Source organism: Anguilla rostrata, chromosome 4, assembly GCF_018555375.3.
Source record: "Anguilla rostrata isolate EN2019 chromosome 4, ASM1855537v3, whole genome shotgun sequence".
Classification (NCBI taxonomy): domain Eukaryota; kingdom Metazoa; phylum Chordata; class Actinopteri; order Anguilliformes; family Anguillidae; genus Anguilla; species Anguilla rostrata.
The window spans coordinates 40463288-40995865 of NC_057936.1; the positions used below are offsets into that span (position 1 = coordinate 40463288).

General features: G+C 41.5%; 8 protein-coding genes and 1 long non-coding RNA gene across 24 annotated transcripts; 5 read left to right on the plus strand and 4 right to left on the minus strand.

Annotated features, from left to right (window-relative positions):
• Positions 1-11004: 11004 nt before the first annotated feature.
• LOC135253397 (neutral cholesterol ester hydrolase 1-like) lies at positions 11005-19246 on the plus strand. Its single transcript, XM_064332649.1, has 5 exons — positions 11005-11252; positions 15391-15619; positions 15898-15967; positions 16087-16258; positions 16580-19246. Exons 1-5 carry the CDS (start codon positions 11118-11120, stop codon positions 17195-17197), a joined length of 1224 nt encoding a protein of 407 aa, XP_064188719.1. The 5' UTR covers positions 11005-11117; the 3' UTR covers positions 17198-19246.
• A 6429-nt stretch (positions 19247-25675) lies between these two features.
• tnfsf10 (TNF superfamily member 10) lies at positions 25676-32055 on the plus strand. Its single transcript, XM_064332650.1, has 5 exons — positions 25676-25859; positions 27019-27162; positions 27460-27505; positions 27792-27911; positions 29511-32055. The coding sequence occupies exons 1-5, from the start codon at positions 25746-25748 to the stop codon at positions 29981-29983; spliced, it is 897 nt and encodes a 298-aa protein (XP_064188720.1). The 5' UTR covers positions 25676-25745; the 3' UTR covers positions 29984-32055.
• Positions 32056-36125: 4070 nt separating this feature from the next.
• Positions 36126-253362, minus strand: LOC135253406 (uncharacterized). Its single transcript, XR_010329597.1, has 2 exons — positions 253086-253362; positions 36126-36185 (listed from the first exon to the last, which is right to left on the minus strand). It is a non-coding gene; the product is annotated as an uncharacterized LOC135253406 (long non-coding RNA).
• On the minus strand, positions 46781-54472 carry msl2b (MSL complex subunit 2b). Of its 3 annotated transcripts, none has more exons than XM_064332670.1 (2): positions 52985-54472; positions 46781-49234 (listed from the first exon to the last, which is right to left on the minus strand). In XM_064332670.1, exons 1-2 carry the CDS (start codon positions 53124-53126, stop codon positions 47583-47585), a joined length of 1794 nt encoding a protein of 597 aa, XP_064188740.1. In that variant the 5' UTR covers positions 53127-54472; the 3' UTR covers positions 46781-47582. The 3 variants fall into 3 exon arrangements, with proteins under 3 accessions (XP_064188740.1, XP_064188741.1, XP_064188743.1); XM_064332671.1 differs by lacking the exon at positions 52985-54472 and adding an exon at positions 50904-51081; XM_064332673.1 differs by lacking the exon at positions 52985-54472 and adding an exon at positions 50754-50897.
• On the minus strand, positions 101848-166785 carry LOC135253401 (cohesin subunit SA-1-like). Of its 2 annotated transcripts, XM_064332663.1 has the most exons (35): positions 166612-166785; positions 130743-130974; positions 130506-130570; positions 130098-130218; positions 128975-129127; positions 128331-128427; positions 127828-127904; positions 127257-127461; positions 126540-126691; positions 126272-126345; positions 126034-126157; positions 124888-124986; positions 124241-124320; positions 122464-122571; positions 121878-121992; positions 121416-121533; positions 120896-120999; positions 120254-120346; positions 119116-119205; positions 116404-116607; positions 115741-115811; positions 113795-113882; positions 113265-113345; positions 112696-112788; positions 111757-111931; positions 111024-111163; positions 110804-110905; positions 109932-110080; positions 109617-109745; positions 109061-109263; positions 107953-108124; positions 107726-107839; positions 106005-106119; positions 104576-104656; positions 101848-104275 (listed from the first exon to the last, which is right to left on the minus strand). In XM_064332663.1, the coding sequence occupies exons 3-35, from the start codon at positions 130517-130519 to the stop codon at positions 104252-104254; spliced, it is 3765 nt and encodes a 1254-aa protein (XP_064188733.1). In that variant the 5' UTR covers positions 130520-130570; positions 130743-130974; positions 166612-166785; the 3' UTR covers positions 101848-104251. The 2 variants fall into 2 exon arrangements, with proteins under 2 accessions (XP_064188733.1, XP_064188732.1); XM_064332662.1 differs by lacking the exon at positions 130506-130570.
• gtpbp4 (GTP binding protein 4) lies at positions 174772-190050 on the plus strand. Its single transcript, XM_064332669.1, has 17 exons — positions 174772-174931; positions 175483-175653; positions 175765-175868; positions 176255-176391; positions 177072-177172; positions 177290-177382; positions 177927-178118; positions 179226-179291; positions 180562-180651; positions 181220-181330; positions 182085-182162; positions 182354-182405; positions 182602-182702; positions 182843-183040; positions 183643-183708; positions 184168-184311; positions 189521-190050. The coding sequence occupies exons 1-17, from the start codon at positions 174884-174886 to the stop codon at positions 189671-189673; spliced, it is 1905 nt and encodes a 634-aa protein (XP_064188739.1). The 5' UTR covers positions 174772-174883; the 3' UTR covers positions 189674-190050.
• Positions 195960-251702, plus strand: LOC135253399 (la-related protein 4B-like). 2 transcript variants are annotated; one of them, XM_064332652.1, is made up of 17 exons: positions 195960-196501; positions 215334-215466; positions 226995-227142; positions 227553-227732; positions 230028-230109; positions 231030-231166; positions 231406-231509; positions 232509-232619; positions 233676-233729; positions 241086-241304; positions 241722-241828; positions 242115-242366; positions 242710-242755; positions 243577-243759; positions 244361-244485; positions 246607-246721; positions 247355-251702. In XM_064332652.1, exons 2-17 carry the CDS (start codon positions 215386-215388, stop codon positions 247604-247606), a joined length of 2196 nt encoding a protein of 731 aa, XP_064188722.1. In that variant the 5' UTR covers positions 195960-196501; positions 215334-215385; the 3' UTR covers positions 247607-251702. The 2 variants fall into 2 exon arrangements, with proteins under 2 accessions (XP_064188722.1, XP_064188721.1); XM_064332651.1 differs by lacking the exons at positions 195960-196501; positions 215334-215466 and adding an exon at positions 217556-223417.
• A 10562-nt stretch (positions 253363-263924) lies between the features above and the next one.
• On the plus strand, positions 263925-432851 carry LOC135253400 (disco-interacting protein 2 homolog C-like). Of its 8 annotated transcripts, none has more exons than XM_064332653.1 (39): positions 263930-264318; positions 344071-344142; positions 346279-346395; positions 350173-350298; positions 353883-354062; positions 356558-356737; positions 359215-359349; positions 361683-361802; positions 362244-362441; positions 368590-368681; positions 370115-370225; positions 376761-376884; positions 378740-378849; positions 380414-380516; positions 380709-380773; positions 382937-383030; positions 384265-384384; positions 386173-386287; positions 388043-388182; positions 388797-388933; positions 389383-389591; positions 390102-390216; positions 390984-391185; positions 396076-396185; positions 399894-399974; positions 401724-401847; positions 402700-402821; positions 403334-403445; positions 403819-403928; positions 407260-407390; positions 411692-411860; positions 413537-413707; positions 414659-414688; positions 424111-424172; positions 427331-427388; positions 427701-427775; positions 428406-428580; positions 429108-429231; positions 429797-432851. In XM_064332653.1, the coding sequence occupies exons 1-39, from the start codon at positions 264240-264242 to the stop codon at positions 430047-430049; spliced, it is 4851 nt and encodes a 1616-aa protein (XP_064188723.1). In that variant the 5' UTR covers positions 263930-264239; the 3' UTR covers positions 430050-432851. The 8 variants fall into 8 exon arrangements, with proteins under 8 accessions (XP_064188731.1, XP_064188723.1, XP_064188724.1 ...); XM_064332654.1 differs by having other exon boundaries at positions 396076-396176; XM_064332657.1 differs by having other exon boundaries at positions 263931-264318; positions 356558-356683.
• Positions 432852-435414: 2563 nt separating this feature from the next.
• LOC135253402 (zinc finger MYND domain-containing protein 11-like) lies at positions 435415-486879 on the minus strand. 5 transcript variants are annotated; one of them, XM_064332664.1, is made up of 16 exons: positions 486696-486879; positions 464492-464628; positions 461830-461989; positions 457833-457856; positions 452117-452278; positions 451776-451853; positions 446946-447038; positions 446163-446250; positions 445154-445209; positions 444732-444809; positions 442110-442228; positions 441259-441511; positions 439459-439545; positions 438675-438947; positions 438216-438401; positions 435415-437967 (listed from the first exon to the last, which is right to left on the minus strand). In XM_064332664.1, the coding sequence occupies exons 2-16, from the start codon at positions 464620-464622 to the stop codon at positions 437845-437847; spliced, it is 1911 nt and encodes a 636-aa protein (XP_064188734.1). In that variant the 5' UTR covers positions 464623-464628; positions 486696-486879; the 3' UTR covers positions 435415-437844. The 5 variants fall into 5 exon arrangements, with proteins under 5 accessions (XP_064188734.1, XP_064188736.1, XP_064188735.1 ...); XM_064332666.1 differs by having other exon boundaries at positions 439477-439545; positions 486696-486878; XM_064332665.1 differs by lacking the exon at positions 486696-486879 and adding an exon at positions 484143-484164.
• Between the last annotated feature and the right edge of the window lie 45699 nt (positions 486880-532578).

Genomic DNA, 532578 nt, shown 5'->3' on the forward strand with positions numbered 1-532578 from the left:
AAGCACTTATCTATTGATTTCATGTGATTGGGGATACAGATATGCATTTGTTAGTCACAGATTCCCCAAAAAAGAAGACACCATGAAATGAATAGAATACCGATCAGTATCTTGTGTGCCTCATGCAACGCAACACATCTCCTTCGCATTGAATTGATAAAATTGTTGATTGTAGCCTGTGGAATATTGTCCCACCCCTCTTCAATAGCTGTACGAAGTTGTTGGATATTGGTGGGAACTGGAACACGCTGTCGTATGCACCAGTCCAAAGCATCCCAAACATGCTCAGTGGGTGACATGTCTGGTGAGTATGCAGGCCACGGAAGAACTGGGACATTTTCAGCCTCGAGGAATTGTGTACAGATCCTTGCAACATGGGGCCGTGCATTGTCATGCTGAAACATGAGGTGATGGCGGTGGATGAATGGCACAGCAATGGGCCTCAGGATCTCATCATGATATCTCTGTGCATTCAAATTTCCATGGATAAAATGCACTGGAGTTCTCTGCCCATAGGATATGACTGCCCATACCAACACTCCACCACCATGGGCCACTCTGTTCACAACAGGGACATCAGCAAACTGCTGATATATATATATATATATATATATATATATATATACACAGTATATATATACACAAACTATGCATTTATAGCATTTATAAACAGTTTGATGAATATGAATATTTTGCAACAGTTTCTCTATTTAATATCAATGAAAAAGTGAAGAAAGAGTTAGCATTTATGTTAAACAAGTAATCATTATTATACCTTCATGTGTCTTAGTTCATACCTACATAATTGAACAGTTTAATGTATCTTTTTCCAGGATTTTTCCACATAAAATAAAGATTTTCATGCAATGAAAACTATTTTTGGCTTGTATACTTTATTTCAAATTACTGATGGTCACATAATGTCATTACCCCTTGTGGTCAAGAAGATAAATGTTTTGTAATTCATTTTTATAGATGGAAATTGATCCAAGAAACAACAGAAGAAAGGGCACAAAAAAATAAGTGCTAAAGTATTTCTTTAAACACAGTTATTCCATAATTTGTGGCAGTACTGTATAAATATATATATAAAACATAAAAGCAAACACATTATGGACAGGCGCCTGTGTACAAGAGAAAGCCATGATGCACATGGGGAAACTATTTGAGGATGATTTATTGCCAAGAATATAAATTGACATTTCTCTGGAGCTTTTTGGAATATTTGTGTGTGTGCACGTGTGTGTGTGTGGGGGGGGGGGGGGGGTTGTCTGAGTTATTCTGGACCATTTTATTGTTCTGTGTACTCCGTGCCGGACTTCTTTAGAGAATGTAGAATATTTTTGATTAGAAAAAACTCTCATCTATGTAAAAAATGGAGACTTACAATTTACAACACAGTTACTCTGTTGTCCTAGACACATGGGATTCACCACAGAGAGTCCTAGCAATCACAGAATGCTCTGTCAATGTCACTACAACCCTGTTAACAGAGCCTTGGTGAGAATGTGTCTGCCTAGGAGGTACTCCTGTAGGCCATATGTGGGCAGGGCCCAGTTTGGAGTGCAGGGGCGGAGGACGGTGGATAAACAAGATCATCACAGTTGCAGCTGCAGAGGAGACGGGTTGGTGCTATGGTGAGAGGCAATCTGTGTGAAGCTTGTTGATCCATGTCGTCAGCACCACAGCCAATATGCGTGAGAGCAAAAGAGAGAGTTCTATTTGAAATAAAATAGAGTTCTATTTCAAATTAAAAAAGAGAGTTCTATGCAGAGCTTCTGGGATTAGCTCTATTTGAGAACTGGCTTTCAGCCAAAACAGGCCGAGAAACTGGACTGCTGTTATTCTTTGTACGTCTGTGACATTATTACAGGTCTGAACTTGTGGGGCCACAAACAATTCAGCATGCCTTTACTGTCCCGGCTCCTTTCCGGGTCACACAGGACCACCCCCACTCCAACAGCAGACTAGTCAAAGTTTAATGGTGCTATACCAAGGAAAGTGTAAGGATGAAATTGTTTTCACAGGACAATTTGACTCTGTCATTTATGGGGTAGTAAGATGCATGGGTATTGGGTTTCTTGTAATAGCTCATTGTCTATGCACACATCACAGGAAGCACATGTCCTTAAAAATGTCCTTCATTTTAATTAAGAAGAATGTGCTTGTAGATTATCTCAATTATATTTGGAGAGAAATTATGACTTATGAAACTGAGATGCTTACGAAGTTTGTAACCAGGCGTTTTCCGACATTATGAGTCCCCCTGGTGGTAAAGTTGTGGAAGTTGATAGACTGTGTCACTGAGCCAAGTCCATAGTGTTAACCAGTTATGCTAATCGATAGGCCATGTCAGTGTTGATGGTGGGTAGTTCCAAGCCCATCATACAACAAAGACCCAATATACAACTACCCAGAAGTCAAAAGTTAAATGGAGGGTGTTAAAGCCACTATCCTGAATCACCATAAAAAGACAGATCTGGCAGCTACAACAGCTGTGCCAAATGCAGCCCCCTGGCACAGTAGTAGTTGGACAGCTCATAGAGTGCTGGAACGACTTCTAATTGCAGAGAGATATCAGGCAACTCAAGTGGTGATCAATTCAACTGTTAGCCTGATTTGAATAAGTATGTGGCTACAATGAGAATTACACATTTCTGAAGAAAGAAAGAAAGAAAGAAAGAAAGAAAGAAAGAAAGAAAGAAAGAAAGAAAGAAAGAAAGAAAGAAAGAAAGAAAGAAAGAAAGAAAAAGTGTTGGATTACAAATGGTGAAGCAATTAACAAATTTAAAACAGTAAATAAGCTCACCTGAGAAGATAAGGAAGGATGGCCATTTTCCTTTTATTATATACGTGCTAAACTGCCCAAATAAACAAGTGGGTGAATAATGGGAATTAATGTATCTACAAAAGCACAGCTACATTTATCAAAAAATGAATTATAATAAACACATAAACACAAAGCCACATGACCTACAAAACCCTCCATTCCAAGGGATGCTGCAGTATGCTCCTTTAAACAAGTAGATTATTACTCACTAAATACTGTGTCACACAGACCCTGTCAAGGACCAGCTGGTCCTTACAACATGTCTGCACCACATGTCACAGCAGGATCACTGTTAATAGTTTTTGGACACTAAGGAATTGTAGGACTTGTAGTGCTTAACTGGTAAAATCTAAGTATTTAAGTCAGAAGTATTACAGTACTTAGCCTGCAAAAACGGTCTTATCTGGCAGCTTTCATTCTTTCAAGGAGTTCCTTGTAATTTTGAAATGGACTGCCATGTGGTTAGGTGGTCCTAGTGCAACACTACAACCCTCTGGCAGAGTTGGAGCCAGACCTCATGCACCACATCAGACAGGCGCCACAGTATGGGCCAGGGGCCCTCCCAGCTGCTGTCCAACTTTGGAAACTGGCCCATCTTCAGGTGGGGTTGTAGATCCAGATCTCATCCCCTGGCTGATACGCCTGTCTGGTGCAGCAGAGGTCATGGTTTCTCGTCTGCTGGATACCCGCGCCGGCTAGTTACTTGCAGACTAGCTGGTGGACCTGGTCCAGGTGGTCTTGCAGCTGGTGGACATACTTGAGGCCAGACAGGGTGAGCAGGTCGTTGTCTGGGGGGTGGCCAAACACCAGATTGACTGGCATGCGCAGCTCACTCCAAAACATTAATGCTGCAGAGGTGCATCCTGAGGACTCCTGCACAGTGGAGCAGTAGACTAAGAGGACTAATGGCTTGGTGCAGGTCCCAGTCACACTAGTGGTGGGAGGTCAGCAATGATAGTTGGGTTGCTAATGTACTGTTGAACCTCTCGACCAGGCTGTCACCTTGAGGGTGCAGCGGGGTGCTGCAGGTCTTCTTGATGGAGAGAGGATGATAACCCTTGGTGAAGACCCTCTTGAAACTCCTCCCCTGGTTACTGTGGAGCTCTTCTGAGATCTCGAACCAGGAGAACATCCCTGAGATCAGGTACTCCACTGTCACTTCCTGGGAAGAAATTGCATACTTCTTTTTATTTTGTTGATTGGAGGTCAACCATTCAAAAGCCCGGTATGGTTCTAAAGGCATCTGCTCCTTTGAGGACATATATGGGGAAAAAGCTTAAGATCATTTCAGGACCTGAGAGCTAAATTTGATCTTCCAGCACCATCTTACTTTGTATATTTTCATTTTAGATCAGCAATGCAAGCATACGGTGTGCCATGGGACTTCTCGCTCCCAGTACATCCAATGGCAGAATAGATTAGACCCTCTTCTAGTTCTCAGGCACAGTCTCGAGAATCTATAATGCCTTATTAAAACAAACTAACAAACCCTTGGCTGTCACTTCCCTATGGGATCGAGAACTGGGAGACCAGGATGTTGCTCCAAATTGGGAGACTATGCGGCCCAATCTCAATAGTATGTCTAAGAATCTATCACATCAATTTATTCATTATGAAGTAGTTCATACGGCTTACGCTACAACTTACCTGAGATTTAAAATGAAATTAATCCCAGATTATTATTGTCCTATATGTAGAGCTGTGTTCTCACATATCAGACTTTATTTTAAAATTGCTTATTTTATTTGTTTATCATATACTTTATATGTTATTTTGTCCAAAGTATTTAACATGTATCTCAATGTGTGCTGGCCTTGTCCCTCCACCCCCCCAACCCCCCTCCCCCACCCCACAATTGTTGTTGTTGTTATTTTTGTGAAATAAATAAAAAATATTACAGAAAAAAAAAAGAATTGCATATGCTAATCCATAGCCACCAACATTTAGTGATTCCCCACATTGGTAACTAGAAACGGGGCCCTGCCACACAATTGCTGCAGTGGTGCTCTCGTCTGGCCACCTGGTCCTTTCTTAGCTGTGCAGGCCTTGCAGTGATAGCACTGGCTTTTCACATCCCACCTGCGCTTGCTCCAGTATATCTGCTGCCAGAGCTGGTTCAGGGTCTTGTTCACCCTGAAGTGCCTGACCCTTGGACCAACATGGACCATCTGCAGGATTCAGGACTGGAGGCTCTGTAGTACAATGAGATGAAGGCAATTTCCATCCACTCTGGGGTCCCACCTCTGGTACAGCAGCTCCTTGTGCACCATAAAGCAGTCCAACTGACTCACCAGTGCCTTGATACCTTTGGAGAGAGGAGAGAGAACTATAGCTGGGGAGACTTCTGGGTCCTCCCTCTTTGCCTCCAGAGGGCCTGCAGCTCATCTAAGACTGGGGGAAGCAGGCAGTGCTGGCTCTCATTCCCTCTGTATCCATTTCCTTTTCCTCTGCTCTGTCACAGTGGTGGCAGGAGCTACTGGCACAGGAGTGGTGTCAGGGAGTTTTATCGTGTTTGTCTCCTGGGCATTGCTGGAGCATAAAGTGGATGTACTATAGCAGCTCAATCCAGTGGGTTATCTGTCCTCCCAGCTCATTAAGGCTGAGTACCCACTGGAGAGCCATGTGGTACATCTGGTCCTGGAATTCCCACCCCTGGAGGTATGTCAGGAAGTACCAGGCCCCTGCCACCACCGCCAGTAGGTCCCGCCCCACCCTGAGACCCCCCATTTCTCGTGTCTGTGTCCAGAATGCTTGGTCCACTAGTGCAAGAACTAGAGCAGTGTCCAGGGCAGTGCAGAAGCAGGCAAAGGACTTGCTGGGACTTGCAGGGACCACTGAAACTTGCTGTACGTCTCAGTGAGGGCGTGCTGAGGGGGCTGGCAATGCTGGCGAAGTCCTTGATAAAGTGCCTGTAATAAGAGGCCGGCCCCAGGAGGACTCGCAATTCCCAGCAGGAAGGTAGGGCACAACAGGCTGGGGGAAAATGAAATAGCTGCCCACGTCATCCATCAATGGAACTATTTGCTCTGAAAAGTCCAGCTGTGGTACTTTCATCCCCGCCTCATAACTCTCACAGTGGCTTTCCTCCGTGTTCTTAAGATCACTCATCCCATCTGCTCATCATTACTGAATTGTTACAATGCAAATCCAAACAATATGGTAAGGAACCCCCATAGCCCTTTGGTAGCTAACTAGCTAGCTAGTTCAGCTAGCCACCACTACACTGTCTACGAATAAAACTGGAAAGGTTTTCATTCAGAACCCCCCTCCACTCCACAATCCATTAGTACTTATTATTTTCCCAGTCCTGTCTGGGGGCTTATTTATAATCTTTGTGGGTAGATTTTGAAAGGCTATTAGGCAGGAAACTTTTCTCTGACCAGGTAGCACATGCTCATATGCCCCCTAGTGGCAGGTATGCCTCCAAAACTTCCACAAGGCTCTCCTTATATTCTTAGACAAGGAGGTCCAAAACGTCCATTGTGGAGGGATAAAATTCAACCAAGAAGCCCTTTTTTGAAGAACATAAATTATTTGTAAGACTAAAGGCTATATTGAGAGCCCTTTCCATCCTAGTAAAACTTGTTTGTTGTAAATTGATTGCTTTGTCACAAATATGGCTTCGAAACAGAGTCTAAACTTCAACACCAGGCATTTTTCAGTCATATGAGAACAATATTAAAACATGGGTCTTTGGATGAGATCCTCACCCTCAATGACTCAAGTTACTTATGTTTTAAGCTGTATTGTGAATGTTTGTTCACCTATGCAGGTTCTCCATAAACCTTTTTTCCTTTCCTCAAATGGAGCTAGATTATAGTCTCTATTTTAATAGTCTTAGTGGGTGGTCTAAAGCATAATGCAAAAGTTTATTTAGAGCATGGCCAGTGATGGAGGATAGTTCAAGCGCAAAGTAAGGCCCTGTTCAGACCTGTACTTTGTATCCAGATATATCCAGGTTGTGTCTAGATTCAGTCGAGACGGATGCCAGTTCACACCTGGCATCAGAATGGGTCTCCACATGCATCTCGAGTGACCACTTGTGATCGGATCTCACTTCCCTGCTCAATATGCAAATAAACACGTACATCATTTCCGCTTGCAAATCGCCCTGTTGCGGTATGAATCATCCAGTTTCCGTTGTACTGAGTCTTCGGCAGTGGAAATCAGACAGCGTGTTTTGTGTGTACTCCATCCACGAGAATCCATTTTGCCTGTTGTTGTGGCTTCCTGTTGCAGAGGAAGTCAGTTGACTAGGCGGTCCTTCAATGTGGACGCATTGGACGCATTCGTGTTAACCTCCGAGTGATCGGATCTCAATGCGTCCTCAATGCATTTTGGGTGCATTCACACCTGTAGTTAGAGCTGTCCACTTGTGATCGGATCACCCAAGACGCATTTTAATGCCAGGTCTGAACAGGGCCTAATATTCAAAAGGGCTGGATTTATGGGCTTAATTAATTACTAGATGTGTCTTGGGCATAGCATGTGATAAAACAATCAGAGTGTCATCTTCCATTCCCTTTGAAGCCACCTGGGTTTACCCCTTGGCAGATTGTTAATATGATGGCAAATTTAGCAAGACATATTTACCTCTGAGGAAAAAGACCTGCTCATGCACGAGTCCATAAAAAATTTCTGAATTGTGTAATGTGGTACAAATTTGGTATCATTTCAGATTTTTTTAAAAGGTTTATTTTTCTTAATTAGACTTTTACTTCTCTTTGTAATGGATTTGGTTCAGTTATGAGGTAACAGGGGAAATCAGCTGGGTTTTAATTGCTGAAAGTATGGAAATCTGGTCACTGTAATTTTTAAATGTGAAGAACGAAGAATAGGGTTAGAAAATTGTTAAAATGGTAAAATTTAAACTAATCTTTGTTTTTTGAATCATATCCATATGAAAAAAAAACAATATGCACAATAAATCCCCAGCACCATATTTGAAAATCATTGCAATGCATTAAGGTGATTTAAAATGTGCCAATAAATGCAATTTTTGCATTTATTAAAGTTTATTTGATTGAATAAAGTTTTGGACTTTATTCAATCAAATAAACAATTCCATCTGCTTACCAGGCTACAGTGGAAGCAGCTCTTCTACCAACTGATTCCTTCTCGGCCATGCTGCTGGTGTATTTCGGTTCATTAATTGGACATGCAGTTCACCATCACACAGGGTCATTCCTATGTTTCCAGGGTCCTATGTTCCACAGATTTATATGGCACATAATGGGAACATGACAAAGGGTCCTATGTTCCCAGGGTCCTATGTTCCCCAGCTCTACATATGTGCTCTCCCAGGGACCTATGTTCCCAAGGTCCTAGGACCCTGGGAACATAGGACCCTGGGAACATAAATACGCTCCCCATCACACCTTCTAAAGTCCAGTAATTTATCCTCATTCATATCCGAGACAACTATGTCTTTTGGCCACAAAGAATACTCAGGCCATCTGAGGACTGTATTGTAATGCTCCATTTGCAAACTTGTAAAGCTCATTCTCAGTACTCCAAACTGCTCTTTAGGCTACAGTGCGTGTTTTCATGAGTTTTCAATTGAATAACAATGCACGCACTATATATGTGTCATCAAACACACATCTTTAATGGATTGTCCCAAAATTTAACATTGGCCAATTTTATTTGTCATAACTGCAATTGTTAAATTTGGATCAATATTATGATCATCTGTTATGACGTGGCATTTTTATTGTGTATTTTTTATAACACAATAATAATCTTTCACATTGTGATCTTAATGTTTTATGGATGTTTGTGCATGCCCCTGTGTGAAACAATTTCCCAACATTGTAGGTCTCTTCCTTATTGGATGACATCTTCCTCCGATGCTTCAGAAGCTAGGCGTTGCGTCTTTTCACTCCACCAGCTTCAACTGTTGCCAAGCAACATAACACCTTTAGAGCAAAGTGTGATTTACCTCATTTCAATCACAACTCTACTACACAGACAGCAGATGTTATTAAAGAGCAATTAGAAGGAGCATAACCCTGTTATGTCACACTCACTGAGAATGCAGCCAGTTGCATTGCTCTATTTGTTAGCTCCACAATGCTACCAGGGCACAAGCCTACAACCCCTACTGCATGACACACTGCATTGGCCAGGTGCACCACTTGGCAGTCACCATATGCAGAAATATTTTTGACTTCTGACCTCTACCTGGATAAAAGTGCCACACTGACCCATGCCCTTTACCAATAGCTTACTTTATAAAACAGAGTTAACCTAAACAGTTAGACAACAGTGAGTTCCCTCCATGCATTGTGATTGGCTAAGATGCATTCAATGAGTGTTGATATACAGTATAACATCAATCAGACTTCATCACCGGCCAGGATCAATCCATATTGTTTATGTTACATTGATACATCAATTAAATCAGGAAAAGGTTACTTCATTAGATAGCTTCATTTCAACTCAATTCATTTCAAAGTGGATACATTTGATCACATTTGAGCTCCCTTCCACCCAATGACAATAGAAGAATATGTCATGGTTCTGTGTTTTCCTGTTTGTGTTTCCCTTGTTGGGCCGCCAGATGGCGGCACTTCTGTTTTGTGTCCTGCTCCCCCCTGTTAATTGTATTATTGGTGTCTCGTTATTCTATCATTGTTCCCACCTGTGTCTTGTTATCCCCTCCTTTTCTGGTTTGATTGTTTTTTTGAGTTCACCTGTGTCTTGTTACCCCCTGTCTATTTAAGTTATTTGTCCCCTTGACTCGGGTGCTGGTTCCTTGTGTTTGTTTCAGACCGCATGTACCTGCCTGTGTTTTTGACCTGTTTGTGTTTCTTACTTTGTTTCCGCTTGTGTGTTTCTGTGCGTTTCTGCCGTTTGTTTTCTGTACTGGTGTAGTTCTGTTTTTTTTTTGTATTTTTTTAGTTTTTGTTTTATGCCCCTCGTGGTTTGTTCTGCCTTTTTTTTTTTTTTAGTAAAGTCTTGTTTGTATCAACTTTTTTGAGTTCCGTGTTTTTTCCCCACTCTAGGACAGCGATTATGTTTCTATGTCTGTTGTTTCTGAGCCATCACTAAAGTCAAGCAAAAGATACAGCAACATCCTAAGAAGATGCTGTTTAGCATGCCAGTCAAATGCCAGTCAAACCCAAAAAGACGCAGGCAGCTAGTTAGCTATCCAGTTAAGGTTAACGATTTCTTTGAGCTGGCTAGATAGCACCACTTCAGTATCATTATTTTTTTTTAACTGAACTTAGCTGAAGTTAGCAAGCTAGCTAGCCATGCTGCAGCAGCTAAGTAGCCAGCTGGCTGTATGAATGGAGCAAATGTGGCTATGTAGCTGGCTACACCGAAACCAATTTCACCACACTTGATTGCACTGATTACTGCTACTGATCACAGAACTTTAATGCTACTGATCCATGTTTGTGAAAAGAAAAAAACATTTCTGGACAACAGTGAGCTGGTAACATCAAAATTAATATTGTTGGTTGTAGTGAAACTTCCATGTGATTCTTTATCACAGAGAGTGAATGAGACAATTGATTGGATGGTTCGTTTGACAATTGCCTGATAACCTATAATATTAATATAACATTAGCCATAATTATTTGTTAGCTGTGTACCACAGCCCATTCAAACAATATGGTGTTACAGAAAATTGTGCCAAGTGAATTTCTCTAGTTTCAGCAACAATGTCAGAGTGGTCACAGTGTGCTGCCTGCATTGTAGCAAGCAAATAAACACTAAAGCAAGGTATAGTAGTCTTCATAAAGTCACATAAAGCAACACACTCAAATCCATTAAATAAACTTTAATTTTACAGACCCTATATATTTTGAATAAGTAGTTTAACTGCTTCGTGCTGTTTATTATTACAAATATATTAGTGATTTGTTATCCATGGTATAAACTAGCATTAAAATACTTTTAAAACACACATGTAAAATTTTGTTAAAGATTTTTTTTTTTAAACACAGCAAGTTAAAAGGATAGTTCTATTTTATGTGGTATTGAGTCTGTTTAAAGTAGGCTCAAACAGATTTTGTGTGCAATTAAAAACATTTAGATACAGTATTTAGTGTTTCTGGAAACCTGCTGGCTTTACAATGTTTGGTAATGTCTGGAGTTTGCCAAAACAACAGAGAGGAAACTCGGCCTTTAAGAATACACTGGCCACAAGGTACTTTTATTTTGAAGTCGCTGTGCGGGCTTGCTGTGGCTTGTTTCACAGTGGCGCACCGACAGACTTCCTCAGAATAAGAATTTAATCGTCGTTCTCCCACAAGAACGTGGACTGCACACCGTGGCAATGAAGCGAGTTTTTACTGTTGCGTGCTTATTGACAGCTGTCGCCTACTACGTTTACATCCCACTGCCGAGTACAATTTCAGAACCATGGAAACTGATGCTTCTAGACGCAACGTTTCGAAGTGCCATACGATTGGTAAGAATACGGTGACATAACAATGCAGAACACTTACAAGTGCTTTAGGGTCATAAATTACAATGGCTGTGTACTTTGTTTCGCTTTTATTCAGTAAAATCGCCGTATGGACAAGCTGGGGACTTTAGATTCCTCGAATTGTGACAAGCTAATGATGTGACCATTTATTGTAGCTGTAGCTGTATCTGTCGGTAGCATTTGACGCTAGCTGTCTAGCCTTAATCATCATCCAATGCAGATCCACGTAATGCACTAGTTCTTTCACATTGCAGAATACAGTGGCTGGCGATAACAATAACATAACAATATAGCTTAACTAACGTTTACAGTGTTATTTCCTCACAGATCGAACATATATCAAAAGCGATTAGTTGTCAAAAATACAATATTACGATTATTACACAGACACAGATAAATAGCCGAATACAGTATCATTAACGCAGGTTCGGTTGAAGTCTGATGGTTAATATCAGCAATGGAAATGAATAACAATAACCTATTTCTCGAATTGTAGCTAATCTAATCTGCTGTCAAACGTTTTCGCTGTTACGGATGTAACTGAATTTTTATAACCTGTCGTAAACTTTAACCTGTTTCCCTGGCCTCGCCCCAGCAGTGCTTCTCCCAGCAAGTGTATTCGTCTCAGAGTCGAAGTGCTGAACATTCATTATGTCCGAATTCTTGACAAACCTGTTCGCGTCTACGAGCTCCAGCGCTGGCGTGATTAGGCCTGTTTCGCGGTTTTTTGCCTTTTCGTTGTCAGGGGAGTATTACCTGTAGCCAAGGCGTTTATTTACCATTCATAGTCAGACTTCTCTAATAACATTTTAGCTCGGTTAAACATAAGTTTCCTTTTTAAGGCTAGGACAGGCTAATGTCTAGGCTGGACGCTACGAGCAGGATGCAAGTGAGAGAATGTCAGGGCTGGACATTTTACCTGAAGTGGAATGTTTTCCATCTCCCAAGATCAAATGCCCACATTACCATGGGCTATTGTACTTTTCGCCCTAAAAACACACTGTATGAATATCCAGTTCTTGTTGCACACATTATGACAAATTGCAGAGATCTGTGTTAGCACTCACTTTCAGGCACTAACTAATGACATTGCAGCGATTGACTTGAGGCAGAGACCAGAAAGATCTGGGGTAACACTCATGTTTTTATTGTATGCAGAGTAAGTAATCAGACTAGTACAAGCTTGACGGAGCGAATGCCTGAAGGCCGTCTTCCACACAATCTTCTATTACAGACACATTGTAAACACATACTCAATACTGCAGGTAGCAACAGCTGTGACATCACACAACAAACATCGCTGCTCTGGGAAATACCCCTTTGGTTGCTAGCTAGTTTAGCCAGCCACCACTACACTATCGGTCCCCCATTCCCTTAGAAAAAGTTTTGCAGATTATGGTCTTCACATGTTCAAAGTCCAAGAGTCATGCTGGAGTTCTGCACATGCACACGCCCTGGAGAGCGGGAAGCTAGCTGGAGGTGGCAGCAGGAGAGGGTGGGCTGGGTCTTCATGCAGCATCAGAAGAAGGCACACTCTGGGGAGCAGCTTGAGTAGGAACAGAATGATGGCAGCAGCAGCGATACCCTCGCCCTTGGCAACAGCAGTCAGGACCACAGGAGTGGTGAAGGTGGGCTGGAGCTGAAACCGGGGGCTGATGGCGGCATAGGAGAAGGCTGGTGAGAGCAGTGGCTCTCGGAGTTCCTCCCCTGGTCGCTGTGAAATTTTTCCAGGACCCCAAACATCTCTGAGAGCAGGCAGTCCACCACCACTGACGCCTCTTCCGAGGGCTGCACGATATATCAAATCACTGCCGCCAGGGGGCATATAGATGATCTTTTTTTTTCTTTAATCATACCTGATGCTGTTGTAAACAGCCATACATCAGAGGTCATGTGCAATGCTTTCAGGGAAAAAAAGATATCACTGATGTCTATTGGGTGCTGTTAGGACAGCCAATCAGTTGCAAGGCCTTTCAGCTTCCATGTGATTAAAAAATTAATCACATCATCATACAGAAGCATTACAACTTTGCTGCTGATTGGTCTTAGCAACCCCCAATAGATATCAGTGATGAAGTTTTTCCCGGAAGAATTTCAAAATGGCTTCTGAAATTTGGTTGTTTAATATCGCACCAGGTATGATTACAGAAAAAACAAGATCAGGTCAAAACCTAGTATATGGCTGGACCGGCCGACCAATGGTGTGACGTCATAACTCACTCAGTCAGTCACAGACATTCGCGTTTGTAGGGCTGGCCCTGCTGTTGTGGTCCAGCGAAAAAGACAAAAGATCATCTATAAGCCCCATGGTAGAGGTCATACTTATTACACTTAAAAATCCAAAATTTGATATATTGTGCAGCCCTACATTATAAAGTAGCCCATTACCATTAGCATGTAGCGATTCCTCTCGTTAATCACCGTAAACGGGCCCAGGATGTCCACCGTCACCCTTTCTATCAGAGCCCTCTGCATAGCTGCTGGAGTGGTGCTTTTATCTGGCCCCTGTTCTCTTCTGGCAGTGCCGGCCTTGCCGTGGCGGCAGTAGCTTTCAACAGCCCTCCATAATGGGGCCCAGTAGAAGCAGTGTTGGAGCTGATCCAGGGTCTTGTGCAAAAACTAGGGACACCATGTTCAAAGCAAAACACCAACAGTGATCCTGCTTGCACTACCTCTGTTAGCATATCACTTCAAGTTAACCTAAGCATCTGGCTGGGTGTTGACCCACGGGTATCAAGATCTTTAGTCAGCACCACACCTCTAAAGACACCAACTTGTTTCCCATGACATCAGTTTTCCAACTTTACAAAACATGATTACATTGTATTATGGAGAGCCTAAAGTTCACATAATGCTGATCCAATCAGATGTTTGAATCAGCATTATGTCTCTATCACAATTGCCGACCCACTGTCAGCACAGTAAAGTCTGTTTTAATTTGAGGGTCTCATAAGAGGCAGACTTCTGTGAACTGCCCTACAATGGGAAACAAGAATTGTAACAACATTACTGACTGATCTAAGTGCTCCTGGTTGAATATTCAAATGTAATCCACTGTGAATAGTTGCTTTATGGAACGATTTTCATGGGATCGGCGGAGGTGTCTATGTCCCCTTTATTGAGCAAAGAAAGAACATTGTGGTTTCTTTTCTTACAGACGTGAACTTTTGCCTAATTTCACACATTGTACCACAAGCTCTGGCCTACTTAAAAAGGGAACTAAGGCAGTGCATGCATACGTCTGCTAAACAGGAAGCAGAACCAAGGCCACAGACAACCTTGTATATGGCGCATATAATCTTGAACTACCAGTAAACCAGTTGCTCCACACAACAAGATACAGTAAGCCCACTGAGCTAAAGACCCAGTCAAGGTCTCCAGCCAATGGGACTATAGTCATACTCATATTGCTTCACAAGGGGTGATCTCTAACAGGTTCTGGTCCAGCCAGACTAAAGGGTTCATTACAGTGACCCTAGGAGGCTCATACCAATGACCATCCTTGTACTCCATAGTCTGCTTCTTCGTCCTCAATCACACTGTATGGGTCCCAGTGGAAGCTTTGGGTATTTGTGTTACTGATAGAAGGGCTGTGTCTGAATCATCTTCCTAACTATTGCATTCTCAAAATATGTACTGTGTACTAAGCATACTGTATACTGTTTAGTGTTTTATTTTTGCGAAAAATATCCTCTATCCTATTTTCCAACCGTACTATGGAAGTGTTGTACCGCAAGACGTTCTGCCTTTGTGTGGTCATGCTGACGTGTCATTGAAGAAAAACGTCAGCAAAGCTGCACCTTTTTTTTAAAGCAAAGCTATGCGTCATATTTATGGGACTCAAATGTTAGTTTACTTTCTGAAAAGTATGCTCCCAAATATACTCAGCAAAACCCCAGAAATTATAGGATATTAAGTACACTAAACTACTTAATTTGGCCTACTTAACAGTTTTATCATCAGTGTACTCAACTAGTAGACGCAATAGTAGGCAAGTGCGCTGATACGAACACAGCCAAGGTGATCATGAGCCTCCCCCCATTTCCTCTCCCCTCCCAACTTCTCCTGTCTCTTCCCCTTCCCTTCCTTTTTTTCCTCCACTCTTCTGTTCACCACACAGGGGAATCTGGTCCATGACTTGGGCCTCACTCACCACATCCACGTGCTGAACTTTGCAGTGAACCACTTTGAGATGCAGGCCCCAGAGTCGAGCAAGGGTGTGCGGGTGCAGGACATGTCCTTTAGTGGAGTGCAGGTGCGGCTGTTTGAGTCCACTCGAGCAGAGGAGGGCCAGCTAAAGAGGGGCGTGGTCTACCTCCATGGTGGGGGCTGGGCCCTGGGGAGTGCCAGTAAGTGGAATTAAGTGTGCATTTGTTTGTGTGTGTCTGTGTATGTTTGTGTGAGTATGTGTATGTGTGCACGTGTTTGAATGAATGAATGTATGCATGAGACACATGAGTTCTGTGAATGTAACAGTAGAGTGCAGAACCAGACCCGAAGCGAGAGTGTGCAAAGAAAACTGGTAGCTGTGTTTCCAGTGAGAGTTTATGTATGGTAGCCATAGGGCATTTAAATGTAATGTTGCCACATTGACCACTTAACAGGGTTTAACTGTCTCTGCGTATAGGGATGCGGTCCTATGACTTTCTCTGCAGGAAAATGGCAGAGGAGCTGAATGCCGTCATTGTGTCTGTGGAGTAAGTATGATTTATCCCAAAGATATTTATAAACAGCATTTCATTAATTCTAATGAGTTTATTCCTACCAGAGGAATCTGTTTTCTTTAACAGTTATTTTTTCACATATAAATTTTCAGTTACCGGCTGGCCCCGGACGCACATTTTCCCAAGCAGTACGATGACGCTCTGCAGGCCTCCAGGCACTTTCTGACTCCTGAGGTTCTGGCCCGATTCTCTGTGGACCCAAACCGGGTCGCAGTGTCAGGAGATAGTGCTGGGGGCAACCTGGCAGCAGCGGTGGCCCAGGAGGTAGGACCCTCCCACTCCCCCTAATCGACCACACCTTTTCTCCCAGTGCCGTGGTGGAATTACTGGAAAGTCTAGGCAAAGGTTTCCAGCACGTAAATTTGTGTGGTAAATTTGTGTGTAAATCCAAAATCTCAAAACACAGCAGAAATGGGAACCTGAACTTAGAAATGGACATTTTGTGCAGTTTAGTTATTCCAAAAGAGGTGTGAATTTTTAATGGTTTTACAAGTACATTGTTTAAGGAATGCTAGCAATAATCAATGCATCTGGCAGTTCAATACTAAGAATAAGAATGAATCCTTTTTCTACCCTTTACCACAGCTTGCCATGGATAATACCACCCCCATCAAATTCAAGCTACAGGCCTTGATCTACCCTGTGCTGCAAGCTTTGGACTTCAACACACCCTCGTACCAACAGAACCGAAACATACCCATCCTGTACCGTCCCCTCATGGCCAAGTTTTGGCTGGAGTACCTGGATGGAGACCCCAGCTTCATCCAGGCCATGCTGGCGAACAACCACTCCGCCCTGGACCAAAACCAGGCTGCACTGGGTCGCGCCAAACTCAACTGGACGCTGCTGCTCCCGCCCGCCGTAAAGAGGCACTACAAGCCCGTGGTGCAGACCCGCGGGACGGCCCGGATCATTGAGGAGATCCCGGGGCTGCTGGACGTGCGGGCTGCGCCTCTGCTAGCGGAGCGGGATGTCCTAAGCAGGACCCCGCGGGCGTACATCCTGACCTGCGAGCACGATGTGCTGCGGGACGACGGGCTGATGTACGGGCGTCGCCTGCAGGAGGCGGGTGTGACCGTCACCAACGACCACTACGAGGATGGTTTCCATGGCTGCATGATCTTCGCCTTCTGGCCCGCCTACTTCTCGGTGGGCCAGCGGACAGTGAAGAATTACATCCACTGGCTGGAGCAGAATCTGTAGCCTTGGGCCTTCTCGTCACTCCCTTGCATCATGTACACTGTAAAGGCCAGTGTATTGTGAATTTGCAACTTGTATTTTTGTTTTTAGCTTGCCAATTGGAACTTTTTATTTGTGCAATGCAACTTGCCAATGCAATGAGGCTGTGGATGGTGATGTCCTCTGAGGTAGTGTGTGTGTGAGTGTGTGTGTGTGTTGGGGGACTTCACTAAACACTTCAGGGGTGATTCTTTGCACATTACATCTGAGGAAAACTAAGGCTGCTTATATTTTAAAGCAGTCAGTGTTGTTTTTACTGAAGAAAGCCAAATTATTTTATGACATGGCTTGGGGAGCTTAAGGTATATCATCAAACCTTTGGGGATTTTCAGTAGAAATGCAGCCTCCAAAAATCCTCTGACGTTTGGTTTTAACAGTGCAATTTAATGCATTTATGTGCACAACATAGCTGGGTGAGCCAAGGAGTACTATATGATGGCTAATTATCCCTTAGAGAGAATGTCAGAACCCAGGTTTGAACTTTCATTACTTGAAAGTAACATATAGAAGATTCCAGAAAGCAGATTATTTGATAGCTAAAAGCAATGTGCTTTGTAAGATTTTTCACTTTGTTATTTTCCTTTTATGAGAAGACATGGTTCAACATATTTTTTCTGTAGTAAGAAGTAGAAAGGTGAATTTTAAGAATCCCTTTTTAAGAATTTTAAGATTTTGCATATACGCCTTCTCCTTTTTTTCATGGGAAGTGTGTTGAGAAAAAAAAGTGAAGTCCCAGTTGCATGGGGCTCTTTTAACGATGGCACTGGAGAGCATTCCGCAGAACTGCTGAAGGGTAATGCACATGGGACACCATATGAAAACAGAAAGGCTTTTGTTCTCCATGTGCAATTTCCAGTTAAGATTTTGCACTGCTAAAATAATTTGGTACACATTTGATTGAAACCCTTTGCTTTTTGAACATTTCTCTTTACCCTCTTTTTGCACATATGCACATAGCAAATAAGTATTCTTTGTGTTAGCGTTTTTAGTTTTGACAGTTAAAACGGGAAAGTTTTATGGTTATAAGTTATTTGCAGACGGCACATTTCACAAAACCCTGGACAAACATGTTTTCTCACGCAGGAAAATGCTTTCATATAGAATTTTTTTTTTCTGTTTGTATTACTTTGTGTTGATAAGTTGATAATGCATCTCTGGTGGTAGAAACCACTGGGCACAGACAGATAGGTGAAATGTGTAATAAGGCTGCGTTTTTGTAGCTTTATACAGGATCTTTGGCACTGGCACATATCTGTAACAGCCCTTTCCTCTGCAGTTTCCTGGGGAAGGCGCTCTAGCTGCTCTAGCCGTGAACGTGCCCTTGACTGTATAGAGGACAAACGCATTCTGAAAATGTATTTCAGAACTGTCATAAAAATGCTTTTGGCACTTATTCATATGTGGGTGCATGTACATCTGTTTACCTAGATAGATGAGCAGGTACACAGAAAGGGGTACACTGTGCATTCTAGAATGGGCTTACATTCCTTTTTTATTTGACATTGTCCGGTTTAGATACTTCAGCATGATTCCTCCTCTCCTTGCTAATTTCTAACCTGTAATGTCTGTGTTAGTACTATAATCTGTGTGGGAAAAATCATCTGCAATAAATTTTAATATGATTTTTAAGGTAAAATGTGTCATAAAATGGATTATAATAGTGTTATCTCAGCTTGTGAGACACTGAAATGCTTTTTTTCTTTTTTTTTTTTGGTTCACAGACTGTGCCCTGCTTCAGTGCCTGTGTGTTTATATTCTGATTGCACTGTACAAATTGTGGTGTGTGTGTGTGTGAGAGAGACAGAGAGAGAGAGAGAGTGAGAGGAGAGACAGAGAGAGAGGGAAAGCGCATGAGAGAGAGAGATGTGTGTGTTTCTCAACTAGGCTACAGTTTGGACATTTGGAATTTTAGATTTTTATGATTTGATGCAGACCACAAATGTTGCTTATTTGCTGCTTTTTTATGAAAATACAAAAAATACTGCTGAAAATACAGGTAAAGTGAAAGCTGAACCATTCTGTTTTGTTGTCTTTGGCAGTAACACTGAAATATTAAAATTATTGTTATTTAGTGTTCAGGTAATTCATGTTTGTCTGATTATCGTTTTCATTATCATCATCAAAAACCGCTCATATTGTTCTTCATAATTTGACCCAATGAACACTGCTTCCTGGTCATTTATAGTGTTTTTCAAATTTCATGCAGTTGACTCTAATACCCTCACACACAATAATATTACATTACTGTTGTGCTAGGTATAACTCAAAGGCTGCATATGAAAGGACATAGAGAACCTGTCTTTTGTTGACATTCAGGGCTTCTCTGAAAGGTCTGCATTACAGAATTCAAACACAAGTCGGCTCTCTAGAGGCAGTTTCCTCTCCAGTCAACAACATGACAGGTTACTGTTCAGACAAGACTGTTGTCACGGAGATGAGGGTGGGAGGATTGAACTACTTCTTTAAATCAATGACAAACAGGTTTTCCAGCATTTCTTTTTTTTTTTTTTTCACAAAAGACTTAAAAGACTAGTGAACTCTACCTTTTCAGAAAATCTAATTATGATCCATTTAAATAACTATTTGTTTTTAACTTCATGCATGTTACTCTAAAAACTCCCAAACCCCAGTTTATATATGCCAGCTACCTGATATTTACTGAAGTAATTAAGGTGAGCTATCATCCAAGTGTTCCCCGACTGGACACTGGATGGAAACTGTAACCATCTTATAGTCTTTCTAGATTTGTTGACAGACTAGAACCTTGTCACATCAGGAAAGTCATTCTGAAACACATTGTATGCTCTGGTGGAATAAACAGCAACTGTCAGATGACTACACTAGTGTTGTCTTTGTTCAACCCCCCCCCCCCCCATTTACCAGGCATGAACTTCTCTCAAATTACAGGATTAACAGACTGCTACTACACTTCCATTGCTGACATTGTGCATTCATTATCCAGTTATATAGATGGATATCTGCCTAAGCTATTCAGGTTTATTGCCCAGCTAAATGGTCAGCCTAGTCCCAAGCCCTTGACCTGACCTGTGATCAGACATCAGCCTATTGATGCAAAGGCCAGGTTGCTTTCTCCACTTTCAAAGTCATAACCGTGCCCAAGCCCCCCCCACCCAGCCCACCCCCTCCCCCCGCTGTCCAAAACATAATGTATTCAGTTCCACTTAAAGGAAAATTTGACTGTTAGGGTCAGCTTTGATACAAAACTGTTCCTTATAAAATTTTATTGTCAAGCTGTAGATTCAATCCGATGCCTATGTAGTTTGTATCTAGCACCAAGGTACTTCAGCTGAATTCCATCTATAAATGTGCATATCTATATGTATACATAGATAACACTGCAAGAATACAAGCTTTTGAATAAGGGTGTCAACGGATTTACAATGAATAAAAATCACTGTAGTTGCATGTGACAGGGACTGGAATAACCTGTTATCACTCTTCTGGCAGGCACATTCCCACTGAAATTGTCTAGATGGTTGTGGCTCTGGAGGTTTCTGATTCTGCTGTGGCGATATGCCAGTGCTGATCATAAAGCAAAAGAAGATGGCATTTCACCCTGCTTTTCTTACTTAAAACGCTCTCTTGTGAAATACCTTTTTTTATTTGAAAAGCATATTGTGTGGGGGCGTCAGGCTTCGTAAACACCCTCAAACCTATTTACATTTAGCCCTTGATCCACCAAGGGCAGGGGCAGGGGGAGTAAGGTTTTGTTTCAGGAAAACAAAACTGCGGTCCACCCACTTATGCCCTAATATAACAGTGTTATCAACCGTTGGTCCAAAGTTCACATTGTTTATCGCTTCCTTACCACACACGCTGTTGACTAAAAATCAGCGAATGCAAAAACAAAGGGAACGTCCTTTGTTCACAGGCTATCCAGCTCCCCTTTGCTGTGGAAGCAGGCCCACAGTGCTGACCGCTGACCTGTTGTATGATGTTTCTTCTGCGATGCTTGCATTGCAGATGAGTGTCAAATGCAGACTCTGACTCATGAACCACCGAGTGGGAGATCATCTTTAACAGCCCCTGTGGGAAAAACAATACATGCTGAATGGCATCTTGAGGAGAAAGCTAATGTGTACTTGCATTGTTTGCTCATTTTTCTGCAATACGCGGAATTAGATTTGTTTTAGCATTGCTCTGTGCCTTGCTCACACTGTTCCAACTGCCCCACCCAAGGATGACCATTTGGCTTCTCGTTGGTTTCCGCCAAAAATGCTGACTGCCAAATTTACAATGACCTCTTCACACACCATCCTGTGTAGAAAGATTTCTATCTACAAAGATCATCAATAGCCTACTCAGGAATGTTTTCAGCTCTTCATTCAAAGATTAAAAACAAAGCAGCAAAAGCAGACTGGAAAACTTTCAGGGGGAAAATTATTGGGTATGCTACTACATTTTACAATGCAATTAGGATCTTGCCCTTGCTGTGACATTGAGGCTATGTTAAACAACTGTTCCTGATTGGGAAGTGAATCACATTTGTACTTAATTATGCACCTGGTTTAAAAAAATCTGTATATGTGTGTGTGTGTGTGAATGTGTGCGTATGCTTTTGTGTCTATGTCTGTTTGTGTGTGTGTGTGTGTGTGTGTGTGTGTGTGTAAATTCATGAGGAAATTATCTCAAACCCATATGAAACTACTGGTTGTTTGGCCAATTAGCCATTTCTCATGGTGCCTCCATCCATTTCTTGTTGGTAGAGACATCATTCCTAAAAGCAGGAGGTGTTGGGGACTTTAATAAACCCTCCCCCGCCCACCCCCCACCCCACTGTGGTGGATAGTTAAATTTATATTACCAAGTACAATCCTGTTCTTTCCTATTCCTCTTCTCTCACAGTCTTCTTGTCTGCCATCTCATATCTATCCTACTCAAAACACACAAATGACTTCAGACAAAAACCCTTTATCCCTAACAAAGAAATGAAGCGCAGCCTTGTAACTGGAATAAACACCTGTGCTGAGCCTATACTCTGATGCCCCCACCCACCTCTTAGTGCACAGAGAGCAGCCAGTGAACTGGTACTTTACATTACATTACAGGCATTTAGCAGACGCTCTTATCCAGAGCGACTTGCATTGTATCCAGTTACACAGCTGGATAAATATTGGAGCAATGCAGGTTAAGTACCTTGCTCAAGGGTACAATGGCAGTGTCCTACCGGGGAATCGAACCTGCGACCTTTAGGTTACAAGACCAACTCTTTAGCCATTATACTACACTGCCGCCTATACTCAAAGTTTAGCTATAGGCTAACAGGTTTCCTAAAGCCAAAAAAGTAAATACATAATACATGTTAGAATATCATCTTGGACAGTAAAATAGAGAGCAGTGTCTGTGTTTGGCTAGCATTGTTAACTGAGGCACACTCCCCTGCTCTCTCTACTTTTTAAATGTAGCGTAGTCTACATACAGTGGCACGTCAAGGATGTGGGGGGCCAGACTGGGGGTTGAGGCCAAGGAAAATGGATATAGCCATGCACTGGGGGGTGGGGGAGGTACACTCCCCCAATATGTATGTGCCTTTCACAAGTTCACTCTGCCACTTTCTGCACCCTGAGGTGCACGGCATACCTTTTCACAAAAAAGGGGCGTAGCAACAGGCCGCTTTCACAAACGCTGGAGGTCCACCTTAAAAACTCCCTGCCTCTCTATTCTCTCTCTCTCCAGCCGACCTCTTCCTGGCGTCAGCTAAGTCAGCTAAAACAAATGAAGCCAACCAAACCCTACGCCATTGGGAAAATCCAGAGTTTTTGGACTGCCCCATTGGTGTGCTATCTTGTTTTTCTCAAATTACAGCTCCTCCCCCCCACCCCCCACACACACACACACACACACACACTTTGTGCCAAACATTTGCAAATCTGCTGCAGCAGGCCAGGCTATCCGGTCCTGATTGTTGTATTGTTTGCTGTGCACTCTGGGGGGTTGTATTAACAATAAAAACTTTCAGAGACAATGAGGGGATTTGGCGCAGGGCAGGGTTAGTGAAAGTTAGCAATAATTCCAGTGGACAGACGTTAAAAAAAGTAAAAGAAAAGTAATGCGGCTGCTGAAGCAGCGCTTCTCCACTGCACTCTTCTCTCCTCGACCTCCGTTCAACCCCAAACGTGTGGCCATACTGCGCACCCCCGGGTGTGAGTCACTACTACCCTAAAACTGTTGGCATGGAAACAAGGAAACTTCGCAAAAGGAATTTTGTGACATTAATCTCAGTTTCCCTCTAAGTTCCTGGGGCTGGAATGTATGCCATTTTTTGCTCCAGAGTCAGCTATCAGTGGTTATATAATTGAATACGTCCCAAACATTTTCCTGCTGTGGCATTTCAGTCCTTTTTTATGATAAAGTACATGTGAAGTTATTGCATGCAGAAGTGTGATCAGAGAGATGCATCTGACAACCTACAAACTTCTTTTCACAGTATCACATAAAATGAGATCCATCTGCACATTACATCATTTAAATTTGTATAGGAAAATGAAGAAAAGCATGTCAACAGCCAGCTTCCAAACACTCAGTAAGACCCATTGCTAGAGCAATTTAAGGGGACAATTCCATACCTAACCTGTGGAACACTCAGAATGATATAGAGCAGGGGTCCTCAGTCATGGTCCTGGACAGTCACAGGGGCTGCTTCTTTTCCTATCACTAGTGACTGGAGAATAAGGTGTTATGAAACCTCAAATGGGCAGAGAAATATATGGTATCAGTCAATCGCTGATTTGAAGCAATCATTGTATTTGGCTATGGAGAGAAAAAGCATTTGACAACTTATTGTAGCTGCACCCATTTTGGTGTTCATGAAATCTCATTCTTCCATCTGTAGTTTTTACCTCAAAATTGGCAACCAGTTTAATGCCAAGAAATCAGGTGAAGTGGGTTAACTGTGCTATCAATACTTTAATTGATCAATAAAATTCTGAGTAACACTCAACACAAGCCAGGGTTAGGGACTCCTAGCAAAGAGTTTGCCCACCTCTGCAAACCTTACCAGCACAGACTATGTCTTTCATTACTGCCCGAGTGCACCAATTCAGTGACCAAAGAACACATGCAACAAATACGTAAAGCAGAACCATCTGTTTCATTATGACAACACATAATATGTTCTCCACTGTGGGACCTGCTCCCCCCACCCCCTACTCCTCTTTGGCTCTGGTCATGGGTCATGATCTGTACATACGCACATTTTATCACATGATATGTCATACATATGGAATGTATGTGAACAGTAGTGTGCAACTTGAGAGTACAATTCAAAGACAAGTCAGAACGCTACATCCAGTATTACCAGATGATGGTAATGAACCAATTAGTGTAATTAAGATTAAACAGGAAATAATATCAAAATCACACAAGAGGCTTAGTATTATTGCTAAAGAATGCAATGTGGCCGAGGCAAGGACAAACAGCGTAGCAGAATGGATGACAATTAGGTTTTGCTTGGATGTAGAAAAAAGCAGTGATCTTAGGCAACCACCTTTACTGCTGGTTTTATTTGTTGGGTATTAACTTTAAAAATCTATAGATTAGTTTATTCTATAGAAAATTAGTATAGCCTAGTTATCTAATCACTAAAGAATTAAAATTAGAGTGTTTTTATGTCACTTTCAAAGTTATGAATATTTCAGAATTCCAGCCTCCCAACACGCACACACACAAAATCTTTGCATCTTGAAAGTTTGACTAGTTGCTGCACCTGTCAACCCATTTCTCTGTTCAGTTCCAGGATGTTCAGGTTTTCAAGTTTAAGCACATCCCATTGCTGCAACCCCCTCCAGCAACTAAAAAAGGGTACACATCATCATATGTGTCCCCTAAAAAGTGCGTTCTTCTCATCTCTGTTCCCTACCTGAGTTTTCATTGTGACTACGCCACTTTCATCGCCACGTTTACCATAGCAATTCATAGGATATGAGGTAATTTATTTATTATTGTTATTATTATTATTATTACAATTCAGGAAATTATATATAGTGGGATTAGGATTACAACAATTCATATAACTACAGCACAAGTATAAAATTGTGTAACGTAGTCGTAGTAGCAGTAGCAGCATTAGCAGCAGCAACAGTAGGCTGAGCAACATATATTTTCTGATAATTGTTCTTCAATTTACTCTTTTAAACGGTTTCATTTTCTCAATGCTTTCTACTTTAGTGCCATCACTCTCTTTGTGTTGTGTGTAAATTTATAGATTTTAAATCGTCAGGTTTCCTAAACTAAATAAATCAAAGGAAAGTTCAAACGGAATAATGTCAGTGTCACTGGCTTCTACTAATACGAGAGGAGCTTATCTTTTCTGATTATCATAAACTGTAAACTGAACCGGCTCGGTTTCTCGAAAAAGGAGACAGCCTTGTAGCCCTACTTTATTGAGTACTGGCTTCCGCGCGGCTCCGCCTCTACGAGTTTTTCATATGTGCAACTTGCATGCGCTCTGCAGCAGCCTTTGTCTGGGACGTTGCGGAGTGCAACAGTCAGCATGACGGGCTCGTATTCACTGCAATGCTTGGGGCTCATTCTTCTCGCAGCAATCCTCCTGCAAACAATTGCAGTTGCGGTAACTTTCATTTACTTCAGCAACGTGTTGACAACGGTAAGGTACAATGTAGAGTACGGGTTGCTTTTTGGGGAAAGAAATAGTTTTTGCTGAACGAAAGGTTGAGCTGTGCGAGAATAGGAACTAACATACAGATAATTGGGCTATTGTGCGTTGGACAGTTCCAGATGGCCAAGGTAGCAATTCCATGTTTTATTATAGACTATTGTTCGTTTTCATCGATGACGCTGATGTAGCCTGATGATATAGATACAGCTCAAAATTGCTAGAGTCGATACATAACTTAACGTTTTTGTATATAGCGCGCCATTCGCCCCAGTTCTCCTTTACTTTTAGTTCAACTGGATCTCAGCCAATGGGTCGCACAACAGAGCCTGAAGCGCAAGTTGAGCAAGAGAAACGAATACTATTTAAGGCGGAACGAAAAAGATTTATTTAAAAAGGGATTTTCATTTTAAAGCCCCGAAGGAAAATTGCGATGTGTAAATGTAAGCCTAAACTAGTTCGTCTAAACAACATAAACACCAATGTATCCAACTACTTTGAAACTTTGATGGCGTTTCAAACGGAAAATTGTTTTTTTTCTGTTTACTTCTATGTAATGGCCCATAGCTTCCATGCTGGGTTCATTGTTTGGTAATTGTTGGCCTAATCTATCCAGGTTTCGCCATGTAGGCTAATTACCGTTTTATGCTGATATTTAGGTCAACCGTAGGCTACATCAGCCTGATTCAATACTGCAGTTGATCTGGATATTCAGTTGCTGTAGACCCGCATATGCCTTATATCATATTAAAAAGAGTGTGGCGTTGGACGCATAATCTCACTGTAACAAAGTAATAAATTCAGGCATATGCTATTTTTATACAGTCAAAGAACGACATTCGTTTTATACGAGCCTATATAGCTTTATGTTCTGCTACAGTCGGGTGTGAACAAAAATGTTTAATCATAAACATGATGAAATGCAATTATTCCAAGTGTTAAACATTCGGGGCACCTTGCAATTAGCCATTATCTAGTTGCCGCTCTACCAACAGTCTGCCCATTGGTTGAGTGACAAGCCACGATTAACCAAGCAGAAAAAAATTGTTTAAGGGTGCTGTGCGTGCATAGTTTTCTGCACTTGCTTCTTGAGGCGAGGGATTGTATTTATGTTCTGCCTAACACACTGATTTTTCTTCTTACTTTGCAGATGAAAGAGACGTTTTCCAAGAGCAGCATTTCGTGTCTGATGCGCGCAAATATAAAAGGCAAAGGTTTGGACTTGAACGCAGACGATGGAAAAGACGACCCCTGCTGGCAAGTTACCCAGCAACTCCATTTCCTCATCGAAAAGGTATCAGGCAGCGCTTGCTTACAGAATGTGGTGGTTACTAGGCAATGCTGGACTACAATGGACCCTTTTATTTTTGGAATTCTGTGTCTTTGGGATTATCAGCAGAGGCATTTGTACACCTGGGGGAGTTTGGGTTTTAGGGGTTAGTCACAGGTGACTGGGGAGGAAATGTCCTTAACACAATCAGTTCCTGTTCCTGAAACACACATCTCAAAAAGTGCTTTTATTGTTTTACTGAAGTGCTGAAAATATTTTGACATGTATTAATTGGACTTATGTCCTTTCCTGTCCACACAGACTATGTCAAACTGCCATGAGAAAGAAATCTCCTCTGCGGTCAAAGGTAGGTAGCCACTCACAATACAGCAAGTTCCAGCCCTGGGATCAGAGCAGTTTAGATCCAAGGAATTTTCCCCGGCAGAATGATATGTATATTAAAGTATTTTTTGAATAACGTTAGTAGTAAAATAAATGCCACATAAATGGACAGGCTGTGTGTGATTTTGCCACTGAGCATCTTCATGTATAGGTTATTTTGAATCAACATTAATTTGACCTTATTGCCCCGAGCAGCACTGCTGTTGGGTTTTGGTGGTCAGTCATGCTTCAGCCTCACCACTCTTTTGCAGATGAAGTGTCACGAGTTTTGCCATCCCTGACTACGGAGGACAAAGAGGCCCCGCCTCGTCCCGAGATCGCTGCTCACGTCACCGGCACTTTCTTTTCAGGAGCAACCCAGTCAGCGGAGGGTACGACGCATTCATGCTAGAGAGCGATAATATGCTGCTCTAAGTCACAGTTCACTATTCTCTATGAGAGATTCTACAGCTGGTTGTACACAATGCATGACCTCTGAAATGCATTTCAAGAAATATTTTGGGCCCAGAAGTATTTGTCTAGAAGCTCTTCAAGGAAAGGCAATTCTGATTACTCTGGTTGAGGGGAAAGTATTGAGTCACAGTTCACTGGAGAAAAACAACAAGCGATTTGAATGGGGAAATCTAGGCTTAATCATCATTGAAATATTCTCAGCTTTCACTAAACCCCACTGTGCTCAGAAACACGCTTTGTTTGGCTGCTCTGGTCTTCATTGCTGTCAGCTGCCAGTGGACATTAATGAGTCCTTATCGCACCATTAGCTCTGTCGACCCGGAGTCAGTGGTGCTTCAGCACATGAACGCCATGCACAACCTGAGAGGGGCTTGTTAGCACGTGCAAGAGATACATTGCATTTTCTATCCACTGTTTCATACAGCCCTCCTTTACTCAGGATCAATGTAGCACCCAAGAGGTGTTTCTCAAAATGCACTTTTATGGGCAGCTGGGAGGAGGGTCATTCGGGTATGGAAACATGCTGCGGAGCATGGATGAGCCCCATGGTTTTGTATCAAATCTCCATAGGGCGACGCACAATTTGCGATTGCATTGCCCAGGCTAAGGGATGGTTCGGGCAGTTGGATGTGTTTAAATGCTCCGTGGTGACCCCTGCTGGGTGATTGGGCACCAGTGGAATGCTTGCCAAACCGTGTATAAAAATTCAGTGCGAGCTTGGCTATGGGCTGTGGTGTGAATAGAAGAGGACTGGTGACACCACATGTTTTGGAGGAGAACCGCAGATATCTTTAATGTACCAAATTGGCAGTGGAGCTAGCACATGAGTCAACTGGACACAAATAGTCAATTGGACATTTCAAATTAAGGTGGGAATTGGACATGTTCAGCATAATGTTGGCCTTTTTTATTTTTAACATGCTTTTTTATTGATTGGTTGGTCAATTGATTGTCAGGTTGGTTGACTGAATTGTAGCATTAAAATAAAATGGTATCTTGTCATGTAATTACCGTTGCTTAGACTAAAAAATCAACTTTTAAAAGTTGAATACATTTAATTGGCTTGATCAAAGAAGATACATTTTCTCAGGTTATTAAGGAAAGGTGTAAGCTGTGAAATCTGTTGGAAGCATGAGAAGTTCTGGATTTAATGCTTTCTTGGAAAATCAGAAATCACACACATTTGAAAGTGAAATTAGATATTTTTAAGGCTGAGCATAGCAGGCTATCATGGAAACAACTTGTCAGTGACAGCTTGACACTGAGTTACAGGAAATAAGTCTGTTTCATTCAGGTGCTTGTTCCAGCTGAGCAGATAGCTTGTCAGATCTAGTCTTGTACTAAATTAGAACATTTTTCTCACTGCCATTGTCAATTTAATATTCCTCTTAATGACCCAGATCACATTTTACACTTCTTAGTACTGAAAACATGCATGCTCCATTTCTGCTACTTAGCCTCCAGAATTTGTGGCTTGAAAGAATTTCAAATCTGAAATCCTGTTGCGGCTACTGCAGATCCGACCAGCAAGAGGGTCCTGGGCCAGAAGATCCAGTCATGGGAGTCGGAGAAAGGCCTGGCCTTCCTGCACAATGTCAAAATGACCAATGGGGAACTGGTGGTCCCTCAAGCTGGCCTCTACTACATCTACTCCCAGACCTACTTCCGGCACACCCTGCCCCTGGGGGATGGTGAGGAAGAGTACACAGATGGGGCAGAGGATATTGAGGGGAGCGCCGTGAGGGGCAAGCAGATGCTGCAGTACATCTACAAGAAGGTGGGCTCCTACCCCATCCCCATCTTGCTGATGAAGAACGCCAGGACCACCTGCTGGTCGCGGAGCGCCGAGTACGGCCTGTACTCCATCTACCAGGCCGGGGTCTTCCAGCTGACCGCCGGTGACAGGGTGTTTGTGTCAGTCAGCAACGCCACCACAGTGGACATGGATGAGAAGTCCAGCTTCTTTGGTGCCTTCTTGGTAAGCCAGTGAGCTGGTCACTGCAGCCAAGGTAGTGGTGCATCTAGACAAGCCATGCAGCTTGTCCTCATTCTGCTTTCTTCCTAGAACTTTGGCACACCTTAGTCTAAGGGGATTATAGCAGACTGGCACAAGGATGAGAGCATGGGGAGTACACTGCCTGCCCCCCCCCCCCCCCTTCCCACAAAGTCACTTTGTTCTGTCAGCCAATGAGGTTTATTTTTTATTACTTGCCTCATAGTAGAAGTGAGGGGAGGGGCATGTTAGAACCCCATATGATGGAATGTATCTGATTGGCCATGGAAGGACTCTGTCCGAGGCAGTGATATATTTTGGGAGGTGGTGGGAAAGAGGCAGTTCTGTTGACTCCCAACAGGAAGATGGATGTGAAAATGCAGAGCATGGACTGGTTGGAGTTCACCAGCTCTTCTGCTGTTGGGAGTGACATAAATATGTGGAAGTAATCTTGTTCTGTCTCTTCCAAGTAAAACATTTGGTGTCTTTTTCAGTAATTGTACAAATGGCTTTTCAGGAACAGACAATGATCCCTTTTGGCTTATTCAATGAGCTATCCTGTCAAAAAATATTTTAGTTCCATATATATATTTCTTTTTGGCTGAGCTCATTTTACCATGTTGAAGTAGCATTTTAATTATTGATTTGATATGTTGATTAACAGTAATGTCTTATGTTCAGAACAAGATAAAACCAAAACTAGTTGTGTATTTTTAATATCTTCAGTATTCTTCCCATTCATAAACAATCCCAGTTGTAAAAATGTCTTGTAGACACCAACCTCATGGCATTGTGATGGAAGCACTTGGCACTCTGCACAGGAGGTGACTCAGAAAAGGAATGTAACAGGAACTTCCAGTGCTCAGCATTGTGGTGGACCAAAAGACTTGTTTGGAACACCTGCTTGTGGTGTTGCAGTGGTAGACCCAAGCCTAAACATATTTATTTGTAAATACATCACAGACTGTGAAATGTGTTTGACTGTGAGATTTGTTCAATATATTTTCTTATGTAATTGTGCTTTTTTGAACATTCTGGCTCATCTCCATCACAACACCACCCTATTCCTGGACTCCAGTGAATGTCCAGCTCCAAATGGATGAAATGTAAAATGTCAGCAAGAAAAGATGCACAGGACAGTGGCGTTTTCTCCTCAGAGAAATAATGAAAAATAAGCAGAACCAGAGAGATGACGTAAGAACAAGGGGTGTTTTGTAATTTGTGAGTTTTGCCGAGTTTTGTTTTCCAGCTGTTATTCTAAAGGTTTCAAAATAATGCTCCAGTTTTTAATCATGTCTTTCATGTAAATGTTTCAGAAGGGATATTCACTTTGAAAAGTAAACAGTGTGCAGTCTATATACTACCAACTCCAGGTCTCCAAGTCACACAGTGTAATGTACTATTTCAGATCATGTGAGTGAGTGAGTGTGTGTGTGTGTGTGTGTGTGTGTGGGGGGGGGGGGGGGGTTATGGTAGTGTGCAAATGTGATGTGAGAGGCCACCCATTTGTTTATTCGGTCTCCAGTCAAATCAGCCATTCAGTTAAATTTTTTAGTGTCAGACAATAATGCAGGAAAAGCCTTCACCACTACATATAATTTGAGATATCAGGTTTTGTCTACTCTTTCTTTTGTGCACCCTACTACCACTTTGTCTTCCATCCGTCCAGTCAACAGACAAGTCACAGCTCTGTCTTCCCAACAAAAGTTGTTACCAAAAGTGTCAATGATGTTATTTTAGAACTCTTTGCCTTCAAAAGTGACTTGTATTCAAACAACTAAACAAACACACCATAACTGCCTTGTAATAAAGGCAAAGGGTGGACACACTCAATACTAAAAGATTAGATATTGTATATAGTTATGGAGATTTTTGTGGAATTCTGTGTTTAAAATATGCTGTAATATTGTCTGACACTGCAAAATAAATAACTTGCACTCAATGGCTGTTTTCACTGGAAAGTAAATAAAAGAGGGTGTTCTCTGACTTTCTCACAGTACTATATAGTGTGTGTGTGTGTGTGTGTGTGTGTGTGTGCACATGCCAAAATAAATAAAAGTTCAACTGCAGTACTATTGTTGTAATTCACATGCAGCAGGGATCAAAAATGTTATTTTCTGTGAAAATAGATTTGACAGGGTGGGGCTGAATCCAACACCTCATTTAAATCTATGTTGAATCTATCTTGATGTTTAGTCTGCATTACCTGCATTTTGAACCTTATTAACTTGAATGTGTTCAAATGAATGTGTTGTAAGAATGATGGTATTCAGCATTATCATATATAATTACAAGTAATTAATTATGAGTTACTGGTTTAGTTTAATGTGTATTTCTATCCCAAGCACTTTTCAAGTGGTATATGAACTTGTTTGGAATGGGTAGTGACTAATTTTGAGTTTGACTGAGGCCAATAGTTTTAACAGGAAGTGAGGAGAGGGGAAGTGATCATAACACCAAAATTGATTTTGTACCACATTCTGACAATCATGATATTGCTGTTATGCCATGATTTTATTTTTAGGGACTACATGCCATGTAATCTATGTTGGTTTAAAAATAGAAGTGCACTTGTAGGCTATATCACTATGTCTTTACTACAATATATAATTGGTCATTTTTCACAAATCAAAGGCACTTTATAATAACAAGCATCGCTCCAATCTTAATTTTTCAAATACAGTGACCTCCAAAATGTTTTGGACAAACAACTATTTCTTTTTTGATCTGGCTCTGTACTCCACAATTTTAGATTTGCAGTCAAACAATACTTGTGGTTAAATTCTCAGCTTTTATTAAATGTTTTTGGTTTCACTATGTAGAAATATCAGCACTTTTAATACATGTTAAATTGCTTCTTTAGTACAAGTAGAAGAGAGGTTTCAGTATGTAGTCTTGATTCTAGGCTTTTGATTGCCTTTGGAGTCATTGGTGTTTGTCAGCATAAGGACCAGAGTTGTGCAAAAGAAATTCAAGGAATCCATTAAGAAACTGAGAAATATGGGGGGGGGGGGACAGTCCGAGACATAGGCCTTAGGCTTCCCAAAATCAGCCGTTCGGAACTCCATTAAGAAGATAGAGAGCACTGGTGAGCTCGGTAATCACAAAGGGCCTGGTAGGCTAAAGAAGAACTCTGCTGTTTATGACTGAATAATTCTCACTGTAATAAAGAAACACTCTTCAGGAGACAGGCGTGGATGTGTCAGTGACTACTGTCTGCAGAGGACTTAAACAGAACTAAAGAGGCTGCACTGCCAGATGCAAACCACTAATTAGCTGCAAAAACAGGATGGCTATGTTACAGTTTGCTTACAGTTAAGGTACAGAAGTACCTTAAAAACCATGCTGAGTTCTGGGGAAAGGTGAGATGAAGATTCACTGATATCAGAGTGATGGCAAGTGAAAAGTGTGGAGGCCAAAAGAAACTGCCCAAGATCCAAAGCATCCCCCTTCATCTGTGAAACCTGGTGGGCATGTATGGCTGCTACTGACTGACTTGTCTTCTTTGATGGTGTACAGTTGAGGCCAAAAGTTTACATACACCTAGGCCAGTGGTTCTCAACCTCGGTCCTGGGGTCCCACTGTGTATGCTGGTTTTCGTTCCAACCACAATTGCAATCTCAGAATTGTAACAAGCTATTATTTTTCCTTAATTAGGTGCTTCTCGTGTCAGAGGAATTATTTGCCCGCTTAAGCCACCTTGTGTCAGAAATAGCTATGCATGCCATGAAGAATAAAAGTCCCATATTCACATTGTGCTATATTGTAGACAAGTACATAAAGAGGTTAAAAAAAAAACTTTTTAACTAATCACAATAAAGGCTGAGGCAAATCAACAGGTTCCTAATTGGGGAAAGTGTGGACTCCTGGCCATTAAATCTAATCATTTGATAGATAACGAAGAATTCAAAAACAAAGAAAATGATGAGTCAAACCTGTATTGTGCTAATTAGTTTAAGGGAAATATTAAAGCACTTAAACACGTGTTCAGCAACCAAATTAGGAGCCTATTATTTCCCCTCGTTAATTTGATCTGTTAAAAATGTTACCTCTGTCGGACAAGCAAGGATTAATTAAGAATATAGCCTACTTATCTTCTGAATCCAGCGGTTCCAACAGTCAATGCCCTTGTTAAAATGTCCAGGGCTGCGTTTCCCAGAGTCTCCTTAGCGCTACGTGCGTCGTAAGTTATACCTTAAGGTCTTCCTTTAGGTCTCGAGCTGTTTCCCAGCGCCTCCTTAGCTAAGGTATATCTTCTCAAAGGTATACCTTTAAAAGGCTGGTCTGAGGCACTCGTAAGCTGTCCCTTAGCGATGCGCTCCGCTCATCCTGTCACAGTTTTAGCCTTATTATGCCAACATTTTGCTTTCCAAATCGACAATTGTACTACAGTGCGCATCTAGTAGCACATCTGCATGCGAAAATGACATAGTTTAATATTAACTTTACGAAAATTAATTATCCAATCAACGTTTCTGTGCATAGTACGTCAGGAGAATGTTGTCGTTTCATCTGTCTATTCCCATCATGATGGTAATTAAGTATAGGGCCTATCCATAATACTAATCCACTTTGTGGGGGAAAAAAAATAAATAAGTTTTTTTTTATACGTAGTGGAGCTAACTGAGGATATGGCTTTTCTGACTGCATACCCTGTAGAAATTCGTTCGTTTGTGTGTGAGTCAATGATCACACTGACTTGGACAAACCGCCGGTTTATTAAAAATATAAAACCCGTGTGAGCAAAGCCGACGTGAGTGAGCCTACTTGCATGACCGAACTAGAGGGAACTAGAGCACGTTGATTGGCCTAGCCATAAACACACATACAGCTACGGTGGCTCATAATGAACAAACATAACCAAACGATCTACATCGTCTTCCTTTAGCTCACACCTCGTATATAAAACATAATAGCACTGTGTAAATATAACCATTACCGAACATTTCTTACCATGCTGTTTTCCGATTTTCGGTAAACAGCCCAATAATGATATTCTTGGTTAAAGTTATGATTATCCAACAGCAAATCAAGGTGGATGAACATATAACTTTAACAGGTAGGCCTATTCATAAGGCATGCCTGGTATAGAATTAATCATGATCAATTTCCACAGACGCGCTTTTGCCTTTCATCTACGATCATTTTTGCGGGAATCAGTGGATATGCTGCTACAGTTGCCTATATATTGTGTGACAAAAAAAAAAAAAATTTACATTAGACCTTTGTTTCAATAAGAACAAAATAATTCACCCATATGTAGCCTATATCCTTTTTACTGGGCTTCCAAGAAGTCCCAGACTATGGCTTATATGTCCCGATTGATGCTCTTTATTTTATCTTTGGTAGCCTATATGCACGTATTTATTGAAACTATCACAAGGTCTCGTCTTGACTCTTTAAGAGATTAACAGATTATCTTTAGTAGGTATAGCTTCCTCTTCTGCAATATTAGATTGATGTAAAATGATTATGACAATACTTGTTATATTAAAACGTCATTCATAAGCCTTTACACGTGAGACAATCGATTCGCTTGACATCGATTGATAAACTTTTCAGCACCACAGTGAAGGCCAGCTCCAACTTACGACGCACCTTTGGAAGTGTGCCTTAAGGGAACTGTTAAGGTATAGTCTGGGAAATACTCGTAAAAAAGCGGTTTCCCTTTTAAAGGTATACCTTAGAAACCTTCGTAAAACGTTAAGGTACATCGAAACTCGGAAACGCAGCCCAGCACTCTGAATACCCCCCCCCCCCCCCCTCCTCAAATGAACAGCTTGTTAAAATTCTGAGATTGGAGTTGTGGTTGGAACTAAAGCCAGCATGGTTGAGAACCACTGACCTAGGCTAAAGACATTCAAACTCATTTTTTCACAACTCCACACATTTCATGTTACCATACATTCCATGTGTTAAGTCAATTAGGGTATCTACTTTATTTCCATAAGAGGTCATTTCAAAATAATAGTCAAGAAACAGATTAATTTCAGCTTTTATGTACTATATCAGATTTTCAGTAGGTCTACAAGTTTACCTACACTTTGTTAGTATTTGGTGGCATTGCCTTTTAATTGCTTAACTTGAATCAAACGATTGGGGTAGCCTTCCACAAACTTCTCACAATACTTTGCTGGAATTTTTGCCCATTCCTCCTGACAGAACTGGTGTAACTCAGTCAAGTTTGTGGGCCTCCTTGCTCGGACATGCGTTTTCAGTTCAGTCCACAAATTTTCTATGGGATTCAGGTGCGGGCTTTGTGATGGCCACTCCAATACTTTCATTTTGTCTTTAAGCCATTTTGTTACAACTTTGGATGTATGCTTAGATCACTGTCCTGCTGGAAGACCCAGTTGTGACCAAGTTTTAACTTTCTAGCTGATGTCCTGAGGTGTTGCTCCAGTATTTCTACATAATACTCCTTCCTCGTGATGCCATCTATTTTCAGAAGTGCAGCAGTCCCTTTTCCAGCAAAACACCCCACACAGCATGTTGCTGCCACCCCCATGCTTCACAGTTGGGATGGTGTTCTTCAGATTAAATGCCTCACCCGTTTTCCTCCATACACAGCACTGATCATTATGGCCAAACAGTTCAATTTTTGTTTCATCTGACCAGAGAACACTCCTCCAAAAGGCTAGGTCTTCATTCTGGTGATCACCTGCAATCTTCATTCTGGCTTTATTATGCCGGTCTTGGAGAAGGGGCTTCTTCCTTGCGCGACAGCCTTTCAAGCCATGGCGATGTAGGATTCTCTTAATGTTGGATGTAGATACATTGGTACCTGATGCCTCCAGCTTCTTCACCAGTTCCTTTGTTATTGTCTTGGGGTTCAGTTGAACCTTTCAGATCAAAGTTTGTTTAGCCCTGGGAGTTCATTTGTGCCTCCTTCCTGATTTATGCAGTGTCTGTATGGTCCAAAGATTTTTTATATTTGCATACAATTGTTTGTACAGATGCTTGTGGTACCTTCAGTTGTTTGGAAATTGCTCCTAAGGAGGAACTGGATTGTGGAGGTTCGCAATTTATTTTCTGAGGCCTTGTCTGAGTTTCTTGGATTTTCCCATGGTATCAAGGGCAAAAAGGCAGTGGCTCTAAAGGTAGACCCTTAAATACAGCCACAGTTTCCTATTAACTACCAATTAACTCCTAATTATGACAATTGGTCAATCAGAAGCTTCTAAAAAGTCATTGCATCAACTTCTGGAATTTTCCTGACTGTTTAAAGAGTCAACTTGGTGTGTGCAAACATTTGACCCAGTGGAATTCTGATATAGTGAATTAAAACTTAATTCTGCTATTTCTACATGGTTAAACCAAAATATATTTTAAAATATCCTTCAATAAAAGCTGAGAATCTGCATCTTAATCACATATGAATTGTTTGATTACGAATCAAAAATTATGCAGTACACAGCCAATTTTTTTTTTTAAACATGGCTTTGTACCAAACGTTATGGAGCTCACTGTAGGTTTCATCTCACAGAGGAATACAGTTGAGTTAACCAGTGCTTCATATTTTTTTTACTCAGTAATATTGTGATGCAGAATGCGGGTGGGATGGATTTGGTAATGTCTGCTGTCTTTTTGGGTCCAGCAGAAAAAAGAAAACTAGCTTAAATGAAGCCCAAACTTGTTGGGTGTGTTAGTGTGGTCTCCCCAGGGCCGGGATGTCGGAGAGTGAAGTTGCAACGCTGAGGTCAACAGATTGTTCATGCCGATTCACACCCTCCCTCCCGCCTTCCCTCTGCAATGCTGATCTCAGATCAGCTGGAAAACACAGCTGCCCAGTGCAGGAGCCTCCTGTGTTTTAGCTCAGCAAGGAAGCCAGTTGTTAATTTGGGGGGTTTCCCAGTTCTGTCACTGAAGCATTATTAATTTCCATTAGCTCTCAGTGAAATATACAGGTTCCACTAATCGAAATAATTCCCTTTGATCAGGTTTGATTTGCATGGTAGAACCCCAGGGTGCTTAAATGTAACCTTTTGCACAATATTGTGAAATCAGGCAACAGGTGTCCTTCAACTCAAATTTGTGCTAGGGTTTACACTGAAGTTGGCTAAACAACTTGAAAGCTTCAGGCAATAGGATTATCTTCTGCCATTCAGGATGATGAAGAAATATTTTGTACCTGCTTACAACAATTGAAGTAAGCCATTAAATACATTATCATGATGCAGTGCACTCCAAGTTTTGATAATGTATCGCTATTAATATCCATTTTTGTGAAGGTAGTGAAAATCATGCAGTACCACATACTGGTTATTAAAATATAATCATATGTGTTCTCTCAGTTGGTTATCCAGTGACAGAACTGTTTGAAATGCATCATAAGAGATAGGCAGCCTCCCATGTCAAATATTCAAATACAATATAGCCACATAGCTGCCCGGTAACACTTTGAAGAGTAGATTTTTTTGGAATGTTATTTCAAAATTATAAATCAGTGTTCCATTACTTTCCCTTTAGCAGTAGTGATTGTTACACCCGCACTAGAATGTTAATTATGTTAATTTAATCACACTTTCTTTTATCTTACAACTCAAATGGTTAAAAATGAAAAAGAACGGAGCAATCACCTTGCTTTTGGTCATTTTTTTCCTATCTTGTGGTAAAAGGAAGGAACTAACGTTCCCACGGAGGAGCCATTCCCCAAATTGTCACTGCCGCTTTAGCGGATCGTTTCAGTGGTCTCGGGGCGGCATGACGTTTTTCAAGCGGTAAACCGGGTTTTTCTTGCAACTATTCAACTGAGTCTCCCTCGTTGACATTGTCTGAATCCGATTCTCTGGACTTTGAACTCCTCCACTCCCTCACAACCACTCGTGTTCTACGTGGAAGTATGTGGAGGAAAGAAGGGGAGGAGAGGAGTGGAAGATGAGAGAACGAGGAGGCGTGAAGAAAATTGCGACAGTTTCTCTGGTTCTCCGTCATCAAAGGTGGAGGCGACTGAAATTGCCCTCGTTGATCGTTATATTTAGCAGAGCCCACAAATAATCATCACATATTTTATAGGCTACGTGGTCTTCCCATTTAAATCTGAAAGTAGGCTACAAGTAATTGCTGTAGTAGGCTAGTCCTAACATACCTGACATTGCGATTCGTGTCGACACACTAGCCTAATTAAAAATAATCGGCAACATTAGATCAAAGTAAACATCTCATAATATACAAATATAACAACTTAACTCCCGATGTGCCGGATGTTTTAGAGCGCTAATCACTGTGATAGCCTACATTGCCAGTTCATTCCATCTCACATTGACTCATTCAGAAACATGACCGTAGGTCACACTCTGAAATAATGGTAGCTACCGTGCTCATTAATGTTTAGTCTTGCTCGTTTATGTAACATTAATGTACTAGCAAATAAACCTGCTTGCCCGTTTTAAAATTACCGCATTGTCTGTAGGATATGAGACACAAAAGCGAACTGGCATTTTGTTATCCGTTCTAGGAAATCTAGCTTTCTGAGAGCATGCTGTGTGATAACCTACTGAATCGTACACAAATTTGGCTGAATATCGTATTATTGGGAAAATGCTATTTATCTGCCATCTCCGCATTCTAAGGTTTGGTTTCTGTCAGATTATGTGGGGTGGTTTTTTCTATCCATGTGGGTGTGAGTGAGCACGATCACCTAGAAATGTGAAAAGACCACAGTAGCATAGGCTACATGGATGCATCCTTCGATACTGGAGAGTCGCGGGCCGAGTCCCCGGAAATACACCATTAAAAATCGTTCACGAAGTTTGAAATCTATCTTCTTTGGCATGAAACTGAATTTGATATTTAGGTACGTGAGGCGAGTTTTCACCGAACGTCTAAATCAGTGGTCTCCAACCCTGGTCTTGGAGAGCTACAGGGTCAGCTGGTTTTTGTTTTCACCTTAAAATCAGCACCCACTTGAGACCCAAAACACCAGATGAGTTGAGTTAACTATGTATCAACTGCTCTAATTGACTCATGAAGTGTAGAGTCACTATGAAAACCAGCAGACCCTGTAGCTCTCCAGGACCAGGGTTGGAGACCACTGGTCTAAATAGTCTTCCTTGTAGCCTATATAATGAGCAATTATGTAAATACCTAAAATAAATCGTTGCACGGAGTCCGTAGGATAGCCGACTGTATTTTGAAAGTAGCCTGTCATATTTGCTATAAAGCAAAGAAGGGTCGGTCAGAAAGTAGGTTTGTACGCCGTAAATCATGTAAAACGGCAAATATTTTATGGTTAATATGTGAAGCGTGTTGCATAAGCCTAAGAGAGTGGAATTTTGAAACATGCTTTATTGTCGCACGATTTCAGGTGCATATTTCCTTAATGGATTTCCTGCCTGGATATATAAGTGTTGGGCGGGTCTGTAATATGCCAAACCAACGTGCGCTGGCTAGTCGTAGCCTAGTCAGACTGGCAACTGAGCAACGTCCAGCAGTACCTAGCCTACCAACATGAACGGACGTGGACCCATACAGTGCAGTCCGTAAGTATTTGGACAGTGACACTATTTTTGTTGTTTGTTGTTGTACACATTGGATTTGAAATAAACAGCGATGTTAAAGTGCATGCCGTCAGATTTAATTTGTGGGTTTTTACATCCATGTAACGATGTAGGTATTGCAGCCATTTTTATGCATAATTTCCTAATTTCAGTACGACCAAAAGTAATTGAACAACCTAACATATTCTTAAATAAAATTTTCACCACCTAAAGTCTGCTATCCTTAGAAATAACCAGATGTGAGGTATCTTTCCCGGTGATGCTTTGTCAGCCATCTTCAGTTCCTGTTTGTTCATGGGGCTCATGTTCATTTTTGCCTTCAGTCTTGTCCTCAGCAAGTGAAACGCGTGTTCACTTGGATTGAGGTTGGGTGATTGACTTTGCCAGTCAACATTCCACTTTTTGCCTCTTAAAAACTCAATTGCTTTAGCGGTATGTTTGGGGTAGTTGTCCAGCTGCAAGATGAATCACCATCCAAATGAGTTTTGGGATATGAGATGTTTCAAATTTCATCCTCCTGCTGACATCAGCAATGAAGACAAGTGAGCCAGTTCCATCGACAGCCATACATGCATAAGCCACAGCACTACCTCCATCTTGTTTCACAAATCACTTTGGTACTGGTTAAGACTGTTCCTTAAGACTGTTCCAGAACTACAGTTTATATGTGCTTTTTAGCAAACTCTAACCTGGCCTTTATGTTGAGGCTTACCAGTGGTTTTCATCTTGTAATGAACCCTTTGAGGTTATGCTGGTGTAGTCTTTGACACATCTATGCCTACATACTGGAGTGTTCTTGATCTGTGTGACAGTTGAAAAAATGTTTTTCTTCACAATTGAAACTATTCTTCAGTCATCCACTACAGTGGTCTTCCTTGCTCTGCAAGGTTATTTGCCATTGCTGAGCACACCAGTGCATTATTGCTTTCAAAGAATGTATCAAACAGTTATTTTGACACTCCCTATGTTTTGGCCACGTTTCCACCAAAAGTACCCGGAACTTTTAGTCCCAGGACCTACTTTTCAAGGAACTAAAAGGTTCCTTCAGCCCATGGTTGTCTGCGTTTCCACCGCGGTCTAAAGTCCCGCGAAGATTAGGCAAATTAGCCCACTGACGTATGAAAAAGCGACGTTGTCGTCGGTCCATCTGTCCTATGATTTCTTCTGTAACCCCATACTACCACCGAAGTAGCCTACATTATTTTCTAATAACCGGGACAGCCCGGAGGGGTTTATTCCACTTATACACAACGGGCTACCAACAATGACTGTATATGGTTACTTTTGTATTTATTGATTTTTATCGATTTAATCACCTGGAATTGAAATATTCTTCTGCAGCCGTTTGGGCATATTTTACCATTGTCAAGCAAAACTATCGTTGGTAGTTGACTTGGACCGTTGTTATGCAACAAATAGGATATAACAGGCCAATAGTCAGATTGTAACTGTTTTATATATCCTCTCAAACACATTCATTATGTTTTTATGCGAACATTCACTTTCATGTTTTGACATCCGAGGCGACAGAATGCATTCACATTTCCAATATAACAGGCAACAACAGCAGAAAACATGCACACGTTGTAAACAATTTGCTGTTTGATTACTTTCTCATCGTCAATTCCATATAGGCTAATCGCAAAATGACAAGAATAGAACGAAAACTCGGACTTGCGTGAAAATTTTAATTAGCAGTGGTACAGCCACCGTTTGCTTTCCTTCGAAGTTACTGCTAGCCGAGCAGCGAAGTGTGCCCTCCAGATGCGAACCGTGCACCATAAATTAGTCTATCACCAATGTGAATTACGCAGAACTACCGCATACCTCACATAACTGTATCAAACGTTTTGAGTCAATTACAACGGGCTAACAAAGAAAATCCGGAAGAAAATATTCAGCAACCGAATTAATCCGTTTGAATGTTTTGGTACGTAATATGCTGTCCCAGCACGAATGCTTAGCATTTTATAAAATGAATACTAAAGCAAGAAAAGAACAGAAGAGCACACGTTATAATTCCAAGACGTTGGCAGGCTATAACCAAAACTAGGCTACTGCGCCGCATAACATACAAGTTTGATTTGAAGTTATTATGAAAATAAATTGGTTTGCGGCTGCATATTTTTAAACATGGCAGCTGAAAATAAATACAAAAAAATGCTGCGAGTACTCGACCAATCAGAAATGTTCAGCGCTGCAAGCTCCACCCAAAAGGTTCCTGTACTTTCGGAAAGTACTACCCCCCGAGCAGGAACTTTTTGGGGGTAAAATAAAGCCCCAGGAACTAAATTTAGACCCTAGTTCCTGTGGTGGAAACGCACTGAGTTCCTCAAAAGGTTCCTAGTTCCGGGGTAAAGTTCCTGCGGTGGAAACGCGGCTTATGTCTCAGTTGATTTATTCAGATTTTTCTGTCATGACAGCCTGCTTTGCTGGCATTAACACTGCTTTGGTCCTCTTGTAGAGGCAACAGTAACAGACCTCAAATGCAAATGCCATACGCAGAATGAACTCTCATTGCTTTTGGTGCCCTAAAATTGGAGAACTATGTATAAAAAGTGTTGTAATTTCTACAAGGTTCACCTGATATGATATAAATACTCTCAAATTAAAGTTGAGTCTACACTTTACACTGTTTCATTTCTAACCCAATGTGCTGGAGTACAGAGCCAAAACAACAAAAAATGTGTCACTGTCAAAATAGTTAGACTGGACTAACCTATAGCTTGTAAACATCAAGGTCTCCTGACAGTACAGTCAACAGAAACCCCATGTCTTTGTCACCACTTGCAGCCAGTTGTCTGGGTATTAGCAGTTACCCAGTCAAAATACATCATGTGTACGGACTCGTGGCCATCCTGACCACAAATGAAAATGTGATTGTGTTCAGGCAGATAGTGTCATATCAATATTGTTTGTGAATACAATCAGGAGACCACCTGTAAACCATGATAGCTTAATGGGTTTGTGGAATACTTTTCTTGTGGTCAATCCTCTCATCACTTATGTGATATGTGTGTAAAAAGCCAAGCTTTCTTGAGTCAAAATGAGGAAATATGCAGTGCCACGTGTCAGGTGTGGATCACTGTTTTGGGGCTGTTCAATTTCACAGGACATATACAAAAATGTATTAATATACTGTGCCTAATGCTGGAGCAAGGGTGCCTGACCCTAATCCTGGGGAGTTACAGGGCTTGTATCCTTGCACTTACAGTACAGGCCAAAAGTATTAGGCCACCTGTGTTTATTTATTTTTAATTAGTGAAGAATTCAGTTAATATATGCACATTTATTGAATAACAGTATACATTTATTTTTTTAATTTCTACCTACAAATACACAAAAAGATTAGTTTTACTTAAAAAATAATCCTAGACACAACTTTCCTCTAAATAGCCTCCTTTGACTTTTTAACAGTTAAATAAATTATTGGAAGTCTATCCAATAATTTTGCAAATGGGGGGTGGGAGAGAGGTGAAGGGGTAGTTAAATTAACTGAAATGTTATCTACCTTAAGTTTTTTTTAAAAATCACAGGTAGCATAATACCGCTGGCCAGTAGTGTAAGTAAAATAGGGACTGGAGCTGCAAGACATATGGCAAAGGAGGAGTTAGTGTTAGATTTGCAGGGCCAAGTAAACATTCTTTTTAGACCAGCAGATCGTAGTTGCCGTTTCACTGTAGTCAATAGAACTGGTTTCTCTCTAGCTTCTTCAGTGCCATATTTCTTTCAACTTTAGTGCCTATTTTACTTGCACTACAGGGTTAAGGTATTAGGCTACCTGAGGTTTTAAAAAAACTTAAGGTAGATAAGATTTCACTTAATTTAATTACCCCTCCACCCTCCAATTTCCAAAATGATTAGATACACTTCCATTAATTGTAATTAAAGCCAAAGGAGGCTATTTCAAGGAAAGTCGTGCCTAAGATCACTTTTAAATACAAGTAACCTTTTGTTACTGCGGGTAGAAATTTTAAAAAATGTTTACTTTGGTTTGTTATTCAATAAATGTGCATATATTAATAGAGTTCTTCTCTACTTGAAGTTTTTTTTTTGTTTTTTAACTACAGCTGGCCTTATACTTTTGGCCTGTACTGTAACTGATCAATGAAAGTAGTTCTCCACATTGAACTTGCATCACCTGGCTTATGCTATCAAAATGGTTTGCTGTCATAAGGGGGAAAACAAAGACCAAAAGAACCTATGGGCATCCTGGGCACGAGTTGGGGACCCCTGCTTCAAAACAAAGCCATCAACTGAACAGTGTGTGCTTCAGTAGAGCCAGAGTTGGTTCTGTTGGTGTTCTGTCAGATTGTTCCCAGACTCACCTCGTCCAGACAAAGGCGAACCCCGTTGCTTGATATTGCTACAACATAAGCAGTAGAAAACTATCATTTATTGATCATTGCATTACATGTTTTAAATTGTGGCAGTGAATATACCAGCAAGAACAGGGAGCTTATTCTTCAAGCAACTTCAACTGTCAACATCACAACTGTAATCCATGGCTCCCCCCCCCCCCCCACAAAACAAAAAAATGGTTTGCAAATGAAGAAAATAGCAATTCCGTTTAACTAGTTGCAGACTACCTTTACCTGTTCTAAAATATGAGGAATTCCTTAGATATTAGGTCAATTGGAGCCCTAAGAATAGAATCACAAACCATTTTAGTACAACTCTGCAACTGATGAAATGTATACCACTCTTGTTTCTACCACTTCTCTAATAGCACAGTGAAGCAGTAAACAATGTCTTTTCATCACCAATTCTGTGATTTGGATTGTTTAGAATTTTTTCTTAAGTTTCTTTTTGGTCAACACACAGGAATCACAATTCAAATGAAAACTTTTTTTAAAAGTCTAAATTACAACCAAAACGTCACTGAGGTATTTGTGGGGCAAAACATAAAAGGTGTGCAAGGTTTTAAAAAAAATAAGATAAAATAAAAACAAACATAAAAACTACATAGCATTTTCCCATGGTTTGCTTGTTATCAAAAATATTTTTGCCCACCAAAAACAGCTTACAACCGAAAACAGAAGAAAACTACGTAGTCGACACAAATCACATTGACTTTCCTATGGCTTCAAAAACACTACCTGACCACATTCACAGGATGTGCCACCAGGGGGTGCGTTTCAGTCTGCGATCGCAACCGGACCAGGCAGAAGACATTCAGTCAATAGTCAATCTATCATGACCAATACTATGAAACAGGGGTGTCAAAACTTATCTGAAAAGGGACGGTGTGGGTACAAGTTTTTGTTTTAGCTTCTCACTAAAACACCTGATTTAGCAATTTAACTGATCGTGGTCTTCAATCAAGACCTTGGTAAGTAGAATCAAGTGTCTAGGTGCTGGGCTAAAACAAAAACCTGCACCCACAACGGCCTTTTTCGAATAGGACACCCCTGCTCTAAAACACACCTCTGTCCATGAGGTCCAGGTGTGGTCACAATGTGAGAGGTCTCCCTGGGTTAAAACTACTGATCTCCAAAGAGTGCCATCAAATTGCTCATAGCAAAGGAAACCTGAACATTCTTTTAGTTATGTACACTGGGTGAAGTACGGCTGTGTGCATTCTGTGTACCAAGTCAAACGGCTCCTCTACAAAAAGGTTACACTTAGCACTGATGCAAAAAAAAAAAACCCCATCTTACAAAAATCTGAAATACAATTTCCTTTCTGGCACTACCACCCTAAGAACAGGGATTGGTATTTGTCAATGGTGTCATTTTAAACATATATATTCAAAGGGCTCCCCCTACTCACACCCCTAATTTTCTGCTGATACAACTGTTGATATTATGCACTTCCAACCCTCGGGAACCTGAGGAAATGTGTTTGGGGGGGAGCGAGGGTCATCCGTTTCGCTGTGTCATGTAAGAAAACCGTAGATGTGAAGGATGGACGAGCATCATGCAGGGAACGTGGCATAAGGCGCAGAAGCCTCAGAAGGGGGTCTTTTTAATGGTCTGTAATGTTGTTGCCGTGGTTACCAAAACGGTTCAGTTGTTATTTGGCCTATTAATCATGTTAAGTGCTTAATCCCAGAGTACTTGCCTACAGGAGGAGCAGATAAAGCCAGTGCACACCTTTCTAATTAAGCCACAGACTATTTCTGTGCTTTATTGACCGGCATATCAAACAAAGTGTCTGTGACTGGATCATGCTATGGGAGATTCCCCCCCCCCATTTCTGAGTGTGTGCTCTGTAGTACATATAAAACATATCATCCGATACATTCAAGATGAAAATGCAGAGAACAAAGTAAGAATAAAATCAACAATGATAATAAGGTTTTCTTTTTCATTTTTGTGGAAATATGTTACATTTATATTACAGGTTTTTAAATGCCCCACGGGAAAAAATACAATGTATTTTCTGAGACAGCAGAAACTAGCACAAACAGGACAGCAACATAATTTAGACAGAAACCGTAGGTACTGCATCTCTCTTCTTTGCATCTGTAGAAATGGTATCCTGATGGTGCCCTATAGACAGTACTCTATGTTAGATGACATCCAATAAATACTGCAAATGTTGTTAATGTAACTTATAAAATATATCATAAAATGTATCTTTAAATGGAATTTGATAAGTCTGTGTACAAAAAAAACAAGAAAAAAAAAGATTATAAATACAACCAGTTTCTACTGACATTGCAGGTACCATTTCTTGAACACATCTGCATTTTTTAAATTTTTTTTATTTTTTGTAACCTGAACCGTTCATTCGATTCTGCACATATCATGACCCACAACAACGAGGTCGAGTTTCTCTTGCCAAAGATCATGAAGCATAAACCACTTGTAGTTTTTAAAAAAAGTACAGCAACATTCTTCCCCCCTTTTCAAACCCGCAGCAGTGTCTAAGACAGAATGCACAATACAAGTGATTCACAGGCATGAACTTTGGCAATTTACTAATTTACTACTAATCTGAACTGGAACAGAACCACAGTAGCTGCCATATTGTAGACACCCCCCACTCTTGTTTAACTCAGCCCCTTTCCCCTCCCCTCTTCGATCTCACAGAAAATGTATACAGGGCAGTAGGGGAAAACGGGGAGGGCAACATCGCTACGTCCACATGGCTCAGCAGTCAAACCTCATGTCAAGAGTTTCGTCAAAGCTCTTGTCGTCATGAGGGCTGGCAGCCAGGAACGAGGTGACGGGGGAACCAGCCGTGACGTTGAGGACGCTGGCGCTGGTGCCCGCGTTCCGCACGGCGATACTGGTGACGTTAATACCCAGAGTGAGCCGGGTCTGCTCCAGGGCCTTCTCCGGGACCGCGAAGGCCTCCAGCTTCTTCTCGCCATTGGCCATGTAGGAGTTCTGGCAGCCCCGGCAGATGCAGTCCAGGCAGGCCTTGCGGTTGGAGTAGCACGGGCACCGCTGGCCACGGCACGTAAGAACACTTGGGTTTTGGGTGGCCCGGCCGCACTTACAGCCCTTCTTCTCCTGGGGCTTCTTGTAGACCACTTTAGTGGGGCTCCCTGGAATCAAGCTATTGTTGGGAGTCCTCTCTTTGATCTTGTCCTTGGACTTGGGGACCCCCTGCTTGGCCTTGTTGTACGCCTTTTTGGCCCCGTGGTCAGGGGTCTTCTTAATGCCTTTGCTGGACACCAGCAGGGTTTTGGTGACCTTAGGCGCCCCGCCATTGGGAACCGTGGCTGCAGCCTGTACCAGGACCTTGGGCTCCCGCTTGACTGCGATGGGCGCCGTGGCGAGGGGAGGGCCCCGGATGATGGTGGAGATGGGCAAGGGCTGGATCTTCTCACTGTCGCTCTCTGACCGCGAGCGCTTCCTGTTGGGCCGCGCTGCCCTGGGCGTGGCGGCGGAGCAGGAGATCCCAGAGGAGGGGGGCTGCGGATGACAAGGAGCAAAAGCCCCGGAGTCCAGGGGGAGGGAAGGCTGTCGATGGGCCTCGGGAAAAGGCCCGTTGAGGGTCCCAGAGGCCTGCAAGGAAGAGGGGGGCAGGACGTCAGGCAGGTCCTCGGCCGGAGGGTCCGGGTCGGGGTCGGGTTCGAGGCTTCGAAGCACCTCCTCCACGCTGAGCAGCAGAGGATCGCTCCCGTGCTTAATATCCTCGCTAAAGCTGCATATGTGGATACCGTCCGTGCACAGGTCTCCCGCCGCCACCGCCTCGCAGACCGGCATCTCGCGCGTGAAACCCTCCGCCTTCAGCCCCTCCTCCTCCTCCTCCTCCACCACCGCCACCGTGCCACACACGTCTATGGCTACGGATGCGGCCGTCCCCGGGGAGGGCAAGCTGGCTGCCAGCTCGTCCACCGTGGTCAGGCCGTTGCAGTCGTGCAGCCCATTGATGCTGGGTGGGGTCAGGGGGGCCTCTGGGAGCTCAGGGGGGGTCTCCAGCTGGGCCACGCTGGGCTCCTCTGAGGTGGAGGGAGTAGGGGAATGTGACAGGTCGAGCGACAGGCAGACTTGGGGCTCCTCGGGTTTCATCTCAGTCAAAGACAGGCCCTCTCTCAGCATTGCCAAAATGTCCGAAGAGCCACCAACAACACTGGCAATCTGCTGGGCCAGGGGGGACTCTGTGATGTACTCGCACAGCTTCCTGTAACATTCCACCAGGATGCAGAGCTGCTTATTTTCCTCAAACTGCTCATAGTCCTTACACCAGCTGCACGATGGCTTCATCATCATCTTCTTTCCCTTGCAGGCTTTGCAAACATAGTGCTGGCAAGAGGAGTTAGTAGGAGCTATAGGATCTTGCAGCAGATTCCCTAAACCGACAAAGAAAACAAGAAAATTAAAATGTTGCATATTATAATTAATTATTCACTGCTAATGTGCAATTGTGGCAATATAAAAATAGAATTTTACTAATATAAAAATTGAATTATGTGCGTATTTACTTATTTAAGTAGTATATTTAATTCCAGTGATGTTGAATAATGCAACAATTTTTCTGCATATTCTAAACAACATGAAGCACTGTCACTGCCCACATAGCCAACAAGAAGAAACTTATAAATAATGCACAGGTGTATATCAAATGAAAAGTAATGAATACGCTCCATATGGTCAGATAAAACTAAGCTAACGCCCAGACAACCACAAATGCAAGCCTTTTCTTCAGTCAGGCTTCCTTAGCAACGCCGGTTGGTAGGGTATGTGGCTGACGAGCTCTTGTTTGCTGCAGACTGGAGAGTACGGTCTCGTGACTCGGGTTTCCTTGGAGACCCTGGGCAAAAAACTGCTTGTGCAAAGCTCATGAGATAACCACCTCAGCGAGCTACTGTTGCTACATAGACGACGCTAAATTTCGATGGCGATGAAAATATACAGCTAAAAGAAATCGTACAAAAGCAGCTATAGCCAGACAACAAAACACATTGCAAGCAACATTCACACATTACACTCACGTAAAATAGTGAACTACGGACACGTAACTAACTATGTGGTTAATTAGTAGCCAGCTAACATTACTGACATTGGGTTTGACAGTTAACGTTAGTGGTCGAGGCAAGGTTGCATTTCTAAATCGCTTTGAAATTACCCTATGTTAATTTAGGGAAGCCAAGCTCCTGTCCCGGCTCACATAAAAAATAATTTTTATTCTTTCTCCCAAAATACATTAGATATGTGCAAGCCATTCGCCATACGGGAAGGCCGTAATGTTTAAGATCGCATAAACGCTATAAGATAAACAACAGAAACGCCGAATTAGGAACGTGATGTCACGTGCCCTTAAAGCGCAACCATAAAACTGCGGGAAAGGGGGAAGATTAGATCGCTCACTAGTGTCGCTTCTGTATAAAAACCGCACAGACACGTTACACATACACGCGCACATCGGCAAAAAGCAGGCATGCAAGTTACATCGTGGGAGAACATAAAAGCTTCCGTGAGATAGCAATGCACTTAAGTAAAACCACACGTGATTTAAACCTTGCAGTTGGGGGAACTTATATATATATATATATATATATATAGAGAGAGAGAGAGAGAGAGAGAGATAGTATATAAAATGCAATCAGTTATTTATAGGTAATTAATGGGTAATGTGAATATGGCTTGCAAGAAAAAAAATTGTAATCTCTGTAAATCTATATTGCTCAATCTTACCGAATCTTCACTCTAAACTTTATTTAGTGGAACTGCAAACCTCCAACAATTAAAAACTACATTCACAATAGACTACTCCAGGTATGAATATGTTAATTGGAAAAGTAAGCGACATCACTTAACAGTCGATCAAGTTTAACTCGCTGGCTAACTTTTATATCACAACGAGACTACCTTATTCACGACGATTTTGTTTAGCATAACGTTAGAGCGCACCGCGTTGCAACTATGAGTAACTAAGCAGGTAATAATTTCCTAACGTTAGGAAATTAACAAAAATAAACAACACTTAAAAGTCTAGCGTGCTTGACAGGGTTTCCAAACCTCTAACGTTAGCAATCTGATTTTAGGTCCTTGGGTGGCGTTTTTCGTGTGAGTGGCGTCATTATTCATGTTCCCGGCAGCAAATCCACCCCACATTCGGTAATCTGACAGAAACACTATGACAACCAAATCAGCTTTGGTGTATTTACATTCCCTCTCATTCATAACCAACCAGACCACTATATACGGTTTCAACGGTAACAACATAAACAAACGTTACTGCGCATGTGCGTTGTTCTGGCCCTAACTTGACTTCCGGCAGACTTCCGCAAACAATCAATAACAACAGAGTCCCTCTAGACTATTTCTGATAACAAGCAAAGTAAATAACAAGTAAATTACGTTAGCTAGCTAGTTAAAACTATGTCTAGCCCGTATTATTTGGGGTTACCAGTCGAAGAAAAGAACCGTTACTTGGCCAAACTGAAATGCGATAATGTTACATTACCAGAAAATCAAGTGACAGATAACTGTTCACAGTATTGCACCTTGCTGAGCATCATACATTCCTTACATAATCCATAACTGTTCTGGGTTACATGCACATTCATTCCTGTATAAAAAGTGCACTCTTTCTATGATATTGCTTAAAAACGATGATTAGAAGCACAAACTGGGGCTAGTGGGCAGCATGTGTAGCCAATGCAATTACTGTAGGTTATTTATTTGTATAGCATGTATTGATGGGAAAACATCGTGGCTCTTATAGTTTGGGTCATCTTGCTAGGTTACCACAACAAAAATGATCAGGCAATGTAACGCTGTCAAGTCATTGGAAACAGGTATCATAACCTTAGTAAAAAACGTAGCTAAAGCGTATGAACTACTAGCATTGAGCTAACGTTACTGTGCATAATTTATAAAATGTTAGCTACGTTTAGCTAGCTAGCTAGTTGGCTAGCTAACTAGAATGAATTAATTAAGCTACAATCAATTTAGTTAGCTAATTCATAACTATTTCAGGCGTGTTACTGGTCAGCTTAGTTATCGCTTATTATGAGTTTGTTACCTGAAACAAAGTGCTAGAGTGAGAGCACCTATTCGACCACCTTCGTCCGACAGACAGGAAAGCGTAAACTGATTCGCAACTATATATGAAATAGGCGAAATATCGGTAACAACCTGTACCTAGTTATGTAGGAAAAATATCCTTGTTATCCTCCTGTGGTTATTTTTTCAGTACTTTCACGTTTTTTGTGTGCCAGCAAATAAGTCAGACGTGGTCCAGCGCTAGAATTTGGTTGCTAAGGGGACGTGTATCGACCACCCCATATAAATGAATGGAACTTGACATAAATTTGCTAGTATCCTGTCTTGCATATTGGAGGTTAATATGAGAAAGGGTGGTCTCTCATCAGCACGTCTAGGAATCCGTACATATTCACTGTTGTAACCTAAGTCGCAGGACGCAAAATAGCCGTTAGGAAAGCAGTTTGAAATTATGAAGCAAAGTCTGCGCCATTGACTTTAATGGGTCGCGATGACATAATTCATTGTCTTAAGTTGATATAGTAAATAAAGCTGTATTAGTATTACTAAATGTGTATGTATGAAGTTGATTTTTTAAAATACAGTTTATTATGTGTATTTTTACAGGACTTACATTTTAATAGGTAACGATGTCCAGTTATTTCTCAAAAGTACGAAGTAACAACGGGCAAGCACCAGCTATGAAAATCGCAGGGATTCATCAATTCGTTTCACAATTTCCTAGTGAGGTTACAAAGTTAAATTATGTATTTTTATTAATTTTCGAAATATAGTTTGTTCCTGAGGTCAGGTTGCACCCCACAGCACAACAACCTGAGCCCAACATCAGTCTGTTCATCAGTTTAACTTTCACTCCATTTGTAATCGGTGCCATATTAGCCAGTAAACACAAACCCAATAATAAACAAACACAGACCGGAAGTTAACTTAGGGCCAAGCGCATAACCTTGGCAACGCGCGTGCCACCGATGAAACCGTCTATACCTTGGTTGATTGTTGACTAACGCAATATGCCATATTGGCTAATACTAGTGAAACCAACGACACACAACCACCGAAACGACAATATTTAAATTTTTTTTTTAACTCACCGCAAACGAGGCATGAGAGGGACTGCCTGAAAAACGGCAGGAGCTTACAAAGCTCGGCAAAGGACTGAGGGTCCCGCGGATCACACTGCAGCACCGAACGACAAGCTGACACGTAGAGAGCGGTGGCATTCACCGGGTTCATTTCAGCAGCTTCACACCAGATAGATCCAGTTCTAGAAAATTGAAGACACGCTACAGATCCGCCGTTTGACCCAGGAGATGATTTCCTTTAATTCGGCCGAATGTTGGTCATGTGGTAGACCTGGTTCGCTACTTCGTCGACCCTAGTCTCCAAGGAGGGCGAGGAGCTCGCTACTCTTGCAGTGAGCATGGATGTATAAAATTTATTGTGGCAGTGTCAGTTCTGGGGATAAAACATAGATGGGTGGTTCGATGATATATCCCAACTGTAATGGACGATGCAAAGTGGCACTTTTAACTCAAGCTGTCACTACACGCACAAAATAGTCTGTTTTAGGAACAAAACGTAAAACAGCGTGTCATCATCAGTTAGCCTCAGCGCTTTCCCCTCTTCCATGGCACGAAATACGCCCAAACCAGCATCATCATCAAATGAACGTCTTTAACTTGAATATAATTAAAAAATAATAATGACATACAAAGAGAAAAAATATTCCAATTGTATTTTCCCCGCAAAACAGATCACTTGTCTTCCATAACAGCCGCACCAGCTACTCCTATTTTGAGCTATAATTCAACAACAAAACGCTAGTGGCGCTCTATTACTGTCGAGTCAAAGCTGGCTTCCAATTACTACTAGCTAGCTGGTAGTACGCAGGCTGTACCAGAATTCAAACCGAGCCCTTAGATCCCAGTCGTTCTCGTTTTCTTGCTCCTCTTTGATTTCAATGTTTTCTTCCGAAGTAATACCACTTCTTCCTCCCCCGGATAATGCTCCGATCCAAAGCATTAAGGGACTTTCGAAAAAAATATTAAGATGGAAAAAAATGTTTATTGTCCGCCGTTTCTCATGGCGGTGTCGTTGCAAAAACAAAACAGGCCGCTCCACACAATCCCCTCCTACTTCGTTACTTTCAAAGCTTGCTAGCTAAACAGCTAGCTAGCTAGCTTCTAGATCAAACGCAGACAAACAATAAATCAACGCAAGGACCTGTTAAACCAGTTAGCAAATAAAGCAAACGACAGAAACGCAGATAGATGTTTACTGCGACCGCGAGTCTGCAGCAGCGGCTCCTGGATATCGGAAACAAAATAGGCCGCTTTTTCTTTTCTTTGGAATTATCCCTCCATTTCACCTCCTATCCGATAGGTGTCGAGTAGCCAGCGAGTTAATGCGACGTTACTCAGGTCCTTAATCTTGGTTCCAATGAGCTTCCGTTTTTGTATTTAAAATAATTATTTTGGTTCGATATTAATAATTATTTATAATTCAGCCATAGCTTGCTATGGAGGCTTCTCCCCTCCTTTTTCCTCTCCGCATAAGAATGAGGAGGGGGGCGCTGCGGTTCACTTCTCGCGAGAATACACATGAAAAGTCCCGCGAGACACTGGTTCCCTTGGTTACATAAGATTTTTTTGTACTCTCCATGTATATATACAATGCAGCAGTCAGGGAGTCAGGGACGGAAAGTGAGTGCTGTCTACTACGTCAAGGATGTGGGCGAACTGTAACGCTTTCAGTTCTAGTGTATTAGCTTGCTGATTTGGTTGGCTCTTACTTTTTACATTTTTCTCGAATGTTTTATATGCACATCCATATTAGCAAAGAATTATGTTAGCGAAGAATATTATTTGCTCGTTAATCTAGTCAACGTTACCAACTTGCGCTAACGTTAGACTACCTAAGAAAACGAAAAAAATTCGAAGCAGTAAGTAGTCAACTTGGTCTAGTAACTAGCGAGCTAAAATTTGCCGATCTGTGCACGGATGGGTGTGCGTGGCTGGATTGGCAGTACGTTTAAAGCGAAATTATCCAGAATGTTCATTGCTGGTATACAGCTATCTGGCTATTATTGTGATTGTAATATATCACTGTCAGCTAATGTGCCATTTTTGATGTTGTTCCTCCAATCGCCTTGCTTAACGCGGCACCACAACTGCATTTGTAGCAATTCACTGATTCAATGAATTTTTAAATGTGGGCGTGTTGTGGGTGTTGTTGGAATTGACCACTCACGCCAGACCAAAACAAACGGGTTTCCTCTGATTCGACAGATAGAAATGGAAGCTGGGATTTATAGTTCTGCCAGTGCAGCTCCATGGACTAACATCTATAGTCTTATGAAGAAACGAAAACCACAGCACGCCCAAATATATCAGGCGATATGTCAGGCTTTTGTAGTAAACGTGGTCTCCATTCTACACGCAATGTGTGATTTTTTTTCTTCATCATTTTTCACTGCAGTGATTTTTGGGTTAAGATCAAATGTATCTTACTATAGAAATCTAAGCCGAACGTCAAGTGACGTCCTCAGTGGAACTATTTAGTCACATTGTTGGTTTGTACCGGAGACTGTAAAACGCGTGCACTGAAAACAAGCAAAACAGACAGACGCGTATCGAATGGTCAAAGAACAGAATTTCCACTAAACAAATGGTTATATACGACAGCAACAGTCATATGGCGTAAATGGATAAAGGGGTAAAAAATGCTCTTAGATAGGATACATCATTCAGACGTGTTTCTTTGAATAATTTAAGGGTTGCCTTAGTTCCCTTCATGCGATGTCCTAATACAGCACTGTTGGTTTTTCCTACAGGGTCATTAATTTGGGGGAGCGGGACATTTTTCAGTTTTGTGTGTCTGGCATTACAGGACATTCATGAATTTTCTTATGTTGTAATCAAACAAAACTGAACGAATTACGGCTTGAAATAAATTGTTTTATTTTTATGGAGTCCGTAAGGACAGTGACTATTTTTGTCGGTTGACTCTACTCCAGCACATTGGATTTGAAATGAAACAATGAATATAATGTTTAAGTGCTAACAAAAGGTCTAGAAATTCTAGGCGTGGAATTTGCATTTGGAGTCTGCTGTTGTCTCACAACAAAAATGGTGTCACTGTCCAAATATTTCTGTACTGCACGGCACATCTAAAATGAGGGCATTCCATGAAATAGCGAAATTAGCCGTATGGAACAGGCTAATAAGCTACAAATAATGTTTTAGTATTCTGATCAAAACTTTTTTTTTTTTTTTAACCACGCAGGCTGATTATACAGTTTTTAAAATTAGTTTGAATGTACTCATGTTGAGCAAGCTAGAGCGTGACATGTCGTTTTCCTCTTTTCATTTAAATTAAGCTCTTTCTCTTTGAATGTCGCAATGCTACCAACGGCTGTGTAAATAAATAGGCTATTATGATCAATAAACAACACACATGTCAGACACCAAATGATGATTGGCAGAAACAAGAGTAATCATTTTGTTGTGGTTCAAGTCCGAATCATCGCCCGTTGTCTAATCATCAAAAAAACCTCAGTACTGCATTTATAGAATGCAGTGTATTTTTCCCCGTATTTTGGCTCATTTAAGACAGAATTCTTCGTTAACGGGACCACTGGACACCAAGAGGACAAAAAATACATAATCTCCAAGATTGCTATGATATGGAGATCATTTTTAAAAAATCACCACAACCTAGGCCTATTTCTTATCCATAGTAAGCTATTTCCAAAATCAAAAATATTACATTACAGGCATTTATTGGCAGACGCTCTTATCCAGAGCGACGTACAACAAAGTGTATAACCAAAACCAGGAACAAGTGTGTTGAAAACCCTAGAGGGAAGTAGGCTACAGTTCCAAGTGCAGGGAACGACCGCGAAATTTAACTTGGACCCTGGGTTAATCTGATTAACACAACAAAAACAGCACGCAGTCTATGCAAATAAAACAAGCAGTAGTTGAGTAGGCTAGGCACAAGTGCAATAACTAGTCAACTAATACCCCTTTCACGCAGCTAATACCGCATCTGAGCCGCCCCTGATGCGGTAACAGGTTCCCTTTCCCACAGAATTTGTAATGCGGTATTCGAGCCGTCTTCTTTCACACACAGTAAAACTCTACTCTCGTGAATTAATTGTTTACATTCCGTTACCATAGTAACACACTTTATGTAGGCCCAAAGCTATAACGTTACTTGTTATTTATTTTCGTTGCAATCTTCTTGTAATTTCCGGCAAAACAATCAAACATGTTACATTTTGAAGTGCAAGTGGTCGCATTTTTTATGTTATTAGTTTTCGCGTTCTCAACGGGTCCAGGTATTTCCTCTGTATGCCATTTTTTCGGTTGAGAGATAGGTGCGCGTGAACGCAGATCTGTAATGTAATTCGAACGCCGCCCAGAAAGCAGTCGTTGATGCTGCTTTCCGTTCCAACAGGAGAAATGCAGTAGTCGAGGCGCCTCGAAAACACCAGGAGAGGCATTTTCGATTCGGTATTTTAAAAGCCGTCGCAACGTGTTCACAAAGACGTAAGTACGTTATGGAAGCCATCTCGAAAACTCCTTTTTTCTTCTGTGTGAAAGGGGTATATGACAAACAGCTTACCTAGCTACAACCCTAAGATTACATAGCCAATTAGAGCAGTGGTGTCAAACTCGTGCCATGGAGGGCCGTGTGTATGCAGGTTTTCATTCCAGCCTCAGATCTTGATTATATAATTAGTTAAATTATTTGCTGAATTAGGGATGCAGGTTTGTGCACAATGGTGACCCGACGTCTATGGTGACCCGCATTGTCTAAATAAAATTTTTCTTATATTCTGTGCTTCAATGCAGTTAAACGCATATGGCTGAATGAGTAATTGGACTCAATTAAGGCAGCATTAATTGGTTGGAATGAAAACCTGCATACACACGGCCCTCCATGCCACGAGTTTGACACCACTGAATTAGAGACTACAGGGAGGTAGGGAGGGATGGGGAGAGGTGCAGCCTGAAGAGGTGAGTCTTCAGTCGTCGTTTGAAGGTGGTCAGGGTCTCAGCTGTTCTGACTTCCACGGGAAGGTCATTCCACCATCGTGGAGCCTAAACAGACAGGACACGTGACCAGGAAGCACAAGTGCGAAGAGGAGGAGGTGCCAGGCGTCCTGAGGTAGCGGAACGGAGGGGTCTGGCTGGCATGTAGGGTTTGAAGATCTTGTGAAGATATGCTGGGGCTGATCCCTTGACTGCCTGGTATGCTAGGACTAATGTTTTGAATTTGATGCGAGCCATAACAGGCAGCCAGTGGAGGGTAGTGAGCAGGGGGTTGATGTGGGAGTGTCTGGGAAGGTTGAAGACCAGACGAGCTGCAGCATTCTGAATGAGTTGCAGGGGTCTGATGTCAGATGCCGGAAGGCCAGCCAGAAGAGAATTGCAGTAGTCCAGGCGGGATAGTACCATTGCTTGGACTAGGAGCTGGGTTGAGTAGGTGGTGAGAAAGGGGCGGATTCTCCGGATGTTTTACAGGAAGAATCTGCACGTCCGGCTTACCGCTGCAATGTTCTTGGAGAGGGACAGCCTGTTGTCCATCACCATTTCAAGATTCTTGGCACAGGGTGATGACATCACTAAGGTGTCCCCTAAGGAAATGGAAAAATCAAGGAGGGGAGAGGTTAGAGCAGGAATGAAGATTAGCTCCGTCTTACCCGGGTTGAGCTTCAGGTGGTGACTCCATCCAGCTCTGGATGTCCCTCAGTCAGGCGGAGATGTGTGTCCGATGGGGAGAAGGAGAGAAAGAGTTGTGTGTCGTCAGCATAGCAGTGATAAGACAAGCCATGGGCAGAGATCACAGGGCCAAGGGATCTGGTGTATAAGGAGAAGAGAAGGGGACAGAGGAGCGAGGACTGAGCCCTGGGAAACTCCCGTGGCGAGGGGGCAGGGCGGCGATATTCTACCAGCCCAGGCAACCTGGAAGGAGCGATCGGAGCGATAGGACTCAATCAGTCAAGGGCTGTGCCGCAGATCCCTGTTGCTGCCAGGGAGGACAGGAGGATGGAGTGTGAAGGAGTTGCCCTTCACTAGCCTGTTAATTATTTAATTGATTGTATTTATTGTTTAATTGATTTAATTTAATTGTTTAATTGAATGAAATTAGTTAATTTGAGGTGATTGAAACCAGGTGCAATTGATTAGCTCAAGCTATTTAAGGACTGTCAGTAGGGGCAGAGGGGGAGAAGGTGAGCCACAACGATCATTTGTACTGCTGGTGTGTTTAAAATAAATTATTTGTCTTTTCCAAGTCTTAATTTTCTCAGTTGATTTTAAGCCTTTTTACATTTGGTGTCAGAAGTGGGATTTAGCCCTATCCCTGTGGGGTGACCCACTTTTAATAGGCTTTAAAAAAAAAGTTTATACTGAGTTTTTATTGGACTTGGGAAGGTGTTTTGTGGACCAGCACCGGCCGAGAAGCAGGGCGCTGCATTTCACATCGAGGTGTTCCGAGTGAGGATCCAGGTGGGGCTGAAGATGGACCGGGTAGACCCCAGACAGAGCAGCGGGTCCCAGAAAGGGGAGCAGCGGGTGAACCCCTTGATTGGGTGGGGAGCTGTGGCTGACTCTGTCGGAACGGGTAATGGTCTGGAGCACTGTGGGACAGCAACTCTGCAAACCAGTATGAGGAGCCCATAGCCCGTTGGGAGGTGGTGTCCTGGCCCTGCAGAATGATTGATGCCAGAGGGAGGAGCTACCAGGTGTCCCTAATCGGGGGGCTATCCTCGACAATCTGGGAGAGGAGCTACCCAGTGATTTTTCCTTATGGACTATTCTCAGTGGAATGCAATGTTTTAAATTATACTGCTTTGGAAGCACCTGCCTCTGGTCTTGCAAACCGTTATGCAAGACTGGAGAAGGGGGAGGAAATGTGAAGGAGTGACCCTTCACTAGCCTGTTATTTAATTGCTTGTATTGTCTAATGGATTTAATTTGTTTAATTGAATGTAATTTTGTTAATTTGAGGCGATTTGAAACCAAGTGCAATTGATTGGCTCAAGCTATTTAAGGACTGTCAGTAGGGGCGGAGGGGGAGAAGGTGAGCCACAACGATCGTTTGTACTGCTGGTGTTTTTAAAATAAATTATTTGTCTTTTTAAAGTCTTACTTGTTTTTAAGCCTTTTTACACACCCTATTTTTACTTTTGAATCTTAAATCTAGTGCTTTCACTGTAAGAAACACATGTTTATTATGGTTATCCTTATCCAAAACTTTATGATATTTTACTGCTTTGCTCATACAAATCAAAATCAACTGTTGAGACACATGGCGGCTCAATTCAAACTATAACAGGCTGGCACAGTGATCCATTGGAAACCCAACACCAGTCCCATTGAAAAGTTATATTGTACAAAATCATCAGCGATCTCTTTGCTGCTTCCGAGCTCTGATGCACTGATGCTCTGATGTATAACCAGTCCATTCGGTCACGCCTGCCTTATGCTACTGCCAGTAGAGACTGAACTTATAAAGACGAGCCGAGACAGGAGCTGCAATACAACCAGGCTTTACGAGGCTTACTTGACACACACGGAAACACCCTGAGCACAGGGGGGATATAGACAGACAATCATGTGGTATCACGTGAACTAACGTGATAACATGCACGTGACCACGTACCGCTGGTCGATACTGGCGCAACTCTTCCTTTTTTCTTTTTTTTCTATCAAAATGAGAACAGGCAGCGTACACAATACTACATGACACTAAACTATACTGCATCAACAACAATGCATGGCTAAAGTCCCACCACATAGTCCTTGAGGCAAACGGGTGTGCTGGCAGCGTGATAACCGACGAGGTCCCTCACAGGCTGCAGGGGCGGCCTTAGCCGAAACAGGCAGTGTGAGCTGCAGGTCGCCAATGCCATCAGGGTCTGTGCTCCCACAGGTGGGGGCAACAGGAGGGCCAGGTGACCAAGATGACTCCATGGGCGGGTCGAGAACCACAGCTGGCGTAGATCCCACTGGGTCCACATCTCCATGGCTGACAACCCGTGTGAGCAGACGCGGGAGTTCACTGCCGCCGTGGCGACCGCAAGGGTGAGGGGGGTAACCACGCCACCCAATGGGTCTAACCGCAGTAGCTTGCCTTCCAGTTCTTGGATAGCCCTCTCTGCTACAGGGTTTTTTTTGACATTTTTGGCCCAGCCCGGCTCGATCGTCAAGGGGTAGAAAGGTGGACTGCTCCACTCTGGTGCCTGGTGTGTGGAGCAGCGCGACACAAGAGTGGCATCCGCCAGAGACGCGCTCAGTGGCCTTGTCCAAGTCCAGCGCGTATAGGTACCGCCTGGCAACTGACCTGAGTTGGTGACATATGGGGTGGCCCTGCTGGATGTGTAGTGCTGTCAGCAGACTGTCCAAGACTTGTCGTGGGACGATGATGCACTCATGAGATGTGGAGAGGGGCTCATCACACCTGACTACAAGTAGGCCGTCGGCTGCTACGGTGCCATGTTGAGATACCTTTTTACGTCCTTGATGTTGGTGAGCTTCTTGGATGGCCTCGTGCCCTGAATGAGATGGGTATGCATGCGGCGAAGGTCAGGGCACTCAGATTGTATGGCTAGCCAAGCAAGACAACTTGTGAAGGGCAGGCACACGGACCCATCCAGTATATCCTGCACTGAGGTCTGACACACCAGAGAGTCTGTTGTGCGACTGATGAAGGAGCAAACCTGATACCTCTCATCTTCACACAGTGGGGCATTGCGGCTGGCGAAATCGGACAGGAGGATGGCAGAGTCAGCGATGTGTCTGATGGAGGCTTGGTACCGGCTGACAGTGGATAGGAACGTCGAGACTCGTGGGCTAGCCAAGAACTCTCCACGACAGAGCTTCTTGTACGCTTGGACGCAGGGCTTGCTGTCAGTGAGGACCCACGCGCTCTTCTTACATTGAATGATGTAGGGGCTGAAGTGCTTAGTGGCAGCTGCAATGGAGAGCGCCTCCACTTTGCACGGAAGCCAGGTCACTTGAGATCCCTGCAGCTTGGCACTGAAGAAGCCGGCCAGGAGCAGCTTGCCCTCACGAGTCACGTACAAGGTGGCACCCAAATCAGGTTCTTTAACCGCACTATCTGTTACGATCCACAGTTGGTCTGAAGGCTTGGGTAACGTGAGGGTGCGGGCGGATGACAGTGCATGTTGTGCACTCTGGAAGGACTGTCGGAGGTTGTCGGTCTATGCAATTGGCTCTGAGGACTGACGTCTGGTAGTGGTGGTATTGAGTGGGGAGAGGTAAGAAGAGCATCTTGGGAGGACACAGGAGAGCACCTTATATGCGCCGATGAACGACCTCATTTGCCCGACTGTCTCGGGGGCAGCGCAGCATGGTCAACACACTGGCAGTGGGAGTGGACATGGGGTTAATGATTGTTTTGGAGGCCGACAGGCGGAGGTCGCACCTGGAGAGTTCCTGAAGGACCCTCCTCCAGTTGTGGAGCAGCTCCAGTACAGGTCATCTGCCAGCTTTGCCACGATGCCATCCTGTAGCAGGTCACCGAGCACACAGCACATCAGCTCCTCCAGTGCGGTCTCCAAGCCCAGCATGCCCATCGCGGATCGCATGTAAACTCGGACGCCTTTGAAGGGGGTTGCGACTCCACAATACTTCATGGACTCACATGCTAGGGGTATCTGGTAAAAAGCACTGGTCAAATCTGTGACGATGATGTGCCTCCAGCGTGCGATGAGCCGCAGGGTCGAATCTACATCAGGCAACAATGAGAGCTGGGGCTTGCTGTAGCAGCAAACGTCAGCGAATGCTGTGATGAGGCGGGTTCCTCCGTTGGGTTTTTTTACGAGGAAGGAGGGATTAAGATACTCCACCGCCACGTTGACATCCTCCGGGCATCTGAACACGCCAAGGTCCTCCAGTTAGTCGAACTTGACCTGGAGCACCACAAGCTTGCCACGGGCATAGAGAGGTAGGTGCCCTTTACGCTGTGGTGGTTCGACGGGGTCGATATTGACCTTCGCTGCGAAGGGGCCAGTGGCACCATTGTAGCCTTTGATGTTTGAGTTGAATACTGTGCCAAACTCTCTGAGCAGGGATCTAAACTGGGAAACAATCTGTTGAAGCAGGAGGTTGTCAGGGTAGATCTGAACTGCTGCAGTGTGGTCATCGGCTGGAGGCTTCAATGGATGTGGTGCTGGTTCGCAGGCGGGGCTGTCCTTGGGCACAAAGATGGGTGTCACCTGGCAGAAGTGATCATTGCGCTTCAGCTTCCGGGGCTCAGCAGACAGGTTGGGGATGCAAATCTTGCCGGCCACGCTTGAGACAATGCTAGGCTGGGGCCACACCTGCAAAGGTTTGAGCCTACGTGTTATTACAGAGTCAGCCCAAGGCTCGATGGCATATTCTGCATCTGCTGTAGCATCATCTGGCAGCTGCATCTACAGGAACCCACCAGGCCAGACAGTCAATGAGTGGGTGAGGGCACAAAGTACGAACGCCAGCCGTGCGGTTGTGCTGGTATCACTAGACACGGATGCTCCATACTTGTAAGTTGTAACGTCTCCGAGGATGACCTCTCACCTGGTGGGGCGCACTGCGATATCGTTGGATTCCATATATGGCGTGCTGGCGAGGATGTCGACGTCCATGTTTTCCATGACGAGGCCCTCAAATTTAAAGACTCTGTCGCTCCGGGAGAAGGAGATTCGGGTCTCACCAACAACTAGCAGCTGTGAGGATCCGTCAGCTTGATGGACCGACTGGGCACTGGACGTGATGGGGGACCCAAGGTGCTTTGCAGTGGAGAGGCATATCATGTTGCCTGTCGCGCTGTCGTGTCGGTGCGTCACTACGCTCCAGCAGAACATCACTGCGGGCTGCAGAGAGGAAGTGGAGAAAATCCCGATCCTCTGATGACCTGACCGCATACCATACCCTGCTGGCGACTTTCACATCTGCCCTCACGTCTGCGAAAGCCTCTTTCCAATCCAAGATCAGTGCATGTGTCTCTAATCCACGTAAACTATTCTCCACCTTCTCTTCCCTCCTCATTCCTCCTCCATCCCCACCTCCCTCTTCTCTCTCTGCTGATGACTTTCTGGCCGCCTTTGAAGGAAAGGTGGCTACAATCCGGAACTCCTTCGCCCATCCAGTGAGCCCCCCAACCCCCCGGGACAAACCCACAGCCACACTGACCTCCTTTGAAATGCTGGAGGACTCTGATGTATTACAACTCATCACCTCTCATCGCGCAACCACCTGTCCACTTGACCCCATCCCATCTAAAGTTCTCCAATCCATCTCCAGCAAGCTCCTTCCCTATCTGTCTTCCATTGTTAATTCCTCTCTCTCCTCTGGTCATGTTCCCTCTGATTTTAAGATGGCTCGTGTTACCCCACTACTCAAAAAACCCACCTTAGACCCCTCCGATGTAACAAATTATCGACCCGTATCCCTTCTACCCTTTCTGTCCAAAACCCTTGAACGAGCAGTTCTTAAACAATTAACCTCTTTTCTCCATCAGAACAACCTGCTAGACCCTGACCAGTCTGGCTTCCGATCCGGGCACTCAACAGAGACTGCGCTCCTAGCTGTGACGGAGGCACTTGCCACTGCAAGAGCCTCACGCCTCTCCTCTGTCCTGATCCTTCTTGACCTGTCTGCAGCTTTTGACACGGTCAACCATAAAATACTCCTCTCCAGCTTGGCTGGGATGGGAATTGCCGGGACTGCCCTGTCTTGGTTCGCTTCCTATCTTGCAGATAGGACCTACCAGGTCACTTGGAAGGGGTCTGCCTCTGCTTCTCATCCACTTGTTACGGGAGTGCCCCAGGGATCTGTACTGGGTCCTCTGCTGTTCTCCTTATACACCAGATCTCTTGGTTCAGTCATTAATTCACATGGCTTTTCCTATCATTGTTATGCAGATGACACACAACTCTTCTTTTCTTTCCCCCCCTCGGCCACACAGGTCAATGATAAGATCTCTTCCTGCCTGGCTGACATCTCCACCTGGATGGCCAGCCACCATCTGAAGCTCAACCTCAACAAAACTGAGCTGCTCTTCTTCCCGTACAAGACCTCCTTGCTTCGTGAACTCTCAATCACGGTTGATGGCACCACAGTGACTGCCTCTCACTCTGCCAAGAGCTTGGGGGTGGTCCTGGATGACCAACTGGACCTCAAGGAGCACATCAAGGCAACATCACGGTCCTGCAGATCCTCCTGTACAACATCAGGAGGATTCGACCATACCTGACGACGCACTCCACCCAGCTGCTCGTCCAGGCTACGGTGACCTCTCGCCTTGATTACTGCAACTCTCTCCTTGCAAACCTGCCAGCTTGTGCCATACAGCCACTACAGATGATTCAGAATGCCGCTGCCCGACTCATCTACAACCTCCCCAAATTCTCCCACGTCACTCCTCTGCTGCGATCACTTCACTGGCTACCGGTCCCTGCCAGGATCCGATTCAAAGCCCTGACCCTTGCCTACACTGCCGCCACCAGGACAGCCCCCATCTACTTGCAGGACATGACTCAATTCTATGTGCCTGCTCGACCACTCCGCTCTGCGGCAGCAGGGAGTCTTGTAAACCCTCCCACCCGCCCAAAGGGATTACAGAGCTTCTCCACCTTAGCTCCCCAGTGGTGGAACGAACTCCCCGTCCCTCTCCGAACCTCCCCCTCACTATCCATCTTCCGCCGTGGCCTGAAGACTCATCTCTTTAGACTATACCTAGACTAACCACCATCACGCTGTATAAATATTTTTTAAAAATTAAAAAAATACCCTTTTTCCTGTCACTTGTTACATGTTGCCCCATCCCTGCACTTCTTGGTAAATTGTATTTGTCCTAATACTGTAGCTTATTCTTCTGCCTAATTGGCTTTGCAGATGTTAGTCCAGGATAGTGTTCATTGTTCTCAGCTAGAAATAGCTGTACAAAATAAGTAATTGTACCTTACTGAACCCGTGTTCAGCAGTTGTCTACGATCATGAAAATGCACTTTTGTACGTCGCTTTGGATAAAAGCATCTGCCAAATGAATGTAATGGTGACACGGACGACATGGTGGCCGAAGTAGGGTGACTGTCGGGTATGGATGCCGTAGGCCACGGCACCAGGTGTAGTTAATCCGTTGTCGGGGTCATGTGCAGGAGCGCTGCTAGTCTGGGCATTGTCAACGTCTGAGTTCGACTCGATGATGTTAACGATCTGCCTTGCCCTGACAACACAGTGCCAATCGTTATCTGGGAGGAACTCACAGTTGCTCAGGAAATAGCGTGTCTCTGGGTGGCCTGCTTGCAGAGGGGACAGACCCTTTCCTGGCAGGGCTTCCTGGGGATGGCACTGCACAGTTTTCTGGGTCTCTGGGCAGGACGGTGAGGCTCCGTGGTGATGGCTGATCGGAAGATCTTTGCGTCATCAGACACCCGGATCTTGTCGAGGAGTGAAGAGAGGGCCTGCAATATCTCTGGTTTGATGGATGCTAGGGAGTGTGACCTCAGCTCCGTGACGTACCTCTGTTTGACGAGTCTAGGCAGACTGCGGTGAATGGGTCTCAACCATGTGAGAACTTCCATATTCTCTAACGTAGCCGATAGCTCCTCCTCCTTGGTCACCTCCTTACTATGGTGGCTGAGCCCGTTGGGTGCAGTAGAGAGTCCTCAATGAACGTCATCAACTGCTGAAAGAGGTCATCAGGCCGCTCAACTCCATCCTGGTGAATGTCGGAGAAGATGATGAACTGTGCACCGGTGACTTGGAACCCGAAGTTCTGCCTAATTGTCTGCCAGATGTACTCTAATGACGTTGAATTCTTCACTAGGGCATTCCTTGAGATAATCGAGCAGTAGTTGGCTATTTGCCCTAGCATTAGTTCAAGAGCGCTAACCTTTTGGATGGCGGTGAGCCGTCTCTGAGCAGGGACGTCTATGTTGTCATCTTCAAATCCTCTGTGAGGTTGAGTTTTGTTTTTCTTAAGCCATTTGACTTCCTCCATTAAGAATGGGGCAAATTTCTCATCCAGTGATAAAAAATGTAGGTTTTTCGAAACTATTAATAGTTTTGTTTTTAGAAAGGCACCATTGTTTAGGTGCACAGTGGGTGGCCGCCATTTTCTACCTGACTTTTGCTAGCTCGTGCTGGAACAGACACTAATGCTGTTTCGGCTATGTCACAGTTGCTCCTACCATTGGAATTCTTCCACGCGGAGAGTAACTTGCTTCTGAGGGCTAGAGTGTATTCCCAACGCTGCCACTATGCCAGTAGAGACTGAACTTATAAAGACGAGCTGAGACACAATCTGCAATACAACAAGGCTTTACTGAGGCTTCCATGACACACACAGAAACACCCTGAGCACAGTGGGGATATACACCGATCAGCCACAACATTAAAACCACCTGCCTGATATTGTGTAGAAAATTGTCAACCCGCCCGATCTTGAAAAAAAAAATCCAGATATTTAACAGTACAAATCCAATGTCATGCGTTAAAATATAAAAGACACAGTGGTCTATATAACAGTACAGTTTAAAGATAGCCACCAACTTGATGCAAACAAACGTACGCAGCCATTAATGGACAGGCTACAGGTGCAACAACGAAGGAGGAGCAAACTGCACCAGCGCTATTGGATGTGAATGATTTCGCTGAATGGGAAATTTTAAAAACGCCCAACAAAACAAAAAATAGGCCAAATTATGACAAGCCGCCTAATGCCATTTCCACCCCGCACAATAACATAAAAAAGCCCAACTGGACAGGATTCCTGCAACACTTTTAGCTGATTTCACTACCAAAACTAGCTGTTAAGTCATTCTGTATCATCACATGATTAAAAATTGACTCTTGACATTGGACAACACCATACACATACACATTTCCCAGCAATCTTTGCATATCAAAAAGGCTTTGGCTTAGTTTGGCAATATCAGACTATTGTACAAAGAAAGTGCAATAACAATGATGGAGATGAGTTTGCTCATAAAATGACCTCTAAAACATCAGGAAATACACGTTTTCTCTGATGCTTAACGGGGGTCTCATGCAAGGGCCCATGCATGAACGGATGTTGTGATGTAGACAATGGGCCAGCTTTCGGTTCTCAACCTGAGCGCCGGATGTAATGTTGCCCCCTGCTGATATCTATGATTTTTGCTCAGAAAGCAAGTTCCCCATTGGGCTCCATTCATTTTTGACCGCAAAAATAAAATGTTACACTCAAATATTGATGTTAACTCTGTGCATTATATTGCAGGAAAAAAAATCACTTATTGATTTTCTGAGGTAAAATATTTTTTTCCTACCACAGACAAACATATCAAGTTTTACATTATCATTTATTTTAGTCAATGTCTGCGCTATCCTTGTTATACACATGATTTAGGCACGTGACCACAGACACAACTGAGCATTTTTGTTGAGCAAAAAAAAAAAGTACTTCCTGGTTCTAATGTGCTCCCTATAGGTTACTATTGGCGTCACTGTCTCTACATATATACTCTAAGGATATAGGGCCAGCTCTCCACGAGAGGACCACAGGCCCTAGTGCAGCTGCAAGCCTGCTCTGCCTCTATCTCCATCACTGGTGAAATGTATCCATGATATCTGGCAGATGCACCAATGATTAGTGAAATGCATCAGCAATAACTTGTGGTACTGTGACATGTAATAAACAGGATAAAAATTATGCCACGCATTGCTTCCATTGCTCACATTTATTTAATTATTTAAACAACATTTTTACACATGGGTTTTCATCATATATCATTCATAGATGTTACAAGTGTCCATTTATAAGACAAATTGATGACACCATTTCCTGATGCAGGGAATTGATCAATTAACAAAGTACATATTTTATTTCTCAGGTATTTTAGTGTTCACCTTATAGGATTAAAAAAGAAGCCATGTAATAATATTCACCATAATCTATTAATCTACATCCCCATGGAATATGTAAGAATGAGACTGCCCCATCACCACTCAAAAGTAACAATATACAAAATATACAGTTAGATGCAAAAATATAGGGACAGTGACCCAATTTTTTTTATATTGGTTCTGTACTCTAGCACATTGTATTTGAAATACAAAAATGAAAATGAGGTTAAAGTGCATACTGTCAGCTTTAATTTGAGGGTACAACTGTTATATTGGGTGATCCATGTAGGAATTATAGCTCTTTTTATACTGTGCCCTCCAAATGTATGGTAACTGCAGAATGAAATTTGTTATTACTGCTTTCTGGCTCCCAATGCAGTCCCCACAGATGAAAACAAAGTCTAAAACAAAGACTAGATGCTCACTGCTCTTTTATGTGTGAACAATCCATGCAAAAGGAAACATGAGCAACAGTTAACACCTGTCAGTCATCTGTGAACTTAATTTTTCACAGCTGGAAATGGGAGGACTCTACACAAATTGCTGTTTCTACAAAATCGTAAAATTTATTTTCTCTTTGTAAAATTTCTCTTACATACCATTAAATTAAACCTGATTGTCGGTAAATTTGTCATATTCATCTTTTGATATCAAATCCAAATGCCTTAAGTATATAGCAAAAATAACACAACAAACTCTACCATTCGTATACTTGCTGTGGGCACTGCACATATTTTCCCCATTTTGGGGGAGCAAAAGCAATTGGGAAGTTGGCTGCTCAGCTCCTTGGTCAGCTGTGTGTCTACATCATGAGTTCATGCACTAGAAAACTAACAAAAGTTCTAGAGTTGATTTTTGGTGTGGAATTTGCATTTAGAGTCTATCCCTGTTGTCTCTCAATATGAGAACCAAAGAAGTGTCAATGTTGGTATAGCAGGCCAACATGAGGCTGAAGAACACTGGATATCAAAATCAACTCTTAGGAAGCAAGAATTCACTGGTGAACTTAAAAATAGCAAATGACCTGCTTGACCATGGAAGACCACTGTAGTGGATGACCAAAGAATACTTTCAATTGTAAAGAAAATCCCCTTTCCAACTGTCAACCAGATCAAGAACACTCTCTAGAATGTAGGCACTGATGTGTAAAAAGTCCACCATAAAGAAAAGACTACACCAGCATAACTTAAGAGTTCACCACATGATGCAAACCACTGGTATGCCCCAAGAACAAAACAACCAGGTTTGCTTAAAATAAGTATATTAAATGAACTGTCAGCACCAGTATATTCAAAACAAAATCTAAATTGTTGTTCAGAACCATCCTTTTTGAATAAAAGACACAATGTTTTGAGTTTGAACATTGTGGTGTGTGCATGTCCTCTGCGCGAATGGTTTGAAAGTAGTTTGCAAATCCAAATATCATCCATCCAAATATCACATGGCTAGTGGCATCACATTTGATCAACCAGGTGCAGTTCAACTTTCTTTTTGGTTCATTTCATCAGTGTACTGTTCTGTGGGAGCACCGTCTTGGTTGTGACTGGAATAACATTACTTGTGAGATTAATAATGTTAAAGAAACACTTTCTGAAATTGTACAAAGATATTGTTATCTTTATAATCAAAACTAATTTCGCACATACTCTACATTTCCAAAAGTACGTGGACACCCCTTCTAATCAGTGGTTTTGGCTAATTCAGCCACACCCATGACTAAAACGTGCATCAACTCAAGCATATAGCTATACAATCTCCATTAACAAACATTGGCAGTAGAATGGTTTGTACTGAAGAGTCACATAGGATGCCACTTTTCAAACAAAGCAGTTCTTCAAATTTCTGACCTGCTAGAGCTGTCCCTGTCAAATGTGCTGTTATTAGTGAAGTGAAAACATATAGGAGTAATAACAGCTCAGCTGCGAAGCAGTAGGCCACTCAAGCTCACAGAATGGGACCGCAGAGTGCTGAAGCGTGTAGTGCATTAAAAAAAAAAGTTCCGAACTACCTTGGGAAACAGAATCAGCTCAAGAACTGTTCATCCAGAGTCAACTGTTCATCAAGACTGTACACAAGTCTAAGATCACCATGCACAATGCCAAGAATTGGCTTGAGTGTTGTAAAGCTCACCACCTTTGGACTCTGGAGCAGAGGAATGCATTCTCTGGAGTGATTAAACATGCTTCACTGTCTGGCAGGCTGATGGACGAATCTGGGTTGATAGAATGCATGGTGCCAACTGTACTGGCCCAAAAAGCGCCAACCGTAAAGTCTGGTGGAGGACGAATAATGGTCTGAGGTTTTTCATGGTTTGGGTTAAGCCCCTTATTTCCAGTGAAAGGAAATACAATGACATTCTAGATAATTGTGCACAAAGTTGTGGCAATAGTTTGGGGAAGGACCTTTCCTGTTTCAGTATGACAATGCCCCCCTGCACTAAGCATAGTCCACAAAGAAATTGTTCATCAAAGACCTTTGGAATGAATTGGATTGCCAAAAGTCGTGTTCCACAATCGACTGGAAAGTCTTCTTCTGTTACAGCAGCAAATGGGGTTTCAAACCATATGAATGCCCATGGTTTTGAAATGTTCAACAAGTACATATGTGTGTGATGTTCAGATGTCCACATACTTTTGCAAATGTATAGTCACATGTATGATCACAAAATTCATTCATTGCAATCATGTGATAAAGTTGACGAAGATTTTAGAGTGGGGATGAATAACTGTCAGCGTTGTAGTTATAGAAATGACACAATACAATAAATAACACCGCCAACATTTTGCTTTTCACTGAAATTGAAACTTTGAAAAAACTATTATCTACATGGCAGCTGTGTGAAATGTAACCAATTTGTGTGCAGTCCTTGTCTGAAGAAATAACTTTTTTTAAAAGAGAATTTTTTTTAACTACTTTTTTTCATTTTGTGTTTTCTCTTGGTTTTTGCCTGTAAAATGCCTTTGGTACATTTTTCCCTTAGCCTTTATAAGAAAACCACTATAATGTAGAAATACAACTGTTGAAATTGATTGAGTGGTGTGCTTTATTTCAACAAAATATTTTTGCAACATGGTATTGTGATTTTTATGAAATTATGTCACTGTGGGTGCAGAAATCGATGCTGTAATGCTAGGAAGTAAGCAGTTTAAAGTGACTTAAAACAAAGTTCACCAAGTTCATTTTGAGTATACCAACCACGGTGTTCGAGGACATGTTTGCCGATGGTAAATGTAAAATAGTTTGCACGTCAAGTATACTGGTTATGTGAGGGAGGGGAGAGTGTTGGAGGACCACATGCTACTGAACAGGGAAGCAAAAAGCTTATCCCCAAGGAGATAAGCCACTGAGGCTAGAGGAAACGAGGACGGGAAAAAAGAAAACAGACTGACAGGAATGAAAACTCAAACTCCCTGTCGAGCCTTAAAAAACGGCCAAACAAAAAACAACCCTGTTAAAACAAGGGCGAGAAACAGAGAAACAAAAACACTGAGCACAGCTCAGGAACGAAAAATAGTTGGGATATAAACCAGGGAAACCCAACGTAACGGAGTCGCAGCTCAGACCCAAAACAAAAAGGAAAACTTGGGGGTCGAACACCGAGATACCCAAGAACCTAAGACACAGCTTAGGAAAATGAAAAGGTAAAGCCCTAACGGTCTGCTGGCACGAAGCCCAGAAACACAGACCGAAATACAAACCTTCTAAGGGGGAAGCATTTCTTGAGAAGAGAGAGAGAGAACAGGAGGTTTTTTAAACAGGCTCTGAAATACCTTACCGGCTCAATGAGAACGTAAGTTGACACTGAAGCAAGGACTGAAAGTCAGACAGTGTCTTAAATAGCCTTGCCTGATGCAGGTGACCGAAATCACGGCATAGGGAGGAATAATTGGAAACAGGTGCATCCAATAAGGTAATAATCAGGCCGGGAGGCCAAAAAACGGAACTGCACCCCAAACCCATGACAGGTTATTTTAACCTGTATCAAAGTAATGGTAATGAATTCCTTAAAATCTTATTATTTTACCTACCTTGGCCTCTATGCTGTTCTGTGCACCTGGTTCCTAAACCTTTCTGTGAGCCCTGACATAATGGATATCCTCCAGCGGATCCCATAGACACTTCAACAAAAGAAGAGCACCATGCCCAGAAACGTCCCAAACACATTTTAGAATAACAAATACAGGTAAAGGTGCACACATATGGTGAAAGTGTGTAAAGACATGTGTGTAAAGAGATTGTCAGTGCACTGTAGACATGCCGTAGTATGGTCATTTTAAATGCCTTTAACCTTTTTGAGAAAGTTAAATGTTATATAACTGCTCTCATTTTTTATTTGGGCATTTCCCACTGTTTCTAATGAAACCTAGCATGCCCCTGTACAACATTTAAAAATATTGTAGCATGATCACAGAAGTAATCGAATAGAATTTAACATGCATTTAATTTATATAACTTGCATACAGCCAAAATAGATTTATGTAAAAATCTCTCAAAATAATTACTCAACTCTCCAGCCATTTTCTGGAGACAAAAAGATCATAATTCTGCGTGTTTAACCTGAAATATTTTGATCAAGCTCGATACACCTAAAAAGTCTGTGTTACATTTTCCTCCATGTTAGATTTGGCCCCACTCTCCCCAACTGTAATTTCTACATGGAGAAAGTGTATGAAATACCCTTAAATAAAAGTACAACTGTGGAGTAGAGAGCCTAATCAAGAAAAAATATGTCTTTGTCCAAACATGATGGAGCTCACTGTATATTCTGATTAAATATTTGTGAAGATGGTTTGAAAGCCAATTTTTAATTCAGGCCTAAGGATTTATGTGTCCCAAGTCTATAGATGCAGAAGGTTTCCCTTTTGAGCAGGGTTCTGTCAATGTCCCCACCCCTGAATGACATTTAGTTTTACAATGGCAATATATCTGAGAGGTAATCAAATGTCCTACATGGATAAAATGGGCTGTAATGGGGCCTCACCTTTCCCCTGTCTATATGCTGCTTTGATGTTCACTGATTCTGTCTATTGGTTTTGCCTACATATGATAGACCACAAGGACATCTCAGCATGTAAATTATGATTTGATGGTAGATGAACACATAATTAATCCTTTCACTTGAAATAATTGTACTTCATGGGGATGGGTAAAAGAACCACATTTGTAAGTGAGATTACACAGACTGAGCTCATTGTCTGCACTTGTAGTTACCCTCTGGGATTTTGTACAAAAATATGTGTGGGGTCTCAGATGGGTTGTCTAATCTTACCGCAATGTCCTTCACATTTGATGGCTTTTTAAATACTAGACAAATGAATGTATGAAAGTATTTTTTAATTTGGTATCCTAATCAATGATATACTGGTGTGTTTTTTATAGCATCCTTAAATTATTTTCACAGTGAAAAATATTGAGTGAAACATGGCATATTTTCAGCTCTCTTTTTGCTTAGGTTGATGAGTTTCAGTTTGGATTTGACTATGAAATTGACCATGGGTCTTTTGGATCCATATATGGTTTATCCCCTTTCCTTTAATGTTTTTTTGTGAGATTTAGGTTTTGGGTAAGAGAAATGTAAACTCCATATCTTTCTGATACAGTTAAATTGATTTACTGGGAGGCTTCTGAGAAGAGGTCTGGGGTGGAAGCTGTCTGCTCTGAAGAGAACATTCCTATGAGTGGGCTGCCGGTGAAGATTTATATATAGGAAGGTACATATATCAGTACATCCAGAAAGCTGATTTTAGATTCTTCATAGTTCATTGTAAAACTCAAGTGTTCATTCATGATCATCATGATTGCTTGTATGTATGAGAATCAAACAGTATATCATCAGAATTTAAAATCACTTGTTGTTTCAAGCATTCCAAGATACAAGTTTACAAATTCTGGAGCCATTATACTGCCCATAGCAGTCCCTTTCTGTTGTAAATAAGAAAGAAAAGAAAAAAGCTCTAAAAAGGAAGTAGTTTGATGTTAAGTGTCTAGGATTCAAAAATTGTGTTATATTCCCCAGAAGTGACAACTGATAGTCTTCTTAATATTTATCTCAAATTTTTAACCCAATTATAACCATTAAATTGTAATAAAGATTACTGTGACCTGTTCAGCAGATAAGGACAGGGTGGGCATGTACCCTGTGCTCATTAATATTCATATCCGTAAGAGACCTCATATGTAAACCATTCCTTGTCGCTAGTTTAGAGCAGGTTGTCCAGTGCTGTAACATTAGACTACCCAATAACACAAAATAAAGCAACATAAGCTAGGCTTTACTATAATATGGTTAAACCTGCAGATTATTCTGTGTGCACTAACATTGTAACACGGAGCTACTGTCCAATCATATTAGACTGGACAGCACTCTCAAACTCCGGATATTACACCCAAATAAAGAAAGACTTTAATTCCATATATCTAAGCTTGAAAGCTAAATTATCACCAGCTAACAATAGGCCTACTTACCACATCATGCATCCATCACGCATCTGTTCTGTGACTACGGGGAGTGTCACTAGCAGCAACAGTTAGGAGGGAGTGAGAAGGCACAGCACCAGGCACCAGTGCTTTTCAGCAAAGCCACATTGTTTGTGAAAATGGGCCCTACAAATGTTAACTGTTGGGGTTTACTGGAAAAGCATATTGGTTTATTTGCATCTAAAGAAGGCACAATATTTAGGCATTCCAACTTGCCCGCACAAAAGTGGAACCAGCATCATTTACATAATACTTGTAGAAAAAGTTTCACCAATCGTAGCGTTTTAGTGAACCCTGCCCACTGAAAACCTGGTGTTTAGCCAAGGGAGAAAACAAATCAATCTTGGCACAGGCTTTTCTAAATTTAATATAACATAACATAATATAACATAACATAACATGACATAACGTAACATAATGATGAGAACAGGCCATTCAGCCCAACAACGCTCACCATTTTCCTAACTAAATTGTACCTAGTGCTGTGATTACCAACAATCTAGATAGTGTCAGATGTGCAGTGCTTAGATTATGGCCTTAGAGAGGGAAACAGTGAATTTGATACAATATTATATTGTTTATAAGAATGTGGCCTGGCCTCTCTGTCACAAGCATCAAAGCAAATGTGATTTTGGCAATTTAAAATCCACTAATACCCTAACCTAGGCAGACAATTTATGGGTCTCACTTCCTGCAGAGTTTGTCTCAGAAGAGACAAACCAGAAGACACAGGACACCATATTGGGGGTCGGAGACCCTGCATGCCTACATGCCTAACATTTCCCTTTTCTTTAAGTTTGAATGCAATCTTTAGGTAGGCCAGTCCTTGTCATAAATGACAACCCTTCCCTTCTCTCCTTCTACACCTTAAAGTAGGCAGTATACTTCGTACGAAGTAGAACTTTTTGAACAAAACGAAGCAATCAGAACAACTGACGAACAATAAGACGCAGTGTTGTGTGTTCGTACGGTGCAGTGTGCGACGGCCTCCAGGGAGAACTTTTCGAAAAGTTCTTTCTTGTTCTCCGACCTCTCCCTCACAGCTATTGGCCCAAATATCGCATAGTTGGTTACGTCACGGTTGAGTTCAGAGGGCTGAATTCACATGCTAATATACGGAGAGTCAACGCCAATCTCTCTTCTGTAGAGATGGGAATTGTGAGTTCCCGCATGTTAGATGAATGGTACTACTCGTTTCAGCAAGTCATCAAAACGGAAATAAGAGAAAGTGGACCCCCTCGTCTAGGCTCGCATTTGCCGAATGTACAGACAAAACTCTACATTCTCCGTCCTACTCTAATTTAGATTTCTAATTCTTTGCCTTTTTTCTTCTTTTGCATAGCTACATAAACTAAAGCCACTTTAAACTTTTTGTTTTGTGTTGTGATCTCGCGTAGCCCTTCTCTTTATACAACCATGGCGTAGCCGCGAGACGGAGGTCTGGTTGAGATTCCAGACCCAGTTAATAGCTGCCTCGTTGTTATTATTCGTAATTATTCACGCCCCAGCGGCATGGAGTGACTTTAAACGGTGCGGTGTTCTCACTTTGTATACCGGCAACAGTGTTCGTGGACATGTTCGCCGGTGGTTCTCAATCCTGAAGTTCTTTCTTCTTATTGAGTACACTGCCAGTTTAACTCGGCATCACCCAATCAGGGAAAACATCTTTAACCCATGCTGGGTAAGGTATTAACCCTCCTGTTATGTTGCGGGTCAAATTGACCCTTTTTAAAGTTTGAAAATCTAGGAAAAATACTTAAAATTATTTTTTCAGTATGAAACTTCTTCTACTGGCCTTAATTAGTGTAATCAACATTTTAAATGAAAATGGTTCATTTAACTCGATTGCAACCCAACGGTAAAACATTTGACCCAGCTGGGAACATTCTCTGTTATGAACTCTGGGGTTTAAATTGCTCAATTTTTGTTTGGGTTGGTTTCAGAGTTTTGGAGAATAATTTTTTTTCCTTTATATTACTTTGGGACAAAAGCTGTGGTTTGGTATCTTTCATTTATTTCTTGTGTGACTGTCCATATCTGTAACCTTTGTTAAATGTTTTAAGGTAGTTGAACCTCTTCATTAAATTAGACGTGAATACTTGTTGTATTGTTGTAACTTAATACATTTCTTAATTTTCACCTGGTTGTGAGTTGTACATTTGGTAAAGTTTGATCCAACAGTTTGCTCTGCCTATCAACGCATATGGCAATTTGATTGATAATTAATACCTTTGATAATAATTACCAAATGAAATCAAATAAATATATTTTACATGTTGAGTAAGTGAGGTGTTTTAACGGTTGATGTACTTGTGTTCAGTATTCAGAGTCAGACGAGGGTGTTAACAGTTGAAACTGCTGGGTTCGGAAAATTAAATATATTTCAATTATTCCTCACCTTGCTGACAGCATATTCACAAAGCAATGACACTTTGGGTGCTGCGGGTAGGAATGTCAATGTCCAGGTACCTCAGGCACTTCTGTGTGCACTAGTTTACCGTTTTCTACCTGTGGCCAACTGTCTCTGCAATAACACTGAAACACCCCTACCTACATTGCCGCTTGAGACATCTGCAGGATCCACAGATACCTTTACTGAAACAGTCAAAAACAATGATTTTGCAGAGCTGACAGCATGGACCAACACATAGACTTACCTGGCACCAAGGCATTTCGGCAGACTGACCTAATGCAAATCAGCTCAGCGTAGTACAGAGGTATCTGTACAGCATTCCTGTACAAATATTTAAGAGCTCAGATTCAATGTTCTTTTCAATGTGTATGTTCAGCATTAAGTTCAATGTGATATTAAACGTAATAAAGGTATCGCAAGGATCTGGAGAGATAATCACGGGTGTGTGCATCTGGGCTGTCAGTCTTAATTTCAGCAGGTATCCTGCAGGTGTCCCTGTAGGCCCTCCATGTTCAGCAATCACTTGGCATTCAGCACAGACATGTGACTACTTATACAGTCAGGGGCTAATTATGGGGTGTTCATCAGTGTAAAACAAAATGCCAATGGGTAAGTGTGGAGGAAGCGAAACACTGGCACACAATCAACAGCAAGAACAACAACAGAGTAAAAAGATATCCTGCTGTTACATTGCGTATTGAAACATTTCATTTATTTTTCACATCTTGCAACTTATCATTAGACCAAAGGAGAATGATAACAACAGACCAGTACTTAAAGATACAAAAACAAGAAAATTTAAATCTAAAATGTACACAAAACAGCTGTGAAAAGGCATACATGAACAGTGAGAAGAGACATGATTTAACGAAGGCATTATAGTCAGTCATAATATTGGAAATGTGTCACCCAAAATTACATGTATTTACATTTACTACGCATGTAGTTAGCATGTAGTAAGCATGGTATAAAAAAAATAGTCAGAGCAGGAAAATAAGGTATACAGAACATCCGATGGATGTATTTGTACAGTGAAGTTGTTCTTTATTGATAAGACTGTCTCCTGAGCCATGTAAACCCAGATGAGTAAATTAGTATTCTGCTCTAAAAATGAGCCCCAACAGAGTGATGTAACCCTGATGTGAAGCAAATGGGTCTAAATCACCCTGAAGGGGCTTATTTTTGTTATGATTTGCTGTAAATTATACATACCTTTGGCCTACCAAAAAACAACCCTGTCTTCTACATTATTTTAGAGAACTGCTGTCTCTGCCAAAGAGGTTCTCATAATGTGACATTGGCATGTCCGTGATATCAAGAGAAATATGTAATAGACGTGTTCAGGTTACAAGACTAGAACCGAAAGAATTAAACACTCCAGTTAATTGTTCATTGTTCCAAAGTAATGCATATTGGTACAATGCATATCTTTATTTGTAAAGTTTCATTGGTAGCTACAACTTTGACTCCCATCCACCAAAATTTGGCATTCTTGTCAGCAAGAAACAGTTTTCTGGTGTTCAAAATATAATTAAATTTGTCACCCACTAGTTTTCAAATCTAGTGATTCAAGACCAAAACATGGTGTATCAAAACATTTTCTTTCAAACTTTGTCGGAAGACGTTAACAGTTTGGAGAAATGCACACCATGGCGTAAATATAATTGACCTTATACAGTGGTTTAAAAGTTAAAAAGGCATAATTCACCAGTCATCCAAAAACCTCAAGCAGCAAACAAATATGTATTTAAAATGGACATAACAGGTTCACTGCACAGACAGAACAATAAACCATCAATGTATTAAACATTTAATGATGTAACAGAGAAGCTCACCAAATACTGAATCCCTGATCAATTAATTAAGAAAACATTGTTCAGTCAGTCATTACATTACAATCATTTAGCAATCAAGTGAAATCACATATTTCTGAAGGATGTCAGGATTTTTTACCTGAAACATGTTTGCAGCCTGGATGTGGAAAATCCCGACCTATATATTCCAGGCTTGATAAGGACTGTCACCCTGAATGCCAAAATTAGAAACAGCATGTTAGGGAAAAAATCCAAATAACTTTGGATCAGTTCTAGGATGTATTTTAAAATACACTTCTCAGTTTAATACAAGGTTACTTCTGTGCTATGAATTCTGTTGATGCAAGACAAGTGTATCCTCTTATGGGCATGCTTTCATCAGTGTTACTCAGCCAATCCATCAAAGTAAGGACACTAACCAACAGACAATTATTACATACAACTACTAAATTTAAAGCATTAGACTTTTTACTTTAATTAAAAGTGTGACATTCACAGCTTGTTTTTATTTATATACCCCTGGTGCAAATAGCTTGCTTTTTCACCTTACAGTGTTCATTAACACCATACAGCAGGCTGCTCATTTTAATATTTCCCATATTTCATCAAAAGAAAACATTGTGTTTTATTGCTCCAATATCTAATACACAACACATGCAGTGAGAATGTACATAAAAGACTGTGTTTTCTCATGTTTCTTTATGTGCTTGATTAGGTGGTAATCAATTAATTAAACAACTGTTGACACATGGATCAAAGTAATGATCCCTTTGACATCTCGGTGGTTTAAAATATAGTTAAATTCAAAAGTATTGGGACAGTTAACAATTGGTCTTTTTTCCTTTGTACTAATCAAATTTGTATTTTCAAATGAAACAATGACTATGAGTCAAAATTCATAATGTCTGCATTTATTTTATGTTATTATATTTATAACAACCAACTATAGTACAATAATGGCATTCAATGAGTCCATGTAAAAACCCATGTGAATCCTGTATAAAATCTCATATTTCATAAACACATAATTATAATATACTAATAATTTCTTGCATTTATATAGAGCTTTTCTCACACTCAAAGTAGTTTACAGTGATGTGGGGGAAACTGACCTTTACCACCACGAATGTGTAGCACCCATCTGGGTGATGCACGGCAGCCATTTTGCTCCAGGTCCACACATCATCTTGGTCTCTTTTAAGCCATTCAGATGTGTACTTACTTTTGTGGTTTGGATCATTGTCTCGCTTTATAACCGGACATTCTCCTTAAAAATATTCTGGCAGAATTCATGGTTCCTTCAATAATTGCAAGTTGTCTTGGTCCTGAGGCAGCAAAACATACCCACACCATCACAATACCACCATGTTTGACTGTTGGCATGATGTTCTTACTGTGAAATGTTGTATTTGCTTTACTCCAGATGTAATGGGACACATGTCATCGAATCAATTCATTTTGACTAATTTGTCCATAGAACATTATCTCTAAAGGCTTTGGGGTTAGCCAGATGTTTTTTTTGGGGGGGGGGGCGTTTGAAAATTTGAGATGGCCATTGATGTTTCTCTTGGTTAGCAGTGGTTTCTACTTTGCTAATCCACAAGGATCAGTGCTAGGTCCAGTACTTTTTTCACTATATATAGTGCCTTTGAAGAGTATTCAGACCCCTTCATTTTTTCCACATTTTGTTACGTTACAGCCTTGTTCTAAAATTTTATAAATTCATTTTTATTCTCATCAATCTACACACAATACCCCATAATGACAAAGCGAAAACAGGTTTTTAGAAATTTTAGCTAATTTATTAAAAATAAAAAACTGAAATATAACGTTTACATAAGTATTCAGACCCTTTGCTATGGCACTCAAAATTGCATCCTGTTTCCATTTATCATACTTGAGCTGTTTCTACAACTTGATTGGAGTTCACCTGTGGCAAATTCAATTGATTGGACATGATTTAGGAAGGCACACACCTGTCTATATAAGGCCCCACACTTGACAGTGCATGTTAGAGCAAAAACCAAGCCATGAATTCAAAGGAATTGTCTGTAGACCTCCGAGACAGGATTGTGTCAAGGTACAGATTTGGGAAAGTGTACAAAAAAATTTCTGCAGCATTGAAGGTCCAGAAGTGCACAGTGGCCTCCATCATTATTAAGAAGATTGGAACCACCAGGATTCTTTCTAGAGCTGGCCGCTCAGCTAAACTGAGCAATCGGGGGAGAACGGCCTTAGTCAGGGAGGTGACCAAGAACCCGATGGCCACTCTGACAGAGCTCCAGAGTTGGGAGATGGGAGAAGCTTCCAGAAGGACAACCATCTCTACAGCACTCCACCAATCAGGCCTTTATGGTAGAGTGGTCAGACGGAAGCCACTCCTCAGTAAAAGGCACATGACATCCCACTTAGAGTTTGCCAAAAGGCACCTAAAGGACTCGCGGACCAGGAGAAACAAGATTCTCTGGTCTGATAAAACCAAGATTGAACTCTTTGGCCACAATACCAAGCGTAACGTCTGGAGGAAACCAGGCACCGCTCATCACCTGGCTAATACCATCCCTACAGTGAAGCCTGTTGGTGGCAGCATCAGGCTGTGGGCATGTTTTTCAGCAGCAGGAACTGGGAGACTAGTCAGGATTGAGTGAAAGATGAATGGAGCAAAGCACAGAGAGGTCCTTGATGAAAACCTGTGCCAGAGTGCTCAGGACCTTGCTCAGGCGAGGGTTCACCTTCCAATAGGACAACGACCCTAAACACACAACCAAGACAACGCAGGAGTGGCTTCAGGATAAGTCTGTGAATGTCCTTGAGTGGCCCAGCCAGAGCCCGGATTTGAACCTGATTTAATATCTCTGTAGAGACTTGAAAATATCTGTGTAGCAACGCTTCCCATCCAACCTGATAGAGCTTGAGAGGATCTGCAGAGAAGAATGGGAGAAATACCCCAAATACCGGTGTGCCAAGCTTGTAGCGTCATACCCAAGAAGACTCGAGGCTGTAATCCCTGCCAATGGTGCCTCAATAAAGTGCTGAGTAAAGGGTCTGAATACTGTAGATTGTAGATGGTAGATTGATGAGAATAAAAAGAATTGAATCAATTTTCTAATAAGGCTGTAACGTTACTAAGAACTAAGAAATATGAGCACATTACCCTAGTGCTAGCATCGCTTCACTGGCTACCCATTAACCATAGGGTAGATTTCAAGGTTTTGCTCCTGACCTTTAAAGCTCTGCATGGACGTGCACCAGTGTACATGACTAACCTGCTCCTAACTTATTAGCCCACAAGGTCACTTTTTTCTCAAGACGCAGGCTACTTGGTAGTTCCAAAAATTTCTAAAAACCTAAAAGGTGGTAGAGCTTTCTCCTACAGAGCCCCACTGCTATGGAACATGCATCCAAAATTTATAAGGGAGTCAGACACAGTCTCAATATTTAAATCTACATTAAAAATGCACCTTTATGATCAGGCTTATAATCAATTATAGTCTGGAGACAGGGTGGGAGAAGCCTGTAGCCATAGAACATTGTGGGGTGGCATCCTGTCCTTACTGTCACCTGTTAATCAGCTGTAACCCCACTTTACATGGGCTGGCTCTTGATAGGCGGGTATGGTTGTACCGCCCTCATGACTGCATGGGTTCTCGATCCCTGTCCTAGTAGCATAGACTATTCCTGTCTGGGCCCTAATTGTAATCCCTTATTCATACCACTGTCACTTTACCCACTGTCTGTTCTATCGCACATTCCCTAATCACCATTTCTACTTTCTTCCCCATGCTGCCGGCAGTGCTTTTGCCCCAAATTTCGAGAGTGCTGTCATCTGGACTCACCCAGCACAGCGGTCCAGCCCCTCTTTCATCGTCGCCGTCACCGTGCCCATTTCCTTCGCCACCTGCTGTTCCCCACAACTGCCACTCGACCCTGCTCATCATCTGAGCCGCAATATGAACAATGTAAACATTGATTGACTGACTATGTTGGTCACCAATCTACACCCTGAGCCAACCAGAGGAGGATGGGTTTCCCCCTTGAGCCTGGTTCCTTCTGAGGTTTCTTCCCATCTGCCACAGGGAGTTTTTCCTTGCCACTGTTGCTTTAGGTTTGCACTTGTGGGGGTTTAGGCCAGGGTTGTCTGTGAAGCGTATTGTGACAATTGCTGTGAAATACGCTATATAAATAAAAATTGATTGATTGATTGATTGATTGATTGATTGATTTATTTATTGATTGATAATCTCCCATGAATCTCATTTTTGCCCAGTATCTTTCTTATTGTGGAGTCATGAACACTGACCTTAGCTGAGGCTAGAGAGGTTCTTTCGATGTTAATTTTCTTTTGTGACTTCCTGGATAAGTTGTTCCAGCATCCTTGGAGAAATTTTGGCATGCCAGCCACTCCTGGGAAAATTCACCAAGTGTTCACCATTTGGAGATAATGGCTGTCACTGTGGTTTGGTGGAGTCAAAGGGCCTTAGAAATGCTTTTGGCTGTGTAACGTTTTACATTGAATAAATAATATACTAATTTAAAAAATGCTTTTAGAGTTTACTCCATTTCCCGCTGTCTAATATTACATTCTGTCTCAAGATCTGAAACCATTCAGTGTGACAAATATGAAATAATAGAGGAAATCAGGAAGGGATGAATACTTTTTTTGCATCACTGAATAAATGCAATCTATGTGAGCCATCCTATGGTCCTCTGCTTAGCAAATGTTATTCTGTCATTTTATCTGGAAGGTAAAAATGTTCAAACTTTAGAAAAAGATTAATCCCCACCAAAGAAATCTATTCTGGTACCCGCTGCTACTGAAAGAGATGTAAACATGTTCAATTATGTTTCAAAATACCATTGGGGAAGTGTTATTTTGCTTTCAAAAGTGTGATATTCCCCATTCACTTTAATGAGAGCTCCAGTGTGTTGCCCTCAACATGCAAAGTATAGGCTTACTTCCAGGGCGTCACAAGCTTTAGGTTAGCTGAAGGTATGCTTTCCTGTCTAGTTAAATAAACATGTCTATGTTTGGCACACTTGACCTCATTTCATAGCATTATGGGTTGTGAAGGTCAACCCACCTATTTCACATTTCTGGGTATGTTAACCGGATGTAGGGGTAGCTTTCTTCCAGTAACTTAGTTCTGCTTAATATTTTACAGAAAATGTCTGAATTCAGGAGCAAAAACAGTTGCAGTTCTCACTGCTCCATCTCAAGAGGAAATATCCCTATTTGTACTTTCATTCATTCTCTGATGGCAAACACTGAAGAAAGTTGTGGATAAGGGTTATTAGAAGAGTTGAAGGAGAGGTGTTGTAGTGAAAGGGCAGCACTTTCATGCAATAAATAGTAGTTTACTGCAGGCAAGCAACCCCGCAAGGACAAGCACCATCAGTAGTCTATGTACAGTGAATTCCATAATGTTCGGGACAAAGTGATATTTTTTTATCGATTTGGTTCTGTATACCACAATGTTAGATTTGCAATCAAACAATTAACATGTGGTTAAAGTGCACAATCTCATCTTTTAAGTGCATGTTTATTCATTTTGATTTCACTATGTAGAAATTACAGATTTTTATAGACAGTACCCCCATTTTAGGACATCATAATGTTTGGGACAAATGGCGTCACAGGTGTTTCTGATTAGGTGTGTTGAATAGAACCAATATAAGAGAGTTTTCAGTATCAAGTTTTGATTCTGGGCATTTGATTGCCATTGGAGTCTATTATTGGCATTTGTCAACATGAGGACCAGATGAAAGTCAAGAAAGCCATTATAAGGCTGAGAAATAATTTAAAAAAAACAGTCAGAGACATAAGCCAAACCTTAGGCTAACAAAAACCAGCTATTATTAAGAAGAATGAGAGCCTCGGTGAGATCAGAAATGACAAAGAGCCTAGTGGACAACCCAGACTCGCCAGACTTCATGCCTATATAAAGGTCCCCCCTTTTCCCACTATGCCTATATAAGGGTCCCCTTTTCACCACTATGCCTATATAAGTGTCCCCCCTTTTCCCCACTGTGCAGTCTCTGGCTTCAATTAGTACAACATTGTGGTTTAAACTGCACTTGTGCGGTTTCAAATGCTTTTCACCAAGCTGTGATGTCACAGTGATTTTGTCCAAATGTATTTATGCCAGGTTCATATTTGTACAAGCTAATGCATATGGAACTACCTGTACTTGAAACTTACAATTTAATTTAAAGCTTTACAGCTGACCTCATCTAAGATGTGTGATTCGCTGTAGGACTCTTTGAGGGCTCAGTTCATCAATAGTCAACGTCGGCTTTGTGAGGGAGGGGAAGTGTGAAGACCAGAACAGGGGATCTACAGGTTACCGAAGGGCACTCCGGTAACCACTAAGTCTCGTGAGAGACGAAATAGGAAGAGGGTGCTATACTCCTAAGGGACGTATCCCAAATAATGAATAATAAACCCCTAAATGGGTAACTGAGGAAGAAGGAGTATAAAAAATAAAGGAACAGGGAAACGAGAAATAAAGAACAATAACCGACTTCGAACCGAAGCTGAGAAAAAGAAAATATTTTTCACAACCAAACAGAAGACGTTCTGAGGCCAACTAAAACCAGGGGAAAACTGGTTAGTAAGAGGCGGAATGATTGTGCCCAGAAGGTGACACAATAACCCCTAAAAGCCACCAAACCCAAAATCTGGACAAATACCGTCCTAATACCTTTTTTCCCCAAAAAAACTAAAGTCTGAATTCTTTATAATTTGTTGGTTTCTAAAATACTTCCTATACTTTGCTCAGATAAGAGACAGGGAACTGGCTAGAGCAAAACACATTACACTCAAGCACCGTTTCGCTGCCTACTGACGCTTTAAATACCCAGCCACAGGTGTGGCTGGTAACCAGCCATGAGCAACCAACAGGTGAAACAGTTCACCGTGGTAATCCTGCAGTAATGCAAGGAATGTTAGGATGAGAATAATCGTCCCACAGGAACCAAAATAATGATTAGCCGAGTGGCTAATCTGAATGCTAACAACTGAGCCGGTGTAGGCACTGAAAAATGATCTACCCTGCACAGAAACCGTGACAGGCTTTGATTACAAAGAAGCAGATCAATTTTTTCATGCCTCCTTTTTCTCTCCTTTCCTCCACTTGTCTTTTCCCCTTTCCTTCACATACTTTCTGGTAGGAGACAAGTGATAGTGGGGGAGTGGAGAAAAGGAGGTGTGTCTTTAATGGGTTTTTTTAACATTTTACATATTTAAAACATAATCCAAAACATATTTAAAACATAGTCAAAAGGAACAAAAACACATTTAAACATAGACCTTCACAGAATTACAACAAAAAAACACACAAAAAGGGAAACCTAATACAAAACAACCATGCATATATTTTAACTAATAATCACAAGACAAAATTATTTAAAAAATATTTACAATAAATACTATTCCTTTAAAAATAAACAGCAATACGTGCACTCGGGTTTGGGGTTGTGGAGCGGGTGCCCCTCCTAGGGGGGTGGACTATATGATCAGTTCTTTCCAGTGGTCCACCCCCCATTTCTCTCTTGCCAGGTCCTTGTTCTTACGAAAGTCCACCAAAACGCCGTCCTGGAGGAGGTTCTGTATCCTCCTCCGGAGAGTGGCCAGGGCCACTGCTGTTTTTTGGTAGACCTTGATGTTCCTCGTCTCCCACAGGACCTGCTTGATGGTATTGATAATCCCCCACTGACGCTGGAGCTCCTTGGTCTTAAGTCCCTCTCGGGGACTGTAGAGAACTCTCTCAGCCGTCAGGGAGGACATCGGCAGCAACCTGTTTAGGGAGACAGAGGAAACAACAAGGCCCCAGACCCACCTTGCCACGGTGCACTCCCAGAACAGATGGTGAATGTGTTTGGAGTCCGTGCAACCGTGGGGGCAGCGTTCAGTCAGAGCTAAGTGCTGGCGGTACATGGAAACTCTTGTGGGGAGACACCTGTGAGCTGTCATCCAGGCAATGTCTTTTTGTTTATTTGTGAGGCACTTGTGTGTCACATTTGCCCAGATGACTTGCGGGTCCCGGGTCGGCCCTGACCTCGGGAGCGTGGCTGTTTTGGTAGATTTTTGATAAGCCATGATGATTTTATAGCTCCACGAGGTCAAGCCAGCCCTGGGCAATCCCGTCCCGAAAGCAAAGTCCTTCAGGGCCTAATAGACATAGGGGGGGTCCCAGCTATACAGTACGGTAAGGTCTAGCACACCCAGGCCTATTGCCCTTAGGAAGGGGGTGGCATAGTACCTGGCAAAGGCACCAGAGGCCTTTCTCTCCTTCCCAGTGTTCTGGACCAGGGTGGCCAGACCCTGCACCATAATGATTTTAACGATGTCCGGGACCCCCCGCCCCCCATTCCTCTCCTCTTTGAGGAGGGTGACTCCACTCAATTTTTCCATATTGCTCCCCCAGACAAAGCGAAAGACCACCCTAGCGATTTGCTTGCTGGTGGCCTTGTCTGGGGGAAACACCCTCCCCACATAAAGAAGAATGGGCAGGACAATTGCCTTCAGGACGAGGATCTCACCCGCCATGGTCAGGGGCCGCGCACTCCAGCTCCGGGTTTTGTTTTGGACATGGCGCAGGGCTCCCTCCCAGCTCGTTCGCCCTCCTCCGTCAGCCTGGAAGGTCACCCCCAAGAGCTTGATGTTATCTCTGCGCACAGGGAAGGAAACGGTTAGAGGCTCACTATAATGAGGAGAAAGAAACAGTTCACTCTTGTCCCTGTTGACCAGGGAGCCAGTGGCTGCACAGAAGTCGTCCAACACCTTGGTGGCACAAGCGATGGAGCGACTATCTGTGGCGACGATGGTGATGTCGTCCATGTACGCCATCACCTTTAGCCGCTCTCCCCCCGCCCCCGGCAGCGGGTAACCCGCCACTCCGAGGCTGGCCCTGATGGCCTGGAGAAACGGTTCCAGGTAGATGACATACAGGAGAGATGCTAGAGGGCACCCCTGCCTGACGCCAGACCTGATGGCAAACGGGTCAGAGGGCTGCCGGTTGACAACCCCTCTGCCCGTTATGTCAGTCAGGCAGATCTTCATCCAGCACCGGAGGGGGCCAGGAATGTTCATTCTCTCCAGCACTCTCTCCAAGCACACGTGACTCACTCGGTCAAATGCCTTCTCTTGGTTGAGACTGAAAAGGCACAAGGGGGACCGCCGCTCCCCGGAGTGGATGATTAAATCCCTCACGAGGAGCAGGTTTTCATTAACGGACCTCCCCTGTACGCTGCAGGTCTGGTCCGGTCCGATTACTGATGTTATCAGGCCTTGGAACCTCCTCATCAGCGCCTTCGCCATGATCTTATAATCGACTGAGAGGAGGTTGATCGGCTGCCAGTTGCAGAGGTCCTTCAGATCCCCCTTTTTTCAGACAAGAGCTACTGAGCTCTGTGTCAGTGAGGCCCCCAACCGCCCCTCCCTGTACGCCGCTCTAAAGACTTCCGCCACGTCCTCCTTCAGGAGATCCTAGTAAGTTTGGTAGAACTCGGCTGGGATTCCGTCAGGACCCAGAGCTTTGTGCTGGTTGAGGAAGAGCACGGCCCGGATGAGGAGTGAAAAGTAACGGGACCATTAACATTAACATTTGTTGATATGTTTGCTCAAAGTGATGCATTTTGATATGAGAAGACAACCGTGGTTGGCGACACACTTTGGAGATCCTAATGCTAATTTATTGGTTTTCCCATGGGCTGTTCTACAGAGTTTTTGCCAGGGCATTTGAAATGCCAAGTTAAGTCTGTCGGCATGCACACAAGTTAGCATATGGGACAGGGCAAGGTCATCCTTACCCACATAGACACAAGCTGGACAGCATGGGTGAGGGATTTGCCCATTTGGCCCAATGAAGTTCACATCCATATCATACCACCAAGGTTATGCAAGGGGGACTACTTCAATGAGAAACAGTTCTACTCAATTCAGATGCAGGCAATGCTACAGGAATGAAGGCTACCCTTGCCTGGAGACACCAGTGACAGTCATCCCTTCTTACCAGACACCATAAGGGAGAGTACCTCAGTGTTTCAACACTTGCCATGCAAGGGCACGCTCAGTAATTCAACCGTTCTTAAGAATCATGAAAACAAGGAGGAGGTCCACATCGTCCAAAGCCCTGGAAGTTCAAGTGTCATTCTGCACAGATGTTGTGATGGTCTGTGCATTTCTTTACAACATTTGTATGAATAATGGGGACATTTTTGAGCCAGAGGAGCCTGAAGATGCAGGTGAAGAGGCTCCTGTCCCTCCTGAAGAAGCAGGGGACTTTCGTGAGGGGAATGGCACTGCAATCAGTGACAGGATTAGTGCTGAAGTGTCTGTCCCTGTAGCACTACCTGCCCTAGGAGCCTGGGCCCAGTTGTTCAGAAGTAATCTGATCGGACTTCGGCTATCGGATTGGATAAAATCTCCAAAATGGGTTGTTCCAAAGAAAAAAATTGATTCTGAAATTGGATTAGATCACGTAATCCAGTCTTGGTTTTGATCTGGGTCAAACCTTCAGTATGTGTTGTTCAAAACTTTTTAGTAGGATTGGGATACCTTGGATCCAAAAAATCAGGATTATCCTGATCCCAGCAGAAGGGTGGATTCAGGGTGGATTTTTAAGGAACAAAATGTAATAAAACTTTAAAATTGGTCAAGTAATACAGCATTTGTATCATGTAGTTTATATACATTTTTTTATATTTTGCACTTGATTTGTTTACCTGTTACAGTGATAAAGTAGATAAAATACACATTAGGCTACCGATTAAGCCTTTCAGTACAGTAAAGTTAAAAAAAAAAAAAAAAGGATTTTGTCCCTATAAAATAATCCCCAAACAGCTGTCAATATCAAACAAAAACAATACATCTAATTTTAACTGTCATTTATCACTGTATATTAATTACAATAATTACAAACACTGTATATTAAATCCACAATGCATTTCTGAATAATGTATACTTGTTTGTATTTATTTATTTATTTGTTGTGGGTCAGATGAGGGGTCTGACTGTTTAAAAGAAATTGAAAATGGAAGGGGATGTTTGTATTGCTTTATTGTGCTGTTTTCTGTCTCTTCAAATAAAAAAGTGACCCCACGCTGGCTATTCTACCTGTTGTTCTTTACATAGCTAGTCGCCTACATTGTGATATGTAGTCCCATTTAGAGCACTGGTAATCCGGATTTGGTAATCTTGAAAAGTTTGTATCTGGATCAGGGTGATCCAATCCAATGTTGCTTCGAAAAACCGGCACAAAAGTAAGATGGATTACCTGATCCTGGATAGCAAAACATGGGATTTCCAAATCCGGATCATTCTGAACCAGATTAAACTTTTTGAACAACTGGGCCCTGGCGTCAGGAATCTGTATGAACTTTTGTTTTTCTGTTATGCCCCTATTGTTCATGTCTGGGTTTGTAGGGTTCCTGCGGTTACTTTTGTTTTACTGTTAGGGCCTTACTGGTCATGTCTGGTTTTGCATGGGTTCCTGCATTTACTTTGTTGATTTACCTGTGCATGTGTTCTGTTCCCCTTCCTCATTGTTGCCACCTGTTCCCTATGGTTTCGCCCTCTGGTTACGCACCTGTTCCCAATTGTCTGCCTATGTACTCCCTGCCTGTCCAAGCCTTGATTGTCAGTTTGTCACCGTTTCTCTGTCGTTCCTGACCTCTGCCTGTTTTTGGATCTGTACTCTGCCTGTTTTTGTACCTCTGCCTGTTCCTGACCTCTGCCTGTTATTGGACCTGACTGCCTGTTTTTGTACCTCTGCCTGTTCCTGACCTCTGCCCGTTATTGGACCTGACTGCCTGTTTTTGTACCTCAGCCTGTTCCTGACCTCAGCTTGTTTTTGGACCTGACCCTGCCAACTGTTTTGTACTTCTGCCGGGTTATTGCATGCCTGTGTACCAAACCTCTGTCTGTTACTAGTTCTGATTCTGCCTACATTCTGAAAGACCTCTGCCATTGTGTGTTGTGCCTCCTACCTGAGAGAGAATAAACTTCACTTCCACTGGTCCGCGTCTGAGTCTGACCCCAAACCCTGACAGCAAGAACTGAGTAAGAATGGACTCCGCAGACCCCAGCCAGCTGTGAGAGGCTCTCTCCTGACAGGGTGAGCTGTTGGGAAGACATGAGAGTCAGTTGGCTGATATTAACCGGTCTATAGAGGCCTTGTCTGCCACTCTGACCAACATGGTCTCCCAGCTACAGCGAGTTCAGCTGGCATTGGGTTCTCGCCAGCCGTCACCAACTATGCCTTTAGCTGCCCAACCAACCGCTCAGCAGACTCCTCCTGTTCCGCCGGCCAGAGCGCCCCGCCTACCGCCCCCGGAACCCTACGATGGGAACCGGGAACCTGCAGGTCATTCCTCTCGCAATGCTCCCTAGCCTTCAAGCTCCGGCCCACTACCTTTCCCACCAATCGAGCCCGGGTTGCATATGTCGTCACTCGGCTGTCTGGTCGTGCAAGAGAGCGTGGGACGGCAGTTTGGGACGCTCATTCCCTGTTATGCAACAGCTACCGGGCATTCTGCGACAAGATGAGGAAGGTCTTTGACCGGTCCCAACATGGGAGAGAGGACCTGTCCCCTGTAGAAGAGCTTCCTCCTGTCCCTAAACCTCAACTGGCCCCTGTTGTAAAGTCTGCCCCCAAGTGGGTGGCCGAACCTACCTCTGAACCTGTCATTGAACCCACTCCTGAACCTGCCCCTGAGTGTGTCGCCGAACCTGCTCCCGAGCTTGAGCCTGTCATTGAACCTGCTCCTGAACCTGCCCCTGAGCCTGTTGCCAAACCACCATCCTCCCCAAACAATGTCTGGTCGCAGCAGCCCAGTGGGACACTGAATCTGTCGTCTGGTCTGCACAGCAGGCCCTTGCCTGTTCCCATGCGACCCAGTCCCTCTGTCTGCTCGTCTGCCAGTCTGCCCGCCTGAACGTTTGCCAATCGGCCCGTCCCACTGTCTGACAGTCTACCCACCTACCAGTCCCTTTGTCTGCCGCCCTGCCCCCAAGCCCCCTCCTCATCAATGGTGCTGAGACCTACACGGTGTGTCGCCTACTTGATGTTCACCGTCGGGGTCGTGGTCTCCAGTACCTCGCGGATCAGGAGGGCTACAGTCCTGAGGAGAGGTGTTGGGTCCCTGCTCGGGACATACTGGATCCCACACTCATCCGAGACTTCCACAACCTCCATCCCGTACCACCAATTGGGATGCCAGGAGGCATCCATGGGGGGGGGGGGGTACTGTCAGGAATCTGTATGAACTTTTGTTTTTTCTGTTATGCCCCTACTGGTCATGTCTGGGTTTGCAGGGTTCCTGCAGTTACTTTGTTTATTTATCTGTGCATGTGTTCTGTTCCCCTTCCTCTCCTTTCTTCTTTTTGCAAAATTCAGCAGACACTCTTATCCAGAGGAACTTACATCGCCAACACAAGAGTAAAGATTCACATGTTCTGAAAACAAAAAATAAGGTGCCCCTTATCAGGTAATAACCTGTGGTCAGCATTAATTAGACTATGGCAATTAATGTGTGTGGATACATCAGGTAACCAGTTTCACAGAAATGTGAAAGAACAGCTGTTATTCTTTACAATTCATTTTGATTTGCTGCTTGGACCCTGTTAGTGAAATTAACAGCTATTGAGATTGGAATTGTAAACTGCACTGCATAAGGGAATATTTTATGGGAGCAATAGGGGGATTACAACCTATTCAAACTTGATCTGGTATTCCATAGTTCTTAAACATAATATCTTATTTTAAACCCATGGTGGTCTGCAACTAATGGTATGTTGCAATCAACGCCACTACTCTTTGCCTCCACAAGAGAACATTCGTTTTGTAGTACTCAAAATACTTATTTGGTGACTTTTCCAGTTTGTTTGAAAGAAAGCCAACTAAGGGTGTTAATTTGCGTTTTGGTATTTTGCTTGCTCAGTTATTGCCCCACACAAGGGTTCCACTGGACACCGTGGCCACAAAGGGAAAAAAAAAGAAGAAAAAAAACATGTTTTCACTGCATGTTTAACCCGTTTGAAAATACAGGTTAATGAACAATAATGCATAATTTAATCACTTAATTTTTTTTCTGGATTCTTGGGTGGATGAGACCAGATTTACTGTAAAGTAAAGGGCTTTACTGTCCTTTATAGATGTATTTTCTTTCCTTAACAAGATAAACAAGCATGGAACCGTTCAGACCCACAGCACAACTCACTTCCGCAGACACATTTTACCTGGCACCACCTGCGCATGCATCTGACTAAACTGTGAGTCTGTGAGTGAGTGACCACAATTTGCCATGCATAGCCCACGGCGGCAGTACTGCCTGCGTGCCATGGGAAAAAGAGAGAATAAGTGCAGACAGTAACATAATATTGCAGTGTCACATAGAAAACATTATCCCACAAGAGTCAATATGGAAATCAGGGGTGCACAGCAAGTGTCAATCCATTTCAGAATTTCTTGCCAACTTCTGCTCTTAATTATTTAATTAGCTCAATCATACCTTAATCTGACTTCTGTAGAAGCACCAGCTGCAGCTGCAGACTGCAAGTGAACCTTGAAGATTTTACTGTGCTCAAGTACGGGAATGAACCAGCCTAGTTCATAGAGCTGTCGGAAACCTAAGGTAATTGGTAGAAACAAAAACCAGCATGCATACCAACCCTCCAAGGGCTGGAGTTGTGCATCCCTGCTGTAAACTCGGAAACAAAGTCTTTCTCAGTAAGCTTTGTGTGTCATCAAGTTGTCCCTCATATCTTACCTTGTGTCCTTTTTTGGAGGTGAGCTGGGAAATGTACAGGCTTAAATGGTGATGAGGCAGTAATGGGTTCCCCTGCTTTTGCTGTTTGTGTTCCAGTCTCTTGATTAATTAAGGTGAATTCTGTCATTTTGTGCTGAAACTGATTTTAATACAGAGGTTTCACTTGTTACCATTTATTTTGTGTTAGAACTCTTAATTTTCCACAAATAATAATAATAATAATAATAATAATAAATTTATTTTATATAGAGCTTTTCATGAACTCAAAGACGCTTGGTTTAAATTCACTGGCCTGGAATTCACACTTTTGGTATTTAGCTGTAGGTCCATCAATTAACCAGTGCAAAGCATATCTTCTTTCAAAAGTGGGTGCATATTTTTTTTAGTCCGGCACGATGACAGCTTATTCAGCTAACCACAATCTTTAATCAAGACCTTAGAGTCTAGAAAAGTAGAATCAGGTGTCTTAGAGCTCAGTTAAAACAATAACCTGCACCCTACTGCCCCTTTTCTGATAAGAGTGGACACCTCTGCTGTATGTCAGAGACATCAAACTCCAGTCCTGGATGACCACCGTGTCTGCAGGTATTTGTTGTTTCCTTTCAATCAGCAGCCAATGACTGCATTGAGAATTAGGAGTGTGGACTCTTTAGCCAATAAATGACTTAATCACTTGTGCTGAAACACAGCTGGCAAACACTGCGACCATCCAGTACTGGAGAATAACACACCTCCTTTGTGTTGTTTTGTCTTAATATTGATTGCATGCACTTTTGAAAGCCAAAATTTACCACCAGAACGTAACCTGCGATTTAGACAGGCTTGACACACAGAGAATGATCTTGATATTTCTCTGAGTTCCTTTATCATCATTTATATTTTACTTTAGATGAGTCATCTATTTAAAAATAAATGTAAAAAATCTGTGCTTAAACTTGCAAATGAAGATGGTAAAATCATGCCCTCTGGTGGCACTGCTCCACAATAGCACCAATCCATTGAAGAGACATATTACATTTTACATGAACATATTCTTGCTGGTCTTTCTGTTCAGATCTGTTTTGCTTCATATTCATTTGCCTATTTGTTTCAATGACTATTATGTTCTGGGATTGAAGACAATAGTTTCTTCCAAAACAAAAAAGCATATGGTGTGTTGAATGTCATTCATGGAGGAGAACCATGAGCCCTGAATTCTGCACTCCCAGTCAGTTCTAGTGATACCAGGCTGAAAGGAACCACAAAAACAGCATCATGCATTTTATAGAGTGGCAGCTGATGCACATGGGTTTATTTTTATATATATAATGTCTGGGACCAAGACATATTAAAAATGTATTTTTATTAATATTTCTCTTGATTTGGCTCTGTACTCTACACATGTTGTCAAAGTGCAGATTCTCAGCATTTATTAAAAGGTATGTTTATCCATTTTGTTTTCACCATGTACAAATTACAGCACTTTCTGTACATAGCCTTCCGTTACGTTACAAATGGCTTCACAGGTTCTTCTGATTAGACAGATATGATCAATCTTGTCTAGGCTTTTGATTGCATTTTGCAAGTCTATTATTGTTTGTCAATATGAGGATGAGAGTTGTGCCAATGAAAGTCAATGAAGCCATTATGAGGATGAGATATGAGAAAAGACAGCTCAAACCTTAGGCTTAGCAAAATCAACTATTTGGAACATAATTAAGAAGAGTGAGAGCACTGGTGAGCTCAGTAATTGCAAAGGGGCTGGTAGGTGGAGGAAGACCCCTACAGCCGATGACCAAAGAATTCTCACCATAATGAAAAGCCCCCAAATACTTGTCCAACAGATCAGTAACACTCTTCAGTAGGCAGGCATGGATGTGTCAGGGACAACTTCACAAACAGAACTACAGAGGCTGCACTGCAAGATGCAAACCACAAAAAACAGGATGGCCAGGTTACAGTTTGCTACGAAGTTCCTAAAAAAGTCCGCAGAGTTCTAGAAAAAGGTCTTGTGGACAGATGACCAACATTCACTTGTAACTTGTGATGGCAAGAGCAAAGTGTGGAGGCCAAAAGGAACTGCCCAAGATCCAAAGCACCCCTAATCTGTGAAACTGATTTGGCTTGGACATGTATCACTGCCACAGGTACTGCCTCACTTGTCTTCATTGAAGATGTAACTGCTGATGTCAGCAGCAGAATAAATTCTGAAGTATACAGAAGCATCCTATCTGCTCAACCAAAGTTCATCCAAATGCCTCCAAACTCATTGGATGGAACTTCATCCTACAACAAGACAATGGTCCCAAACATACTGCTAAAGCAACAAAGGAGTTTTTAAAAGCAAAAAAACAAGACAATTCTTGACTGGCCAAGTCATTCACCTGGTCTGAATTCAATTGAACATGTTTTTCATATGCTGAAGAGGAAAATGTAAGGAAACTAGGCCCATGAGCAGGAGCTGAAGATGGCTCAGATAAGATACTTGGTGATGTCTATGGGTGACAGATTTCAAGCAGTCATTACATGCAAAGAATGAGCAACAAAGTACTAAACATTATTACTTTCATTTTAATAACATTAATATCTCCCAAATCTAAAATTGTGGAATACAAAAAAGAGTTCACTGAATGTATTTGTCTGTAGTTGAGTCTGTAGTTGAGTTCTGTTTCATGTCTGGTTGACACTTCTATTTGTAGTATTTTGTTTCTGTAGCTGACTTATAATTTTAGTTCATTGTAGTTGTAGTTTTATGGTCTGTTTCCATTGTCTGTACTTCAGTCTGTGTTTAAACTCTACATTTAACTGCTGGTACTAATTACCACTATATTAAGAGTTGTTTACTTCATCTAGAAAGGAGGTCAGGGAAAGGAAAGGTGCTCAAAAGCCAAAAGAAATTTTAAAAAGTCAAATGTGGTGGGGTGGGCGTGGTTTGAGCGTCGGCTGCAGAGAGAGAGAGAGAGAGAGAGTGAGAGGAGCAGCTCTCGGATCCTTCGTCACAACTGTCAGGTGGAGGTAATCAGCGCCGATAATTATCAATTGGTTAATTGCGCTGGTTGCCTCTGATTGTTTTCAACAGTGAGCCTGGGGTTTTTAAAAGCGGAGACCGGGAGTCTTCGGGAGCGAACGGCGGAGAGACGACGGAACTGCACAGAATAACCGAACAAAACAAAAGATCTGTGTTACGTTGTAGCCAAGCGAAGCCGTTGGCTTAATAAAAGAGCACGCATTGCTAAAAACCAAAACGTTGTCTCAAGTGAGTCTGTTGGAGGGCAGGAGGGGTGGCACTCACTTGCCACAACAACTTTTCATTTGAACAAGTGAATGTACATCCGTTTTTATCACATTGGCTCAAGAGTGATTGATCGCCTGTGTAAGTGCTAAAAAGCACTGAATGAACTTAAGTTAGTGTACACTGAATGTACCTGCTGTCAGACCTTATGCTTCTTCCTAGCCCTGTTCGATGGAGCAGAATTACTGAATAACAGCTTTGAGTAAAACCCGGAACCCTCCCAAATCATGGAATGAAGTAAAAAGAGCTGTTTCAGGTTTTACTTTGCACAGTTATCTGGCAAACGCAGTAATCCTGCTTTGTGAAATACCCATGAAATACCCAGGTGCTGTTCCTTTTTATGTTTATGCTCTCTTTTCTTTTCAAGAATCACCAAAATATGTGTATCACCATATAGAGGCGGCATGAAACAACCATGCCCAAGAATCCCTGAGACAGGCAGGCAAGCCCTGTCAATACTGCCATGTTGTTGTAGGCCAAAGTGAGAATGTTTCTTCTGTTCTTTAAAGGTGCCTGATAGACATATTAGTGTCAGTCTGAGGCACTGAAAGTTATCAAATCAGCCAGGTGTTTGGAGGCAAAATAATGCAATTCTCCATTATATTAATAGAGAGATGGGTACAGACACTATGTTTATTGCATACTTATACACTCTTATTTTAAACAAAAATGAAAACAGACGGCTTGATTTTTCATCTCTCAACAAAGGAACAAATTATTTTATGGGATGAGAAGTACTCTTTCAACTCTCGTAAATCCACCTCTGGGGTGATAAAGGAGTACATATTGAATGCAAATTGTGTTTAAGGATCTGCAAATAGTTGAGGTCAGGGATCGGTGTGTTTTTTCTTGTGTCAGCATATTGCGCTATAAGCTCACAGCACCATGTGGAGGAAAAAGGGATGAGAGGGAAGATCCGTTAAAAAGAGAAGTACATCATTTCCTTTTTCTACACTTCTGGCTTGAAAAGGGGAAATTATTTCAGTCTGAGACCATAATATTGAATTACCTGGAAATAGGGGAGTGAATGTCTGCCCCCAGATTTATAGGCACTGTAATGATGTGATGCTGTCCCACCAGGCTGGGGAGGGTGGTGTGATATGGTGCATTTCTACATCTGTTAAAACTGAAATATGAACAGATGTTCTCAAGTTGTTTTCAAGTCTATACCGTTTTATCAAACTAGCCAGGGCAGTCAGCCTTCTTAAATACTCAATTTCAGTGTAGAGACTTGCTCCTCGGTGTGGGATCCAATCCTGACGATGCTCACGGCGACTAGCTTGCCAACAGACCTAGCCAACGGCATGCAGTTGGTTTCAGAGTCTCCCAGTGAGGGCTCATGCAGGGACTATACAGTTCATGCATGCTGGAGCTTACTTTACCAAATTTATTGAGGATATTGCAGTGATGGGACAGGCCTAAAACAACAATTTCGCATTTGCATTTTCGAATGGAAAAAATAGCAAAAAATAAACAACATTTAAATACAATCTAAAAGGATTGAATATTGCTAATATTCACATTAACAAATGGCAAAAAACAATAAATAATTATCCTTTGTTGAGGGAGGGGCAAAGCTCATCGCCCATCTCTACAGTGTCTATTTCTGTCAGGCCAGCTCAAAGTTTTGTTGCATATTTCACAAGATAACATGAAAGAAAAATTTTGTCGAAAAGCAGTTAAGTGTGAAAGTGAAATCAAAGGAGTTACTTTCAGCAATGTGATGTTACATTTATCAGTCACCATCAGACCTGAAAACCTGGGTTTAATGTATTCATAAAACATTAAATATAAGTTTTCCACTGTCCGTATCCTGACCCTATCCATTCGCACTAAGGTCACCAGTTGTGTGAACCGCAGGGAGTTAAACATGTACAATTTATTTATTTCAATTGTTATTCTACAGTCAAGTGACTAATTACACAATTACTAAGTTATGTGAAGTTGTTAACTTATATGTTAAGTTTATAAAAACAATAAGTTGACCTAATATGGGGACAGTGAAATGAATGAAAGATTAGACGTAGACGTATGTGGCTGGGGCTGCTCTTTCGCATTAAATCGAAGAACCAAGCAAAAAAATTGCCAGTATATCTGTGGTCACAGGCGAATGAACTGATAGGACCGACAGTCATGTTTTAATTACCTCACACAATTAAGTGGCCATTATAGAATATTATAGAAGCAATTAGGAGACCTAATATGGGGACAGACGGAAAGAGGTGAACAAGGATGGAACATCAAATGCGCACAGTATGAAAAGCAGGTCTTTGAATAGCAGCTGGATGTTATTCAAGGTTTAAGAGATCCATTCAGAAGAGCAAATATTCCACTAGATAATTTCAACAAGCTTGTACAAAAACAGCAGGGCAATCCATCAGCTAGACAGCTTCAACAGACTTATGAGCCTCAGAACGACGCTTCGCATAGCACCAATACAACTGACAGCATATCTGTGGTCATGGACAAATTAACAAATGGGACAGGCAATTATGTTATACATTTTTTATTTGTTCTTAAGTAAAATCCATCACAACTAATTTGAAGGTTTTCCTTGCTGGTAAACTACTTTACTGCAATGACTTTCTCCCCAGTTGCAAGTGGCACTGAGAAATGTTTAGAGGAATTTTGTTTGCTTATAGGATGTTCAGAGAAAGATTGACTTCAAAAATGTATTTTTAAAACTGCATTTGTGTCTGACAATGTGAGTTGTGTTAAAAGCACATAAAGGCATATTCATGAGTTTGTTTCCAAATCCAATGTTTTTATACTACAATACTGACATTTTTAAATATTGTCCAAGTCAGAAAACTGTGCATATTAGCAGTGTGACTACATAAAAGCCCTCTTCTCTGTCAATACAACTTTCCCAAAACCATATACTAGAATAGACAGCTGGTATTCTGCTGCAGAGCACCATTCAAAGCATGTCAGTTCTTCCCCCAAATTTCCAAAATTTGAGATCAATATCACACCAAAAGTAGTGTGCTGACAGAACTCAAGGCATTGTTGCAGGAAAAAGGTTTGGAGACAGCTCTTCTTCAACAGAAAATGGCAGGGTCTGGTTGATATGGTTCCTTGGCTTGAAAGTCTTGATGTTTCTATCTGCAAAACCTGTAACAAAATGTAATAGTTCACAAATAAATATCACACACCAGTTTAGCAGCACAGAGAAAAACAATGAACCACCGATGCATTAAACCATTCAATGAAGTTGCAGATAAACATAGTATAACTCTGATAAAATGTTTTAAAAAGCCAGTTTTCCCTCCACCAGCTCACAAATTTCTTAATGCTGCCAAAACCTTTTCTACCAAACAAGAGTGCAGACTCAACATCTCTCCCACTAGACTCAATTCCAGATTTTGGCTAGAAGAGCAGCAACTACAATTTATTTGAGTAAAATGGCACTGTGGTGTGACTGGGTGTATTTTGGGATACAACTGAAGAACTGTTTCTAAATGTTAGTCTAAAGGCAAGACGATACTTGTTTGTTGAAATCAAATGTGTCAATTCAGAAAGGTGTCTCTCGTCACATGGACATTTTCACCAAGCATCATCAATCAATGACAGAAGAGGCTATTAAACAACTGGCCTGGATAAAATTTAATTAGACTTTATAACCATGAATTAAAAAGTGGCTTAACTGAAAGTCTATTGACCTTTTGGTAGTGGAGGACTGATATACATGCAAAAATGATACAAAATAGTGGCCCTAATTTTGAGCTAGATCATTTTATTTATGGGCATTTAGCAATGTTTTAATGTGCAATCCATTTACACAGCAGTTCCCCACATGATAATCAAACTTGCAACCAATGCATTAGCAGCTCAGTCCAACTACCCCAGTGAAAACAACAGTAACAGGCCACACTCCGTCAAACTTGTCAAGAACCACTTACTGTACCACCTTCAGCTACCACCTGAAGACCCCATCCGTTCAAACTGATCCAACGTTATTTCGAGTCAGATTTTCCAGTCTGGCACATAGCACTGATTTTTCAACCTGTCATTATGATTCACAATGGAGTTCCTTTGAGTTTTACCTTTTGTGTTGGCTAGCTTGTGTGCAATTAATTGCCTTGCAATTGCTTAGTAGGACCATTGTTTACTACAAAACACTAGCATCTATTATCAGAGAAAACAAAATATATACTTTATAATTAGTTTATATTTAATATATCTGACGCATCTTAAACTTCTAGATCATGTGCCAGCAATTTCACATGATTTAAACATTTAGTTCACTTGCCAATGTAAATTACTTAGCATGGCAATATGTCAAGATTTAACACACACACACAGGAAAGATTACATATTTTATTTCAAAAACAAAAATTTTCAATTTTCATAAATTCACAAAAACAAACAAAACAGACAGTTTATTAAAGAAAAAACAAATGTATCCGTTTTGAGGTTTACGAATAAAAAGACACTTTTGTTTCAATATGAAAAATGTACAATTTACAGGATTAACAAATATGTTGACACTATGAATATAAAAAACCTCGCAGTTGGCAAACAGAATCAAACTCATTGTGGAAGTACCTACACATTAGACCTCTCAGTAGTCCAAATGACCAAGCAGGAAGTAAAATGCAGTCTGGATTTAAGTGCTACCCTTCAAGCAACCTCTGACTACCAGCTACCATGAGCACAATTTCTATGCAATAACCATTTTAACTGAATTAACCAAAATGGTTTAAGGACCCTGTGAATCTGACAGATTTGTTCATCTGGCAGAATCATTAGCTGAATCATTTCTTCTGATTTTGGGTCATTGCCAATATGATGCTGTCTGAGTGTCCCTTTGCGGGGCATTTGCCCTTTTCCCGAAAAAATTTCCCATTCCACTGGCTGCTCAGATTTGTCTTGACAACAAGTCATCCCTAACTGTTGCACTATGTTGCCAAAAAACTGAGAAAGAAAATGTGCTCCCCAATTTTTTATGCCGGTATTTAAACGTGGGCCTACAGTTAGCAAATCAGAGGATGAGGGGGAATATTTGAATCTCCCTCCAAAAGGCAACCCCCACCCTGCAAACACACAGACTGACTACAGGGTTACATTCCATGAAAGAGAGGACACAGACCTTCCGCAGATGTGAAAACTGCAGTGCATTTTCTGCAGAGGCACAATGAGTTCCCCACAATGTGGCGACGTGATGCCCCTGCGCTTTGGCCAGTGGTGTCAGAACCCAGGACTGGAGGGCTGCAGCATCCGCTGGCATATCTGAGTTTTCTCCAGCATTGGCTGGCTAAAGAATCCCAGAGCCTTGTTTTCAAGACTAAACTGGCTGCTGATTGAAAGGGGACAGCAAAGCAGTCGCTTTGGCCCTCTGGGACTCCCATTGGACACCTCCGGTTTCGGGATGTCTGCGGCCAGCCCGGCCCCGCCCACAGGTTGGTGAGGGCCTGGCAGCGTACCACAGGCATATCGTCTACAATTTGACTGCAGGGCTGTACAGCGCTATACAGATCCAAAAATAACACTCGCACTTGATTTTAAATATCTTTTACTAAAAACTACTAAACTTTTATATGTATTTCATATTGAATATTTTTTTTAAAAACAATTTGTCTTTCAAACCCAACAACCCCCCCGCCCCGCCAGCCAGGTTGGATGATCTGTGTGACTGCATTGGAAAATAAAAAGTGTGTGAAAAGCGTGAAATAAAAAACTCATCTGTGAGCTGTACTCTTTAAAAAAGCTTGAGCTTGAGAACTGGGTGGAAATATAACAAAGTCCCTGTCCTTTTCCCAGGAATATTTTCCCTGAATCCGAAAACATACATGCTACCCAGTATCCTCTGGCATTACAGTGTTTTTCCCCCAACAAATAAATGAATTCTAGCAAATAATTACTTATCGTCCGTCCCCTTTGATAACTTGAAGCAGTTACCATTTGTCGTGCAACATCCTTAACAGGCAAAAGTTGCTGCAATATTGCAGACGTATCTGAATTTTTTCACCAATCTCTAATTATTTCACCAACTACACAATCAAAGCGCTGGACAAACTGTGAACACCCTACAACAGACAACAGTATTTTTTTGTGCATCGAACACATCACGCTACAATATGAACACTTTATTTTGGGGGCACGGGCATTTTTATTTTTATCTTGATATTTCTATTTTCCAGTGTAAAAAATTAAATAAAATGATTAGAAATCCATCAAGGATAAAAGGGTACATCAGACTGTTTGGGGAAGGGCATGGTTTCCCTATTATAAAAAGGTTAAATGAACAAAATGCAATGCCTTGCTGTTCGTCTCTGTCAGTTCGCTAATGAGAGGCATAAGTTTAAAACTTAGTTTTTTTCCCTTCTTTCATGGCTATGACTTCTTAAATCGTTAAAAAAATATTGAGATGAAAGGGGTGTCAGAGAATGCAGTCGCATAACAGGGGGGCCCACACCTCGCTCCCCTCCTCTGGGGGGATGCACTTGTAAAATTGTAAGTTTTTTTATTTGGTGGTGGGGGGAGGAAGGGCGGGGGAGGGGATCCACTGGAGTCCCCATCCCTCTTTTACATTTCAACTGCATCACTGTCAGCTTCTCCCTTTCTTTCCCACATAAAATTTATCTCTTTTTTCAAACATCCTAAGCAGTTGTCACAGCATGAAGGCCACAATTGCTGCGATCCCCCCCCCCCCCCAAAAAAACCCCAATATCAATCAGTCTTTTTTCAAGGAACCTTCAGCATCTTCTTCAGAACATCTGCATTCCAAACCCCTGTATCCAAAAGAGAGAAAACCATTACGAACATCGTTTTCAAGTCTCACTGTCCCTGAATTTAATATTCCAAGTTTTATCTGACCAAAGCATAAAGGTGGCGAACTGAATTTCACCCTTTTCCTCTATATCTGTCATTTTCAGCCCCTCACCAACCAACACCTTCAACACCTGAAGTGCAACAGGTCAGGTGTATGTTTTTAAAGCGCATTTTAAACAAGGGGCAACCGCATGCTTTAACAGTGCAGCGTGGCCTCGGGCTGCTTAACAGATTTCCAGCTCTAATCTGGCCCTACTCACCGAGTCATCTTCTATAATGGCTGCAGAATCAAAGAAGTCTGGTCTCAGCTCCGCCCTCTCACGTCTGTTTCTGGACGGTGGCTAGAAAGCAGAGTGACAGTAAATGGGCATCCCTGAAGGATTCTCCGGGGTCCATAAAAAACTATCCTCTTCATTTGCCTTGCAGTAGTTTTAGAATTGGCATTAAAATAGTACTAGAATGATTTTTGCATCACAGATGCCCAAAAACATTCTGGGCGCAATTCATATAACCACATTTAACCCATAACCTTTCATACGCAAAATGTCAATATTTTTAGACAATTAAAACATTAGGCTTAACCATCTTTCCCTGTAGGCATTTTGTGGAGGTGAAATATTGTGGGTGTGACAAGATCCCAAGTCTGACCTTTCCATAAAAGTCAGAATGAACCTTGATTCACTACTTTCTTAAAAGTAAGTAAGTTGGTTTACTTTATTATGATGGAAGGGAACATGAGCATAGAGAGAACATTATCTGGGTTGTCATTCTCTCTTCATTTTATTGCAAGCATCCTTTGTATCATTACTGGTCTGCTGACAAGACTGCAATCCTCCATTCCAATTTTATTCATTTTAGCTGGCTTTGCCCTCCTGACACCCCAAAACAGTGTTTTAAAACAATGTTGACACTGCTACCCAGAATACTGCCGTGCTTTGATTGAGAGTTTGCGCGGATATTCACAGTTGGCATATAGAAAATGGTGTTCAGTGAAACCATGCACAACAAGGTCTGTGGATGTTTGTGAGTAACTGCATTATATTTAGAAAGAGACATTGCTGTTAAGCTTTTCGAGTGCAATGCCACTTTTAAGCACCACAAATGTTGGCACCTTGAGGTCGGTTGTATCAGGGTGAGCTGTAATGGATATCTAGAAAACGTATCAAATCTCAGCGAAACTATCTGGATGAACAGATACCCTGGGTAAGTGGAAATAAAGCTTTATTTTATTTTTCGGTGAACTGCCCCTTTAAAATTTAAAGTCATAAAACCATCTCCCTGTGATTATAGTCTGAATATCATACACAGCCAATTTGTTTTAAAGTTGTTTTATAAAAAGTAGAATAGAGTAACTTCATATCTAATCTAATGCTTTCAGTGTAAACAAAATTAAGCATTTATTATTTAACTTTTTTAACAGTAATATATAGTAACATAACAGATGTTGTAGGGGATACCATTCAGGAGTTATCTACATATGATATCACTTCATTTAGCTCAAAAAAGCCTGCTACAATTGGAAATGAGTGAACATGGAAAGGCGTTCTTTTTACCCTTCAAAAACACAGAATTGTGAAACGAGTGTCCATTGTGAAACTGGTCACACCCATGACAGTGCAGCTAGTTGGAATGACAGCTGGAGGTTGATATTGAAGAGCTGCTCGCAGTGGGAATGGAAGAGAAGCTCACCAGATCGATGACCATGGTGTCCTCAAACTCCTCATTCATGTCCTCCAGCTGGCCACGGGATGACATCATCACGTCTTCAAATATCGGTTCTGCATCATCCTCCATGAGACCCCGGCTAGAACACAGATCTGCCTTTATACCTCTCACTCTCCTGCTTTTATACTTATTACTCTCCTACTTGTATACCTCCTACCCTCCTGTTTTTATATCTCTCAATCTCCTGCTTTTAAACCTATTACTCTCCTACTTTTATACCTCCTACCCTCCTGTTTTTATACCTCTCACTCTCCTGCTTTTATACCTATTACTTTCCTGCTTTTATACCTCTCACTCCCCTGCTTTTAAACCTCTCTCTACTGCTTTTATACCCATTACTCTCCTGACTTTATACCTCCCACTCTCCTGCTTTTATACATCCTACTCTCCTTCTTTTATACCTCACACTCTCCTTCTTTTATACCTCTCACTCTCCTTTTTATACCTCCCACTCTCCTGCTTTTATACCTTTCACCCTCCTTCATTTATACCTCACACTCTCCTTCTTTTATACCTCTCACTCTCCTTTTTATACCTCCCACTCTCCTGCTTTTATACCTCCCACCCTCCTGCTTTTATACCTCTCACTCTCCTGCTTTTATACTTCTCACTCTCCTTCTTTCATACCTCTTACTCTCCTTTTTATGCCTCCTACTCTCCTTCATTTATACCTCGCATTCTCCTGCTTTTATACCTCTCACTCTTCTATATTTATACTTCTGCGTTGATACCCCCCACTGATCCCACTTTAGATCCCTCACTCACATGCACCTCCAGAAATCAAACTCAATTTCCAAACTTTCCCTTTAGCAGTCACAAATATTTCAGCCAGCAGGGCTTGAGGATGCTGGCCCTGAGTTTATAAGTTATGTTATACACTGAAGTTGTGAGGTTCATCTATGGCAAGGGACTGAACTCTGAGCTCTGGCAAATTACTTATGGAAAGCAGATTATTACTAAAATATTTGTTGTTTCAGCCTTTCTTTAAGGAGCCCAAACAGAAATATGCTAGGCCTGTTTTTCAACTTAATTATTGAATACCTGTAGCATAAATGGTAAATGTAGTCTGTGCCATCAACAAAAAAGACATAAGTATAATAATAATTAAGTCCCCCTTGCATTGTAATATCCATTTTCAAACAAAGAATATTACGTGACAAGGTCAACTGTGAAATGTGAACCTCAGCTTTTATCTGGCTCCGCCTGGAAATACAAACTTCTAACTGGGAAGCCTCAACTACTGCTGGAATGAAGACAGTAAATTCATAGTTTCAAATGAAAACCACATATTGTTCTTGCTATTTATAAGAGTTTAGGTTATCTTCAAATCCAAGAGTCAGTAATGACCCTAGCGCCTTGGCGTCACCATGCTGACCTCTGATGTTCCAAATTGCTCTGTGCTCTGATGCTTATTCGAAGAGGTAATAAAACCTTCAAGTGAAAGGCAGCAACAGAACACACATTTGTTTACACAAGTCTTTTAATTGGCAAAGGAATTTACTTTGATGTTTGGGGGGAGCAAGAAACAGGTTATGTTGTAACCTTGTTACGTTGTATGTCTCAAACAAATGATCCGCATCAGATCATATTAACTCTCTTTCTCAAATGGCATATTCTAAAATGTACATATCCAACAACAAGATCTGTGGGCAGATTACACAGTGAGTCTTACCCGCTGTACTTACACAGTTTGTCGGACTCCTGCAGTCCTGGCCTTCATGTAATTCATATTGGCTCTGTCCTTTCTGTTCACCTCCTCCAGTTTCTGCTGTCCCAGCCAGGACATCTGCATCTGTGGACTGAAAGTACCACCCCTGTGTGACCACTGTGAGAAGACCACTAGAAATATGAGAGTGAACGCTCAATCAAAGGAGTGGAGAGCGGGTCACCTGCGAATGTTGCGGTTCCTTACTTGTGCATGTAGTCCGGCTCGGAGCTGGGCTCGGAGTCCTGGTCGGGGAGGTGCTGGGGTGCCTGGCGGGGGTTCTCTCTCAGGACGGTGGAGGTGAGCTGAGGTGTGTGCATTGCGCCCGGTGTGGGGAGAGTGTCGTTCCTCACCAGCCATGAGCCCTCCACATTCTCCTCTGCACCAAAAAGCACCGCAGAGGAAAAAGTTCAGCAGGGGGCTCAGTTGGAACAACATCATTTAGCAGCACTTAATTAGCTTAATAACTCACTGCCTCTCCACCTCAACTGAGATTAATATAGCTCAGCACAGCTCAGGTCTGTGTGTATGAACCACAACACAGTTTAATACAGTTCAGCACAGCAGAGGTTTGTGTGTGAACCACAGCAAAGTTTAATACAGCTCAACACAGGAGGGATCTGTGTGTGTGAACCACAGTAAAGTTTAATACAGCTCAGCACAGCTAAGGCCTATGTGTGAAGCACAGCACAGTTTAATATAGCTCAGCACAGCTAAGGCCTATGTGTGAAGCACAGCACAGTTTAATATAGCTCAGAATGCTGCCCTAGGTCTGCGTTTTAACCACAGCACAGGTTAATATAGCTCAGCTCAGCAGCCTCATTGCACTTGCACGCCCACCTGTCCTCCTCCAACTGTGAACTACAGAGTGATAAGAAGTGGTGCTTGGCATCGCATGCTTGTCTGCGGCTTGTCTGCCAATCATGTATATTATGAAACTAAACTGAGGAGAGAAACCATGAAAATTATATAAATTAATAAATAATAAATAAAGCTCAGCAGGCTTGGCTCTTTGAGTGTGACTCTCCTCCTCATTGCCTCTTTTTTAAATTTTTTTTATTATTTCTTCCCACCACCACTCCCCAGGACATCTTTGTTATTGCTGCAATATTTTTTAGTCACTTCGTCCCCTTTGCCCCCGATCCTTTACCCTCCTAAATATTTAATAAATGCATCAGATCTGTATGACAGATTGGTAGTAATAATAATAATAATACTAATAATAATAACTGCAGCAATAATATTTACAACAGTAATCATGATAATACCAATAACAAGGGAAATAATAAGATCAATTTAACAGATGTGTTCTGACCATCTATCTTCTTCTTGTTCAGGGGCGGCCGGCCCTTCTTGCTGCGGACTGAGCCGGTCTTGCTGCTGCTGCCGCTGATGATGGACATGCGGTCCTCGTCTCCGCCCGTCAGCAGGGAGTTCCTGTAGGCGATGAGCGGCAGCCACACATCCTCCCTCCGCTCCATCATCTGCTCCGTCATGAACTTCTCCAGGTACGAGTGACTGTGAGCACATCACAGGATATGAGACACACACACACGTACACGCACATGTCCACACACACAAGTACACACACACACGCTCACACATCCACACACACAAGCAAGTACACACACATATTCACACACACACAAACACACATGTACACACACATACAGTATACACACACAAGTACACAGGTACACACACAAGCAAGTACACACACATATTTACACACACATACATGGATACACACACAATTGCACAGGTACACACACATTTACACACACACACACACACACACATCTATACAGGCACGCACACTGATCTGCTGGAGGAGACAGGGTGACATGGACATACAGAGCTTCTGCACTTACACCGTCTTCTTGTCCTGCCGCAGGAGTTTGGACGAGAACTCGCAAAGCACTTCCAGAAAAGCCAGATTCGGAGGAGGGAACTCCGGCCCTTTCGGGTTCTGATATTTGAAGGCAAACTCAATTCCGTCCCTTGAGTGACAGGAAAGCAGTGGGCAAAAAAACAAAAGAAAAATCACAGTCGGCTTTTCCACACTCACCAGTTTAACAGTTCATGCAGCTGCTACCTGACCAGTGAGCAGAAACATTGTCCTGAAGCATTGCGGCAACTTTCCAGTAATGTTAGCCCCCTGCTGGGGGGAGGAGCCAGGTACTCACTTGTGCAGCGTGGCCACAGCCTCTCTGGTCTTGATCTGGTCCAGGCCAAAGGTGAGGGCGAATCGGCGAGCCAGCTCCTTGATCCCGCTCACGTGGGACGAGGTGCGGTCCAGGTTGGGCCCCTGGTCCTGCAGGAGCTCGTTAAAGAGCTGGGGAGAGGGGGGGGGTGTCACCATAGTGTCTCCAACCAGGGGATCAGACACTCCAAGCCCACTACCTACTTCATCAACGAAAACATTTTCTGTGACCAATGCCTTATTAAAATATTAGCATAAGATATTTTCACATATGAAATATAGTTTAGTTTTTTTCTTAGACACAACATTAAAATGCTGCTAATGAGTATGGAAGGGCACATGCAGCACTGTCAGGCAGCCCACTCCAAACCCTCTGGGACCCCATGCAGAGTTTGTGAAGCACTGCACAGAATCACCCTGCCCTCACAATCCACTGTCACTTTGCACATTGTAGCACATTAATCAAGGACTCTGCAGGCATTCTGCAGTGAGGGGGCAGCTGCTGTTTCCCAGGGATACTATTCCAGTTCATTCCTGTTTGCATCTCATATATCCAATAAATCGTCAGTAATAGACAATAAACCAGCAATACTTGCCAATAATCGGCGCAAACACACACAAATAAATGCACATAGACAAAAACAAACACTTGCACACATGCCAAATCTATCTTTTGGGGTTTGGCAATTACTGTGTACGGTTTTGTTTGTTATGAACCTGAATGTTCCTGTAAGATCCACGCATTCATACCACAGGTTTAACCCCTGGATCACACAGCACCATACAGCCTACAGCTTTTTAACCTGTATGCGTATTAACTAAAAAAATAAGTTTGCTTTAGGCTAGAAGGTCTACCTGCTGTAAGCTGAGGATCAGGGTCTTGGCGCAAAGGATCTTGTCGATCTGTCTGGTCTTACTCAGTGTCTCCTTGATGATGTCACCATAATCGTTGTAGTACTGAGAGGAACAACAAGAGCAGTGATTGTCAATACAGTTCAAAAGAACCTCACTGCCTGAGTGTGGCAAAATACTACCAGACCTATCACAAACGTGACTTCTTTCTCAAAGCTCTTACCTTCATGTAGTGTTTGAAGATGTCGGCGGCGGCAGGCATATCAACGATGTCGTAGATGATGAGCTTGCTGAAGGCAGCCAGCAGGTTCCTTCTCTTATGCAATGCCTCGATCTTATTCGCCTCGTCCTCTTCGTCACCCTCTAAGGGACAAGCGCAGGATGGTCAGAGCAAGGGGCTTCACAAGCCCCGAAACTGTAGGGCCATCGTTCGTCATGTGCGTTTTCTTCCAGATTAGAACTAACCACCAACTACGGTTGAGGTGAAAAAGTGCTTAAAACTGCTGAGATGTGGAGCTCTACTGTATGTACTGTACATGCTACGCATAGAATTTGCAATTGACATATGTGAGTGACTGAAAGCACACAGCTAAGTTGATTTGTCTGTTATGGTGTTCACAAAGACTCGCTCTCATCAGTTATAGAACACTTTTGCGTGAAATGACAGAAAAAACTGTAAACTGGAACTGTCCCTTCTTGAGCAACCTCATCACACTTAGAATTGGTGCTTTAGAACCAAGGTGACCCCTTACCTCTTACCAAACTGTCACTGTACACATGAGATGAAGAACAGCAGCCTTCACCGCATTATAAAAGTTCTGAACACAACCGCTAACGACTTTGCACAACGCAAGTGTTTGCTTGAGGTGTGTGGATGTGTGTGTGTGTGTGTGTGTGTGCGGGAATGCCAGGCACAAGACAGGTGAGAAGCAGGGCAGAGGTTGGGAGGGACTCACCCATGCTCTGGTTTTCCTCGTCCTGGTCGATGAAGACGTGGTCAAGGATGAAGGTGAGGAGCTCGTTCTGCAGCGGGCCGTCGGGGTTGAAGACCAGCGGCTGCAGGCCCTCCCGCCCCCCGGTGGTCAGCTGGTGGCTGAAGATCATCAAGAGGTCGCACAGCAGCATGAAGGCCTGGGGTGAGGGGGAGGAGGTTACAGCACAGTGGCACAGGAACGCTTGAATCAACCAGTCTGCTTTTATCTGAGGCGGGACAGAGTGTCTGTAACCATGTCATCTGGGTCTTACTGTATAGGGCCTCGGGGTCAGGGGACGAGGGAGAGACAACTCAATCAATCAATCAATCAATAAATAAATACTTTCATTTGTGAAAGTGTTTTTTTATAATTGTATTACCACAAAAAGATATAGAATGTTTTCCAAATTGAAGCATAACCAAGAAAACCTAAAGCCAGATAAAACTGGAAAAGAAATCTAGAATCCCAAGAAAACTTTACTTCAATCCAAGGTCTTTGCACATTCACGTTGTAAGTTGCTTTGGATAAGAGTACTGTACCCACAAAAGCCAGTGAAATGAAAGATCTTATAACGGACCTTTAAATAGAATTGATTCATTGTAATCAGGAGTACTTTAGCCTTTGGAAAACAAAACATTGATGCAACTCCATTTGCACACTTTGTAGATTCTTTGTGCAGGATGTATACAGGTACAGAAAAAGTAGAATTTTATAACATGCATAAAGTAGCTACAAGCACATAAAGCAAAATTCAGTTTAAGCCATTTCCCAACCTGCATTTGTCACATTCAAAATACAGTACATTTACAGTCTGGAGACCCATGAGAACCCCTTTCACAAAATGATAATATCTTTGGGGGTGCTAAAGCAAAGGAACCCTTGCGCCCCTGGGCAACCATTGGCAGGTGATTCTGCACACACCTGCTCTTTGACCGGAGTGTTGACGTTTGAGAGGCATTGTTGGCATACGGCCAGGAACGACTTGACTACCCTCCTCAGAGCGATGAGGTCATCCTGTGCAGACAGAAACGGGAACACCATGGCCACTCCATGCATGTATGGCAATTCCTGTGTGACTGAGAGATGATCACTAAAGAATGAACAATAACTGAGCAGTGCATGAGGCCATCAGGAAGCTTTACATGATGAGCAATTCCACTGCAGCTCCTTATTTGTCTTCAATCAAGAGAGCGCCTACAGTATCAAGTCTCTTGATTCAATACAATTTCCAACAAGATTTACTAAACACATTTATAACTGTGTGAAGCGCCAGTATCAAACTCACGTACACTTATTTTCAAGTGTCAGCAGGCCTTTTATAAAATGTCACTTTTTTCAATGGTAGTGAGAAAAGTAGTTTTTAGATACTTCACTTTTGCATATGTGTGTTCTTTTGAGTTTTGCTTCACTTGTGCAAGTTCACTAGGACTCACAAGCATGCACACACACAAGCACACAGACATGCACGGATGGAACTTGTATCGACCAACCTTGGATGGCGAGCCTTCTGTGATCCTGACTAGCTGCCACAGGATGGAGTAGTGCGAGCATTGCAGAGCCTGAACGGCAATCTGAACATACACAGAGAGAATAGTCTGACTGAACACAAATATGACCACATTTGACCATACAGAGAGAGGAGTCCCACTGAACACAATACAACCACATCTGATCATATAGAGACAGAAGTCTCACTGATTACAATATGACCACACATGACCATATAGACAGAGGAGTCTCACTGAACACAATATGACCACATCTGTCCTTATAGAGAGAGGAGTCTCACTGAACACAATATGACCACACATGACCATACAGAGAGAGGAGTCTCGCTGAACACAATATGACCACATCTGACCATATAGAGAGAGGAGTCTCACTGACACAAATATGACTACACAGAGGAGTCCACATAACTATAATGCCTCACTGAATATGAAATTCATTTTTTAGTTATTTTGAAAGAACGGGTAGTGATTTTGAAGTGTGTCTATTTATACAAAGCTTCAGCCCATACCTGCTCTGGCATGGAGCCCTGTTCTATCCCGATCTTCAACAGCCGGTAGCAGTTCCCAAATAAGTCCCACCTTGTCAAGTCATGTGTGCTAAAACACACAAAGAGCATTTTGCTACACATACAGGAAAATTTACAAATAAAAATGTATTTTTATGGTCTGAAAATTATCATACAAACCCGAACACCCAGAGCACAATGCGTGTAATTCTTGCCATGGAAGAGCTTCTCAATCACATGTTGATGTAATCAAGAATAATCCTACTACTGTGTCATGTCAAAGCTACATGTATATCAGCATTCATGCTCTGTGATACTTCTCATTAGCACTTCGATTTTAAATTTATTAATCTACAGAGGTATGGGTACTTGTCTTCTGTCAACCAAGCAACTTTGCTTGTCAATAAATCGCCATTTCCACAATTCCCTTGATGTCTGTGAGATGTTGAAGTGCATGATGGGAATTTTGACAATGTGAAACTGGAAGAGCAGTACTGATGAGCAAGCCAGATTTTTAAAAAGGCTCAATTTACAATGTACCAAAAACAATCAAACGAGTGAAGTTTTTTAAAGCAGTTCAGACAATCCTGACAAAAAATTTTCACCAAGACAATATTAATGATGGTTCAAAAAAAAGAAAAGTTTTGTCCTATTTTGTTAATGTTCATTACAGAGAAATCCCCAAAGAACTGCATACAAATTTTCTAATAATTAATTTTCCTCAATATGTGCAGAATCTTTTCCACATTACTATTTAATTATCTGCAAAAATTCAATTCAGGAGCAACTGGGGTTTGAGAAAACAATGTGGCTGTTTTTCAGTATTTAAAATAGAGTGTGAAGAAATTATCAGCAGATGAATTTGGCCACACTAGTAAAAATAAAACCAAATTTTAACAATTTAGAAAATTTCCATTAGAATGTGTTTTAAAATCAGTCACTCATGGGCGTGTTCAAAACCAGGTTTTTCAGAGATACACAGACTAAAGTACAGATATGACAAATGTTAAAGAGATAAATTGCCTTGATTTGTTCTTAAATGCCATTTTAATATTCTTCAAGTACTTATGTTTGTTATCCATTTTTAGAGTTCTTACTCCTGTTCCTCAGTTCATCATGGGCATTCAGGTCATATTATTATATTGTGTTTTTTTTTTTTAGTTTTCCTGTCTTTCATGTTTAAGTTCTTCCCATTTTTATTTTAACATGGATCTTATGTTTCTTAGTTTTTCTTGTGATCTTAAATTTCTTGAACTGTATTTTATATTTAAATCTTGTCTGTTTTTATATTTGTTATTATTCCTGTTGTTCTTATGTTCCTACTTTCCTGTGCTTTTCACATTTCTTATGTTCTTAATCGTCTTATAAAAATAAGATTAAGTTCTTAATTGTCTTTTTTGTGCCTATTTTCTCCCATTTTCTCCCCAATTTAGTTGTTATACCAATTCCCTGTGTGAATCACGGTCCTGGTCGATGCGCTATCCTCTGTTGGTCTGGGGAGGGTGTAGACTACCACATGCCTCCTCCGATACATGTGGAGTCGCCAGCCGCTTCTTTTCACCTGACAGCGAGGAGTTTCACTGGGAGAACGCAACGCGTGCGGAGGTTCATGCTACCTCCCCCAGATCCCCTCCCTGCTGAACAGGCGCCCCGACCAACCAGTAGGAGTCGCTAATGCAACAACCAGGACTTATACCCTCACCGGCTTCCCACCCGCAAACACTGCCAATTGTGTTCGTAGGAACGTCTGACCAAGCCGGAAGTACCACTGCTGGGGACTGAACCCGGGTCTCTGCGGTGGTCGGCGAGTGCTTATACCTCTACACTACCCAGACGGCCCTAATTGTGTCATATTTCTAATGGGTTGTGAGTTTCGTAGGTTAGGTAAGTTGCGAGGCACGGCTGATGTCACATTTAAGTGGCTGCAGTGGAGGTGCTGCTGCACACACTTGTGGAAGGCTGTGAGCCTCTTGAGGGAGGAGAGCACATTGTAGATGTCGTCGTCGTCCGCCTCTTCCCCCTGCAGAGGAATAAAAATCGGTCATCTCCAGAAAAGGAACAGGCCTAGTCTCTCTTCAAAAAGATACGTCAAGTCCCCTGTTCAGAAAAAAACATAACTTTCCACTCCATAAATGCAACATCCAGCCTTTATATATTTTTTTTGTCAGCCAACATAAAAACAAACTTTATCCTCATGCCTAAAAAACTTTGAAATTATGGAGATGCAAGACCACTGTTTCAAACCATTACATTACATTCCTTTGGCAAACGCTTTTATCCAAAGCGACGTACAATACGTGCATACTGAAGGTCATCAGAACAACAACAGAACACAGGTCCGATAAGATACAATTCTCATTAAGTATCAGTTATCCATAGCCATGAACATCAAGTCTAGTTCACACAGTAAGCATAGGCAAAGCCAGTAAAGTTATGGCAAGTCAAACTAGAAGTGAGGCATGATTACGAAAGATATGATAGAGCTAAAACATCAAGATGATATGCACCATTTGCATTTGCTTTTAGCCCACGGCTACTCTGTGGGTGCTTTACCCATAGTACCCTGATAGCCTTCACCCCTCCCCCTGTCCCTGCAGCAGCATGGCTCGCACCTCCTGCAGCAGGTCCTGCAAGGACAGTGCAAAGCGGTCGGCCAGCTCATCGATGAGCTGGCTGCGGGCAATGTCCACACGGTTCATGATGGTGTACTCCTCGCTGCACAGGATGCTGTAGGTGCGGCTGCAGGCCTCCAGCACCTCCGAGTCAGTGTGCTTCTCCACCACAAACTTGATCTGCTTCAGCAGGGCATCCAGGTGCTGCGGGAGGAACAACCAGATCAGAATCGTTGGCTGACAATGATGTCATAAGGGATGGGAACAATAGCATTTGATTGGGACCCTGCACTGTTGGAATAAACATTTAAGGATTCGAAGTGTTGTATATGCGATCATAAGTGCCATTACTATAAAGTGATAAGAATAAGAGAAGCCAACCTGGCCAGCCCCCTTTTCTCTGTACTTGTTCAGATCAAGTTCCACTCCAACTTGACAGCTTGAAAGGTCTAAAAACTCATATTTAGCCTTTTGTCCCCTTTATTTCATCAATAATGAGATAAAAATAATTGTGCCTGTTGGGTTACTACCAAGACACCCACCCAAATATGGGAGCTGATGTATGTGCACTCATCCTCCACAAGCCAGTGACTATTTCTCATAGACCAGACTAAGGAGTACTACAGGAGTGAGCATCAAACCACAGATGACGTCGTGGCCTTCTCTGAAAAGATACAATGTGTGACCCCTTCTCACCTCCTCCCCTACTGGCCTCCCCACCTATTAGTCCCCCCATCACTACCCTCTTTACCTCTCTCTAAATCCAAAACTTACAGCTCCTAACATCCCATATCCTACTACTTGTTCCCTTGACCATATTCTGTCCCCCCTACATCCATCCATCTCTCAGGACATCATTCCATTTATCTTATCTCTTATCAACAGCCTTCTATCAACCAGCATGGTTCCCACTACTCTTGAGATGGCTTTTGTCATACCACTCCGCAGGAAACTTTTTCTGAACCAAGAATTACCAAACCATCTCATTCCTGTCAGTTTTGTCCAAAACTTCTGACTGCATAGTCTGCAACCAACAGTCTCTCCATTTCCAATATAACAATCTCCTATAGAAGTCAGACCACTCCACTGAGGATGAGATTCTTGCACTCAAAGGCTCTTCAATTGGCAAGGGCAAAGTCATTCAGCTTCATCCTCATGCTTCTTGGCTTGACCGGTGCCTTTAACCCCTTTAGCTCCCAGATTAATTTGTGGCTGTGACGAGCATCTCAGGATCTGCTCGCATGTGGTTTGAGGCATATCAATCCTAGCAGCTGGCCCAGAAAGGATCGTGCCATTCTCCTCAAGGCTCAGTGAAGTGGTCCCCTCCTCTTCTCTTTTTACTGAAAAATATTTGGTTCAATTGTTGCTGCTCAGGATACATCATATCATTGCTATAACAGTCAGATTTCCTCCCTCTGCTACCCAAGTTCATGTACCTATCTGTTGATGTCTGCCTGACATTGCTACCAACCTGGACAAGACAGAATTCTTGTTCCTCCTGACAAAGTGTTCCCTGCAGGTTTATGAATCACTGTTGATGGGCCTGCAGTGTTTTCCTTCTGCTCAGATAAGAACCTATGTGACCATAACAACATCAGGAGAATTGGCCACTTCCTCTTCCAAAAAGCTACACAATTAATCGTAATGTAATGTATGGACTACTGCAACGTCTTGGTGACCAGCTTACTGGCTTGTGCCAACAGGCCATTATAACTAGTCCAGAATGCTAATCAAAATTGCCTCATCCAATGTCATTTCAACACCTATCACTGGCTTTCGATGGCTTCCTCCATTCATGACAAATCACTGCCCCTTCCTATCACCTGTATCAGACATTAGACAATTAAACCGTACACTCAAACTAGATCTCTCCATCCCACCTTCTCTCACCAGCTGGTCTCATCTCTTTGAGCACCTGACAGTCGCTGCTTGTGGCCCCATGCTGAATATTTTTGACAAATATCTATAACCCACCTTTAGACTACACATCAGTGTTTCTCCTTAAGAATAACTAACCACTTTTTAAAAATTATTTCACAGGTCTTGAGTCATGCACTGTGACCGTGGTACTTATTTCACTGTAAATTTGCCCGAGTGGTCTCAAGCTCGAGTGGTGTTTGCTTACAATGTTGAATGCACGTTTATAGTTGCATTGGCTAAAAGCACCTGTCAAATGACTGAACTGTAACTGTATAGTGTACTGTTCACAGAACAGGCATATCTCTCATTGAAGACTGAGGGCACCCGGCACATTGTTGAGCTATAGCAGTGGTAACCCAAGGCTTCCTGTCCGAACTAAACCCATTTTTCCTCTTTTGAGTAAAGCCAACTGTATCCCGATGCCATGGATGCTCAAACCTCTTACTACAGGGCCCAACTTTTACCAAATGAGTCACTTTAAAGCTCCTGAATGTGGGGGACGGGGGCAACCTTTTTAGTCACAGACCATAAATTTTTACTTGAATGCAACAAAGAAATTTTACTGAGGGAAAAGATGGTAGAATTGAATTGCTGAACTAAATGAATTTGATTAAGTTCATTTCCCTGATAAAGAAGGAAAATGTAAATAATGCATAAAATGTAAAAGTAAATACTGCACTTGAATTCAACTAGCTTCATGCCATATGTAATGAATGTAAAAACTACAGGACGAGAGCATGTTCCTCGTATACAGCAATAACTGATGCGTGAAGTGTTTCCCCAGGGGCTCACCTTCTCCATCCTGGCAGCACTGTACACATCCAGGTCGAAGAACTGTGGGATCTGAAGCAGGTTTGCCACTTTTTCCGAGTCTGCTTGATACTGGAACAATCACCGAAAACAAAACATCAGGCCACTGCTCTCAACCACAATTTCACAGACAGACGTTTTATGGTAAATGGTAAATGGACTGCATTTATATAGCGCTTTTATCCAAAGCGCTTTACAATTCATGCCTCTCATTCACCCATTCACACACACACACACACCAACGGTGAAAGGCTGCCATGCAAGGTACCAATCAGCTCGTTGGGAGCAATTAGGGGTTAGGTGTCTTGCTCAGGGACACTTCGACACGCCCAGGGCGGGGGATCGAACCGGCAACCCTCCGACTGCCAGACAACCGCTCTTACCTCCTGAGCTATGTCGCCCCAATGACATGAGACAGACTGGAAAGCACAAGACCTTCCATTTTAGGGACCCCTGTGTGTGTGTGTGTGTGTGTGCGTGTGAGTGCAGGGTGTGTGCACGGTGTGTGTGTGTGTGTGTGTGTTTGTGTGCCCGTGTGTATGTTTGTGTTTGTGTGTGCGTATGTGTGTGTTTGTGTCTGTGCGTGCATGTATGTTTATGTGTGTGTGTGTGTGAGAGACTGAGAGTGCGTAATGTGTATGAAAGTGTTTGTGTGCAAGCGGGCATGCGCGTGAGTGTGTATGTGAGCGTGTTTGTGTTTGTGTGCATGTGTGTGTATTTGTGGGCGCATGTGTGTGTGTGTATGTAAGTGTGTTTGTGTGCATGCATGTGCGTGTGTATGTGTGTGTGTTTGTGTGCGTATGTGTGTGTGTGTGTGTGTGTGTGTGTTTGTGTGCATGCGTGCGTGTTTGTTGGCGTGTGTGTGTATATGAGTGTTTGTGTGCTTGTGCCTGTGTGTGTGAGAGACTGAGAGTGCGTAGTGTGAATGAAAGTGTGTTTGTGTGCAAGTGTGCATGTGTATATGAGTGTGTTTGTGTTTGTGTTCATGCGTGTGTGTGTGTTTGTTTGTGTGTGTATGTCAGTGTGTTTGTGTGCGTGTGTGTGTGTTTGTGGGTGTATGTGTGGGTGTGTATATGAGCGTGTATGTGTTTGTGTATGTGTGTGTGTTTATGTGGTTCACCTTGGAAAGCAGCATGGGTAGAGCCATGATATAGTGCTCTGTCAGTTTGTTTCTGTCGTCCATCTGAGTCTTGCGCTCCTTGGCCGTCAGCACCTGGGGCAGCGAGGGTAAAAAGGGTAAATGAGGGACACACAGTCATCAGAGATGTGTGCGAAAAGTGAAAGGGAAAAAACACAAGAGCCTGGGGAGCTGAAGAGATTTCAAGCTAAAAATACTGAAAATTTGGTGTCCACAGGGACCTTACTTTTGGGCTCTGAAAAAAAACAAATACCCATCTTCACCACAGATTTAATTCAACCGTATTCAGAAAAACAAGTATATAGTCTAAACTGCTGGATGTTACAGCTGCCCTGGTTAAAAAATTGTAGCTGTTCCGTTGTTCCAGGGAACAGCAGCACTATCAAATGCAGCACTCTGGTTCTGATGTAAAGATTATAACTCAACATGGAGAGATGAAAAGGTATGGTTTGCTGCAGGTGTCGAGTCTCTATGGTTTACTGATAAGGGGGAGGGGGGTGTACTTACTGTACGTTGCTTTGGATAAAAGCGCCTGCCAAATAAATGTAATGTAATGTAATTGGTGTTGCAAGACAGTCGGTTTAGCCAGAGACCCTGTCTCCAAAGCAAAGCAGGTGACCTTACCCTCTTCCCTGTCCCCCTGCCGATGGGGGGGTGAGCCTCAGCTGCCTGCCGAATGGTGCACACCATCAGCTCGATCAGGGCACTCTCCTGCCGGTCCGCTAAAACTGTGCCACGGGACAGAAGGAAAGAATCCTCACTGATCTCAGATCAGTCATTCAGGTGCCTTCAGCTGCAGCCACAAATGAAGAGGTCAGAAGACAGAGAGAAGGATCGGATGCACTAAGAGAGAACGATCCGTCAGATGAAGAGAGAATGATCAGTCAGATGTAGAGAGGTGAGAGAAAGAGAGAAAGGTCAGCCAAACAGAGAGAAAGATCAGACAGAGAAAGAAAGATTAGTCAAACTAAAAAATGCAAACAAAGAGAAGGATCAATGTAACAGAGATGGGAGGATCAGACAGAAGAGAAAAATCGAATGGACACAGAAAAAGATGAGAGACAGATAGACAGCATGAAAGGCGGGACATCGCAAACAGTCAGAAAGACTAACAGACGCAGTCGGACAGACAGACGGACCGTACCCTCTTCTCCCTGCACAGGCTCCTCCAGGAGCAGCTCAGTCATGCACTCCCAGTCCTTCAGCAGCTCCTGGGAGCTGTCCCACAGGCTGTCCACCAGGTAGGCCGCGTGCTCGTGCAGCTGAGACAGACAGACAGAGGATTCAGTGTGTGAGAGAGTCAGCGTGTGTGTGTGTGTGTGCATGTGCTGTGTGTGTGTGTGTGAGTGAGTGAGTGAGTGAGTGAGTGAGAGAGAGAGAGAGAGAGAGAGAGAGAGAGAGAGAGAGAGAGAGAGACAGATAATCTTGATAAAACTCAGGTCTCAAACCCATTCCAGCTGACTAGCTGTTTCTGATGTTATTCTTACCTGGATCCTCAGGTGAAAGGTGACCTGATTGGCTGAATACAGGTGTCTTAACTGTAATCCTGAGTATGGTGAGAGGGAGCTTACGGACAGAGGCTTGTAGTTTCAGGCATTCCCTGTACCTCGCTCTCCAGGAAGAAGAGCACCAGCATGCGGATGAGGTTCCCGTTCGGACTGTTTCTCCCCCTCCGCCGGGCCAGAGCCTCCTCTGCCTGGGGGTCGTGTCTGCTGAACAGCCTGGTAGAGAGCAGGGCCCAAACAGAGCTCAACCCCCCCTCATAAACACCCCCCAGAACAGAGCTCCACTTTACAGACACACAGACCCATTCACTCAGTCACTCACAGAAACACACAAACACAGAGAAACACACACACACACACACACACACACAACCCCCAAGACCAAGACAGAGCTCAGTCTTCTTCACCACATGTACAATCAGTACACCCACCCCATCCCACCCACCGCCACATTCTGCTGCCAGTCCTCTCTGAACATATCTTCAGAGCAACAGGCGACAGCAGCCGCCGTGCTCACTGCTGCCACCATCTGTACATGTGTGGAAATGTACCCCTGTTCATTCCAAAAGCAGGGTGTGGTGGCTAACATGACATTAGTGACAGTGTGTGCATGGGTACTAGGGCGTGGAGGGAGGGCTTTGGGAATCAAGGGGGGGTTTCGAGGGTGCGAGAGGGGTGCAGACTCACTTGCGATGGAGGAATTCTCCCGCTGCGCCCGCCACAGGGCGGTGGGCGGAGTACACCAGGTGGTAAACGTTCTCGCAGTCCTCGTTAGAAAGGGCGTCCTCGCTGCCTCTAAAACAACAACACCCAGCAGGTCATGGGGGGAAGACATAAGGACAAACACATGCATACATGCAGGACCAGCGACAGATACACAGAGACAAACAGGCAAGGCCAGAGACAGACACACAGATACAAACAGGCAAGGCCAGAGACAGACACACAGATACAAACAGGCAAGGCCACAGACAGACACACAGAGACAAAGACAGACAGGAATGAATGGAGAGTAAAGCTGCTGGTGGAAGATATGACCAGACAGCCTGACAGGCAGAATAAAAAAAGGGAGCGGCACACAATAACCACAGTAACAACAAAAGAGTCTGAAGAAATATGTTGTGAAATGTGAGCACCCACAGCTGTGGTCACATCAGCTAAAAAGGCAAGTGACTGCACTACACACAACAATCGTGTGACAGAAGGAAGAAAACAGTCAATGCTAGGAATGAAAACTTTCAATTATTTTCACAGATCGAGTGATTGCATAATGTGTTTGATTCCTAGCATGGGGAAGAATAGATTTTTTAGAATGCATCTTGGCCGGGCAGCACCACTCGTTGTATAGAAAATGCATGCACAACGCCCATTGGTTTTTGCATCATGTTCTGGTTGGCTGGGATGTGTGGAAATCGGAACATTGCAAAAAAGTTGAAAGTTGCAGAAGTTTAATCACCGTTCAAAATGAATGTGCATTGGTCGGACTCAATAAATAAAGTGGAAATTTGTAAGAGCAAGCAAGTTACTTGTAACAGTGTTAGCTTGACATCCATGAAACACGGTATAGGTAGAGAGTAGTCTAGTTTCAGCTTGACTACATTTATAGTTTAGCCTGTGTTTTGAATATAATTCAGTAGTTGGCTAGCTAGCTATCTGTGATAACACACATACTGTGAAACCATTTTGACTTAAAACCAAACAGAATCTTAATATTCATTTTTAATTTATGAATTATTGGATCATTCATGCATTCATTCATTATTAGGTAACCAAATAGAGATACTAGAAAAACACATTGCTAAGTGGTATATAGAGTATGGGATATTTGCTGGAATACTGTAGTATTTGCAATGGAATTGCATGTTTTAAAAACCAGCTAGGTTCGAGTTTGCGTTTTCTCCTCGTGTCTGCGTGGGTTTCCTCCCAAGAAGACTCTAAGCTCTAAATTGCCCATAGGCAAGGGTGTGTGAGTGAATGGTGTGTGTTCCCTGCGATAGATTGGTGGCCTGTCCAGGGTGTATTCCTGCCTCTCACCCCATGTATGCTGGGATAGCACCCCCACGACCCTGCCCATGATAAGCGAGTATAGATAATGGATGGATAGATGGAAATGCATGTTTTCATTTTAGTTGACGGAGCTAGTAAGTTCTCTCAGCGCAGGGCATTTAAAATGCGTAATGCTCAGCATGATTATCCCGCTTATATTATTGGCAACAAAAAGCATAATTACAAAATACAGTTACAATTTCAAAATATATATTTGCTTTATTCTGTTCATATTAGATTATGAACTATACTCTATTTTCTTAATCTAATTTCTTAATCAAATTTTCTTAATCTTCTTTTTTACATACTGTATGATTAATTAATAAATGGAGCCCAGTTCCAACACATAGTTGTACATACATAACCTTCATGTGGTGAGGGTGAGTACGGTAAGCCACACCCCCTTGATGACACTCACTGCAAGATTAGGGTCACCAGTCGGATGGCTTCGACAGCCACGTCATACTCTTTGTCCAGAGTCATGGAGACAATACGGTCCTAGAAGAACACAGAACAAATGGGTTTTCGTGTCATGTGGTCACTACAGAAACAGTGTGGTGTTACAGCAACAAGCTGGGCTTGCTCTTTTCCCAGTTGGAGCTCTGCTCTCGCTCCCTACTTTAACCTGAACAGCTTCAGAAAACTTTCAACTGTATAAATCGACAGTGTGTGAAATGTACCGTAATCTGTTTTGGTCAGTTACATAACATTAATAAAAAATTATTATAATAATTTTTAAAACTGCTGAACAGGGGGACCTACCTCAGAGACACATTGATTCATAAATAATCTTGGCAGGGAAAATTGGAATGCCAAGTAATTATTGTAAGCCAGGGAGCTTGCCATCAGCTATTATTAGCAATACCAGCAAACACTGACACCGCTAGACTTAACAGCTAGCAGCATCAACCTACTGAGCTAATAGGACAGATGGTTTGTATTTGGGCATTTTTCCATAACAATCTCTTCTGACTTATGACCGTTCCATTATTCCATCAAGGATTCTAAAGAAGCTTGGGAACGCAGGGAATGGCAGGAAGACGAGCGCATGGGTTTGTTTCGCACCTTAAAGCGGTTAGTGAAGAGCTCCAGCTTGGGGAAGAGTTCTCGGTTGGTGTACAGATTCTGAAGGGCTTTCAGACACTTGAGCCTCACTTCACCTTGCTGTAGACAAACAAACAGCAAACAGATTACAGTCATATCCACTATCCTTCTCAGTCATGATCCACATGCTGTTATCAGCTACAAAGAGGAGGAGAAGAAGAAGAAAAACACATGAGACATTTTTCATTACAATATAAAACAAATATTTCATAATACAAAATATTGAGATTATATTTTGGATTTGGATTCTCGCCTACAAGGCAGCCAGCTTTACTCAGCTACTTAAAAGCAGAAATCCCAAACAATTACTGCGTTCCCTAGTTACAGCGTGATCTTCAGTACAACACTGAATTGTTGTCATTTTCTCTCCTGTGACATGATCATTCCAAGCTTTCTCTCAATACACAGACCCTCTATTACACAGACCCGTAATCAAATGTCCTCCAAACATCCTCTATTTGGGATGTTACATTCCAGAATGCAGGTTCATAAATGTGTAGAAACTCTGGGTGGTCAGTGGAAATCATTCAAAACAGTCTTCATAACAGCTTTTAAAAAACCTGCACTGCAAATCTAGCATTCGGTAAAGCCCAGAATAACAAGAGCCTTCAACCATAAGACACTAGAATCTCCAAATGGAACAGAAAGGGTTTCATATGCACAACTCTACTGATCATAAAGCTCTCACCTCCAAATGTGGCCTAAGCAGCCATTTGTACTGTCACAACAATTCATGTTTTAGGTATTTAACACACACTTAACCATAGCGATTTACATGGTTAACATTTTACTCACAATCCATTAATAAAGCTGGATATTAACTGAAGCAATTCAGGCCAAAAACTTTGATCAAGAGTACAAGAGCACCACCCCACCTGGGAACTGACCCGTCAGCCTCTCAATTGCTAGTCTGTTCCCTAACTATTATACTACACTGCTCACATGGACAGTACTACATCCAATAAAGTCATCTTCAAACGTTTCAGTCAGAGTATAGTAATTATTAAGGAGAGTGCCATTTTACAGGGCCCTCAACACGTGCGGCATTAAAGTTTAAACCACTTTAGGGTCTGTCAGAGTTGGGGCCCTGCTTTCAGACAGACCCACCCTGTCGTGGAGCGTCCACCCCACATATTTCAGGTAGCTGTCGTTCAGAAAGGCATCGCTGTACATTTTCATCCACACACCAATCTCTTCTATGCAGATGGCCCGGATTTCCGCTATCGCATCTCTGCAAAAGAAAAGAATAGACAAAGAAAAGACAGATTTTAATTTCTTTTCATTCCAACAGATAGGTTGGGAGTCCGGCGCCCTCTGTAGATGGGTGGCTGATATGCACACGCACCTGTAGCGGTGAACGAAAATGCCCTTGAAGATGGAGTTCATCATGTTTTCAATTTCATCTTGGTTTTCCTGGAGCTGGGAAACAATTTGGGAAATGGCATGACTGAGAGTCTGAAACCAAAGCTTGAAACTCAGAACTTTTTTAACTTGCCAAATGTTTAACTGATATTGGGGCAAACTACAGATTAAAATGAGGAGATAGATGAAGTAGAGGGTGTGAAAGGAAAGAAAAACATAAAACAACCAAAAAAAGTGAGAGAATAGCTCACTTCCTTCCTCTTGTCCAACAGCAGCTCCAGCTTCTCGTTGGCCCTCTTCCCTGCAACCTTGTTCCTCTCCGCTTCGTACTGCCGCTGCGTGTTGTCCTGGTTGATGCTCAAGTTCAAGGCCACATTCACCAAAGCAGTCATGAGCTTCATTGCTGCACCAGGGGAAATACACAAATTGCCCCAACATGCTCAAGCCCCTCTTTGTCATAGTTTGTGTCCATGCTCATAGTGTCTCTTACCTCCAGTTACACCCTGTCTCTTAAGTGCATCTATGCCCTCTCTCTTACCTGTAGCTATGCCCTGTGACTCTCTTATCTGCACCTATGCCCTGTGTGACTCTTTTCTCTAGCTATGCACTGTCGTACTTGTGACTTTGTGTATCTTACCTGTGGCTATGCCCAGTGTCTTACCTGTGACTGTGTTTTTTCCCCTGGAGCTATGTCCTGTATCTTACCTGTAAACTGTGTGTTTTACCTGTAGCTATGCCCTGTATCTTACCTGTAAACAATTTGTCTTATCTGTAGCTATGCCCTGTGTCTTACCTGTAACTGTGTCTCTTACCTGTAGCTATGCCATGTCTCTTACCTGTAAACTGTGTGTCTTTTTTCTGTAGCTATGCCATGTGTCTTACCTGTAACTGTGCCTCTTTCTTTAGCTATGCACTGTCCTACCTGTAAACTGAGTGTATTTGTCCTGTAGCTATGCCCTGTATCTTACCTGCCAGAGTGCTGGTGTGCCGGAAGGCTCGGACCTGGGAGTCGGACAGCCCAGTCAGCAGCGAGATGACCGTGTCCATCATGTATTCGTCATAAATGATGCTGTACTGGCACTGCCGGATCAGAACCCCAATGAACTCGCAGAAGTTGTACCTGAACTTCTTCCACTGTGGACCAGGCATGGTGAGGGGGTAGTCTCCACTGTCCTGAAAAAAAATATCACTTATAAATTCTCACAGTAACATGCTTTGAGAAAGCTGCTGTATAATACAGTATTTTATGATTACGTAAAGTTATGATTCAAGGTGAGACACACTTGTGTCAAGGGGCCATATGAAATTGTTCAGTCAACATCTGATCAAGAATCAAGAACTAAAATAAAGAATAAGCATCGCCATTAACCAGGTAACTCATGAAACAATCAGTGGATCTGAAGCCATTCCTCTAAACTGAAATAGCTGTTGACTGTTTTAGGGCATTTTATTCCCATCACCACTGCACTGAGAGGTCATGCTTTAGCTGGATGTAGCACCCAGGAAAAGGATCATCAGACTCAACAAAGAGGAAATTACCTCATCAAACTCTTCTGTCATTTTCCTGATAATCTCTGCATTCTGCATGTTGCGGAACATCTCGATTCTCACAGTGCCTGTTAAAAAGAGAATAATCAGTCAATAAATATATACAGACATTACATTTAAAAAACTATTCATTAAAATCCAATTTAATAAGAGTGAGAAAATTCTGTCTGGCAATTTAACAGTATTTTCAACCTGTATTCTGTCTGTGCTTCATAATAATTCTGTCTGAGTAAACTGGCAATCCCTTCGCATTTCTATTGTACATATTAGCGAATTTAATTGCTGTCTGACTCCTAACAAAAACGTGTGAAATAACAATTTAGGTCTGACAATCGGGTAACCGACCACCTCAAGCTGAAGTCCTACTTAATGAAAAAGCAGCATCAGATTATGTATTATACTATTTTCCAGCAGAGCAAACAAGCCCTTGGAAGGAAATAAGAAATAAACAGGGAAAACATTTAAATGTCAATGAGGGAGGAGAGGCTGCCTACCTTTGCACCCAGAGCACTGGATGAAAAAGTTGATGAGGTCCAGCAGTGCAATGTCACGGTCCAGTTTGTACGACTCAATCCAGTCATCCACTACAGCCTGTATGGGAATGACAAAAAACACAGTGGCTCCATAGTTTTATTCATATACTATTATTCCACGTATATACTACCCTCCCGTTCAGTCTAGTGGTTAAGATTACTGGGTCCCCTTTTGGCCCAACCAACCAATCGGGCTCTCTCAGTCTTACTGGATGTTTAACATTATTTTTCTTTTTCATTCTGGCTCTCGCAAACTTGCCACCAAAATCATCCCCAGATTTAATTGGCTAAATAAATGTTCTCTCCCTCTCCACCTTCGCTAATGTGTGGTGAGCTTTCTGGCACAAAAATGGCTATCGTGCATCACCCAGGTGGGTGCTACACATTGGTGGTGGATAAGGTGAGTTCCCCTTCACTGTAAAGCACTTTGAAAAGTGTTAGTAAAGTAGAATATCTATATATAATTATATATATATATATATATATATATATATATATATATATATATATTCATTAACAGGACAATGAAATGACAAGGTTTACAGGTGTAGGGAGTAAAGAGACCAAAGGGGAGGAAGAGGAAGGGGGGTTGGGGGTGACTCTACCTGCATAGCACTCTTGCCCAGTTTGACCACCTCGAATAGCGTGACTGGATCTCCTTCCCCATTCTGCTGGGTCACACCATTGGCTTTCCTCCCGCGGGGGGGCCCGGGTTGCCCCTTCTCCACAGGAGACTTTCGAGGCTTCTTATTGGCTGACTGGAATTGAGGATTGGTACATGAAAAACAATAACATTATTAAAAATAATAATAACAACCAATGACTGATTTGTATTAATGTATTTTTTGAAACCACACCCCTGGATAAGAGTACTCACAGGCCCTCAAAAAGGTTGGCAATGAAGCCAGTGAGCCAGCAGTACCGTAGTGTACTGCTTTACTGCGTTTACAAACAGGCCCTTTTAAACACCAGTAACAAAAAAAAAGCTATTTTGGTGAGATTTTTAATTTATCATTCTCTGCATTTTAATTTTGCATTTTAATTTAATGGTTTTTCCCTAGTTGAGTTACCCTTTTATGTGATCATTTGCAGACAAAATACCAACAAAAAAAAACATTTGATGGGATGTTCAGCAGCAGGGTCAATACAGCTAATGCTAATCTGAATGCGGATAACCATGGCAGACCGCTCACGGCGCACCATCAGATAAATCTTCATTAAGCATTTTTCTCCCACTCAGCAGGGTGCTGAACACTGACGGGTGGCTAATCTGATCACTTCTGAAATACTGCATCTGTCATTAGCTAAATTAAGTTAGGAAAGTTAATGGTTAATAGCAAGACAATTAAATAATATTTAAATCATGTTTCTTTATATTCTATTTTATATAACCCAAAGCCAACCTGTCTAAATCTTTTAAAAATGTTTACTATATTTTAAGAATTATTTTAAATTCAATATTTCAAACTGATTTAGCTACCGTGCTTATTTTTCAACTATCCACCATACCAGTACTGAGTCAAAAATATTAAATTATATTGCAATAATAATACCGAACAGCAAGGGAGCAATACATGCATAATAAAATAAAATAAAAAATAGACAGTTATGTGTGTAACAAACAAAACAGGGGAACAGGGATGTTCCATGAGGAATTAAACAAGGAAATTGGGGGCATTTCATGTGTAATGGAAATGACAGGATCGAAAAGAGGAATTTGGGGCATACTGGTGGTCTCCCGGGTCTCCCCCTCTTCTTCTTCCCCTTGACCTCTCCGGTGTCCTCCAGTTCACTGACGCTCATGCTCAGACTGACCGTCTCGGGCTGGCCCGATTCGTTAGCAGACTCCCTGTGGAGAGAAGCGGAGCTGAACCAGCACAATTTCATAAAACGGACAAATTGATATTAATCAGGGCAGCCAAGTAGCTCATTCTGTTACTGTTCCAGTGTGTGGACACGCCCCTTGCTCCTGTACAAATCAGGACTGTGCCAGTACTGACTGCAGTCGAAAGCCCCCGCACGGCAATTCACGACTATGTGGAGCATCACACAGGAAGAAAGGGGATTCGGTTGGCCGGGATGTCGTGTCACATTGCAACACCCACTGGCCAATCAGGTACATGCAATCTACAGTACTTGAAGCTGCACATGAATTGTCCTCCTCCGACTCTTGTCTGTGTGAGCTCAACTTGTGGACTGCACTGTGAAAAGAAGCAGCAGGTTCAAGTCATATATTTTGGAGGAGAGAACACACTTCACTGCACTCTCATAAACCGATAGTGGAGGTAGAAGTGAGTGACTGGTGAATGTGATTGGGAGAAAGGGGAGGAATTAAACAAAAAAAACATAAATGTAACCATCAGGAATACTCACTGGAAAACTGGTAGCTCTGAGGTAATCATGTCTGAAATGTGATGTCTCAAACGTACTCCACCTCAGGGATGTGGTGTGTTAATGGGGAATTGGGTCTTCTTTCACCACTAAGCACCGGTAATGGCTGCGTTTCAACCGGTATGTCTTCAGCAAGCACCAGAAAAGCTGCAGATTAGGAACAGCTGGCCTTCTGATGCATTCAAACGAGCCACAAAAAGTCATAGCACACAATCTGTGAGAGAGAGTGAAGGAAAACAACTGCGATCAAAAAACATGCTTTTAACAGCGGTTTACAAAAAAGCATATAAGCTATCTTTAAAGAGTAAATATGGCTGTAGCTTTGTACCTGCCACTTTGGAACACGCTGTATGATGAGTGGTTTAATAACAAAATTTAATGATTTTAATGAGCCTTACTGACACAGTAACCAACATCTGCACCGAGAGGGATCTGGAAAACAGCCACTATAAAAGGTTTGGTGACATTTTTTAAAAGGGCATCAAATGAAACCTGAAGATGCCCCCATCCCACACTTCTCTCATCTTTTACATGCCCCCCCAAGGTATTCCGGGTACGTGCTCCAGCACACAAATCCATATTCTCATTCCGTGGGGGAACATGGGAAATGGGTAATGGAAGAAACAGAGACACTGACTGGCCGTTCCATGAACTGCAGCAAAGCAAATTTGTTTAGCCAGATGCAAACCATTTTTTTTTCAGATGAGGACTGATGTCTTTATTCAAAAATGTTTTACTGATAAATCTCAATTGCATAAAGCAGAATGAGGCAAAGCTCTATTTTTCCAGTTTTGTAAAAAATATAATTTAATTTGATTATGTAAATGTAATTTCCTTTTGAAGTACTTTCCAACAAGACACATATCCATCCATGCATAAGGCTGACTAAATCACCAGCATCAGATCAGAAGCAGATGCATTAGTTTCACAATACCTCCTTGTTGTCCTCCTGTGTGATTAGAGCACCAAATATTACACAATAAATGGAATGGAAAACTAGTTTACTAGTTCAAAAAAGTTAATGAGGACAGGTAACCAAAATCAGTAATGCTGAATATGTTCTGAGAAAAAAAAAACATTCTAACAATATATTTAAAAGACAAAAATCACTTTGGTGATCCAGGATCACTTTGTTCAACTGACCTGAATCTAGAAAAACCAGAAATATGAAAAATGTAAATAATGCAAATGTACATTAAAATTTTAATTGACCTTGTTAATTTTATAAAATGTACACAGCATGTATTTTTGTTATGTGGAACACCACCACTAGGGGCAGTGTGAACCACAAAGTGTTGGAGCCAGAGACAAAAAGGCAAGTAAAAAATATGCACAACAAACAAATGTGTAGAAACATAAAAATTTATTCATTTTAACATAAAATGTCATTTTATACATTTACACTATGAATCCAAAGCTTTGTTTTTGAGCCAGGCAGAAACAAGAATTTGGGACATGTCTATAAAGTATAATAAGGGTATCAGTAGGGGGCAGGATAGGTAAGTTATTTAATTTAAATGTTTCTATATCATCCTAAACAGCGTTTAGACAGGCAGAGTGAGAGAGCACACAGGAGCAAATCTGAGAGGAAGTCAGATCAAATATCAAACATTCAAACCTTAGAAAAGTGCTTGAATCAAGACAGGTGGCTTGTGACCACATTCAATACAACATTTGTGAGTCAGAAGACTTCCTCTGCAGTACAACTGTAGGGACCAATTCAGGATTTGACTCCACAACTGTCTGGACATTTCACCACAGGAGCTCAATCTATTTATGAAGAAATTCTGATAAATGACCTTGTTCAAGGATACACCAGTAATGTAGGGAATTGAATGCACAACCTTTGAGTTACAAAGTTACTGACCCTAACACCCAGGAACATAATGCATATTGGAGATTACACTTAATTTTACGCACTTGTGGTCAATTTTTTCTAGCCTTGTCAATACACCTGTGCAGTTAAATACTGAATGCAGAGGACAGGTATAACATTATGATACAATAATACAGTAATACATCACCTCAACCCTTGTGGTTTTGGAACGTACAGCCAGAAGAATTGATCCACAGGCAACAAGTGCTGAGCCAAGCACTTTAAAACTTTAAATAAAACCTTTATCAACTTAACCCCTTTGCACAGATGACAAATCTTGTCAATCCTCACCCATTTAGGAGTTTTTCTATTTAAGTATTTATAACTCAAGATGTGAGCATCACAGAGACTTGGAAAATGCCCTAAATGAAGCAAGGCATTTTACCATTTACAACACTAAATTAGCTTATATTCATAATTTAGGTAAAAAATCCCCAAAAAGGCAAAAATGCAAAAATGAGGTTTGTGTCCTTCAGTTTGTAAAACATACTAGTCCTGGAACAAAAACTCCTTGAGAGTGCAAAATCTGAGAGTGATATGCAGCACTACTAAAAATCTATGAAGCAAAAAGTAAGCAGTGTACCCTGCTGTCCCTTCATGTCACCAAATCTATCCAAAATGTCTAAATTGTGCAACAGACGTATACTCAAACGTATTTGTATTTTAATATGTAGTTAAATACATATTTGAAGTATTTCTAAATACACTTACACATTAAATACTTTGTATTTGAATTTTTATTATTTTATTTTTATGGAAAACCAAATACTTTCCAAAATAGTATTTTTTTGGAAAAAATTTTTAAAAAATACATTCCTTTAAATAAATACATTCCTGAGAAACGAAATACTTTACAAATAGTATTTAGAGCCTTTTAAAATCACTTTAAAATAGTAATAGCATATAACTTAAAAATAGTAATAACATATAACTGAGCAGTAAAGCTCACATATTGACAAATAAATGACAAATAAATATTTGTTGGTGCAATCACCTAGCGGCCATGACAGCGTCCTGAGATTGCTCAACTCAGACATTCTGTGCTCTTGCAACCAAATTATGAGTTCAGAACACAAACTCTGTGTTCTAGCTTCATTAGTAGACGATTCAAGACTACTATGCCAAAGACAGAATTTCTAAGCGCCACCATTTTCACACTGCTTGTCCATTTATCAAGCCCCCCCCTCCCTGCAGTCTCATCTGCAATTACAACCCCCACGCATGACACATTGGACAACAGTGTCTATCTGGGAACACATAAAAAAATTTGTTCACCACTAATAATTTGTATTCCGTCATAGCAACAAGGTAAAGCCAACAATAGTCAAAGGTACACCAGTACAGCTGTGAAAAACGCTGCTCACTGAACATTGAAATAAACAAGAGGAATTATACTAGAATTATATTATGCCATCCCACTATCAATATCTGTGACTAAACACGGAATAAATATAAAATCTTATCTTTGGTTTTACTCGTAAAGATGTCCCTTTCAAGGTTCAGTGGCATGTATTTTATTGGACAATCCGTTTGTAAAATATACGTTCGTTTGTGACGCCTGGACACCTTCCAAAATAGCTGTGTTTAATACCACACGTTGTTTACGGTGTTGCCACCCTTTTCAGTACAACCTGGCTTGACAGACAATTAATTTATACAGTAGGTGACCGTATAAACATTCTAACGATGTATAATACATCTAATTTTACTTATGGAATGGCATTTTATAGCCCAGCGTAACCAAAGGTTTTGAATCATTATCACCGCATTACGCATTCACTCTAAGGCAGCAGTAAAAGACACTGCACCTGGCGAAACATTATCAATAAGTTTATTAATTTCTTGGAAAATATTATTATTGAGAACTTCTGAGCATGGTTAAGGCATATGTTTGCTGATAGACTCAGCTCATACTGGACCAGTTCAAGAGGAGAATGACATCATTGCTTCTCTGTCTCTGTCTCCATCAACTGAACACAGATAAGATTTATTTGTCAATATGTGAGCGTTACTGCTCAGTTATATGTTATTTTTTGAAAATGAGTGTCTTTCAATTGGTTAGTGTTATTTTATGAGGATATTTCACATTGTAACATTAGCGTTCGTTGGTAGCTCCATCGTTTGCTCAGGGTTTGTGTTAAATGCACCGGATGTGACGTGAGCTGGAACATTGCCAAAACGTGGTGGATGGTTGAATATTGTTTTAATGTCGTCCCATCCCCATACAAGAAAACATTACATACTGTACAGTACAGAAAAACATACGAGAGTTAATGATTACACATTTAGGTACTGTACTTCATTGTGTGATAATGTTCTTGCATTATTCTTTAATCTGATATCAATGTTTCATCTTAAACCTTCATAAGGGGCACATTTTATATGCTTTATAATAGACAAAAAGCATTTTATTTATTTCTGGAGAGATTTTGGATATGTTTCTAGACCCCTAGATATTTTAGACCACTGCACTGACGAGAAGCCTGTAATTCCCACTTGAGAATGATGCAGAAGTGAGTTTCTTGAGTCAAAACAATTGATTTGCAGTGAAATATATGATTATGTTGTGATTCACAGCAATGCATTTTGGATAGATTTGGAGACACTGGGTACACTTCTTACTTTTTGCTTCATAGATCTTTGATGTTACGCACTTGTGGTCAAGGAGTTTTTAATCCAGGATATGTATCGTTTAACCTGTTTTATATATGGGATCTCTCAGTATTTAATTGTAAACTAAAATAAGAGCAAACTCATTTTTGATTTTTTGCAAAGGGGTTAAAAACATTTTGAAATATTTCAGTGATAGCCAACAGAAATGACCAAGCCAGCAACAATGTAAAATGTAGGCTTCATGTTAAAGTGGGTATCCTAGAGTTCTTTGTACAATCTTTGTGAGTGGTCCTCGATGTGATGTCAGTAAGCTATAATACTGAGGGCACTCCAGGGGAACTACTAGGGGCTAGCGGTTGAATTTGGATTAAGGGCAAGTGTAGCCTACGTTGGCAGTTTTAAACAACCCATGCACAACCTCTAACAGACATCAGCCTAAATGCCCATACATGTCTTTGCATGGGGGGCATTTTAAATGTTTTTTAAAGATATATTTGAAAGTACAAAGTTGCAAATACATGCAAATGCTCCTTAAACCTATTTTCAAATAATTTAAATACTCAGTGTTTGTAAATGACAGCAATTTCTAAAAAAAAGTATTAAAAAGTAATTCCATACTTTAAATATTTATTTGACCCAGGTCTGGCTGTAACCATATATTTCACTACAAATCAACTGTTTTGACTGATGAAACTCACTTCTGCATCATTTCCAAGTGAGAATTACTATCTTTTCATCAGTATAGGGGACTATGATATCTAGGGATCCAAAACCCAAAGCAAAACCTCTCTAAAGATGAATAAAATGCTTTTTGTCCATTATAAGGCATAAAGATTTGTACCATATGATGGTTTAAGATGAAACATTTTCAAATTAAGCAGGCCACTACAAGCCACTATGCTAACACTGCCTAGGGTACACTAACAATGTCACTGGATGAACAGCTATTTAGCCCCCAATACAAATACACTGACCATTAGTAGCAGAGTTTCAATTTGTCTCTTGCGACAAATTAAAATGTAACAATATCAAAAATATGACACAACATAAATAATTGAAATGTTACAAGCAGCAACATATATCTTTGCCATGTTCATATGTATCCTCACAAGACGTATCCTTTGGGGACTCCTCCTCTTCTGACCCAGTCCCCAAAGCCATGTCAGCAAGGTGAGATTTCACTTTAGCCATTATGACGGCCATCTCTCTGACGAGTTGATTTTAAACAGTGGTGTTCCCCAAGGTTGCGTGCTATCTTCTGCACTATTCTCCATTCACACAAATGAAATCCAGGAAAACAGCAAAGATCTCACTCTCATTAAATATGCAGATGACATGGCACTAGTTGCATGCCTTGACCAGAAATCACCACCAATTGCATACTTACAGTACATGCAAAACTTAGCATGGTTCAACAACAGCTTTCTTGACCTCAATATCAACAAAACCAAAGAACTGTGTCTTGGAGGAATCACCACTGATGCCCTCAACATAAAAGGGCAACAAGTAGAGCAGGTCTCTAGTTTTAAATACCTGGGTACCGTCCTTGATGAGAAACTTACCTTCACTGAGAATTGTAACTCAATCTACAAAAAAGCCAGACAGCGGATTGTCTTTCATAGGAGACTTCCTAAGAAATTTCATGTTACTACCCCTACATTGGTCTTAGTGTACAGATCTCTCATTGAAAGTGTAATGACCTTTAATATAGTGTCCTGGTATGGAAATCTCACTGTGCGGAATAAATCAAAACTAGCACAAATAATAAACCAAGCCAGTAAAATAATTGGCATTAAGCAATCATCACTGCAACACCTATATGGTCTTGCCATGAAAAAGAAAGCCCTACATATCATGGGTGACTGCTCCCATCCACTTCACTCGTCATTCCAAAAACTACCCTCTGGTAGGAGACTAAGGGTCCCAAAGGCAAGGAAATTCTACAGAAAATCATGTCCCCTCTGCAATCACTATCCTCAATAATGGACCAACCAAAGACTTGGGCATGTGGATGTAGCTAACAGTAACCAGGAGATGTTATTTGAAGGACATACAGTGTTGTTACTTGAAGGACATTATAGTGACCTTATGGTTGTCCAATGTTTGCTGTTATGTTTTTTGATCTGTGCATACCTTTGTCTGTGTCACTTGCAATGAGCACTGAGCTGAAAGAAAATTTCCATTTTATTTTATATTTAATGGACAATAAAGTTTTCTATTCTATTCTATTCTATGATGAGTTGGTACAATAAGTAAAATCTTCAAAAAAATTGAAGGAAGAAACAATTATGCCTCAACGAGTGCTTGTACAGTATATTAGTGTGTAACATTACAGTTGACTGGACAACATTGTGCTGAAGAAACAATTCAATCTGTGGTGCAGAGCTCTCAAAAGTTCTAATACATTTCAAATGAGACATCCCATACACCGCTTGTACTGTCTTCTACTAGATAAAAGAGTTATCAATCAAACCAGAACAAATTCAAATGAGTTGTAATACCGTGAACAAGTGGGGTTTTGAGTGAAGCCGATGTCAATGCCCACGCTTACTATTTGCGTGTTTATTTCTCAAATTGATTGTTCAAGACAATAAATGACCATAGAATCTTGAAAGGGACATCTCTGTGAGTAAAACCAATGGCAAGTTTGTATATTTATTCCGTATTTAGTCGCAGATATTGATAGTAGATTGACATGGTATAATTCCTCTTGTTTATTTAGCTATTCAGTGTGTAGTGTTTTTCACCACTTTATAGGCATATCTTTGGGTTATTGTTGGCTTTACCTTGTTGCTGTGATGGAATACAAATTTTTTGTGGTGAAATAATATTTTTAACTCCAAGATAGATGCTTTTATCCAGTGTGTCATGCTTGGGGGGTGTAGTTGTAGATGAGACTGCATAGAGGAGGTGCTTGTTAAATGGACGACATACACTACAATTGTGGCACCTAAAAACTCTGTATTTTTCATAGTTGTTGTGTATTGTTTACTAATATAGCTAGAACACAGAGTTTTAATTCCATTCATAGTTTGGCTGCAGGAGCACCGAATGTCTGAGTTGAGCAATCTCAGTCCTGGCAAGTAGGGGGCTTGCGCAAAAGGGGTTAACCATTAAAAAGCACTTGACCCTACAAACTTTGGAAGAGCAGTATAGCATAATGGTAAGGGAACTGGGTTTGTAACTCAGAGGTTGCAGACTCAATTCCTAGATGGGGCACTGCTATTGCACCATTAAGCAAAGTTTCTTCACCTGAAATGCTTCAGTATATCTGCTAAATATAAATTGATCATATACACAGTCTGTGTGGCGGGATATTTTGACTCACAGCCTGTGGGTTTCATTTCCAGATGGGCTGCCGCTATCAAGATGGTCCTGAACCTGTACTGCTAAAGTAAACATCCAGCTGTAGAACTTAAGCCTAATATGTGAAAATTTCTGTGTACGTACAACCTAGATAAGACTCAGCGAGTACATGATATCTGAAAGAAAGTTGGAACGTGCTCCATGGCAGCAGTCTCTTAGTCTCTCCTGTCACCAGCAGTGGCAGAATACCTTCAATTCAGCATATCTCAATGTGTCCAAGGCTGCGTTTTCTAGGAGCAACCGTATCATTTTGACCAGGGTGTGAAAATAATAATAGTCATTTACCAAATGACAAAAAACAAACAAGCAGCTACCTATTTTGTCATATTGGGAGCTACAATCCATTCGCTAAAAATGGAGGTCCAAACCCAATCCTTATGAAAGCCTGTTTCTACCACAGACAAAGAAAAAACTTGGATTTATTGCAATTTTATTTCTTGCAATTGTGAATTTATTTCTTGTAATGCTACTCGGAACATGCAGACATGAGCTGAAAAGGCTACAATGGCAGTGTATACTAAGGTCCAGGTAGTCATTTGGATATTTATATATATATATATATATATATACACTCCTGGGCAAAAAAATGGGTCAAAAAATGGGTCAAGCCCATTGGTCAGAAAATTATCAAGAATTAAACAAATGCACTCCTGTGCCACCATTTGCTCGTTTACTTTTGCTGCAGTGAACTGTTTGGGGAAAAGCTAGAAACAGGGAAATTCACTTATACAGTAGACAAATTAACATAATGCCAAATAAGAGTGTCATGTTTTGTATTTGGTTGCATATCATTTGCATGCCATGACTTCCTGATGTCTGTGACCTATCAACGTCATCAGAGTCTGGATATCTTATTTTCAGGTTGTCCTACAAGCGATACAAAAACTCTTTGCATTTGAATGGATCTCTATGGGAATTGGGGGGTGGGACTACATTCAGCTGTAAATTATGCTGATACAGTATGAAACACCTTTGTTGGCTAAATGGCTTTAAGTCATCAAGGGTCCAAGGTATCATATGAGCCTCAAACCACCGTGCTGCTGCCAGATATGCAGTAGGTACTACAAGCATTGTTTCTCCTATTTTTTTCCATTGAGTTCAACAGGAAAATTAATCAGGAGAAACAATGCTTGTAGTATGTACTGCATATCTGGCAGCAGCACAGTGGTTTGAGGCTTTTTTTGCCCAATGAGTGAGAGTGAGAGTGAGTGAGTGAGTGAGTGTGAGTGAGTGAGTGAGTGAGTGAGTGAGTGAGTGAGTGAGTGAGTGAGTGAGTGAGTGAGTTTTTTTTTTTTTTTAATCTTCCAGGCCTGGAAGATTGTAGAAAATAACTACATTAGCAATCTAGAGGTCCATTGATTGAGGTTTTAGTCAAATACCCCACCCCCATCAACATGTCAAACACATCCCAATTAGGCCTAATCCTTAATTATAAGCATACCAAATAATAATAAAATATTTTAAGAATGTATTTAGATGCTGACCGATATAAAATCAAGTCCTTAAGGATGAAGACCTTCACTGAACACGCCCTCTGCTGTACAGGCTACACTGTTTTCCTAGTCATCTCATAAATATTCATTCAGATGAGTAATTTCTTCTAAGTTCTCAAAATGCTAAGTCTTCTGTTCAGACTTAGGCATTGGAAAAATACATTCTTGTTGTAAAACAATGACCTTTTAGGTATAAAGTCTGAAGAACGTTTTTTGCCGGTGCATAATGTTCTCAGCATGCATACTGAAAAACTTAGGGTTTGTTTACGCAGGAGAAGCAATGCATGTCCTTTTATGCGAGCTTAACAAGCTACACACTGTTAAAAATTGAATTTCATTGCATAAAATGCTTCTCAGTCGTCACTATAATAGCCTGCCACTGGCTGGCAGTGTACTGGAGAGAAGTTATGATGCCCATGCCGAGTCATTACATCTGCACGGCGAGTCCCATCAGCTATACTGAGGGTCTGCTTCACTAGTACTGGTCAGACAAGGTAGTAGGTGGACTCATTTTGTTCCAAAGAGTCTGTATAAACCGAACATAGTAACAATTCTAACTAGTGTTGCACGGTATACCGAAACTTCAGTACTTTTTCGGTACGGTTCGGCATTAGAATTTTCCGACGTTCGGTACTTATAGGTCAAATGTAAAAGCCAGGGAAATGTGTCTCCCGCATTACTGATTGAGTAGTCTGACTCACAGGCTATAAACTGTGGGTATAAACCTGTCATTGGCTGACTATTTCAGTCGGAATTCTCCTCCCCTTCCGCTATCTGTGTGTTACCGTTTTTGCAAGGCCACCTTCGCTGCATCCTGGGCTTAGCGCCACCCAAGACGATTGTGATTGGTTTAAAGAAATACAAACAAGCCAGAGCGTTTTTTTCCCCTATACTGGAATGATAATGGGTTGAGCCAGACCTTTCTCCAGCGCAGGCAGTGCTGAAACGAAGTGTGGAGATAGGTCTGGCTATGCGAGACTACTGATTGAGAGGATGAAAGATGTAATTTGTCTGAATCTTCGCTAGATGGCAGTAGCAACTAAGGTAGCCAACTAAGGTGCGCTTGTGCTTTCAGCCTCGCTGATACAGCGCAAGCTTCGACTCAGTTCACTTCAGTAGCGACTAGCAAGAGAGAGACAGAAAAGTTATGTAAGACTTTATTTGTTATATAATATGGTGTTGTTATAACACTCTTGGTGTTCTAATCTGGAAATATTTTATTATAGGAAGATGCTGTAGTGTTATTAAAATATGTTTTTAGATCTATTTTAAAGTGAAAAAGATTTAAAAAAGGTTTAAAGATTCTTTAGTTTACAATTGTTTCATTTTTGAAATATATTTAATATATTTTTCTATTGTTTAGTGTTCTAACACTATAGGCCTATGCTTATTAATATGTTGAACAGGCTTCAACTTAAAGGTTGTTAATAAACCAGGTTGTTAATAAACCGTGAATTCAAAAATGAGGTCAACCCTTGTGGACATTACGTTTCTGATCTATTAAGGTAATTTCAGTATCGTTAGGTACCAAGTATCGAATCAGTATCGTTTAAGTTTCAAGTATCGTTTCAGCATCGAGTATCGTGATACTAAACCTGGTATCGGTATCAAAGTCAAAATTTGGGTATCGCGACAACACTAATTCTAACTGCGTAGACAGTACTCTCAGTGCATAAGTAACGACGAAAAGGAAAACAATAGTTCCTGGGGAGAATTGTTAAGTATACAATGAACACTCTACTGATGTTTCTCGAAGTTAGCACGTTTTTGAGACTAAAAACCACTATTTGATCATTTTCGCTAGACCCTTGCCATTATAAGAATACTGACATTTACCATGATTCACATTCACCCCCCAAGCCTGTTTTCCAACCTCTAATACAAAATAAGGAACTGTTGTCACTAAGACATTGGCATCATAAAAAGTTGATAGAGATAGAAGTTTATAGAGACCATAAGTTTTAACACTTTCAAACGATATATTGTGACAAGATTAACTGAAAATTTAATGACAAAAAAACGAATGAATAAACCCAATCCGACTTAAGGGGTTAAGCTACCAGTTGGTTGTTAATTGCGAGAAAAGTTGCAATTACGAGAAAGTCAGAATTCCAAGAAATACTCACAATTCTGAGAAAAAAGTCAGAATCCCAAGAAAAAGATATTCACTTGCGAGAAATAAAACCAGAATTCCAAGAAATAAACCCACAATTGTGACAAAAGACAAAAATCTGATTTATGAGGAAAAATACACAATTGTGAAAAGAATTCCAAGAAATAAACTCAATACATTAAGTCGCAATTAATTCATTTGTGGCAGAAATGAGCATCCATACTAATTACTAAAAACAAAGCAAACAAAAAAAAAGAGATATCTGCCTTACTAGTAGTAAATTACTTAACTAACGTTAGCCAACTACATTACCATCACTTAGCAGACAGTCCTATCCAGAGCAACTTATATGTGATGCTGAATAGGACCGTCTGCTTAATGCATTCACCTGATTAATAAGAGCAATAGTACTAACAACATTCCCAGACTAGTGTGTTTAAGATGCGGCAAGTAAAACACAAGTGCAATTTGACTATGGTAACCAAGAACCAAAGTACAAATTCTAAATACAAATACCCATAAGATATTGATAATCAGCTTGTTGCTGCTGCATCAGCGAAGATGGCTACTTGCTTATTTTTCTAATTAGCCTAACAAAAACAAAACCAGTTGTCAACCAGCTGATGAAGATGACGCTGGCAACAAAAATGCAATAAAATGAAAAATTCTCACGAGTTATGGAAATGAAACATTTTATTGTCTTTACAGTACCCAAGGGCATTATGCATTCAGCTAGCTAGCTAACTAGCGAGCTAACCACCACAGTTGGGCCTACTGTTAATTTGTAGCAAGTTAAATCTGGCAGCGCTCAATACATCTTGCTTCTATAAGCCAGTGCATTTAAGATATAACTATGTTGGTAGCTAGCTAATGAACGTATGAAACAAGATTGTTAGCTAAGTTTCTGTACAAACAGTAAGCTTTATAAGCCAGCAATGAAGCCAACCAGAATGACGTACGTGCCTTCAGGACTGCCACATTGTAGTCCAGCCATTTCATTATAGCTAAAATAAATAAACGAAAATTTAAAAAATGAAATAAAAAATAAGTCACTTACCGGTAGCTGCTAGATGTGACTGAGAACCAGAACTGAAAATGGTACCTGCTAGATGTAGACCAAACTGAGATTGAGCTAACTTCCTATTTGATTGACAGTTCTAGGTTATAATGGCATCATCACCTTGTGGAGGACACATAATACTACAGTGTGACAAACGAACGAACTGACGGAGACTGAACCATAGTTTCCACCCCTCCAAAATGATGACCAGAATGACCACAGATAACTGGCTGATTGACAAGCTGTCGTCAACTGGGTCCTTGGCATTTCTATCCTGCATTTGCAAAACACAGTGCTGATGCTGCTGGGTCATTTACAATCATTCTGGGCGTGAGGAGAGCACAGAAGGGCAAGATATCATCTGACAAGATCAGCCTGCCATTAGATGGCGCTGTGTTACGGGTGGAGATCGCCTGGCACAGGTGCAGAGGCTCCACACGCTCCAGAAGGCTCCATTAGGCAGGAGTCCTGGTTTCAGCTCCACCTGAGATCTTAACATTTTAATGATGATAATCGCAATAATTGTTTAATGACTTACATAATTGTTAGTTATTATGCTAAATGAAAGCATGTGGCTCAGAATCTGATAAGCTCTGCCATCAGCCAACCCAATTCAGTGCTTGGACAAAATAAAGGAGAATAAAGGGAATCTGGGTCTCTGGGATAAGGGCAGCCAAGGCCACATTTCTAAAGTGCTGTTAAACCCCAGAGGATACATGGAAAACACGCAACTGTGCATTCATGAGCAGCCCCCATGCTCACAGAAATGCAAACTGCTCATTCCTTCTGTCTCTCTTCCTTTCTCTCTCCCCAACAGTGAGAGCAGAGGAAATAACAAAAGATACAGACAAACATGAGTGACTGAGAGGGACAGAAAATGAAGTTAAACAAAAAGGGCATTTGGCAGCGGTCCTGCTTGAATGGGCAGCGAACCCCGCCAACTTCTCAGAAAAACTTTTTTCCTTTCTTAAAAGCTTCCTTCTTACAAAACCCAGTATATGTGAGAACTTTTCTTGAGATCAGTGAAAAATCCAATGAAATACACACACAGACACTGATACAGACACACACACACACACACAGGTCTTCCCATGGTCTCACAGAGTGAGCTCCTATTACATAAAGGTAAAACTGCTAAAGAAGCAGGGCAATCTTGCAGAATTCTTCTTATCTACCCTCTCTCTCTCTCGCTCTGAGTGTGTATGCATGCGTGCACATAAACATGCATCAACTGCCAACCAGAGAACTGTCCTCATGCCATCAGTAAACATCTGCCTCCCATAAAACAAAAAAAATTATAGAATGCGTCTATAAATATTTACTCTTCTGTGCGTTGGCATTCTTTTCATTATTCATGAGAGATTTTTTCCGAAGAATAATTCAAAAAGCTGAAGCGACTGCTTCAGCTTTTGAAATATCAAAGCACAAACAACAACACTGAATTATTGAAAAGTAAAAAGAAAGCACTGTATTCACAAGGGCTGGGTTGGTATTTTTGCACTTCTACGCTAGTGCCAATAGATGCTTTCACAAACGACAGACCTGCCCTTGGCTGACGTAACACTGCCGCAGCTTCATGTCAACACTGGGAGAGGCAAGAATCGCAAAAAGATATTTGAATATGGACATAATATTTCCCTGCAACATAATGTCCTCCATTAGCAGTGAGGCTGTCTGAGAAAATGGCATCAAGCTGCAAATTCTCAATAAAACACAGTTGACCACCAGTCTGACTGCAGTAAGGACGAGGGAGCGATTCGGTTGACCAGTTTCATTAGCTTTAATGTTTAATTAGCTAAATCCAGCATTTTTAACACCCTCATTTGACGTCCAGCATTTGTTGATTATTTTCAAATATATCAATTATTAATTTAATTGCAGAATTCATTGATAGGCAGAGCAACCTGCTGGATCAACTATTATCAAAATGTACAACTCACAGCCATATTAAAATTAAGGGATTTATTAATTTTATTAAGTTACAACAAGTAGGGATGTAACATCTAATCTAAAGACGAAGGTTGACCACCTCAAAAACAATTGTTACAGACATAGACAAGTTACAGCCACAAACAAAATTAATGAAAGACAATACCAAACCACAGCTTGTTTCTCCCCCCAAAAATGGTCCCAAGAACACCAAGATCAAAGCTCAAAAACCAAAAGACAGCCAAATACTCCAAAAAGCCAGGGATGAAAACGTAAAAAAAATGACAGGAGAGCTATACAGGCTATATAGTAGGCAATAAAAATGGAAAAACGTAGCAATACACAGGCCAACAAAAAATCCCACAACCAATATAGATGATTAAAATATTATTTAAACCTCACATAAATATATTGTAGACTAAACAATCCTTACATGGGGTTTTAATGTGATATACAGTTTTAAATTTTAAACTGGCATTTTGGCGTACTTTACAAAGCAACCAAACACTCAAGATTGCTTAGAATCAGCGGTCAAAGAACACTGATGTTGATCGGGTTTGTATCATAAGGCCAATAATGTTGAAAACTCCACCACTTTAAAGTCACAACACCAGCTGAAATAACTAGATGCAGAGTGCAGAGTAAGTATTTCTGAAACTAACATAATTGCCCATAAAATAAAAAAACTGCCATGTAAAAATAAAGAGTGAAGCTAAACAAGTTAATTCGCATGAATTTATTTACAAGTTATTCCTCCCCATCCCCCTTGAGTACTGTATAGTACTCAAGTGGTCCTTGTCTTTCGAGCACTCAAATGCTCAAGTACTCGCACCCATCCCTAGTTTCTATGTCGTGAGGAGGAGGAGAAAAACAGACCCCTCAGTGGGACTAATTGCCGCAGGGATATTCGTATCATATTTGAGGAGTGAAGAGTAGGGAGAGGAAACAGAGAAGACAGACACATTCCTAAGATCACACAAATTATATTGTCTGTTTCTCAAAGGTGGTAATCTAAAAACTAGATATCTGACACACAAAATATCCATCTGAATGCAGCCTTTCAGAGAACAATTAAAAATGGACATGAACTGGTTTGTTGTTTGTTATTTGTTTTAGAATAATAATAATACATTACATACCTTTCCTGGAATTGCAGCTGAAAGTATTGTACAAAATTACAATAACAAATGCCTAGGTAAAAAAAATTAGATGTGCAACTCATCTTTCATTTCACTTTGAAAGTTTTGACTTTTTAGACTGGGATTTTGTAAACTATAAAATGTTTGCACTGGGTGTCCTTGACAGTGTTCACTACAGAAAAGAAAGCAATTTTCTTCCAATTAAGGCTACCATTCCGAGCCTCAGAGGTTATTCGTTTTTCCTTCCACAAATTTTATGAGTGAATTTACAGCTAAAGAAGAGTCATTAAAACTAGGAGGAGCTCATACTATTTGAAAATATCAATACAAATATGCTCATCACTCTCTTTTCCACCTCTTTCTCTCACTCTCTCCATCTCTCTCCGTCCCCCATTCTTACATTTGGGCATGAGACATAAGGATGCTTTTTCCGCAGTCATTTTTTTTGCATTTTGTTCGCTGGATTTATTTTACTTTGTATACCTTTGTATACTTTTCCTCTTCCGTGTACTCTAAAATGTTACTTTAAAGTTTAACCAGTCTGTCTCAGCAGTTCCATTAAGAGGTTTGTTAGAGCAAACTGCTCATTAAAATTTCATTCTCCACCTCTCCCCTTCAGACAAACTGCAACCCCTCTTTAATTTTGTCCCTTTTGGTCTCAGAAGAACTAGTATATCTCCCCCTTTCCACGTCTCCTTTGGACAAATTATTATTTCCAACGCATCCTTCAGAGAAAGTTGGATTTCTCTTCTCTCTTGGATTCGGTCAAACTAGGATTCCTTGTCTCTTTCTGCACATCAGTTTCCTCCCACCCTTAAATCCGTCCTCCAGATCTTGAACATGTACCTCAACCCCCCCACAGCCTTGTTATTAAAGACCGACCTTCATCTCATTGAGCCCAACTGAGTGCAGCAGTAGTTCCTGCCATCATCCATTAAAACATCAGTCAGGAAGAGCTTGGCAGCACTGCTGTGTACACAAATCCCATAGGCTGTTAATTTCTGAAAGTAATCACATAGGAGACCCACAGATGCTGTGGCACGGGGGTATTATTGTCTCAAAAATAAATAAATAAATGTAACTTATCCACAAATAAATGCAGCTGATCCACAAATACATGCAGCAGATTCACAAATAAATGTGACTGATTCCATGAATAAATGTACCTGATCCATGAATAAATGGATCAAATTTGTGCATCACCTGTTGCTTACATTTATTTGTGGATTTTTGAGACAATCTGAACAGCCACGATTTGCAAAGAATCCACAAATAGATTTTTAGAGTCTAGTCCAGCCAATCAGATTTTAAGATATCCTTTCACTAACGGCCACACAACTCTGACCAATCCCAGCACAGTATACAGTTCAGGATTGTGTTGTGGAGACAATCGCTTGGCCGAGAAACTTGTCGTAGTCTAACGGCTATCTCTTTGATTAACGAATGAAGTCTTCAAACCTTGAACCAAAGTGAAACCACATCATCTTATATTTTTACTACCCCATTAGTTTTTAAGAGGAGTTGACAATACCTCTCAATGCCTGCACATGATGGAATTAAGGTGGATCAGGGGTGAATGTCTGTAATGTTACTTTGGCTCTGGCAGCTTCAAACTGTCAACTAAAACAAAAAACACAACATGTAGGATATTACTCTTCTCTTACATGCTACACTGGCTATTGTTAATAGAATGCATTTTGACTTTTTACTGAGATTACTTTTTAGGCATTAAATGGATTAGCCCGTGGGTACATTCACTCCTATTTTGACTCAATAGGGCCTCAGGTCTTCAGAAAATAATTTTTCCCTTCAGTGTCCCCTGTAAGTCACTTAAAAACGAAGGATGACCAGGCTTTCTCTCCACAGGTGCTGAAATTTAGGAATGCTAAGAAGACTTTGCAGATATTCTGCAATTTCTCAAAATCTCTGTTAAGAACGAATCTTTTTTCAAAGGTTTTTTTCATTTAAAAAAAAAAAAGTCATTACTTCAGTGAGATTTTTATTGCATGACCAGTTATACTTTTATACAGTTATTTCCCTACCTATACTTTCTGTTTTAACTTTACACATGTTTATTGTCTCTTTTTATTTGGAAAATATTTTCAGTACCTGTATGATAAAGACTGTATACAGAACTATTATTATTATTATTATTATTACTTAAAATACAGGTTTTATGGAGCAACAATTCTGTGAGGTTTACAGATGGCTTTCTGCATGCAGGTCATTGACACCTTAAAAACCAAGCAGTGTTAAATAAAGCCAGGCCCTGAAAACCCTATTCAATGACAGCTTAATCAGCTTGTGAATTAAATCTCCTCGCAGCACAACCAAGGGAAGGTTGACAACTAAGGCGGTCAAAACCTTGACTGCTTCTGAAAAACCTTGCTCACAAAAGATGCACTGCCTCAGCCTAGCAATTTATTGTTCATATCTTATTTTGCCATTCTGAAACTGACCAGTACAACAGAAATTTCTATTAACTCAGGAAGAAACGAGTCATCTGATGTCATCCAATACAAAAGCCCAGGGAATGGGGTGGGCAGGTCATAGGTGTGAGAGGCACTTAAGAATCTTTCAACATTCACGCTCGTATCCTGCTGATTTTAGCCTAATACAGAGTAGTCCAAACCCTGAAGGGTGAAATGCGTAATCTTGATGTAATGGCAAGACTTTGCATTTATTAATTCCCTCATCGCATCACATAAATTTGTGACTTGTCAGAATCTGAAAAATAGCTGTCCGTGAAAAGATTAGTAACAGTATGACAGTAAATCCTGCCACCAAGCTTTCTTGCATTGATCTCTCCACTGGTGCTGTGTCAAAATACCCCGGATGAATTAAAGATGCACAAGTTGAGAGATTGATTCAATCCACAATGTTCACTATATCAGCTAACTCAAATGACTGAGCTTCTTCACTGTCCTCAGTATATTACCAACTCTAAACTGTTAAACCTCGTAATGTCGAATAACATATGTAGCGGAGTTTAGAGATGCAAATAGCTCATGAAAGCCTGCTACAGAAATGTGATGCCACCCCCGAAGAAGCAATAAGAGAATGATTAATTCCACTAGTGAGGGACCATTTGCCTTTATCTCAGTGGGATAATCATATCTCTTGTTGTGCAGAGTGACTGTGGTTTTAAAATCGAAGTATGCTGATCCCTGTTACAACTATTCTGACTATATTAGCTAATCCAACCAATTCAACCCATTTTCCATTCTCGCTAATGTTAACTAATCAATGTGCAGAATTGTGTCTGGAAAGACACCCTTAAATCAGACATCTGTCTGGGTGGGGACAGTTTGGGACTTCACATGAAAACTGCGGTTTGCAAACCCTTGGGCTGCATAATCCCCGCAAAACAGAAAATAATTAGCAGACTCTGCTGGTCTCTGCTCTCATCCACTCCAGTGGGACCAGCGCAAACAAGCAGGTGCAGAAAGACACATACATTCATACTCAGAGACACAGGTACACACACAGATACACAAACATGGTCTGACACATGCACGTAGACAAAAACGAACACAGACAAACCACCCGTTTGTGCAAAAATCCACGACTAAAATGGTAAAAAGGTGTTACAAAATCCACAATTCATATGCTGACAATGGGTACCCACTACACCCCACAGTAGGTGTGGACCTCCATAAAATCGTGACTTATAACCACACAGGGAACTTAACTATAGGAAACCTATTTTAAAACATACATGCGCTTATCATCGTTATTTATGATAAGCTTATCATCGTTACTTAACCCTAAGGGCACACATGAACAATTCTAAAGGATAATCACTACATTACCCATCATTCTTTACATAAAGGACGATAAGCACATTTGTGTTTAAAAATAGGCGCGGCCTACAGTTCTGTTCACTGTGTCGTTCTAAATCCCAATTCTACAGAGATCCAGACCCACTGTGTTGTTATAAATCACAATTTTATGGAGATCCAGGCCCACTGTAGGATGTAGTGGGTACCCACTGTAAGCATATGAATGGTGGATTTCGTAACACCTTTTCACAATTTTAATTGTAGATTATTTGACAATCAGGTGGACAAACAGACAAGTACACAGCAGCGCACTCACAAACACTCGGCACACACTCAATGACAGACTAACAGACACATGCACTCACGGACTAACAGACACAAGCACATTCAGACACAGAAATGCACACACTTACAGACTAACACACAAATGCAGACACACACACAAAATCACAGACTAACAGACAAACACACTCACAGACTAACTGACACACGCACTCACAGACTAATAGACACACAAACTCACAGACTAACAGACACACACACTTACAGACTAACAGACAAAGCTAGTTATTCTCCCGTACCTTGAGCTCTATGGCCTGGAATTGGGGACTTGGGAAAACAGGGTGACAAAGCACTGAGACAGATGAGTGAAGGGCTTGATTCCCAGCCAACACACAGACAGCATGCATAACAAACAAAAAAAAAACACAGCACACTGGAATATTACAGCCCATCAGAGCCATAGGATAAGTGTACACAACCCAAATAATTTCATTTTTTCTGTAAAGGCCTGGTGGCGTCGCAGAGCTTCCTGCAACCACAACTGAAATGTGCTGTACAATTCACTACAGTCAACAGACTTGCTTGTAGTATTAATTAAAAGTAGCAAACTGGCATCTAGACTCAATTATTCATCCTTCCCAATTACTGGGGAAGTAGCTTTATCTCAGTGCCCAGCTAACTCGCTAAATTATGCATCATGTCGCTTGTAGGACCATGCATATAAATAGCAAGTTTACTGCAGGCCTTCGCTGGTGTAGGCCCGGCAGGACTCTTGAGAGGCATATTCAGCTGAAGCACTGGTGCCAACGTAGATTGGGCCAGGAAGCCTGCAATGCAGTGGACAGCCGGCCACAGCTTCAGCCAGGCAGGGAGGGCGAGGGTCAGAAGGGCACTCCATGCCTCATCGCATGCTGCCAGCTCCGCTGGTATATTGGGTGCCTGTGGTCTACCTGGGACAGCCGTGCAAGCAATGAAATCTCTGATACAGAGGCTGCAAGTCAGCTGGTGGACTGCAAAGAAGGAAGCAGCTGGTGTCAAACGAGTAAACATGAGCTTCTACACGCTGTCCAGAAATAGCAGAGGATATAACAACAATGGCACAAGCCTACAATCTCAGTGTGGCATTCCAAATTGGCATGAGAAAAATTAGAGGTATAAAGCTATTAAAAAGAACAATGTTTCAAAAGACAGATATCGTCAAAGCGTTTAAGATGCAAACCCAGACCAGGATACCCATTTATAAATACTGTATCTAATAATCACTATAATTCAGCCATATGGGTTGTACAGACAGGCCATGCAATGGTTCTGAGCTTTGCTGGGCATAGCTAATACAGCCTGCATGGCTAATGCAGCTACCTGTCATTTTATGGAAAATCATGTGCAGCTGCTTGTTGACATGACAATCGGATGTTCCAAAGAAGTGTACAACCAAAATTCTATTAAAACACAATTAATGAACAAACTAAATTAACACTTAACCAAGAAATTAATTATGAATAATTTATACATGTACAGTTTCAGGACGGCCCTTTAATGTGGTACAGGCACAGGTGGAAAAGCATTACCAACAGAACTGGCATCTTAAAAATCTTTAATATTACTTTTTTTTTAATTCACACTAAACTTTACTGCCAGAACAAAAAAGAAGTGAAGATGTAAGCGGAAATATTCATCTAGCATAAAAATGATTAATTCAATAAATAACTGAAAAAACCACAGCTTTTCAACATTGCGGGTCCACATTCATGCTTTCAGGTAAAACAGAAAAAATTCAGAATACAGAAAATTTCCAAACAATAAAAGGTAGAAAAGAACACCCCCCATCCCCTAGTCTCAACTGTAACTGCTTAATACTGTTCACTGTGATCCTCCAGTGAGCTGTTTTCTGCAGTCAGCCAATGAAATCAATCCGGAAACTCATGACCTACAGTAAGAGTTACCATGGAAACAACTGCCTTCTGGAATAAAAGTCATGCATTTTAAGTGCCTTCCAGACAGAGAGAGATACACACCCACACGCACACACATGAGCATGCAATCTGCCACAGACTGTACCAATTAAAACAATACAGGACACATAAGCATGGAGTAACGAAAATTATTCTAAAGAACATAGTATTACCATGGGCATTACATTATGCACACAGCAGCCCAATTAGTCTCTATTCAGACCCAATCCAGTAGGGCCCAACTGTAATACAGAGCAGAATAGTGGTCGTCCGGCAATGGTCAGCTTTGATGTCTATAATAATCAATCACGTTTGCTTGTGTGTACATGTGTGCATCTGTGTGTATGTGTTATTGTGTGTGTGTGTGTGTAGTCTTATCTCATGGTAAAGCAAAGCCCCTGGTCAGCTTGTTACAGTGACCCTGGTGTTTGGCAGTTCCAACCTCAAATCACCTCAATCGACACCAGGAAGAAAGTACGCTTTATTCTACATAAATAACTAAAGAAAAATCTTCCCCAGGATCTTACATTGCAGGCAGCAGCCCAGGATGAATTCTACCTTAAGACAGGCCGCAGACAGAACTTACTCCTCTGGCTCACCCTGCATGCTCCATTGTGAAACTCCAGGGACAAATGCAACCAGGACCAGCTGGGCATGCCGTCATTACTTTTCACATCAGGGGCAGCAAACTCCACCTGATGTCATGACCCCCTCAGTGATAATTGCTCTAATCATTGGTGGCCTTCCAGCATCAGGCAATGACTAAAAAGCTGGCATAAGCAGCTTTTGGCGAGGGAGCATTTCCTTACTCCATATGCAGTAATCTTACACCTTAAATGGGAATTGCACTTTATAACACTTCTGCTCCTCATGACTGATATTGTCCTTCTAATGAATCGCCTTCATTTTTCGATTAGTTATTACATTTTAAATGTCTAACCTTAGAAACAAAGACCTATTTTTTTAGCGCAAGTCCACATAGTAGTACGGTTTCCATTTTTTTCTTCTTCTTCGATTTCGTTTCGCGGCAAAATCGAGAAGAAGCGAAGCAAAACATTCCGTTAACTTAGCATTGAAATCGAACAAACTAACGTCTGTTAGCTTTTGTTTAATGCGATGTTGGTGTAATAATGAGGTGCATTGTACTCAGTTGTTATAATGCCCCCGTTAAACTTGACTTGAAAGCACATTTTCATAGTTTTCCACGCAATGCAACTTTGCCAGACATGGCTGGATGTAAGCAGACACCCCAACATAATAGCCAAAGAAGTTCGCACACAAGGACTAAGGGTATGCAGCGACCACTTTGAAGGAACTGACTACCAAGGCGACCGTCTGAAGCCTGGAGCTCTACCCACCGTTTTCCCATCGTTGGTCGAACCGCTCGTGGTAGGTACTATGCGGGCTGGCTAAGGCTATCGCGTCTGTCTGTGATACATAGGATGTCTACCACCAGTTTGTCCTAGGAATAGCCTGTGGTTCCTCAATCTCGGTCCGCTCCTGACTCGCTCTCACTCTCGCACGATCAGCATGCAAATTAGCCAGCTCTTCTTCTGTGTATTCCGGCTCGAATCGATAGGGCACAACAATCCCATGATCAAAACCAAAACCTCCTTCTTCCTCAGACATTTTCAGTTTCACTGGCTAGTAGTCATACAACACTATTTCTACGACCAACCTAATGTTATTGTCTGCAGGTACGCCCATATCAGAAGTCGGGCAATGTTATGCATCCTCGAGTTCGACACTAAACTGCATGGGTCTACTTCCTGCATTTGTAAAGGAAAACAACAAAACTGCGTAAAATATTAACATAATGAAATAACTAATCAAAAAATGAAGGATGACACATTCATTAGAAGGACAATATCAGTCATGAGAAGCAGAAGTGTTATAAAGTGCAATTCCCCTTTAAACACAGATCCTGCTGCAAACTGTGTGGTGTAGTGGTTAATGTAGGTAAAAGCAATGTGACACAGTAGTTATTGTAGATAGCAGCAGTTCAGCTAGTGGCTAATGTAGTTAACAGCAAGTGTGATGCAGCAGTTAATGTAATTAACAGACGTGCGGTACAATAGTTACTGTAGTTAGCAGTGTGATACAGTGCATAATGTAGTAAACGCAAGTATGATAGTGGTTAATTTAATTATCAGCAGAGTGTTGTAGTGGTTAATGTAATTAAAAGGAGTGTGATGCAGTGTGCTTTGGGTAATTAACAGCAGCATGAAGAAGTGAACAGCAGTGTGAAGTAGTGATCGCACGTTTGGTTCCACATTCATATAATGCAGTTACACTTCAGCAATTTCTCTTGACTTCCTTTAGTAGATAACCAGCAGCACAGACGAAAATACAACACCAGGGTTTTTCCTGCATTGAAATTTCTTAGGGGGGGTGCCTCGGTGCTTTTTCAAGCCGCCTACAGGCAAAATCCCACAAAAACAGTAAAACAATTCAAAATGGTCCATGCATTTATTGGTACAATGTGCTTGTGAATGATACTGCATGTAAATTAATTTTTTTCTAGTTTTGTCTGCTTTCAAGTTTATGGAGAATCTCAGATACTGCAGTAGAATGTTAAATTCAGTAGAATCCGCTGAATTGCATAAAGGAATGTAACAGTAGACAAAGAGTGCCGAGAACCTCACGTGGCACTCAGTTGTCCATTATTTTCAACAGAAAATGTTGGTGGTTTTGTGTCTTTATAGGGCAACTGTCAGTTTATTTATGAGGCATCTGCCAACTTTGACTATATTCATAGATCAGTATGCAATGTAATTGGACATAATTCCATGAAAATATGGGTTATGCAAGTATGTGCTGAACTAAATTCTGCACTCTCAGCATCAATAACAACTGGAATACAAATGACCAGCAAAAGAGCAGGAAGACCAAATGAACAATTGATAAAAATTGTGGGCCCCATGACAGAAGATTCAGTAAGCCCTAAAAGGATTTATCTGCTGATTTTATTGGTGAAAAGACATTACCGCCAGGTACACAAACCCTTAGGATTCTGTCTGGTCGTGTACTGCAGGACTGCAGAGATTATAGGACCCCTGCTTAAGGCCTAGTCAGACAGAACCAGAGGTGTCAAGAGTGCTGGAAACCAGAGAGGGAGGAAAGAAGGAGGATAAAGAGCAGAGAGAGAAACAAAAATGGAGGAAGATGACGGTAGGAAGAGGGGAGATAAGGACAAAGGGACGGAGTTGGGAGGGGGGTCGGTCATGGGAAGGATGGAAAGAGGAAAAAGAAGAGGCAGAGGGGGAGAGTTACAAGGAGAGAGTTACGAAAGGATGAGAGCAGAAGTGAAAATAATTGAAGGAAATGTAAATGAAGGACGAGAAACAGGGAAGAAAAGAAAGAGGAAGAGAGAGCAAAAGACTGCAAAGAGAAGAACGAAGAGAATGCAGAAGACATCTCCAAGCTTCCACTCCCATAGATGAAACAAAGATGAGAGTAAATCTGCTCTGGATTCCAGCCGCTGCAATAAGAAATGACTGAATGACATAACCAGCACCTGCTTCTCTCCAGAAGGAAACCAGGACTGAAGGCCTATTACAGACTACAGTAATAGCGCTTCTCCACCACCATGCCGTGCCGTGCCGGAATCCGTGCTCCCGCTTTGTTTTGCTTTCTCCACTGCCACCTGACCCATGCCAGGCCGCAAGTACCTGTGCCGATTTTAGCTACTGCTCTGGGGTAGGTACAAAAGGTACTACCCGTGCTGCAATGCGATACTGCAGACCATTGATTAGTCAATGGAAATCATCACAAATACGTCATCCTATGTTCAATTTGTTCACCGGCAGCAACCGCCATTTTTAAATACCACAACAGCAAGAGAGAGTAACGTTAACTAGCGAATTCTACAGTCAATATCTGGGACTAAATATTGAATAAATATACAACTGTACCATTGGTTTTATGCATAGAGATGTTCCTTTTGAGACTGAGTGGTCATATATTGTCTTGGACAATCTGTTTGTGAAATATACCCGCATTTGTGATGCCTGGGTACCTTCGTAAATAACGAGCTGTGCGTAATACCACACGTGTTGTTTACGGCGTTGTCGCTCTTTTTAGTACAGACTGGCTTGATTGACAATTAATTTATTCAGTAGGTGAGAGTATAAGCTTTCTAACGATGTATAACATATCTAATTTTGCTTTTGGAATAGCGTTTTACAGGTCAGCGTAACCAAACATTTTCTTATCATCGCATTCACTTATGCATTCTCTCTGTGATAGCAGTAAAAGACGTAAGACATAATGTAAGTATTACTGCTCAAATATTTTGGTTATATATGTTATTTTTCAAACTGAGTGTCTTTAAATAGGTTAGTGGCATTATATAATGTGGATGTTTCACACTGTAATGTTAGCGTTAGTTAGTAGTGTAATAGTTTCTGTGATGCATGCAACAGTGATGTTGAGAGTGCTAGAACATTGCCAAAACGTGGTGGACGGTAAAAATTTGTTTTCATGTTGTCCCATCCCCATACAAGAAAACATATGAGAGTACAGAGTATAGAAATACACACAAGTTCATTATTACACATTTAGGTACTGTACCACATTGTCTGAAAATATTTTTGCATTATTTTTTTAATCTGATAGCAATGTTTCATCTTAAACCTTCATAAGGGGCTCATTTATATGCTTTATAAGGGACAAAAAGCATTTCATTCAATTTTGGAGAGATTTTGGATATGTTTCTGGACCCCTAGCTATTTTAGACCACTGTACTGACTGAAAGCTTGTAATTCCCATTTGAAAATTATGCAACAGTGATCTTCTTGAGTCAAAACAGTTGATTTGTAGTGAAATACGTGAATATGTTGTGATTTACAGCAATGCATAATTTAGACATTTCGGATAGATTTGGAGACGCTGGGTACACTGCTTAGTTTTTGCTTCATACATCTATTGGGATGGCAGGTATGCCATCCCGCCAAGTTACGCCTTGGCGGGGGCATGCCCCATACCTATATAGTAGTTCTACATATCCACCCTTAGATTTTATGAACTTGTGGTCAAGAAGTTTTTGATCTAGGACATGTATAGTTTAACCTCCTGTATATATGCAATCTCTCAGTATTTCATTGCAAACTTAAAAAGTGCAAATTTATTTTAGATTTTTTGTAAAAACAATTGCATTTGTGGCACTTTTCAAGCCGCCTACAGGCAAAATCCCACAAAAACAGTAAAACAATTCAAAATGGTCCATGCATTTATTGGTACAATGTGGTTGTGAATGATACTGCATGTAAATTAAAATTTTTCTAGTTTTGTCTGCTTTCAAGTTTATGGGGAATCTCAGACACTGCAGTAAAATGTTAAATTCTGTAGAATCCGCTGAATTGCATGAAGGAATGTAACAGTCGACAAAGAGTGCCGAGAACCTCACCTCAAATTAGTATATTATGAGCTACGCAATTTGTAAATGTATACACTTTTTAAATTTTGTGTTGCTTTCCAAAAGAGGAGGACCTGGATGGTGAATTAATGATTGACTGAAAACCAGGTCTGCATGCAGACACGTACGCTGCCATACTTCATGACTTCCATTCAAGATGCGAATTATTTCTGCAGGGAGAGAACAGAGGGAGTGCAGAAGGTGCAAAAAGGAAGAATGAGAAGGAGTAAGACTCAAGCAGGGTGAGGGGGTTATCAGCAGCGGTGAGATCAAGGGCAAAGGAGGAAGAGAGAGATCAAAATTTACAGGTTCACTTCTAGGCATGACAGAAGTGTGTGTGTTTGTGTGTGCGTGTGTGTGTGTGTGTGTGTGTCAGAGAGAGAGGGAGAGAGAGAGTGAGTGAGCAAGAGAGAGAGTGAATGATTAAGCAGAAAATGCATAAATTAAGCCGTCAAGAGTATAAATGAGAGGAGCTCCGTAGCAGCTGGGGGTGTAAATCAGTTTGCTGGACTGTGTCCGCTGGCCTGCCTGCTCTGTCATTAAACCTCATCACCGCCGAACTGAGCCTTCGACACGGATGTTTAATCACTCCTCTTCGGAAGGAAGACAGGACCGGACTTAGAGGAGGGACTCCAGAGGGAGGCCATAATTCAAGGGCATTTATTTCTTCATTTTTACAAAAAAAGAAGAGAGGGGAAAATGAGAGGTGGGGGGAAGAGCAAGGAGAGAAGAGTACAGAGAGATGAGGATGAAGTCAAAGGAGAGAGAGAACAAGGTGCAAGAAGTGGAGTGAGGAAAGAGCGAGGGATGAAGAGGAGAGAAAATCAGGAAAGGACGAAAGGAGGATAGGTGAATAGGGATGAACAGTAGGGAGTCAGAATGACAGGAAGAGAGAATAAAGGAGCAAACAAGCTGTTCTTACGCATCATATAAAACGGTCTCATTTAGTCAGTCTGTCACCTGGTTAATTCACCCTCTGCTTCCTATCTAAGGTTTCATAGCACAGTTCATTTCCAACCTGCATATGAATTACACACAGGAGTATGAGTGACATCTCACAGCTGACTCATAACCTACAGAGCAACACAGCCATCTAAACACAATCTCACAGCTGACTCATAACTCACAGAGCCATCTAATCGCAATCTCACCCCTGACTCATAACCAACAGATAAACACAATCATCTAATCGCAATCTCACAGCTGACTCATAACCTACAGATAAATACAGCCATCTAATCGCAATCTCACAGCTGACTCATAACCGACAGATAAATAAAGCCATCTAATCACAATCTCACAGCTGACTCATAACCTGCAGAGAAACATGGCCATCTAATCACAATCTCACAGCTGACACAAATCCTCCTGAAAAAAACAAGAGCAAAAAGATATAACGAAATACAAAATATCTGAAATTAAAAACAATAGGGAGCAATGCCTTTATAAATGTTGTGTGACAAAAAATAATGGGGAAGTCACATTTGCATTATTTGAAATAGGAATGAATGCATGAATGAATTACAAAATGTCCCACCCAGAGAGAAATATGTCCCACCTGTACATTTTAATAAGAACACATGGGACAAACTGGTTACATCCAAATATCCAAGCATTTTCACAGAGCTGCACTGGAGCTATGCTTAATCGCATAAAAACCGGTCCACATAAATAGATGCAACGAGCCCATGAAAGGAAACCCTTGCACTAACTAAACAGATTCTTCACTTAAATTACAAAGCAGCTATTGTAGTGAACAAACTATGCAAACCACTTTTCGTTTGACAATCATTACTATGGAAATACACCTCAGTTGTCCGGTTGAAATGAGGAATAAAAATTCTGTTCTAACATGGGTTCTTTTCCGTTATTATCTCCGCCAGGCATGAGCCTGGAGGGGATCATGCCTTTGGTTGCATGTGTGTTTGTGCGTGTGTGTATCTGTCCACAGTTAATCTCACATACTACTGGGCCGATCAGCCTAATGTTTGGTGTGCATGCTGACAGCAGGCCATGGACTTGAATTCTCTAATATTTTGCAAATCGGTCAACGACAAGTATTTTATTAATTAATTATTATTATTAAATTAATTAATTTCCATCATTGTCCATTGAAATAGATTGAGTGCTAACTCCTCACTCCTAACCGGCCGCCAGGGGCCGCAAGTGATCAACAACTGCTTCCAAACGGACAGACACGCCTGGCGGAGATCTGCACTCTACTGAGTGCATTCTTCTAGTGTTCAATTTAGCCAAGCCAACAGCCCAGCTGGCTACAATAGGGTGGATCCTGTATTCACCATGATGCAATATTGTATTTTTTATTTTTATTTATTTTACACAATTTTTATTCACTTCTGTTTTTCATTTTATTTTATTCAAAACAACACTGCCTTTTCAACACCCTTTACTCTATAAACTGTCCTGTCACTTTAAGACCCAATGGGATCAATACTCTATGATTCCCTGGAATTCTCAAAAGGCAAGGCAATTTGATTGACACAATGTTACAGACTCAGATGACTCCAAAACACTTTTTAACAGTCAAAAGAGAGCCATATAAATCCCAGTCAATGTGCTGTGTGTAATTCCCACTATTCACCCAGCCACATTGCCAGTTGATGCTCAGTCACGCTCAGGAAATAAAAGCTTACAAATTAAGAGCAATTTATTGCTCAATTAGAGTCTGTGCTGCACTCAAGGCCATTTTTAAAAAATCACCCTAAATGTTGGCAGCATAAAATCAATGCTCCAGATTAGCTCAACATATTATGTCCATTGAAACCCCCAGGCCAGAAAGATACAGCAGTCAAAGCAGTTACTACACCAAAGGTAAATTCCTTGACTGCAAAGCAAAAAGGAATCCAAATAAAATGTGCCTCCCAACATGGCTACTTATCAATGGTCCTCAGGGGGGCAGCACCTGTAGGTTTTTCCACGCTTGCACCTCCGCAGTTAATCACTTGATCCACGCAAGCCTTTACAGGAAACAGCTGGCACAGTCTTGTTTGAGAGAGCTGAAACCCAAGCCTCAAATTTTGGTATTTTGGCTTTTGCAAGGCCAAAATATCATTGGGCACGAAGGCCAAATCAGAAGGCAGTAAGGCCAAAATCAAATTTGACACGAGGGCATAAAAGCCAAAAAAGAAATGTTAAAGCACTTATCCAGTTCATTCAATCAACAATCATAAAAGAAAGAAGCATACAGCTGTACAACAGTTTAAACCAAACTACATACTTACACCATAAAACAAAAATATAGCAGGAACTGGTAAGTGTTCAGATTGGATGGCTGTATATTAGGCCATTGCTGTCCTCCTATAATTTATTTAAACCTAACATGGCAGGTACCTGTTAGTTTAGATTGAATGTGGATAGCTATATGGCTGTAGTATGTGGATACACAGTATTTACACTGTACTATATTAATTATATAATATATATACATATATTATATATTCATAATCTCTCTTGTTATCCTTGCTATGACAGTCATTATTTTCAAATTATTTTGGATGGCTGTTTGTTTCAAGATATATTTATATACTATGCATTTCAGTTTATACTTACGTTAGCTAGCAAGGGCTGATTTGTAGCTAAAGTGCATTGAAGAAGCCCTAATCCTTCTCTGAATAAACAGTTGTTTATCAACATTCTAAATATAGCTATATAGCAAAGCTAATTACTATTTCAAACTGTAATTTTGCAATAAGCTTTGAAATAAACAACTCAACAATTTCTTTCACGGATGTTCTCCTGTTAAGATGATGTAGCTATAAGCAGCAGGGACATGGCTAAAATGAATATTAAGTCATAAAAAGCTCAAGAGAATAATTTCCACAAGCAGGGACGAGCTATTTTTTTCTCATCCAGAGATCACCATGGCCATATAGATGATAATGAAAAGCACAAATGGTTTTTCAGGTAGTTGCACCATCTGACCAAAATTATCTGGATACCCCTTGGTCTGGGGCTGTTTTTCATGGTTTGAGCTAGGCCACTTAGTTCCAGTGAAGGCAAATCTCACAACAGTTTGGGGAAGGCCCTTTTCTGTTTCAGCAATGCAATGCTCCCGGGCACACAGCAAGGTCCATATAGAAATGGTTTTGTCAAGAACGGTGTGGAAGAACTTGACTGGCCTGCACAGAGCCCTGACCTCAACCCCATCAACCTTTGAGATCAACTGGAAAGCCAACAGCAAGCCAGGCCTAATTGCCCAATCAGTGCCCAATCTCACTAATGCTCTTCTGGCTGAAAGGAAGCAAATCCCGGCAGCAATGCTACAACGTCTAGTATAAAACCTTCCCAGAAGAGTGGAAGTTGCTGCGATGTGTGGACCAACTCCATATTAATGCCCAAAATTTTGTATGAGATGTTGGATATCAACATACTTTTGGCCATGCAGTGTATTTTCAAAAGGACATATTTCAAAAGGACAAATGCAGGGTCATATGACCACCTCTTGAGCCATAGAAATAATTATGAGACTGGGGGAGCTTGCATAAGCTTGGCATTACTCACAGACCATATACATAGGCAAAGCTTTGTGTCTTCACTTTACCTATTACAGTCACTCTGACACAAATACAAAGTCTAAGAGCAGACAAACAAAAAACAACAACAAAGCATTGACTGTCTAATTTCTGAATGCTTTCTACCTCATCAGCAGTTCTCTTTAATCATACTGGGGAATCCCTTTCTCCCCCTAGTGTGAGGGGATGCATGCTAAACTTTGTTGAGTCGGTTTGTCATTCTCACACAACTTAAAAATTCCTCCAAAAACTAGTTGCGAAACCACATGTATGGGTTTGTGGGGAGTAATATATATTACTTCTTATGATATCTGACTTGTATGGATATTTTGGGTACCTCCTTGAGGAGTGTATAGACTACAGGCTTCTAGGCCCAATGATGCCAATGGATCATTAGCACTGTGGGTGCAGAAAATTTATGGCTCTCCGCCTGAAATCTGAGCAAACAGATTTCTCACTGTGCAACTGGGATCTGTGTACAATCACACGCTCCAAAAGTTATTTCACAGACTTTATGCATGTCCACATACATAACAAACCATACGAAATCATGCGTATTGTCCCCACCCTCCCTTCCTTTCATTGACGTAATAAAAGGTTAGTAATAACGAGGTAATTGCATGAAAAAAGTAGAAACTGGGGAAGTGCTTGGTTGTGTGCACTATGAACAAACACAACCATTTTAAACTAGAATTGGTTCCACTGTACAATGAACTAATTTCAGATAACTTTTTTTTGGGCTTCCGGGTGGCTCATCCTGGTAAGACACTAGCGTGTGGATGGGCCCCGCAGTCTGGTATTGATGTGCACAGAGCCAGCGCCAACTGTGGCCAGCAGCCCTGCAGACTGATGCGATTAGCTGTGGCATCGCTAAGGGATGGGAGGGTGTCAGTCAGCTGAGACCGCTGCTCCTGAACACTGGCCAGTGACCCCCGCCCATCAAAGTTTACCTGTTGAGCTGCACATAAAGCATCTCCTTTGACTAATATCTGCGTGAGCCCAACTTGCTGACTGCACTGTGATAACAGGGAGTGATAACAGGGACCGGCATCACATGCCTCAGAAGAGAGTGTATGCTCTGTGTTCTCCTGAATCAGCAACAGAGGTCGCAAAGAGCGTTGCGGCCTCAGTATGACTGGGCATTCCAAATTGAGGAGAAAAGGGGAAAAGCATACAAAATAGCAACAAAAAAATGTGCACAATTTAAACAAAACTGTATTGATATTGAATCATGCCTGCTAAAGAAATTCCTACTTTTACCATGTCATCAGTACACATGAAAAAGAGCCTTAGACATGAACAAAGGGCATCGGGTGGTTCTCTTGGATTATGATGCCTGTGCATTAGCGTTGAGGTGCACAGCTAAACAGGACAGAAACTTTTAGTGAACTGACTGCATTTCAAGCTGGGGGGCGTGAGCAGGCAGATAACTGTTAATTGAGAACTCTATGGAAAACTACAGCATAGTCAGGCCACAGTGCACAAACTACTCACTACACCTGACAGTGCACGTTTATTAGAACAGTGGTGCAAAGAGCACAGGCAGAGGAGAAATGTGATATAGTCAGTGGAATCATCCCTTAACAACTCAAATTTCTGGTTGCAACAGTGAAGAGTCCCGTGGTTCCGCAGTGGTTTACGGCACATTTTCCTGGGGTGGTTTGAGTGATTCATCACCTGATGCTAATCTCTTCTTAATGATTCAGAGCGATCATGTTCATCTTGCATTTCTTTCCTGCCAGGAGAGGTTTCTTTTTTCCAGGACTATGCCCCCATCCACAGATCATTTGCAGTCACCCTATGGTTTAATGAGCAGGCCATGAGTTATCTATATGGCATGGCTTTCTTTGTCACCAGATCTGAACCAATTACAGCATTTAAGGAGATTCTGAAAGGAGGTACAAGACAGCATTTTCCACCTCCATCAACAAGGCATGAGTTGATTGACTTGTGAAAAAAGGGTGGCATCTCTCCACCAGAATGCCAGATGCTGGCAGATTCGATGCCATGTTGGGTATAAGCTGTAGGGACCCAATTAAGTGACTTCAGCAGCAGCTCATAGGAACCAACCTATGCATGGCATGATTGAAACACTTGTCTGAACGGTAAGGCTAACAGGTAGTGCTTGTGTGGAGTTGGTTGGCCAATAACACTTTGAGGTTGTCTGTTCAAGTAGGTGTAACATTTAGCCCTTTGCTTTGACAGCCATTCTGGTGACACAGCCTAGTTAATGGAAAATGTATTCCACAGTTTTTTTCTCTGTAATTGAATTCAGATATTGTCATTTGTTTAAAATATAAACATTTAAAATTTTACATTTTAATATGTGCCTCTGCACATTCAAAGCTGATATTAGACTTTAACTTTAACTATAAGAAGTGTGTGTGTACAACAGATACAGGTAGTGATCAAAAAGATGGAAACAGCCATATGAAGTGTGTTGTAGAAGGTGTTATTTTTCATTTAAAGAGGAGACATCAGAAAAAGGGATTATGGAGAAGACCATGTGCAATGGGTTTGAAACTCAAGAGAACAATGAAACTGCTCCCACCCGCCTTGTTTGTGCTCAAACATTTATAAACAATGTGATTACTGGCAATGTGAGCTATACATTATTAAAATACTCCTGAGGATACAACAGTGCCCCAGCTGGGAATCACGTCCGAACGCTCTGAGATACATTATCAGTTTCCGAACAGTTGTACTATAATGCTATCCTCTAATGAATACCTCACTGGTTGCTTTTCGAATATGAAAAACAATACACCAGGGATATCAAAATACATCCCTGAAGGTTCTGTGTGTCTACTATTTTTATTGTACATTATCACCCCTGGCTTATCTAGCTGAAATAATTAACCACCTGGGTTAACTGAGTTGCTGAGAACAGAGGTGGAAGCAAAAATAAAAAAATACAATCCTAAACACTGACATTCGAGGTGCTAGTCATTTCTGTAACTAGCTACTACCTTTAAAAAGTACACTTGGATTTTAAACTACATGTCATACAAACTTCTGAAGAAGAGGACTGCCAGTCAGCAAAAGAACAAATCTAGATGTCTAGAGGGATGGAAATTTAAGTTGAAAGATGTTTTGATATAAATGGACTAGGTTAGCTCAGGTTTACCTGGATATAGCCTGACTATGTCCCAGAAAGCAAGAAAACTTTCACTATTAAACCAAATCTAGCTGGGTTTTACCGGCTAACCAAGTCCGTGTAGGGAAAACATCTGTTAACCTAGATTTCCAACCTTCCAGACGTCTAGATTCTGGCTTTTGCGCACTAGGCTGGGAACAGCTGTCTATGTTGCTGCGCAAACCCATTTGATAGGAATGCCAATTACTGTACATAGGTTTAAGGTTAAGGTTGACACGGACAGCGACACATCTGTCACCTTGGGCTGTGACTGATAAGTGTTCCTGTTCTTGCTTAATGCACACGGTAACCAGTGTCTGGAGTACGACTGAGTGTGACCCGCGCAGCTGCGCAAACGGTATTGCTTCCGCTCCGCGCTCATTCTGCAGAAATTTCATTTCCACAGTTTTACGCTCAGAATTCTCCACATCTCCAAACTGCAGACTGGGTCCAAAAAGGAAAGGAAGTCAGGCTAATAATAAACGTGTCACGTTGTGCTTTGGTGTGCAACCAGGAGTATTCCGGAGGTGGATTTGTATCACCAAGCTGGCTGGCCGCAGAATAAAATAATGTGATTTGAAATGCCTATCATTTAAAATGAAAAAATGACCATGTCCACGATTAATGAACTTCTGCGCTACCGTCTATATGCTTACAGCATGTCTTTGATTATACACTATTCCAAAATTCGTTGGTTACAAGTAAACAGCTACAATCGCTGTAAAACCGGCAAGAAACTGGAAGGAGTGCGCAGAGACAGCACTGTGCAAATCGTTTATTTGTGTCTGGTTTAGCTGTAACTAGGCAGTTTGTCTGCCTTGCACACAGAACACGTCGCTCAGCTATCAATGCTAATTTTGTGACAGTCAGCACTAGACCACATTCTAGCAACTTTTCAATACAATGCATGGAAATCACCAAGTGTGCATCGCATGGTCACATTGGGCGTGTTATTTTAAATACCTATATAGCGATAACTGATCGAGCTGTTCAGCATTGCAAACAACGGAAAGAAAGCACATTCTCCCCCTCAGTCCAATCCTTCCCATCCCCCACCCTGTGCGTATCTCTCGCTCTCTCTTCCTCTGTGCCCTCCATCTTTATTGTGTACCCCAACTGATAGTCAACGGGTCGAAAACCCAGAAATCGGAAGTCAACTTACGTGTGGCATCCATTATTGTCCCGTTAATCACTTTCCGAAAGCAAAATGCAAAAATAATTTTTCAAACTACAAATATTTTTTAAAAGAAATTGGACCACGAACGGAACCGCGCCTCTCAGAAGAGCAGCAATCCTAAACCGCCATCTGGTGGCATTTTCCACAATCGAATGGCGCATTTGCAGACCGGGATAAGAGTGTCCTCTGGCGGACACAAATCAGTATAGCAGAGGCGTGCCTTCGGGGATCCAAAAGGACTTAAAAGACCCCGGGTGCGCGCCTGTTTCACATAAGCATATCTGAATGATGTTTTGTAAATAACGTATCAGCAAACTCCTCCACCCCATCCCTCAGTGAAACACCGTGCACATGTATTCATTTTAAGTGTATTCAATTGTCTAAGGGAATTTTTATATCTTTCGGATTTGGTTAATATATTTGGGTCAATTAATTCTAAAATGAAGGCAAAAATTATATTCTATTATTTTCCAAACGTAGGAAACCTATTTGTATTGATATGAAGATTAAGGTTTGTCTCTACAGCAATACACCTTTAAGGGAAATATTAGTTTACCAATGATTACAGACTTCAGTTTTACCTTGCATCTTGAGCTTTAACAATGGAGCATTGATTAAATTCTACTGACCGGAAGTAATGGGTACAAGAATGTTCTCTCTGTTTGGAATATAAGCATTTTGCCCAACTGTGTATATAGGAACATGATAATGCTTCGTGACAAGAACAGACCATTCAACCCATCTAGGCTTGTCTTTGCTGCTTTCCAAGCATGCAACACCTTCAAGCCTGGTCTTGAACATCCCAGGATTCTCTGCCCCTAATGTTACAGGACCAATCAAGCTACAGTAATCCAAGCATAAGAAACGACATGAAAAAGCTTCCTGACATTAGTGTGAAATCTAACCTGAACTGATTGCCACTTATGCCTGCTTGCTCTGTTGACAGTATCCAGCCTGAAATGTCTTCTAGAATCGTCTTTATTGGGATGGCAGGTATGCTATCCCACCAAGTTATGTTATGGCAGGGTGGCATGCCCCATACCTATACAGCACTGAGTGTTTGGCACTTTTCAGGGTTTTCTACAGAAATAACCACACTGACAACAGACTCTCAGCCCTTAAGAACATTAACTTCTGTACCTTCTGGCCTCATGTAAACAGACAGAATTCACAAACTTAATACATCCCCACAATAAATTTGTCACTTTACATGTGTAGATTCTCAATCAAATCTCCAACATGATAGCCATTTGATGGGGCCTTAAGTTGCAAAGTTTAGGAGCCCCTGTTCTAATCTTCAAAGAATATAATGCAACAACTAATATGTCTGAATGTGTTCCATAGTGCTCACTGGGGACAGGATAGTTTATACAGTGGAAAATTGAGTCAAAAATGGAGTCATCCTTCTCCTGATGCACAATACACATTTATCTGGAATTGACTGAAATGACTAGTCTTGAATATTTATTATTAATAATAATTAATAAATATAGCTGCAAGCAGCAGTGCGGGGCCCTACGAACATGTCCAGTCCGGGTAAATACAAGGCGATTGAGAAAAGAGTCCCAGTGACATAGATTTCAAAATTTTGGATGATCTACATACCCGTGCGTGAGACGGTCCAACTTACGGTTCATGAGAAACATTACTTTGAAATATGAATGTGAATTAGCATAAAGTGCTAACTTTGTCACGCCAAAAATCAAGCAATTTTTAACGAAATGACTTTTCCTTATCACCCTTGATGGAGAGAATACCCAAGAGTACACGTGCGATGGTGACGGAATCAGGTAAAGCGTTCATGAGAAGATGAGCTTTAAAGCGTTATGTTAGCATTCGCTTCCCGCCAAAATTTCAAATGGCTGTAATTTCCGTGTTTTTTGAGATATCTGCAACTGCGTGGAAATTGTACAACATGGCAGTGTCCTCTTCATGCCCAGTCTGGTTCAAGTCCCTAGATTATTGTTGTAAAATGTTATAAGCACTTGAAATTTGCATTATATTAGCATTAGCATTAGCTTCCCACCCAAAAAATCAAATGCCTGTAATTTCCTTGTTTTTTGAGATATCTGCAATTGCTTCGACATGGTACAACATGGTAGTGCCCTCTTCATGCCCTGTCCGTTTCAAGTCCCTAGATTATTGTTGTAAAAAGTTATAAGCATGTGCCATACACGTGCCTCGGACCAATCGGACTTACGGTTTTTTAGAAGAAACTTTTTATAGGTTTTGCCAAATTTTCAATCTGCAGAAAAATCCATCATGGTGGATTTATGGGTTCTTGAGGCATGTTTGTTCCGCATAAGGAATGACACAAGTACCCCTGGTTTCATGAATTTTCATCAAACGGGGAGGAAATGCCAGCATTTTTAAATTTGCTTTTTGAATCGGTTACTATAGCGCCACCTATGGACGAATCATGGTCATTCTTTCTGGCATAGTTACTCATGGTCTCTAGTTTCGACCTGGTAATTTATATCATTTTTGGTCAAGGACTTTTTGAGTTATTTGACCATTTCCTGGAAAATAATAATAATAATAATAATAATAATAATAATAACAAAAACATAGGGTTCCTACTTCGTAGGACCCCTAATTAAAGAACTGGGTGTCTGTGGCGACATTCCCGGGAAAAAATCACAAGCGGCGCATTATTTATTGACGCGTTTTCCATCACCCATCAGTGGTTGGTCTGCCAGAGAGGGTAGGCGAAGCTAATGCAACAGGCTCGCTCTTCAACTCACTTGTGTGTGAGCGGTGTACTGTTTTTTCTGGTGTCTGCTAGCGTTACAATAACAGAGAAAGGGGGGGTTATGGAACCCTAAAAAGTTTTTGTGTAACATGAGAGGTCATATTATTTGTTGATGTAGATTTCGTATTACATTTGATGACAATGTAACGTTACTAAATTACATAGCCTAGCTATTTGCACAGCTAACGCTAGCTACCGGACCATGTCAAGAAAAACAACATTAGTTTAGACAACGTTGCGCACAGTATCCATCTCTCATATCAGGTAACGTTGCGTTAGCTAGCTAGTTAATGTAATTAACACAATTTAATGTCAGCTAACAATTATAAAAAAACGCTGGCTAATGCTACCGACTGGTACCGACCTCGCAAAACGTCTGCAATGCTACCTTGTTGCAAAGTTGCAATGTAGCTAACTAAAGGTCAGTTCAGATCAATGATTCGCAACGAGACTGGATGCAACTTGCAAAATTCCAAGACGTCTGATTGTAAACGTTCTAACTGCACTTGGCGATTTGACAAGGTGGGTCTTTTGAGACCCCAGACAACGGCTTCAGACGCTCTGCGACTAACCAGTTCACACCGCTGCAATTTTCTCTGCAACATTCTAAACCCGTTTCGTCTCGTTGCGAATCATTGATCTGAATTGGCCTTAACGTTACCGTTGTTTACATTGCCATCAAGTTCATCAGTTTATTATAATGATCGGAATAAAGCCGTCTGTACACAGAGCATTAACCAGGAGTATAGGTGGAGCAGAGCCAGGTCTGATTATTTTTTTTTTTATTATTTATTTTATTACGCTTCCTCATATGGTCCTTCAGCCTTGCCTTTTTTTGATGAAATCTCTTTGGTTTTGTTTTATTATTCTTGTTCTGATTGCTAATTTAACACCCAGCTCCGCTTTATTCTCGAACAGTGGAAATTTATCATCACTAATTCTAACCCAGCTCGGCAGTGTAAAGGCAGCTTAAGTTAACCTAATGTTAGACAATGAATGAGTGTGTACATAACGTTACTTTTATAATAACCATTTTTTATTCAGTAAATAGTAATGACTGAAGTCACACAGACGACACTGGTTGGATCCGGTTGGATCTCTGGGAAGTGAGGTCCAAAAACACACCTGCAATTACTGCTTTTCGCCATTGGTACCGCCAAAGAGAACGAAACAGAAATCTTCGAGATTGTAACTTTAAGGTGCATTCAGCGTCGATATGTTTATTTTGGCTTCCAAAAGTAAAAATGAAACTACAGGACTAACATGACAAGGTATCTGTCAATGTGAATATTATTCATTGAACTGAGAAACTAAATATGAATATTGTGCATTGAACAGATAACTGTCTTTCTTTGTGTGTATGTATGCACGTACATAGAGCCTGTCGTAACAGAATTTGCAAAAATCGATATGACAGTGAACAGTCTTCTCTTGGTAAGTGGGTTTTAATTGGAAGATATCAGAGTGGTAGATCTCAGCTTACATTTTGGAATAAAAAGTGATCTTGGGCTTGAAAAGGTTGGTTACCACTGAACTACAGAGTTCATTGCTCATCAACCAAGTTTTCTTGCTACTCACCACTATTTGTTCACACATCCCTTGCATTTAAATGCACCCAAAATCGACCACTATCAACAATTGGGGGATTAGGCGGCAGGTTGAGAAAGTCATGTTGGGAATTTAGCCAGGACACTGGGGAAACTCCCTCTCTGTGGTGAGGGTCAAGGGGTCTTTATGCAAATGTCACTATGCTTCCCAAATTAGCTAGCTTGCATGCAGACTGCAGTTGGCATTATGATCAAAATGCAATGAACACACTAATATCGATGTAGCAGGATAAAAAAAGCCAGCTACCTTGTTGAGGTTTTTATTAAGTAATCAAAAAAAATTTTTGCATTGGGGGTGGCACGGTGGTGCAGTGAGCAGCACTGTCGCCTCACAGCAAGATGGTCCTGGGCCTTTCTGTGTGGAGTTTGAATGTTCTCCCCGTGTCTGCATGAGTTTCCTCCGGGTTCTTCGGTTTCCTCCCACAGTCCAAACAGGTAGGTATGAGTGTGTGAGTGAATGGTGTGTGTGCCCTGCGATAGATTGACGGCCTGTCCAGGGTGTATTCCTGCCTCTCACCGAATGCACACCGGGATAGGCTCCAGCACCCCTCGCGACCCTGCCCAGGATAAGCGGGTATAGATAATGAATGGATTTTTACATTGGAATATATGGTTTTTTATAAAGTTGCTTGTGGTCATATTGAGAAGTTTCACAGCCTGCTGTGCTTATGAAAAGCAGTTCTACAATGCAGCTGTCCAGTTCTATATTAAAGCTCATCTGACAATAATTTAAACCCCATTTCACCCTTCTGTGCATTCAAAATATAAAACAAAGAGAGGTAAATGCCTTTTCTAAGGTGTCTTGCAGCTTCAATTTTTTAATGATCCATTTGCTTCTTTGCACTTTCATCATGATGGTCAAATAGAAATAAAATATTGACTGTCAATACATAACCTGGATATTTTTGACATAGTAGGGCCACATTCATAGTAGGGACAGCTTCTGCAGGTGGACAGAAACTGTAATATTCATATGTGATGACATACTGAATTACTTACCATTGCATTAGGCATCTGTATAGACACCAATTACCTGTATATACTAGCGCCTAGGGGTCCTTAAAATCAGTTCTTCATTCGCCCTGCTATGAGTATGGTCACCTGCATAATTGATTATTAAAATACCTTTTAAGTTCATGCTCAGCCGTGCTGCTGTAATTATTTTTGTACAAGTGTGCAAACAAGGCAGAAACCTCTGGATTTCATTACATTACATTACATTACATTACAGGCATTTAGCAGACGCTCTTATCCAGAGCACACAACTTTTTACATAGCATTTTACATTGTATCCATTTATACAGCTGGATATATACTGAAGCAATGCAGGTTAAGTACCTTGCTCAAGGGTACAACGGCAGGGTCCTTACCCGGGAATCGAACCTGCGACCTTTCGGTTACAAGCCCAGTTCCTTACCCACTGTGCTACACTCCGTCCTATTTCACAAGCACTTTAATTACGATTTTTAATAATCAAAGTATCATCACTGTTTAAATAGTCAGATAGGAATGCAGTGGACGTGGAATTCCAGTGGCAGTATTTTTGTCCACCTAAGGGCATGTGCCTAACCCGAGTTTGTGAATTACTGTCAGTTTTCCAGTTTTCCCAAGGAAGCACCTTCCAACACTGTAGATAAGTGTATGCAAGGTGGGCCTGAATACCCATTTAGAAACATGAATGACTATGGCTTGGCTAAAATTACACAGGTTTGTAAGTTCTCCAAGTGTGAATCGGCCTCTAAATACTTAAATCAGGCGAGATTTGACAACGCCAGGCCGACACACGGCAAACACACGTCCTGGTTGCGCATACTCATCGTGGGTCATTATGTCCATGTGGAGGCAATAAACTCGAGTCCTCAAGGGGTTGATCCAGGACAGTTGTGGAAGATAAGTGGGAAAAAAAGCAGAAATCAAAGACGGCTTCATCTTAATATCTGCTATAATGTCCCTCGCTGCGACGCTTGAAACTGCAGCTCACACTTGCATTGCGTTAAAAATTTCAGGTGACATGTTTTAGAATGCAACTGTCACGGTTTCTGTGCAGGGTAGATCATTTTTCCGTGCCTCAGTGGTTAGCATTCAGATTAGCCACACGGCTAATCGTTATTTTGGTGTTTGTGTCACGGCTGTGACGCCCAGCTCTTCTACTCCCTAGTGTCTCTCCCTCTGGTGTTCTACCCAGGGGTATAATTGCTAAATTAACATCCCACATTCCATGTCTCCCGTGTAAAGCCTGTTTCCTCCAGCCCTCTGGTTCCTGCCCCCCAACCCCCGCCCCCTCCCCGCGTCATTGAGGGCTCTGATGCTTACACTGTCAGGAGGCTACTGGACGTTCGCTGTTGTGGCAGGGGCCTCCAATACCTGGTCGACTGGGAGGGCTACGGTCCTGAGGAGCGGTGCTGGACCCAGCACTGATCACTGACTTCCATCATCGCCATCCTGGTCGGCCTGGTGGGACGTCAGGAGCCGTCCCTAGAGGGGGGTCCTGTCACGGCTGTGACGCCCAGCTCTTCTACTAACCCCATCTCCCTCTCTCCTCCCTAGTGTCTCTCCATCTGGTGTTCTACCCAGGGGTATACTTGCTAAATTAATGCAATGATTGGTTAATTGATTGTTTCCCTCAAGTGTAGCCCTATACCTCTGTGTGCTTACAATCCTACTCAAGTTAGCAAGCAATGCATTTATTACTTTCTAGCCAGCTTGCCAGGTTAAAATGAACTGTGGCAATTCCTTATGACAATGAATTATTTTCCAACAAGTAAGTAATTCAGTTAATGTAAACCTAACGTTGATACACACTACTCTATTGAGCGTCCAGCAGCGATTATAGCCTAACTATCGAGATTCTAAGTAACTGGAGATAAAACTTTTGTACTCCACGTACATCATAAACCCTTGAATATAAAAAAGACTCTTTGAAATCGGCTGAGAAATGTAAACGTTATAGTGCTTTTTATCCAGAAAAACCGCAGCTCCCCCGTTTACTTGTATTTGTTTTCACGCCAGTTTTGCCTGGACCAATATGGCGGCGACGTTGACGTACGATCCAGGCCAATGCGGCGTCTATGTATGTATGTCTATGGTCCTACCCACCCTTGGTGCTGGGCCACCGAATAAAACAACTGATTGGTGTACTGACCAATCCCAGTCTCTGGGCGTAATTCTGATTGAACTGAAGGGGGAAGTCCACAAGTGCAGACTGAAAGCTCTTGAAAAACTGAAAAGACTTGAAAGTTTTGAAAGATTCTGTATGCAGGAATAATCGAAGATCCTGTAGTATATTCACCAATCACATTAAACACTGTAGAAAATGATTCACTAAAGTTATCCTTGCGAAGGGACTGTGTACAATGTACACAGGTGTGAATAGGGGTGTGAATATTTATGACACTTATTTCTGAAATAAGTTTATAAGCTACTTGTTATGCTACCTGTTTTTTTTTTTTAAATCTTTATTAAGGGTGTGAGAAATTTTGGATGGCATATGTATTTATACCATTGCGCGGATAAATCCTCAATTCTGATTGGCCGACAGCCATGGTTTTACTTAAACAGGCATATCTTGATTATTTGAAACATTTCTCATCAATATGCTATATTACTTGCCTGGGTCCAGACCTCTGAATCCGCGCAGGCGCCCACTGCAGAAATAGAGTGTAACGAGTTGACAATTCTGTCTGATATCAGGCTACTATATTACTGTTTTGTTATGCTGGGGGTTTAACCCTCTATCCTCCCGGAAATTACGCCATAGCATGGTATAAATAAGGGAGCGGAAGTTTGAACTTTTATTTTGAAAGCTACTTATCAAATAACCGGAAGTAGAATTGTTAAAACCTTTCTTTCCTTTTCTCAGGTTACGTCCAACCGAGGAGGACCGTTGTACGGAATCACGATGGCCCTTTATAATTTCAAGAAGATTATGGTGGTTCCCACCGCAAAGGTATAAACGAAATACTTTTATTTTGTCTTACTGTTAGGCTGTTTATGGATTTGTCAAAGTCTGAACTTTGTAGAGTACGAAAACATACGTCGTTAGAATGGCAGGCACTTACTGTATCAGACACGTGTTTTGAACTCGTGGAGCCGATGGCTAGCTTGCTACTTGGGTTTGATAGCTAGCCACCAAAATTTACACGTAAGCATGTCTGTTAGCATTGTTTATCATACGATATTTCGATTGTATTATGTGAAGGAATACTGTTATCGCGTGGCCGCAACTGAGGCGAAACAAAACGTGCGTTAGCCTGTCAGTGGACATTTTTCATATTTAACAAGTTAGTTGAGCCAAAATCAGCAGGCATTTACTGGCGTGCGCTTGTTAGTTAACGATCGGTAAGTTAAATCATTAAGATTGTCTCTGTCAATTTGTGCAACGTTAAGATTTTACTCATTTCTTTTCGTCTTAAATTTTGGCTTCCACGTATTTTCGTGGGTGCTATATTACTTGGCTTTTAATCTATTAATTTGTATTTTCCTCCACCCTCTTCGTAGGACTTCATAGACATCACATTATCGAAAACTCAAAGGAAAACTCCCACAGTTATACATAAGCACTATCAGATCCATCGCATCAGGCATTTCTACATGAGAAAAGTGAAATTTACCCAGCAGAACTATCATGACAGGCTTACTCAGATACTGACGGACTTCCCAAAGCTGGACGTAAGTACATTCGAATATAATTATTAATTTAGAAAACATTTAAATACAGTGTACCTATGTTGATGATTTAGTTTTAAATTTGCTGAAAATGTTGCTTTTATATTTTCTCAGGACATTCACCCATTTTATGCAGACTTGATGAACGTTTTGTATGACAAAGACCACTACAAGCTGGCCTTGGGACAGATAAACATAGCAAAGAATCTGATTGACAAGTAAGAAAATTGAAGTCTGTTGTTTGTGGAGAGTGGGGAATGAAGTGAGCTTGCAAATAAGGAGTGGCTGGGATATGTGTTGTAATGTTCAAGCACCACTGCTTTACCCTTGTCTTAGACTGTTTTTTTTCCTAATTTCACTCAGGAGTAATGACTACTTGGTATATTTGTAATGCACATTATAAGTTATCTCAGCGCTTAAAAACATGAACAAAACTTAGTGTTACATGGGAAGGTGCATTTGCGCATTGAAAAAAAGTAAATAAATGACTTAGCCCATAGCTTTTATTTTGTTTGTGACTGCTTAAACATTGCTTCTGTTTGCGTTTTTTTTTTTGTTAAATGTGATGGCTGATGCAGACACCTGTTGTGTTTTTTCACGGCAGTGTTGCCAAGGACTATGTGAGGCTGATGAAGTATGGGGACTCCCTGTACCGCTGTAAGCAGCTGAAGCGGGCAGCTCTGGGCAGGATGTGTACCATCCTGAAGAGGCAGAAGCAGAGCCTGGAGTACCTGGAGCAAGGTGAGCCGGCCATCGCTCTGATGCTGTGGCACAGTGAGAGAATCGTGTGTGCCTGAAGCAGCATTGCATTGTGACATGTAACTAAGAAGTGGTGCCTTCAATTTCAACATTTTTTTGTTTTTTTGAGAGGGGGTTTGCCATGTATTCAAGTATGGTATTTAACCAGAATTCCTTCAGTGATTATTCAACTTGGTCAGCCACCAAAAATGTAAGCTTTGTTAGCTGTCATTGCATTACATTACATTTAGCAGATGCTCTTATCCAGAGCGACTTACACAATTTTTTACATAGCATTTACATTGCATCCATTCATGCAGCTGGATATATATTGAAGCAACAGCAGTGCCCTACCCAGGAATCGAACCTGTGACCTTTAGGTTACAAGACGAGTTCCTTACCCATTACACTACACTGCCACTCATGACAAGTGTCTGGCAAAAAAGTTGCTTCGATACAATACAGGCTTTGTGTTCTAATAGTTGGTTGGAAAAATGGTTGGTCCAGATGTATGGCATTCCTTACCTGGTCACTGTCTCTGATAAACGAAAAAAAATTCACATGCAAAACAAGACTAGAAAGTAAGACTAAATTTCATTCTCAAAGTAGATTTGTTTAAGGTTTGTCATTACATGTATTAATATGTCAAAAAGCTTGACTAATATTTTCCTTTTGTCCTTCAGTGCGACAGCATCTGTCCCGTTTGCCAACCATTGATCCCAACACGAGAACCCTGCTTTTGTGTGGATACCCCAATGTTGGGAAGTCGAGCTTCATCAACAAGGTATTGGGCACCTACAGCTTATGTTCACATTGATCCTGTTTTAGAATTTACTATGTTTATTTTTAATTGAAGTGGTTTAAATGTCTTGTATTATCACCTGGCTTATGTGTTTTCAAGGTAACCAGAGCAGATGTGGAGGTACAGCCATATGCTTTCACCACCAAGTCCCTGTTTGTGGGCCACATGGACTACAAGTACCTACGCTGGCAGGTGAGCTCATGTCTAAAACCTATTCTCGTCTCCTTCTCTCCTCAGCAATTGGCTGGTTTATGTGAAAATCTCCATAAAGACTGGCTTTCAATGTCACCCACCGCTTTTCTGGTTTTCATGTTTTCTAATCGAAAGATGGCTCAATGCTTCAAGAATCTCTTTGTTATTAGTATTTGTGACATTTCTGAGGACAGTTGACTTGGCTTGCCTTTTATATTTATTTACCCAGCTGGACTATTTTATGGAAGGGATGGTGAGTTTCAGGCACCATGGTCTAGGGCATGGTGACGGTTTCCTACCTGAGAACCTGCGAGCTATTGGACACATGCCCAGTATTTAACCACTGCTCCACTCTGCCACCTATTACCATTTATTTAATTATTTCTGTGTATTTGTTTCTTTTTTTACTTTTCAAACCTAATGTCTTATATAATTTGGGAAGGTATGCTAAACTGTAGGTGAGGTGGTAAGGTGGGAGGTGGGGCACTGTGTTGGGAGTAGATGTTATTGTGTGTAAAACTTTGTTGGTACACCCCTCCTCCAGGTGGTTGACACCCCTGGGATCCTGGACCACCCGCTGGAAGAGAGGAACACCATCGAGATGCAAGCCATCACCGCCCTGGCCCACCTGCGCTCGGCTGTGCTCTATGTCATGGACGTGTCCGAGCAATGCGGTCAGACTCTGGATCAGCAGCTGGAGCTCTTCAACAACATCAAGCCCCTCTTCGCCAACAAGGTGAGCTGGCTACCTGTGCCTGACCACAGGGGCTACCAACATGGTGTGCTTATGCACTCCTGGCTGTGAAACGAAAAGGATGAGTAATCTTAAGAACCATTTAGTATGAAAAGTATTCCTGGGGGCAGGGGTTCAGTGAAGTGTTCACCATTTGAAAGAGGAATTGATGAGGCATGTGGAAGAAACCATTTTAAAGGAGTAACATGGTGGTTGAACGTGACACTTCCCAGTTGTCTTTAGGCAACAACAAAACAAATGTGCATAAGTTTTTTATTATTCAGTCATTTCAATGTACTTTAAAACGTATTTTTCTAAGCCTAAATTTCCCACTATAAAAGTTCACCCGAACCGTCTGGGCGTGGTAATGAGAACTGTCAGTTAGCTATAATTGACAGACCGTGCCCCGTTACCTTAGCTACCCCCATGATACGCGCTCTTTTTGGGAGACTGAATTTTCACAAGCTACTTAGCTTAGTAGTATATCAAGTATCGATAGATAGCTAAGGTAAGGACGTTGACTTATATCCAATTATAATTTTTGCTATCTAGCTAGCCAAGTTAAGATAAGCACAACTATAACATCCTCATCAAAGCAAACTAGCTAGCTAACATTATCGATAACATTGCCTTATGATAGCAAACTACCTAGCTAGCTAACGTTAGCTAGCTAGCTAAATGAATATAACCAGAAATAATCTAATAGTCCTTAAAAGGCACTCTAATTTAAGTGAACCTAACGTTAGTCAAATATTTGCATTGTCTTGCCTGTAAGCCAGCAGCGCAAACTATGGGTCTCGAGTTATCCATGGGTTTGCGGGGCGTGGAAAGGGGAGTGGTGGGACTGTATTTGTGACGCACCAAGTTGACAACTTCTTTTTCCCGGTTGAAAATAGGACGATAAATTTAAAACGCATATTTCTCCAAAAATACAGAACGGACATATTTAATACTTTACTCATTGTGTTTCTTCAATGCCTCTTGTGCAAATAGAGTTTCTTTAGAATACAGGCAGACTGGGAGGGAAAAGGGATTTGAATTGCCTACCTGCTTACACGTTTTGTTTGAATTAAACCTAATGCTTATGTGTCTATTGTTTTCCCCCTTTAGCCTTTGATCGTAGTGGCCAACAAGTGTGATGTGAAGAAGATAAGCGAGCTCTCGGAAGAGAACCAGGTGAGTGCGTTGGCTGCAGCACTGTGGTCAGTCACTTCATCGGGTCTTTCAGCCTTACTGCCATTTTGCAGTGCTAAGACTTTGTTGTGCTCAGCCATATTATATTGTATATCGGCTTATTTATACTCGATGCGCTTAAGTTTATTTTGAGTAAGTTTTCTTCGGATCTAATCTTGACCTTTTACAGGGGGTTCCTTAAATTTTTGCGTAGCCATGTAAGTGACAAAAGTAGCCAGCTAGGGGTGCTGGCAACGAGGATCAAATTGTTCACGATGACATCATTTTTATGGCCTGAAGTGAAAATAAATATCAAGGACATAAAAATAATAATAAAAATATAATTACTCCACTGTGGGGCATAAAGGTGATTTTTGTTTTCTTTAATCGTACCTGATGCAGTTGTAAACAACCATATACGTGCATATTTAACTAGACGGGAAAGCACGCCTTCTGTTAACTTATGCTTGTGAAGTTCCAGAAGTAAGCCTGTACTGCGCACGTTGAGTGCAAAACACTCCCATTACAGAGAATGGTGAATATCAGACTTGACGGCAAAATAAAATTGCTCCGATAGTACTTTGAAACTCGATTAACGATCGTGATGTTTCATATGAAAAGCAGATTGTGAAATATATGTAATATGTTATATTATTCTGGACCAAAATAACCATCATTTCACAAACTGTTACAAATAAGGAAATTTATGATCACAAAAACTTGACTGATCAGGTTTACTTTGGTTAAATTATTTTGATTTTGTACATTGAATTCATTGGGCAGCAAGTACATTTGGACTCCTAGGTAGTACATTACTTCCTAGGCTCCAGAACCTGCCCATCCTTCCCTCTTCAGTTCCTATGTACACTCTATGTAAACAACTAAACATCAGAGGCCATGTGAAATGCTTCTGGGAAAAACATCATCACTGGCATCTATTAGGCGCTGAAAAGACGGCAGCCAATTGGCGGCAAAATCGTACAGCTTCTGTGTGATCATGTGATTGGATGCTGCAAGGCCTTGCTGCTGGTTGGCTGTCTAATCGACACCCAGTAGATGTCAGTGATGTTTTGTCCCTGGAAGGATTTCACAAGGCCTCTGATGTTTGGTTGTTTACTAGGGCATCAGGTATGAATAAAAAATAAAAAAAACTTTTTAATGGGAAAAAAGCCAAAAGATCGCTTGTACTCCCTATGTTACCATGAAGAATTTGTTTTGTGGTCTGAAGTTTTCTTCTTAGTTTCTTTATGTTCATATTTTTGTTTTGCCACAGAAAATCTTTGCAGACATTGCTGCCGAGGGCATTACTGTGATAGAGACCAGCACATTGACAGAAGAGGGGGTGATGCAGGTCAAAACAGAGGTGAGAAATTCATATACGAACAGATTTAAGCATATTAATCCATTATCTTGTGAATAGGAATTACTCCATTTTGGAATCAACCTGTCCAAGTGGTGTCACTTGTTAATCATTGACTGATGTAAGCCAAGGTTTCACCCAGCGGTTTATAGGAGAGACAGTATGCCTCCCCTAAATTACACAGCACCTCTTCTAATGCAAAGGGAAAAACAGAAATAGGCGCTTCTTGAATTCTCTTATGAACAATAAAACAGGCTTATTAAATTTACGATGCAGCAATGACCCACCATCTTTTAAAAAAACATTTAATTTTTCTACAAGTCGCTGGCCTAATCTCTGTATTAGAACCCTGTATCTTACTTGCATGCATTTGTATTTTCTCTGAAATAAGTCCTGAATTGATGTGATAATATTAATAATACATAAAAAATATATATAATGATTAAATGATGCATTTATTAGATGATCATGAATCTGACAGCACTTCTATTAACCTCCTGGCTCCACACACACACCAAGCGGATGCTCTAACAACCAAGTCCTTTCCTGAAACTTCTCTCTTTAATTCTAGGCATGTGATAGGCTGCTCACTCATCGTGTCGAGACAAAAATGAGAGGAAAGAAGGTGAATGATGTTCTCAACAGGCTGCACCTGGCTGTGCCTGCCAAGAGGGATGAGAAGGTCAGTGTGTAACAGGCCTGTGCTTTCAGTGTATGTGTTGGATGTAGGCCCTTTTGTGTCCTAGAGTAGTGCTGCGCAATTCATTGACCCTGACAAACTTACATTTTCTTCACTTATTCACTTAACTGATGGTGGATGAGTTGATAATTGACCTTTTTTTGACCGAATTTTCTTTTGTAGCGTGCAGTCACCAGGCTCCATGCAACTGCAGCTCATTAATCCTTTTTTGAGAGCAGTTCTTTAATCCATTTCTTTCTGCAGTTCTGACCAAGGATGGGAATTACAATCCTAATGTATTGCCGTTTGAGCCAGTCCAGTTTTTACTAGAACACGTTGGTTAATGCTGTGAGTGAGCATCAGCTGTTGGCAAAATGTGAACCTGTCTGTTGTGAGATCTGTACTGGATTGTGGAAGTGTTATGCATTATTGCTATAGTTGCAATAATCGACATAATTTTGCATCTCTGAATAAAGTACAGACAGACACTGACGTGGAAATGATTTGGCTGAAAGCCACTTAAAAGACAATTTACTCATGACTTGTTCTCCCTCCCTTCTTATTGAGCCTGGTCCATATGTAATTCTACAGCTGTGGCATAAAGATCGGGTGGCACTTTAGTATTCTACTTGGGGAATTGGACTTGTAACAGAGGTTGTTGCTTCACTACTCGGGTGAGGCCTTGCATGTTCTGGTCTTTATTCAGCTCGTACTGTCAATGTCATTTCACTTCAGTTTTTCTTGCACTTTCCAACAGGAACGACCTCCTTTCATTCCAGAAGGTGCCATGGCTCGTAGGAAGGCAATGGATGTCGACACTCCGAAACGTAAACTGGTATGAACGTCAAAGTGTAGCGTACTCCTCCGAAACTGTGATGGTACTGATGTACATCCTCATTGTTATGAGCTTCTGTTTAATTCAGGTTTTTATCAGCAATGTGGAGATAGGTTGAGAGTATTCTGTCATTTTACACAAATGTTGGCCATTGGGTTTGATCAAATTCCTTACCCATTCTTCTTTTTCAGGAGAAAGACTTGGAGATGGAGCTGGGAGATGATTACATTCTGGACCTCCGAAGTAAGTACTGGACTTTTATTTAACTCAGAGTAATACGTCTTTGGGTCCATTTGATGCAAGCAAAAAAATATGTCTGCAAGTTTTCTCCCAGTGCAAAATGCAATACCATACTGCTCTCTTAGCAGTGTGTAATTCAGGTGAGCAGCGTTGTCATTATATATTTTTGCTGATGTTGCATGCTGTTGAAATCTTCCAGAATACTGGGACCTGATGAATGTGGAGGAGAAGAATGACAAGATCCCTGAAATATGGCAAGGCCACAATGTTGCCGATTACGTTGACCCTGAAATAATGAAGGTCAGTGCAGGCTCACTCTCTCTCATAGCGTTGCCTCAAGGCTGGGCACGTCTGGTTGAGCCGATGGGGGTTGATTACAGAAGGACGTTACCCAATTGTGATTTTGGTGCTCCTTTCCTAATGCCACGTGGCTGCCACAGAGACTCGAGGAGCTGGAGAAAGAGGAGGAGCTGAAGGAGAGGGCGGGGGAGTACGACTCTGATGAGGAGAGTGAGGATGAGGAGATGCAAGAGATCCGGCAGTTGGCCAAGCAGATCCGTGAGAAGAAGCAGCTGAAAGTCTTGGCGTCCAGAGAGAAGGACATACAGGCCCCCAGGATGCCCAGAACAGCCAAAAAGGTACAGCCAATGAGTCCACACTCAGTGACTTTACGCCCCTCCGCGTTTTTACTTTTGCTATTCGGCCATTCCTAATATTGCTGATCATTGTGATGTCAGAGAGATCTGGTTCCCACCTTATTTTAGCGGGATGATGGAATCGGTTAAATAAGCCTTGACAAACACATGGCTTCCTATTACGAATAATTTTAAGAGTGGTTTTCGAATGAACATATTGTAAGTGTATAGTAAACCAACAACTAATTGAAATATTATTATCATTTATAAGTCATGGTTTTGAAAGTTCTGGTGTCTTCGGTTTTTTTTTTTAATTTAAATGTCTGTTAATATTTTTGGTTGTGTGTGCATATAGCAGTATAAATGGTATTTTAAAATTATTATTGATTGTGATAATTCAAGGTTAAAGTAGTCTGTTTAAATTCATAGTCAAATTTAAATGCATGGTAAATATATTTAAGTTGTAAATAATTCATATAAGATGGCCCTTTTAAAATGAATGAATAATCTGTAATAATGATTTGATGATAAATAATGATATTAATGTTGGGTAGATGAACTAGTAAGGTACATTATAATTAATGGTCTATTTTCTGATGTTGCAGGTGGAGAGGAAGACCCTAGAGAAGGAGATGGGTGATCTTGGCCTTGATATGAACAACAAGGACAATGTGAGTAGTTTGATGGATTAGGAGATTGGTGTGGTGGTGTTAACAGTTGTTTGCATGGTTTCTTACAATCAAATCCTCAAATTTAAACCAATAAAATCAAGGACTAAAATTCTTGGAATCAACATAATTTTGACCAAGGTATTGTAATGTCATTTTTATTTCTCGGAAAGCTTCCATTTCTGTTCTCAGATCAGTATCCACATTCTGCTCAAAGCAGTTAGGATTTGGATTGAGGTTGAAAGACCTGATCCTGAGTCATAGTTCATTTTCAATGATATCTGCATTTTATATTGTTTTATTAGCACACCACAATACTCATAATCTCTCACACAGGTTGTACGGGTTCTTGAATTTGGGGAATAGGACCTTGAAAGTGCCTTGAAAAGACCTGTAATTGGTGGGGTAGATAAATGTGGGGCTGAGCTTACTTTTGGATCTCTGCTCTCCCCTCCCTTTCAGAGTCACTATGTAGCACAGGCCCGCAGATCCAGGAGTGTTGCCAAGAAACGCAAACGGGAGGCGTCCCAGGCTCCCACATCACGAACCCGCAGCCAGAGCGCCTCTCGCCCTCCAAGGGATGTGTCTGGAGTCCGCGACGCAAAGGTACATGTATGACCTATGTGTGAGCATGCACGTTTGTACTTGTGCATATGGGTGTTGCAGTATGGAGTGGTTGAGGAACCGTTGCGTGAACTCATTACCTGAAGGCTGTCGGTGCTGCTGATGCACCCTTGTACAGGGCGTTTCACTCTATACCAGTGGTTCCCAAACCACTCCTTGGGTGCATCCAGCTGGTTCCAGGTGTTTGTTCTAAGGGCTTGATTAGTTGCATTATGTGTGCTTGAAGTGCAATGCATTAAATACCTGGATCTGACTGGATGCACCCAAGGAGAGGTTTTCAGGGTCAGGACTCACTGCATTTAACCCCCTTCATGAAATGTCATACCACATCAGAGGAAGTGCATCTACTATGAATTCAAAGTGATGTGTTATCCGCTTGTTAAGCCGTGACGTTTCGACCTTCCGATAATACTGTTTCCGGGTCCAAACCTACTGCGTTGGCTGAGGTTCTCGTCTTTTCAACATGCCGCAGTGCTGTGTCCCTTGTTGTTTGAACAGATCTGAGTCCAAAAAAACTTTTCAATTGGGTGCTAACGTTAGCTAGCTGTTTACATTCTGTTCTTACCTGTCCTTATCAGTTTTCATTATGCATTTACATTAGTGCACAACCTGTGTACATTACAGTTTATCATTACTGTACCCCTGCTACCATATATTCTTACCACTGTATTATATGTAAGGAATAAACCACAACGGGCTGTCCCGTTATTGGAAAATAATGGTAGTTCTACTATTTGCACCGCTGTTAAACAAAAACCTCTGGTCGTTAATTCTATGAAACCAATGATTCTGTCAAGAAAAAATAGTTCCTTCTTGTTTTATACCATACAGTTAGCACCAATTTTGGTCATTTTTGCCATTACATTATTTAAGAAAACTACATGAAACCATAACTCAATCAAATTAATCTCTCTAGCTCTGTCTTGCTTTTTAAAATGTTGCGGTCTAGCAGTGTAGACATAGCGTTTTTCCAAGACACATTACATTACATTCATTTGGCAGACGCTTTTATCCAAAGCGACGTACAAAAAGTGCATTTCATGGTCATAGACAGCTGCTAAACACAGGTTCAGTAAGGTACAATACTTATTTTGTACAGCTAGTTCTAGCCAAGAACACAGTTCACACAGTGAACACTATACTGACCTAACCTCTACAAAACAAACTAGGCAGAAGAATAAGCTACAGTATTAGGACAAATACAAATTACGAAAAAGTGCTGGGATGGGGCAACATGTAACAAGTGACATGAAAGGGGGGGGGGGGGGGTGTTTAAAGAGTGAAATATACAGCGTGGTGGTGGTTAGTCTAGGTATAGTCTGAAGAGATGAGTCTTCAGGCCACGGCGGAAGATGGGTAGTGAGGGGGAGGTTCGGAGAGGGACGGGGAGTTCGTTCCACCACTGGGGGGCTAGGGTGGAGAAGCTCTGTGATCCCTTTGGGCGGGTGGGAGGGGTTACAAGGCGCCCTGCTGCCGCAGAGCGGAGTGGTCGAGCAAGCAAGGGTCAGGGCTTTGAACCGGATCCTGGCGGCGACCGGTAGCCAGTGGAGTGATCGCAGCAGAGGAGTGACGTGGGAGAATTTGGGGAGGTTGTAGATGAGTCGGGCAGCGGCATTCTGAATCATCTGTAGTGGCTGTATGGCACAAGCTGGCAGGCTTGCAAGGAGAGAGTTGCAGTAATCAAGGCGAGAGGTCACTGTAGCCTGGACGAGCAGCTGGGTGGAGTGCGTCGTCAGGTGTGGTTGAATCCTTCTGATGTTGTACAGAAGGAATCTGCAGGACCGTGATGTTGCCTTGATGTGCTCCTTGAGGTCCAGTTGGTCATCCAGGACCACCCCCAAGCTCTTGGCAGAGTGAGAGGCAGTCAATGGGGTGCCATCAACCGTGATTGAGAGCTCACGAAGTAAGGAGGTCTTGCACGGGAAGAAGAGCAGCTCAGTTTTGTTGAGGTTGAGCTTCAGATGGTGGCTGGCCATCCAGGTGGAGATGTCAGCCAGGCAGGAAGAGATCTTATCATTGACCTGTGTGGCCGAGGGGGGGAAAGAAAAGAAGAGTTGTGTGTCATCTGCATAACAATGATAGGAGAAGCCATGTGAACGAATAACTGAACCAAGAGATCTGGTGTATAAGGAGAACAGCAGAGGACCCAGTACAGATCCCTGCGGCACTCCCGTAACAAGTGGATGAGAAGCAGAGGCAGACCCCTTCCAGGTGACCTGGTAGGTCCTATCTGCAAGATAGGAAGCGAACCAAGACAGGGCAGTCCCGGCGATTCCCATCCCAGCCAAGGTGGAGAGGAGTATTTTATGGTTGACCGTGTCGAAAGCTGCAGACAGGTCAAGAAGGATCAGGCCAGAGGAGAGGCGTGAGGCTCTTGCAGTGGCAAGTGCCTCCGTCACAGCTAGGAGCGCAGCCTCTGTTGAGTGCTCGGATCGGAAGCCAGACTGGTGAGGGTCTAGCAGGTTGTTCTGATGGAGAAAAGAGGTTAGTTGTTTAAGAACTGCTCGTTCAAGGGTTTTGGACAGAAAGGGTAGAAGCGATACGAGTCGATAATTCGTTACATCGGAGGGGTCTGAGGTGGGTTTTTTGAGAAGTGGGGTAACACGAGCCATCTTAAAATCAGAGGGAACATGACCAGAGGAGAGAGAGGAATTAACAATGGAAGACAGGTAGGGAAGGAGCTCGCTGGAAATGGATTGGAGAACTTTAGATGGGATGGGGTCAAGTGGACAGGTGGTTGCACGACGAGAGGTAATGAGTTGTAATACATCGGAGTCCTCCAGCATCTCAAAGGAGGTCAGTGTGGCTGTCGGTTTGTCCCGGGGGGTTGGGGGGCTCACTGGATGGGCGAAGGAGTTCCGGATTGTAGCCACCTTTCCTTCAAAGGCGGCCAGAAAGTCATCTGCGGAGAGGGAAGAGGGAGGTGGGGGTGGAGGAGGAATGAGGAGGGAAGAGAAGGTGGAGAATAGTTTGCGTGGATTAGAGACACATGCACTGATCTTAGATTGGAAAAATGAGGCTTTCGCTGACGTGAGGGCAGATGTGAAAGTCGCCAGCGGTATGATATGCGGTCAGGTCGTCAGAGGATTGGGATTTCCTCCACTTCCTCTCTGCAGCCCGCAGTGATGTTCTGCTGGAGCGTAGTGACTCAGTCAGCCATGGGCAGGGGGGTTAGGAGCGTGCTGGTTTGGAGACAAGAGGACAAAGTGAGTCGAGGGACTAGGAGAGGAAGGAGTTGAAGGTGGAGGTGGCAAGATCAACTGGCAGGTTAGAGAAAGACGCAGGAGGGGGAAGTGTAGACAGCAGTGGAGATGAGGATTGTGACAGAGTAGAGAGATTTCTCCTGAAAGTTACTGTGGGTGAGCTATTGGGTGAATTGAGGGGGAGTAAATAGGAGAGGGGGAAAGAAAGAAAGAAGTGGTCCGAGACATGGAGGGGAGTCACTGTAAGTTGGGGAATGGAGCAGCTTCTGGTGAATACAAGGTCTAGTTGGTTACCAGCCTTGTGTGTAGGGGGGGAAGAGGACAGGGATAGGGCGAAAGACTGGAGGAGTGAGGCAACCCTGGACAGTTGGGAGGTCTCTGGTGGGAGGTTGAAGTCTCCCAGTAGAATAGCAGGAGTGCCATCCTCAGGGAGGGAGCTCAGGAGAGTGTCCAGCTTGTCCAGGAAAGAGCCGAGTGGACCTGGAGGACGGTACAGAACTATAATGTGAAATTTTGAGGGATGAGTTACAGTAATCGCATGAAATTCAAAGGAGGAGGAAGTAAGGTTAGGACTGGGGAGGACACAGAACTTCCAGGACAAGGAAATGAGCAAACCGGTACCCCCGCCTCGGCCAGAGGCCCTGGGGGTGTGCGAGAAGGAGTATCCCGCAGACAGTGCAGCTGGGGTGGCGGTGTTATCGGGAGTGATCCAGGTTTCTGTGAGAGCCAGGAAGTCAAGAGACTTTGTCTTGGCAAAGGCAGTAATGAAGTCAGCTTTCTGGACAGCTGACTGGCAGTTCCATAATCCACCTGTGACAGTGAAATCCTGAGGTGTGGATAAGGGTGGGTAGATCAGGTTAGATAAATTGCGCCTGCGGTGAACAGACCATTTGGGGCGAGGCAGCGCGCACAAGGGAATGGGGTTTATAAATATGATAAACTGACGACGAGGCTGCCTATGGCAGCCTCCGCTGGAGCTATAAATACCGGGTGCCAATTACGTGCTTGCATTACCTTCATTAGGGCAGATAAGCACCCGGTGAAGCTACTCGAAATTAGCTCAACAATACCGGGCAAATAAACACCAACCCCCACACACAGTTACACTAACGCCTTTAACTAACAAACAACAGCGAGTCAACTACAGAGATTCTGAGCTAACGCACAACTAAGTTTGCTGACTAGCAACAGTTGAGACAAGTTTAAAAAAGATTTTCTAAATTACACACAACTATGTTCTCTAACTAGCAACAGCAGAAACAAATCAAGTGAAGATACGCTTATCTGAATCGCGGGGTACGGCAGAAGCGACGACACAATCAGATGCACACTTTGAAACCGGGTTTGAATGCCAGTTAGCTTTATGATAGGTTCGCCGTCACTTGTCACCTAGCCAATATTAAAATTCTGGGTTTTAGGTCAGAATGGTCTCACAGCATGTTTGTTATGCCAGCTAGCTATCTAGCTAACTATTTAATTGTCTTCAAAACAGCGGTTACTACAAACAAAATGCGTCCCGTAGCCATGAGTTAAATACGGAACACCTATTCTACTGTCCAAATAAGGGACAATTCCGTATTTTGCGGGATGGTTGGCATCCCTAAATGAAGTAACTAGGACTGTTATTCAACGTTGCTATCTATTGCGAAATTGGACATTGAAAAGGGGAGGGGACGTAACAACAATTCAAAATCGAAAGAATAATGTTGCTGTTTTAACTGCTTTAGAATGCTGGATTTTGTAGTGCATTGATTTTATTGGAGTTGAAAGAATTTGCCCGGAAATGGCAATACGTCACGCGTATTAACAAGTGGATTGAATGTCCAGTGCTCGGCAGCTATATTTGCGCAGTCAGCCCAGCCATGTTTAAAGCCTCATGCCAGATTTGGACTGCTGGCCTGCTTCCTTGACCACTGCCAGTGTGGATGAGGTAGCAGGGATATTTTTCACAATGGTTGTATTGACTTGCCAACACTTTCTCCCCCCAGATGTTGAAGAAGGTCAAGACGATAATGAAGAACTCTCAGAAGGGCATGAATAGAATGGGCAGGAAAGGAGAGTCTGATAGGCATGTTTTTGACCTCAAGCCGAAACACCTGCTGTCTGGCAAGAGGAAGTCTGGTACCCATGACCGCAGATAATCTCCCAGAGAGGAAGTGATGTTGGCTATGGTTAGAGGAGGGTGGACCCTGTCATGCCCAATTGTTTTACTGATTCTGCTCTCATGAAATCCAGATTTTTAAACATGCAAATTACTTTTCTCTTGCCCCGTTTCCCTCTTCAGGAAGGGTATCTCTAGTAATGTGGTGTTTAGCAGGGAACTTGACTGCTGTCAGCGCAAGAAAATGCATTTTTTGTTTTCACAAGGTGTACACAAATGAAATGACTTTTCCTGCCATGTAGAAATGTGTACCCCTGCAACTCCAGTCTCTTTACTCTTCAGGCTGTGTTTGTGGGCAGGTTGTAACAAAGTATAAGTGTGGTTTCGGAACCCAAATAAAATTCTTCCACAAGGTTAGTAAGCTGTCCTGTGATGAGTACTGTGTAGATGTTTCTATCTGTGAAAGTATGGAGTCATTTTGAGGTTATAGGAAGAGTATGACATTTGGGATTTCCTTTTATGAGGCCTGTTGCAGGTCTGCCACATGCTGTTCGATACTCATAATTTTGTAATCCAGTCAATATTACCCATATGATCTTATTGTGTGTGCTTTACAGTAAATGTGTAGATGGAATTGAGAAGTATTTGTGCCATCTATTTATGGACATCTATGGGTGTCATTTCTGTTTGAAGAAATTATTTCCTGTAAATCATCATGGACTGTGACAATATCAACAGTGACATATTAAAATATTAATAATACAAAGTGTTGTCTGAACACTTATGGTGCCTGTTTGAATTGGGATTCTGATGTATCAGATTGAATAATTAACACGTGAGTGTCCAAGATTAAAATGACCCGTGTGGAGGCCTCTGTTCGAATGAGAATTTTATTCTGTCACTGTAGCACTATAGCGGCTATTTACTAATAGTAATATGTTTTAATGGAGTGCTAGAGCCTGTGCGCTGACAGTTGAGCACAAACAACGAAGTGAATTGCCATTGTGTTTTTGCATGGCCATTTCAGCGTTGGCTTGTTGCATACTTTAATATCATATTGCAGGATTTCACAACTTTACATAACTACGGAAAACACTGCCACATATAACTGCAGGATTATATTGCAATATACAGTTGCAATCAAAATTATTCAACCCCTCTAACCCATAAGATGTCTTTGTGATGTGAATAAAATTTCATGTCAATGTATCAACTAAAGCCTTTGTAAACAGAAATACTTGTTTATTAGAACATGTTCAAGTGATTTTGAAAACATACAGCTGAGTTTACTATTTGTTAGAAGGAAAAAAATGAAATTCTCTCCAAAAAAATCAATGACCAAATTATTCAACCCCCAAAATCAGTACTTTGTGGAACATCCTTTAGCTTTTATAACTTCCAATAAACGCTTCCTACAAGTGCTCACAAACCTCTATCACCTCTCTTTTGGAATCTTGGCCCATTCTTCCTGTGCAAATGCTTTAAGTTCACCGATATTCTTTGGTTTTTGTGATGCCACTGCTTTCTTCAAATCTTTCCAAAGATTTTCAATGGGATTTAAATCTGGGGACTGAGAAGGCCAGTCAATGACATTCCAAGATCGTTCCCTGAACCAAGCTTTGGTTGACTTGGATGTATGCTTGGGATCATTGTCTTGCTGAAAAGTCCAATGATCACCAAGCTTCAGCTTATGCACTGAGGGCATCACATTCTTCTCCAGAATGGCCTGGTATTTCAAGGAATCCATGGTGCCAGTAACATGCTGAAGATTGCCAGTACCAGAAGCAGCAAAACACCCCCACAGAAGGACTGACCCACCTCCATACTTGACTGTGGGGATAGTGTTCTTCTTGTCATAAGCTGCACCTTTCTTGCACCAGACATACCACTTATCCATGGGTCTAAACAATTCCAGTTTTGTCTCGTCACTCCATAAAATATTCTCCCAAAACTCCATAGACTTATCCAAATGATGTCTTGCATATTCAAGTCGATTTTTCATATGCTTACTGGTTAAGAGTGGAGTGCGGCGAGGTGTCCAGCCATGAAGGACTTGCTTGTTCAATATCCTTCTTATCGTCTGTACTGGTACTTTTGTTCCAGCTTTCAAAAGGTCATCCTGTAAGCCTTTGGCAGTAATATGAGTGGTTTTCTCAGCAGTTCTTACGATGTGCCTGATACCAGTTGATTTAACTGTACTCTTCCTTCCACGTCCAGGTAGGTTTACTGCTATTCCATGACTTTTAAACGTCCTTATGATGCTGCCAATTGTGTCTCTTTGAACTTTCAATATCTTGGAGATCTTTTTGTATCCATTGCCTTTTTTATGCAATGAAATAATTTCTTCTCTTAACTTTTGAGAGAGCTCCGTTGTCTTTGGCATGTTTGCTAGTCAGCTTCAAATTTATTTGATTTATGTTTCTCACAGGTGAAGCAAACAGTATCGTTATGGATTTCCTAAGGGCTTAAGTGTGTTTCCACAAAATTTAGTCACTCTACAGACCAGCAAATATTTTAAAAATGGTGATATTGAATGGGGGTTGAATATTTATGATATGGCTGAAATACAAAATTTACATGCTACCCAGAAATCTTAAAAAAATACATTTTTATTTTGAATTTTAACAGAACACACAAGTGACATACATGTTGTTTTTTTTGTTTCAAGTGTCCCAAAAAGCATACATTTAAAAATATTTACAGTTTCCACGGGTTGAATAATTTTGATTGCAACTGTATGAAATACGTAGGTTTTCAGGATGAATTACTTTAGATTTCATTTATTTTGACCAGCGTAGCGATTGGGCAACAGGCAACAGACCTCCATGCATCCATCCATTGGGATGGCAGATATGCCATTCTGCCAAGTTACGCCTTGGCGGGGCGGCATGCCCCATACCTATACAGCACTTTTCAGGGTTCCCCACAGAAATAACCGCAACAGCCACAGACTCTCAGCCCTTAAAAACATTAATTTTGGTACATTCTGACTCCATTTAAACAGACAGAATTCATTAACAACTTCACATATCCACACAATAAAGCCCCAAACTAAGGGGATTTTGCATTTTCTCCTCCTTTTTCCTGCCAGAAATGCTCCTAGCCCACAAAGAATGTCTACCCATTGGTCATTTTATGTACACCAGCCAATCAAAATGTTGCATACACACGCAAAATGGACATATCTTTTTACCCAAGAAAATTGCCAGTCACTACAGCTAGCCACTTTGTGGCTGAGTGGTAATGTCATGGTCTATGGATCGTTGAGTCACAGGTTCAAGCCCCACTTGAACTGATTTTCTTTACTATGCTTACTTACTCAATAATAATTGTCTTTCATTTCTCAACTCTTGCTTTTGCACCACATTTACCCGCCGTTCACTGAACATTTACACTCCATTATGACATACCATCTACACGTTCACTTAACCTCCTACAATATCGCCAGGCCATATGGATACAACCGGAGCTCAGCTGTGCTTACTGACCTGTCGTCTTCTTTAAAACCACAGACACATTTGACCAAAAAAAAAATAACACTTCCAGACAGCTACTTGACGGTGGTGCACTGCCGAAGTAAAGGACTGCAAAGTACAATGTCGGACGATCAAATCCTGCCTTGCCCTCAGGGGCAGATCTTTTTGTATCATAAACTAGCATTTTCTTACACTTATATTGCTAACTAATAATTATCCATTGCTTTTGCACTTTTCAAAATATCAATCTTCAATGCAGATATTTACCAAAAGTTGCTCATGGCCAGCCATATGCATTTCATTTCAGTCAAGAAATACAGGGCGGTACGGTGGTGCATTTGGTAGCACTGTCGCCTCACAGCAAGAGGGGGTTCGAATCTCGGAAGCCTTGGAGTTTGCATATTCTCTCTGTGTCCGTGTGGGTTTCCTCCAGGTACTCCGGTTTCCTCCAAAGACATGCAGATAGGCCAATTGCCCATAGGTATGGGTGTGTGAGCAGGGTTGCAGGGTCACAGGGGGTGCTGGAGCCTATCCCAGCGAGAGGCAGGAATACACCCTGGACAGGCCGCCAATCTATCAATCTATGGGCAATTTAGAGTCTCCAATTAGCCTACTTGCATGTATTTGGACTGTGGGAGGAAACCGGAGTACCCGGAGGGAGAACATACAAACTCCACACAGAAAGGCCCCAAGCCGAGTGCTACCCACTGCACCACACTTATGTGAGAAAAAAAGTTCTGCTGGGTCTCAGAAGGACATGTAAATTTATGTGCAAATAAAACAATGAAATAACACAGGAATATGGCAACATAAATACCTGATCGAGTTGACAATTGTTGCCTCTTGCTGAGGACAGGTACCTGTAAATGTAGTTTTCAAATACAGAGCATACATTTAAACAAATTAAATTGAAATTGCTAAAATATACAGAGTTCCCTTAGATTTAACTTGCAAAGTATATTAATCCTTATGAATTGCTTGATTTTTAACATACAGTGCAGTCCATAAGTATTTGGACAGTCACATAATTTTTGTTGTTTTGGCTCTGTACTACTGTAAGTGTGGACTGACAGCTTTAATTTGAGGGCATTGAAATCCATAATGGGTGAACCATGCAGGAATTACAGCCCTTGTTATACATCGTTCCTCCATTTTAGTGGACCGAAAGTAATTTGGCAGTCGGCTGCTCAGTTATTTCTGGTCCAACTGTGTTTCTTTGCATCATTAATTCATGCACAAGAAAGCTAACAAAAGGTCTAGAGATTATTGTAGGTGTGGCATTTATGTTTTGGAATCTATTACTGTTGTCTCTCAACATGAGGACCAAAGAAGTGTGAATTCCAGTACAGCAGGTCATAATGAAACTGAAAAATCTGAATAAATCGATCACCAACATAGCCAAACATTGGGTGTGGTCACTGTTTGTCAAAATAAATTGTTTATAACATTCTTAAGCAAGAATGCACTGGTGAGTAATGAGCAACAAATTAGATGAGTATTAACCTATATCAACATGATAGAAAGAGGAAAGTGTAGCGAGAGAAAGAAACTGCTCATGATTGACAGCCATACCAATCCACATGGGAAACATGGTGGAGGTAGTGTTATGGCTTGGGTATGTGTGGCTGCTGCTGGAACTGCCTCACTTGAATTTATTGATGATGTGACTGCTGACAACAGAAGTAGGATGAATTATCCTGTCCAGAAACATCTTATCTGCTCCAACCAAATGCCTCAAAAAAGTAATTGGACAGCGCTTCACCTTGCAAGGACAGGGCCCCCAAACATACTGCTAAAGCAACCAAGGATTTTTTCAGGGCCAAAAATTGGAATGTTCTTGACTGGCTAAGTCAATCAGGCAACCTGAATCCAACTGAACACTTGTTTCACTTGCTGAAGACAAGACTGAAGGCAAAAAGCCCCTAACAGTAATTGGACAAATCACATAATCTTAAATAAAGTTTTTAGTCCTCGGGTGCAAATCCTTTGTATTTGGTACCTGCCTGAAGTCTGTGAACCATAGACATCACCCGATGACTAAAAATTAGATCTTTATTTAAGATTATGTGATTTGTCCAATTACTTTTGGTCCCATAAAATGGGGGAAATGTGTATAAAAAGGGCTGAAATTCCGACACGAATCACCCGCCATGGATGTAAATACTCTCAAAGTGAAGCTGACAGCTTCATGGTTGCATTTCAAATCCAGTGTACTGGAGTGCAATGCCAAAAAAAAAAAGTTGTCTCCGTCCCCATACTAAGACTGCACTGTCAAGACTTCTCAAGGTATGACGTTTTGTCCCCACTCTCAAGAATCTGTGATTATTATTGTTGTTGTTATTGTTTTCGGGGAAGCGAGGGGAGAAACACGGAATCCAGAGGTTTGTACGAAACAGAAAACCGTTTTATCCTGGGTCAATTTCAGTGTTCCCGGATGCACCAAGAAAGTGACAACCATGAAAAACATTTTTCACACTATGAATTGCCAGCAATTCTGCGATCAATTTTACTGTCTAAAGACAAAGTTTTCTATGTGAGTGCCTTAATTGACTTTAATCAACATCATACATGCATGGCAGTAAAAAAAAAGAAAAGAGAAGTATTTAACGTCCCCCCCCCCTTCCCCCCTCCCCCCTCTGGTTTTACTCAAAGATAATAATTATTATTGAGACGAACTGGGTAGCAAACATTCAGGACACTTATTATTGTCCGTTGGGTTCATATGAAAAATAAAAGCTCGGACTTAAAAGTTTCCTCACCGTGTGAAAGACGAATTCCCCACAGACAGCCAATCTACACCCACGTCTTCCATCACGAGTGGACACCCAGATCCACGGCTTCGACCAACCGAGAAGCTTGGTTGCTCTTTTGGGAGGCGGGAGTTCCTGGATTCCTTGGTGCGAGTGTGCGGTGATGATCGGTGCACTCTGAATGAGCGCCTATCCCCTCTCCGCTGCTACCAGCCAAAGTACAAGATTCAGAAACTGGAGAAGAGAAGGGAGTTGGACGATCCGCGTTTTCTGCTTCCCAACTGCATCAATATCCGACGGGAGGAACTAGAATTCGAAGAATAACAGCACCGCTAGCAAGGAAGCTAGCTAACCGGCTAAGGCGATTTTTTAATTTTATCCCCAGGAGATTTAAGTTTAAACTTCAAATATAAATGGTCGATTCTCGTAACTCGGAAATATTTGGTTTGAGGAATAACGAAGCTTTCTTCATATTAGGCTAGGACATCGTTGCGGTTTATTTACGTTATTTGAACGATAGCTAACGTTATTGGCAAATAAATGTGTAGCTTTGCTAGCTAGCTAGTTAGACAGCTGAATTGAAGTGCAGTCTGAAATCGACGCGGCCCACAACGGTCACCACCAGCGCCGTACGGTCGACAGGTGAGCAACCAATTCATTTTGTTATATATAGCAAGTGCTAACGTTCAACCATCAGCAACCACGTTATACAGGGTAACCTAGCTAGCCAGCCGACTGTGAACGACATGTGTTTTTCAACAGCGCCTTGACCAAAGGGCTTAGCCTAGCCACATTCAGGTAGGCGACAGTGTGGTGCATCAGCCTAGCTAGCCAGAAGTGCTTGCTATAATAACACCAGCTAGCTATCGCAGTAGCTTGGGCGCCGAAAATACGGTTGGTATCATGGATAGCCTGGTTGAACCTTACTGAATCTGCATTTGGAAGGTTTCTGCAATATTTGATTACGAACGTCGACTTAACCCATGTACTGTAGCTAGCTAGTTAAAACGCTGTAGAGCATGTAGTGATGATATATGGCCTGCTTCAGTATTCCATGGACGGGTGAATGCGTCTGACGGAATTGGAGAAGTAACGTTGTGATAAACGAGGAAACCGGTCGAATATGTCGCCTTGCTTTCTGATTTCAGTGGAATGTTGTAGGCTAACTTGCAAGCTAGCTACGTAACTAAAGTTTACATCCAGTGAGTCTAGCCAAATAGTTCTAACGTTAACTAGTCTAGCGGTGTTGATGCAAACATGAACAAAATTCATAAACAACGTTGAAGGAATAATGACATTTTTGCACATTAGCTAGCTAGTTGAACATTAAAAAGCTGTCCAACCGGGCCTGGCTGGAGTTGTGTAGTCGCTACATTATGGATTGGCAAAGGGGCTTGGGGATCAAAATCACGGAGGTCGCCATCTTTCACAGGATGCTGTTAACTATCTTATGATGTTTTCAGTTATTAGCTAATTAGCAGAGGATTTTTAAGTTATTGAATGTTCAACTGTACCAAACGAGCGAGCTAGTTAAATATCCAATTGGTTGCTATTTGTTGGAATATTTCTGTGCACTTAGTCATTGAAATTCTATTAAAATGATAGCTAGGATTAATGAACTCCATACCCGTAAATTGGCAAGTAGCCTTGCTATGTGGATACACTACTGGTTTTATGTTTTATAGGCTAAGCAAGTGGTTTATAGGGGGAAAAAACTCATTGGAGCAATGTAACACACATTTCCTGTTCGTTTGTTATGTATACTAGTTAACCTCGGAACGTTGGGCTACATATGTTACATACAGCTAGCAACTAGCTGTCTACCTTGCTTTTGCTGCAACTTGCTGTTTGTTGCAGGGACCGCCCACCCAAACAGCAAACGCATGGTGAAATGGCACAAATGGTGGATGCTCTAAAACTGGATTGATAGCTGAATTAACGGCGGCTGCAATGGCAGTATCCTCGCTTACGATTTAGACTCTGGCGAGGAAACTTTCTTTTTGATTTTGGGTCGTTTGTCATATTGTTGTAGACGTGGTCATATTTTTTAAACCTATATTTCCATTACGCGTTCATTCGGAAGTATCACGTACCATGGATACCCCACTCAACAAAAAGTGATGAGTTAGCTATCCCGCGAAATGTTTGCAAAAAAAGAAAAGCTGGCAAATGTAAATTGAGCAACTGTTCTTTGGCAATATTGTTAATCTAATGTGATTCTAACTCCGTAACATAATCGGTTGCTCAGCGCGGCCATAACGAATGATTTTTAAGAAGTCATGTATCATCCACTGAGACCGGTTTATTTACAGATGGGTTTATCTCTTTCATGCAGAACAATCACCCTGTCGTGACTCATGAATGAAACGTTATAATCTTTGTTGAGATTAGTGGATGTGCAAAGCGAGAGAGTCCTGTGCACACTTCAGGTGTATTTCTGTGGACCTGCATGATTTTTGTGAGAGAGCCGTGTCTTGTTGCTTCTCAGTCTCCGCTGCAGTCACCTGGTTGTCAATTTGATAATGCTGGAAACTTTACGTTACGTAACTGGGAACCGCATTTTGTCCAAAGCAAGTGCCATTGAAATTTACAATATACGGGGGAACGGGATTTTTGAGATTTGGCGTTATTGTGTGAAAATTCTTATGGAAAAAATCATAATCACCTTTCATAATGTACAGTTTTTCGTACTGTACTGATGATTCACTTGACAGTTAAATGTTTATTTTAAGTTGCTGTATAAAACTGCAAATAAAAATTCAGCATTTTACGCTGCGTTAAAGCAGTTTTTCTTGGACGAAGTTTAGTCACCCCCACAGGTAGTAGTAGTTCCCAGATTAAGCGGAAGTTTAGCTGCCCATTGCTTTCAAAACGCCGAAGAATGTAAAATAATGTCATGAAAATACTTTCGTGGGCGTTATTTACGGACTAGGCCACGTTAGCCTAGCATGGCCAATTTAGAGCCAAACCATTTAAACTTTAATGGCCATTCATGCACGATTTAATGGCTTTGGAACAATGTAGCTTCGCTATTTCATGCCAGACCGCGTTAAGTGAGACTGACATAAAAATGGCAGCATAGTTCAATCAACCACTAATTAAGCCAGCGATATTTTTATCTTGAAAAATAAACAGTTTATGTGAATGACATGAGGTTGAATAGGATACCAATGCTCAGTCACACACGCTTGGGGTTTTTGCTTATGGACCTTACATTACAATACATTACATTACAGGCATTTAGCAGACGCTCTTATCCAGGGCTACTTGCATAGCATTTCACATTGAATCCATTTATACAGCTGGATATATACTGAAGCAATGCAGGTTAAGTACCTTGCTCAAGGGTACAATAGCTACCCAGGAATTGGACCTATGACCTTTCTGTTACAAGCCCAGTTCCTTACCCACTGTGCTACAATTTCTGACCTGTCGTAAAGAGGAGTAAAATGGCATTGGGGCAAAAATTAGGGTGTGGACTCCTTAATAATTTTAGTTTTCACCTCGGCTGTTTCCTTTGCCTGTAAATGTGTGTATCCTCTGCCAGGGCCAAAAGAGAGGTAGACTCATCTCCCTGCTCAGGCAGCCTGACTCACTTGTGCCAGTACACCCCCTTTCATACTCGTATTAGAGAGAGATTGTCAAGTGTGCAGGAGTAAGCTGAACACACAAGTTTTTCGGTTCTTGTGGAGTGTGGTATCCTTTAAGTTGTGTTTTGTGGGGAATGAACTTGACTCAAAAGGTAGTGTCATGACGGTGTAGCAGTATATTTATCTGTTTTGTAACCTGTACATACTACACATTGTCCCCCTCAAATTTCTTTGGATTAATAGGTAGAATAGCATCAATTCTTGGCGGTGCACTTTTAAATCTCAACAAGATGGTCAAGAGGCTTTAGTCCTAATGTTTTAAGTGACAGAGATACAACTACATTTTGCTTTAGTTTGCAGCCTAATGTCTGCATGCCAAATGCAATTTCCTCATGTACAACCCCAATTCCAAAAAAGTTGTGACAGTATGGAAAATGCTAATAAAACAAAAAGGAGTGATAATGTAAATTCTATTCACTCTGTACTATATTGAAAACACTACAACAGAACAGCATTTGATGTTTCACCTTGTGAATTTAATTGTTTTTTGAAAATATACACTCATTTCAAATCTGATGAATGCAACACGCTCAAAAAAGTTGGGACAGTCGAGTGTTTACCATTGTGCAACATCACCATTTCTTTTAATAACACTTATTAAGCGTTTGGGCACTGAAGACACCAGTTGGTTAAGATTAGCAAGTGGAATTTTCCCTCATTCTTCCATTATGCAGGTCTTCAGCTGCGCAATTGTACAGGGCCTTTGTTGCCGTATTTTGCGCTTCATAATGCGCCACACATTCTCAATCGGAGTCAGGACTGCAGGCTATCCAGCTAATCTAGCACCCGTACTCTCTGTTTATGCAGCCATGCACTTGTAATCTGGGCAGATTGTGGTTTGGCATTGTCCTGCTGGAAAATGCAGGGACGTCCCGGGAAAAGACGGCGTCTGGATGGCAGCATATGTTGCTCCAAAATTTGTCCATATCTTTCTGCATTAATGGTGCCCTCACAGATGTGCAAGTTACCCATGCCATGGGCACTGACACACCCCCATACCATGACAGAAGCTGGCTTTTGCACCTGACACTGATAACAAGCTTGGATGGTCCTTTTCCTCTTTGGCCCGGAGGACACGACAGTTGTTTTGTCCAAAAAAACATTTTAAAACAAAAAATTTAAAATGTTGACTCATCGGACCACAAAACACGCTTCCACTGTGCTACTTTCCATCTCAGATGAGACCGAGCCCAGAGAAGTTGGCGGCGCTTCTGGACAGTGTTGATGTATGGCTTCTACTTTGCATAATAAAGCCTTAACTTGCATCTGTAAATGTAGTGGCGAATGGTGTTGACTGACAAAGGTTTACCAAAGTTATGTCAAGATATCCAGTACAGACGCATGACGACTTTTAAGACAGTGACGTCTGAGGGATCAGAGATCACGCGTATTCAGAAGGGGTTTACGGCCTTGTCCTTTACGCACTGTACTTTGACCGGATTTCTTGAATCTTTTAATTATATTGTGCACTGTAGAAGGTGAAATGCCCAAAATCCTACCAATTTGTCTTTGGGGAACGTTGTTCTCAAAGTGCTGGATGATTCGCTGACGGCTAATTGGCGAGCCTCGACCCATTCTTGCTCACGAAGGGCTAGGCCTTTCATGGAGGCTCCTTATATACTATAACACGATTGCCTCACCTGTTTAACATCACCTGTATCACATCACTGTGATATTTCAATGGGTCACATCATAATTAGTCCTAAATTTCCCCTGTCCCATAGCCACAGGAACATGTTTTGTTTTGAGTACAGGGTGCTGCGCTGTTGACTCGACTGACCCCCCCCCCCATAGTATCAGCCTACTTTCCTTTTCTGCTCCACTTGTTGTGCAAAACTGTCACCAGACCACAACATTAGCTAGATAGCTAGCTGACTGCATACAGTGACTGTAACCATAGGCGATTTTAGACAAATCAGTCAGGGGTGGCCAAGTCTGAATTCAGATCATCACGACGAAAAATATCAGCATAACAGCGCAGTAAAGGGTCGGAGGCTGTACAGTAGGAGCCTCCATACAACATTGTAAATCACATCTTGACAGCCCCATGTCAGCCAAACAGTATGACAATATGAAAACGGCATAGTTAAGAATGTACTTTAATAATCAGGATGAACACACTGGCATAGCGTCGAGTCGTCACCCATGACAATGCACACACAACGTCGCTGTGGGCCGCACAATAACAGCAATATTGCGGGCACCAGTGCATGTAACTTTCAGCTTAGCTACTATGTCAACCATGTACAATATTATCGCAGGTCTAAAATATGACTAAATAGAAACAACTCACAGCCAAGGAATAACAAAACATCCAAGCAAGCAAAATAATAAATCAACCTTAGCCCTACCTTTAGATGGTAAACTGGAGCTTCCTTCTTGGTATCTGCATACTTTTGAATTACTTTTGATGTTGATCGTATATGGGCCTTTTCAATCTGAAGGATCGCCAGGTTTGAGACGCGTCTGTCATTGTAGTCTGCAGAATCATTAGGCTACAGCTCATGTTGGCTGTGCTGCTATCCTCTGTGCTTGAAGTAGCATCGACGATGGCGTTGTATTGTTGCTAATTCTTTGGACCGAAGTAGATGTAACGTTACTCACAACTGCTGCTACTGCAGGGGGGTTCCGGTTTCACCTTTTTGTTTTGTTTTTTATAAATAAATGTTTCGTGGATTTTGGGCGTTTTGCCATCATGTATAACAGTAAATAACATTAGCTAAACTGCGTGCGTAGCACCCATGGATGTATTATTAAAGGTAGCACCATGGGTGAATTACAGAAGCTTAGCACTGGTCCACTGTAACAGCAGCAAGCTTGCGAGAGTTCAAGAGGTCAAAAGTTCAACAAGTTCAACAATACAGCCACGCTTGTTCTGTCCAATGTAAACAAAGATCCTGAATTAAGAAATACTATCCTAATTTACTTCTTAAAAAAGAACAAAAATAAGCTTTAAAATTCGTATTATATTATTATTATATGATCAGTTAAGCCAGGATACTGTTTTGAAACCACCATTTCAGATTTTGTAATGGTAGGCTACCACATAATGACATATTGTGTTTCTGGTCAAAACTGACCAATGTGATTTTATTCACAAAGAACAGTCTAAACATATTTCCATATGAACATGTATTTCATAAACATAATAAAATCAAAGTAAGTTTGTGGGGTGGGGTAGGTTTAAAACACAATGCCCTTTTTTGAACATTTTCTGATAACATACAGAATAGGAAAGACTGCCATAATGAAATAATATATGAATTCGTATTTAAAAAATTATTAAAAAATAATAATTGAATTGCATCGTGAGATTGTGAGTGAATGTAGGGAATGACAACCACTCAGAGCGTGTGGTTGTGCCTATCAGCTTGGCAGAAGTGTGTCAAACTAGTGAAATAGCAAACATAAACAGTGTGGAAGTAGGTATCTTTCTATCTTTCTTTTCACTGTTGTCCCTCCCATCCACTCACATCTGCTACTGTAGGCTGTAGCCAGTTTAGCCAGACAGAGTAGCCTAATCTGACAGTGTAAAACGATTAAGTAACTATATAATTTGTAGCAAAAATTATTTTCCCATTAGATGTGAATGGGGTGGGGGAAGATGATGTGCTGACACCCAGCGTCCATATCCTGCCTCCAGGGTGGGGTATAGGGGTGGGGGAAGAAGGGGAGGTGCTGATGAGGGCCAAGCTAAAAGGAAGAAAAGAGAATAGAAACACTTTATTTAGCTAAGGTATACACCTAACATGCTCCTTCAAAAAAACAACCTTTCAAGGTAGGATAGGCAGAACACAGAGTGGACATACGTTTGTCATTATTATTACTACTTTAACTATTGTTATTATTTTTCAGAATACTGCATTATTGTACACTCCTGCTGCATTACTAATAAGGAATTTGATATTTTAAAAGCACACCACTCAACTCAATATTCCTACATCACAAAAGCATTGACAATAGAACTTTTTTTCTACATGGTGGTGGCAGCTTAACAAACGGTCTTACCTTACAAAACTCCAAAAGTGCTTCTGCGCTCTGGGGTGATGCTGATAAAGTCTCTCATCAGGGCATGTACGTCCAAGGTGTCCAGAATGTCACTGTGGACATGCATAAGGGTCAGATGTGTCAGCCTTTTCTGGGTCATTGTGCTGCGCATCCATGTTTTCAGGCGCCGAAGGGTGGAGAAAGTTCTCTCTGATGATGCAACAGATATGGGTAGACAGAGGCACAGCTTTATGAGGTTTTCTACTTCTCTGAACAGACCTCTGGTTTGTGGGTAAAGTTTGGCGAGATATGAGGCAACTTCTGGGACTGTGCTGCGTGGGGAATCTTTAGTTATGTCTCCCAACATTCTGAGTTGGAGCTGCAGGCGGTCTGTGTCCAGCTGCTTGGGAATATGAAGGGACTGTATGTCAAGTTCCACTGCTGTGCGGCCCTTTGCTGCATCAATTACTGTCTCCTCTCTTCTTGCCGCTATCCTCATGCTGTCCTGGTCGAATCTCCTCTCCAGTTCTGACTGCACTATATCCACAGCTTCATAAAACTCACGTCTCCACCTGAGTTTTCCTTTTTTGGCTGCCACCACTTCGGTCTCCAAGGTGTGCCGATAGCGGGCTGGGGTACTGCTCACTCTTTTTTGGAATTGGGGTTGTAGTAAGTCATCATTGTATTTAAAGAACACAACCATCAATCTCTCCTGCTTAATTTGGTTTGGAAAATATTACTGTTTTGTGAATTGTTTGTTCTAATTACATAATTAGTTTGGATTATTCTTGGTGACTTTCTGAATAAATGCATACATTTAATGTGACCAAGCATGACAAAGGAAGAGCTTATGGGCCTGAATTTGAAATTGTTTTCATTTTTCAGCAATATATATTTTTAAACTGGTTTGTTCATGCTGATAAGTGTTTTCAGGAACTGTAGCAATTAAAATTTTGCCATGGCTTTTTCTACAGATAGATTTCTGTTATTACCAGAAACCTATTGCATGATCAGAGCATCAGAGCTCACTGTTACAGAGTTGCCTGTGGAAGGGAATGATATTAAGTAATAATTTCATTTGAAGTCTTTCACTTATGTTTTGAAGTAATGTAAACAACCATTTCCCCTTATAAACATGTTGTGTTCTATTAATTAGTGTAGAGCATAATTAATTTTTTTCCATCCAAGAAACGGGATTCTAATTGTAGTTTTATTCCTCTTAAGTGAGAATTGGTTTTCGTCTTAATATTTCTTTCAAGTTTAACAAAATTATAACCATTAAGTAGTAATAAACACTATTAGATTCGATTATAGTCACCTGTTCAGCCGATATTGACAGGGTGTGCGTGTATCCTGCGCTCATTAACATTCATATCTATAAGACAACATCGTATGTAAACCATTCCTCGTCCATAGGATAGGGCAGGTTGTCCTGTGTGGAAACATTTGACTACCAGACAAAAAAAACAAAGAAAGCAACATTAACTAGTTAAACCCACAGATAATTTGTGTAATAATGTTGTAACACTGAGGTACTGTACACTAACATTAAACTCAACAGCAGTCTCAAACTCCGGACACCCAAAGGAAGAAATGCTTTTGATTCCACGTATCTAAGCTTGAAAGCTATTTACTTATCACTATCTAATGGTAGGCCTACTTACCAATCCACTGCATGTCTGGTATGATACTAGTCCCAGGACAGTCACTAGCAGCAACAGTTGAGAGGGAGATGAAGGAAGGAAAATCACTGCATCTTTTTAGCGAAGCAACATTGTTTTTGTTGATGGTTGGTGGAGTTCTAGCAAAAATGGACACTGGAAATACCAACTATGTAATTGCAATATTGCAGTGCTTGTGGTTATTCAGAAATAAAACCCCTTTCTTGTTCCTCTTAATTTTTGGGGGTAATAAAAGGCCTGTTGCTTATTCCGCATCCAGAGAAGGCGACAATGCTTAGGCATTTTAACTTAGGTTGCCTTGTCTGCACAAAAGTGGCAAGAACATAATTTACATATTACAAGTAGAAAAGATTTTGTTTATCTTAGTGTTTGAAAACCTGGTGTTTAGCCAAGGGGGAAAGCAAGTCAATTTCGGCATAGGCTTTTCTTTAGTTTTTTTTTTGTTTGTTTTTTTTTTTCTTTTTTTTGGAAATGAAAAAGTGGGGAAAAGTTTTAAACCATGGCTGAGAACCAAATTTCCTCACTTGGGACCATCAAGACGGATTGATTTGATTGCTTATATTAAAACAATGCATGAGCAAAGAATGTAGCCTACGTCTTTCAGTATCCTGGGCCTTTACAGGGCCTGGCTTCAGTTCGTTTTTTTGGTGGTGGTGGATACAGGCTTCTTGAACTTTGTCGTGCTGAAAGTCAATCAAGCCTATCGTAGTATTTGTCTATGTAACATTGTCTTTTGATTGGTCCATACAAGTCCACTGATTGACAGCACTGAGTAGCTCCACCCAGTGTGGGGTGAATGGAGGCTTCAATCAGTATCCACAAACAGTGTTCACAAATGTTTTGACTTCGTTTTCCTATGGGGAAAACTAACTGCTGCGACCCTCATGTTGCCCCTGATTTTTACCAGCTTCTTGTTACTGCCCTGCCTGTTCTGTCTGGCTCAGGGGTGTGTTGTTTTTCATTTCTGCAATTTCCCTGGTTTAGGTGGTCCACTTACGTCCATTAGCGAATTTAGTCTACATATTTTCTAAAATAAACTGCATTTTTCACTGGGAACATTCCTCTGCAGCAGTTTCAACACAAGTAAGTAATGTGAAACCATATGATGAAAAACAATAATAAAGAGTTGATGCTGGAACTAAAACCTGTATGCACAGCAGGAGCTGTGAGGAGCTGAATTTGCCCTTGACCTGTAGCTTGAATGCTGGGAGCTCTTGTATGTTGAGTTCTGTGGCAGAGGATTTCACTGGATTTCCCCTGCCTTTTGCCAGTGATGTAAACTGATGTGGAAAGGCAGCACTCAGGACAGACACATGTCTTATTTCACTTCAGAAATATTTTAAAGCTGGCAAATGGGTTCACATGAATGTGTTTTGGCTTCGGCTTTTTGTACCAAAGGATCCACGGCAGTCCCCCTTTGGCTTCTGTCACAGCTTACAGTGTATTTTTGTGCAATTCTATCTATAGAAATAATTTAGGTTTGGCAACTTGCTGAGAGTTATAGTGGGCATGGCCTCACCTGGGACTTGTGCTTGCAGTTTCAAGGCCCAGCTGCTGATAAAAATGGTTAGGACGTCTAAAGGGGAATGTCTACGGTTGCTATCCCTTTGAAAATAATTTCCATGGTGCCGAGTTCTGTATATTAAGTGCATCACACAGAACTGAAGACAGACAAATGAGTTCAACTGTGGTCCTCAATGTTCCGCTTACCTTAGCCGAATGCTCAATTTCAGTTTTGCAGTGATGTTAAATTTATGTTTAGCATTAAATAAATAAACTGGAAGTAGTTTTGATCTTGCAGATTTACAGTTTTGTTTCCTTTTCATTTTAACTTTGTGCATTGTTTCTCTGTACTTTTGAGAAGAACACTGATAAACTGCTGACACATTTACTTCACTCAGTGCACATGCTTTGAAGCTTCACTTGTAGTAATTAGGTGATTAATTCAAACAATTATTAAATGTACTACCGTGGGATAATTTCTCAACACGAGGCTGGAGTACAGACTGTAATAATCTCATAGTACTGGGAGGAGGGAACTACTGGTTACAAAGTCAGAATTTGTAAGGCAAATGCTAATAACAAGCCTTATGCTGGGCATGCTTTTATTCACCCAATATGGTTTAACCAAGTCAGTCCTTGCGGCATGCCACTCAGCTGTAGATGCTTCCATGGAGAGAAAATTCCCAAACTCTCATCTTTATATTTAGGCTAAATCAAAGAGAAGGGTGCAGTGCCACTAAATATTTTATTATGCTGCTGCAGTCATTATGCAAGTGCTTCAGTAAATAAAATTATGTTTAGTAGTGTTGCAGCCTACTCTTTGATTTATATTTCTTTCACCTAAATGTATATATTTTTTTGGCTAGTCTTACCGGGCAGGACTCATTCTCTATATTCTAAATTCCATCAAAGCAGTCATAGTTTGTCTAGGGCAGACTTCTCCAATTTAATATGAACACAATCAGCTAGATGTACTCACTTGTTCCCATAGTAATCAGAATTATGATAACTAGCTAAATCTGATGCGAGAAAATGGATTACATAGCTATTTGTCCAAGTCCTTGTAATTGTAAATTTGGATTATTATAAAGCCATCATGGCCAGTTTGCCTGTGTCATTAAGCTGTTGCAACTGGTCCGGAATGTTGGCTCCTTCAATTCAGATCACTCGCGCTAGTATACTATGCTGCAAAGGATACTGCCACAGCATGCTTTACAGTTGTGTTGTCCTCTGCAATTGTTCTGTTATGATTTCCTTTTGTGTAAGGTTTATTAGTTGTACATTAATTTAATAAAATTACATAAATTGGTATGGCTGCCCCCTGAAAGTCGACGATTCGAATCATCTGTCAGAGACCTCTCAGTCAACTGAGATTCTTTGAGTGGAGCAGTCAGGTTTTTTAATTTTTTAATTTATTTATTTTTTAGACAGTCAATGTGCATTACAATACTGGAATACATCATTATAGAATTTTACAAAAATGGACAGAGGTTATATTACAATATTGAATTATAAATAAAATAATGGGAATTATAAATTTAGTGTTTATAGTCTTGCAACCTGCGCATGCTAGAAAAATTCCACGTGACAACATGCGCGGTAAACTGGAGGGAGAAGCCGAAACCTGAAGAACACTGCATAACTTGGGAAAATAAGACCACTCCCGCTAAATCATTCATTTTATAGGCCTATTATTTGTTTTGTTGTGTAGGAAAAGCCTGAATACAAACGTTTGCTTTCTCATCTTAAATAATTATAGGCTATTCCTAATTTGTGTTTAATTTGATTATCTATAGGCTCTTACACTTGTTTAGATTTATTAGTTATTTTTTAGGCTGTGTTTAAAGGTAAATAGCCTACAGAAATAGAATATTCTTTTGAAGACGAGAGGTCAGTTATTATTTCAAAGCGGACAATGCCGTGAATTTATTTAAACAGTTTGCATTTATTTTCATCTAAAAGAAGTCTAATCTTAAATTGCTTAATTTGTTAATTTATTATTTTACGCGTTTATTTAGATTTATATATTACTTTTTTGTATTTAAGAGAAATAAAAAGGGTCTCGTTGAAGACGAGACATCAGTTATTTCAAGGCTTACAATACCGTTTATTTAAATTGTTATTTACAAACGCATTATTTTCAACTAAAATAATTCAAATCTTAAATTGCTTCATTTGGTAATTTATTCTTTTACATGTTTGTTTAGATGTGTAGGCCTATATTAGCCTTCTTATATTTAAAGAGAAATAAAGACGTAGCCTAGGCTCCTATCCTGTCAGTTATTTCAAAGCGGACAGTGCCCTGAATTTATTTAAGGTGTTTCTTTTGTTTGTTCATTTTTAATGTTTAAAGCAAAATAAAGAAGTTATAAGAGCTAGGTTTAACCAGAAATACCTGTGTACTGTCTCATTATTCCGACAAGTTTCCGACAAATCCGCACGCAGGCTCATGCATTGTCGGCAATTCAAATCTGGCATCATATGCAGTTGTCTTAACGGATTTATTGATTTTAAATGCTCAAAAAATGTTCATATGACTCTGTTGCACTTGAATATGTTAACGTGGTCTAAATTAGCACTTAAACGCATGCCAATGTACTATTTTGCCAGAAAGTCTCATGGACCTTTATATATATAACGAATCGTCGAATCGTCATATTGAACTTCCAAATACGATTCGACTAAGAAAATTCTGAGTCGGGCACAGCCCTATAAATTGGTTTAAGTAGTGGTCTGAGGAATGTAATTCTTGCGCAACCTGGGGGCTTACTGTAATTATTCCAGTCTCGTTCTTAAAATAAGCATAATCTGAAGTCACTTTCAAAGTTTTTGATGCTGTACAGCCGGAGCAATTATTGCCACAGTTTCAACTTTGTCTTATTTTGCCCTAATACACTATATGATTTGAATGATGATGGAACAAAACATGCAGCAATGTCTTCTAGAAAATGAGTAACTGTTCTACCATGCTCTAATAACCAGGAAACGATTCTTTTTCAGAAGTTTTTGTGATAATGGTTTAGGATACTAACACCTGCTCGTAAGTTGGCTTTATCTGCTAAGTGTCTTGGAAGTATTAGGCTATATTTCACAGAAGCAAGTCATTAATGCAGTTCATGTAATGTTAACATGCGGCACATCCAGCCTAAAGAAAAAACAAGTCCATTTAAAACCTACTGATGGAAAAATGATTGCGCATTTAAAGGGAAACTTACTTCAACCATTAATAATATGAACTGAAAATGTAGTGTGCTTGGGCCCATGGACCGGAAACACTAGGCATTTAACTCACGCTCACTGTGGATACGATTATGCAGATGGAAGGTCATAAACATGACTGCAATGATGCCTTTTCCTGCCCTCTCCCCAGTCTTTCTGTGACACAAGGGCTCGTATTACATGAACATGCATGTGACTGTCACTTCTGTGCTAATAAGTGTTACAGACTGAAAGGGATACATCATCCACTGATTCTCTGCCATTTTATTGAAAGAAAAGGTAAATTAACATGAAGGTTGTTTAATGTAATGTAAACAAGTGAGAACATAGCTTAAATCTGTAACTGTAAAAGCCAACCGCAAGTTGGTAATAATAATAATAAAAAATAATGATTTTTCTGATAATAAAATGTGTAAGCTCTATGCCTGTGGGATATTCCTTGCCATCCCGCAAGTTGGCGGAAGGCATACATGCCGTCCCGTTAACATTTACCAGACCACCAAATAATGACAATCTTAAATGGATATTTTATTTTTAATTAATTTTGTTGAGCCTAACCCACATAGTGAGAATAGTAGTGACATCAGCAGTCCTTGCTAACGGTTGACAGCAGACCTGGGTCAAATACATATTTAAAGTATTTTAATTACTTTTAAATACTTATTTAGAAATTATTTGAAATTCTGCATTTACGAATACTGAGTATTTAAATTACAAAATGTATTTTACAATACATTTATGGAGAATTTGCATGTATTTGCAATTACTTTAAAATACTTTAAAAAATACTTTTAAAATACTGAATTTTCAAATACAAAGTATTTGATTTCATGGAATTATTTGAAAATACTTTCACAACATAGTGGTGCAACATGTGCACTTGCACCAAGCTTTGGAAAGACTTAAAAAGCACTGGATATGCGAAAACCTATCAGCTGTGAAAGTTGAGCATTTTGTCTAATTTGAGGACAGTATTTTGACTGCTGATGGCCCCAGGCCGGTTGTACCAATTACCATTGTTAACCCCTTTACGCAAGCCCCCTAGTGGTTCATACCTTCATTTATATGCTTGGCTAGCTAACACTACCATCTTTGTTTGTAGAACACAAGGGTCATCATCATGGATGTTTTTTAATAAATGCTGACTAAAACTTTACAGTTACACAGAATATAAATGAAAGATGCTAAATATTTAATTGATGAGTAGTCAGTACAGTACATAACTTAAGGTATGATTTTACCCAAAAATCCAACATACCTGACACAAAATGACAACTGCAAATCCACGTTTCGGTGCCTGGATTCCAGTTGCTTCTGCGAATTGCGGCAATCCATTTGCTTCTCTTTTCTTTATCTTTTGGCAGTCTGTAAAAAGATAGCTCCGATTTTTTGTTGAATCTATTTGTACAGTCAATCACACAACAGCTCTTTCCCATTTTAGGTGTGTTTTTTGTGTTTTCGCGGCATTCAAGCTGAACGCTAACGCTGCCACTCAGAAGTCTTTCTGCCACTAAGTGGGTGTAACCGCAGTGACTTCCACTTACTGTGATGTCATGTGCATACCCTCTATACAAAGTCAATGGAGAGCGATTAATTGTTTCCCCTCCGGGGTGGGCGGGCCTTAATTGCGCTTTGTCTCTATAACCACAGCTAGCTAGTATGACCTGTTGCCAGTGTATGTGTTTTCTGTTGGCGAAAACTCTTTTGAACAATAATTTTCTTACATATATATCTTTGCCTAGGTCTTATCTACAGTGTGGTATAAAGCATTTGAGTTTTACGAATGGGTGTTTTTTGTAATTACGATGAAAAGGAGATGTGCACTGTCTCTGGATTCCGAATCCCCAGCAGATAGAATAGTATTTAATAGTGTGCTATAACGTGCTGCTTGTATATTATGTATGATGGCTAAGGTGCAGGGAAAACTTGTTTGAACAACAATATTTTTTACAAATATTTTTTTCTTCAAGATCATGTCTGCAGTATGGTATAAAGGATTTTAGTTTTACGAATGGGTGCTTTTTTTTTTATTAGGCTGAAAATGGGGACATAAGCCTGGTCGATTCCACTCCCAAACTGCAATGGAATTTTGAAGCTACAGGGCCGCTATGTTTGAAACTGAGACCTTTTGGCATGTATTGCGTTTTGAGAGTACACTTCATTAAATGATGCATCCCATAACAATACATACCAGTAAATGCGTATAGTATATTAGTTTTGCTATATGAATACCACAAAATATTGGTTCATTTTGTTGAAGGAAAACGGATAACCCCACCCTAAAAGTCACACAGGTGATGATGCGTTTCCCTCCAACAACAGTGATTACATGAGGAGGGAAGTGCCTAATTTTAAAAATTGTATTCTAGGAAACAACAGTTATATGTTGTTATTTGATTATACTGTAGCTTTTATGACATTATGAATGTAATAACATACTACAAATACATAGAAATGCCCCTAACAATGCATGCAGGGCTGAATTAGGCAGATTTCCGACTCTCATTCAAATTAAAAAAAGGGCATTAAATTTTATTGAACATCTAACAATGAGTCCAACAAACTCCTTACAATTCTTGGCACTCCAAACCCAAGAGCTCAGCCCAGGAAAAATATCCCCTCAGTCAGCTGGTTCTGAACCTCTCTAGTCTAACGTATACTAATGCAAACCAGCTTCAGACCAGCACTGCTTCACAACAGCCCATTAGAGTCAACCAAATTCTAAAACACATCAGAAACTCCTATCTGGACCATTGGAACAAAGAAACACAATCCCAAAATAAACTGAATTGTTATCGGGCCCTAAATAGAAAATACACACAGGCGGAGTATCTCTTCTCTGTCAGAGATACAAAGCAGAGACGGATCCTGACCAAGTACAGGCTCAGTGACCACACGCTTGTAGTTGAAATAGGCAGATACAAAAACTCATGGGTACCAAAAGAAGAGTGAATATGTGGTCACTGTAAGACAGGAGAGGTGGAAACAGAGATGCAGTTCCTCCTTACCAGCACAAAATATTTACAAATTAGAAAAAAATATTTCCAAAAATTATTAAAAAAATTTTAATTTCATATCAAAAGACGAAACATGTACATATTTATTGATTTATTTCTGTTGCTGTCAATGCTGTTATTGTTATATATTGTTACATTTATCATTTTATTTTAATATTATTATTATTTTACATATTATATATATATGTTTTGGCAATAATTACATTTGTATTTCATGCCAATAAAGCAACTTAAATTGAAATTGAATGAAGAATAAACTGTCAAAATATGTTTTCTGAAAGATCGCCAAAACAGGTTTGACCTCCCTACACTGCTCAAAATATTTCAGTTATGTACGTTATTTTTGAAACTGAGTCTTTAAATAGGTTGGCGGTATTTTATAATGAGGATATTTCACACTGTAACGTGTGTTTGTTTGTGTTCCATGCTCCACATGACGTGAAAGCTGGAACACTGAATATTGTTTTAATGTCATCCATCCCCAACATTACATATTGTAGAGTTAATGATTACACATTTAGGTACTGTACCACATTGTGAGACAATGTTTTTGCATTATTTTTATCTCTGCCAGGCTAGAGCCTGGAGGGGATATATGCGTTTGGTCGTGTGTGTGTTTGTTTGTGTATCTGTCCGCAGCTAATCTCGCATACTACTGGGCTGATCAGCCTAATACTTGTTGTGCATGCTGACAGCAGCCCAAGGACCTGAATTCTTGAATATTTTGCGAATCGGTCAATGACAAGTATTTTATTTGAATTAATTTCCATCATTGTCCATTAAAGTACATTGAGTGCTAACTCCTCACTCCTCCTAACTGGCCGGTAGGGGCCACATGTGATGAACAACTGCTTCTGTTTGGAATGAAAGAAGACCAATTTCAAAATGTCAATTTCAATGTTAAAATGCCAACAAAATAATCTGCAAACTAACGGGGTACGTTAATGTTTGAATCTGTGACAATTTTTTTGTTGGCATTTTCATGTTGAAATTGATATTTTACATCGCTGCCCTTTTGGAATTGTTCCTGTCCAGATTTGAAACGAAAGTGCCAGACTATAACCTCAACGTTAGCTCTAACACATCGTGGCTTAGCTAACAAGTCACCACCTTTAGCATTACTTCACTGAATCTGGGTTTTTGGGATTTTCAGTGGCACATGGTAAAAACTTGTAATATTGTATTTGTCTGGTTGCATTGATTGAGTAGCCTCTATTGTTGCATCAGCAAAGCTAACACGCCTGGCGGAGATCTGCACTCTACTGAGTGCAGTCTTCTAGTTTAATCTGATATCAATGTTTCATTTTAGACCTTCACATTTATATGCTTTATAATAGACAAAAAGCATTTTATTCATTTTTGGAGAGATTTTGGATATGTTTCTGGACCCCTAGATATTTTAGACAACTGTACTGACAGAAAGCTTGTAATTCCCACTTGAAAATGATGCAACAGTGAGTTTCACTGGGTACACTGCTTACTTTTTTGCTTCATAGATCTTTAGTAGTTCTACATATCCACCCTTAGATTTTACGCACTTATGGTCTAGGAGTTTTTGATCCAGGACATAGTTTAATCTGTTTTATGTATGCAATCTCTCAGTATTTCATTGCAAACTAAAAAAGAGCAAATTCATTTTTGCTTTTTGGCCTAGAAAATTTAATCTGTGGCACTTTAGTTTATATTCATAATTTATGAAGAAATAATCTGAGTTTGTATTGTAAATGGTATAAATATCTTGATTCATTTACGCCGTTTTTATTAGCTGCGACCGCAGCTCTATACCTCTGTCGGTCGGTCGGTCGGTTGGTCGTGTTGGTCCACAAAAGTGTCCCACCCCGTAGCGGCCACAGTTTTCGCCCCTGGAGGCTGAAATTTGGCATGGAGGTTGGTCATGACCGAAGGTAGAGCTGAGTAACTTTCAGGAAAATATTTGTTTAAAGAAATGTATTTTTTAAATACTATTTGTGGAAGTATTTGGTTTTCTGTGAAATAATTTTAATAAATCAAATAGAAATTATTTCATTTGTAAATGTATTTGAAAATACTTCAAATATGTATTTAACTACATTTTCTAATACAAATACGTATTTGTATTTGACCCAGGTCTGGTTGACATCATCGCCATTCGTCCCAGTTGTCAGGCACCTAAATTACTCCCGTTAATTTTCAGGACCTCTCCATATTAATGGTTTTAAAGCACAAACTAGCCACAGAGGATAATACATCAATATAATGTTTTCTTTTCTATTATACTCCTAATGTAATTGCATATGAAGTGCTAGGGGGTGGGAATAGGAAGATGCCAGATGAATTCCAAGATGCAGTGTGGAGCGGTAGGTCTTCTGTCTGCGTTGGAAGGTAAGCAGGTCAGGACCTTTCCCTCACCTGTCTGCTTCTCTATGTTCCACCGCAGCCTTTCTCTGAGACGGAGACTTCTCCCTGAGGAGGCAGAGCGCAGACGGCTCATGACTTCTGACCGGGACGCGAAGGTCGTAGCTGAACCGCAGGTGCAGCAAGTACAAGAAGCAAAAGAGAGCTCTCACCTGGTATGTATACCCTCAACTCGGTTGGAGAGATGAATGTGACGCCATTTGATTATTTGGAATAAAAACTGAATCATATTGGCCTACTTTTCTAATTATAAACATGTTGAAACTTGCTAGTTATCTAGCAGTATAATTTATAATAGTACACTCCTTTATGTAGCCATCGTAGCAAGTTACGTACATTATCTGTTTTTTATTAAGTTGAATGTGATGTCCTGATTTATTTATTTTTTCATTCCGTTGTTTTACTAGTAACTAGGAAAATAGACCATCCCCCATATTGCATGCACATGCACACACACACACACACACAAAAAAAACATTTTACCGGCTGCCTGAAAATGTTGGAAAAATGGGAAATAATCAAGGCACTGATCCTCTTAATATACACGGTTTGGTAATACTTCAGCTTTTAAAATTCTTTTAAACAGTGAATTAATTGAAGGATTAACATTTTGACTTCGCGTTCATAATCTGGCATTTGGAATTTCTACTGGTGCCATTGTAAGATTAAACTGAATTGTATCACATCACATCTGAATTGTTTGGGAGCTTAATTGAACTTAATCAGCTGAATCTAATCATATTGAATCAGAGCTGAAACGGATCCATTTGTATCAAATTGTTGCATTTTAACTGTATATTTCCAGTATCATAGACTAAATATTGAGAGGGATGTCAAATTTTCTGAAAGGGTCCATGGAAAGATACACAATCGTTGCTTACTGCAGTATCTTTTTCACTTGCCTTTTCTCTTGGTCTTTTTTTTCCTTGCCCATTTAGGGGGTACCCTATTTAAAGCTTTATAACTCCAGATGTGAGCATCACGGAGACTTGAAAAATGGCTTAAATGAAGCAAGAAATACTATTTACAATACTAACAATACTTAGATTAGTCTATATTCATAATTTATGAAGAAATAAAGTGCCACAAATGCAATTGTTTAGGCAAGAAATCAAAAGTGAATTTGCTCTTTTTTTAGTTTGCAAGGAAATACTGAGAGATTGCATATATAACATATATACCAGCAGGTTAAACTATACATGTCTTGGATCTAAGGGTAAATATGCAGAACTACTAAAGATATATGAAGCAAAAAGTAAGCAGTTTACCCAGTGTCTCTAAATCTATCCAAATGTCTAAATTATTTGTTGCTGTAAATCACATCATAATCATGTATTTAACTACAAATCAACTGTTTTAACTCAAGAAATTTGCTGTTGCATCATTTTCAAGTGGGATTACAAGCTTTCCGTCAATACAGTGACCTAAATATCTAGGGGTCCTGAAACGCATCCAAAATCTCTCCAAAAATGAATAAAATGCTTTTTGTCCATTATAAAGCATATAAATGTGCTCCTTATGAAGGTTTAAGATGAAACATTGATATCAGATAAAACAAATAATGCGTAAACATTATCACACAATGTGGTTCAGAAGCTAAATGTGTAATCATTAACTCTTGTATGTTTTCTGTACTCTACAGTATGTGATGTTTCCTTGTATGAGGATGGGACCTCATTAAAACAATATTCAACCGTCCACAACGTTTTGGCAATGTTCCAGTTCAGGTCATCAGGTGCATTAAACATAAACACTGCTTAGCGAACCAACAAACGCTTACAGTGTGAAATATCCTCATTATAAAATACCACTAACCTATTTAAAGACACTCAATTTCAAAAATAACGTATATAACTGAAATATTTTCAGTAGTAGCACTTACATTTGGACGATGAAATCTTATCTGTATTCAGTAGATTGATTCTGTCTCTATGATGTCTTTCCCCAGGTCTTACCTAGTCCAGAAAACAGTATATCAGCTAGGTCTATCAGCAATCATATGCCTTAGCCATGCTCAGAATTTCTCAAGAATTATAATATTTTCCAAGAAATTACGAAAGTCGTTGATAAAATTTTGCCAGGTGCAGTGTCTTCACTACCACAGACTGAATGCGCAATGCAGCTATAATGAGATAGTTACACTGAGCCATACAACGCTATACCAAAAGTAAAATTAGACATATTATACATCGTTAGAAAGCTTATTCTGTCTCCTATTGGATCGGTTAATTGTACCCAGGTGTCACAAATGAGTGTGCATCTTACAAATGGATTGTCCAAGACAATATATGACCACTCTGTTTCGAAAGGGACATATCTACGCGTAAAACCAATGGTAAGGTTGTATATTTATTCCATATTTAGTCCCAGATAAGTGACAATAGAATGACATGGTATAATTTTAGAAACAATCCTCTTGTTTATTTTAGTGTTCAGTGTTTTTCACAGCTATACTGGCATACCTTTGGCTATTGTTGGCTTTATCTTGTTGCTACAACGGAATATTAATTTTTAGTGGTAAAAGAATGTTTTCATGTATGCCAAGATAAACACTATTGTCCAGTGTGTCATGCGTGGGGCGTGTAGTTACTGATGAGACTGCAGGGAGGGGGTGCTTTGTAAATGGACGACCAGCGCGACAGTGGTGGCGCTGCGAAACTCCGTGTTCAGCATAGTTGTCCTGAATCGTCTACTAATAAATCTAGGACACCAAGTTTGTGTTTTCAACTCATAATTTGGTTGCAGGAGCGCAGAATGTCTGAGTTGAGTAGTCTAGGCACGTTGGCATGCCGAACCGTGGGGGCATTGTGCGAAGGGGTTAAATAGACTGCTCCTAGTCACTGGCCATCATGTGACTGTTTCTCTCACTTCCGAACATTAGTGAACACAGTACTTGATCAGGGTATGTGAATAGTTTTTTTGAAAATGTGAAAAGCAATTTAAGGATGTGTTTGGTTTCTCAAGAAAGTGTCTTTGAATACTTCAACACAAAACATTTATGTGGGCCAGTGAGTTTGAAAGTACAACCAATGGCATTTTCAAATACAAGCTTTCAAATAATTAACTTGACCCAGGTCTGCCCTCTTAAGAACTCTCACTCTGTCCTTACATCCTTTTCCCTCACCTCAGCATGCTCACTTGATTTTCTGTCCTTGCTCCTCTCTCTGTCACTCTCACTTGCGCTTGCTTGCTCTCTTTCAAATTCTGGTTCAAATGTATTACCATGATGATTAGAAAATTATTTTGTCAAAACATGGTCTAACCGAACTTGAATAGAACTAAAAACAAGTTGACATATTTAGATTGAAAAGCAATGGAGAGCACACAAATCAGGTTTTTATTCTGCTTTCCCAAGTGTGCCTCTCTCACTCTTTTTTTTTTTCCACTCTCACACATTCCCTTCCTTAAAGGGCCTACACTCCTTTAGTTTTCAGTGAGTGGCAGGATGCTTGTGTGAAAGTGTGAGACGCCTGGATTCCGTCGGGCACCCCACCCTCCATCCCACTCAAAGAGGGGAACATTTTACAGTGAACACACATTCCATGGCTTCCTCATGCTAATTCCGTGCCAGGGAGGTGACCTGCAACACCACCCCACCCCCTACTCCACACATTTCCTTCCCATTCATGCAATGGCTCAGGGAGTGTGTGGGTTTGTCAGCGAGTTTTGAGTGATGGGAACAAGTGAGTCCCTTGTACAAATTTGAGTGTGCTATTTTCAGGACACGGGTGCACACTTGTGTGCTGGCGAGAGGCAGTATTTCTTTTACTTTGTCGTGGACACAGGCTGGTAGTAACTACGAGGGCTTCAGTTTAGTCATCTGCAGTTGAGATGGGCTGCTGTTTTAGCAAAGAGCTCAGTCCAAATGCAGCCAGCGAGAGCACCAGTCTCCTCCAGGCTGTGATTCCGGAAGAGTCCCTGAAGGAGACCACAAGGGAGCAAGTCCTTGCCATTGCGGGAGCTGCCAAAGAGGCGCCTCTCCTCCATGGAACCAAATATATTGTGGCAAATGCCACCACCTCAGCTAACCCACCAGCAAGTCACCCTGATGGGAGCAGCTTCGGCCATTTGCAAAACAAGACTTTATTTTGGACCTGCCCTGCACCTGATCACGGGACTGAGAACACCGCTATTAATAAACCATTTCCAAGACACGGAACAAATGTGGATGTCCGCAGGGAGGAAGATGAGAGCTACAAAGACATTTGTCCAAACACTCAAAAAATGGGGGGAATATTGTCTGACTGTAATGAGCAAGGAGCGCCAGGAGCATGTTCACGAGAGGGGAGCGAAGGAAATTCAGAGAGAGATTGTGTTGTTGTGTCAGCCCAGAAATGTTTAGAAAATGGCAACGCATGTGATGAGAACATTCTGACTTTCAAAAGCGTTACCCAGACAGTGGAAGAGAGTCATTTAAGATTGAACACTCGTATTTCTGTGGACTCCGGTTTGAGAGGAAGCCCTTTTCTGGAGAAAAGTGACTCTGATTTGAAAGAAACCCTGGGGTTCAATTTTGAGAAGAGAGCTCAGAGCTTCTACAGCATATGTTCTATTGATGCGGAAGACCTGGAGAGTGAGTGGGGGATTTCTCCGAGCTCCGGACGGTCGGCTGTGACTGAGAAGGCCATGTGTGCTGAGGGGCCATGTGCCTCTCTAGACCGAGCATTGAGTAGTTCAGTCTCACCTCCTGTGAGCCGAGTAGCTGTCTCAGAACATCAGGAGCCCCTGGGAGAGGAAACGGAGAGGAATCACCCGGGTAACGCATGCTTAGATGATCTTGCCACACCAAACGTGCTCCAGACCTCACTCTGTGGTAGTGTAGCCAGAAAATTTGTCTTGCTGGAGCAGAATGGAGACAGTGTTGTTGTTGATGGTGCCCTTTTATCTGAGGACCTGGTGCAACCCACTAGCCACACAATGGCTCCTATTGGTGCTGCCTCATTTTCTGATCCTTTAGTTCCAGATGGAAACTGTTGGGCATGTACAGTAAAATCTTGTAACATGGTGGATTCCCAGGGCAGCTGCAGCACAGCCCAGCCCTCAAACCCACTGCACGTTGTGCTTGTTGGTAACTCTGTTGGAGAATGGCATTCTCAGCTGGACGTACAGTATGGTGGGTCTTCTGAGTCCAAAATTCAGTACGAAATCATTGATGGTAAAGATTCTGATTTTCTGAAGCCTGTGAACTATGACCCCCCACCTGTAACTGCTGTGAGCTCTGGTAATTGTGAAGTGCTGGCAGCTGAAGTTTTGGAAGAAAGTTGTTCCAAATCTCCAGTTAATGCAGTGAGTCACAGCAGTGAAAGAGAAGCTTCCGGAGTGAATTTAGTTTCAGCTGCATGCTCACTGTGCCAGTTGGAGCCAGACACTGACCTGAATGTGCATATGTCTGTGCCGGGGGCGTATCCATCTCTATCTGAAATGTCTACTCACCTTGAAACTGCCCAGTTAACTGTTAATGGCCTGCTGACTGGGAAACAGGAAGTGCCAGCTGTAGAGAGAAATCGGAGAACTGCTTATAGCCCGGGCAGTGATTTGGCTCACCGCAAGTCAGAATCGAAACAACTGGGCACTCTATCCTCTGAATTTGTGGTAGCCAAACCAAAATCAGTATCTAATGAGTGTGACAATTCAGATGACAACTCAAATTGTGGGCATTTTGAAACTTGTGTTGTGAACATGGATATTAGTGAGCAATCTGGAAGTTTGTCCCCTCCTGAAGTGGCTGCTTACTCTGAAAAGGCCATGTTTCTTACTGATGTCCAGTTGTTGGAATGTGTTGATGGAAAAATAGAAGAAATGACTGCCTTGGCATGCAGGCTGGAGAATGCAGACTTTTCCAGCTGTTCATTTAGTGGTGAGCATAGTACAGTAACCCAGTGTAGACCAGAGTCTGCAGTTTTACCAAGTTCTCCTGTTGGTGAAGAGGGTAGTGCTTTAGTGCCAAGTAGGCCGGAGTCTGCAGGCTTTCCCAGCTCTTCTGTTAGTGATGGGTGGAGTGCTTTAGTGCAGTCTAGCTCGGAGTCTTTGGTTTCCTCAAGTGCTCTTGTTGGTGATGAGGTTAGTGTCTTAGCACAACACAGACCAGAATCTACAGGCTTTCCCAGCTCTCCTGTTACCAGTGTGGATAGTTCTTTGGTGCAGTGCAGGGCAAAATCTACATGCCCTCCTAGCTTTCCTGTTAGCAATGAAGGAACTTCTTTAGCACAGTATAGGCCAGAGTCTCCAGGCTTTCCCAGCTACACTGTTAGTGATGAGGCAAGTGCTTTAGCACAGCATCAGCCAGACTCTGCCGTTTCCTCAAGTTCTCCTGTTAGTAACGAGGGAAGCACTTTAATGCCATGTAGTCCGGATTCTACAGGCTTTCCCAGCTCTCTTGTTACCAATATAGATAGTTCTTTAGCACAGTGTAGGCCAGAGTCTACTGGCTTTCCCAGCTCCCCTGTTACCAATGTAGATAGTTCTTTAGCACAGTGTAGGCCAGAGTCTACTGGCTTTCCCAGCTCCCCTGTTAGTGATGAGGGTAGGTCTTTGCTGCCATGTAGGTTAGAGTCTGCAGGCTTTCCCAGCTCTTCTGTTAGTGATGGGGGGAGTGCTTTAGGGCAGTGTAGCTCAGAGTCTGCAGTTAACCCAAGTGCTCCTGTTGGTGAGGAGGTTAGTTCCTTAGCACAACACAGACCAGCATCTACAGGCTTTTCCGGCTATCCTGTTACCAGTGTGGATAGTGCGTTTGGACAGTGCAGGCCGGAATCTACGTGCCCTCCTAGCTTTCCTGATAGCAATGTGGGCAGCACTTTATTGCAGAGGCCAGAGTCTGCCATTTTCTCGAGTTCACAAGTTGGTGATGAGGGTAGTACTTTTGTGCCCCACAGGCCAGAGCCCACAGGCTTTCCCAGTTGTTCAGTTAGCCATGAGGGTAGTGCTTTGCAGTTTAAGAACCCTGGTAACAGCCTAGGAGGCTTGACTGCTGAAGCATGTCACCGCATAAACTTTGAGATGCCAAATGAGTGCCCTGCTCTGAACGGAGAAGCCTGCGACAAAAACAAAGATAATTACAAATGCAGTACTGTTTCGCAAATTCCAGAAAAATCTAAAAAATGCGGTGCCGTCTTGCTTACACCTGAAAACGGAGGCAGCCATGATTGTGACTCCAGGAACAAAAGCAATGCATTTGAAAGTGTCCTACACTGGCCTGCGCCACAGCCAATCCTGTGGCCAGACCCCAGCTTTTCAACTCGCAGTCTTGATCTGAATGTGGCTGTCAGCGCTGTCTCCCTGCCGTCCGCCTGGTTCAGTCAGGTGGGCCAGGGGGGCTTGGAGGTCGGGTACGAACAGTGCACGGAGAGAATAGCAGCAGAAGCACTCCAGGAGATACCATCTCCACAGCTGGCAGACCGTTGGGCAGAACACAGAGAAGAACAGCAAGCATTCGTTATGCTCAGCTCAGTTGCAGGGACACAAGATGAGGGTCTCTTCCGGCACTGTGACGCAGGAGACGGAGTGTGCAGTGACTTGGAGGCCACGCTGGCATTCAGCACAGACACGTGTCAGGATCCCCTGCCTGCTGGGAGCGACAGCAGCAGGAGCATCACCGTTAGCAACCGTAGGGGAGAAGCCACAGTGACGGATGACTCAGAGAGGGCCGCTGATGAAATCCAGCATCAGGATTTTGAAACTGCAGTGGGTAGCCTCTCAGACGTGGAGCCCAACCAGGTAGACATCTACGCTTCCACGCCCTCTTATGAAATCCATTTTGTCGGCGGGAGAGATTGGCTCGGTCGGACACACAGAGCAGATGACCCGAAAGGAGAGGAGGGCATGCTGAGCATGGTGTCGGGCCTGCTGGGGAGATCTGAGGGAAACGAGGAAGGCGAGGCGGACGCGTACATGCCCGCCTGGGCCGAGAAACTGCAGGGACCAATCCCCGACTCTCCCTGGCGCCTGGACTTCTCAAACATTGCGGCAGAGAGCGAAGCCCAACAGGTGGCTTTTGGTGCATCACAGGACCTGCATGCCGCCATGGCTTTCATGGCAGCCTACCCCTACAGCCTCCTCGTACCTGAAAGCACCTGCACCTGGGACTGGCAGGACAACTACACTACGTTGGTGAGCTTTACTTTGTTTTTGTTTCAATATATTTGTTTCAGGATGAATGCAAAGAAGGTATCTGGTACGTTGAGCGTAGTGTGTATAGTCCATGTGAATTTCACACACTTGTCATCAAATGGACTGTTTGCCATAATGCATTGCTTTTAAAAACTGCATGTTCATCTGCATGCTTTGCTCCCATGTGCACATATTCGTCCTGCCTGGCAGTGATGGTAACCAACTATGCAGCACTGGGATTTTTATACTGCTGATTTTTTTTTATGTGTGCCGTTTGCCTCCCCAGCGAGTTATTTAAATGCAAGTCTTCGCTAAGCCTGTAACATTGTCTGTGTCTTGTGTGCTTGAGTGCAAATTGCACCGTGCCACGCAGGGGTCAGAGGCAACATTGGGATTAATGGTGAATGGAGCAAGATTTGTGGCTCAAGTATTATAATAGATTTCATGGTGCACAGCTTCTAGGATACGTACAAGCCTGTACACTGCTTGTGGGGATCCATTGTTTGAACATTTAGCTTTTAGGTACTTTACCAGTGTGTTTTTTGGGCTTTGTATTTTGACTCTTAGATGTCTGGTATGATATGAAATGTATGTTCCAACACCCTGGCACCACTCCTGTATGTTGAAACAGAATTGGTTTTATTTTTTTTTATGAAAGAAAAAGGTGCCATGTAAGTGCAGGTCCTCATGATAGTTAGATATGAGAGGCTTGTTCTCATTGAAATTGTATATTGCCTTCTGATAGTTTGTGATGCTGAATATCAGGTGCATGCTGTAGTTGATTCCCTGAATTAGTCACAGAAACAATCCAGGAATGCCAATGAAATGCTATACTCCATCACTGTGCTTACTTTCTGTAGTGAACCTGCCTATGAGCACTCTGAGCACTGGCAGTTTATGATTTATCTTGGATTAGTCATGGGGAGAGAGAAACTGCCTCTGATTGCAATCGTTTGCTATCGTATATGAAACGTCTCGTCTGTGGTGCATATTGTTTTGGAACTTAACCTGCATGTTTTAGAAATGGCTTCCTTTTTAAAATTCTGTTAATGATTTTTTGCTCCCTGCTGCTAATTACTGTCGAAGATGTTCTTGATAATCATCACACCAAGAGGTGTACAAGACCTCAAATTGCCAAACACAGTTGCTATTATCATGTATGCTGACTTTAGTAGTACATTAACACAGTATCAGAGCGTTTTATGGCCGAGAAGCTTTTTAAAACTGTTCAAGTCAACCTCCAAGTTGTAATTTTGAGTAGGGATTTTAGGAACTTTCTGACTGCTCTGATATCTTCAACCTGGCAGTAAAAAACAGAAGTGTGTGAGTGCAGCCTGAAAAATGGCTTCCACAGCTGTGAACTTGCCAACCGTTCAAGTTACAAAATCATAATATCATTTAACATGTTTATATTATATTTTTGCACAATTTTATATTTACTTCACGGATGACCGCCATCTTGAGTTTCCCAACGAGTGTGCATTGCGTGAACACTTCCAAGTCGAAGCAATGGGAAGTCTTCCAATCTTTCAGCTTTCTCCCATATGACTTGAATGCGGAATTGAGACTTTCTAACTCAAAGAAGTCAGCAGGTTGAATTTACTTCCACCATGTCCTCTATGTACAAATACAGGCGCACCCCTGGGGAGCGTCTTCTCATCGGTTTTCTATGCAGTATACCCATATAAGAAAAGAATATGACTAATGCAGATCTCACAACTAATGCACCATTTCATTAATAATGCAGATAACAGCTATAGTCAGGTATTTAAACGCCAGTCAGCAGTCGATGAATTGTTTTGCAATAGAAGTTTCATTGTGTAGACTGGTGTGAATTAAACATTATTTACTAATGTAGGAAAAAAACAAGTAAATGGTTAGTAACTTTAAGGGTAAACAAGGTGCACAATCCCTCCACTTCAGTTCAAGGTGTGGATATCAAGGGGGTTGTGGAATAGAAGTACAGTGGTGTTGAAATAAATGGTAAGCAATGATCTAAAATCTTAAAGACTGCAGTAAAGTTTTTGCTTTTTATGGCAACTCAAGTAAGTATATATGGCATATGGTTCTGAAGGAGCTCTTCTATAAAAGTTCAAATTTTCATTACCTTCTTTCTCATTTGTATTTGGTAATATGTGGAAACAAGTCAAAAACAAACTACAAAGAGCTGTTAGGGCAGCGAACAAGATAACTGGCAGAACCAAGTTACAGAGGCTGTGCTATACAAAAATCCAATGTGCAATAATTTCAGGCAAGTCTTTGGCAATATTAGCCACCCACTAACTGGTGCACCACAATAAAAGACGGGGGAGTGGAAACTCTTGCAACACAAAATACACACATGGAGATACGAAAACACGTTCATTCCAGGAGCCATCAGGTATTACATTGAGAATCGTGTTGTTGATGTGGCATTATTATTTTTGTTTTACTTTATTAGCCTATTTCTTTGAGGCATGAAAACCACAACCAAATGAATTTCCCCATATGGGATGATAAAGTATCACTTAACCTGAACTGTGCACATGTTGCATACAGGTTTTTCTGGACAATATGTCAGCCCCACCACCCTGCACATCTGGGCTACAACAGCTGAAGCTGTTGGTAAAGAACGTGAAGCACTTATTTTACGGCTTGAGTAAAGTCTCATGTTAGCAAAATAATTATTCAAATGAGGTCATTTACGGGGCATTATCAGTCTTCAGTGATGTGTGTTGTGCCAGAAACTGTGCAACCAGTGCTGCAGGGGTAGCAGTGTAGAGTAATTGTCGGGGAAGCGGCCTAGTAACCCTAAGGTTCCATTTTCAATCCCAAGGAGTTTGAGAGGACACTGCTATTGTACCATTGAGCAAGGTGCTTAACCTGCATTACTTCAGTAATCATCCAGCTGTATAAATGGATAAAACAGTATGTAAGAATTGTAAGCTGTATAAGTCACTCTAGATAAGAGCATCTGCTGAATGCCAAGTGTATGCATGTAATCCGTTTACTCCCCTAGTGTCTGCTAAGTGGCATCAGAGCATTAAATCCTGGACCACCAGACATAGACCATTTCCACCAGCCTTTTGAACAATGCACTCCACCTCCTAGCACCTTAATCCCCTTAGCACTTCACACACCCACAGTTATACCACCATTGTGCATTTCACACACTACCCTATGTGGAATAATACTGTTGCATTTGTATTTCTTTTCACACTTTTTCATATAATGATGCAATTGTATTTTATTGCATTTGTCTTTTCTTGCTTCTGTTCTTAGTTCTTTTTTACTGTATTTGTGTTCAGAGTGTACCATCAAGTAAGCTTTTCATTGCACCATACACACTATCTTGTGCATACGACAAATAAAATAATATAAGTAAAGAAATGGGTGTAAGTTATTCAAATTTGTTATGCCTCAGTCATTAAGGATTTGCCAGTAATTAGTAATTGTGGTCACTGACCGACACCATAATAGTTTTGCGTATTGTGTTTGACGGGGACTTACCAGGATCTGTGCATTCAAATTCCTAGTTTGATTTGTTTGTTTGGTGGTGGAGCGGACAGATTGAAGCTCTTTGCATGGTCTGTTGCAGGACTCAACCAAGGTTTCAGAACTGAACCCAAACGCCAAAGTATGGGCCAATCGCATGCTTAATCTGAACCCTGCCGAGACCACAGAGTCCAGTGTCCTCAAAACATGGGGGGAGGGCCCAGACAGCTCCGTAGACCTCTGTCCAGAAGGTAAGCCCTGTTTGTACATTATGATTTCAGCACTTTTTCCCCCCTCAGGTAATGGTTTGCTTGAGGGCGTAATCGGTTAATTAATATTCTGTTTGCGTTTGCCGCCGACATTTCCCCCATGCGGTCTTGGAGCAGGAAAGAAAACCTTATTAGACCTAATTCGTTCTTCTTATTCATGGCCTCGGACTGTCTCCGGTGTTCTGTCATGATGAGACAGACAGGGCACTGGGATTACAGTTCTCCTCCTACCACTCCTCTACCTGGGGTTTTAGAGGTTTGAGCACGGTAGTCTTTTTCACCGTCTGTGCCCTGCGATAAGGCAGATTTGCAGACACCAGTTCAGCTAGGTTAATCTGTACTGGGTGGTCAGCGTTTCCAGAGTACAATCATTACAGAGTCGTGGTTTTTAGGATGCAACGCCAAAGATGATGGAGAGGGGAGGAGGGAGGAGCCGCTGTCTCCTGCCCCGGATCAGCCACCCCCAGCAGTGTCCACAGAGCCACCAGATGTGAGCGCCACTGCCCACGAGTGTTTGGACACCGCCTACGTAGTCATGGACACCCCACCTGGATCAGAGTCTGGTCAGACGGGTAAAGCTGTGGTCCTCTTGGTCTTGTATGTGTTACGGTAGCATCTATTCTTACGCAGGAACCAGCCAATGATCCTTTTCTGCTGTTCAGCTGGCACCAGGCTAGTGCAGCTGGAGCAAAAGCTAGACTGGATAGCATATTATTGTTATTAAATGCGGGATATTTTGAAATTCTCTCTACACAACGAGAAGCTGATTTGTCCTTGCGTTTACTCATGTACTTAAAAAAAAATATATATATATATTTATTTATTTATTTTTTGGGGTGCCTCTAGTCGTGTTTACAGTAGCAGATTTGCTTAAGACTGTGATCACAAGGCTGGGATGAGGATGTGTTTTAACAGCTAGGGATGCCTTTTTTCTAATTATTTTCATCGTGTTTGAAGTGCTTTCTGCGCTACTTTTGAGCACCAAATGCCTTAAGTTTATCCGCCCTGGGCACCTCGCTGTTTTTTTATGCACCTGGAGATGAATATGATCCTATTTTGATGTGCTCTGAGAAAAAAACGTTGCTCTACGTCACTGTTTTTTTTTTTTTCTGCTTTCCTATCACGTGAAAATGTAGGCGGGCCCAGATTCTGCCGTTAGCTGTTGCTGTAAATGAAGAAAAGTTAGTTGTTACAGTTTCTGCCCACTTGAAGTTGTACGATTTCACAAAACGTGACTACCATGACAAAAATAAGTGGCCGAAGGCACTGCGTCAAATTACTGCCATGACGGACACAGAAGTTATTTTCAGGTGGAATTAGTTGGATAATGTCGTGAAATTTCTAACGCAAGTGATTGACAGAAGCAGAGTGTAGTTACCTAGCAACAGCAAAAGACGCTTCCTGCGCCTTTTTCGGAGTAGGCTTCATAAAAAAACAAGACCGGTAGCGCGTCTCACATTTGCAAACCAATAAAGCACGTCCAGTGTAACTGCAGCCTAAAGGCATTGAAGAGTATTTCCTCTGGCTTTTTTTCACTTAGATTACCAGGACAGGAATAAGTAAATAAGCACCCGACAGCTGTCCGTCTCCTTTCCAGTAATTATCAAGTTTTAGATAGATGTTTTATTTGAAAACGTGCATGAAATACACAATTAAGAACACAAATTCATGATTCTGGAAAAATGCAAGTCTCTACTATGCGTGGTATTATCTTGTCAGCTATACCTGCATGTATAACTTGCTTTGATCTGCAAAGAATAAATGTGTGCTGCAAGAGAGAGGCTCTTGAGGATTTGTAGGCTATCCTATTACGTTCTGACATCAATGTGACATTTTTGTATACTACTTTCACATTACAAGCCTGCCTCTTTAATAGCCCATGATAAACTGTGGCATGTTAACGCAAGGCTGATTTAGACTAACAGTGCACACCTAGTCTAGGCTACTATTTGTTAGTCTTCATCAAGGCAGTTGCTTTAAAAGTATTTCATTTTAGGCCAAAAAAATGACAAGACCATTTTTAAAATGGTGATTATATGTTTTTTTAAATTTATTTTTATAACAGGCATACTTATTGAAATGCCTTTTTTTGTTTTAAGTGTGGTTGGGCAAACAGGGTATTAGTTAGCAAGCTGGTCTTACTGAGCTAGCCAACTGAATAACATTGAACCCACAGTAACATTACAGCTGTTGAGCAAACTTTGCTGTTTGTAAGACGCACTAGTAGCATGCATGCAGATTTTTTTTCCCGGTCTGTTCATTTAGTTAGCTAACATTTCTTCACTTCCAGTTCTAATAGTGACATGCTGCTCCTGCGCAAGAATGCTACAGTTGATATTTCTCTCAGTGAATGCCCCAGGTGCCTCCTAGTCATTTTCTGGTGAGGTGTAGCACTTTTGAGACTGGGATAGTGGGTGGAAAAATGCCAAGTCTCCATATAGAGAGGTACACTTTCTTTTGAACCAAAATCTATGAAATAACAAATAAACTAGTATAACATCACCCCTCTTTGGTGTTTGTTATACACAGTGATTGGCTTTCTGTGTTCATGTCCTCAGATTTTAACTGACACTAGTTCTGCTGAATTTTTAGTCAGCACTGTTAACGCCAAAAAAAAAAAACCTACAGAAAACCATTCTTGTGGAGCTTGATGGAAGTAAAACAGTCTGGGTTCAGCCCTGCAGTGGGGAAGTGATATATAAATGGCAGTAGTAGCAGGTAGTTACCAAGAAGTTTTTCGCAGTGGTTCACAGCTGAGGACTTGTCAGTCTGCACTAACAAGGAGCCTACCATGTTAGGTGGCTGTTACTCTTTCTTTGGAAGCATTGTGTGTCAAAGCAGCACTTGTATTTCCCCTTTCCTTTCAGGTGGAGGAGACTCGCAACCCCCTGACCTACAGGAGGACCTTCGGGAACACCTGAAAACGACCCTGGAGTTTTGCCTGTCCCGGTACGCCCCCCTTTAGAACATTCTCCAGTTTTCTGGAGGTGCCCAGTTGAGCTTTAAGCATGGGTTAAGTATAGTGTAGTAAATGCACATGTAACATTTATATATTAAATTATGGTCCTAGATGGGTTTGAATGCCTTGTTATATGTATTAAATTAACAATAATATTAACACACAGCTCAGCCAAGTGCGGATAATAAATTTGGGATGAGATGCTTCACTTTTCGTCTAGAATCCAGAGAAGAGCTCCACCCATCATGAAACATGTTGATAGTAAAAAAACTGAACAATCCTGACTGATTGGTGGATAGTTTTTGGCTATACTTCTAGGAGCCCCTTTTCAATGAAGGGTTTTTAACCAGAAGGTATCCACCTGTTACCTTTGGCTTTGTTCTGTTTGTTGTTGGCAACATACTACATGATTAGTGTTAGTGCCAACATCCTTTCCCAGTTTTATTATCCTTTAGGGTAAACAGGAAGTTATGAGGTTGCTGGTGTATGAAGCATGGGACCCCTCCCCCATGTCTTTTCTCAAATTAAGGTATTTTTGCTGGGAACAGTTGTTTTTGCATACTATGTACTTTGCATACTATGTACTGTTCCCCATCTTTCACAGCTGACTCGTGCTTTTTCACAAAAAGGAAGACCTGTAAAATAATCATAACCTAATTTCCATAATTATTTTCAGTAAGTCTTTTACAAATTTTATATTGAAGTGTTGATGCCCTTGCTAGAGTCTAGTTCTGAACAGCCGCAGCTGCTCAGTGACAAGGTCTCCCAGCGACCAGCGTGGGCAGCTGTTTCTAAATGCGTGCTTTTATTGTGACAGTGAAGAATTCACTGGTGGGTGGTGGATTTATGGGTTTCCAGCGGGAGTGACTTTGAAGGGGGTGGTGGATTTTTGTTTCCTGTTGTTCCTCAGGGAAAATCTTGCCAGCGACATGTACCTCATCTCTCAGATGGACAGCGACCAGTACGTGCCAATCACCACGGTGGCGAACCTGGACCACGTCAAAAAACTCAGCACTGACATGGACTTAATCGTGAACGTCTTAAGGTGTAAGTGCCGTCCTGCCCCCGCGTCTCGCGCGGAGGTCCGCTTTGAGACGGGCGAGCTCATCGGTCTATGCAACTGAACCTTCAGCTAGCAGTTCCGAGGGTTGGAGCAGTGTTGAGTCACCCCTGCGGGAACTACGCGTGCATTCCTGATGCTTTTTTTTTTAAAGTTTTTTGGTGGTGGTTGGTGGAGGGAGGTGGAGGGTTGATGATTTTCAGTCACTGTGGCGATTTCCCCTCAGCGTTGCCTTTGGTACAAGTGGATGAAAAGGGTGAGAAGGTGAGACCGAACCAGAACCGCTGCATCGTCATCCTGAGAGAAGTTCCAGAGTCCACTCCCATAGAGGTCAGTTGCTCCCCTAAATGCTCTTCTTTTCTGCTGTTCCAATCTGATTATATCAGTTGTGGAGCAGATGTGCTTAAAAGACTTTTGGGAGTCCCAGATTGCATTTTTAAATCCATGATGATAATACAATAAATTGTGAGGTAGGAAACTTCAGGTTTGTTACCTAAGTCACAATTTATGCTGTGTTGTTTGCTCCAGATGATCATGTCCATGTGTACTGCATCAAATGAACCCCACTAGTGACTTTGGCCCATAAGTCATTTTAACTGGACTTTTATTTTGGATTAATATATACGATACAAATTTGATTCTATAATGTCACATGGATGTAGATGTGGATTGTTTGTATTTTCTTATTTGAACACCTCTGGGGGGCTACTAGTGGTGGCAGAACAGGGAGGTTTGAACAAATAACAGAGCGGTCCATCCATCTGTCTGATAGGGCACCAAGGTTTTGAATTCGGTTTGAGTTGCTTGTTTAGCTTGTGGAGGGAGATGAGAATTAGTGATCTGGCTGAGCCTGTGGAGGTTGTAGATCACAGGAGCAGCAGCCTTCTGGATGAGGTACTGAGGTCTGATGGCAGATGCACTTCCTCCAATATTATAAAACCTCCTAAATAATTTGGTGGGAGCAGTTGCTACTGAGCTTCCCTTCAATTTAAGGGACTTTTAAGCTTAGCACTGTGGAACTGTACTGCGCAGTGAAATAGTGCAAGTTAAAGTATGGACATCAATCCGGCAATAAAAGACGTTGGTGGATGTTGTACCAGAGGAGCAGCACATATGCATGAAACACAGTGTGCTAGGTAAAGATACACCCTGATGTTTTTCCTGCAATAGAAGTCTTATTTCATAGCAGGATTTATTGACCTATAATGCCAGCCTTTCACCAGACCAGAACAGAAATGGACTTGTAATTGCAAGGCCCTGTCAAAGAGTAAGGCCTATGATCTCATCTTCTCTTGTACGATGTGTGAATCATGTGTTAATTTTTAACAGGAGGTGGAAGCTCTCTTCAAAGGAGAGAACCTGCCCAAATTCATCAACTGTGAGTTTGCTTACAATGACAACTGGTTCATCACATTTGAGTCTGAAGCAGATGCACAGCAGGTAATCTCCCTCAGTCAAACTATTCACTTAAAGCGAGAAGCATTCAAACGCCCTGGAGTATCAGCGCTGTAATTGTGCTTTATGTTGTCTGTTAGCTTGTATCATGTATTGCTAGTTATATTTTTAGATCCAGTTTCTCACAGGGTATACAGTTCCCTCTTGTTATTGACATTCATGATAAAAAAGAACAAAAGAGATTTACATGTACTGAGCTGTAGTTTATACTCAAAAACTGTTAAGATAATTGTTTTGTGTCTGTCTGTCGATCAGAGGTCAGGGATAAAAGCAGAGAAGTGGGCAGTAGAGTAGCAGGGCCTATGACTCCTGAAGCAGGGCATCCTTCAGGAGTCATAGGCCCTGAGGAGGGCTTTGGCCAGAATGGTGATGCTGTGTTAAATTTCAAGAAACTGTATTGTCTGCTCCTTCCATCTGTCCTCTATCAACCTGGAACTTACTTTGATTCTGTGTGACTTGGTAATAAAAATTCTTCATGTATAAAGAGCCCAGAATGGGGCCCAGTAAAGCAACAGTGATTCAGTGGCATCAGCTGCCCCAGTAATTAGTGTAGTTCAGATGGAAATCAATCAATCGGTCAGTCTTTATTTTTGGACAACAACACTGACATGGATTATCACACATCACTTCCCAACAAACATTTTCCAGATTGAATGAAAATCGATATAATCTCAATTTAGCTAGTGTGGGTAAAAGTGAGAAAATGATTCCATGATCCCTTAAAAGGCAGTCAAGCTGTACTCTTGGAAAATGGTGTAATACAGAAAAGAACTGCGTGGTAAATTAACAGAGAGAACAGGCCAGCACTTCTAAGGGTGACTAGGTGACTGCGATGGGCAACTTTATGCAGTGTTGAATTTAAACTACTGTGCAGGGAGTGTGCTGTATATCGCTTTGGAATAGAATTTATTTGTTTTGAGCCTGGTTAGAGTTAGAAGTTTCTGTTGCAGTTAGTTATTGTCATTTGCATTCATCCAGCATCACCTGTAGACCACTGTTGACTGTCCTCATCTTGCCCTGACCACTGTGTCCTGCTTCCAGGCCTACCGATATCTCAGAGAAGAAGTGAAAACGTTTCAAGGGAAATCTATCAAGGTAAGCCATAGACTTAAATCACAAAAGTCTTGGTCCTTTATGGCAAAATGCTGCTACCTTTTAGTGTCTTAGTAACAGTATATGAATAAACTGGTTTGCGGAACCACTTTTCTGTGGAGGAATCCACATCCACAATAAATGCCAGTGCATTGTATAGTTCTGGCTAAAAAATAAAAAATTGCTGCAATTATTGCCTGAATTGTGTCACCAACACAATCCAGGCACCATTGAGAATTACAATAACCACATTGCCACAAGCTGTACAGCCATGTTCAGTCAAAGGCTTGAGCGAATTCTTGCCTAAAGACCTTTGCATCATGACGGATTCAAACTTCTGCTATTCCTGCTATATGATTGGTTCTCAGAGGTGCCTGCATCTCATCCATCTGAATCCCTCCCATGCAATGCCTCCTTGATTTTGTAGGCACTTGTCCATGTGACTGCTGATTTCCATATATGATAACAAACTTCCTGTGATAGCCTCACTCTTAACAATCAGTGGGTTTACATGATGTTTGAAAAAGTCGATTTATTGTATTAGTCTGGCTAAAACTGGACTTTTAAAAATCATGTAATCATCGTAGTCCGACTGAAATTGTACAAAGTTGAATTTTTCAAAGTCGGACTAACATACCTAGATAATGCGGTTCGGGGTCGATTTACTACGGCATGTATACGCTTCAATCGGACTATAATTGGCCTAGGCATTCTGCACGTTCCGTAATTTACATAGCAACTTTACTCTCACGGTGGCCAAGCCGAATCGATAACGTTTCAGAAAATATATAACTTTAAAATATTTAATTCAGTCTTCTACTGGGACTTTTGCCTTTTATGGAGGGTGTGACTGAAAATTTCGGTGCCGCTGACTGTAATCGAATGTTTTTCACATTTACCGTTCGATTGAGCAAGTAGCCTGCCATTCAAAGTACATTTTTATGGGTTAGAGCTGTCCAATTGTACTTCACAATCACCTTGTACGGCGATCAATAAAGGCTAACAGCACAGTACCACTTAATTATTGTCACTTCTATCACCACTGTAATGCATTTAAAAAAGGCGACAAACAACCTTTTCTGTGAGAAATGCATTGTCAAGCTCACACGCATACACTGCTGGCGACATTCTAAAGCTCCGTTTTGCCCTCCTTAGTATCATGGCGAAAAAAACACATTTCTGGACAGACAAGGAGACCAACTTCATGCTATCGCAACTAAAGGAGTTAAATATCCTAAAATACATGGGTGGAAGAAAAACGCGGAATGACGAACTATTCAAAAAAGTTGTGACAAAATTGGAGGAAGCAGGATTAATAAGAAGCCTTAGTCAGACACACCTCCATCAATAGTTCGATTCTTTCCGAGTCTTGTATATTGGGACAACGACAGTAATCCAATTTAATCTCATCTTTGGCCAAATCAAGCTGCTGTTAATATAGCTCTATTTCAACTGTGCTTGTAAACGTACTGATAGACTGTACCCCTTTACCCTGACTGGCAGTGTTTCCTGTGGAATCGATCTTTTGGTGTGGTGGTGGGTGGGTGGGTGGGGGGGTGTAGCAAAGGCGAACTATGAAGACTGAAAACATGAACCTCTTGAGATTTCTTAAAAGTTTTTTTTTTAAATATCTAAATCTATCTTTTAGCTCTGACGAGCTCTTGATACAAGGTATAGCAGTTTGCAAGAGCTAAAAAGTAGTTTTAGATGTACTTTAAAACCATAAAAGGTTAACCCTTGTATTGTTTGTAAATATTGAAGCAAAATAGGCCTGTATTTTGAGTTATGGTGGGGTGAAGACAATTAAAAGAGCACATTGTCCATCTAGAAGTTCTATCTTCAAGAATAGAGGACAATATAACCAAAATTGATACTTAGGAAAAGTTACATATTGCACTTTAAAAGGGACATTCTTCTGCTAAATTAACTCCATTACAATGACAAAACAGTTAATTAGTTAGGATGTTTTACCTTTTTATTTAACAATATAATTTGAGCTGGGTCCACATTCAAAGCCCTCTCTCTGTCTCTCTCACACTCAGTGATGGAGTTTACATGCATTGTCCATGCAAAAAAATTGGAAAAGGCGAGAAAAATGGCTTCAAAGATTCTGTTCTGTTACATTCTAATTCTACTGAGAAGCATGATACAAAAATTTCCTAACTAATTTAGATAATTGATTAATGTATTTTTTATTAGCTAGTGTTATCTGTATTCATTTCTGGACACTGCAGCAGCTTATGAGATTGCTCCTCTCGTTATAATCATAATCGTAATTAGAATGCAGCCCTCTTTGTCAGCTGTAGCAACTGTAGCCTAACTCAGTTTTGCTAGCTCACTACATTCACAAAACCTTAAAAATAAACACTTCCCCTTTCGTTTTCATGGAAAAAAATCACCATGTTGTAGTATGGAAATGGAAGTAGTGGAATCACTCAAACATTTTAAATGCCCTAAAAAATATTTTTTTTAAATTCGCACTGTTTTGACGATTTGCCAACAATTTGCGGCCGCGACATCTGACGGGTTTCTCCAGGTCACCATTTTAATCAGATGTATTGTACCATTATAACAGCAGCTCTAGATAAATTTAAAAAAAAAAGGGTAAGCACGTACGTAGCTCAACTGGAACAGGTTCCGCTTCGGCTCAAACAAACACTGTTTATTTTCAGATAACGTTACATATTTATCACATTTATTTTTTACTTGTCTGATCAGACAACTGCATGAGGCATTCCACTCGCCCGAACAGAGTTAGGATCCGCCAGTTGTCATCACCGAATGATAGTTCATGCCAGTGCTTGAGATGGGCAGGAGCTGTCGGGACTTGTATATGAGTACCGACTCTTATTTTGATTACCAACATCAATTTATTTTAAACAGTATGTATTTTGAGGAGTAGGTACCGATATGTATTTTGGTCCAATTCAAACACTGGTTAACACTGGTATTTTTGTAATATTTGAAGCGTCACTACCTACCTTTTCGTTGTCTTTTGGTCACTGCAAGTCTTCCGACCACCTCAGAAAGGAGCAAGCACGGAGCGCGCAGCCTAGGCTCTTTTTGAAAATAAATATGTGGACGCGACAGTATGGTTTTGAAAGCGCATTTAGGCAGAAATATTTAATATATAGGCTATATACAGTATATATATAATTTATTATTTTAGAATTTTAAATTTTATTTTAATTATTTTTTTTATTATGGTGTGGCGGCAAGGATTTTGCCGCCACACCATAATAACGTTGCTGACCATTGTCAACGTTGCTGACTGGCTTTGTGAAGAACAAGTATTGGAAAGGCCAAAAGCACTGACCTGAGTCACCAAGGTGTGACTGCAGCACTGCTGAAGCCCAGAAGCGACTGTGGAAAACCATAAAACACTGGCCTGCATTAGCATGGCTGTGGAAATTTGCCTCATGAAAGCTGACTTTGCACGTAGATGTAATTTACGCCAAAAAGGTTTTCTTTACATTTTGATGAAATGGTATGCCTACTAAGTATATGATTTTGTAAAAATTTTACATAGTTTGTTTAACCATGGCAGTTGTTAAGGGCATTAACCACTGTTAACTTCAAAATGTGAATAAAAATGGCTGAATTTAAAAACATAAGTGCTCAATGCCTTTAAGAATAAAATAAACAATCTTTAAAGTTGCAGTTGGTAACTATCGCAATGGTCACAATGTTGTAAAAAAGTCTTAAATCAAAACGCCTGATGGCCCTGCCCACAGAGAAAGGGGCACACACCAACCCCCCGCTTCTCTGCGCGCCTCCTGAGCAGGTATCTGCATTTATAGCTATGACTCTTTGACAAGGAGGATTACAGGAGTACAGTACATTATAGATTACACTCAAGCAAATTAGTGTTTTCCCATCAGTCTCCCATCAAGACATGAATATTAGTATGTTTGCTGTCAAGATGGTCTATTTTTACGTTTAATAGGAGGTCATGTTGGTCTGCAATGAATTGTTGCAGCCAGGTGAATACATGAAGGTTTCCTTCCCGCCAGTGTGCTGCTTCCGCTCTTCTCTTTGGAAAGATTTCCAGCACACTACCAGTGCCAAAAGTTAAAACTCCAAAATGGATATATTTGTTAACTGTTCGGAAATCTGAATCCCCTGCCATCTACATCCGAAAAAGAACCCGAGCGAACAGCAGCCAAATGACGCAAGCCTGTGACAATACAAAGACCGCTATCTACAGTGCGGTGTGGCGGTGTTGTGTCCCACCCCGGCATGCCCGATCTCCTGGGAAAAATTATCCAATGCAGCCATATGGCCCAAAAAATAAAATAAAGGTATCTTGATACAAAGCATCCAAGCTACAACTCAAAATCAAAATATCAAGAGATATTTCAGACGCTTTGGAACACTAAACGAGAGGCAGAATGAAGGCATGATGCCATTTGCATGTCTGGCGGCCGAGTTGGTGGCAAAAGCAAAGAAGCCACATAGTATTGCCAAGTTCCTTATTCTACTAGCGTGCAAGAAGATTGTAGGCACAATAATATGGCCAGATGCTGTCCAAGTAATTGATGAAATCCGCTTATCTGACAATACTGTGAAACGATGCATTGATGAAGTGTCTGTCATACAGTAATCTTAACTTAGTCATCAAACTACAGCAGAGTGGTAGATTTGTGGTACAAATAGATGATTCAGCAGACTTCAGTGGCCACTTCAGTCGATGGTGGACTGCCATAAGTGGATGGTGATGGTATTGATGAGAATTTTTTATTTTGTAAAGACTCATGCCACCTGCAATGCGATTAAGGTGACGGATCAGTACCTGAGAGAGCAGGGTCTTGACCGGGAAATGGGAAAATAATATCCTGACAGTGATCAGACAAAATCTGATCCAAAATACAGCTGTGAAAAGAGAGAGTGATCAAGAAAAACACTGATATGTTCCCATTGGTATCCAACGGCACTGCTATTAAGACAGTAACTTTTTACAAATATATAGCTTCTCACCTGACAACGCTGAAGGAGAGATTTGAGTCATATTTTCCTGTCACAGATGAGCAGCTCTCTGATTGGGTCCGGGATCCATTTCACTTGCTTGCCACAGCGTCAGCAGCAGGCTGCTGTACATCCACGGAAGATGAACTCGCTGACTTGCAGATGGATCGCACGCGCATATTACAACACGGCGATCTTCCTTTGGATACCGTTTGTCTGCTAACGAGACAGGAATATCCCTCCCTTTCGTGGTGTGCCATCAAGGTGCTGATACCATTTTCTACCTATTTGTGTGAACTGGCTTTCTCCTCTCCTCAAGAATAAGATGAAGCAGCGGCTGTCAGTGGAACAAGACCTCCGGGTCATTTTGTCCTCAATCACTCCTCAAATCAAGAGGCTCAGGCAGGCACATGTGTCCCATAATGTTTTCAGTTATGTTCTGATTAACATTTTAAAGAAAATGTTTAACAGGCAGAGTTGATTGCTAGGCCTATTTTTTTATTCATTCTCATTCTGTTACTATTACTTTCTACTGAGAATTACCTAAATATGACATTTCTACTATCAACATGTAATTTTTTGTATGAAATAGATTTAATATTTTGACTCGTTTGTCTATTTCTAATACAGATTAGCAAAAATTATAACCAGTTTATAGTGTGCGCCGTTGTTTTGAACTAAAAACATGTTTATAAGTTGTTGCAAACTGCATGTCATTTTTTAGTGCTGTGAAAGTAGAAATTATTTTCTGTTTGCCTGAAAAGTTTGGGAACCACTGGTGTAGACCATAACCAATACTGGTTACAGCTGGCAAACAGGATTCAAGCTGACTCTAGCTAAAATAATCTATCTGACAGGTATCATTAGCTTACCGAATTAGCCTAGGTACTAGGTACCTACCACACAGATAACGCTTGCAAACCTTTCATTCTTCCAAGTACTTGCCGCCGAAAGTAACATTATCAGTAATGACTACGTAGGTTCTGCGGTGGGTTAATTCATTGATGCTAACTTACTTAATTGGCTGGCAGGTAACTTACTGCTGAAATTTAGACCTATCTGTCGTGCAGAAAAAAAACGCAAGCTCAGCGTCAGTCCTTAACTCCATCCACTCTTGAAGCTCTCGTCACCTTCTGCTTTGCACAGCCTGAGCATATTGTCTATCCACCATTGGTGAAATGGTTTCTTTTTGAACAGGTCTAACAACGTGTACTGTTATGTGAACACACACTCATTGTTGGTTGTTTTATGTTGTAAACCACTTTTTATATTGTAAACATGAATTGGTTTTGGAACACAGAATTTACGGGCATAAACACAGCGTATGGAGCTGGTTATCTCTCACAGGAGCTCCTTCTGTAACTGCTACCAATTAAGCATGACTGTTCCTGGATATCTTTTTTAAAAAGTTACCAACTACAACTTTAAGAACAAAATTAAGACAATACAATTGTGAAAGGAGCTCCTACTATCATGGAGTACATGCCATACACTATCATGGTAATAACCAATAGAACAACACACACAGTGATTGGTGGATTCTGCTTCCTGGATGCCCACAGGGTGCTCAGGAATATAGGTAGAAAATATCCCAACAGTCACAGTCAGACTTGTATTTGCTTTTGTATTAAACAGGAGTTCAGTTTCTCCTTAAAGGCATCCTCAGTAATTTGTCTCATTTTCATGAGCACTATCATAGCATGTATGCATTGTGCTCTGGGCATCTTTAAATATAGGATGCACATGATCTGTATGTGTTTATTTTTATTTATTTATTTATTTATTTTTAATTTAGCAATCCCATTAGCTTACATAAGGATGTTGTTAATCAGAATTCCATTAATCAGCTTCATCTGGTAAACATATACCCCGCTAGCAGATAAGCAAATTTCAGCCACAAGCAGTTGTGCAATGCCCATATGAAGCTGTTGGCAGCATATAAAAAAGTACATCAATAAATCAAGTGGGAATGAATCCTCAAACCACATAAAGACCACAGGGACCTAGATCACTGCCTGAAATTATCTATTTTTGCAGCAGTTGTGTTCAGCATAAATACGCACTAATAAAGATGCCAAAGTTATTTATGTTTAACTCTTCAACTCTTCTGATGCAAAGTATGTCAGATGGGTTTTTATTTGTGATGGAGAGTGAGGCTTGATGAAACCACAAAATAGGCAGAGCTACTATTTGTCAGTCATTGGTTTGAGCCAATCACTGTTTTGCTTTGGAGAGAAAAACCACTTTATTAGTTCAGACAAATCAGTGATTGCCAGCTCTTTAAAGCTCTGCCATGGAGCTTTTTGATTGCTACTTTTTAACCAATAAGAATGTACGTATCCAGGAAAATTAGGTCTTGTCTCCTCCCTCTGCTCTCCCTTCCCTAAATCCCAGGCCAGGATAAAAGCAAAGGCAATCGCCATCAACACTTTCCTGCCAAAGAACGGGTACCGGCAGGCGGATATGAACGCCAGCATAAACGCGACGGCCCAGCAGCGCTACACATCGTTCTACATGCCCCCCGTGTACAGTGCCCAGCAGCAGTACCCCCTCTACAGCCTCATCAGCCCCCACACCTGGACCACCACGCATAGCTTCTTGGACCCAGCTCTGGTCTGTTCCCTCTCTTTCTAATCATTTAGAAAATGATTCATTTTTTTTCTAATTTCATTTAAACTGCCCATTTAGAAAACCGTGGCTTATAACTGCCAGGCCAACCTCTACCAGAAACTTCCTCCCTACTTGTTCAACTCTAATGCCAGATTAGGCTTTCACAAGAACTTTGATTTGGACATGCCTTTGAATTATGCGTAGGAATAGGAATAGGAGCATGCAATTTTTGTGCGAGTAATCAAGAGATGTCCTGTTGGGGATACCCTCCCCTTCTAGGCCAAGCCAGGTTTTGTTGTTGTTGCTGGTTTGTGTCGAATTAAACTATGGCATATTGTTTGTGTACTTTTTTGTGATGTTTGCATTGTTGTTGTACATTTGTCACAGACTCCTATTGAGGTTTCAAATGTTGTTCAACAGGTAACTGCATTTCCCAGTGCTGGATTCATAAACGGGTTTCCCTCGTCTCCTGGTTTTAAGCCTGCCACATCTCCTCTGACCATCCGGCAGTACTCCCCCAGGAACAGGTTTGAGCAACTCCTCTCGCCCCCTCTGTGTAGCTGTTTTCTCCCACAGTTGTGATGGCTTGGCACTTGTAAGCCAGTATGAACAAGATATATCCCACCAGTTATATTTAGTAGCTTTGACTTTGTTCTTGTGAAGTGTAATAATATTTTGAAGCTGTGTTGGGATTTGTCCATTAACCTGAGATTTCACTATTGCAGTTTAAAACCAAGCCTGACTGTGAAGTAGCTACATTGCTGCTTTTCTCATTTTCCTTAAGCAGCTAAGCAATGTGGTTTTGTTTCACAGGAACCACAGTAAGACTCCCCTGCAGCCCACTTTACCTAATGTGGACCGCAGCTCTGGGCTCCTGGAAAGCCCCGCCATCTTCAACTTCCCAGAACGTGTTCTGAATGGGGTGCGTGGGCCCCAGACCCGGCCCCCAGGCCAGAGCAGGACAAGGTTACCCAACACAATGGCTTACACCAGGCGGGACAGTGGGACGACAGGACGGTTGGAGCCAATCAATGCTGACTTCTCACCTAGCATGGGCAGGGGAAGGTAACTACTGCCTCTTTTTCAGCCAATAGGCACAGACCTCCTGCCTCCACTTCAGCCAGTAGGCACAGACATGTCCACAAGTTACAGCCAAGCATTGTCTCAGGATGTTGACCATCTGGCTTGCTACGGTTTTGATTAGAATTAACAAAAGAATAGGGTTTGTAACCTTGATGAACTTGATGGATCTCACTACTTCTGTTAGAAAGGTTTCTGTTTTGGATGCAAGTTCTGTGTTTGGATCTAATGGGCAGGAGAACAAATTGTAACAAATGGAAAATCTGTGATACAGAATAGCGCAAGAAAGGATGTGTATTAACCATTCAACTGTTTTTGTTTTCTTGAGGAAAAACATTTATGGGTATAGAAAGAAGAGGGAGGACAAGTTTACAGTAAGTACAGTGCATGTTACAATGTCTCGGATAGGTAGTGTTCATTTGAAAATTGGTTTCTTATTTGGCGGGAGTTTGTTTTGTCTGTTTTTTGGCTGGACCGCAACAGCAGCATAAATGCGAGTGTCTGTGACTGAGTGACTGAGTGAGTGATGAAGTTACACCGCGCATGTCTGTGACTGAGTGACTGAGTGATGAAGTTACACCATTGGTCGGCCGGTTTGGTCCAGCCATAAACTAGGTTTGACCTGGTCTTGTTTGTATAACAACCTTCTCACCCAGTTGAAGGTGTGATTGTTTCTAATTAATTTGTCTGTGCTGTTGTAGACCTTATTACTATTCCCAGCATGCTTATGTTGAAGTGCTATGTGTTGATAAAGTCTGTCGGTGTCATAGTTAAACTCCTGTCAATGCAATATTTTCATTATGAACGCCTGGTCCATGTATGAATAATATGATTTGCATATAGTGTTTTTTTTCTCTATGTGGGGGTCCAGACTTACTGTAAAGTCCAGATCAGATCAAAAAAAACTTATGCTAGATGAAATGTGGTTTCATTAAATAGAATCTTAGAATGAGTAAAGACATTAGTCCACATGTAAACACTGGCTAATAATTTTAACGACTTAAAGACTTGACATGTTGAATCCTGGAGAGCACAGTAGCAGTCAGCAGATGTTAAATCTCAGTAGTTTTCCACACAAAATGTCTTCTGTCAATGTGTGAAAACAGTCATTTTCGGTTTAAAATCTGAACCGGCCTTGAGTGGTTGAAGGGCTGAGCTTCCCTGACGTTGCTGTGGTTGAATTTGTGTGTGACAGAGGGCGCCCGTGCAGTCGCCCCCCCTTCCTCCCACCCAGAAGCCCCCCTCTCCGAGCTTCGAACTGGGCCTGTCCAGCTTCCCCCCTCTGCCTGGCGCTGCTGGCCAGCTCAAGACCGATGACATTAGCGAGAGCCAACTGTCCAGCATCGTCGTAGGAACCGCGAAGGACAAGGGAGCTGGGGTAATTGTTTCTTTGTTCTGGGATAATTCACAAAGAACACAAGCGGTTTCTTTTTCCAGTACTCCCTGAGCCTGTTACAATAACCTCTGCCCCATCACAAGCGCAAAATCAACAAGATGCGACATTTATGAAAAATAATTGCCGTCCCTGTAAGCGTGTGATGTTTGCCCATGAGGCGTTTCAGGAGGCAGTGTATTTATAGCAAGATGAGAGTGGGGGCCAGGGACCATACAAGTCTAGCTGACCTCAGGTTGTCTCGGGAACAAACTGGCGCTTCTTTTTACAAGTTGCTCACCCGGCTACAGTCGAGGACAGTCGCACCCCTAAAATGTTTGCTCTATGTTCTGAGTGCTATAACTAGCATGCTGTCCGCCCCCTCTCAAATGGCCATAAAAAAACAGGTGGGGCAGAGGAAATAGATGGGTCTTTGAGTCTGTGCGCACATGGAAGGGTGACTCATCCCAGGTGACATTGTGCAACAGTGTCCTCAGTGAACAGACTGTGCATGTTCTCATCCGTTTGGATGTTGTGTCAGTTATACCAGAAGTTTCCCCATTTGAGAAAGGGCTGCACTGACTTCTTTACTCCCCTCTTTTTCTAGAATGTGAACTTGGACCCCAGCACCAACTGCGCTCCTTCAGGGATCCCCAAAGAGCCGCCCCCGACTGTTACCACCCCAGCCCTCCACCGACTAGAGGGCCCCTCCTCTCCACCCTGCTCCCCTGAGTGAGTGTCGCCCCTATCTGGCGCCACTTACCTGCTGTTGAACTCTTTTATTCAAAAATGCAAATTAAATGGCCGCTGCCCAATGAACGACTTCAAAATCTGCAAACTGCGACGGAACTGACGGTCATCTTTTCTCCATAAGTAAAGCAGAGGGTCATCTGATCACACAAGATTTGGAATACAGGAGAAAGCTGTGCTTTCTGGCTGCATGCAGGACTGAGTTTTTTGTGCTTATGAATTTTTAATGGTATGATCACAGCATGAAGATGCATGTATTAGTATTAATTGATAAGACTAGGCAAGCCTAGTTCAGTTGGACCCTGGGTACTAGCAGGGGGAACAATCTCTCCCAGAAACTGAAGTGCTTGACTTTATGGCCATAAATGGCACTGTATCCTTTTTTTCCCCCACATTCCAGATGACCCTTACTCACTGAGACTCAATAAGACCCTAAACCTAAATTGGACAATAGATTCTGGCAAATATATATTTTTTTAAAGTCATGGCCCCAAATGTAGCTTCTGTTATGCAAAATGTCAAAATGTCTGTGCTTGCACTGATTTAGACAGTGCAGCTTATGTTGGCCCACACTCCTGTGCTCAGCAGATTCGAAGATTCCAAACATCTTTATTTCACAGAAGCAATCATATTTTCAGTCACGTAACCAGTCTTATCACATTTTCAAGCACCAGATAGATAGTCTACTTTACAACTATCCTATGATAACATCCTTTTGGGTGGCTAAAAAAGAAGATCTGTTGATCTGTGGGGAAAAAAGCCCAAAGTATATGCATCATGTCACCAATTTTCCAATCGGAACAGCCAAATGAATGCCATACAAGAGAGCTGAAAAAAATTGAGACTAGTGATAAGTTAAGCGTGTCAAGCCAGCGCTGCTGCTTGCAACTGTTTTTTGGTTTGTAATTGCTATATTGTTGCCAACATTAGCTAGCTAGCTAAATCAGATCTAATTAAATTAGCTTTAGCTATCAAATCTATTTAACGTTAACTTAATTCCTAGCATGATATCACTAAAGTTACCTATCTATAAGAAATATTTGGTGTTTTGTTATCCAAATTGTCCTCTGATTTCCTGTGCCTTGAACATGCTGAAATACTTTTGTAGACAGTAAGAGTAGGCTTCTTGCGTTTAATGGAGGTTCAAAAATAAGTGTAGATGCATTCCGACACCTACTCGACTAGTGTGTATTAGCCGTGCATGCGCATTTCAACAATGTCACTCTCAGTTACGGACAATGACTGTTTTAGGCTGGCCCCCCAGTAGAACCCGCCCTGTTCTTGGTAGATATTGTCTTTATATGCAGGCAGTACCCGGGTTAAGAACGTCCCACTTACGGACAACTCGTATTTACGAACGGACTGCCATAAGGCCTATTATATTATACATTTTAGTTAAATACAGTGGTTTGTAATAACGAACACACGCAATACTTTGTGACGCTCATGAAAACTTTGCTCGGCTTATATATAATAAAATATATACACTCCTGGGCAAAAAAATGGGCCAAGCCTAAAATGGCAAAATATTAAGCTTTTAAAGCAAATCATTGGTCAGAAATTTAGCAAGAATAACTGACACTAAATAAGAACCGTATGTACCTGTTCTGACTTACCTACAAATTTGACTTAAAGACAGACTTAGGAACGGATCTCGTTCATAACCTGGGGACTGCCTGTATGTGCTAAATATGAGAAGAGAGCAGGCTGTACTTTTCAGTTTTCTGGACTCCACTTCAGCCCAGCACCATCTGACGGTGTGCTTATGACTACAGAATACATTGGCGTCAACGGAGACACATGTACGGTGTGGGAAGCTGTATCTGCAATGACGAGGCACGATTTGAACAGCACTTGGTTCCCAATTGCGCGTTCGCAAGTCTGTTTTTTTTATCCTTAGTTGCTTGCTGCTATGACAGAAGGAACGACCTAAGGCTAATAGTTTGAGTACGCACCCAGCTGCGGGAACGCAAGCTTGTGTAAGTGGCCCTTGATAAGGGCGTCTGCCTAGCAAATGAATCACGTCGTGCGGAAATGCTGAAATCGGGCCTGTCGCTGTTAATCGAAGCTTAGTATGTGATGATTGGTGGTGTTGTTTTGCAGGGAGCCGAAGGTCCCAGCAGAGGCCAATCGGAAGGAGACTCAGCCCCCTATGGAGCGAATACCTGCAGCCGTCGTCGCCACCAGTAAACCAGTCCAGGTCAACGGGGCACCTGTGGTGAGAGAACACGGCTTCTTTCTCTGCGTGCTTAGTTTGCTTTGTCTCATTCATACCCCAATTAATACACAAGTGGCAGGAAATGAAATGCGTGGAAAGGCAGATGGCAGTTAGTCAGGTCCGACCTGTGCCTTGGCAACTCTGACAAGGTGTACAGGAGAACCTCTTTGACACAGATCTCAGAGTTAAACCGACCAGTCAACCAAATGGCTATAAACCTGGACATGCCGTATGCTGTCATGCCTGAACAAGTTTCTTGTTGACTCAAAAAGGCGAGAGCATTAAATGAAATGGTATTATTACTTCCATGATATAAAAAGCATGGTTTGACACTTGATAAACATTAAATTGTGTTTGATATAAATGGCGAGAACAAAAGAACTGTCCATCACTGAAATATATTGTTCAAAAAAATGCTGTACTGAAAGTAGATCATAATTAATCCTGATTCCAATTGTTAAAGGAATCTGATCTGAATGAACGGCCACCTGTTCCCTGAACTGCAGCCCAAAGGCCCTCCTCCTACCTTGGGATTTTCCCAAGACAGTTATTATTTATTCACTTATGCAGTACGCAGTGATTCCCCCAAATTATTGTATTTATCAGTGAGTTTACTATGTTCACAATTGTTAGGAGGTTCGGAAACCCAGCTACGCAGAGATCTGCCAGAGGCTCGGTAAAGACGGGCCTGTGGTGCAGCCGGCAAGAGACGCCAGGCCGACTGCTGCCGCACCGACCGATACCCCAGCCGGAGAGAGGGCGGAGCCCAAGTACCCAGGCTGGCCCAGGGAATCCAAGAGACCGGCGGGGGCAGGGCGGCGGACCTCCCCGCCCCCCGACCGTCCTAACAGTGACCTGGGCACCCACCCCAAATCTCCACGATAACCTGCGAGGCTGCGTGAAACCCAGAGAATGTGAGGGCTAATCGACACACCCCACCCACCCCACCCCAAGGTCAACCTCGTCAGCACAGAGGGCACCGCCCAGGATACAGCCTTGCAAAACAAGAGCACTTTTAGCATGTAGAGCACAGTCATTATTTTACTTATTTATTTAAGGCCCCCCTCTGTTTGGCTTCATGTAGTGTTATCTGGAGCTTTCTCTGGTTGTGGTAGCAGTGGTATGTATGAATCAACTGGTCCACTGGCTGAGGAAAACCCCCTCCAGAAACAGCTAAGCCAGAAATAGAGCTCACAGAGTTAACAAAGCACACTTGCTGGGAATGGAATTGGATCAACCCCTCATTTTTATTTTATTTTAATTGTTTTGTTTTGAGTTGCTCTTTGAAACAGGCTGTTGATTATTCCTGAGAAGGCCATATGTTTTACTTCAGATTTTGTATTAAAATTCAAATCGTGGAGCCAAGCTGGCTGACATGATTGAAAGGTTTTTTGCCCCCCCCCCCCCACCGCTTTCCTTGTTACACAAGTCTTGACCGGCTGTAGAACCTATGGCCATCCGTAAGTGACCAGCACATGATGTATAGTTTCATGAGGCAGGTGGAAGGTGGGGGCCGGCAGCATCAGAGGAAGACCTCTGTGTATACCACAGCAAATCCCAAATCTTGCCCTGCACAGCGATGATTGACTGCTACTTGGTATCCACATCTAAAGGCAAAGCCAGGATGAAGAGGTATCTGGAAGAGCCTGTCTGGAGTGTTTTTTGTTAATCTGGTACTCTCAGGCCACTTGAAGCATGGAATCTACATGGGATGACACTGGCACCTTTAGGTTCACAAAGCACTGTAATGAAATTGAATCCCTGAAATGAATCTATATAGTGAAGTTAAAGGGAACCAAACTTGTGGACCGTGCCAGTTTTAACCTTTTTTTTTTGTTGTTGCATGCTACAGGTGATTGGTATTGGCCGGAGTCCAATATCTACCCTGTTTACCTGTGTGTATATGGCTCCCTTCAGCTTTAAGATCTAGTACTGGCCACCTCTCGCACCACACTTTACCCCTCAGGAGTATTAAATATGCTGTCTGGTGACTGTAAAGGGTTGGAATGATTGTTGTGGCTGCTTAGACTGTGTGGACGTTTTCAGATCTGGATCCAGCCAAAGGGTCAGTTGGAAGTCAATTCCGGAATCATGTCCACATCCTGAAGTGTCGTCGTTGCAGTTTTTGGCTGGAGGAGCTTTCACGTTCTTTGTCATTCATCCTTAATTTGATTGCTGAAGAAGACTGAGGGATCCATCTTGTCTTGTAGGCGAACTGCCTCCTGTTGCACTGCTTTGGTTCAACCTCAATGGGGCACTTTTTTTTTTTCTTCGTAGTGCACATTTACAGGCATGTAGTTAGAATGCCAACAGTGTAAGATATGAGGTCTTTCTCAAAGCCGTATGAAAACCTCTGTGTGCAGGAGAAAGGTTTGGTTCAAGTAATCGGCTCCAAGTGCTTACTTGCCAGCGCAGTCACCTTGTGCGGTTGGCTCAAGTGTGCTGTCGTGCACAGACGTTTCTTTTTTTAATTGGTGGCGTGGGGCATTGCTCAAAGGTGTAAGACATTAAGTGAGATGGGTTTCTTCCAGAAGGGTGGGGGTCCTTCCTCCCTTCAGTAGTTCTGATAATGTTGGGTGTCGGTACGGCTGAATGGTGGAGTCTGAACCTTCCCTTTGCTTTGCATTTCAGGTTAGTCTCTGCTCTTCCTCCTGCCTGTAGTTATCCAGGTCTCCCTCACTCACTCTGAATTAATAGTGAGCCCTGGTTCCATGGACTATTTGGCTAAGTGCCTAGATTGCAAGAACGGATTCCCTTCTGTAACATCGAATCGGGGCAGATATTTTGTTCTCCAAGCGTTACACGATTGATCTCATTTTTCTTTTGGAATAATTTAAGGATTGAAAAGTACTGCAGTGCACTTGGTTTGGCAGTCTGATTCAAATACTGATTTTATTTGAACCCTCCCTCCATAATGGTGTTATCTGAACCATGCACTGCATGAGCTCAATAAAAAATGCTGTTTATTCCAAAAAAAAAAGAAGGTATTATTTAAACAAGCGTTTTTTTTTTTTGTTTGGTTTTTTTTGTTTAGTTTTTTTTTTAAAAACCTCTATGGATATACAAATACATCTTTTTCATCCAGCATTTGAAAACTTGAATTTTATTTAAACTTGAAAATGACTTTGCCTTAACTTTTATATAAGACAGCTTAGTTTTTTGCTTTTCAACTCCCAAAAGGGTTACCAAGAGTGACATAGTACACATGGGCATGTCTACTGTCACTGGTCTTACTTGGTCTAAAAAAAAAGTACAAGTATAGCAGAAAATGACGTTTTTGTAATATAATACAAGAAAAGCTTTTGACTTTTTGTTTTCACTTTTGTTTTAGTTTGTTTTGGGGAAAAACAATTCCTGTAAATGCAAATAGTCAATACTGTATTAAATATGTGCACTTGGAAGTGTGTGCTTTTGCTTGTACAGTTGTAAATAATCAGAAAAAAATATAAGAGATACCTTAAAATGAACTAAAAAAATATTGATCTCATTGAAAATAAATATTAATGTTGCTGTTGAGCTGGATGTAGATTAAAACCTAAATGTTGTGGTTTGATTTTCTTTATTTGGTGTGTTGAGTAGTCTACCATTACATTGTGATGTGCGCAACAGGAGGTTTGATTGTAATTTTAAAACGTGTTAATGTCTCATTCCATTGTAATATCAGAACGCAAGACCTGGCTCGTGGTGGCAGATGGCTCAGTGGATAAATTTTTCGATTAAACTGTCCTAAGGTTTACCTTAAATTCCCATAAAATATTTACTTTCGGTCTTAACAGAAAACAGACGTTCTACTTTACTCTCAATTTAGCGTGGTTAAAAATAAAAGGGGAAAAGGTCATTCCCACAAAATTTATTGTGAACTATAAGTATGTTGATCACTTTTAATCCACGTCAGCGTGAACACTTGTTTCAGAATGGAAATGGTTTTCTGATTGTCTGCATTACGTACAACTTTTAATTTCACTTGGGACTTAACGCAGCTTCGCAGTAAAGATGGACAACTGCTTTCCATCTTAGCATTTGCAATTTGGCAGTTGACAAAACCAGTTCAACAGTAACTACATTGTTGTCAGTTATGGCAGGCAATGGCTACAGTCGGGTTCAAATTCCTTACATGCAGGTCATCAACCGGTATGTTTTCCTTGGTTTATCAAGTCAGAAATTGCTGTTGTGTTGAATGTTTATGTATGCCAATCTGTTGTCCTGAAAGTGTCAGTACAGGAAGTATGGATTTTAATACTTTTTGCATTCAAATCATGCTTCACACTTGGTTGGTGTCTGTAGGGTTAATTAATCTCACGGGAAAACAAAAATAAAGCTAACAAATAAATATAGTTTTCAAAACGACATGAACAATGATTCATTTATGAAAGATATCATTGTCATAAGATATTGCTAAAAAGTAAAATGGACTGTAGGAAGGAGGTGGGAATAGTTTGGCCGAACGATGCTACTTAAGTCTGAAAGGGTTGTTTCCCAATAAAGCATTGTGCTATATGCCTTTTTTTTTATTTTATTGACGGTTCTATTTTACGACCATTATCTGTTTACCACATATCAAGCGAATCTCCACCATCCCGGTTAATTTGCCTGGTCCAATTATTTGATAAGTTGGCACCACCATGCATTTTCGTGGGGGTAAGCTCGTAAATTTACCATGATTAAGAAAGTTACGCTGTGTTAAAATTCACCAGCGGAATGTACTGATGCGTAGCCTACCGGACTGTCTGTACCAAGATACTGTATTTTAAAGTTGTTTTTAACTGTAACGTCACACTTACTGCAGTGGACAATTGGCAATTCCCGTTAACTGCAGTAACCGTTGTTGATGAATGTCTTAACCAGGGCTTTTTTTCATCAAGACTGGAATCAAGAGTACATGTCAGCTATTAATAATTTACGTTTCTCTTGTGTCGGGATGTAAACAGTCTACTTTGGAAAAACATGTAGCTTACTGAAAGAAATAAAGATTTAGGCACTGTTCCTGAATACTGTTGTTTCTGAAAGTCGCAGCCTACTTAACTAGTCACCTTCTTGGAACTATGACGGTAAATCCTTGCCCGCGGGCCTTTCCCTAGTTGGAACATGGCGATGTATAATAGGCTACTACTACTACAACTAAACATTTATTATTATTATTATTATTATTATTTATTATTATTATTATTATTATTATTATTATTATTATTTGGGGCTAGATAGCGTGTTTTTATTTCCTTGCTAAGGAATCCGTTTTTGTTTTAAAACATGGTCATTAACAATGCAGTAGTTTAATCCGATTGTTGCAATGATAGCTTTTTACCACTACGGGGCACTGTGCGTGAAAACATAAACAAGGGTCACCACGGCTTTATGTTATCCTGCTAATATGCATCTTGCAGCGTGATTTAAATTTTTTCTGCAGTGTCCATTCGTCATACCAGTTTCAATCATTTCTAAACGCGCATATATACAACGTAAATACGTTGTAATTCATCCAAATGGGCAATAAAAAAATACAGCATCCTATTGTGTTGCTAAAAGGTAAATCCGTTCAGACGCTGTAAGCAGTTATTCGGCGGTAGGCTATTGTTGGCATAGCGATGAGGTATGCGCCATGATTTGCATAATTCATTTGAAAATATATTTCAGTAAAGGTATTTATTGGCTACTACTTAAAATAATTGTATATGCTATTTATATTGTGTAAGGGGAGAGTGGTGGAATTTCCGCCTTGGGTTTTTTGGAGAAAATGCACCGTTTCAAATCGTTTTGACACGGTGTGAGTTTCTGTCTTCCTATATAGGTTATGTCTGACTCGGTCGAAGACCTGAATTTAGAATCTAAAAATACACTATGACGAAAGGATTTTAGCGTTTACCTGCGTTAACGTTCTTGAATAATGGAAATACATACCATAGGGTTTGCAAATATTGGACCTTATCAACACCCATTTTTGGCCATCTAATTCCAAAGTTTGTTTGGTAGCTGATGGTCAAGGAGTTACAGTTGAGGCCAAACATTTACACACACCTAGGCTAAAGACATTCAAACTCAATTTTTCACAACTCCACACATTTCATGTTACCATAATTGACTTAACACAGGAAATATATGGTATATACTTAATTTCCATAAGAGGTCATTTCAAAATAATAGCTAAGAGACAGATTTATTTCAGCTTTTATCTACTATATCAGATTTTCAGTGGGTCAAAAGTTTACATACATGAATTTGGTGGCATTGCCTTTTAATTGCTTAACTTGAACCAAACACTTGGGGTAGCCTTCCACAAGCTTCTCACAATACTTACAAGAATTTTTGACCATTCCTCCTGACAGAACTGGTGTACCTCAGTCAGGTTTGTGGGGCTCCTTGCTCGTACACACTTTTTCAGTTCAGTTCTATGGGATTCAGGTCAGGGTTTTGATAGCCACTCCAATACTTTCACTTTGTCGTCTTTAAGCCATTTTGCTACAACTTTGGAGGTATGGTTAAGATCATTGTCCTGCTGGAAGACCCACTTGCGGCCAAGTTTGAACATTCTAGCTGATGTCTTGAGGTGTTGCTTCAGTATTTCTAAATAATCTTCCTTCCCCATGATGCCATCTATTTTCTCAAGTGTACCAGTCCCTTTTCCAGTAAAACACCTCCACAACATGATGCTGCTATTTCCATGCTTCACAGTTGGGATAGTGTTCTTCGGATTAAAAGCCTCACCCTTTTTCCTCCATACATAGTGCTGATCATTATGGTTTGGCCAATTGTTTTCATCTGACCAGAGAACACTCCTCCAAAAGGCTTGGTCTTTGTTCACCAGGACAAAGACCAAGCCTTTTGGAGGAGTGTACCTTGGTACCTGATGCCTCCACCTTTCAACTGTTGTCGTCTTTGGGTTCAGTTGAACCTTTTGGACCAAAGTTCGTTCAGCCCTGGGAGTTAATTTGTGCCTTCTTCCTGAACGATGCAGTGTCTGTGTGGTCCCAAGATTTTTATATTTGCATACAGTTGTTTATACAGATGCTCGTGGTACCTTCAGTTGTTTGGAAATTGCTCCTAATGAGGAACCGGACTTTTGGAGCTCCACAATTTTTTTTATTACATTACATTTAGCAGGCGCTCTTATCCAGAGCACAACACAACTTACAGAACTTTTTTACATAGCATTTTACATTGCATCCATTTATACAGCTGGATATATACTGAAGCTGCGCAGGTTAAGTACCTTGCTCTACCACCCCAGTGTTTTCTGAGGTCTTGGCTGAATTGCTTGGATTTTCCCATGGTATCAAGGGCGACAAGGCAGTGGCTCTAACGGTAGGCCCTTAAATCCAGCCACATGTGCCAATTAACCTCCAATTAATTACTAATAATGCCAATTGACCAATCAGAAGCTTCTAAAAAGTCATTGCATCAATTTTTTGAATTTTCCAGACTGTGACAGTGAACTTGGTGTATGTAAACTTTTGACTCACTGGAGTTCTGATATAGTGAATTAAAGCTGAAAGGATGTGGTAGTGCCTCAGGCTGAGCAGTGGTGGCGTGAAGTGGCAAGCCGTGGTATTCACATGGTAGCCTATACCTAGCCTACACGCTACCTGGTGAAAACGCTGCTAGGCTACACAATGCTAATTGTGTTAAATGGCACACATTTATTGAATGGTTCAACTTAAGATTATAACTATATACAGTTGAAGTCGGAAGTTTACATACACTTACATTGGTTGAAGGCAAGTCAGTTAGGACGTCTACTTTGTGCATGACACAAGTAATTTTTCTAGCAATTGTTTACAGACAGATCATTTCACTTTTAATTCACTATATCACAATTACAGTGGGTCAGAAGTTTACATACACTAAGTTGACTGTGCCTTTAGACAGCTTGGAAAATTCCATAAAATGTCGTGGCTTTAGAAACTTCTGACAGGCTAATTGACATTATTTGAGTCAACTGGAGGTGTACCTGTGGATGTATTTTAAGGCCTACCTTCAAACTCAGTGCCTGTTTGCTTGACATCATGGGAAAATCAAAAGAAATCAGCCAAGACCTCAGAAAGAAAATTGTGGCCCTCCACAACTCTGGTTCACCCTTGGGAGCAATTTCCAAACACCTGAAGGTACTATGTTCGTCTGTACAAACAATAGTACACAAGTATAAACACCATGGGACCACGCAGCCGTCATACCGCTCAGGAAGGAGACGCATTCTGTCTCCTAGAGATGAATGTGCTTTGGTGCGAAAAGTGCCAATCAATCCCAGAACAACAGCAAAGGACCTTGTGAAGATGCTGGAGGAAACGGGTACAAAAGTATCTATATCCACAGTAAAATGAGTCCTATATCAACATAACCTGAAAGGCTGCTCAGCAAGGAAGAAGCCACTACTCCAAAACCACCATAAAAGCGAGTTTGCAACTGCACATGGGGACAAAGATCTTATTTTTTGGAGAAATGTCCTCTGGTTTGATGAAACAAAAATTGAACTGTTTGGCCATAATGACAATGATTATGTTTGGAAGAAAAAGGGTGAGGCTGGCAAATCGAAGAACACCATCCCAACCGTCACGCACGGGGGTGGCAGCATCATGTTGTGGGGGTGCTTTGCTGCAGGAGGGACTGGTGCACTTCATAAAATAGATGGCATCATGAGGAAGGAAAATTATGTGGTTATATTGAAGCAACAACTCAAGACATCAGCCAGGAAGTTAAAGCTTGGTTGCAAATGGCTCTTCCAAATGGACAATGACCCAAAGCATACTTCCAAAGTTGTGGCAAAATGGCTTAAGGACAACAAAGTCAAGGTATTGGAGTGGCCATCACAAAGTACTGACCTCAATCCTATCGAAAATTTGTGGGCAGAACTGAAAAAGCGTGTGCAAGCAAGGAGGCCTACAAACATGACTCAGTTACACCAGTTTTGTCAGGAGCAATGGGCCAAAATTCCAGAAACTAATTGTGAGAAGCTTGTGGACAGCTACCCAAAATGTTTGACCCAAGTTTAACAATTTAAAGGCAATGCTCCCAAATACAAACAGAGTGTATGTAAACTTCTGACCCACTGGGAATGTGATGAAAGAAATAACAGCTGAAATAAATCCTTCTCTCTACTATTATTCTGACATTTCACATTCTAAAAATGAAGTTGTGATCCTAACTGACCTAAGACAGGGAATGTTTACTAGGATTAAATGTCAGGAATTGTGAAAAACTGAGTTTAAATGGATTTGGCTAAGGTGTATGTAAACTTTCGACATCAACTGTACAAACACAAAAAGAACTACACATTAGGTCATTTTGGCTGTGACTGGCAAATTGTTCTACTGTAGACACTTCAGAAGGTCAGCCATTGCTCTGAACTTTTTGTTAAGCCAGCCACTGTGGCTGGGTTCTATAAAGAAAATGTATTTTTTATTTTTTTTATATTTGCAGAAGTACTCCTAAATTCAGCAAACCGCTGTTTATACCTGAAACCATGCATCCTGTGATTTTCACCCCAAAACTGAGTTGGCTTGGCCTACTGCTCTGACCTCCTGTACCCTAAAAATTCATTGGATGCCTCTTCATCTGGGCCTGCTGCAGATGACGACAGGGGCCACCAACATGTGGGAGTCTGGGTCTTAAAGACAGCGATCCTCTTGATTGATTAAAAGGACTACACAACCCAGTCTAAGCCTGAAAGGATTGTTACAATGGGCTTCTTCAAAGATGGATGGAAGGGTTTGACAGAGTTTACTATGATAAGGTGGCGCGTGGAGAGTGCGGGCCTCCAAGATGGATAATTGAAAGAGCCGCCATGTCTCCATAGCAACTGCATGCCCTGCGGGCTTCGCCTGCCCAGTCACGGACAAGCCCTTCTCTGTGAGTCTCGAGGCAACAGCTGCAAGGCCACCATGAAAATGCAGACTGTTTTCATATTATGCCACCTTCAGAATGCTGGGGATGATCAGACTATGAGTAATTCAGGGAATAGTTTTTAGACTGTGGTTACGGTACATTGAATAGCCTAGTGGGATTGCACTTTAAGTAGTTGTATTGTAAGATTTTAAAAAGTTAAATTGTGATTACTAGGCTACAGTTTATGCACTGAATACAGAATGCTGAATGGACAATACAATGACAAGTACTAGGCTACTCCTATTCTGCAGTATAGGCTAAGAAAGACAAAGAAAGTATAGTATCGATAAAATTTATTAGCCATCAAACTTTCCAGAACGCCTACAGACTCAACAGAATTTCATAATGATGCAAACATTGACCCAAACCAACCCACATTTTCCCCCTTCCCATTGTCAAATATCACAATTATCATAGCGCATGTTAAGAATTAATTTGGCTAGAAATTACTTTAGTAAAACTCAAAGCTCAGCTGTTTGATGGAGTCAGCTAACAAGTGAATTGTGAGTATTTCTATCGTGACACAGGGTAACAGATGTTAGCAGCTGTTCCAATATTTTTAGATAGAGTAGGGGCGTCATGGCATTACTTGCATTATGCTATTTTCTCCCTGGACTCTGCTCAGGCTGTGAGATTACTCTCACTCTGATAGATGTCCCATCTGCCTTCTCCAGAAATAATGTACAATCTTAGATCTGAGAGAGAGAGAGATGTTGACTATTAAAACAGTGAAGGGGTGCCCCTCAATGATGGCCTACTATTGGTGGATTTAAATTTGACACAACAGGCAATAAATCAATCAATAAATCAAGGGGCCCTCAAGTGGCACCATTGGTAAAGGAGGTTGGTACAGACACAGGATGAGTCTTATGGCCAAAACATCACTCATTGACTGTGCCTGCATGGGACATGGTAGTGTTAGGATTCCCTGGATGACCCCGAGCCATCAGGCATCTGTAGTTTATTAGTAATTAGAGATGGGCCTCTGGCTAGCGCTAGTTCTGTGCTAGTATGACGTGGCAGACCCAACATACTAAAGTAATGACAATAGTCATGATGGTAATTTTGTTTATAGCACCAGTGTTTACCCAGAATCATAATAGTGATATCTCAGATATACAGTGGGCTCCAGAATTATTGGCACCCTTAATAAAAATGAAGAAAAAAGGCTGCATATAATAAATGACACAGATAATAATCTATATGTTATGTTCAAACATATGAGAAACTATATACTTTTATTTCAATACATTTACTCTCATGCTTCAATGTTTTTTTATTAAGTAATTTATTTTTTTCTGAAAACCATAGGTACCATAATTATTGCCCCCCCTAACAATTATTTTAAGTAAAATCACACAAAATGAAATTGGCAATACAATTTTACTTAATTTAGTTCATCTCAGTCTAAAGGAACTATATTGTGTCATTCCATCACTTCCAGTTTCACTAGAGAATAAGAATGAGGTAACAAGCATACAAAATCTCTTTGTCATCCATCAGCATGTGAAAAGCCAAATAACTGTCAATTCAGAAGAGACCGATGGTAATTTATCGTCAAGTCTGGTAATGGGTACAAAAAAGACATAAACGGTTAAACATACCACTTAGCACTGTAAAGGCAATAATAAAAAGGTGTAAAACATATGGAATGGTTGCAAATTTGCCAGGTAGAGGAAGCAAGTGCATGGTGTCCCCATGGACAGTGAGGAAGATGGTGAGGGAGGCCATTAATAACCCAAGGATCACTGTTTAAGAATTGCAGAGATTGGTTTGTTTCTTGTGGTCAACAAGTCTAAAAAAAAACATAAAATGGTACCTCCATACCAACTAACTATTTGGAAGGGTGGCACGAAGACAGCCCTTACTGAGCACAATAAACAAAACCAAGAATCTGGAGCTTACCAAACCTCTTTGGAATTATGACTGGAAGAGAGTGCTATTGTCAGATGAGACCAAAATTGAAAGTTTTGGCCATACACACCATCAACATGTTTGGCGGCAAAAGAGGAATGCATACAGGAGAAGCACCTCATACCTACTGTCAGATATGAAGGTGGGTCATTGATATTTTGGAGATGTTTTGCTGGCAGTGGTCCCGGTGCACTATTTTAGATCAATGGCACATTGAATTCAACAAAGTACCAGGAAATTCTGGCAGAAAATTTGGTTGTCTCTGCTAAGAAGCTAGGACTTTGTCATAGGTAAATTGTCCAGCAGGACAATGACCCCAATCAAATATCAAAATTTAAACAGAAATGCTTAAGTGAAATCAACATCCATGTATTCCAATGGCCATCTCAGTCTCCAGACTTAAATTCCATCAAAAACCTGTGGTCTGAACTGAAGAGGGGGGGTCCATAAGCGCAAACCCAAATATATCAATGATTCTGAAAAGTTCTACATGGAGCAATGGTCAAATTCTCTAACCTTATCACAAATTATAGGAAAAGACACATGGCTGTCATCTTTGCCAGGGGTGTTTTCACAAAGTATTAAACCAGGGGTGCCAATAATTGTGGAACCTGTTTTTTGGGGAAATATTTTTTTTATTTAAAAGACTTCATTAATCATTAATCAAGCATGCTAGTTTACACATGTTGGAAAATAAAGCTTATGTCAATAACTGTATTATTTTTTAGTTTAGCATTTTTTGTGCATATTTATCAAGGATGCCAATAATTCTGGAGCCCACTGTAAGTCTTTAGCCAGCACTACAGGCATATAGTGTAGGCTATAGACCTTTTGAATGAGTTCTGCTTTCCAGGACACAAAATCTGTAAGTAAAATAGCCTACTTCTGAAGGAAATGATTTCAGTATTTACTGACAAATGTAAAACTTTGTATTTTCATTGCAGCATAGAAAATATTTTTTTGGCAGAACGGCTCCCTTTATTTTGTGTTAGAGTCACTCCATTAGCATATTTTCATTCAGGGAATAGCTAATGGATGATAGTTGGCTTGAACGCCAAAACACGTCTGCTAGTCTGGTATGACTTCAGTACATGGACAAAGAAACCATAATGTGTGTTTGTTTTTCTTTTTAAGTGCGATAATGTGTTGGTTTTGAGCGCCAAGCCAATTTGCTGCAGTGAGCTCCATATTGTTAAAGACATTTTTCCTTGTTTGGCACAGCACTCCACAATTTTAGATTTGTAAAAAAAATTACCTATGGTTAAACTGCACAATCTCAGCTTTTATTGAAGGGTATATTACCTGTTTCTTTATACACTTTGGGTTCACTGTTTAGAAATAAGGTCTAAGATATACTTTATTGAACATCTGTCATAATTTGTCCTTGACCAACTTCAGTTCTGAGGGCAGTGGTCAAGGGCAATGGCAGGAGTATACCTAACTCAAACCCAGAACCACCTCCTCGCAAGGCAATATCCCATAATGTTTGGGACATATTACTGTTATGTAAATGAAAGTAGCCACATTTAGTGCACTGTCACGTATCCATTGCATGCAATGACTGCTTGAAGTCTGACACATAGACATCACCATGTGGTAAGTGTCTGGTGATGCTCTACCTGGCCTGTACATGTATAAACCTATGTATAAAAAGGGCTGTAATTTCTATATGGTAAATACAAAACATATAATATACCCTTTAATAATAGCTGAGAATCTTCACTTTAATCACATGCAACTTGTTTTATTACAATATAAAACAATATACAGACTGTGCCTGAACCCCCAAAAATCCAGAAAGCCAGGTTATAAACTCACTATAAAGAAATACTTGAACAGGGACAAGATATAACTCTGATGGGAAGAAATCTCTGGAGGAACTTCCTCTGCTGGCTGGCTCAGTGTCAATCATTGAAAATAAGCTAAATTGTAATAGGGGAGTAATGGGGAAACCATCTGAGCAAATAGACAAAGTGGTTTGGTTGACTATAGCCTGAGGTACTAAACCAGCTGGTAAAATAAAAAGTTCAAGCAATGAAATGTATATTAATAGCAGATAAGTAGGGGCAAGGTAATGCATCTAGGCCTCCTGGTTGAAGAGATGGTCAGGATGGAACATTTTGTGAACCCAGGGAGGGGGTAAACTTGCATAAGTCCCATGGAAGAGAACAGTAATGAAAATGGGTTAAAAACTAGATGATTATGGTGGTAAGTATTGCACATGTAGTGGCCTGAAAGAAATATGGAACAACCCCAGGGTACTATGCTATTATATCTAATAGATTTGTACAAAGGGGGTGTACACTACCATGAGAGTGAACTTGGACTGACAGCACCCCAACACATCACAGAACACCAAAAATGGAGTGTTCACATTAGGTGACAGGGCAACAGCACCATGCATTACCATATAGAATTATCGGCACCCTCAATTCCATTAATTCTATTTGAATGCTAGATGGAATTAACTTAATTTTTAATCAAATGATTTCTATACTCAGCAATATGCTCAGAGTAAAAAAAAAAATTAACTCAAAATAATTTATTCTGAAAAAGATGTCACAATTATAGACACCCCTGCATTTAGTACTTTGAAGTTATCCTCCCTGTGTAAAGATACTTCTGAAGTTATTTATGGTCAGGTCAAAGGTCAATAACCTTTTGCCTCGTCTCATTTGTGTGTTCTCTGACCTTCCCTATATTGATTAATGACTTGGGAAGCCTTGCATATGCAACACCTCATATTTGTAGCACAGTGGAACAGGAAGTCATGGATGACCACTTCAAAAATTCTTACACTCGGATAAACTTTAAAAAGTTAAATATAAACTACAATATAATAATTTGTAAACAACGCCATTATATCCACAGCCTTCTTCCCCCCTCATCTTTACAATACAGATAAATAAAAACAACTGAACACAAATGTATGGCTGGCCTGAGTTTATGGGTCTATGGGGTGGAACAGTGCTGACACTTGAGGTTCTGGATTGTACATCACTAAAGTAATTATGTTACATTTAAGAATGAGCTTTGAATCTCAGGCAAGATAATAAAAAAAACTGGTCAACCGGCAGGGCAGGCCAAGCTGAAAGCTGTGCGAGGTACGGGCCCTACTGATTCAGCTCTAGCTGGTTGTCCCAGGAATACAGTAGGAGTATGTTTTTTCGATGAGATGGACCGAACAGATAGCAATCTCGAAGATTTCCTTTTCGTTCTCTTTGGCGGTACCAATGGCGAAAAGCAGTAATTGCAGGTGTGTTTTTGGACCTCACTTCCCAGAGATCCAACCGGATCCAACCAGTGTCCCCTGTGTGACGTCAGTCAGTTGGCACCTGGGCCACGCCAACTGTAACACTTACTATTTACTGAATAAAAATGGTTGTTATAAAAGTAACATTATGTACATACTCATTCATTGTCTAACATTAAGCTAACTTAAGCTGTCTTTACACTTCCGAGCTGGGTTAAAGTGCTGTAGCAGACCTGGGGTAGAATTAGTGATGATCCATTTCCACAGACGTTCTTTATCCACCTTTTGCCCGGTATGAACACTTTACACTGCAGAGAAGAATTTGCGGGATTCGCTGTGGCTCGTGCAATTATGTATCTCGTGCACAATAAACAGTCTTTTTCGTGAATGATTGTTGTGTGATATTTTTGAAACACCTGCCTTGTAAAATGTTACCCCTGGTGTTTCTAGTTTTGCTAGCTAAACTGTTCGAAAATAAATCTGAGCTGGGTGTTAAATTAGCAATCAGAACAAGAACAATAAAACAAAAACAAAGGAGATTTCATCAAAAAAATGGCATCAAGGCTGAAGGAACATATGAGCAAGCGTACATATAATAACATCGCTAATCTATACTGCCGTATTCTTTTATTTAGTTTTCTCCGGCTTGACATCTTTACACAGAAATCAGACCCGGCTCTGCTCCACCTATACCCCGGGTTAATGCTCTGTGTAAATATAATATATTGATGAACTTGATGGCAGTGTAAATAACAGTAACGTTAAGTCCAGTTCAGATCAATGATTCGCAACGAGACGAAACGGTTTCAGAATGACGCAGAAAAAATTGCAGCGGTGTGAACTGGTTAGTTGCAGAGCGTCTGAAGCCGTTGCCTGGGGTCTCAGAAGACCCACCTTGTCAAATCGTCAAGTGCAGTTTTAGAACGTTTACAACCAGACGTCTTGGAATTTTGCAAGTTGCATCCAGTCTCGTTACGAATCACTGATCTGAACTGACCTTTAGTTAGCTACATTGCAACAAGGTAGCATTGCATTCGAGAGACGTTTTGTGAGGTTGGTACCGGTCGGCAGCGTTAGCTAGCCTTTTTCTAATTGTTAGCTGACATTAGATTGTGTTAATTACATTAGCTAGCTAGCTAGCTAACGCAACGTTACCTGATATGAGAGATGGCTACTGTGCGCAACTTTGTCTAAACTAATGTTGCCTTTCTTGACATGGTCCGGTAGCTAGCGTTAGCTGTGCAAATAGCTAGGCTATGTAATTTAGTAACGTTACATTGCCATCAAACGTAATACGAAATCTACATCAACAAATAATATGACCTCTCATGTTACACTTTTTAGGGTTCCCTAACCGCCCCCCCCCCCCCCCCTTCTCTGTTATTGTAACGCAGACACCAGAAAAAAACAATACGCCGCTCACGAACAAGTGAGTTCAAGAGCGAGCCTGTTGCGTTAGCTCTGTCTCCCCTCTCTGGCGGACCAACCACTGATGGGCGATGGAAAACGCGTCACTAACTATGCGCCGCTTGTGATTTTTTCCCGGGAATGTCGCCACAGACACCAAGTTCTTTAATCATAAATAATAATAATAATAATAAGAAGAAGAAGAAAAAGAAGAATAGGCTCAATCACCATTGTTACCTAATTCGGCGATACATAGTGACTTAACAAACATTTATTTTAATGAAAATCTTAGAGATTATTACTTTAAATATAATTTAATTTCCCCCCCAAGTTCACCATTTCAGAATGGCAACATCATATTTGTCTGAGAGGTGCATTTTTCATTAACAATTTAAAAATAAATAAATAAATAAAATCTGATAGACAGATCAGTTTAGCATTCGGCACACTTTGAACCGGTGCATAGCAGCGCCCAAATGCAGGTGAATCTCAAGCCAAAAATACCCACTAACTACGAAAGCGACCCGGATCCATTATTTCGTGAGACTGACCAAGAAAGATCACAGAATGCAAAGTAATTAATTGCAAATCTTTCATAGCATTCGAACGGGAAAAACCGGTTCTTACTGTAAACTAGTCGCAATTATAACTCACGATAGACAGACGGTGTTTTGTGATACAAGAACTAAAATCTGAAGGGGAACTGCAGCGCCCTCCCGTGGGTTGAAGAGCTGTTTTCGGCTCACTCGTGATCACGTGATAGTGACAGCAAAAGGAGACAAGAGCCACAAACAGCGCTGGAGAAGCAGCGAGCCTTCGCGCTGCACTGACAGTCCGCTATTGCGCTTGTATTACAGTACCATTTCTTACTGAGGGACACAGTCGGACATGGCGGGGTTCAACTAGGGAGAGACCTAATTCACTTCCCCCAGTTTCTCGTTCGTAACATTTCGCTCTGTCTGCCCGCGGCTCCTCGTCTGCTCTATGCATTGCAGCTGTGCGGAGAAAGAACAGCGCTGAGAGTCTGGGTTGCAAACGAAGGAGAGGCATAGCCAGTAATTTAAAAACAGAATGGCGGACCGTGATACAATACCCCTTCCCTTGGAGGTGAGAGCCAGGCTAGCGGAGCTGGAATTGGAGCTATCGGAAGGTAAGAAATGTATTAAGTAGACTACGTCGGTGTTTGCCACGTCTCTTACGGCTTTCTTTTCTCAGCTGTTGAACTGTTTTCTTCACCTCGGCGGGGTGGTGCGCCTTTCTACCCATCACCAGATTATATCAAGGCGGACGCAATTATCACACACATGCAGCAAATTCGTGGACTGTCTGATCTGGGATAGCGCAGCTCATTCCTCCTGCGTTCTGTTTTGTTCTCGTTGTTTTCGAGCCGTTAACTCATTATGCAGTACATTGCCTTTGACCTTGAAATTAGATGCTTGGAAACGTTTCCTTTAAGGTTATTTTACACAGTAGAGACGAGATGAAAAGTCATTGTGTGACTGCATAACGTTCCAGTTGGCGATATGTATTTATTCTCATATTATTCATTCTAAGGTTATAGCCTAGTTATACCATACAATGGTTGACAAGTCGTGCACATACACTTTATAGTGACTTCACGATGGAATCGGTAGCAACGAACTGAAATCAAGTATTTTGAATGCCAAGTTTACCGCGCAAGATCGAAGACTAATATGGCCACAAGTCATCGGTCATTAGTGTGGCATTTATTTTCGTAAATATGACAAGCGGGCCAATAGTGCCTCGAGGGACCCGTACATTGAATGATCTGAGCATTTTATACTAAAACGCGATCAGTGGTTTGTGTCGTTCGATGAATCGATTCAGCCATTTTTAAGTCATTTATATTGCATCTGGGGGCGTACAGAATTGTCCTACGCGCGGAACCATTTAAGGCAAAAACGGTCTCTTCAGTTGTTACACTACCGCTCATTTTAGGCTACATGGTTTTATTATTGAGCACAACGTCGCCTCTTTTTACCCGCCGAAATGTCTACTGCAAATGCAATTACGATGCTCTGCTTTATTGTGACAATCATTGTGTGATGGCAAGTTGTTGGACATCAGGTAGTGACCATGCCTGGCTACGCGGATGCCACATAAGCTAACCAAGCACAGTTACTGCGCTGCAAAATTCAAACGTTTTTGACGAAAACCCATCAATCCAGGATGTCTGGGTTGGGATTAAGGGCTTTCGTGACCACTTTATCCTGCTTTACCAGGGCTGGACAATTCCATTCTTGGGGTAGCCTATACAAATTTTTATTCCACCAATTGCTCTGGCTCAATTAACTAATTAGATCCACACCCAGGCCTATTTCAGCGCAGGTTAATTCAGACAACAGTAAAGCAGGGACACAAGAACAGTAGCCTAATCTGTGATTATTAAGGCCTATTAAGATATTTAGCCAAAACGACTGATTAAATAAATGACTGGGCTAATTAAAAGTATAAAAAGTATAAAAGTATATTGTATAGAAATGCAGATAGGGACCTGCTTACATATTCCTGTACTATTGCGATAAACCAGAGGTATCCAATCTAGTCGGAAAAGGGCTGGTTTTTGTTTTAGCCCAAAACTAAGGAACCTGATTGTACTTATCGATGTATTTGATTGAAGACCACGATTAGTTAATCTGTTGAATGAGGTGTCATAGTGCTGCGCCAAAGCTAAAATCTGCACCCACACCGGTCCTTTTCGGATAAGATTGGACTCCTCCTGCGGTAGACGTTTGGTACGGATTTTTTGGGGAGATATTCGGATGTGATTGCCATTTTTGCATTCAGTGTATGTTTCCATGCACAAACTGGCTTTCCGCAGTCGAATCGAGTTGGCGTGCCTTGTAGAAGTCGAAGCCACGGGAAACAGCTCTCATATTTATTCTAAGACTGTCCGTTTTATTCTTTGGTAAAGGTTCGAAGGACCGTCTGACCGAGAGTGAAATTCTACTAGCATTTCGGCAGCTGGAAATATTAGCTACTTTTAGCACAGTAACGTTTTTTTTACCTCCGCACTTCGATGGCGGCTGTGCAATATCCCCCCTTTGCCCCAGGGATGCACGATAAAACACGATGAAAAAGCAAGAAGAGATCTCTAAAGGAAATATCTCATGCGCGAATCCTTTTCTTGTGGTGGGGAAGTTCGCCACGCCTAGAGTTGTTCTTGTGTGGAAAAACAGACGTCCCATATGTTGCTACATGACACTACAAAAAGATCCACTCAAGTGCAAGCTGTTGCATCCTTCTGAACCAGGAATGGGTGATTCTTGTATCCGTATGTGGCAATTTGCCAGGCAAGAATGTTCACTCAGGTGAGAGTATTTGTCCTCCGGATTTAAACACAAAAAAAACCAAAAAACAGCTTTTGTCTTGTTAGATCATCCAGGTCCGCTACATCTCAACCGGATCTGTGTTTTTTTGTAGTGTTTACACTACAGCTTTGCTACTGTTTATCACTACTGGGAGTAGCCACTACAAGATCACTACAACTACCTGCCTTGCAAACAAGTGTCAAAGAACATAAAATCTGTTCCAGTTTTGATTCTGCTGAGCCCATGTGAGCAGTACTTGTTCCTGTTGGTCGCTCAGTTCATTCGTTCTGATTGTAGCTTTAGTCATATGCAGCTCGGTGTCTAATAATAATTGACAGCTGTCAATGTTTAAGTCATCCATGACAACTAACCTTTCTCAATAAAAAATAAGACTCATATTCTACAAATTTATATATAAAGGATTGTATGATTGTGTTAGCTACTAATTAGTTGAAAAAATACTACTGATTAAGTTGGGTTACTAATTTGCATTCATAATGTGCTTGTAACGGTCACATGTGGAAAAATTAAGAAAATAAATGAACTACCTTTAAACAAAATTATGTTTGCCTCTGTCAGCGCAATTCCTTTCCCTCTTAGGATTTAGCTAGCCCAGGTAACCGGTTTTTAGCACAGACTTTATCAGTATTTATTCTTGAGAGCTCAGAATGATCAGGGATACATAGTTGGGTTTGATCATGCTAAGACAGTGGGTTCTGAGGTAATGATGTGTCTATTACCTGGTGCTGAATCTGCAGTGCAGCATAATGGTTATGGCTCTTTGCTTCTGAGTTTACAGCTTCAGTTTCCAGGAGGGGCACAGTCTTTGCACCCCTGCCCAAGATACATGACCTGAATTTCTGCAGTATATTCAATTATGTAGATTGACACTGTAATAATGAAGTGTGTGGAAGTTGTTCTGAATTAAAATGTTTGCTAAATGCCTAAAATGCAAATGTAATGAATCCAGACTATGCCAGCATTGACTGTAGCCAGCGGTCTGAGGGCAGTGCCATGCGATGCGTAATCGGCCTGTAGTGTTGCCCAGTGAGGGTGGTTTTCCGTCACTGGGATCATCCTCTCATTATGCACCAGGGAGTCATTTGAATCGATTGGGTGCCTGCACCATTTACGTATGAAAGGGTTTCATGATCTCTCTTTCAAAAGTGGCTTTTTTAATACAGGCTTTTTGAATATAGCATTTTGGAGCATTTATGGTATATATTCCTTTGGCCCATTGATGGAATTGACTACAGTAACTTTCCTTATCTTGGCTACCAGCGTGGTTAAGTTACAAATTTATACAAACTGATGGACACATGTTTTTATCATGACTGTCCATTAGTATACAAATTCTTTAGTGCAACTGGCACAGTATAATAGGGAATTGGTGCCTTAAAATATTAGTAAACCAGGTTAAAATACATGTATACTACCAGCTTCTGCCATAACCATTATTTCCCTCCAATCACTTTTACACACAGGCACACATACTGCGCCTCACACGAAAGCAGTATGTTACAGAGAAACAATGCTCTTTGGCTAACACCCAGAGGTAATGGTATTATTATCTAGAAGCCATTATTTGCATATGCCTGTAATGCATTGTTGCAATTGGATGAGCAATAGTTGATGCTGTTGACATGACAGGCTAAGAGTCTCTTTGAGTGTCGAAGGTTATTCAATGACATGATGTTCAGCAGATCAGCTTTTACTGAGGCCCTTTATGATGGTTTTAGGTTGAATGGTGGTAAATGGTTCGTAACGTTTATTGAGGAGCTCCTTCCCAGATTAGCAGAAGCATATTTACAACCTTAATTATGCGTTGTGCCAGTGTTCCAGTTTATGGTTGACGCCAGACATGTACCACAGCCAGGGACAAGCCTCTGGGGTTACAATGCAATATTAATATCGGCGTGTCGCAGATGTTGTGATAATGGCCCCCGATGAGATGCCAATCAGCGACAGCAGCTTTCAGTCAAAGCTCTTTTTAAATTCTAATTTCTATAGCATATGTATTCAGAGCAACACAACTAGCTCCTGCTGGTACATATTTTCAATTTACGTAGCTGGTTATTCACCAAAGCAGCTAAGGAATTATTTACTTTTTTATAAACCCTGCTTGCAACAGCAGGACAGTGCAGCCAGTACACACAGACCATAATCACTGCACTGCACTGCCACTTACTGTAAGTTGATTTGCACAGATGTTTGTGCATTCTGATGTATTTGTACAGAGCTTTCCAGCTCACTAACTGCATTACATATAGATTGTGAGAGCGTGCCTGACGATGATTGCATTGTGTGTTGACTGATAATCCCTGAAAGAGATGAGGACCACTCTGGCATTAAGGTGAGAATTTTGGATGAAGGAGTTCTGCAATTTATTGTTTTCTTGCTCACACTTCCCATCTGGACTTTAATTGAATGCTTCCTCAGAGCCTCAGTAAAAATTTGAAATACAGATGGTTCAGTGTGAAGTGTCCGTTTCCTTTTGTGAACTGCCCATTGATTTTTTAGAAACGTCAAGCACTTGTTATTGTTGATACAGTTGCGCATGTTATTTCAATCCTTTCCCGGTGTTACGCTGGAGATTTATTATTGAAATAAATTAATGTTAAATAAGACTCCATGCTCTCCATCTTTTTTCAGTTTTCAGTGATTTAACAATTTTGCTGTGACTGCTCCAAGACTTCAGCCAATATTTTTTGTGACAAACACCCAGCCACTGATTCATAATCTGTTGTGTTTCCCCTTAGAATCCACCAGAAATGATAATTTCACAGCTGCTTTTTGTTCCCCAGAAAAATTCTTCCAAGGGGCCCATGCCACCGGCCCCCCAGAGGGTTGTAGGTCTCTGTGTGCATTTCAACCTCCCCAAGTTACACCCTTGAATTTACAGTAATGATCTCTGATGGTTTGTGATGTGACACTGAGGTTATCTGTGATGACTGTGACATGATCACTTTGGGTCCAATGCAACCCTCGGGTGCACAATGGGATAGGCTCCATCACCCCCCACAACATGACCTGTAATAAGCGGGTGTAGATGATGGATGGATGTTGGATTGGAGTCACTCCTTGCACTCTTGGGCTGCAGGACCTGTGTCAATACTAGGGTCCATCAATATTGTGATTCCCCCCCCCCCCCAATATCAATATCCATCCATTATCTATACATGCATATCCCGAGCAGAGTCGTGGAGGGAGCTGGAGCCTATCTGAGTGTGCAATGGGTGAGAGGCAGGAATACACCCTGGACAGGCCGCCAATATATCGCAGGGCACATACCCCATTCACTCACACACTCATGCCTGTGGGCAATTTAGAGTCTCCAATTAGCCTACCTGCATGTCTTTGGACTGTGGGAGGAAACCGGAGTACCCGGAGGATATAAAAATATCTAAATTATTTAATATATTCAATATTTTATAATGAACTATGGCATGATTGTATGTATACTGGCAATAAAACACATGGTTAAGTAACCGTTCACTTTATTATTATTTCTCTTATGTCCCCCCTCCCACTTTTTCAGTCCCCAGAAATGTTAAAAAACAGTATTGTGACGTAGTATTTGCTAATACAGTGGGAATCCTGACTTTGAGAATTAGGCCAAGTGCATTCTTAAGCACATTTAATGGATTTGACTCAAAATCATATTTTTATTCAGACTTGCTTTCAACTTGAGTCTTACAAATCCTCTGAATATTGACTGAATATCTGAGTATTGAATATTGATGGGTACCCTCTGAATATCCTTAGAAGTAAAACACACCCTTCTGGTGGCCTATAAAAAAACTTTGTCAATTATACACACTGGTTAAGCTTTGATTTGTCATATTATCGTACACATGATTGTTTTATTCTGACCATAGGAACAGAATAATTATTATGAATACCTGCCAATTATTGTCTCTGATTCGATTGTATTTTCATGTAGCTGAAATAGGCATAACATCCAATTGTTCTTGTTTTTTTATGAGTGGGGAGGATTATGCTTTTAAGGTTATAAAATAAGCAAGAGAAAAAATACATACGTTTATATGGGGATGAGTCAGCTTGGATTCTGCATGCAGGCTGAAAGACTACTGATTTATTCCTGATGCTTCCAGAAGTCAGTGAGCATATGCGTGTGGTATTTTCAGTGACATTGTCTTTAAGCTATCATAAGTCTGTTTGTTGGCTAGCAACAAGTCCTAGTTGGTAAGCTAGAAATACGCAAAAAATGTTTCTGACATGCACCGATGATGCTCGGATTGTGGGACTAGGAATGATACCATAGCGTGGGCATTATTCATTTAGGACAGGTTTTAATTGAATGATGAAACAATATTTATGCTGTATTCAGTATTAGTGAAATTGTCAATATCGATATGAGCTTCATATCGAAAAGTATCTGTATCAAAATATCGCTGGATCCTGGCTAGGACATTCCCTTCCTTTTTGACCTTGGACTCTCTCTCTTGCGAGCGTCATACCCACCACCCCCTTCAGCCGCCCTCCTCCCATGCTTGCGTGTCCTCACTGACATCACAGTGCACCGTTCACTGCCTCTACCCCCACCTGGCCAGCCCACCATCGGCTTGAGCAATCATGGAGCTCGCATGGGCCCTAATTGGCTGGGCTCGGATGATGGCTGAGGCCAAGTGGGAGGTTTGTTAGTTTATTTTTCCCCCTGTTGTTGTCCTCATTTGACATTTTATGTCTTTGAGTCTCTGCATCTGCTGGTGTTCTGGACTTAGGTATAGCGAGTTCGCATTTCTCATCTGAGGGAGCCACGCTGAGTGGATCTCCATCACGTGCCTGCAGTTTTCAGTTTTTAAGAGTGCAAATCTGAGACCTCCGCTGACTAGGGAGACATTCGCTCTTTTATTTAAAGGTGTTTTAATGGGCAATCGGAGAGCAAGCTTGGTTGCATTAGGTAATTTACGAAGGATGATCCTGAACATCATCTCTTGATATGACTGACCATAGCAGTTCATGGCAGTCTGTGCTCTATTATCGTTTTCACTAATTTGCATTAAATGGAGCTAACAATGCTCGTGTGGAACATCTGCTCAAATTGCCAGTTTTGATATTATTTGCTTAGCTTATTATTTGCACTCTTATATGGTGGGTGAAGGCATTATTTTATAATTTTTTAAATTTTATTTTTAATTTTATAAAAATGTTATTTTTTATGGCCCCCCCCCCCTTTTTTTTGCCAATTTTGAATGGCCAGTTGTACATGGAGAGCCATTATTTGCACCTACAAGTAACTCTTATTGAAGTTAGCCTGTTCACATACTGCAGTCAAGGGCTTTAGAGCAAAACCTGCATCCTTGCGTCTTTCTGGTTACAAGTCCCATTTCTTTTTTAAACGGTTTACATAAATAAATAAATAAATAAATAAACTGTTTCTTGTGACTCTCTCTCCCCTGCAGATTCTGCTGCTCTATTTACTTAGCGTATTCTATCCTCTAAGGGTTTTCACAGGATCCTGTAAGAGTCCTGCTCTTAGTCACTGTGTACAGGCGTCACTGTGTACATACGCTCAAGCCCGCTTACGTCTTAATGAAACTTGGTTCACCCTTCCACAGTGAATCATTCCAATCGGGCTCGTCTCCACTATCTGCCTTAACTGTTTGACGAGCCACAGCTGTGCCATTTCCCACTTCAAATGGCTAGCTTGCTGCAACAGGTAGGTGCTGATGGCACTGCTGTCCTCATTGGACAGAAGCACCCAAGATTCTGGGTAGCGTGGAATCGGACTTCTTCCGGTACAGGTCTTTGTGGGTCCATGTCGCGGTAGAGGTGTTGGAATGTGAGGAAAGAACTGGACCAATAACTCCCAGGAGGCACACTGCACTGTTGTATTGTGCATTAAGGTAGTTAACCCGAATTGCTTCTGTGAAATATCTGTCGCTAAGCGGGCAGAATGTAGAAGTGTAAATTGTGAAAGTCGCTCTATGTAAGGGGCCTGCTGAGCAAATAAGGCATTGTAAGGTGAGTGAGGTATGCTGTCTCTCTCACACACACACACACACACACACACACACACACAATCTGTGCTGTGGCTCTTCTACCCTGGTCTTGAGCGATGAGCATAAGATCTGAGAGCAGCCGACCTTTGGATTTGCTCTGTTAGTGAAGTGACGTTTCTTTCCTTTTATGGAGTGCCCTGTGACACACATCTGAAGTGTGTGCAGATTTATAAGTGCATCAGCATTCTCCTAACAGAGCTCAGTGCCTGCAGCTTACTTTGCTGTATTCCCCAGAGGACAATACTTACTGGCATGTACAAACACACTCACTCACACATGCACACACATACACCCGCACACACACACACACGTGTGCTCACCCTCACACACACACTATACATCCATACCATACTACATCAGGTCTCACAGACGTGCACACACACACGGACACACGTGCGCTATACATTCATTCTATACTGCATAAGGTCACACGCGCACGTGTGCTATACATACAAACCATACTACGTCAAGTCTTGCACACACACACACACACACAGCCACACACTGTACTTCCACACCTTGCTATGCCAGGTCACCCACTTACCTACACCCCCACACACACGCACACACACTATACATCCACACCTTGCTATGCCAGGTCACCCACACACACCTGCACACACACACACACACACACACACATACAAGCAGCAGTATGAGCATGCACCCTTTGGGTGTCTCTCGGTTTCTCTGCTTCTGCTGTGCTGGAGTCTCTCTCTCCCATTTGCTCCAGTCTGCTCTTCCATCTTGGTACAAACGGGCATTAAGATGAAACAGGATGCTGGTGGGGGTTATTAGTCCTGTGACTCAGCAGGACAAGGGTGATGGGGCGGCCCACCTTTTTGGCTAAGTCAAGAAGTCCTATCTCACGTGGTTCAGCTCACTCCGCCTTGGACCCGAAACACTGAAATCCAACTGATTTCCCACCACAGGGACTCCAAGGCGGCAGGCTCCCGCCCCTGCCATTACCGCGGGAGCAGCTGTTGCCATAGCGATGCTCCTCTCTCCTCCTCCTCTCTCGCTTGCTCCCGGATGACGGCCCGCTCGGCGGGCAGCGAGAGATTCCGCCCTGTGGGAGGCTGGGCAGAGTGGGTGGCTCACGGAGAGTGACCTATTTCCATTGGGTTCTTCTGTGGGTTCTCCCATGGGTTCCAAAATCCCACGTGGTTCTGTTTGGCTGTGTTTGCCACATGACTTTTAGCGTGAAAAATGTTCTGTGTGATTATTGCGGTGTGTGTGTGCTTCTTAATTCATGTAATGAAAAGTCTTGGGTATGCATCTCATGCACCAAACTGTGTTCCACCAAGTACAATTATTCATTTGTTTAATATAATACATGTGTATCTCCTCTTTGAAAAGTCAGCAGCATTTCCCGTGATTAGTGTTTAGTCATCACAGTCCTCATCATCGCCATCATCAACATAACCTCCACTGCCACCTTGGTCACCATCCTCATCACCATCATCATACTCCTCATCGTATCCCACCTCCTATGTATTTACAATCATCATTGCTATTGCGATAAAGGAGTTGTGTTGTGACTCTGGATCTGCCCAGTGTTCAGTCTTTTTCAGTCTTTCCACAGCAGTCAGACAGAGGCTCGCCTCTTCTGGCTGGTGCTAGGCTCACTCACCTCCAAACCTCTTTTATAGGTGATTGGACTAAAATGTTCTGTACTGGACTTTCCACCTTGCACACCTGTGCTGTGCAACCTTTCCCTGTGGAGCAGCCTTCTTTTTTTTGCCATTTCCCCACATAATTTTAGTTGTTGGTAATTCCAAATCCTAGTAGAACCACTGCAAAGACTAGCATTAGCATCCCCTTGTGCTGGAGAAGCCAGCCGCAGCTTTTCCCCCCTGGTTTGTTGTGACCGTAGCTAGGCAACGTGACCCGCTTGGAGCAGAGCTCTATTTTGCCAGCCACAGGCATAACTCCTACAGGCACAGCACTACCAGTAGGAGGTGCTCGTGAGCGATGGGAGGGAGAGAACAACCCCAGTTGACTAAGTAATTCAGTGAGTTTCAGACGTACACTGAAGCGGTCAGCTTTAATGGCTGTGCCCCTCGGGTGTCTGTATAAGTATTTTTAATGAAGCAATACGTTACATGTTTAAAAGGGTAAACTTGTTTGCAATATTGAGCCTAACTGTAAGTACCATATGTATTTATACCTTTTTAAGCAGAGCAGGACAGTCCACCCTCTTTATATTGTTTGCTTTATTCAGACTGGCAGAAAGCAAAGAGGGTTATGGATAGAGAAAGAATCGCAACTGAGAAACTATGGGGGGAATGGCATGTGGCTGAGATGCCAGGCAGCATGATTTTGATGGAATGGCAGTGACTCTGGCAGGGGGAAAAAAACATCTAAAGGGATTGTAGCAGAGGAGATGAGATTCAGTCAAAGTACTATAGGCATGGTCTAAGATGGGAAAGAAGAAAACAAAAAAGGAAAAATGCCTCACATATAAACAAAGTCTAAATTCCTTCTGAGGCTCCTTAGCGGTCCCTTAGTGGTAAGAGAAAGACTTAAGAGCAAATTAGCATTATGTGTCTTTGGTTGATGGCTGTTAGAATTGCACTAAATTGAGAGAAATATAGGCTGCAGCAGATGTGCAGTCATAATGTCAGTTATTAGCAGCAAATTGGCTTGTGGTTTGAGGATCTGACCAGGTTAGCAGGGGCTGGTACAACTTTCTCCAGCCACTCTATTGGGCTCTTGCCTGTGCTGTGCAGGGCTGGTGACGCCTGCTGTATCTGTCATTGTCTTTGGGGAGAAACCTGGCATTTTTTTCATAGTGGAAGCTCTTCTTGCTTTAGGCTAAATCAGTATACAGTCTTGCCACATTTATTGCTGTCCCAGAAAGGCAATTTACATTGTCTGTAATGTTATTAACAATCAGATAATAATTGAAATTATGTCTTATTTTTTCAATTTAGAACATTAATTATCAGCAAAATATTACTTGTTCTCATGGTAAAAGAATGTGATTCTTTAAAATGGTATCTTATGTAGACTACATTAGCTTATCTCTAGATGGGTTATATTGGTGAAAATGTGAAAAATCAATTAAAACGATATACAAGTTTATGTTTTAATGTTGCCATTATTAAGTTTGTGCCATTTTTCCGGTTCTGGATGTTGATTGGTTGAGAACTGGAGGGTCATTTGCTGGAGGATTACAGTAATCTCTGAGACCTTCAGCTCATTACTTGCACTGTCGAGCTATCCATGGGCAAGTCAACACAAAGCATGTACATACGCATAGAGCAGAAGCATATTTTTATCACAGCTGACCAGGACTGTGCTAAATGTCGCTGGATCTGCATACTGTGGAAACCAATGCGTGAGACCCCACAGTATCCCTTCCATGCGCTGCAGTTGGTTTAAACACGTATCGGTGATGTACCGTAGGAATGAAGCTGTGTGTGTATTTTGCCTTTCTAATTGGTCTGTTTTATCATTCAGGAATTGTTAGCTCATCTGGAGGAATGCACTGGATGAAACACTAAGACCCTTGAGGCTTTTTATGCAGATTTAATCACTGCACAAAGAAGTGAACATTGTGTGTGTGCATTTGTCTATATTACATAGATCTTGTCTTGCTTATTTTCAATTTTTCTTTATTTTATTTTGGTAAATTAATTGACAAATTGATTGACCAAAAATACGGTTGATCAATCAGTGTTGATTAAGTGTAGTGACCTTCATAATGCAAAATATCACAAAGCACTTTGCTATTTCAACTGTACGGGACTGGTATGAGTACACTGCAGTAAAAGGACAGTGGGTGAATGTTGTCGTGTCCGGGTGCTTATTCGTGCAGATTACAACACGCCAGTCACCTCCTTTAAAGGTCACACAACGGTCGCTCAAAACACAATGACAGGTTCCATCTGTCCTGTAATAAAGCCCCTTGCTTGGTATTATAATTGGAACAGTAATAAAATTGCGTTTCGTTACCCAGGCAACAACTCTGACATTTGTATACTGTTTCTAATCTTTGTTTCAGATTCTAAAATATCTCGATTAAAAATTGAGATAAATGGAGCAGATGTGCAAAGTGGATTTAAAGAATGTGCTGTCCTTTTTGAGTAAGGAGAGTGAGAGTGATAGCGAGAGAGAGTGAAAGCAAGAGAGTACATGTGAGAGGGAGAAAGAGTTAGAAAGACACCCTATGGTTTTCACTTTCCTGGTAAACAGAGATGGAAATGGCTGCCAGGAATAGAGCTATGTTGTACTGTAGGGCTGATTAATTCTAAGCGGATCATTTTCCGTTGAGGCACAAAAGCACAAAAGAGCTGACTTCAAAACAAAAATGGTATTGACTGCAACATTGTGCCTGTGTCAGAGTTCATTTAAACTGGTTGGACCTAGGACTGGGCAATATGGCTAAAAAACAAAAAAAGAAGCTTTTTGGCAATATACATATATTGATATTAATGCATTCTTTGGAATGGCTTAACTGATTTTCAATCCGAATCGTATACTTAATTTAAACAGCCTGTATTTAGTGCAATCAAATGTGCACAGTTGTGCGTAACTAGTTGTGTCATTTGTAAATGATACCTTCTTTTTGATTTAATCTTTTTAGTGAACAAAAGGAACTGACTCACCTCCATGTAAGAATTTGTTTATTTGGTTAGTTCTCAGTAAGTTGCAAACATGCCATTCACTTAAGCTGCTGCTACTCTTATTTTGCCATTGGGCTCTGTAGTAGCCATTAGCCAATGGCAGCATTGATCCCCTTGAGCGTGGCGTGCTCTTCGAGCCCCTCCCGTCGGTACGACCAAGAGCAACAGTTCCTGAAAGCGGTGGCAACGAGGAACAAATGCGGGAAGGAGCCAGGTCTGCAATGAGTTCCAGAGTCACTGCAGCTCTACCAATCTCCATCTGATGTCTTTGTATTGCAATGATGAACACTTGCCTGAGTAAAATTAAAAGCAGTTGGTTTACAGTTTAGCCCAGCTCTTTGATTGCATGATGTAATGTAGCCAAAATAAATCATGAACGAAAGAGCTTGTTTTCAGTATGCATTTCTCTACAGATTCTGTACTAATAAAGCTACACGTGATGATGCTTTCAGTTTTGGGTTGCTGAACTGCAGGTGAATGACTGACTTGGACATACTCGAGTTGGGAAAATATGTGAGATTGCAGTACAGGAGGAGGTAGCCTTCTGCTTTTTTTTATTTACCTGTGTGAATAATGCTTTCAGCTCTTCGTAGAATTTAAAACCCCAATGACCTCAGCAGTCTGCCGTAAAATTGAGTCATTTTCTTCCCAGTCCTAGTTTCATCCAAATCCTGTAAAACTACCTTTTTCTCTTACACTATACACAGATGGGCAGGCATACAGACAGAAAAACAGTTCAGATCTCACCAATGGCTCAGACTACATGGCCAAAAGTATGTGGACACCTGACATCCCAACTTCTCATCCAGAATTATGGGCATTAATATGGAGTTGGTCTGCCCTTTTCTGATTATAACAACCTCCACTCTTCTGGGGAGACTTTATACTAGATGTTGGAGCATTGCTGCAGGGATTTTCTTCCATTCAGCCAGAAGAGCATTAGTGAGTTTGGGCACTGATTGAGTGATTAGTCCTGGCTCACAGTTGGCTCACCTATAGATCCCAAAGATGTTGGGTGGGGTTGAGGTCAGGGCTCTGTGCAGGCCAGTGAAGTTCTTCCACACTGTTCTTGACACAGCCATTTCTATATAGACCTCACTGTGTGCTCCGGGACATCGTCATGCTGAAACAGGAACAGGCCTCCTCCAAACTGATGTGGAAACACAGAATCGTCTAGAATGTGATTGCCTTCACTGGAGCTAAGGAGCCTAGTCCAAACTATGAAAAACACCCCCAGAACAATGAGTGTTGGGATACTTTTGGTCATACAGTATAGGTTCTTCTCAAGGATCTTCTTGTATTTAGCCCCATCCATCTTGCCTTTGATAGCAATTCCTGCTGTAAAGTAACTCCTTGGCATGATGCTGCCACCACCATGCTTCATGGTAGGAATGGTGTTACCTGGGTGATGGGCCGTGTTTGGTTTGTGTCAAACAGCGCTTTGCTTTGAGGACAGAGAGTTCAACTTTAGTCTTGGGGTCTGTAACATGGCTTCTGGCAAACTCCAGGCATTCTTTCCACAGGCTTTCCAGACTATGAACACACTGGGCCCGCCCCCTCCCCCCCCCCCCCACAAGCACACCCCCCTTACTCATCCCTGAACCCCCTCAGCATAGTCACTCACTCCGGTGACTATGCAGGCTATCCAGACTATGAACACACTGGGGAATGTGCAATTTGAATACACTTTTTAAATATTTAAAATGTAATAATTTATTAACATTTTTTAAGAAAGGACAACAGTTTGTTATCTTTATAACTGTATATTTTTTTAGTTAATTAAGACTGTTTATAGTAGATTGTATATTTATTTATATGTGCACTATTGGACTGGGAGAAATGGCATTTCGTTCTAATGTATGAGAGTACTGAGGAATGACAAATAAAGAAATCTTGAATCTTTATGTAATGTTGCCATTTCCCAGAAGTGACATTTGTCAAGTTGCTTTTCCAAAGTGGCTAAATCTGTGAAGTGCTGAAGATATTGTTGATTCTTCCATTAAAGCCAAGGACCTCTGAGGCTCTGTCAGTGTAGTTTTTGGTTGCTTCTCTTGACAATTTCCTTTTGCGCCTGGTTGCTCAGTTTGGTGGTCCAGGCTGATCTTGGAAGTATCTGGGTTGGCACATTTTTTAGATTTTAGTGCTCTAGAAAGGCTCAAAGTTTCGCCAAACCTTCTCTCAGCTCCAAATAACAACATCTCAAAGTTCCACATGCCGTTCTTTGGTCTGCAAAACAGTACGGCTGATCTAATCTGCTGTTTTATTAGTGGGATATCACAAATTCAGTGATATTTAGTCTTCAATCATGCCGTTGGGTTCATTATCACCTTTTGTGGATCTCAGTAATGCATTTAGTGGGATCTCAAGAAAATCTCAATTTAAGTTGCTAATACAAATGGGGTGAATGCTTATCAACAAAGTAGTTTTCAGGTTTTTGTTTGTAATGTAATTCTGAAAACATCGAAATGCTTTTATTCGATTCAGTGAATTGGGGGAGAGAACTTTCTGAGGTCACTGTATGTAGGCCTACATAAATTGACACTTCCGAAATGATTGAAATGTTCTGTCAGAGTAAAACATTTTCTGTTTAACACAGAATTTTTGGATTAACACATGACAGGTGGCAAAGGTCTATCGGGTCTATTGGGCAAAGTGGCATGGTAGTTCAGGAGCCAGATGTGTGTCCTGAATGCCACAGGACTCAGTCCTAGCTGTGCTACTGCTGCTTCACCTCTGCAGAAGGCAGTTAAGCTTAATTGCTTCAGTAAACGTTCAGATGTATAAATGGAGATTCTTTACTGGGTAAGCTCTATAAGTCACCCCAAATTAGGCTCCCTGCCAAGCAAATGAATAAAGTAATGCAATAATGGCCCTGCATAGTGTCTGGTCTGTGGAGCTGGGTAAGTATGTTGCTTGAGTAGAATGATTTGATGGGATCACAAAGAAAAAACAATGGAAAGTGCCTTTGTAGAGTGATCTCTAAAGTGTATTGCTTCCCTGATATACTGCTTTTACCGCTAGTGGTACTGCTTTTACCGCTAGTTTACCTCTGGTGATACTCCTGTTTGTAAGTAGTGAAGCACTGGTTTATGTATGGCTTTATTCTTTAACGATGTACTTGTTTATTATTGTTTCAGTGATTGGCCATTGACTCTCATGTGAAAGGGACAGCTTTTTCCTGTGTGAATTAAGGTAATTGCAGGGGCCAAACAGTGGTTACTGTGACCCCACTGTTAATGTAGGCCCTGGTTTTATTATTAAGCCTGCTGAAATCAGCCCTGGCTTTTATGTTGGCCTGTTCTCAAGGGGGAAGGATTTACATGGCATGCCAACAGTGGGGGAGAAAAGCCGCCAAAAAGTAAAGCGTTGCCTATCTCTGGGTGTAGGGGATTTGCCCTGACCCACATCTCGCTGCGAGCCTGCGCAGAGGATGATGGGAAATGGCCACCTTCTGAATGATTGAAGAAGCGCTGAATATAAACATGCTGAATGAGACATACGTGCTGATGGGTAATCGGGTCACAAGGATGACTTCATCGTTTTGTTGGAATATTCCTCCCAGTCCTTTCTTTGTCTGTAGAGCTGAAGAAACCGCAGTTTGTGGATATAATTTCCGGAAGCCTGTGAATGTGCACGTGTACGTGTTGCTAGTGTGTACAGTGCCCTCCAAATGTATGGGAACAGTACAGTGAAATTGGTTGTTTTTGCCATATTCTGAAGGAATGTTGCTTTGAGATCAAAAGATGAATATGGGACAAAAGTACAGATAATCAGCTTCATGCTACATGAGTATATGTTTTTCCTTTTTACAGAAACAGCTGTTTTTGTGTTGGAGGACTCTGTATGTATGTGTTTGTGTGGATGAATGTCACTGTGTCTGTACAAGGTTCTGTAATTGGTAGGGTCTTTATACAAGTCCTTTTCATGCCATCATTGCCGCAGAGAATGCCTCTATACTAACGGGAACAGGAAAATGTTCTCAAACTCAAAGAGTTTGTGTGCGCCAAACAATGGGGAATATGTACCATAGTTTCCACATCATCAAGAGTAAAATTCTGAAATCTGTCAAATCGCGGAATGCAAAGTTAGCTCCTGCAAAAAGGGAGGATTGGCACTACTCTGGGGAAAAAAGTTATTGTCCCAAATTTAAAAATGGCTTCTGAGGGTTGAAATCTGCTTGCGTTGGATTACAGCTCTGGCAAATGCCCCAAATGTACCAAATGGACATGAGGAGATGTAATGTCTCAGAAGCGCTTCTCAAGAATTTTATGAGAAACTGGGCAGCCTGCTCTGAAAGCAAAATGTTTTCACACAAGTGATTTTTGTGTTGTGTGGGGCGTGCTCTGTTAGGACATGGTGGGCTAGCCAGGATTTTCTCACTGTCAAGCACTTGTGTATACGAGTGAGTGAGGAAGGAGCTCGAATAGAGTGGGTGTCAGGATTAATAATGGATTGTCGAGTCCAGTTAGAATGTCTTCAGGCCTTTTTGGCTGAAACTCAAGCATACTAATTAGGCCAAATTCAAAGGAATGAATTGATTCTGATTTTAAAAAGTAATGGCATTGGAGTACATTTAAAATTCAAATTGATCGATTGAAATAGAACAAAATAGAATAACTTTATTTCTCCCTGGTGGAACTTTAGGTAAATATGAATTGATTGTTGCACAAACTAGTAAATGTCCGCCTGTAAAAATTGATGATATGTGAAGGCCTTGCTGTCAGTCATGCAAATAATCAATGTGATCTGGTTCACACAGCTTGAAAACAAAGATGTCTGTGCCTTGGTGGGCTACTATGACAGGTTAGCAAATGTGAGATTGCCGTTGTTTATTTTGATGGTCTGTATGCAACTCGGGAGGAAAGGCAGGTTATTGTTGATTATTGTATTGGCATTTTTATTTTAAAATGAACATAGACATAGAAATAACTGCTAAATGTAGTCTGCATTTAAAGTGAAAATCCTTGTGCAGCTTGTATGGGCTAACCATGAATGACAACATGACAAAAAAATTTTGTTTCCCATCTACATAACGGGGCGACATAGCTCAGGAGGTAAGACCGATTGTCTGGCAGTCGGAGGGTTGCCGGTTCAAACCCCGCCCTGGGTGTGTCGAAGTGTCCTTGAGCAAGACACCTAACCCCTAACCCCTAACTGCTCTGGCGAATGAGAGGCATCAATTGTAAAGCGCTTTGGATAAAAGCGCTATATAAATGCAGTCCATTTACCATTTACCATCTAGACGATCCGTTTCACACATAGATTGTTTTTATCTGAGTTCTGCTGTGAAACGAATGAAGACATGCTTGACTTGAACTAGATAGCTAATGCAGTAGATTAGCAAAGACCTATAGGTGGGAATAGCTAACTGACAGCAAGATGAAAAACACACTGTTTTGAGTAGGTACAGTAGGTCATCCTGGGGGATAGACCGGCTTGTCAGTACCCCTGCTCTCCTGATGCTAATATTGGCTGGCATGATACCAATATCCTCTTTTAAATAGTTTTGATGAGGTTAATGATTATAGCCTTTGAAAGAACACTAATTTTTTTCCCTGAGGCTGCATAAGTACCTTACTCCTGGTAGGATAGGCTATATTGATATAGAATCGTCTCACCTGTTTTATGCATTCATTCCATCCCAAAGGCTGTTTTTAAACTGATGTTTTTATCACACATCAAAATTTATATCTGAACAAAATGGACTGATATTGTGTTTTTCACAATGAAATATTTTTCTTTGATTTTACCTTTTACTACAGGATTTGTATGTTTAAAAAAAAAAAAAAAAAAAAAAAAATTTGCAGGGCAGTAAAAACACTTGACACTTGAACTGGATTGCTTTGGTAGAAGGACATGCTGACATGCTCCTCAAGTAAAGGGCTCTGCTGACTCTTTTCCCACATTGTTGATGGAAAACAAGGACATATTTGGTTGTGACTTTGGAGCCTCAGTCACCCAAAGCTAAAGCATGAATGGACCCATGTGTTTCTCTTTGCCTTGGGGGAAGTCATGTGCTCACACTGAGGCCCACATTCAAACTGCAATGCACTGTCTTTCTGGGCTTTGAGTGACCAAACTTTGCGCCATTTTTCCCACTTACACTACACCATGAGTTTGGCAGTCACTGTAATTCAGAGAAATGTTATGTCAAAGCTGCTATATTAATTACTAAGTCATATGAGCATTGAACTGAAGGAGTCTGGACCTTGTGTTTATCAGTCTAATGCTGCTACCTAAAGTTTTTTTGATGTATTTTTAAATAATTTTTGTTTTTTTGTAGGCTACTATTTAAAACCTATTTAAATTTTAAACTACTATTTAAAATATAAAGTATTTTCTTATTTGTCATTGGTCATAGTTTTAAAGCAGCAGACCCAGGTAATTGGTAAATGGTAAATGGACTGCATTTATATAGCGCTTTTATCCAAAGCGCTTTACAATTGATGCCTCTCATTCGCCAGAGCAGTTAGGGGTTAGGTGTCTTGCTCAAGGACACTTCGACACGCCCAGGGCGAGGTTTGAACCGGCAACCCTCCGACTGCCAGACAATCGGTCTTACCTCCTGAGCTATGTAACCCCCTAATTGATAGCCGTTTCTTTACATTGGCATGTAAAAAAATTCATCAAGAGACGTTGTGATGTGACCCGATTAACATTTTTCTCCAGATCTAAAGAAAACACAGTTTCTGATAGTGACCTGCACTCTGGGAACACGGATGTCACGGTGCTGTCGTCACAGACTAATGCACATTAACAATAAAGCAGACTCTTCTGTGCTCCCTCCCTGCAATAAAGAACATGTCCAGTGCCACAGAGCCCGGAATGCGTCCTGATGTGAAACCTCTTATGAGTTTTTAATACGCTTTATTATTTATGACTCACTCCCACTCTCCCCACCCCCCCCCCATGTATAATTGGCCAGTTATCACAGCTGAGAATCACAGCTGAATCCTGTACGACGTGAGACCGTATCAGCAGCGTGCAGATTGCATTTGCGCGCATCAGAACTCCCACTCCCCATGTAAGTTTGCCATCTCTGCCGCGAGAGCGTTTGGCTCCTGCGTTTCACTTCCAGACAAAACAAGGCGGTCTGAAGGAGGGCTGAGGTGGAACATGGAGGCTGATCTGCCAGTGGGCTGGAACGGACACGGTTTCACCAGGGCCCCGTGAGCGACACCTTTAAAAACGTTCTTCACAGCGAGATGTGTGGTGCGGTCCATAGGGTGCATAGTCGACTGTTGATTTTTTAATTTTTTTTATTTTTACAAATGGCTGGCTGCCTTTTTCCATCTATCTGTAATCCTTTCTGTTTGCTTTTCTGGATCTACGTGAAGATAAAATAAATGTACAATGAGGGTGGACTTATTCTTTACATTTTCACATCTTCACTGCAGCAGTATCGCAGTACATTTGGACTGCTGTGAATCACATGCTTAATTTTTTAAAAATTCACTGATAAGAGCTTCCAGAAAAGTTGCATGTAGTTTGCGTAACATTACCTATCAGAACAAAATATTGAGCTCTTGGGGAGAAATTAATCAGCCACGCACACAAACGTGTAAATGTACGTACACAACACACAGATGTGTACATACTGTATAACATACCACCATTCAATCAATAGAGCTTAGTGGTAATGTAACATTATGGTCAGGAAAATTGGAATGTTGCAGTTCCTAATCTCAGATGGGTGCTTTAGTATCTCAGTAAATATTTGGTTGATAAATAGTTTGTGGAAAATGTAAGTAAATGTTGGTAATCTAGATGTAATGTTTTAGATATCTAGTAAATGATGTCTTGAAAATGTTTTTTTTTTTCGCTGTTTAGAGAAATACATTATGATGAATGACGAGCCTGATTTACAAAGGCCGTCGTCACGTGTAAAAACCCTTTAACATGCACAAAAATAAAAACGCCACCAATGATTAGTAAAAAACAAATACCATGACCAATCATTGGTCATGTTATTGGTTTCTGTGTGTGCTAAAAGGTCTTGTATGTGTTAGAAGTCTTAGAAGATTTGGCCCAAAGTCTTTTCTCCCAAGTTGCGATGGCTCATTGTATTTTCTGACTTATTTCACCGCTGTGTCCTCTTTCCATTCTCCTGAATAGCGCAGACAGGCAAGTGCTCTTCTCCAAGGCAAGCTTGTGAGCTGTGTCGAAAGAATACATTCCATGCGCAGTAGATATAGACACACCGTGTGCTCCTGATCAACCCGTGCAGTTCCGTTGAGACACAGACAGTCTCATCCTCTGAAACCTTGCCTCCCTGAGTGATGCTATGGCTAATTATGCACACCTTCACAAGGCTGTCAGCCGCAGTTTGTGCTGATGAGGCTGTGAGCCGTACCGGACTCACACATTGGAACCCAGTGTTTTGACAGGACAAAGTCTGGCAGGTCCTGTGTAGTGGAGTTTAAGGAGGAATTGGTTACCTCTGGAATTGGTTCTTACTAGGGGTGTGCAGAGACGTCTGTATCTGTATCTGTATCTGTACCTGTTGAACCAACAAAATTATCTGTATCTGTATTCGGATAGAAGACAGGAAGTGGGCGTGGTTTATACCGGAAGTCAAGTTAAATCCTCCCCCCCCCCTTAACTGGGGGGACATCAGAACAATCAGAAACTGAAAAAATATATAAATGGAAATATTCTGTTTGGCACTGGAAATAGAAACTGTTTACAGTAAAGATATATAGAAAAATGTCCTTCAGTTGAAGGGAATAATCTTAAATTCCAATGATCAACTGGGTCTTCCAGCAGGACAATGATCCAAAGGATACCTCCAAAGTTGTAGCAAAATGGCTTAAAGACAACAAAGTGAAAGTATTGGAGTGGCCATCACAAAGCCCTGACCTGAACCCCATAGAAAATTTGTGGACTGAACTGAAAAAATGTGTCCGAGCAAGGAGGCCCACAAACCTGACTGAGTTACACCAGTTCTGTCAGGAGGAACGGGCAACAATTCCGGCAAAGTATAGTGACAAGCTTGTGGAAGGCTACCCCAAGCCTTGATTCAAGTTAAGCAATTAAAGGGCAATGCCACCAAATACTAACAAAGTGTATGTAAAGTTTTGACCCAATGAAAATTTGATATAGTGCATAAAAGCTGAAATAAATCTGTCTCTTAGCTATTATTTTGAAATGACCACTTATGGAAATTAAGTAAATACCCTAATTGACTTATGACAGGAAATGTATGGTAACATGAAATGTGTGGAGTTGTTAAAAATTGAGTTTGAATGTCTTTAGGCTAGGTGTATGTAAACTTTTCACTTCAACTGTTTGACTTGCAAAGAAGAATATTTTGGACAATATAGTTCAAATATTTTAGGCTTATAATTTTTTAGAAACATGGTGTTATCTGTTAAAAACTGTTTGATAGCATCCCTCATGTGGTGTACACCAAACAAGAACTTCACTGTGAAACGCCTGTTCTGCTCCATTCTTTAAAATATTTTGGAGACGGCTGTCTTCAGGTGACTTCTCCACACTCAGCCAGTCAGAGGTAAGCACTTCTTCCACCAGCCTCTTGAATTAAAGTCTCAAAGTGTCTTTTGGTCTCACTCTCATTGGCAAAAAATTCCCAAAACATCCTCAGTTTAATTTGTGTGCATTCAGAACAGTTTGTATTGCCCGCATAGCATTTCCAGTCTACTGTCGTGCCTGTGAGTGAAGAATTTGCTCAAATGTTTCAAAGTCCAAAGAACCGATTGGTTGATGAGAAATCCTCTTAGGGTGGGGAATTTGTCAAGTTGAAGAATCAATAAAGAATTAAATCCGCCTATTTACTAGTAATTTGGTTCTGAATCCCAAAAAAATAATAGATAAAAAAAGACAGCACCCTCCATAAAACTCAGACTGATAATTTACATAAATGTGTGAGGCATGATAAGTACAGACGTTTCGGCAACAGCTTTCTTCAGTGTGCTACACATGCAAAAAAACAAAAAGATAATAAAAATACTATACAGTATAAGTATTTGTTAAGCACCCTGAAGAAGACTGCTGCTGAAACATCTGTGCTTATTATGCTTCATGCATTTGCTTCATGCATCATACATTTATGTAATAAATTGTCAGGCAGAGTTTTCCAGAGGGTGCTGTCTGTGGTTTCTAGAGAAATTCCCACCCTAATTTGGAAAAGCCAGTTAACTATTTGTAGCTGCATTCAAGCGCTTCCACTGCCGATTCAGGAGAGTGAAGACATTCGTGATTAACCTCCAAAACCTGCTTCTTTTCACTCTGTAGCCCACAGCCAAGCTCATACAGAATTGAGTCAAAGGAATGAAAAGGGAATCATCTATCAGGCACATGACGAAAACACTGAGTTTATAACACAGTTCTAGAAATGGATAACATGAGAAATGTTAGCCACGCAAGTTGATTTAGGTGCGTGTTGAATAAGTTATGTATCCAGAGCGTGTCTTAATCTAAACCCTGCAGAGCTGTTCTCATTGGAGTTTGCATGGCCACACCCAAGTGCTCAGGTGGATTTCCTGGCTTCCAGAGACATTGATTCCCACAGAGTCTAATCCAAAGTGGAGCAATAACGTCTGGCTGACCTTCGTTTGGCCCTAGCTTTAATCCAATCACACTGACCTGTGACCATCTACGAGAGGTTGGAGGTCACCGGTCAGGAGCTGAAGGAATTATTCACAGTTCAACAATATTCCCTTTAACCCCCACAATGGGTAGTTGTGTCAACGTACATAATTGACAGTCCAGTGTAGAAATTTGGCAGAGCTTATTTTGGCCTGTCCGGTTTTGCTTGGCTCCTTGTGTTTCAGCTGCAGGCAGTCGATTGGATCTTCTTTTCTGTCTGATGTCCTTTTTCCGGCAATATTAAGTGGTGATGACATGGAGAAAGTATGACGATTACCCATAGGTCAGTCTAGTCTGTTCATAGAGACAAATATTTTATGAGTGGAAGCCAAACAGGAGTACTACAATATACTAGGAGAGGAATATTTGAATCTTTTGTGCTATACACAGTCATTGTGAATTTTTTCCCACATGCATTTCATTTGAATTCATACATTTCTTCATTGGGTTGGTTAAACATATTGCCAATTGATGCACGTTGTGCAACTGCTGTAAGCGATATGCAAGCGCATGTTGCAGTTGGGTGTCGTGTTTCCTGTGTTGCATTGAGATAGAAACTAGTTATGGTGGCTTGTGATGGCAGTTGCAGGCAGAGGTGGTACAATCAGAAACCTGATCATTTGGGTCAAATCAACATGCATAGGAGCCTGTTAGGGCACGATCACCTCTCTCAATTCATAAGCCTTTATCATCCTTTATTTTTATAGACTTTTTCATACACTTCAGTGCAACACAAAGTGCTTCACAATGAATTAAAAGGACTGATAAGTTAAGAACACACAACACATTAAAAGGTATTAAAAGAAATACAACAAAGAGTAAAAGAAGCAATAAAATAAAATCAAAAAAATAAAAATTAGTGAAAATAAAAATTTTTAAATAAAATTAAATAAGATATTAAAACAGGTAAGAATTCTGTAAGAATTAAGTTCCTTTTTAAAACCTGATGTGGGTTTACAGTAAGCAATTTATTTGCATTTGTATTATATTAAAAAAAATTTTTTTGGTGTTGGCGATTGTATGTAGCTATATTTTAAGATAGTTTAAACAAAATGTGTTTTATAATGGGATACTTACAGAAGCATTTCAAAGGATTAAAAAAAGTGTTTTGTGATGGGGGATACTGCATTTTATATATATTTGCATTAATTTATAATATCACAACCTGGCTGGGATTGCAATCTATGACTTCTGGTCTCCAGCCAGGTTATATGACCTTTTTTTTGGCTGAACCCAGACCACTGTTTGCGACTTGGCTAGGCCATGGTCCGTGTTGTAAAAGCAAGATGAACATGTTTCCCCGAGAGGCTGCTCCTCGGTCCGACTGTATTGGCCCTCTTTATTAGGAAAGCCTCAGGTGAGTAAAAATGAAGTGGAGCCACCTGATGTCCTGTCAGAGATCACTCACTCAAAGTGAGGGACGGCGGTGCCGCTGAAATGCTTCCTGCAGAGAGAGGAACTCCTTTCCACAATTTTTTATAAAATTTATTTTAGTGGGTAAAATCAGTTTAACTGTTTGTGAAGAAGTAAACACATTTAATCGTGAACTAAGGTTAAGGACAAATGTTTTTTGAATCCATGCTAGTGTTGGCTGCTGTAGCTCGCTGGATGCTCGTGTGTCGTGTATTGTACAGTATAACGGCTTTGGTGTGTGGTAGTGTTCATTCACTAATAAGCACCATTAAGTTCCCGTTAGGGTCCATTTATGTTTCCGTTTAGCTTGAGAAAAAGCACCCTGCCCCATATTACAAAGTGAGTTGGTGAATGACTTTGATAGATGTGCTACAAATGTCAGATAGCCAGACATCTCACTAAATTGCATCGAGAGAAATCATTTTCATTGTCTGGAAGAGTGCAAATTACTCTCGGTTGCATTTCACAATGTTTGTTATTACAGAATGAAATGTGTATTTTATGGCATCCTCGTAATATGTCCCAATTTAAATCTTTTGATGTATTCTTATGTCTTGCAATGCTGAGCTATTTCTGCCATTCTTCTCATTGGTTCATCAATGACTCAGAGATTATACAAATAAATAACTTGGAAAATTGGTTTTCTCTGTGTCTTTTATTTGCTTTTAGTAATAATTGGCTTCAGTTGCACAACTTCTTTCTCGATCTTAGGTCGTTTCACAGCAGGGATGTGTACTGTGTAGATATTTAAATAAGAATTTGGTGAACTGTCCGATTGGTTTCCCCCCCATCAACATCGGGTTTAAGTGTACCTGTTAAACCCATGTGCTCATTAAAGCTTATTACCATATCTACTTAAAATAAAAAATACATTTTCTATTAACCTGTCTTAATTAGCCAACACTGTTTTGGCTAATGTACCAACACATCAGCTTGCTATGTAGGCCTATATTTAGTTTTTAATTTTAAGACAATCAGTTGTGTCCACAATAAGTTATGTCTTATTTCTGTCCATTTTGTAGTTCAGAAATATGTTCGATATTTCCAGTGTTTTCATGGATAATTGCTAATTTCATGGAATGAAGAGGTAAATGTTTCAACATGCATATAACAGTAAAACTCATGGAGTGGAATAGATAAAGGGCAGAACAGCAGAGCCCTTTTTGGGTCTAGAGCCCAGCATCCCCCCTCCCTTTGTTCAGGAGATAAATGGGGCTGCCATTCTTCCTCCCTCTCCTGAGCAGACTTCATCGGACTCCCCGGAGCACGTAGGATCGATCGATACCTTTTCCCCTCATCTTCAGCCTATCTGACTTGGATCTCTGTCATTCCTCATAATGAACCTTTGAGTCTTGAATTATTTCTGCGATGGATAAGCGACGGGCCCCGGAGTAGAGCTCGGAGCCCCGCAGGAAAAGCTGTGCGATGGCGGGGGTTTGGGGAGAGCCTGCCTCCTTTCTACCGCCTTTCTGACCTTGGCCAGGCCTGGAGGGCCGCAGGGTCTGCAGGTTTCTGTGATTTCCTCTGAATTAGGCCTTTAAAATGAGGTGTGTGGACTCTTCAGCCAATCAGTTACTTAATTTAATGGTATAAGTGCTGAAACATGTGGGAGGGAAAAAAAAAACTGCAGACAGCAGGACTGGAGCCTGACTCCACTTACCCAGGTAGTGTAGTATGTACATATTATACTAGACAATAGGGCCTGCGGGACAAATCTCACTACCCTGTATATTAGTTAAGTTTAGTAGTGGTTGTGGTGGTTCTTGTTGTAGTGCAGTTGTACTAATAGAAGTAGTTGTGATAATATTTGTGATGGTAGTAATAGTACTGATGATGATGGTGGTTTGTGATGATGATGATGATATCACAGTGGAAAAAGTGTCCCCAACGTGTGTTGAAAGGCAAGGCTTGCATTGACGGGGGGGGTGCTCAAACATGAATTTTATTTTTGGCGATGACAAAGCAGTGGAAATGACACTTCTGATTGAATTGTACTTTGTGCAAGTTCTGTCACTGCATGTCTTGGTTCTTAGGTGGCCTTGGCACATTTTGTTGAGCATCCTGAAAATAGCATCATTCAACAATTAACTATAGGCTAATCAACTGAAATATTTTCTCTCGTGATTGGGTTAATGATCTTGAACAATGATTAGCTCTTAATAGACTGACAGAACCTCAATCCATTAGATTAACTTTATTTGGACTGATTGCTGACCTTAATCAAAATGGGACCAATTATATGGAGAATGATATTTTCCTATTATGCCATTTGCCAAGTTCAATTTTATGCAGTCAGACCTTATATTTATGGACCTCCACCAAATTTGGATCCCACCCAGAAGCTTTTTTCAGGTTGGCTGGCAACATGATCAATTAAATTTTTATTTTGGGTAGGAGCGGCAGATATCTGATTATCTAGAATGCCCATGAGCGCTAAGTCTTCATCTCTGATACTGATAATGTAGGGTTAGCTGTCTTGGGAAAAAGACAAGATATGTGCCTGCTCATCTCCCCTCTTGCTTTCTCCGCTGTTTCTTGGTCTATGTCTAGTCGGTAGGCTAATTGAATAAGCTAATGGATTATGATGACAAGGAAGAAAAAAGATGCATTTCAAGATGTAAGCTGTTATGGGCAATATAGTGGGTTTATTTTGAGTTCGACAGCACCACTGAACAAACTAGCCCATTCTGTCCAGTTGGTTAGCTGAAGAAAGAATATGTTGGAGGTGACAATTAACACCCAGTTATGGAATTTGCACATCAACCTACAATAATAGGCATTTTCTGCGTACCTATCCAAGCTAGAATGTTAGTCAACAAAACTGGATAATTGGCTGTGTGCCTGTAACTTCGTTTAAACTGCAATCTTATCCAGAGCAGCTTACAAAAGTGGAGAACATGAGAACAATATAAAAGTATGATAAGTGTGCTAGAAGGAGGATAGCTTTAGAGGGTCTGGGGAGCCAAGCTGCAGTCTGAAGAGGTGGGTCTTTAATCTGTAGGATGATGGGTGGGGTCTCTGCTGACCTGACCCCCATGGGAAACTCATTCCTCCACTAGGGCCAGAAGATATAATTGCCTTATTGACCCTTTAGCGGTTTAATAAGCTTTGAAAATGCTGTCGGCGATGAGTATGCAGCCAGCAGTACCATAGAGCATAAACTAGAATAATTAGTCTCTCTCAAGTCTGTCTCCCAAAGTGTGATGAGCATTTCTGACACAAAATGGCCACCATGCCCGATGAGGCTGCTCATTGCAAGAGGTTGAGTCACTCAGCTGCCAGCCCCTTGACCCCCTGCCCTATGCTACCCCTCCCCCCTTTCATTGTAAAACACTTTGAAATCCCTGATGAATAAAACAGTTAAAGAAGGACATTCTTACCATTTTGACATTTTGTTCACTGAAGCAACCCAAAACAACACCTATGAAAGAAAACAAATGCTTCAGCCTTGACTGTATGTGTCAGCCCTCACTGCTCGAGGAGGTAGACAGTGTAGCTGCTGCGGGTTCCTGACAGCCTGCGACAGATGCAAAGCCAGCCGTTTGGCTTTCTGCTCCAGAAGCATTCCTGTACGGAGCAGCTGGCTGTGGGAGATTGAGTGCTCAGCATGCATTTCATGTCTATCGGAGGGAAGGAGTTGGAGGCTCGGTGCTGTGTTTCTCATTAACGGTAGCAAAAAAGGGTCTGATAGGCCGACGGACGCTCACTGATAACGCAACAAGCCCCTCTGAATGCCGTAACGATTCTTTAATTCTTTGTTTAACCATGCCCCTGGCACACACCCTCAGACCATGGGGGACTGGAGAGCTTTAAATGACAAAGCTCTCTATTCATAGTTTCTCTGAAGATTTCTTTTTGCCTTTTTCAGCGTTCAGGAGAATGCAAGGCGTAGTTAATGAAAAATGTCTGTCAGTTTCCGGAGGAGTTGTGGTATGTGGCTGCCGCAAATTCCTGGCAGTTCTATTCGCCACAAGCTGCTGTACTTGTCATGTGTTATTTGAGCAGGTAAGAAATTACATTTTTAGCAAAGCAAAAAATAAATGATTAAAAAGTAGCCTTTCTTTTCAAAGTAGTATTTGATTTGAAAATGTAATTGCTTGCAATCCCTTATCTGGATATAAATGGCAATTTCCTTATTTTGATTTATTAGCTTGTGATATTAATGTTATGTACAATTACCTTGAGTTTATGAGTGAGTGATCACTCCGACAGCCTCACCTTGGCTGAAATGGAATTTCAGTTCCATTTGGAGATTAAAGCTGGTTGATTTGGGTTGTGACTGGAGCGCTACAGACCATTTCCATCCATCATATCTGCCTCCTCTCTGTAACACCACTGGTTCTGTATATTAGGAAAATTACATTTTTTTGTGAATTTTAATTTGGCATTAAACCCTGTAGGTCAGCTGAGAGCTTGCAGCAGTGTCCTAGGGAATCGTATAGGGGAGGAAAGGGAGGGGACTGTATAGCCAGTTGGATGTGGGTGGGTGGGGGGGCACCTGTGAGAGTCCATTGAGCCACGCCCTTTCCTTTCACTTTGCAGTCTGTCCAGTTAACCACGTATGTTTCACACCGAAGGACTTCTCTTCCTATTGTTGCGACGGCAGCCTGTGTTGGCTTTGTCTTGTGACTGAGGAAAAAGTACAGCTAGAAAAACCCTCCCTGCCTGGGGCTTTGCTCTGCACTGTTGTGACTGTGCCTCACACGATGGGAGGCCTGGCCACCTTTGGTACTGTCGCAGGATTTAACTTTTTACAGGAGTGGTGCTTCACTACCCCGAGGAGACGCTGTTCAGGAGGCCCACTGCTTTTTGAAATTTTGGCAGAATTCCAAAAGCTGTAAATCATAGCTCTTATCCCAGCCACAGCAGTGTGGGATGAATTCTTACACTGAAATGTCTGAAGATAAGGACAGAATACTGGAGATAGGAGTGAGCAGTTTGGTCAAAGCAAATGTTTTTGTGGGGATGTAAGAGTCGAGTCGTTTGCTATTGGCTCTGAAAGAGTACTGTTTCTTAAAAAGGAAGCTGTTGGAGCTGCGTGTCTTGCCTGAGCCCTGACTTTCAGTGTAGCGATGTGGCCTGATGCGGAACCCAGACAACAGCCGGCAATGGTACAGAGGCGCACGATTGGGCGGTGCGTTGCTAGGGGAGGCGTGGGCGTCTCCGGGCTCGTGGCCCCCCTGCTGCTTCTCCGGCCGCCTGGGAAGCTGCAGTTGCCCCGCCCCGGCTGCGCACCACGCGTGCTCCTCGGGCGCAGCGATTGCGCAGCTCGGCTGCTGGCCGCAGAGGGAGACCGAGTGGTGGCCGGCTGCATGTGCTCTGTGGAGACGTGCGCCCGTCTGGGCGGGAGTGCCGTCATTGCTGCCAGGCCTATATATATCACTGAGGGTTTCATGTTTAAAGAGAATGTCCGGAATTGAATCCGTGTTAAAAACCGTCCTTTCGTGTTCGCTGATGGACATGTCCATACTGTTTCCCCAACCACAATACCACAAATTGCCTTTTTTGTCTCGAACATTAATTTGACAGTTTGGAAAATATCCAGATTAAAAATGGCTCTGCAGTCCATTCCCTAGTATTGGCTGCTTTTTTCATCCGTCTCAGATGTTGCCAGAAATAAGTAATTGAAAGTGCTTCTCAGTGCAGATTGATGGAATTTCACATCCTTAAAGTGTGCTTGGGAATAATCTTTATTTTATAGGTCTTTGATATAGAAGTATAAAAATAAATTAATGTAATGTCAGTTTTGAAAAACAAATTTTACTCTAGCGCTGTCACGTGGGGGCCCAGTTCAGTGGCGGCGGTCCATTTTACAAATGTGGAGCTCAACTGCGCAGAAGCACGGCCATCTTTACTGAGTCACCTACAAGGGGCTTGAGCGTCATGGCACACTGTTCGCTGTCAAAACATTTTCCTGGAACAAATTGCCGCGCTCCAACTTCAGCTCTTTGGAACAATATGTCCCATTGCTCCCTCTCTCTGCTTCTTTCTGTCTGCTGAAGAGGCCCATCTGTGTCCAACTACAGAACCCTGCTTGTGGCTGCTAGGAGTGGAGGGGGTTTTCAGGCTTTGAATAATGATGCGGTTTGTTATTGGGTATTAAGGGACTAGTTTGTAGTAATCCTTTCTTTTATAAACCAGTGGAGAATCCTGTAATTCAACAGGAAGTGTAAGCCCCATTAATCCTGTGTCACAGTCGTTCTTGCTTCCTCTGCTCCATTCTGCTACTCATGAGGAAGTGTTTGTGTGTGTGTGTGTGTGTGTGTGTGTGAGTGTGTGTGTGTGTGTTTGTTTGTGCAAATGTCTGTGTATATGTGTGAATGTGAGTGTATGAGGGTGTCCTTGTGTTGGGTCATTGTATTAGGATTTGTGTGTGCGTGTGTGTCTGTGTGTCTGTCTAAGCGCATCTCTGTGTGCCACATTGAAACAAGGCAATTTTAAACAACCCATATGCTGCCTCTAACCCCTTTCATGGGGGGATGGCAAACTCAGACTTCTTGATGAGGTACTTGCCAGTTTATTTGTGCCCAAATTAAAGTTAGTGGCCTTTTAATGTATTTCTTCCACAGCCATATGGACAGTTCCATCTTTTACATTTTGTAAGGTTAGACACTGATAAAATAGAATTCAGCCGTGCATATTCACTACCAATTAACAATGGAAATCGGTACAATTGGACGGGGGCTGTCAGCAATCACTTGACGTGTTCTCATCAAAATACTGTAATTAGACAAAATGCTGAACTTTCAGAGCTGATAGGTACTCACATATCCAGTGCTTTTCAAGTCTTTCAACAGCTTGGTCCAATTGCACCACTGGCCTTTTGTTGTGAAAGTATTTTCAAATAATTCCATTAAATCAAACACTTTGTGTTTGAAAATTCAGTATTTTAAATGTTTTTTAAGACATATTTGAAAGTAATTGCAAATCCATGCAAATGCTCCTTAAATGTATTTTCAAATACATGTTGTAATTTAAATACTATTTGTAAATGCTGAATTTCAAATAATTTCTAAATTCAAAAAAAAAAAAGTAAATAAAAAAATACTTTAAATATGTATTATGGGTAGCACTGTCGCCTCACAGCGAGAAGGTTGTAGGTTCAAATCTCAGCTTGAGGCCTTTCTGTGCGGAGTTTGCATGTTCGCCCTGTGTTCGCGTGGGTTACTCCCGTTTCCTTCCACAGTCCAAAGATATGCAGGTAGGCCAATTGGAGACCCTAAATTGCCCTGTGATAGATTGGCAACCTGTCCAGGGTGTATTCCTGCCTCTCGCCCAATGCTGGGATAGGAACCAGCACCCCCCTTGACCCTGCTCAGGATAAGCGGGTATAGCTAATGGATGGATGTACTTGACCCAGGTCTGGCTTGTACACAGTTCCCATGGCAACTAGCAGAGCAGGAGTCCTAAGTGGGAAGAAGCACAGGTCATTGTGCCTGTTCAAGCTTCTTATCATCATGATCCAAAATGTTAAATGAAGCTTTCTCTAAATACTATGTGTTAATCATTGCAGTTTCTATTTGGTACAGAGGCATTTGATTGTGTTATTGTTTGCTTAGCAGCTGCCATTACTCAGGTTGACGCACATCAGAACATTATCATATTCTGTCTAATTAACAGTGTTTCCTATCCCCACTGCTGGATATATTTAATAAAGCACTTTAAGGAGGAATGAGCTGGAAGCAGTACCTCTATGTGGGATTTCAGCCTGCAGTCTTCTGTGCTGAAATACCACCACCATTGACTATTTTGTGCATTTACATTTTGGCATCTATAGCAGAAGCCTTTGTTTGCGTACAAACAAACCAGTTATGTAGCTGGACTGAAACTTTGCTGAGAGAGAAGTATTTGGCCTCATTAAAACCAGTTTTAAAAGTTAATCAAAACTATTTTTGTGATTTTAAGCCCCCCACCCTGATTGACTTTAGCTTATGCTTTGACCTGACTGCAAAATTCAATTTACTCTAGCGGATAATGCCAAATTTTTTGTTCAAAAATGGCTGGTTGCCAAATGCCGTAAGGTCACCTCCCTATCTTCTGGCTTTGAATTGTTTGTTCTGGCCTATACCGAATGGAACACTTGGTTTGTTTGTCAAAGGATAAGACAATGTAGACTATATATTGTTGCTTGTACATATTGGCATTCTGTGAAAACAAACACTAAAGGTGCTGCATCAGTGCTTAAGAATACTGCAAGATGTAGACCAAGTGTAGCTGCAGAGAAATAGTACTGCTGGTCTAAAGTTTTTGTCCAAGGGCCAAAGAGTATTCCAGCACTGAGAAATATGCACAGAGGCAGTACTTACCTAGTTTGGCCTTGCCATTGGCACAGATTCAGGCTGAACACTGAGCCCTTAAGCTTTAGTTTTTGTTGAGGTTTTATTTCAGCCTAAGCTTCAGACTCCCCACTGGAAATGACAACTGTACAAATTTAATAAAGCTGTCAATAAAGTTTGTTGGCTGGTTGCAGAGAGCATTCAATCATTTCCTGGAAGTTGTGGATGGGGCTTTCTGTCCCAGGCATGTGCCAAAAATATCAGGAACTCAGTACGAAAAAAAAGCTTTTTCCCCTTACTCTCTTAGTTTGGAATAGCCAGTCATATTGATCAGTGTTCATTTCAGCAACCTCAACAAGCTGTTGGTTGGTTGAGAGTGCACACAAGTATGTCATCGGCCGCTGTTTCTAATTGCCCCGCTCTTCTCAAACTGGGCTCGTGCAGACTCCAGTAAGAGGCAGACACTTGTGGTGCAGCTGAACAGGTGGACTTTCGCTTGGAGCATGTCTGACTTGCAGACAGGATGGCTTTGACGGGGCAGGTCTGTCAGCCACATCCGCCCCTGGCGTCGGCAGCCAGCGCTCATTAGTCCACAGTACGTCTGTTCAGACTGACTGGATTAGTCTATTGGACTCCTGGGGTCAATGAATTTGACGGACTCCGACCCGATGCAAATTGATCATCGGTCCTCTTAACCCTGTTGTGTCCTCTAGTGAAAAACACCCACCCACCCCAAGTGAATCTTTCCTGTTTTCAAGAGTTCATTTCTTTAGAAAGTGGGATTAATATATCCATGATTAATATGTCTTTTCTTTAAGCACTAAAGAACAAAATAAAGAGCAGGTGTGTTTGGGCTCCTGCTGCTGTTTGAAGTGACTGCACTTTATTTGCTGTAAATAAGTGATGATGGGAGAACGTGACATTAATTTTAAAAATTTGAGCATAGCTGAAGTGCGTTTGCAGTTTTTAAAGCCACTCTCATTGTGTCAGAACCGCATTTCTGGCTCTGAACTAGTGAGGGGTGTTACAGTAGAGTTTTTTTGACAGAGACCCTAATGGTCGCTTTGCGTTTTGACAACATTTTCCCTTAGCGTGTGCACACGGTGCATTTCGCTACATGTTTTGTGTAAAGGCTCCTGCGCAGATCAATTGCTCTTCTGTCATTTTTTCATATCAAAATGTTCCGGGAGGAGGGAAACACTGGGGCTTTTAACCCGCTGGGCATTCTTCAGTGTCCAAGGGCGTGGGATTGATTCACCAGAGCTTTCACTCCCAGCTATCTCCTGGACAGTGCTGGCTAATAAGTGAAAGACCTGCTTTATGCATTAACATGAGGTGCATTAACTGGTAGCGTGTGTGTTTGTGTGTAGTTGTGGCAGGGGTGGGGGGTTGGGAGGAATTCTGAGTCATCCTCTTGATTAACGTGCTTGTTACAGATCATTCGGCTGTTTTCTATGCCTGGCTGCATTCCTCGTCAGTAAAACTGGAAGCCGTTGTCTGTCATTGCTGGGCAAAAGCAACAAGCAGCCTGATTATGCGGCTCCGGTTCTCCTGTTGCCTGTTGGAAAGGAGGCACATATTGACTGATATACCTGCTTAACGTGTATGAATAAGGTCTCGAACAAAGGCTGAAGCACGTGTACCCTCAAAGGCATGCTAGTTGAGGGGGTGAGCATTTTAAAAATTCAAAAGTGAAAAATGGCTCCTATTGGAACGTTTTCCAGGGAAGTGGTTGCTAGGCAACCCTCCTCCGTCGGTGCCTTCCTGCTGGCGGCGGCGGTGGAGGAGGAGCCTCGCGTCTCATCCTTTGGACCCTCAGCAGCCTCAGTGCCTGACTGCTGCCAGCCTTCTGGCCGTCTTCGTGAGTGGCCATGTGTCCTGTACCAGATATTTTAGGGTCTGCGTGTGTGTGTGTGTGTGCGTATGCTTGTGCGTGTCCATGCATGTGCTTGCGTGTGCATGTGTGTGCTTGTGTGTGCGCGTGTATGCGCGTGTTGTTACAAATACGTTCCCCACTGGCCCATTGTGTATGCTAGGATTAACGTATGAGAAACGGTTGCAATGTAAAATGATGTGTACTGTAGGCTTTTAGCTAAAAAGAAAATTATTAACTGGTGCTGGCGTCGACCCCAGAGAGTGGGGGTTACCTGCGATTTCTCCAGCCAGTCCGGCTTTGCCCCTTAGATGGACAGCTCACGCTGGTTATGGTTAGTTTTAGTTCAGTTTTGTTTCTCTTTTTTATTTTAATTTTAAAAATAAAACCAAGTCAGTCCCAACGTCCCGTCCTAGTGCTATTTGGTGTTGTGTCGGTGCGATAATAAAAAGAACCCGACAAATCCCACTGGTGGGTGCAGGTGCTTAAGGTTACGGGCATGAAGATAAACTCGAAGATAAAGATAAACAATGGCTGTTTTCCTCTTCAGCCCACGCCAGAACTCTTCTTGACTCTGGATTCTTCTAAATGAGGCAAGCTCAACAAAATGCCACCAACATTGCATGCGTTTTGAAAACCCTTTTGCATTAGCCTGCCATTACACCTGTCTTCCACACCCCCCATGTGCATTTCCCTGCTCATAAAGAAATCACATGGGCATAGCCCCACCCCCAGGACCACCTGGTTCACATCACTTGACGCCAGCAACCAATCATGAAAGATTATAGGTGTGAGTGTGTGTGTGAATTTCTCATGTATTGTAACAGTGTGTTTTGCATGACTCTTACATATGTTCTCACTGTGTGGCAGCTATGGTGTGCTATATGCATAGCAAATGCACTTATCCACACTTAAATTATACATTAATTTAAACAGCTGTATATTTCACTGGAACAATTGAGGGGAAGTGTTTTGTTAAAGGGTACAGTGACTGTGCCCCACCTGTGTCCTATATTTGCCATCACTGCAGCAGGTACTGTGCTGTGTGTAATGTGTATCGTATGTGCTGTATGGGGTTTATTACATGTACTGTGCATGTAGTATGTGTGTCAGTGTCATATAAAGTGTTTTTTTTAAATAACAGTACATTTACTGTCTGTGAGCTATGTAACATGTAACGTGTGATGTCTGAAGTAATTTCTCTTTTAATTTTTACTTTTTCATTTAAAAAAAGTAATTAAACATTCTACAAACACCTTTTGAAAGCCTGATATGTAAATTCTGTGGATATTTTTGTTCATGAAGAATTTGAAATAATTAATTAAGACATCCACTTATTTTCATTTAATTTTCTTGTGCTAATTATGGTTTGAACACTCTGTGTCTGTGTCAGTTGGTCTTAATTCTGTCGTTTCGTACATGTCTGTCTGTGAAGTGGGTTTGAATCCGTTGGTATCTGTTTCCTCAGGTCTTTGTCTGTCTGGTTGTCTGTGTGTCTGTCTCTTCAGTTAGTCTGTTTCTGTCGATCTTCATCGCCCTCACAGCTGGTCTCTGTATGATAGACAGCCTGTAATGGCTCATTGTATTGCCTCACCTGGTTGCTGAGCAACCCTCCGAGAGGCCTGTACTCCCAGCTGTGCTTCCTCTTTGTTTTTGTGTAGCGCACCTCGTTTAAGGGCGCCAGGTTTTCACATTTATCTATACTCCCATTTTTCATCTCCCAGTGTCATGCTCTCAGTGGCTACCGGAGTTTGATGTTTCTCACTTTGTCTGATGAAATGTAAATCTGGGGCGCAAACATGCAAAGAAAAGGAATTAAAAACAAATCGATGAACACCGATGCATATTGAAGGGTCATGTGGCTGAAATGCATGAAATGTAAAAATGAAAATAGTATATTTTTGGGAGTTCTTGCTCTCTCATTTAGAAGCCACACCAAATGATATCCTAGGCTGTGAGAATGTATATTCAAAATGACTTTTTTTTTTTTAACAGAGAGAACGCTTAAATGTAATTTGCAAGCAGATGACTACAGAACGATGTAGCCTAATCCGATTTGCTGACAGATGAGTTTGAATCCCTTTGTGTGGCATTGTTGACACAAATATTTAATGATAATTGGAACAGATTGGAACAAAGTGTGCTTCACGCTTTTTTTGTCTCTTTTGAAAAAGACATTAATAGACTTGTTTGTGGGGGCAATTGTCATTTTAATAGACATAATGATTTTCTGAAATGGCTCGGTCTGGTGTGGAAGTGATGAGGAGCCAAGAATAGGCCATAAACCCTGCGTTAAAATTCAAATTAATTGAATGAATTAAAATTCTCTCCTCGTTAAATGGCAAACGGAACTACTCAACAGTTTTGCCTAATTGATCCTTGTGCGTAATTGGGTGAATGGCTGTGTCGAAAGTGGCTGAAACACGATGGGGGATTATGGGTCATTTTTAATTTCATAATTGAAGCGGTCCAGTAATTCGCATTAGTGCTAATATCTAGGTTTGTGTCCTTTGACACTACTCCTGCGTCCGAGTTTTATCACCCATTGTCCATCTGTACGCAGAACTGAGCCAGCATTAAAAAAACTGAACATGAACGTCTTGGCCAGTTTTAGCTCTCCTGGGAGCTGATGTCGCAAAGGCAGATCGATACTTTGGAGTGGTGTTGACCTGGGCAAGCTATGCAAACGTATTGTGAAGTGGAATTTCAACAGATTTAAATCAGATGAAAAATCTGCGACCATATGCATGCAATACCAGAATCCTAGGTGGAGATTCTGAGGAAAGTAAAGATTTTACTGAGTATAGTTGAGACATCCACACACAGAATGCATGTAACGTGCTGTGCGTGCTACAGTGGAAAAATGCAATGAGAGAATGCAGCCGTAAACATGGTATTGAAAACAGAGCCTAAGAGGGACACAAAATGAATCAAATGCATGTCATCAGTTAATTGATTTCCTTCCCTCACAGATCAATTGCACCAATACAGCCCTGCATTTCAGGGAGGCAGGGCAGCCTGTACTGCACATTGAAGATGCATTACATTACTTTCATCAGGTGCATTTTTCATATCATTTATTTATAGTGCAGACAGCCCCTCTATTTTTAAAGAGTCCTACAGAATACTTAATGGCCTTTAAACCGAAGATGTCACAGTCATCCTCTGAGAGTCGGGGAATATGTATGATCTCAGTATCATTTATATTTTAACACATGGGCCCATGTAAGCTCAGTCTCCCTAAATTATTGGTTCACCTCGTCGCTTTCTTTTACATGTTGGTGTATGGGAGGTAGAAAAGGCATTGCTCTATAATGCACTTCATGTGAACTGTAAAGGAGTTGATTATTTAAATGTACAAAAGGGTCACAATGAGCAGGTGGCCATGACCTCCAAACCTCCAGAATGCATTGAAATAAAAAAATTTAATTCAGCAAGAAAACCTTTTGAGAGAGAATTCTTGTGAAAAATGTTTATAGAAAATGTCACATTTTTTCACCCCCTGCCCCCTTTGCAGCCATTTTACATTCTCTTAGAATACTTGTACACAATATGTGTAGTTGGTTGAATTAACCAACCAAACCATGACATAGGTTAGCTGTCTTTACATAGCTATACCCACACCGTGGAGTCATGGTGCAATCTGAAGAGGTGGGTCTTTAGTCTTTGTCAGAAGATGGGTGGAGTCTCTGCTGTCCTGGTGCAGTGTGAAGCTCTTCCCAACAGCAGGGAGTCAGAACAGACTGGACATGTGACCGGGAAGAACAGATAGGGGGGTGAGGGACCAGGCACACAGAGTCTGTAGAATGGAGAAGTCTGGCTGGTGTGTAGCATCTGATATTTTGAAGATATGACAGGGCAGTCCCTTTAGCTGCCTGATAGGCTAGCAGCATGGCATATCATCTGAAGCACACTGTTAAGCCATTCCTGAAACAGTCATTTGCTGCACCACGGGCCTGTGTGCGCCACATACATCAGGGGTCTTTGATTTGGTCTCACCCCTTTTTGATCTGCGCCAATATTTGTCCCAGCCTTTGCCATCTGTCGTTGTGTCCTCAAAATAGAGCCTTTCCTGTTCACAGTATTTTGTCCCATGGTAAATCCAGACCAATCTGTAAATTAGGACCACTCTCTCGCTCCTGCTCTGTCCTTGTGTGTGTCTCTTTTCTCGTGTCTCGTGTCCATGTCCATGTCCGTGTTCGTGTCTGTGCATGCGGAAGAGTTTTTTGTGCTGCACCTCTGCAGGATTGTAAAGTAGCTGCATCTTTCTTTCCTCTGGAAGTTTTACGGCAGTTACCAGAACTCGTCACTGCAAACAGAGGAGGAGAGGTTTGAGTGACAGTTGCAAGAATACACAGCATGCACAGTCCCTCTCTTAATGACTCAGGCCTGTTATCCAGGTTTTGAGACCTTGTTGAAAAGAAGCAGGTGGCCTCCTCTCTGGATACTCACTTGCATCCGGCACTGGAGGTGACATTTTCATCTCTACATTACTGGGCAGCTGCACAGAAACGGATGAAGTGTGGTCCTTTTTTCAACTTTTGGCATTTGTAAAATGTACCAATATACATATCCATCCTATGTATGTAAACATATGAGCCTCAATCAAAGAAATTTGTGCGGTCATCCCTTTAAGCTTGGCCCTTAAATGGCCTTATTTTGGAGCATGCACATGGTGTTTTTATGTTATTCTCTAACACTCAACATGGTCAGCCAAACACTTTCCATCCATCCATCCATCCATCCATTATCTATACCCACTTATCCTGGGCAGGGTCGCAGGTGGTGCTGGAGCCTATCCCAGCGTGCATTGGGTGAGAGGCAGGAATACACCCTGGACAGACCGCCAATCTATCACAGGGCACACACACCATTCCAAACACTTTCCCCAGATTTTATTTTCATAGGGAGTAAATGTGAGTCCCATTTCAGGGGGTCAGGAGCATAAAGCACATGCATTCAGCACCATGCCAACCAGCTTTTGACATGAGGACATGGTGACAGCCATCTCAGGTTGAGTGTGATGCTTGTCTGCTTTCAGACACACTGAGGTGTGTGGAAAAGGCACCTTATCTCCTCACTTCCCTGAACCCCATTAAAATTGTATGATTTACTCCCACTGTTTGGGTGCATAGCCTGGGCCGACCAATGAATCACCTAATTCATGCACCCCCCCCTCACACACCCCTACCCCCTACTATTATGGTCTGTGCTGGCATATATGACTGTTTTTTTTTAGGTATAATTGTAGTCTTTTTCTGATGATGCATGTTGTGTTTTAGCCATTTGTGGCATGCTTGGGTTGTGTTTTTTTGGGTGCGTATCGTTTTGGTAGGTAACTGTTAATGTCTTTCTTTTCAGAGCATTGATACTGCACCAATCAGTTATTTATTATGGAAACTTGGGGCACGGCTCTGATTTGGATGAGGTATTGATGTGAATGAGGGGGAACATCACTACACTGGCCTCAGATTATTAATGTGCAAGCGTGGGCACACCATAACACTGATCTCAGATCAGTCATTGACATGGGAGTGAAGGTGCAGCACTGCAATTAGTTATTGACGGAAAGGTGGCACATGCGCCAGGAGAAGGCCGTTGGGATGTTTGAAATACTTGGTCTGCGGAAGTATGCCGCAGTGCTGACAGTCACTCTCCGGAGTGCATTCCTCTTTCAGTGCTGCAGGACCAGTTGCAAAACAGTGGACTGCTACAGCAAGCCACTGTCCAGCTGGAAGTAGGAAAGTCAGACACAAGGTTGCTAGGCTGAAAGTCACATGCCGAAATGGACCTCTTGCTTTTCACCTCCATCGACTGGAATTGCGGCATAAGGAAACAAGGAATCATTTGGGCTACCACCTACGTAATTGAAATGTTCACTCAGATTATGCAGTGTAGTTGCTGCTGACTATTTTAGGCCGTACATTCCACACAGCATTACGAGACTGGGCTAGGGCTGAAGCAGAGTTGCAGCTCTCATAGGAACTCATGTGGTGTACCGATGCAGTGTACCATGCACCCATGCACTGTGGTGAACCCTGCCCCTGGGTGGATGCAACGTCCTCTACTGTATGTTGAGCCATTCAGGAGCTCTTAAACTTAAGAGCTGTGCAAATGTTACATTGTGATTGTTTTGTTTGTCTGCATTTTCATACCCATTGTGTCAGTCTGTGTAAGGCCAGATTTGAAATACAAGTTAGTAAATGGATTTGTTGGCATCCACTAAACCAAGGTCAGGACTTTCAAACACATTTTAATGAGAGGCAGTGAACTTTATTGCATCACTGCGGTTACCATTGGAGGTTTGTGAAGCCGTCAGAAAGTAACAGATAGTACATTTTTCAATTCAGTTGTATATATTAATGCCTGTACTTGGTCACCAAATGTTTTGACCTTGTTGGTCAGATGGGGAAAGGCAGATTATTAAATGCCACTTGGTGACAATGCAGAAAAGATGGGTGACTGTCACAAAAGATCAATCACAGATTTGATTTGAATGAAAGGACCTAAAGGAAGTGACTGATCTGTGTGTCACTAAAAAACACGAGGGCATGTCACTAAAAAGTGCATGAGGGCTTCACCTTATCCCATACCCAGAAAAGAGTAAGCTGTAGGTACACAGTGTGCATAGAGGATATTTTTCATTTGAAGGCACCAGCATTTGAAACATGCTGTGGCGGTATTTATTTTTTATCTCACTGCTGATTAAGACGACATTCATTCTGTAGTCATGCCAGGTGATTCTTCATGACTGTTGGTTTCTGGGAGCAAAACATTGAGAATGACTGCAGCATGTTTAACCTTCCACCCCCTTGTGGTATCTTGGAAAAGGCCATTGTTTTATCATAGTCAATGTATGATTCCCTCTTCCCATTCCAAAGCCTGACTGGTTTGTGTTCCAGCCACAATTGCAACCCCTAAATTGTAAGTTGTTTTTAATTAGACACTTAAGTCAAATGTTAGAAATGGCTGTGAAATGTTCTATTTAGTTTCACACCCTAGGAGTTTGAATCAGTTAGATCAGCTGATGATTTCAGTTAATGTGCTAAATGGCAAATTATTTCATGAGAATGAGGGTTCATTTTCTAATGATTAAATTGTAGACTGTCAGGTGGAACCAGTGAGGTCCCAGTCGCTCAAAGTGTGGAAACTTGGTGACTGAAGCGTCACAGAATAGGTGACTTGGGTGTGACAGTGACTGTGATTGGCGGCCCAGCTGAGACATTTTAATGCAGGACAAACCCTGCATTTGTGGAATAGTAAGCGCTCAAAGCAAATGGCATTGCGTTCTGTGGTGTGTTAATAATGTTAAGAAACAAATGATGGAAGAACGTAAGCACATGTTTTCTACAGCCTTGACTGATGAAGACACTGATTGCGACAAACACCATTACACACAGCAGGGCTCCAGAACTGAGTGTGAGAAACCAAGCTGTAGACATTATTTATTTTCTTTGCCTTTACCTATGGTGGTTTCCAGTGCTTAATATTTAAATAGCACTTACAGACACTGTGTACGGTTTCAGAGGCTATCCAGGATAGGTGCCTGACTTCAGGATATTCTGTGCGAGATATCAAATATAGATTATCTGTTAACTGCATTTCCTCTGTTCTCTTTACTGACTTACTCTTTGGTAGCGAGTTTCTGGCACTGTATTGAGTTGATCAATATTTGTGACAATGAATGCCCAATGGCAGGCCCATCCAATTCCACTAAGTGTCCTTAATGACACTTCTGAATTTTAATGAAACTGGAATTCTTCAGCCTCAGTGGTAGAGAGAACATCTAGAACACAGAGCTGACTATCTGACATGCGTTCAAGACGGTGAGCATTAGCTCCCGTTCGCAAACATATTAAAACATATTCAAACTTTTCTTTCTATTCGCCACGAAAATGAGCTAACGTTACCTAAAAGCCTGAGAAGGTATTGCGCCTCGAACAAAAATGACTGCTGGCAGGCAAGACACTGAGAGAATAAAGGTTTCCCATTTCATCCTGAAATGTGAGCGAAAAGTAAAATCATTATATCGAGGGATGACTTCCTCGGCATATTGCTCAATTCTGCAGACCTCTTTATTAGTTGCGCTACATGACAATACAGTGTACTTGTGTAATACCTGTCATGTCATGACCACTATCAGTGAAGTACTCTAATCACGGAAACCACTGCGAAAACGACCCTCCGTTTAGATGCATCCATTTTTCTAAAAAATGTGTTGGTGGCGAACTAAACGGAATGTTCATTTAAAATTGTTCAACGTTAACTGTTCGCTGCAAACTTAGTTTGGCATGAACGTTCATTATCTTGAAGGCACGTCTGGGTACTGTATAGAATCAGTTGGAACCTGCAGCCTTTTAGTTAGAGGTTCTCTTCTCTAATGATTATGATGTCATAGTACCACCGTCCTCCAGGAGGGTACAATGCAAAGGCCCACTGATATGAGTGAGCTATTACACAATGAAACCTAAGGTTAGGCGTACATACGATTTTCTCACAGATTAAGATGTCGGGAGTTTGGATGCCCTCTCACACTTAAGGAGGTTCGGATAGTGACAACCGATCGGATGATAGCAGAGACTATACAAGCTCCCGACCAGATGAGATGATATTACAGTCGGCAAAGCACAGCAGGCAAAACATCATACACGGAGCCACCTCCTGATTGGTCAACAAGAATTTAAACACAGAATCGTCTCATATGACTTCTCACACCTGACGAAATTCAACTGTGCCCAAATTTTTTTGACATCAAAAAACGATCGCGAGCTCGTAGACCAGTCACATCAGTTAGGAATGCGTATCTCATACCTTGTGAGTTGCAACGTTTAGACCTAACGTTTTTCTTATGATTTGGTCTCGATCTAAAAGAACAATTGGGAGCCCGCAACTCGTATAATGTACGCCCGATTATGATGTAATTAGTGGAACCAGATTCTCCGGCTGACGTTTGAAAGAGTAGTCACGGTGTGCTCACTGGGATCTGGAGTCTTCATGTTAGTGGCAATTCAGCATTTGCTATACACGCATGAAGCTTGACTATTCACTCCCTGGCAATCTGACAGATAAATGCGCTCTCAGCTGAGGTAATGAATGCACAGCAACGGATAACAAGCAGGTGATTCCCTCGCTCCGTCTGCTTGAAGTGGGCAATTTTCAGTTTTACTCTAGCAAAAGGTGGAGCGACCCCTCAACTGGAGGGTGAGTCTGTACATATGTACCTATGTACATATGTAGAAAAACTCACGGTTGTCACCTGATGTACGTAATGCCCCTTCTCGGGGGAGGATATGCGAATCTCGCCCAATAAGGAGGGAGCCGTGTGTGGGTGCAGATGGCTCTGACCCAGTTAGTCGTTAGCCTTCGTCGCGGCGTGTGAATGGCCTCCGGCGCAGACCCTCCTCGTAACAAAGAAGGCCTTTCAGCGTGAGACAGATGGAGGCCAGGAAGAATCACTCGCCCCAGTCCATTCTGCTCGGATTCAGTCCTGGATATCATCACTGATTTTTAAAATGTATTCATTTTGTTTAAAGAGGTAACTCAGTGGGTGGTGGGTTATCTGTTAAAATAATTAAGCAGAATGAATATCTTATTAGTGCAGCGCAGGACCAGTTATGTTAATTTTAATTTTGTGAGACTACATCCAGTGGTATGAACAGTTCACACGATCTTACAGTTATATGCAGTCCATTCATGCAGGATTTCACTGCAGTTTACCAGGGTAAGGCAGCTTACACAGGTGTAAAGTCATGGCTGGGATTCTAACCTTGTTGCCCTCAGGTCCAGAGTTAAGACAGTAAATCACAAACATAGGCTATGTATGGTAAGCAGCCTTCTGTTGCAGTGAGTTTTAGTTTGAGCATGATTGGGCATTCCACACTGGAGAGAAAATGGCAGGAAAGCGTAGAAAGCTTAAAACAAGGCAACTACCATTTCATGGCCGTTCACCCCATTTGCAAAACAGAGTCTGCGCTTGTCAGTAGAGCTGTGTATGCTTTAAAATAACCTTCGATGTGTGAATCGTTTATAGTGAGCAGACCCTTTCAGGTTGGGCTCTTTAAGATGAACACAGACACGGGAGTGGCAGGGACTGAGCTGGTTTCACAGTGTTGTAAAGGGCGCCAGTCAAAACGCACTAAAGGCCAGCAGAATCTGGAATCTGCCCTGTGGGTGCAAGGCAAAGGAAATTCCATACGTGTCACATCACAAAGGACATATGTTCTTCTGGCCTATATGAGATCATGTGGTAATGCGTGCCTAATGCACACAACACAGATGTGTGTGCGCTTATGCGTGTTTGCGCGTGTGTGTGTGTGTTGGTTTGTCTGTGCGTGTGTATCTGTGTGTGTGCATGTGTACACACAGTCATACAAATAAATATTTGGAATCACGTGCAGCACTGTCACACAAATTTCAATAAACCTGTGGGCACTAGCAAAGTGATTTTTCCTCTTGCACTCGGTTGATATGTACAACAGGCCTGGTTTTAAAATGTAAAGAATCTTCAGCCTGATCTTGATCGAGCAGGAAAAAAAACCTCTAGTGATGTCATCGCAGTCTTGAATTTGTTTAATATTTTTATCATCTATTAACCCAGTATCAACCCAAGGGAAGTCTGCACACTCTGCTGTAAGTAGAGTTAAGGCTACAGTGCAGCCCCTCTTGGAAAGAATATTGATTCAGGCAGAAACATTCCATGTCTGTCTCCTCTCAGAAATACACATGCAAAATGTGAATGCCCTTTTCACATATTAAATACCTATAGGCAAAATACACTTTTTTTTTTGGCGCGGCGTCGGGAGTGTCCGATTATTTGATAGTCGTACACAGTGTTGTGTGCCGGCCCTTTTCGGTGTGAGGTGGGTAGGGGGCAGTTCAGACTGACGCATGGTGGAGTAGGGAATGAGGTGTGTGATGCAATGCCAGGAAAAACCGGCACGCTGGACAAAGGAGAGAGACGCCAGCGGGCAGGAGCTCCCGGGGGGAGTAGGGGGACGGAGGGGGGGGGGCTCGGTTGGGGATCGGGCCCTTTTCTGCATCTGCTGATCTGCTTATTACAAGCCTCAGCGACATGACATAAACCCCAGATTATCCCACAGAAGAAACAACAACAACAATAACAACAACAACAGCTGTCTTCAGTTAAAATAAATGCGCCTGAGTTTCTTTCATGTACTTTTTTTTTTTAAAAATAATTATTTTTTGGCAGATGCCCTAATCCTGAACAGTTTGTGAGAGAAGGTAGCGAGAGAAGAGAAGCATGGATAAGGGCATTATGGGTATGGAATTGCAAGTTATGCATCAGCAATCAAGCTTTGTCAACAGTAAGTATACGGGAAGCATGAGCATACAGTCAGTTAGATACCAGCATAATCCATACTGCTTAAATGGAGAGCAAACATTTTTGATTGCCCAGGCAGTAGCTACCTGTCAGGATTGTGTGTATGTGTTTGTGCGTGCATGCCTGATTGTAGTGTGTGTGTGTCTTTGTAGTGTGTGTGAATGTGTGTGCGTTTTTCTGTATGGAAGCACAGACAGCCTGCATCTTTTGGGATGGAAGAGGAGGTGGACAGTCTTTCCTTACGTCTGTTTCTGTTTCATAATAACAGTTGTTGCCAAAAACCTACCTCATTCAACCAACTCATCAATCTTGAGCTTTTTCTTTAGGGACTGGGAAAAAATACTGTCCTTAGTAGAGAGTCCTGAGATGGTCATTAATCAAATGGAGGACTATTTGAGGACCCCAGAGAGTACAGCACTCAGTACAGGAGGGGTGGATTTACCAGGATCATTCTACCACAGGATAAATTTACAAACAGAAACCGACAAAAGAATATTGATAAAGCCTTTTTAAATTAAGGAATACACCATTTGAATTTCTTTTTTTGTTTTGTAGAAAAAGGTTTTTCCTTGATGACTTGCTCTTACCATTGACTGTGGGGCGGTGTCTCTGTGCTGTCAGGTTGACCCAGTTCCATTCCGCGGATGGCCCCGTTTACTCCCCTCCCGGGGGGTTGGTGTTTCTAGACCCCTCGAAAGTGCCTAAATGCGTTCAGGGCGGGGCCCTACGTCTCGCTCATCTGGAGCGTGCGGGAGGCAGAGTGATGTTTTGGGACCACGCAGGAGTGAGGGTGAGCAGTATGTCACTTTTTTTTCCGCCTGGTGGGCACAGCTCAAGGGGGTATTTCATGAAGCAGGATTACTGTACTGAGTAAAACCCGGAACAGCTCTTTTTACTTCAGTCCATGTTACAGATTTCCGGGTTTTATTCAGTGCAGTTATCTAGGTAACTTGGTAACCCTGCTTCATTAAACAGGATCCAGGCCTGAATTTGAATATCCCTGTGTTTGTCCAAAAGGAGACACAGAGAGCCCCCCAGGGGAAAAAATGGTGACTTAGTAAAGGGTCCAAGTTTGTACCTTTTATCAAGATTCTGGCCAGAGCCCTTTCTTTATTAAGATCTCTGCAAGGAAAGAAAACGTTAATGTGCTTGTTTACACCCGAGAACTTTTCACGCCAGGGGGACAGAGGGACGACAGCGTTAAGACTTTTGCATTACTGTTAGCATTGGGCATCGGCCTGTGAGTAATAAGAATTAATGAGAATGAGTCTTACTAGTAATGAGCCATTATCTTGAGCAAAGCTACCAGAACATGGATCAGTGCGTTTAACATCCGCGTTAAGCGGGTCAATTGTGTCTAAAATATGGCTTGTAGAAACCACCAGTGGACAAATGGATACAAACTAGGGTACATCATTGAGAAGGCTTGCAGTTTTACCTTTGACACCAGGCCTTGTCGTTCCCTATTTGTGCAGAAGACTTGCGTTTCAGGCCAGTGGAAAAGAGAGTTGTGTGACTGTTTCAACTGAACGTCTCTGAATGGTGCAAGTGGCGAGGGCAACTATGGAGGATAGTTAGGCCTGCAAACTGGACGTGGCCCCTGGGGCCTTTGCGGGAGCAGCTTACCGACTCATCCCTCAATTAAAGCCAACATGTGAACAGGATTAGTAAATTATCATTATTGCCAAATGATCAATATTGAAGACATTGAATAAAACATTTTGTTTATTGGTCATGTTTTGCCTTTTGCAGTGAAGGTGTGATGTAATTACATGATTAATGGTGACGTGCTCAGTTAGCTTTACTTTAGGGTGTATACTAGTTAATAATAAAGTGGTTATCTGCTATGTGTAGATGGGAGACCCCTTTAGCTTATGTATAATATTGATGATGTGGATGTATATTTTTTCCCTTGATATTACTGTGCTAGTCTTGTGTTTCCCTGCATGGATCTGAACACCATAGGGTGTGTTTAAACATTGGCATTTCAGCAAAATGAGAGCACAGTTTGATATTAAATGACAAATGGCACACAGCCATCAGAAGTTCAGCGCAGTCACCGCCTGTCTGAAGCAAGAGACATCGAGGAGTCTCAGACCTTGGAGCTGTTCGAACCAATGACTTCTACCTCGCGAGCTCCATTGACAAGCCAGTGAATTGGTTGATTAGAAATCTCTGTCTCGGTCTCTTTCTTGCTCTCTCTTTTTCTCGTTTCTTTCTTTCTGAAATAAGTGAGGTGTCCGTGGTAAACTGATTACAAAATGGTTGTTTTTTTCCTGGACTCTGGCAAGCTCTGCTCTCCTTTCTGAAAGCACAGAGCCTTCAAAGTGAAGAGCATGTCTTGTTTTAAATCAGTTTCAGTCATGCCCTCTCCTCTGACAGCTGGAGGAGATAAACACACTCTGGGTCTTGGGGGCCCAGAACCTCGCCAATATCAAACTACCAACAGCGCTTTCCTCACACATGCATGATGGAATCTAAAACAGAGTATTCTCTCTCTCTCTCTATGGCACTCTGTCTCTCTCTCTCTCTGTCTGTATAGCACTGTTTCTTTCTCTCTCTCTCTCTCTCTATTGCTCTCTCCGTAAAGTTCCAGTCACTTGTTGCTTCTTCCCTTTCATGAAAAATGTGTAATTAAAGTTTGAGAAGATTGCAGTTGGCTGTTTTAATTAGTTGGATTTGATGGGATTAAGGCTCTGTCTCATTAAGGGCGTTGGATACTCTGAGAGGCTGCTGCTTGGTGGCCAGTGATGGAGAGGTGGGGCATATTGGCTGGTGCCAGGCTTACAAAGATTCATATAATTTAGATCAGGGGATCTCAAACTTGGTTGGGCCCCACTGGCGGCTCATGAGAAACATGGAGGCGAGTCATGAGCTGTTGCATTTTTTGAAAATTACTGGTAATATTTTACTCTTTCTAAAAGTTATTTGCACAGACAAAATGAACTACACATGCGCTACACTGTCCATCCATCCTTTATCTATACCTGCTTATTCCTGGTCAGGGTTGTGAGAGGTGCTTGAGTGTAGCCCAGCATGCAACGGTCAGGGTTGTGAGAGGTGCTGGGGCCTATCCCAGCATGCATTGGGCAAGAGGCAGGAATACACCCTGGACAGTTCACAAGTCCATTGCAGGGCACACACACCATTCACTCATACACTCATACTCGTACTAGAAGCAAATTAGACTTTATAATTAACCAATCCTGCATGCCTGGACTGTGGGAGGAAACTGAAGTTGCACTACTGGGTGGGTGGCTCATTTGTTTAAAGGCACCCGGACCCCTGTCTTTGGCTGCGTAGAGTTATGCGTAATTGGCGATTGCGTCGTCCACAGTATGGGAAGGCTGGTTTGGTTAGGGGTCGATGTCTCATCGCTCTCTGATTTGTCGATTCACAGAGTTTGGGAAGAGCTGGTTTTGATGGGTCATTCTCCTGTCAGAAACAGATGGGTGTTGGCAATCCAGAGGACTATGACTAGGTTGATTCTCAGGTCTTCCCCCACCCCCCACTTGCAAGTGGGTCCTGCTGTTTGATGTAATAATGACCTATTCTGGAGGAGTACATCTGTATCTGCAGCTGCTGAGCAGAGACTGAATGAGCCATTCCCCAAAAAATAGCCTCTCTTGCTGTGCCTCTGTGGATGCCAGAAGCTGTGCTCCTCAATGTTTTGTCAGAAGCCTGAAAAGGGAGAAAATGCCGAGAATGCTGCTGGTGAATAAACGGAAAGGCTTTGCCTATAATCTGGCTGATCCTCTGAAGGCCTTGAATTGGTCATTTTAAAAAAAGAAAAACGAATACATAAGGACATCAGATGACATGTGACGTGAGTGAAATTCATATTTAGACACCGGTTTAAACACAGCTCTGATGGGCTATTGTGCTTTATGCTGTGTAAACCTGCTTTAGAGGATCATGTGAGTGCTGTGTGTGAAAGACGTTTCAAGACTCCTTTTGCAATATTGCTATTTAATTTTAATCCTGATGGTTGACTGTCACGCATGTTTGTGCTAAGGATCTCTTCCTCAGTGTTTCTTCTTCAGGAAGCTGTAGGGAGCTGAACATTTTTTCTTTTTACCAAACCAGAAGCTCAACTACCTGCAATTAACATTGAATGTTCTGTCATTGAAACATTTTGAGTGACTAAAAACAATATTCGCTGTTTTCTGAATTTGGTCAATCTGCTTTCTTGGTTAAAGTAGTGGGGAAGTGGAATTCCATACCCACAAACATTAGAAACTCAGGAAGCTTTGCAGTGTTTAAAACCAGCCTCAAGCTTTGGCTAAAGTCAGTACAAATGTGCCACCACTAATGATTGCCTTGTTTTTATCATACATATCATACTGTTTTTATCATATATATTATACTGATTTTAACTATCTCACATTGATGGACTTTCATGTATTACGCTGTTTTATGTAGTGTATTTGCTGTTTTGTGGTTGTCATTTGTATACCTGCCCAGGGATAACAGATGTAAATTAGCTGCTAGCTAACTCTGGTGCAATTATGTTTTAATTGTGCACTGTCCCTGTAATAATAATGAGAAACGGTAGATAAGTTTCAGTGACAGAATGACATCAACAGGTGCTAAATCAAAGCTGACCAACGCACTAACCAATCAGAAACGAATCATTTCTGGTTCTGTATGAAATTGAACCATTCCTCGGTCGTCTGTGTCAGATTACCTTTTCTTTTTTTATGAGTTCGGAGAGAGGATAGGGAGGATCACTGCACAGAAAGCAGCGCGGTGGGCATCAACCCCTAACCGCATGGGGGGATTTGTACATGGCGTGAGAGTCGCTGTGGTAGAGGCTGTGGCACACATGCGCAGATTGACTTTTCTTAGCCCGCTCGCTTGCATCTGAAGCAGGCTGTGGTACAGCGGTTCTCTCTTGATGGCGTCAGCTTGGCTAGGTTTTCGTTGTGGCACACGCGTGGACCGCGTCTCCCGGTGGACGTGCCGCGGCGTTCGGGGACGCAGCGTCGGGAGAAACGCGCTGCCGTCTCCGTCCTGCCCCCCACGCTCGCCTAGCGGGGCTGCTGGAATGTCCTGCCCCCATCTCGACAGCTCTGCGCTCATTTTGCAGTTTATTAATCCCGTTGCCGTGGCTGACGGCCGTCGAGTTGGGTCTTTCTGACGAGCCGCTGGGTACCGAGGCAGAACCGATAACCTTCAGCGCGACCCTCTCTGTTTGCGGAAACGTGGTTATTATCTGCAGAGGAGAGGACTAATTATCGTCCTGGTCCAACGGAAGATCTCCCGAGTGGCAGGCCGCACGGGTCGGGGAGGTGGCATGTTTTGTGTGGGCGAAACCAGGAGGGCTGAGTCACCTTTATTTTAGAAGTGTGATTGGGGTCTTCGGGGTGCGCGTTTGGGCTCTCGGTCTCCTGCGAGAATTCTGCCTGCTCAGAAATGGGTGGCAGTGCTGTGCCTTGTTCTTCCACTGACCCCAGTTTAACTAACACAAAGGCAGATTTTCTTCCAAGCCTGGGTTTTCAAAGATTCTTTTCTTTTTCCCTCTCTTCGCAAAGTCAATTTCTATTCACGTGTGTTAAATAATGGAGTCTACTCCGAAGCGCATCTCGCCCCTCGCAGTCACTGAAAATGTTCTGAAAACGGCGCATTTCATGCACGGCTGGCGTAGCTCGGAGCCCTGCTGGGGATCAAACGGCCAGAGGAGATGCTGGTGTTTGATAAGAGGAAGGTTGAAACTCTTCCTCGCCAAATGACTCAACTAATTACTGCCCATCCTGTGAGGTTACCAGATGTGTGGCGTCCTGTTTGGTTCTCAGGTTCTCATAGTGTCCTTATGAACTAAGATTTTTATCCACGCTTTCTGAACGCTAATTTGGAATGAGCCATTGTGCCGCCTTCACACCCCGCAAGATGGGCGCAGTCATGATATGGGTGTTCACACAAGAATGCAAGACAGCAGAGTAGGGCCGACAACATTAAATAGGGTCCTCCGAGTTATAAATATTTCAAGATGCGTGAGCTGGATTGCAAGTACAAGCATACTGTGCGGAGGAACATTTAAACTTTGATTTCAGTTATTTCAATAATTTTTTACTAATCCATGCCAAATTTCAAACAAGGAAGTAATTTCTGTCGTTCTCTGTTTTCTCACTTTCTAGAGAAGTTCTCACCGAAACATCCAAAACTAATGATGGAAAGCAAAATTCAATTAATTCCATCAGAACTTCAGTCTGATTTATTTTTGATGGATGATTTAGCTACTTTGTATCATAGTTCATTATAAAGGTACATATAGATAGATTAAGACTAACATTGAACTGTCTGTGGTTATATGTTGGCAGATACACTCACGCAAATTGGACCAGTTAGGCCTGTGAACGGATTCTGTCACCAACAGTAATCTTCTGATGGGGTTGAACAACCTGTATGCTTATGTGTCTTCTCTCCCCTCTGTGTTTCCTGTCACATTTCAAGGCTTGCACAGCATAATGTGAGTATTGCGCTGGTGTCGCACCCTTCCGTCTTTCGGTAATGTATACGTTTACCTCTGCCCTGTGCACAGTGCACAGTTCCAGAGAGCCGTGAATGAGATTTTTTAATAGTGCGTGCGAGGTGTTGAGTGTGAAGATGGCGTCAGAAAATTTCTGGAGAATTAACAGAAAACCGGGGCTTCTGAGAGGGGGGAGGGCAGGGAGCGAGATCCTCCGGCTTCATTCCCACGTGAAGCTGAGTGAAATACACAGTGCACCGCTGCGTGTAAATCCTGATTTTATTGCTGTGTGGTGAGTAAAACGGCAGGAACCAACTGCTGCCGTAAGGGAGAGAGAGTGAAGAAATAGAGAGGGAGAGGGCTGAGGAAGGAAGAGAGAAGGGAGGTTGAGGGAGGGGAGTGGGAGCTAAAGAAATGGAGGAAAAGGGGGCAACAGAGAGAAAGTTTTGCAGAGGGAGAGATTGTGAGGAGCTGAGAGAAAGATTGAGGGACAGGGAGATGGTGTAGAGGAATGGAGAAACAGAAGGGCCCTAACTCAGCTTTCTCTGCAAGGCTGGAGTCAGCATGGGCCCTGGAGAAGCACCATTCGCTCAGGGTTTATTCCAAACATGCTGTTCTGAGATCAGTGTCCAGCGGGGATATGAGTCAGGAGATCTGGGTTTCGGAGTGACCTTTCAACTGGCAGCTTTGTTGTCTTTCAGCCCATTTTCGAAGCTGCCAGCAATGTTCCTGATCCTTCGAACCTTGAACAATTAACTTATTCGTTGTACCCGTGCCGTCATTGCAGTTGCCATGGTTGCCGTCCACCAACAGCACTCATGCAGCATTGACTAAGCCTTGTGTCTCAAGGTTGGCCAACCAAAGACATAATGTCGTTTTGCTTAGGACTATATAATGTAGTTAATTAGTTATCCCAGTCACTGAAATGAACAGTGGATATTGCATACTTAATACTTAAGAACACTTACACGCTTAACACTTGCTTACATTTATTTAAGGACAAGGATGTCATATCATGAGATGGAGGATAGAATTCTGGCTCTCTTATGTCCAAAGCAGAAACGTCTGTGGGTTTTCAGCCACATAATGGCCCTTTGTCTTCGTTTGGGATTCTGGGTAGTCCTTTGGAATAGCTCTGGAACTGCTACAGATTCATATCATTTGTCTGTTCTGGCAGCCTTCTTAGGATATGACTGCAAATTTCTCCACTGCAGCAGATTTTTATTCTTTAGGAACTTGAAACAAATGTAATGCGAGAGGGACGTATGACTTATTAAAAAATGAAAAAAAAAAACTTCAGAAATCTGAAATTCGTCTTAAATGCTGCCAAGCGGCATGTTGTGCTCCTTCAATATGACCGAATGAGCCTGTAGTCTGGAAGAATGTACTTCAACTGAATGCCTTGCATTGCATTTTTGCATTGTAACGTCAGCTGTACAAACATAAAGGCTTCTTTTATTGAGACAAAGGCCTGTGCTTTAGCCCAATTTTTCACTCTCTGACAGTAATGGATAGTCCCGCTTGTAAAGGCATCTGATACAGCTCACACTGGAATGCCATCTGAGAGAGCGTAGGTGTCGTAGGATACATTTTTTTTAAAGCGAGCAAAATAGTTGCACTGTATCATGGAACAATATGTGTGTCTGCTTAGCTCAACAATAGAAACCTCATTTGCTGCGTAAATCTTCTCAGTCAGGTCTGTTGTTCTGGGGAATTGCAGCGAAGGGCAGATTTATTTCATTATTAATGATGAATCGTGTTTATCAGGGCTGTGGGCTTGTCCCCTGATAAAAACAGAGTACTGTCAGGAGAGCATTTAGCTCAGCATCAGTGGCGATTGTATGGAAATTTGAGAAATTTAAGCGAGCGTATTGTCTCGGCTGTTAATAAGGAAAAAACGTGGTATTTGCTTGAATTTGTTGCCCGAGGCCTTCGGCAGCAGTTGCCATGGCAACCGCAAAGACGACAGACTCTGCGGTCAGCGCACAAACCTGTCTGCACCCCCTCGCGCCCCCTGTCACACGCTGCCGGAACGCACTGTGCGCCTTTTTCACTCTGCTGGTGTCAGTGCTCCCTTTCATGCAGGGCCATATGCAAAGTACATGCCCTGCAGACCTTGGGGGTCGGGTTAAATAATGTCCCCAACTGCAAAAACGTGCATGCTCCTGGGGCACTGACACAAACGGGGGAAAAAAAGCCTTTGTCTCCTCCCTTCCCCTGATTGGCTGCATATTCTGGCATCAGCAGCACAAGGTTTTTGGCTGCTGCAGGAACTGCTGCAGGGTTTCTTGTTTTGCTGCGTGCTGTGCGACACGGGGTCCTGAACAGGCTCTGTGGGGAGAGCATTTTTAAGTAATTTGGTGCACGGCATTGTGCTAGTGTATGTGTGAATAACGGCATTTGTCTCAAGAGGTAAGGTTGAAGCACTGGCACGTTGGTGAATTTGGTCCCCCTGAGCTCACAACTATTGCAATTCGGTTCCTCATAGCTTACGTCCCCTTAGGGTAGCAGGAACACCAATGCAACAGGAGGCAGGCTTATTAGAATTACACTTCTCACTTCATTAGAAAAAAAAAAACTAAAGTGGGTCTGCTTTTCAGCCTTGCACAAATAAGTGAGTACATCACAGTCTGAGGGTAGCACAGAACCATGACTATACATTTGAGAACCACATTTGAGAGGTGGCTGACCATGCAGATAGTGAAGACATATTTGGTGGTTTGCTGCAGTAGTCAAGAAAGTCAGCAAGTTCAGATTCTTAGACCCCGGGTGGGTACTGTCTTTGTGCTCTTAAGGAAAGATATGAATTAAATGCTTCAGTAAAATACCCAGCTGTAGAACTGGATAGCATATGAAAAAATAAGTTTGAATGAAGGTCTCAGCCGAGCAAACAGGTAATAAAAATATGAAATTGCATGAAACTTAGAACCATGTATAACCATGCTGAAAAATGAGTATACACGCAGTAATCATTTGCTTTTGTTGTGCTTTTGTGGTCAGTTCCACCCTTGTAGACAAACTAATTAGCAGCACTATGCACTGACTAAACAGACATGTACTCAACTTTAGCATTAGTTGCTTGGAAACAAGTTGAACCTGTTTGCATAAATGCATACTGCAGATGTTCCCTGAAGTAGTGCTCCATGGCTTATTGTGTTGACCACCTCTACAGCAGAGGCAGAAGACCCGGCAGGCCCCCAGCAAACACATTTCCTGTTATTACAGTTGTGACCAGTCTGACAAAGTGTTATTGTACTTGTTTCTTTTCTGTTGCTTTCAGGAGTGTGATCGGTTTTGACCTGTTAAGCGTAGTTACATTTTTTGGTCCCTGGAAGAGTATTTTCTTATGGCCAAATATATAGGAAAGGCAAACGTGCTATTATATAATTTAAAAATAATTATTTTGTAACGGATAAATAAATAATGGGGGAAAGCTTGTTCATTTGCTGTAATTTAAATTGTGAATGATGGTAAATGGTTTGTTCACACCACACAGATAACTGTTGAATTGGGTTACAGTAGCCCAGGCTTTAATTTTGTCCATATTCTGTTCACGCACAGTACAAATTCTTTATTCCCAGTTCATGCTATATTTTCTCCATTAGTAGCAGAGTTGTATCTACGCAATGTGATGAATATTGCAGTAAAGAAGCACTTATTGTTTGAGTCTGTGCATTGCATTTGGGACTGCAAGCAAATAAATTACACAACCATGTAAAAGTCAACATATTCTTATACAATTAACAACAACTCCTCGAGAATAATCACTGAAGTAGAAAATGATAATAATCGTATTGGCTGTCACTGACTGTAAGCGATGCATTGCATTAGACTCCATAATGCGCCAGTCCTGCACATGTTCAGTGTTAGGACAGCAGAGAGTTGAGGCTGGATTTGTTGGCGGTGGAATGTCAGACTTTAGGGGTCGGGTCATGGCCAATTTCGAGCAGGAAGTCTGATTGTTGCCCTCAGTCTGCAGCTTCCCCCGATCGAGCTCCCAGAATGCATCCTGTTTTTCATCACATTATTTATTTGCTCAACAGAAAGACTTAACCAGGACAACCTGCATATATTAAAAACATGTTATGTGTTTGCAATGCTCAATGTTTACACTGGCGATTCCAAAGCACCTTGCTCAGGGGCACGACAGGATGTGAACCTGCAACCCTCAATCAACAAGTCGGGCTAGTGTTCCCAAAGGCCTGCACTTAGCTGCCACCTCTATATAAAAAGGAACCTTCTGGCTCTTCAACTGTGGGACGTTAATAACCTTCATATCAGTACACTTCATATCAGTGTTTCAATTACCCATCCCAGCCTCTCATTAAAATGTAAAGCGCATGCTTACAGTTGTGGTCTGACCTTGCTTTGAGACCCCTAAACCCCACCTCTACCCTCACTTTGTTCATCTGAAGGCTGATCCTCATGTAGGGTTAAGTGGGTCATAGGGCTGTTTAAAGGGGCTATGCCTTTCTGAAACATGCCTCCAACAAAAAATACTGCACTCATTTAAATGAGCCACAGAGGTGTCAAAGGCATTTTTAAAAAAGATTTTAAAAGCTTTTTAGCATTTTGTCCTAAATCCGGTGCTTGTGTAGTGCATATTCACAAATAGAGAGATTCAGTTAATTCCATCAATTAGTTAAATCACACAGGTTCTTGCAAAACAGACTCAGTCCTTCAGTTAGTAAATCCAATTTTGTCATATAATTGAAAATTACCAGTCTAAAATAACATGGTTCTATTTAAACTAAGCCAGTCAGTCAAACTCTGAGTTGTCAAACCTTTCTGTAACATGCAGGAAGTAGCCACTCCCCTCCCCTCCCCCAACCGCATCACAAGCGGTTTTCATTTGTTCCAATGAAGGATTCCGGAAGACGAGGTTCCGGCCTAGGAGACGAGCATGACAGCTGGGTGGGGTAGTGGTGCGCCTATCAGGGTTGATTCTGGCGGTGTGGGTGGCCCCCCACTGTGCGTGAGAAGGGACGCTTAGCGCCGACCTCTTTGACGTTGCGAACGATGGCGGTGAGGTGACACGCCTACTCGCCGTGCCGCACATGCTCCCTGTGTGGTTTGAGTCACAAAGCAGCTTTGGGCCGCGCTTATTTATTACACTTACGCTGGCTTTGTTTGGCCAGCAACCCGCAGGTGTGATCCCTCACCAAGGCGGACCGCTGCTCTTGAATATAAAATGTGCCATGACATCATCACTCCAGGGCATTTCTTTTCCGGTAAACCAAAGTTTTCGTAGCCAGTGACCAAGTGTTTCGTAACCCGCTACAGATCTACAGCCTGCTCTCCTCTCGTTTTGGTGAGGGTTAGGGTTAGGCGGGTTAAGGATAAAGGCAGGTCGTTTTGAGGTCAAGGTATCTTTGTGCAGCTCCGTGCCCTTGGGGTTCTGGGAGATGTGCGGCAGAGCCGAGCCGCTGTCTGAGGACTCGTAAATCACCGCCGCTGAGAGCCTTGGCAGCACTTGGCGTTGCACGTGAGCTGTACTGTCAGTCTGGTCGATGTTTGGCAGATGATTCATCGCGGGAGTTGGCAGTTTGATGGTCTCAATGCTGTGCTTTGCCATTAAACTCCACCTCCTGAGGCATCTTTGGACCTAGAGAGCCGCAAGGTGCGCTAGCTTTCATTTTCACTATGAAATCTACAACCATATCAGCCCCATGAACCCAGATGAGCTACGTTAATTGTATGATCAGCCGCTAAAATTGGTTAATTATGTTGCTGATTAACAAAAATAAACCTGCTCATCATGCGGTTCTCCAGACTCCTGCTCGTCCTGTTGGCAGGTATGTCAGGGTAGAGCCAGTGTGTGCTCAGATTCATCATTATGTAAAATTCATCATTGTGTGTTAAGGTCGAAGTTATTTGCTCTGGGTATATTCTTTTTCTAATTTATGTACAAATAAATCAAGTAGCCTATCTGCTACACATATTGTGTGCTTGTGTTTTCGCTATTGGTGTGGTTGCCTGTTTCTAACGGTCTGGAAAATAAAACAGTTTTGAATGTTGAGTTGTTGGCTTGCTGTTGGAGCTCAGTGCAAGGTTCCTGCCTGGAAAGTTGAAATAAGATGATAAGCAACTGTCTGAAAAGAATTATTAATTTGCTGTCTTAGGGGGGGAAAGACCTAGCATTTTTCACTCCCTACATTTGGAATTTTATAGCATTCGTGAGTGATTCTCAAATGTTGGGATGGATTTATCATTTTGGAAACAGAAACTGAATTCTTAGGTTTTTTTGATTGGCCTGACTACCTTTGATGTTTTTTTATGGTAGAAGGACCATTGATTTGTTTAAGGAATCAGTCAGTCTAACTAAATTGATGATTTCTTGTACCTTTTTCTTGTTCATGTTTCCTGGAAGTCCTGGAAGTGAGCTTGTTTTCACAGAAGAGTATGAAAATAACCACAAAGCCCAGAGTCAATCTGGCTTAAGCTGCCCTTATGGATGCCAAATGCAGTGTCTAGTGCACCTTCACTTACTCTGACACAGTGGAACAATACTTGGATGTCCTGGAACTTCTCTCCCCTACAATGTCATGTAGGCCGTCTTATTGTAAGTAGCAAGGTTACACTTGCTTTGTTCATAGCAAGTTTAGATCTAACATTTTTCATGGAGGAGATATGCCTTTCCAACACTGCCAAGAATTTTTATTTTAGCTAGCCATCTATTGCACATTCCACAATACTTTGTGGCTAAATGGAATCTTCCCAGACCAGTGTAACTGCATCCCATCTTGACCTTTGGAATACCAATCGTACATTGCGTCCAAATTAAGAAGAGTGCTGACAGTGTCAGGAATTTTTATATGTTGCTGTTTAATTTGTGTCTTTTGGCTTTTGTGACATCGGACATAATAAGACAGAGCAGGAGGAAGTATCACGCCATTATAAATCAGTAAGAATGGCTTTTACGGAAATTAAAAGATTTACTGCCATGTCTGTACAATAAACCTGTCAGACTGGCACGTTTGATTAACCAATGGGACTCTGCTAGGGTGCGCCGAGGGCTGTACAGCCTCAGTTCATTCTATACTGTCGATAGGCTACCAGGTGACCTAATGGCTTTCAGTAGAGACACTGAAAGGTAAAAGACAATAAAGCGCTATTTTGTTGATTGTAAACGGTGAACCTTGCTTGCTTGCCAGTGATGATTGATAGCAAGGCATTGTATTCCTTTCGCTTTTAATGAGATTTAGTATGGGGAAAGTGTAGTCCAATCAGGCCTCTAGGTTTAGTGTTCTTGCCTCTGTGCCAATGGACCACTTAATGAGAGAGAATGAAAGGGTGAGAGAAGGAAAAGGGAAAGAGTGAGACAAATAGAGAGGGAGAGAGAGAGAGAAAATACTGAGAGTTGCCATCACAGCCCTAATCAATACTGTGTGTTTTTGCACCTGATGGAATAACACAGCTGCAGTTAAAGCCAAAAGCTTTGCTGCCTTTCTTCATTTACAACCACCTTTAAAACACAGTTGTTTCTGTTTATTTCTGAAATGAGTGAATATATTGGGTATTTTGGCTATGTATTGTGCTGAAATGTAAGTTACTATACACAGTAGCTCTCCAATAAAGGGACACCTTTGCTTTCTATAAAATATGATATTTTCAATAGAAAACAGGATTGTATCGCAAGCTGTTTTTCTTTGTTTCACTTTCTGATATAGTTTGGTAAAGCTTTAGGACGTAACACTGGATACTAAATAGGTGTCATATTCTATGGGTATGTACATAGAACACATATTTAACATTTTCAGTTGCCGGTTAGATGTTCTCTGAAACAGTATAAGAAACGAGACTCAAACCTGCAACATCTTGGTTCCTTGGCCCACATACAGAGCTGTTGTATCACACTGGCGGTGGACCCTGCTGAAATACGATTAAGCGTTAGCTCCACTGTCGAGTGCGAGGCATCGAAAAGGCAGCAGCAGTTTATTTGTAGCTGGCCGCACCACTCTCTGTAAATAGCTCATGAATGCTGTGTGCTCGTAAAACAGCATCACCATGTCTTCATTGTGTTTATCCGTTCACTTGCTGTAGGTGGCTTGTTGATTCCAATGCCATTTTCACTCGTTACAGAGATGTGTCATTTGTTCATGGCCTACGGGAAGGGACGATCCAAGGAACCTTGTATGGGCAGGTTTGTTGCCCGTAAAACCTCCCAGAAGCCAACCATAGTTTAGCAACTATTCTTTCAGTGTGGCCATTAGCACAGTGCTTGTGAATACATCAGTTACTGCCCCCCTCACCACATCGTTCATAGTCACTCTGTGGCATGAAGTCTGATATTAAACGATTTGTCACAGCTTATTCTTTTTCTTCACATTTTCGCTGTGCCTGGAGGAAGCTGCCCCTACAATTCTCTCGCTCACCAAATGAGCGGTTCCCACGGTAACAAGGTTTTAACCTTAGAGGGCGTGAAGGCCAGCAGAGCAGTCACTGCCAATATGAATGATTTTTGTCTTTTTTCCACTGTCTTTAGAGACACCATGGCATGGCCTAGCTAAATGTTATTTATTAATTAATTTATTTTTGTGAGTATGTTCAGTGCAAAAATGATTGGAGATTCCACAGCTTTTCAGAGTCTGTAATAGGCTCATCTAAATGCAAATGATGCCTGGGATGATTGCCCATTTCAGAGAAAAGAAAAAATGTTTTAGGAGCAATTTGTCTTTGTGTGGGAGGAGTAAAGAACAGCACTTTATGTTTGTAACTTATTATAAATTTTGTCTTTGAGTAAATTAGAGGGGTAAATACACCAGTTTACACTCTGATACCTCCCTCTTCCCTGCCCCCAAAAACATACATTTGATAATATTAAGTGTTTGAAAATGAACATGTAATTTCACGTAGCTTTAACTGAATGGTGTGATGTGGGGACACTGTCACAGGAAACAGGCATTATCCAGTGTCCAGTGGCAGTATCCAAGCTTTTTTAAAAATAAAACAAACCTTTTGGCAATTGAGGCCTTAATTCTTTTACCTGAAAAGCAGTGATTGTAGAATCATCCTTAAACCAAAAAATTGCAGAGTTCTTAGTTAATGCAGTGCATCACAGAATTTTTGCCAATCACTCTTTTTGCTGTCAGTGATTAACAGCTAATTGTAGCTCCTCTCGTGAAGTACATGGTGACTCAGTCTTGCTATTGAAAAGCTTTGTCTACAAGTAAAAAAATAAAATTGATACCAGGAACAGACCTGAGATGTCCTTGTCAAGTACATTGTCTGGACTGGACACCAATCTATTGTGGAGTCAGTCTTTAATACTGGTCAGTCAGCTTGGGTTGTTCAACAACCTTCCTGTGCAAAGACTCTCCTTGGAATACACAGTGGGGTTTTAGGTGGAGAGGTCAGTGTTGGGAAGGAATTGCATCTTCAGATATCTTCACCGTTAGGGACAGAGTGGGCCTCAGATTTGTTACCATGGATACCAGCTCCTGGCTGGATCAAATCTCTGGAATTTTGGATTGAGCAAACAGCTCTGGTGCCAGAAAGGAGGTTAAGTAGGGTGATTCTGTGATCAGTGGAAGCCTCTGAAAGCTGATTCATCCTTGCTTAGACTTTGTAAACAATGGTTCCCCCAAAAATATGTTTTCTTTCTGTTATTGGTGCATTTGAGGTAAGATTATGGTTTTGGCACATAGGCAAATATGACTAAGTAATCAAAATGATTTAAAACACTTAAATGCCAGTCATGTTATAGCATTGTCTCAGCTGAGACTAAAAACAAGGACAGAAAATAATATTCCTTCAGCTGGTGAAATGTGTGACCTGTCACTTCTGAGGACCGGATTTACGAGCTGAGAAGAGGACATTCTTTCCACTTAACCTGTTTCTTCTCAAAGGACTGCCGCTTGGCTTAGCTTTCCATCTGCTCTGTAGTCTTTCTTTCAGGGCTCAGTTACGGATCTTTTCTCATGCGCAAAGCCTGTCCAAACCACTCCGCGCAGCTCATCCTGTGCACCACATGCATTTACGCAACTCCATTAGTTTTACAGCTGTCCCCGACATTGAAATATTTATGGACGCAACCTACGGTTTGTGGCGTGTGGTTTCTTTTGGTCACGGAGTACCATACCTATGAGCTGCACCTGCGCACTTCTGCCTCTCGGGTCACGCTCTAACAATGCAGGTGCACAGCTCGGAGTCCGTCCTTCCACATGGCCGAATTGAAAACTGGGCAAACATTGGCCGATAGCGACGTGCGAAGCGATGATTAAAGGCATCTGAACACCAGATTAAAAGCACATCTGTGTTGTGCGGCATCTGCAGTGGAATTTCCTCTCCACTTTGGGCTTTCTCTGGGTGGAGACGCAGAGCGTCGGCAGAGCTCCTGCCAGCATTTCCATCGGGTTACTGAAAACATGAAAGCGCTCGCGTACCAGGGAGAGAGCTGAGGTGGGATGGATGGTGGTGTTCATTTGGGTGAAAACAAGTTTTTCAGCCTATTATTTGGGGGGGGGGGGCGGTGGTTTCTTGAAAGTGAACACAAGGAGAGCCAGAGAAACAGCCTCTTTTCAGAACCAAACTGCAGGTAAATTGAGTATTTAAATATTGTGTAGAGGGAGTGATCAGTATTTTTTAGTAATGCAGTGAAATTCTTCTCGAGAAAATAGTTTTTGAGATTTCAGTTAACACATGGATTGACTGCGATTACAGATTACAAATGTGACTCTTCAGTGAGCAGTTTTGGTGAGTCTTGCTGACGAGCAGGTTTCCAAAATGTGACCGTTTTAGTTTACTTGACCCTATTGTGTATATATAAATAAAGTGGTTTGTCCAGAGGTGAGCAACTCCTTTGAATCACATTTTTATGGTGAGCGAGTTTTCTTGTTCTGCCTGCTGTAGTTAGATCATAATCTACATTTTTCTCACAGTAACAATATGAAAGTCTTCTGCAAATGTCTCCAAAGCACACACAGATGCAGAAACACACACTTACATGGACAGGAACAAATGCAGAAACACACATATCAAGCATGATAGTTTAATGACAAGAACAATGTTAACAGTTCATTTGCTCTATAAATATCAATCAGCACTCATTTGCCATTTGTACTGGCTTCTATTCTTGGTTGAATACAGAACAATTGATTGCTTCCTGGGTTGTTATTTCTACTAAGGAGCAAACATTCTAATTAGCCCCAAGGTCCATCTGTATTTATTACCATGTTAATCCTAACAGTGTGATTGCTGGCCGAATATATGTATCCATTAATTAAGTGTGGTTATGTGCGTAAATGAACAGCAGGATATACCGTTCTGATAGAAGCCACTCTTTCCCTCTCTGTAGTCCACCAGCTGAGCCATGCAGTCATTGCTCAGTGCACTCAATGGGAAATTAGTGCTGGTAGACTGCAGACTGCAGGCATTTAATGCCATCATTTTTAGGGCAAGACCAAAATTTCATGGGGCACCAAAGCCAAATCAGAAGGAAGCAAGGCCAAAATCAAACTTGACACAAGGGCATCAAGGCCAAAAACGCATTATATAAAAGCGCATATCCCATTCGTCCCAAGGGAAAGGAGAATGCAGCTTTTTCTTTTGTTTATACCATAAACCTAAGTATGGCAGGTGCTGGTAAATTCTCCGATTGTTTCTGGATGGCTACAGATTTCTAGACAAATGCATAGTTTAATTAGGCTATATTTAGTTATGCATATTTACTGATATGTATCTACGCTGTACTACTGTATTTACACTCTGATATATTTATATTTGTATTTTTGTAACTTTCTACTCTGTTTATTTAAACCAAAACTGAAATATGGCAGGCACCTGTAATTCTCAGATTGTATGTTGACGGCTGTTTCTAGGCATATAGGTACCATAGTATTTACTATACAGCATTTATATGAATAATTTTTGTATTATTGTCCTTACTATGACATAGCTGTTGTTTTCAGATTGAATGTGGATGGCTGTATATTTTTATAAGTATTCATTATACATTATACTAATGTTAGCCAGCTATCTAGCAACAGTATCTAGCTGGCTAGCTTGCTAGTGCTTATGAAGAACTAGAGTGATGACTGAAGAAGTGCTAATCCTTCTGAGTAAACAGTTGTTTTGCATTACTTTTAGCTGTTGCTAACAAAAATATATATTTTTTGAAAACTTTAATTTCTCTGCTTTCCTGAAGGATTTTTTTTGATGCGCGCCATCCTGATAAGATGATGCTATACACAGCAAGCCTATGGCTACTGTAAATGCTTGAGAACACAAGGTGGTGAGGCAAGCTCGCCACCAAAAAGTGGGATACTCAAAACCTCAGTAGACACTGATTGTTATCACACCGGGGCCACTCCATTTGTCAGAGAGCACCCCCCATCCCCCCACCATGTCTACAGGTGCCGATACTGCAGGGACAGAAGTGGAGAACAGAGTGAAGGTGCTTTTTAGGAACTACTAAGCAAGCTACACTGACAGTGCGCCACTGATAATAGCACAGTACATTGGTTGAATAGCTTCTGTAAATATGTCATTTTTATAAGGAGAGCAGACAGTCTATGCACCCATTTTTTCACTCTATTCACACAGACAGTAGGGATCAAAGGACAGAAGGTGCCACGGCAGGGAACGAGCCCCCTGACACACAGGGAGTCTGGATATTAGTTGAGAGTCAATCACCCTATGCAGTGCATCACATGGGCTCCCAAATATTTACTGTTTACTTGTATAATTAGACAATTATTGTTCTTTCATTTCCCGTGCAATTTTTGCCCTCTCCAGAAATAAGCTCATTTTATATAGGACACCATACCTAACACAAAGGTCTGACAACTCTCAAAGATAGCTGAAATGTAGCACTGACACAGTTTGATCCATGTTAGAATGATAAAGATACTCGTGGTTCATAACAACAGTTTTTCTGTTCTTTCATTCAAGTACAGAGAAAGGCACCCAACTTCAGCCCCTGAACCAGGCTGAATTGCTCCAAAAAATCCTGCTGGGCAAAATGCATATACCATCTTAATATTGTCAGCTATGTGCATCACCCTGGATAATGCCTTTTACAATCTATATTAGCTAAATGAAAATACAAGGCCACTTAAGAAAAGCTAACAGCAATGTGTGAGAATGGTACGTGACATTATTAGAGGTCAGGGCCACTTAATATTAAGTGGGTAAAAACATGCTGCAATGGCAGTCTTTTTAGGCAAAAACAGCACTGGTACTTTAGGATAATAAAGTCATCTAGCTGAGCTCACCAAGACGGCTGTTGCTGTCTAATCCTCCTAGCCCACGCTCCTGCAGTCATATTTCCTGTAAAAGACATTGCTCATTGCACATAGAAGCCCTTCCTCTGCCTATAATCCAGTCTAATAAAAACCAGCAGCTGTACACAATGACAATGAGGTGGGATGTGTATCGGTTTATATAACAAGCAGTATACACACACACACACACACACACACACACACCTTAAAAAAGCACAGAAGTATATTTTCCACTGACTTGAAGAACTATGGATAATTTATATGGCCATGGTACCCTCTGGAGGAGGAAAAAAAAAGTTTCCCACTCAAAAACACCTTCACTCTGTTCTCCACTCCTGTCCCTGCAGTATCAGCACCTGTAGACATAGTGGGGTGATGGGGGGTGCTCTCTGACAAATGGAATTGCCCCAATGTGGTAACAATCACTGTCTACTGAGGTGTTGAGTGGGATGTAGAGCTAAGCAGATCTGCGCCAAGCTTGCGTGCAGACTTTGGAGGGGGTGGGGTCCAGAAGTGCAAAACATATCTGTTCTCAAAACCAAACCCACCAGGTGCAGCCAATCAGGGAAGAGATGTAAAATGTATTTTAATTTTGAGTGGTTTTCACAATTCACTGAGCATCATCTTAGAACCACTACAATACAATGTACCCTCATACCGATTGTTGAAATTGTAAAATGTCTTACTGCTGATTCGCAGTTGCTTAGTAAGTAACGGTAACCAATTGTCAGTTCCTCTCTGCATCCCTGAGTTCAGACGGTCTCTGTGGTGCAGTGAGCTCTTTTAGCAGTCTGGAAACTGCCCTTATGGCTTTGGTTCAGGTGAATGGTTTCGCATGGCTCATTGTAGAATTCTTCACTGTGCCACTAATTCATATCAACAGTGCAGCATGTGTCCCATTTTTCTCCATCCAGCTGTGTAACCATTAAATTGGATGGTTTTTTTTTACAGCAGAATGGCCCTTTTCTTTAACCTATGAGAGCCATTTCATTCTCATGTTGGCAAGACATGATAGTGCTTCCCTATCATGTGGGAGGCAGTATGGTGTAATTTTTAGAGGCCATTTAAATCAGAGTTTATGGGTTCAAATCCCAGGTAGGGCAATAGCATCACAGTTTCCATTCCCACGGAGGGCACTGCCATTGTACGGGTCGGTTACCTGATGGCAAGGTACTTAACCTGAATTATCTCTGTAAATATTGTTAAGTTAATCGGTTGTACGTGCAATACTAAATGTAAATGCACTATGCCTGTATGAATGACAGATGGCTAGAGTAGAGAGAGCAATCAGAATCCCACCTCTGGTTCGTGGCTTCTTTTTCTTGGCTTCTTGGAGTGATGTGTGTGTATAATGTACAGTGCCTTTTTGCTATATACTAAAGGCGTTTAAGACAAAATACAAATTTCTTAAGACTAAAGTGCTCTCTGCTATTATGTGAACAGTCGATGCAGAAGGAAACGCCTGGACAGCAGTTGGCACCTGTTAGTCATCCGTTAACTGAATTTTGCACAGCTGATAATCGGGGAACTCGACACAAAAACAGCTCTTTCTGTAAAATGTTAAAAATGTATACACATGTAAGTACCATGAACTGAAAGCTTATTGTCTGTTCTTTTGTTTTGTTTTCATCTACTGATCTCAAATCCAACTGCCTTAAGTATATAGCAAAAATAACAAATTTCACTGTACCCTTGCTGTACCTTTGTAGGGCAGTGTTATGCTTCAACAAAACATGAAACCACTGTACATGGCAGCACTCTTTGATTACTTAAATTTGATTGAAATGAATGGCTCGCATTGTTTCAAGTGTCTAATGGAGTGCTCTGAAGTGGTGTTGCAATTATTCATTAAGGAATTTTCTTGCAATAAAAGGGAAAAAAGAAAGTCTCGCTACATCAAGAACTGTATTCTTACCAAAGATGTGTCTGAATAGTACCTTAAATCTGTGAATTGCATTCTCTTGGTCCAGCTCATGTTACCAGGGCGCCATCTCCATGGAAACGGCACACAACCGACCCTGGTGAGCCAAACGGCTGAGCTCTCATCCGCCCTGGCTGTTTTTTTTTAAATACCAGTTTCCTTTTTTCTTTAGTGTGTAGACAGCCAAAGAACTGCTGGAACCAAACCTGCTCTGTCCCTGACCATGACACAGGGACATTACCGCATAGCCAAAATATCTGAAACCCCCATTGTCATCACCGGCAGACCAGCAGGGTTGCCGCAGAAAAAAAAATACTTGAGCTGTAATCTTGGCTATATTTAATGTGTTTTTCCCACGGCACACAGGAACTGCTGCCATGGGCTATGCATGGCAAATTGTGGTCACTCACTCACTCACTTACTCACGGATGACCTGTATTTGGTGGGACGCTTGGGCAGGTGGTGCTTCGTTCAGTAGGACGCATGCGCAGGTGCATCTCCCAAAATCACCACTTCGAACAGCACAACATTTTTAAGCACAGCTTTATCGCCTAACGTTACTTTAGCTAACCCTAACATGTTAGCGTTTCGCTTACTTTAGTTAACCTAGTTAGCGCGTACCACCGATACAGATGTATGGACACACAGAGGACAACAAATAACGTTACAGAGGTGAGGACATGCCATAGCTAGCTAGGCATATAGTTAGCCAAGTTTTACTCATGACACTTCGTACAGGTGCACCATGTGTCTGGACGGTTTTGTGCTTGTTTATTTATATATACAAAGAGATGTTCTGACCTTGCTGTTATGAATTTCGAAAGAAAGAAAAGAAATTTTTAAAAAAAGAAATTTGAAAAAAATGTGTAAATAAATTGCATAGGTGTGAAATCTATAAAAGGGTGAAATCTTCCACTCAAGGAAACCAAAGTAATAGTGCAGAACCAGCACAGCCAGTATGAAAGGTGGAAAAACTATACCATTCAAGTGTGTACAGACATGTACATCAAAGTTAGTGTAAAGCAATGTCACTTAGCCTGCATGAACCTGTCTCTCTTCCCCATTCCCACTAGTTTGTCACCATAGTTACTGCCTCTTGAGCACACCACCCTCTGCTCTCCCAAAGCCGCCTATCTATTAATGTGTTCATTTTCGTACCAATTACAGCACTGCCATAGAGTCTCGCTTGAAAAATGAAGAGGGACATTTGCTTCAGAGTTGACAGCGTTGGGGCGGGGGCTACTGACTTTGAGATCAAAACTTATGGGGAGGGCTTAAAGGTGTTGATTCGAAAGGTGAGAGGGGACATACTGTTCCCCCATCCCTAACAGAAACTGTCAACAAATTATGGAAAATTTTTCATGTTCCACAGCAGCTAAAGACCCGGTTTTAAAGAGCCTCTGTGCTTTTCCTCAGAGGCTGTGGATGAAAAAGGGTGTTTTGCCTGCTGCTGGCTTTTGTGCTATACAAAGCTAGCTAAAAGCTAAAAGCTGACAACACCCTAAAAAATCAAGATCAGGGTCTCTTCCTCTGTTTCTGCCGTGTAAATTGGTTGGTATGCTAGCAGATACTGATATGATCCTGTCACAATTACCCATGGTGTTTTTTTTATTCCTTCCTCAAAGCATCAAGAAGATCAGTGTGCCCAGAATCCCTCTGGTCTGGCCATATTTCACTTTAAGTATGGCATGTTTAATTCATCGAGATAATAGTGGAGGCTGCTCGCTAATGTACTGGCGTCTTGGTGTCCCTCAGGTATTTTATGACGTTGAGGGGTATAGGCGGCACACTCGCTGATGATAAAGAACCAGGAAATCCTTTCTTGGGCTCTATTTTCTGGAAATCAATGTGGTAGGGCGCATGGGTGCAGATGATGGCACACTGGGCGTGGCTTCTGAAGGTATTTTCATGGCTTAGAGCTGAGGAACGCTCTGCTGAAAGTGTGCGGTGCAGGTAAAAACTGGGCTGGATTATGATGAACATATTATCAGTAGGTTTGTTGCAGCTGAATTCACTCATAGCCAATCAAATTACATCTTTTCCTTCCATTTTAGAGCGGGGTGCAAAGGCCAAGGCCGGAGGTTCCCTCCTGGGTTTTGTCCAGTTCACTGAGCCCAGTGAGCTGGACCGCCCCATCCATTCCTGTTGAAAGCATCTCAGCAACTAGCTGGGTAATCGCAGTATCGGGTCATGAGATGGTGGGAAGGTCCTGGCTGGGGAATGTTCTGGGCCTGCGCCTTGGCCCCCCTTCTGATGTTTGCTTTGGAACGCGCCAAAGGTCGCCTATCTGCCTTTTGTAAAGGCTCTCATTGGTACTGCTGATGGTCCGCCGCTTTGTTTGGGTCCTGTTTTCAGAATCAGAGCCTCCTCGCCTGAATCTCTGTTCTCTTCCCCTCAGATAGGCTAATACCTGCTCTGCATACTGTATGTGTAGTATGCATATAAAGAATGGTTTATGTACTGTCCATTTGCATCTGCAGTTTACACCTGCATGTTTTCAGAGTAATAAAATAATAATCATAGTTATGTGCATCCACAGTGTGCATTCACATATTGTAATAATGATAATAATAACACCAAAAACAACAATAATTGACATTTATCTGAGATAACCAACTGCCATTCCAGTTCTAAAAGGAATTCAGAAGGAAGGAAGTTCAGTAGTCTTGTGCCTTATTTCAATGTTTAAATCACTGCTAAGGTCATTGCAATTGGTATTTTATTAAGGCCCTGTGGGTTTTCAAGATGCCTGCAGTAACAGTGAACAGCTTTGGCTTTGCAGAGGCAGATTTGTCTTGTGGATGGCACAGCACCTTTGGCCTGCAACCATCATGGATGCAGTAGATAAATCACTCAGCAGGGGTAGTTCTATATTAAAGGAGTCTCAGGCTCTGCTCACGGCCCATTGCTCACTATGAAGAATCTCGTTTAATTCAGTCCTACTGTAGGAGTTGGGGAACGCTTCTTCTGTGCTCTCGATTTGGAATGCCCAGCTGTATTCCTATGGCAGTCCCATCACCTTGCTAAGCCCTTTTTTATTTGAGCACAGACGAGCACTTGCCCTTCACTGTTATGTGCGATGTGCGCCACTCAGTCCAGTCATTATTTTAGAGGACTGAACTTCCTCCACAGCTGCCAGAGGAGCAAGTGAAAAATGTTCAGTGTCGATGTTCAGTTAGCGTTAACCAACCAATATATTCAGGTTTTACCTTCTGCGTAACAAAGCTCTAAACAGTAATGGATTCCATTCAAGAATTGGAAACAGTAGATAGAGCTCTTTGTTGATGGAGGTCACTGCATTGTGCCATTGTTGGAGTGTTACAATTCATCTCTGTTTAGCCTGTCTTTGAGGATAAAGCATCTCTTAAAAATCTTCATCACAGAGACTCTTCAGGTCAGAGTGTATTCAGGGTCAGGGCAAGTCAGAGGGGGAATATTCCAATGTGAATGTTCCAATTTTAAATTATTATGGAAATTGTAATGACCCCCTCCCCTTGGAACAAGCTCACTTGGTGCGCTCTGATAACATCATCAGCTCATCATCTGGGGCTGGATATTCTCAGTACATTAAGTCATATTTACATTATTGAGAGCAGGCCAGTTAAAAATGTGTTTGTAATGGTAGGCTACTATTTAAATGACTATACATCCGTACCAGTATCTTCTTCCTCCTTGGTGTTCCAGGTTGAATTTAGAGCCATGTCTGACCTTAGTTTTGGCAGAGGGATTGGCAGAGGGATGGAAGGCTTTGTGTGGAATCTGATACCTTCCTTAAATACGAGAAGAGTTCAGAACTCAGGAGGCACCTGTGTGTTGTCAGTGAAATGAAATTTGGCACAAGCCCCTTTTCAGGAGATTAAGTGTAGCTCCAGATTGATAAAGGAGCCTAGAGAAGCATCCTTCTGCAGAGGAGAGTTAGGTTTCACAGACCGGAAAATGTGTGACATTATCAAGAGGCTGACATCCATGGACCATTCAAAAGACTTTATTCTCGCTTGCAAAAATTTGTAATTGACTGAAATCAGTGGCTCACTTATTGTAGAAGGTGGCCCCTCATTTTTAAGGTTGCCCATATAAGGTTTATTTGCATATCTTGCGATATGCAGCGTCAAAAGGCATATAGCTTTTTGGTAAACATCCATCTACTTTCTATGTATGGAAAGTTAGTGCCCTAGCTTAAGTTAGTGTTTTTATGCATTTATGTGGGTTTGAAAGCTTGAAAATGTAGGCCTCTCACGGGGTTGATGCTTTTAGGCTTCAATGTTAGCTACTCTCTTCCATGCCTGCTCCTCTCCATTGGCACGCATTGGCTGTTCTGTGCTGCATGTAACTTACTGTTCTGTCCTGAGCCAATCCAGCGCTTTGTTCCTCAGCCATTGGGGTTTTAACTGCTACTTACCCTTTAGAGCTGAGCTTTTCTGGTGCCTGCTTTACACCTGCTTGCATTGCCTTTGTTTTTTACAGACCCGAATCAGGGAGATTGCTTGCCAGATTTATGCAGACCATTGGTGGCTTATGGCTTTTTAAAGGCCCTGGAAGCTGGATTTGCATTGTGGTTATATTCTTCAGAAGTGACAATTGATTGTCGTCTTAATATTTCTGTTAAGTTTTTAACACAGGTATAACCATTACATTGTAATAAACACTATTAGATTTTTGTGCCCTGTTCAGCAGATAAGGACAGGGTGGGTGTGTATCCTGCGCTCATTAATATTCATATTCCTAAAACACCTCATATGTAAACCATTCCTCATTACTAGGTTAGAGCAGGTTGTGCTGTGCAGTAATATTAGGCTACCAGACAAAATGAAAGAAATAAACATAAAGCAAGCCTTTGCCATCGTATAGTTAACACTGCAGATCATTCAATGTGTAATGTAACACTGAGCTACTTGTACACTAACATTAGACTCGACGGCAGTCTCAAACTCCGGACATTACACGCGGATAAACAAAAGCTTTGATTCCACAAATCTAAGCTTGAAAGCTATGTATTTATCGCTAGCTAACAGTAGGCCTTCTGAATCAATCCATTAGGCATCTGTTTTGGGACAACCGGGAGTGTTGCTAGCAGCAGCAGTTGGGAGGGAGGGAAGGCACAGCACCATGCACCACCGCTAGCTTTTTTGGCAAAGCCACATTGCTTTGTAGATGGTTGGTCCTGCAAATATTGTTGGGGTTATTCTAATATTTCAGTCGGCCTCCACAAATGTAAGCAATTTCTTGCGGTTCTCATTTTTTACAGAAAAACTCGCATTGGTTTTTCTGCAATCAGAGAAGGTGCAATGCTTAATTTCAAACTTAGCTTGCCTGCACGAAAGTGGCAAGAGCATCTATTACATATTACATGTTGAAAGAATTCACTGGCCTTAGCATTTTAGTGAGCATTCTTGGTTTGTGCATGCATTGTATAGCTTGAGGGGGAACATGCACTTTATATGACAGTTTGCAGAAAAAAAGAGCTTCCTTGTAAGCAAGCAGGTCTCCAGTAACATTATTATTTACGCAGGACAGACAGGATGAATCCTCTTGTGTGGGCTAGCTGTCGTGCTGTCGGCCCAGGTTAGTGGTCGGAATACCGTAACAGTCCACTTTCCCTGAAGGTCAGCCGGGGCAAAGGCAACAGTAGAAACACACGCACGGTCTTTGTCACAGTCACTTAGCGGGCCATGTCTGTGCTTTTTCACGCATCGTCTAAGCGCTTGCAATGTAAGTGAACTCAGGCTTGTCATGGCAAGGAAATGAACGTGCGGAACTCGGATTGCAAGCCAGGTTACTTAACCCAGGGGTTTCAAAATTGTAATTTGAGAGTATTTCAAATGAGCACCCTGTGGATGAGGACCAATAAAAATGGTTATCATGTCAATGCAGTGACTGTTTTACATACTAGAACATGGATGCACGTCTATGTTTTGAAGCCATTATATTATGGTTCTTCTGTATAAGATTTAATACAATATAAATATTTAATAATTGCAAGAATTCAGCAATATTTCCCTGGATGTGTAAATGAGGCAAAATGATATTTGTTTGTAAAATCAAAGAGGTATGTAATTTTTGAAATCTGAAATATTTATGAAATGTGGGCATATAAACAAAAACATTTTTTCTGTTTTGCTGAAGACCGCCTGGGCTTCCTCATTGATTAAATTGTGGGACATCTGGGCCTCCTTACTGCAGTGTGTGAGTAAGATGCATTTTATTGGTCAACAGTTGTCCTTTCATAGTCCTTTTTTCTTCCTCAGTCCTCTTCTACTGTTGTCTAGCGACAAGAAACCATGGTGATGTGGGGGGATTATTTTTAGACCTGCCACTGCTGTGGTAACCAATGCTATTCCTGGAGATCTACCATCCTGTAGGTTTTCACTTCACCCCTAATTTGACTATTAAATAGTAGCTCAACAAGATCTCTGGCTTTTGAATGAGGTGTGCTTTGTTAGGGTTTGAGCAAAAAACCAACAGTAGATCAGCAGGAACAGGGTTGGTTACGTGAAATCTTAAGTAGCTGAATTATAATATAGTTTCAGAATTAAATAGTTTGCTCATTAAAGGGCCAGGTCTCTGTTTGACGCTTATACAGACTTGGATTCAAACTAAATTTATACTTAACTTTCAACTTAGAATTAAACACATGCATTTATTTATTTCTTCACATAGTTTGAGCTAATGTTGTGAACTCGTCAAACTGTGCACAGAAAAAAAAGTAACATTTGAGTTTATGTAAGTGATGAATAAAGAAACGTTTTCCAATTTAGAGTGTTTTGGCTGGTCTGGCTAAGAGGGCCTGAAACGGACACACTGGGACTCCAGGAACGATTTTCTCCTGAAACCCTGCTTCATTTCTTGGCCAGATGTTTATCAGAACGTTGAAGAGATTCCCCCTTGAATGAGGCCAGGAGGAGTGGGCTGTAAACAGCCTGACTGGGTCTAAAGTGAGCTATTGTAAATTATTTTGTGGGAGATCTGAGACACCTGGCAGAGTCTGAGGGCTCTCTTTTATATAGAAACACTGACGCATTCTTCATTGCCACATGCCTCTGCTAACTCATTCATCTTTGTCACAGTCTTTTGTCCTCGGATCACTCAGGAAGCAACTGAGATGCAGTTTAAAAAGTTTATTTAAACGTTGCACTCTTTTCAGATTCTGTTATAGCTGCAAGTGAGATGAGATGAACCTTTAGTTATATTTAAACATCCCTATCCCTGCCCATAGTCTGTCTCTGTCCCCGCACCCTCCTCCTTGCCCCAATACCCTTCGGGGCCTTTGTGTCCTGGGTGACAACTCAGTCTGTCCATGTACTAGTAACCCTCTTCCTATGGTCCATTGCCTGACCTCCCCAGACATTTGCCACAAGCCTTACTTCCTCACATGGGAACTGTGAAAATGAATAGAATTGACCGTGTCATTCTTGGTTAAATAAAGTTTTAAAAAACTTATGGTAAAAGCTTATGTTCAGCAGTAGTATTTCATGATTTACAGTCATGTGAGCTACCTTGACCCTACTGGCTGGTGTTTATCTCTTTACCAGTTGAAGCGGTGGTGGGAATGGAATTTTTTTCTCATGATGTCATACCTTTGCTGATGACCAGTTGGGGTTGACCTTTTGGCCATGCCTGTGTCTAGGCAGACACGGTTGTAGTCCTTTTGCGGATCAAGTGCACCAATATTTATAATTAGCATATCTATTAGCCTAGAAAATCCCCTCTCAGGGAAGAGCTACAGGTTCAGTTCCCAGGTAGGGCACTACTGTTGTGCCCTTGAACAAGGTACTTAACCTGAATTGCTTCAGTGTGTATCTGGATTTATAAATGAATTCTATGTACATAAATAAGTTGTGTAGGTGCTCTAAATCACTGAAATGTAAATGTGGGTGAGAAAGAGAGAATAGAGGCCTCCCCTGAGATGAAGAGGTACTAGTGAGTACCATGCGATGCTTTGCTGCGTGAGTGTCTGTAATTGGGTTATTGCTTATGTGTCCGTGTGCTTTTACTTTCACTGGCTCGCAGAGCAGAAGCTGCCCTTCCTCCTCCATATCCCTGTTATGTGGAATGGATGCCTTGAATTGATTCCTATTAAGGGGAGCCTCAAAGAGGAAACCGTGCTGAAGCCATGCGGGAAATTGTTTTTCACAATCTGTGCGCACGTGTGAGTGTTTACGTGTGTTCAGAGCGCGTGAGATTATTTTCTGTATGGGTAAAGTGCTTCTTGTAGCTTCTACAATGTGACTAGGTAAATCTGAATCTAGAGTGTATGCACTTGGTATTTTCTCAATTATATTACTTACAGTGCAAATTCAGAGCAGCAGGACTTGCCCTTTATGACAGCATTTTGTGTGATTTATGTTAGTTGCGGTAATTTTTTACAGACATGCTGTTTTCTGACACAATTAACTGAAAGTCTACATGGTGCATTAGGTGGAGCAATTTTCTGTTTGCACGTTGTAATTTTCAGTAATGCCGTGTATAAAGTTGAACTCCAGTTGAAAGGAAAACTGTTGTAGCTTATACTGAACAGTATACCACACATTAAATATTTAACAGATAATAGAAAAATACTGATTTCCAATAGCAGATGAGGTACTGCTAATGAGGCTGCTGTTGTGGATACCATATTGAATGTAAATGTGGAAACGCTGTTCTGGCACACATGCTGGAACAACAGATCAATCCATCATCAGTCAACCTGACATTTCTCAGATAGGCGGCTAATTGTTATCTTTTGAGGGGGAAGTGGGCGATGGCGTGCGATTGTGTTTATCGTGTTTTTGGTTACATGTAATGAATTATCACCACATTGCTGAAGGTATTTAATTGGCTGCCAGTAAGAGACTTTCAGATTAAGGAAATTAAAATACCTTTGAATTTCCGTGTTCTCAAAGCGTAAAAATTTTGATTTAAACTTAAAGCTTAAAATCTTAATTTATATATAATTTTTATATGTAAGGATACATGTTGAGAGGTATATCCACAATTCCTTTGCATAGTGGATATTTGCAATTTTTTTTCCATCAAATGTATTCTGTAACCAACTAACAGCTACTTAATCACTGTAGTTGGCAGTGACAGTGACCAGGCTGCACCAGATGGTTGTCAGTTCACAGCCTCTATTGACACAGTCTAGTGACTCACCTGTAGCTCCCAGAACAGTCCTAATCAAAATGATCTCATTTTTTTGATATTGCACCGAACGGTTCACTCCACGCATCCTGTAGGAACAATATCAGTTATGGTGGACGTAATTTGAGAGGAAGAGTGATGATGCTTTGGCTTGTGGGGTTAGAGCACTGGAGGGTATTTCATGTGATCAAACTGAGCTTGGACCAAGAAGGTGAAATATCTCATGCTCTGCCTTGCAGATATATAAATGTATGTACTATAACTGATTTGGCATTGAGCGGATGAGGAAAGAATCAGTTTTTGTCTATTTTTGGTAGATGAAAGACCAGCTAACAGTAAAAGAAAACAAGCCTGAACATGAACGTGATTCAATAGTAATAGACATGTTTTCCAAAATAAGACTTGAGAAAGGAGATTCCAGACAACCCCTAGCTAATAACAGGAAACTCATAACACCTGCTGTCCTTACTGATTAGATACCACGTACCTCTTTGCTTCTCTTTTGTGTTTGAAGATTATGTATTTTATTTATTTTTTGCACCCCTCCGCCCTGTCTCGATGACAAGGGTACTAGGGATAGGCAGAAAGTTTGCTACTCACAAGCCCCGGTGGTTAAGGCAGGTGTTACAACTCTAATAAAAATGATGTCAAAAAGCAGAATTCCCCATTGAAACCCATTATAAAGTATTGGGTTTCACGGGCATGAATTCATTTCTTCAATAAATTTCTCCTCCAATCTCGTAATTATTTTGATTGCACTATTTAAATAATTAATTGGTATTAATTATACCAAATATATAACAAATACAGTGTATTTATTTTAATTTCAAGATGATGATGCTTGTGATTTCGGTGATGAAATAGCAACGACCTACATTAATCACATGTATCAATAGATTCAGCGTGTAATTTTGATGTATTGCTGAGCTTTTTTTTGTAGTTAACATAGTCTACTTGCTATAAGAACTTAAATTAGCCTGTACAGTGTGTTATGATTTGGCATCATCAAGTCATAGGCGACAGGAGTTTAGGCTTCTGTAAATTTCTGAATGTGCTAATTTGAGTTTGTCACAGGGAGTGATAAGACATGACAGGAACAATGCTGTTGCATTCAGTTTTTGACTAATAATTGAAATTTGTAAGTTTGCCATCTAGTTTTTAATGAAGCAAGTGGGTTTGCTTCATTAAAATTCCAATTATTGTCTCAATTGCTAGATTTGACATTCACTAGGCCACTTCTCAGTGAAGTCTATTTCTCAGCACTTGGCAATGACAAATCTGGAGTGCTTTAATGATGCTAGTTCCTGGCTACAGAATCAAGATGCAATCACTGATATTATTCATGTAAATGTTTTCAAAGCCAACATGTACATTGTTCTGTAAATGGTTAAGTGAAGCAGCATCCATGAGGCACCAAGTAGGCCTACAAGCTTTTATTATTTATAATTCAAATTTTAACTAGTATGAGTCTACAAACCTTGCATAGCTAATAATGTGAATTTAATGGTTTTATTGACAAAATCTTTTCTCTCAGTTTGGTAGTCTGCTGTGTGGACTATCTGTCTGCCTACCTGTGACTTTTCCTTGTATAACACTGCTCTCATGAGTATGTACATTAGTCTGGATTTTCCTTCTACTAAAAAGTTTTAATGAATAATAATAATTTTTATTTATATGGTGCTTTTCAGGCCACAGGTTCAACATGCTTAAAAGGATCACAATACAGCATAATAAAATTATATATTTAAAAGACCGGAAGAGAACAAAAAAAAAAAAGACGATAAAAACAATGTTAAGAACTTATGCAAAATGAATAAATCAAGACAGAGAATTGTTTTTTCACAGCTGTAAAAGGGCAAACCATGCTCACAGTTCAAAGTAGAACAGGGGCCTTTGCAATGCCCAGAATCCTTGTATTGGCAAGTAGGGGTTGAAGTGGAATTGGGGTTGTTGTGGGTCTCTTCATTGCACAACCTTTCCTTGCTACTTCTCATACCTCCTTTGTGTTTATGTGAGCAGAAAAATTTCACTTCAGAAATAAAGTATTTTGTCCTGTTCATTGACTGCTTTTGCTACCCGTCCTCCACATTTGACCCGTGGGTTCCCTCGCACTTCCTGTCAGAAATAGGAAGTCAGTGCAGAGGTGGGCCGAGTGTATGAATGCTAACCAAGCCGAACCCTAACCCTAGCTCCCACATATAGATTCTGCTACATTAAAAAATATATTTGAATCATAGAAAGGTGAATAATTCAATTCAGTAGTAAATTCAATATTAAACTCCAGTCTTACATCTCCAATCGCTTTGTTGCCATCAGATTGATTGAAATCATGAATGTCATTGTATGTGAATTGGTGTAATTATATCACAGATCTTTGAAATAGTCAAACTTATGCACTGTGAAAGTGTGTGCACAAGGGTGATTCTCCCACAACAAATACAATAGTGATAAATTACGTCAGTGGTTCACCCTTTGTCTGTAGGTGATCCTTGCTTGTTGAGTAAAGTTCAGTGTGTTGGTTAGAGTTTCAGGACCACGGTCGGCCTGATCCGTTGGCACCTCGCTGGCTCCTGTTGGTTATTCTGGGTGGATCCACTGAGCAGCACACAGCTAAGCTATTACTCAACTGTTTCTCTCCTCCTGTTAACCACTTCTCTCCTCTCCTCCGGTAGGTGACATCACACAGAAAGGCTACGAGAAAAAGCGGGCGAAGTTGATCGGGGCCTACCTCCCACAGCCTTCAGGTAGGGGATCATTGAAGTCTCCACTTTTAGAGCACCCTGCCTCAGGAACATTTTCATCATGCACCTCTTCACACGTTTCATTGCAGTAGTATTGCTGTAGGTAAATCTTTGCAATTTTCCAAAATGCATTCTGATCCAGGTCTTATGTATCTCAGAATACTGCAAGATTCTGATTTTACCTACTGCAGAATTCCCTGATCCAAACTCCATATGACCCACAGTGCTCTCTGTCCTTGGTCTTATTCACATCTATCCCAGAATGCTGTCTGGTCCTGGTCTTAAACACAGTATGTCCCAGAATTCTCTCTGTTCTCACAGCTTTACAAGTCCCAGATTGCACTCTGAAAGCAGTTCTTGGATGTTCGAGAATGAGCCAGTAGCTCCTGTAAAATGCAGTTAAGTGCCATTTCAGGCAAATTGCTGAGGTGCAAAGGAACATTAAACAGCGTTTTGCCGACTCTGTGCCACGTGTGCATCCGGTGCCCTAAGTGCAGCCTTTTGTGCGGCCCCCTTATGAAAAAGTAATAGAGACCATGATATGAAAATACGGAAGCTTCTTTAATAGATCAAAGTGTCATTCATTTGCATTGATAGATGTATAAAACTCTGTAGGGGAAATAATATTGACAAAAGGCATTATGTTTATTATTGCTTCAAGGCCTCACAGTCAGCTGGAGGGCTCTCTCTCTGAGATGGCAACAATGTCTGCTGCCAAAAAAATCTTCTTGGAAGCCCCAAGCCCCATTGTGAACGCTTGGTAGGCATGGTCCATTTTGGTGCCACTAGATGATATTTGTAGCTGGGGTTTTCTGACTTATTTTTTTAAATGAGCTACTCATGAAAAAGCTTTACATATGCATTTGCGTGAGGATATTAGGTTGCAGCTTTGCATTACACTGTTAGACGCCTGGGAAGTCTGTATTAAAGCACACACAAACCTTTTACCAATACTGTCTCTGTGTGTACTGGGGCATGATGTATCATTCAGATAAGATCTATGACAGCACCCTTTTATTCTGTTTATGCGTAACACTGCCTCAGTAGTCCATCTGCTGCTCTATATTGTGGTGACACCTTGCTGCTCACCTGTGATCTCTGAGATCTGTAAGACATGCAGGAACTGCCCAGCCCTGGTCCTGAAGGCCCACAATGCCTGCAAGGTTATGCACTCCCTGTCCTGGAGCACTGCAGTGTCTTCAGGCTTACTGTTAAGCCATTGAACTGATTAAGCTACCGTCAAGTTGCACAGAAGATTAGCCAGTTGCTCTTTTGGTAAATGCGTTCAGCATTGTCTTCTCTGCATTGGTTTCAGTGGAGAGGAATTTTTTCAGGGGCACTAGGGGCTTTCCTGTGTGTTGTACACAAAAAACCCACTGATTTTGATTGTACGTATTTGACCGAGCGCCTCATGCATGATCAGATTCATTCTGCTTCCTATTTAACCTGACCAGTCTTTAAAACTACTGTATATGGCCTGTTCCTCATTGCATGGCTTTCCACAGCATTAAACCACGCAAAAATGTCAGTCACTAGACGCAGCAGAAAGCGCACTTGTTTAAGCTTATAATGTTGACTTATTTGATTTAGTATGATGCATTTTTACCCTTATTTGTTATGTACTTTTTTATTCCATTGTGTGGCACATGGTAGCTTCTTGTTTCCTTGTATGAAATTTGCTTATTTGTAAATAAATTTAATTATAATTTTTCTAAAACTTTATTCTTTTATGATGGCAGTTTTGATTCAGGCCAGGGTTATGAGTTCTTAAGCTAATGTGGTGTTGAGTAAATGCTCATCTCCCTTTCAGTGAATGTGTGAATGTGTGACTGTGATGACTAGAGGTGTGCAGAGCTGTGTGACTGTGATGACTGGAGGTGTGCGGAGCTGTGTGACTGTGATGACTGGAGGTGTGCGGAGCTGTGTGACTGTGATGACTGGAGGTGTGTGGAGCTGTGTGACTGTGATGACTGGAGGTGTGTGGAGCTGTGTGACTGTGATGACTGGAGGTGTGTGGAGCTGTGTGACTGTGATGACTGGAGGTGTGTGGAGCTGTGTGACTGTGATGACTGGAGGTGTGCGGAGCTGCGTTGACCCTGACTGCGGGGCGTTCCCGTTTACCCTTTCTGTGTGTCACAGGAGCCGAGTCATCCATGGCCCACGAACGCAGACCCCCTCTCGCTCCATCCTCCTCTTCCTCCTCCCGGTATCACCGGCGCCGCTCCTCTGGGTCCCGGGACGAGAGGTACAGATCAGGTACGTACTCCGCCCCTTTAGGAGAAAGACTACGTACGCTCAGATAGCAAGGGTCTACAGGAAATTCCCAGCATGGGGTCGGTCCAGTGACAGAACCATTCACTGCTGAAATATTCTGCCTCCTGACCTTACTCAAATTTATTTATTACTTTAAGGCAGTATTTTTAGACTGAAGTATGCTCCCTCAAATGGAGATTTTGGTAATGTCATGTTAAAGTTTCAGATATATTTGAAGAACATAACAGAGTATGTTTTTGTTGTCTTCAGTTTTCCCTCTCAGAGACTGCACTTTATTTCCAGTATGATTCACCTGTGAGTGAGGTGTAAGAGGTTACCACAATGTTTCCCCAAAGGTACAGCACATGCAGCTACTGACGTGGCTTGCTTGTGTAAGCATACTCTTCCCTTTGAGGATCACAGCGATTGTGTTCCCATTGAAATACAGCCTTCTTGATTATGTAAATACAGGCATGTGGCCAGAAGGTGGGCCCTAGGAGTCTCACGGGTCTGTTGTCGTACATCATAGTTTCCCCAGTAGAATACATCTACAGTGAGTAATTATCCACTTACATCATTAGGAGAAATACCCTGCTCTTATAGCTTATTGGGCGAAGCTTGTGTCAGAAACTCTGTCCAAAGACACTGAAGCCTGCATGGCCTAGTTGGGGAATTTGTGTCTCACATCATGTTGGAAATGATCTCCTCCAAGACATTGAAATAGAACAGCAGGTCCTTCTCATTCCAGAAGTAGTGGTTCCAATAAAAGTATAGGGCTGGAATTTCAGTTGGAACTGTGTTGTCAAATGAGTCCAAAATTGATATGGTTAAATATGGTGGCGGATCTTCAATGTTAGGGTGTTATTTTGTATCTACAGGTCCTGGTCCTCATTACGGTCAATAGAATCATGAGCTCTAGCAAGTACCAGATTATTCAGTAAACCAATGATCCCAAGCATACCTCAAAATCAACCATGGAGTGCTTACGAGAAAAAAAGATGAAGGGTCTGTCTTTTGATTAAACTGGACATTATAACTATGGCAAAATATAGAGGTGGATGCTGAATTGATGTTATGGGGCTGTTTTTGTATCTAATTGTCCTAGGCTAATGGAATTGTGAATTCCCATGAGTACCAATTTTTGGTAAATTTCCCATTGCTGTTTATTTTGTGTACATTTTTTCTCATCTTTATTAACGACACTAGTAATTTTGAAGTCCACTATGTATTAAAATTTTAACGTATTGCTATTACCAAAAGGACATTTGTCAATTTTCCTCTGTTACCCTCTGTAAGCCTTTCTCAAGGCACTTCCTTTTTCTTTTCTGGTGTGGATTTAATTGACACTTCTGGGAGCTGGTTTTGCAATGTCATTTTTTGTTGTTTATTTTTGGGCTTCCTCAGACCCAGAATAAGCTTTTGTCTAGATAGACTCATTGTTCATGATTGTGGCCCTAGGTCTGAGCTGATAAAGTGACACCTTGAATTTAGCCCAGATCCAGGTCATTCTAGTTGAAAATATAGGGTAAATATGAAACAAATTTGTCCCTTGATTTTGCATCCCATTATGCCCAATTAACTGTGACGTGTGTGCTGCTATCAGCACACACAGCAGACAGATGTCACACTACCCAAATCATATCAATTTTTTACAGTAAATAAAAGAATAATGACTTCTCATTTATGTAAATAAAGTGCTACACCATTTCTTAAATATGCCATTATATTATATCCATCCTTTTAAACCGCTTATTCCTGATCTGGGTCATTGGCGGGGAGTGGCAGGAATACATATAATAATTGCACTAATTATAATATTTATAATATAAATATAATAATAATGGCACTAATTTCTCATTATCTCAAAGCACATTACAGTTGAGTCATGTACAGTAACTTGCCTCTACCTCCGCCAATGTTATTTTGCCAGTACACTAGGGAACCCTTGACTGTACAATAACTGCCATAACTTTAATGGCCACAGTGAGCCAGAACCTTGGTTTAATGTCTCATTCAAAAATGTGTCTCCTTCAGTGCAGCATCCCTGTCATTGTACTGGGGAATTGGGGTTTATCTGGCACAGCCCATCTGCAGTAACTTAGTTTTCCCAATTCATAACCAAGCCCACACCTGCTCAACTTCAGCCATTCAGCATCCCCAGTGGTACAGCTACTGGCACGAGAGATTCTTTTTGGCGGAAAAATTGGCACTTATTGCTGCTTTAAAATGAACACCTGTATTTAATGTCCCCAATTAAGGATACGGGTGTCTGCAATTTTATGACATTACTTTGATGTTTTTCCTTTATTTTGTTTTGAAATTCCAGAATGATCTGCAAAGATCTTATGTTTAAATGAATTATGAATGTTTGCTGGACGCTGGTCGCTGCTCACCCCTTTTTGTATTGATTTGTTTAACTAAGTAGGTCTATCGACTGTAGATGTAACATAATGTAATGTAAATGTGATTAGATGAGCAAATGTAGAGAGCCATTTTTGTGGGAATTTGACCCAGACATCAGGGTTAGCACCCCCACCCTTTTGAAAAGTGCCACTGGAGCTTTAATAACCACAGTGGACCTCAGTTCAACATCTGATCTCAAGGATGCTACATTCTCTAGAACGGTGCCCATCACTGTTCTGGGTTTTTTTTCTATTTTGTCCAAAGGGAAGATTGCCCCCTGCTGTCTCAAAAACACCTCTTCCAGCAGCAACTTGGTTTTCCCAGGAGGTCTCCCATCCTTGTTCTAAACAAGCCCATGCCTGTTTTCCTTCAGCAGTTTGATATGAGAACGGTAGAGGCTGACAAACTCTGGCATATAATGAGCTCATCCCCTTTATGAACGGTGGCAGGGTTACAGTTTTCTTGTCGCAGGACCTGAGGCAATTCAGAATTCTGGTACTATTCATTGACATGCATGTTTTCTAACTGTGAATAATCCTGTCTTCAGCATCTGAAAAATCTCCTTTCTTTTCTGCACGTGCTACCCAGCTCATTGTCCAGGCCCTTGTCATGTCCCAGTGGGGCTACTGCAAATCCTTGCTGATCTCCCAACCGGTGGTATCAAGCCCCTACAGCCCATTCTGAACACTGATGCTCATCTCATCTAGAAATATCTCATCTCAGCCAAAATACACACGCGTCACACCTCTCTTCATGATGAAAATGTGGCTGTTGCATATTTCAATATATGCCAGACATATTATAAAATCAAATTTTAGACTATTCTGTGCTGCCCCAGCTGTTTGGTGATGGCCCTTTCCTGTTTCAGCATGACAATGCCCTCCGGCACTCAGTGAGTTCCAAATATAAATGGTTTTGGCGAGAACGGTGTGGAAGAACTTGACTACCCTGACAGAGCCCTGACGTCAGCCTCATTCAACACCTTTGGGATCAATTGGAAAGCCACTGCAATCTGGGCCTAATTGGCCAACCAGTGCCCAATCTCACTAATACTCTTCTGGCTGAATGGAAGCAAATCCCTGCAGCAATGCTCTAAATGCTAGTATACAGCCTTCCCAGAAGAGTAGAGGTTATTATAGCAGCAAAGGGTGGACCAACTCCTTATTATTGCCCATAATTTTTGGATGAGATGTTAGATGTCTGGTGTCCACATACTTTTGGTTATGCAGTGTATGTTGAATTATGGTTTAAGTAAAGGGTGCGTCACCAAAGATGTATTCAAGTCAGGCACTCTGCGAAAATGTCGCTACAATAAACGGGCTGAAATGCACTTTGGTGGGATTGTTAAACGATGTGTCTCTCCTGCGTGTCCTGCAGATGTGCACACGGAGGCTGTGCAGGCCGCCCTCGCCAAACACAAGGAGCGCAAGATGGCCGTGCCCATGCCATCCAAACGCCGGTCCCTGGTGGTCCAGACATCCATGGACGCCTACACCCCTCCAGGTGAGTTTCTCGCACCTCGCGCCCGGCTGAAGAGTGTCAGGGGTGTGTGTTCCCCAGACACCTCAGCCTGCTTTCACCTTGGGTGGCTCTTTTGGTGATTTTCTTCCCCTTTATAAGCAGCTTGATAATGAATCCACAGAACCACAAAGAGAACCGTACTGTTTATATTCATAGATATATTCAGTCAATTTAAAGGTGGTGCCCCGTCAATAGAAGTGTATTCCACCGATGTTCCACTTAAGAGACAAACACCCATGAATCAAGTCCAAGTGTTCTGTTCTGTTAGCCTCCATGTTGCTGCAATTCCTTCGTAAGCTTTGCGTCTTTCTATTTGTTGTCAGCATGTGCTGGTCATTGTTTCTGTGGCCTGTTCTCTCATTTTTTATATAACTGCTAAGCTGTGGTAATCCAAATCACATGTGGAACTAAAAACCTTGATGACCAAACAGCCTACGGTAGAAAAAGTATTTTTGTGCCTTTTTTTCCAGTGCTTTTTTCTCCAGTTATCTTCCACTAGACTGCATCTCTGTGCGTTGACATCAGCCGTGTCACTGGTCTTGTACACTCTTGTACCCCTCAGAGACGGTAATCCACTCTGCTGTTTGTGAAGTCATGTCCAGCTGATGATGAGGGTGAAAGGTATTTGTTTTGTTCTTGGCTGCCTTTGTGTGCAGTGTATTCATAAATAGGACTGCAAGTTTTTCCTGAATAGCAAACTTCCGACCATCTACTGTGCCACAGTTTTTGTGTACATAAGAAAATTAGCACACAGCCCTAAAACTGGCAGTTGGAATTGGTAGGGTTTCATCATATTTTTACGCATGCGCAATGTCAGACTGACCTGAAATCCTACTGAGCATTATGTGGTTGTTTATTTAGTACATTATTTAATGTGAGATGTTCGCAAAGAAAGATGGCTTATTCAGACAGGGAGAATTCAGTAGTGAAACCAGGCTGCTTGTATGGTCACTGTTGTGGCAGTGTCAATGCATTGGGCCATGCTTATGGTCATACCCTGGAGCCGATTCTGGGAGGTATTCAGCCAGGCGTGTATGATCCCCTCATACAGAGGAAATATGGGCTTAGAGGGTGGTCAAGGCTGTGTGCTCTTTTGGGACAAGGACAGGGGGGCTGGAAAACAGCCGATCTGGGGAACCGCTATCAGAGTGATTGCACATTACTCACAAATTCAAAGCGCTGCCTGCATGCACGTGTACACAGACACGCGCATACATACACAAACTAAAACGCACATATACACTCACCCACACGCACACACACACACACATACACATGAATGAGTGGAGAAACATGACAAATGCAGATGCTTCCATACAGCTGTGCTGTATGGTACATTTAAGACATTAACATCCTATCATGCTCTGTGGCATGTATAAAAACGTTGAGTTGACCTTGATTTAGGATCAAGGTGGCAGAGCAAAGTCTAGAGCGAGAGGTTCATTTGGGGTCATGGATGGCAGAGTTAGTCACAAAGACTGCTCAACTGAAATTGAGGTTCTATTGGGGCAGTTGGAGGATTGTCAAAGTGCAACGATGCGTGTCAAGCGTTGAGAATGTCAATGCAGGACGTGATCAGACTGTGTCAGTAAGAACAGTCCTTCGACAACTACATAGATGTATCCATACACTAACTAAAACACACATACGCACTCATATACTGTACACTTGCGCACACATACACACACACACACACACACGGCTGTTCTGTGTGTTTAACAATGGCACATTTTTCAGAAGAATTGTCAGATATGCTGTATGAAAGTATTTTTAGCTGTGATAAGCAAAGCCTAAAAAAAGCTACATATTTGTTGGAGCTCATTTCTTGGTCCCAAGGTGCTTGCGGTCCTAGTGACTCATCACAACCAAACACAGTCGTTACCTTGACCGGGAAACTGGTCGCTCTGGCCGATCAGGATTCACGGTGCAGAAATTGGATAGCGCCTCAGGTGGGGGAACGCCCGCTCCCAGCTCAGCTACGGCTTTGCGTCCAGGTTGGTCTCCAGCTCCACGTTCCCGGCATCGTCCTGGCGACTCGTTATCCGTGCTCAGCGCCTCCCGCAGCTTTGTCTCCGGGGTGTCATCAGGAACTCTTGGGGCATGGTGGAATAATTAGATTTAAGTGTCTCTAGGAAACCACTTATTTGGCAGTCAACAAATGCAGCGTCAGGTCGCATCCACTTCCTGTTTTTGCGAGTGGGTTCCCTGTGCTGATTTTGGAGAGGGAGACGGGGTGGACCTTTTATCAGGCCAGAAGCATCCAAAAGATTTATAAACGTATTTGTGCTGGCAGCAGCAATAATCCTTTATGCCCAGGTTTCTTTGGGAGAAAAACCGAGGCATCTGCACGCACATAGCACCCTTCAGTTTGCACTGAATTTATGAGGGAATACGATCGTTCTACGCAACTGCAAATATATGTCAGGTTATTACATGACTTCCATTCGCAGACAGATCATGTTAATCAAGAATGAAAAGGAAGTCTCTTTCATACATCATGCCAGCCTATAGCCTACTCCTGTGTGGTGTACTTTGACCCTTCACACACGTGTCGGGACAAAGCCAGAATATATTTCACTCGTACTTCTTTATTCAAAAGCAGAGACAGACCCATGGTAATGTTGTGTGCGGTGGGCTGCTACTCTGGAGCTTGCTGGAGAGCCTGCATCTAGGGACAATTTCCATCCTCCTTTCGTAACCATAATGATGAGGTGTTTCTGAACCCATTTGAGATGGTTCCTTTAGAGCAGCATTAACCATTGCTCTGCAGTCATGGTATTGGCACTTCTGACAGTACAGAGAAAGAAAATATCTGCTCAGGTTATTTCTGTAAACTGTAATTTGCAATTTGAAAACCAGATGTCCTTTCAGAATGTTTAGCCACTTACCTTGATCCGTGAATAATTTCCCATCACCAAACATTTTCCTTGAATCAAGAACAAAAGTGCAATTACCTGTAAAATGGAACGAAAGAACAATAACCTAGAGCCGAATAACAATCTACCACAGAACCATAGAGCAAATACCTGGAACCAGAGAACATTCACCAAGAAACCTGAAGTCTGAACTGAACATCCATGTGACACTCGTGAGCTCTTTCAGATTGTGAAGATAGTTTGAAGTTAACTGAAAGGATGAGGAACAAGGACAGCTCGTCGTCAGTCTTGAAAGAACAAATTGGCTGCAGTGTGGATGTGCCTGCCAGATTGTTGACATCAATGTGACATCAACATAAAGTGAGAGTGCAAACTGTATAAGCTAAATTTGTTACGACCTGTATGTTAGCATACAGTGCTTTATTGTTTTACAGGGAGAGAGCTTAACAGATCTTTCAGAAATGCGGTCAGACCCACTGGCTGCAGCTCAGTGGTTGTTCTCACCTCCTGAACACACTTTCTCATTTCATTTGCTTTTGTTAACTTCTCCGCACCTGATTGGAGCAAACTCTTCTGCTCCAGTTAGTTTTTATTTGATACAGTGCTTTCCTGTACCCTCTCCCACCCCTCCTCAAAAACATTTGGCTGCCTTTGCAGAATGCCTCTCACTTTTTCCCCTTTGCCTCTCAGATACATCGTCGGGGTCAGAGGGGGAGGGGCAGGGGGAGGGCACGCCCACCTCCAGCCAGGGCAGCGTCAGCATGGAGCACTGGATCACCACCTCCTCCACCACCTCCTCTTCATCCACCCACAGCGGGGGCAGCGGGGCCGCAAGCCGCCTGGCCGACGTCATGGCCCACGCCCACATTGGTAAGTCTTGCCCCTGCAGCCCTCCGCCATGTTGTCACCGGTGATGCGCCTCAGACTCCTCATTCTGCTACATTTTCTGGGTTTATCTGTGTCCTGAGAAGCTGCCAGGGGGTGACTGGCTTATGTGTTATGAGGTGGGAGGGTTACACTTTCAGCTCACTGTTTTTCTTCCACTTGCATCGTCCTTCCATGTGAATACAATCTTACCTGATTATGCCCATTTCCTTTTGAACTGGTTCAGACACTGTCCGTAACTGTCCGATATCCACTTTAACCTCAGACCTAAGAGCCCTCTTTTCCTGTGTGAGACGTTATTGTCGTAGAATACAAAATGAAACCACCAGGCTTGTTTTTCCTCACAGAAAACATGCATTTTCCTTTTCTACCCCATCGACGAACCGACACAATCCGCCTTGCCCATTTCACCACAATACCGTAGCGTAGCAGTTAATGAGATCAGGCTCGTGACCAGTTGCTTTTGTAAATAAGTGTGAAACCAGATAACATGCAGAAGCAATATGTGCAGAAGCAATGCAATTTATGTCATTTTCTCTGAAGAGGAGTGTCTGCTGAACAGATAATAATCGCGAGTAATGGAAGAGAATGCATATTTTCAGAAGTGACAGTGCCAGATCCACTTCTTCACCATGTCAGCGCTGGGTCACCACTGCTGCTGCTGATAAAGAGAATTCAGACCCAGAGAGATTGGCCATGATAATGTTGAATACTTAGCCTCAAACTGTGAGACTAAAAAATATTTATGGCCCTAAATTTCATTTTCAATTAAAAGAATAATTGCTAAAACGTTTTGACAGAATTGGCATTGCATGACCCCTGAAAAGCTACTGCGGAGGGGTTTTTTAATAAGATTTCTCAGATTCAGTTTTTAGTCTTTGACAGAGTGCACTCAGCTGCCAAACTCAACAAATGAAGTCTTGTGTTTTACGTGTGCGTGAAATGACCCTGTCACAAATTTCCCGGCCTGCTGTGTCTGAAGACTGACGGCAAGGGACTGAGCCGCGTGCAGCTAATGCCTCTCAGATTTCAGCAGTCGGTTTTGAGTGACAGCTGTCTGAAACACAGCGCTTTCATCCCCTAAATGGAGTGAGAAATGCACCGGTGTGTCCAAAACCACTAACACAGTGGTCTGGGGTATAAATGTGTGGCTGTCTGTTTGTGACTTCCGGCCTGCTCACACACCAGAACGGTGCTCTGACCAACTGACCATTTTTTCATAAATGGTCAGCTGTGATCATTAAACCATTTTCGGATCTCATGGTGGAGTTTGTTTTTTGTAAGGTTAATTATATATTTTCTTTTCTTCAAATGATTATAATTCTGTATGTTGAATGTGGGGGTTTCCTCTGATGTTACAGGTCATTATTTGTTCATGTTTGAGTTTTTTAGGTTGAAGTTATGTTGGTGTATCTGAGGCTGCTGAAGCACAATAATTATTTTTTAAACCCTCTGTTTGAATGATTATAGCCAACCATTTATCAATTAATTGCTTTTTAGCCCCCCCCCCCCCACAACACACACACATAGCACCTGCCTCTGGCAACAATGCTACTGAACAGCTTTGCTCCTGTTGGACCTAGGTTCGAGTGATATTTTGACTTTTTTTGATATGAAGCTCATATTGATATTGACAAATGACAATTTCACTAATATTGAATATAGCATATTTTGTTTCACTGCAATCCAAAGGCCATTGCTAATATAACAGTAATAGTCCATCTTCAGATTCTGTTCATTCAATCCTCATGCAGTTAATTTAAGCAATTGCTTAAAATGAAACACAAGCCAAATCAATATAAACATTGTCTGTTTTTCTCTTGCTTGTTTTATAACCTCAAAATCATAACCCTTTCACTCAAAAGAATAACCCTTTCACCCTAAAACATTAGAGCAGTTAAAAAAACACTAGGGCAGTTTACCCAAGAGCTACATCAACTTTAGCTACGTCAGTATTCAAGCTGGCTCGTTGGCAATGATTGGCAGGTGCTCATTATAATTATTCCCATTTCTATGGTCAGAATAAAACAATCACGTGTGCCATAATATATAACAAATCTGGGTAAATGGAAACATACCTTAATTTAATTTTTGAGTGAATCCCCCCTTTAAGTCTGCACTTAATTCTCCAAGTCAGGATTCCTATTATCAGATATTGTGTCACAATGCTGTTAACATTTCTGGTAAATAAAAAGTGGGAGGGGGAACATAATTGTAAAGGAATAATAAAGTGAATTGTTACCAAGCCATGTCATGTTTTCTTTCCATGTGCACGATAACATGCTATGGTTTATCATAAAATATTGAATATTTTCAATTGTTTAGATATTTTCCATCAATATATTGATATTGAATAAATCACAATATTGCTGGACCCTAATTGGTCCATTGTTTGGGCACCGCCTCTGTGCCTGCAGTCCTTTTGGTCAGAGTGTTGGTAGGGGTGGGGTCTAAGGCTTTGGTTTTCCCCTAATGTCCAGGGCCCATCGCCCACCTCTCACTGAGGAGGAAAGCAGGGCCCAGCGCTGTAGAGAACGGGAACTCGTTCCGCCGCTCCTGCGAATTTGGATCTGAGATGGCCTGGCGGACGCCCCTGGAGTCGGAGGGTCAGTATCCCAGAATGCTGAGCAGCAAGCGCATCCTCCCCACCCGCCCATCAGGTCCTTTTTGGTTTTTGATGTGTTGTTGTGTGTGACGTGTGCATCAATGTGTTTTGTGTCCATGCTTCATTTGAGCCCTCTCACCAAGAGGAACAGAATATATAATCATAATATTAAAATATTGTCAACTGGAACTGAAAAATGAAGGATTAACCTAACACCTTCTAAAACTGCCCACCAGTATTCCACAGTACCATTCTTGTGCATTCTAAAATGGCCTTTTGATGGGGGTGTGGCATTTTGGTCTGTATGTTGAGTGAGGGATAGGTGTCATTTGTGTAAAGACAACTAAGGTTGCTGTTCATCTCAGAAGCACAAGGAGATGGGGTAACGATAGGGTAACTCTTTGATGCCTTTTTGGACCTGCGTGTCCTCTAAGGAGATCAGAAGAGGGTCCCACGTGCCCTGCCTGTGCTTTCACCCCACTTGTGTCAGACACCTTTAAGCAGACCCATTTCCACCTCAGCTGCGTCGACGTCACACTCACCTGCTTTTATTAACTTTACCAGGGCACATGAATGACCACCCTGGCGCCTACTTGTTTCACTTTGCCCTCGGCCAAGTTACCAGTCCCCTGTTGTTGGTCAAAAGCATTTGTGTGACTTCTGTTCACACTAACAAGTGTAGTTATGTCTTTTCTACCTCATAAACGAATTTACTGTACGAGAAGTGCGAAGCACGGTGTGTGAAACACGATTCTGCGATTACACACAGGCCAAGGTCAGCGACAGCATCTTAAAGGGCTTGCTGGAAGTGCCATTCTTAAAACAGAGGAACAATGACAGACCCCAAGTTCAGTTCAAATAATTGCAGTCCTCTATAGAACAACAATAAATTATAATGATGATTGTAAATCTTATTTATTAAGTGTTTTGTCCAGTCTCTGTTTCATATTAAGAATGCAGGAATGGTACAGTGATATGAAAAATAGTTTTAAAAAACTGTTCAAAAAATACCAATCAAAACAACTGAACATGCAAAAGGTGGCTCTTCAACAGTGATATGAATATGAATACAGAAGTGGCTGCTGTAAGAGTTCATGTCATGGTGTTCCATTTTCTTGGAGCCCAAAAAACAAGGGTTAAACTACTATTAGTTTATGGCCTGGATTATTGTTTGAAACATGTATTGTTTGAGATTTAGAAGGAGGTCCACAGGCAGGGCTCCTTGGATGGCCTAATTTAACTAACACTGCCTTATAGAGCTCGTACTGTGCAGGCAGTAAGTAAAACTGTAACTACACGATTAGCTTGCTGCCATGGACAGAGGGTGGCCGCTTGCTGGTGGTGGATTTGTCTGACCAGCCCACATGCTGTGTTTTCATCTTTCTAAAAGGTGAATCCCCAAATCAGAAAGAAAATCCCTCTTCCATCACATAATCCCCTCACCCTCCACCCCCTAGCTAGGGCTGAGAGGGTCCGGTTTGGTTATATGAGGAGCTCTATATGCCCGTCATCCTCATTGGAGGTGAGTGAAGGGCAGTGTTGAGGTTTATTTGGCATCTGTGCTGCCTGTCGTAATCAGGGTGAGCCAAACAGTCTACAGCAAGCCAGTGTGGTTTTTGCTCCCAACTTTAACGATTACACAAACCTGATATCTGCTGCTAACAAAACGTCTCAAGATGTTTTTTTTCTCCTTTTTCTCCCACTTTGTCTGGAAATCTAACAGTGCTACTGTATATTACATGAAAATATGAATTTGCGAAAAAGAACATCTCACTGTTATCTCAAAATAGCCAATTCTATAGAGAAGATGCCTAATGGTGTTCCTTTCCATCAAATATAGTGACATTCTTCCATGTACCAACTCTCATGATTTCGTTTTAAACCCCTCTGGAGTTGAGTTTCATACTTCTAGGATCTTCCTGATCATGGAAATCCCTCTTGGTGCCTTGTTCTAGGCTTTGTTCTAGGGACATTCCCTTCTGTTCTTGGACCCCTGGTGGTATTTCTAACATTAATGGAATCCAGGGTGGTAGTGGCAGTAAGGGCTTTAAACCAGGAGGCTGCAGGTTTAAATTCACTGATGGTCAGGGCATTTAACCTGAATTGCTCTAAAGACTACTACAAAGCATCTCGTTCGCCGCACAGGATTATGGGAGGAAGCTTTAATGACAAACCCATTTGTGGCTGCCCGTGCACGGGTCCCGTAACACCGAGAACGGGAGGAAATTTTATGAGTCTCAACATGGCGCCTTGCGGTTGGCGCTCGTGACGGCAGTAAAAACAGGCAGAAATTAAAAGGCACTTTCATGATGTTGAGTGGACCCTCCGTGGTCTCCTGGAAACGGGGAGGTGGCTCTCTGTATTTCTCATTTAAGGGAAAGCTTGCATGCCCCTGTGGCTGATCTTTCCTTAGCAAAATATCACCTCCATGACCTCACCACATCCTTGTCAGAATGATTGTTTTAGAATGTGGGCATTGAGGCCTTTGCAATGGGTTTAAATGTCCTCCTCTTTGTTCTGATCTATGTCCAGAGAACCATTCAGCCCCCCCGGACATCACCACCTACACAGCTGAGTTCCCCCCGCAGGTGGAGAGGCCGCAGGTTTCCACTGTCCCCCGAGTCACACCCAAGTACGGCAACGCCGAACTCATGGAGACCGGTGATGGTGAGCATTCTTGGGGTTGTGTGTGGGCATGGGTGCTGTATGTATACACACTGGAGTCTGCGAGTATCTGGACAGTGACACAGTTCTTTAAGTTTTGGCTCTGTACTCTAAAACATTGGATTTCAAATGAAACAGATGGACCTGAGGTTAAAGTGCAATCTGTCTGCTTTCATTTATGTCCACATTTGGTGATCCATGTAAGATCCATTACAGCCCTTTTTATACATAGTAACCCCATTTTAGGGGACCAATAGTAATTGAATAAAATACATAAATCCCTTTTAGTACTTTGTTGTAAATTTGCATTTGATGACTGCCTGAAGTCTGTCACCCATAGACATCACCTGACACTGGGTATCTTCCCTTGCTCTACCTGGCCTGTACTGCAGCCATGTTCATGTTTGTATAAAAAGGATGCAACTCCTACATGGTTCACGATATGGATGTAAATACCAGCAAATGACAGCTGACGGACACTTTACCTCATGTTCATTATTTCATTTCAAATCTGATATGCTGAAGTGCGTGTGTGTGTGTGTGTGTGTGTGTGTGTGTGTGTGTGTGCGTGTGCGTGTGCGGGTGGTGTGCGTATGTCTGTAAGTTTGTGTCTGTGTGTGTGTGTGTGACCTCATGCATACTCATCTGTGTGCACTCACGTGTGTCAATATGTGCGCGTGTATGCACGTTTGTGTGCATGTGTGGCCATGACCATCATCTTAAGGATTGCATTTGGTGTCAGTGAAAAACAGTTCCGATATCTTTCTTTCTTTGTTGGAAAATCCGAGCTTCATGTTATGTGTCTGGATCAAAGCGCACACATCACTGAGAGACGATGCCTTGATCTGGAGTGTCAGATTGTGGAGGAGTCGTTTCTCACAGAGTGACTGAGTGTCAGAGTGAGCGGCAGTGCACCGCTGTCCCCTAGAGCCGAACCCAGCTTCTCCTCATCACAACATCAGCTGCGTCTCCCACTGCAAGAGCGGAAACATGTTCTGAAGGAATGCGACTTGCGATGTCTGCCTGCTCGCTTTAGTGACTGAGAGGGAATGATTTGTGGCCTTTGGAGGAAGTGTACGAAGAGAGAGGGTGTGAACGAGAGAGTGAGAAGAGAGGAAGAGAGAATCCTGACATCGGAGAGGGAGTGAGAGAGATATCAGAGAGAGAGAGAGAGAGATCCTGACATCTATTCTGGATGAAGTCTCAGAAGAGCTGAATGATGGAGTGAGCCAATTTGGGTCTTTTATTACAGTTTAATTTGCTCTCTAGGGAAAACCTGGCATCACCGCTTGAATATATTTGTCAGATGTGCGAATCAATGCTATTGAGAGATAGATTTGTTGGGGGTAATGTGAAAACTAAGTAGATAAATCAAGTGTCGGAGGCAGTGGAGCACACAGAATGATAGTTGTAGCTAAATGCTAACAAGTCTGAAATATCCGAAGCATGCAAACTGCATTTACAATTTTTTCAATCTCAGCTTGCTGAGGCTTTTAGAAAATGGAATGGTTGTGTGTTATTTCAGCATTATTTTAACAGTCCGATACATGTAGATTAGGCGTCAGTGTGTGACCCTGGCCGGTGTGTTGCTCATTTCAAACAGTACTGTGCATGGTTTGCCCATTTTTGAAGATTAACCCTCATGTTTTTTATTTATTTATATTTTTTATTCCTGACTTTATCCCCGGTTTTTCGCAACCTGAGCTCAACTGAACATGTTGATCTCCCACTGCGACCCTTCCGGCCGACGTCAGGAGGAGATGGCAGACACGTGACTCCTCCACTTTGCGTGATGCCTATTCTCGCCATTTTCCTCGCTGCAGGCGCACCTGCAGTTATATGCTGCCCAAGTTGTCGGAGGATAACGAGGTCAGCATACTCTCGGTTTGTACGCCTGCAGGTGCCTGGTCTGACCAGGAGTGGCATCTAGAGAGCAGTGAGAACAATGGAATGAGCATCTTTACGCGTGTGCCACCTGGAGATCGTAGTTTAACCCTCACGTAAACCTTTGACCTTATTTTGTGGCGCTGAAGATGGAGTTGCTTGTGTTTAATCCTTATTTTGCAGGAGAACGGTCTGTCTGTACTTCAGACAGGCCCTGAGTGATGGTGAGTTTGGGATTTCCAAGAGTTTCAGAGATAGCAGTGCACTATGCCTTCACAGTTTATGGATGTCTGCGTGTGTGTGTATGCATGCATCCATAATTTTGTGTGCATGTGTGTGTGCGTGTGTGAATGTGTATGTGTGCATTAATGAGCATGTAGTTAAGAGGCTGCGCACACATTAGAAAGTATGTGTATTGATGGTGCGTTAGAAATATAATTATTGATCTGCAGGAGTTCCGGTCAGCAGTCGAGTTTCAGCTAAAATCCAGCAGCTGGTGAACACCCTGAAACAGCCCAAGCGGCCTCCTCTGAGAGAGTTCTTTGTTGACGATTTTGAAGAACTCCTGGAAGGTAAGAAGCCCTTTCTGACCACCTGAGGTACCAGTGCTCAGTTTCTGTTTTCTATTAAAGTACAGGATTCAAGCTTTAAAATGATAGGCTATTGTAAATATATTTTGTCCTAGTTAGCATAGGTTAGGTCAGAGTTATGTTCACTGTGTGAACTGGATTTTATGTTTTCATGGCTATGAATAACTGTACAAAATGAGTATTGTACCTTATTGGACCTGTGTTTTTTTAGTTGTTCCAATGACCTTTGGTAAGCACGTATTGTACGTCGCTTTGGATAAAAGCATCTGCCAAATAATGTAATGTAATGTAATGCAATATATTTAAATAAGCCATTTAAAAAAATTTCTGATGAGTATTCTTTTGTAATTCCTGCAACACAAGTTGAACGCTTTGAGACGGCGATAAATGATCTGATGGCCTTTCATGTGCGCGTTCCCACAGTCCAGCAGCCAGATCCTAACCAGCCACGGCCAGAGGGGGCCCAGATGTTGGCCATGCGTGGGGAGCAGCTGGGCGTGGTCACCAACTGGCCTCCCTCCCTAGAGGCGGCACTGCAGCGCTGGGGCACCATCTCCCCCAAAGCCCCTTGCCTGACCACCATGGACACCAACGGCAAGCCCCTCTATATCCTGACCTACGGTACGGAACAGGCCCCCCGCCACTTACCGCCTCAGTTCACTTTTTACTTAGCAGTTCAGCTAAATCATTTTAGCACATGTATGCTTAAGTTAAACCACATAGCCACACTCTTTCACAGTGTCTCAAGGCCAGCTAACTTAAGTATAACAGTGATGTAACTAGTTTCCTATCAAGTAGATAAATGTGCTGTATATAGGTGTTCCGTGCAAATAAACAGTAAATAGGAGGCATGCAGTGTTTAATTCACCTGGCTTCCATATTTGAATGACAAATGTGAGATGGTCCAAGAAACAAGCTCTGTGTCCACAGTAAGCACCATGTGAACATAACTTACTGCCTCTGCGGCAGATGAGATATGATGTGATTTCATCCTGGCTGCGAATTTAATATGATAAGAAGAAGCGTTACGGAAGAAAATAACGCTTATTCAGTCCATCTCTGCATCGGTTTGCCCATTGCCTAATCTATGGTTCATTTCTCAGTTTTGCGAGATTCCTGTTGGTGTTGAACATTTGTCACTGGATTGAGAATTCATCTGTGTGTCGAATTTGTCACTTTGTCAAGCATCCATCACTGTGTCAGGAATCCATTACTGTGTCAAGAATTCATCAGTGTGTCAAGAACACATCAGTGTTGAGAATCCTTCAGTGTGTCGTGTTAAGAATCCATTGATACGATGGGAATAGATTGCTGTGTCAGGAATCCATCAGTGTGTAAAGAATCAGGAATGTGTTGTTTCCATTGGTTCACAAATATGCATTTAGATGTTCTGGTATGTTCTGGTATTATCGGTAATGTAGGATTCATAACACCTTAATTGTTTTATAATAATAATAATTACAATTATTATTAGTATTATTATGTCACTGCTCTGTGATTATGTCAATGTGTGCTGATGACAGTAGTCATTATATATGTATATTCCTGTACATATATCTGGCAGGTTTAAATAAATATTTTGTTCTTAGGATACTTCGAATATTATGAATAATATTAGGCCATTGTGATTGTTTATCAATGTGTATGCTCATATCGAAGTTCAGTTGCTTAAGCTGACCATTATCTATACTTATGATCAGACCTGGGTCAAATACGTATTTGTTTTGGATTCGAATACTTTTCTGTGCTCTATTGATCTTGCCTGGTGTAATTGGGCCTTCCAATATGACCAGAAGGTGGGGTTTGCACCTTTTGAGAGTATTTTATTGGTTCCGATACACCAGACAAGATCAGTAAAGCGTAGAGAAGTATTTAAATCCCAAACAAATACGTATTTGACCCAGGTCTGCTTATGATAGAGACCTTTGCCACTATTTAAAATGAGTAAAACTGTTGAGAATACTTTGAGTACAAATGCATGAATGCTTTGGGTGGACTATTAAGGGCCACTTCAACTGAATGGCATTGGTTTATTCTATGTCAAACTTTGGGCCCCAATCTTTAGGCCCTCAGATTAAATGAAGGTTGTTATAAACTGAGCCATGGGGTTCAGCCTGAACACTTCTTACAATTAGAACTGCATAAATGTACTGGTGCAAATTCCACCTTGGATCCAACCCAGTTTGAAGTTGGTTTGGAAATGGTGAAGCTGGCAACATGATAGTTGAGAGTACAGACATTTAGACCATCGCTAAATTCTAGCTGGAGCAGAAGCTGGTTCTAGCTAGATTCCATCACCAAATTTCTGCTGGAATTTCCACCAGGGTATAGATGGTTGAAATGTACAGTAATCATGTTTACACTGATGGACAGTGAAGATAGACAGGTCTTGTCAGGTCTGACTTGGAAAAAAGTTACGAAAAAAGTTTTCTGGTATAAAATTGAAACATAAATACAAAACTGTTTTGTATTTGAGTGGACCTGTCATTACAGGTATTATATGTTTGTAAACCTGTGTGTTTTCATGCCTACTTAGAACAGGTCTCTCTAGAAAAGGAGATTTTATCTCAGTGAAACTCACCTTTCTAAATAAATTAGAAAAATGTTTTTAATGGTACTGCGTGCATTCCCCATCAGACCTGCAGCGTTACACCATAAAGTGTAACATTATAACCAAAATAATACATATATATTTAATGCAGATTGATAATTTTCTTTGTTTTTAATTTCTCATTTCATAAGTATATTTTAAAAAATATAGTTTAGATCATGTTCATATTACAGGCAGACATACAGTACTGTAATTCATACTGTAATTAAGACTTAAACAGGCTCCTTCTTCTGTGCTGCTGAGAGAAAGCTCCGGGCCCGCTGGGGCTCTGAGCCATGGCTCGTCCTGCTACAGCGCTGCTGTAATTACAGAAATGGGCTGGGCCCGCACCGCCTGGCGACAGGCTCTTGCATCGGGAAGGGTGCTCACCTTGCCTCAGCTCACCTCCTGAGCTCAAATGAGCTATCGATCGGTCGGCGCCCTTCCTAAACTCGGTCCGACAGCCACGTTCCAATTCGAGACGAAATGACACAGAATGGCGGTGTCCTAATTGGAGAGCAGGAGCTGTGGTGCTTAATCATATCGTCAAAAGGTTATTTTTGGTTGTGTAACTATGTGTGTGAGCAATACTCCACCCTTTCTCCTGGCAGCATACTGATTTGTGGGGCATTCTCCTGCTGTCATGGATATAGACAATGGGCGATATATCCTCCTGAGACATGGCACGAACAAAATGCCTAAGTATTTAAATTTGCTGACATTTTTTGACATAATGCGTCTTGGATGATTAAAACATTTCACAGCTCACAGCTATATATCAATATGTACATTTTACTCGGAAATACTGCTTTTATCATAGCCCACTTTTAACCTGGGTGTTTGTGGCAATAAAGAACAATTAAATTCAGAAGATGGGGCCTGGAGAAATAGAGTGTGAATGAAAAGAAGAGAATGAGGGCTTTCTGCGGACAGTTATTTTTTTTATTTTGCACTCTAGTCTCTCATACAGTTTGGGTCTTCCCCCCTGTGCATCATAATGCTGGGTTTCACTGCTTATTGGTCAGTCTTAATATGGTAGGGAAGTTCAGACTTGTCCAGAATGAGATGGGGCTGTCTGTTATATAAAATCTCATGTCAGGTATTTCAGTTTTGCCTTCTGTTCACCAGTTTTGCTGAGTTTTCCTCACAGCTCATCACACACCAGAAAGTGCAATGCTGTCTAATGCAAAAACAAAAATTACTGACTATATACTATTTAATCAACTATATGGTCATATTTAGGGGTAAAAGCAATGAAGTTGCTGGAACCCTATTTTTTTGTTCTGTTTTTTTTCTCCAAAGTTGAACGTGCTATAGAGCACGATCAAATTTGAAAATTTGTAACTTTAAAACCATTTGACTTGGAGACATGCAACCAAGACTATTTGATGCCGCTGTTCACAAGGAAGAAATAATATATTATTGAGTTGATAAAATGTACCTGTCTAGATTTTCTGATATTTTGAATTTTCTGGGGAAAAACATCCTCTTCTCATTAACTGTACATCCAGGAGATTTTGTGTTATCTATCTTTGTTCTAGTCACTAATTACACTATTTGGGAATGTCATTAAAATCATTGTAATTAATTGGTGGCATGGTTTTCGGCCTTGCTGGCCATTGTTCCTTCTGAAAAAAATAATGCTTAAAGGAGTAACTTGGTGGTTGAATGTGACACTTACCAGTTGCCTTTAGGCAACAACAAAACAAATGTGCATAATTTCATTATTATTCAGTCATTTAAATGTATTTTTTTCTAAGCCTAAATTTCCCACTATAAAAGTTCACCCGAACTGTCTGGGCGTGGTAATGAGAACTGTCAATTGTTCCTGGTTATGGTTATACACTTTGTTGTACGTCACTCTGGATAAGAGCGTCTGCCAAATGCCTGTAATGTAATGTAATGTAATAATGTAATTAGCTATGATTGACAGACTGTGCCCCGTTACCATAACTACCTCCATGATACGCACTCATCTTGGGATACTGAATTTTCACAAGCTAGCTAACTTAGTATATCAAGTATCGATAGCTAAGGACGTTGGTATCCAATAATAATTTTTGCTAGCTAGCTAGCCAAGTTAAGATAAAACCACAACTATAACGTCCTTATGAAAGCAAACTAGCTAGCTAACATTATCGATAACATTACATTATGAAAGCAAACTACATAGCTAGCTAATGTTAGCTAGCTAGCTATAAATGAATATAACCAACCAGTCTAATAGTCCTTAAAATGCACTCTAGTAAGTGAACCTAACATTAGTCAAATATTTGCACTTTCTTGCCTGTAAGCCAGTGGCACAAACTATGGGTCACGAGTTATCCATGGGTCCCCAAATACGATTTAGAATGAACTATCACAGCAATCTGATTGACAGTAGGGAGGGCAAAACGGAGCTTTAGAGTGTCGCCAGTAGTGTATGCGCGTGAGCTTGACAATACATTTCTCACAGAAAAGGTTGTTTGTCGCCTTTTTTTAGTTCATTACAGTGGTGATAGAAGTGACAATAATTAAGTGGTGCTATACTGTTAGCCTTTACTGATCGCCGTACAAAGTTAATGTGAAGTAGCTAGCACAATCGGACAGCACTAACCCATAAAAATGTACGTTGAATGATACTTGCTCAATCGAATGGTAAATCTGAAAAACATTCCATTATAGTCAGCGGCACCGAAATTTTCTTTCACACACTCAATAAACGGTAAGAGTCCCAGTAGAACATTGAATTAAACCTTTTAAAATTATATATTTTCTGAAACGTTATCGATTCCGCTTGGCCACAGTGAGTTAAACTAGGCAATCTGAGCATATAGTTACTATGTAAATTACGTCAGAAGGATTCAGCTTTGTTGTTTGCTACCTAAACTTCACAGCACACTTGTAGCAGGACGGTGTGTCCAGTCAGATTTCTTTACGGGGCGTGGAAAGGGGAGTGGTTACTGTACTTGTGACGCACTAAGTCGATAACATTCTCAACCGGTTGAAAATAGGATGATAAATTTAAAGCTCATATTTCTACAAAAATAAAGAATGGACATATTTAATACTTTACTCATCGTGTTTCTTCAATGCCTCTTGTGCAAATAGCACATAAAACCGAGAAAGTGTGAAAACCACCATGTTACTCCTTTAAAAATCTTCTTAATATGGTTGGGAAGTTTAGACCTGTCCAGGTCTAAAGGGGAAAAAAAATCATTGCTGGGTCTTTGGAGAATATGCAGTACAGTCTTGTAATTTAAATTCAAAATCTAAAGGGAATAATTGCTATATGAACAATAAAAAAATAAAAAGGAACATACCCATCTTTCCAAGGTCTAGCACCATGTCATAGTTTGCCTTACCCCTGCAGGCATATGTGAAATTTCTGAAGTAGAAAATGCAGGTCTGATGTGAAAATGTTTCTCCTGCTTGCTGGAAAGAATATATTGATCAGCAGAATTAAATCAGTTATTTTGAAGGTGTTCACCAGCCTCTAAAATCTTTTCAGCCTCCTGTCGAGATGTTGCAGTGACCTGGTAAAATTCGGTAAGGGTAGAAAGGTGCGGTACGCTGTGGTGACGGTTGCAGTGCTGAATATTGGCGTGGAATTGTACACTGTCCTTTCTCCTGAATCATGTTTGTCCAGACTGTGCTCTGAGATTGAAAAGTCATAGTGAACAGTACTACGTTTGAGTTTACAGCAAATTCAACAGCAGAAGGCGACTGCCCATTTTGCCGTGTGTGCTGTGGGGTTAGAGATATGGGCTTAGCTTACCACATACCAGTCTGTCGCTGTCTGAACCATCTGAATGTCACATGCTTCACAGATTAATTGCTACAGATAGCAGTCCTGTTCACTGACAGCTGTCCCTCAGTGCTGAGGGGGTGGAGCCAAAACTCAGAACCATTTGACAAATAGTGAAATAATGTGCATATTTTTGTAGTGGATTATTACAAATTTAAACAGTTGTGTGACAAAAACTGTATTTTTTTCTTTAACCAGTAGAGTACAAGTTTTCTTTCCTTTCTTTAGTGTGGTCCTTTTCTACTTCCTGTTTTTGATGTTTCTGTAAATTCTGTTTAAAATCTTTTCAAGTTGTTTGTTTCCGTGATGTCATTTGAATTAATTTGACTTGCTTCAGGCACTGCTGAGGATGGATATGCTAACAGCCCAGTGATCTTTATTTGTGACCCCAGGTAAGCTGTGGAGCCGGTGTATGAAGGTGGCCTACAACATTCTTCATAAGCTGGGGACCAAGCTGGAGCCCATGGTCCGACCTGGAGATCGGGTGAGCGAGTGAGAGTGACAGCATGTGTGATGTCATTATGTTCAACATGCAACATGGGAAATTTTTACAAGATAAAAGTAATAAAGTGGGGCTTTTGATTGGCTACTGTTGATGAGTCTGTGCATCAGAATGCTCAAACATGTGCTCCCTGGGTTTGCTGAGCAGACCCCCATAGTCATCCAGTCAGATCAGTGCAATGCTGACTAATGCAAAAACAAAAATTACGTAACTGACTATATACTATTTAATCCCCTATATGGTCATATTTAGGGGTCAAAGCAATGAAGTTGCTGGAACCCTATTGTTTTTGTTCTGTTTTTTTTTTCTCCAAAGTTGAACATGCTATAGAGCACGTTCAAATTTGAAAATTTGTAACTTTAAAACCAGTTGACTTGGAGACATGCAACCATAGACTATTTGATGCCGTTGTTCACAAGGAAGAAATAATATATTATTGGGTTGATAAAATGTACCTGTGTAGATTTTCTGATATCTTGAATTTTCTGGGGGGAAAAAAATCCTTTTCTCATTAACTGTACATCCAGTTGATGTCAGATTTTTATTATCCATCTTTGTGCTAGTCACTAATTACACTATGAAGCAATAGGTGATGTATCAAAAATGGCAGAATGGCAAGCCAATCAATTTAGGCCTATTTGGGCATGTCATTAAAATCATTGTAATTAATTGGAGGCTGGCCATTGTTCGTTCTTAAAAAAATAATGCTTTATGCATAAGTCTAATCAGCCATGTGGAACAAGAACACTTTTTTCAACAGCCTAACTAATTTGGAAAGGAAAAGTTTCTATGTTAAAAGATGTGGAAAATATAGGCAGTCATATTTCAGTATATAAAAATTAGCACATGATGCCAAGTTATAGCTTGGTATGTTTAATTCCCGACTTGGTCTTCAGCGTTGTGATTTGAAAGGCATATTTACTCTAAATATGAAAAAATTTGAATGGTGTCAATAGCATTAGAAACACTTTGTTCAATTGCCTAATTAAATGTTGAAGGAAAGATTTCTACATTCAAATATGGTGCAATTACAGCCAGTAATGTAAAGTAAAGTATATTTCAGTATATGAAAATTAGCACCCAATGATAAGTCACAGTTTTAATTCTAATTCTGTTAAATTCCAGACTTGGTGTTCGACCTTCTGCAGTATTGCGCTCCCTGCTTGGACCCTGGAATTTCTGCTTTGCAGCTATATTATGTTTTATTTGTATTATTTGTTATTCATATCATCAGCTGTTTTATTCTTGTTGCTAAATAATTGTCTGTTTTATCATTTTTATCCTAATACTTTAATACAAAAGCATAACAAGTCATGCAGAAATTGCATTGTACCAAACACAAAAAGGAAATACATCAAACTATGAATCAAACTAAACTTTGGCTAAGACAGTCCCTCTCTCTCCTGTGGTTGTAGGTTGCCCTGGTATTCCCCAACAACGACCCTGCAGCATTTATGGTAGCGTTCTATGGCTGCCTGCTGGCAGAGGTCGTTCCCGTGCCGATTGAAGTTCCGCTGACCCGGAAGGTAATAAAGAAATTATTAAGTTATTAGAACAATATGACAAGAAGTATAGACAGAAATTTACGCTGATTTTGGGATTAATGATATGGTGAGACCAACACTTTGTTTAAATAGATAGTTTACTTTTGGTTTGGCACCAATGCATGGATATGTCACAGACTGTTTTACCCTGTTTTATTCATTCTGCTGCTGAACATGCAGCAACTTGCCAGGTCATGTGCATTAGCTGAAGCAATGACCCTTGGAGGGTTCAGGACCCTCAGTGCTTGTCTCTCTCTGGAGTCAAAAATGAATTTGCTCTTTTTTTAATTTGCAATGAAATACTGAGAGATCGCATAAATATAGCACGTTAAACTATACATGTCCTGGATCAAAAACTCCTTGACCACAAGTTCATAAAATCTTAGTGTGAATATGTAGAACTACAAAAGATCTATGAAGCAAAAACTAAGCAATGTACCCAGCGTCTCCAAATCTGTCAAATGTCTAAATTATGCATTGCTGTAAATCACATATTCAGATATTTCAATACAAATCAACTGTTTTGACTCAAGAAACTCACTGTTGCATCATTTTCAAGTGGGAATTGCAAGCTTTCCGTCAGTACAGTGGTCATCTACACTCTACACTCCTGGGCAAAAGAAAATGGACCAAGCCCAAAATGGCTAAATATTAAGCTTTTAATTGTCTTAGCAACAAATCATTGATCAGAAAATTAGCAAGAATTAAACAAATGCACTCCTGAGACCTCCTGTGCCACCATCTGCTTGTTTACTTTTGCTGCAGTGAACTGTTTGGGGAAAAGCTAGAAACAGGGAAATTCACTTAAATAGTTTTCTTGTACGCAAAGGTAAAGTCATGATAATGATTAAAATGTTTGATGTAAAATTCAAACTAACACATCTGGGTGTACAAAATTTTCCAAAAATATGGGATGTTTTTTTTCTTAAAAGATTAGTCATTATTTGGTTATCTGCCACACCTGATGAAGCCCATCAAGGGTCTGATAACAAGCTCATAAATGGAACCAGGATTGATAGAGCAGGGAGAGATCTACAGTATGCAGTGTTGTGAGTTCCACGGTAAATGAGCGAGAAAATCTGCTCCAAAAAAAGCAAAATATCATGCAGGGGTTGCTGTCAGAAACCGCATAGCTGGCCTTCGTCAGGCCAACTGTAGCTATTCTGAAATTTACTAGACCCTAAAGGCAGAGGAAATCCCTATTTCTCTATCAGCTATTAAGAGAATAGGTCAACGCTTTGAAACAACAGCTAATGTTGCCAGAAAGAAAGGATCTGGAAGGCCCAAAGCCTCATCATGCAGGGGTGACCACCTGCTGAAATTTACAGTTCTCAAAGACAGGAAAAGAGCCTACAAAAACTGTCAGCAGAATTCAAGACCTCAGAAAAGACTCTTTCGAGAAGAACAGTAACCAGAAGGTTATCTAATACAGGTTTTGTGTCTAGAAGATGTGTTACAATGCAATTGCTGTCTCAGAAAAACATCAAAGACAGAATTAAGTTTTTGGCAGAAGTTTGATTCAGAGTGGTTCAGCAGAGTTGTGTGGAGTGATGAATCACAATTTGAGTTGCATGACGATACTCCAGAGAGGTGTCTTTGAAGATCTGCTGAGAAATACAATAGTGAATGCACCTCCACCACAGTTAAGCATGGAGGAAGAGGTGTCATGGTATGGAGAGCCTGTTCAGTTGCTGGTACTGGTGAGCTGCTTCACTATGGAAAGTCAATTAATGTTTTGGAATACAGGAGAATATTGCGGAAAAGGCTTGCTTCCCACAATTGAAAAGTTATTTTCTAAAGAGGAACGCTCAGATGTTATTTTTCAACAAGACAATGCTCCTGCCCACACTGTAAAGACCACCAAAAAGTGGCTTGAGAACAAGTCCATCAGGCTCATGTTTTGGCCTGGTCAGAGTCCAGATTTGAACTCTAGAGAATATTTGGTCTCACATTAAACACAAACTAACCGGGGAACATTTTTCAACTACTCATCAACTGTTTGAAGCCATCAACATTGAATGGAACAACATTGACTCATTTTTCTGTAAAAAGCTGTCCGCCAGTTTGCCCACATGGCTTAAACATTTAAAGAAATCAAGAGAAAAGCTATCCCATACTAAGTTACTTTATCTATTTACTTAATTCTTGCTTATTTCTGGACAAATGATTTGTTGTTAAGACCATTAAGAGCTTAATATTTTGGGCCATTTTGGGCTTGGCCAATTTTTTTTTGCCCAGGAGTATTACTAGAAGTCCAGGAATGTATCCAAAATCTCTCCAAAAATGAATAAAATGCTTTTTGTCCATTATAAAGCATATAAATGAGCCCCTTATGAAGGCGCAAGATGAAACATTAATATCAGATTAAAAAATAATGCAAAAACATTGTCACACAATGTGGTACAGTACCTAAATGTGTAATAATTAACTCTCGTATGTATTTCTGTACTCTACAGTATGTAATGTTTTCTTGTATGGGGATGGGACGACAAGAAAACAATTTTCAACCGTCCACCACGTTTTGGCAAACTTTCACGTCATAACCGTTGCATGCATCACAAAAACTACTAAGCTACCAACGAACGCTTACATTACAGTGAAATATTCTCATTATAAAATACCAATAGCCTATTTAAAGACACACAATTTATATTTAATCAAAATATTTTGAGCAGTAATACTTACATAGCGATGACGAAATCATATCTGTGTTCAGTAGATAGAGAAAGAGACTGTAAATCAATGATGCAGATCTCTCCGCTTCTATTTTACTCCGTTGTCAGCTACGTCTATCAGCAAACATAGCTTAGCTATGCTCAGAAGTCCTCAATAATAATAATATTTTTCAAGTAATTACCAAAAATCATTGGTGCAGTGTCTTTTACTGCTACCACGGAGTGAATGCGTAAGTGAATGGGATGATGAGAAAACTTTCAGTTACTCTGAGCTATAAAACGCTATTCCAAAAGCAAAATTAGACATGTTATACATCGTTAGAAAGCTTATACTGTCACCTACTGAATAAATTAATTGTCAATGAAGCCAGACTGTACTAAAAAGGTCGACAATGCCGTACACAACACGTGTGGTATTACGAGCATCTATTTTGGAAGGTACCCAGGTGTCACAAATGCGCATATATTTCACAAACGGATTGTCCAAGACAATATATGACTGCTCAGTCTCAAAAGGGACATCTCTACGCATAAAACCAATGGTAAGGTTGTATATGTATTCAATATTTAGTCCTAGATACTGACTGTAGAATGACATAGTATAATTTTTGAAAAAGTGTTTTCACTGCTTTATTGGCATATCTTAGGGCTATTGTTGGGTTTTTGAGTGGTGAAATAATATTTCTCTGAATTCCCAGGTCGACAATATTGTCCATTATGCCACGGGTGGGGGGTGTAGTTGCAGATGAGTCTGCAGGGAGGTTGTGCTTGTTAAATGAACAACCAGAGCGACAATGGTGGTGCTGCTAAACTTCATATTCGGCATAGTTGTCATGTATCGTCTACTAATGAAACTAAAACAAAGCGTTTCTAGGCACGGCCGTGTGCCGACTACTAGGTGGTGTGCGCTAAGAGGTTAAAAAAGTAGGTTGACTATGTGCAAGTGTTATCATAAACTTGCGTCATTTCAAAACAGTTCAATTCCTGTATGTGTTTTTTCCTCTGAAAAGAGCTCAATCAGTATTGCTGAAATGTAGGATCAGTGCCTATTGTGGCTGGCTGAAATGCCACGTATCTCCCTCCAACATTTCCAGAAAGAATCTTGAGACTGCCAGAACATTCTTTGGCTGACTTCCATTCCAGAACTAATTTCCCAAGCCAACAGAAAGTTACTCTGCTTCCAGCAGTGGGGAATCTCCCTGAGATTTCTCCACGCAGGTAAATGACTGGGAAAGACTATTGAAAGAGGAAACTCGGGACATGAGTGAGGTGCTTTATGACCCCCCCCCCCCCCAACAGTTTAGGTAATTGCTGATGTGCACTCCAGGAATGGGAGTTAATAGCATCAGGACATCTCATTGTTTATAACCAAGCAAAGGCAAAAATGTGCTTTCAATTGTTCTTTTAATACTGACACAGATTTAATACTGACACTTTCTTTGCTGTTTTCCTTTGTGTCTTTGTTCCAGTTCTTCTGTTTGATTTCATGTTAAGTTTCTGACAGCTTTGCATTTCCTCTTGGAGAACTGTACTCTGCAGTGATTTGGTGCGGTGGGTTATAAAAGGTTCAACCGGTCAGTTTAATTGGCAGAGCTGAGGCGTGAGGCTCAGACATGTGCTTGCTGTCTGTTTAGATTGAGCGTGCTCTCTGTGGGCGACGCCGCTTTAGCAGGATGACAGCGGGTTTGTGTTGAATGTTTTTTCTTCCACCATGATTCATTCCTGAGTTTAAAATTTTGAACATCCAGGCCCTTCATTATGCCTGTCCCATTCCTGCAGAGTCCTCTGTATGTGCATTAGGGCTGCGCACATGGACTTGCAGTGCCACAGTACGGTACTTCTTTCTTCCTGGACAGCATTCCCTTGGGAGGTCGGTACAATGAAACGGGAAGGCTGAATCTCCCGACCAGTCCTGTTAAGGCCAGTTCAGATCAATGACTCTAAACAGAGTCTAAACAGCAATGAGACTAAACAGTTTTAAAATGTTAAAATGTTGCAGAGAAAATTGCAGCGGTGTAAACTGGTTAGTTGCAGAGTGTCTGAAGCCGTTGCCTGGGGTCTCAAAAGACCCACCTTGTCAAATCGCCAAGTGCAGTTTTAGAATGTTTACAATCAGACGTTTTGGAATTTTGCAAGTTGCATCCAGTCTCGTTGCGGATCATTGATCTAAACTGGCCTTTAGACCCTGCATCATGCTGCCGCTGCTGCAGTCAGAGTCTGATCTCAGGCTCCACGCCTGCTCCTTCACACCACAGCCAAACTGCATCCTGATCCTCAGTCCTCAATCCTGGAATGATGGAACATTGAATCTGGAACTTGAAACCTGGATACTGTCTGCTGCGGGGTCCATTTAGTGTTGTGGTTTGCTTGGGAACTGTTTTAGACATTGCTTTCTGTTGGTTTCTTAAGAACATTTAGGGATTTTTTTTTGAATACATGAATACAGTTATGTAATTTAGTATGTATTATGGAGGTGTCATGGCTGGTTGCATAACATTTATCACTGCAGTAAAGAAATGTTGGTACTGATCAGCCAGGGAAACCGATTAAGCTACCATCAAAAGAACAAACAGTATCAGCTGAAAATATTTCTGTAATGCATACAGGGCCTTGCACTTGCTCTTGAGAACGACAGGTGTGACATGTGGGTGTGGTGGGGCCAGTGGTCTTTAGATAGGAATAACATATTGGTGTTTGATATATTCTGAACGCACAAAAGTATTGTTTTCGGGAAAGGCAAAGAAGGCCTCCGTGTTCTCAGTTTGTTCGCCTTATTGCCCTTCCATGAGCTTGTGCTGCAGCCCGTGCTGCCACTTAAACTCCAACCTGTTCTCTGTTCAACTGTCCTGACCCTGGGGCCAGATTTATTTATTTATTTATTTATTTATTTATTTATTTATTTATTTATTTATTTATTTATTTATTTTTGTTTGTTTGTTTGTTTGTTTATTTATTATGTGTTTATATATTGATTCATTATTCTGTCAGTGTCCAAGTGATTAGTCATTTAATTTTTATTTAAATTATCCATTTAGCTTTTTTTTTGCTGAATATATTTTGGCAGGCATCATTGCTGTGGATGCTGGAAGACAGTTGTTGTTCTTGCTGTTAGAGCCTCACAGGCATATCAGGAAGCCACAGTAAAGTACTGGCACCAGCTGTGTGTGAGCTGGTTTGTGTGGATAGTGATGGTTGTGGGATATTTGCAGTGGTGTTTGGGATAGCGTATAAGCACCATCAGTTTCCCCTTTGTCAAGGACTAATTTTGAAGACTGATTTCCTCTCCTTCACTGCACTTCATTTTGCAATGACCCTTAGCCCCCGGGGCGTGGCTGGTTTAAAGGGTTTGGGACACAGGTCTGGACTCCAAATTAAAGCTGCTTGCTGCTGCCAGTTATCAGCAAATGAAATGCCACTGGCCAGATGTGCAGCATGGCTCTGTCCAGCCTTCTGACTAGGGTACAATTCCGGTTCCTAATGTAGATCATCTAGGATCTCTTTTGCCATTTGGTTCAATCTAGCCCTACAGACAGGTGGTGGAGCTGGTGTTCTTTTCTGCCTGATACATTGATTGATGAATGTCATGGACATTTTTCTTCAGTTATTTTTCTTGTTTTTTTGTTAACAGGCCTTTGAATATTGATCCAGATGATCGAGTAATGTCACACTCAGTTGTTGAATATCTCGGTCTTGTCGCCAGAATAAGCAGCACGAAGAAAGTGCCCGAGCGCTGCCCTTCTATGCCTGAGCCAGTACTGCCACACCCTGGCTTCGCCTCTCCTCTTTTCCCACTCCTAATGCCCATCCCCTCTCTCCTCCCTCCTTGCTCCATTCTTCCACAGGATGCTGGGAGTCAGCAGATTGGTTTTCTGCTAGGAAGCTGCGGAGTCACTGTGGCCTTGACCAGCGACGCCTGCCACAAAGGCCTACCCAAGAGCCCCACGGGAGAGATCCCCCAGTTCAAAGGTCACTCAGAACTATGTACATAACAAGAGCCCCATGGGAGAGATCCCCCAGTTCAAAGGTCACTCAGCACTATGTACATAACAAGAGCCCCATGGGAGAGATCCCCCAGTTCAAAGGTCACTCAGCACTATGTACATAACTAGAGCCCCACGGGAGAGATCCCCAGTTCAAAGGTCACTCAGCACTATGCACATAACAAGAGCCCCAAGGGAGAGATCCCCCACTTCAAAGGTCACTCACACTATGTACATAACTAGAGCCCTATGGGAGAGATCCCCCAGTTCAAAGGTCACTCAGCACTATGTACATAACTAGAGCCCCACGGGAGAGATCTCCCAGTCCAAAGGTCACTCAGCACTATGTACATAACTAGAGCCCCACGGGAGAGATCTCCCAGTCCAAAGGTCACTTTGCACTACATATGTAACAAGAGCTCCATGGGGAAGATCCCCCAGTTCAAAGGTCACTTTGCACTACATATATTGCAAGAGCTCCATGGGGAAGATGCCCCAGGTCAAAGATCACATTACATTATGAAGCACAGCACATTGCATAGCAGTAACAAAGGTCACATTGCATTTCAAAACATTACATTGCACAGCAGATGCAAAGGTCACATTGCTTTGCAGAATGCATCTAGATTTCAGTGCAGTGTTTGCTGCTAACCTCACCTAGCATGTCCCATTGGCAGGGGGTGGGAGTGTAGAAGGGTGTTGCCCCTCGTAATCTTTACAGGGATTATATTTGGGTATCAATAGCAATGTTACAGCAATGGCTGGTTATATTTTTAAAGTAATGATTAAGAACCATAGCAACTGACATCTCCAGAAATATTTTGTCAGATTAAGTGTGAAACTTGCTTAATGTGCGTGTGTGTCTATGTCTTTGTGTCTGTGTGTGGACGGACGTGTGCGTGTCTGTGTCTTTGTGTCTGTGTGTGGACGGACGTGTGCGTGTCTGTGTCTTTGTGTCTGTGTGTGGACGGACGTGTGCGTATCTGTGTCTTTGTGTCTGTGTGTGGACGGACGTGTGCGTATCTGTGTCTTTGTGTCTGTGTGTGGACGGACGTGTGCGTATCTGTGTCTTTGTGTCTGTGTGTGGACGGACGTGTGCGTATCTGTGTCTTTGTGTCTGTGTGTGGACGGACGTGTGCGTATCTGTGTCTTTGTGTCTGTGTGTGGACGGACGTGTGCGTATCTGTGTCTTTGTGTCGTGTGTTGGACGGACGTGGCATGTCTGTGTCTTTGTGTCTGTGTGTGGACGGACGTGTGCGTGTCTGTGTCTTTCTGTCTGTGTGTGGACGGACGTGTGCGTCTCTGTGTCTTTGTGTCTGTGTGTGGACGGACGTGTGCATGTCTGTGTCTTTGTGTCTGTGTGTGGACGGACGTGTGCGTATCTGTGTCTTTGTGTCTGTGTGTGGACGGACGTGTGCGTATCTGTGTCTTTGTGTCTGTGTGTGGACGGACGTGTGCATGTCTGTGTCTTTGTGTCTATGTGTGGACGGACGTGTGCGTGTCTGTGTCTTTCTGTCTGTGTGTGGACGGACGTGTGCGTATCTGTGTCTTTGTGTCTGTGTGTGGACGGACGTGTGCGTGTCTGTGTCATTGTGTCTGTGTGTGGACGGACGTGTGCATGTCTGTGTCTTTGTGTCTATGTGTGGACGGACGTGTGCGTGTCTGTGTCTTTCTGTCTGTGTGTGGACGGACGTGTGCGTATCTGTGTCTTTGTGTCTGTGTGTGGACGGACGTGTGCATGTCTGTGTCTTTGTGTCTATGTGTGGACGGACGTGTGCGTGTCTGTGTCTTTGTGTCTGTGTGTGGACGGACGTGTGTGTGTCTGTGGGGCGTCTCTCCAGGCTGGCCTAAGCTACTCTGGTTTGTCACGGAATCCAAGCACTTGTCCAAGACTCCCAGAGACTGGTTCCCACACATCAAGGACGCCAACAACGACACTGCCTACATTGAGGTATCAGCCTTACGGCTTTATTCTCGCACCTTTCACATACCGTATGCACTAACATTCAGAGGCCATGGGGTCTCATCTCAACCAGTACATACTGAGGTCAGTAATGATAGTTACTGCAGAAATGACATTGGTACATCATTCAGTGAGCCTTGAATCTACCATTCAACTGATTCCACATTTAAATGTGAAATCCATTCAATGTCACTCGTCAGAAATAAATATGACTGAATAGCGAATACAAAACAAAAGAAGATAGTGGGGCTATCTGGCTGCATTTTGAATTGCCATGTGTTTCTGTGCTGTTTCCGTGTGTGACTGGAGAGGAATCGATAAGCCCTGTCTCTATGTAGGAATGAGCCCTTTCTCCATTAGTCACACTGGATAAAACAGAATGAATAATTAATCTGTCATTACTTCTGGACTGCCCAATACCACAGAGATTTCAGAGGTATTAGTCCAGTTGGTCCACGTTTTTTTTTTTTTTTTTGTTCTGCTATCGATCTGTCTGGATTGCACATCTATAATGAATGTTTCAATCAGTGCCGTGTAAGGCATACTTCAGTCTTTTATTATTATTATTATTATTATTATTATTATTATTATTATTAGCAATAGAAATAGCAATTAGATTAGCAATCGGAATAGCAATTAACACATCAGTTAAAAAGCATCTGGCTGAAAAATAGTTGTAAGGATTATGCCTATCGTCCTGTTTAAAAGTTTCCGTAGTCTTTGACAATATTACTCAAGTAATATACCAAATGTATTATATAATTCAAACAGCTCTCTGTAAGATCAGCCTCACGCTACACCAAGAATGGGACTACTAACTACTCCGATCCTGTTTTGGATGTTTTTTTTGTGATAATCCAGCCTTCTAGCATGGTGCAGTCATCCACAGCTGTTTCCTCTTCATTTTATTGTTGTGTCTGTATGGTGCAGTCTGCCTTTGAATGACTTCATATAAAGTCATTTTAATATTGATCAAAAACATCATCGTATATACAGGGCCATCAGAAAGTATTCTTGTTACAACCTGATAAAAAAAAAAAAAGACTTTAGGTAGAGAAGAATTCTGTTAATTTTTTCACATTTATTGAATGACAAAACAAAGTACAAACTATTCAATTTATTCCATTAACAGATTACAACGGCAGCCAAAAGCCTGGAATCTAGACTAGATACTGAAAATTTTGTATACGTTTTCTGAAGACGCAATTGTGCATACCTAACGAATCAGAAACACATGTAAAGCCATTTATCCCAAACATTATGGCACCCTGACATGGGGTCTATGTATAAAAAGTGTTTCTACATAGTGAAACCAAAATGTGTTAAAATATCCTTAAATAAAAAGCTGAGAATCTGCACTTTTACCGCATGTGCATTGTTTTATTGCAAATCTTAAGTTTTGAAATATAATATAAAAAATTATTTTTTGTCCATTTGACAGCCCTAATCCTTTGCTAATGCTGTTCTCTTTCAATCTAATCGCCAGTCTGTGTCTCCCTGTTGTCTCAGTTACATGTCTTAACGAGTGGGGCGTGGCTTGTTTTTGGGACAGTATAAAACCTGTAAGGACGGAAGCGTTCTGGGAGTGACTGTGACGCGCACAGCCCTGCTGACGCACTGCCAGGCCCTTACGCAGTCCTGCGGGTACACAGAAGGTGGGTCCCCATGGGTTGTTGGGAGGAGGGGTTTGCGGGTGATTTTTTACTAGTGTGGTCATTGTGCCTCAAATGTTTAAGTGAAATATATTGTGCAGAATCTGTGCAGGCTATATGACAGAATTTGTTCACTTTGAGTGTAATAAATGCAGTTTTTCTCTCTCTGTCTCTTTCTCTGTCTCATCCCTTTAGCTGAGACCATTGTGAATGTATTAGACTTTAAGAAAGATGTGGGCCTTTGGCATGGGATCCTTACGGTAAGGCTGAAAATTCAGGAGACAACCTCTGATTACACATTCATTAATGCATATGCATGTATAAATGGTAAATTAACTGCATTTATATAGCGCTTTTATCCAAAGCGCTTTACAATTGATGCCTATCATTCACCCATTCACACACACACTCACACACCAATGGTGAAAGGCTGCCATGCAAGGTACCAGTCAGCTCGTTGGGAGGGTTAGGTGTCTTGCTCAGGGACACTTCAACACGCCCAGGGTGGAAGATCGAACCGGCAACCCTCCGACTACCAGACAACCGCTCTTACATCCTGAACTGTGTTCCATCTTTAGATCTGAACATCCAGGCAAGGGTTTGAATAAGGAAAAAACATTTAGCGGTAGTCTTTCCACCACACACTAGAGCAAAGTTTTTGATCAAAATTTACTCCCCTGGCAGGCTAGTAATTCACAACTATTTGCAACCCCTGGAATATTTCCACCACTATTTGCAACCCCTGAAATATTTTCACCATTGGCAAGTGGGTGAGCTTAGTTTATAGCCCTGACATTAGTGTTTATATTCAGCATTATGCAAAATCCAAATGTGTCATAAATGCAAATAAATTAACTTAAAATTAGTAGAATTCAAGAGTAAGTTCATTTTTGAAGCAATATTTGATAGTAAGAAGTCAAACTTCAGAAAATGCTGTTTGTAGTTTAGTGAAGTTGCTTGGAACTCCGGGAATTCCATTGGATGCAGTGAGGTAACAGCTGAACCATTAAGCCCCTCCGATATAGTGTTAAAAAATAAATCAGACCACATGTACCAAGCAGTTGTGAGCAAATTTATATTCTCCCAAGTTACACACCCTGGTTGGGATTTAATCCTGGAATGTGGGGTCCATCCATGCACTAGGATGATTAGAATGTTTTATTTTTAATTAACGCTGCTTATTCCAGTAATAATAACGTGTTCTAGAAAAGGGCTGTCGCTTCGTTTCGGCCTTGGTAAATGCAGCCATTCTGGCTACCACGATACGTACTAAGTGCCTTGAAGGCTAAGTAATATACGGAGTACTCATTCTTCTTGGAATTCTCACTGTTCCACTCTGATAAGCTTTAAATATAACAGCCCAGAAGCAAAAACAAACACTTCAGTTGTTACACTTCAGCCTTGGACGTCCCAGTCCACACTCAGTCCACTCACTGTGCTTCTGGTCTACACAGTTTCATTCACTTCCATTTTAATGTGAGATTTTTAGCGATTTGCTTTTTGACTGAAGTAATACACGTGTTATTCTCATTCACCCACTGTCTTCAGTCTGAGTCTTAGTCTAAAGTCTTTTTTATAGATTCATACTCAGTAGTTTCTTGATTTTTCTGATCTTCTGTTCCTATTTTTGAGTTTATGTAGTTCATGAATACTCACATATTTGTATCCTGTCTGATGGTCCATAGTCCTATAACTGATTATGATTGATGTGCTTTTCCCTGTTTTTGCTTTTTGTTTTTATTTTTCCTGTTAATCACTTTGAGCTGCAGTCTGTATGAAAGGGGCTATACAAATAAAGTTATTATTATTATTATTATTTTTTCTATTATTATTATTATTATTATTATAAGACTTAAGTCACTGTCACTGACTGGCCAGAAATTACACCTGATGCGTAAGGTCAATGATTAGATGGGGGATATGAAAACTAGCAACTGACCTTGAGGGCCTGAGTTGAATATCCCTGATGTAGTACATGAACTCCACACATGCACAAATGCAATGGTAACTGAAGTTATGCTCTTTTTTTGTCCTATCTTGGGTGCATGTTGTTCCACACAATATGCACACAGGGTATACGTCCAGATTGCCTACTCTGGCATTTAATTTCATCCTCTCTACTTCTAAAGAACAGACAGTTCTGATTGGTAACAGGAGTTTCTGGAGCTATGTGCCTATATCTCCCATTGCTGCAGCATTGTCCTTGGCCACACCCATTAATACATTTTTAAGATGCATCACATTGGAATTTTTAGGCTACAATAGTTGAGAAACAGAACTTCCATTGTTGGGACTACAGAACTGAGTAATCTGTTGAGTCTGTGGCTGCATAGTTTGAAAAGGCTATAGGTCACCATTTGGATGTAGCAGTGATCTGAAGTTCTGTGTGTAATGTGAATGTAATTCCTGCTTTCCACCACCAGAGCGTCATGAACATGATGCACGTCATTTGCATCCCCTACTCCCTCATGAAGGTCAACCCGCTCTCTTGGATCCAGAAAGTCTGCCAGTACAAAGGTCAGTATTCTGACCTCCTCCCCTTACCCCCATTTCCAGAGCTGCATCACCCCCCACACACAAACAATCAGGGTGTAAAATTAACTTTTTTGTGTGTCTTTTTTTTCTTCTACCAGTCACTCACCTTTTTTACCAGCCACTTCTTAAAAATCAATATTAAGACAGCGGCGGCTGAGCTGAAAATTGGTGGGGTGCAAAACTTTCCTTTAAACTAATCATTGATCTCAACCTGTTTTCATTCATTTTCCTTTATTATCAAGCGTGCCAACGATCGGACTAATCAAATGGCAAGTAGCCTAACACACAGCGTCTTCATACCGTGTTTGGGGGATTAAATCATAAATTCAATCTATCCGTTAAAAATCCGTTTTAATCAACAAGTAGTCTACACTTAACAAACAAGATACACCAGTCCGTTATCTACCATGTTAGGTTTCAGAATAACCAGCAAAAACAAAACCTGCACTTCAAGATTGTTTACAATCTACGCATGGCAGATATTTGCCATGAATACGAGTGCGGCGAAAGAACTGCATGTATCCCCAAATGATGTTGATTAAAAATGTGCAGAATTTCGTACTGCAAATATAAATAAATGTAGGCTATAAGGCCTAGGCTACTCGCTAAAACTGCCTATTTGGGGAGAGTAGGCTATATATGATATTATTGAGTAGCCTATTTTGTGGATTGTATTGATACTCAAGGAAAATCAGGGGCAGTTTCCGCACCACTGCTTCGTGAAACGGATTTTTCTAAATCCCATTTATAATTTAATCTCCCTAACACAATGTGAAGAAGCTGTGTGTCACTTTCCAATTGATTAGTCAGATCGTTTGCATGCTTGTTAATCACTGAAAATTAATTAAAACAGTTTGAGGTCAATGATTAGTCTAAAGGAACGTTTTCAGCTCACCAGTCGCCACTAAAAGGCTAAATACGACAGTACGGCTCGAACACCTGACCATGTCGCCACTTCTCATTGAAATATCGTTTCTGCCAAGTAAATAACGCGATAACACAGTACAAACAATTGCACGCACGCACACACAGGCAGAGTGCTTTATAAAACAGGTTTATACCACAGAACTGGACTGAAAGGCTTTCTTGAGCTAAAAAGAGCTGGCAATTTGTTTTTCTTTGAACGTATTTAAATATATGCAGGTTTTAATTTGAAACCTGTGTTCTGTTTGGCTGGCCTGCCTAATTGTGGCTGTGCTGTCCCCTCCCTCCATAGCGAAAGTGGCCTGTGTGAAGTCCCGGGACATGCACTGGGCATTGGTGGCTCATCGGGACCAGAGGGACATCAACCTCTCCTCCCTCCGCATGCTGGTGGTCGCAGATGGATCCAACCCCTGTGAGCTCCGCCCAGCTTCTACCCCTCCCCTCACATTCAAATTCAAATGTGCTTTATTGGCATGACTGCGCATAATAACCATATTGCCATATAGCAATCATTTTCATAAGATCTGCATGAACAATAATGACATCAACAACGTAATACATACTGTGCTTATGCCTTTTTTTTTCCAGTGCCTCTGTCCGACTGTTTTGCTGTCTCTCACTCTGTCTCTTTTTCTGTTTGTCTCTCTCAAGTTTAAAAAAAAAAAAAAACTTTTTTGGCAAGTGCACATTTTGCTTTGCTATAATTTGAAATAGCACTTTAGAAATTGAACAAAAAAAAAATGTCTGTATAGTTCTGCTGGAACACAGGCCTTTTTCATTATTGCTTGCATCTCTGCAACACTACTCTCTCTTAGTCTCTTCATAGCTCACTTATGCAGCAGAGTCACTTTGTCTTCCCTTCTTTCCTTTCTGTTTCTGTTCATCCTTTTCTTTGTCTCGGCTTTTCCATAAATCTTTCAGATTTCTTTGTCTTTTTCCTTCCCTCCCCTTTTACTGTGCAATGTTGAAGGGTACTGTCTCTCGCACGTCTGTCTTTGTGCTTCTGCACCAAAGCAAATACCTCTCAGGCACATAGGCCTCAAGTCCTGTCGTTAGCCATGTCAGAGGACAGTGTGTTTTCAGACAAACAGCTCCACTCCCTTATGAACAGCTGAACATGTCAACATTTTTCGACCGTCCCAATCTATGGACTCTCACTTCACCGAACGCAACCATATTCTTTCACATTCCACAAGAAAGGGCTTGGCCAGACAGCTGTTTCTAGATTTAAAAGGTCCTTTGTGACTGCTGCTAAAAAGAACCATGACTGTTCACAGACTGTATGACTACAGCCCCAGGGATGACACTTGTGGGGGTGGGGGGGGGCGTGAGGGGGAATCGGCCAGGGCTTAAGCCGAGGCGGCGATCTGAATCATTTTTCCGCTTGCAGAAAATTGTGGTGGGGTGTGTGTTTCTAAAGCCACTTAAACATGACAAGCATCAAAACGCTCAACATGGCATCAGATTGTTAAGTTCCTATGGACAGTGTCGATGCCCAACAGGCAGCAACGTTCAGCCTGGTGTAGCGCACAGGTAAAAATAATGCCCAGCTGTGCCTAACTTCCGTAGGGCATCCAATCACATAACAGCTTTGTATGAAGCAGGCAGATGTGAACATGGAAGGTCATTTTGGGATAAACCAAGAATTTTCGATTTTGCGAAGCAAGTTCTCAATTTAGCCTTATACCGACATAAAGTTTTAACTGCTGGTGGCACTCGATTCCCCCCTGTAGTCAGCGCCTTACTTGGCATTGAGCGCAGTGTTAGACACTTGTCATGTGAAATCGGCTTAAGCGATCAGCAGTGCATTCTGGGACAGACTGACCCTTGCGTTCCGAGGTTTGCTGCTCTTTTGTTTATACAGTGTCAATGCAGCGGAGTGTTTTACTCAGGTGAGGAACGGTCAGGGTACAGTGACAGGGAGCCTGAGCCTTCAGCATTACAGACTGGAGTCCAGGTCCTGGACCACCATGGCAAACTTTCACTCCCCTCCCCTACCAATCCTCCTGCTCCTTTGCTCCTGACCCCACCTCGGTCTGCCATGCCTGCGCCTCCCCTCCAATGTCATGGCTCCCTTTATCTTGGCTCCACCCCAACCCTCCCTGACCCACCCACAGCCACCTGCAGCTGGTGAAGTGTTAGAGGCAGCATTAGTTCTGTCTGCCCTCTGTTTCTCAGACCCTGCGCCTCTCTCTCCCAGGGTCAATCTCGTCCTGCGACGCCTTCCTTAATGTCTTCCAGAGCAAAGGCCTGAGAGCAGAGGTCATCTGCCCCTGCGCCAGCTCTCCAGAAGCCCTGACTGTCGCCATCCGGAGGTAACAGTGCCCAGTATTACGCCGTATACACAATATCAACTGTGCTTCCCTGCAGTACTACCCATTACATTATTACAAAATATTACACAACCTACACAGTACTGGCCGTTACACTCTCTCCTAACAACTAATTATCACCACCAGAGGTAACATTAGACAGGATTGCGCAAAGTAAAAAGACAATCTGCTCAACTCTCACTCGTGTCTGCTCCCAAGAAGGGCTGGTAATCACCACCTGGAGGTAATATTCATATATTCACTAGTATTCCTAATACACACATACACATTGCAGTACTAATACATGCAGTGATATTGTGCTATATGTGCAATACTGGGGCAACAATATTACAAAAAGCAAAACCAGGAAATTTGATCTCTAGTGGAGGTTGAAAAGTGAAGATGGGGGACAGACCGCTCTCCTTTTCAGGTCACACTGGTCCCTGCAGACTGAATCTATTTTAAGTAGAAAGACTGTACCATAGCTTAGCAGGCCAGTGCAGGTGGTGAAGGATGTTCAAAAGTGCCATGGCATGTGTGGGTTCTGGCAGGTTGAAGACCTAGTGGGCAGTACGATACCAGCCAGTGTAGCACACATCAGGCAACCATGCCCCCCCAAACGCATACACGCACGCACCCACGCAGGCACGCACACACGCACCACACAAGCACACATGTACACATGCACACACCACACACACATGCACCACACTCTCTCACACACTCATGCACCATGCACACACACACCACACACACGCACACACACTCAGTAACACACTCTTTTGAAATTATACCTACACCTTCCCATACCGCCACAGCAGTCACAGCACAGTACAGTTTGCCTGGTCTTTATAATGCACTTTCAACAAGTTTTTTGGGTCAGTAAAAATGTAATGTGAAAAATATGGGCTGTGTTGCGGTTTGAGTGTTTCTAAAGCCGCTTGCAAAGAAATAATATTTTTCCAGGTCTGGGGTAATAGCATCTTACAAGCTGTGTACCCTTGGTGACCAGACTCAAACACCAGACAAGGAGATAAATGCTTTTTGATAAGCTGCATTATCCAAGTCACTGCCATGTTTCAGTTTCATTAAGCTGCTTTCTTCTTCTTTTTTTCTCTTTGTTGGTGTTTTTTATGGATGGGGGTTATGTCTTTAATTTAAAGTACGGCACAGTCGGTAAAATGAAAGGGATTTTAATTAGAGTTGCGTGTCGCCTTGCACGCAAAAAAATGTGGTGCGTCGTCATTTGCTGAGGTAATGGCGAATACATAATTTTACTGCTTGATTTTATTTCAGCAATGTAACAAACAGACCTGTAATAAACCCCCTTCCCCACATTTGGGCCCAGCTTTCTGTAATGTTGCAGTTCTGCAGCAGTCCTGTGGTCACCACATCACCACTCCCCCCCCCCCCATCCCCCACCCCCTCAAAAACAAAATCTCAACTGTCACTCTTTCCATGTCTTTTTTTCCTTCTTAATTGGAAAACATTTTACATTTTTGATCAACAATTTTGATAGCCCCTTTAGTATACAGTAATATTCCAGCATATTTATTGAGTATTGAAAGAGGTTTAAAGTGGATTCATCTGGGTTTTATATTTCTTAATTGTATTTTAATTACTTTTGTTGATGTTCTTTTCTGGCTGAGCTTGCCTGTATCTGAAATTGATCCCTCTGGGATTATAAATCTTGTTATATGAGATGACCTGTTCTGACTGATTCTTATGTTTATTTATACATTTTCATATTTTTTGCAGACCCACAGATGACAGTAACCAGCCACCAGGTCGGGGGGCGCTGTCCATGCAGGGCCTGAGTCACGGGGTGATCCGGGTGGACTCGGAAGAGCGGCTGTCGGTGCTGACGGTGCAGGACGTGGGCACCGTGATGCCGGGAGGTACAGAGCAACGCCCAGCACAGAGTACCCAGAGGTCACAAGGGCATCTCCGCAACTCTGGGCCAATCAATGGGCAGCGTTCAGAGTATGCAGCTGCATTGCATCCTCATAGAGTTTTGCCCTTAACGTTGTGTGACAAGTTTCAGAAAGGTTCTATTTAATTTGATCCTTACGCAGCGATGCGCTGAAATTCCACTTCGAAGCACCCAGGAGCTTCTGACCTGCATTGATGCTCAGGAGCTGGAGACACGCGGTTCCTTAAACTTGTTATTTGATATTACAGACATGGTTCCTCAAAGGGCAACTTTAGTCCTTCAGGCATTTCATATTTAGCAGCCGCGGCCAAAAAGTTGACTGGAAAACTTGAAAGGGTATTGTCTTTCTTGTTGAGAGAAAACACCCTCTTATTCCGTGGTTCTATTTTCTCCCCGTGCTAGCGCTCGCACAGGTCAGACATTATCTGGCAGAATTTGCTGAATGCATAACTCCAATGTTAGCTTGTGATGCTCCACACCTTCGGTCGCTTTCCCATGGCCGACTGCGCGCCCGCGGCGTCGGGGGAGATGGTGTTACCGCGCGGCCGCCCGCTGACTGGACTGCCTTTGTGCCCGCAGCGCTGATGTGCGTGGTGAGGCCGGACGGTGTCCCGCTGCTCTGCAGGACCGACGAGGTGGGAGAGTTGTGCGTGTGCTCCGTCGCCACGGGGACGTCCTACTACGGGCTCACGGGCATGACGAAGAACACCTTCGAGGTGGGTGCCTCCTCGAGCCCCTGTGGTCTGGAGCTCAGGCGGCTGCAGGCTGGAGGAGTTCCGTTTCCGGGGCAACTAGCTGAGTTCTTTGTTTCCAGAGCAACTGTTTCTGCACTGTTGCATACCGTTCTCTAGAGATGTTATAATGAAAAGCAGAATCTCTTTTCCAGATGTTATATATCGTCCTACGCAAAGGCATAGGTTTCATATCCTTTTTGGGGAGACGCACTGCTGGACCACCTAGTTGATCAGGTCTCACAAGCATGCTAGCTAGTATAGCAGTGAACTCGTATGTAAATATTGGGGGTGGTGTGTCTCCCTGTCTCCCTCCAAAACTACGTGTACAGTCCTACGTATGGACAGTGTGGCGTGTGGTTTTCAGTTTGGGGCAGAGGCTGCTGTTAGGTGTAGCGCTGTTGGCTGTAATTGTGCTGTTTTTTGTGTGCCAGGTGTTCCCCATGAGCAGCTCTGGAGCCCCCATCAGCGAGTACCCCTTCACGCGGACAGGCCTGCTGGGCTTCGTGGGCCCCGGGGGCCTTGTGTTCATCGCGGGGAAGATGGACGGCCTGATGGTGGTGGGGGGGCGGAGACACAACGCTGATGACATTGTGGCCACCGCCCTGGCAGTGGAGCCCATGAAGTTTGTGTACAGAGGAAGGTGTGTGTATTCAAGTGTGTGTGTGTGTGGGGGGGGGTATGTTTGTGTGCGTGTATGTGTGTGTACATTTGTGTGTATGAAGAAATCTCAATTGTGTATGTCTGTGGTAACCAACTCTGTTCCTGAAGATCTACTGTCTGGTAGGTTTTCATTCCAACTCTAACAATGCACACCTCATGCAACAGCTAGTTCTTGTTGAGCTGCTAATTAGTAGAGTCAGGTTTGCCAAATTAGGGTTGAAATGAAATCCTTTAGGATGGTAGATCTATAGGAACAGGGTTTGTTACCACTGATGTATGTGTGTTAGGGCTACACATCATGTACACACAGCTTCCATGTGATAGACAGGAACACATGATCATAGGAAAGCTGCATGACCTTGCTACTGATTGGCTGTCATATCAACACCCAATATATATGATTGGTGTCAGGCACACTGTGTGCCTACTCGTTCCTTTCCACCGTGCCCCTGAGCCTAAATGTGGCCCCGCCCTCTCTCCATGCTGATAGGATCGCAGTGTTCTCCATCACGGTGCTCCATGATGAGCGAATTGTGGTGGTGGCGGAGCAGCGGCCGGACTCCACTGAGGAGGACAGCTTTCAGTGGATGAGCCGTGTGTTACAGGTATAAACCCACCTGCGGGGTTTATGGGTATAGCTGCTCATTGTGGGTCTGTGACATGTTGTCAAAGTCTGATGCTGTCCTCCTGTTGTGATTAGGAGACCAGAGACTGGGCAGCCCACCATCTGTATCGGCATAAAACTGCAGCATCTGTTTCAAATTGTTCATAAATTGACACGTCAACTCTTACACAATTCATAAAGCAGACTTTAGTACATAGTCACCGTTTTCATACATGCTTAAATAAGTTATAATCAGCTTCTACGTTATTGGAAAATATATGATGTTGATGGTTAGTGATTCCACATAAATGTTAGTAAATGTGTTATTCAGCCAAGGTGGCGACCTTCAGAAAATTCAACACAAGGTCAGAATATATTGTGTTTAACGGGGGTACATCATCATACTGATTATAACCTTGTGTGCAGTTCTGGAGTCTCCATGTATATATTAACAAACATTTATTGCAGTTGGACTGAAAACCATCATAGCATTAGTCAAAGAAGAATATTGGTGCTTCATTACACTCTAGTGCGTACACCTCACTGTGAAATGCCACCATAATTGTATAAGCTGTAGCCTCCTAATCTCATGAACATTTTCTGGCCCTACACATTTAGTTTGCAGTTTTCAAAATTTAGTTTGCTTGCACTTTTGTGGAAATGTAGCTCACTTTTCTCAACCCCCCACCACATGCTGACCCCTCCCTCAGTGGTCTGTCAGACTAACAGCTGGTTTCTCTCCTGCCACACTTTTCTTCCGTTTCCCAGGCGATAGACAGCATCCATGGGGTGGGTGTGTTCTGCTTGGCTCTGGTCCCTGCCAACACCCTCCCCAAGACCCCTCTGGGGGGCATCCACCTGTCAGAGACCAAGCAGCTGTTCCTTGAAGGCTCCCTGCACCCCTGCAATGTCCTCATGTGCCCCCACACCTGTGTCACCAACCTGCCCAAACCCAGACAGAAACAGCCAGGTTTGTGTGTGTGTGTGTCTGTGCGTGTGTGTGTGCGTGTGTACGTGCGTGCGTGTGTGCGTGTGTGCGTATGTGTGTGTGTGTGTGTCTGTGTGTGTGCGTGCGTGTGTGCGTGTGCGCGTGTGCGTGTGTGCGTGTGTGCGTGTGTGTGTGTGTGTGTGTGTGTGTGTGTGTGTGTGTGTGTGTGTGTATGTGCATGTGTGTGCCTGCACGTGTGTGTGTGTGTGTGTGTGTGTGTGTTTGTGTGATTGTTTGTGTTTGAGTTTGTGTGTTTGTGTGCCACAATATCATCATTTAGCTTACAATATGATACGAGTAATGAGAATCATGATTCTTACATTGCAATGATCCCTCAGCAGAATTTTGGCCAAATCTTTATTTTAATTTACTTTTTTATTATTTTTGATCCATTACCCATTCTTTTTTTAAATTTTTCATTTTGAAGTCATAGATTTGCATGTTGAACCCAACAAGTTGAAAACTCCAATTAACAGATGTATGGAGGACAGTCATCGGCCTACAAGCAGACAGACACAAACAGATATAAAAAAAGATCAGACGGATCTAATGGTGGGGATGGAAAGAAAAAAAGGCGATATATTAAAAATATTCATAAATAATTGGGGAGAATCAGAAATGTCAAATGAGAAAAAATAAATGAAATAACACTTTTAGTAAATAATAGTGGTAGTAGTAATTGGATGGTCCATCAAAATCAGCAACCCATGTGTCTTGCAACGGAAAAGGAGAAAAGTACAAAAGGATGTTTGTGTAGTTTGTCGTTGTCAGTGTTGACAGAGAGTGTTTAGGCTATTGTGTATAGTGTGACATGTAGTTGTAGAACATATGAAATAGATTTGTGTGTTAGACATTAATTCACCAGCAGATGTAGGGAAGTTCTAAATGGGGCCCAAATTTAATTCAGTTGTAGATTTTGGTTTTGGAGAGGCCATTTTTTCCCCAATGATCTGTAAAGGCTTAAAGATTGCAGACAGTTTGTTTCTGCTTTTCCAAATAAGGAATAGATCAATAAGAATGAGATTTGAGTTTTGGATAGGCAGGTCTAGTATTTAAGGAAATAGTGTGACAGAGAGGATACAGTTCTGCAATTGAAATAAGGGGATGTTTTGTTGATAACTTCCTTCCAGAACTGATGAGATAGTGGACAGAGCCTGGCAGCATGGAAGTAGTTAGCTGTGATATTCAGTGTGCAGTGTGAGCCTGTGTCAGTCTATGAATCCCATTTTATACATCTTATGCTGGGTTATGTGTGGCACGTGGTTTATATTATTCGGAATTAGTTTTGTTTAAAAAGCATTAATACAGATTTGTGTCCAGACGTTCGCATCATGCTGATTCTAGGGTCTCTTTCCCGTTATTTGATTGTAGTGTTTCACAGTCTTGCTAAGGAATGGTAAGTCAAGGAGAATTATAGTCTTATATGAGAATTATATGGTTTGGGTGCAGGCAATTCATTATTTAATGTATGTATGGTGATTTTGTATGTATGGTAGTAGACGTTTGGTGTATCTAGACCTCTTGAATTTTACCTTTTTGCAGAGTTAAAATTTAATCCACAGGTTTTTGTTTTTTTTCTGTAAAATTTTAGTTTTAAAATTTGCATGAGATAACCACTTGGTGATGGGATGGACCAGAAGCATACCCAGGACATACCCAGGACATATCTCAACAAATGATTTTCATTTTGGCTTACTTGCTAGTTCGGCCTAGACCCGGCAGATTGCCAGAGAAACTTTTCTGGAAAGTTAACCACCATTCTTGATCACATATCACGCCTCAAAAAGGTGAAGTTCTGTAACATTTTGTGGTAAGGCTGCATGTATAGAAAGGGTCATTGATGCCAACTAGATAAATACAGTAATAATACCTATGGAGAGTAAAACAGTGGCATTTGAATTGGAATCTTGTTGCTATCTTCACACAGCTGTGGTTTTGTTCCAGTTTGCTGAGTTTAGGCTGAATCATGTGTATAAAGACTGATCTTTAGGGTTGTATTAAGGGTTTGGACTCCAGTGGTGTTATCATTTTGACAAATGGTGATGACCAGTGGTTGTTGGAATATTGGAAGTAGTAAAGGTTTGCTAATGCTTTACTGAAGATTTTAAGGTCTTTATTGAGAATAGTTAGGGTGTGGTAGCTGGGGCATGGGAATTGCATCTTTGCTAGGCTTCAGTAGTACTGAGATCAGGGCTGATTCATGTTTGGTGGAATTGCTGAAGAGGTTTTTATTTCAGTTGCCAGCCTGATGAACAGTGGCAGTGTTTTTTTTTTTTTTTTGTGTTTGTGTTTTTTTTGCCAGAAAAAACTAAAAGTTCTTGGGCTATTTTTCTTTCTTTTTCATTTGTTTAATTTATGCTACTTTCCAAAGGTTTTTGAGAAAACCGCTGCATTTGTCTGGACAAGACATTTACTGCTATACCAGGCCTAAAAACTGTCTCACAGAGATGATGACAAACCATAAAAAGGTTGCATTTTGATTCCAACGATTTATGACTGGTTTGGGTGTGCCATTCTCGTCCATAGAATGTGACCGGAGAAGGCAAGTGACTGGATGGCTTTTTTTTTGTCTAGTACTACTGTTTGTGGTACTACCCTGGTTTGCACCAGTACTTATGATTTCACTATTTCTAATGGTTAGATACATAGTTTTCCTGAAAATTATGAGATCATACAGTGCTGTGAAATAGCATTTCCCCCCTTACTCTATTACTGCATATTTGTCACACTAAATGGTTTTAGATCTTTAGACAAAAAGTAATATTAGACTAAGGGAACCCGAGTAAACACTTTAAAAAATGATTATTTTGTTTAATGGAAAAAGTTATCAATCACCCATGTGAAAAAGTAATGGCCCCCTTAAAAGTTAATAACTGGTTGCACCACTTTTAGCAGCAATAACTGCAACTGAACACTTCCTATTATTTTATATCAGTCTTTCTCATCGCTGTGGAGGAAATTTAGCCTACTCTTCTTTGCAGATCGGCTTTAATTCAGTCAAAATGGTAGGTTTTCGAGCATGAGCTGCTTGTTTCAGGCCCTGCCACAGCATCTCTATTGGGTTTGAGTCAGGACATTGGCTAGCTCACTCTAAAACTTTGATTTTGTTTCTTTTCAACCATTCAGATGTGGACTTGCTTTTTTGTTTTGGATTATTGTCTTACTGCATAACCCAATTACACTTCAGCTTCAGTTAATTCTCCTTAAGAATTTCCTGGTACAGAGCATAATTTATGGTTCCTTCAATAATGCGAATCGTCCAGGTGCCGAGGCAGCAAAGCATCCACACCCCATCATACTGCCACTACCATGTTTGACTGTTGGTATGGTGTTATTACTGTGAAAGGCTGTATTTGCTTTATGCCAGAAATAATGGCACCCATGTTGTCCAAAAAGTTAACTTGTCTGTTTATAAAATATTATCTAGGTGGGTTTTTGCAAATGTTAGACAAGCACTGTTTTTCTTAGCAGTGGTTTCCGCCTTGCTACTTTCTAATGAATCCCAATTTTGCCCAGTCTCTTTCTTATTGTGGAGTCATGAACATTGGCCTTAGATGAGGCTAGAGAGACCTGTAGTTCTTTGAATGTTCTTCTGGTATCTTTTGTGACTTCCTGGATGAGTTGTTGCTGCACCCTTTGAGAAATTTTGGCTGGCTGGCCACTCTTGGGAAAATACACCACTGTTCCAAGTGTTTGCCATTTAGAGATGATGGCTCACACTGTGGTTTGGTGGAGTCCCATGACTGATGGCTCACGCTGTGGTTTGTGGAGTCCCTTTGATCGTGGCATAGTGTGCTTGTAGAAACTTTGTGGTGACTACTTAACCGAAATGGTACGGTTCAATATGAGTGAGGTTTAGATTCAACAGGGATGGCTGTAATCAAGTGTGTCTGTGTTCAATCAGCTGAATGTAATTATCAATTAAATTTGGTTAATTGGTTGATTAAGTAACTAAGGGGGCAATTCATTTTTCAGATGGGTGATATATGGCAACTTTTGAAACAGCTTTTTTCATTAAATAAACAATATCATTTAAAAAATGTGTTGTATTTATTCAGTTTCCATTTGTGTAATATAAAATTTTGTCTGAAGAACTGAAACCATTCAGTGTGACAAATATGCAATAATAGAGGAAATCAGGATGGGGGCAAATACTTTTTCATGGTACTGTGCTCATGTTTTCATGATGTATTGTTGGTATTTGTACATCATGCAACCCTAGTATTTTGTGTGCGTGTGTACCTGTGTGTGCTTGTGATTGTGCATCTATGTGTACTGTGCTGTACTTTACTGGTCACATTTGCCACTGTAGCTCTGTAAACATGCAGAACTGAGAGGGAGACAAACTTGTCTAATCAATGCCAATTTAGCTGAGAACAAATTTGTCTAAATGAGTTTAATGAGGTGGTTTATTCCTGAGCTTAAATGAAAGCCTGCAGCCCTCCAGGAGTCGGGGAAAAGTAGACCTGTCACCTGCTGTGACAGCTGATGTTTCCTGATGGCTTGCTGATGGTGTGTGAGGTTTGTCTGCTTTGTCTCTGGGAGCGACCCTGCCTGTGTGGTGTGTGAGGTTTGCCTGCTTTGTCTCTGGGAGCGACCCTGCCTGTGTGTGAGGTTGTCTGCTTGCTCTGGAGCGACCTCTGTGTGGTGTGAGGTTTGTCTGCTTTGTCTCTGGGAGCGACCCTGCCTGTGTGGTGTGTGAGGTTTGTCTGCTTTGTCTCTGGGAGCGACCCTGTCTGTGTGGTGTGTGAGGTTTGCCTGCTTTGTCTCTGGGAGCAACCCTGCTTGTGTGGTGTGTGAGGTTTGTCTGCTTTATCTCTGGGAGCGACCCTGCCTGTGTGGTGTGTGAGGTTTGTCTGCTCTGTTTCTCAGAGATTGGCCCTGCCTCTGTGATGGTGGGGAACCTGGTTTCGGGGAAGAGGATTGCCCAGGCCAGTGGTCGGGATCTGGGCCAAATCGAAGACAATGATCAGGCAAGAATGGTGTGTGTGTGGCACCATGGGCCTCATTTTCATCCCCCTGCCACCTCCATTTCTGTCTTTCTCTCTCTCACTTTCTCTCTCTCACTCTCACACACAGGCACACACACACAGATCCCCTCTTCATGTTATCTATCACAAACCCATGCCTAAATACACACACTTTCACTGTCACCCACACACATACATAAATTCTGCCAAGAAAATGCACACCTTAACATACGTCAACTCATGCACACGCACACACATGCGTGCAAACGCACCGTTCCCTTCTCCATCCCGCACAGTTGAAAGCGTGAAGCTGGCTCCTCTCATAAAGAAATGACAGTGGTACCTGGCTTTATTCTGACTGTGTCACCCTCTTACCTGCGTGGCTCCGCATCACTGTCAGTCCAGGTTTTCATTTTGCCGTCTCTGAAGCAGTCATACTTGGCACAGAGGAGTGTGAGGAGAGCGCTTTCTAAAACTGTGCTCTTTTCTTCTTCCACCCATACAGCTGCCAGCAATTTACCCAAGCTTCATCCAAAACTGTCGTTAAACCTCTTTGTCACAAATACACCGGAAGAACCGGGACCTATTTCACAAAGCAGGATTACTGAGTTAGCTGGATAACTGCGCTGAGTAAAACCTGGAATAGCTCATTTTACTTCAGTCCATGTTCCAGATTTGGGAGGGTTCCAGGTTTTATTCAGTACAGTTATCCTGCTAACTCAGTAATTTTGCTTTGTGAAACAGGGCCCTGGTAACAGACAGACACATAGATGTGATGGAGTAAGAAAACAGGCAGAAGGACTGAGTGAGTCTGAATTACTTCCTTTGAGTATCATTTGCTTCTCATTAAAGAGATAGAAAAATTGACTTCTTCCAACAAATGGTGGAGTCTTACAAATCTTACTGTGGTGATTACAAATCTGCTACCAGGAGCTTAGCCCAGACAGTTCACCACTGTTCACTCAGCTCTGTAACATCAGATAAAATTAGTTTATAATTCACCTTTCACTATCGAGTTTAAAAGGCAAAAGCGTACAAATATGTATCCACAAAATATAGAGGTTTTTGTTAGATACAATTTATTTCAAAGCTGATTTTTTTTTTTAATGACAATGATTATGCATACAAGTATTTCTCCTTTCCCCATGCTCTGACGGTAGTCTGATCATTGTTTGCATGCTTTGTTTGTTTGAGTGAGTTTATCCAGATGAGAAATTTCATCCTTCTTCTCTGGAAGTCACATCGGCCCCACGGCAACAGGGGTAACCTGTACGCCCCTTCAGAGGCAGAACAGAGAACCACAGATTTATTGCAGTATAGGTTCATATGCAGAGCTATCTGACGGGCTGTAGTGTTTTATAGAAAGCTGCACAAGTTAGGGAGGCATTAGCTGAATGGTTTGCAGTACGTCAGGCTTTTTATGAGCTCCTGAGTTCATCTTGCTCCCCATGTGCCACCATTCAATGTTTCAGTTTGTTCATGAAGAGCAATGCTGACCGCTCTTCATGTTCTGCAGCACATCATTCCATTGACTCTCTCTGTATCAGTCTGTCCAGCATTACTGCATTTCTACACTGGCCCGTTGTGTGAGTGGACTACCATGATGATGATGATGATGATGAATGTGACAATGGCGATTTTGCAAGAGTCAAATATAGAGAAGAGCAAATACACAACATTTATAACACATAGAAATGAGCAAGCTTATGACACTGACAGTAAACAGGAACATTCTTGAACTGAGCTTACAGGTGGGCCTCCAGAATGCAGTGCTCATCTGTGTGCAAATTAGGAAATTAGGTGACATTTTCACCTTGCTTCCATGCTGCCTGTGAACTGTGACCTATGTGCAGTGTAAACTTTCAGCATCGCAAAGGCGCAGAGCTCCCTCCGCAGGAAAGGAGGACCCACAGCCACATCGTGACTCCAGCCACGGACAACAGTCAGGCTCAGGGAGGACAGAGCAGCGGTTTTTAGGCTGGTGAAGTCCCCAGCTGGTCCTCAAATGTCATTTGCAGGCGGAGGGGATAATCTTATTTTGCGCGGCGGCTCTCTCATGCCTCCGCGTCACGGGATCGGCGTGACCAAAGGCTCATTTGCATGTTGTCAAAACGATGTCACGTCTGGTCATCACTCTCGGGGAGAGCCAGCACATCACACAACGTGTGCCCAACACCACACAGCACCTTACCCTTGGGAGAGTGACTTATCACACTCAGGGGGCTTCTAACGCCAGAGCTCGGGAGGCTCTTTGAGCAAGTACAAACGTTAGACTGATTTATTTTATTTTTAATCAGAGAAATGTGCTATGTGCCCTTGGTATCAGGGGAGTTGTAAAAACTGGCCTGCCACCTTGCCAATAGCACCCTCTGGTGGTCGGTGGGAATTACAGGGAAATGATGAGTGAGCGAGGCTTCATGGTCCTCAATCGCTCTCCGACTTACATCCCGTTACTCAGCAGTTCTGGATTTTCTCCTTTTTCTTGCAAGCAAACATTTATTTTAAATTTGGAGAACAAAGAAATAGGAACCGATTCTAACCGCCTCCCAGACCCAGAGCACAGAGAGAAGGGAGTAAACGACCACCTGTGAAAGCGATCTTGGTCCTCTGCAGCAGTGCGCTGATCAGGAGCTCCCATCATCATTGCTGCCACTGATCTATCTGAGGAACGGACCTTTTCTTCTTTAAAAGAATAACCAACTTCAGCCGATTTTTAAATCATGTAGAGTTTTTAATCCAGAAATGTGACTCTCAGACCTTCGGAGAGCATGTCAGAGAAAAGCGAAGGAAAGTGATCACATGCAACAGTATGAAATGGAGTAGAAAGAGAACCGGTCGAGCGACCAATAGCAAGGGAGGCGGAAACGGTGATGCATGTGGTACATTTGAGCCACGTGGTTCACATACTAAGTGATGATACGCCTTATTATAACGTAAAATTAATTGTTTATACAAACTAATAATAACCAATAACTAACTAAAAACAAATTTGTTCCCTGATTAATTTAAACTAAATAATGGTTTTGTCTTTTCTTTTTTTGGATTCCAAATCCCTCGCTAAAATGAAATGGTAAATAGTCAAGTGTATTTGTGCAACAATTACCATACAACATAATTTCCTGGGAACTACTGGAAAGCTACAGCAGTTATGCAATTCCTGTTTTGAGTTGGTCAAAGCTGAACAGCTAATACCAAACAGAATGTTCTAATTTTATTAGTCCAAGAACAATGGATTTTTTGTGAGGGTCAAATCACTCTTTGTGAGTAAATATTTTATTATTTGTGTAATACAATACTGTACTGTATTCATGGATTTTCACATTTTCAGGAACTACCAGGTCTGCACAGTACATACTTACAGAATAATTGTACTGGCATGTAATGGTAAATATTGCCTTTTTATATCATTTTCTGGAGTCCTCTTCAGCCATTGGTGCTTGTAAGCTATTAAGCGTGTATAAGCTGTGTATAAACTTAATAGGCTGTGTAGATCATACTATCGTATTTATTTTTCTTTGTGTCTATTGATGGGTTATTGATCATGTGTGGATTTTACACAAAAAGCCCTTTCATTCGCCCTGAACCTAAGCAGTGATGAAATGCTTTGGATTGCACTGACGGTCACAGACAGGCGTGCTGAGCTAAATTGAGACACCTCTGGAGTTAAGGAAAGTTTGTTGCATTGCAGACATCTTTACTCTCTTCTTTGTTATTTTTCAGTTCCTCTTCTTGTCAGAGGTTCTGCAGTGGAGGTCCCAGACCACTCCAGACCATGTCCTGTACACGCTTCTCAGCTCACGGGTAAGACCTGCTCTTTCACAGTCTGCTCAAGTCAAATACTATTGTGTTTTTTTGTGTGGACCTAGAGAATTGCATCTTATTAGCAAGTTGTATTATCCTGTACAGTTGCAGGGTACCCAGCCTATTAGCATGTTGTAATACTGTGGGACAATAGAAAGTTAGAATCTTGTACTATTCTTGTAATGCAAGGGACAGTGGCAATGTTCTGTGTGAACATCATGTTCTAGATCATTGCAGGGGACGATAGCATGTTATCATGTTCTGTATGAATGCATGTTATCATGTTCTGTATGAACGCAGGGGGTCATAGCATGTTATCGTGTTCTGTATGAACGCAGGGGTGATAGCATGTTAGCATGTTATCATGTTCTGTATGAATGCATGTTATGTTCTGTATGAACGCAGGGGGCGATAGCATGTTATAGTGTGCTGTATGAACGCAGGTGGTCATAGCATGTTATCATGTTCTGTATGAATGCATGTTATCATGTTCTGTATGAATGCATGTTATAGTGTGCTGTATGAACGCAGAGGGTGATAGCATGTTATCGTGTTCTGTATGAATGCATGTTATCATGTTCTTTATGAACGCAGGGGGATAGCATGTTATAGTGTGCTGTATGAACGCAGGTGGTCATAGCATGTTATCATGTTCTGTATGAATGCATGTTATCATGTTCTGTATGAATGCATGTTATAGTGTGCTGTATGAACGCAGAGGGTGATAGCATGTTATCGTGTTCTGTATGAATGCATGTTATTGTGTTCTGTATGAATGCATGTTATCGTGTGCTGTATGAACGCAATGGGTCATAGCATGTTATCCTGTGCTGTATGAACGCAGGGGGCGATAGCATGTTATCGTGTTCTGTATGAATGCATGTTATCGTGTGCTGTATGAACGCAGGGGTTGATAGCATGTTATCGTGTTCTGTATGAATGCATGTTATCATGTTCTGTATGAATGCATGTTATAGTGTGCTGTATGAACGCAGAGGGTGATAGCATGTTATCGTGTTCTGTATGAATGCATGTTATCATGTTCTGTATGAACGCAGGGGGTGATAGCATGTTATCGTGTTCTGTATGAATGCATGTTATCATGTTCTGTATGAACGCAGGGGGTGATAGCATGTTATCGTGTTCTGTATGAATGCATGTTATCATGTTCTTTATGAACGCAGGGGGATAGCATGTTATAGTGTTCTGTATGAATGCATGTTATCATGTTCTGTATGAACGCAGGGGGTGATAGCATGTTATCGTGTTCTGTATGAATGCATGTTATGTTCTGTATGAACGCAGGGGGATAGCATGTTATCGTGTTCTGTATGAATGCATGTTATCATGTTCTGTATGAACGCAGGGGGATAGCATGTTATGGTGTGCTGTATGAATGCATGTTATCATGTTCTGTATGAACGCAGGGGGATAGCATGTTATGGTGTGCTGTATGAATGCATGTTATCATGTTCTGTATGAACGCAGGGGGATAGCATGTTATGGTGTGCTGTATGAATGCAGGGGGCGATAGCATGTTATCATGTTCTGTATGAATGCATGTTATCATGTTCTGTATGAACGCAGGGGGATAGCATGTTATGGTGTGCTGTATGAATGCAGGGGGCGATAGCATGTTATCATGTTCTGTATGAATGCATGTTATGGTGTGCTGTATGAACGTAGGGGTCGATAGCATGTTATCATGTTCTGTATGAATGCATGTTATGGTGTGCTGTATGAACGCAGGGGGCGATAGCCAGCTCGCTGACCTGTCTCCAGCTGCATAAGCGGGCAGAGAAGATTGCGGCCATGCTGGCGGAACGAGGCCATCTGCAGGACGGAGATCACGTTGCACTCGTCTACCCCCCAGGTGGGACACACCCCCATCATCAACCAATCACTGTTCATTAATCATTTGCATCTGTCAATACTTTGTTCTAGGATGGGAAATTGATTAACATAATGGCCATTACAGCAAGTGTCATGTGATTAAAATTAAATGTAGTATCTTTAACTTTGTTTAATGTTCAAATTTCTGAATACTTCTGGAACAGTTATGCAATTTAATTTCAATGGCTGCCAAACTGATGACTTGTAAGAATCCCAACAGGTTTTAAACTATTTTAACCAGAAACCTTTCTTTATTTATGCATTTTTCAAGATTCTTACTTTTCATCAGTTAACTAAGTCTGTTTGATCTTGAATTGTTTTTCAGAGTCATCAAATTTGTTTAAAATGTGGTTGCGCTTAGCCAAACTGGTGTCAAAACCATCTAAAATACTTCATAGACTTTAAAGATTTTAAGCAAAGTATGGGCGTTTAAGGCGAGGCAAACACAGAAGAGGCTGTGCACGCTCGCATTCCAGATGCCTTTTTAAAGCTAGATACATCTTATTGGTATGGTGAATATCTTAGTTGACAGAGAAGTATCTGTACACACATAGACAATGGATTTTGTAACTATAAAGATAATGACCAGCAGCCGAGAGTATCCATACTGATGTTTTACACTAACTTATGTGTTTAACGGAAGGGAGGTTCTTCCGACCTGTGTCATTGGGTGTTACTTGTGTAGATCATAGTTATCTTGTCAAATAGGGTTTCACATCTGTGATTATGGGTGTTTGTATTATCATCTGAGAATGGCAGAAGGGATACTTTTTCCCTTTAAAGTTGATTTGGATGAGGGCTGTGAGTTTGGTTGTGGTCTTTTCCGGAACAGGAGTGGATCTTATCGCAGCGTTCTATGGCTGCCTGTACGCCGGCTGTGTGCCCATCACTGTCCGACCGCCACACCCCCAGAACATCGCCACCACACTGCCCACCGTCAAGATGATTGTGGAGGTAAGCCACCGCTCGGTGTGTCTCCCCTGGCAACCACGACATTGCATCATAGGCCCTTTAGCTGTTCAGATAAAACACTTGATATCATGTTAGAATGTAAAAAACGTATTATCCAGTTTCTGAAAACATATTAACATTAGTCTTTGCGTAATAGTTTGAATTGGCGGTTGGGTTTAGGGGTATTGGTGTGGTTTCCCATTGGATTTTTTTTATTCATTTACTGATGGGAATGTCAAACTGTGAAGTAGAGCTGTTCATTAATATTGAGGTCCAAATGTTACATCTGGTATGAAGAAAGTTGGAAGTTCAGCATTATGAATGCATTATGTATGTTAAATTTGAACCCGACAGTCAAGCTGATGTGTATGTGCGTACATGCGTGCGCGTGTGTGTGTGTGTGCGTGTGTGTGTGCGTGCGTGCGTTTTCGTGCGTTGTCTGGCTGTACAAGTATCTGAGCCTTTTGCTTTGTATGAACGTGTGGTTCAGTACACTGTGTTTCTGCGTTCTGCAGGTGAGTCGCTCGGCCTGTGTGATGACTACGCAGGTCATCTGTAAGCTGCTGAGGTCAAAGGAAGCGCTGGCCGCTGTGGACATCAGGACTTGGCCCCCGGTCCTGGACACAGGTGAGCTGCCTGCGTATAGATGTACGTACTGTATACTAGATCACTCACACAAAAGCAGTCTACTTTTGGGTCATACAGTCAGTACAGGCCCTTAAGGACAAGAGTGAAAGGGACTGCCATGCAGGTTTATGGTGTGTATGTATGTGCGTGTGTGTCTCCATACGGTCAGTGAGGACAGTCTTTTTAGGGCATCTCTGTGAAAGGGAGGTCCATTCTGGTTCATACTGTGTGTGTGTGTGGGTGCGTGTGCGTGTGCATGTGTGTGGCTGTGTGTGTCTGTTTGTGTCCTTAGTCAGTGACAAGTCTTTTCAGGGCATTTCTATGAAAGGGAGGGCCATTCAAGTTCGTCCTGTGAGTGTGTCTCTTCCCGTAGATGATTTGCCAAAGAAGAGGCCGACTCAGCTGTACAAGCCGTCCAACCCTGACACTCTAGCCTACCTGGACTTCAGCGTGTCCACCACCGGCATGCTTGCAGGAGTCAAGGTGTGTTCAGGCAGCACGTGTGTACACACACTTGTACACAAAGACACACTCACTCACACACACACACACACAGATATACACAGATGGAGACACATGCAGACACACACTTACGCACTTGCACACACAGTTGAGACACAACTATAGGTGAATGGTGTATAGTTGTTCTATCTCTAAAGAGAGCAAATGCTTTCCATTTTTTGTTTTCAAACTTTAAGGTTGAGTTACAAATAGAGGGTGCCTCTATATTTCCATCACACTTCTGTTGTCAGGCAAGCTGTTTTTCTTTCCACTGAGGTAATTAAGCTAATAAAATTACTAAATTACTTTGGCCGATATATCGGCCATTATTTGACTTTTTTGACGACATCGGGATCGGCAGTTATGCAGCCGATGTGTCCCGATTTTTAAATAAGTATAATAAACAAAAAAAACATTGATTATTTATCTGTACTTGTCTGTTCGAACGTTGTAATTGCTATTTACTAGAATTATCCAGTAGAGGGAGCTCTAATACAAGTGTGAACTGCAGCAGCTGACGCGCTACTTCTGTAATAAGACGTTTGTCACTCGTGCCTCATCCAGTATTCTCCACTGCAAGACTTGTCTGCACAGATTCGATTGCCGCAATAAAGGTATGTATATTTAGCGAAGGTTTTTAATTAAATGCGTTTATAGGACCACTATGTTTATCAATCCTCATTATCAAGCGAGCAAGCTAGCTAACATATTTGGTTCACTTTAGCAAGCTAGCTGGCTAGCAAGCCTTTATGAAGTGGCAGTGAGCATATAAGCAGCGTAGGATCTACATTTCCAGAGGACATCGTTGTATTCTCAAATAAATAACCAGCCGAAATAAAGTGGTGATTGAATGCATCACACATTTGTTTTTTTATTTGAGGTACTGATGCTGTGTCAATAGCCAACGCGTTATTGCAAGTGAGTGTGTCATCTAGTCACGCATCATTGTAGCAAACTAACCAGACAGTAAAAACGCCGATAAAACACTTCTGGATCATTTAAAGCCATGTTATCTAGCTTTGTCGTGATAACATGAGAGAAGGATTGCTGTTGGAGAAGTGAATCAACCAACAGTTAGCGCGGGTAACCTTCACGAAAGCGCATTGTAGTTTTTTTCACGTATTTCATCCAATCAATTTAATTTCATCTAACGTTACACTCGATTCACTCATTAGCTCCGCTAGATAATGTCTTACTCTTTGAGATCATGTAGTAGAAATAAAATAAAAAAATATAATTCATTTAACTTACTGAGAATATATAATAAGAAATAATGAGGCTGTGTCAATACCTAATGCGTTATTGCGAGCGAGTGTGACATCTAGTCACGCGTCAGAGCGCATTGTAGTTATTTTCACCACCAAATTCTTATGGACAGGGAAGCTCGCTAGATAAAGTCTTACTCTTTGAGATCATGTAGTAGGAATAAAATAATAAAATAAAATTAATTTACTGAGAATAGATACTAAGAAATAATAATAACAAATGAATAACAACAACAACAATAATAATAATCATAAAAATACATGTTTGAAACTGGAAAACGGATTTTTTAAAATAAAGTTTTTATAGATGGCTGGAAAAGAAAGGAGTAAAAGCAAGGTGTGGAGTTATTTTGATTTCACACACTTAAAGATGGTGTTAATATTTAAATTTAATTTAATATCATCTTTTACATTTTTTTATCTAAAAAGTTATTTGTGTGTTTATTTTTATTTGTTTGCTTATAAGTTAAATGTTCTTAAATATAGAAACTTTAATAAAATATAAGTTTTTCAAATTGATTTGAAAACGTTCCACTTTTTGACAAAATATCATTCAAAACATCGATGGGCTAGGACTCTCCAAAATCGGGATCGGCATCGGACCCAAAAATCTGGCATCGGTCGCGCTCTAAAAATTACCCACGCAGACACACACACACATACTCACTCACACACTGAGGGTAATCTTAAATAACCTAAATCTAAAGGTCATCATAAGCATGTAATTGATCATAGTTTCGCTGGTAAAGGTAACAATACGAAATGTTTGAATCTTGACCCTCATCTTAATAGAAAAAAGCTGAGGCAGAGCCTTTCTGAATGTCGTTGCAAACGTGTGTAATAAAAAGTGTGTGTGAGCCTGTGAAACATTACCTTCCCCTGCAGCTGAAGGGAGAGCTTCTGTGTGGGGCTCAGCACCTGATATCACACTGGAGAGTTTAGTCACACAATTCCCTTTGTCAGCAAATATTGAAGAAGCATCTCGAGTTACACGCCTCCCTGCTGACTGAAACGTGATGCAGCTGCCCAAGGAGAAGTGGATTACTGCAGAACACATTGTGTACATTGTGACAGTGGAAAAGAAGACCAAAGACCAAGATACTGCTTCTTTAAAAAGATCCTGTTGCTTTAAAAAGATCCTGTTTTTTTAAAACCCTGCAAGTATCATGATATCTTCATCCTGTCATATTGTGTAAAGAACTAATCCAGTCTGGGCCTCTATAAACTCCCTTAAAATGCCTGTTGTGTTCTGTGAGTTTTGTAATTATCATTTAGGCTGGATACATTGCGTTCTGATTTAATTGTCATGTTTATGAGGAGTAGAGGTCCTTGGTGGTCTTCAGATTAATAATTTATATTCCATTTCTTAAGCGCTGTGCGCAGGTGCATTGTTATCCCATTTTTAATGACGTTTCTAAATTTGTTTCATAATGTTGAAATGTGCAATTGGTCTGAATGAAGCACATTATCAAGATGATGATTAGTTTGTCTTGTGCTTGGAACGCTTAACAACAGAAGCATAATAGCAGTAATTTTCAGTTTTCAGTAGATAGTCAATGTATCCTATGAAAATATCAAAACAAAAATGTTTCTGTCCAACTTTCTAACACATTTAGAGCTCAGACAGAACGGCTATTCATTTCACTTGTGCGCTGAAGTCATTAAATACAGCTTAGAAAGACATATTTTCATTTTCAAATGACCCTATTATCACAAAAAATATGGCTAGTGTAGTTTTTATCAAATTTACTTTATCAAAAAAGTTGTTCGATGGAGACTATTTTCAGTATTTTGGTGCCATGCCAAACTACAGTGCTTTCCATGTATCAAAAAAGCTTTTTACTTTCTGAAGTTACTTTTTACTTTTCAGTAAAAAGGCCAGGTTCTTTGTAATGGTGAATTATGCTGAGTGCAGCAACAGTATCTCTCTTTGACTTGTTTTAATACTGAGTGAACACTGGTGATTATTGTAATGAAGATGCTTAAAGAAAACCTCACAGTTGTTTAAATGATGACAGGATCTCCTGTGTTTTCTCTCCCTCCTCCAGATGTCTCACACCGCCACTAGTGCCTTCTGCCGTTCAATCAAGCTGCAGTGCGAGCTCTACCCCTCCCGCGAGGTGGCCATCTGTCTGGACCCCTACTGCGGCCTGGGCTTTGTGCTTTGGTGCCTTTGCAGGTGAGCGCCTGCCCCTCTGTCTCCTGGCCCCCTGAACTCGACTGTCTTGTGTCACTTATAAAGTCCGGTAAACTTAAAGTAGTGGCTAATGTGCACCACATCTTCTATCTTTAGTTAGCAGGTTATCTTTACAATGTCATTTGCCGAAGGAGGCTTTTTTGAAGTTCCGAAACTCTCCGGGTATCGGCTGCATCTCCTGGACAAGTGTATCAGTGATGAAAGGGCCACTCAATATGGCCTTGATCCAGTGGTATTAAAGGGAAAGAACGTGGCTGGTCTGCTTAGCCATGATGAAATCAGAACACCTCCAGCTAATTTAAACCGACCTCTTTTACTAAGTGTGCTGCAGGTCTGCTACTGTCTCGAGTCATGAAATAACCAAAATTGAGCTGGACGCAACTGAATTTGCCGCTGCAGTAATTTACCACTATTATTTGTCTTCCACAACATCCACACATGTAACTGCTATCGGGTAAATTACTGAGGAAATATGACAGTTGGAGTTGCATATGCACCAGGTGCTGGGTGCACTGAACACGCTGGTATTCAGAATGTGCCAGTGTTTATTAATGGTCTGTTAGAAGTGTTGGTAGAATATGGTGTTGACCAGAGACATTATCTCTCTTCTTGTTCAAGCACTCTGTCTGTTTAACCCCTTCTGAAACAGTACTCGGTTCTCTTGATCTCTGTATTTTCATGGAATACAACATTTGAACTGCAAATTTTACATACATTACTCTCTTAGATCTCTCTTATGTCTATTTGGTTTTTATCATGAGAGATAATGAGATTTTTGTACTTATTTGAATTCATAAACTTGTGAAACTCACTCAGACCTGAATCTTAGCACCGGTCCAAATGAGAAATAAGTCGTAATTGTATTGCAGGTAAAAACTGATAAAGGGTTATGTGCAAATTAAGTGTAATGTGCTTTTTGTATAGTCCTGCTTACAACTAAGCACGGTTGCAGGGCATCTTACAGTTGAGGCCGAAAGTTAACATACACCGAGGCTAAAGATATTAAAACTCTGTTTTTTACAACTCCACACATTTCATGTTACCATACATTTTTTTTTAGCAAATCAATTAGGGCATTTACTTTGTTCATATCAGAGGTAATTTTAAAACAATCGATTAGATTTATTTCAGCTTTAATTCACAATATCAGAATTCCAGCGGGTCAAAAGTTTACATACACCAAGTTGATTGTCTCTTTAAACAATCTGGAAGATTCCAGAAATCGATGTAATGACTTTTTAGAAGCTTCTGATTGGCTAATTGTCATAATTGTGACTGTATTTAAGGGCCTACCTTTAGAGCCACTGCCTTTTTGCCCTTGATACCATGAGAAAATCCAAGCAGCTCAGTCAAGACCTCAGAAAGAAAATTATGGACCTCCACAAGTCCGGTTCCTCCTTAGGAGCAATTTCCAACCAACTGAAGGTACCACAAGCACCTGTACAAACAATTGTTTGCAAATATAAAAATCTTGGGGCCACACAGACACTGCATTGTTCAGGAGGCACAAATTAACTCCCTGGGCTGAACGAACTTTGGTCCGAAAGGTTCAGCTGAACCCAAGACGACAACAAAGATGTTTGGCCATAATGATCAATGCTATGTATGGAGGGAAAAGGGTGAGGCTTTTAATCTGAAGAACACCATTCCAACTGTGAAGCATGGGGGTGGCAACATCATGTTGTGGGGGTGTTTTGCTGGAAAAGGGACCAGTGTACTTCACAAAATAGATGGCATCATGAGGAAGGAGGATTATCTAGAAATACTGAAGCAACACCTCAAGACATCAGCTCGAAAGTTAAAACTTAGTCGCAACTGGGTCTTCCAGCAGGACAGTGATCCTAAGCATACCTCCAAAGTTGTAACAAAATGGCTTAAAGACAACAAAGTGAAAGTATTGGAATGGCCATCACAAAGCCCTGAATTGAATCCCATAGAACTGAACTGAAAAAGTGTCTGAGCAAGGAGACTCACAAACCTGACTGAGTTACTCCAGTTCTGTTAGGAGGAATGGGAAAAAATTCCGGCAAAGTATTGTGAGAAGCTTGTGGAAGGCTACCCCAAGCGTTTGATTCAAGTTAAGCAATTAAAAGGCAATGCCACCAAATACTAACAAAGTGTATGTAAACTTTTGACCCACTGAAAATCTGATATAGTACAGAAAAACTGAAATAAGACTGTCTCTTAGCTATTATTTTGAAATGTCCTCTTATGGAAATAAAGTAGATACCCTAATTGACTTCACGCAAGAAATGCATGGTAACATGAAATGTGTGGAGTTGTGAAAAATTTAGTTTGAATGTCTTTTGCCTAGGTGTATGCAAACTTTTGGCCTCAACAGTAGATGCCGTGGCACAGCCAATTTCTTGAAGGTAAAAGTTGTTCCCAAAGAGAAGATAATTCTTCATTACATTATGCTCACTCAGCAGATGCTGTTACGCTGAGCGGCTTACAAAAGTGCAGAACATCAGGAATGCATGTGTGAACTCGCCAAGAAGGCAAGCGTGTGGAAGGTGTAAATTTAACCATACAATTTATATTGTAAACAAAAGTAAATACCACTACACAGATAACCAATATTTTATGCGGCTGTACCTATAACGCTGTCATAACAAAGGGAAATCCAAAAGACTGGAGGAGGATCGAGAGGGTCAGGGGTGCCATTGTGCAATCTGAAGCTGTTGGTCTTCTCATTGTCGGAAGATGGGTGGTATTTCTGCTGTCCCGAGGGCAACGGGAGGACACTTTTGTCATTTCTCCAGTACACTAAGTGCTGGAGATATTCCTGATACGCTGGGTTAGAAAATACTTTGACAAGTAGACCTCCCTGATGAGGAATATTAGTATATAAGTCTTCACTGTCAAACTTTCCCTGCAAAACTGTCACCGTCAACCTATTGAAGAGACTGTAGGGAGTAGAATCATTGGAATCCCTCATATAGGAAGGGAGGGATGTAACATAAGGCTGAAAAAGGGATTGACAAAAGCAGACACATTAGCTGTGAGGGAGCCCGTTTTAGACACAGTAGGCCTGCCTAGGGGGAAATCTGTAGGCTTTGTGAATTTTCAGCATTGTGTATATTACTGTGACATGAATATACACACGCTCTTTTTATTTAAAAAAGGTAATACCATACCTTTTGAAATAAAAACCCAGAGTGTTTTATGTACTGCTTAATAGGTTTTTTGCATAAAATGGTGCACTAAAAAAACAAGACTTCCTTGCAGCAAGCACTGATTAACAGGAGCACTTCAGAAATTCCTGACTGTCTCAATCAATGAACAAAGAGGAGTGTAGCAAGCAAAAAAACTAGAGAGCACATTAAAAAATTAAAGTAGCTTGTAGTATTTATTATAATATATATAATATATAATTTATATAAGTTTTAGTGTCAGCAGAGCCTTTCTCACGACAGTGGTGGAACAGCAAATGGGGGTACAGCTTATTTAAAACAGCAGTATAAATTTGATTGGTGACTGAAGTACTGTACATTCATTTGGTGACAATCATAGCACCTGTGTTCAGCGTGTGGTTGTTGTGACCAATAGAACATGCTGAAACATGAATTGCTCTGATTACATAATGGATACACATGTATATACTGTATCATGGAAATAATTCCCAAAGCCAAATATAATTATAAAACAGAAAAGAAAAGGGCATAGGAGCCAGGGCTGACTGCGACAGGCTGCAACAGTATAAAAGGGTGTAAGCCAAGTTCTTGATTAAGACCTCTTCATTGAGATACCGTACCCAAATACGGAATCCAATATTCCTGTCAGTTTAACGGCAGGTAATTAATGTCACTGCCCCAGTATGGCTAGGAGACTTTCTCTATTCCCTTTTGTTTGATTAGAGCTACCATATGGTAGCAATATAAAAGTGCCTGGCTCCTGGAGACTGGAGATAATTTCTGCAGTTTTTCAATATGAATTTTCAAAAGCCTTTTAATCTTGCCAATGCACAAAATATCGCAAGGACATTTTAAGATAGATTGATGACATGAGATATATGTAGGGGATTCTACTTTTATGTGATGGGTGAAAGAAGAGGTCTCTACTTGATGTAACCCACTTATCCCAACTTATCATGACATGTTAGTTTAGAATGTACTTACACAGGGTTAACAAGCATCTCTCTTAAATTTTGTCCTCACTCTCTCTCTCTCTTGTGAAGTGTGTACTCTGGACAGTAGTGTGTACCATGAAGTCTCTCTCCCTCTTGTGTAGTGTCTACTCGGGACAGCAGTGTGTATCCTGACATCTCTCTTCCTTTTATAAAGTGTGTACTCAGGGCACCAGTCCATCCTGATCCCACCCTCGGAGCTAGAGGTGAACCCGGCGCTGTGGCTTCTGGCTGTCAGTCAGTACAGGGTGCGGGACACTTTCTGCTCCTACTCGGTCATGGAGCTCTGCACCAAGGGGCTGGGTCTGCAGACCGAATCACTCAAGGTACCGGAGTGCTTTGTAACTACACCTAACTCCTCTAACCTACACCCCCTAACTCCTTTAATCTACACCCTCTAACCCCTTTAACCTTCACCTCTTAACTCCTCTAACCTACACCTCCTAACTACTTAAACCTAAACACCCCCAAAGTCCTTTAGCTTACACCCCCTAACCCCTTTAACCTAAACATCCCCTAACACCTTTAACCTAAACACCCCCTAACCCCTTTAACCTAAACACCCCCTAACCCCTTTAACCTAAACACCCCCTAACTCCTTTAAGCTACACCGCCTAACTCATTGAACCTACACCCCCTAACTGCTTTAAGCTATACCCTCTAACTCATTTAACCTATGCCCCATAAATTACGCTTATAAAGCTACTATTAGCTGCACTCATAATGGCCCACAACAGCAACAATAAGCCCACCCTTAAATTGTTTGAAGGTCACCCTTGAAAGTCACCCTTGAATATTGTTAAACTACACTCATCAAAACATTACGCTGCATCCCAATGCCCTCCTGTAAAATACATTAATATTTTCAAGATACCACCATATGTGCAGAAATACAGATATGAGCAAAGGAGGAGGAATGCTGTTGTGAAACAATGCCATTTAAAAGCTGTTGCTTAAATGCCCTTGCGACGGCACTCTCTTTTAGTCACATGAACAGTTGCTTTTAGCTTTGAAGCAATAACTGTGAGTGTGTATATATATCACTTTAATGAAGTGGGACTTTAGCTGGGTAATTATTTACTGCAGTGGAGCTGTTGTAGAAAGGCTGTGAATTCCTTTGGGCAGACAGCTTTAAAAAGATCTTCATTGTGTTATACTAACTCCATTTAGATTTACCAGGGCTACAAAGAGCAAGGAATCAATGGGTGTTTTTCACACTCACCCTCCAGAGCTGGATGAAATGATCTCAAAATTTCTCTTTTCTTAAATCTCTTTGCCCACTTTGTCCTTGGTTAAAATCACCTGCATCTGTGGCTTCATTTTGACTGAAAGAGAACAAATTTTATTTATTTATTAATTTATTGTATATTGTCTCTCGTTTCTGTGCCCTTCACTTTGTTTGCAGCTGAAAGATTATTTAATTTTTCAGGTGAAATGCTGTTGTGGGCACAGCCACTGCACTTGCATCTGGTGTGTCCTAGATGCCTGAACAGATGTGCACACAGGGAAATTAGCACTCTTCGTGACCCTAATTAAAATCAAAGCAGCCTCTGTTATTTCTGATTCAAAAGACTTGGCCGACACATTTGTTTATTTCAAAGGCTGTTTTTCATATGTAGTCAACAAAGTTTCATCCATGGGGATATTTTACCAAAGCTATCAGTTGTGGGCCCCTTGTTGACTTCAGGTGACGAGCCTAGATGGGCTGAATGGCATGTTCTCCTCACCACTGCAGTCATCATTCTTATGATCATTGGTACATGCTCAGCTCCTCTTTGGCTAACAGAATCACGGTTGGCTAACCTGGTAAACATGAGAAAAGGTAAGTGTGTAGACGTGCCGGTTTTAGAGATCCTTTAGTTGTACACCATTGTATATGGTGAAGGAAAATTTACTGTCCTAAATCCAAATGGTTGTGTTGACTGGGTGTGCAGAGAAGTGTGAGACATTTTGGAGCCTGCCACTGTTTTCAGGCTCACACCGAGTTCTCTCTCTCCCACAGGCCCGAGGCCTGGACTTGTCCCGGGTCAGGACCTGCGTGGTGGTGGCAGAGGAGCGGCCCAGGATAGCCCTGACCCAGTCTTTCGCCAAACTCTTCAAGGACCTGGGGCTCCATCCCCGGGCTGTCAGCACCTCCTTTGGCTGCAGGGTCAACCTGGCCATCTGTTTGCAGGTCAGCCCCTCCCCCCGTCATGTGTGTGTGTGTGCATGTCTGTCTGTGTGTGTGTGTGCGCATGTCTATCTGTGTGTGGGTGTATGTGTGAGCATAGTATATGAAAGCTAGTGTGTGTGTTTGACAGCTGGACTGTGTTTTTCCAAGCAGTCAGTTGGATTGCCAGATCAATGGCACCATACTCCTGCAGGGTGTGTTTTTCAGGAAAACCAAAATGCAAAGAACTGGCCGATCAGCATCAGGGAATGTGTGCTGTCTCAGTACAGACACTCTGCCTGTAGGTGTCACTGTTCAAACCCTCTCCCAAGTAGCAGGTTCACATCAAAATTTATGGATAGGTGGGCTTCAGTTACATCATCAGTTTTTATTTCACACTTTGATTTAAGTTCCTTCTCAAGGGCCTTTTATTTCATGTTTAATTGTTTCAGGATTTAAATTCCTTTGTGTGTGGAAGTGAGGGGTTTATTACTGGATGAGTGTGGTAATAAAATAGCAGCTTTTTTTTCTTTCTTTTTTTTACAAATGGTTCAGCGTGACAAAGCATTTGGATTGGACTGCTGATACCATGTTTAAAATGCAGGGAATACGATGTGAAGGAGCTACATTTCATAAAAGTAGAATCAGTCTCTAGGACAGAATAACTGCTGGAACTGCTGTGGCAGGTGTCTTTCTCAAATATGTTTTTACAACCGAGTTTGTTTGCATTTGATTTTAGACATTTTGCCAAGAAAAAAGGCTGTATATAATTTTGCAGTCCATATTACTTTTGTGTTTTATTTTCTTTGCCATTTACGTATTTGACATTTTTTGTTTGTTTTGTTTTATTTTGTTTGTTGTTTTTTTCCTGCCTTTTTTGCATCCCCATCCTCATTTCTCATGCATACCCTTGTCTTGGCACCCCTGCCCTCCCCACCCCTTCCATTTTTTTCCATCCTGTTTCTGCTGCTGTAGCCACACAGGCTTGGGAAACCTCTCGAACAGGTAGGGTATTTCCCAGTTCCCCAATTAACCACTCCACCCCTCCAATGCTGACCTCCAGCCAAAGGGGGGAGCAGAGGGCACAAGCCTAGTACAGGACTTAGCCTAGCTCAGGTTTATTTAATGGTAAAAAAGGGTAACTACTGAATGCCGGTTTGGCTTCCAACACGTGTATACATTAAATCCCACCTTCTTTAAGCCTACTTTGATAGTGTCTGCCTGAGGGAAATCAAAAGCAAGGGGGGCTATAGGGACTCATAGCATGTGGGAGAGACTTAATTGGACACCTGTGATGTAATTAACAGTCCAATAGAGGGTATGCATTGACGTCACTTTCCCACTGGAATATGCCCCCTCAGTCAGGACTGAGTGGCAAAACATGCTGCCGCATGGCTGCCTTTAGTATAGGAAACTGCAAAACCGGGAGTAAAACAAACGATTATCTGCTTAAATTAAAGGCAGTTGGACTCGACAGTGATCCTTACAACTTACCAAAGAACCAGTGGTCCATGGACATTCAACAAGAAATTGGAGCTATCTTTTTACAGACTGCTGTAAGCTAAAAAAAAAACAAGTGATGCATCGCTGCAATTCGCAGAAACAACTCGAATCCAGGCACCGAAACGTGGATTTGCGGTTGTTATTTTGTGTCAGGTATGTTGGATTTTTGGGTAAAATCATACCTTAATAATTTATATGCTTGGCTAGCTAATACTATCTAACCATCCCCCCTTTGTTTGTAGAACACAAGGCTCATCATCATGGATGTTTTTTAATAAATGCTGACAAAAACTTTACAGTTACACAGAATATAAATGAAAGATGCTAAATATTTAATTGATGAGTAGTCAGTACAGTAGCCTGCATAACTTAAGGTATGATTTTACCCAAAAATCCAGCATACCTGACACAAAATGACAACCGCAAATCCACGTTTCGGTGCCTGGATTCCAGTTGTTTCTGCGAATTGCAGCGATCCATTTGCTTCTCTTTTCTTTAGCTTTCGGCAGTCTGTCAAAAAGATAGCTCCGATTTCTTGTTGAATCTATTTGTACAGTCAATCGCACAACAGCTCTTTCCCATTTTAGATGTGTTTTTTTGTGTTTTCACGGCATTCAAGCTTAACGCTGTCACTCAGTAGTCTTTCTGCCACTCAGTGGGTGTAACCACAGTGACTTCCACCTACTGTGACGTCATGTGCATACCCTCTATAAAGAAGAGGAATGTAGAATTTGGCTCCTCACGGAAATCAAAATAAAAACCTTTTCTGTGCTGTATGGGCTGACTTTGCTGCGGCTTTAGACTGTAAGTTGTTGTACTAATTCAATCGCTCTGGATGAGAGCATCTGCTAAATTAATGTAACTTGATGTCATTTTAGTGTACATGTTTTCCTCTTCTGTTGAATTTGATGACTGACGCTGGACTGAAATATTGATCATCATCATATTTCACTTGAACTAAATTAATTAATTCCCTGTAACTATGAGTTGCTGGCCCCTATCTAAGGCTCCCTGTGTGATAACATGGTGTCCATTTAGTCTTTCCCCAGAGGGACGAGAGCTTGCTTGAATGTTCAGCTGGTATGCACCTGTGAGCAGGTTTGGGAACCACTGCAATGTACTTGTTACCCTTAAACAAAATCAGAAATGAAGGTATTCAATTTAACTGACTGTGAATGCAGTAAGTATAGGGATATTTGTGAGATAAATTCACTGTAAGTGTGTCTGGACTTTGATGGTACTTTGTAAGTGCAGATGTGAGCGCTATATAGCAGTAAGTGATAGCTCAAATGAAAGAGATAGAGAGAGAAATGGGAAGAAAGATGCTAATTATATTGGATAGTGGTATGATGTAGTTGTGAATTTTTGGGCTCAAACTATTTTGATGAAAATGGAAGAGCTTTGGTGTGGTAATCTTTAGCTCTGCTCCACAAGAACGGATCTACTTACAGTGCGATAATTTATCGTATATGTTTTGTTCCAGCAGTGGCTCCCAGTGCTTGGTGGTATACCTGTGTGTGGGTCACCAGTTTTTAGGGAGGCTCTCAGTGTATATGTTCTTGTATAACTCTGGTTAGTTATTCATGCATTTTGTGACTACATTGGTTTGCACAGAATGGTATGCTGAAACCTAATGTTTTCCTTGGCTACTATGGGGATTCCTCTATTTATGAAAGAAATGTATATATATATTAGTTGTTCCCATTATTTTAACACTAAAAGTTAAGAAATATTCATCAATATCTAAGCTGAGATAATGCATGTAAATCTTTTCTTTTACTTTTTCTTTTACAAATGATAAGACAAGAATGTTCTTTCTGCAAGGCCCCTTCAGGGAATTCATTGAATAAGAGGATAGGTTGAATTGTTGAGGCGACTTGGAGAGCAAAGATGCAAAACTGTTTTGGGAATCCTAAATCCTGGGCAGAATTATTTGTGGACCTGATCAATCAGTTTAATTAGCTGTTTGTAGACCTCCAGCTGTAGTCCCATTAACATGCCCCTTTGGTTGGCTGTAGTTTTCTGTAGAGGTTTTTTTTTTTTTTTTGTCGTTTCACTCCCCATTCTGTCCTGATGAGGGAGTCAGATCTGCACTTGTGGCTCAGGTGCTCTTCTTCTCTGGTGACTGGTTCGGCTGGCGCTGGGTCTGTGTGATGTCATGGGGCAATGGCAGGGCTTGGTGCTTTTTTACTTGATTCTTGGGGAGGTTGTTCTATGCAATGCAAAAAAAAAATGTTTTTAAAATAACTGTGTTTGAATTTTAGGATTGTGGACTTGAGATTTATTTTCTTAATTTCTTTAAGGAGTTTAAAAGATTGCACTTTGTGCCATTATATTAAACCTAAGCGAGAAAAGCAGACATTTTGTGTTTGTGGAAAAAGCAGAGCCACTCCACTCACTCCAGTCTTAGAGTCCACAGGCTAGAGTCCACTCCAGTCTTAGAGTCCACAGGCTTCCAGTTGTCATTGGTGATTTAAGCCTCTCCACAACGCAGTGCTAGATTCCTCTGGTAGCACTCTGTGGACTGCGCTGTGGAAAATAGTCATTGGCTCATGGGTTAATTCGTCTGAGGAGCAGATCAGCTGAAGAGCAGAAGATAAGATTTTAAATTGAGTTTTGTCTCTCTAAGAGAACATGCATTCAGTGTAATATATGTTCAAAGTTCACTTTTCAACAGTCCACGTTTGCCATTTCATTATAACTTCAAGAGCAGGAGATCAGAGGTGTGACAATTAATGGTAAATAAACTAAAACTTTCAAGTGCTTTAAAATAAAAACTTTCAAGTGCTTCAGTTACACAGGGCATCAGGGTGGATTAAACAGTTGTGATTTTGAAAGGCTTTTGAATTAGTGTTTCCAAATTGGGGATTAAAGAAAAAGTGGGTGAGTATTTTTGAACATTGCTAAAGTTCAGTGCCCATTTCTGAAGTGATAGCTTACAATTTATGACCTTATATTGATTTTTGTCATCTAATTTTAGTGGTTGCATATAGCAGTCTTACATTGGGCTTACATAGCAAAATGTGCTTTTAATTATGTGTTAATTATGACTGAACAAACAGAAATGTCAAAACTTCTGAAAATCTCATGCTTTTAAAATATTTACATTGTTGGCACTGGCCTGGTCTGGATTCAGTACCAGACCGTGGGTTCCAGCCATGGACTGAAACAGTGCCTTAACAGGATGAGCCAGCCAGCAGCCCTACATTCAGACCATTTTAATGTTGTATTTTCTTCTCTGTTATAAAGCATTTGATAGAGAACTGAGAGAGTGAACAAAGTAATGGAACTTTAACTTAACAGCACATGTTCAGTCAGTAGCAACAGATACAATAATAAGTGCTGATCTGTTTTATTTGTACCTGTGTGTCTGGTTACTGTACATTTTGTTAATTTACCTTCCCTTTGTTTGTGGTAACTCTATTTGGTAAACACAGCTGTGGACTCTCACCTCACATCCTGTAAATATATTAAGATAAAATGATTGAATTACATTATCAAAATTAAATTACAATCACTTTGCAGCTACTCTTTTCCTGAGCAACAAAGGGACAACTTGTATCCTACAGCACAGTCCATTTTTTAAGGTCAAATTCATTCCCAAAGAAAAACTAATTGCTCATGGCGTTATGATTATTTGGCAGATGTCCTTATCCAGAAAGACTTAGAAAAGTGGACAGCATCAGAAAAAGTCACAAAAGCCAACGTATAATCAACTAGAATGGCACACAGAGAGATGTCTATACTTGCATGTGAGAGAGTAAAGCCTTGGGTAAAATCTGCAGGTGCTGCATCCCCATCTGGATGCCCTTACAAGTAAATATAGGCTAAAACTAGGTTCGTTTTCAGTGCAGTGCCACCTGCAGAAAAGATTAAATAGAGAAAACAGTAAATGAGGAGAACTGAATTGGGTGGTATGAATTGTTTATTTCCTAAATATTAATGGAAATCCAAACATCCATCCATCCATCCATCCATTCATTCTCTAAGCTGCTTAATCCAGGGTTGCGGTGGCAAAGGGGCAAGCAGAGCAGCCCAGGCGTCCCTCTCCCCAGCAACTTCCACTAACTCATCCTGGTGGATGCCAAGGCTATCCCAGGCTAGCCTTTGATTATAATCCCTCCAGGTCTACCCCTGGGTCTCCTCCCCGGTGGCTGAGCCCAGAACACCTCCAGAGAGGGGTGCCCAGGCATCCTTACCCGAACCACCTCAGCTGACTCTTTTCAATGCGGAGGAGCAGCGGTTCTACTCTGAGGTCCTCCCGGATAGCTGAGCTCCTCACCCTATCAAGGAGAGTAAGCCCTACCACCCTACAGAGAAACCCCATTTTGGCCGCTTGTATTCACGATCTCACTCTTTCGGTCACTACCCATAGCTCATGACCATAGGTGAGAGTAGGGAGGAAGATCGAGTGGTAAATTTAGAGCTTTGCCTTTCGGCTTAGTTGTTCTTCACCACCACTGTCTGATACAATGCCCGCATTACTGCAGCTGCTGCACCTAGATGGCTGTCGATCTCTGAATCCCTTTTTCCCTCACTCGTGAATGAGACCCCAAGATACTTGAACTCCTCCACCTGGGGCAGTTGCTCCTCCCTTCCTTGAAGAGGGCAAACCATCTTTTTCTGGGGGAGGACCATAGCCACAGACTTGACTTGGAGGTGCTGATCCTCATCCCGACCACATCACACTAGCTGCAAACCGCTCTAGTGTGCATCGAAGGTCACAGTATGATGAGGCTAAGAGAACGACGTCATCTGCAAACAGCAGAGATGCCACTCCATTGTCCCCAAACTGGACACACTCCATACCTAGGCTGCGCCTTGAAATCCTGTCCATGAATATCACGAACAGGAGAAGAGACAAAGTGCACCCTTGGCAGAGTCCGACACCCACTCTGAACAAGCTTGACTTAATGCCGAGAATGTGAACACAGCTTTCGCTCCGAGTATACAGGGACTGAATGGCACGCAACAGCGACCCCAGCACCCTATACTCCCGCAGCACCTCCCACAAGCTACCCCAGGGAACATGGTCATATACCTACTCCAAATCAACAAAATACATGGATAAGCAAACTCTGAATCTGAGGTTCAACTATCGGCCGAAGACTCCTTTCCAGCACCTTGGCATAGGAGTGTGATTCCCCGATAATTGGAACACACCCTCTGGTCCCCTTTCTTAAAAATGGGGACCACCACCCCGGTCTGCCACTCCTGTTCCCGACTTCCACGTGACATTGAGGATTTGTGTCAGCCAAGACACACCACCAACATCCAGAGCCTTCAACGTTTCTGGACGAATCTCATCCATCCCTGGTGCTCTTCCACTGAGGAGCTCTCCAACTACCCCAGTGACTTCTGCCACAGAGATGGACTCTAACCCCCCTGGATTGCTCCAGCTCGCCTCCAAAAAGGAGGTTGTGTTTGTCGGATTCAGGAGGTCCTCAAAGTGTTCCTTCCACTTTTCGACAATATCCCCAGTTGAAGTCAGAATTTCACCATTCCTACTGACAACAGCCTGAACGGTGTCCCGCTTTCCCCTTCTGAGGTGCCAAATGGTTTTCCAGAACCACTTTGGGGTCGACCGAAAGTCCTTCTCTAAGGCCTCTCCAAACTCCTCCCTTGCCCTGGGTTTTGCTTCTGCCACTGCCGCAGCTGCAGCCTTTCTCACCTGTCGGTACCTGTCTGCTGAATCATTCCCAGAGCCAGCCAAGCCTGGAATGCCTCTTTCTTCATTTTGACAGCCTCTGTCACCACTGAAGTCCACCAACGGGTCCTTGGGTTGCCGCCAGGACATGCACCGACCAGCTTTTGACACCAACCTCTAGCAGCAGCTTCCACAATAGAGGTTTTGAACAGGGTTCATTCAGACTCCATGTCCCCAACCTCCTCCGGGATACGGGAAAAGCTCTCTCGGAGGTGAGAGTTGAAATCATTGCTAACGTGAGCATTGAAGTCTTCAAGTAGGACAATGGAGTCAGTAGGTGGGGCCTTGTCCAGCACCCCTCCCACATTCTCCAAGAAGGCTGAATACTTTGAACTGCTATTAGGTGCATAAGCACAAATAACAGTCAAAGTTTTCCTCTCTGCCACATGCAGATGGGCATTGCACCGACTCCTACCCTGAACCTTGTGGGTGGTGGGTCGGTTTTCTCACATAGTCTTTTCGGGCTGGCCTGGCCGAGATACATGGGCTGCCCGGCCACCAGGCACTCGCCTGTGGACACCACCCCCAGGCCTGGCTCCAGGGATAGATCCCGGTAACCCTATTCCGGACAGGGTAAACTTAGTTTTGTATTTGTTCACTATAGTTAGGGGTTGATTGGATCTTGTTCGTCTGGGTCCTCACCTCAGACCTGTTCGCCTTGTGAGACCGTACTGGGGGACATGTAATGTATCTCATCTTGATTCTAGGCTTTTGTTTGCCTTTGGAGTCTGTTATTGGCATTTGTCAACATTCCAAACCTTAGACTTACTGTAATCAACTGTATTAAGAAGAAAGAGAGCATTGGTGAGCTCAGTAATCGCCAAGGGCCTGGTAGGTTAAGAAGACCTCTACAGTTGATGACAAAAGAATTCTCACTATAATGAAGAAGAACCCATAAGAGCAAAGTGTGGCGGCCAAAGTGAACTTCCCAAGATCCAAAGCACCCCTCTTATCTGTGAAACATGGTGGTGGGGGCGCTATGGTTTACGCATGTATGGCTGCTACAGGTACTGGCTCACTTGTGTTCATTGATGATGTAACTGCTGATAACAGCAGCAGAATGAAATCTGAAGTAGAAGCATCTTATCTGCTCAAGTTTGAGCAAATGCCTCCAAACTCATTGGATGGCCCTTCATCCTACAGTAAGACAATGATCCCAAATATACTGCTGAAACAACAATAGACTTTTTCAAATACAAAAACAGTAAGATTCTTGACAAAGTCATTCACCCAATCTGAGTCCAGTTGGACATGCATTCTGTACCACATAGAGATTCCTAGAAAATGAAGAGGTCAACACAGTGGTGCCCTCCAGACTGAGTGGAACGCCAAGCAAGGTGGAGGAATTAGCCAAGAAGTATAGCATCTCAGTTTCAGTCAAGTTGAGCTTCAGGCAATGGTTCCCCATCTAGCTCATGTCATGGAACAGTGCACTGAAGGGAGGGAAAGAGAGAATAGGTGTGTTTATAAGCAGTGATAAGACCATTGGGGAGATCACAGAACCAAGAGTCTTGGAAAGAGAAAGAAGAGGAGAGGTCCAAGGATCAAACCCTGGGGGACTCCTATAGAGAGGTTTTGAGGTGTCAACTGCATACCCTCAACCTGGAAAAAAAGAAAAAAGAACATCAGCAATCCTTTTAAGAATTGGGCCACAGATCCCCAACTTAGTCAGGGAAGACTGGAGGAGCTGGTGGTAAATTGAGTCAGGTGCTGCAGAGAACTCTCTAAAGATCAGAATGGGAGTGAAAAGCCTCCTTTGCAGAGTGGAGCTCCTCAATGACTGCAAAGAGGGCTGTCTATTGAATATCCACCCTTGAGAGGTGTTTGAAAACACCATATTCAAAAAGGTCTTGAGGGAAAAAAAGAGACAGGACTGTGGTAAGAGATTAATAATCATAATTTTATATACAACAGTCAAACCAAAGAGCTCTTGTCGGTGACACAAGGAAATGGAAACATGAATCAATGTAATGTTTAGATACTTAAGGAATTTTAGCCAAATTCTCATTGTTAAAACATCCAAGTGGTCAAAAATCACTACTGCTTGTATGTTAACTTGTTTATATATTTAACTGTATTTCCTCCCAGGGCTGTATACTTGTGTACACAGTACACGATTCTGCCTATATACTTTATAAAGCAGTGATGCCCAATAATGTGCCATGGAGGTGCGAGAGTATGCAGGTTCTTATTCCAACCAATCAGTTCACCTCCCGATTTTGCAAATTAACACACCTTTGAGGGAACAAATTAGGGAAATCAGCTGGTAAAGTGATTGATTGGAATGAAACCTCCATACTCTTGGCCCTCCGTGGCACATGATTGGGCGCCACTGCTATAAAGTTCGTGTTTTTTGTTTGGGTGGGGGGGATAACCATTCTGTAGTTTTATGTTTTAGGAACTGGACTATCAATGAGCAAGCTATTTAGAATTATCAAAAAAGAAAACTAAGCAATATAGTCTGCCGGAAAAGTGTGCCTTTCCAGATAGAAACTAGTCTTTGGTCTGCAGAATCTGAGTCTGAGTGCACTCCTGATTCTAGTGGCCTTGGCTCTACTGATTCCAGGAGAGCATTGTGAAGGCCACTGCTACTCTGAGCGCATCAGCAGCTCAAACCCCCACCCCTACTGCCTCACATGTTGTATTTCTGTGATTGTGAATTTTCCTCTTCCATTAAAATGTCTATGTGAAGGCACACTTGGTTCTGGTGTAGTCAAACCATTATTGTCTTTTGTTTCTGTTTGTTTATCGTACAGTGTTTCCAGCTTCACATCTGTAGATTTGTTATACACCCCAGCAGAATTTTATTTTTTCCAATGGGACCTGTGTGCCTTGAAGATGGATAGTTTGGTATCTCCTTGAGTCCTCTTATTCACACACAGTCCCTGTTTGGAGGATAGATCTAGTGATGGGAGACTGAGGCTTTGTACAATACTACCATGTCTTATCACCGGCTGACTTATTTTAACCAATTGTATTTTTTACCTGTGGACATCAAAGTCGTTGGACAGGTTCATGTAGTATGAGTCAGTGATTGGCCGTCTGCAGTACAATAGCTCCACCCATTGGGGTTTCTCGAAGGACAAAGCATTGACAAGCATCAGTATGCCTGAGAGTGATGAAGCTCCCATTTTGACTAGCGAGGCAGTATTCTGTGCTCTCAAACTTGTGCTAACTCATGCCATGTTGTGCTTACTGTGGAATATCATGCTTTCAGGGCACATCTGGACCTGACCCAACCACTGTATATGTGGACATGAGTGCCCTGAGACACGACAGGTGAGTAAAAACTGTCAGTCAATTCAAAGGTGAACAATTTCAATGTACCCAAACCATAGAGAAGTGAATTTCTTTCTGTATCAGTCTGTACCCTGGTGGGTAAGAGCTATCAGTGAATCCAAAAAAACAGTGAATGATACCTGTCAGTCTGTACAAATCACAGATAAGTACTGCCCATCAATCAAAATCACACTTGAATGCAGTCAATCCAGTCAAACTACAGGTAAGTGCTGTGAATCAGTTCAAAGCACAGAAGATGGAATGCTGATTGTGCTGGACAGAGGATAAAACTACATATATCAGTGAAGCTCAAAAATAGGTTAAATAGCGGACTGCCTGGAAAAAAAACAACACGGTTTGTACATCACACCATTTTAATATTCAGGATCACTGCTGTGACTCCAAGCATGGAAAACATGAGCTCTGATGGCAGTGGCAATGGGGAAACCATAGCCACAGAAAAATGCGTTGTGGAATACAAATCCCTGATTCACTTAGATTTAACTTACTCATTCTGCTTACTTCCCAGGTGGCATTGAGTTATTATCAGAAATGAGTAAGTGAGTAAATGGGGGTCTTCATGTGCAGTCCTTCTGCTCTCTTGTTTTTAAGGTCAACAGACAGTTCATTAATCCTGTATGCGGTACATTGAGAACTGATAATATGAGTATTTTTGCTGTTCCAGTTTTTTCCATTCCTTTATTCCAGTATTGCTTTTTGTGTGCATGCTGTTTGGAGGGTGTGTTCCTGATTCTCCATTAGACTACAGGCAGCATTTGAATCCCAGCTGTGAGATTTTTAGTGGGCTTTTACAGGAAAAGCTGGAAGGTTGCTTGTTAATTAGAATGAGGCACTACTGTTGCATTCTTGGGAAGAGCATTTAACCTAAACCTATACAGACCCTCTCACCAAATTACATTTCTAAAAATGATTTTTGCATGTGGAATGTGATTTTGTTGGGTTGCAAATACTTTTTTAAAGTCTTGACCTGTGGAGGGGAAAGTACAAGCCTGATCAGGACATATTTATCACGTAGCTGGAGCATTGTGGATGGTTTGGGGGTGGTAATGAAATAAATATGGTAAGAACATTGCAACAACCACAACCTTGCATGACCTCCCTGCAACACTGTAAATCTTAACAACAACATTTTGCGCTAACTGGGAGTAAACCAGTAATATGTATAAAATTCAGGGGCTCTAATGTGAAGGTCACACAAGTCATTATCTGGATAGCGCGGCCCATGCTAAATTGGAGCTTTTGATTCTCTTCAGTCTTTTAGGTAGGTATGCCTGTTCTCTGTGTGCTGTGTGTCATGGTTAATGATTTGTTGCAGTAGGTCAGTGGTTTGGGGGCTGTTGGCATATTGTCTGGCCATTAATTTCATTAATTTGGCAGAAATTATGTGGAAGTGGGAATCGATCTGGGAATTCTGCCTGAGTCTTCCCTTTGGACACTCCTACTGAGCCAGTCCTACTGAGAGCTAAGGAGCTCCTCTTCAGTGAGAACCCCAGGCAGGTCCATTCACACTGATCTTGCTCTGAAACATCTAGATTCAGTAAAGTACATTTAGACTTAAGTTTTGTATTCAGTCAAACATGCCTTAAAATTCTGAGGCCGAAAAATGCAAGAGAAGGTTGTGTGCCTGAGAATTGTGGTGCCTTTTTCTGGAGGTAGGAGCTTTTATAGAGAGGTGAAGCTTTGCAAAGAATTTGTTTGCCTCTTTCCAACCACAATCATCGCTGTTTAATAAAATACAGTTAAAGAAGTTCAAAAATAATTTAGTGAATGAAGGAATATCATCATATTTGATTCATGTAGCATTTTTGGAATAAAGCTATTAAATTATGTAGTCTTTTAATGTTTTGTCTTTAACATTTTGAGGTGTTGGTATGTATTAAATTGTTTTTTTTGAAACGAATAGTGGTGAGTCATATTTTTTTCAGAGTAAAAGCTATTTTGGCTGCTATTAGTTTAATTAATCATACAAATGTATTCCATACCATAAATGAATAGCTCAGCAGGTACTTGGTGGTACTCTGATATGTTGAATGATGATTAAGGAGCATTTTCAGCAGGCATACATGTACAGGGTTCCCACTCGTCCTGGAAAACTTTGAAAACCTGGAAATTTATCGACTAGTTTTCCAAGTCATGGAAAACACCTGGAAAATGAGAAAATGTACAAAATGTCCTGGAAATATTTGTGAGGTCCTGGAAAATTGTAGGCTAGGCTACAAGTCAAGCTATTAAGCAGTATATTTAGAGCTGAGATTTTTAATGTATTTTTTCTGTATTTTCTCTGCTTTTCTCATTTTTATTAGCTGCTGAGATTACACAGTAGCACAAAGTTTTGAATGGTTATGGTACTTGCACATTGCACCCCCGCCCCCCCACCCTCCACCCCCCCAGTCCACAACCGGCTTTGGCCTACCATTGTCCATGTTTCATGTCTGTAAGTCTAAGTCATGGAAATTGTCCTTGAAAAGTCCTGGATGATTTTCTAAAATGAGTGGGAACCTTGATGTAGTTCATGGTCTGTAGCTTGCGAGTTGTTAAAACGGAGTGCATATGCTTCATGAAGATGAAGCGTATTCCTCACCCAAAAGTTGCTTCATTCTGACTTGCATTCATTCTGAATGTATTCAAACAAAACCGAAAATGAAACAAAATGAAACACAACCAGTGATGTCAATTATTCGATGAAGACTAATTTTCATTGGCACAAACTTCTGACTGTATTTCAGTATGCTGGGAAAAGTAGATTTTATTGAGATAAGGCGACTGGTTAATCCAGAGGGTTCGACTGAATTACCCTCACACAGTCTAAGCATGTTTGATTGAATGTCTCTATGGATGTCACTGAATGTCCCCGTCTCAAATTTTTTTGAGAATGAGATCGGTCTGTGGACAGTTACCATAAGAGCAGTGACAGTTTCAGAGAGGTAAAGGGTTTAATTGCTGAAGCTGAGAGCCGAACCCTGCTCTTCCCTGCTCTTCACATCTTTAAAAGGCTAGACCCCCATAAACGAAGCTGAAATGTACCGTTACCAAGCTACTTCCAGCAACATTGCCCTGCCTGACAGATGTGATAGCTGCAGTATTAATGTCCAGTAATGATGTCCCTGCATTGAGCTGCGTGCTTCCTTTGGCTCCAGGGTTCGGTTGGTGGAGCGGGGGTCCCCTCACAGTCTACCCCTCATGGAGTCAGGAAAGGTGAGTCTGAACCTCTGGCAGATGGAGAGCACTTGTACAGAACCCATAACTTTTAAGGGGAACTGAATTCTATGCGAAATTGTCAAAATCGCACCCTTCTTTCCATGCAGTTAAAAATATTTTTTATTTGAAAATCACCTACATGTTTCAGCAGTACACCCTGATGAAGGCGGTAAAACATTGTTGGTGATACTACAGTAACTGTATGGAGAGAAGTGCGCAGTTTTTTCGCTTTGATTAATGGACCTTTTAGTACCTTTTTTGGGGTCTGTGTTCTTACTACATTTTTCTGTTTTACGGTGTCACTCACAGATTTTACCCGGCGTCAGAATCATCATCGCCAACCCTGAAACCAAGGGTCCTCTGGGAGACTCGCACCTGGGAGAGGTGGGCTTATAGATTACACAGTGCTGTTACACATTCAGCAGCCAGGGCAACTATTTACACATGAGCTATATATGTACATATTCCCATATTATTAAATGCTACATTCAAGGAATCGTGTTAGATTATTGTTGAAATCGAAAAATGCAATATTGCTACGGTATAAAAATCATCTTGAATAATGATTAAAAATTAAGAAAATGGGCTTGATGCTCCTCTGCAGTATGCCTCAGTCAGCTGTCTTTGTCCCTCTTGCACTTTCTCAGGAGGTAGGCAGGCCCCCCAAAAAGCTGTGTTGCCCTTGGCAACCAACAACAGTAATAAAATAAAAAGAAACATGACCTCCTCCTGCACATGGGTTTGTAGTTCTTCACACATACAAACCATTATGATTAAAAATAAAAGTGCAGGATCATCTAGCATTGCTAGCATGAGGAATGCTTGTAATTTCATGACAGGTTTTTTAAGAAATGTAATGCAACAGAAACTGAATTTAGGGTGGGGTTCTGGCCAAGTAAGCATACTGTGTGTTGTTATGCTGGAAAATGTCTTGCATTGCATCTTAAAAATAGTAAATCTCTCCTCCATACAACACCCCCTCCCCCACCCCCACCTTGCCACAAACACACACAGATCTGGGTCCACAGTGGCCACAACGCCAGTGGCTACTTCACCATCTACGGTGACGAGTCACTGCAGTCGGATCACTTCAACTCGCGACTCAGTTTTGGGGACACCCAGACTATCTGGGCCCGCACCGGGTACCTGGGCTTCCTCCGGAGGACAGAGCTCACAGATGCCTGCGGAGGTGAGTTCAGAAGGGGGGGGGGGGCTTTCACCCAGAGCCACTTAAAATGTTAAGAGAACATAAGTGCATCCAGGGGTTATAGGGCTGGAACATTCCCAGACTATCAAGTTGAAGTGCAGCATCAGTAAAGCACCACATGTAAAGCTAACTTTAGCCAAGCTAAAAATGTGGTCCAAGTCGTAGATACTAACCTCCCTATAATTCCATAAAGCATGCCATAACTGCCCTAAAGCAAGATGACACTGGTAGGAATAGGTAGGGACCCAAGATGCAGCTGAAATAGCCAGTGATTCTTGCTGCCCTGCCCTCAGTGGGTTTAATTCACCACTGTGCAGCCAGCACACACAAGTTATCCAGGGTGCTCAGAACACAAGGAGTCATGCAGAAAACAAGAGAAGTTATCCCCTGAAGAGTTCACAAAACCACCGACCCAACCAAACGTAAAAAAAAAAGCCATGGCACACAATGGGGCTCCCAGGACCCCGGGCTTTAGATTGCGGTTGACGCCCTGCTGCATGTTTCTCCAGAGAGGCACGATGCCCTTTACGTGGTGGGTGCACTGGACGAGGCCATGGAGCTGCGGGGCATGAGGTACCATCCAATCGACATCGAGACCTCGGTGATCAGGACCCACAAGAGCATCACAGAATGGTGCGTGCTGTGCGTCTGCCCTCTGGCGCCAGGCCAGAATGTTTTCCAATGTGGCACAGCACAAAGCACGCACACAAGAACATTACAATGCGCACAGGCCATTGAGACCATCCAGGCTTGTTATTTATACAGTATATACCTAATACCTGGAGAGTATCCAGCGCTTTGTCATGCTTTAATGGCCCAGTGCTAGATATTCTCCTGGTATCTGATAAAACGATGACCCAGCTAGACTGAAATGAGAATGTGAAACAGCTACAAATGCATCAGTCAAGCCGGGGTTTCTCCTTTGAAATCACAGAGAAGTGCATTTTGACCGTGCCACAAAATTAAATGAATAAAGTTTTCCAAAAACAAAACAGGTCGATAAATTCACTGCTTTCAAGAAAATATATTTTAATTTAAATTTTTCCCTGGACATACCTGACCTTTCATTGGCCTACACATATATTGTTCTTTTTCTAGCATTGCCCCCTTTTTTGCCACCTAGTGTGGAAAAGAAAATGAGCGCATGCATATAAACGTGTGCTGGGCTCTTACAGGCCTCTTTGGACTTCTGTTACAGCGCAGTGTTTACTTGGACCAACCTGCTTGTGGTGGTGGTGGAGCTGGACGGCTCGGAGCAGGAAGCCCTGGACCTGGTTCCCTTGGTAACCAATGTGGTCCTAGAGGAGCACTACCTGATCGTGGGGGTGGTGGTAGTGGTGGACATCGGGGTCATCCCCATCAACTCGCGCGGGGAGAAGCAGAGGATGCACTTACGGGATGGATTCCTGGCCGACCAGCTCGACCCCATTTACGTGGCCTATAACATGTAGCCCCCCTCCCCCCGTCCCACTTGGCCCCGCCCACCCTCCTAATGGCCTCTCAAAGGACCGCACTGCACTGTACTGTGTGTATGTAGAGCAAATAACATGTTAAGTCCAAAATACAGGATGCACACAGAAAGAAAACGAAAGAAGAACAAGAAAGCTGAGAGATTACTGCGTGTGTGTGTGTGTGTGCGTGTGTGTGCATGTGTGTGTGTCAGTGCTACTTCGGGAACTGCACCGATATTGGCAAAGAGAATTCACTTTTACCTGAGGTCAGTGGAAGCCGGCCGCTGCTTTCCTTAATTGCAGGGGCTTGGTTGGAGTCCGCTCTACCACCTGCTTCTCGCTTTGGAAATGTATTTTATAACAAGTGTGGTTCTATATTTTCATCTTTATGTGTGCTGAAGTTGCTTTGTTTTTTTTTGTTTTGTTTTTAATAATCCACCCTCTAAGAGGCCAGGGTATTTTTTTATATTTACATAACTGTGGCAAATTGTACTTTACGTTGTTTACTGTTTGCTGTTTTTGTTGGAATACAATGTAAGTGAATCAGCGGCGTAGGGCACCCCTTGCCCTGCGTTCGTAAAAGGCTGATGGGAGGTACGAAATACTGATGGTGGGAGTGTGAGGTTTCTCGGAACCTGTAGCATGTCAGCTGTGCTGTCACCCATATGAACTAATAGTTCCTTCCCTTCGAAAAATACTTTTCTTGTAATCACAAAAGCAGTTGATAAGTTGCAAAGCCTCCCTTCCCCATCACTGAAAAAAATTGATTGGCTGCCAATTTAGCTGTTAGTGATCACTGCTCATTAGGAAGAGATGACTCCCTTGATGTACGTTAAACAAAAGTCAACAAACGTCTTTACTTTTCATGTGCTCAGTAAGGCTGTTCCAAGAAAGTATAACACTACCTTTCTTCATGCCATGTAATTATGTACAAAAGCTTTTTTTGTTTTTTATTTATTTTGTTCTGTTCAGAAATATATGAGAGAAGACATTTGCAAATGTTTCACTCTTTAAAAATTTGCTAATATAAAATATTGTAATTATCTTGGGTGAATAGGATCACTACAAGTTTATAAAAACTATAAATATATAAATACATAGATATATATATAAATATATATTAAAAAAAGACCTAGGATTCACCATTGAAATGTTTTAGATATGCAGTACTTCTTACATGCATGGGGTGTGTTGTAGATGAAAACAGATGTGAAGTGCATTGTTTGAAGTTGCACTCCCAGTGGAAGATCTTCAAAAGCACCCATAATATAAAATCCACTGACGGAAAAGGCATATACACTGGAGGGGAGGAAAAAGGCTAATCAAGAAATAATATAAAACAGTCTTAAGCATAAATAATTGACTATTTCAGTCTGGAGCTTTTATCATGACTGCTATTTGTCTGGAAAGGACAGGCTTACTGTCCTTAATGTATCACTAAGAATCATTAACATACGTGCAAAATTTTAGTTAGTGTTGTTCAAGATGTTTTTCGACGGCTTACAAAAACCCTATAAAAATAACAGGAGCTGCTGTCCTCTTCATTATTGTTACAATATGTACAACTTGATTTGAATTTTAAAAACAAGAATTTATTTTAGGGTTTTATTGCCACAAGGCACTTGTTCTCTAAACATGCGACAGTTGAGAGAACAATGGATGGCTGATTTGCTGGTCACACAGCACCGGTTTTCCTTACCGGAGTTCATAATTACATGCATATGCCAGTAACCATGACAATACCAATGAAGAACTGTGTTTAATTGTACAATATACTTAAAATTTTATAGTGCATAATGTTTGGCATATTATGTAAGTATTGAGTCTTGAGGTTTTTCTCAATCCATTTTTACATATTTGCTTAGTGCTAAAGTACTGTTTGAAAGGTTGATGATTAAAGATATATTATTGGTAGCATTTATGAATTCGGCAGATGCCTTTATTGCCACTTATAAGGCATTAATAGAAGCAGTGTAGAATACTGTACAAACGGCAAGTAAAGTCCCCCCTACCCCCAACACATGTCCTCCAGTGGATTTTTTATTTTATTTTTTTGCTTTGATTTTTGACAGGACAATTTAACATGTCTGCTGTGCATTAGGGGGCACATGTGTGACCATTTCATTTAGAATAGCCCAAAGAACAGAAAACCACATGGAAGCTTTTTTAGATGAAAAACCACAGACTCAGACCTCAAAACATTGCATCCAGTTGGCCTTGAGGACAATGTTGACAGAACCCATGAGCATGCTCATTTTTGTGAGTGCCTCACCCTCCAGGAAAAAACTCAACAGCGATAAAAAATGAATTAAATATTATATATAAAAAGATTTTCACTACTCAATCTACACAGTTAAATATATCATAAATAAATCATCACAGTTGGCTCAAACACATTGTTTGAAATCAAACAATCAGTGCAACCCACAGGTCACTTTTATTTTTTCCATCTGAAATCGAGCATGTGCTTTTGCTTTTCTTATAATGAAGCAGAATGGAGGAGCCCAAGGGTGTGTCTATGTACACAGGGGAGTACAATACCTGAACAGTGGAGCACCAGTGTGGGCAGGTCAGACAGATTTACAGTGATGCACCTGTATTGTGAAAGATTCAAATGGTTCTTTTTTTATCAACCTAATGTTTATTTATGGGAACTGGTTTACAAGGTGTTTTAGTGACGACAATTTTTTTTCTTGTTTTTTTAAAGAGGAAAAAAGTCTTACAAGTCTGTGTTTGGATGATTTGATGATAATAATGATGTCATTCCCAAATAAAAGAAAGATTTTCCTTTTTAAAGAAAAACTGTGCACATAATTTTTAGACATTTCTATGACGTGATTTCCATCTTTCAGTTGGAAATGATAGGCCTCTTGTAAGAGTGTCTGCATGGCGTCTGTAAATATTGTTGGTTACTGAAAAAAAATTTGTATGGTTCAGGTGTGTTTGAAACTTCTGTTTTTGTACATAATTAAAGGTATTTAAAAAAGAACATTTCATAGGAGCCTGTTTGGCCCACAGATGTGCTGCCTGAATTCACACAAATTCACCCATGGTGCAATAAATTTTTCACATGGGAAAATAAGCAAACAAAAAACACCATTTGATAAATGAGAAAACTGCTGACCAACAGATTCGCCAAAAAAGCCATTTAACCCCAAAACAAATCTCAATGCCTAACCTTAAAACCAAACCTAACCCCGGTCCCAACCAAAACCATTTACCACATCCAACAACAGTGATAAGTAATATGATCTGTAATTTAGTGAGTTTTTCTACTCCAAATTCCAAAAGTGGGATAGGGCTAATGATGATAGTTGGTTGTTGTTTCGCTAGTATTCTTGAAATATTTAGACAACTTTTTGAGAATATTCCAGTTGGATTGAGATGCAGCTGTGAGATAATATTATGACCAGAATATCAGAACAGCGGTCTAAGAAAATGTTATTTTCCCAAGAAGTTATTGGTCCAAATTAATGGCGCATCACCCTCACATTTACTGGTAATGATGATTTATCATTTATTCATGAAAAATGATAATGGTTCAAATCCAAGTATTGAAATGCCAGATGTGCCATCACTGCATCAACTTACCATACACAGTACCAATAGTTAATATTCCTTGTATCCTGTGACAAATTTGAGTGTTGGGAACATTTACCCAGCATTTCCAGGAAGGTTCTTGGAAACGTTGTTACTTTGAATGACTGTCCTGTCAGTTATTCTTTTCAATTGGATGTGACTCGAGAGGGCACGTCCACCACTGGTCCTTTGAATTCAAGATAATTCTGGGAGGTCTGCACCGTAATTCTAACACTCAACACTTAGGAGTGGAGTGTCTGGTACATGGGTGGTAACTAAATTGCACACACATCACTGACATTATTCAAATTTTTTAGCCCGATGTAGGTTTGTGCCTCAGTCATCAGAGATGACTACAGGTCATGTAATGTCATTACATTGAATGATTGGATTCGGTTTTGAGCGGTGCCTCTAAGCCGACCTTTCCCTCCAGGGGCCTCATTTCTAAAAATGTTCTTGGATTCAATCTTAAATATAATCTTAAAATCAATTCCCAAGTTGTTTTATGATTTATAAAAAATAACTTTTGAGTGAAAAAAGTCACTTGCATTGGTTCAAAGTGATGTACAAATCTCAAATGAACTTCAGTTTGAACCCATGTGCACCCAAATGCTTTACATTTACCCTGTTTTGTGAAAGCTGCCAACAACAGCCATTTTCTTCTTAAGTTTGCATTTCAACATTTTGATCACGGCAAGAACTATGAATTAAATGTTTTTCTTAAAGCGCATATACAGCCCACTGGAGATTCATGCACAGGCCTCAAACATGCAGTACCTCCATATACGCAGCAGGAAATTAACTTTACTAGTGTAAACTAAGTAGAGATACGATCATATCCACATCAAAGTGAAATTTTCTAAATGCCTACTTGGTCATGGTCTTCTGCATAAGCCACGATTTAATATGGTTTACTCATAAGACCTTTTTATAAAAGAGGCCCCAGAACACAATCTGTTACTCCTGATCTGCACCAACTGTCCTCTCATAACATAACATAATGACGAGAACAGACCGTTCAGTCCAACAATGCTCGCCATTTTCCTAACTAAATTAGTCTCCTTTCCCTCCCCCACTTTAACCACAGATGATCTTGTATCCTTTGTAGAAAAGAAGTTAATGTCCTCTGTGATGATCCCTCACCTCCTGCCTGATCTGCTTCCCCACCTACTAACCTCACTACTCCTTTATCAAGGACGATTCTAACATCCCAATGCCATTCTACCTGAGCTGTCATACATTCCATCCCACCACTCTACGCAACAGCTGTGCAGCAACAGGCACAGTCCATACTGCTCTAAGAGGGCAGATCCAGTGGAGGGAATCTGTTACTCTCACTCAGAAAGACCCATTTTGAAATGTGAGTAACTGCGGGGGATGGTGCTCAAACTTCGACTCGAACTTGATCGGAAATGGATCTGGTCCTTGCAGGAATTTGATTCTGTTGACCCAGACAAAAGCATCCAAAACAACTAGATGCAAAAGAACACCAAAATAGTGTGAAAGGCCCAACAGAGTAGGGATGAGTAAGTATTCTTTTCAACATAACTCCTTATCCCAAAGCAAAACCTTCCACTGGTGTGTACAGCCAAAAAGGCTTGATTTTGATCTCATTTGTCTATGCTTTGTTGTATATATAGACAAATTAAGGTTTGATAACAAACAATATCTTATAATGAAGATTTTCATCTTTTTTCATGAATGATGAAAATAGGACAAGACAAGGCTATTCAATATTCATAATTAAGCAATTACCTCCAAAGAAATGCTTTCTGAAGACCAGGAGTAATTTGTCGAAGTTACATTTATTGTTCCATGTTAGCACATAGAATACCTTTATATAATGCTAGCCAAAGCATTTTAAAAAATGGAAGAGCATAGAAAACTGAAAGCCACAGTAATAATGTACATATGGACAGCCAAGAATTCCACTGACAGGAAACAATCTCTCCATTTAGTCAAGAATTCGTAATCTCTTTTCACTACAAACAATCCATTTATCCATCAATTAAGCTTTAAAAAAAAAGTCAAATAACCTTCCGGCAACTTTTTAAAAATAATTTTTATATTGCATCATTTCAAGAAGTGCAATGTTGATGAGAACATATGGGGGAAAATCAAAATGTACACATGCGTGGTCACGCATACACACACACACACACACACACACACGCATACATACTTTCATGCAAGTACCAGCAATGTGTTAGACTGGAATGATTATACATCAAAATATTTCCACTTCAGAGAATAGCACAAATAGTCATTTTTACAAGGGATGGACAAATATAAAATAAGTTGTGGTTAGTACTGTACATTCAAGAATGTACAGGTTCTGTTGCCCTTACATAAGAGTCAGTGGTGTTTTACATATTGACACAAAAGACACTTTGCAACTGTGATCTCAACCACAGGACAACTGTGTTCTTCTGGCCCACGTATGATGAGAAACTGAAAAATAAGCATTTACACTTCGCATTCACAATAAGACTGGCACAGTGGCTTGACATTGAAATGACTTGCTATTGGAAAAAAATGGAACAAAAGCTTTTTTCTTTATTTACATGTAGTGCAATGATTATGTGAATAAAAACAAGTCAAACACACACCGAGCGAGAGATGAGAACGAACGAATGGGCAGCTAAGCTGAGAAGCATAACTGCTCCAGCTCCCTGGCTAACTCGCCTGCAGGGGAGTGTGCCATCTCCTGAGCCTGCATGCTGACTCCAATTTCAGGAAGCAGGCTAATCTTACTATTTTTCAACAAAATAAAACTGGCAATTACATTGCCACTTGTATTCATCTTAAAAAACAAAATAAAAAGGGGGAAAACACCCCCGTTTATAAATGCTTAATTAACATTACATTTTACTTAACATAATTTAAAAAAGGTAATAAAAATGGGTCATATTTTATATTGGTCCATCCAAACCTGCCTGCCTTTTCAACCAGGAATTTTTTTAAAATTCTGTTGTGGCATATTCAAACTGTAATCACCATGCTAAGTACAATGATGGTGCTCATATAACAGGCACTGTCTTACTAAACTACAAGAAAACAGTGGGGGAAATAGCTGTCCCCATGTCCCATACCCAAGTGTCCCAGTACATCACACTGTAAATATCACAGTAACAATGACACTAATGACCACGCCCCCCCCCAACCCCCCCCGCCCCCCCCACCCCCCCCCCCCCCCCCCCACCGCCACATAACAAGAAAAATAATCACTTAGCATTTCTTTTCTGATAGATTAAACAAAGGTAGCATTTTGGCCGTTTCTGGGTTTGGGAAATAAACAATGTGCAAATGTTGAAAAGAAAGAGTAGCTAAAATATTTCAACCCCATCCAAGATCCAGCTCAGCAAAGATGTCTATATTCTCCAGAACTGTGTACCCTAAAAAATGGCCAACTCTAACTTTTTCCCCATAAAAATGACAGCATATTTTAGAAGGAACCAAATGTGCATAATAAAAGTCATTATTTCCTTTTAATCAGGTTTGAAACCTGACATCATAACCCTGTTCCCAAAATCAGTCATGGAAAGACTAAAGGAAGATGATACAATATTCTTTGAGAATTGGACAAACAAAAAATCCTTTCATTATACCTCATACCATCGTTACTGCTTTTAAAGCAATATAGGATTTAAAATCCCTGTTTCATCTTTAAAACCCTTATGGGTGTGTGTGTACGTATGTGTGTAAATACAGTATATGTATATGTGTATACTGTGTGTAAATACACACATACAGAAACACAGTCATGTATATATATAAACCTCATTTATGCATATTTTTTGAAGGTTAAAATTAAAATTTAGGTAGACCTGTACTGTTGCAAAATGTAGATAATATGCTTTTTTGTAATGCTAACCTTTAGCTACACTCTTAAATAACACTTTCATCAACAGGTAGAATTATCACTTCGATCATAAGACAGGGAAAAAAAACACTGTGTTCCAGCCATGGCTGCATCAAGTTCTTACTGTGATTTTTGTGAAGAATTTATACAGAGATGGAGGTAAAAAAAATGGAGAAAGAGATGGAGGATGAGAGAGAAACAGAGAGAGGGGAAACAGAAGTCCTCGAGCACGATGCAGAGATTCTGTTGTTTGAAAGACAGGTGCAAATGGGATTAATGGGGGAAACAGTGTGTGTTCACAGAGCAGACGGAGGGTTGGGCTGGGCAGGACAGGGCGGGGTGGGGGCGGAGCCTTCATCTCTTCCTGCGGCAGGTGCGTTTGTGGTCAGCGTGCCAGTGCTCCTGCTGGCATTTGATGGAGCAGTAGGAGGTGTTCCAGCAGCAGTGGTACATGGCCTCCTCCTCGCAGTTGTAGCACTGAGAGACACAGAACACAGCGTGACTGCCAACAGTCGCAAACATTGCTAAGAGCCTCCCTCGCACTCACTGTGCATGCACCAGACATGGATGAATGAGCAGGCAGCCAGGCTCTCAACTGCAACTGCCACAACCGTCGCTGAGCGAGAAGTCCATGTGACAGTGAGACACGTGGCTCAAGGCAATGAAGTGTGTGTATGTGTGTGTGTGTGCGTGTGTCTGAGGGAGAGAGCGAGAGAGAGACTCACCCACTGTTTCTTCTTGGTCTGGGAGATGAGCTGTTTGTGCTGTGACACCATCTTCTTCACCTCCTCCACTAGCTCCTCCTTGCACTTCTCCTTCACCTGTTTGCATTTTCGCTCCATCTCTGCCTGGACGCTGGAGACTGCCTTTGTCACCGCCTGCCTCTTCTCCTCTTCCATCTCCGTCCGCAACTTTTTACAAGACACATCATGGACATCTAGCATCAGAACCCATTGTTTACACTTAGGCTTCAGTAAATTCTGTTGTTTCTCTGTCACACCCCCCCCCCCCCCAGCACCCTGAGTTAAACAAGCTAGTCCATTGTGTTATGTTAACCATTCATTCAAGGAAACCACCTGAATCTCAACAGAAAATAATTCAAAAATAATTTCTATGAGAAGATATGTAACACCAATCTTCATTTTTTTGTTTTTTTGGCAGAGGGGAGGTCCCCTCCCCCTTACCTTCTCCAGGGCCTCCCTGACCACCCGCTCGGTCTCGCGCTTGTTGTCGGCTTTCATCATCTCCTTCACGTCACTGAAGATCTTGGTGTATTTCTCATGGCACTTATTTTGGCAGGTGCCGTCGCTGCTGGTCTGGGTAGAGCGGTGCAGGGTTCGTGGGGAAGCCACGCTAGCCCGCTTGGTCTGGGTGGAGACTGACAGCTTTTCTGGCTGATGGGGCATGGAGGGGATCTCCTGGCTGGAGCTGACCGCCTCCATTTCGGGCTCAGGGTCCTGAGATGGGGGTGCAGATGGAGTCACGGGTCACAAAAAGATGACAGGGTGTGCATGCTTATGACACCACATGCACATATGGGAACTTGAAAAAACAGACCTCCCTGTATAAATGACGGTAATGCACTATTGAGTTGCTCTTTCGAATAGCTCTATTCTCAGTTATTTCACAGACCTACAGCACCTCTTTTAATTCTGTCATAATCGTCACTGTCAGAAGTGCACTTATGGGGACAGTGTGCTTGTCTGCTCTCTCCCAAACTGACAGGGTCTCACTGCAGCAATGAGACAGGTTTAAAGTTATAAGCAGGCTTTCCAAAATGGCAGAATGAGGTAAAAGGGAAAAGGAGGAATGCATAAATCATGAGCTATGATATAGCCTTTCTTCCCTGGTCCTATTCTCCAATCCTGCCAAACCAAGACACAGTGTATGAAGCCCTGGCTTAACTGGTCTAGTCAGTCATTCCCGATATGTACAAGCCTGTATGTGTAAGATGGAGGACCGAACCACCTCGTCCACGCAACACACCTCCTCTTTGGGCTCGGGGTTCTGACTGCGCCGGCCTCTCTTGGGTTTGGGCTCCTGGCTGACTTTGAGCTGGAAATGACAGAAATAGATAGAGATTAAGAACTGTGTACGTGCAACACTGCATCTATAGAACTGTGCAAACTTTACGTGTCTACAACTACACATTTATACAATTGTACAATTATACAGAACCCTATATTGACAGCTATATAATTATGAAGCTACAGCTACAGTATAGAGCTACACAAAAATGCAATTCAGCAAAACAATGCGACAGAAAAACAATAGAGTGCCATGAAAAAGTACTTGCCCCCTTCCTGATTTCTTCTATTATTGCATATTTGTGACACTGAAAGGTTTCAGATCTTTAGACAAAATGTCTACAGAAACACTCAACAAAGGGAACCCAAGTAAAAAAAAACATATTTTTAAAATGATTATTTCATTTATTTAATGAAAAAAGTTATCAAATGCCCATCACCCATGTGAGAAAGTAATTGCTCCCTTAAACTTAATAACTGCTAGCACCACCTTTAGCAGCAATAACTGGAACCAAACCCTTACTATAATTTGATATCAGTAATTATAATATATATCATTTGAAATTTTAGCACACTCTTCTTTGCAGAGTTTTAATCTTCTTTGTAGGTTTTTGAGCATTAAATGCTCATTTCAGGTCCTGCCACAGCATCTCTATTGGGCTCAAGTAAGGACTTTGATTGGCCACTCCAAAACGTTAATTTTGTTTCTTTCAGCCATTCAGATGTGGATCAGAACAAAATTCATGGTTCCTTCAATAATGGTAAGTTGCCCAGGTCCTGAGGCAGAAAGCATCATTACACTGTGTGACTGTTGGTATGATGTTCTTACTCAGAAATGCTGTTTTCTTTACGCCAGATATAATGGGACCCATGTCATCCAAAAAGTTCCACTTATAACTCATCTGTCTATAGCATATTGTCCCAAAAACCTTGAGGATCATCCAGCAGCTTTTTTGCAAATGTGAGACAAGCATTGATGTTTATCTTGGTTAGCAGTAGTTTCCACCTTGCTACTCTGCCAATAATCCAATTTTTTCCCAGTCTCTTATTGTGGAGTCATGAACACTGAGCTTAATTGAAGATATAGAGGCCTGTAGTTCTTTGGCGATCTTATGATCTTTTATGACTTTGATGAGTTGTCGCTGCACCCTTGGCAAAATTTTGGCAGGCGAACCACTCCTGGGAAGATTCACTACTGTTCCAAGTGTTCTCCATTTTGAGATAATGGCTCTCTCTGTGGGTCAGTGGAGACTCAGGGCCTTAGATAAGGCTCTATAACCCTTTCCAGACTGATATATTTCATATTTCAACATTTTTCTCACCTCTTCTGGAATTTCCTTTGATTGTGTTTCCCTTACAGTCTAATATAAAATTTTGTCTAAAGATCTGAAAAAATTCAGTGTGATAAATATGCAATAATAGAGGAAATCAGGATGTGGTTAATACCTTTTACACTGTACTAATCATGTTTTCATATCATGATATATTGTAGGCAACTCACCCAGGATTTCTAGATGTGGAAGTGAAAAAAGTTAATTTTATTGTGTAAGGCAATTAATCATTAAAAACTTTTTAGAGCAATAACACCAAGGATATATGAGAGAGAACAAGTAAGCCATGATGCAATAACAATCCTATAATAAGTAAAACATCTAATAATAATAGTAATAATAATAATAATATCTCCATTTCATATTAACACCTGGTCATTGCTAATACTGGGAGAGGGGTGGGGTCTCACCTGGTCATTGATAATATTGGGAGACGGGTGGTGTCTCACTTGCTCATTGCTTGTGGAGGAGATGCCTGACTCTGCCTCTTCCTCATGCGGTTCCTCAGGGGCATTCTTACTCTTCCAGAACCTTCCCTCCCGCAGGAAGCGCTGGTGGAGCTCTAGCTCCTCGCAAGCCTTCTTCCAGCCCGTGCTCCTCTTCACCTGGAGCTGCTGTGCGCTCACCTGGATGTCCTGAGTGTTCTCCGCTGGGATCCACGCCCTGCCAACGCACCCGTGCACAGGAGCGTGAACACACGCTCCTCTCTCTGCTCATAAACACCGCCCCTCCCTGCTCATGCGCTCCCCTGCCTGAAAACCTGCTTCCTGCCCCGTCTCTCAGGTTCAGTACCTATTCTGTACCCCTAGCTGAGCTGGTGTGGGATAAAACCCAGAGCCTTCACCAGGGCTGATCAGAAGGCATAGTTCGGAACATGCCCTTTATTCAAAGGACACTTTCCCTGAGGCCTGTATAAACCATGCCATGGCTTCCCCTAAAACATCTGGGACATATCATCAGTGTACCATGACACATTCGTCCTTTCACACAACTGCTGTGCCTTTCTCTCCATTTCTCTCTTTCTCTCCCCTTTTCTACAGTACATAAACCATTGTCAATGTCTCCCTATATCTCTCTGTCTCACTCACACACATCCACACTTATCTCTCTGTTACTATCTGCCTCTTACCCACATGCTTTTTTCCCTTTTCCCTCTCTCTTAGACACATATACTCACATACATCCCTCTCAGTCTCTCTTTCCCTTGCCATTTTCCTCACACACCCCCATCCCCTTCTCTCTTTCTTTCTTTCCCTCTGACCTTTGATGTTGGTGACCGAAGAACCTCACGTCCACCTGGTTCTCCTCTCTCTGCAGAACCTTTGCAGGCCAGTATCCAAACCCTTTCATCTTAGCCCAAACCAGCTCATGGCTGGGTGCCTGAAAAAAAGCAAGTACAGGTAAGGCTGACGTGTTTTGCCTACATACAAGTCATGAATTAACTCTAAAATACACCTGTGCTTGAGCAACTTTGTCGACCCTTAAGCATCAGCAGTGAGCAATGGAGGCCGAAGAGGGTGCCCCTGCCCTCCTACTCTGTGTAGCAGACCTGGGTCAAATCCGTATTTGTTTTGGATTCAAATAATTTTCCACGCTTCACTGATCTTGTCTGGTGTATTGGAAACAATGAAATACTCTCAAAAAGTGCAAACCCTGCCTTCTGGTCATATTGGCAGGCTCAATTACACCAGGAAAGATCAACAGAACACAAAAAAGTATTTGAAACCAAAACAAATACGTATTTGACCCAGGTCTGCTGTGCAGTGTACCACAGATTTTCTAACCTAACCAAATGGTCAGCTCCTGCATTTCTGCTGTCATCTCAACTTCCCAGCCACTAGGTACAGTGCCTTTGGAAAGTATTCAGACCCCTTAACTTTTTCCACATTTTGTTATGTTACAGCCTTATTATAAAATTGATTACATTGATTTGTGTTCTCATCAATCTACACACAATACCCCATAATGACAAAGAAAAAACAGGTCTTTAGAAATTTTTGCAAATTTGCTAAAAAATAAAAAACTGAAAGATCACATTTACATAAGTATTCAAACCCTTTGCTATGACACTCAAAATTGAGCTCAGGTGCATCCTGTTTCCATTGATCAGTATTGATTAGATGTTTCTACAAGATGATTGGAGTCCACCTCTGGTTAATTCAGTTGATTGGACATGATTTAGAAAGGCACACTCCTGTCGATATAAGGTCCCACAGTTGACAGTGCAAAAAATGTCAGAGCAAAAAAACAAGCCATAAAGTCAAAGGAACTGTCTGTAAACCTCTGAGACAGGATTGTGTCGAGGTACAGATCTGGGGATGGGTACAAAAACATTTCTGCAGATTTGAAGGTCCCGAAGAACACAGTGGCCTCCATCATTCTTAAATGGAAAAAGTTTGGAACCACCAGGACTCTTCCTAAAGCTGACCGCCCGGCCAAACTGAGCAATCGGGGGAAAAGGGCCTTGATCAGGGAGGTGACCAAGAACCCGATGGCCACCCTGACAGAGCTCCAGAGTTCCTCTGTGGAGATGGGAGAAACTTCCAGAAGGACAACCATCTCTGCAAAACTCCACTAATCAGACCTTTAAGGTAGAGTTGGCAGACAGAAACCACTCCTCAGTAAAAGGCACATGACAACCCGCTTGGAGTTTGCCAAAAGGAACCTAAAGGACTCTCAGACCATGAGAAATAAGATCCCCTGGTCTAATGAAACCAAGATTGAACTCTTTGGCCACAATGCCAAGCATCACGTCTGGAGGAAACCAGGCACCGCTCATCACCTGGCCAATACCATCCCTATGGTGAAGCATGTAAAAGTAATGTAAAAGTTAGTCCAGAGAAATGTCCATTCACTCTTACTCTCTGAGATCTGTTGGTGAGGAAGAGTGAGAGTGAATGGACAATTCTCTGGACTAACTTTTACATCAACTGGCTCTCCCCAGGGCTATGTCCTCTCTCCTCTCCTATATATCCTGTACAAAGACAAAAGAAAGTAAAACAGAGCAGAAACTTTTCAGTTCCCTGCTCTGTAGCTGACCCGCCTTTCCAGCCAGGTCCAGCACCTCCAGCATCCCGGCGGAGGATTCCTTTCTTTTTTAGTGCTCAAACAAAAATGAAACAAAAATCATAACTGCGCTCTCGGTGTTAGCTCCCGTTCTCGGCCCCTAAATGTGGAGAGCAGCACACCTTTAAGCACCTGGGCTGATTAGCTAACGCAGCTCAGGTGCGTGTGCTCTCTCCACTAGCCGGTGCAACCGAGACCAGTCCGCCTCTCCGGCAGACCAAATGCCACAGTGATATTTCATTTTTTTATTTTTAATAAATTTGCAAAAATGTCTATGCTTTGTCATTATGGGGTATTGTGTGTAGATTGATGAGAATAATACATTTTAGAATAAGGCTGTAACGTAACGAAATGTGGAAAAGGTGAAGGGGTTTGAATACTTTCCGAAGGCACTGTAGGACTATTAACAGGAGGACCCAGTGCCATATTACAGTATATTAATATCCACAGAGGTGTGCCCAAGGGCAAAAACATGGTAATGCCTCTTAACAAATATTTATACGGTGGCATTGGAATTAGGTGTTTTGCTTCAACAGTGGATATTTAATTCTTGTCTGATATCTCTAAAAAGAAATGCTTCCTGTCACAAACAGTATTATTGACAGGCACTTGGGCTTGTTCTGTGTTAACAGACTATTAACACAGAAGTTCCATTTTGGTCCACCTATGCTCCCCCTATTCTACTGAAAACAGAGTTGACCATCTTTTTACTCTATAGAATCTGCAGCTCCAGCCGGGCATTGAGCTCAGAGCTCTGCTGTACAGGAAACAGGCCATGGTCTCACACAAATGCTGAGAATAGTAAGTAGGTACTCACACAAGGGTAGCAGAACCAATTATCAGGCCGAGCGTTGGACAGGTAAAAACAGTTTTTACAGAGCTGGAGCTCATTCAGCTGAGAGGAGACAAACAGTGGTATGTGCGTTAAGTGCATAATAAAACCCAGAGCAGCTCAATGCTGAAAGTTACACTGTAATTTCTTTTTGAGCTTTTTAGGTTTTGACTGATGAAGACAAGCTTGTTGTCAAAATGTTAGTTTGCAGTTTGTTCGTAATAAAGCTGAATATCAGTGAGCTCCACACGTATTCCTTCATCTCAGCTTAGTGCTCTCTTTCAGAGAAGCTCAGAATCAGAATGTTATTTGGCAGATGTACAGTGATCTCCTTTCGATTTAAATGTCCTCTTTCATCTACTGCTTTAGGCCCACAGAGCATGAACTTCATGGAGAAAGTACAGTACCTCATGACAAGTATCGCTGTACAGCAATCTTGCTATCTCAGCTTGGTCACTGTGCACTGCAAAAACAGAAAAGAATTTAGATGATTTTATACTTAAATTGTAGACATGTATAATTAATAGTAAGTACATTGTTTCAGGTGATTTCATCTCAATTTAAGGTGCCTGTAATATTGTGTTGAGGTGTGATGTAATGGTTTGGGACACAGGGCATTTGATGGTCAGCAAAGTTAACATAAAATCTTCAAACTTTACAACAGGGTATCGGATCTGGGCGACAGCTCCACATGGCAATGCATTATTGGCTGCAGCATCACCCAGGGAGGGAGGGGTTAATTCGGGTGTGGTTGACCATATCTCATCGATCACCAATGACCTCTGCTGGTCAATGGTCCCAACAAGCTGCAAGTGACACATCTTTTTTCCCCCCAATTTCTTAAACTTCTAGCAGTCAGGTGAGAGTCCAAGAAACTGAATATGCCCTCTTAGGCAGTACGCTACTAATGGGTTCACACATTGACACACTCACTGATACAAACTTAAACACTCTTCTTTTCTCTTAATATTGTAAGTTCTGTGTGTTGTCCTCTTGTTTGTCCTCCATCAAGGACCACGTTGGAAACAAGTGTTTAGTACACTTTTACGTGTTGTCATCTGGCATGTATTCTTACCTGTACTTTGTATACCCAAATAAAAAAAACTAAATGCAAAAAATCCAATTTCTCCAACTCATGTTTGTGCTCAAATAATGGACTGTGGTTTCAAAAGAAGCAGCAGCTTCAGAGGACAGCACCTCCTCAGCTGTGTTCTCCTGAATTGAGGCGAAGGTGGCAGCAATAGATGCAGCTGGTGAATATGACTGGGCTTTACACATTGTGGAAAGGGAATATTTCAGATTTGAGTCCATGTATATCTATAAAAGGAAGTTTAGTGAGGTTCCCTGAAAAAGGGTTTCCCCCACCAATAAAATAATGTAATGTGGTTTCTATGCTATCAAAGTATTGACTCTCACCTCCGAACAGAATGGCCGTGTTGTGTACAATCAGCTTGGCATCAGCTTTGAACTCATCAAAGTTCTTGTACTTTCCTTCGGTGACATTCTGCAGACAAACAGGGAAGGATACTGTGACTCACAGCACGCAACACAGCTGGGGCGCAACACAGCTGGGGCCCAAAAGAGGGCGATGTGCCACATCCCTACCCACCATGAACTATCTTATGCTAGTTTCAAACAGACAGGTCATACATGAGAAGTCACTCAGCTGGGAAAGGCTGTTGTCACTGAGGAGGTGGGTGGTCATGGAAAGAAACGTCCACAGACAATTTTCATAAAAAGCCTTTTTTTGATTCTGACAAAGTTTGAGCAAATGGATGAACTAGCTTTCCACCTCAGCTTACCACATGTCCAGTGTACATCACACTATATATTTTTATTAAACCGGAAATTTTAAATTAATGTCAGATAATGCATCAATATGTTAGGCCAATCTACAGGAACACCATCCACCACCTGGAAATAATTGGTAAATATTTACTAAATAGCTACATGTCTGGTTTAGATCCATGATGTGAAAACATTGTTTTGACATGCTTCCATAAACTAGTTTGTTAGAAAGCTACTGCATTAAAGCCTAGTTGTGTGCTGGATAAAGGTGTCAAAGTTAAACATTTCATTACTATCCTGCAGTTCCTCCTCGGCCACAGGGTAAGATGATGAAAATGTTTGGTAACCTTTGCTGTGAGGCCCAACAGGATCCACCAGAAGGCAGTGGAGTCCTGGCCATGCAGGTCTTACCTCCTGTATGTTGGACACTTCCAGAGCAGTGTGGATTAGCCTTCTGTACATTGGATGCTTGGTGTCTTTGCCTTTCTTGTTCAGATCAACAGCCTGTGAGAGAGGCAGACACCAGAGCTGAGTGGGGTTTTACACCTGTCTTTAGTCATAGGTCCAATTATTACAGGCACTGCTAAGAGGACTTGTCACCGTGTCACCACAAATTGCAGAGTCGGTTGCAGGTGTGATTCATTGCTTAACATTTGGCAAAAAAATATGGCTGGCTTGGGCATGGTATGCATTAATCTAGGTCGCGTCATTTTTTTCCCCAAACCACTTTAGCACAAACCACGCCCAGTAGTTGCAATGAACGTTCAGAATGGATTCTATAGGTCAACACGATGAGAGCGCTGACCACGCCCTGTGGTTAAGAAAATAAGGCCTTACGATTTTTTTAAAAATGGCTTTTCCCTTTCCCCCCCCCTTATTTTCCTACACTGTGTTAAGTTAACTGCTTTCATGTACATGGATTAAATTTAATATTAATCTGAATGCACATATTGAAGGATCCATGCCATGGCATGTCATTTGCAGCAAATCAAATAAACAAGTGGGCTGGTGAGACGTCTTCAAATACAGTTGACAGTCAAATCTAATCGCAACAGAACAAGAACGTAGCATGCATTACATGTCAGTTTACTCAAATGTCTTCAAATAGCAAATCATGGAAGAAATCCAATGAATTGTAGCCAGCCAGCACGTGTTAAACTATACATAAAGTACCAAACTCGGGCGGCTACACATCGTGTTGACCAATGCAACTACGGGGCGTGGTTTGCGCTAAATCTTGTTAACCAATGTTGGAACTACAGGGCGTGGTTTGTGTTAGAATGGTTTGGGGGAAAAAATGACGCATCTGACTGCTGTACCCAAATTTGGTGCATGGATATTCAGGTAATTGGCATTTCATAAAAAACACATTATCAATGTACAAAAATGCCAAGTTACTCACACATACAAGACATACACCGTCTTTAACTCATTCATTCAAACTGGCAAAATCTAGGCCTGCCATTAAAAGTAGTGCTATCAAAATGACGCCAAGTTACTGTACTACAAACAATATAGGCTATCTTGCCTCACCAAAATGAAATAAGCTGTATTCCAAAGCAATGCTACCCAATGTTTCCTCAACTGTTTCAAGTCACTTGGCCCTGTGTTTTTTAATCTTATCATTTTACAATGTCATTCAAACTTTGTGTCACATGAAAGTGTCAAATATTTGTAATTGCCTCATGCAACACATTTAAATTCATGTACAAAACTGCTGGTGAATACCTACAGGAAGCATATTCCTCCACAAAACATATGACAATTGGAAGTAGTAGAACTGGAATACTTGATAGTGGAGAATAGGAGCATGTCCCAGCAGGGCCGGCCCTAGGATTTTGGTGGGCCTAAACAAATCTGTTTGAGCGGGGGTGGGGGTGGGGTGGGGGTGGGTGCTGTTGGATTCTGTCGAGTGGAGGGGGGGGGTCACTTGTTAAAATCCTTCTTGCATTACATTGTTATGAAATGTTCCGTTGCTATTCCATTTAAAACTTATACCGCTAGTTCCGCAATAGGGGATGAATGACATAATTACAAAAATAACGTTATTTACCTTAGATAAACATTGGATCGTGTGGCCCCCCTCGTGGTCGTGTGGGCCCCCCCCTAACGGTTGTGGCCCTAAACAACTGCATAGAGCGTTTATGCCACAGGCCGGCCCTGTGTCCCAGCAATCTTTGCTTTTGATAAAATAACAATAGTACGAGAGAAATGAGGAGAAATTATGAAACTGAGTAGTTGAAATAATATGCTTTTAGCAGAATGGGCATGTAGGTGAAGTTTGACATGATCACAGACTATAGTGCAAAGTAAATGAAGTGACCATGAGTGAGATGAGTTTCCTTATTGAGCGGTATATATATAACAGATGGTATAAGGAATCACTCATTAAAGTAGTGGGTGAAGTACCGTGTCATATTGCTTAGGAAATCTATTGCACTGGTGTACTTTTGTCATGTTCACTATTAATAGTTATAATTATGATTGAGTCATGATTTTAAATGTAATGTTTTAATGGGGAGTTGCAGACAGTACATACATAGTAATTGTTTGTATGTGGGTAGATAGAGAACAGGGCGAGGTAGCTTGAATGTAGAAACGTGGCATTTGCTGATAAGAACTTTTTCTACAATAGCCAAGTGAAGAAATATAGTTAGTAGAAATGGCACCGTGGTCAGCTGGTGAAACTTTTTAAGAAAATAAATACATTTGCCGTCATGAAATGCACATGGCTGCGCGTGAGTGACTTTTGGTAAAGCAAATATAAGTGTAAGAAAACAGTGTAAAATATGAAAACATCTGCCTGAGGGCGAGGTGGGATTCGATACTTCGACCTCTGGCTTTCCAGTGTGTAAATTTGGCAGTGCGCCACCATGACATAACTATTCAATGCGTGAAATTTCATGGTGAAACATGTCCGTGGTTTTAAAGAAGAGCACAGCTGAGCTCTGGTTGAATCCATATGGCCTGGCGATATTGTAGCCGGTTAAGTGAACGTGCAGATGGTATGTCATAATGCAGTGTGTACGTTCGGTGAACGCCAGGTAGATGTGGTGCAAAGGCAACTGTTGAGAAGTAATAGACAATTATTAGTGAGCAAAAAAGCACGTTTAAGAAACTTGCTGGAGGTAGGGCTTGAACCTATGACTTCATGATCTGTAGACTGTGACATTTACCACTAAGCCCCGAACGGACTAGCTGTTGAAACTAGGAAATTTCTTGGGTGATAATAGAAGAGCTCCTGTTGAATGCATATGGCTTTGCAATATTGTATCCGGTTAAGTGAACATGTGGATGGTACATCATAATGCAGTGTATACATTCGGTGAACGCCGGGTAGATGTGGTGCAAAAGCAATAATTCAGAAGTAATAGACAATTCTGTGAGGAAAAAAGCAGGTTAAAGAAACTTGTTCCAGGGGGGGCTTGAACCTAAGCCATGAATGACTAGATGTTGAGACTGGAAATTTTTCAGAGTAAAAAGATATGGTTGTTTTGCGTGTGCATGCAAGATTTTGATTGGCTCGTGTATGTGAAGGATTGGCTGGTGTCCGTAAAATGTTCAATGGGGAGACATTTTGTTTGTGGGATAGGCAGCAGGAGAAAGAAGAAGAAGGAAAAAACGCAAAATCCCCTTAGTTTGGGGCTTTATTGTGTGGACATGTGAAGTTGTTTATGAATTCTGTCTGTTGAAATGGGGTGAGAATGTACAGAATTTACTATTTTTAAGGGTTGAGTGTCTGTGGCTGTTGTGGTAATTTCTGCGGGGAACCCGGAAAAGTGCCAAACTCTTGGCGCTGTATAGGTATGGGACATGCCGCCCCGCAAAGGCATAACTTGGCGGGATGGCATACCTGCCATCCCAATTTCAAGGACAGAATCAAGTTTACCAGAAATAAGCTGTCATGTAAGCTATTTTCTGTTTCTGCTCAGTAAGACTATAGAAAGCAACAATAAAATGACATCAAACTAATTAACATAAAGTTGGGGAATATTCTGTTGAAGAAAAACCCATACTATAAATTTGTTTAAAACTACTTTTCTACCGAATGTGCCTGGTAACCGTTAGCTTTATCAAGCCTACAGTTTGCAGTTTGTAGCACTTCAAATGAAAAAGGTCGCATATGTGAATGGTTTCTGAGTTCTCCACAAATGGAATAGCAAACCCAGCCTGTAACATTGTGCTAGTTTCTCAAGTTTGTGGCTGTTTTTAATTTGCCTATTCATGCGGTTCTTTTAGCTTAATGTTTACAAAGCATTAGATCTGTAGCGGCATAAATAAGCAGAGATGCTTAAATATTTTTTGTGAGTTTTGATGCATTGGACAAACTATTTAAAGGTTTTAACAGCTGGGAATTAAATGACACAAACACTGAAGACTGTGAATGAAATGAATGTCTGTATAGGAACACCAAGTTTATTTAACAGTCTGAAACACCAACTACCATCCAATATTTGTTAATTCAACTGTCACCCATTTCTGGGGCAATATGGAAATATGAGCACCCACTGAATATGGTGAGCTTAGACCATTGAGGCGATACTGCTCTGGCAGGCTAACTGCTAAGCGCTAGAGACTCATAATAGAATGGCACCTCCCACCCCAGTGAGCTGGTGTGTTCCCAGGTGGTTTGTGATGGGAGGTTCTGTTTTGAAACAGGCCCAACAGGAATTCTGGATTTGCTAATATCTATAATGGCAGTAAATAAAGGTTTGCTTACTGACACATTTTAAAAGCTCTTGGATTGACTAACACACTAGACCCCAAATATCCTTTCAGAGGGCATAGTCAAAAACAAGAACGGTAATGGTAAAATAGCACCAACAATCTAGACATTTTACATATTTTATTTTCAGCAAACAATTACTGAATGCCATTCAATACCTCATAGTGTTAATTAGTTAACCAGTCAGGTAGCTAGCTGCCAGATAAGAAATAATTGGCCACAAGCTAGGCAACATCCAGCTAACTTTCGGCAAGCATAGCTACTGGACTACTAGCTACTGGGTACTCCAGATGGTCATGTTGTGGCTATTGAGAGAAACGAGGTTGAGGTTTGCTCAGTGGCAGCTATAGCAAATGCACATTATCAAATGCTCATATCCAGTCTAAAGAAATCTGATTACCCTCATGGGACATTGATTACAATACTGCTTTGTAGATTTAAAAAATATATATAGTTTTTTTAAGACAAATGTTTAGTGCAGTCATGAGAAGATGGGTGTTGTGGGGAAATCTCACCCTCTCCTTCATACGCTGAACGATGAATCGCAGATACCTGCCCATTTCCTGCTTATTCAGGATCTTCTTTTTACTCCCCTGTATGAAACAAATAAATAAAAAATAAGAATAACATCTGGATCCTAACAGTATCATCTAATCAACTGATTCTGCTTCAGGAGCCATTGGGTTCATTTTTGGTCAGCTCCACCAAATTTCATATCCTCGGGTTCTAAGGCATGCTAAGCAGCACAGAGGGGTGGGCTATCCAACATTGATGTGTTCCACAGACTGGACCTAAGGGTTAGGGGTGGGAGGTGGGGAGTGGTGAGGTTTGGTTTTGTTGTTGAGGGCGGGGCTACCTTGCACACTGCACACTGCCAGTGGGCTCCTCCATCCCGAGGCTTGTATTCCTCGGACAAACACTTGAGGTGGTAGACACGGAAGCAGTTGTCACATGTCAGCACGTCACCAGGCAGGTGGCACTCAAAGCAGTACCAGTCGTGACTCTCGGCCTCCCAATCCTAGAAGACAGAAGGCAGAGAAGATCTCACCCCCCTCTGACCTCCCCACGCTGCCCAGGCTCCCTGCTCCTTCAACCGCTTTACAGAACAGCACCCACTCGGCTCCCCTTTGTGTACCATGTGCCTGTACTGAGGCTAACGGCCATTTTGGTACGCAAGTTCCACACAGGTCATACAGAGCCACTACCAAGGCAAAGCACTGAGTACTTCTTATTTCCATATTTGGTCACACCAAGTACAGCTGCACTCCCCCTTTCAACCAGAGTTACACTTGCCATGTTCCACAGCATCTCAACTGCAAATATAATTCCCCAAAACCTTCACAGCAAGAAAAATAAAATAAATTTAAAAATAAACACCCATTCTCATATTCCAGCCGTGCTAGTGGTTGTGTGCGCCAGTTCCTACACTGCATCTTTAATCTATACCTAAAAGAAGGTAATACTTGTAGCCTAGCTCCATGACCAACCCTGCAGAACTGATAAATGGCCCCAGATGACCCTGAAGATCTTCGAACTCCAATCAGGATTGCAGCTTGTGCCACATGCCTCTCAAACAAACTCTTTATAAAAAGTAAAAGGGGGCAAATAATAAATATCTCACTACCCCAGTGTCTCCAGAGAATACACAGGAAAGATATGACTTTGCAGAAGCTCGCTCTGTAGCAGAGGCATTCAGAACCCTGGAAAGGGGAAAGGGTGGTAGTTAAATCACGTGACTTTCTGAGTGCTGCACCTGTCAGACATGTAATTCACAATTTGGCCGTTCTCAGCCATAGGAAGCTTCAAAGTACTCGGCCAGCATAGCCCGGAGATAAGACAAGCAGGGACTGGGGGGTTACATCTCAGGTGTGAATGTGTGCGTGTCTGCGTCAGAGAGGACGTCCATGCCCCTGCTCCCTCCTCTTTTTCACTGGTTAAAATATGCGCTTTCTTTGAGTTAAGTTAGTACATTTTTTGGGCCACTTGGAAGGAAGAAGTCTTGTAACAGTTGGAAGAGGGCATCTGAGCCCTGCATCTATGTGTGGCGTTCTACGTTCCATCTCTGGTTTTTTTGGAATATTCGGCCGTCCTTTGGTTTCTGCATTTTGGTTTACTTGGGGACAAATGATGTGGCTTGGTATCTTCTTTCATTCAAGATATCTGCAACCTTTGTTAATTGTTTTAAGGTAGTTGAACCTCGTCTTTAGATTAGACGTGAATATTTTAACTTGTAACTTGTTGTAACTTTATAAATTTCTTAATTTCCATCTGGTTTTGAGTTACATTTTGATAAAGGTTGATCCAAACAGTTTGCCCTGCCTATCAACGAATTTGGTGATTTGACTTGATAATTAATACCTTTGATAATAATTACCAAATTAAATAATTTTTCATGTTGGGTAAGTGAGGTGTTTTAACGAATGATGTACTTGGGTTTGGTTTAATGAGTGCTGGATGTCAGACGAGGGTGTTAAAAGTTGAATCTGCTGGGTTCGGAAAATTTAATATATTTTAATTGATGCTCACCTTGCTGACACACTATAATGATGTAGCTGTCACTCACCACCGTCAGTGAAGCCTACACTACTTTCAATCAGATATGGTTTTAAAACAAGGGCTCAGGCTAAGAACTGGCAATGTAGCACAATGGTTTTAGAACGGCGTGTGTAACTGGGTGAGGTCACAGGTTCGAATCACAGGCAGATGCACCGCATTTTGCCCTTGAGCAAGATATTTAACTTTAATTGCTTCAATCCATAAAAAGCTGTATACATTAACTATGTGTAAAAATACAAGATGTGTAGTTCACTCCGTATATGGGCATCTCTAAAAACTAGTTCTGGGAATTGTCACAATTAAGATCAAGATACACTGCCAACTGAAATACACGACTGCAACAGTGAGACAATCTGAGGCATGTGGTTTCTTGGACCAACGTAAAAGACGCCTCCTGATTGGGGGGATCTGTTCTCTCCTATCAGCCTGTGTCCACATCAGTCTCGCCCGGTTGTCACTCCATCTGTGTAAACAGCTGCAGCCTGGCCTGTCCTTCTGCTTTTTTCCTTTTATTATTTCTTGGCACGTGGACTCAACCTCTTCCGGGCAAAAACAATGGAACAAAAAAAACAAAGAGGCTACAGCTGAGTTCTCGGAATGAGGGAGAGAAAAAAAGACACACCAAAGCAATTACAATTCAGCCTTTCTGTAAGCAGAATCATACAGGGCCAATCTTGTACAACCACAGTCAGTACGCCCAAAAAATCCAGACTATGGCCTTGCAAACATCTCAACTGCGTTTTCACTCATCAAATCTATATATGTATGTATGCCAATGTTTACCAAATTCATTGCCAAATGCTAAATAGGTATGCAAATAAATAGTATTTACTTGGGGACAAATGATGTGGCTTGGTATCTTCTTTCATTCAAGATATCTGCAACCTTTGTTAATTGTTTTAAGGTAGTTGAACCTCGTCTTTAGATTAGACGTGAATATTTGTTGTAACTTTATAAATTTCTTAATTTCCATCTGGTTGTGAGTTACATTTTGATAAAGGCTGATCCAAACAGTTTGCCCTGCCTATCAACGAATGGTGATTTGACTTGATAATTAATACCTTTGATAATAAATTAATTGCCAAATGCTAAATAGGTATGCAAATAAATAGTATTTACTTACTTTTTAACCCAAATATTCACGTTCATACTTTCCAGAAAAAAGTCGGGATATTGCTTTAAGAATGTGACTGGCCACAAAGCAATGACGACAGCCAACATCCTCTCACAGCGCCTCCTGGTGGAATGGGAAAGACAGTTCTCCCAGACCCAAGTGATCAAGTTGAGTTACTGTAATTGTGCATCCGTTTCATAATTTTACAGCCAGGTTTTGCTTTATCCACATCTTAAAATATTCAGTGTTAAATCTACTCTTACATGGTACATATGGTCCCTAATGGAGTTGAATTAACACTGAACATATTACTGTGTAAGGCATTTAATTCTCCCCTTTGTCCCCTCTGTAAGGATATTTATGTCTCTTTGGTGAAAGATTAAGTTGTAAGAGCACTCACAGCATATAAATATATTACTACGGTTTCAAACCTACACACATATCCTTCCTTAATGTAGTGCAAATATCTCCTCTGTTCCCCCAGTGTAGACATCCAATCAATCATCCAGTGGTGTACATCAATTTCCCTGTTTTTAAGTGATGTTCCATCGCTGGCTGTTCGTAAAAGTAGAATGCGTTAACTGGTCAGACAGGGTAAAAGCAATAGCCAGCAGTAGATTTGGAAAGAATTTGCTTCACCAGATTGCCATGCTTTCTTGAGGACCGAAATAGTGTTTAATTGAGAGAAATTAACTGACCGCTTGTAAGTCTTCATTACCAAAATTCATAAGTCATTTAGTAACTATACTAATTGCATTTATAGCTATTAGGCAGACTTTACTCATGTTTAGAAATTAGAAAATATTTCCTAATTTTATTAAATATTTCTAGCTAATATACATAATATATAGCTAGAAATCAAGATAGCGAAATCATAAGTTCCAACAATAAACCAATCTATTTACATTTTTTGTATTATTCAAACAAGGGAAATTGACATCTATATAACAACAGGCTAATTGGTCAGGTGAAAACAAGACACTGACAGATAAAAAAAACTAGACCAGCCTAACATGCTAATCTGAAAATGAACCTTTTATATTTCTGAACCACAAAGGTACTGATATTGCTATTTTCTGAATCCACAGCTGGTTATCCTTCCTTCGAATACATAGCCTGTGAGGTTACTTTCCCAATAAATCAGTCAAATAAATTGTACAGTACTTTGATTTTCATTTGGAATGTTGATGCAATTTGGATCTGTTGCAATTAGGGTTAAAGCTTTCAACTTCAAAGAATACCATTGCAATTCAAAAAGGTGAAGAAACAACCTTTACGGTAGCAAAGCAATCCAAGAGAGGTATGTAATGTAATGAGGTAGGAATTAATGTTTTTTAACGTTTTTTTTTCTTTTTTACATTCCATTAAGTCACTGAAGAAGGACAGCAGTGTAAGATTATTTATAATGTTTAAAGGCTCTTAAATAATCTCAATTATTATTATTTTTAAAAGAGAAAATGAGTGCAAAGCTCTCAACTTTCTTGTTCCTCCATGAAGGCTGATCAGCTTGACTGAGCTTAACCAGACCATGTGAAATATTCATTGCAGAGTACAATATTCAGTACATATGGTCCCTATAATATCAACACTGGACATTTTACTGTGTGCCTGCGCACAGTGGGTCAGCCTACTATAGATTTTGAATGGACTGGTTTCCCACAAAGCAGAAACTGTCTCGTCCCTCTCCTACAAGACACATACTGGGGAGAAAGAGAGATCTCACACACACAGACGCACACGCACGCACACATGCGCGCACACACACACACACACACACGTGGGCACACAAACATACACACAAACACACACAGAACATTCTTCACAAACTACCATTCACAAACTACTATTAGGAAAACTATTCAATCTATTTCCACAAGCAACACTAAGAACTTTCACTTATATATGCTTGCTACAAACCTTTGTTGGTATATTTCACACATAGTGAGGGTTACAGTGAGCATTATGTGTGTTTATCGTGAAGAAAAGATTATGATTCCTGAAGCAATGCTAATTGGTTTAACACAGTGAGACTGATTTGAGTTGCTTCAAGAAAGGAAAATAAACATGAAAAAAATAGGAAAACTCTTTTAAAAAACCAGACCTATAAATTGTTTAGTCATCTTTATTGTGTTTTAAGCAACTTTACAGATGAGTAGCGAGCAGATATTTTAAAAGTCATAAATCAACACTGGGCCATTCCGCAACAAATTAGTCATGAGTACTCAGAGGCACTGCTTTGGAAGTTTAAAGAGACTTGCTATTGCTGCCAATGTTTAGCCTGTCTATTGCTTTGCAGGTAACTGATTTATGTAAGCATCCTGATTGGTTCAGCTCTTCAAGGTTGGCAAAGATGTGGTCAATTTGAGTTGAAGGCGTTTCAGAAATTTACACCTTCTACTAAAAGGGGAAAGGGCATTTAGCTGAGCAACACAGCATATTGTCCTTGAGTGAGCAATTCCATTTTTTTATACATCACTAAGAGGTAGAGGTAGTTATGAATTAATTCCACTAAAAACAGAAATGGCATAACTATATATATTACTCAAAGCTAAGGCCAAAGTGGCATACAGGGTAAGTTGGAACATTCCTTTTATTTATGATTGATCAATGCTAATCAATTAATGCAGCAGTTCAACAAAAAAAGAAAATGATCTGGGAACTATGAAGGTATTCATATTATAATGTGAAAATGGACCTTGGGGGCTGAACATTGACAAATTGCACCATGGGCACTTATGGAACAAATTGAGCTGTATTTATTTCCACCCAGTCTATTTTCACATTTGGCAAAGAGATCAAGTTGAATCAACAGCAGGGCTGCACAGAGCACACGTGCCAGTTTGTCACGAAATGACCATGTTAGTAGAAGAAACTGATTTAAAAAAAACCGATGCACCCTTACCTTTCTTTCTTCAGCTTCCGGGTCCTGTGATAGCAAGCGATCCAGAAAACACTGTTTAAAAGCCTGTGGCATTCCTCAGATGTGCTACGGACCTGACATGAGAGCTACACCTAATCGTTACTGGGGGGAGGAACTCATCCTCTCTGATACTGCGGGGAAAGCGAGTGTCCAGGGGTGGAGTACACCAGAAATCCGGGCGAAATCCCACACAAAAACTGCAGAGTCAAAGCTGATAGGAGGCACACCAATCACACATAAATCTAAACCCAGAGGTCAGGTGTGACTACTCCTGCATGGCAGAAAAAGTTAGACATGGATTGTTGAAGGGAGATCTAAAATTCACTTTGGTAATAAACTCTCCTTGAATTGAAAAGCTTGTGCTTTCTTGACATTTGATTGAACTGGTATTGCACAAATCATGTGCATAGCAATATTTTTATTGTTTCTGACAGCACCTGCTGTATGTAGTAATCTTGCTTAAAGGGGTGCTGAACCCACATTATAAACTTACTGATGACATTTATTGATATAATGACTGGGCTCATTGGTTAATTACCCATGCTGATCAATTAATCGCCCACCTAACTTGAGAACAGCTGCTGCACACATCAACAGGGAAACCAACCGTGCCTCAATGTGTACCCAGTGTGGAACACTGTTTCTAATTTGAACTGAAGGATTTGACTCCTCTAGAACAGACAAATCAGCACATTTTAGCACAGCCTGGGCAGCCAGCACACCTTCCAGCATCTGCAACAGCAGCAAACAGTTAGCTTCTAACACCTGTGAACCCAAAACATTTTACCACTACCAGTTCAGCACCAGAATGGGAGATCTGAAGGTGAGTCTAGCTGGTGTGTGTCAAATACAAAATCTTCCCAAAAGCACAAAGGTATCTCATTGGCTCAGTCATAGGTCTGTCATTCATACAACAGACAGAGCTGTGGTTTTGTGAGCTGAGATTAGACTTTACTCATCACAGCAGGCTTAGCTTGATATTAGTACAGACTGTGTGAGTAGACGCAGGGATTTAAACTGCACCCGTTTGGTGAACTCCACCCCTAGTGTTTAGCTTACAGTAGGGGTGTCCAAACTTATCTGAAAAGGGTCGGTGTGGGTGCATGCTTTTGTTTTAGCCCAGCACTAAAACACCCGATTTAACTATTTATTTAGACCTTAGTAAATAGAATCAGGTGTCTTTGTGTTGGTCTTAAATAAAAACTTGCACACAGACCGGCCTTATTAGGATAAGAAGAAAATACAGCTTAGCTACAACAATTTGCAGTGTTTTGATTGGGTTGCTATAAACATGTCAAGTAAGATGGGTATTTGAATTTAATCCTATGTAGTATTAAACAATCTTGTTAAAAATAAAAATAAAAAATTAAACATTTCCACATTTTTACCCACTGGGTAAAGCCCTATTAATAAAACACATAATGCGCAAGTGAAAGTGCCACATTTTTTTTGTAAGTTTGAGAAAAGTATACGCCTGAATGGACAGTTATAGAGGCACAAAAGTGTAAGATGATGAAATAGAAGGAAATTGTGTGAACTCTAATTTAAGGGCAAATTAGTTTTATTTATTGCTGAGGGCAGCATTAGATGTGATTGGTTCTATCAGGCACCCAATGAAAAAAAGGAGGAGAAGGGGTTATTATTCAACATGCCTGGACAGCAGCCCAAGTGGGCTGACCACAACACCTCCATGTACACTCACACTTCACTGTAGTGGTTAGTGTGATGCTCCCTACACATCACGCTCTACACAATAACACATCAAAATGCTTGACATTATTCAGTTCAATCCAAGAGAAGGGGGTTTAGGGGAAGGCAATCCTAATTTCTCTTGTTTCGTAATTTTTCATTACTTTTAATTTCAGCACTGCCCCTTCACTAACAAAATGCAAAATGTAACATCTTTACATCATGATGCGAGGTCAGGCTCACACTTCCTAGTGAAAATTACCTCAAAATAGCCAAAAACTGCCAATCTGTGTGAAATGTTCTGTTCTCATAAAAATCAAAAACTCCTATATATTACAAATTTTGTAATATATCCAGCTATATAAATGGGTATTTTGTAAAAAAAAAAAAAAATCTAGACAGAAGTATTCAAAAAATACTGTAAATAATGCCATTTAAAGATCCATATATTCCTCTCAAATTGAAATAGTGCACAATGTAAAAATTTCTATTGTACACAAAACATAAAATTTCTAAGGGTACATAAAGACCAATAGGTGATCCTGGTCAAATCACCCAGGACCATAAACTTTGCCCACTTTCTTTCGACCTTATTGAAGGTGCAGGTAAAATATTAAGCTGGGTAGAGGTATAATCAAGTCCAGTTATAATAAAAAGCTGCTAAAATGAGTTCATATTGATCTATGAGTCATACCATGCTGGCATTCATAATTAACTATACTGAAAAGTGAGAAACTGCAAGGGCTCAATGCTGTATTACGGTAGTCTGCCTATCCTTTTCATAAAGAGATCAGCATTTACTGTAGCCTGGCTTCCCATTTCATTAAAGGAGAGATATTTTCTGGAGCCTGGCTGTCCCTGTCACAAAAAAGATAGTTACTGTAGCTTGGCTGTCCCTGTCACAAACAGAGAGATGTTTATTGTAAGCCATTTGCCCATTTCACAAAGGGAGCATTTGAATTGAAACAGGAGGTGAAACAGTGACAAGGACAAGTCTGCTGTTAATGATGTCACTGTCCAAACAGACCAGTCAGCATGGTCTCCCTCCAAAACATGAACTGGTTTATACCCTGCTGGACAGCTGTAGAAGTACAAAAGGTTTTCCTTCCAAAGTGCCATTACAAATGTATGATGAAACAGGAAGAAATTACATGAATTCAAATATAATTAATTTGGGGAGGCACACAGTATGTTCAGTAATTCAAGCTGCCAGCCATTTCTAAAGGCCATCTGCACAGTGGCAGCCAGAGACACAGTGGTAAGCCTCAATTCGAAGTGTTTCAGTAAAAAGGTAGTTAGTAATAAGTAATTCAATAAAAAGCACAAATACAGTACATGTCAGAGCACTATAATGGGGAGACTTATAAAAGAACATGGATGCAACAATTTAAGGGAACGATAAATCTACTGTAATTTCTGTGAAAATAAAACAACAGCAGGAAATATAAATGTATAATACTACTATATAATAATAATACTTTGTATGAATTTCCATTTCCCTGCACTAGCTCAGTGATTTTATTGTGTTGATGTTGTCATGATGTTGTCCTTTTGTCTTCATGTGAACCCTGGCTGCAAAACAAATTTCCCCTGGTGGGACAATAAACATAACCTTGAACCTTATTATTATTATTATTATTATTAATAATAATAATAATAATTATTGTTATTATTATTATTATTATTATTATTATAATTATAATAATAATAACAACAACAACAATAATAATAATAATAATAATAATAATAATATAATCTTATCTGGTCAAGCATATTGAGGTTTTTAAAAATCATGGATACCATTTCCATCATAGATGGTGGTCTTTTGGATGGTAGTCCAAATTCTTTCTCTTGTAAACACAGTAACATTAGGTGGGAATGTGATGAAAAAGTGTTGTCCCTCTGTGCCATGTGGTGGGGTGGTTAAGGCTCATTCCCAGAAGGCTGTGGGGTTCATTCTCCTGGTAGGGTTTCTCAAGCTGAACTTAGCCTGAACTGTTTCAGTAAAGACTCTCCGCATAAGAAGATAAATGTAAGGTGAGTAACCCACTCCCCAAAATGAAGACGCTATCTGCTAAGCAGACAGACCTTTTGAAGCCTTGTCACATGTGCAACACTATAGCCTGGATGCATTTAACAATAGTCCTTCACTGTGATTTACAAAGAAACACAATTGTCTCTGCAACCATTTTTGTACAAATAAGTACAATCGTCCAGCAGCAACCTCTCATACTATATGAATAGCACAAGCATTCTGACTGCCTTTTTGACATAAACAAACACCACTCACCACCTCGTCTCCAGGGAGCCAGTACCCCTCTTGTTCAATGCCAGCCTTGGAACCCTTGCACCCCACAGTGAGGGTCTCCACCACTAGCCCATCCTTCACCGCAAGGTTGAGCTGCCGTGCCGTCTCCTTCGGGTGCACGCCGAACACGCGGCTCAGGTACCTGCCACAAAGATGCCTCCTTAAGATCTCAGGCACTCAGCCCCAGTCAACTGCACTCATTCCATTCAGTCTCACTCCTCACACTCAGTCTCACTCGGCTAAACTCAATCTCACTCATCTCACTCATTTCACTCATCACACTCAGTCTCACTCATCACATTCATTATACTCAGTCTCATCACATTCATCACACTCAGTCTCACTCATCACACTCAGTCTCACTCATCACTCTCAGTCTCACTTGGCTAAACTCAATCACAGGGGAAACTGTGCTGTAGGAGATGCCGTCTTTCGGATGAGACGAGTTAAACCGAGGTCCTGACTCACTGTGGTCATTAAAGATCCCATGACACTTATCGCTAAGAGTAGGGGGTTCCCCGGTGTCCTGGCTAAAATCCCAGATCTGGCTCTCGCAAAGACGTGCCACCTAATCATCCTCTGATTTAATTGGCTAAAAAATGTTCTCTCCCTCCAGTGGAGCTGCTCAGTGGCCAGCAATAGAGGACTGTGGTTGTACTGGGCAGCTCCCAGGTGTGAATGTGTATGAGTGTGAAGCAGGGCGTTCCTGCAAAAGAGCATCTGTGCTCAGTGAACCTAGCCTGGGTAACTAAAGGTTAAATAAAAAAAATAAATTAAAAACATCTCACTCATAACATTCAGTTGCACTCATCACTCTCAGTCTCACTCATCACACTCAGTCTCACTCATATAAACTCATCTCACTCATCACACTCAGTCTCATTCATTACCCCTCTTGAAAAAAACAGATTAAGCATGTAAAGTGTGCGAGTGAGTGAGCGGCTGACAAAGAGAGCTTGTAATTTAGTGGCATGTCATTAAGTTTTAAATGACCCCCCCTCCCCCCCCAGAAAAAAGCAGAACATTATTATAAAAATCAGAATAACACAGCGATGGCTATTTTCATGCTGAGTGACTTACTTCTCTCACTCTGTTTTCTTTTTTTACACCAAAATGAGGCAACCCACACCCCAATTCGAGCTAAGTGATGAAACTCATTTATCGTCATTTATCATTAGCTAATTATCTAATTAGACTGAAACCCACCACCTAAACCTCTCCAAACAAAAAAAAGGCCACAGCCAGGCCTTGTATCTTCTGTTTTGCGGAAATCGTGGAAGGAATCTCAGAAATTGGGTTGAGAAACGAAATATACACATAAACGCGGAATGCCACAGAATTGTGAGTTTTTAAAAATTATGTCACAAATAATCTTTGCTGCTGTTTGAGCACTGGGTATACCTATTGCATTTGAGGATTTTGTAGCGGTTGAGTCCAACATCCCGTTAGAGACAATGAAGAAGCTGTGCCTCTTCTCATTTGCATCACTAACTAGTCATCAAAAACATACATGTGTATTTTGGCAACAGAAGTATACACTTCGTTATTGCGGAGACCGCTGTGACAAGGAAAGAGTCAGTTCAACATTTTTTTCTCAGCTATTTAAATACACAAAATGTCAGGCTGTTGCATTTATGGCTTTATATGTGTATATGCTAGATTTATAAACCAAATACATGTATATATCTGGCCGCCAAAGAGGGTGATATCTTGGTTATACCGTAGGGATCTGGAAGATTTTCTCAGGACGGTAGGGCAAGCTTACAAGATAACTTGCCTGATCTTAGATGTTCAGTTGCTTCATGTAGCTTCCCGACTTTTAAGGGGTCTATAAAAGCCCCAGACAGATGTACCTACCCTCCTATAAGCAGGCAGTCCTTACTAAAGTACATGGCCAGGGATTCTCAGTAGTTGATAAAAGTACTGACAAGCGCATTATCAGCATTGTGATAAGCAATCTTACAATGGGTATTTTTCATTCAGTGTTAAATTATATGTACAACTATTTAATTTTGTATTTCATTATTGTATATTGACAGTTATAAAATCATAAATATAGCTTAGTCTATAAGAGGATTCTATTCACTCATTAATTTCCAATAGCCAGTGTAAGGGTGCTTCACTAAATAACTATTAGCTACTACACAATGATACAAGTTCAACTATCAGTGATAGAGGATGAACTGGGGCCTGCATAATGAAGCAGGATTACTGAGTTAGCTGAATAACTGCAGAGAATAAAACAGAGAAAAGATCAAATGGATTTGTTGAAGCTCTACAACATTAGCTGTTTTTTCACAAAACTTAAGAATTCAAATAAGACTGAAAACTGAGCAGAACCATGCCCCGAAAAACAATAACACAAAATGAAAATATCCCTTGGGGAAATTTAGGAAAACATCAGTGAACTCCAGAATGCAGCCTGGATCTCTGGGGCCATTGAGTTTCCATCTTTATATTTAACTCAGTGGAAAAGAGAAAGAAACACAAGCTAAAATGGCAGACAGTGCATGTGTTGTCCGTGAAACTTATCCTAATAACATTAGGGCTCCACCCCAGTCATTCTACTGAAATGAGTAGGAAAGAGGAGCCAAAATGAAGTGCAAGGTGCAGTGTGCAATGCTGTGTGGCATGTAAAACTTACTTGGAGATCCTGTCCATGTTTGCAATCTGCTTTTGATTGCGGATGACTTCAATGGCGGACCACACGTGCTGAACCACATTGGGGTCAGCCTGCCGTTTCTTCATCACTCGTGACATCATCTCTTTATTCATTTAAAACTGCAGACAAAAAGAAAAAGACTGACTGATTCAGAAGTACTTCCATTCCCTCTCCCTGTCTCTCTCTCGTGTCCTAACTTACCCTCTGAAGCAGTGTAATCCTGAGGCACAATTTTCACAACAGCAAATCTATACACAGCTCTGCTTCCATCTGCTTTTGCACTTTGGACAAATACAGAATAGAACAAAGACCTTCTTCTGGTCTGGACTTTCAAGTAAAATAACCAATTACATATAATCTATTTCTTTCTGATAAACCAAATGGCACCGTTTGCAATGAAACTGCTGCTGAGCCCATCAAACCTATAATTTTCCAAAAGGAATTTAATGAATACAGAACAAAATTAACAAATGTAGAAAAATAAAACAAGAACATTCTTCTCAATAAAGTCACCCAAGGTCCACTCCAGGAAAATACAGTGAGATGAATGAATAAGCACAGAAATACTCAGCAAGTGACAACAACTCTGCCTACTGATTCAAATTCTCAGTATTCTGGTCAGTGTTACTCCAACTTTAACAGAGTTTCTATGAGGCTAATATTGGTCAAATGTACTCAGAGTTGTCTTGTATGTGATGGTTAAGTATATCTGCCCTCTGTTGATATTTTGACTGTTCTTATTCTTACTGTTATTATTATTATTATTATAAATAATATCAAGCAGTGATGTGGGGGGCCAAACACTGCAGGGCAATAATTGCAATTTGTATATTTCTGAAATGTCTGCAAAAATATAGGAAAGGTTTTGCAACAATGTAGTTGCCTGCACACCACAGATGTGCTGTGGAAATACACGGCATGCTGCAATGGGAGAGGGAGACATGCAGAGTGTGCAAGTGTCCTTTGTTCCTCCCAGCTTGGCACATGCACACATGAGGTCCTAACTGTGCTGGAGCATCTGACTAATTTGTCACTCTGGAGGAAAAGTGCTGCTTTGAGTTGCTAATCCCCCGATTGCCTGGCGTGGCCCATCCTTGCCTTCCAACCTGTTGTGATCTCATCCAGAAGTGCTCATATAATGTTAAATGCAAGTAAAGCATGTTTCTCCTAAACAAAAAATCAAGACTATGGACTAAAACAAATACCTTCCTGAGTTCAACCACAGCTGGTTATGCCGCACGCACCACTCAATGTGCACACAGAGACAATCACTCGTTCTGAGTCCTGCATGCTGTTCATTAGTCTTTGTGTATGCACTGTAGCCTAATGACCTTCCCCAAATTGATATATAATATAGAAATTAAGTTATGATAGTGTTGCTATGAGTAATGCATTCACTCAATAAATCTTTGACACGTGTACAATCAGGACCATAATATAAACAGCTGCCGAACAGTGCTGTCCTGATGGGAGAAATTATCATATAGCCCTTTTGGATGGTGCTGTTCATCAGTTTGTGCTTATAGACATTGACCTGCATAGAAAGTGAAAGCAAGTTATCTTACAGTTTGTGCTGCAGTTACAGCATACGATGCATGCTTTCCATGGGAATTAAAGGATTTTCCTACAGCTAACTTCAAGCAGGTTAACTGGGAAGCAATTTAATTCCCATGGAAAGCATGCAAACTGTAAGATGACCTTTTAGGGTAAAAAAAACATCCCTGACCCCTGGAATACATCAAAGCAACAACATTGCCATTTCTATATACATTAGCCTATGACACATGAAACACTGCCATGTAAAGGTGACTTTTTTGAAGGACATCCTCTGTACATGGAAGTGTTCTATGAAATGTCATAGTCTAACAAATATCACGTTGTAATATTGTTGTTTTGATGTACTCTAGGGGTCAGGAATGTTCCTTACCTGAAAAACTCCATGTAGTTCTTGAAATGATGGATGAAACCATTTACAATGTATCTATACTTGTAGAAAACAGAATGTAGGTTCATACTAAGGCTCAGCAACTGCACAAGGGGAGGGGGCAGGGGTGGGGAGCTCCAAGTCACAGTGATCTGTATGTGAACTCAGTTCTATCAAAAAAGTCATTGTCGTTCAGCCAAAACTGGTCATAGCAACTTATACTTTGGCATGGACTTCAAACCCTATCCAAAGATCATCCATACCACCTTAGGTATTTATTGGATGTAAGGACACATCTGCAATAATGATGTGCATGTAGTGATTTAGAAATGGTACTGGAGAGCCACCTTAGGTAGTAGGTTCACGAAATGACAGACACATGATCTACATGGTCCCCTTTTTAATTTGTATATTTCCAAAATTTGAACAATGGCTATATGTAAAGGAGGTGTGGTCAAATATCTTTTCATAATTAGCATATTCATATTTGATTATCTTTAAGAATCTTGGACAGAGGGGGTTATACTTCTCCAGATTGTTGGAGAGAAGTTGCCAAAAGGATCCTGTGAATTTGACCTTATGGAACTTATGCAAATTGTTTTTTTCAAACAGCACCCCCTACAGACCACATTGCATGATAAAATTGCAAGCCTGTTCATGCTTATCCACAATATGGCTATCTATCATCGCCATAACCGGCATACATACAGTACCAGTCAGAAATTTGGACACATCTGCTTAAACAAGTTTTTTCATGATTAAAAATGCTTTAAACTGTATAAACTTGTCTATAAACACTTAATATTTCATTATATGATATCTGTACTTATATAAGCAGATAATCATAAGTGAATTGCATTCAAAAGTTTAATTTTTAAATGAAAATGGAAATTGGGGGGGGGGGGGGTGCATTGTTTTGTTATTTAAATATCTTGGTATGTACTGGTGTTCATGATGACGTCTATCTTAACAGGTGCTCCAGGACCTGTAGAATGTTTCATATTTAAAAAAAATAAAATAAAGACCACCTGCCATATTTCAAAATGCATGGGAGTTATTCCTACATCAGTTTCACCCTTCTACCCTCCATTGGAAATATATGTGGTGAAAATTCTGAAATATGGCGGGTGGTCTTCATTTTTTGTGATTATGAACACCAATACCTACAAGATATTTAAATAACAAAACAATGCACCCCCCCCCTTCCCAATGAGCTTACAAGATTTCCATTTTCATTTAAAAATTAAAAAACTTCTGAATGCAATCCACTTAAGATTATCTGCGTATATAAGTACATATATCATATAATGAAATATTAAGTTTTTATAGACAAGTTTATACAGTTTAAGCAGGTGTGTCCAAACTTTTGACTGGTACTGTATATTTTTGGCGTGGTCTGCCTTTTTGTCAAGCTGAAATTACATTACAGTGGGCGTCTTTTGAGATATTAAAATTTCCTTCGCAATTTGACACAAGGAGATGCTGTAGATGATACATGCCAAATGTGGTGAGAATAGGGCCAACATTTGAGGTGAAGTACAACATTTTTTTCAAGAAATTCTAAATGGCAGACACTTGGGTTTCTATGTTATTATTTGTTCAAAGTAAGGTGGTAAACATGTGGAAAACATTTTGGATGGATGTACATCAAACAGCATGGCCATGGTCATTTTTTCAATGTTGTAATTTTGCAGGTGGTGCTGCAGCACCATCTAGAGTGCCAGTTGAATGTGTATCATGCATAATAAATTGGCAGCCATACAGAACATGCCTGCCAAATTTTGTGAGATTTGAACATGCGAAAGAGGTGAAAATGTAGGGAGAAGCAGGAAAAAAAAGAAGAAAAAGAATCCTAGCAAAAACAATAGCGGTGCTATGCACCCTTGGTGCTTGGCCCCATAATAATACTACTAATACTACTACTACTACTACTACTACTACTACTACTACTACTACTAATAATAATAATAATAATAATAATAATGGTTTCCATACTGGTTTTAACTTGGCGTTGCCACATCTGACGACCAGCAAATTAATAAATTAAATTTATATCTAAAAAGGGACAGTACAGGCAGTAGGACCTCACACACCTCATGCAGGTGTGAACTCACAGGCAGGAAGCGCTTAAAATGCCTGCCTGACAGATTTCAGCAGATGAGTTCTGAATGCCAGCTGCCTCCCTGCCTACACAGACAGGGCTCGCCACCACATTTATACAAGAAGCATTAACCGCTCCTCTGTGAATCGAAGGTTTCAAAAATAATAAATTAAAGTTTCAGAAATAATGTCAGCTCTAACTGCTAAATCACACACACAGATTTTGCTGCTCTTTAATAAAACACTTAAAGGAGTCCTCCTTTCTTATCTCGTTAGGCTACTGGATTAATTGTCAGAAGAATTGGTACAATACTTGATTCCTAAAATTATTTATACTTGGAACCCTGTGCAGCCAGTATGGTATATATCAAACTAAATCAACTATTCAAACAAAGACTGGCAGGCTTGCATTTGTATAGTACTCATGGACACAAATCTAGCTTGAGACCTGAGGTTATCACCAAGGACATTTACACAAACTGCCTCCTTTCCAGTTTCTACTAAGATATTGTAGTCAATATTCACAGTGAAGAACAAAAGAGTTCTATTGAGAGAACTCAGGGTCTAGGTACATAATGTTGAACATAAACAATAATGGCTCAGTGAAGAGAAAAATGATCTTTGCTCAAATCATGAGCTTCACTGCTGATGCCTAAAAAAGAAAGGAGAAAGGACACTCAGTCCAGTGGTCAAAATGTAATGCAATTTTAAAAGGAGCCTTGAGATTCATGGAGAGGCAAAGGGGCACCGCAGGTTTCAAATAGCTACAATCCATTAAATGGCCATGTGCAGACCCATCCAAGTAGCTCCAGAATGGTAGGGAATGAGATCAGATTGACCTGATACAGGTTTTACTCCTCTACTAAGCTGCAGTGCTGAGGACTAACAACATCCATGCTAGTGGAAAAAGGAAGCTCATAGACTCAAGCGTCACTATGTATCCTTCCACCAAAGAGAGCACAGCTTCAAGGACACCTGTACACTTAAATAAATAACTAAATACAGTCAGCCTAATAATAATAATAATAATAATTATTATTATTATTATAATAATATTAGAGCAGCACGGTGGTGCAGTGATTAGCGCTATTGCCTCGCAAGACAGAGGTTCCCGAGTTAAGTTCCGGCCAGACCTTTCGGTATGGAGTTTGCATGTCCTCCCTATGTTCACATGGATGTCCTCCAGGTACTCCGGTTTCCTCCCACAGTCCAAAGACATATAGTTTAGGTGTATTGGAGATGCAAAATTGGCCACAGGTGACGGCGTGTGTGCATGTTCACCCTGTGATGGACTGGCACTCTGTCCAGGGGTTACTGCCTCCAAAGCATGATGGGATAGGATCCAGCTCCCCGTTGACCCTGAATTGGACAAGCAGGTATAGATAATGATGAATGGAATAATAATAATAAAACCAAGTTGGTAATGGAATCGCCGCTGGGCAAAACCCTGAGTCATCTAGTGGTGTTGCAGGAGAGACAGACTGCCGCCCTCTTTGAGCTGGCTCAGGGGCAGGTGGAGGATTGGGTTCTCCTGCAGAGCATGCTACAGGAGAAACCAACAGGACAGTCAGTGCCGACCACCCCAACTGGCAGGTACGCCGGACTGCAGATGCCATGAATGGCAGACAAAGAGGACATAGAGGTGTACCTGACCACGTTCAAGGGTACAGCGGCTGCCTACGGGTGGACTACAGGGGAGTGGGCTGTGTGTTTGCTTCCCCTTCTCACCGGGGAAGCTCAACAAGCTGCGTACAGCTTGCCAGCGCCCTGGAGCACCAACTACAAGGACCTGAAGCAGGCGATTTTAGACCGAGTGGGTCGAATGGAGGAAGATAACTGTTGCCGCTTCAGGGTTCTTCAATACGAGGATGGCCACCCCTTTGCTCTGGCTCAGCAGCTACGAGACGGCGCTAACTGGTGGCTCCAGCCAGCAGTGCACTTAGCGGTGGAGGTTGCTGAGCAGGTGACGCTCGAGCAGTTTGTGCTAAGCCTGCCGACAGCCACTGCTGACTGGGTGCGCTGCCATAGACTAACCTTGCTGGATGCCACCATTGCTCTGGCAAAGGTTCACCTCAGCACCCTCCAACATCGCTCTCCAGCACCTGGCCCCGCCCCGAGGGAATCCCGGTCTTCTCATCTGATCCCAGCACCAAGGAGAAGACTGCCAGGGGGACCCTCATCGCTAGCAGGGAAAACTGCCTCTTCTCTCCCAAATACCCTGTCTCCCCACAACCCCTACCTTGTTCCCCCACAGCCCCCGGTCTCAGTGGTTGCAGCGCTGGACACCCAGAGGCCTCCTCAGACGACTTGGCAGGAGTGCTGGCATTATGGACGGCCCAACCACTTCCGCAGGGACTGTCCCCTGATGGAAGTGGGGGGAAGTGCTACGGATCGCGGGCTCGCCAGCCCCCTCCCCTGGTCAGGAGGGGATGTACTGGATACCGGTAAGGATTCAAGGGGGTACTCGCCAGGCTTTTCTGGATTCAGGGTGTAAACAAACCGTGTTCACCAAAGCTTGGTTCAGCCTGAGGCACTGGTCGAAACATTGTGGGTGTCAATAAGGTGTGTACATGGGGATATTCACAATTACCCAGTAGTGCCAGTGGAAATTCAACACTGGGGCAAAAAGCGTAAAGGCTGCGGTTAGCTCCCGTCTGTCATATCCCCTTTTATTGGGTACTGATTGGCCGGGGTTTACTAATGTAATGAAAGATTACATGGGGAAGCTATGTGATGTGCACAATGGTAACGCAAAGTTGAACAATGCTGCCAAGGGAGAGGCGGGGTCTGGAGAAGCTCTCGCGAGAGCTTCCGCGACTTCCGGCATACATCTCCAGGACTTTCCGCTCAAGCAGTCTCGAGATGATACTTTACGCTTTGCCTTTGACTATGTGTTAGCTATTATGGTCACCGGGTGCGCCCTGGCACCGCTCTAGCTCACCCTTATTTTTCTATTATTAACTCAGTTGTTGGTACAGAAAAGCCGTCGGGAAATGCTTTTCCAGGCGGCTAACCATAATCCAATGGCTGGTCACCTGGGTGTTGATGGGTGTGCGGGGCTTATGGCCAACCCAAAGAAGTGTGCAGTTGGACAAAGGGAGGTACGGTATCTAGGGTGTCACTTGGGCGGCGGGCAGGTGTGTCCCCAGTTTGATAAGACAGCAGCTATTGCGGCCTGCCTGCAGCCCAAGGCAGAAAAAGAGATTAGACGGTACTTGGGACAAGGCAGGTTACTATAGGGGATTTACTCCAGAATTCTGACCTGACCAGTCCCCTGACTGATCTGACACAAAAGGGTGCCTCAGATCCAGTCCAGTGGATGGAGCAGTGTCAGCAGGCATTTGAGAGGGTTAAACAGGCTCTCTGTGGTGAACTGCTCCTGTACACACCTAACTTTGCTCTCCCAATTTGTCTGCAGACGGACGCATCAAACAGTGGACTGGAGGCCGTTTGTCCCAGGAGGTAGAGGGGGTTGACCACCCGGTGCTGTACATTAGCTGGAAGCTGCCACAGCGGGAGGCAAAGTACAGCACTGTGGAGAAGGAGTGACTGGTCATCAAGTGGGGGGTCGGCGCTCTCCACTATTATCGCCTAGGATGCCCTTTCACTCTCTGTTCGCACCACATGCCCCTTCAGTGGCTCCACCGCATGAAAGATGCCAACGTGCGGACCACTCACATTATCTGGCATTACAGCTGTATAAGTTCAAGGTGAAGCCGGCTGCTCAGATAGTGGTCGCTGACTTCCTCTCCCGCTTGGGAAAGGGGAAGGGGTTTGCTGGCGGCTGGAGGGCTCCCCGGCCTAAGTCGGACGGTGGGGGTTTGTGGAGGGGTGGTGTGGTTAGGGTGCCATCTGCAGGCGGAGAGGGAGTGGTTTAGCCGGTCTGTAACCATAGCTGTCTGCAATTACATTTGATTGGTAATGGTTTATATGCTCTGCAGTGAGACCGGGGTACTGGAATGAGAGACACACACAGGAGCGACGTACGTTGTAATCCCCTTCCTTATCGTGTGTTTTTTTTTTTGTTTGTGTATGGACGTACTGGTAACCAGCGCGCAATAAAACCTGTGTGAGTCCCAGAACTGAGGATTGTGTGGTTTGTGGGGAGAAGGACTGCAAAACCTGTTACATGTTCCCTGAAGTGATACAACAAAGTACATATTGACTACATATAAGACTAGAATAAGAATTTTTTTCCCTAACGTGCAAGACTGACATGAAAACAGGTTTATGTTACAATTTCAACTAATTATGAAATAACAAAATAAAAAAATAGAATCCAGTCAAGACTTTCTTAGCATACTGCTAACATTAAAGTTACAATCTCAAAGATTTCCGTTTCGTTCTCTTTGGCGGTACCAATGGCGAGAAGCAGCAATTGTAGTGTATTTTTGGACCTCACTTCCCATAGATCCAACCGGATCCAACCAGTGTCGCCTGTGAGACGTGACACTTACTATTTACTGAATAAAAAATGGTTGTTATAAAAGTAACGTTATGTACATACTCATTCATTGTCTATTAGGCTAACTTAAGCTGTCTTTACACTGCCGAGCCAGGTTAAAATGCTGTAGCAGACCTGGGGTAGAATTAGTGGTGATCAATTTCCACAAACGTTCTTTATCCACCTTTTGCCCTGTATGAACATCTTTACACTGCAGAGAAGAATTTGCTGGATTCGTTGTGGCTTGTGCAGTTATATATCTCGCGCACAATAAACAGTCTTTTTCGTGAATGATTGTTGTGTGATATTTTTGAAACAACTGCCTTGCAAAATGTTACCCCTGGTGTTTCTGGTTTTGCTAGCTAAACTGTTTGCTGAGCTGGGTGTTAAATTAGCAATCAGAACAAGAAGAATAAAACAAAAACAAAGGCGGTTTCATCAAAAAATGGCATCAAGGCTGAAGGAACATATGAGGAAGCGTAATAAAATAATAACAACGCTGATCTATACTGCCGTATTCTTTTATTTAGTTTTCTCCGGCTTGACATCTTTACACAGAAATCAGACCTGCTCCACCTATACCCCGGCTTTATTTCTGATCATTATAATATATTGATGAACTTGATAGCAATGTAAATAACGGTAACGTTAAGGCCAGTTCAGATCAATGATTCGCAACGAGACGAAATGGTTTTAGAATGTTGCAGAGAAAATTGCAGTGGTGTGAACTGGTTAGTTGCAGAGTGTCTGAAGCCGTTGCCTGGAGTCTCAAAAGACCCACCTTGTCAAATCGCCAAGTACAGTTTTAGAACGTTTACAATCAGACGTCTTGGAATTTTGCAAGTTGCATCCAGTCTCGTTGCGAATCGTTGATCTGAACTGGCCTTTAGTCAGCTACATTCAGAGGTGGGTAGTAACGCGTTATATTTACTCCGTTACATTTACTTAAGTAACTTTTTGAATAAATTGTACTTGTAAGAGTAGTTTTAATGCAACATACTTTTCACTTTTACTCGAGTATATTTGCGAAGAAAAAATGTTACTTTTACTCCGTTATATTCAGCTACATTCCGCTCGTTACTTTTATTTTTTACTCATTTTTTATTCAATGCACGTTCTGTTTGTTTCATTCTCTCAGAGAGACTTCAGCCAAAGAGGCTGACTGGAAACAGTAGTTACATTATGCGCTGCCTTCTTTGTCTGCCTAGAAATGTGGAAATTTCAGCCTACAAAAACTCAACTTCGAACTTGAGAAAATATGTGGCGGTAAGTTGTAGGTTAGTTTTGGCTGTGGATAGCTAACTATTTGACTGAGTGGTCATTTATTGTCTTGGACAATCCGTTTGTGAAATATACGCGCATAATAGCTGTGCCTAATACCACACGCCTTGTTTACAGCGTTGTCACCCTTTTTAGTACAGTCTGGCTTGATTGACAATTCATTTATTCAGTAGGTGAGAGTATAAACTTTCTAACGATGTATAACATGTCTAATTTTTCTTTTGGAATAGCGTTTTTTAGGTCAGCGTAACCGAAATTTTTCTTATCATCGCATTCACTTATGCATTCACTCACGAAACGTGGTCAACTATTATTCGTAATTTCTTGGGAAATTACTATTATTATTGAGGACTTCTGGGCATAGCTAAGCCGCATGTTTGCTGATAGACCTAGCTGACATCGTTTTCTGGAGCAAAACAGAAGCGGATTGAACTGTATTGTTGATTTACTGTCTCTGTCTCCATCTACTGAACACAGATAAGATTTCATCATTGCTATGTAAGTAGGCTATTATTGTTCAAAATACTTCGGTTATATACGTTCTTTTTTAAATTGAGTGTGTTTAAATAGGTTACTGGTATTAATGTGGATATTTCACACTGTAATGTAAGCGTTATTTAGTAGTGTAATAGTTTTTGTGAAGCATGCAACAGTCATGACGTGAGCGCTGGAACATTGCATACCATTGCATAGCATATGTTTACGCTAAACCGGAAGTTCTGCACATATTCCGCGCAAGGCATCATGGGACTTTGGAATATTGTGGATAAGTGCATCATAAGGTACAATAATGGTGCGACAAAGCATTATGTTTTCCACATATAAAGTTTCTGTCTGAATTTGAGCAGGCTCCTCTTTGTTGTGATGATGAGTCTATTTTAATGGATAAATCCCCTGTAGCCTCATTGATATTTTTTCTGTCAAGGGAGGGTTCACCCCAACAAACTGATGAGGTATACAGACTTAATAGAGTACAACAGAAAGCGAAAATCCTCCTCTTCTGACGAACCTCCTGTGTATTGTTTTATTTAAAGGGATATGATTTAGGCCATATTTGAATTTGCACATGGCTATTTTATATTTTGTTTATTTCTATTGGCCAAGCATTTACAATTTTATATTTTGGACATTTGGATTTTTACGTTCATCTTGCTCTGCTTATTTCAACATTAAATCAGATTATATGAAGTAACTCATTACTTGAGTAGTCTTTTCACAAGATACTTTCTTACTCGTACTCAAGTAATTATTTGGATGACAACGTTTACTTCTACTTGAGTCATTATTATTTTAAAGTAACAATACTTTTACTTGAGTACAGTTTTTTCGCTACTCTACCCACCTCTGACTACATTGCAACGTTGCAACAAGGTAGCATTGCATTCGAGAGATGGTATGCGAGGTCGGTACCGGTCGGTAGCGTTAGCTAGCGTTTTTTCAAATTGTTAGCTAACATTAGATTGTGTTAATTACATTAGCTAGCTAGCTAACGCAACATTACCTGATATGAGAGATGGATACTGTGCGCAACGTTGTCTAAACTAATGTTGCCTGTCTTGACATGGTCCGGTAGGTAGCGTTAACTGTGCAAATAGCTATGTAATTTAGTAACGTTATATTGTAATCAAATGTAATACGAAATCTACATCAACAAATAATATGACCTCATGTTTCCCAAAAACGTTTTAGGTTTCCATAACCCCCCCCCCCCCCCTTTTCTCTGTTATTGTAACGCTAGCAGACACCGGAAAAAACAGTACTCCGCTCACACGCAAGTTAGTTGAAGAGCGAGCTTGTTGCGTTTGCTCCGCCTATCCTCTCTGGCCGACCAACCACTCATGGGTGATGGAAAACGTGTCACTAACTATGCGCCGCTTGTGATTTTTTCCCGGGAATGTCGCCACAGACACCCAGTTCTTTAATCATAAATTATTATAATAATAATAATATAAATTATCAATCACCATTGTATTAACTAATTCAGCGATAGATAGTGACTTTTTTTCATTTATTTTAATGAAAATCTTCTAGATTATTTCTTTAAGTAGCAAATATTTTATAGCGTGACTTGTGTAAATTACTTCCATCTGTTGAGGAGGAGGATGCACTCTACATTACATGCATTTGGTATGCTGTCAAAAAAATGAATGGTCAGTAAAGCCCTTGTAAAACTTCTAATGGGACAGGGTGAGCACTGTTGCTGTCTCGGATAATATCAGACTCTGAGGTCATCTGAATAATTACTGCTAATTTAATTTCACAAAAATCGACATCATTCGGAAAATAAGATTCGATTCTTCAAAAATCCCACCTCAGTCTGGAATTTCCTATCAACTCCTAACTTTGATAAATGAGGACTAAATGCCCTGCCCCTATACAACTACAACCTCACATCCAGCTTCCAATAAAATGATCTGACTTTCATTTTAAAAATGCCATCCAGCTGGCCTTTCATCTATAAACATAGCTTTTCTGTTAAAAATTACTTACATGGAACAACAAGGTCAATGAAATCTTTGTTCTTGTGAATCTAGTTTGAAAATGATTAGAAGGAGAGGGGGAAGAGTGCAGTTGAATTCCTGGAGTGTGGGGCAAGAGGGAGTGATTAGTGTGAAAAGGACAAGTGACAGGAAATGCTCTCCATCTCATGGTTGTTCATTTTTCTGTATTTTACTTGTTCCCTTCTCCCAAACATTAAGGGACATAGACCCTGATTTCACATCTTTTCTCATAACCTCCTATAGATAAAACATGCATACAATAAGTTAGACCCCCAGACCTGGGCTGGTGCGGGGAACAAGATATTGGCTGAAGGCACAACAAGATGCGTGACTGAGGTGCGATGGTGAGCAGAGGCTAAAGTGCCAACATGGCGGCATGCAGCCCCTAGACGCCAAAGCCTCACTGCTTGTAAAAACAACCTTCTAACATCAACCACGGAATTGGACAACAAAAGCCAATTTGTCTATTCAATCCCATATAATGTTATTCATCCCAGGGTGTAGGTCCTTGTGAGATCTATTGAAGGTCACCGTTGCCTCTGTCCGCAATGGAGGCAGACAAAAACCAGCCAGGTGACGGCAGCTACAACCCAGCACCCAGCACCAACTCGACAAAGAGAGAAAGAAAGACATTTCTACTGATACATAAAATCTCATCTTCATCTACATTATAGTCAGTGTGCTTGTATCAATAAATAAAAAACCTGACATCCTTGGAATGTTACAACAGAGATAAAAGACTAAAGATCTAGCCTCAAATTCAGCCATCATCAGATTGATACTCTACAAAAACAATTATTTTCTCCAAACCACAGTCAAAGTTCCCACCACTCAGATATAAAATATAAATATAGCTGCAAGCAGCAATGCGGGGTCCTATGAACACGTCCAAGCCGGGTAAAGACTAGGCGAAGGAGAAAAGAGTCCAAGCGGCATAGATTTCAGGATTTTGGACAATCTACATACCCGTGCGTGAGACGATCCAACTTCCGGTTCATGAGAAACATTACTTCGAAATATGACTGTGCATTAGCATGGAGTGCTAAGAGTACCCAAGAGTACACATGTGCCATGGTGACGGAATCAGGTAAAGCGTTCATGAGATGATGAGTTTTAAAGCGTTATATTAGCATTAGCTTCCTGCCAAAATATCTGCAGATATCTGATATCTGCAACTGCGTCGACATGGTACAACATGGTAGTTCCCTCTTCATGCCCAGTCTGTTTCAAGTCCCTAGATTATTGTTGTAAAAAGTTATAAGCATTATTAATTAAAATTTGTGGCCAAATTCTGTTTTTTTAAAATATCAGTTTCTCCGCCATCTTGGAATGGATCTCTTAGCGGTTAACACCCTATAGGGAGACATGCACCATACACATGCATGGGCAATTTCGGACCAATCAGACTTACGGTTTATTAGAAGAAACTTTCTATAGGTTTTGCCAAATTTTCAATCTGCAGAAAAATCCATCATGGCGGACTTTATGGGTTCTTGAGGCATATTTATTCCTCATGAGGAATGACACAAGTACACCTGGTTTCAGGAATTTTCTTCAAACGGGGTGGAAATGCCAGCATGTTGAAATTTGTGTTTTGAATCGGTTACTATAGCGCAACCTATCGACGAACCATGGTCATTCTTTTTAGCATAATTACTCATGGTCTCTAGTTTCAACCTGGTAATTTATATCATTTTTGGTCAACAACTTTTTGAGTTATTTGACCATTTCCAGGAAAATAATAGTAATAATAATAATAATAATAATAATAATAATAATAATAATAATAATAAATAATAATAACAAAAACAATAGGGTTCCTACTTCGTAGGACCCCTAATGAAAGAAAACAAAACTGTGAAAGAAATCATTCTGGACTTACAAACCAGAAGAACAGGAGACAGTCTAATTTTTTCTTCAATTCCCAAAGGAGCATCTGACAACCTAGAAGCTATAATAAAAAAACTTTACGCAATCAGTGCTTAACTCCCTGCAGTCAACTTACACTGGAATGAACTGTGAAGTAAATAACTTTCCATTATGCTGACCGTATGGGTGCACAGAACAAATATAACCAGGAATAATATTACCAGAGGTCCCTAACCTATCGTTGCAATATCTGAATGTTACAAACAGACAGAACCGATTAATAGCAAGAGGATGGAAATAAGAGGGACCAAGTCTGGTTTCAGTGTCCAGTTCTCCTACAAAATGAATGAGTGATGCAGTACTGGACCCTATCCTAAAACAGCAAAGGCAAAAGGGCAAACATGCTTCTCTTGTGTTCAATATACTGTATATGGGCTGTCCTTCAGCATGCTCTGGCTCTTCTGAGACTTTATACCATGCCCAGCAACTACCTAAAATTCACCACCTATCCGAACTTACCTACATACACACATTTTCTTCCTCTCTCTCTCTGCCTATAAATGATTCTCTATTTGTGTTTTATGCTTATAAATTTATGCGTGTCTGCATGTGCTTTCATGTTTGCCTGAAATAAGGGGGTCTAATTATTTTTTAAAACCTTTAATAAAAAGGGAAATACTGACAATTTCTTGTACAGGAAATATCTGTGTTGTCGTGACAAATGCACCTCTAATGTCCCCTATGAAGTTTGTTAGCTAGAGCATTAGGGGCATTGGCTCCCTGGAAAAACTATTTTAATGGTTTGCCTCCAGGACAAAATAAGGGCAGATTTGTGTTTTTTGCATGAGACCCATCTCACATATTCAGAGCATGTAAAATATAAAACTATACTACAGATTAACAGAATTCTCTTTTCATCTTACAAATCTTACAAAGAATCTCTATATGATTAATATAAACATTCAAAATCACAATAACATAACTACAACAAACCCAGAAGAATGTTACATCATCAGGAAATGATAAAAGAAACATGATAATGGATCAAATGATGACAACCCACACTTTTCCCCACCATCCTTTCAAAGCTAATGGATTTCCCTGAATCTGCCATCATCTTGGGAGGTGACTTCAACAGTTATTATCCAACCCTTGATCAATCAAATAGTGCAAACAATCGCAGATACCGGCGAAATTCATATACGTGACTGACATACAACAGGACTTGGTGATAGTTGGTGTTTAAAAAACTCCAATTGTAAAAGAATACATCTATATTACTCTTCCTATCATGGATCCTTTTCTGACACAAACTATGTCCTGACAAGTAATTCATGGATATATGATCCTGATATTCATCCCATAATAATTTCGGATCATGAACCAATTAGCTTCAACCTGCTGAATGAAACCAAACTCAAACCCCCCACTAGGTCATGATTCAACTCATCTTTCTAAAAGACACAGAATTCAACAGTCTTTATCAGAAGGTGGCTTTTATTGAACCGAACAGAAATATCACCTTTATTCATTATCTCATACTCCACTCACCAAGAAATTGAACACAAACCTCAACTATAACTGACAGATGTAAACGTCTCGCTGGTCCAGTCACCCTCAGAACAGATGCAAAATGAGACACAAACTTCAACTTGACAATATCATAGATCAAATACAATACCTCACACAACAAATTAGAGACATGATTATAATGAATATAGAAAATCTCTGGCTAATCGATTAAAAATGAACAAAGAAAAAACACCCCAGCCATCAAAGACTGACGGGGTAACATAATACGGACTACATATGACATGAACAGAACTTTCAGAACTTTTTACAGAAGTTAAGAGGAATCGGATAACGACCCCAACCAATTAGGTTAGATTCGACCCAATTAGACACTAGATCATCCCATAACAACAGAATGATTTTAAGAAGTCTTTTTAAGTCACCTGGATCAGATGATTCCCCTGCTGAATTGTACAAACCTTTTTGGCAATTAATAGCACAATCAATCATTAGTATGACCACAAAAATAAAGACATACATGTACACAACCATTCCACCAGAAATTAATACTGCTCACAGGGCTCTACAATGCTCCCATTTTAGGAGCATTTGCTCCTGAAAATTGGTGTCTGCTAACTGGAATAATAATTTAGGAGCACATCTACAAATTGTGACGCATTCATGTGATCATGAGCACACAAATGCATTGCAGTTAGTAAATGTGCTACTAAACTCAGAAGCACACATTAGTGTAGAGCCTAATTTTGGTTCTGCTCAAGCCCAATAAGGATCTAGGCTAACTCTCTGGTCTATATACTCGCCCTGTAGGTTTGATCAACTGTGACATAGAAATCATCAGTAAAGAACTAGAATGGAATTGGTAATCATCTAATTCCATAGCAAACAACCTTCATAAAAGGCAGATACTCCTCCAAAAACATACACTGCCAATCATTTCAATGCAATCAGCACATCACTGGATGCCTAAAAAGCATTCGACAGAGTCAACTAGAAATTTTCACCCAATGGATTCAAATCCTGTATAACCACAGCATCTGTAATCACTAATGGTCTCACATCACAATCTTTAACACAGCACAGAGGCATGAGACAAGGATGTCCACTCTCTCCAGCACTGTTTCCCATATTTGTAGAACCGCTGCTGACATTTACCAGAATACAGATGGCAGACACATCCCATAAAATAGGTCTATATGCAGACAATATTCTCTTATATCTACAAAATCCAATAACCCTTCATCCATCCAGAAGTCTTAATAGACTAAGACACTTCCTTTCAACATCCTGTAAGGTAACATCCGATATTTTGATATTGATATTTACACCAAAGTGACACTTCACTTTAGCTTTACTCCAATTATCAAAACCATTGAAGGTGATATCAACGATTGGAATAACCTACCTAACTCTCTGGAAGAATAGTAGCGCTAAACATGAATATACCACCTAAAATAAATGACATATCCACAATAACTCCAGTCAAACTAACATCTAACTGGCTCAACACTGAAAAAACTAAAAATCCAGAATCAAATTGTTACATTACAAAAAACAAAGATCTTCATCATCTAGCAGCCCCAAATTTCAGATATTATTACCGGGAAACCACCCTAAATATACAGCTAAATGGCTACTCCCCAATCAACAGCAACACCCATAGCAAAAGTAGAGCCAACAGAATGCAAAGAACTTTCAATAATTGATTTAGCTTTCCTTACTCAGTCACTAAGACATAAAAAACAAAAAACCCAATGATCTCAAAACTCAACAGCTTGGTGGAAAGTTAATAAGATCATGGGATACACTCTATCTCTAAACAGATTCACACCAATACAGACTTCAAAATCAAAAAGAAACCTTTTATTTTCAACAAATAGAAACTACAAGGAATCACTTACCTGGAAAACAACTCACTGACACCATTCACAGCACTATTCCAGAGATATGATATAGATTTAAAAAGCAATACTATTAAATTGGAAAGGCAAAGATAAACTCACTATCAATGGATAAATCTACTGATAGACGACATGACGAGGGGAAAAAAACAGCACTCTCCAAAAGCCAAATAAAATCATTCAATGAAATTCAGGAATTCTTTACTGGTAAGCTCAAAATGAACCTAAATGGAAGTACTGTCTATTCTTTCATCCAGTGCCCTGGAGATGTACATGTGTATTACCTGTTCCTTTTATATTTCAAGTGCAGTTATACATTTTTTATATGTAAATATCTCTCAGCAACAAACCACTACTTAATTTCCCTCAGCATTCAACACAATGCAGAGCTGTACACCACCCAGCTGCATTTTATATTTGGACATATACAACTGTGTTTTCTTAACCACATCACAATCTATAGCTACATACAGGCTGCATCACATTTATGAAACAATGTATCCAAAGAGTGCAGGTAGTAACAATGTACATGGTGTCCACAGATTGTGACAGCGCAGAAACATATTTTTATAAGACAAAAATGTACAGATTATTATTTATATGCTAACAACAAAAATTTGGCAATTTTTTTCATATATACCTTATTGCTAGAATTCATAGCCTTTTCCAGACTTTTGATCTCTTTTCTCAATCATATTTTAGAGATGTGTTTGTATTGCCAGGTGGATTGTGTGAACTGTCTGCAACAAATAAAATTATATAGCCTATGTATATACACACATCAGGAGATAAACCACATGAGTGAAATCATGGTATGCAAATAAATGATGTCAGGTTGCCAAGCACAGCAATATGCACAGCTACTGAAATATTATTATTATTATTATTATTATTATTATTATATTATATATTTTTTGAATTTTGTCTTTTGCTCATGTTTTTAATCAAATAGAAGGCAGGACTTCAAAGGACTCATTTTGATAGGGTCCATGCTTTTAAAATTTTTCATTTCAATTATTGAACCTATCTTTTTAAAACTGAGCTGTACTACTTTCAAAGGAATGCAAATTAAAAAGATGTGCCAAAAATCAGTATTGGGTAAGGTCACTGCATCATGAGTATTGTTTTGGTCAGTTCTGAATGGTAAAAGGTATGCTAATGAACTAAAGGTTAACATAACACTATGATGCCACTCAAACCCCCCCAATCACATTAAATTTTAATATCTATCTAACTGATGATGTCATGAATGAAACAACTGAACATTATATTTTGGATGTCTTATGGGTCACAGCTTCGAACAGCACAGCAAATTAATTCTGAATGAACAATCACCTGTCCTGACCACTCCTGTCTCCAGATTTTGAAAAAAGTGTAGGCCATATCCATGTATATTACTTTACTGTTAAAGAAAACAGACCAAAATTTAATTACCATCACACCCGTTTTAACAAACCTGTGAAGCATATTTTTTATCAGACACTTATGGTCAGTAAATTCAAATAAAAGCATTTAATTTCCCCCATCTCATCAAAGAAACCAACAGACACAAGCACTTGTAAACATTTTACCCCCTCCTGAGAACCAACAAGGAACATTTTGTATCACAGCCTGTCCCCACTCCACCTCATACAGTCACAGTGAAGACCTATGCCAGAGGGGATTTCAGTAAGGCCATGAGAAGCTTATTCTTCCAAACTGTTTGCATGACTAGCCTAATATATTCATATTTTTACGAGATGAAATGCAACCTGGAAATACAATTTGGTATGTTTCTGATCACTGGCTTGTAAACTGGCGTGTAAACCCTGAAACATGAACGTTTATATTTATTTTACTAGGCAATGGCATCAAAGCCTTGCAGCATGGATACTCAAATCAGGCCCTGGTGGCCAGTAGTACTGCTGCTGTTCATTCTACACCTGTAATTAATAACTTATTTACACCTGGAAGATCAGCTGAGGAGGACATGTGAATTTCAACCTCACAGCAACCAAAGCACCAAGAAGTAGCAGCCCAGAAGCAATTTATTGATTTTTTTATTTGCTGCACATGTATATTACAAAGGATCCCATTGACTTACAAATTTGAAGGAGGAAGTGGAGTTGGATTGGACACACCCTCAGAAAACCTGCCACAAACATCACCCGACAAGCCCTGAAATGGAACCCCCAAGGAACAAGAAAAAGAGGTCGCCCCAGGAACAGCTGGAGAAGAGGTGTCCAGGCAGAAATGTCTGGGAGTGGGGTCAACTGGGGAGATCTTGAAAGAACCGCCAACAACTGAGTGAAGTGGAGGACATTTGTCAATGGCCAATGCTCCCTAGAGGAGCAAAGGGCTTAAGAAAGAAGACATGTATATTACATTATGTTACATTAATTTAGCAGATGCTCTTATCCACACAGACTTGCAATTTAGACAAGTAGGCTACTGTATCTATAAATCTCTATAAGACTCATTAGTATTTGACTGCCATTGGTCAGTCAAATGTTATTTCATTACGGCTCTCAAGTTTTTAGCCGGCTGTCATAAAAATACAGAATTCTGTTTTCAGTGTGTATTTGGTAAAAATGTGTATACATCAGGAATGAAATATAGACTGCCTGCCCAAGTCTACAATTCTGTATTCCTAAAAGGTTTCCAGAGCAAAAATATAAATAAAGCATTCATTTGGCTACTATGGCCTGGACTCAGTCAACACTTTTCGTTCACTTTTTAATGACAAATAATGCCTTGTGCCTAAATTGTACCCTTTTCCTTCACAAACACAGATCTGCATGTTTTTATCTAATGGTAAACTTGATTGAACTGTGTTTGTGAAGAATGCATGTGATTATTGTGACTCAAATGTAAGGACAAACGCTGATTCAATCCAGGCCTGTGTGCACCCATAGAAGTACAGCCATACCTCCCCTCCAGAACCCAAAAGTAAAGGCACATTTTCCTGCTAATAGGCTGGTCCTGGAGGGCTGCAGCATCTGCTCTTAGTCCCCTGATTCAACCAATTTCATACATTGCCTCAACAGACTTAGTTTATCTCCCCAATTCTAAGAGTTTTAATGATCTGGAGATGGCAGGAAAACCTGCTGGACTCTATTAACTACCCATACTATGGAACATAAAAGTAAATGAAGGAATTAAAGGTTCAAATGTATGTGGGTTTATACCATTTGTTTATATTGCCTTTCAGTAATTTGCTGAAAACAGGCTGAACAGTTGAAAGGGTATTCTTTCATCTACTTGAATTATTTTTGAGGAAAAACAAGAATGAACACTGCATGCTGAAATGCATTTTGTACTTTGTGATTGTGTCTGTGTCACTGTAAATTCTTTAATGCAGTTAAGGCTGTGTATTTGCTGCATGTACTGTATAATCAAATTTATCAGCATTCAAAATGTCATACTAATTTGAGGGTTCATAGATTTTTATTATTATTACGTTGATAGATCAGCCTCTAAAATTACATTTTTCATATTCAATAATTAAGGTTAAGGAAGTACGCCAAAGCAACACAGGCAACCGGGGAACACGCAACATTCTGGCCCCCAACATTTAATATGCGCTGGCATGTACACTATTTTAGAATTAAGGCAAACGATGATTCATTCCTACCCATCACGTCTACACACAAATATTTTAATAGTTTGTTGTGGCTGGTTACATTACACTAGTTTTTAGGAACTGTCGCAAATTAGTATTTGGCAATTCCGAGAAGAAACTATGGTGCAATGTATCAAATGATCTTGAAACTAAAACATTTTTACTTCTTATGGAGATATATTAAGTATTCTGTTCTATCTGTTTTGTCGTACTAAACAGATACATGAGGATACAGACGAAAAATATGAGGTATGTATCTACTACTCAGAAAAAATATTGGTGCCACAAATATGAAATCTTGAATAAAAAACACAAAAACAAAGTAGCTAGTCTGTATCTTATACAAAGACAGAAACTCTACTTATTTCGGAATACATTTTCTTCCATAGTTAAGTGATTAATATAGCGTATTAATATTTGTTTTCCAAAGACCACTTGCATCTAGTGACATTACTTTAAAATATGATACGGCAATGGCGGAATGCAGACGCACTGGGCAGTGTCTCCCTATTCGGGGCTCGTCTGATTCCCGGAGTAAGTGTTCAGGAATGTCCGGGGATCTCGACGACTGCACAGGCCACCTCGCCAATTCTTCCACTGACACCTTCCAGATCTATAATTCCGTTAAGAACTACCAGGGACAGACCCAACCACTACATAAACTAACACGATTCGCAAATATGTACCATGGAAAAATTCAGAGTTATGAAGATGAAAGGCGCTTATAGACCAGCCACACTTCAGTGATGGCAATTGATTGCTAGACTCTTTAGACACATAGCTATTCTGTCCATCGTAAACAAACGTATGAACTATACTATGATTGTTTCTCCAATCCCCGATTTTAGAGTTTATACGTAAATTTGTAACAGCAAAGGGGAAGACTCTTCATTCGTAAAGAATACTGTACTCGTAAGACGCCATGTTAATAATCCCCCATCACACTAAAAGAAATGCATCTATTCTAGGTACAGTTAGTGCTGCTTTCTTTTAGCCTAGTGGTTTAGCTTAGATTTCTTTGAAAATTCAACTTACCTTTTTTGAAATGTAGCACCAATGCAAGGCCGTGTTAACTCGTCAAATATACAGAACAAGGGCTGTTACATTTGTATTTCCGGAATAGTTTGCTTATGTCTGAATTATGGTTTGTGCACATCCACAGTTCAGACTGTTGAGGTAAACACATAAGCGCCAGCAGACATAGGGACTCTAGTGGCCGGACGAAGAGCTGCTACTTCGATTCTTTTGTCACACATCATTTTGTCATCACATTATGTAAATATAATGGATCTCTAGGCGAATAATAATCATAATAATAATAATAATAATAATAATATATTATTATTATTATTATTGTTATTATTATTATTATTATTTACTGACGTAGACCATGCATTTCTTTCCTTTTTTACTCAAAAGACATGCATTTTTCGGACGGAGCATCTCTTCCTATCATAAAAGTGTAACTGCAATTATTGCGATTTTTGTAATGCTCCAACAGCACCCCTATTTCAAGACCGCCATTTAGATTAATCGCATTCAGTAGCCATAATAACGGAGAAACACAAGTGATTACACTTTTAAATGGCCTAAATATGCACGCACACCGCATACGAAAGGCCATAATTGTGTTTATAACATGTTTCTATTTGGATGAATTAATATTTTAACATTCGTTACACGTTAAAATGTCTAATAAATTCATAAACCATGATAAAATATTTAGCTCATTTCTAGTTAATCACTGGATATTAACATTTTTCAAATGATAAATAATTGTAATATTTATTTACACATGGAATTCATTTTAAAAAGAGGCATATTAACAATCAGAGAGCAGTTGCAGCAGGATGAGATTACAATGGCAGATTGCTGCAGGTGATGTGATTTTCCCCTTTTAAGAGGGTGGGGGTGATGGTGCTTTAGATCATGAGTGCCTTTCTTTCTCCACACTTCTTTATTTATTTTTTATTTTTTACATTACTTTCATACAGGTTTATACTCATCTCACCTGTAAAACCAGTTTTTTTTTTTTTTTTTTTTTTTTTAGCACACTCTAACCTGGCCGTTCAGTTCTTGAGGCTTACCAATGGTTTTCATCTTGCGGTGAACGTTCTAGGGTTATGCTGGTGTAATTTTCTCTTTATGGTAGTCATTGACACATCTATGCTTACATCCAGGAGGGTGTTCTTGATCTGTTCGACTGTCAAATTGGGGGGTTTTCTTCACAATTTGAATAATTATTCAGTCATCCACTACAGTGCCCTTCTGTGGTTAACAAGGTTGTTACTGCTGAGCTAAGTGGGTGCAATGTTTCAAACAGTTGATTTGACACACTCAGTGTTTTGACTGTCTCAGACCAGTTTATTCTGCTTTTTCAGCCTAATGATGGCCTGTTTTAGTAGCATTGACATTTATTTTCTCCTTATACTGAGAGACAACAGTAATAGACTCCAAATGCAAATTCCACACCTAGAATAATTTCTAGACCTTTTGTTAGCTTTTTTGCCCATGAAAGCAAAGATACACAGCTGACCAAGAAACAGCTGAGCGGCCAATTGTCCCATTATTTTTTGCTCCCATAAAATGGGGGGACTTTCGATAAAAAGGGCTTAACAGTAATTCCTACATGAATAACCCAAGATGGATGTAAATACCTTCAAATTAAAGCTGACAGTCTGCACTTTAACATGACATATAATTAATCATATTCATTGTTTTATTTCAAAACCAGTGTATGGTGCGCAAAGCCAAAACAACAAAAGATTGTGTTATTGTTCCAGTACTTTTGCATTTAACTGTACGTGTAGCATTTAAAATAGAAGATGTGCTATTATCATGGGTTCTCCAGAAAATATTGTGAGGCTTGCTGTGGTTTTTTTTCTAGAAAGAAAACTATACTAGGTATTGTGCTTTAGAGTCAAAACAATGCATAGCATCCACAAATAGTTGTTTTTTTAATATGCAAAGTAGGAGAAAATCATATTAAGGAAATCACTTCAGATCAAATAATAAGAGGGAGGTAACAGAAGCTTGGCATTGGTGAGTTGGTGACAGGTGTGCACCTCATCACAAGGTCAGACTAGAGTGGGGTAGGCGTGTATTTAATTGTGTTCAATGGACAATGGACTGGATTCCATTAAAATAGCACCTTTCATTTCGTGATTTCAGTGCACATTCTCAGCTGTGTGCATTAAGCCTAATACGACTCCAGATGTGTTTTTAAAGGTTTGAAAATTGTAAACGTCTTACACTCAGTGACCAGTGTTTAACTGAGATAAACTATGCGGTAGCTGCCCACGCTATTGATTCCCTATGAAGGGAAACCTGTCCATATTCTTCAAAATAATTTGGATTATGCATATTATTTCAATTGGGAAATTTAGTTGACTACTGTTCCGTGTTTAGCGAAATATTCAATGTATGTTGTGTTGTAATTTTAAAGTCCTAAATGGAAGGAAACATATTCAATATTTTTATACAACAATTTTATGTGAAGGTTTAAGTACATTTTTTTATACTTGCAGAACATTGTGACATTGCAAGCCTGCAAAAGGAATGACCATATGTGTAATCACTTAAAGGAACGCCACATTACAGTTGAAATATGCCACGCTAAAAGTTAAAGATATTGCAGTTTATATATTTGCCATATATAGCACACAGGTAGGCTATATTGCATAAAAAACCATAAACCCATGGGAACACATACCATGATCACCATAAGGAATTTGTCAAGCTGTATTGGTAAAGAAAGAAGTCATTTCCATTTACTCATGAGTCAAAGTTAAGATCAAATATTAATTGAATCCAGAATATTTGAAAATACACAGAGTAACATTTCTGATCTCAGATTATATGTAGTACATTTGAATGAATTTGAAAAGAATACAGTTGAGGCCAAAAGTTAGGCCATACACTTACAGTGAAGCCACACTATATGCGGCGAGGCCGCAGTGGAGATGGCAAAAATTCAACTTTGACCCCCTCGCCGCGTCGCTGTAACCAATCTGATTTGATCTAATGATCCGTCAAGTAAATTGTCCTTATTTTTTTCTAATTTTAGTTCCACATTCTATCGTTCCACATTGGAGGACCTAACTCGTAATTTCCATATCGGGTTTCCCAACTTAATAAAATCTCCTACGGAGACATTGATAAGAGGAACGCAGCGTGGAGAAAAGTCTCTGAAATTGTCGGTGGCTCTGCAATGTTAGCTACTATCACTGTCCAGTCTGAATAAAAATCATTTTGCAGTAACCTAGCTCTGAAAAATGTTAATAAGCTGCCTAGCTAGGCTGTCTAATGTCTAGCTATAGTGAGTAACAACACACAATAACAAACAAAAAAAAATCTTCCTAATGTATTAGTTGCAAGTTTCTACCAGCCACCTAGCTAGCTGACCAGTAACTCTGAAGGCATTATCTGGCTAATTAGCCAGACAATGTTTTTGTTGTTGGTTGTTACTCACTAGCTAGATATTAAACAGCCTATCTAGGCAACTGACTGACATCTTTCAGATCTAGGTTACTGCAAAAATTATTTTTATTCAGACAGGACAATGGATATGAAACACGATATTAAACCCGGTCAACATTTAACGAACACAACTGTCTGTCAAAAATAGGTGACACGCCCACAAACAGCCGATTGTGGGGCCGCGGCACGGCGACAAGCGGCCGTCGCCGCGTATAGTGTGGCTTCACCGTCACAGTGCATGTCCACTGCAGCGTCGAAAGCAGCGCGATTTGATGCCTCCCATTCATTTCCTATGGGACACGCGTCAATCTGCACCGCAATGCATTCTGGTAGCGGCGCGCTGAAGCGACGGGTTGCAGCGCGATGAAAAAGTTGAGCAGAGCTCAACTTTATCCAAATGAATCCGTCGGGCGCGTTCAATTGACCCAATCAGGTGAAGGCTGCGCTGCTGTTTCTTCAGCCGGTTAGCCAAAATCTTGTTCGGTAAAAAAGTTTTGAGGATGGAGGAAAACCTGATGATTTCTGTAGCTGCATTCCCGGTGTTCTACGAGGTAGAGAGCAGCTATTACTAGCTTCTTGTTGCGGTCCATGGCGGGTTTGAGATATATTGTGATGTTATGTGGATTTAAAATCGGCGGCGAATTATCCGGTTTGATATACGCTAGATAGCTAGCTTGTTAACTTGGCACTAACTCCGCTAGCCCTAACCCAAAAACTTAATTTAAACAAATGAAGTCAGTTATACTTAGAGAGTAATGTTAATATTATTATGGTTATTCCACTCCCTTGCAAGCTTATTAGACAAAGTGTATTGTGATGCTCCTATATTTACACACGTTGCATTAACGGGAACACATTTTCAGCACGACTTCGTAACACCCACCAGCGCCCGCCACATATTTTTTTGACACGCCCCCAAGCAGCCAGGCGACGTGAAGCAACGCATCCACACGAGATGTTTGAAGTTGCAGTGGACATTCACCGTTAGGCTAAAGACTTTTAAACTAAATTTTTCACAACTCCACACATTTCATGTTGTCATACATTTCCTGTGTTAAGTGAATTAGGATATATACTTTATTTCCTTAAGAGGTCATTACAAAATAATTGTCATGGTTCTGTGGTTTGTCTGCGTTTCCCTTTTTTCAGTTTTTAGTTCTGTTCATTTACCCTGTTTAATTGTATTATTGTTTTCAATTATTCAATTATTGTTTTTTTGGTTGTCTTGTTTTCCCTTCCCTCTCTGTGACCTGATTGTGAATTGTGCCCTGCTGTGTCTCGTCAGTGTCTTGTCTATTTAAGTGCTTGTCTTCCCTGACTTGGGTGCTGGATCCTTGTGTGTGCTTCTGGTTATTTTTCTGCCCTGCGTGTTTCCTCCTGAGAGTAGCTCCCCGTATGTTTCTGCCCATGTTCCATTTTTATGTGATTTTTGGATTTTCTTTGTTTCCTGAGTTTTGAAGATTTACTTTGTGTTTTTTAAGAGTTGCCCTGCGAGGCCTTTAGTTCCCTTCTTTTGTTCTGGATTTGTTAAGTAAAGTCTTTGTTCCTATTCCGTTTGGAGTTTTGAGTTTTTTTCCCCTCACTCTGTGTTTGGGTCCTAACCACCCACTTCCGTGACAATAATCGCTAAGAGACAGATTTATTTCAGCTTTTATATACTATATCAGATTTTCTGTGGGTCAAAATTTACATACACTTTGTTAGTACTTGGTGGCATTGCCTTTTAATTGCTTAACTTGAATAAAACACTTGGGGTAACCTTCCACAAGCTTCCCACAATACTTTGCCGGAATCTTTGCCCATTCCTCCTGACAGAACTGGTGTAACTCAGTCAGGTTTGTGGGCCTCCTTGCTCGAACATGCTTGTTCAGTTCGGTCCACAAATTTTCTGTGGGATTCAGGTCAGGGCTTTGTGATGGCTACTCCAATACTTTTACTTTGTTGTCTTTAAGCCATTTTGTTACAACTTCGGAGGTATGCTTTGGATCATTGTCCTGCTGGACCCAGTTGCAACCAAGTTTTAACTTTCTAGCTGATGTCTTGAGGTGTTGCTTCAGTATATCTAGATAATCCTCCTTCCTCATGATGGCATCTATTTTCTGAAGTGCACCAGTCCCTTTTCCAGCAAAACACCCGCACAACATGATGCTGCCACTCCCATGCTTCACAGTTGGAATGATATTATTCAGATTAAAAACCTCACCCTTTTTCCTCCATACATAGCGCTGATAATTCTGGCCAAACAGTTCAATTTTTGTTTCATCTGACCACAGAACACTCCTCAAAAAGGCTAGGTTTTCATCCTGGTGATCACCTGCAAACTTCATTCTAGCTTTTTTATGCCGGTCTTGGAGTAGGGGCTTTTTCCTTGCGTGGCAGCCTTTCAGGCCATGGCGATGTAGGATTCTCTTACTGGTGGATGTAGGCTAGATACTTTGGTACCTGACGCCTCCAACTCCTTAACCAGTTCCTTTATTGTTGTCTTGAGGTTCAGTTGAACTTTTCAGACCCAAGTTCGTTCAGCCCTGGGACTTAATTTGTGCCTCCTTCCTGAACGTTGCAGTGTCTGTGTGGTCCCAAGATTTTTATATTTACATACAATTGTTTTTACTAATGCTCGTGGTACGTTTGGAAATTGCTCCTGCAACCGGACTTGTGGAGGTCCACTAATATTTTTTCTGAGGTCTTGGCTGAGTTGCTTGGATTTCCCCATGGTAACAAGTGCGAAAAGACAGTGGTTCTAAAGGTAGGCCCTTAAATACAGCCACAGGTGCCAATGAACTCCCAGTTAACTCCTAATTATGACAACTGGCCAATCAGAAGCTTCTAAAAAGTCATTACATCAATTTCTGGAATCTTCAAGACTGTTTAATGAGACAGTAAACCTTGTGTATGTAAACTTTTGACCCACTGGAATTCTGATATAGTGAATTAAAACTTAAATCTGTCTCTAATTGATTGTTTTAAAATTACCTCTGATGTGAATAAAGTAGGCTAGATGCCCTAATTGACTTGCCAAAAGAAGTGTATGGTAACATGAAATGTGCAAAGCATTGAAAAACTGAGTTTGAATATCTTTAGCCTAAGTATATGTAAATTTTTGGCCTCAGCTGTGCCAAATACAAAAACATGCCCGCAATGATTACATGCATGATTACAAAACAAAAATATTTTTTAAACCATTCCCTGTTATCTAAAAATGCACTCCCTATTTCACAACAACATTTTGAAAAGTAATTATTGAATAATTATTGAATAATTACTTGAGTAAAAAGTAATTATTGAATCACACTATAAGTCATACTGTCCATGTTCCTTGCACAAACATGAACGCTATGATATTCCCTGAATTGTCCAGTTGTACAGTAGGTGGCAGTATGCATCCTTCAAACTGAGTATTGGCTTGCTTGTTGCTTTTCATCGAAAATTTCTACAAGCATTTTATGGGGAAAACACAAGACAGTTAACAGCGTTGTTTCTATGGTAGTATAATGTACATATATATTAAAAATAGGGAGACAACACAGGCAGTTGCATGTAGGAATGCAGGAAGCACAGAGAACGTGTAGTGCCTGTTACTTTATTTGTAACACAAATACACGGACACTTTCTGCTGAAGGACGGTGCAAAAACATTGTTCAAATTCATAAATTTAAAGCAATGCCATCTTCTTATCTACGTCTTCTCACTCTCTTACCCTCTCCACACTCTTCTTACATGTTTGTACTAACCCCTACTGGCTGTATATCAGCTGAACATACAACATTTTCCCTTTTTGTGAAAAATGAGAACCTCTAGGTAGCATGAACAACCATTCTAAATGACCAATGTAAAGGCAAAACATTTTCTTCTAAGTCCCTCTGAACATAATGTCACTCATAATATTTTACAGTACAATGAATACAATAACCTCAACATTGTGCTTCCTTCTATTACTAAGTAATGTTACATGATATTGTGGAAACAACATAAACACCTCAGAAATATGTTTCACTCTATCAATAACAGTTCTGTGTGTGCGTATGTCACTTGACGAAGTCCCTAAGCCACACTGGTGGCTGTCTGTCCCTGGCTGGTCTTTGGGTCACCGGAGCAGCTTCATGTGGTGGCCCTGGAGACTGTCCATTGCAGCTTGACTTTGCCCAGTGCAGAGTGAAAGGTGGGAGGCATTCCACATTTTGCCATCATCCAAGATGTAGGTGTCCTGTCCTTTTCTTCCCTGCACGGTTTGAGGTGAACTGAATTTGGAAGCACCTTTCTTCACATGAGTGGGGAGCCTCACTCGCACTCTGTCTCCCTCTTTTAGCTTTGATGCTTTTGCTGCTCGCTTGGTGTTGGTGTACACTTTCACCTTACGTTGATGAGCAGTCACCCGGTTGCGCACTGAGTCATCATTCCACATCAAAGTTCTGGCAGGTAACACATGCAGTTTCGTCCTCAGCTTTCGATTGAACAAAAATTCACTTGGTGCAATGCCAGTGGTGGCATGTGGCATGGCGCGGTAGTGGAGCAAGAAATCTGTGACGTAAGCTTTACATGGCTGTCTGCAGTCCTTGAGAACACGATTCATTCATTCTACTGCACCATTTGCTTGGGGAAAGTACAGGGAGACACGGGTGTGCTTGATGTCCCTGTCTTTAAGAATGTAATTAAAAGCAGAGGATGTGTATTGTACACCATTGTCAGTCACCAGCTCTAAGGGATTTCCAAACCGGCTAAATACACTAGACAGGAAAGTGGTGACTGTGGCTGTGGTAACATTACTTAACATTACATTTTCAGGCCACTTGCTATAATAGTCAACAAGGTTGAGGGCATACCTGCAGTCCCAGGTTCCAGACTTAAAAGGTCCTACAATATCCAGCCCCAGTTTCTCCCATGGTGCAGAGGGGAGCGGTACAGGCTGGAGAGGAGTAGCATTAGTTTTTGTACTTTTGTCATGACTTTGGCAGAGCTGGCAAGCAGAGATTTTTGACTGGACAAGAGTGTCCATTCCTGGCCACCAATACAAATCACGAAGACGCTGCTTGGTCCTAACAATGCCTTGATGGTCTTCATGTGCCAGCGATGCCAGGGTGCCACGCAGGGATATGGGCACCAGCAAACGGTGTGGTCCTCTGTAAACGAGGTTGTCTTGCACAGAGAGCTCATCTCTAACAGAAAAGTATGGAGCCAGCTCAGGTGGGACATTTTTTTTGTTCTTAGGCCAGCCAGCCTCCAGCTGCCTGCATAAAGCACAGATTTCAGGGCAGGCAGCGTACTTCTTGGAAAACTCGTCCACTGACACTGCACACTGCTCAGTGGTGAGGACGGCCACTAATTCAGGTTCAGTGACAGCCTCTGGAACATCACTGGAGGGTAAGGGTAGGCGTGAAAGACAATCTGCTGTTGCATTCTCAGATCCTGGTGTGTACTGAAGGTCATGATTAAAACAGAGCAGGCGGGCAGACCACCTTGCTATGTGCATCCCAGCATGCCCCATTCCTTTTGTTGCTAGTAGCGTAGTCAGAGCCTGATGATTGGTACGAAGTGTGAAATGGCGACCCTACAGGAATGTTCGCCATCTTTCAACTGCCCATACACAGGCCAGTGCTTCTTTCTCTACAACAGCATACTTTCTTTCTGCAGCAGAGAGTGCACACAATGCAAATGCAACTGTACGCTCAGAACCATCGGGATCTATTTTTGTCATTAAAGACTTTATTCTGTAATCTGATGCATCACACGTCACTAGTGTAGGTAGTGCAGGGTCAAAGATTGCCAGGGCTGAACTGTTCACAATGAGATGCTTGAGTCTCTCAAAGCTTTCCTGTGCACTGTCAGTCCATCTGAAGACACTGTCCATCTTTAAGCATGCTCTCATTGGCTCCACCTCTGTCGAGTAGTTTGGCACAAAGCGGGAGTACTACGCAGTCAGTCTCAGGAACAATCGCAGCATGGTAGGATCTGTGGGAGCAGAAGCCTTGAGAATGGCTTGAATATGACCATCATCTGGGAGCAGTCCTTGTGCTGTAATGGTGTGTCCAAGAAATGAAAGGGTTTTGCAGTTAAACTTGCATTTCTCACTGTTCAGGGTGAGCCCTGCCTTCTGAAGAGTGGTTAACACGTAAATTGCGATCATGCTCAGCTGCCATTTTCCCATATACTATTACATCAGCTAGAAAGTAGTTCTGGACACCATCAAGATCTTTCAGTATTGTAGCCATCATTTTTTGGAAAGCTGCTGGGGCCGAGGCCAGTCCATACGGAACCCTACAGAAACGATACAGGCCATCATGCGTGATAAATGCTGTTAAGTCACGGCTCTCTTCATGTAGCAACACCTGATGGTAGGCACTGGCTAAATCAATGGCTGAAAACACTGTCGCCCCCCGGAGCTCAGAAACAGGTCTTCCATGTGTGGGACTGGGTGGCTATCAATGACAACAGCCTTGTTTGGCTCCCTCAGGTCCACGCACATGCAGATTTCACCATTCTTCTTTGTAGTCACTACAATGAGTGACACCCAGAAAGAGGCGTCCACCTTCTCAATGACACCAGCCTCTTGTAAGCGAAGCAGTTCTTTGGTGACAGCATCTCTGACTGAGAGAGGAAGCCTACGTAGTTTCTGCTGAACATGCTGTACTGTGTCTCTCACCTTCATTTTGTGAACAAACCCTTTTGTGCATCCAATGGGCTTAGAGTTCATTGCTGTATTCAACTGTCTCACCATTGCAGAAGGAGGAGAAAGAGGAGGAAGAGGACACCACTGCAGCCCCAGCAATCTGGAGATTGAGAGCAGACAGCAGATCCATACCGAGCAGTGGCATGCCTTGCTCAACAACATAGATGAATGTACAGGCTGTTTCCTTATCATGTTGGACATGCACTGGAAGGCATCCATGTACAGGCAAATCAGCTCTGGAATAAGTAACCAGCTTTACCCTCGGTGGCTTCAGTGGCGATGTGCTAAAATATCGTCGGTAGAGGTTTTCTGGCAGTATTGACACTGATGAACTTCTTGCACTTTTTTAGCTGAGCGGCAAAGCGGTGCAAAGTGTCCCGTCTTATCACAGTTCTTGCATTTTGCCTTTGTAGCAGGACAATTAGCAGCATTGGCCATGTGTGAATCTGACCCACAACAGTAGCAGTTTCGCTTGGAATGTGAGCTGCGCGCAGCATTTGGTGATGCACGGACTCTCTGTTTAGCTGGAGTGATCTGTTGCATCGGTGCTGCGGCAGCTAGCATTTATGCATGTTGCATGGCTGTCTCAGTCTGTGTAGCTAAAAGTACTGCATCTATCAGAGTGAGATTGGGCGGCAGCAAAAGCTTCTCGTATGCGTGCAGCTGGTCCCTTATCATTTCATCTTTTCGATCTCCGAAGTCACAATGCAAACTCAGTTCACGCAATGCAGCAATAAAGTCCTTAATGGATTAATCCGCTTTTTGAGCTCATAGTCAAAATTTGTCGTTCAACAACTGCGCTCACAGTTGGCTTAAAGTGATTTTCCAATGCCATAAAAGCATGTTTTAAAGTTGTACCTGTGTCTGGTAAAGTATAGAATATTCTTTGCCCTTCGACTCCCAGGCACTGTAGCAAAATGGCGCGTTTTCTAGCCTCTGGCTGGCCAGTCATACCCCGTAGCATGGATAGCAATCAAGTTATTCTCAAAAATTTTCTTCCACAGTTCAAATGGAAGTGAAGGTTGGCTCGGGCACGGGAAAAATAAAGCAGGAGCAGGTATCATTGATGCTGCCATCCTCGTCGCCAAAATATGTTGTGTATTGGAGTAGAAATTAAGCACGAAGTCGGAGCTTAAAGTGAACACAACTTTACTAAAGCAATGCCATCTTCTCATCTACTTCTTCTCACTCTCTTACCCTTTCCACACTCTTCTTCCATGTTTGTACTGACCCCAACTGGCTGGAGTATATCAGCTGAACATACAACAATTGGTAATTCTAAAACGTGTTTGGGATGTTTCTGGGCATGGCAATCTTTTCTGTGAAGGGAGTGGTGGGTGCAGTTACAGAGCTTGTGGTTTGGGATCAGATTTAAACAAAGTGCTTGTTGCTAGCCAGCTGCTGCAATGGCAAATGCTGAGAAGCCTAGGTACAGTGAAGAAAAAAGACTCAAAAGTTAGAGTCAAACTTGGAATTACTCTCCAAAATGGTACTGAAACCACAAGCGAGCATAAACCAGTTATGAAATCTATGGAGAGATGGGTCTATGGGCGGCTGGGAATGGATAAAAGATGCAGTAAACTGGGTGGGCACTGTCTTGTTCAGTGGTGGTTCACCAGAAGTTCCGTTCTAGAAATTCCAGGTTAATCCCTGGATGTCCCAACAGATGAGAGGACATAGCTCGACATAGCTCAGGAGATAAGACCGATTGTCTGGCAGTCGGAGGATTGCCGGTTCAAACCCCGCCCTGGGCGTGTCGAAGTGTCCTTGAGCAAGACACCTAACCCCTAACTGCTCTGGCGAATGAGAGGCATCAATTGTAAAGTGCTTTGGATAAAAGCGCTATATAAATGCAGTCCATTTACCATTTACCATATCCCCACAGAAGAACTTGAGAATGAACTGATTTAGGCACATAGAGGTAGCTGGGAGGTCCTCCCTGTGCTACATCTCCCTCACAGCAGTTTCTCCTCCCCGTGTCACAGGAGTCATGTCACAAGCACTGTGAAGGTTACTTGCTGGAACCTGATCAGTCTTGGAAGGATTGAACTGGCAAGAAACGGACTCTGCCTTGAGATTCTCGTGGCCTGCATGATAGGAGAGTAAAATTGAATCTATTGAAGAGCCCACTGAGCCTGATAGAAGTTTAATCATTTGGCATCATGGATGTACTGTAAGAGAGATTATTTTGGTCCGAAAGGTTTAACTGAACCCCAAGACAACAACAAAGGAACTGGTGAAGGAGTTGGAGGCATCAGATACCAAAGTATCGACATCTACCATTAACAGAATCGTACATCACCATGGTCTGAAAGGCTGTCGCGCAAGGAAGAAGCCCCTACTTCAAGACCGGCTTAATAAAGCCAGAATGGAGTTTGCAGGTGATCACCAGGACGAAGACATAGCCTTTTGGAGGAGTGTTCCCTGGTCAGATGAAACAAAAATTGAACTGTTTGGCCATAATGATCAGAGCTATGTATGGAGGAAAAAGGGTAAGGTTTTTAATCTTAAGAGCACCACCCCAGCTGTGAAGCATGGGGGTGGGCAGTATCATGTTGTGCGGGTGTTTTGCTGGAAAAGGGACTGGTGCACTTCAAAAAATAGATGGCATCATGAGAAAGGAGGATTATCTAGAAATACTGAAGCAACACCTCAAGACATCAGCTAGAAAGTTAAAACTTGGTCGCAACTGGGTCTTCCAGCAGGACAATGATCCCAAGCATACCTCTAAATTTGTAACAAAATGGCTTAAAGACAACAAAGTGAAAGTACTGGAGTGGCCATCACAAAGCTCTGACCTGAATCCCATAGAAAATTTGTGGACTGAAAAAAGCGTGTCCCACAAACCTGACTGAGTTACACCAGTTCTGTCAAGAGGTATGGGCAAAAATTCCGGCAAAGTATTGTGAGAAGCTTGTGGAAAGCTACCCCACATGTTTGATTCAAGTTAAGCAATTAAAAGGCAATGCCACCAAATACTAACAAAGTGTATGTAAACTTTTGACTGAAAATCTGATATAGTTCATAAAAGCTGAAATAAATCTTTCTCTTAGCTATTATTTTGAAATGATCTCTTATGGAAATAAAGTAGATACCCTAACTGACTTAACACAGGAAATGTATGGTAACATGAAATATGTGGAGTTGTGAAAAATTCAGTTTGAATGTCTTTAGCCTAAGTGTATGGCCTAACTTTTGGCCTCAACTGTATTATTTTCAAGATCATTCAAATGTACATATAATCTGAGATCAGAAATCTTACTGATTTCATCTACACAAAAGCAAAATGGTTGAGCGTATTTATAAGCACATATTTAACAAGGGCCTGGAAGACAACAGGGGTGTTATTAAGGCTGAATGACATCATGAGTTACTTGTAATGGCCAATAGGGGTGTTGAAAGCTGTCCCACTCATCCCCTTCACCGATGTGGATCAGGTTGTAGGCATTGCAAAAGTCCAGCTTTGTGAAAATACTGCAACTGCTCAAAGGTTGAGGCATCAAAGGGAGTGGGTAGGGGCTGACGGATGGATGAAGCCAACAGCTTAGGCTTCCCAGATGTATTGCTCCATGGTGGCTGACTTGGGGGCAAATAGGGAGTACAGCCATTTTGGAAGATGGGTGGTGCCTGGCAAGAGCTCAATAGCACAGTCATAGGGCCTGTGATTGGGAGGCTGTATAGCCGGCTTCTTGGCCACGCTCCTTCTGGGTCAGAAGGGTCCATTCTAGCTGTATGGGCTCCTCTGTGTGAACCACTGTGCAGCTCAGGTTACCTTACTTAAACTTTATTAGCTTGGAACTCCTGATGAATTTGGGATGGGTTGTGTGCTCTGACATCAGCTCTCCTTTCTGTAGCTGGCTGTCGATGTGGATGGCCAGGGTGATCAAAGACTCAAGATTATTCTCACGCTCACAAGAGCCCAGTTAATATTTTATGATCACTGACAATCCACAATGGAAGACAGCGGTGAAGGCCTCAGAATTCCACCTGCTCTCTGGTGTGAATGTGTGGAACTTGATGGCATAATCTGCTATGTTCCACGATCCCTGGCGAAGCGTCAAAAGTCTCTTAGCCACCTCTCGGCACTCACTGGATGATCAAAGACTCTCCTCATCTCACTGGTAAAAGATGGGGGATTGAGGCAGGCTGGAGTTTGCTGTTCCCAGAGGGTAGTGGCTCCAACTGGGGCTCTTCTTAAAAGCAGGGAGATGATGTAAGCCAATTTAGCTCATTCAGTGGTGATTATGGAGGGCTAAAGTTCAAAAGCCAGGTAGCACTGAGGAAGAAAACCCCAATGTTTGCCTCGATGGCCATCATATCTCTTGGGGGCCAGCAGGTGAGGTTCTGGAGATGGTGCTCAGTAGGTTTAGGTGCAGGCTGAACAGGAGGGGCTGTGCCAATCTGTTCCGGCCAAGGTGATGGCTGGATCTGTTGGACTGCCACAGTCAGGTCCTACAGGGAGTCAGACATGGTCTGCAGCAGACTGTGATGAGCCTTGGCTATGGTGCCTTAATGAACCAGAGCTGACTAGATCTCTTCCATGTTCACTGCATCCATGAATTACACAATATTGCTATAATATAAAGTAGTAACTGAGGTGTGCACCACAGTGCAGAGACAATTTCAGGAACCAGGATCAACAGTGAAATGGATTTAATTACAAATTAAAGCACAGGCGATAAACACAGGAACAAAGTAAACATGGGTACAATGAAATCAACATGAGACTAGAACTAGAAACAGCCATGAAAAAGAGACTCGAGAATACACAGCAAACAAACACAGGATCTAAGGAACTGGGGCAACTTAAATGCATAGACTAAAAAGACACTGGTGGAAATAATGATTACAGATATAATTGAATAATGAGGAGAGACAAACAGATTCAGTCCTACGCTGCCCTCTGGCCATCAGCTGGAACAGTGACAACATTATTGCTGATGGAAAACGTGATGCTTCAGTTGATACATTGGCATACTAAGCCTGTTACTGAAAGAATGGTGTGATCTTGATTACTTGTGGGTTTATGATTTTTATTCATGACATGCAAATGGTGTCCAGTGAATCCAGACCCTTACTAACAAATGCATTAGCTTTCCTATCTATCCTGTTTTGCTCATTTTATAATATCTTCTAATATTTCCTCTCAAACATATAATGGCATAAAACACTGTTGCAAAACAGAAAATCCATCCATCCATTATCTATACCCGCTTATCCTGGGTAGGGTTGTGGGGTGTGCCGGAACTTATCCCAGTGTGCATTGGGCGAGAGGCTGAAATACACGAATACACCCTGGACAGGCCACCAGTCTTTCACAGGGCACACACACCATTCACTCACCAATCACTCACACACTAATACCTATGGGCAATTAGAGTCTCCAATTAGCCTACCTTCATGTCCTTGGACAGTGGGAGGAAACCGGAGGACCTGGAGAACTTGTGTTAGTCGCTATGGATAAGAGTGTCTGCTAAATTCCTGTAATGTAATGGAGGATAACAGCAAAATGCCTTCTTGAACTGTTCTTACAGCTTTCTTATAATATCATTGATTTCCAAAGTATTCAAAAGCAATAGCATAAGTATATGCAAAGCTGACATTCAGTGGATTATTAATGTACAGAAAGAATATCATGAGTTTTAAATGTGAAAAGTTGACTGTCAGGCATCATTAACACACTTTCTGGTAATAACTGCTTTATGAAATAGTAACACTACCTTTAAGTACATGTTATGGATTCTGTATATATACTGCACTCAGTTGGTGGGCATTGGATATTAAAGTATGTGTGAATGATAATAAACAGGAATATCATTTTTTCATAAATTACATAATTTGTCCTTTTTTCATTCCAAAGCATATGAAGATAGTATGTAATGAAAAACAAACAGCATATGCCCAAACACATAATAAAATGAATGTTAAAGTAAAAAGTGAATCAGCTGAATGTCTGTGTGATTAAGAGGAACATAATTTAAATGGAATGGTTGTGTTCCAACAAATTATTATTAGTAAGTATTAACTGATCTGTTTAGAGAAATATGCAGTATAGCTGAATCATTGGAGGTGATGTAATAATTTCATTTACATACTGTGCATTTAGAACCAATATCATTTTCAGAAGTTGCAAAATAGTTTTACATTCGACTCAGTGCTTATTGCAGCAGTTCACCTGAAGTCTCTTGTGCCCAATGGTACAATAGCTGTCCCCCTCCTGTGGAGGGAGTTGTTATACAACTATTACATATATTAGGCCAAAGTTGGAGTTTATTTGTTTGTTATATCGAATATTCTTTTTTTGATATTCCCATTCCTGGATGGAAAGTAATGGATGTGTGTTTATAATTGATGTTGCAGTGAATCTGATATGATAAATAGAGAAATTCCCCAAGGAAAAGTATTATGGTGGAATCAAAATAGTATGTGAGTATGACTGAACGCAGAAATGGTGCTGGAGCAACGTTTTGGGATGATTGCGAGGTACTCGTTTTTGAGCCTCTGTTCTGCAAAATATCTGTACATATCCCTGCAGGTAGCTATTTATCGGCCTCTCCACCTCTTTCTCTGCCTGCGTGCCTGTGGACACAGACCTTAGCTGCCCCATGCCAGCTCCCCACCAAGAGAACCTTGTACTGGACATTTTTTCCCTTTTGTTCTTTCACCCCCTCTTGCTCTCTCATTGCCTCCTCTTTTCCTTTCCCTTCTCCTATCCCCCCTCTCTCTCTCCTTCTCTCTCACTCACCCTTTTCCTTTGCTGCATTGTGGAGAGCATGGTGCCCTCTAGCAGAAGCTGAACTTCCATCCACAAGTTTAAACCATTAATCACCCCTCTGTGTGCCTGTGGACACAGACGTCTCCGTAGTTACCCCACACCCACAGACAACCCTGTTCTGTAATGTAAACACTACCCAGGAAGCATCCACGTGTGTCCTCTTGAAATGTCTCAGATTTTCTCTGACACGTCATCCGTCAAGCCCGTCTGTTGTTCTCTGCCGTTGCCCAACAGCAGCAGAATCCTTGCTGAATTGTCCTTCAGATTCCTGTGTTTACTTTGGGATGTCATAACAGGATAGGAGAGTGAACTTGGGCAGCAAGCGTCGTGTAAACCGAAGGAAGTCGCACTTTGAAGAGCTCCTTCAGGCAGCGGTGATGGCTGGGGACGAGACAGAAACTGCTCAGACACTTCCATTCTAATTTAGTGGCCTTGCAGTGGTGGAAAGTATAAAGTTATTTTAAAAATGTGCCATGTGGAAGAAGATGGGGTCAGAGTGTTGAGGCAGACCAAATGCTCTCCGTCTCCTCTGAGGGCCTATCTGTGACACATCCTAAGGGAATCAGCCAAGGAATGCGGTATGTTTAGCTTTCTCACTTCAGTGTTGCAAACGGAATGTATTTCAGATCAAAACTGTGTAACTTTCAGTGAAAACACTTCTCATCTGTTGGGTTTTGTACATGGTGCCATTGCTTCTGTGGGATAGAGCTGATTAAATCCATTTACTGATAAAAAATGAAGAAACAATCCTTAAAGATGAATAAATGTAATAGTTGGGAAGGTTTTGCCCACATGTATGTGGTGCAGTGGTCTACAGGTCTTACATCACTTCAACAGTCAGATGATAAAAATCAGAAGTTGCCACAGCCAATCATTCAGACAGGGATGATTTTATCAATTTATTAAGAACTGAATATAAAATATGACAATTCATCGTAACAAAGCTGTAAAAATCAACAGACGTTGAACATAAAAATATGGAATTTATCTAGACAAACAAGCTTAATATGCAGACAACCTAACACTTCAGAGAAACAGGTAAATTATACTACTCTTAACACACTACTATCCTAAAAGCCAGCAGCACAATTGAGATAAAATAGGTCAGTAGTTATAATTTTCAGTCCATCTCAACAGTGAAGGTTTTTCCTTCACATTACTCAATACCCACCCCCTTATCCAATGTTCCAATTAGAATGTGAGAGATTCAGAAAGTGAAGGTAGCGAAATATTGTCTATGGCTATCATGACTTCTTTATATTTGGCCTTTTTGTTCCTACACTAGAGCGTGTACATCCTTCTGATTTTTGGCTCAACAGAAGAAGGCCCTGCAGTCTCCCTCAGTAGCTGCTCTACAGGTGAAAATCCAGTGCATTCCTGCACAGTGAAGTTAGTTAGTAGCATAATGCCACTAATGTAGGTAACAAGCTCAATGATTATACTTATCGCCACAATTGGAAGAAATCAAAGCTGTCGCAGATTGATTCACACTTAGGTTTGCTAGATGCCCAGTTTTCAACCAGAATTCCCAGTTTTCAAACCAGCCCTCAGTCCCCTGTCCCATAGCTAAACCCCACCCCAACCCCAGTTCCAACAGCTCCACTCTTCATTTGCAGTTAAACTTCCATCTATGCATGTTGTCCGGTTTTCACAAATTATAAATCTGACAACACTATTCACACATTCAGTCAAACTAGTGTGTGTTTATTTCTTCACCAGGCCCTGCCATTCAAATAGCTCTTCCAGAACCTGTGACACGAATCGCGGTGATAATGAAGTATATACCAGTATAATTATACTAGTCTATAATTTCTTCTCTGCGGGTCTGACTGAGACTAGCTGCCGAGCTGCAGTTGCCCGGCGTAAGGCAAACAGTTCCTTATTCAGGGCAACTGCAGGACCTGTTACTGTCCACTACCACAAATAGTTGGGAACTGTCAGGAGCAATACAATACGAAGAACAGAGAAACCCATCAGATCCATTCCAAGCATGTCCTTGGAGCCAGCAACAACTGGCTGTTGAAGAAGCACTCCAGCTGGTTTTATTTATTGTGGTTTATACATTTGGCAGACAGTACAGTCTTGTACAAATGTAAAACATCTTTTCACATAGCTATCTAATAAACTATTGCCATCAGTGTTTTTGTTTTCCAAAAGATCAATGAAAGGTTTGGTGGAGAACAGTTCTCAAAGTCTCAGGTACATAGACAGTGTACCTCAAGTTGGATGAATAACCTTTTTTTGTGCAACCTATCCTCAAGAATTGCTAGTGCTGACTCCACTTCCACAGAGGGGTTCTCACCAGACAGAAGGGCCAGGTATTCCTTTTATATTAATCGGTCCACTTTCTGAACAGCCCAAATGTTTGCATTCGAAAGTGGAAATTAAATTAACTGCTTCATATATGGCTGTGGTTGTGTGTATACAGCCACAGTGGCAAATCAGTAATGGTAGGTCAGTGGCACTAATGAGACTGGGGCACTACTGAGTTTCCCCTCTGGTGTTCAACTGTGAAAGAAATCCTGCAAGTGCAGGGCTATGGGCCGACATAGTTCAGGAGGTAAGAGCGGTTGTCTGGCAGTCGGAGGGTTGCCGGTTCGATCCCCACCCTGGGCATGTCAAAGTGTCCCTGAGCAAGACACCTAACTTCTCTGGTGAATGAGAGGCATCAATTGTAAAGCGCTTTGGATAACAGCGCTATATAAATGCAGTCCATTTACCATCTAATGAGATGGAAACAAACATGGGTGGTTTGGAACACCCATAAGAGTGATGAATGGTCTGTTATTAGTATAAAGGGCTTTCCCCCAGATAGTGTCTTGATTTTTCCAGGAATCTCACTACAACATAGCATTCTGACTCAGTAGTGGAATAATACCACTTAACTCCAGTCAGTGAGTGATTATTCCAGACACATCCCCACATGCACTTTTTAAGCTAGACATACCACACTATCTATCCAAAAATTCCATACACCTATTTACTTGTATTTTTCTAAACTATAGGATGAAGATGAAAAATTTTACTCTAATGAAGATTAAAATTAGTAGAATTAGTGGTCTGATTTAAAATTATTGAAAATCTAAGTGTACTTAGATTGGAATTCCAAATGGCCAATTACAATTAGGTCCAGATTTATTGGAAGGAAAGGTTGCAGATGAATGGGGAGTCACAGAGGAGAGTTGGGAAGACAGAGGAAGAGAGAATACGAAATAATGGTCAAAGTACCAGAGGGGAATGACTTGGTGGTTGTTGGTGGAGCAAGCTCTCTGGAAGACCATGTTCAGACCACTGGACCACTGGAAAGGAACTGAGAAGGATATCTGGCTTCTCAAAGCAGTCTCCCATAGTCGCTGGATTGCTGTAAATAACAATGTATATTTTAAATGGGTTAGTGATTTTCACAGCATTAAATTTAAATGAGACAGATATACGAGAAGGGAGAGGAGAAAATTCCCAAGGCTTTAGAATGAGTAAAGGCAGATGAGTAATGCAGTTCTACAATGCCGGCCAGAAGGATAGAGTGTGGGGGAGAAAGAAAAAGCAGTGGAAAGAGGTGCAGGGGTTGCAGTGCTGTCTGGGGTGATCCAAATTTTAGCGAAGGAAGGAGTTGTGATGAAATAGGCTGTGATGAAATAAGCCTTCTGGTTGACAGAGAGATGGTTCCATGGCCCCCTTCAATCGATGAATTATCAGCAAGAATTACTAGAGGGTAGATTAGGTTTGTAATCCTGTGAGAGATGCAAACAGGAATTGAAAGGGGACATGGACACCCTTGACATCTTCCAATTGACTCTTGTGGATAGTCTTGACAAAGCTGCCACTACAGCAATTGCTGTACTTCAAGGCGAAAACTTAAATAGCGCTTAGAAGAAAGAGAATTGAATAATGCAGCTATGAATGCTCTCTCCTACTTAGCTGCTCGATCAGCTGATCAATGATATGGCCTGCAAAAGAATAGCACCAAAACACACAAACCACAGCAGTAATTAAGGAGCTATTACTACTACACGCTAAGCACCAGGTAATGAGCTGAAAAAATACAAAACGTTAAAATAAAATACAAAAAGTTAACGCAAAAGTTACTTTAGTTGATTGTCACATGCCAGCATGACACCCCTGGGAAGAAGATGTGGCAGTACCAGGAAACACCGTTGGTTGCCGCATGGAGAGAGAGCGCACCCACACTAACACAAAAACAAAAGAACACCTTCACCCTTCCCCTTCACGGATTCTGAACTAAAACAAAAATTAAAATAACAAAGACAAACAGATGCTCTGTCAGTGTGTGCTTCCAGGCTTGGCCCCATAACATGGAGAGGAACACACCTTCAAACACCTGAGCTGATTAATTAATGCAACCCAGGTGCATGTGTTCTCTGCACCAGCCGGCATTGCCCAGACCAGTCTGGTTCACCACCGGACTAAATGCGAGTTTTAAAAAAACTTAACACTAGAACTGGGTACCAAGAAGTGAAACAGCCTGTTCTAATATAATACTATCACTAGCCACAAACCTGATGAAATGCACTCTTCTGTGTATACGCTGGTGTTCTGTCATGCAAATATTAGTTTACTTCTGAAATCAAGACACGTTTAAAAAAAAAAAAAAAAAAAAGCAAGGAAAACTAAGTTCAAGGAAGACTGAACAAACACACTAAACTTAAATACAGAGAACAATCAGGTAACATTAATGACTAATGACACACAGACGACAAAACCTAATCAACCAATAAAACAACAATAGGAAAACTAACAAAGGAACCAGCAAAATAACCAGACACAAGGGAAATAGGTAGGAACAAAACTGGCAAGGCAAGCAGGGGAAATCAAGGGCAGGGCTGGGATGGGGAACCAACAGCTCTTCATCCAGGAACCGGGACATTTACAGTACACATGGCTTATGTCATATAGCGTTCAGTTTGTTACGGCAAGTTAAATTAATGGTAGCATACCTTAGTATAACCTCATTTGTTGATTTAATTGCAGAATGGATCTAGGAGGTGATGAGAGAACTTTGTGATTGCACTGCTTTTAGAAAGGTATACAAGACCATGGAAACTACACACAGCACAACAGAAGTATTGCTGCGAGCTTTCCAAAAATTCCCACAAGAGCAAGCAACTAAACATCATGTAGGCAAAGTGTCTGAGCAATATTTCTAACCTGGCATACTTCACTCTGAAGAGTGAACCTAAAGAATATAAAGCTCCTCCAGCAATAAAGATGTGATTGAACAGGTTATATTTAAGACAATAGTTTAAATATTTGGAATGTGGAATATTACATGAATAGTAATATTGTGGTGTAGTTGTACTTGCATCGTGTTTTTTATTTCAAAGTAAAAATGCATTATACTCAACATGCATTGTTTTTTTAAAAAGAAATCATTCTGTAACACCACTGTCAATGATTAATTACATTAGTTGGAGGGCCAGAGAAAAAATACCAAAAAAATGCCCAAAAAAAAAAAGAAGCCCATTCTGTCAGGACCACTGTCATCAAAGTAGAACTTTATTGACAATAAAGGCAATACAGTTATGTTTGGCGGTATGGCTCTGTTCTGGAGCTCTCCCACCAACCACGCAGCCCGCGTGGATAAGGCCGGGAGGCCTTCTTGACGCATGGGGATGGAGCTGGGGTGGTGGAGGGGATTTACGAAGCAATGTGCAGCGCTTGCATGCAGGAGGAGCAGCCGAATGAGTAGAGGGAGGCTGTTTAATTAGACCGCCCTGTTAGTGAATGTACTGTGATAGGCGAACATCACTCAGCTGAGCCATCAGCTGATTCAGCCGGAGCACTTGACTCTCGTGGCCTGTTTGAAAATTTGGGGATTTTTGCAACCCTAGCCAATAAACCTGTTGCAGACTTTGGAGGTGTGAGTTGACACATGAATGTTCACTACTCATTGCACCAGCCCCATAGCCCATTGCCACACTTACATTGCATTTCCTCAGCCCTTTGCACTTGCCCATGGCCTAACCTGAGCTCATCCTTTTCTTTAGCAGCTCAATAGACTAGAGGAATAAATGGGTTCCGCAGCCTGTTACGTCTAATCTGTGGGACCCTAAACCATCTATTAGATGGCATAAGCTGATATTCTGCAAATAAAACATTGGAGGGTGTGGCAAACAAGCCTGCCACAGGCCACCAAAGTGGCTTTCCTAGGGGACCTCCAGCACAGAGACACAGGGAGATGATTTTCAAACTGTCCACATTTATTTACGAGGTTGGCAAGATGTTACCGCCAAGGATCAGATGTAAAACTGTCATGACAGAGGCTCCCTTCTGTGAGTGGGGATGGCAGATTTAACCTGTGCGCACTGATTACCTCACTACGCACAGGTGCAGCCACTCCTGTTCCCGGGTCCAATTAGCCTGGCCAATTATCTAATTCTTAACCAATTATCCAATTGGCCAGGTCTAATTAGCTTGACCCAGGGCAGGTGTGGCTGCTTAAACCAGCCATCCCCACACCACATACCCCCAACGCCAAACTGAGGCCAGGGAGAATCCCTGGCCGAAGCCTGCCTACCCCCCCGCACTCCCAACAAAGCAAAAACAAAATAAAAACACTCCACTAAAGATCTTCAGGGTGGGTGGCCCCGGAACAGTCCAGTAGATGTTGCAACCCTCCCCCGGACGACAAGGCAGCCCTCCTTCCTCCTCCCTCCCGGAGCACGGGAAGTCCTGGGCTGCTCTGCTGGCTGGTGGGGGCATCACCGGGCTTGGGCTGTTCCAGGGGCTGTGGTGGGGTGGCTGGCTTCTTTCTGGCGCTGGAGACCAGGAACCCTCGTAGCTGTGGTGGCCGCCAGTCGGCTCTGCTGGCAGGATGCTGCAGGCTTTCCCCCTCACGGGCTCCGGGCAAACCAACTGGCCAAAACAACAAACTAAAACAACAAAAGGGACAAAAAAGGAAGCTAAACGGCGCGGCCACCGCTCGTGCGCCGCCCGTAGCTGACCCGCCTTCCCGGCCAAGTCCAGCTCACGGCGCGACCACCTCTCGTGCACCGCCCGTACCTGACCTGCCTTCCCGGCCAGGTCCAGCTCCTCAGCATCCCAGCTGAGGATCGCTTCCTTCCCCTCCCTGGTCATCTCCCGCTCCCTGTCTTTGGCCTGGAGGATCTGTCTGAAGTCATGTCGGGAACACCTCAGCTGCCCCTCCTCCAGTGTGCTTCCTGGCTGGCCCTCCTGTGCCTCTTCCCTGTGCCGGAGCGGCCCCACGTTGGGCGCCACTGTGGCAAACAAGCCTGCTACAGGCCACCGAAGTGGCTTTCCTAGGGGCCCTTCAGCACAGAGACACAGGGAGATGATGTTCAAACCGTCCACATTTATTTACGAGGTTGGCAAGATGTTACCGCCAAGGAGCAGATGTAAAACTGTCATGACAGAGGCTCCCTTCTGTGAGTGGGGATGGCAGATTTAACCTGTGCGCACTGATTACCTCACTATGCACAGGTGCAGCCACTCCTGTTCCCGGGTCTAATTAGCCTGGCCAATTATCTAATTCTTAACCAATTATCCAATTGACCAGGTCTAATTAGCTTGACCCAGGGCAGGTGTGGCTGCCATCCCCACACCACAGAGGGGTCTGATGGAATACCACTAGCTCTTTTTAGCTATAATAAAGTGTTTATCCATAATCTTTGAGTATATTCATAAGTCTGGACAACCTTTAAGTGGTACCGAAAGGCAGTTGTACCAAACAGTGATAAAAACAACTGACTGTTTGCCCCAAATGACCTTAATCTTCTGCATTGTTCATTCACAATTTTGCACTGCAAGATAGTTTTTTTCCCTCAGAAAAAAAGAGGCCACTCACCACTGTGACATTAACTGCTTGCTTAAGTGCATATTTGGCCACCAGCCCTTTATCTCCCCACTATGAATTAATTAGGGATCTGACCATCAGTTCATACCTTTCTGTGCCCTGCATAGAAAGGCATTACAGCGCCATGCATCATCTGTGCCCTCGCCTTTGATATGCGCAAACATCTGGAACACCAGACATGCTCTCTTCCTGCAGCTCAAATTAGACACCTCTCTTCGGCCTTTATGAGAGCCAAGGCAGCTGGACCCTTTGTTAGGGTCTCCCGACACATTCCGTCTGTGACAAGAGAAATCCCTCTTTTTTCCCTCTACTTCTTCCATATATGTGATTCATTGTTAATTCACACAGACATTAGCCAAAGTGACAAATACAATAAAACCTTGATTATGCAAGAGCTGCGCTAAGCACACGTGCATTTCCCATGTGAGCCCTTCATGAATACGGAACAGACAAAGTGCTGGGCTTCCAAGAGAAACTGCGGTCTTATTAAAAGTGTTCACACGCAAGGGATAACTGTCTTAATGAAAATACTATCTGGGCATATGCGGGTATAATCATTACTGGTGCAATGCATATTCTTATGTTCTGACTGCTGTTTTGCTATGTATTCTTTTATTAACTTTTATACTGAATAAAAATATAAATGCTACACTTTTATTTTTGCAGTCATTTTTAATGCGTTTAAATAATACCTCAAAAATTTGTTCTATGTGCACAAAGATCTTATTTCTCTCAAATTTTGCCCACAAATTTGTTTATATCACTGTTAGCTAGCATTTCTCCTTTGTCAAGATAATTCATCTCCTGCACAGGCGTGGCATATCAAGATGCTGATTAAAAGCCATGATCACTACACAGGTGTTCCTTATGATGGGGTCAATAAAAGGCCACCCTAAAATGTTGAGTATTTTGTTGTTCAACACCATGTCACAGATGCCTCAAGAGTTAAGAGATCATGCATTTGGCATGCTGACTGCAGGAATGTCCTGTAGAGCTGTTGCCAGAGTAATGGGTGTTTGTTTCTCCACCATAAGCCGCCTCCAGCGTCGTTTCAGAGATTTTGGAAGTTCGTCCAACCGGCCTCACAACCGCAGACCACGTGTAACCACGCCAGCCCAGGACCGCCACATTCGACTTCTTCACCTGTGGGATCGTCTGAGGCCAGCCACACAGCCAGCTCATGAAACAGTTGGTTTACACAACCGTAGAATTCTGCACAAACTGTCAGAAATCGCCTCAGGGAAGCTCATCTGCGTGCTCAACGTCCTCACAGGGCTCTTGATTTGTCTGCAGTTCGCAGTCACAATCGACATGAGTGGGCAAGAGCTCACCTTCAATGGCACCGAGATATCGTGATGAGATCCTGAAGCCCATTGCTGTGCCATTCATCCACCGCCATCACCTCATGTTTCGCATGACAATGCACTGTGACAGAGTGGGGAATTAGGAAGACCAGACGTGACAGAACAGGTTTCAAAAAGGTATTCCCCACAAAGAGAATAACCACCAAGTCTCTAAGAGAGACACAGGGATATAGGAGAAAAAATAGAAAAGAAAAGGGCTTCACTCCACGGGAGACTATCCCAAATAAATAAGGCAATCCGCTAAACCGGAAAATGCCAAACTGAGGAGAAGGAGTAAACGAAAGCCTATAGAAAACAAACAGAAAACAAATGCAACCGAAGGTGAACTAAGCAACAGTACCACTCACAGGAACTGAAATTAAGAGACCTCGAGACAGCTAACATAAGCTAGGGCAAACTACACCTGCAATTCTCTCTCTCAAATAATACCTCCTGAGACCAACCCAGATATACGGAGTATATACATACATTCAGTACCAGTACCGGCTCTCGTGTATAGGCAACACTAAAGCCTTGTTTCTCTGTGAACACAGACCATAAGTAAGGTTCGACAGGTGCAACTGCGAACGCACTACACACACCTGCAGACCTCTAACCAATGAGCGCAGGAGGACTTGCAGGCAGAGCGAAATCTGCACACGTAAGACCCATTTAGCTAAATTGATGTGGCACACTCAAATTAGTGAAGCAGGAGGAGAAAGGAATTGAGCTGGGTGATACATCCACCCAAAACCATGACATGCACATGTTGCAAGGATCTGTACACAATTCCGCAAAACTGAAAATGTTCCAGTTCTTCCATGGCCTGCATACTCACCAGACATGTCACCCATTGAGCATGTTTGGGATGCTCTGGACCGGCACATACCACATTGTGTTCCAGTTCCCACCAATATCCAACAACTTCGTACAGCTATTGAAGAGGAGTGGGACAATATTCCACAGGCTACAATCAACAATTTGATCAATTCAATGCGAAGGAGATGTGTTGCGTTGCAAGATCTTGATCGGTATAATGTTCATTTCATGGTATCTTCTTTTTTGGGGAATCTGTGACTAGCAAATGCATATCTGTATCCTCAATCATATGAAATAACTAGATAAGTGCTTAATGAATCTATTTCAGTTGACTGATTTATGTTTATTAACTCCAGAAACTCCTCCGGGGGAAAACACTGTTGGTGGTAAATCTGAAGGATTTGTGCAGCCAATAAGCTTATTCATAATGTATGGAATTGTTGTGGAGGGTGAGCGTTGGTTCCGGGTTTGTGAAGAGAGAGTTATCGGAAAGGCACTGTGCTGAAAGTGGAGAACATTGCACTACTGGTTTAGGGATTTTAAGTCAAAAACACGGTTTACTCTGTGAAGTTGCATCAGTGATTATCAGGTGTTAAAGAATATATAAATTGAAACGCTGGATGTTTTGAGGTTCATTATTTTACTTTGTATTTTTTTTTCACTTATTATTTACATCTGGGGTGAAGGGTTGGATGTTGTTGTTTTATAGGCCTGGATTCTCTCTCTTAAGTGCAAATAGCTGGAATATTTGGGACAATCCTGTGTCAACTTGTCAGAAAGGTTTTTGGAAAAATATAATAAAATTGAACCTGCATTCAGCATTGAAGGTTAAAAATTTTAAACACTTTTCACATTTTTCATGGGGTTAAAAGTGTTGGAAGAGTTTTATTGTCCATTTCTAGATACATTTTAAACATTAGGAGATAGTTGTAGGCATTATTAATTTTCAGAACATCTTTTTTTGAAAATTGTGAGAAAAGAGGACAATACCAGTCAACATGTTATAATTACTATCACATTCTGACAAGGAGTGCGGTTTGTATATGTTTTCATTTTCCATTTTCCCAGATACATGTTTACACTGGAATATGTTTGTATGTCCATTATTAATTTTAAAGAACATCCTGTTTATTATTGAAGGTTGTGGACAATAACACAATCTTAATAAAAATGTTATAAATGAGAACATTACCAGACAACGCTGCATGCCAGTTCCTCAGAAAACAATATCAAACAAAAATTCATAATCCATTCAGACTTTTAATGAAATCGTTGAATTATGCAGCTATATTTTTTTCTACCAATATATTTATTCAAACAGTATATGCCAGATGAAACTATATTTTCAATGCATTTTAATAACTTGGAATATGCCTAGGTACAGACATTGTCTTTAGTGCATGGGATTTGAATTTAAATGTATTTATGTTTTGGCCTGAGAAAACATTTTTTCTAATCACTTAACATGATGGGGCCATAAAATCTGGTTTAACCATAATGTTTATGGAAGTTGCTGTTGATCAGTGATTGTTTCAAATCTCCATATGGATAACTCGAATAACAGATTTATTTTTTCACCAAAATGGACCATACATGCACTGAACAAAAAACATGAAATATCTGGTTAAATGAGGATAACAAGCACATTCTTCGCACAGGCTACCACTCAATTGTGGCTGGGCCATTATTTAAGCAAATAGCATCTTGGCATGCATAGAATCACCCATAACAATGCTGGACAGGCCTGGCTGCTAATTATGGCTAGCCTAGCATAGCTGTCTCATTGTGGAGTGAGACTTCACTGACTTTGAAAATATGTTTGGAGAGGTCTGAGCAATGGTGTCTAAAGGTGGTATCAGCAGCTCAGATGGAAAGACATCATAATGACTAATTTGAAGGGAAAGCCAAAACAGACAAGCAATCACAGATCAGCTGATGACAAATTTCATTCGATGACAAATTTCAAAGGGCAAACTTAATGGAGGTACATCGCCCATATTTAGACATATTTTCTGAAAGCTGAAATCCATTTCCCAGAATATGTCACTCTTCAATTCAGATTCAATTCAAATTTTCAATTGAGGTGAAATCTGGAGATTGACATGGGCAATGAAAAACACTTTTATGGTCAGCTCATTTAATCATCTCTTGATTGATTCTGAGATACATCCATCCAAGTTTTGACATCATGGTGGAGTGAGATACCAGGTTATTGTCCAAAATGTATTTGTCCTGGCTGGAGTTCATTATTCCATTGATTAGCAAGAGCCCCATGACCCATAGACACCATACACTCTAAGACCCACCACTGTAAGTACTGTATTAGCTTATAGTATATGTATACTTCTTTAAACCTCAAACTCATCGCTTGTGTGTGTTGCAAAACAGCTCAAATTCTCATCTGACCATAACACTCGCTATCAATCAAAGTTCCAATGCTGGAATACTCTTCCAGGAAAATAGCAGAGTTGGCATATTCATACTAGCTTTAAAATACTATTTTAAATGCTGAAATGTTAGATTTATAATTTTTTTAAATTTAGCTGTGAATAAAGTGGCAAACATGTCAGAATTCTATTATTTACAACTGTACAAGGATATTATGCAAGATGAAGGAACTCTATTTCTCAATACATCATTTTTGAAAAAGCAGTAAACCAAGCATTCTTTTTTCGCTGAACATCTGTTTATCTTGAGGGGTGTTTCATGTGCTTGCTTCAGAAATTATATACTAAAAGCTTAATCTCCAGACACATTCACTTTAATCCATAGTCCTACATTGGTTGGAAAATAGACAGATAACACACTAAATGAAGATGTATTATCCAGAACAAAGATATCTCAGAAGGTTCACCACCCTTACAATACTTCTGAACAACTCTCTTTTAATTGAACCCACAAGGCGAGTGAGCTTCAATAAAGAAGCTGGAACTAGACAAATGTTTAGAGACTAACCGCTACAAAAGCTACCCTGTAATGTGAATTTAAGGGCATTTGTTGCTATAACTACTTCATAATATTGAAGGGGGCAAGCATAAATAGAAAGATTGTCTCTTGGTTTATGTATGCATAAACAGAGGAGCGTCAGTGTTTCCATACAAGAACACAGTGAGCTCACTAAACAGCTCACTTAGTTAAATTACCCCTCCAGATATATTTTAAAACCTTAAAAAAAATTCAATATTGAATAATAATTTGTTTCATTCATTTGTTTAATTTTCCACCAAAAAATGTTTAATAAACTACTGAAAATGCCTTAGTAGCATCTCTACACTTTAACCCTCACTGGGAATGCCAGAATCAATTAATATGCAAATTGGCAACTAGTAGGCACAGTATCCAGGTTCAAAATCAATTTCTTAAGAAGGCCATCAGCTTCTGTTAGATGTTCTGGAACAGTCATCTATAAAATTTGCACTACAAACATAGATTCCCTCTATGCTGTAAGGTACTTCCATCAGTTCTATGCAATTTTATGAACAAATTGTGCCCATTTTTGTTTTAGAATGGGCCCCTTTGGTTACGAGTGGAACAAAGTTCCAACCTTGGGATTGCATCCTAAAACTGTCTGCCATGTTCAATACACCAACTGTCACAACAATGTCACTAGCTAGTCAGATTTGTGTGTGCTAAGGTTTCAGTTTATCACATCACTCTCCCATAATTTGCATATCTTTGCGTAATGGAACATAATATGTTTTGACATATTCGTGACATCACAAATTTTGCTTGTATGTGCATGTTTCCAACTCAGAATTTTCAGGGAAGTACGAAGAAGCTGTACAGTGGAAGTACGTTCTGTACAAAAATCAATCTGTAAAGTGAAAGTCATGCTTCCATGAGGAGTTAACCATTAAAAACATGGTTTTGAGTGGTGGGGGTCTTTAAAGGCGCACTTTAAAAATGAGATGGTGATGTATATACCACTTCATGCAGCATTACTTACAATGTATACCATGTAATCTCCAGCTGCCTGGTTTCATGTCATTGCTGTCACTACGGTCAGACACAAAGCTACTGATGTAAAAAGCATGAGACAAGGTTAGGGGCTGCAGTTTCAAAGATTCTATAACTGACAATATATCAAAAATTATTTATCAGCCTCCACTTTGAGAAAAATTGGACAATAAACACTTGCTTTGACACCAATCCAAGCTGCAGTTGTTTTATTAATCTATTCCATGCCCTTCACATCAATTGGTTGATGTCACAGTGGCATGAACAGATGAGACCAGATTACCATGAGGCTGTTAAGCAGTTTGGTGTGTGTGCAAGGTATCCTGGCTCATTATTGTTTTCAGCAATTTCAGGGCCAAAATAAATATTTGGTTAATATTTGCCTTACCCAAAGTGTACTAACAAAGCAGTAGGTAAGCATCTTAAAATCATTTGAGGAATAGTGTATTGGTAAAGGGGATCAATGATAAAAAATAAATCTAATCCTGACCGTGTCAGCTGGGGCTAGAAGTGCATAGTGCATGGGGGCTGGTACATAACTGGCCATTCTTACTACCCTTATGCAATTAAATCTATTGTCATATGTTAAGGAATGCGTTTTAGTAAAATGGAGCATCGCGTAGTTCTGGCAGGCCACGAGAGTCAAGCGCTCCGGCTGAATCAGCTGATGGCTCAGCTGAGTGATGTTCGCCTATCACAGTACATTCACTTAACAGGGCGGTCTACTTAAACAGCCTCCATCTACTCATTCGGCTGCTCCTCCTGCATGCAAGCTACTGCACGTTGCTTTGTAAATCCCCTCCACCACCCCAGCTCCATCCCTGTGTGTCAACAATTTGCATTTCTCCTTTCCTACATGTTAAATTGCTCCATCCCTATGTGTTAAGAATATGCATTGCTCCATCCCTATGTGTTAAGAACTTTCTTTGCTGCTGGATCTGTTCTGTGTGTACCCCTCTAGGGGATTTTGGCTGCTGGCCTCCTGGCCTTATCCACGTGGGCTGCGTGGTTGGTGGGAGAGCTCCAGAACAGAGCCATACCGTCATACATAACTGTATTGCCTTTATTGTCAATAAAGATCTACTTTGATGACAGTGGTCCTGACAGAATTGATTTTATTTTGGTTTTTTGAACACCAGGATTAAGTCAAACACCTTCCATGGTCTCCACAATCACCAGATCTAAACATCATTGACCCTTTATGGGAGGTCCTGGAACAGAGGGTAGAAGTAGGTTTCATCTACTTGATGAAACTTCACCCCTCAAAGAACTGGAGGCTTTCCTTAGTGAAGAATGGTCCAATATCCCACTACACCCAGTTCAAAACTTGTAGGACAGCCTTCCAAGAAGGATTGAAGCTGCTCTGCAGGCGAAGGGTAGCCCCAGCTCCTTATTAGTAAATTATTATCCTTATTAGTTATATTTGTATATCAAATTCTCCAAGATACAACATATAGTTCTCTTCTGGGTAAAGGCTAGGTTATACATTTTTGCCAAGCCTGTTTGTTTTGCTGAAATGCACGTGTTCTCTGAAACATGAAATAAATTAAATCTAAAACTTTAACTTTAAGTGATAAACATTCAATGGCAAATGCAAATTCAGTCATGGATAAATCTGTCAATTATTCCATTGCATAAAATACTAATGCTAAATTGTAATTCACTACTGAATCCTTTGGAGAAACTCCAGCTCTCACTACTGAAAAAGCAGTGCTCCACATGTTCAGACCATTTTCAGAAAAGTGAATTAGATGTCAAAAATAAATAAATAAATCAGGATCTCATCTCACTCTCATGAGAATGCCTGTTAAAATACTATAGTAGTACACCAATAATCTGTCTTAAAAGGTGATGTCTTGTGACCAGCTTAAAGAAACATGTAGAACCAAACAATAAAAAAAACTGTTGTGGGTCTTCCAAATATATGGTTGGGTATGCATTATTAAATGTATTTTTCCTACTAACTGCCTTGTTACATCATAAGAGTGTTGGTGTATTAAAAAGACCACCTGCTTCAGATGCTGATGAAACATGTTATTATGCACATTATTGATTAATTTATTTGTTGTTGATTTTGGGACAGCACAGACAAGCATGTACTCTTCTCTGGGGAATACAAAGTCAGGCTCCGCTTTTTATCATATTGCAGTTTTCAAGCCGAGCTAGCGGAGGTATGCATTGGAAGAAGATATTTGATGTGCAGGGGTCGCTGGTGTGTGATTAGATGCTGTAGTCCCAGGCAGGCTATTGGTCAAAACAACAGTAATTACCTTATTACCTATTTAGCTCACAACCCTGTATCTAGGGGTGGTTCACACTGCTGACATTTTACAATTTTAAGTGAAATTCATTCAATGTAATAAAATGAATCAATAAAGTGTTTATCAATCTATATATTAACAACATATCTGCTCTTCTTTTATGCTCCCTCTCTTACTGTCTACAAACACACACACACACACACATACGTTTGATGTACAAATGCTAGGATTGTTTGTTGAGTGTATTGGATTGTTGTTCTTTTTATAAATTACATTTAACAGGAAACCAGAATGCAAGCTTTTTCTTAAATGTTTAGTCTAATGTGAGATTGGCTGAGAAATCAGAAAGATTCTTGGATGGTTCCTAAACAGAAAGTGAATGTAGCATCAATCTCAAATCAAGCACATTTTGTATCTACTGGCAGTCTGCAGCACCGTGCTATGCATGCAAGGTCACATCAGACACCATCTAAATATATTTTTCCAGTTCCCAGTGCATCATCAAATGTGTGATATACAAATTCACTGATTATTTTAAAGACATTGATTAAGTTTATCTGTCTAACTCTGACTTGTACAAACTTAGTGCACTACACATATCATGGCCTGGGTGTCTGTATTATCGTCTGACATAAAAATACAATTTTTTAGGGTGAACTAGCTCCGAGGCCAGTGTCTTGTGAGTTCATATTGCATGGGACTGAAGCCACCATTCCCACTGAAAGGTTGGGACAGGTCACTAGAGACTGGAACAGCTATAAAATCTGAAGGAGCCACATTTTCACTTTACTACAGACATCTTTGCCTGCTGTCTGGAAGTGAGGACTGAGTGCTTCGTAAAATACAAGTGTCCCAAGTGTGAAGGGGGGTTGACCTGGGTTGCTCAGCAACTGCTGTCAAACATTCAAACCCAAATAAAATGTTTGGCAAAATCATGCGAGTAGAGGGCACTGCTATTACTGATGGTATGGTTTGGTATCGTTTAAAAATTTTCAATACTGGTGCTAGTTCTGATACATTAAATTTTATGCTGGTACCTTGTCAAAACCTTTTTTGATAGGCGTTTTTTGTTGCTTATTTGTTTTTTACTGGAATATACTGCAATAACCTATAATTTTTCTGCCTGTCATTTAAAATTTTTCTTTTGACTAAAATGTGCTCTTACTGAATGAGGGTCAGTTTGTAAGTTGATTTTTTAGCTCCTGGGCTGTCGAAACAATTGTTGAAACAATGAACTGAGTATTTACTCAAAGCATTTTTACAATAAAGTATATATATATATATACACACACACACACACACAGACACACATACATCACTGTTTGGTTTGATTTAAAACTGTTTCAGCACTAGTATCATAGCAGCCGCTTTTAAACATGTTCTGACAAATAAAAACAATATTGCTGTAACAACAATAACAAATATAGAGGTTAAGAAGAGACTATAATTGCACAAAAGAATCAGTGCAAATTTGAGTTTTTCACTGCCCAAAAAGAACTCTCTATTATGAGAGGTGCACATTCAAGTCTTAAGCGCTTACATCTCCCACATAAATTATTCTCTTACAAAAATGAACAAGTCTGTTTTTCAGACAACACACAAGCCCACTCCTGGCTGATGGTATCCCCTGTAGTAGAAAATATACACCCTGAGGGTGTAGATGATGCTTGCACATAGAGATACCTGATTGTCAGCTCTGATAGCATTTGCAGAGGGTCTCTCTTCTCCCACCACCAGGTTGTTGGGGTCACTGAGGTGAGGGTAGTTGGTAGACTCTGGTAGTCTCTTTCTGATTCTTTTCAGTGGTGCAGAGAATGTCCTCTCTTTTTACTTCAGGGGCTCTGTCCTCCTGAACAAACAGTTCTTCAAGTAGAGAGGTGCTTACAGTATATAGAAGAAAAGCAGACAAAAAACAAAACAATATTCAACGCCACAGAATAGACTTGGCTTGGCTTACCCAATTCATTACAATCTGAATCAATGAAAGTGCCTGTTTGATTAGTATAATAGGAATCTGCTCTGCAATTATAGCTAATAGAAACAACTGAGAGACCAATGAGAACTTACTACATACTTGGTAGGGCTGTACAAGACCACTGCAAACCTTCTCTTTGATGGTCATTGCAAAGGTGGAGTCCTCATCATCAGTGTTGTGCATGAACGCGCTAAAAGAGTGGTGTTCATTGAACGTGCTCATATTTCTGGTGAACGGTGAACTGAACATATCCTTTTGCAACTATGAGTTAACTATGCTCTCCCGAGAGTTAACGACGCTCACGCACTGCTTACCATAGACATATATTTGTTCATAAAAGTATTTCAAATATTCATATGAACTGGCTTCAGCAATACTTGTAGCTGCGTTGCTAAAATTAGAGCCGGTTTCACTAGCCATGCTGGCATGCCTGTTGCCGTAAATCCTCGTCGGGTGCCGTAAGCAGCATAGACGTATATATTTCTCATAGAAAACGTAGTTTGTCCACCTTTAACTTCACAGCAGTGGTGATAAAACTAACAAGAAGTAAGTGCTAGTGTGTTGTTAGCCTTTACTAATCCCCGTATGAGGTTTATATGATATAGCTAGCATAAGCCAATAGCACTAACCCATAAAATTTGCTTTTTAACGGTAGCCTACTTTGTCAGTCGAATGATAAAAATGAAAGCATTATGGTCAACGGCACCAAAAATTTCTGTTGCACCTTCAATAAATGCAGAAGTCCCACTACAGGATTGATCATAGCACATCTTTCAGCTAGCGACTGTAATGAAGCCAGTGGTGGAGCCTGTAGGCCTACCAGTTAGCTTGGAAGCATATGAATCTATTTTATGTTTTTGAACTTCTGCTTAATTTGGTTCATGCAGGCTAAATAAAATTGCACCCATTGCATCTACAGTAGGCTATACCTTTACTGCACCTCTTTCATTCACTTTCTGCATAATATGACATATTGTTTAAGTGGCAAAACATATACTCACATTGTTTTTTCTTGGCTTTTAAAAGTAATCTTGATTCTATAGTAGTATGTAATTCATTTAGTTTGGGGAGTGAGCAGTGGCAATGATTGGGGGCTTGGGGTGGATGGGCAGGAGGAGGTTCTACTGAAAAAGAATAGAATAGAATTTAAAAAATGGAAGAAATGAACGTGAACTATTTAATTTTTTGTTTCTGTGAACTTAGTTCAAAATTCAGAATTGTGAACTATGAACGTGAACTAGTTCATTTTAATCTGTGTGAACTGAACTTTGAGCTTGCTCTTTGGAATTGTGAACTTGCACAACACTGCTCATCATTAACCCTGAAGTTGTCTTAGAGTTTCTAGTTTACTCAATAGTTTTGGCTACCACTTTCTCTTGCACGCTAGATTCCTGATCTCCTGAGAAACAACATACTCAGTCCGGGATGTGTAAACTGCCCCAGTATGCAGGACTTTCCCTGTCATACAACCACCTCTCCTATTGTTCTTCACTTCTTCCTAATTTCTTCTAACACTCTCTACAGCAGTGGTGTCAAACTCATGCCATGGAGGGCCGTGTGTATGCAGGTTTTCATTCCAGCCTCAGATCTTGATTATATAATTAGTTAAATTATTTGCTGAATTAGGGATGCAGGTTTGTGCACAATGGTGACCCGATGTCTATGGTGACCCGCATTGTCTAAATAAAAATTTTCTTATATTTTGTGCTTCAATGCAGTTAAACGCATATGGCTGAATGAGTAATTGGACTCAATTAAGGCAGCATTAATTGGTTGGAATGAAAACCTGCATACACACGGCCCTCCATGGCATGAGTTTGACACCACTGCTCTACAGCATTATCTCACAGATATGAGGGTGCATGCATTGGAAAGCATGTCTCTGTTTGGAAGTTTGGATGACAGTTTGGATTTAGATTCCCTGTCATCTCCCTAAAATAAATGTTATAGAACACAAAACTACATTAGTATAGATCATTATTAAGCAAACCATGCAACATTATCCATAGGATATCTATACAGCAATATCCTTAAATTGTTTCAGCTTACTTCCATAAACCATGGAGCCTCCACAGATGAAAATGGCAGCTGCCCTTTCAGAATGAAGTTGGTCACTGCCTTGCAGCACTGATCTCTGTTTTCTTTTAAAAATTTTAACAATTTCAGCAAGAGAAACCGGCAGATTGCACTTTTGAGCCATTGCGCTCATTTATTAATGCCAAAGTCAAGCACAGGAAGAGTAAACCGGGGCTTGCTGACTGTACACTCATTTTATATCCAACTTGTGGCCCATAATGCGAATCTGATACATAACACAGCACAGAATCTAACCGGCTATTTCTCCATCCAATTCTGGACTAGTTACATCAACACAAGGAAGTTGTTTGTGACCGTTAAACTTATTAACAATATCTTGGACTTTGCTGGTAGTCTAAACAGAGTGACATCTTCTGGAACAGCTCTGACTGAGACAGCATAGCAACCAGATAGAATTCAGGTAAGCAGTACTAACTGATCGTGTGAGGCTAGCACACTGTTGCTGATCACGTGAGTACAGGGCACTGCTGTTATTGATCGTGTGAAGCTAGGACACTGGGGTTACTGATGATTTTGGGAGAGGGCAAGGTAAGCAAACACTTTCTGTATTGTATGAACCCCAAAAATTTACTCTCCAAAATTTTGAGTCTCTCTGAGGCATATCCCCTTTCAGTTTAAGGAAGAATGTCTGGCTTGTGTTAGTGTGCGTGCAGCATCAGCATCTGAGAAGCCTGAATTACAAATCTTTGCATCTTTGAGACTGGCTATATAAAATAAATTAATTATTATTATTATTATTATTATTATTATTATTTAATTTTCCATATCATCAAGTAGAAAGTTTGGGTTGAAGGAGGCATTTAGCATTAAAGCTAAGGCTAATCCCCCTTCACATTGAAGACATTTAGGCTATCATAACATTTTTACAGATATTACATGCTGGATTTGTTGATTTAAATAATGACTAGCATTCACCTGTGTCACTAGTATCAGTATCATTCGCTCAGAACCTTATGATACTGTTAGTCTGACCAGGATGACACTCTCATGAAAGACATGCCTGCTGAAATAATGAGCTGTTGATTAAACTGTAATCTAAAGGCAAAATCCAAGCTAATTTGCAACTAAAATTTGCTTGAACCAATCCGATTGTCGGAAACCTGAAAATATCACAAGCTCTAGAAACCTGGGCCCTGTTTCACCCCTGTTTCACAAAGCAGGGTTACTGAGTTAGCTGGATAACTGCAGTGAGCTAAACCCAGAACAATACCAAATCTGGAACATGGACTGAACTAAAAATAGCTGTTTCGGCTTTTACTCAGCACAGTTATCTAGCTAACTTGGTGATCCTGCTTTGTGAAATACCCCCCTGGAGGGAAGTATTTTAAAAAGTGGTGAGATGTGCAATTTCAAAAAATAAAAACAAAAACATGCCTTTTCTGTTATTGAGATATTATAAAAATATGAATTTTCAAATCCTTTGTAAGCCAGGCATTCTACCTTACGTGATTTTGCTGGTTTATCAATAGTCAGCGCATTTGTTGTGGATGCAAATCTTGGTGACAGGTGGAAGCTCAACCTGTCGAAATGCTGTATTCGTATCCACATCACACCACTCACTTTTTCACACCAGGAGCAACTGAATGTAGTAGTTATGACAATCATGCTAGACTCAATTGGCTTTGCATCCTTCATTCTCATATTCCCTGTTTCATGAGGGCCTTCCACTTGCCTGAATTTCAAGAATAAAGGCCTTGACATTTAAAGCAATATAATTGTTCACATGCTGAACAGTAATAATAGCAAAAAAAGAAAAGAGAAAAAATACACAACATTTCTAAAAGTATGTGGACACCCCTTCTAATGAGTGGTTTTGGCTATTTAAGCCATACCCATTGCTAAGAGGTGCATAAAATCAAGAATACAGCCATGCAATCTCCATTGAAAACATTGGCAGTAGAATGTGTCATACCGAAGAGCTCAGTGACTTTCTATGTGGCACTGTCATAGGATGCCACCTTTCCAACAAGTCAGTTTGTCAAATTTCTGCCCTGCTAGAACTGCCCCAGTCAACTGTAAATGCTGTTATTGTGAAGTGAAAATGTATCGGAGCAACAACAGCTCAGCCGCAAAGAGATAGGCCACACAAGCTCACAGTGTGAGACTGCTGAGTGCTGAAGTGTGTAGTGTATAAAAATCATCTGTCTTTCGTTGCAACACTCACTACAGTGCTTCAAACTACCTCTGGAAACAATGTCAGCACATGAACTGTTCATCAAGAGCTTCATGAAATGGGGCTTCATGGCTGAGCAGCTGTACACAAGCCTAAGATCACAATGTGCAATACCGAGTGTTGGCTGGAGTGGTGTAACGCACATCGCCATTGGACTCTGGAGCTGTGGAAACATGTTCTCTTGAATGATGAATCATGCATCACTATCTGGCAGTCTGACTGACGAATCAGAATTTTCCAGAATGCCTAGTACCAAATGTTCAGCCCCGAATAGTGCCAATTGAAAAGTTTGGTGGAGGAGGAATAAAGGCCTGGGGCTCTTTTTCAATGTTTAGTCTAGGACCCTTAGTTCCAGTGAAGGGAAATCTTAATGCTACAGCATACAAAGACATTCTAGAGAGATGTGCGCTTCCAACTTTGTGGCAACAGTTTAGGGAAGGCCCTTTCCTGTTTCAGCATGACAATGCCCCCATGCACAAATCAAGGTCCATAAAGAAATGGTTTGCTGGGTTTGGTGGGGAAGAATTTGACTGGTCTGCACGGAGCCCTGACCTCTACCCTGTCAGTCACCTTTGGGATGAATTGAAATGCCGAGCCAGGCCTTATGCCCAACATCAATGGCCAACCTCAAAAATGTTCTTGTGACTAAATGGAACCGAATCCCTACAGCCATGTTCCAAAATTACTGGAAAGCCTTCCCAGAAGAGTGGAGGCTATTACAGCAGCAAAGGTGGGTCCAACTCCTTATTAATGCCCATGGTTTTGGAATAAGATGTTCAACAAGTACATATGGGTGTGATGTTGAGGTGTCCACATACTTTTGGAAATTTTGTGTACATTGTGGCTTTCATTTCAATGCCAGTGATAACATTCAAATTTTCAGGACAGAGGCTCTCTGAAAGGAAAGCCAATCTTTCAAGGCTCTTAACTGGTAAATAAAATAACAATTTGTACTACTCTGCATGACTCTTAGTCTTGTGCATTTAGTTTTCTCATTTTATGTGTTTGTTTGTGTGTGTGTCACGTATACAGGGGTTGGACAATAATATATGATTATCAAGTGGTAAATAAGGAGCAGGCGCCACCCTTCCCCTGCAGAACAATTTGTCTTTCTTGGAATGTTGTCATATAATTTCTGAATGGTGTGCAATAAGGTATTGGAACATTCTTCAAGAAGAGCCTCCAGTTCTTTAAGGATGAAGGGATGGAAATCCACTTCACACTCTGCACTTCAGAACTTCTCATAAAGGTTCTGATGTTTATATTTGGTGATTGTGGAAGCCTTGAAAGGCATTTGATTCCTTGGGCCTGTATCATGAAGCAGGATTACTGAGTTAGATGGCCGTTAGATGGTCAACGGCACTGTGTAAAACCTGGGAACTCTTTCAAATCTGGAACATGGACTGAAGTAAATAGAGCTGTTCCGAGTGTTACTCAGTGTAGTTATCCAGCTAACTCAGTAATTCTGCTTTGTGATACAGACCCCTGGTGTTCATAAAACCCCGACTGCATTTGTTTAGCAATAATGTTTGGGGGTGTGTCACGCAGTGACCATCCAAGTAGGGACAGAAGAGCTGGACACAGGGAGATGCGGGAATTCTGGATAACTCCAGCGTTTTATTTTGAATAGCGAGAGAGAGCCTAAGCACACACAAGCACAAACAAACGCAAAAACCTTTACCAGTCACCCTCACTGGATCTGGAAACAATAAACTAAAACAACAAAGACAAAATAAATGAAATTATACACGGTTGCTTTTCAGCCTTTTATGCTGCCTGTATGTGCTCTCTCTTGCCATCGTGGGGATCTCAGTCTCAGACGCCTACTGTGAAAAGAAGCACACTTTGAAATCCTGGACTGATTCATAACATAATCCAGTAGGCATAGGCCTCTAATTGCCTTGAATTCCTCCCGCAAACCGTGCCCTGCCCTGAGTGTCATTATCTTGGAACAGTGTTTACACCATAGGGTGCACCTGATCTCGTAAAATGGCTTCATATTCCTTCGCTGTTATGTGACCATGCAAAGCAATCATTGGACTCAATGACTCCCAAGAGATGGATGCCCATACCATAACAGATCCACCACCATGTTTGACATTCGGCAGCAGACTGTGGGTTGAAGGCTTTCTTTGGCTTACTTCAAACATAAACCCAACCAGATGTTTGAAAAAGACAACTCGCCAGATTTTTTCCAATGCTCAGGACTCCAGGTTCTGTTTATGTTTTTTGTTCTTATTATGCAAATGTGTGTATTAGCCTTGGACATAAAAAAGTTTCTGAATGGTTGCTCTGCCCTAAATGCAAGCTTTTGGGGTGTTTAGTGATAGGTTCCCAGTTTTATTTAGTATACATATTGTCATGCCCCCGTGTTTCGGTTGTCATGTGGATTTCCTTGTGTTCCTGTTACTTATGTTCCTTGTGCTTTCGTGTTCCTCACCATGTCTTTGCTTTTCCCCACAGGGTGGGCGTGACCTTTCCCCATGCACTCCCTAATGACTTCAACCCTCAGCCATTTTCTCACTCATTCAGGTCGCATTCCTCACACCCGCCCTTATTAGTTCTAATTAGTACCAGTTCTGTCAGGACCACTGTCATCAAGTAGAACTTTATTGACAATAAAGGCAATACAGTTATGTTTGGCGGTATGGCTCTGTTCTGGAGCTCTCCCGCCAACCACGCAGCCCGCGTGGATAAGGCCGGGAGGCCAGCAGCCAAACCCCCCCTAGAGGGGTACACACAGAACAGATCCAGCAGCAAAGCAGTTTTTAACACATATAAATGGAGCAAATGCAATTTCTTAACACATAAGGATGGAGCAATACAACTTCTTAACACATAGGAATGGAGAATGCAAATTCTGGACGCATGGGGATGGAGCTGGGGTGGTGGAGGGGATTTACGAAGCAACGTGCAGCGCTTGCATGCAGGAGGAGCAGCCGAATGAGTAGAGGGAGGCTGTTTAAGTAGACCGCCCTGTTAGTGAATGTACTGTGATAGGCGAACATCACTCAGCTGAGCCCTTCGTCCAGTCAAGCCCTTCGGTTTGAGGCCGTCTATTTTTTTTATTTTATTTTTTTTTATGGATCAGTGGTTATGTGGACCAACAGCATGTTGGACGTTCCCCTGAGGCCACTAGTTAGATGAATTATTAATTAATAAAACAGGGGAACATACTATGTGAGATGTAATATTAGGCTATGTGTACCGACAGCTTGTCGGTATTTCCCCTCGAGCGCCGAGATTTAAACTAAACCGGGGGAAATATGCTACTACCTGCATCAGTGTAAATGAATCCTCGCTCATTGCCATCCATACAAGCATGCATGGACAAGACCAGGAGGGGGCAGCAGCAAAACCCCCCAAAGCAAACATACGCCGACATGTTGTTAGTACTTAGTCTCCGACATAGGGCGACATAGCTCAGGAGGCAAGACCGACTGTCTGGCAGTCGGAGGGCCGCCGGCCCAAACCCCGCCCTGGGCATGCCGAAGTGTCCCCGAGCAAGACACCCAATCCCCAACTGCTCTGGCGAATGAGAGGCACCAATTGCAAAGCGCCTTGGACAAAAGCGCTATATAAATGCAGTCCATTTAGTCTCCGGCTGAAGTGATGACTATGTGAAATGCCATTCGGCTACCGGAAAGGCCCTTCATCCGGTCAGCTCGAGGCTGTTCTAACGTTGTGGGTCAGTGGCTGTGTACCAAGGGTTTTTTTTTTTTAATTATTTGTTATTTATTTATTTATTTATTTTTTTTAAATTTATTTATTTATTTATTTTTTTTACTATTTGTAATGTTAAAGGCTATGCCTACGTGTATGGCCTTGGCTTCTATCAATCAAATTTATTTGTATAGTGTATTTTACGGCAGTTGTCACAATGCATTTTACGGACAACCCGGACCTGAACCCCCACAGGAGCAAGCCTAAGGCGACAGTGGCAAGGAAAACTCCCTGTGGCAGATAGGAAGAAACCTCGGAAGGAACCAGGCTCAAGGTTGAAACCCATCCTCCTCTGGTCGGCTCAGGTTGTCGATTGTGACAAGCATGTCAGTCAGTGGCTCAGCTACCTCGTAAGTCCAAGGCCATTCAAACTAATCACCAAATATCATTAGGCTATGTGTACCAGCAGCTTGTTCGTATTTCCCCCCAGCACAGAGATTTAAACCAATTAGAGGGAAATATACTACTCATATTAGTGTAATGAATCCTCGTTCAGTAGTAGTGCAGCAGCATCAGCAACAGCAACACAGCAGCAGTAACATCAGCAGTAGTGGCAGCAATACGCAGCAACAGCAGTAGCACCCAGCAGCAGTAACAGCAGCAGCAGCAGCAGAAGCAGTACCAGCAGCAGCAGCTTCAGTAGCAGTAGCACCCAGCAGCAGCAGCAGTAGCAGCAGCACTAGCAGCAGCAGCAGTAGTAGCAGTAGCAGCAGCAGGAAACTGATTATAGAGGAAACATCGGCGGCTGCGACACCGGTACTTGCCAGTAGACAGTAGCAGCCGTGCTCCTAAACTGCAAAGCTCATAGCTTTTGAATGGAAATTATGTCAATGCCAACGGATGAAGAAGTACATGTCCAAAGCCCCGTAGCTTCACTGAGGATGCTGGGAACCATCACTGCTGTCGTTGCCACACTGGAGCAGGAGTGGTGGTGTAGAACTCCGGAATGGGGACCACATTGCCAATGAGACAGAGGCGGACGGCAACCAGATTTCGTCATGGCATTTCCCAATGAAGGCTCCTCAGGGCTCGCATGGGGGCGCCACCACAGGTACCGGGTCATGGAGGAGAGGACGGAAAACAGTGCTAGTATGCAATAATGACACAAGTTTCTTCATTTTCTTAGATTAAAAGCTTGAGGTGTATACAATATATAGCTAATTTAAGCATATTTGCCATGGTGAGATCATATAAAGAACCATGAAGCATAAGGAAATGCAGTTTCCAACAGTGGGTACTCCGGGGTTGAAACACTTGCCTTAAGAGAGACCAGTTGTGAACGCAGTTATGAGGCTGAATAGTCTATGAATTTTTTTTTTTTTTTTAATTGTGGGGAAATGCATTATGCAGAGGATTGGATTGCTTTTGGATTGCTTTTGCCCATCAGGCGTCACGATGAGGCTAATCTTGTGTTGCGCTATCGGAAGCGACTCCTACCAAACGGATACGCTGGAAAAGATGAATAGCCTGGTCCCGAAAGCCGAGACGATTGGCGATCGTGTTTTTGAGTTTCGCTTACATTACATTACAGGCATTTGGCAGACGCTCTTATCCAGAGCGACGTACAACAATGTGTATAATCATAACCAGGAACAAGTATGACGAAACCCCTAGAGAGAAGTACCGGTCCAAGTGCAGGGAACAAGCGCATAGTTCAACTTGGACCCTGAAGGTTAAACTGATTAACACTAACAACGATAACGGCAACAACGCTTAATTCGCTGACATAAGGGCCACTCCGGGCGAGGGCAGGCATCGAAGCAATAAGGTTCGAAGAATTATTTCTCATTACGTCGTTATTTAAATATTATTTAACAGTTGGGCACAGTGGGCTGCTTTAAAGGGCCACATTGCATTACTAATATGCTTACCGAATGAGTATATTAGGAGAGGAATTGGAACCAGTCTTTTTTTTTTTTTTTTTTTAAATTAATTAATTAATTTATTTATTTATTTATAATTAATGTATTTATTAATTTTATTAGCCATCGTATTGCACTCTATTTAGACGAAAATGCAATGTACGATTAAAGAAACTATGATAAAGTTGCGAAAGCACAAATCTGCCTGGAACCAGCCATACCGGCAGCAGGTCCAAGGATGACGCGCCACGCCATTCGCATGAGCATGCAATTGTAGAGACGGCGAAGCCAATACCTAGGCTATGTGGAGCATGTCCGTAGCAGGAGGTATAATTTTTTCCTCAACATGTGTGCTCAGTCGTGTGGTCACATGCCTGATCACATGCACGGTGAAGAGGTCAGAGCAGTGACGCGGAGAAGGCTACATGAAATCCCTTCTCCGCTGTGATAAGCCTAAACGCCCGTTTAGGTGTCATGGAATACAACGATACACTTATGAATGCGGAACGTACGCATTCGCGTCTTGCAACAGCACAATATTGAGAGAACCAGTTGGATAAGACAACGTTAGCCTAATTTGTCTCATTACAATGGACATTAGCAATCCCTAAACATTCAGCATCGTGATCTGACAGCTAAATTAGATAGCCAACCAAATTGTATCCTCGCAGATTTAACACCAATATGAATTTAATGTTTTTATTTTTCTGTCGCGATGATTGGGTCTTGATAGGGAACCGGCTTTTTAAGCGCAAATCGTGAATCAGTGGAGAACAACTTTCAGGAACCGAAAGTTGAAGCCGAAGCTGGTTTGCATTTACAACATTGGCTGTAGCCTACTTGCCGGTAACAGTCCAACACTCCTTGTAGTGTAGTCACTTTAGATCTCAGCTCTTTGCAACACGCCCTGCCGCCCATGTTCAATCTGCCAAACCTATAACAGCCAGAGTTTAACTGCC

Excerpts from the sequence above, each read along its gene's own strand:
- tnfsf10 (XM_064332650.1), top strand. The coding sequence starts at position 25,746 with ATGACGGGCTCGTATTCACTGCAATGCTTGGGGCTCATTCTTCTCGCA. Across the intron at positions 25,860-27,018 it reads TCAGCAACGTGTTGACAACG|ATGAAAGAGACGTTTTCCAA; the intron begins GTAAGGTACAAT and ends CTTACTTTGCAG. Across the intron at positions 27,506-27,791 it reads AATCTCCTCTGCGGTCAAAG|ATGAAGTGTCACGAGTTTTG; the intron begins GTAGGTAGCCAC and ends ACTCTTTTGCAG.
- LOC135253399 (XM_064332651.1), top strand. The coding sequence starts at position 219,143 with ATGGGCTGCTGTTTTAGCAAAGAGCTCAGTCCAAATGCAGCCAGCGAG. Across the intron at positions 232,620-233,675 it reads CTGAAGCAGATGCACAGCAG|GCCTACCGATATCTCAGAGA; the intron begins GTAATCTCCCTC and ends TCCTGCTTCCAG. Across the intron at positions 233,730-241,085 it reads TTCAAGGGAAATCTATCAAG|GCCAGGATAAAAGCAAAGGC; the intron begins GTAAGCCATAGA and ends CCTAAATCCCAG.
- msl2b (XM_064332670.1), bottom strand. The coding sequence starts at position 53,126 with ATGAACCCGGTGAATGCCACCGCTCTCTACGTGTCAGCTTGTCGTTCG. Across the intron at positions 49,235-52,984 it reads CCTCTCATGCCTCGTTTGCG|GGAATCTGCTGCAAGATCCT; the intron begins GTGAGTTAAAAA and ends TTGTCGGTTTAG.
- LOC135253400 (XM_064332653.1), top strand. The coding sequence starts at position 264,240 with ATGGCGGACCGTGATACAATACCCCTTCCCTTGGAGGTGAGAGCCAGG. Across the intron at positions 361,803-362,243 it reads TTTTGAAGAACTCCTGGAAG|TCCAGCAGCCAGATCCTAAC; the intron begins GTAAGAAGCCCT and ends GCGTTCCCACAG. Across the intron at positions 383,031-384,264 it reads GAAAGTCTGCCAGTACAAAG|CGAAAGTGGCCTGTGTGAAG; the intron begins GTCAGTATTCTG and ends CTCCCTCCATAG.
- LOC135253397 (XM_064332649.1), top strand. The coding sequence starts at position 11,118 with ATGAAGCGAGTTTTTACTGTTGCGTGCTTATTGACAGCTGTCGCCTAC. Across the intron at positions 15,620-15,897 it reads CTGGGCCCTGGGGAGTGCCA|GGATGCGGTCCTATGACTTT; the intron begins GTAAGTGGAATT and ends CTCTGCGTATAG. Across the intron at positions 16,259-16,579 it reads CAGCAGCGGTGGCCCAGGAG|CTTGCCATGGATAATACCAC; the intron begins GTAGGACCCTCC and ends CCTTTACCACAG.
- LOC135253401 (XM_064332662.1), bottom strand. The coding sequence starts at position 130,771 with ATGATTACCTCAGAGCTACCAGTTTTCCA. Across the intron at positions 128,428-128,974 it reads TGGGCAAGAGTGCTATGCAG|GCTGTAGTGGATGACTGGAT; the intron begins GTAGAGTCACCC and ends ATTCCCATACAG. Across the intron at positions 124,321-124,887 it reads TCTTCACTAACCGCTTTAAG|GACCGTATTGTCTCCATGAC; the intron begins GTGCGAAACAAA and ends GTGTTCTTCTAG.
- gtpbp4 (XM_064332669.1), top strand. The coding sequence starts at position 174,884 with ATGGCCCTTTATAATTTCAAGAAGATTATGGTGGTTCCCACCGCAAAG. Across the intron at positions 176,392-177,071 it reads CCTGGAGTACCTGGAGCAAG|TGCGACAGCATCTGTCCCGT; the intron begins GTGAGCCGGCCA and ends TTTGTCCTTCAG. Across the intron at positions 182,703-182,842 it reads TTGACCCTGAAATAATGAAG|AGACTCGAGGAGCTGGAGAA; the intron begins GTCAGTGCAGGC and ends TGGCTGCCACAG.
- LOC135253402 (XM_064332664.1), bottom strand. The coding sequence starts at position 464,622 with ATGAATAAAGAGATGATGTCACGAGTGATGAAGAAACGGCAGGCTGAC. Across the intron at positions 452,279-457,832 it reads CGGAAGCTGAAGAAAGAAAG|GATTGGGAGGCCGAGAGTCA; the intron begins GTAAGGGTGCAT and ends TCTGTCTTCTAG. Across the intron at positions 442,229-444,731 it reads ATTGGTTCTGCTACCCTTGT|GCACCCAGCCATGAGCTGGT; the intron begins GTGAGTACCTAC and ends GCTTTTTTTCAG.